This window comes from Dermochelys coriacea, chromosome 3 (assembly GCF_009764565.3).
Source record: "Dermochelys coriacea isolate rDerCor1 chromosome 3, rDerCor1.pri.v4, whole genome shotgun sequence".
Lineage (NCBI taxonomy): Eukaryota > Metazoa > Chordata > Testudines > Dermochelyidae > Dermochelys > Dermochelys coriacea.
Window position 1 is genome coordinate 164,935,959 of NC_050070.1, and position 487,587 is coordinate 165,423,545.

General features: G+C 39.8%; 2 protein-coding genes across 9 annotated transcripts; one reads left to right on the top strand and one right to left on the bottom strand.

Moving 5' to 3' along the window:
- Positions 1–138,339: 138,339 nt before the first annotated feature.
- Positions 138,340–305,580, bottom strand: SPATA17 (spermatogenesis associated 17). Of its 5 annotated transcripts, XM_038396690.2 has the most exons (11): positions 305,436–305,579; positions 300,844–300,933; positions 298,806–298,887; positions 290,158–290,208; positions 277,002–277,105; positions 233,598–233,721; positions 212,535–212,738; positions 207,023–207,171; positions 190,636–190,771; positions 145,272–145,331; positions 138,344–141,910 (listed from the first exon to the last, which is right to left on the bottom strand). In XM_038396690.2, exons 1-10 carry the CDS (start codon positions 305,501–305,503, stop codon positions 145,320–145,322), a joined length of 1,020 nt encoding a protein of 339 aa, XP_038252618.1. In that variant the 5' UTR covers positions 305,504–305,579; the 3' UTR covers positions 138,344–141,910; positions 145,272–145,319. The 5 variants fall into 5 exon arrangements, with proteins under 5 accessions (XP_038252622.1, XP_038252620.1, XP_043367684.1 ...); XM_038396692.2 differs by lacking the exon at positions 145,272–145,331 and having other exon boundaries at positions 138,341–141,910; positions 305,354–305,505; XM_038396689.2 differs by lacking the exon at positions 145,272–145,331 and having other exon boundaries at positions 138,346–141,910.
- A 7-nt stretch (positions 305,581–305,587) lies between these two features.
- GPATCH2 (G-patch domain containing 2) lies at positions 305,588–487,174 on the top strand. Of its 4 annotated transcripts, XM_038396695.2 has the most exons (10): positions 305,588–305,947; positions 320,056–320,772; positions 325,791–325,852; positions 339,666–339,845; positions 340,425–340,504; positions 432,423–432,487; positions 441,589–441,628; positions 447,241–447,311; positions 472,051–472,133; positions 486,950–487,174. In XM_038396695.2, exons 1-10 carry the CDS (start codon positions 305,682–305,684, stop codon positions 487,117–487,119), a joined length of 1,734 nt encoding a protein of 577 aa, XP_038252623.1. In that variant the 5' UTR covers positions 305,588–305,681; the 3' UTR covers positions 487,120–487,174. The 4 variants fall into 4 exon arrangements, 3 of the variants coding, with proteins under 3 accessions (XP_038252623.1, XP_043367682.1, XP_043367683.1); XR_006280242.1 differs by lacking the exons at positions 447,241–447,311; positions 472,051–472,133; positions 486,950–487,174 and adding an exon at positions 360,017–360,181 and having other exon boundaries at positions 305,608–305,947; XM_043511747.1 differs by lacking the exons at positions 441,589–441,628; positions 447,241–447,311 and having other exon boundaries at positions 305,608–305,947.
- Positions 487,175–487,587: the final 413 nt, after the last annotated feature.

The following is a 487,587-nucleotide window of genomic DNA, read 5'->3' on the forward strand; positions in this document are numbered from 1 at the left end:
ATCTGTCCTATCTCGGGGCCTCTCCTTTTGCCCCTCCACCCCCACGAACATGATACAGTTCTGTGGTGACCTAGAATCATATTTTCGACGTCTCAGACTCAAGGAATATTTCCAACACACCTCTGACCAACATATTAACCCACAGAGACCTTCCTACCAATACTACAAAAAGAAGGATTCTGGGTGGACTTCTCCTGAAGGTCAAAACAGCAGCCTGGACTTCTACATAGAGTCCTTCCGCCGACGTGCACGAGCTGAAATTGTGGAAAAGCAGCATTGCTTGCCCCACAACCTCAGCCATGCAGAACACAATGCCATCCACAGCCTCAGAAATAACTCTGACATCATAATAAAAAAGGCTGACAAAGGAGGTGCTGTCGTCATCATGAATAGGTTGGAGTATGAACAAGAGGCTACTAGGCAGCTCTCCAACACCACTTTCTACAAGCCATTACCCTCTGATCCCACTGAGAGTTACCAAAAGAAACTACAGCATTTGCTCAAGAAACTCCCTGAAAAAGCACAAGAACAAATCCGCACAGACACACCCCTAGAACCCCGACCTGGGGTATTCTATCTGCTACCCAAGATCCATAAAACTGGAAATCCTGGACGCCCCATCATCTCAGGCATTGGCACCCTGACAGCAGGATTGTCTGGCTTATGTAGACTCCCTCCTCAGGCCCTACGTTACCAGCACTCCCAGCTATCTTCGAGACACCACTGACTTCCTGAGGAAACTACAGTCCATTGGTGATCTTCCTAAAAACACCATCCTAGCCACTATGGATGTAGAAGCCCTCTACACCAACATTCCACACAAAGATGGGCTATAAGCCGTCAGGAACAGTATCCCCGATAATGTCACGGCTAACCTGGTGGCTGAACTTTGTGACTTTATCCTCACTCATAACTATTTCACATTTGGGGACAATGTATACCTTCAAGTCAGCGGCATTGCGATGCGTACCCGCATGGCCCCACAGTATGCCAACATTTTTATGGCTGACTTAGAACAACGCTTCCTCAACTCTCGTCTCCTAATGCCCCTACTCTACTTGCGCTACATTGATGACATCTTCATCATCTGGACCCATGGAAAAGAAGCCCTTGAGGAATTCCACCATGATTTCAACAATTTCCATCCCACCATCAACCTCAGCCTGGACCAGTCTACACAAGAGATCCACTTCCTGGACACTACGGTGCTAATAAGCAATGGTCACATAAACACCACCCTATATCGGAAACCTACTGTCTGCTATTCCTACCTACATGCCTCTAGCTTTCATCCAGATCATACCACACGATCCATTGTCTACAGCCAAGCTCTACGATATAACTGCATTTGCTCCAACCCCTCAGACAGAGACAAACACCTACAAGATCTCTATCATGCATTCCTACAACTACTATACCCACCTGCTGAAGTAAAGAAACAGATTGACAGAGCCAGAAGAGTACCCAGAAGTCACCTACTACAGGACAGGCCCAACAAAGAAAATAACAGAACGCCACTAGCCATCACCTTCAGCCCCCAACTAAAACCTCTCCAATGCATCATTAAGGATCTACAACCTATCCTGAAGGATGACCCATCACTCTCACAGGTCTTGGGAGACAGGCCAGTCCTTGCTTACAGACAGCCCCCCAATCTGAAGCAAATACTCACCAGCAATCACACACCACACAATAGAACCACCAACCCAGGAACCTATCCTTGCAACAAAGCCCGTTGCCAACTCTGTCCACATATTTATTCAGAGGACACCATCATAGGGCCTAATCACATCAGCCACGCTATCAGAGGCTCGTTCACCTGCGCATCTACCAATGTGATTTATGCCATCATGTGCCAGCAATGCCCCTCTGCCATGTACATTAGTCAAACTGGACAGTCTCTACGTAAAAGAATGAATGGACACAAATCAGACGTCAAGAATTATAACATTCAAAAACCAGTTGGAGAACAATCTCTCTGGTCACTCGATTACAGACCTAAGAGGGGCTATCCTTCAACAAAAAAGCTTCAAAAACAGCCTCCAACGAGAGACTGCTGAATTGGAATTAATTTGCAAACTGGATACAATTAACTTAGGCTTGAATAGAGACTGGGAATGGATGAGTCATTACACAAAGTAAAACTATTTCCCCATGTTATTTCTCCCCCCCACCCCATCCCACCCGCCACTGTTCCTCAGATATTCTTAAAAAGAAAAGGAGTACTTGTGGCACCTTAGAGACTAACAAATTTATTAGAGCATAAGCTTTCGTGAGCTACAGCTCACTTCATCGGATGCATTTGGTGGAAAAAACAGAGGGGAGATTTATATACACACACACAGAGAACATGAAACAATGGGTTTATCATACACACTGTAAGGAGAGTGATCACTTAAGATAAGCCATCACCAGCAGCAGGCGGGGGGGAAAGGAGGAAAACCTTTCATGGTGACAAGCAAGGTAGGCTCATTCCAGCAGTTAACAAGAATATCAGAGGAACAGTGCGGGGTGGGGTGGAAGGGAGAAATACCATGGGGAAATAGTTTTACTTTGTGTAATGACTCATCCATTACCAGTCTCTATTCAAGCCTAAGTTAATTGTATCCAGTTTGCAAATTAATTCCAATTCAGCAGTCTCTCCTTGGAGTCTGTTTTTGAAGCTTTTTTGTTGAAGTATAGCCACTCTTAGGTCTGTGATCGAGTGACCAGAGAGATTGAAGTGTTCTCCAACTGGTTTTTGAATGTTATAATTCTTGACGTCTGGCTGCTACTCTGAAACCTCAGATATTCTTGTTAACTGCTGGAAATAGCCTACTTTGCTTGTCACCATGAAAGGTTTTCCTCCTTTCCCCCCCTGCTGCTGGTGATGGCTTATCTTAAGTGATCACTCTCCTTACAGTGTGTATGATAAACCCATTGTTTCATGTTCTCTGTGTGTGTATATCAATCTCCCCTCTGTTTTTTCCACCAAATGCATCCAATGAAGTGAGCTGTAGCTCACGAAAGCTTATGCTCTAATAAATTTGTTAATCTCTAAGGTGCCACAAGTACTCCTTTTCTTTTTGCGAAATTAGACGAAGGTTTCTAACCATCAGAGGAGTGAAGTTTTGGAATAGCCTTCCAAGGGAAGCAGTGGGGGCAAAAAATCTATCTGGCTTTAAGATTCTACTCGATAAGTTTATGGAGGAGATGGTATGATGGGATAATGTGATTTTGGTAATTAATTGATCTTTAAATATTCAGGGTAAATAGGCCTAATCCCCTGAGATGGGATATTAGATGGATGGGATCTGAGTTACCCAGGAAAGAATTTTCTGTAGTATCTGGCTGGTGAATCTTGCCCATATGCTCAGGGTTTAGCTGATTGCCATATTTGGGGTCGGGAAGGAATTTCCCTCCAGGGCAGATTGGAAGAGGCCCTGGAGGTTTTTCGCCTTCCTCTGTAGCATGGGGCACGGGTCACTTGAGGGAGGATTCTCTGCTCCTTGAAGTGTTTAAACCACGATTTGAGGACTTCAATAGCTCAGATGTAGGTGAGGTTTTTCGTAGGAGTGGGTGGGTGAGATTCTGTGGCCTGCGTTGTGCAGGAGGTCGGACTAGATGATCATAATGGTCCCTTCTGACCTTAGTATCTATGAATCTATGAATGCTTTGAGTGCTACAGAAATGCTCAGTATTATTACTGGCTAGTGCCTGGGAGGGAATTGAGGGCTGGTCTACATACAAACTTGTACTGAAATAATTAAATGGGTTTTATTTCAGACCTCAAAACAAGGCACTTTTAATTAATTCCTCATACAGATTTTGCAGTGAATTTAGGGGTAAGTTAAAATCAGCTTTGTTATTTTGTTGCAAGTTTATGCATAGACCATCCCTAAAAAGGAGTCTTTTTGTGGTAGGACGAGTGCAAGGACCTCAAATGAGGTCGGCCTGTGAGGGGGATGGGGCACCAGTTGAAAGAAGTTCTTTAAACCTTTCCCGGCTCCTTATGCTTCTGATGCTATTTTTAATTGCCCTGTTTTAAACTTTAGTAGGGGAGAGATGACCAAATGACACATTCAGCCAGTGTGAGCTGAGATTCCTGCCACATGCTTGTATTCGCCTTTGCATAGAATTTCCACTGACGTGGAAGGGAATTTTGGGCAAAGAGCAAGAGTGGAAAATGCCTGCCTGAAATTACTGGTTTGGACTTTGTGTTTGCCTCCTAGGCAGGGCTTTTCAGCTCTCAAGTTTCCCAGTACTGTGTTTCTCAACCAGAGGTACGCATACCCCTGGGGGTACAGAGAGGTCTTCCAAGGGGTACATCAAATCATCTAGATATTTGCCTAGTTTTACAACAGGCTACATAAAAAGCACTAGTGAAGTGAATACAAACTAAAATTTCATAAAGACTATGACTTGTTTATACTGCTCTACATACTAGACACTGAAATGTAAGTACAATTTTTATATTCCAATTGATTTATTTTATAATTATATGTTAAAAATGAGAAAGTAAGCAACTTTTCAGTAATAGTGTACTGTGAAACTTTTGTATTTTGATGTCTGATTTTGTAAGCAAGTAGTTTTTAAGTGAGGTGAAACTTGGGGGTAAGCAAGAGAAATCAGACTCTTGAAAGGGGCACTCTGGAAAGACTGAGAGCACCGATATAATCATATTTCGCTTCCCACACCGCTTTCCCCACTCCCTGTTTCAATCAGAGAAAGGCATTGAACGTTATCTTCATCAGTAGGTTAAATACACAAGTGCAAGTCTTCCTGTGTGGCGTACCTAAGTTGGATTGAACATTACACTGACTTTATCTTTTCCCCATGAATTGGCTCAGCATTAACTGGCATGCAAATGCTGAGCTTTTGTTTAAGAGTGGCTCATTTTGGTTTAGCTTAAACACGTCCCTAATTGATTTAAGCTAAATCAAAATCAATCAGGTTTAAAATGAAATATTTACACAGCCTTTTGTTCCAATTTAATTAATGGTGTTTAAAATCACATCTTTAGATAAACCAGTGCAACTCTGTGTGTGGACACACCTCCTAAGTTGAGGGTTGTGAAATGTTATAAAATACATAGTTGGGCCAAAAAGTTATATCATTCTTGCTTATTTGTCTTTAAATTGTCTCCAGTTCAGAAATTAAAGTGTATTGACCATATTCAGAGGCAAGCCTAAGTGAATTGAAGGGATTATTAATTTACATCTTCTTCTGGCTTCCTGAGTATGTTAGTTGCATGAATTTAGACTTACTTAGAATCACTTATGTGATGGCCACATTAAGAAGCTTTTGTAAAGGAATACAATTTCTGTTCCTGGCTGTGCTGCAGATTTACTAGGTGACCTTGGGCAAGTCACTTAATCACTTTCTGCCTCAGTTTCCCCACCTGTAAAATGGGTATAATGGTACTTACCTTCTTTTGAAATCTGTGGATGAAAAGTGGAGTATAAGAGTGAAGAAGTATAGTTGTTACACATCCAGAAGTGTGTGTGATTGTGGTTGACTGTAAAGGAGTCTAGCTGAGCCTGATTCTTGCCTTACTTAAACCTAGTTTAACTCCAAAATAACTCCATTGGTTTCAGTGGACTTACTCCTGGTTTACACTAGTGTAACTATTTTCAGAGTCAGGCTCACTGGGTATAAATTAGTGTTAACTAACATGTTATAGGCAAATAGAAGGTGTAAATTCAGACTCACCTCTGAACAGAGCTGGATTTACACCTTACACGCCCCTAGGCACAGCATCTTCAGTGCCCCCTGCCTCGCCTACAGCTGACCTTTGTGTTTTCCATAAAAAATGAAACTTTTAACTCATTTTTAACTTTTAGGCGCCCCTAGAACGCCAGCACATGCCTACTGTGTCTAACTGGAAAAACGGCCCTGCCTCTGAATCTAGCCCTATAACAATAAATACCATATATTAGCAAAGTAAAAATAAAGAAACTTAATGATTTTACATCAGCCCAAATTAAAACTAATTCCAGAGGAATATATTTGGGATAAAGATAAAATAAATACCTTTAGATGGGATGTTTTAAATAGAGATCTACTGAACAGTATTAATAGCACAAGTTCTTTCCATGCGGATATACTTATTGGCTGCATGCGAGAAGTTTGCCCAGCAAGTTATCTTTTTTATCTATTTCAAGCATGTCTTGTTTGAAAGGGATAATTGTGCCCAGCAGATCTTGTTTTTAACGCTTCTTATATATAGTGAAATACTGTAATTTAACAGCTTGCTAGGGGAACAAGAATTTGTTCCAGTTCCTGATTTAAATGTTTATGCTAATTGCTATTTATTGGCTCAGATGCAAATGATAGGTTGGCCAAAGTGAAATTTTATGACGAGCAAACTCCCCCCTTTTGTGCAAATTGAAAAAGTGAAACAAGAAGAGGATGAAATGAGCCGAAGATGGTCTTAATGGCTGCTTTTTAATGGGGAAGATAAAATTAAGACTGATTTACGTGGCCAACTCCCCTGTTTTCTCTTATCAGCTCATTTGGCAGGAAAAATGGAAAAGTAATTGTTCTTCTTTCAATGTGGGCCTCAAACCATTATTTATTGGCTGAAATTAATCGCTGTTTATCCTTCATTCACGTGGAAACCGCTCTATCAGCATTATGAACCCCAGCAACTCGACTAGTCCCTTGCAATTTACCCGACAGCAAGCACGGATCCTGATGAGCCGTGCCTTAATTTTCTGGGCTGAGGGAGTTAATGAAGACTCCTTCCTTAGGTGGACATATTTGTATTTCTACAACATTAATAAGAAAGACCCACACTTTCTCTTCTGCACCATGTAAACTTTTTTTTCTATTTAAAAAAAATAAGACTGCCCATAAAGATGGACAGAGATGAAGCAGAGAAGAGACTAGTGTCTCTTCATTGCAAAAACGATGAGTAGGACATTTAAGGCAGGTAATTCCTTGATTCCCTAAAGAGGATGCCTCTCTGTTATAAAGTGAGCAGTGCATTTGGAATGCATTATAGCTGAGCAGTGTTTTTATTTATCCTTTTTCTCCTTATGTTTTATCCTCATTGTATCCACCTTCCAGCTTGGTGGGTTCATTGTACCGGCTGCCTGTGCATTTTATGCCAAAAGGGAACTACGCAGCTGGGACAACTACAGCTGCGTCTTATCTAACTCTGTCTAAGGGGACCAATTGGTGCTGGCAACCTGCACTCCAGACGGGAGCCTTTCCCTGCTCCTTTCCTAGATGGTGCAAAGCATTGCCACAGCACTGATTTTCCTACAGCCAGGAGGAGAGTCAAATGCCTGCTTTTCTTCTTTTTTTTCCCCCTGGCCTGGAATGCCCTTGGAAATGAGAGTTTGAGCTCATTAGAAGTTTCTAGGTTAAAATATCAGAAATAATAATACTAAAAAACCCCATTTCACATAGTGATAAAAAAGCAGGAATAAAGATAACATAGGAACATGGCAGTGTCATACTAGATCAGATCCATGGCCTATTTGCCTAGTATCCTGTCTCCAGCAGTGGCCAGTACCAGATGCTTCAGAAGTAGGTGTAAAAACCCTGCAGTAGGCAGCTGTGGGGTAATCATAGATTCATAGATACTAAGGTCAGAAGGGACCATTCTGATCATCTAGTCCGACCTCCTGCCCGAGCCACCACTGTACCTCATGGAGGCTGTAATTCAGATGTCTCATGTTCCCAGTCTTCCTCACCAGATTACACCTCCAATGATGCACTGCTGTGGCTCAGGCAGAGGGAGAAACCATGGTGCTTCATGGGAGATGTAGTTCACCCAGGGAGTTAAGCTTATGGGGGCTGGGAATGGAGGCATGAGTCACTTGAACTATAACTCCTACAGCAGCTCAGGTGATTAATGTTGACCTAAAATGAAATGTTTTGACATCTCTGAATTGAAATTATTCAGAACTTTCTACTCCATAGAAAGTTTCTATATTTATATATTTTGACCTGATTCAGGATTGACCTGATTCAAAACAAATACTGAAATATCACCTGGGATGGAAATTTGGTTTTTTGATTAATTCTACATTTAAAATCCTACTGTCCTATGAAAATATGTCACAAGGAACTTCCCCCCTCCCTCCACACCAAATTGCACTGCCTCACACAGGAGCCAGTCACAATTGCTCTCCCTACACTCTCTTGATGGCAGGGATTTCTGCTACCTGGCACTCCTTGCAATAGTAATTACCACCAAATGAGAGATGGGGCCATGGGCTTATTCCTCATTATTGCCAATCTGATGGTCATATTCACCTCCACCAAGAAAAGCAAACCTACTGTGAAAATGGCAAAGAACTTGAAAGTTGAAGCGCTTTAAGGGGGCTTGTTGACTGATGTTCTCTATTCTGGAAACCTTCTACTAGGGTTCTGTCTGATTACTGGTTTGAACCTTAGTTTTTTACATTCTGTTGCTAATCTCAGCTGTGGACTTGATCCTGTTTCCAGTGGAGTCAATGGGAGTTTTCCTATTGATTTCAACTGGAGCGCTGTTTGGCTCTATGGCTGTTGATTGTGCATTCCAGAAAAACTTGACCTACTGGAATACATTTTTTTTTCTGATTAAAGATGGGCTTTAACTCTGAAACTGCACTTTCCTCTACTCTTTGCTGTATGGGCAAAATGTCCAAACTAGAGTGCCTAAAATTTGACCTATAGTTATAATGGGCTAAACTAGAGCCCTGAATCTGAGCACACTGAAAACACTGGAAGGATGTTGACAAATCTGGTGTCAAATCCACATCCACATCTTGAAGCTAAGGCCTGTCTCTAGTTAGAATGATTTTCAGATAGCAAAGCTGAATGTTTCCAAAGGCAGAGTCTTTTGGTATCTCAAGTACCCACCACCTTCTAGTTGTCCCTATTTACACAAGGTGAGCCCTTTTTGTCAGGGAGCCTGCTGCAGTCTCCTAGAAACACCCTGGGCACAGCTGCTCCTGGAAGGGTCTGCCTGAGGCTGCACTTCCTGCCTGGTGAAAGGGTGAAGATAAGCTACTATTTGAGCCAGCTGGAGCCAGAGCTTCCTGGCTGCTCAATGCATTCCACACCTGCAGCTGTGCTTGGTCCTGATTCCTGGACCTGCTCTTGCCAAGCCTGCTCTTGTGCTTGCTTCAATTCCTGCCCTTGTCCATCCTTGACACCCCTGGCTGTGACTCCCAGCTCCACTTCCCAGCCATGTCTCACCTATTGGCTCTGGCTTTTGGCTTCTGATCCCGGGCTCTGACCCATGGCTCTGCTCTTGACTGTGCCCCTTGGGGTATTTCTACACTGCAGTTAGGCACCCACGGCTTACCTGTGCCAGCTGACTCCTGCTCGTGGGGCTCTAAGGGGCTGTTTAATTGCGATGTAGACATTTGGGCTCGCTGGGACCCTCCTACTTTGCAGGATCTTAGATCCTGGGTGCCAGATCAAACATCTATACCGCACTGCCCCTTAGCCCAAGCTTTACGAGCCCAGGTCAGCTGGCACGGGCCAGCCGCGGGTGTCTAATTGCAGTGTAGACATACCCTGGGTGTCCTGTGGCCTTGATTCTTGACTTCAGCTCGACTCTGCTGTAACCTCCTGATCTATCCACCTCCATGGCTTTTACCATTAGACTCGACTGTCCATATCCCAGCCAGTCGTGACATTTTTCTTTGCTGCCATTAGTTTATTCTGTTCTGTCAAATGAATTTCAAAGAAGGCTAAAGGTATGTTCTTTCCCCACTCAATAGCCATAATATTAATTTTCAGCGTTGGCCTATGTGGTGAGTTCTTGTAGGAATGGCTTTCTCTTGCCAAGCAGCAATGGGCTTCGCTGACTGTGCTGTCATCCAGGGCGCTGTAACTTTAAATCTAAGAAATATGGCAAACAACAGATCTGTTTAACTTTACTTCGACTTTGCCAGCTTTTCAGCTATGTCATTAAATTTGACAAAGTTGAAGCTAGCTGAGGATCCAGAATTTTTTTAGTAGTAAAAAGCTTTTTTTTATATTATTTTTATGATTAAAATGTTAAAATGATATAAGCTTGTTCTTAGTCATTTAAGATTATTCTCATTAGTTTTCATAATTATTAGAGTCCACTTAAGTAATTTATAGGTGGGCCTTTAATGCAGCTATCCCAATAATTGAATCCTCTTTGGCCTTGCTGACCATAGTGCTTTCCACCTAAATTTCATAATTGATAGTGAATACACTCTGATGTCACAGGTCTTGGGAGATGACTGGGAGTTGGGGGGAGGGAGGGTTTTCTTTCTGAAAAATATTTCAGTGAGGTGCTAGTTATTTGGGGATTATAAGTAGATTAATTTGAAGGTTGGAATCCTGTGGGAGAAAAGGTCACACCAAAAATCAACTATCACTAGCCTTTAGATTTGCAAGGGCAATGCCAGATGTTCATGGGAGAAGTTACTTGGTGAATGCAAATGGTTGCAATGCTTCTAGCTGTTGCCTTTTCTCATCTGTTGCTGCTTTGTCTGGAAGCTCTGGCCTAGGTCATCCCCCGTAAGTGTGCATGCATGGGGACCCTCCTCATGCAGATTTCCTCTATATACATCATGCCCTCCTGCCTCATTTGATCAGAAAAGGAAATCTAGCATCGGGCTGTATTATCTTCTCCTCAGGGTCCCAGGGAGTTTCTGGTAGTGTCACTCAAGTGCAGCCGTGTGACCAGTGAGCGGGGAGACACAGGACTTCCATGTGGATGAATTTGTGTGTAATGTGTGGATCTGGAAGGTTTGGTGGCTTCTGTCTGGCCTTTTCTGTGCTCTAGATAGAGCAAGGGCCTGTGAGTAACTCCTAGACTCTATTTCTGGTTTGGCTAGGAATTTGGGGGCCTAATTTTCCACTATCTTGCACCTGTGAAGTCATTTGCACCCATACAAAGCGAGTACAAAATGGATATAAAACACCATAGGGCAAATTATCATCTGGTATATTTGGCACAGCTCCATTGATTTTGTGGAGCAATGCCAGATTATACCAAGAGAGAATCTGGCCCTACCCTTCCGATGTGGTAGCACTTTACACCCACTTTGCACAGGTGGCAATGACTATACATGGTCCAAGGCAGTGGTGAATCAGACACTTATGCATCAGCTGGGCAACTCACTTCGCCTCTGCTTACCAATTTATAATGAGTACAATAATACCTACCTCACGGGAGTCAGGGGAGTGGGCCAAGAAGAGTTAATTGAAATAGCACTTTGAATGCCATAGCAACGAATTTCCTAAGCCTTAAAAGAAACGTGCTGCATACAGTCTGTGTGCATTATACTTGGGAAATGGTTCCCTGCTGTGGTGCAGTGGGAAGCTCCGGAATCAGTTGTAAACCATTCTGTCCGTTTTCCAGTAGTTAAACTGTTGAGAAATGGGGTCAGCCTAGAAAATACCTTTCCGTTTTTGGGATGATGTCGTTGTAGAGAGCCAAACCGTGGCCAGTTAATGTGGCCCAGGAGCATAAAATGAAGTGGGAAGATTTGAGTCACAATCTCCCTCCTGCACTGCCCGTTATTTGTGGCAAAGCTACAACTGAACCCAAATAATGGGTTGATTCTGATGCACGTATACAACATTACATCTGAATAACAACGGTGGGCATGATCCTCGGTACCCACCTTTAGGAGCTCCTCCAACACCGTCCTTATCCCCGCTTTGGGTGGATCATCAGGCTTCTGGGTATTTGCAGGGACAGCTTAGAGCAGCCTCACCGGCAACAACAGCCCCTTCACCCCCTTTTCCCTGGTTACACCATCTATGTGGAGGGTTTAGGCAGGGCTGATGTACAGCCAGCTCTACATCACCTGCTCTCAGCCTTCTTCCCTGTCCCCTATGATAGAGGTCATGGCCAGAGTGGTGCAAATCAGCTTTAGCAGATGCCAGGATCTAGCCCATTGCATTAAATAGAGTCACTCCTGATTTACATCCTTGTGGTGAGATCGGAATTTGACCATAAGTGTCTGAGAATACTCAGTGCAATGCAAATCAGGAAACCCTACATGGTGACTGAAATGGTTACCTGGCAGGTAATTGTAATGCCAGAGTTCTCTCTTGTAGACAAGATACTGGAGACAGGCAGGAGTTGTTCGTGAATGCAGGGGCAGTTTAAGGCAGCCGAGTCTGGTTGTCTGATGTGTTTGAAGAAGAAGGGAGCAATATAAATCCCAATCTATTTGGATGAGGGATTTAGCAGGAATCCATTCAAGGACAGGGGACAAGGATGAAGAGGTTGTCCGGGGAAGAATGCTGTTGGAAGAAGAAACCTGAAGGAAAGGCTCAGGGATTTAGTGGAGCTAGGCCTCATATAGTCTATGTCCACCCCTCACTGAGTCACTATTCATGGTTTTCCTTTGTCCACTCCTTTTGATACATGACTACATTACTCTACAATAACGATTCAAAACACTACAGCTTACTATAGTGTTACTGATCCATTCTGAGTGATTGCTGTAGATGTCATCAGGATTATTTAAGAGTACTCAAAAGATTCAGTTCCGAGTTGGCTAACGCGGGAAGCAGCTATTGAAGGTTCAAATGATTATTTATTTATTATTAATAATTAATAACAGATTCTTTCCAGAAATAGTCTTGGAACTCTTGACTGAAATTTACTACCAGACCTGACCTGACCATGAGCTTTGCAATGGAAAAATCATGGTGCCTTAAATGCAGGAAAACAGGCAAGGGTAATTCCATGTTTTATATGAGTAAGTGTTGCAGAATCAACAGAGGCCAGTCTGCAACAAGGATCACTCAAGAGTGGAATCATTCATCGTACCTGAAATTTCTGTCACCAACTTGCAAATGCTTCAACAGTAGGAGCTTTAGGTTGGTGGGAGTTTTTTTACTTTGTTTTTCTAGTAGAGCATTTTAGATTTGTAACATTATTTATTTACATTTGATTTAGATTATTTACTGTTCCCAAAATGTTAAAATCATATTAAAAAAAAGAAATTGATGATAATTCCTTTATGGTAAATGTGGAATCCCTGAGTACAAGGGATTCTCTTGCCAGGCTGCATTTTTCAACGTTCAGACTAAAAACTGCATTGCAAGCAAACGGAGAGCTGGCAGCTGCTGTATTTTGTCACACCTTCTTGACGCAGGTGTGTAGTTTAGCAAATAAAAGCTTTCAATGAGTAAATTAGCCTTTATTCAATATCACAAAACATATTTGATCATAGATATAAGAATCTCAGCAATTTTATAAAGTTACTAATGAATTACATTTAATTACTTGAATATAATCTGCTGTTCACAAGGGCACAGAAAAAAAGACGCACTGTATGATCATCACCTGCTTGACTTCAGGTGGAGGTTGACTAGAGCTCTACAATGCAGCTTCAAATGCCCCCAAAATTCAAGAACGTTTAATCTGCTGTTTTGGTTAAGGGCCAATGCTGATTTTTTGTATAAGGTTGGAGCATGACATACACTGTGCCCGGTGGAGAAATATAGAAGTTGTAGACTTTAATCAGCTCCCAACCTTTTCTGTAGAACTTCTAAATGGTAAACTGGTTGTAAAAATCTTAGCAGCTGCTTCAACCAGTTCAAACTAAATCAAAGCCAGGTATACTTTGGGTTTCAAAAAGAAAGCGTTCTGGAGGGATTATGGGTATTAGATTCTTTTTGGCCCTTTTGTTTTCTGCTTATACAGTTTCCCCAATCTGGCTCCCTATATTTGTTTCTACAACAGGTGTGTATGAACATGAATGGGCAAAACTCACATTTACACATGCAGAATGGGTACTTGGGCTTAAAAATGGATACTTCATAGATTCATAGATACTAAGGTCAGAAGGGACCAGTATGATCATCTAGTCTAAACCCCTGCACAATGCAGACCACAGAATCTCACCCACCCACTCCTGTGAAAAATCTCTCACCTATGTCTGAGCTATTGAAGTCCTCAAATCGTGGTTTAAAGACTTCAAGGAGCAGAAAATCCTCCAGCAAGTGACCCATGCCCCATGCTACAGAGGAATGCGAAAAACCTCCAGGGCCTCTTCCATTCTGCCCTGGAGGAAAATTCCTTCCTGACCCCAAATATGGCTATCAGCTAAACCCTGAGTACATGGGCAAGATTCACCAGCTAGATACTACAGAAAATTCTTTCCTGGGTAACTCAGATCCCACCCCATCTAACATCCCATCACAGGCCATTAGGCATATTTACCATGAATATTTAAAGATCAATTAATTACCAAAATCATGTTCACATGTTCCCATTTTTCATGTAAAAATACAGGTTTAGTGCATATGACTTCATATTTGTTTCCGTATGTGTATTTTGGTAGTACCACGCGTACACTGAATTTTTAAAATATGGATATATATATTAAACATTTAAAAAAAAAACAAGCAACATTGTTTCTCAGGTTCCCTTCACAGAGCATCTGACTTGAGTAGATGGGTCCTGTGTTACAATAGAAAATTTCAATGCTGCAGCAAGTACAGCAATACACTGATGTAGAACTTGCATGGTAATGACTACCTTGCTCATCATAAAGAAGGTCTCCACAGCAGAAAGATACGTGACAGCCAGTAGAAAGATTGTTTATTCTTAGCACTGCAAAGATCAAATGTCTTTTCAATGGGACAAAACTTAACATTGCAGAATACTGAGGGATTGCTCTTAAGTGCATGTAAAGCGTAGGCAAGCTTAAATGAATACTTTTTGTAAGGAGTAAATAATAGTCAAAAATAAGCAACATGCTGCCTACAAGTTCAGAGAGCCTAACCACAGGATAATGCACTTACCATTAAAACAGGATATGAAATTAAGAGACAAGCGGAGGCATTGCCACACAACAAATTCTGAAGGCAGATAGACCAGTATCAACTTGCTATTGCACTTAAAGTAGGTGATGAAGTCAACATGCTTGGAACATGCAGTCTGTGTTAATATTGCCAGTGAACCCTTAGACTTGGTTCAAAGTTTATTCAAAAGTGTCCAGCAAACATAACCTTGGAGCCCTGGTTACTGATGGGCAGATATGAGTTGTTACAATTGGTAAATCAGACAATTTTTGTTTGTTTGGTGATTTAAACTGATCTTCTCAGTCCTAAAGATTTTACTCTACATGCTGATCCCCAAAAGCCAGATCCGGTTGGCAACAGGGACTTTGAGTCATTCCTGCAGAATTAGGCTGTGTATTGCACTTTTTTAGCTTAATAATGCTGGGATAGTGAGTACTATAATTTAGAATGGCTGGTCTAATCCATCCCAAAAAATGGTTTGAGTCTTGGGTTGGTTATCTGGCTGCTTCATTCCTCAATTAAAGATACCAGTTCAGCTCTTTGTTTTGCTAGAGACTTCATTTCTACATTGGATGGAAAATGGAGGCAAGTTCCCATGGGACTTGGAGTTGTCCTTGAATAGCATGAAATGAACATAGGTAACTCTGGGCTTGAAAAGCTTTCCTTTTTTTAATTGTCTTCCAATATATGAAAAATGTCTGTGCATATTAAAAATCCATCATCCATTGCAAAACTAATGGGAGCAGGACCCATGGTGGTAAAACGTCCATTGCAGGTGATCTTGGATGGGGTTGATACAAGGTTGTAATGACTTATGAAAATAAATGCACTGCGTGTGAAAATATTATATTTTAAGAACTAAATATATAAACTTTATATAGAACAGTTACATGGGGACAAAGTTCACTGAATAATTTTTTTCCAGGGCGATAAATCAATTTCTGTGTCTCTGCATGAACCTGCTATGTGTGCAGACACTGAAAGATAACCACATTCATTTTTATCTGAAGTTTGGTTTTAGTAATTTTTTTAGTTATTACAGTCAAGTGCCATTGATGGGACTATATATAGTGTTGGTATCTGAAGCAATTACAGAACAGGTAGCCAAACAAGAAGGAAGTTTTTCCTCTTTATTTTTAAAAAAAAGTTGGCTTTGGCAGTTCTGTTACCCAGTGGAACATGCATTTGAAAAGCTAGCTTGCGCTTAATATATTGTTGATAGAAGATTTATTTTATTATTATTGTCAATAGCTCCGGACTTGGGAGCCTAATATTTGATATCTGAATCCACATTTAGGTACGTAAATAAGTGGCCTGATTTTCATGCCCTTTTGAGTTTTTCTGATGATACCTTGCATCAGACAGGAGACCTCCTCCTTGTGTTATGCTGTTACGTTGGCAGAAGGAAATGCTATAGCTGTAGCATTGTTGACAGAAATGCTATGGATTTTATTGTGTTTAGCATTATTGTTTTGCATGGACTCTTTAAGTTTGAATAATATTAATAGGAAAATAACTTAGCAGACAAGACATGTAGGTGGGCATGAGTTAAGCAGCATCATAGTTGGCAAAAAGAAAAAAAAATCATGCAGAGATGACTCCAGAATTTCATTAAAAAACCCATGTCATTTTGATGTGATACCTTATTTTGCATTAATTGTTCTCATTGTAGGCCAAATCCTGAGAGATAATGAGCCACCTACTTGACTGTGATTACTCCTGCAATTTTCTTTGATTTGTGGGTGCTCAGAATTTCTCAGGTTTTGGTCCTCTAATATCTAAAACACCCACTTATCTAAAAGACTAAATGAATGTAAGTGGCTACCTTTGATATAATTAGAGATAGTAGCAAAGTGACTAGAGCATTTAGAAAAGAAATGTGCTCTAGTGGGTTAAGCAGAGGGCTGGGAGCCATGAATTGTGTCCTACACCTAACTCTTCCCTTGACTTGCTGAGAGTCAGTTAATTCCTTATGTATGTGACTCACTTACTGGCACACACCTAAATCTTAGTAGAGTGAGGTGAAATTTTTCAGATGAAACTTTATTTGACTGAAACATTTTGCAAATTAATGTAGAGTTCACCGAAGTGTTTCTGTTGGGGGAAATAAATGAGAAAAATGATGTTTTTCAATTTTTGGATTTCAAACGACTTTTTTGTTTGAAATTTACTTTGGTTTCATTTAAAAAAATAAAATGGTAAAAAAAAAAGTTGAAAGTGAATATATTTAGTTTTGCACTGACTTCTTCAGTTCACTGACAAATTCAGACAGACCCAAGCTTTTTGTGTTACTTTTAAATGTGCCTTTAATGTTGCTAAGGGAAGATGAGATTAATCAACAGAACAATTCTTTTAGCTTCCTCCCTCAAGACCTGATCCTGAGAGATGCTTCTGTGACTTCAGTGGGATTTGCAGGCGCTTACTATCTCTCCAGATCAGGTCGTTAGCCTGCAAATCACACAATCCAGCTGCCAAACATACAGGAAAGACCTAGCAGGTAAATTGCATAGTTAGGCTTTGGCCTTGAACCACACCGTAAGGCCTCCATCCCTATATTATCTCAGCACCTTACAAATATGTAAAACTGAAATAACAATAGCAATCTTTCTTCATTCCCACCCTGAAAATGAAACAGCTTGAGTAATTTGTATTTTTTAAAAAATTGTGTGTGTGGTCATGGTAATAGCATGCATACTTTTGTATGCACAAGTAGCCTTTTATCTTCTCTTTTTCCTTTATTATGTACCATGATATAATTTGGCTCTTGGCTTGGCTGCTGCTGTCTACTCCAGAAGTGGCTGCATTTTAGTAATTCTGTATGCATATGATATGTAAAGCATTTTGGGAGACGAAAGGCACAATGTACATTTAAAATATCATTATTTATAAGGTGTGGTTTCTGAATTCTGTTCATGTAATTTCTACTAGTTGGCAAGAAAATAAAAAGTCAAAGACAACAGAAAGCATAAAAAGTCACATACTGGAGCTGGTCAGGAAAAAAAAAAGAGGGGGAACGTGTTCTTCACAGAAAACCTTGAGTTTTCAGTGCAAAATTGAAAACTGAAATATTTTGGCCTAAACCTGTAATATTTCAGCTGGACACTGAAATATTTCCAGTCTGAAATGCTGCTGCAGTGTCTCATGAGATCTGTAGCTCCAGTGCTTCCCCACGTACCCATTCTCATCTCCCACAATGCAACATGGTTTCTAGGCGAGGGGAGGCAGTGTACCTGACCATCTTTAATAGTCGGTCAGGTTTTTGCTAACAAATTTTGCCAAAAAACTTCCTTAGAAAGCAGACACTTTTCACAAATAAATAAATAAATAAAAATAAAATAAAATAAAAAAACATTTAGTCAAAACCCCCAATTTTCTATCAAAAAAGTTTCAACAGAACAACTTGTCTGTTTTACACCCTTCTCAAAAGGTTTCACAACTTTGTAAGTATTTAATGAAATGTCTAATTATTACAGCCAAATTTCTACTGTGAAATACACTAAAACTCAAAATTAGGGTTTTATTTAGCCATTTAAATACAAATTCTGTTACCTCCTGGGTATTTTATTTTGCAAATCGTAAGATTCCTCAAGGAGATAAAAGAACAATAGTACCATCTACAATTTGTGCTAATTAATTTTTGTTGTGGATTGTGGATACTGGGCTGTTTATTTTTTATTCTGTTAAAATACCTAGATTCTGGGATAGGAGCCTAGTTTTTTTTTGATGTAAATCAATGTAAACGATTATGGTAATGTGTGGGTATAATTTTTAAATCTTTGGCATTATGTACATCAAATTGCTCCTATATAGTATTTATTATACTTGCCCATAAGAAAAATGGGCTTCAACAATGCAAACTTAGTTTATATCTTCAGATCCCACTTTGGCAAAGCACTTAAACATGTGCTCAAGACCATCTGTATTCAGCAAAGCACTTAAGTACATGTTTAACTTGTAGCATATGCTTAAGTTCCATTGACTACACAAGTTAAACATATGCTTTGCTGAATAGGGGTCTGAATGAAATGAGTATGGGGCATCTCAGCTTAATGGATATTAATCTGTGCCACCAAACCTGGGCTCTGGAGAGGCTGTGTATTAGCCTAGTTTAGAGACTACTGTTTGACCCCTTGATTGGGTGGTCCTGTGAAATCAGGTTAAGGCTTGTAAATGTGTGGTCTCCTCCAAAGCCCTCCCTCTTGGCTTAACAGCAGCCCTTCAAGTGGCCCCTTGCCTCAGTTTCCCTCTTGATTCCTTAGATGAAGTCAGTACAGCCTTCGGAGCATATAAATAGCCCTTTTTGTGAGGTTAATGAATTACCAAAAGTCCCACTACCGTAAACCAGAATCCCCCCAGCACAGTTCTAACACTTCAGTTGTCCCAACAGTCCAACATTAAAGTTCAGCTCTGGTGTCTCTCTCAATGCCACACCCCAGCCCTTCCAAATAGGGTGTTTCTCCACCCAATGTCCTTCCCATGTAGGGTTTCAGCTCTTGCCTGGAGACATCAGTGGGCCCACCACTCCATCATTCCCCAGCCTTCAGCCCTCTTTGCCGCAGAGAGCCAGAAGGATCTCCCTCTGCTGCTGTCAGCCCTCTCTGGCCGTGGCTATCTGGCCTGCAGATGTTTGTAGGTGACCGTCTGACTGCCTTCTGCTTACACCAGCCTGATCTGGCTGCACTGCTCCCCCCAGGAAAGTCTCACCATTCCATCCTTCAGGGGCATCTCCTCCATGAAGTTATCATCCCAGTTCTGGTCTTCCTCTGAGCTCTCTTTACTCTCAGGATTCTCTCCCTTTCAAAACTCTGGCTCTGAACTCTTCCTTTAAGTACGTGCTCTCTCTCAATCTCAGGATTCTGGTCTTTGGTTCTGAACTCCACTCTCAATATTCTAAATTCTCATTTATAACTCTGAGGGGCAGTCCCCACCCTCCGCATAACACCAAACTAGGGCACACCTGGACTGCAGCAGAATTGCTGAGCCCAATTTTATTTAAGGGGCCAGCTGCCCTGTTACAAGGTCATTGGCAGGCTGTTGTGGGAAAACAGATTCCCTCCATGGCTGTCTGGTTTTATTCTGGATAAATAGGAGACTGCAGTCTCCTGTGCCAATACTTTCACAACCTTTTTAAGAACAAGCATTCAAGAAAGCCATTATAAACACATATATTCAGTTTGGGCATCCACCCGCTTTATTGCATTCTGCCTGTGATACAACATTTGTATTTCATCTCATGACTTCATACTTAAAAGCACCATAATATCACCCCTAGAGTTTTAAGAGACTTGAGTTCTGTTGAAATCTGCAGACTTATTCCACCTTTATATTGAATGCAGGAGAAGCTCCAGTTAATCTTCTTTAAGGCCCTATTCGCTTAATGGAAACGCTTAGCTGCATAATTGCTTTGAGCCTATTGCTATTCCAAAAGGAAAATATAATAATCTAATGGTATTGTCTCTATAAGCGAATGAGAATTTCAGGAGTGGATGTTGGTGCCACCCATGTGATCCGGAGAGGTTAATGCAGTTAAAGTTATTTCACAGTCCATTAAGGAGCTTACAGTGACCCTGTGACCTTTGAGCCAACAATACGGAATCCATTATCATCACAATGGAGGAGCTGTAGGTTCGGCTGACTTGACAATGGGCCCAGGAAATCCCAAGTTAGTACTTAGTTTAAAAAAATGCACTTTTCTTTCTGCTTCTTGGGTATGGCTATTAATATACCCTCCTATAATTTGTAACATTAACATTGCTGAAGGTACAGAAAAGGACATTGAAATGAAGATGTCAAAACTGCTGACTTAGTTCAGTGTATGATAATATTGGCTACATATTGAAATGGTAGCTATATAACAAGAAAGATCAAGATGAGGAAAGTCAAGGAACTCGGTGAAATTTATGATAAATTATCAAAGGCTGTGAAACTCATTTAGGCAAATAATAGCTTTCCTTCACATTTAATATTACCATGCCTTATTTTTTTTTAAGATTCAGTATATGATTAGGTGTTTGAAAAAAACATTCTGAGTTTACTGAATGTTGCATACATATGTTTTAGCTCTGTAAATGTGATTAATTTAGATTGCTCTACAGAATGTATTTTTTTAATATTGATCTTATCAAGACTACTAAAACGCTGCACAAGATGCACTCGCAAGCCAGTTTACCAATGCCAAATAATACTGCCAGTCACCCCCAAAATAAGATTTTAAGGGCTTGAAAGAAGAAATTTAATTAAAAAAAATATGAAATAATTGCATTTGTAAACTGGGAAGTCAATGCCCGGTTTTGCTTTGATAGGTGAATAATACTAGATACTCTGATTTGCTTGGGAGAAATTATAAGAATAATTACATTATTTGTTATGTAGTGCAAGTAACAGTAGTGCCAAATGTTGGTAACTAACAGTAATACTGATAATATATAACATAATACTTATCCAAAAAAGCCATAAAAATTAAATAATTTGTGAGTTTTTAATGTGAAAATGTAAACACCAGTATTATAAGTATATTAGGCAGATATAAACACCAAAAAGTCACTTGAAAATAACTTGAGCAAAACACTTTAAAAATAATTAAGGATCACAGCATAGGAAAAGTCACTACTCTGATGTTCCATAACTCATTTTGTCTAATTTAAAACCAGTAAGGTTTCAGCAATTATTACTGCTTAGAACATCTAAAATGTAACAACACTGAAAGGGAAAAAGTATGCATAGCATTTAATTTTCAGGAAAGCAATGATTTCTTTTTATAGTTCACTGTCTTCACAAATAATTGAAAACAGTATTCCCCTACTTCTGAATGTTCTGAAGAAAACATTGTGATTGAATAGCATTTTAACAACAATTCTAAGGTTCAACTTTGAGTTTTTAGTGTAGATAGCTTTGGAAGCCAGTACTCTCACCTCATCTTTTGCAAAACATAATTAAAAGGTACAGCTATCGCAACACTAGCTCCTTCCTATCATGACTTTATAGAAATTACAAGTAAAGCAGCTTGTGATACGATAACATCAATAGGGTGAAAAAGCCACATAATGTTGTTTTGCAAGCTTTAGTGTACCAAGTGTTAGCTGACTATATTGCTATGTTCCTCGTACACTCCCCTAGCTGAAAAATAAAATTAGCTAAATGGCTTTTTTAGATAATATATGACTATATACATACATGAAAGGAGGAATGAAGTCTGTGTTCTCAAGTTAGTAGGCATTGTGTCAGTGTGGATGTTAAGTTACCTCTTTTTGCTTCATATCTTTCAACATGCCACAGAAACAGCCAAACTAGAACGTCTTTTTAAAAATCATTGTGTGTGATAGTGTAATTAAATAATTCAGTAAGTAGCGATGGGTAAATAACCTTTTGAGCAGCTTAATAATGAATGGCTTTTGAAAAAAAAATCATTTGCAAGATATGTTATTATACAAAAGCAATAAATTACCTGCGGTTTAACTAAAAAAAAAGTTGTATTGTAAATTTTCATTCCGTGTCCAATCCTTATTTTTAATGATTTAAAGGATCACTTTTTAATTTCCATGCTCATTCTCTGCACCAGTTTGCAGCTTAACTTGAGCGCATACAGATGCATACTCTTCCAAATACTCTGAATGAGCAGCAATTATGAAGAAACTAACCAGGGTAAAGTAGGTGGATATAATAAAATAATACAACAAAATTAATCATGGAATGTAAAATTCACTGTGTGCACAAAACAAAATGAAACCCCATTAGCAGTGTAACATAAAAGAGTATGTATAAATGATTTCTTTAAAGTGACAGGCACAAAAAAAATCATAAAACTATCCGAGAAAAGCAAAATATCCATAAAATAGAATATTTGGGACAAAAAGTGTAGATATATTTACTGTAAAATGAACTCTCTTCATATATTTATACAAATGTTAGTAATACGTTCATTGTTTTCATGTATAATTTATTTTCATGCATCTTTTAGAAATGTCAATAGATACAGTATGTTTTTAGAAATAACTTTTGCAAAGGGATTAATCTTTTATTCTCTGGAAGAGGATTAAGGGAGAAAGCTGCTTTCATACAGAAAACACCAAAAGGTTCTTTATATTTAGAAGTAACAAACGGAAGAAAGAAAAAGAACAGATCCAAACATATCAATCCCAAAGTAGGACAGCAGAGACATGAGAGCTGATTTTCTGCTTGAAAATCACATACAAAAGTACAAATTGAAGTCAAAAATTTATCACTGAAAGGATGGTGCAAATCTTTGGACATAAATGTAGCTCCAAAGTGAGTCTCAGCCTTCAGTAGCCAAAAATAAACAGGTTCTTGGCTGAAAGACATAAGTGCTATTGTGAAATTGATATCCCTCCTTGGCTTATTCCCAGACAATATGTTGCCTTTCTGGGGGCTGATCAATGTGATTGATGTGATGTGTGAAATCCAGGAGGGAGCTCCCCTTTAATCAAATGCACTGTCCTCGATAGATAGGCAGCTGTGGACTAACACGTTTTCCAGCTCTCTCCCTTCAGCTCCCCTTAGAAATGCTACAGTCAAAATAAGGGGAAAAGAGGAAAGCAAACTGCAGGATGGGACATGAGATGGCAGCAATTGAGCTGTGTATTTAGTCTTTTGAAAATAAAAGACTGACTTCACTTGAAATGTTACAATCAGCTCACAAAGGACAGTCATCTTAGGATAAAATTTATTTCTGGGAGTAATGATTAAGTTGTTTCTCTCAGTATAACAACAGTGCCACAATGTTTAATTATCACTGTACCTCTTCCCCATCTTGTCCCCTCACTATTAATATTGATCTGATATCATTTTCATACTTTTTGGTTTGCGAGAAGATAGGATAACAGGCTAAAAATATCCTAAAAGGTTCTTGGACATTGCTTGTCTCTTTTAGACATGACACAATTATCTGTGGGAGGAATTTTAAGTACCAGTTCTTCTAATTTTACATGTCATTGGCTTATGATCCTATAGGTCTCTCCTGTGCTCGTACAATAGAAGAAATACTGTATGTGTCAAACTGCAGTTGTTTTTATATTTCTTGCAGCACATTCTTTTTAATCCGGCAGCAATTAAATTGTTAATACTTTTGTAGTGTGTGGAATAAATTAAACTGATTTAGCTTAAAAGATTAACATTACAATATGATCTTTTTTTTTTTAAAGGCTCACTCTCACCAGTGTAAAGATTTCAGAGGTCCAAATCTCATTTGGTTAACCTTTCTACAATGTATTGCATTAGTGTAATACTTACACATCATAGCTCCATGCCAGATTGCCAGCCAATTATGTCATAAGCAATCAACTAATAAAGTACATTCAGCTCTTCCCTGGAAAATGAACGTGGTTTTTAAAGCTAGACTAAGGCAACTGCTTTCCTTCCAGAAATGTATCAAGTAAGATAGCTTTACGACGGAATGTAAATGTGAATGAAACTATCATTTCAATTACAACATGTATTGGATATATTGATGAATATGCATATATATAAATGGCTGTAGTTCTAAGCCTCTCCATAATGGATGTGTATAAAAGATCCAGTCTAGCGTAGTACGTAAGTGCATGTAGAACGTTAAGCATGTGAACAATTTAAATGAAGTCAGTGGTACTACTTTTCGGTTTTAAGTTGTGCCCATATTTTACTGGAACAAGATCACTGGGACAAACCCCACCTTCTGCACCATGCCTAAATATAGGGCTTTGGCAGCCAGAGGTTTGAGAAGAGCTGCTACTTCCCCTGGCTCAGCTGCTCTGCATCACTGTTGTAGCATCATGACTGCTGTACCTACAATCATGTTCCTCCATTCACCAGCTCAACGGAGGGGGGAAAGCCTGGAGGATCCAAGTGGTATTAGATTTAGTGCCTCCAACTCCTTCCTCCTGTGGCTTGAGCAGCACTGCAGCAGCATTGGTGGAGCTGGATCCATAGTGTAAAAGGTGTATGCAACAGCATTGGTGGAACTAGGTCCATAGTATAAAAGGCATGTGCACCCCTGCACAGTTTCCCAGTTTTCTACCTCTTTCTCCTGCGAAGCAGAAGTATGCTGGTTCCTCTGTGGGCAGGACCTTTTATTGTTACAGAGCAGAAGACTAGATTTGGCCCATCCCATGTAGCATAGTAGAATTTATGGCCTGATTCTGCCACCCTTTCTCCCATTGCGGTGGCCCTTATTACCTGGGTAGGCCACCGATTTCAAAGCTCTCAGTTACACATGTTTGTTGTTAATTCCAAGTAACTCCATTGGTATTGGTGAAGTTTAGCATTTTACTCTTTGTTTTCAATTTAACAGCTTTTCTCTTTATCTTATTTTTTGAATGAAGAGTACAACGGACAGCACTTTCTGCGGTTTTCCATCCATTATAACATTCATATGTTTAAGGTACCATTCTGATGAAATTCCGGGCTTCTTGAATGCCAGCTGCGGGAGCTCAGCACTTAATAGTTGTTTTTAAGGTCTTCTGTGTTCCACAGCACAGTCCCAATGGAACTCAGAATGCGGTCAAGCACAGTATTATAGAGTTCACAGGTTTTAGCCCTACTGACAGTCATTTATACAATGTACCCTTCTTTGCAACATCCATTGGGATCTCCCTTGTAGGGTAGAGCTCTCATAGGTTGATTGACATTAACTGACTGTTAAGAAAGAAAAAAATGGATTGAGGATCTGCAGTGTTGCTCTCAGTCACATGGCAGAAGACCATTTTCTGAATGCCGAATCAAAATGATTTTGGCCAGGTAGATGTGTACACTCAACTGATAACCTGAGGCCTCCATGGAAATTAATCCAACCTAGAACTTTGTGTGGATAGATTCCCTGCACAGCTTCTGAGGGACAGATTTTGCTCTCTAAATCAGGGGGAGAGCCAAACCTGAGTGGGGAGACTCGTTTCCATGAAAAGAAAGGTGCATAAATAATTTTTTCTCTGAATCTATATTGTCTAGTGGGTAAGAAAATTATTTTTGCAGCCAAGAACTGCAGTCTGTGAAAAAATGTATCTTTAATATTATGTAACATAGCAATATAAAAGGTATTACAAGGTAAATAAACATTTGAAATGTGAATCAGTTCAGTAAACCACATATGTGGAGTGAGTTAGCAAAATGCATTTTCAGTCTGTGTATGTTAATAATGCTTACAGTAATGTTAATACACATTCATTGAAAATGCTCCGAGTGAATATCCCATTAAATACAGTTTCAATAGAGTCACGCTAAGAGATTCTACACTCTGATATGAGTTGGGCCACTTTGGCATGTGCAGCAGATAATGTCTAAAGCACAAAGCCTGAACAATAGGTAGACTGCCAAATTCTTATTTGTCCTTCACATGAAGTCCATATTGACTGCTTCAAAAACTCTTTGTATGAGCCATTATTTTCAAATTGTTTCCCAACTTATACTGCAATTGAAAATTGGACAGCTTTTCAATTGCCCCTGCATTTCAATTGATTACCAATACAGTTTTTCAGAATTAGGAATATTGCTCTGTTCTTTTCCTTGGCATCATGTTGACTTTGTGTTGTGGTAATTTAAATATTGCTGTACAGTTTGTGTTGGACTCTACTGTTAAGATAACATGTGGGAGAATCAATTAGATTTATTATCTCTCCTTCAAACCATACAGTAAGTGACAAGATAACTCCTGTATATTGTGTAGCATTCATTGCCAAGGACTTGGGTGGTTTTATGGTTTTAGTACAATTGGGACTTGTAATGTCATATAGAACAATCAAAAAGTTTCTCCTCAGTCAAAATAACCACAATATGGAAAGACATTCTCTTTATTAACACAGTTAAAGACAATGGGTAAAATGGGTTAGATAAGATCCATTACTATGTCTGACAAAAGGTAGGCCTGTAAAGAAAGTGGAGGGTGGGGAGGCAGACATGACCTGCCAAGTGATCTTGGCAAGATACTGGAGTGGCTGATCATAGAAGATTAGGCTTGGAAGAGACCTCAGGAGGTCATCTAGTCCAACCCCCTGCTCAAAGCAGGACCAACCCCAACTAAATCATCGCAGCCAGGGCTTTGTCAAGCCAGGCCTTAAAAACCTCTAAGGATGGAGATTCCACCACCTCCCTAGGTAACCCATTCCATTGCTTTACCACCCTCCTAGTGAAATAGTTTTTCCTAATATCCAATCTATACCTCCCCCACTGCAACTTGAGAACATTGCTCCTTGTTCTGTCATCTGCCACTACTTTTAACAGCCTAGCTCCATCCTCATTGGAACCCCTCTTCAGATAGTTGAAGGCTATTATCAAATCCCCCCTCAATCTTCTCTTCTGCAGACTAAATAAGCCCAGTTCCCTCAGCCTCTCCTCATAAGTTATGTGCCCCAGCCCCCTAATCATTTTGTTGCTCTCCGTTGGAGACTCTCCAATTTGTCCACATCCACGGCCAAAACTGGACGCAATACTCCAGATGTGGCCTCACCAGTACCAAATAGAGGAGAATAATGACTTCCCTTGATCTGCTGGCAATGCTCCTACTAATATGACAATAGCCCAATATGCCATTAGCCTTCTTGACAACAAGGGCACACTGTTGACTCATATCCAGCTTCTCGTCCACTGTAATCCCCAGGTCCTTTTCTGAAGAACTGCCGCTTAGCCAGTCGGTCCCCAGCCTGTAGCAGTGCATGGGATTCTTCTGTCCTAAGTGCAGGACTCTGCACTCGTCCTTGTTGAACCTCATCAGATTTCCTTTGGCCCAATCTTCCAATTTGTCTCGGTCACTCTGGACCCTATCCATACCTTCCAATGTATCTACCTCTCCCCCCACCCAGCTTAGTGTCATACGTGAATTTGCTGAAGGTGCAATCCATCCCATCATCCCGATCATTAATGAAGATGTTGAACAAAACCAGACACAAGACAGACCCCTGGGGCACTCTGCTTGATATTGGCTGCCAACTAGACATCAAGCCATTGATCACTACCCATTGAGTGCAACGACCTAGCCAGCTTTCTATCCACCATTCATTCAATCCATACTTCTTTAACTTGCTGGCAAGAATACTGTGGGAGATCATATCAAAAACTTTGCTCAAGTCAAGATATACCACATCCACCACTTTCCCCATATCCACAGAGCCAGTTATCTCATCATAGAAGGCAATCAGGTTGGTCAGGCCTGACTTGCTCTTGGTGAATCCATGTTGACTTTTCCTGATCATCTTCCTCTCCTCCAAGTGCTTCAAAATGAATTCCTTGAGGATCTGCTCCATGATTTTTTCCAGGGACTCAGGTGAGGCTGACCGGTCTGTATTTGCCTTCTTTCCTTTCTTTCCGGATTCCCCTTCTTCCCTTTTTAAAATATGGCCACTATATTTGCCTTTTTCCAATTGTCTGGGACCTCCCCCGATCTCCATGAGTTTTCAAAGATAATGGCCAATGGCTCTGCAATCACATCAGCCAACTCTCTCAGCACCCTTGGATGCATTAGATCTGGCCCCCTGGACTTGTGCATGTCCAGCTTTTCTAAATAGTCCTTAACCTGTTGGTTCGCCACTGAGAGCTGCTCACCTCCTCTCCATACTGTGCTGCCCAGTGCAACAGTCTGGGAGCTGACCTTGTCTGTGAAAACCGAGGCAAAAAAGCCATTGAGTACTTCAGCTTTTTCCACATCATCTGTCACTAGGTTGCCTGTCGCATTCAGTAACTTTCCCTGATCTCCTTCTTGTTGCTAACATACCTGTAGAAACCCTTCCTGTTACCCTTCACATCGCTTGCTAGCTGCAATTCCAATTGTGCTTTGGCCTTCCTGATTACACCCCTGCATGCTCAAACAGTATTTTTATACTCCCTAGTCATCTGTCCAAGTTTCCACTTCTTGTAAGCTTCCTTTTTGTGTTTAAGCTCACAGAAGATTTCTCTGTTAAACCAAGCTGGTCGCCTGTCATATTTGCTATTCTTTCTGCACATCAGGGCTCGGTACGATATGGGACTCTAATAGTAAAGAATTAAAGGACGATAATATAATTAATGCCAAACAACATTGTTACCTGGAGAATAGGTCCTTTCAAACTAAATAGAGCTATACAAAATTAATAAACACACATAAATGGATTAAAAGCTGGCTAACTGATAGATCTCAAAATGTTTGCAGTGTTCTTGTAGCTATGTTGGTCTGATGATATGAGAAAGACGAGGTGGGTGAGGTAATATCTTTTATTGGACCAACTTCTTTTGGTGAAAGAGACAAGCTTTGGATCTATAGAGAGCTCTTCTTCACGTCTGGGAAAGGTACTCAGAGTGTCACGGATAAATACAAGATGGAACATATGGTTTAGAATAAGCAGTTAACACACATCCTCAGGGACCATTCAAAGTGATGTGACTTATTAACACCTCTCCAGTCATAGGACAAAAATAGGAGGTTAATGGGGTAGAGATTGCTGTAATCAGCCATAAATCCAGTGTCTTTTTACGGCCATGATTTTTAGTGTGTAGCAAAATTATGAATTTAAGCTCCCAGGGTCATCTTTTGAAGGTATTGTGCAGGCTTCCTTTGAGAAACTGAGAGGTCAGATATGGAGTGATCATTTTGTGAAAAGTGTTCACCCACAGGTGATATGCTATATTTTTCTTTTACCATTTTTTCTGTATGAGTTTATTTGATAGTGTAATCTTTGTCTGGTTTCACCCACATAGCTGCTATTGGGATATTTAGTGCACTGGATGAGGTACACCACATATTGTGATAGGCATGTGTAGGATCCATGGATCTTGAAAGGTGTGTTTTGCGGGGTATAGATCATTGTAGCAGTGGAGACATGGCTGCAGTTTTTGCATCTGATGTTCTGACAGGGTCTGATGCTGCTTTGAGTTAGTGTGTCCTGTGGGGATCTTGCTTCTGATGATGAACTTGGTGAGGTGGGGGGGTTTAAAGTCCAGAAGAAGGATTTGGAAACTATTTCTTTCAGGCTATGGTCCCCATCAAACATGGGTTGTGATTGTTTAATGATACTCCATATGGGTTCCAATGTGGGGTGGTAGGTGACAACTAGGGATGTGCAACCGGAGGTTTTTTTTCCTGTATTGAAGCAGGGTTTTGGGGGGTACTAGGGTGGCCCAATCCGTGATGCGATCTACTTCTCTGGTGAGGTTAAGATGACCATGTATCTGGTTTTTGACCGGTACACCCAGTCAAAAAGGGACTCTTGCAGCTCCGCTCAGCACCACCGACTGGGCTGTTAAAGGTCTGGTCAGCAGTGCTGCAGCGCTAGGGCAGGCTAGTCCCTCCTTGTCCTGGCACCGTGCTGTGCCATGGAAGCGGGCAGCAGCAGGTCTGGTTCCTAGGTTGGGGGGATCATGGGGCTCCACGTGCTGCTCCCACCCCGACTCTACACTCCGCACCAACTCCAGACACCTGGAGGGACGGTGCCTGCAGGCAAGAGCAGCGTGTGGAGCCCCCCGCCACCTACTAGTGCCAGACCTGCTGGCTGCTTCCGGGGTGTGCGCAACGCAATGTCAGGAGAGGCAAGCAGCATGCCTTAGCCCCGCTGTGCCACTGACTGGGAACCACCCGAGGTAAGCCCGTGCCTCAACCTCAAGCCCCAACCCCCTACCCCAGCCCGGAGAACCCCCAAAACTGGAGCCCCCTCCTGCACCCCAAAGTCCTCATCCCAGAGCCCACACCCCCAGCTGGAGCCCTCACCCCCTTCCACACCCCAAGCCCCTGCCCCAGCCGGTGAAAGTGAGGGCAAGCCACCGAGGGGAGGGGGAATGTAGTGAGCGGGGGGCAGGGCCTTGGGGAAGGGGCGGGACAGAGGAGTGGCCTTGAGGAAGGGGCAGGACTACAGTGTTCAGTTTTGTGCGATTAGAAAGTTAGCATCCCTAGGTGAGGTTCAGGTCACTGATACAGAGTAATCTTCATGCAAACAATATGTATTTAAATGTAAATGTATACATCTAGAAATGAAGACTGTAGAGCATACTTATTGGAAGGGGGGCTCTATCCTGGGAACTAGTGACTCTGAAAAAGAGCGTGGGGTGGATAATCAGTTGAACATGAGCGCCCAGTGCTATGCTGTGGGATCCCTGGGTGCATAAACAGGGGAATCTTGAGAAGAAATAGAAAAGTAGAAAAGCTACCTTGACTTACACCAGCTGTGGATCTGGCCCATGACTTATAAGAAAACTGTAAGAAAAATCCTGGACAGAGAAAAATATTCTCCTATTTGTTATCTTTAATATATATTGGAAACAAGAAAGCTTTTGAAGGCAAGCACCTTTACTGCACCTATTGATTTTCTTTATTTAAAATATTAATGAATTGACCAGAACAAGCTATTTTTTTAAATAAAATCAGAATTAAACAACCTGCATGATGTTTTCTACATGATTACAAGTGTTTATATATTAAAAACAGAATTAAAACTGATTGGTTGATAATGACTGCAGATGCTGACCTTTGGAGAGATTTATTAGTCCTACAAACTGTGAACTGGGCAACTGCTCACTCTGACCTTGATAGAGGAACAGAAATCATGTATGGTAGGTTTAACCCCTTCTTGATTCTAAAAATAAACTGCTGCTAAAAGAGCCGTATCAGGATGTAGTTAAAGAGCAGAATTTCCATGCTGTGTATGTTCTTGCAAATTAATGAAAAAAATTACCGGTAGTCTGTTCACTGAGAATCAAAATATAACATTACATTCAGCTGATTCTTTATTAACTAATCTAAAATGCTGGAGAACACACATTTTGTTTAAACACTCTGTATAATTAAATTTACTGTCCATATGCCAATAAGGAAAGTTCGATATGTATCATTCACTAAGAATTATTGGTCCTTGATTTCTGCCACTCTGGGTCTGGTCCAATGCCCATTGCAGTCAACATAGTACTCCCAGTGACTTTCATAGGCTCTGGATCAGGACCTATGTGTAGTGAAAGATGTAACTTGAAAGCAGACATTTATCAAGATAAAAAGTCAATAAGAGCTGTAAATATCTGAGAAAATAATTTAATTGCAATTTAGTTTTAAATAATGATGGTAGCTTGAAATGCTTTAGTTTACTTTTTTTAATAACTTACTCTCAAGAGCCAGTTAATGAATCTTTTTGAGCTCACAATTCATGTTTATTGACTATTTAATAAAGCACCCTACAGTACTGATAAATCCTGCATATAGCAGATACTGTATTCTTTACTCAATTAGAAGCCAAACTTCACAGCTTGTTCCCATGCGTTTTAGAATAAGCAGTCAAGTCTGGGCTGTTTTGTAAATGGATTCAGAACAGCAACAACTGGTTACATGAGTAAATCTTAGATAACAGTGCAGTGGGGGAGGGAGAGGTGGTTGTTTTGTTTCTTTAAACCACCCTGTGATCTATACTGTAATCTGTTTTGTCTCTTGTCTCTGACAGTATCACAGGGAACCCAGCTTGGCTAGATTGATTGGTACCTCCAACTTAGCCATTTCCTTGCAGAATGGCTGGCTTTTTTTGCCTAATGATGTTACATTTGTCCTGCAGATGATGTAGAGCACACTGCAGAGGATGAACGGCTCTGCTCTGATCACTTCTTACTTGGCAAGCACTCACACTTCACACCAACCGTCCTCAGTACCATTAATATTATATACAGATACCCTTGTCACAGATTTACACTCAGTGATCCGAAATCAGGATGGGAAGGGTGAAGTGTGTGGGAGGGTGGAGGTGAGAAGGTGATCTGATTTATTGTGGGGAATGTTGCAGAATAAAAAATAAGTGATCAAATTTATATTAATGCCTTGACCTATATCCTCAATGCTGCTTTTTTCTCATCCCAACCCCAAAGTGTCTTTCTTTCTGCAACAGATTTCAAAGCAAATTGCACAACACGATGACCATGTGTCCAAATTATGTATTTATTTACAGAAAAATCTCTCAGATCACAATCTTTTTTTATTCCTCAGCGTTAGTCCCCAAGGAGATAAATCAGTGACAAACTATTGGCCATATTCTCAGACAGCCTCCAAAGAAGCATGTGCAAGTTCTGCACACCCACGAGGAGTTACCAGAGCGAGCCCTACTTCCTGGCATTTGGATGTATGATTTGGATAGTTATTGGGCTAACTCCTTCATTCACGCACATAATTGTGGGCCCTATATACAGTAGGAGGCTTGATTTGGAAATGTGTCCATTAGAGAGAGGTGACTTAGTATATACATTGTAAAGAGAGATCTCTCTCATATATATGTATGTGAGAGAGATCTCTTTACAATATTTGTATATTGTGTGTGTGTGTGTGTGTGTATGTATTTTACTAAATTAAAAGAACTTTGAAGTTGACACATTGCAATGTCTAGCACTCAAGAGTTAGGAAATGCCAGGATTAAGGATGGCTGTGTAGTCTTAATTACATGATCAAATACAATTTTTTCCACAGGACCCTTGGCTTATTCAGTGCCCATGATGTTAAGGACCGGGACCAGGACTGGGTTTTGCCTAATGGTCTGGGTGGGAGGCTGGCCTACTGGTTGGAGCAGAGGTGACCCGGCCTAGTGACCAGAGCCTGAATTAAGAGCTGAGTTACCAAGTCCAGGGAGTGAGCTGGAGCCAAAAGTCAGGAATCAGGAGCCAAAGGTCAGAGCTGTGGTCAGAAACTGAATACCAAGCCAGAGCTGAGAGCCAGGAATCAGGAGCTGAGCATTGGAGTCAGAGTATCAGCCAGATCAGGGGCAGGAAACCAAGAGTGGAGCCAGGAACAAGGAGCAGGAGGCAGTACTGGGGGCCTGGAGCAAAAAAGGAGCTGGGAGCACGAGCAGGAAGCAGGACCAGAAACATAGCTGCAGGTGTGGAATGCTGTTGAGCAGCCGGGGACCCAGGGCTGCTGCAGGGTTTGAGAATGTGACTGCTTGAGTCTTCAGCCAATCTGAATCAGCTAAGGGCAATGAGCTGGATTGGTGGTCCATGTGGGCCCCCCAGAAGCCCTCAGACCAGGCCTGTGGGGGTGGACCTGGTAGAAATCCCATAATTGGGACATGAACGTTCTCTTAAGGTCCTAAGATTGTTCATCTGGACCATACTCTTCCCAGTCCACCAGGTGGAACAGCCCCACACCTGCTTGGAATCTGTCCTCTGCCTGATTATATTCTTCCTGGCCATGGGGGAATGGGTTGGAGTGATCTGGAAATGGGTTTTCGGTGTGTGATATCAGGAGAGGGGCATGGACGGTGGGGTGGATTTTCACAGACTCTTGAAGCTGTAACTTAAAAGTTCACAGATTTGATTTGCTTAATGATTGGGAAAGGAATAATATACTAGTGATCCAGCTTTGTTGACAAGGACTTGGATTTTAAGTTTCAGGTCAACACCAAGACCTTGTCCCCAATGGCAAAGTTGGGTGTGTCCTGCCGATTCTTATCAGCCTGATGCCTGTATGGCTCCTTAATGGTTTCCAGGTGCCTCCTGAGTTTGTGTTGTACCTGCAGTAGGCATTTAACCCAATCAGTTGCTGCAGGCACTGGAGAATCCACAGGGGAGGTCTGGATGGAAGCAGGGTATTTGGCAAAAAAGGGCTTTGCTGCAGTGAAGCGTGAGTAGCGTTGTTTTATACAAACCCTCAAGTAGGGAGACCCAGTTGTCCTGATGATAATGGATTACGCGACAAAGATATTGCTCAGGACCTGTTTGACTCTGATTGTCCTTTTGGTCAGTGGGTGGTAGGCAGAGGAGGTGAGAGGCTCGATGCCAAGAAGCCCGAGAAGGGCTCCTCAAAAGTGGAGGTAAATAGCTTTCCTCTGTCTGAGATAACCCTGGTAGACAGACCAGACAGATGAAACGCCTTTCCAAAAAAGATGGGCTGTTTCCTGGGCAGTAGGTGTGGAATGGCAAGGGATAAAGTGGGCTATCTTCATGAGGAGGTCAACAGCCACCAGAATGACTGAGCAGTCTTGAGAGCAGGAAATCCAGAGAAATGGTAGCCCATATCTGTGGGGGAGACCAAATGGCCTTGAACATGGGGTCTTTGTCCAGGACAGAGGTTGCAAGAGGCAACATATACTGCTGGATGTTGGAATGAAGATCAGGCCACCAAAAGTGGTGAGAAATAAGATGGGATGTCTTGAACTGCCCAAAATGTCCAGTGAGAAGACATTCATACTGTCCAGAGAGTTTCATTTGTAACAAAATAAAAAGCAAGGAAAAAAACCCCCCCAGAGATCATCAGCTCTGGTGCTAATTAGATGTCGCACTGTGCATAGATAGTCCAGGTTTATGTGGTCCCTGAGGACCTGGATCAGGAATCTGGCTCCCTCTAGGACGTGGTACCATGTTTCAAAAGCAGCCTTGATGGCCAATAGCTTCTTGGTCCCAAATCCTGTAATTCCTTTCTGCTGGGTTCAGCTGACGGGAGAAAAAGGTGCTCGTGTGGATTTGGTTGTTTGGCAGAGTCTGTTGCAACAGTGCAGTCCTGAGGACGAAGTCAGAGGCTTCTGCTTACACTATGAATGGAAGGATTGGGTCTGGATGGGCAAGGACAAGAGCAGAAATGTAACTGGTTGAATGTGTTTTGACTCACTGCAGACAAGATAAACTGTTTCAGGAGAGCCTTTACGGGTGCTACCAGGTGGGAGAATCCTCGGATAAAGGGCTAGTAGAAGTTGGCAAAACTTAAGAATCATGGTATTCCCCAGACACCCTTTGGAGCGGTCCACCATGTGATGGTGGATACCTTATGTGGGTCCATGGTTAGCCCCTCTGGAGAGAGACCGTAACCCAAAAACTCGACTGTGTTGCAGTCAAATTCACATTTTTCTACTTTAGCATAGACAGAGTCCGAACCACTTGTATCTAGAACGCAGCATACATGCTGGTCTTGCTGGGTCTGGTTCTCATCTAAGCTGAGATTGTGGAATGCTGTTGAGCCGCCATGCCTGCGGCAGGGTTTGAGAATGTGCCTGCTGAGTTTTCAGCCACTCAGGAGGCTTGGTTCATTTGCTGAATCAGCTGAGAGCCATGATCTAAATCTGGGTTCAGCTGGGGGCCCCTGATACAGGATGGACCTGCTCTGAGGCTGAATCAGATGGTGAAGTGAAGGTGGTTATTACCTGTAGGACCCTGCCTCATTTACTGCAGAAGTTGGCCCCTGTGTGTGTGTGTGTGTGTGTGTGTGTGTTGAGGTATGAGGCAGGGGAATTGTGGGAAGAGAAAGGATGGTGTCGTGGCAAAAGCAGTTAAACGCTGACATATAGACTTGGATTCTATCCCTGCCTTTGCCATAGAGTTCCTGTGTAACATTGGCCAAGTCACTACACCAATATACAATGTATTGCTCACATTCTGGTTACCACGGTTGAGACCCTGGTGTCTGATTTGCAGACGTGCTGAACACACACAGCTGCAGCCAAGGCCAACTGGAGCTGAGCTCCAAAATGCTATAAATGCAACGTACTCTGAAAAGTCAGGCCCTTAGTCATTTCAAATTAAGGCACCCAAAATTAGTTGACATTTTTGACAATTATGGCTTTAATTTCTGTGCCTAAGTTCCCCATGTGTAAAATGGGGCTAATACCACCACCTCAGGAGTAATAATACAGGGTGTTCTAGATGCTCCTCACCTCTCTGCATTTGAGTCAGGCTGTTCCTTCTCTCCCAGGCTGCTTGGGTTTGTGGGGGAGGAGAAAGCACTGAGTGTGCAGTAGAGTCTTGGTTTCGGGGGGGGAGGGAGGGGTTCCTGTTCTGCTCCACCAGAACCGCAGCCTCCTCCCCATCACCTTGCTCCTGCAGGGATCGGGTGTCATTGGCCCTGCGGCAGCACAGGGAGCCCTCTGCAGCCCCGCTGCCATGGGAGTGAGGAAGCAGGGTGTAGCCTCTAGCCAGGATTGTGAGAAGGAGAAAGAGCCCCTGGCTGTGGGGGCAGGCCAACACATTGCTGAATGGCTCCTACCCTCTCTATTTTCTGAACTCCTGATTACCCAAATAAAATCCCTGCCCCCCATGCTGTTCAGATAATCAGGAGGATATTGTACATGTGGACTGATTCTGCAAACCTATCCATGCAAACTCGCAGGAGTAGCTACATGGGTATCAGTGAGGCTGCTTGTGTAAATAAGGGTTGCATGGTCCATAGCTCGGCCCACAGTTGTAATATTTTGACAAATTCACAAGCTGGTAAACAAGACCTCCCTAAGATCTATCATTTCTAAAAACTGGTGCATTGGCTAACTGAATAGGGTATCACTATTGTTATTACTGATTAGAGGCTTGTCTTCAAGTGCAGGTCATGTTATTTACCTGCACAGCGTGGGGGATACTTGCAAAATGCCTGGCTGCGCTAGGCCTGGCTCAAGCTAGCGTTGTTTAATTTCTCACTTTCAGGAGCACTAAATTCATACAAAAGTAAGGAGGATTGTCTTGGGGCCAGATTGTAGCCCCGCTAGCAGGGTGCCACAGAGGTGTAAGGGGGCACAAGGTTCCTCCTTGCACTCCGGCGCTGGTCATCTGCATCACAGGTAGCAGCATGGAAGGAGAAGCCAGCTTCACTGAGCTGCTAGGAGAGGACAGAATGGGGCCGGGACTGAGTGGACTCTGGGCTCACCCGCACCAACAGCATGTTCAGCACAGTGGCACCAAGTCACCAGGGAATGTACTTTGTGCCAGTTGTGGATCCAGAACAGTGTATTGTCCTCCAAGAGCAGTGCAGAGACTGCTCAGGTTCTCCTCAGCCTATATCCCAGGACTCCGCTCTCTCTGCCTATGGCTACACTTTGAGCTAGGCAAGTGATTTCCAGCTCCAGGAGACATACTCACACTAACTGTAATTGAGTTAGTGTGCTAAAAATAGAAAGTAGCCAGAGTGGCACAATTGGCTATAGGGGATAGCCTATAGTACGATCCCATCTGAGACGATAGGCAAACAGTCAGGGTGGCTAACTCTTCCCACTGCTTGCACTGTCTCAGTTATGCTCAATCTGCAATATGCTAGCTTGATCAGCCCTACATAAAAGGGAAGCTAATTCACCAGTTCTCCTATCTTAGTGTTGGTTAGGGAAGCTGGGGCACTTAGCAAATGGCTTTCATCATTTTACCACTGACCTACTGTCTGTGATTTCTGGGTAGGACAGCATGGTGACAGTGAATATAAACAAATGTGCAAAATATGAAATAAAGAGCAATTAAGCCCAGAATATGTCAGGAAGTGAATTACGGTGTGTTAATTCATGTCTACTTTTATTGATAATCAGCTAAACATCAAGCATAAACTAATGCTATCTGATTACTATTAATGCACCTAGGCATGAACAATAATGTCTCATTGGAATTATAAAGTTTTCTTATAAAATGCTTTAAAAATTACATATGTTACATATGTTAATTTAGTTACAAATCTAACATGTTCTGAACTGGAAATGATGTTGTATTAATTTCAACACTGTTCTTATTAGCCAATCACATCGCTTGATTTCTTCTTCCCACTTGATAATTATCATTAATTACCAGTTTATAATAAGTTTATTCAGTTAATTCAGTGCTGTTCATGCCCTGAAGCATAAACCAATACTGGTGTCATTTGAACCTGTAACTAATTAGAAAATTGTAGTACCGTTTGGTCACTTGTTACTGTAAATTATTTCATCCTTTAAATAACCCAACACTCTTTTTTTGCTATTCCTGCTGAGTTACTAAAATAGTTTCTAGTCAAGTTTTTTTGAGTAGGCTCTATGAATGACAGCAAGGAAAGATAAAAGAACGAAGTATGTATAGCTTGGTTAAGAAGAGGACTAAGAGTGGAAAGTAATAACCATCTACATGTATTTGCAGATTTTAAATGCTAAGAATGGAAGAGAATTATTTAGGGTGGTGCTAGGGGAAATGATTTAGGCATGCTGAGAAGACGTTTAGAAGGGAAATTTTAGACTGAGTATAAACTTTCTGACAGCAAAATTTAATATGTGATTGACTATCCTCCTCTGGACTGGGGAGTCTTGCATTGAGTTACGTACTGCCAGGAACAATCCCACCCTAGCTGGAAGATGAACTAAAATCTCTAATTTCCATGATTCATGCAGTAGTGCTGCAATATAAGCTGGTATTCAGATCACGGTTTAATGGCTTAACTTTATAAAGGAATATTACAGTATTCAACAGTAATGGTCTCAAATGCTACATCCTTCAGTAGTGATACTGATTTGGTTTGAATAATAACTGTAGAACATGGTTGCATTTTTATGAGGATTAATTATATTGTACAGTACTTAACTGAAAAAGACCTTATACACTAATTTTCAGATGATGGAGTTAGGGATTATCGTTCTTTTGTGTAAGATATCTCATGTCCTGCTTCTGATTCTAATATATTCTTTCCCAAATACAACTCCTCCTGACCACTAAAATTCTCTCTCCTAACACAATTACATGCACATATTCCCCATGCCAGTCCACTACCCGAAGCAAGCATGCTTATGTAGCTCCTCCATTTTACATTGGCTGCCCACAATCCCTGGGGCTATTATGGCTGCTGGGTCTCAGTGTGACCTGGCTATCCCCGCATCTGGCTAATGTAAATGTAATGATAATGGAAATATCATTCGCTAAGTGATGACAGCGCTTCTTGTGGCTCAATGGATAAACACTCATGGGTGGGATTGACCCTACCATCCTCAGATCTGTGCTCTACTAGGGCTCTCACCACTGCTACCTCAGTTGGAGCTGCACAAATGGTAGCAACAGTGGAAATATTAATGCAAAAATGTCTGATGTAGATGCATTTTTAGCATTTTTTTCACTGAATGATAGGAGGGATCATAAGTTCTATATGCTAAAATATTGTGTGATAATGGATCAGTCAGTCTGGTAAGCAGTGAGGTTGGCATTCTTGTACACATGCTGGGTGCCTCACCTTACAACCATCACCCCAACTGGTCTAGAGCAGTGGTGGGCAACCTGTGGCCCATGAGCCACATGCGGCTCATCAGGGTAATCCGCTGGTGGGCCGCCAGACAGTTTGTTTACATTTACACGGCCGCCCGCAGCTCCCAGTGTCATTGGTTCGCTGTTCCCAGCCAATGGGAGCTGCAGGAAGCAGCAGCCAGCTGCAGGTTGCCTGCCACAGGTCTAGAGTTTAGCATTTCTGAACTCCTGTATTTCACTTGGCAGGATAAATTGGGCCAGTCATCGTTATCCTATTTGGCAAGCTAATTCTGAGTTTCATGCATTTTGAATGAATTTACTGGCTCAGGAACACAAGAGTAACAAACATTCCAGAAAGCAGTGAATGGTGTCAGATGCTCATGCAATGTTATTTTTTTCTGATGGAGCAGGGGATGGGAATGTGACATTTCACTCCATATTCTTTATGAAAAATATGTCATAAATATGACATAACTGAGATGTACTTTATGCAAGATGAATCTTGTAAGATATCATTCAAAAGGTTATAATTTACTGAATGTGATTATCCAATTTGTATGCCTGTATCATTTCTGTATCTGAAGTTAGGAATATTGACTATGTATCTGTATTTCAACTATGCTAGGTTTCAGAGTGGCAGCCGTGTTAGTCTGTATCCACAAAAAGAAAAGGAGTACTTGTGGCACCTTAGAGACTAACAAATTTATTTGAGCATAAGCTTTCGTGAGCTACAGCTCTCTTCATCGGATGCATACAGTGAAAATATAGTGGGGAGATTTTATATACATAGAGAACATGAGACAATGGGTGTTACCATACAGACTGTAACAAGAGTGATCAGGAAAGGTGAGCTATTACCAGCAGGAGAGCGGGGAGGGGGGAGACGGGGGGACCTTTTGTAGTGATAATCAAGGTGGGCCATTTCCAGCAGTTGACAAGAATGGGGGGGGGAATAAACAAGGGGAAATTACTTTGTGTAATGACACAACTATGCTACTTTGGGTGACGCCCACTGCTAACACTTCAGGTACAGCAATGGAAAAGCCAGACAGGGCTGATGGCCCATCAGCGAGGACAATGGACTGTGAAAAGGCTCGGCCTTCCTGCTCCATACTGCCACTGACTCATGGATGCTGTGATATTACAGAGTCAGGTAGTCTTGTCACCCGATACTAAACCAACTTATTGAGCAAAAATGATTAGAGAAACAATATGGAAATATCAAACTTTAATATAAATACTTCCCAAATGCAGTGTTCACTACAACACATCTATCAGCCCAAAAGTGTTTGAGAGCCTGGTCCCTCCTTTTCCCCCCAAGAAACTTACAAACAACTAGGTTTGTGTGATTTATCTCAGCACAGCGCCACTCTGGTCAGCTTCTCTTCTCTGGATGGTCACTTTCAATTTACTGTATTCCTGAGTGCTGACCTTGTATATAGGCATGAAAGATGTTGACCTCAAGTGAACTACCCATAGATAGCATAAATAATCTACTACTACTACTACTACTACTTGAAGTCTAGTCTGGACTCTCTCAGCATGGCTCTCAGCCAACTCCCCCTTCCAGCTCCAGTTTGGTCCTTCTGATGATTAATCTATAGGAACACCCCAGATAAAACCAATAGTCATTTTAATCCAAAATTCTGTCTCTGGCAGTGGTCAACCCAGCTGCTCTACAGAGGAAGTAGCAAGAAACCCTGAAGTGGGAAATTATGGAATAACTGATATCTGACTGCGATCCTAACTCTGCATGAAGGTTAGATTTTATTTGATAAATATTTCTTATAAAATTAATTTTTCAATCTTTTTATTTGTATTGCCACAGATCATGTAGAGTGATTTATAATTCTGGTCTCACACAGCTGGTTAAAAAGTAGAGTTTGGATTAATCAGAGAATTGGTTTAATCATGTATTGCTAGGAATAATAAATTAATGCAGATGAGGTCCATACAGCTGCCTCTAGAACTAAAGACCTGAACCTGCAAACATTGAAGAGAATTCAGTGGGGCTGCTTGTGTGACTAAATTTACTAATCTGTAAGCATTTGCAGGATTGAGCCCTAAATCTACATTGGACTGCCTCTAGATAGTTGGCCCAGCTCATTATTGTGTCTGCCTCGAGCTAATTCTGAATATCCTCTCACACAGTAAGCAAATGTTATAGGAACTTATGTAGTGAAGTAGAATTATTTTATTATTTTATGGGATTGTGCATAATAAAGTAATGATAAAATGTTACAGCGGATACTTGTTCTTCACAGAAGTAATTTTGTAGACAAACTTTATCCCGATATCTTAGAACTTTTTTACCTTGAAATAGTAACCTTGAAAAATTGATTTTGGAAGGGTGTTTTAATAATGTGTGCAGGGTGTCCAAATAATCAGTTACATTTGGTGTTTCAACATGAAATCTTCTAAAAATATAGGTTGATCAAATATCAGATACATACCACTGGTGTATGATGTGGACCTAGTAGCAGCCCTGATTCATCCCTAAAGCATGTCCATCCTGTGAACTGAACGAGGCAAGGGTCCTGTGTTAAAAATAGTATGTGATCATGTAATTAAAGACTGTATCATAAGGCACAAAGGAGCCAAATTAAGATTGCATAGGCAGCCTTAATTGTGGTATTTCCTAGTGCATGACCTGGCACTCTTAATAATGTATTTTAAATGTAATTAATATGGATGATGGAAAAGGAAGCATCAGTTCCGGATACACACAAATTACATGTTAATGTAAATTCTTCCTAGGCCTCTTTATATTTCCTATCGTGTTTATTATTATTGGATCCCACCTATAACCCTTAATCATATGAGTAATCCTTACTCACTTCAGCAGTCCCATTTATTCATGTGAATATAAATTGCAGGATGAGGCCCATTATATATAGAAATGTGTATATATAAATACATTCTTTTTATTTCATCATTCAACTAATCATTTAATTATCAATAACAAATTGCAGTTTGAAAATAGATTTCTAAATTGCTTTTTGAGCTTTTCTGTTCATAGCTGGAATTTTTGCTATCCTCTGAAGGCAACATAGCAGGGAACGGGGAACATGTAAGGATAAATGTCAACTGTCAATATGTGGATCCTGGCACCAGAAAACTATATACCAACTGCTGTTATATATCACTATACCTTTATTCAAAGAGCTCTCTGTTTCCTGTGATGAGTCAAGTCTGTAGAAAAAAAGGACAGGAAATCAATAAGTAGAGTAAGAAATGAAATAAAAAATAGTCTCTGTTTTAAGTGTGCTGTTTCCCATTTTTATCACTGCCATAACTAAGATTCTAATTATTTGTTCCTATTTGCCTGTTGCTGAATTTCTTTTCTGCATGTTGCACGAAGATCTTTAACCCAAAGGAGAGAATGGAACCCTCTGTCACATAGTTTTAAATTGATAATCTTTCACCAGTACATCATCTGTGAGATGAAAAAGATCTGTTGATTTAAAATGTAGCTATGATTTAAAATAATATGATCACAACAGCTTGGTACTGGGATGGGTCATCTTAGTGAAATTCACCCCTGTGCAGTGGGCCAGTATATGACCTATCAATAGGGTTGCCAACTGTCTAATCGCACAAAACCAAAAACCCTTGCCACACCCCTGCCACGTCCCTTCTCTAAGGCCCTGACCCCCACTCACTCCATCCCCCCTCCGTCCGACACTCGCTCTCCCCCACCCTCACTCACTTTCACTGGGCTGGGGCAGGGGTTAGGGTGCAAGAGGGGGTTCAGGCTCTGGGCTGGGAGGTGAGGCTGATGGGTTTGGAATATGGGAGGGGGCTCCGGTCTGGGGCAGGGGATTGGGGTGTGGGAGGGGGTATAGGGTGCGGGCTCTGGGCAGCGCTTACCTCTGGCAGCTTCCAAAAGTGGCAGCTAGTCCCTGCGGCTCCTAGGTTTAAGGAGGGGCAGCCAGGTGACTCTGTGCGCTGCCCCTGCCTACAAGGACTGCCCCTGCAGCCCCCATTGGCCATGGTTCCTGGCCAATGGGAGCTGCGGAGTCAGCGCTCGGGGAGGAGGCAGCGCACAGAGACCCCCTGGCCGTCCCTGCCTGCGTCTAGGAGCTGCAGGGACTTGCCACCACTTCCGGGCATCACACAAAGCCAGGGCAGGTAGGGAGCCTCTCTTAGCCCCACTGTATCACCCCGCCAAGCGGACTTTTGGCCTATTAAAATCTCCCGGATTGCTTTCAATAGCAACTGGGAGATTGAGGGCAATTCCGGGAGACTCCCGGCCAATCCAGGAGGGTTGGCAACCCTACCTATCCACCATTCGACCCCCACTGTTACTGTGTTTTGTGGGCAAGTCATACTGAAATGATAGAAAGGCCATGTGCACTGATGTAGACACACTGACAAAACGAGAGACGACATGCATGGAATTAAGCAGCAGGCTGCAACTTTTATTAAACTTGCACACAGGGGAGGGGCGCTGCCTACCCATCACCCATATTCTTCTATATCAGGGATTTAATGGGATACTGTGCAGGGGTTACAGGGCTTCTTACCCTAATCTGTAACTCAGGTTCTCCTCAGCCTATATCCCAGGACTCAGCGCTCTCTGTGTCCTAGCACCTTCCCCTTCCTCCCTGCAATAAGGGGACAGAAGGTGCAGAAGGATGGGAGGGTGGCCCATGAGGGCCACAAGGGGGCCACGAGATCTGACTCCGGCCTGTGAATGCCACAAGGTCCCACCCTATTTCATGAGCCCAAGGCACAGCTCCAAATACCAGCTCTTCTACCTCTGGGCCCATTCATTTTATCCTTTTAACAACACTGGAAACCAGCCACATCCTCTAACTTAACCTAAGCCTTTTTTCATTATTAGCACATTTCTGCCTGCCCCCTTTGCCATGCCCAGGGGCCTTGCAACCTCAACTCCTTTCTACTTCTGAAGATCTGATGGTGAAACCCAAAAGTCCTGGCACCTTGTGGTACTTGCTAAGTCCTTGGCTGTTGCTCATATCCGATTTGAGTACTCTGGGGCTTCTCCTTTAGTTATGCTCACAAGTAAGTGCACTGCATTTCCTCTATGGGTGAACCGAAGGGTGACAACATTTACCAATAGCTTTGAGGCCAAGCAGAGAGGCTGTTTAGTGTTGATGGACCATGTAACTAAGCCAGCTGCATCTTCTGCATAGATGAAGAGGACCATACAATCCTCATAAAAAGTCATTTGTAACTTGCATGTCCAAAAAGATGATAGTAAATGAAGACCATTCTTTTTCTTTTTCAAATCAATATTAGAGATTAACCCAAATGGCAAATTTCAGTTCTGGGTCCAAGCTTCCAAAAAATTCAGGTGTGTTCAGATCGAAAGGTTTTGGTTTTTGGATCTCTCATTTTGGAGATCCTGTGCTACCAATTCTGGCACCTGGACGTGTGCATTTTGTACTCTGGACGATGGCAGAATATTATGTAGATTGAGATATTTAGCAGGGGAGAAATTTCAGCTTGTCTTTTGTGCAAATATGTAAATGGAATCAAAATGGAGAGGGCAGAATCTGACCTTAAGAAAGATAATGAGAATTCAAAACATTGGGGAGAATCTGTAAAAATTCAATCAACCTAGATAGGGATAAATATTCTGTTCTTTAATATCCTTTTAGTAAACAATGTCCATTTCCACACACTCTTTGGCTTACAAGTATTGATGCAATGATGGAATTTTGAGAAACAGCATGGGGCTTCTGGCCCTATGCTTTGCTATCTGGGTCATGAATATAAGAATTTCATTCTAATGTCCTAGAGCCATATCATGCCATCGATTTTTTTATTTTTTTTTTTATTATTTTAAGCAGATTTCATCATTGATTTAAATGCGGGAATTCTGTTTAAAAATCAATGGCACAATATGGCCCCGAGACATTAACACATTCAGAATATTGACAGCAAAAGAAAATAAAACCTTTTTATTTCCAGTCTTTCTCTCAGAATGTTATAATTTTTCCCAGAAACTCCAGCTGTTCCTCAGTAAGTAGTTAAATTAAGTGTAAATGCCATTGAACACAAGTTAACTATTAGAATAAAAAAAAACCCAAAGAAAACCATATGACTGGCATCCAACCTTTTAATCAAATAATTTACTAATCACTCACTGTGGTACAGCTTCACAATCAACTCTTCCAGTTAAACTCATCTCCCCTGACCCCCTCCTTGCCACTTTCCCTCAGCACTTCACTTCAGAAAATGTTCAGTACAGCCCATTAAGGAACACTTTAATTCAAGAGAGTCTAGCTGATCAAGAAAAATTAAGCTCCTAATAACAGCAAAATTGAAAGAAATTTGGACAAAATGACTCTCCGCATCACAGCTTTTGTTTACTAGTGGGTAATTAATTCTCCACATATGCTGGGAACATCTGTCGCAGTGACCTGCCATCGTATCTGTGAAATGACTGCTGTGCAGCTCCTCCGCAGGTCATTAGCAACACTCGGAAAGGAGGCTTCCTTCTCCTGCCTCCAGAATGGGCAACTTTCGATTTAGCTTCTATATTCCATAAATTCCCCAGTCTGGATTGCCCTCTACTTCTTCCCGTCAGATTCCAGCATCTAGCTCTCCATTCAAAGCAAACTGAGTTCAAAGAAAGAACTAGCATATGGGAAGAAAATAAGGGAGAGAAATTTTCTATGAAATGGTCCTGACGTCATATGTTAAAGAATCAAATCTAGGTTGTTTAGTTACTAAAGTAATATATGGAGAAGCGGGTGGAAGGCTGGATTTTTCTCCTTGACAGAACTGATCTACTTCTAAATGTATGCAATGGCACCAAGATACCATGGGAACGTGCAGGAGCTGGAGCAGGGACAAGACTGGCATTGGGTCTCTATCTATATCAGGGTTTTCTATAGTAGCCAAGGGTTGCACAGCTAAAGTGATCATGTAGTTGAGATAGCAGTGAGCACTAAGACTTGTGGAAATCCTTTTGTTACTGTAAAAACAAAATGAAACATCAAAGGGGAATCCCAGTGCCCATACTTGAAATCCACACTCAGGTGATATGTTGGCCAAATCCTGGTCACATTCCAGTACATCATCATGAGTTTCAGAGGTTATTTTCAAGAACATGCAGATAATTTTTTCTGTGGGGAAGCATTTTTTTAAAATTCCCCTGGGGATTAGAGTAAGACAAGAAGGGCGAACACCTGCATCTCCTCCAGGACACCTGTGTTTACAGTGAATGCCATATAGCCAACACATATTCTGTCAGTGAGGGGGGAGGGGAGATGCACACATCAAAGAAAATTGATCTGAGATATCACTATACAGAAAGCAGAGCATTCACTATAAAAACAGTCTGTCCTTCACCCTATTTTAACAATCTAGAAGCATTTCAGTGCTTGTCACTGTAAAGTTTGGTTAATTTTAATTGTGTTTTTATGTTTATTTTATCTTGAACCCAAGGATTAATGTCTGGGTAGCTTTATGTCACTGTCCTAAGATACCTGCCTTTTGTTTTTGATTTTTTTTTGTTTAGAATTTTAAAGGAACACTGCCAAGTTAAAAGTCAAGGACCCAGACCCTCAGCTGGTATAAACTGGTGTAGCTCCATTGATATCAGTGCAGCTCTGCTGATTTAAACCAGCTCAGAATCTGGGCCTACATATTTGTAAACAAAAATAGGTATCCTTACTTGTGTAATAATAACACTGAGATTAAATCCTGCTCACCTTATTCATTCAGTAATGCTGCTGCTATTAATAGGTTACTTATATGAATGCCCACATGAGTGAATGTATTGTATGTCTGTTCATTTACTGTTGCCCGTTATGTGAGGCTTCTCCATGTACAGGGGGAAATGTTCTTATTATGCTATACAGGGTATGTCCTGTCATGGAGCAAAACTGTTTTCATTTTAAAGGTATTTAGTTTATATACAAGTTGTTATACAAGTGAAATTGTACTCAGAGCATAGGGCTGGGAATTGGGACCAGGGATCTGTTCCTGACTCTGGTGAAGACTTCTTGTGGGACCTTGGTCAGTGTCTTAGGACTCATGGAACTGATGGCTGCTTAACAGAGTCTTCTAAGAAAGGTTGAGAAGTGTAGTGAGGACATTTTGAATGGTTTTCCATTTACAGGTTTTACTGCACCTTTCAACCAAAGTTTGAAAGCATTACAGAATATAGCGTCCCAACACCACAGTGAGGTACTATTATCCCTGTTTTATAGATGGGGAAATTGAGGTTGAAAAAGGTTCAAACTACTTTTTTCAGTTTTTGGGTGACCAACCTCAGATGTCTAGGTGTGTGGCCGGATACACAGAAACATATGCACAAAATGTCATAGATTTTCACGGTTAATATTTCTGGGACCTTTGGGGGTTTTTTGGTTTTTTTCCAGGGCAGTTATATAGTTAATTCCAGTGCACAGTGAAATAACGTAAAACCTAACAAATCCACAAGAAGTCAGGACTTCACTTTTACTCACTGTGTGCATGTGGAATTTCACAAAAGCAATGAGATAGAATTTCTGTGTTCCAAAACATAGAACTTCTCCACTTGAGCTAAAGGAAAATCGGTTAGCTATATCCATCTCTGACAAACAGCTGAGCAGTACATATGTCCTGTAACAGGGTAGTTGTACTCAGACACACTGGTCAGTTTGTTACAGTATATTCATGCAAGGCCTTTTACTATGCAAATCTAGCCTGCTACGTTAAACCTTTGAAATATGTGTATAGCAGTCATATGATGTTAGGACATACATATATCAATTACATGACTGTGGTAGCAATCCCTTGGTGTTCAGAGTCATATCTTGGATCCCTAAGGTTCTTTACAATGTTCCTTCTGGTCACCACATAAAGTGAAGAACTACCACTGAAAGAAAAGGAGTACTTGTGGCACCTTAGAGACTAACAAATTTATTAGAGCATAAGCTTTCGTGAGCTAAAGCTCACTTCATCGGATGCATACAGTGGAAAATATAGTGGGGAGATTTTATATACACAGAGAACGTGAAACAATGGGTGTTACCATACAGACTGTAACAAGAGTGATCAGGAAAGGTGAGCTATTACCAGCAGGAGAGTGGGGTGGGGAGGGGACCTTTTGTAGTGATAATCAAGGTGGACCATTTCCAGCAGTTGACAAGAACAGTAGGGGGGGAATAAACAAGGGAAAATCATTTTACTTTGTGTAATGACACATCCACTCCCAGTCTTTATTCAAGAGTAAGTTAATTGTATCCAGTTTGCAAATTAATTCCAATTCAGCAGTCTCTCGTTGGAGTTTGGTTTTGAATTTTTTTTGTTGAAGAATTGCAACTTTTAGGTCTGTAATCAAGTGACCAAAGAGATTTAAGTGTTCTTTGACTGGTTTTTGAATGTTATAATTCTTAACGTCTGATTTGTGTCCATTTATTCTTTTACGTAGAGACCGTCCAGTTTGGCCAATGTACATGGCAGAGGGGCATTGCTGGCACATGATGGCATATAACACATTGGTAGATGCGCAGGTGAACGAGCCTCTGATAGTGTGGCTGATGTGATTAGGCCCTATGATGGTGTCCCCTGAATAGATATGTGGACAGAGTTGGCAACGGGCTTTGTTGCAAGGATAAGTTCCTGGGTTAGTGTTTTCGTTGTGTGGTTGCTGGTGAGTATTTGCTTCAGGTTGGGGAGCTGTCTGTAAGCAAGGACTGGCCTGTCTCCCAAGATCTGTGAGAGTGATGGGTCGTCCTTCAGGATAGGTTGTAGACCCTTGATGATGCGTTGGAGAGGTTTTAGCTGGGAGCTGAAGGTGATGGCTAGTGGCGTTCTGTTATTTCCTTTGTTGGGCCTGTCCTGTAGTAGGTAACTTCTGGGTACTCTTCTGGCTCTGTCAATCTGTTTCTTCACTTCAACAGGTGGGTATTGTAGTTGTAAGAATGCTTGATAAAGATCTTGTAGGTGTTTGTCTCTGTCTGAGGGGTTGGAGCAAATTCGGTTGTATCATAGAGTTTGGCTGTAGACAATGAATCGTGTGGTGTGGTCTGGATGAAATCTGGAGGCATGTACGTAAGGATAACGGTCAGTAGGTTTCTGGTATAGGGTGGTGGTTATGCTCTGGGCATTTCCTGTTTGGACTCCTTAACTGCTGTTTTTATGGTTTGACTGACTCCATGTCATGCAGAAATAATGGTGCAGAAATAATGGTGGGCGGGAATTGTCTCCCAGGATCTGCATAGAAAGGACCCTCCATGCAAAGAGACCCTCCTCCATCCACAGCTCCATGTAAGGGTGCTCAGTATCTCCACAATACTATCTCCAGAGGTTCCAAAATCAACACCTTGGGAGTGGAAAGCTATGGCCGGGTGCATGGTGTACAGCCAAGCCAGGATTACCCTTGGAGAGTCTCTCTGCAGTGTGAACCCCTCCATGTCTTAAAAGGAAGTTCTAGAGAAAGCTGCCTGTCAAAGTTGGAAGTCAGCCTTTGAAAACAATGGGCAGAAAGCAGAGGAACCTGGTGCTTCAGTAGAGGCATGGGATGGCCCACTATCTCCAGTGATTCCCTCGAGCATAACCAGGAAAATGTCTGGTGTTTGTGGAGGGAAGACCCACTGCATCTTCTGCATCGTCTTCACCCTGCAACGGAAGAACTTGAAAAAAAAATCCCACAAGGGGAACCTCACAGAGTTTTACTTCCCTCTCATATGTTTTATCCAGCAGAGGGCATGATCTCATCCAATATTATTCGCTGGTCTCTTTGCATGCTGTAATCTCTGGCTCTCCTAGGGGAGCAAAACCACCCGCCTGATATCTGCTGTTAGCTACACATGGGTAAATCCAGAGTAACTTCACTGAAATCAATGGAATTAGTCTGGCTTGACACTGGGAAGAATGAAAGCAGAATTTGACTTATTAGCACAATAACTGGGAAGTTAGTTATATTACACAGAGGATTTCTGTGATAAAAATATGGTTTTAATTTAAACAGTGTAATTCCTTTGAGGAATGTGGTGGAGCAATATTAGCCTATGTATAGAGAGGAAAAAGCCTTAAAGACAACTATCCTGTTAGGGAGAGTGATATTAATACTCAGGAGAGTTGTATATAATTATCTGTCATCATTTACATGGCTGGTTTCTTCACCACATACAAAATATACATAATTACAGTTCACTAACAAAGGATTCATTTACTGTGTCTATTCATACTGTATCTCTGTCTTCTCAGTGCACATGGTATGTAGGTGAGTTACCATGAAATTAAACTCAGTGCCAAAATTTCCAGCAGCTCTCCAATGGGTGCATGAGCAGCATTAGTTTACATATTATGGACAGAACTGGCAGTGTTGCCTGTTATTAAGTTAGCCCAACACTTGTCATTATAAGACTCTATTTTCAGTTGCTTTTAACTTTGCTAAACTGTAACTGTTCAAGCTGAAATTTTTCATACCAGGTGCCTACCTCATGCTGAATTTGTTTGGAAAGCATCAGTCAAAACAGTGAACCCATTTCCAAGAATGATGCTAGGGATTGTTTTGCCATGTTGCAAAAATATAACAATCATTTCGTTGAGAAGCCCTGGGGCCCCCAGGCTTTGAAGCCAGGAATTGAAATTCGGCAGGGCACAGCCTTTATGTCAGGCATTTGGCTTTGCTGTCCCTGTGAAAATCTGCCCACACTTGGCCAAGTTATAAGCCCTTGAAATATCTGTTTGTACATGCTCAGTAGAGACTTGTTAGAGTGAAGTTGCAATTGCTAAAGATTCCATGTGTATTGAGCATGCTCCAGCCCCTCACATCTCCTGCTCATGCCTCATCCCACAGAGTGACTGAGCAGGCATGCTCATGGTTAAGAGGGCTCAGCAGAGCACTTTCCCTGCAAATACAGCTCCCAGCTGTGGAGGTCTAGGGAGGGGCCAGGCACTGGAACTGAGAACAGGGAGATTGTCTCTTCTTTGCTCTCCATGCTCGCCTTGTTGGTGCCCAAGCAGTGAAGAGAAGGAGGAAGCAGGCTGGCTGAGAATGCAGAGGGGTTTTAGGATGGGGTGGGGAGATGTGAAGAAAGGGAGTTGCTGGAGTTAAAGTAGGAGAGGTCAGTAGTCAGAAGAGGGGAGGGAAACAGTGGAAGACTGGTACTGGGACACAGTAGGGAGGGAATGAGGAGATGACTGGAGGCTGGGGGGAAGAAACAGATTGTATAAAGATCAAGAAGTGGGGAATTGGGTTTGGGTGGGCAAGGAGACTGGGGTAGGGGATGACTGGGACTGGCTGGATAAGGAAACTGGGATGGGATGAGAAGCCCCAAGGAATGGAGACTGTGACCGGTTAGACAAGGAAATGGGAGTGGGATGAGGAGTCAGGATTGGGAAGAGAAGGGACAGGGACAGGATGGAGGGGATGGGGCAAAAGGGATCAGGTTTGAGAGAAACAGGCAGAAGAGTCTGTGACCATTAAAGACACTGTCCTCCAGAGCCTCAAAATGACCCCAAGATTCCTGAGTGACAGCAAATATCTGTGAAATACACTGGCAAAGTGTTGCATCCCCCTCCAGAGCGGGTCCATCTAGAGCAGTGGCTCTCAGACTTTTGTACGGGTGACCCCTTTCACATAGCAAGCCTCTGAGTACGACCCCCCTTATAAATTAAAAACACTTTTTTATATATTTAACACTCTTATAAATGCTGGAGGCAAAGCAGGATTTGGGGTGGAGACTGACAGCTTGCAGCCCCCCCATATAATAACCTCACAACCCTCTGAGGGGTCCCAACCCTCAGTTTGAGAACCCCTTATCTAGAGGATGACAACCTCCTACTGCTATCAGTTACCTGCTATAGTTATTGGTTACCGGTATGAGTCCTATGTGAAATAGTATGTGATCATTTAATTAGAGAATGTTTCATAATGCATATGCACACAGGGGATGGATTAAGTCTACAGAGGCAACCTTGAATTCTGGCATTTCTAACTTTTGAGTACTTGATTTTGCATCCTTTATAGTGTTCTTTTAGTGTGTGTGTGTTATCCAGAGTAGTAGAGGACTGGGCACTTACAAATATGTGCACAAATTCCAGGTAGAAGCCTGATGAAAATGTGGATCTAATTACGTGTACTGTTTCTTTAAAACTATATTAGGAACTGAGGCGGGAGGGAGTTGAAGAAATGCTAGGCCTGACAATGCTACATGTTTGCCCACCCTACCCTCCTCCTGGGAAACTCCCTTCTGATTAGCTGGGAAACTGCAGCCAGTCAAAGTTTCAGAACCTGCTGAGGTGCTGCCTGCTACCTCAGCACAGGTAGGAGCCAGAGCTCCTCCCTCCTTCCCCTGGTGTGTCAGCAAAAGACTGGGAGCATCCCTGGAGTGCTCAGCCCTGTGAACTGGGACCAGCTGCTTCTTCCCGACTCTGCATCAATTCCTTCTTCCCTTCTGGGGGGTGAAAGCCTTCCTGGCTCTGTTCTATCTCTCAGAATTGCAATTGGGATGAAGATCCCAGATGCCTTCCTCTGCTGTGCAGGAGCGGGGCTAGCAAGGGAAGCTTTCTAGTCCCCCTGGCTCTGCATGGGAGCAGGGACAAGAGCACCCCTGTCCTCATCCTGCATAATGTGAAGAGCCACCAGGAACTGCCCCTTTCCTTCTCCACACTCACGCCAGCGAGGAGGCCTGGAAAGATAAATGGGAAGAGAATGAGGTGCTGGGAAGGGGAGAAGGCCAAAGAATGATAGGGGTAGGTAGGTGCAGAGGATAAAATACTGGGCTGGGAACAGGTTAAATGCTCCAAGGAGAGGGAAAGGTGAAAACTGAATTGACTAGCACAATAGGAGAGGGGAGTGGCAGTTTATGAATTGTGGGATAGGAAGCCAGAACTGACTGGGGGGTTGAGAACCGATGAATCGGTGGAGTCGGGCAGGGGAGTGAGAAGCGTGCAGGGCTGGCTATGCTACAGCTGATGAACATGTGGAAGAAGGGGGGTCATGCATGACTTTAGGGAGGGAGTGCAGGAGTCTAAATGGATAACAGTCATGGGGTACCAGAAACGGGATTGTGTGAGGCATTGTAGGTAAGAGAAAAAGGAGAGAAAGTATGATCTGAGTAGGAAAAAAGGGAGATTGTGGGTGGGAAGGGGGGAGGAGTTGCAGTTGGATTTTAGGGAGGTATGGGGTAGAGAGAGAGGAGGAAGAGACAGGAGAGACTTGAATAGGGAAGAAGAGAGAAAAGAAGTCTCTGCCTCCCATGTACACCAAGTGCTGGAAGCCCCAGCAAGTACGGTATGTGCAAATGTATGTAACTGTTAATTATACAGGTTTTAGTCTGAATAGACTGGCTGACAAGACATGCTAACCTGACAGGCAGCTTCATGGAGGCATGCTTCTTTAGGGAGCAAATGGTATCTCCACTACCGTTTACCCAGTGCAGGTACTTACAATGTTAAGCATTTTGGTTGCATTTTGCAAGCAGGGTCTGTATCTGAGGAGTGGAGATGTGGAAGCAATGGCATGATGAGGTTTTGAAGCACAAGGTAGTGAGAGCCCAGGGGTAGGAGGGCTAATTATTGATCTGTTCTTCCTAAAAGAAAATGTTTCCATTCTAGTAATGTCTCTCCCTTAAGGCCTGATCCAAAGTCCATTGAAATTGGTAGAACAATTCCCCTTGACTTCAATGGGCTTTGGATCAGGCCAATTGTGACTTCCATTTTTAGGTTGCCAAAATAATTTTGAGATGCACAGGTAGCAATGCACGCTGCTTGGGATTACACTCTCCTCCTGTCTGCCCTGGTTCTGAAGGGGACTCCCAACAATTATTTGAGTAAAGTCCAGAAACCACAATCCATTTCTCATGACTGTGGAAGTAATTTGGAATCACTTGTCAGGCTCAACTTTCTGCAAGAGAGGACTCCTCCAGGAAATGATCTAACTTCTAACAGATCATCCCTGCCCCCATACAAGTGAAAAAGATGACATTTTAGAACGTAATCTGAGCTTTTTTTTTTTAATTCTGAACCAAAGGGCTACATTGTCCTAGCCCTTATTGGCCATGCAGGGGAATAAGGCTCCCAGCATCCAGCACCTGCTTGGCCCTGCATGGAGTATGACTCTGGCCGTGGGGAGGACAGCAAGGGCTACTAGTTGATATTCCGCACTGGGGGCAGGGAGGAATAGGAGGAGAGAGGTGGTGCATGAGAGGAGCTCTGACTGGCATCCAGAGTAGTAGCAGAATGCATGTGGGAGGGTGGGGGTGCAGAGTGCTCCAGGAAAAAGGAATGAAATGAAGTAACTTACACCCCTCTTCCCTGAGCAAGGGAGGAACTGTGTCTCTAAGACCCAATTCATTCTCTGGTTTGCTCCTTGGAAAGTGCAATTTTACGCTGTCTCTTACTCAAGATAGATTTATAAAATTTACAATCTAGTTTCAAATGACCTGGAAACAAGGAAGTACTGCACTGAACTGAAAATCGCAGATGCAAAAAACACAAGAATCCTCATGGTATTTTCAGGGTTTTGCTACTGCTACACTCACAATTTTCTGCAGTCTCTAAAAAAGATCGATTTAAGCCCATCTTATTTTTAGGAAGTATTCATGAACATTTACTGAATATGTTGTTTGTTTGTTTGTTTCAGTTATGGATTTTTGGTGTGATTTGGTGGTGGTGGAGTTTTAAAGATTCTGCTAGTACCCATATTGGATCAAATCCTCAGTTTAGTTCCATTGACTTCTGTGGTGCTATACTGATTTACATCAGCTGAGAGTCTGGCCTAGGGTGTGCCATATGCTTTCCAAACACAAATGGGAACACTGGGGCCTCATTCACAACTGGGAAAGATGGGAAAACAGATGGGAAAACATTGAGAGGTTGTGGCTTTCCCAATGTCACACAGTAAACCGGTATTAGAATCTAGGTCTCCTGAATCTCTGTCTTCTGCTTTAGTCACCAAAATGTGATTCCCCTTACAGTCTGTGAACTCAGGTTTCCAGAAATCCATTACACACAGTCCTTTACCTTCTGAGCCCTTCCTCCCCCCCTCCCCCCCAAAAAAGGTATCTGGGTTGATATATGAAGTTGCTGTAAAGTAAATTAGAAAATTAGGGTTTTTCTTATGGAAATGCTGGCAGCTGCTTAAATGAAGTTCCAAATGTCACCCCACTAATATATATTAAAGTAAACTGCTGAGGTCCATGACTTCAGAGAAACTTACATGTGCCGCATCTCCCAAAATAGTGTGTACAACAAATGCATTTAAAAATTTCCAAAGCCTAAGCAGATGCCGTTATCATGATAAATCACTTTTTAATCAGTCATAATTTTGCACTAAGTGCTGTATAAGTGCCCTTTGTTTCACTACTTAAACTGTCAGCGGCTAACAATGGGAGTTGCAGACTAGTGCCTGTCATTAAGAGCAGGGGAAAAATCAATACAATTTTTAATTAAGGGTGCCCGATGACTAGAGCTTTTAAACAAGGAATTCTCCTTGTCAGTACATCTAGCCTTTAAACCCTTTCTATATTCTGTCAGTTCAGAAGTTAACAGGCAGGAAAATGGAGGGTATTTGTAATGTGCCCTAACTTGAAATAAGAGAGAAAGAGGAGCTGTGAGGAGATTTCAAAGGAAACAATATAGTGCTTTCTTTCTGACTAGCTTTTGTCAGAGATGGGATAAAATATGCAGGTGTTGATGTCTGTGTAAACTGCTAGGATGATCTTTACATTTACAAACCTTAAAAATAATTATTGATAATAATTTTAATAAAAGTTTAAAGTTTCTTCTCCCCCCCACCCCCACAAATCCACATAATGAAATATTACAGACAAGAATGTTTGTTTTACAGTCTATTTGGCTTATTTGTGTTATGGATTGCCTCAAGCTGCCGCGTCTTTGTTTTGTCTCTTCTTCCCCTGCCATGCTAATTTTTTTTCTTGTCATATTTTTTTCTTTCTTTCTGATACTGGCTGTTTCTTTGGCATTCATTGAATTGGCATCTGTATTTGACCTATGGCAATACAATCTTAACATGCATTTCTTTAACAGCGTTATTATTCTGCTTGTCAGTAGAAGAGGAATTCAATGGGACTACTAGTGGGAGTAGCGGATTGTCTACACTGGATATTTTTCCAGTTATCTACCAGGATAGTTGCACTGCTACAGTTATACTGGTATAACTCCCCATTTGGACACACTTATTCCAGAATGAGTGTGGGTTTTTTCAGCATAGTTTAAATTGTTTCCAAAGCAACAATGGCTAACCCAGAAAAAGACACTTTTGTATTGGAATAAAAGTGTCCCCATGGGTAATAATACTGGTATAACTGTAGTGATTTAAACCCACACCTTACCTTATACTGGTATAACTTTCCCATATAGCCAAGCCCTTAGGGTTTGCTGGATCTCAACTACAGTTATCTTGGTTATTGAGCTATTAGATTGTCAGTTACTGAGATAATTATTGTCAGTTACTGAGATAATACTGAAATAATATTTTGCATATGTAGTATCTTCTTTTAGAATATATCAAAGCAATTTACAAACATTAGTGAATAAATCTCACAAAGTCCCTGCATGTATTTATCTTAAAAAATTAGCCAGCAAAACAATTTCCGCCCTTCCCCCTCTCCCTCCCCCCTCCTTCTCCCCCCACGCTCAACAGGCTTTGGCAGGGAACAGCTCTTAGCCCTTGTCTACACTAGGCATTGAGGTCGAATTTAGCAGCGTTAAATCGATGTAACTCTGCATCCGTCCACATGACGAAGCCCTTTTTTTCGACTTAAAGGGCTCTTAAAATCAATTTCCTTACTCCACCCCCGACAAAGGGATTAGCGCTGAAATCAGTTTTGCTGGGTCGAATTTGGGGTACTGTGGATGCAATTAGATGGTATTGGCCTCCGGGAGCTATCCCAGAGTGTTCCATTGTGACCGCTCTGGACAGCACTCTCAACTCAGATGCACTGACCAGGTAGACAGGAAAAGGCCCGCGAACTTTTGAATTTGAATTTCCTGTTTGGCCAGTGTGGCAAGCTGCAGGTGACCATGCAGAGCTCATCAGCAGAGGTGACCATGATGGAGTCCCAGAATTGCAAAAGAACTCCAGCATGGACCGAACAGGGGGTACAGGATCTGATCGCTGTATGGGGAGAGGAATCTGTGCTATCAGAACTACGTTCCAGTTTTCAAAATGCCAAAACTTTTGTGAAAATCTCCCAGGGCATGAAGGACAGAGGCCATAACAGGGACCCGAAGCAGTGCCGCGTGAAACTTAAGGAGCTGAGGCAAGCCTACCAGAAAACCAGAAAGGCGAACGGCTGCTCTGGGTCAGAGCCCCAAACATGCCGCTTCTATGATGAGCTGCATGCCATTTTATGGGGTTCAGCCACCACTGCCCCAGCCGTGTTGTTTGACTCCTTCAATGGAGATGGAGGCAACATGGAAGCAGGTTTTGGGGACGAGGAAGACGATGATGAGGAGGCTGTAGATAGCTCACAGCAAATCAGCAGAGAAACCGGTTTTCCTGACAGCCAGGAACTGTTTCTCACCCTGGACCTGGAGCCAGTACCCCCCGAACCCACCCAAGGCTGCCTCCCGGACCACCAGGCGGAGAAGGGACCTCTGGTGAGTGTACCTTTTAAAATACTATACAAGGTTTAAAAGCCAGCATGTTTAATGATTAATTTGCCCTGGCATTCGTGGCTCTCCTGGATATACTCCCAAAGCCTTTGCAAAAGGTTTCTGGGGAGGGCAGCCTTATTCCATCCACCATAGTAGGACACTACCACTCCAGGCCAGTAGCACGTACTCGGGAATCATTGTAGAACAAAGCATTGCAGTGTATGTTTGCTGGTGTTCAAACAACATCCATTCTTTATCTCTCTGTGTTATCCTCAGGAGAGTAATATCATTCATGGTCACCTGGTTGAAATAGGGTGCTTTTCTTAAGGGGACATTCAGAGGTGCCCATTCCTGCTGGGCTGTTTGCCTATGGCTGAACAGAAATGTTCCCACTGTTAACTATGTGGTGGGGGGAGGCAAAATGCGACCTTGTAATGAAAGCACATGTGCTATGTATGTAATGTTAACAGCAAGGTTTACTGTGAAAGAGTGTAGCCATTGTTCTATAAAATGTATCTTTTCAAATACCACTGTCCCTTTTTTTTTCTCCACCAGCTGTGTGTGTTTCAAGGATCACAGGAGCTTCTCCTTCCCAGAGGCTAGCAAAGATTAGAAGGTGAAAAAAATGCACTCGCGATGAAATGTTCTCTGAGCTCATGCTGTCCTCCCACACTGACAGAGCACAGACGAATGCATGGAGGCAGACAATGTCAGAGTGCAGGAAAGCACAAAATGACCGGGCTGAAGAGAGTAAGTGGCGGGCTGAAGAGATGGCTGAAGCTGAAAGGTGGCAGCAGCATGATGAGAGGAGGCAGGATGCAATGCTGAGGCTGCTGGAGGATCAAACTAATATGCTCCAGTGTATGGTTGAGCTGCAGGAAAGGCAGCAGGAGCACCGACCGCCGCTACAGCCCCTGTGTAACCAACTGCCCTCCTCCCCAAGTTCCATAGCCTCCTCACCCAGACGCCCAAGAATGCGGTGGGGGGGGCCTCCGGCCACCCAGCCACTCCACCCCAGAGGATTGCCCAAGTAACAGAAGGCTGGCATTCAGTAAGTTTTAAACTTTTAAAGTGCTGTGTGGCCTTGTCCTTCCCTCCTCCACCACTGCTTCCTGAAGCTATCTTGTGTGATGAATTAATAAAGAATGCACGAATGTAAAGCAACAATGACTTTATTGTCTCTGCAAGCGGTGATCGAAGAGAGGTGGGGAGGGTGGTTAGCTTACAGGGAAGTAGAGTGAACCAAGGGGCAGGGGATTTCATCAAGGAGAAACAAACAGAACTTTCACACCGTAGCCTGGCCAGTCACGAAACTGGTTTTCAAAGCTTCTCTGATGTGCACCGCACCCTCCTGTGCTCATCTAACTGCCCTGGTGTTTGGCTGTGCGTAACCAGCAGCCAGGTGATTTGCCTCAACCTCCCACCCCGCCATAAACGTCTCCCCCTTACTCTCACAGATATTGTGGAGCTCACAGCAAGCAGTAATAACAGTGGGAATATTGGTTTTGCTGAGGTCTAACCGAGTCAGTAAACTGCGCCAGCGTGCTTTTAAACATCCAAATGCACATTTTACCACCATTCTGCACTTGCTCAGCCTGTAGTTGAACAGCTCCTGACTACTGTCCAGGCTGCCTACGTATGGCTTCATGAGCCATGGCATTAAGGGGTAGGCTGGGTCCCCAAGGATAACTATAGGCATTTCAACATCCCCAACGGTTATTTTCTGATCTGGGAAGAAAGTCCCTTCCTGCAGCTTTTGAAACAGACCAGAGTTCCTGAAGATGCGAGCATCATGTATCTTTCCCGGCCATCCCACGTTGATGTTGGTGAAACATCCCTTGTGATCCACCAGTGCTTGCAGCACTATTGAAAAGTACCCCTAGCGGTTTATATACTCGCTGGCTTGGTGCTCCGGTGCCAAGATAGGGATATGGGTTCCATCTATGGCCCCACCACAGTTAGGGAATCCCGTTGCAGCAAAGCCATCCACTATTACCTGCACATTTCCCAGGGTCACTACCCTTGATATCAGCAGATCTGGTCTATTTCTTGTTTTGAGCCACTTCATCTATCTTTATACATCATGCTGGCAGCAGACTGTGCAGTACGACTGCTAGCCATCGTCACCTCCTGGGTGCTGGAAAGAATACGGTGCAGTATGACTACTGGCCATCGTCTTCTGCTAGCTGCAGATTAAAAGACAGTGCACTGCCGGTAGGACTCAATCGCCATGAGACGAAACAAGGGAAATGACCTAGCTGAGTCACTCCCATGTTTGCCCAGGCGCCCGGTTAAAAGAGCACCCAGGACTACGTCGACGACGGCTACCAGTCATACTACACTGTCTGCTGCCCAAAGGCAATAAACTGCTGCTGTGTAGCAATGCAGTATCATGTCCACCAGCACCCAGGAGACATACGATGATGGTTAGCTGAGCAGGCTCCATGCTTGCCGTGGTATGGAGTCTGCACAGGTAACTCAAGAAAAAAGGCGCAAAACGATTGTCTGTCCTTGCTTTTACGGAGGGAGGGAGGGAACGGGGGCCTGACGATATGTACCCAGAACCACCCGTGACAATGTTTTAGCCCCATCAGGCACTGGGATTTCTACCCAGAATTCAAATGGGCAATGGAGACTGCGGGAACTGTGGGATAGCTACTCACAGTGCAAAGCTCTGGAAGTCGACTGTTGCCTCGGTACTGTGGACACAGTCCGCCAACTACATGCACTTAGAGCATTTGTGTGGGGAGACACACACACTTGCCTGTATAAAAATGCTTTCTACAAAACCGACTTCTATAAATTCGACCTAATTTCGTAGTGTAGACATACCCTGAGAGTATTTCTACAGTGCATTCAGGAGGTGTGAGTGGAGCACGCATCAACATGCTGAATTTGCTAGGTTGAATCACAATAGCAGTTAGTCTCTAAGGTGCCACAAGTCCTCCTTTTCTTTTTGCGAATACAGACTAACACGGCTGCTACTCTGAAACCTGTCACACTGGCAGTGAAGCTGCAGCAGCTTGGGCTAGCTGCTTAAGTTCACACCCAGGGTCCCAGGAAGGTTTGAGCAGCTGGAGCTGCTGCCCATGCTGCCCTGGCTTCACTGCTCTTGTTACTCACCTGAGCTAGCTTTGATCGAGGTAACTTATGTCTGCATGTGCTGCACTCACACCTCTGATTGTAGTGTAGGCACAGCCTAAGGCCCTGATCCTGCTCTGACCACCATGTAAGTGAATCTCTGTGCCTGCACAGAGACCCATTTTGACTTTAATGGGGTTCCGCCGTGAGGCCACAGAAATTCACCTGCAAGGATCTATTGCAGAATCAGGGCCTTATTTGCCAGAAGTTTCCTGTTTCATTTTAGCTTTGTTTACTCACTTTCTCTGTGCTTGGCCGAGCAATAATAAATAGTTAATTTATTAATTAATGCTATTTATTAAGAGCCACTCTGCAAAGTAACTTCGGGTATTGGAAAAGAGGTAAAAAATATCAAGGATTTCTAATACAAAGGGAAGGAGGGGAAGGAATGGAGGAATTCAGTGTATATGAGGCCAACAGTGGCTATAACATATTTAAACCACTATTGAAATATATTAATAAAAAGTGTGTTGTTTAAAAGTCAGAAGAGATGACGTGTCCCCCTAGGAACCATAACAGCAAAACAACAAGCACCTGGCAGCTTAAAAAGAGAGGAGGTGAGTTTCCTTAATGATACTGTAGGATCAGAACACAAATACACATCAGAATGTTTCATGCATCAAAGCTACTGGTGTACGCTACTTAAGGCTTTAGGGAGCTTCATCACTCTAATTTCCTCCCCTGACACTCTCAGTTACAGTTGTTCAGTTTTTAACTGGGCAAAACACAAAACGATGCTGATTCTGTACACTTTATTTATGAAAGTAGTACAGTTTTCTTTAGACTTCAGTTGTATTGTAATAGTAACTTGGCTTTGTTGATTGCAACCTTTAATCCATTAGGTTGAATACAAATCCCACACCAACACTACCTAACTCAGATATCTTAAGGTAACACCACGGCGGAAATGTTAAATCAGACTTACTGCCTCTCATCCTCAGTGGAAGTTAATGATTCTGTCACCATTTTCAGGAGGAGTAAGGGATAGTTTAGTGTCCTGGCTGATATTCCCTTTTTTCAGTAAGACTTGCTTCCAATAATTAAGGCCATGTGATTGTTATGCAAGCAATAGCTGCTTCGATTGACTGTGCATTGATTGCACAACAGGTATCTAACCTAACAAAGTTGCATGTTTCTTTCCATTGCTCAGTTCAATCCCATGTGATTCAGCTGTCTTTGGCTATGTCTCCACAGGGATAAAAAACCCATGGCTGGCCCAGGTCAGCTGACTTGGGCTTATGGGGTTCGGGCTCTGGGGTGAAAAATCACTGTGTACACACTCAGGCTGGGGCCCAAGCTGTGGGCCCCTGAATGGAGGATCCAGCAGCTCAGGCTCCAGCATGAACTCGAATATCCACCTAGTGACTTTTAGCCCCACAGCGTGAGCCTGAGTCAGCTGACCTGAGCCAGTCATGGCTGTCATGCAGGTCTTTTATCCCTGTTGAGACATACCCTTTAGTCTCTGTTTTGGCCTTTCTCAGCCTTGGGTAAATGTCAATGTGTTTGTGTTACAGCACCAACCATCAGTCATGGGAGATTGTTGAAGAAAGAGCCACTTGTCAATTTTCTTAGCTAAATCACAGGGTTTCCATAAAAACCAGGACAATGGGAGATTGAAGTAAAATTGTGATGAAGAAAAGGGGAACCAATTGTGTGTGAAATTACAGTAGTATGTTTTCTATCTGGGATTGAAATGAGATACTCAGTAAAAAATATTGTAATAAAATTACAATTGGGGTTGAGTATAGCTGCTTTCCACTGGCTGAAATCAGAACTATTCATTTGTATATGGCCTAGACACTCTGGGAAAAACTGCTTAATCTATAATAGTCTCATAGAGCATCAGTAATTCTTCCCTCTCTGCATACAGTGAGAGGTCCAGATCCTTAGGATCCCCTCTGCACCTCATGTAGTTTGTGCAGATGTGGGAGGTGTAGGGAAGCCTTAGTGCCACTTGTATGCCTGATTGTGGGGATATTGTGCACTGTCCGGTCCCTAGGTGTAACTAAGGTGTGCCCCAAGTGCTCCATTTGAAAATGGCCGTTCAGAACTGGCTGAATGAAATGGCTTCCCATCCACGCTGCCTGTGATGAAGGATGAGGTGGGAGTGGGAGATGCTATGCCATCTGTGAATTTTCTCATACTGAGGATATCTTTGGGTAGCCAAGTAAATTGGCTTTGTGGGCACTTTGTGCCAAGTAGCTGGCATAAAGTGGCTGTAGCAGGTGGAGCATGTTCTGGCCCAGAATTAGAACATTTTACTTGACCAGTACCATCTGCAGTTATGTTTCATATTCAGGATGGAAATATTGAAGCAGATATTGAGACTGAGATTATTGCTTCATCCTACAAATGAAAAAGAGTGTTTAAGAAAGTGCATGTGGAAGAGATAAGGGTGAAGAAGGCAGCATGGTTATGTCTACACTGCATTGCAAACCCAGGTCTGTAGGACCTGGGCTTGTGGACTCAGTGTTTCCAAGCCCACACTTGAGTGTTCTCACTGTATTGTAAACCTGGACCTGGATCTCCAAGCCATGTTAATGGATCTGTACTGCATTATGCAGGCCTGTTGCTTGGGTCTGTGGCTTGAGCTTCACTCCCTCTGCAAAATGACAGGGCTCGGACCTGAGTTGCAATGGGACTTGGGCCCTAACCCACACCCTCAGCAGGGTCCTAGGACCTGGGTCCTGAGTGTTTGTGGACCCGAGACACACTGCTTTGTGTGTGGAAGGAAGAGGGGCTTGGGCTCAAACCTGAGTCAGAGCCTGGGCTTAATATGCAGTGTAAACATGTCCTGTAAGTCCAGCAGAAAGAGCACCTCGCTGGAAATCAGGAGCCCCGTGTTCTTTTCTTGGCTCTTCTATTGATTTGCTGTATGACACTGGGCAAGTCACATAACTTCTCTGTGCCTCTGTTTCTCCACCTCTAAAAATGGGATAGGATGTCTCCACCTTTATAAAGCACTTTAAGAGCTATAGAGGAAAATACGTACCAAGTATTATTATGAAAACAAGTTCTTGAACTGCCCAAAAGTCTTGGGTAGCTATGATGGGTCTGTGTCCTCCATCAATGCACATCTCTCCCCTCCACCCCATTCTTGGTTCAGACAATGAGTAGCAGCATTTCTGGGGAGTTTTTGCCTTTTGATCTCCTCTCTGATCTAATGCAATTGTCCACTGGCAGAAGCGCTGTGAGGTGCAGAATAAAGTAATGAAGCTAATCTGATTTCCACCCACAACCCCAAGATCTACATGCCCTTATTGTATTAGATTCCTAATGAGATTCCCCGTCTGCACTCCAGCAACAGGACCGAGAGTGCGTGTGGAGGGAGGGTGGGTAGCTTTTTACACAGGAGATTGCCTCCATTTACATCCCATCTTTAATAGATACAAACCTGCCTGCCCTTGAGTTGTAAGGCATCTGTTTCCCTTTCCAAAAGTGTGCCTCTGGGGAGGAACTTCTTTCTTGTTCATAAGTTGTAAGAAAGAAAATGTATAAACCAAAGCTGCGGTATCTGTGATATGCAACAAATGTAAATGTAAGAGCTGTAGTGTTGAGGCATCCTTCTCTTCTGCATATATGCTGAGCCTTACACCCGAAGGGCTTAGTGCAGTCAGGTGCATTGCCGGGTGTGTGGAAGGGATGTGCTTAAGCTGAAGCCTCCAAGAGGAATTTGGCCTAACTTAGTTAGAATTCCTTCCTCGTGCTCCTGAGCAGCACACACTGATACATCATGTACACCACTCTTGGGGTAGGAGCACCATGCCCACACAGTTCAGAGGTCCCGCGTGGAAGAGGTGAACCCATTGCCCTGGGGTCATCCACCCCTCTTTCTGGCAGGTAATTCACATAGGGTGCCAGGAGGAAACAAGTGCTACATTCTCCAGCTACAAAGGACCTGTACTGAGCAAGTCGTGTTGAGAAGAATGGGAGCCACTGGGTGCTGAAAATCTGGCCAGTAGTGGTTCCACCCTGCAGCTTCCTCTCTTACATAGCCGTGCAGGGACTGGCTAAGGTCTTGTCCTAAAGATATGGTGCTTTCTAGCAAACTAAATTAAATATGACTCAGACTATATAATGAATCTGTGGCAAACACAACACCCATTTTTCCTTTATTGTGAAAAACCCAAAGTTTGAGTCAGTCACTCAACAAGTGCAAGAACTATAAAGCAATAGTAGTGTGGCATGTGTGTAGCAGAGGGAAACCTCCAACTATCAGCTGGGTAAATGTTTTTGAAATGCCTTCCAAATGAGAGAGGATTGTGACCAGTTTATTATACTTGTAGGGCCAAATCTTGGTCTTTTAAAACACCAAATAGAGTTTTGCCGTTGAGTTCCATGGGACAAGGATTTGGCCTTAGCATGGAGTCTTTGTTTGAAATAACCGATGTGAGCTACTCGTATTTTTGAATAAAATGCTGGGGAAATAGTTTATTAGGTCTTTAAAAGAAGTTTAACAGCCTCAACTGGGTCCTCAGTGGATAAAGGTCCATATTACAGAAGCACCATACATAATTCACCACAAGAGAGCCCCAGAACTAAGCAAGAAAACTAAATTGCCTGTCACTTCCAGGAAAGGTGTTCTCTGTGGGTCAAGGTTGACATCATTAGTAAACCAGTGTGAGTAAGATCACATCTGTCTCTGTGTAGATACACTGTGTCCAGACTGCAGAGAAACAGTGTGCATTAGTGTGCACACAGACTATGCTGACAGCTTGTGCCACACACTCTCAAAGAAACTGCGGAACCACCTGATCAACATCCTCTACAGCAAACAGGGAAAGATTAAGAATGAGCTCTCAAAACTGGATACTCTCATAAAGAACCAACCTTCCACACAAACTTCCTTGTGGCTGGACTTTACAAAAACTAGACAAGCCATTTACAACACACACTTTGCTTCTCTACAAAAGAAAAAGGACACTAAGCTATCTAAACTACTATATGCCACAAGGGGCCACAACAATGGTTCCCGTAACCCACCCAGCAATATTGTTAATCTATCCAACTATACTCTTAGCCCAGCAGAAGAATCTGTCCTATCTCGGGGCCTCTCCTTTTGCCCCTCCACTCCCACGAACATGATACAGTTCTGTGGTGACCTAGAATCCTATTTTCGACGTCTCAGACTCAAGGAATATTTCCAACACACCTCTGACCAACATATTAACCCACAGAGACCTTCCTGCCAACACTACAAAAAGAAGGATTCTGGGTGGACTCCTCCTGAAGGTCGAAACAGCAGCCTGGATTTCTACATAGACTGCTTCCGCCGACGTGCACGAGCTGAAATTGTGGAAAAGCAGCATCGCTTACCCCATAATCTCAGCCATGCAGAACACAGTGCCATCCACAGCCTCAGAAACAACTCTGACATCATAATCAAAAAGGCTGACAAAGGAGGTGCTGTCGTCATCATGAATAGGTCGGAGTATGAACGAGAGGCTACTAGGCAGCTCTCTAACACCACTTTCTACAAGTCATTACCCTCTGATCCCACTGAGAGTTACCAAAAGAAACTACAGCATTTGCTCAAGAAACTCCCTGAAAAAGCACAAGAACAAATCCGCACAGACACACCCGTAGAACCCCGACCTGGGGTATTCTATCTGCTACCCAAGATCCATAAACCTGGAAATCCTGGACGCCCCATCATCTCAGGCATTGGCGCCCTGACAGCAGGATTGTCTGGCTATGTAGACTCCCTCCTCAGGCCCTTCGTTACCAGCACTCCCAGCTATCTTCGAGACACCACTGACTTCCTGAGGAAACTCCATTGGTGATCTTCCTAAAAACACCATCCTAGCAAATATGGATGTAGAAGCCCTCTACACCAACATTCCACACAAAGATGGACTACAAGCCGTCAGGAACAGTATCCCCGATACTGTCACAGCTAACCTGGTGGCTGAACTTTATGACTTTGTCCTCACCCATAACTATTTCAAATTTGCTGACAATGTATACCTTCAAATCAGCGGCACTGCGATGTGTACCCGCATGGCCCCACAGTATGCCAACATTTTTATGGCTGACTTAGAACAACGCTTCCTCAGCTCTCATCCCCTAATGCCCCTACTCTACTTGCGCTACATTGATGACATCTTCATCATCTGGACCCATGGAAAAGAAGCTCTTGAGGAATTCCACCAGGATTTCAACAATTTCTATCCCACCATCAATCTCAGCCTGGACCAGTCCACACAAGAGATCCACTTCCTGGACACTACGGTGCTAATAAGCGATGGTCACATAAACACCACCCTATATCGGAAACCTACTGTCTGCTATTCCTACCTACATGCCTCTAGCTTTCATCCAGATCATACCACACGATCCATTGTCTACAGCCAAGCTCTACGATATAACTGCATTTGCTCCAACCCCTCAGACAGAGACAAACACCTACAAGATCTCTATCATGCATTCCTACAACTACAATACCCACCTGCTGAAGTAAAGAAACAGATTGACAGAGCCAGAAGAGTACCCAGAAGTCACCTACTACAGGACAGGCCCAACAAAGAAAATAACAGAACGCCACTAGCCATCACCTTCAGCCCCCAACTAAAACCTCTCCAACGCATCATCAAGGATCTACAACCTATCCTGAAGGACGACCCATCACTCTCACAGATCTTGGGAGACAGGCCAGTCCTTGCTTACAGACAGCCCCCCAATCTGAAGCAAATATTCACCAGCAACCACACACCACACAACAGAACCACTAACCCAGGAACCTATCCTTGCAACAAAGCCCGTTGCCAACTCTGTCCACATATCTATTCAGGGGATACCATCATAGGGCCTAATCACATCAGCCACACTATCAGAGGCTCGTTCACCTGCGCATCTACCAATGTGATATATGCCATCATGTGCCAGCAATGCCCCTCTGCCATGTACATTGGCCAAACTGGACAGTCTCTACGTAAAAGAATGAATGGACACAAATCAGATGTCAAGAATTATAACATTCAAAAACCAGTTGGAGAACACTTCAATCTCTCTGGTCACTCGATTACAGACCTAAGAGTGGTTATCCTTCAACAAAAAAGCTTCAAAACCAGACTCCAACGAGAGACTGCTGAATTGGAATTAATTTGCAAACTGGATACAATTAACTTAGGCTTGAATAGAGACTGGGAATGGATGAGTCATTACACAAAGTAAAACTATTTCCCCATGTTATTTCTCCCCCCCCACCCCACCCCCCACTGTTCCTCTGATATTCTTGTTAACTGCTGGAATTAGCCTACCTTGCTTGTCACCATGAAAGATTTTCCTCCTTTCTCCCCCCTGCTGCTGGTGATGGCTTATCTTAAGTGATCACTCTCCTTACAGTGTGTATGATAAACCCATTGTTTCATGTTCTCTGTGTGTGTATATAAATCTCTCCTCTGTTTTTTCCATTGTATGCATCCGATGAAGTGAGCTGTAGCTCACGAAAGCTTATGCTCTAATAAATTTGTTAGTCTCTAAGGTGCCACAAGTACTCCTTTTCTTTTAGTGTGCATTAGTGTGAACATTCAAATTACCATGTTGTTTACAATTCTTATTCACAAGGCAGTGAGTCTCTCCCTCTGATCAAGTTGGTGGAGGCATGGAGCGGGAAGGGAAGCTTTGTGTGTCAATATTTTTAAAGTACCACTGATTGTCTTATTAAAGCATAACAAAGCTACCCACAGAGAGAACATATATTCTGTGCACAGGGTTGTCCTGTCAGAGGTGTGAGGCATTACAACTTAGTCTGAATACAAAAAATATCTCATCATTACACTGGATAGGAAATGCTGCTAGTTTCAGGCAGTGAATATGACTTCAGGAGTACAGTTCATGAGAAGTAAATGTCATCAGGCTGTCATTAAGTGGCTGATTGTGCCTTTCTGTGATTGACTGGTGATTGATTGACAGGTAGTAAAGAGATATAGCATGTGTCAGCCAGACAGGTGAGCCTCTTATTTGAAGGTTTTAATATTTGTGGTGTGGGTAGTTATCAAGGGGCAATTTTTTCCTTTTAGTTCTATTCTCACTGCAGCCTCCATTTCATATAGATTTGAAGCCTGTGCAGAAGAATGTAAAAGGAAGTAGAGGGTTTGGCCAAATATTAATTCGATCTTTTGCAATTCTTCATAGTTTAATTCTACAACCAAAGAGAAATGAAATTAGTCAACAATACAGAATGTTTTCCAATCCTGCTTTCCTTATACATGCAAAACTAAAAAATCCTGGGTAAAACATAGGTGCTTAGTTTGAGGATTCAAATTGCTGTGCTTGAAAGAAATATATTTTGGACTATAAAAGGCTTTACAGTCTAAAACTTAAGAATGAAAAATAAAGGGGCATGTGGCCTAGTTAGATTGCAAGCTTACTAAGCCCTGATCTACACTACAGAATTACTTCAGTATAACTACGTTGCTCAGGAGTGTGAATAACCCACAAAGCTGAGCAATGCAGTTATGCCAACCTAATCGCTGGTGTAGACAGTGCTGTTTCAGCGGGACAGCTTCTCCTGCCTCCATAATTACCGCCTCTTGTGGAGGTGGATTAACTACGCCAACGGGAGAGCTCTCTCCCTTTGGACTAGAACATTTCCATTAAAGTGCTAAAGCGACACAGCTGCATCAGTGCAGCTGCGCCAATGCAATCTTTTAAGTGTAGACCTGCTCTAAGATTGTAAGATCTTTAGGGAGGGACTGTTTTTTTGATCTGTGTTTGTACTTAGCACAATGGGGTCCTGATCCATGACTGGGGTTCTTAGGTGCTATGATATTACAAAATGATTTTTATTAATAATAATAATTAATACCTTCCTGAACCAAGCTTCATTCCTTCACAATGCATTGGGTAAAGTAGAATCCAGTCCTGCAAAAATATATGCACATAAGGCTTCATCCTACAAGGTGCTGAGTGTTGCTGAGTAACTTTTATTCCCATCATGTTCAGTGGAAGTGGACGGTGCTTATCACCAATCAGAAGTGCTTAGCACCTTGCAAGGCCAGGCCTGTACACAAAGCTCCACTGGTATAACTAAAGGTATGATTTGAACCCCTCCCGTCAGCATAGGTGGCATTTTCACTGAAGTGCTACAGCTGCACCATTTCCACGTTTTAAATGTAGACAAGCCCTTAGTTAAACTTGGCATACAGACACATTTACATCTGTTTAAATGTAGCTGATATCTGTTACAGAAGGTGCAAGCTAAACTGAAGTAAGCCAGTTCTAAATGGACATAGAATATCTACACAGGAATTTTTACTTGTTTAATTAAACTGGTGATTAAACCAATTTAAGTTAGACTGATATAAGTTCTTCGGGTAGACAAACCCTAAAGGCTTGCCGCATTAGGCCCTTAAAAATTTGGAAGGGAAGAACACCTGATATAGCACCCCATCCTGAGAGGTGCTGAGTACCCTTAGGACATGCTCCTACAAAACTTGCTCACCTGGTGTAGAGGATCAGAACGAGGCCTAGGCACCCGCTAAAAACCAGTTTAAGATGTTTTGTGAGGGTTCATATGAGTTTTGATTGGTGCATGGGCCTTGTGTTGGCCCTGTGCACAAGCATGAATTTCACTCATGAGTAAGGAGTACCCGTACGAGTAAGGATTTGCAGGATCAATTGCTTTACTCACATTGAGCCTGCTCCTGATGCTGTTGAAGCAAATGAGAGATCTACCATTAACAGGGCTCTGGACGGACCCTTTGACTGAAGATCGGATCCAATAGGTCTATTTGTTTGAGTATGCCCTGCAGAGTTAGGCCCATGGTCTTTACTTAGGCAATGCTCCCAATGACCTCTCTAACTGAAGCTTTGCCTGAGTAAATACTGTAGGATTTAGTCCTTAGAGGTGAAAATTTAAATTAAACACTGCATGCTCACTAAAAATACAGCTCGTGCCATCAATTGTGAAGCTGAAATCCCCACTACAAACAATGGGGATTTCTGCTTAAAAATGGATAGTCCTATATATCAGAGGGTAGCCGTGTTAGTTTGGATCTGGCAGAGTCCTGTGGCACCTTATAGACTAACAGACATATTGGAGCATAAGCTTTTGTGAGTGAATACCCACTTCGTCAGATGCATGTAGTGGAAATTTCCAGAGGCCGGTATAAATATGCAAGCAAGATTCAGGCTAGGGATAATGAGGTTAGTTCAATCCGGGAAGATGAGGCCCTCTTCTAGCAGTTGAGGTGTGAACACCAAGGGAGGAGAAACTGCTTTTGTAGTTGGCTAGCCATTCACAGTCTTTGTTTAATTCTGAGCTGATGGTGTCAAATTTGCACAAGCCCAAGAAAGAAACCAACAGAACTCCACTGGCCATCACGTACAGTCCTCAGCTAAAACATCTCCAACGCATCATCAGTGATCTATAACCCATCCTGGACAACAATCCCTCACTTTCACAGGCCTTGGGAGGCAGGCTAGTTCTCGCCCACAGACAGCCCACCAACCTGAAGCATATTCTCACCAGCAATGATACACCACACCATAGTAACTCTAACTCAGGAACCAATCCATGCAACAAACCTCGATGCCAGCTCTGCCCACGTATCTACACCAGCAACACCATCACAGGACCTAACCGGATCAGCCACACCATCACCGGTTCATTCACCTGCTCGTCCACCGATGTAATATACGCCATTATGTGCCAGCAATGCCCCTCTGCTATGTACATTGGCAAAACTGGACAGTCCCTATGTAAAAGGATAAATGGATACAAATCAGATATTAGGAATGGCAATATACAAAAACCTGTAGGAGAACACTTCAATCTCCCTGGACACACAATAGCAGATTTAAAGGTAGCCATCCTGCAGCAAAAAAATGTCAGGACCAGACTTCAAAGAGAAACTGCTGAGCTTCAGTTCATTTGCAAATTTGACACCATTAGCTCAGGATTAAACAAAGACTCTGACTGGCTAGCCAACTACAAAAGCAGTTTCTCCTCCCTTGGTGTTCACACCTCAACTGCTAGAAGAGGGCCTCATCTTCCCGGATTGAACCAACCTTATTATCCCTAGCCTGATTCTTGCTTGCATATTTATACCTACCTCTGGAAATTTCCACTACATGCATCTGACGAAGTGGGTATTCACCCATGAAAGCTTATGCTCCAATACGTCTGTTAGTCTATAAGGTGCCACAGGACTCTTTGCCACTTTTACTGTCCTATATATATCTCTATTACCATAAAGGCATTTTCCTAGCATTATTGCTGCCTAAAAACTATGGCATTAAAAAGCTTTAATTCTAGAAGGTATTTTTTTATAACAGAGTTAAACTTTTGGAAATACATCTAGCTAAATGGCAACATGTAAAGGAACAGCATAAATAAAATTAAAGCACTTTTCATTTTGTTATAATGATCTCAGATGGAAACTCATAAGGTAAAGAGACATTGGACTTTTGTTCCCTTATACTATTTTGTGATTAATAAATCTACACTAAGTTACTTCTTCATGAAAATCAATGTGGTAGCATGAGGATTTCAGGAATTATAATTACAACTTGCAATGTTTTATGCAAGGGCTCCAAAAATAAATGCAATTTAGATATATTATGTTTGATTAAAATACTGTATTATATTTAAAATATGCTTATTTAGATTTAATAAATGAGTACTATATGTAAAATATTCATTATACGTGATATCTATATATCCAGTGTATCATAAAGACTGTATAAACTGCAGATATGTTCCTTTCTAAAACATAACTGTGAATCCACCATAAGCATGCTTTTAATTAGTCCCTCAGTAATGATATAATACAGAAGAATTGTCTTATTAGATCAAAGTGGAATTCACATTTGGAAGCCTGGATTCATTATTATCCTTTATATTCCTGACCTCAGGAGATGGGATAATATTCTGAAGAGGAAAGAAGAAAGTAAGTTTTCCTAATTTCAATGTGAACTCAGTAAACATGTTCCATTTATGTGTTAATACAAAGTAGCTATATTGGGCTCATGCATACACACTCACAAACCCCTGGTGTAAATAACTATTAATCAAGAAAAACGTGTATTTATCCAAGAAGAAAATAACATGAAATAGTAAGGATTTACAGGTATCATACATAATTCTGTGGAACTTTATTCTAGGAATCAACAAGACTACTGCTTCTTTAAGAAAAGATGGTCTCCAAACAGTTTATGAAGTGATAGATCATATATAAATAGGTTGTTTGCTCTCAGTACAGATGCCATCATTACTAACTACTTTCAGGCTCTTTGAGAGCTAAATAATTTTGTAATGCATCATTGAACATTTAGTTGCTTCGATAGCAGATGGTTTCAGGGGTCCATCTGCTCACAGCAATGTTTTCAACAAGCCCCCTTCACCTTCACCAAAAGGTTCAGAAACATTAGAATATTCATTCTTCACCACAGGTGCCTTTTCTGGATCCCACCCTACAGGAATAGTGGGTCACATTCTTGTACAGGCAGAGGTGGCTGTATCAGATGCTTTTTGAAAGATGTGACTTAATCTGCTGTAATATAGAGTATTTCAGTAGGTGAATGGGTGGAGCAACGATATTTTGGAAATGGGTGAAGGGCCGTGTTATTCTGAGTATAAACAACATTCTATCAATGCTATATTTTTACCAAGACTTGCAGCTAACTGAGAAGAGCTGAATATTTTTGCTAAAAGAAACAAAAATACTTTGTTTTTATATGGCAAAAAGATTTAAATATCAAAGTGTCATGCTGCTGAATAGAGAAATCCCTCTGGTGAGATGAGATTATTACTGAGTCAAACCTATATTTCCGTATATCACCAATAGGAAAAGGGGTAATAAAGAATGGATAAGGGTTATATAATTGGAAAAATCTGTAAATTAGGGGCTAATATCAGGGCAGCTGTATAAGAAACACAGTGAAGAGATTGAGAAGGAGTGTAAAATAAAAAGCCATACCAAGTAATTAACTCTTTGAGATGAGTATTTTATCCCCAAATCAGACATTGGGGGTCATAGATTTTACTCAATGAACTATATAAACACATTTTAGCTATTGACTGATTGAAGACATGTCACTTTATCACCCATTTGTCAACCTAGACATATAATGATACAACTGTTGCCGTGCTGCAGAACAGAGTAGAAGGCTATCTGCAGGTCTGCGCTCCTTCAGTCTAGCAGAACTGCTGATACTATGTGTGAGATGCACAAGAAAGGACCAAGCATTCCACTCTCTTATAGTTGAGCCTGTGCATTTCTTTGTCCTCAATAAAAGAGTGTGGTTTTGTCAGTTTTAAATATATATGAACTTGGACCCAAACCTCACTGAGAACATCTCTAAAATTGAGGGGTGTCCACTGCTGGTTTCAGATTTTGCAGTTTGAGCCCTGTCCATCTCAGAGGCATATCTGAGGCTTTTTCTCTCAAATGTTGACATGTACGTAGGCTCATTGACTTCAACTGAGTGCCGTGTGTGAGTAAGAAGTTCTTACTTACATAAGTGGATGGATGGTGCTGTGGTCAAGATGCCGGACTGGGCGCCTGAAGATCTGGGTTCAATTGCTGGCTTTGCCATAGACTTCTAGTATGACCTTGGGCAAGACACTTCATCTCCCATATTTGTAAAATGAGGCTATAATAATTCTTTTGTCTGATTGGATTGTAAGAGGCAGGGATCGTCTCTTATTAATATATGTACAGCATCTTGCGCAATGTGGGCCACCACTCTGACTTGGAGCCTGTAGCTGCTTTTGTAGTAGGTATTTATGTGAGTAAATTTGCAGGGCTGGTCCTCGTGAGAGAGATTACTATCTTAAGATAATGTTATGGGTTTGATTTAAACTTTCAGTAAGAGCAAGTCAGATAGTAAGACTTAGCCAGTGCTATTGTACCTGAGCACTACAGTTCATAAGCTTCTCTGTTACAGACCTTCTAGAGAGTGGTTGATCATGCATGTTGTAACACATCTCTGACCATTGAGATCTTTCTGGTTTTTGCTTTGGGACACAACATGGACACTCCAGGTGGCATTGGATATAGAACTAAGTGGAAGTGGCAAAAAGCAAACCACTTAAGCTAAAGAAAAACTTCAATTTACTGGTAGCTGTACTGCTGAACAGTTCTGATTCCATTCAATAGATGACGGTTGTACAGATACTGTACACACTAGCCGATTCATTATCTTATGAGCACCAGTGTCTGGCTGCCACTGGGTGAGTTTAACTAGAGTGCACTAAACAAAGCTGGCTTCTTTTAAAACCCTGCAACCCAGGCCTTCCTGCCCTCCTCTCTCTGCTCAGTCAGTGGGAGGTGATAATCTTTTTGGAATGCAGCATTTCACAAGGGAGGATATAAAGTTCTGCCTTCCAAGCTGAGGTGAGCAGGGTGGCAGTAGTGAAATCTGGATCCAGATTATTACGTTTACCTTTTTGTTCAAAATCTGGTATGAGCCCAAACATGGGAGCTGTTCTTGTGAGACTTCAGTTCCAGAAGTCAGAAATCTTGCAGTAGCATCTGTTCTCATGAGATTTCCGATCTGGAAAATGGGGCCCTTCCTGAAGCACTACTTACAGATTTAGGTTCAAATCTGGTCATTTGGATCTGAATTCTTCCTGAAATTCACAGGGATGTGGAGTAGGGATGTTGTAAATGGGGTTCTGGTCCAGGTTCAACTATGATTCCAAAGAGAATAGCACAGTGGAATCATACTATTTTATAGACGTGTGACGATTTCCTTTAAGTGGAGTGAAAGTCCCTCAAAATGCATTGGTGCAATTGAGAGCTTTCATTCGAATCTATTATGGGCAGATCCTGCCCACAACTACAGAGAACCTTTGGCAGCATAACTAGTGAGATTACCCTGCACAAGAATGCACACTCCTTTGTAGTGGGGGACCTTACTTCTGGGGGACAGGGCTTGCTACACAGAAGCAAGAAAGCCAGAGGGTCTGCCTCTGCACCATGTGCTGATTGTCACACTGGCATCATGGAGAACTACTTTAGCTATAGGGCTGAAGTGACTTCTGTGGAGCAGCTCTGAAGGTGCTCCGTGACCTGGGAGGAAGGATTCCTTCCTTGCCATACTCTGTGTGCAACCCAGCTAATTGAGCTAAGGGTTGTGCACTGATTACTTGGTCCTAGTAGGGGGTTCCACTATTTCTATTTTGACCCAACACACAAGCAGAGGTGCAGAGAGATGCAGTAACTCAATAGTGAATCCAACTATTGTCCTGACTCCAGTAAGGAGTCCAAACCTCAACTGCAAGCTCCTGTTCCTCGGGAGACCCGTGTTATTTAAAAGCTTTATGGAATTTGAATTGTTTATGGAAAACAACCTACTCAGTGCAATTCTTTGCCAAGATGGCGCATGACTCAATGTGGTCAAGAGATTCATTGTCACAGATCAGATGTAATATTGTACAATCTGTTGAGCAGTTAGTTTTTGTTCGGCTTCTACAGTGCCGAACAAACCCTATGACTGGGGTTCCTAGATGCTCCTGAGAATGGTACAGAATTCAGGTGTTTGTGGTATTCCCATTGAAGTGAATGAGAGTTTTATTTCTGGAAAGTCTGCGTCATTAGCCCTTAATTTGCTATTATTTTTAAATTTCCATAAGAAGTCCAAAAAGGCAGGGATAATCTTTATCGATGAGGAACTTTCACACTCCAGAATATTTGATATGATCCCTGTTTGATCCCAAGTGAAAAGCAATATTTACTCAGGGCCTGGATATATTAAGTAAATATGCTCTTGTGTAACTAAATTGGTGTAATGTTATCTTTCATGTAGATGTGCTGCAGAGGTACAAAAGGGATAGATTAATGAAAAATGGGTATAATACTGTGTGGCATTCATATAAAGTAGTAAAATTCATATCAGAGTGATGGGCACTTTATGTACTGATGGATGAAACATAGAATGTGAACTCTTTGTTGGAGGAACCCTGCCTTCTTTTGTGAATGTACAGTGCCTAGCACATTGACGGCACTGCTTGAAATAAATAGTAGAGATATGAATTTGAAGTTATTATTTGTAAAATGCCTTAAAATCCTTGAGTGAAAAAAGCTACGTAACTGTAAAATATTATATTTATAATAAAATATATGTTGAGAAAAGTCCATGATTCTAGAGGAATCGATGACATATTCTTCCTGAATTAGCAGTGGGGGGAAGGAGGTTTTTAGAAATACAGTTACTATTTATTCTGTTTCATGCAGTAGAAAAGACTCCCCTATGTTACAAACAGATTACCATGCTGCGAAGCTGTGAGAGCTGGGGATGGGTTTCTACTAAACAACAAAATTATGTGCTTAATTTTGCCTCTTGTGAGAGGGTGCACTCACCTGTCAGGTGGTACATAATGTCTACTAAGTGTGCAAACTAGCAAGAGACCGTTGCTTAACCTATGCATCAGGTGTAGCCAGTCTTCACTGTCGTCCCCCCCAGGCCCCAGTGTGAATGGGAGTGGGGCCATAACTACACCTTTACCTCACCTTCTCTGGGGCTGCTAACCATCACCACTATTAAATCACCCACTGCTGGAAGCCCAGTTGTGCCTGTTCTCTGTGCATGTGTACTGGAGAAGCCAGGAAAAGAACTCCCTGCATCACATGGGTGGCGGGTATAATAGATCAGGGGAGGATAAGCCTTCCCTGGTGCAGTTGCTACCAATCCGCCACCGGACACCTGAGCTGTGGTGGCTCCGTCCCTTCCCTGAGGCCCCCACTACCAGCTGCTGCTTCCTCCTCTCCTTCACTCCACCCCCTGTAGTGCTTCCTCACTCTCCAGTGGGGAGGGAGGCCACTTTGCCTCCTTGTATTGCAGTTTAGTCCTCGGGCTCGGGTCACACTGGTGGGGCCGAGCCCTAAGCAGCCTAGAGCTCTGGGCCCGTCTGACAGAGGCAAACAACCAACAATAGTCTGGGGCTCTTGTCCCCGCCCCTTGACGGGGCAGTTCCCTGCGCAGTCTCTAGCTTGCAGCCCCTCAGTGGGGCTGACAGCAGTTAACAGTCTAGGGCTCTTAGCCCTCGGATGGGGCTGGGCTGGTAGCAGACTGTAGTCTAAGCCTCTCGGCCCAGGCAGCCAGCAAAACACTGAGTCAATAACTTCTAGCCATTTGGTGGGGCAGAGCAGAGAGCAGGCTTTAACCTAAGCTTGGGGCTCAGGCAGCCAGCAAATGCACACAGTCTCGGGGTTCAGGTAGGGATGAGCACCCACACAGTCTAGGGGGCGCCAACAAGAGTTGAGCACCCAGCAGGCAGTCTAGGGTTTCTTCATTTTCCCATGTACAATGAATCATGGCTGCAAACAGCTCATACAATAAAATATTCTGTCATATAAAATCATTCCGTGCAAGGTTTTATTTGCACTGTACTCAAGAGTTAATGTGTCAATAAAAAAAATGGCTTTACCTTAACCACTCCAAATAGACTATACCTGCTTTATAGGGTTTGCATATAGTAACCCTGCAATTTGCATCTGGATAGATAGGTAGTCAAGCAGCTAGATGATGGATAGATGAGTAAAAGGTTCCACATTACAAATGATAAATGTATTTGAAGGAAAAACAGGATCGTTTTAAAAAAGAGAAGGCAGATTTTTGTACGAAGCTTGCAGCTTGCTAAAATGTTATGTGCTGTATGCATGCACCCAAACAATGGAAGCCAGGACCGAGTTGTGTGCAAAAAATGGGACTGGTATGACCGCTGACTTGATCCCAGCGTTTGGAATTAAAGGATGCCAAATAGGCCTGAGCTGGTCATTCCTTTCCAAATCATTGCCGCTTCTTGCGACTTCAGAATATTGCTGAAATAATGATCATGTGAAAAGGTGTTATAAAGGGCCTGATCCTGCAAGACCTTAATGACCCTCGCAGTCTTTCCTCCTGAAAGGAGGAAATTAATCGGAAAACACTACTCTGGATCTCTGGGTTTGCAGCTGCAACCTTAAGGTTGGATATTAGATGAGATTTTTATTTTTGGTCAGTCAACCATGTGTTCAGTCATTTTAGGATTCCATGCCCAAAGTAGCCCCAGGTTCATGCTGCAAAGGATATAGATGTGTCAGGTTAACCACAAGAACAAACATAACTGATTACAGCACATGAGAAACTGCCATGTAGCAGGAGATGGTCTGAATGGAACATTGGTTCTTTCTATCCAAAAAATGTGTCAAATTCTGTCGTCAAATGCATGCACATAAAACTCCCATTGAAACAAATGGGAGCTGTTTGCCTGTGTCTGAGTGCAGAATATGGCCCTTTCTATGAACATACATAAGCATATCCCCAAAACAGATCAAAGTGAATACTTTGCTTCTGGAAAGTTCTTGCTGTGATACTAAGTTTGCCCTTCTGCAGAGGAACAATACATTATGCAATTAATTAAGGGTGTCCAGAGAACGGCAAACTGTGGTGCTTGCAGGACACTTGCCCTGCTTCTGGTGAATGTAAGATCACCTTAAGTTTACTTAGCTAGTGCTCTAAATGTGACTTTCATAATGTTGTAAGGAGATACCAGCAGTGGCTCTGTAATTAAGATTTTCACTTAGAACTGGGTACAGACCTCTGTTTTTGGAGGAAGAATCTTCTCCCCATGTATATTATGTCTCTGCTTAACAACTTATTTTTTCTTTGTGTATTTTCAGGTAAATCTATTAAGGGCATGGAAAGACTCTCATATGAAGAAAGATTAAAAATAATAGGGTTTTTTACCTTAGAAAGGACACAAATGAGAGGCAACATGATAAAAGTATTCAAAATAATGAATGGTGTAATGAATGGACCTCTGGTCTGATCCAGTTTGGCAATTCCTGTGTTCCTAACTGTGTGGAATAAGTGTTCATCATGGGAGCTATAAAAGGCTGCTGAGTAAACATCCCATGCTTTCTAGGTTGGGCGCACACACTCACCATGCTTTCTTGGTTAGATGTTAGAGAGGAAGGGTGACCTTGTGATTCAAGCACAGGATTCAGACTGGCTTTGCCACTGATTTCTTTTGTGACCAGAATTGGTCTATATGCGAGTTATTTCCATCTGGATTTAATTATACCTCCCTACCTCACAGGGCTGCTGTGAGGCATCATTTGTTATTGTTTGCAGAATACATTGAGATTACAGCAGGGTGTTATAGAAAAGCAAAGTATTTATAATTCATGTCAGGCTTGGTCCAGGATCATACTCCGGTGAAATGTGTGGAGAACATCATGAAGGTTCCAATCACCTCATATGAAAACTTACAAAAGGGCAAAAGCTAAGTTGAAATCTCTGTAGTCTTGAAGCTATGGATTTTTTTTCTGTGAATTATCCCTCCTGCATGGGAAATCCTATGGATCATGGGAACTTCAGAGAGGACTGGCATCTTTTTGTAGAGGACAACTGCGTCCACATTGCTTCCTTATCCCTCTCATTCCTTATGACATTATGGCTCTCTAAAACCATGCTCCTATTACTTCCTCATCTGTGTCTGAGCCAAGCCCTCTTGAAGAGATTGTTTGAGAATTTGGAGTGGGGGGGCCATGACACAGTCAGCACTAATTTACTTAAGAAATCCTTAGAAGTATGGGGAGGGATACTGCCCTGGAGAAAAAAGGGCATCACACTACCGGAAACTTATTTACAAAATGGAAGTAGTTCAGGGAAGAGTTGGATGGGCTGACTTATGGGGAAAGATAAAAGCACTGAATATGTATACCTTGCCTAAGCAACAACTAAGGACTTGCTACATTAAGTGCGGGATCAACAGGCAGCAATCGATCCAGCAGTGGTTGATTTATCGCGTCTAGTCTAGATGCGATAAATTGACCGCCGAGTGCTCTCCCATCAACTCCGGTACTCCACCAGGGCGAGAGGCACAGGTGGAGTCTACGGGGGAGCGTCAGCAGTCGACTTACCACAATGAGACACCGTGGTAAGTAGATCTAAGTATGTCAATTTCAGCTACATTATTCACGTAGCTGAAGTTGCGTCACTTAGACCAGGCCTAAGAGTGTGTTTTATGTATGTAAGTTCACCATCTACATCTACATCTACTTTAAGGGAATAAATGCTAAAAAGGGAGAGGAATCAGTTAGTGTGGTAAAAGAGCATTTAACTAGGAATCATATGATGCAGTTACGAGAGAGAAAGTATAGGCTGGTTAAAAGGAGTTGAAATGGTGAAAATCTTATAGCTGTTTTTTTGTGGGTTTTTGTTTTTTTAACTAGGACAAAGCATTAGAAAATGTACATTAAGGAACAATTCTACATTGGTGGAGAGAGGGATTTGGATGGCCTTTTTGGTCTTTAACATCTCTAACTTCTGCTAATTGAATGTATTGATTTGTGATAGGAATCATAGATCTTGGAGATGCAGTAGTTCTCTGCTTGGTAACTCACCAGTTGCAAGTCACATAAGTAAGCTATTGTGAAGTTTGGAAACCTATAACATGAGCAAAACAGGGACCTTAAAGAGTGATGTTCAGAGCAGAAAGAGGCAGTGTTTGGGTCTGGCATTTCATTAGGTTCAGACTAGAATTCACATACCAGGCCAGATCAGGCTTTTTGGGTTTGGGTTCAGGTTCAGATTCATTGCTGTGCCAAACCCATCAGAGATTTAAAACAAAAAGGTAGTGAGTGCACCATGTAATCTAATTTCGTGGATTTTCTGTCATTTTGAATGAATGATGCTATCTTGGACTGAAATCTTGTAAGAATAGTCACTACTGCAAGATTTTGGCTGCTTACAAATCAAAACCAGAAAATAGAGCTCATCTGGTTTCTAGTTCTAACCAGAACAAAAGCCATAGCCATAGGATGAAGATTTGGGGATGTGATTTCAAACATTGCTTCTCAATCCTGTCTTTTCTCAAATTGTCTTTGGGCTGCCCTCCTCAAGTATTTCATCCTGCTGGAAAGTGGTGAGAGGCCATGGGACATGGTGGTACATAAATCATTAGCTTGATTTTGATCATTATTTTGACAAATATTTAATTTTGTGTATTAAAAATGCTGTGTTTTGCCCCAGAATGAGCACTATGTCATGATAGTGATGTGTTAATATAAAGCAAAATGGGTGAGGCAAGGCAGGGGGATCATCCGAATGTTAATATGGTATCATTTTGGTGTAGTGGATTATCATAGCCTGGGGACCTTAATAGCCATGGGGCAGCAATGTGACATTTTGTTATATACTTTAATTTTATTTCTCATTTCAGTAACAAAACAACTGCGATCAAAAGACTTGCAATCATTACAGAAAAAAACTATTTCAGTCCTTTAGAGAAGTACTATAGCCATTGCAGAGTTGATCCATGATTCAAAAATGTGTAAATCATAGTAATTAAGTGAGTTTAAGCATTTTGTTAAACATAAAGGGCCCTACTGATGTTTGTGTATGTGTGCCACTTGTGACTAGCTGATCTTTCTTGCTTTGCCATTTTATTAACTGTGGTAGTTCTTATTTCCCTGTTTCAGGCATGTAAGAGCCTCTAAAATGTACACAAAGTAAAACTATTTCCCCATGTTATTTCTCCCCTCCACCCCACCCCCCACTGTTCCTCGGATTCTTGTTAACTGCTGGAATTAGCCTACCTTGCTTGACACCATGAAAGGTTTTCCTCTTTCCCCCCCCCCTGCTGCTGGTGATGGCTTACTAAGTGATCACTCTCCTTACAGTGTGTATGATAAACCCATTGTTTCATGTTCTCTGTGTGTGTATATAAATCTCCCCTCTGTTTTTTCCACCAAATGCATCCGATAAAGTGAGCTGTAGCTCATGAAAGCTTATGCTCTAATAAATTTGTTAGTCTCTAAGGTGCCACAAGTACTCCTTTTCTTTTTGTAAAATGTACCTTGCATCCCGAAAATATATTGGCAGCTGGATTTTTTGATACCATTTTTTATTTCAATTTTTACTCCTCACCCAACAAAAGTAGTGGTAATATATAAAATCAAGAAAATGTTACAAAACATCACAAAAATATCAAATATTAACAATGCTTAAAAAGAGGAAAAGTGTAAGGGAGTATAAGGAAATGTAGGTCACTACACATCATACTTAACTATTTAGTGATTATATATATTTTATTTATATTTCCATTTACTTATTTTAACTATTTAGGCCCAAGGAATTTATATATGTTAATTACAGAAACCTCACCAAAAAGCTCTGTAGTACTTCTCAAATACAGGGCAAGATCTACCTAATGGATACTCTCCTTTACACAAGCTCTGCTTCATTTATATTTTGCAGATGTCCAATAGGCCGTGACTGATAGCTTTCCCCTTCTGTTGCCTTCATAACATTTCCAATCTCCTAACATTAGTTCACAAGGAATTTGAGTCATGTATTTTCCCACCTAATGCTAGTTTTGCTTGAGAGTATAGCAGCACAGGATTCTTCCACTCTCAGTGGCCTTTGGGCCTTTCTTTAAAAGAAATAGCTAACAAGCACGCCAGTTATATAAAGAAGTTGGATGTCAGTGCTGTGGTGAAACACTGACATTCCATGTCTACAACTCCTATTTTTGAGGCAGCATTCAAGTTGGAAAACCACCAGTGGCAAGAACAGTTGCCGTTTTGAATTCTGTTTCTACTTTCACAGTAACACTGTGGAAAAGATAATCAAGCTTTTAATTTATATTTACAAATGCAGGCAGACAGTAGTTCAAACCGAAATGATGCAAAATATGCCAAATCAATTATTGTATACGTTCAGAGCTGTACATTTGTTAGATAAATAAAGTAGGTTGAAACTCTACCACATATTGGCTACTCTTTAATACAAATGTAATAATAATAAAAAAAAATCCAAAAAGGTATGAAACAGATAAGGAAACCCCTTAGCCTGCCAATAAAATGGATAAAGTAATTAATTTAAATTTTAAAAATAAATGAAATCATATGCTTTATTTCAAGAATTTCTTGATGCTGCATTATTTAATTTCAGGCTTGTAAAGTTGGTTTTAACAGTTTTTTCATTGATTTTGCAAAAAAGAGTATGATTTATACTTTAAAAGGTTAATCCTCTCCAGGGCTTGGGGTACAAACATGGAGCCTACTTCTATGATGTACTGAGCACCTTCCTTGACTTCAAACTGATGTGTATTCATGGTGCTTGGCACCTTGCAGAATTGGACCTGTCAGTATTTATTTTTCCATTTGTGCTAGTGTGTAGCTCACTGTCAGCCCCTCTTATTTATCTAATGAACATGCATCTACAAACATATATAATAAACTGATCTGACATATTGTCACCCCAACTCTTCACTTAAATATTACTTAAAACTTGGAAAATGAAGCGACATCAAATGCTACCACTAATCTATGTATGGTGTTAAGAATCAGGAATCAAAATAGATCTGAAAATGAAGTCTGCAGTTGTGATGCCTTATTTCCAGTGGCATATAATAATAATAATAAATAATACAATTTTTCATTTTTACAACAGCTTATCTCCAAATACTTCACAAACATTAATTAAGTAAAAGTAAGTTGTGTTTTCCTTAGCTACAGAGCTTCCTGACTGCATTAATCTCTAATTATATTTATCCTTATGTGTTAAGATTTATGTTGAAATGCAGACCTTACTGATTTCAGGATTTTACTGACAAACTTGAGTAGGGTACAACATAAAAACCGGACATTTAATTTAGTTTGAACTGATCATATTCTTCAATCATCTTAGGCCAGATCTTCAGCTGATATAAATTGGTATAGCTCCATTGACATCAGTTCAGGATTTAGCCCATTCAGAATAAAGCTTTATAAAAAAAAACAACACCCCCCCCCACAACTTAGTTCCTGAGACGGCTGTTGAGATTTTATATATAAGTATAAGTGTTTTTACATTATTTTATTTTAATTTTTGTGATAAGAACTATATTAAAAATAATCACAAAGGAAGAGTTGAGTTATTAAAATGAAAGTTTTAATGTAATCATCAAATATTATTACATAAACTTTTTACATTGCGAGAACTGATATTTTAGAAAACCATTTCCTTCATGTGCCCTTTACATATTTGTGCCTAAACTATATCTGTAAAAAGGCAATTATTATAGTATGTATAAGGTAGTGTAAGTAGCAAAATTGTACTCTAAGATACCAGATGAAACTATCTGGACTGTTTGATAAACTTAGTCAATGTAAAGTTAAGAAACAAAAAATACTTTAAAAATGTTAAAATTTGTACATTTAAAAGGTTTATGTATCAACTTGTAGTTTTTTTTCTAAATATACTTGTATGGGGGCTGTCCAGTTTATCAACAGCATTTATTAACCTGTTTCTTTGCATAAATCAAAATATATTTTAAAATCCTTTTTTTAAGATTTGTCCTTCATTACTTATGAAAGGCAGTGTCCCTTTAGGAAGCATCACAGTAGTTTTCAAACAGTCCATTGTCATCTGCAACCCTGTAACCTCAATCTTTAAACGATATGGTTTTATTTCCTACTTTGCCTGCTACATTATTTTCACCTGTCTGAGTTAAAATTATTGGTGGTGTTTCACATTAAAGTCAGTTTGATTACATAATTTAAGGAAGCGTGTTCCATTTTTTTCAGAAACCACACAATAATATAGGGTCGATGGGGTTTTTTTTTGTTTTGTTTTGTTTTTTTTCCCCTATCTTTTTACTCAACCACTTAAACAAGTGCCCTATGTTCCTTTTGGAAAAAGACATGGGCTCCCGGCACCCAGTTCTGCTCCAATATAATGAAGTTGTTAAAGTAGCAAGACTGACAGGTTAATTATCCTTTATAAAAGGGGGACAAATTGAACTGTGTCTTTCCATCATTTTTTGATATATCAAGAAGCTCCTGAGGTGCTCAGATGCCACTCTGGTGAATAGAACAACTAATCCACTCTGCTATTCTTTGCTGACCCTGCTCCCCCCATCGGGGCCTTGCAGTATATTGCAGTTGGTTTTTGTTTCACGTTCAACAGATTCCACTTTATTATAAATTCAGAAGGATTTTTCCCCTCCATATGTTGGCTGACAGCTCCCCTGAAATACTGATGGCTAAATTTAAACTCTGATGAAAATTAACCCAAGTGTTAAATGCAAACAGGAGCTGCTTGGAAAGAAAAGAGTTATCATGGTAAATGCCAAACAGTGGAAAATGTGTGTAAATTAATGGAGCCTCACTGGTGACAAGCTGTCAGGCAGTTTGATGGCTCTCGCTAGTGGTTTAGTCCCACTGAAGTTGGCCAGAGGGCAGCACGGACAAGTCCTGCTTTTCAAAAAGACCGCGGGATGCTTGACAGTAACGCTAACTAGCTCATCTAAAGTTCATGGTCAAATGAGAGATTTTTTTTTCTTTTTTTCTTTTTTTTTTTGCAGAGCTTTGCACATACCCAGCTGGGCTATGAATAAGATATCAGATCACAGTTGCAGCTTAGCGGTCGCAAAAGAATGCAGATTATAGTGGTCAAAGATTAGTGGTGAAAATAATTGAAAGTTAATTTCCGTGCCAGGTTACTTTCAGTGTACCGCACAAACAGTGACCTAAAACTATTAAGTGAGTATAGAAGAATGTTTGGTCACTTGCATGTTTTCTTGATGAAATGGTTTATTTTTAGATTTAAAAAAAATGTTTTAAAACTGGCATCAGTATTTACTGTTGTCAGTTATTGTATCTTGCCCCTAAATCAAGGAAGATTCTAATGAAAGCTTTGAATTATAATAGGACACATTTTATAGCTTACCTTTCTATTTTTCTCCAGATATTTTATTTTAATTTGTAAATGTTCATCTACCATAGATTAATAGATAAAGGATATTAAAGGTCCACTTCTGAAAGTAGCAGAGCATCCTCTATTCTCATTGATTTCAGTGGGAATAGAGAGCACTCAGCACCTTCTAGAATCAGACATTAATGTTAGTGTTTATATGTGTTACTATATAGGTTTGAAACAAATATAGTTAATCCTATAGTGTGGACAAAGTTATACCAGTATAAAGAAGCCGTATACTGGTATAGCTTATTCCCACATGGGAAATTTACCCACACTGAGGGGTCTGTTGATGTTAACTATATTGGTTTAAAAAAATACCCCTAGTCAAAATAGTTAAGTTGATACAAAAACTGTGAGTAGAACGGTCCTGGATGGATAGAATCCTGCAAACAATTACTCACATGAATAGTTATCTCTCATGCAACTAGTCCCAGTAAGATGAAAGTACTGGTACTACTTGCATGACAAAAGACTACTCACATGGGCCTGGATTATTTCCCTAGATCTGTGTGAAGAAGGGACCGTCCTTTAATTACTACATATATGTGTGAATGTGTACACACATATATGTGCAGGCGATATCCATATGGTAACTTAGAAAGACCTCTGATAAATTGCACAGGTACAATATGTGTACAGTTGTACAGGTACAATACATTTATCCCACATGCCCATGACCACATTGCCTGCCCATTAATCCACCTTCTCTGGACTTATTCTAATATTTGGAACCTTTTGGCAGCTTCAACGGTGCCACTACAAAAAAAAAACACCTATCTGAAAATTTTTCTTCCTCCTCCTCCCCAAATTTGGAATTTTCTACCCAAACTAGATAGGTCCAGGACAGGTAAAATTCAGTCGAGGGTCAATTATCACTTCTCAGTGAATAAAAATGTCAATGTCACAGCTTTAAATTCTGACGTCTTGAAACAGGAACTTTATCCCAAGTTCCCAGCTTCCCAATGGGATACACTGCATTTGATTCTTAAACTTTAAAATCATGAACATTTTAGGTAAAGGAAAGCTATTTTAGATCATATTTGGAGGGGTCTTACATTTAATTATAATATTTCTCTGTAATTGGTACCAGACTTCCTGACTCAGCAACATATTTAAGCACCTGCTTAACTATATAAGCATGTGAGTGGTCCCATCAACTTCAGTGGGACTATTCACATGCTTAAATACCTTACTGAATTGGTACCTAAAGCATCTGGTTTATAGGTGGAGGGATACAAAAAATAGTTCCAATTTTTTTTTTAAATTCTCTAAAACTAGTTAGTTTTGCTGTAGCGTATGTGGCCTGTATTGAATACATGATGTGGGATGTTATATAGTCTTTATTAGTATCTAATTCAGCATGACTTTTCTTGTGAATAACATCAAAAGGATACTGAGAAAACCATTGTACTACAGCACACTATCATGGAAGACATCCAAGGGAGTATAAAAGAAAACTTTAAAACAAAAACTAATATTAAATCTATTCCTTTAATGAAACACAGAAGGGAATCATGTATTTTTTTTAAATTACCCTGTCTGAAGTATAAATAATATGAAATCTATACAAGATTATAATGTAAAAAGCCTATCTACAGTAATTTAAAGATCCCTTCAGATCAAATTGATAGTAAACTGTCTATGTTTTCCTTTATATATGTGTAATATGATTAACTACATGGAGAAAATTTGGTTCATTACCTTTAAGTTTAATGACTCCGACAGAATTAATTGTACTAATTATTGATATTCGAGTATATTTTTCAATAGTGTATTTAAAGAGTTTTCTGAGTATTTTTTAAAGAACTTCCTGTAAACAGGGATACCACAAGTTCTCTCCCAAGGTCATAAGACTTGAGCAGGCTCCATAGTTGCAAGCCCTTTAACAAGAAATCTTTTTTTCCCTCAGCCTGCACCAGGCATGCCTTGGGTTCTATCAGTTTCAATAACCCTGTTGATTGCAGGTACATAATTCAGTGCCTGGAAAGAGAGGCAGCTTATAAAGTAGCTACATGAAATCCTGTCTCCATTTAAGTCAATGGGAGTTTCACCACTCCCACTTCACCTCATGCCTAAAGTAAATACAGTGTGTTCAGGAGGACTGCAGTTATTAAATATTACACTTGTCATGTCCAGATCAGATGCAGAAGAGATTGCCACACTTAGCAACCTCCATGACAATCTCAGCAGAGAGAGGCTAAAGAATGAATGCGTACAGACTGAACTGTCTTCTAACCTCTAGAGGGGTTTCCTCCAGGACAGGGTAGAGGCACACTAATAGGACAGTGAGGGTAAGATTGCACTGCTACTATCTCTGCTGTCCAGTTTGGTCTAAGAACAGTGAACATCAGTGTCCAGCGCTGTTGAGCCATCACCTTTCATGCACACCAGAAATTCGCAGACTCGATGAAGTCTTCATTTTCATGTAAGCTAAGGATGAATTCAAGTTTAAGCTAACTGTGATTCAGATATTTTTCCAGACGATTTTTGAGGTGGGTGTAGCAACTAGACACTGTCCAACACTTGGCCTAGACTTAGCTATAATACATACAGTGAGTACATTGCCCCTGTGCTCAGAAACCTCTTGGGTCAGACGACTTAACCCCCTCCTACCCTTCAAAACAAACAAATAAAGTCTTAATACAACAGCTATCTCAGTCGAAGAAAATGATCTACCTACACTTGTATGCAGTGTTGCTGTAGCTATGTCAGTCCCAGGATATCAGAGAGACAAGGTGGGTAAGGTAATATATTTTATTGGACCAACGTCTGTTGGTGAGAGAGACCAGCTTTCGAGCCATACAGAGCTCTTCTTCAGATCTGGCTACATGGCTAGCTAAGCAAAATGTCTCTTCAGAAAGAAGGAAAGTGACTTTGAATCTTAGAGATAATAGGGTAATCTGATAGGCTAAAAAAATTCAGGGAAAACCAGTTACCTTTTAAGGGTTTACTGAACACCATGGGTTACCATATCCATGTTTGGGAATTAGGGCATTTAAATAGGGGAAAATGTAGCCCATTGGAATATCTTTTTTCTTTATGTAGCTTGTTAGAAATTTAGGAAGAAAGATAAAACTTGGAAGATTTTACTCTAATAACTTGTCTATAGTATCTACAGCTTAGTACATTCTCAAGTTCCTGGGACTAAAATACCTAAACACATCCCTGTTCTCTGGATCTTCTCCCTATTACACCACTACTTGCAATCCAAGATCTTCCGATACTGGTACTTTATCTCTTCAGTTGTGTGATTTCAGGTCAGTTACTGAGGTCTCTCCAAATGAGGTTTAAGTGTTTACTTTTCCCTTAGCTAGAAGCAGACCTAGATGGAGAAGCTGTGGTGTGTAAGAATGGGTAACCAAAAGAGATGCAAATAATAATCACACTTGATAATTCAGGCAGGCAGTGAGATCAAATCATAAATTCATGGCAATTGCTTTTATGTGTTTGTGTTGGGGGTTTTTTTTAAGCCGATTGTCATTAGTCAGCTGCTAAAAAGCACTTAGTGTTACATAAACAGAATATGACTGACTATATATTTCTCCTTTTACCTTGAAACGGAACTACAGAAATAAGCATGTGGTAAAGATTTCTTCTTTTGGACAGTAAATAAATCAATTAGTGAATGGAAAAATCATGCTTAATTCCAGACAAAAGTTTCTTTAATGCTATTTTTTTCAAGGAAGTTTTCTCACACTTCCCCCTCCTTCCCAGCACATACACTTCAGTTTTCTTCTGTCGATTCTCTCCAGATTAGGCTGACTGTTTTTCTGATCACATTCCTTTAGAGCTCCTCCTCTGGTGTAGTTCCAAATACTATGTAAATATTCTGTCAATGCTGTTTGAGAACTGCAAAAATGCGGCTTAAGGTGCAGTGATGTTTCATGAGAATATATTTATCCTCAAGAAGTTTTGGAGAATTAGCCTTTATGCTTTAGAGCCTTTCTGGATCCCAGTTGTTACTATTATTTAATTGTTTATTTTATTGTGATGCCTACAAGCCCTAGTTATGGATGAGGACCCCATTTTAATAGGTGCTGTACAAACATAGAAACAAGATACCCTTGCCCTAAAGAGTGTACAATCTAAGTATAAGAGTAGAGAAAACAGATGAATACAGACAAACAGATGGGGGGATACACGTAAACAGTGACACAACATTGGTCAGCATGGTAGAGAAGGGGTCTCTACACATCAATGGCCCAACTGTTGTTAGGTTTTTTGTAGGCATCATGGCAAAGAAGAATTTTAAGGAGGGGATGCAAAGATGGAAATGAAGTAGCTTTGTAGATGTTTACACGGAGCAACTCCCAACTGTGAAAGACAGCATGGGAAAGCATGAAGGTGCTTGTTGAAAAATTAGCAAGTGGACAATAGAGGCTGACTTCGCTAGTTTATTGGAGGTGAAAGTCAACATTTCAATAGTGAATGAGAGATGGCAGGGTGGGGATAGGCCATGAAGAGCTTTAAAATTGAAGACAAATAATTTGATGCACTAGTGGAAGGATGCAAAAGGTAGTGGTGACGTGGTCAAAGTAAAGAGCTAGCAAAACTATCCTCGCAACAGCTAGCAGCATGGATATAAGTAGGGCAAAATCTTATTTTTCAAGACCCGAGATAAGGATATTGCAGTATTTGAGACTCAGGAGGATGTTTTAGCTGTGGATGAACAGTAAAGGCTGTATCTTAGAGATGTCACACAGAAAGAATCTTTGAGATTTAGATACAGCTTGGAGTGTGAGGATGTAAAAAGAGGTCCAGGTTACAGGCCTGAGTGACAGGCAGGGTGGAGGTGTTGTCCACAGTGATTGAAAAAGGAAGTGAGGGGAAACGCATGCGGGGGAGGGAGATTAAGAGCTTTGATGGCTAGAAATCCATATGATGGTGTCAGAAAGACGGGCAGAGATTTTAGTTTGGACAGGGAAGACTGATCCCAAGCAGAGAGGTAGGTCTGTGACTGGTCAGTAGAGATGATAGCTACATTTGTGTTTGTGGATGAGATTACCCAGAGATGAGGTGCAGAGGGAGAAAAGAAGGGGATCACAGTCAGAGGGAGAGTCATGTTTGGTAAAGACCAAGTCAAGTGAGCAGCTCTTTTAGTGAGTGGGAAAGGGCTTCAGGTTAAATGGAGAGGTGAGAGTAAGGAACAAAGCAGCTAAGGGGTTGGTTGGGTCATCACCTTGGAAACTGAAGTCAGTGAGGATGAGTGTGGGAGATTGTGAGAGAGAGAGTCAGGAGCTGAAATCAGAGAGGAAGTCTGATTGGGAGGATAGTAGATAAAAGCAGCATGGAGAGGGAGAGGAGAGAAAAACTGGATACACCATTGTTTGAAAGAGAGGAAAGAGTGGGAAGGAGGAGGAGGGGAGCTTGGAAGCAGCAGGAATGTGAGAAAAGAAGCCTGGTAACCCCACCAGGGTCTGATCAAGGGCAGGGAGTATGAGAGAGGCAGAGGTCTCTATCAGAGAAGGCAGCTGCAGAGCCAGGACATGAAGAGGTTGTGGGTGACTGAGACCACAAGAGAAGGGGAGGGGACGAGGAGGGGCATGAGCTTGGTGGTGGGGACGGTCTGGGAGATGGAGAGCGTGGGGATAGAATGAGGGCCACGGTTGAGGCAAATGTCACCAGAGGTGAGGAAGAGGATGCAGATGGGAGACCTATGTTTGTACTGGTGGGAGGATCGAGGTGATCAGGGTGGAGGAGGAAAGAGGCGTACACAGCACTGGTGGGAACTTGAGAGGGCTGAGGGTAACCAGGAAGGGGAGATGGAGCCAGGGGTGGAGCGGGGAGGTGGAATAGGGAAAGGAGAAGCAGAAAGGGGGAGGACAGGATGAATATTGCAGATGAGAACATGGTGAGAGCCATGGATGAATGGCAGATGGACAAGATTACAATAAAAAAACCAGACAAAACAAAACAAAAAACACCATGGAAGGAATTGAAGGTATTCTCCAAATCCTTGCTGCCAGGGAAAGGTCCCCTGCTGTGAGCATCCTAATCACAGTCCTTGGTGGTGGTGAATGGTGGGTTCAAGCTGTGATGATGCAGCAGCTCCTGGCACCAGCGTTAAGTCCGTGCTGTCTGTTAAATGTCTTCTGCTACAGGCAGAGCTCCCTGATCACAGTCCCCATTGGTGATGAGGGAACGGGTCCAAGCTGTCATGTGCCATTAAATATTGGCTGTGAAATGGTGTTTCTTTCTACCCTCCTGGTATGCTGATTCCTTTACTGTAAATTATTGTAAAATAACCTTTACTGTGGTTTCTGAAATACTGATGGACAAACTGTTTAACCAAACTCTATGAAACTGTATCTTATTTTAAAAAAAAGGAATTTAAAAGTTGCATCTGTTAATTTTGAGTGCCTCCGCATGGAGTGGGTGGGTTTAGTGACAGTAGAATACATAGGTATCCTATTGGGGTTTTATTGATGAAGTCTAATATAGCTAGTGCATCTAATGAGAATTGGTAGTCAAGTCTCCGGGATTCTATCTATATTCCTTGCTTTGCTGCTGATTCTGTGTATGACATCGGGAAGGTCACTTGATTTCTCTGGGTCAAATGGCTTTGGTGGCCCATTTCTACTGAAATCTATGAAATTTGTGTCAGTGATATCTTTGTCCTTCTGCTAGCTCACATGTGAAATGGGTACAATGGGTGTGTTTTATCACAATAGCTAATGAGGAAAGCATCTTATTAATTATTGTGTAATATGGCCTAGGAAAGCACTGGAGAGTGCACAAAAGTGTTTGGTAGCATTTTTCATAAGGGTGTTGTGAAGCTCGGTTAATTTTTGTAAAATGTTTTGGGATCTCTGGATGAAAGGTGCTACATAAGAGTAAAGTATTATATTCCACACACACCTTTGATCTTTAAGACTACTCATTCACTTTAAATCTTAAAATTTATGTTTCTCATTTTAAAAAGATTTTTATATATATGATTCTTTGAAAATACCTGCCTCTTCAATTAATGTACTGGAAAAATCTCTCCTTTGCATTTGCTATTTGCCTGCAGGTATGTTGTGTGAAAGAATATTTCAGACTTTGCCACATACAACAACTTCGCTAGAAATCATAACAATAATAACACTAATATATATAAAATCCTACCAATCAACATGCCCCTGGTCTTATTATCTTTTTAGATGTCAGAAAACATTTCCATGAAACGTGTTCTTACAAGCTGTTGTAAATTGCTCTGAAATGCTCAGTGTGTTGTGTTGAATGGCATTACTCTTTTACAGACCTCTTGTAAGGGTGCTTTATCAGATGATGTTTTGACAGGTTTTTACAGGCATGTTATTGTTTTCCTTTCATGAATCAAGGGTGAAATTGGTTTAAAATATCTGTCTTGTGTAAAGGAGCGATAAACTTTTTTATAAAAAGACTTTACTTCTCAAAAAGTAACATTTGAACAGCTGACAGAGCTAGGATGACTGTTGTAGAAGAATTAAGAGTTAACATTCAATAGGCCGGAGTTAATAGATAACAAGGTCTTTGCTGGTTCTAATTAGTATTGACAAATTGTGTCAAATAAACTGGATTTAAGAACTCTGTACAACCTTAAATAAGTGACTGAGTTTCTAATCTCCAATGAGTTAAGAACCTGAAAAGTAAGGGAATCTGAAAGATACAGTATCATCCTGCAACACCATATCAATCTACCTAGGTAACTGACACTACAACTTCTTCTGAATAACTAAAGCTAGCCTTGCTTCTCCATCTTTTTACCTTCCTTGCCATCTGTTCCTGCTGCTCTAGCAGCCTCCCTGCTCTCTTCCCGCCAGGGCCTGTCTAAGCAAAAGGGTATTAGAGCCTCTGATGAGGTAGGCCTCAGGCCCCTCCATCACTCCTAGCCACAAGGAAAGCACCAGCTGTCTGGCTTCATTTGCATTTTCTCTCCAAAATAATGAAATTAGCCATGAGTATCCTGAGGTGATGCAAGACGCAAATTTAGGCTAGATGTGTCAATGTATGATGGGAAGGGAAAGGGAAGGTCATGGAGGCATTTTGAGAACACTCACAGCATTAAAATTGAGGGTAAGAAATCCTCCGTGTACTGTTAGAGGCACAGTTTAAAAGCCCATTAACTGATGAGAGAGTTGAATAGCTATCTTTTAACAAACACCTTTCTCCTCCTCTCTCCCCCTCCCCCGCTGTCTTTTATATATTTATCTTGATATGGCTATTTTACATTAGTTCAAAAACTAAAATCATGGTAACTAGAGAGATAAAATACCAAAGCCATTTGGCTACCTGTAAGTAATACTCAAATACAAGCAGATAATTCTACCTACAGAAATCTGGACAGGCACTACCATCATTTGCAGGTACCAGAGTATTACCCCAGTCTTTAAAAAGGCTTGCTCATCAGTTCCCAAAATATATCTCTTCCAGTATAATGCTTACCACTTTTATTTTTAATGATGTCAGTTTGCTCACAAGTGCTTGCCACACTTGTTACATAACCTAATAGTTCCTTGTTTCCTTTTCCCTTTTAAGGGTATTTAAAGTAGAGTAAGAGTCAGACACCTGCTAAATATTCCGAAAACATTTTGTGTGCTAGTCAACCGTACCAATATCCACAGCAGCTGCACAAATACACTCTGGAATTTAAACATTGCAAACTGTGCAAACACTCGGCACAATATCCCCCCTTCCCCCTTTTCTCTTATATTATCCTTATGTGGGGCGTTGTCTGTGAATGTTGATGTGGTGGTGGTGGCAGTTGGCTCTTCCCTTTGAGAAGTTCATGTCTCACATATTGTGTGAAGGCAAAGTCTTTAGCAGAACAGGCTGGATAAAGGATCTCTCCTCTGTTTTTTCCACCAAATGCATCCGATGAAGTGAGCTGTAGCTCACGAAAGCTTATGCTCTAATAAATTTGTTAGTCTCTAAGGTGCCACAAGTACTCCTTTTCTTTTTGCGAATACAGATTAACACGGCTGCTACTCTGAAACCTGTTAAAATGCCACTGAAGGACTTCGAAAATGGGGAGTAACTATTGCAACTGGGTGAATACCTTTTAAAAATGTTCATTCAGTAGTTGCTCTTGTAAAAATGTGATTTAGCTTCCCCTGTGCTTATGTTGGTTTCCTCAAATAATCTTGAGGCTCTTGTGGTTGTGGGGAGACCTCTATCATTATTATCTGATGACTGCATATTCTTGTATTTGGTTTAATAATCTTTTTTTTTGTCTGCACCTACAGGCTACAATGGGAGCATTTTTCTAAATTTGGAATAGGAATTGAGATGTGTGTGTGTGTGTGTGTGTGTGTGTGTGTGTGTGTGTGTGTGTGTGTGTGTGTGTGTGTGTGTGTGTGTGTGTGTGTGTGTGTGTGTAAAAACAGGGAAATAGATCAAGCTTTTTGACTCTTTCATCTAGTCGCTGACCCTAAGGGTTTAATGACACTTGTGCAACATGATGCTGAACATAATTTGTCCTGGTCTACACTGACTGCAAAGTCCTGGCAGCATTGTGTTATGGTGGTCTGCTAGCTCGATTCTTCCCTACCATGTTCAAACATGATAAATTTTCATCGAGTACACTTGCTTTGCTGTGCTGGTTCCACCATATTTCTCTGAGTGTAGAGAGAAAATATAGGATGGATGTGCATTAAAGCCCTTAGCTACTTGCAAGGTCCTCCTATTTCTTCTGAAAGCAAAACAGGAATCAGGACAGCATTTGTGGAGTCCCTGTGGGTTGCAGGTGGCTGGAACTGCTTTTGCTCATTTATAGTAGCCAAGTACACTGTACCTTGCAGTTTTATCACTGCAGATGACTGTAGTTGAATTTGATGATATTGCTATGTTCGTTTGGGAGAGATGTGAGTACATCGTCCTGTGGTTTAGCATGAGATGTATGGGAGCAGGTTTATATCTGGTCAGATGATACCCACCTAGTGTTGTGGGGATATTGAGGGGGCATTTATTCCTGGTAGGGTCCAATACCCACATGCAGTCCTGGATTTCTGGTGCTCAATTTGGGACCTTGTCACTGGCAGACATATCTGGAGAAGTCTGTCTGTCTGGGTACTTATTGGTACATGTGTCCATGCCTCCTCCAAGTGGTTTTGTATCTGGGTTTAACAGCTGCATGTCAGTTATTCACTTTTAGAGGTGAAATAATTTCCCCGTCATCCTGCCACGTTTGAGACAGTAGGATATGGAATAAAAGTACAGCGAGGCAAAAACACTCTCACTGCCAAACCATGGCATGTTTTTCAAGAGCATGGCGCCTGGTGAGGCTGTGGAGCACAGCTGATGCAAAACTCTTTTTGGAGCATGCAGGCTTCCAGAGAAGGAGCATTTCCACAATGAAACCATGTTGAGATGCCATTTCTGCTTCTGCAGCAGCTCTCCGATCCAGCCAGCACATCTCATGGGAAGTTCTCACCATAAACGATAAAGAATTTCCTATATCCACTTTCAGACAGGATGATTAAAAGAAGTGATAGTGATAAAGAGACACTAGGGAAGCTTTATTGGATCATGCTTTAATCTTCCAAATCCCAGTCCTGTTAAATTCATTGGTCTCAGATTTTCTTATAATCTGGTCCCCAACCTTTCTCCCTATCACAGGTTATTGTACCAAACATGCCACTGAGGCAGACTTTTTCTCAGTGCCTAGTCACCACTTGTAACTAAGAGTCCTGACAGCTCTTCATGTCAGTCAAAAGTCTAGGTCAGACACTTATCAATTGACCCTGTGTTAAAGGTAGACACTCATTTCAGCATCTGTCAATAGCATCTTTTGATCCATTTATACTGGAGGCTGCATCACTGGAGTGATTTATAAGTGAGCGTGCATGGACTCTAAAGAACGGGAAACATTTCTAAAACTCTGAAAAACAGCTTGCTGTCGAGTGTGTTGACATTTAAGAAAAAAGTATCCTCCTTTCTTATTTGTTTGGGAGGCATTGCTCATGACACTAGTACTTAGTAATTGCAGTCTATTTTCTTGATGGGGAACGTAACAACTTCAGTTTACAGTAACAGCCAAAACCAGCTATTCTCCCATCCCACTTTTAATATCAGTGAATAATAAAATGCTGGGTTCTGTTGTACTCTGTTAAATGTCTGATGAGAACCTTAGGAGTAGAAGCTGCAGTTTCCACTAGTTCCTAACATGGCATGGTCTCCACACTTTTCCTTCAGAGGTGTTAATCACAAATCTGCCAATCCTGCCCCACTGATAAGACAAGAAAAGAAATGTAAGCATGTAAAAAATTCACCAAGGGGCCCAGGAAAATTTCCCTGACATGCTCCTGCTGTGACACCACAGCAGTTGAAGAAGGCCTGTCATTTGGCTGTCAACCTTTGACCTCAACTAGACATATTTTGAAATGATGTGAACAGAATTTCTGTGCAGTACTGCTGACTCCTTCCAGCTTTGCATGTCTGTCCTTGATGTCAGTCAAAAGTAGTTAACTGGCACCCGTTGAGCCTAAAAAAACCCTCCACAAAATATCAGTAATGACTTCTGTTAGCTAGGCTAGCTCTTGTCAAGTAATGACTTTATGACATAAGGTATTGTTTACCTAGGCATCGTTCTCTTACTTGCATTTTAATGAGCCTAATTAATAATAAGTTAGAAGTCCTCAGCTATTTCTTCACAGCTGGACCATATGCACTAATTACATTGAGTGTGCAAACTTAGACTAATCCCTCTTGTCAAAAGAAATATTTTAATTTCAAAAACCTCAATGTACTTTTTTTTACCTGATTCCTGTAAAGACATAATCTTTTCATACTTGCAAATTTGCACAGAATCAAAGTAAACTTTGAGTGGGGAAAAATCCCATAATTTATTATTTTTCTAGTGGTAGTCTTCATTCTTAAAATGACTCAGGAAGATCATCAAGGAGCAGAGTCGTGTCAGGTTCATTGCTGATGTGCATTGGGTTCCATAAAGGTAAGGGATAATAATTCTTAAGTCGATGTATAATTAACAATGATTGGGAGGAGATCCTTTATTAATGAGGCTATTTCCCTTACAAAGGATAAATAACTTCTGGTTTACAATGGCTGTTATTCACATAATATAATATAGTTTTTATTCTCTGTCCACATACACAGTTAAGTCTTGGATTTTTCAGTTGTCATGTTAACCCATTTTCTGAAGCTGGTACTCCTGAGTGGCCTCTCAAATGCTCAGAAAGGTGCCTTTCTGAAATGTCAACTGACTTCTTTCTTCCTCTCTTCAGATATGCTAATAGCTGTTATAAAAATGAAGGTGATCAGTTGTTCACATGTCCACTGATGGTAGGACAAGCAGCAATGGGATTAATCTGAAGCAAGGGAGATTTAGGTTAGACATTAGGAAAAACTTTCTAACTATAAGGATAGTTAAATTCTGGAATATGCTTCAAGGGAGGTTGTGGAATCCCTATCACTGGAGATTTTAAAGAGCAGGTTGGACAAACACCTGTCAGGGATAGTCTAGGTGAACAAGGTCCTGCCTCAGTCCTGGGGGCTGGACTTGGTGGCTTCTCAATGACCATTTCTATGATTCGCTCTCCCCCCCCCCCCACTTTGTGGCATATGTCTGCCTTTGGCATGTATCTTCAGTGTTAGTCCCTGCTGGCAGATTCTACAGTTTTTAATCTGATGTAGCCTTCTTTTCACTATTTACTGAAGGAATAAGTTTGCACCTACACCTTATGTGTGAAGCCACTAGGGAGCTAAGTAACCATCTGTTAAGGTATATGCTTTCCTCCCTCATCTGCTTAGTTCTTACCCTTATGACAGTCTTAGTGCAGGCTCAGTTCTTTAAATCAGGACCATGGTAACTGCCAACTCAGAATATTTCAGCAGTCAACCTTATCAGACACTGATGCATATCTGAGCCCATAGTCACCTGCCACTAATAGGTAATGCCGTCAAAGTTACCAATATATGGAGTATTCACAATGCATCCCGTGTTCCTTAGAATCTGATTTTGAATGGTGGAGGTAGGCACCAGAATGAATGCATGCTTCCCATATCTGGATACCAAGCGGGTGAAGGCTTGATGACAGAGAGTCATCAGGCTGTGTGCACACAGTGAAAACACCAAACCATTTTTTTCTGGATGGTGTATACAGAGAATGTGAAAATGTTAGGCAATCTCATTACCTCACACCCAGGCTACTGTTCATGTGGACCTTCAGTAATGGAAAGTGTGACCCTTTGTCAGAAAACTAAGGTAGGCAGTCAGAGATCCAAGTTGATGGTTTGAGAATGGGAGCTTACTGTGATCCGGTAAGAAATTGTAAGGGGTTGAACTTTTAACATTTAGAGGTCAAAATCTGACAGGTAGGTTAGAGACTTGCAACAACATTCTTTACTCTTTTCTGAGGAGTATGAAGGGCAATATTTCTGAATTAAAAACAAGTAATGAAAAGGGAGGTGTGTGGGGTTAGATGCCTTGTTTCTGTGCCAGTCCCATAGTCTAATAGATCTCACCTTCAGGAAATTTTGCCTGATTGCTCAGCCAGTTTTCATCCCAATAGCTCTTGTTGTACCCTACTGGATGACACTAAGCTTTTCTTCTCTTTTGTTGGTTTGTACTCCTTTCAGGTAATTTTAAACCATTAGCCTGTCCGTCCTTATTTGTTGTTTAGCCAACCTTCTTCTATGTATCTTTAGTCCTTGTAATCTTTGGTTCACTGAAGTGTTTATTGACCAGATTCTCAATGAAGTATTGACTCCTGAAATATCTCAGTTCTTTCATAATAATATACTTCACATATAATAGTCTGCTTGAAAAATTAACAGAGCTGCTCTCTCTCCCTCTTTAGAAAACCAGTCACAACCAAATTGGGGCTATCTCTTATAAAACTGTATAAGCGGTATTGTAGTTTGCAACAGAGGGAAACTTTCCAGAGACACAATTAAATGAGCTTGAGGTTTCTATTCTATGCCATTCACTTAGAAGTCTGAATGCTATTGATTACTTGTCTAATCTGTATTACTTCCCCGGGTCTCCCCAGACAAACTGCGCTGTTTTGCCAGCAGATCTCCCCTCAGTTATACATCCTTTCCTAAGCTTTCGTCGGCTAGACCCACTTCATCAGATGCACGGAGTGGAAAATACAGTAGCAGGTTTATATATATATATATATATATATATATACACACACACACACACACACACACACACAGTATGTGAAGTGAGTTCTAGCCCACAAAAGAAGCTTATGGCCAAATAAATTTGTTAGCCTCTAAGGTGCCATAAGGACTTCTCGTTGTTTTTGCTGATACAGACGAACATGGCTACCACTCTGAAACCTATCACAAAATGATTTCTAAAAGGCGACAAGTGGGAGGGTGGGAGTGTTATGTTTCACTGCAGATAAAAACATAGAATATGCTTGCTGAAAGGTTGCAGTGTAACACTACTTTATTTTTTTAGGATTCAGAATAACACACAAGAACCCAAAGCAGAAAAACAAAGGAGGCTGCTCTTTAAAAGAGAGACACAATTCACTCCACCTTAGTCTGAGCTATCTGTCTGCTATCTGACCGCAAGTTCAAGCTTTCCTACAGGGTCCCCTAGTTCACAAGCAGGACCAAGAAACCCTGAAGCATTTAAAGCGATAGCTCTATAATTTTAATACAATTGTCTATATACCACAGGGGAACCTTATTAGGAGCCAAGAGGAGTAGATGGCTCTCTCTCTCTCTTTGAGTCTTATTCCTTTTGTTTTCTGAAGGTGGCAGTGTGCTAATAAAGTTTGCAGATGACACAAAGCTGGGAGGTATTGCCAATTCAGAGAAGGACCAGGATATCATACAGGAAGATCTGGATGACCTTGTAAACTGGAGTAATATTAATAGGATGAAATTTAATAGTAAGGTCATGCATTTAGGGATTAGTAACAAGAACTTTAGTTATAAACTGGGGATGCATCAATTGGAAGTAACGGAGGAGGAGAAGGACCTTGGAGTATTGGTTGACCACAGGATGACTATGAGCTGCCAATGTGATATGGCTGTGAAAAAAGCTAATGCAGTCTTGGGATGCATCAGGTGAGGTATTTCCAAGTAAAGATAAGGCAGTGTTACTACGTTTATATAAGGCACTGGTGAGACCTCATCCGGAATACTGTGTGCAGTTCTGGTCTCCCATGTTTAAGAAGGATGAATTCAAACTGGAACAGGTACAGAGAAGAGCTACTAGGATGATCCGAGGAATGGAAAACCTGTCTTATGAAAGGAGATTCAAGGAGCTTGGGTTGTTTAGCCTTACCAAAAGAAGGCTGAGGGGAGATATGATTGCTCTCTCTAAATATATCAGAGGGACAAATACCAGGGAGGGAGAGGAATTATTTAAGATCAGTACCAATGTGGACACAAGAACAAATGGATATAAACTGGCCATCGGGAAGTTTAGACTTGAAATTAGATGAAGGTTTCTAACCATCAGAGGAGTGAAGTTCTGGAACAGCCTTCCAAGGGAGGCAGTGGGGGCAAAAGACCTATCTGTCTTCAAGATTAAGCTCGATAAGTTTATGGAGGAGATGGTATGATGGGATAACATGATTTTGGCAATTAATTGAGCTTTGACTATTCGTAATAAATAGGCCCAATGGCCTGTGATGGGATGTTAGATAGGATGGGGTTTGAGTTACTACAGAGAATTCTTTCCTGGGTATCTGACTGGTGAGTCTTGCCCACATGCTCAGGGTTCAGCTGATCCCCATATTTGGGGTCAGGAAGGAATTTTCCTCCAGGGCAGATTGGCAGAGGCCCTGGTGGTTTTTTGCCTTCCTTTGCAGCATGGGGCATGGGTCACTTGCTGTAGGTTCTCTGCACCTTGAAGTTTTTAAACCATGATTTGAGGACTTCAATAGCTCAGACACAGGTGAGAGGTTTATTGCAGGAGTGGGTGGGTGAGATTCTGTGTCCTGCATTGTGCAGGAGATCAGACTAGATGATCATAATGGTCCCTTCTGACCTTAAAATCTATGAGTCTAGTTGCTTATCCCAGAGATAGTATTTGCACCTATTGAGTCAAATTCTTCTTTTGCTTACAGAGGTGCAATTCAGTTGGCTTTAGCTTGGAGTTGCACACAATGGGCCGGATTCAGTGCAGGCTATACTGGATTAACTGGTGTGTACCCTGACACATGCCCTACTGACAGAAAGTATCCAGGAGCAAAAGGTTGAGACAGTGGAAAGTGGGCCCCAAACCTCAGTTACACCACATAGTGGGGTAAGAAGGAACACAGCAGAAAAAGTGTGTGGTGTTCTTCAGGAAGAGCATGGGCAGAGCAGCCGTAGGATGTACCAATTTAGGGCCTAATCCCAAGTCTGCTGAAGTCAATAGAAAGATTCTCATTGACTTCAGTTCCCTTTGGATCAGGACCTGTGTGAATGTTTTAAAACTTTTAGTGTTGAGTCTAAGTGTGCCTAAATTAACTTTTCTATATATAAAATACCATGATTATAAGGTTTGTTTTCTCAGGACCTTCCCAGTCTAGAAGCAAAGTTCAGTGTTTCCATTGGAAAGCTGTAAATCTCCCTTTCCCAAAGCAACAAAACTCCAATTTGTTACATTAAAGGGTTGTCTGGCCTTACCCATGTCAATGAATTGGGATTGTGTAATATTGAGGGGCAAGTCCATATATGATGAAGAGACATGGGAAATTGAGGTTTGGTTTTTCCCTTATTTTTTTTTGGGGGGGGAGAGAAGAAATCACAACAAATTAGCAAGATATTTAAATACAACAATCATAATTATCAATGTCAGGGCAAAGGAATATAAACATACAAGTCTACTGCTTTTTATGCTTTTAGGATTTTGTTTTTATTCTTTCTTTCACTGGAAGACCCAGTCCATGACCATAAGATTTGTATACATGGAATATGTAAAATGTTGTTTTTTAGCATTTACTTCATACAGGAGTTATATTTCATCACAACTGCATTATGCATCCATGCAACATTAAACTTCACCGTATTTTCCTCATTTTGTCACCAAGTTTCCCCATTAGAGATGCTTTTTCAAATTCATTGAATGTGTTGGATTTCCATTTGTGTGTGATTTGCTCATAGGTGCTGTCTTTGAGTTGCTGGGAGGTGCTCACCCACCCCACCTCTTCCCACCTCCACTCTTCCCTGTTCCACCCCCTTCCCCTGAGTGCGCCCCGTCCTTGCTCCTCCCTCTCCTCCCCGCTCCCCCCCTCGAGTGGCTCCTGCAGGCAGCTAAATAGTTGATCCATGGTGGGCTGGAGGCGCTGGAGGGAAGGGGGAGGAGCTGACTGGCGAGGCCACCAGTGGGCAGGAGGCGCTGGGGGCAGGGGGAGATGAAAATCTGCGTGGCTCCCAGTGGATGCTGAGCACCCACTTTTTTTTTCTGTGAGTGCTCCAGCCCCGGAGCACCCACAGAGTCGGTGCTACTAATAGACCCCAGGACTCATCTCTTGATGTATGCTGGAAGCAGAGCCATCCCTTCAGTAGGGAGAATTGGGGCAACCGCTCTGGGCCCCGTGCTTTGGGGCGCCCCACAGGCCGGTGCAATTGGCCGGCATTGTCGATCCTGGAAGAGACGAATCAGTCACTTCTGCCCTGGGCCCTGCACCTCCCTAGGGACGGCCCTGGCTGGAAGAGTGACTTTATCTACCAGTTCCATTGTATAGAGTTTTGGGGAGGTGGAGATTTTCCTATTTAGAACCATGGAAAGGCCTTTGCAGAGTGTGGCAATATTTTTGTCATTTATGACAATTTAAAACATTGGATAGACTAGCTGACAGTTATTGACATCTCCAGCATTTACTATGGTTAGATCAACCCACTTTATGTATTTTTAAGTGACTATCAGATGTTGCTCAGATGTTTTGAATGTTGCAAGTGGTCCCAGCAGAGCTGGATTAGTGAGCAGAGGGTAGATGAGACAGTTGAATGTGCATGATAAATGCCATTTACCACATGGCTGCTGTAATCTATCACACAGATATCACCAATCATAGGTTTTGTGTGTGTGTGTGTGTGTGTGTGTGTGTGTGTGTGTGTGTATATCCTACAGGTTTCACTGTGTTGAGTTTGCCTCCCCACTTTGAATGTCACCAGCCTTCCACTGATTCTGTAAGATACTAGGTTGCCTTGGAGCTCTATAATGAGAGACCTGTAATTAGATACCATAGTTTTGTAATGAAAACACTTAAAAGAATTGTTTTTTTCTTTTGTGCAAAGAGCCAGCATAAGGCCTAAGAATCACTTTAATCCCACGTAAATCCTGAAAATAAAACATAAATGGGATTTAAAGAATGCATTGGCTTCATGCTGGCCCTCTTCAGAGGGCCGTACTACAGTGTTAGGCACTGTAGAAAACCCACAGATAGATAGGCCAATTGGAGTCCATTCATTGCAGTTATGACCAAAAGAATGTACATTTTTCTCACAATTTCATTTGATCTTTAAGCATATTAAGACATAGAAAGAGAAACATCTCAGAACACAGACTCTAGGGATAGTTTGCCATGAAGAACTTAGTGGCCCAAAGTCAGAGAGCACAAATAGTAAATATATTCAGTTATTTATGATGGAGGCATGGTTTCCTAGACAGTTGTATTTATTCCATATTTTCACCTATTGCAGTCTCAAAAGTGGACTGATGGCACGTTGTCTTGGAATTTCATCACAAGTTATACTGCAGAACAGCGTAGTACTCTTGCAGTGTTTAAACAATAAGTGCCTACAACTCCTTCTGCTATTTATCAAGGAAATAGAAACACATTCAGTACTTTTATAGAAAATATTCCATTGATTAAAAAGTGACAGATACATACTCTCAAATTCTTCAACTGAGGTTACAGAATCCTCTCCCTCCATATGAAGGAAGATGATGGAACTATTGGTATATGGCATAGTGCTGCCATTTTATACTCTATACCAGGAGTGGGCAAACTACAGCCCACGGGCCAGATTTGGCCCGCGAGCCATTTTAAGCTGGCCCGCGAGCTCCCGAGCAGGGTCTGGGGCATGGTCCCATTCCAGTGCTCCATCCGGGGAGTGGGACAGGGGCGGCTCCATGCGGCTCCCGCAGGCCACAGCATGGCTCTGCTCTGGCTCCTATGTGTTCCAATCTCCCCCTCCGGCGTTCCAATGGAAGTTGCAGGGTCGGTGCCTGCAGACTAGGCAGTGTGCAGAGCCGCCTAGCTGTGCCTCCATGTAGGAGCCGGAGAAGGGTCATGCTGCTGTTTCCAGGAGCTGCTTGAGGTAAGCACCGCTCGGAGCCTGCACCTCTGAGCCTCTCCCCACGCCCCAACCCCCTGCCCCATCCCTGATCCTCCTCCCACCCTCTAAACCCCTCAATCCCAGCCTGAAGCACCTTTCATCCCCAGCCCCACCCCAGAGCCCACACCCTCAGCGGGAGTCTGCACCCCTTCCCGCACCCCAACCCCTTGCCCCTGTCCGGAGTCCCCTCTTGCATGCTGAACTCCTAATTTCTGGCCCCACCCTGGAGCCTGTACCCCAAGCAGAGCCCTCATCCCCTCTCGCACCCCAACTCCAATCTTGTGACCATTCATGGGCCGCCATACAATTTATATTCCCAGATGTGGTCTTCAGGCCAAAAAGTTTGCCCACCCCTGCTCTATATGAAATAAAAATAACAAAATCAGTGAATGCTATGAGAGAGATGGACAATAGGAAGGATATAGAGAGAATCTGTAGTTCTGTGTTCCATCCAAGCGACAAGATTTTACAGGTGGATATTTATTGTCCCAATATAATCTAAAAAAGTCATTTCCATATACTGGTATTTCTCAGTATTGTCTTGTAATCAGACAGTTTTGTTATATGCATTATCTAAGGGCTTATCTACCCTTAGACAAGCAGGAAAGTTAAGCCAAATTAACTAGAGGTCTGAGTTTAAAGTGCATTGGGCCTGGTCTACCCTTAAAATATAGGTCAGCATAGATTCAGCATTTAGTAGAATGAAAAATCCACACTCCTGAGTGCCACAGCTATGCTGGTCTATTCCCAGCTGTAGATGTGCAGCTAGGGTGATGGAAGAATACTTCCATCATTCTATGTACTGTTGTTCGGGGAGGTGGAGTTCCTACAACAGAAAAATCTCTTCTGTTGCTGTAGTCCGCATCTACTTTACAGGGTTTCAGCAGGATATCTACAGCACCGTAACTGTGCCTCAGTAGCACCTGCAGGGTAGACATGGCCTTAGTTAAAGCATATTAATTCATTGAATTAAGCTAAACTGAAGTAAGGTCACTTTGCGTCTGAATGAGAGCGTCCACACAGAGGTTTAATGTGCTTTAAGTAATGAGCTTTCCTTTCAGCCCTTTAGCTAATTTGGTATAACTTTCCTGAGTGTCCCCATGTAGACAAGTCCTAAGGATATCAATGTGACAACCATTAAGCATGTTTCAGCAACTTTGGAGCAATCCTACAAAGCTGCACTCTCATCTGCTGCTGACTTCAGTGAGTACTGACAGCATGTGGAACCTTGCAGGTTCAGGCCCTTTTATGTACATGAGGGGTAAGTTATATGTCTTACCAAGTAATCAAAGGTGAGGAAATAGTGTAACTTTCCATTTCTATGTTGGTATATTCAGGGAATAATCTTTATGTATATTTTTGAGCACATCTCCCTTTTATTGTATTGTGACCAGGAAAGTGCTGAGACTTTGCAAGGTAAATTCCAAATCCTTTAGGTTTTCCCAGAGGAGGTTTGTGGAGGTTTAAATGTCATTGATGATGGTTGGGTCCTCCCCCCCCGCCCGGAGGTCTTACTTAAGAAAGCTGTTGGGTTTGCCAGAGGAAGCTCATGACATGTTGTAAGTTTAATTATGTTCAATTCATTAACACAATTAGAGATGTTAACAAATGTATTGACACAGCTAGAATCACTTAGAAACAGGCACTAAATCATAGATTAGAAGGACTCATCCTTCCTTCCTGTTCAGTGTGCATGAAACTCTGGCCAAAAAAAAAAAACCACTTGGTATCATATCATCATGCATGGATTTGGTCATTTTCCCTCTCTGTGATTCAAGACTCCAGATTATTTCAACCATATTTTGGAGGAAAGACCAAACTGGCAAGCTATTAAATCAAACAATTAGTCAAAACATATGCTTTCCTATGTATGTAACTAAAAACATTTATGAGCTACTTGTTAAATTTATCTTTTGTTCTTTGATATTTTAATGAAGTGGATCCAAAATTCAGAAGAATTTTGCACACCCAAAATGGAAAGCTGAGCTTCCAGTGGCTAACACTAGGAAATGCATATAAAGGATGTTATTTTGTATCTGTCTCTTGAAGGCTCTCAGCTGCGAATATAGTCCATACCAATCTGATGAAGAGATGGGCTCAAGCTGCATAGTTCAGATCCAAAACTGGATCAAAACCAGAACTCCCACAATGTTTCGGGGGGGGGGTGGTTTTCAGATCTAGTATTTTGATTGAGAACTTTTCTGTGCAGAAATATACAAAAATTTAATAAGAAGGCTGGTTCTCCTTCTCAGGGGGAGAACCTGTAGGATGGGCTGAGGAAGCCATTTTGTGAGGATTCCCTCACTGAGTTCCTACCTTATTCTTCTGTGTGGGAATAGCCTTTGCCCCACCTGTGTGGTTTGGTTTGTTTTTTTAGAAGAGACGCTGCAGGCTCTGCCCCCAGAACCTGCTTTGGCTGGTAGTTTAACGTCTGCTCCTTCCCAGGCCTCGCAATATGGCTTCAATGGAGCTGTGTTACCAGTGAGTCCACATGGCTGCAGCTTTCACCGGAATCCCCTGTGGTAAGGGCTCTGCATGGGTGGAGAGGTGATCATATCAATCCTTCCAGGTCACCTAACCCATTCCCTAGCCTGCCAAGTCTTCATCCTCTTCATCCTAGTGCTGACCCAGGACCTGGAAGGCAGGTGGAGTGGGGAATGGTGCTGCTGAGGAAGTTGAGCCCCTGCTTCCATGTAGGTGGGGAGAACATGTATGGAGGGTTCAAATAGAGATCTGAGAGAAACAATCTCACTCCCAAAGAATTAAGGGCCTGACTCTTTGAGGTACTGATCTCCTCCTAAGGAGTGTTGAGCATATTGCAGGTACAGGCATGAAATATATTTCTCTTTAAATGTCCTTAGGTCACATTTTGGGCAATATTTTTCCTTTAAATGTGTTTGGATACATGATATAATTCTTGGTCAAAGCAAGTATTTTCCAATGGTATTTTTTCTTTAAAAAAAAAAAAAAGTGACACCAGTTCAGCTTCCCTCATTAGCAACCCTACAATACTTGCACTACATTGATGACATCTTCATCATCTGGACCCATGGAAAAGAAGCCCTTGAGGAATTCCACAATGATTTCAACAATTTCCATCCCACCATCAACTTCAGCCTGGATCAGTCCACACAAGGATCCACTTCCTGGACACTAAGGTGCTAATAAGCGATGGTCACATAAATACCACCCTATATCGGAAACCTACTGACCGCTATTCCTACCTACATGCCTCCAGCTTTCATCCAGACCACATCACATGATCCATTGTCTATAGCCAAGCTCTACGATATAACCACATTTGCTCCAACCCCTCAGACAGAGACAAACACCTACAAGATCTCTATCAAGCATTCTTACAACTACAGTACCAACCTGCTGAAGTGAAGAAACAGATTGACAGAGCCAGAAGAGTACCCAGAAGTCACCTACTACAGGACAGGCCCAACAAAGAAAATAACAGAATGCCACTAGCCATCACCTTCAGCCCCCAACTAAAACCTCTCCAACGCATCATCAAGGATCTATAACCTCTCCTGAAGGACGACCCATCACTCTCACAGATCTTGGGAGACAGGCCAGTTCTTGCTTACCACAGCCCCCTAACCTGAAGCAAATACTCACCAGCAACTACACACCACACAACAGAACCACTAACCTAGGAACCTATCCTTGCAGCAAAGCCTGTTGTCAACTGTGTCCAAATATCTATTCGGGGGACACCACCAAAGGGCCTAATTACATCAGCCACACTATCAGAGGCTCATTCACCTCACATCTATCAATGTGAAATGTGCCAGCAATGCCCCTCTGCCCTGTACGTTGGTCAAACTGGACAGTCTCTGCATAAAAGAATAAATGGACACAAATCAGACATCAAGAATTATAACATTCAAAAACCAGTCGGAGAACACTTCAATCTCTCTGGTCACATGATTACAGACCTGAGAGTGGCTATCCTTCAACAAAAAAACTTCAAAAACAGACTCCAACGAGAGACTGCTGAATTGGAATTAATTTGCAAACTGGATACAATTAACTTAGGCTTGAATAGAGACAGGGAGTGGATGGGTCATTATACAAAGTAAAACAATTTTCCCTTGTTTATTCCCTCCACCCCACCCCTCACTGTTCCTCAGATGTTCTTGTAAACTGCTGGAAATGGCCCACCTTGATTATCACTACAAAAGGTTTTTTTCCCCCACTCTCCTGCTGGTAATAGCTCACCTTAAGTGATCACTCTCATTACAGTGTATATGGTAACACCCATTGTTTCATGTTCTCTATGTATATAAATCTCCCCACTCAGTATTTTCCACTGAATGCATCCGATGAAGTGAGCTGTAGCTCACGAAAGCTTATGCTCAAATAAATTTGTTAGTCTCTAAGGTGTCACAAGTATTCCTTTTCTTCCTACAATAAAAAATTGCATAAGTATTTCAAATAGCAATAGGAAAATAAATAATAATCTAAAAGGATTGTAATGGCATTGACACCTGCCTCTCATGAATGCCCCCTTCTCGTTGGGTGTGTCTGAAGCCTTTTAGTTTTGATGACCCCTCTTCATGGTTTCTCAGGTGGTTTTTTGATGCAGCCCTCCATCCAAGTCACACACTGTCTGTATGTGAATCAGAACAGACCCCTTCTGGGCTATGCAGTCCACCAGGAGCCTATCTTAGTGCCCCTTGGTTGGTGTCTCTATCTAGCCCGCCCTGGGCTTAGTCTTTATGTAGTGCCAGCCCTAGTATGGGGCCATACCCTCAGACCTTCCTCCCTGGAGACACTATCTTCCCGTGGCTGTTCCCGGGCTCAGGCCTACTCAGTCCTATCAGCCAGCCAGGAACTCCTTCTTAGCTCCTCTGGTCTCCGACCACACTGAACTGTCCATGGTCCTGCTGCTCTTTCAGCCAGCCAGTAACCCAGTTCTCTCCCTTCCAGCTTCAGACAATAACTACCTGCTCATCTGTTCTGCAGCTCCCTTTATATGGCCCCACTGAGCCATGATTGGCTGCTCCTTGCAGCGTCTCTCATTGGCTGCTTCCACGCAAGCACTGTAGGCCGCTTGATCCTACCTGGGATGGAGTGTGGCAGGACCCTGAGGCCTCTAGCAGGCAGCCTCTGGGCCTAGTCCACCCCGTCTCAGGGATCTAAAGAAATTACAAAAGTGAAGCCTGGCCAAAAGTGCACTGAAGTCCCAAGGAGGCTAATCCTGTAGTCCATGGTCAAACCTTACTCAAGTGAAACTTCGAGCCCAGGATTGAGCCCATTGACAGGAACAAACAAAACTGGATGCTGTCTGGAAACATGCAAGCTAATATTTCTTGGGGAAAAATAATCTGAACCACAGATATCTAGCTGGAGTGAGAGACTAGAAAAGCAATAGGCTGACAAAAACTAGCAATGATAGTGGTTATCAATTCAATACTGCCATACGGCATGATCTTGCAAAACAGTTATGCATGTGGGTAACTTCAACTGGATGACTCGATGCACAGATTTTTATTGGGTTAGGCCCATATTTAGTATAGCGTCTTCCATACAAATTACACCCCTAAATGCTTCTAACACTTAAAAATTGTAAACTAGGATTGCAATTTTAAAACAGGCTCTCAAGTTATTGTTATTTTTAAGTGCTCATGGACAGGGAATAAATAGTTGGTTTCAAAGAAGATTAAAAATGGATAGAGTCTGAGGTAGAGGAAGGTTATTCCAACAAATTAGATAAGTTCTTGCCGTGTAATATGGAAGTAACAATAAATAAATAAATCCATTACATTTTGAGCTATATATACAAAGACTTCACTTCCTGCACCCGAGAGATGATGCTCTTCATACAGCACTGATGAGATTTCATTTAGTATACTGCTCATATTTGTAGTGCAACATATTGACAAAGTGGAGGAAATCCAGAGAAGAGCAATAAGAATGATAAGGAGTCCAGACTTGGGACTGATGGATGAAGAAGGAATAAGAGGTGCATGAAACCTTGCCATTCAATTTTGTTTTGATTCAAATGGATTTTAATGTGTAATGCTTTCCACTGCCCATTGAGATTCACTTCAATTTTCAGGTTCAAAGGAATCCCAGGAAAAATAGCGTGTTTCCCAAAATTTTGATTTAAATTCAGAAATATCAGTTGGTTCCACTTTGCCTCTATATTGGGCTCAGGGCTACTCCTCAAAAGAGTCACAGACTTTAGTCAACCTACTGAATATGTTTGTAAAAAAGCTCAAAACCAGAGTGTGACATTTTAAATTTTGCAATGGAAATGTTCATAATTTTGGGGCAGAAGTAGGAGGAGGATACATGATTTGTCACTAAGGCATAGGAGTCATGAGAGAAAGGTTTGCATTCGTGGACTTCTGTTAGCTATTTAGCAGTATAAGTCCCATGCCAAGCATTTGAGCAATCCTGATTATGTCCAGTAGAAGGCAGAGATATATTTATTGTGACAGGGTCAGGCCAGACAGCTACAGGAGAGTGCTTTTTTTTCTTTTCTTTTCTTTGAGAAGTTTAATGATGAAACAAAACCAGCCACTGTTTACAGACGACGACCCCGGCGACCACCCTTTCTGCGAGTGATCTGAGGGCTGGCTGGGCACCAGGTCCAGGAATCTTGGTCCTATTTCCACCTGTAGCTCGCAGTTTGATGTGACGGGCAGGGCTCCTTGCACCTCTGGGCAACATCCTGGGTTGTCAGGGAGGCTGGGAGAAACCCCTGCTCAGACAAGGTGGGGACAATAAACCCAGGGGTGTGGGGGAAAATCACAGGGAGAGAGGAATCCCCCAGCCCGACGCTAAGAGGAAGCATGGAACCCACTGAGGCAGAGAAGGAGCTCTGCCGCATTATGCACACCAGCCCATTCCCAATGTTCATTCATTTAAAAATAAATAGCACTGAAATAACGAGCTGCAGTTACAGTTGCACATGTAAAAATGGGACCACAAATACCACATGGCTCTCCCCCATCTCTCGGCTTGTCTATGCAGAGATTTATTGCTCTTGAAGCCAGGGTATAAATCTACAGCGCGCTACCTAGCCAGGTGCTAACTCGTCATGTGGGCCCTGCTACCATCAGTCAAAATGCATTATGGAACTTTTAAAGCACAGTAGCAGGGTCTACAGGGTGACTTAGTGCACTGTACATTCATACCCTGGCTTGCCACTCACTAAGTTTCCACGTAGACAGGCCCTCAGTTGTCTTACTTACTGCACTGTGATATCATTCCCAGGATATGGTTCTTCCCCAAACGACTTTTGAGCACAGGTGAATCATTTTTTCTGGTACTAAAACCTGTTTTTCTGCAGTGTTACCGTCCAAAGCCAGTAACTCTTCAATTTATATTGCAAAGTGATGCAGGACAGAGTATCACCCATTTTCTCTGAGGCTAGGCTAAACTTAGGAATTTGCAGGTACCTGGGACAATGAAGAGAAGTATCTAAAAGATCAATTTTTTCTACTTTCTGCAGAATGCATTAAAAATATCACAATAAAATTTGCTTGCCTTGATATATTCATCACAGTTGTAAAATTCAGATGTAGCCTTTTCAGCATTTACAACATATTAATTGCAGTGATGTATGTAATAATATAGAAGAGCTGCTGGGACTATCTTTAATTGCACTATTAAAAACCATATATACTGTACATACACTATTTCTCAAGCAATCCAGAGAGCATCTCAAGCCCTTTAATAGACATCATAAAAATTAATAATAAAATGTGTAAAGGATAAGCTACTGTGAAAACTGCAGAGGAAAATGATGACCTGTGTATTTTAGATGATGTAGCTTACATGTATGTTACAGTGTTACTTAGGATTTACTTAACGATTTATTGAAGGGATGTGTTTAGGGGTTAGATAACATAGTGGGTTAATGCACTATCTTTCACCTCTGGACGACTGAAATCAAATTTGATTTTGGCCATAAGTGAAATGGGTATGGTGGGTTCCACTTACTACTTAATGAATCTCTGTCAATACTGCAAAACTACCACAGATTTTTGTACAATTCAGCATGATTAACCTTCTGTGCTCAGGAAAGACCCAAGTATATAGTATATATAGAAATAGTATATATATATATAGTATATATAGAAATAGTATTTCAGGGGTGTCTCAGATCATGAAGAAGATAAACTACCAGAGCTGGTTGTTAATCAGGAGCCAGTAATGTGGGCCCCCACAACCACGATAATTTGTATTAACTTATTATTAAACAAATGAGTCAGTTAATGTTTTTTTGCTTGTTGATTTTGTTTTGTTTACATAATTTTAACCAAAGTCTTCAACAAATAGTGTAATAAAAATTTACAGGGCATAAATAAATAGCAATTTTTAATTTATGCTTATGCTCTGTGTTGTCCAGCATATCATTCTACACTAGCATTTCCTAACAAAAAATTAGGAACAGTGTTGTCATGAGTTACCCTGGATTCAGCACTACTGTAGTTATGTTTTGACATTTCTTTCTGGCGCTGCAAAGGTACTGCATCTAGCCCTTGCTTCTTAAAGTCAAACTAGCCAGGCATTTTGCCTGTGGCACAAGAACTATATTTTTTAGTAGTTTGAATCAGCAGAATGGCTGAGACTGACTCAAATGCACAGAAGCTGATTGATGAAGCATGATGCATCCCTTAATTAAGCAGAAGCTACTAATAAAAATGAACTTACTGGATGATTTGTGTGGTTCTTGCAACACAGCCATATGTGCTGCATACTGGTAGCAGAAAAGGGTAGCACACAGCTGATGCTAGTAAGCTACTGGAGTGGGAATCCTGTTAAAAAAGGAGATTTAGGTGCCGCTATTTCTGTTCCCGAGTAATGAGAGTAGAAAAATGAGTCAACCCTGGTCTACACTACAGAGTTAGGTCGACATAAGGCAGCTTACATCGACTTAACTATATACAGTAAAAGCTGTGTTATCTCGCACTTTACCAGTTGGAAAGCTCTATAAACTGGCATTTCTGATCTTCATTGAAAGTCTGGTTTATAGTCTGGTTGGTGCAGGGCCGGCAGGCTCCCTGCCTGGCTCTGTGTGGCTCCCCAGAAGCAGCAACATTTCCCTGCTTCTCATAGGTGGAGGAACGGCCAAGAGGGGTTTGGAGTGCCAGAGTGGGTGTGGGACTGGGGGTTGGACGGGAGGGGGTGCAGGATGCAGGCTCTGGGAGAGAGTTTGGGTGTGGGAGGAGGCTCAGGGCAGGTGTGGAAGGAGGTGTGGGGTGCCGGATCGAGGCGGCATTCGCCTCAGGCAGCTCCCCGCAAGCGGCAAACTGTCCCTGCTGCTCCTAGGTGAAGGTTTGGCAGGCAGCTCTGCACGCTGGCTCTGCAGCTCCCATTGGCTGGGAACCACACCAATGGGAGCTGTAGGGGTGGCACCTGCAGGCGGGGGCAGCATGCAGAGAAGCTGCGCCTCTGGCTAGGAGCAGCAGGGACAGGTCGCTGCTTTTGAGGAGCCGCCTGAGGTGAGAACTGCCCAGATCTGGCATCCTGTACCCCCTCCCTCACCCCAGCCCCCTGCCCCAAGCCCTCTCTTGCACCCAAACTCCCTCCCAAAGCCCGTGCCCCAACCCCCAGCCTTGCACCCCCTCCTGCACCCAAAATCCCTCCCTCTTAGTTAACGGGAATTTTTCACTTACCGGCACCCCCCCCCCCCATTTCCCCAACATGCTGGATAAAAAAGCTTTTACTGTAAGTGTCTACACTAAAATTTTGCTCCTGCCGATGTAACTCTCCCACTGCACCAACTTAATAACTCCACCTCCAAGAGAGGCATAGAGTCAATGTCGATGTAGGTCAACACAGCATCAGTGTAGACATCAGTGTCAGTGTAGACACTGCATTGCTTACGTCGACTGTTGCTGGTTTTCAGAAGCCATCCCATAATCCCCCACGCTGACAGTTCAATCAGTGCAAGTGCTGCTTGTGAAGACGTGCACTGCTGACACAAGGATCAAAGTGTAGACATGCACAAGCGATGTAATAACTGCAGCGGCTGTATGCCGACGTAAGTTAGGTTGACTTCATTTTGTAGTGTAGATGTGCCATCAGTAGTTTTGTTATCTTTGCTTCCACTGTAAGATCTTCTCTGTTTCTGTTATTGGTGCCAGTGACATACTATGGTACAAGCCAGAGCAGTGAGGTGCTGTGTCACCCCTGCCCTGAAACCCTGGATGCCTTACAATATCTTGTTGAAGTAACTCCCACCTGGGCCACTCACAAACAGCCTTCCAGCATGCAAGCCGCATCCTGAATGTATGTGTGTAACTGGAACCTGCCAGCCACCCTTGGGTTACACTCTGACTTTTACTAGCCTTGGTTACTTTTGCATGGTGACCCCAACACACTCCCAGTTCTGGATTCCCCTCACCCCCAAAATATATGTTGCTGTACTGCCCGGCCCTCTGGACAGTCTAAATATATTAAGTCTGTTATTTCTTTAAAAGAATCATATACACATAATTTTCCACCTCAAATGGAGTTACCCAGACACCTCAATGTATATACACTGGACTAGACAAAACAATATTAGCTACAAAATAGAGATTTAAGTGAGATCTAGCAATATGGCATAGGAGTAAGAAATGGCTACAAGAAAAATAAAGACAATATGCTTTCTAGTGTATATCTTAACAAACTACATTAGATTTAAAGCAAAATTTCTCACCGCATGCTTCCAACAGCATTACTGACCAAACTCTTCAGGTTAGAACCCTTCCCCCATAGTCCAACAGCTGCTTTTGTTGTCTTCTCGGGCACAAAGAGTGAATTGTACAGGGAGAGAGAGGACGGGTGTCTGGGGGTGTTTGCCCCTCCTTTTTATAGTTTCAATCCCTCTTTGAAAAGTATTTCCAGCTTAGAACCAAGAGACTGGAGGTCTGGCGGAAGGAGACTTATGTTTTTTCTTTGATAAGATGCAGATATATTTGTCCCTGCCCTCCTTTCTTGCCCAAAATTGCTACTTGATAGGTGATGGCTGGTGCATCAGCTTGCCCTTTATCTTTGAGAAACTGGTTTAGCCACTCCCCAGACTTACTTGGCAAACAAACTTAGTCATGATTTCAGTTTTTGTTCGTAACTTTACACATAATGTTGCTACATCATTTTACTGTGATATTGCCAATCAGCAAGTCATGAATTTCCAAATGATAACTCACAAAGCATGCTGTCATAGTGCCATTGTAACACTGGCTCCTGCCTCCACTCCTGCTACCATTGTAGCATCTGCTCTTACTGCTTCTGCTGCTTCCTTGGCAGCATTTTGTTTTTAAATATAAAATACTTTGAATCTGTACTTTGTGTCCAAGGCAAGCTTCCTTTTCTGAAGACTGACTATAAAATCATCTCTTGCAATGAAAATTGATCACACTGAAGATCCAGATCCTTTTTCTTGTTTTTGTGCACAGATCGGCATTGTAGCAACCTCCATGGAACTTGGAGGGAGAAACACAGGTTGCAGGAAGGATGAGTTTGGAGGAGGCACCTGGAGCTTATTCTGTGTGCACATGGCTAGAATGCTAGTTGTAGTTGCAGCACATCTGTAAGTCATTCTCTTAACAAAGAGCCAGCTTAGTGTTAGAAATGCAGAATCCACTCATGTTATTAATCATCATGCAGTACATGAAACATTCATCATAGTGACATATAACATTACCAGCCAGGCGATAGGGCAGCAGCCTGGAAGCAGGGATGTTATGACTGTGGGGTAGCCTTCCATTTAGTTATTGGGTAGGCAATTGAAATCTCTTGTCCATAAATCCCAGCTACATGTAGGTAGGTTGGAAGAAAATTTGATGTTGAGGAGCCTGACTTCTGGCACCTGCTTGTGTCTGAGGTGGTAAGGTCTGATACGTGTCCCTTAGTTCTCCATTCCTTATGCATATGAACCATAGTATTGTTGTCTACAGGCAAGTTTCCTTAGGCAACTTTGTTTAGTTTCTCATCCGTATATGGGTAAAGTCCTAATGCGTGTAAGTGATTTTTACAGGTCTGTTGCAGAAAACACCAACACAATCTGCTTGTTAATAGATTCAGGCAGCTTTGATTAGAAAAAAATATAAGCACTTACCTTTACCTAAAGGAAATCAAACTAAGTGTAGGCGGCTGCATCTACACTGAGCTTTATCTGAGTATCTGTCACTGTTGTGTCAGTGCTAACCATATCCCTGGCTAGTCTACAGAGACTTTGAGGAACAGTGCAGAAGGTAACTGTAGAGAGTAAACATTTGGAAGCATAACCTGTCACAAAACTAAAAACACAAAGGGCCTGATTCTCATATGTACCACGACCCTTTGCACCAGGGCCATAACCAGCGCAGGGCAAGTGGGGCAGCCACCCAGGGTGCAAAGCCACAGGGACAACACATAAACCCCACCATGGTGGAGCTCATTTGGGCTGGCTCCACATGGCAGGGCTTGAGGGAGTGCCACCTCCACTTCCTGACTCACCTCAGCAGGCAACGCAGCCTGTCTAGGTTGTGGGACGTGCAACCAAAAAATTGGGAGGGGGGAGCACGTGGTCTTGCCTCTGGGTGGAAAAATGACATCCCCCCCCAAAAAAACCCAACAATAGGAGCGCAAGTGTGCTTGCTCACCCTGGGTGCTAGAATGCCTAGTTACAGCTCTGCTTTGCACTACTCTGAAAGAGGCCTTTAAGTGGGAGTAAATGTAAAGTGACTTTAGTGTAAATGCAAATCAGGTACATAATCTTTTTCTTTCCTCTTCAAATGCATCTACCAGCATAGTCAAATCAAAATTCCACAGAGGACCTACTTCTGCTCTCCATAGGAGAAAGGGCAGCCATTTTAGGTAGATGTTATAGGTTGATTATAGGTCTGTTCTGGGAAAGGCCATCTATTATACTGTGTTGGTATGTGCATTGTGATTATATTTTCTACTGTGCATTTTAAAATTTTGAAGTAGGCACTTTAAATTATAAATTAAAAAAAATGTAAAAGATAACAAATGGAATTGTGTAAGTGACATTTTAGGAAACCTCCCTGTCTCTGCTTTTCCAGTGTTCATTTTACAACTCATTCATGCTGCAGTCTGCAGGTTTCAACAAAAATCTAAAAATGTGGTTTGTTGCCAAGAAGTGTTCTGATTCTTCCACACTGCTACATTTAATTAGGGTTTCTGAGTAATCTTCTCTGTGTATTACATTATGTCCAGATATCAATATTAATAACATTTTTGCTTTGTTTAAAGACTCTCTAAACGTTTTTATTTGGAAAGCTAGATCATCTGGCCTTTCTACCTCACTAGCATTAGATTATGGGTAAAGTATACTCCATCTGTTTCTGAGATTCTTGTACAGAATGTATGTGGATGTACGTTGGGGGTTAGACTGAAGAGGGATTTCACTGACAAGGTAGTTGAAATAAAATTGGATCTCTCTTGGGTCTCTTCTATATTATATTGATTAAAAATCCATTTTTCCGCCCTCTTAGAAATGTTGTTAGTGTCTCTTCAGAGGAGAGTTTAAGAATTTTAACATAGTTTGTTTACCCAGTATATGAAGTGGCATTGGATCTTTCACTGGGATGCACCATGGTGCTGAGTAGATTTAGCTTGAATTATTGAAATTGTGAGCTCCATTTTGTACTGTGATTCCAGAAGGGGGCTCCTGAGAGGATCTTGTTTAAATTTGGATACCCAACCAAAGGAAGGGTTGGGTTCATTTCCCTGTTTGTAATGGAGTTCCCCATTGCCTGGATGCTGCTAAATTATCAAAGGTGAAATGAGGGGAGGAATAAAAATACTTCTGAAGTTTGGAGTTTGCACTAAATGCCAAGTATTTTAAAGAAAGCTCCCGGGGGAGGATACCCTCAGCCTCTGTCCCCCTTTCCTCCCACACAGAATCTTTTTCCTTCTCTCTCCTTTTCAAATTACACTTCTTTTCAAATTCCCCAACCTGCACTGTGCAGCCCATATAGCCACAAGGATTATTCAAGATGGTCTTGAGGCTAAGGCATAGGGCTGGGACTCAGAATTCTGCTTCAAGCTGTTCCATACACTTTCTGTGTGAATTTGTTCAAGTCCCATGGAGTGACGGAAGAGAGAACAAGGAGGAGAGAAAGGTGAGATGCAAACCTCTGTCAGAAACTACCACTAATATGAACAAAGCACCTGTTTTCAGTTCTAGTTTTAATAACTGTTCCTCTGAGATTGTGGCCCACTCATGTGAGATTTCCTTTCAGGGTGGTGGAAATCTTTGGTGTACTTGTGATTTTTCCACCATTTTAATCTGAAATCATCAGACAACAGCTCACAAGGTTTCATTGCTATCAAACCTGAATCCTAATCCTGATTCAGCCTTGAACCCTGAATTTTAGCCTAACTCTAAATAGGAAACCAATATCACATTCTTGGACCATCTTTCTTATTTAATCAAAAACAAGTTTCTAATAGCCACAACTCTTGGAATCTAACCATTGGGGACGGGGGAGACATTTCATTTAAGGTTGATGATTGTAAGAGTGATGGTACTAATAGAAATTGCATTGTGTTCCTTTATTCTGAAACTTACCTGAAATTCCAATTGTACAGTGTGGTTTATTCTCTTTGTTACAAGCAGCAATGGGAGATTTGTAACTTTCAAATATATGCATTCAGTTATAGACTTAGTAGAGTTGAAGTCACACTATGCTTATAAACTAAATTCCACAGATCTTGCAATAAAAATGATATAGAAGATAATAATAAGTGATAAAACAAATGCAGAGTACAATTTAAACATTCTGTAAGTAATTTAAACTCTTTAACCTGTACAGTTGGTATTGGCAGGGAGAGTAGAACTGCGGAATTTGTAATAACTATTTCCTAGGCATTCCTGGAATTTATTTGTTGCACAATTAGCCATCCCAAAGCTTGGCCAATTTGCTTACCACAGCAATATGTGGTGGGTCTTTCATCTAGCTGGCCAGAAGAAAAGGGGTTGTGCAATTGGTGGTGGATGGGGAAGGAAGAGAAGGCTTATCTGGATGGGCAAGGAGGTACAGGAGGTGGCTGGACCAGGTAGGGAGGCACTACCCTTCAAGGTGACTGGAGGAGGGTGTGTGTGTTGGGGAGGAGGGGGGATTTATAACACATGCAGTACCAAATTTCTCACTGGGATCAGGCTGGCAACACTTCTTCCAGCCCTTTTCCCCCCAGAAAAGTTACAAGTAGAACCAGTTTTCTTCATGTTTTTTTTAATAGGTACCATTTTGTCTCTGTCCAGTTAAAAGTCAGATACATGGCTAAGAGGTTGCATGATGAATGTGGGGATAAGCAGGGAGAGAGAGTTTTGAATAAGCAGATTAATTTGGTTCATGAACTAAATTAACATTGGCTTAAATTTAGACTAGCTATCTAGAATATACAGAGTAGATAACAAAGACTTTCATTGATGCTGGTAGATTTAAATGATCATTATTAATGAAGAATGAACTGTTCTTGTTGAATGTGTCCAATGTCTGAGGCACAGACTTGTTTTCCATCAATAGCAAACGTACATTTCTATTTTTCCTGCCTATTCTTCTCTTTAGCAATTCTATATACTGTGACCAATGCAACAATCCCATTCTCTGTGTATGGCTGAGTTTCCTCATTACAGAACTGAGATCCACACAAAACATTGTTCCATGCTTGCATCTTTTTTTGTAGGATGCCTCTTAAAGACTCCAGTGCTGTAGAATAACTAGTCCATATTGGAGGGATTATTACAATGTTTGCTCTTTCTTTAGAGAGACAAGGTGGGCGAGGTAATATCTTTTATTGGACCAACTTCCCTTAGTGAGAGAGACAAGCTTTTGAATTTACACAGAGCTCTTCCGGTCTGGGAAAGGTACTGAGAGTGTCACAGCTAAATACAAGAAGGAACAGATTGTTTAGCATACATAGTTAATACATATTTCAAGGGACCATTCAGGGTGAAGTGGCTCGTTAACACCCTTCCAGTCATAGGCAGGAAAGAAAAGGGGGCAAAACATCGGGTGTGGGGCGGATGTTGTTAGTGAGCTATAGAATATAGTAATAAGCCATAAATCCAGTACCTCTATTCAGTCCATGATTTTTAGTCTAGCTAAGTCATGAATTTAAGCTCCCAGGCTCATTTTTTCCCAAGTGCTGTGCAGATTTCCTTTGGGGATAAGGACAGATAGGTCAGACAAAGAGTGGTCACATTGTCTTTTTGTGTGTTTTTGTCTTTTATCATTTTCCTGTATGAGTTCATTTGAGAGAGTAGTGATTGTCTGGTTTCGCCCACATAGTATACAGGATGCGGTACACCATATGTTGTGATAGGCATGTATAGGACCCATGGATCTTGAAAGGTATGTTGTAAGGGGTGTTGATAACTGTAGCAGTGGAGATATGTCTGCAGGTTTTGCATCTGTTATTCTGGCAGGATCTGATACCGCTTTAAGTTGGTGTGTTCTGGTCTGTGCAGAGCTTGCTTCTGATGATGAAGTTGGGGGGGAGGGTCGTTTGAAGGCCAGAAGAGGGGGTTCAGGAAAGATTTCTTTCAGGATGGGGTTCCCATCGAATATGGTCTGTAGTTGTTTGATGATATGCCGTATGGGTCACAGTGTGGGGTGGTAGGTGACAATCCAAGGTGTGTGGTTGGAGAGGGTTTTATTTCTGTATTGAAGCAAGTTGTCTTGGGATATTTGGGTGGCCCATTCCATGATGTAATCTACTTCTCTGGTGAAGTGTCCTTGTTTGGTGAAGGTGGTTTTAAGTGTGTTAAGGTGTGCATCCTGAACTTTTCCATCAGAGCATATTTTGTGGTAGCTGTGTGCCTGACTGTAGATAACAGATTGCTTGGTGTGTTTGGGGTGGATACTGAATATATGAAGGTAGGTGTGGTGATCCATAAGTTTCTTGTACGTAGTTATCTGTAGGGTTCCATTGTTGAAGCTGATCAACGGTGTCCAGGAAGTTGATGCTGGTGTGGGAATGTTCCAGAGAGCGCTTAATGGATGGCTGGTGATTGTTGAAGTTCTGGCAGAAATCTATGAGGAAGTTTGTCGTTTGCCCAGAGGCAAAATATTATCAATGTATTTCAGGTACATCATTGGTTTTGTGGTGCATTTGTCCAGAAATTCTTTTCTAAAGTGGCCCATGAAGAGCGTGGCATACTGGGGAGCCATCATAGTACCCATAGCTGTTTCCATGGTTTGAACAAAGTGTTTATTATTGAATGTAAAATTGTTATGGGTGAGAATGAAATGGATGAGTTTGGTGGTACGTTTGAGCTGGATATCTGAAGGCTGTCCATTCTCTTGTAAATCTTTGAGGCAGGCAGCTATGCTGTCATTGTGAGGGATCTTGGTGCATAAGGCAGTGACATCTATGGTGGCGAGGACGGTGTTCTTTCTTTGGCATATAAAGATCCATGACATATTTCAAGATCCATCACTTGGGAACAGAGATGGGAATGAAAAGGCAACAGTATCCGACCTGGTACCATTAGAATCACAAGGATGAGGAGACTATGTGAGATTTCACTTGGTGCCATGAAACAAACCCTCTCTTTTCAATTACACTCTCAAGTGGGGCTATTTCTGTATTAGTAAATGCAGTCCAAAGTGAAAAGTTACTTTAAAGCACAGCACATTGTACATGATGCCAGAATTAAGGACTCCTGCTGATTACTTTCAGATGCATGTTGAAATATGTGGCCACTCTAACTTCACCATTTAGAGACATCCATTTCTAGATATTTTAGGATACATGATTATTATGAAGCCAATATTCCTTTTTTTTTACCATGCATTTTAGAAGAGTCAAGGAAAAATGAAGAGGCATTCATTTAAAGCAAATACAGATTCTTGGTTTTGTCCATGGATCAAGCTCCTTTGAACTAGCCATACTTTCTGTTTGTTTTCCAATGATTTGTGCAAATTGTGTTTCAGTTACCACCATTTTATTGGGGTGGGCATTTTATTACCATACCGTTACCTACTCATGAGGCCAATAACATTCTTCTTACAGGCATTCCTAGGATGAACCAAAGCAGCTTTTCTGTAAATGATGTTGCAACCTCACAAGGGTTTGAAATACCTTTTGTTAACAAAGATATCTCCATAACTATCTTTGTTATAGGTAACCCAAATTGTTTTCCTGTTATATCTCACATTTTTTCTTACAGCTGTTTCTATGGTCACTTTAATACAAATTTGGAAAATTTCTTCTTGGTGGGTGAAGATTTATTTAGATATAAAAATCTGTAAACTGCTATACAAATTCAGTTTCTTGGACTATCTTTGGTGCTCTATCAACACTTAATACATGGCCCATGCTGTGGTAGATGATTAATTTGTTTCTAAGCTTATTCATTTCAGTTGTCGACACAGAAGTGTGCCAAAGCTTATTTTACCCGCTTCTTGCCTGTAGATAGTTAGAAAATATGTAATATTGAAACCTATTTTCTAATTCTGTAGGACAACTGAAGTAACAGATGTATGACCTTAAATTATTCAGGCTAAGCAACACCATTTTATAAATAAAATTTGAAAAAAAAATAGATCACACAAATCTAGTCATATTTATATACGAATTTCTTTTAAAGTGGTTTCTTTTTGTTACATGTTGGATCACATCACTTCAGATTGCATGAATCAAACATTGCATTTTAAAGTTATAAAAAAATAAACAGCATGCATTGTAGATTTAGAGAAACTTACTGCAACTGGAACATTTGTGTACTTAGTATCACAACTTCAGAGATACCCACAGTGAAAGTGGATTCTTTTCTCTCCATCATAGACACCTGCCTCTCCCCTTCCCCTGTCCTGCTAGGGGCATCTGAATTTAAGGAAGGATTTATGCCCTCAAGGATGAGTAGGCAGTGGTATTACTGCTGACCACCACCATGGGAAGCAGCTTTATCTCTTAACTCAGCTTCGCAGAAGCCTCACTAGCTGAGAATGCACGGAAATGTGCTCAGTCACCACATCCTTGGGATTCCCTGGTCCCACGTCTTCCTCAGCTGGTCCTGCCCATGTGGGTTGCACCAGCTTCCCCGATCCCCTGGCTGAGCAGGACAGTGGTGGGTGGCTTTCTTGCTGTGCCTTGCTCAAGGTGGACTTTCCTCTGTTGAAGGCTGTAGCCTAGATTATGCTGTTGGAGCAAGTAAAGCCTTTATTTAGAAGTCGGTATATACCTAATCTGAGGCTCTAAATACCCCGAATTTTGGAATAGTTTGGATTTGGACCTAAACTATGTTGCTCAGCCCATCTTTAGATTTAAGCAGCAGGGAACAGATCGTAAAAGATCTGAGTGAGTCTCTAAAAGTTAAGGGGTTTATCTTATGGAAGAATCTGTGCAGATGATCTCACAATAAATAGCATTCTTAAGAAATTTCTGATGTTATTTTCAACCTAGCTGGAAATAGCATGTGAACACACCTTTCTCTGTGAATATTTTTTATCTATTCATGGTTTGATCCTGGCCAAACCTATCAATTTTTAGAAAAACAGAAAAAAGAAACCTTAAAACAAAATAAACTTTTTCAAAATTCACAACGCATTAGTTTGGGTAGTTCTTATTTTGTAAGACCAAGTTTCTTCTCCTTTATTAATTCCATCAGGTTACTGTTTCTATTTCCTGATTTACTGACTTTCCTAGATAAATCTGTATTTGTACAACTCAGTGATGGGTGAATGTATTTGCCTCGTTTTCAAACACTGTGGGTTTGGAAGTTCAACTTGAATTTAAACATCATCAGGTTCATATTTCATTCATGGGGGGGAGGGGGGGGAGCATGTTTGTATATATATATATTGGGAGCGATACCAGAGAGAAGACAAGCTGAACATATCTAAACAAAGAAATAGATGAAGACTGGAGCAGACAGAAAAAATACAGATAGAATCATTACAAAGGGGAGGGAGAAAAATCTAAGGTAGGGACAGTGATGAGCTGCCAAAATCTTAACAACCGGTTCCCTCCTCACCCCACAAGGGGGTTGTGGCCCGCCCCGGGGACTCCTGCCCCATCTACCCTCCTCCCCGTCCCCTGACTGCCCCCAGACCGGGCAGGAGGGTCTCATGGGCCACTGTAGTGGGTGCCCACCCTGCCCCTAAGAGCCAGAGGGACCTGCCGGGGCGAGGTGGGGAGTCCTGGCGGTGTTTACTGGGGCAGCTCCCAGGAAGCATCCGACAGGTCCCTCTGGCTCCTAGGGTCAGGAGAGCGTAGTTGGGGGGAGCAGGGGGAGCAGCCGCTCCCCCCACTGATCGCATCAAAAGTGGCACCTTAGGCGCCGACTCCCTGGGTGCTCTGGGACTGGAGCGGTTCCCCTGTGCGCCCCCCCCAGGTTACCCCCTCCTCGCACCCCTCTGCCCCAGCTCACCTCCGCCTCCCTGGGCCTGAGCACGAAGCCGACACCTGCTTCTCAGCCCTCCCAGGCTTCCCGCACAAACAGCTGATTCGTGGGAAGCCGGGGCCGGGGCTGGGCAGGCGGGAAGCAGAGCGGGGCGGAGCATTCAGGGGAGGAGGTGGGGCGGAGGTGAGGTGAGCTGGGGCCAGGCGCAGGGCGGGGAACTGCCGGTGGGTGCTCTGCACCCATCAAATTTTCCCCGTGGATGCTCCAGCCCTGGAGCACCCACGGAGTCGGCACCTAAGGCGCCACTTTTGGCTGGTGGTTAATTTAGAAGCCCTTTTAGAACCGCAGGACAACCAGTTCTAAAAGGGCTTCTAAATTTAACAACCAGCTCCAGCTCACCGCTGGGTGGGGGAATAAATACAGTGTATGTGACATATTGGGCCAAATCCTGCTCTCCATACTACAAGCATTCACAATAAGGCTTTGATCTGCAGTGGGGATCCTTTATGGGTTTAGAATTTCAACCATAGAAGGCATCCACATATGGCAGCTTAGCTCTTTGAGACTGGTTCTATCCCTGTTAATGAACTCTGGCTTCTCAATTTCTGCAAAATCACCGTTTATTTTGTTGGGGGTTGGGGAAAATCCTTTGGTTTAATACTACAGGAAAAAGAGTTTACAAAGTTCATACTATTATGTGAACTGCAAGAAATAGCTGAGAGGTTCACAAATCTTCCAACTCAGCTGAACTTATTAGTCACATAAACATGATATGTTGGGGAAGAGTCAACATAGTTTTTGTAAAGGAAAATCGTGCCTCACCAAAGTATTAGAATTCTTTGAGGAAGTCAACAAGCATGTGGACAAAGGGTAATCCAAGGAATATAGTGTACTTGGACTTTCAGAAAGCCTTTGACAAGGTCCCACACTAAAGGCTTTTAAAAAAACGAAGCAGTCATGGAATACAAGGAAATGTCCTCTCACGGATCAATAACTGGTTCCAAGATAAGAAACAGAGGGTGGGAATAAATGATTAGTTTCCACAATGGAAAGAGGCAAATAGCGGGGTACCCCAAGGATCTGTATTGGGACCTGTGCTGTTCAGCATATACATAAATAATCTGGAAAAGGGATAAACAGTAAGGTGGCAAAATTTTCAGATGATACAAAATCACTCAAATTAAGTCCAAAGCTGACTGCAAAGAGTTACAAGGTGATCTTACAAAACTGGCTGACAAAATGGCCGATGAAATTTAATGTTGATAAGTGCAAAGTAATGCACATTGGGAAAAAAAAGTATCCCAACTATACATATAAAATATGAAATAAAATGATGGGGTCTAAATTATCTGTTGCCACTCAAGAAAGAGACCTTGGAGTCATTGTGGATAGTTCTCTGAAAACATCTGCTTCGTGTGCAGGGGCAGTCAAAAAAAGTGAACAGAATGTTAGGAGCCATTAGGAAAATATCATAATGCTACTGTATAAATCCATGATATGCCGACAACTTGAATCGTGTGTGCAGTTCAGCTCACCTGATCTCGGAAAAGATATGTTGGAATTGGAAAAGGTGCAGAGAAGGACATCGAAGATGAGTAGGAGTATGGAGTAGCTTCAGACCAGGAGAGATTAAAAAGACTGGGACTGTTCAGCTTAAAAAAGAGCCGCTTAAGGGGGGTTATGGTAGAGGTCTTATAAAATCATGACTGGTATGGAGAAAGTGAATAGGGAAGTGTTATTTACCCCATACGTTAGACGAGAATTAGGGGTCACCTGATGAAATTAATAGGTGGCAGGTTCAAAACAAACAAAAGGATGTATGTCTTCACGCAGTGCACAGTCAATCTGTGGAACTCATTGCCTTGGGGTGTTGTGAAGGCCCAAAATATTAATGGGTTCAAAAAAGAATAAGATAAGTTCATGGAGGATAAGTCCATCAATGGCAATTAACCAAGATGAACAGGGGACATAGTCTATGCTCCCGGTGTCCCTAAACCTCCAACTGCCAGAAGTACCTAGCATAGGCCACTGTTGGAAGACAGGATACTGGGCTAGATTGATCATTGGTCTAGGGTGACCAGATAGCAAGTGTGAAAAATCGGGACAGGAGGTGGGGGGAATTGGTGACTATATAAGAAAAAGCCCCAAATATCAGGACAGTCCCTATAAAATTGGGACATCTGGACACCCTACATTGATCGGAACCAGTATGATCGTTCTTATGTTCTTACCCATACCTGATTATAGTAATAGACAAAATGGCTAAGCATTGCAAAATGTGTACATGATAAAATCAGAAAATGCTTGGTAGGCCTAGCTCTCTAACTGAGGTCCTCTTTCAGTTCGGGTGGTAGCAGCCTAACCATTTGCTTCTGGAGCAGGAGGGTATGAATTCTATTGCAGCTGCTGCTGTGAAATTCCAAGTGGCTGTGATGCGGAGCATTATGACAAACATGATGTTTCTAACTGGCCACAGATTTATTACAGTATGTGTTTTTATGATGGGAGTGAGTTACATAGAGATACAGCAGAAGTTCCCTGTCATTTTAGTTACTATTATACTTGAAGAATAATAATGCAGTCTTCAGTATAAAATATTTTATTAAATAAAGAATAACTGTACTTTGAAAAGATTTCAGACATCTTAAAGATTTTTTTTTAGGGATGGATGGATTCAAAGCTTGGTATAATATATGTGATCTTACGTCAGTCTACACTAGCTTTGAAGAATTTAAGTAAATAGGTGAATATATTCTCATAAAATAAAAAAAAATTACCCTTACTCTTTTTACAGTATTTAAAATATGCTGCTGATTAAGGAGAAACAAAAACTTCAGAGCAACAGGAGAAAATACTTTTATTTTAATGCATTAAAAATGACTTGTTTCTGTGGACAGTCGGATCAGATCATTTGATCATACATTGCTAAGGTATAAATTACTGTCATCAAAGACCTTTCCTGATTCTGAGTCTTTAGTAACAGCTGTGAGATATATGACCATGAATAGAAATGAATGAGAGCTAAATCATGTGTTAATCATTTCTAGAACTAGGTCAAACATAAGCTCTGCCTTGATGTTTACAAATACAGCTGTCTGTCACGGTCACCCTCTTAAACTGTCAGTATCCTAAAAGTGAGGAACTAACAAGCCATAGGGATTCTTGCTGAGAAAAAAAAGTACATGGAAAATGGTTTTAATGAAATCTCTGCACTGTCAGGAACAACATTGGCATTTTATTTTGTTCTTTAAAGTCTGGATTCTGCTCTCATTTACACCAGTGTGAATCTGAAGTGATTCCAGGGACAGCAATTGAGTTACTATGTGTAAATGACAGCAGAATTTTACCCTAAATGCAAAACAAACCAAGTCATTTTTTAAAAATTAGAGATGGGAGAAATGGTTTGGAGAAAACAAAAATTGATTCAGACTTTTGACCAAAATAATAACCTCCTAGCACCACTTTTTTTCCTCTGTTTTCTTAAGTTTTGGATGAACCACTGTTTTTAATGTTCATGCTCATCCTAATTTCAGCTTGGACTGGAATTGCTAAATATCACAAGAAAGACTCTTGTCACAGAATTTCCGATCACCCTTGTACTTTCCCCCTGTACCTTGTGTTTGTTACACCCATATGTTGTGCCTCATATTTAATTAGATAGTAAAATCTCCTGGGCAGAGACTGCCCTTCACCATGGGTTTGTACAGCACCTAGAGTAGCAGCACTGGGCTATATAAGTTAAACCAATAATAATAATTCTGAGCCTGCAAGGAGGAAAGAAGTAACTGGAAACCACACAAAATATAATGGGTACGGGTCTTGCCAGATCAAATGTGTAGATGTATGGGACCTAATTCAGACCTCTCTCATACATCAATTTCACACTGATGTAACACTGTGCACTTCACTGGAGTTATACCTCCTACCACCAGTATGAGAGTGGAAACAGACCCTAGAAAGGTAGATAATCATCTGGACTGTGCTGTGCCTATATTAATCAAACGTAAGTTGATTAATCAAATGTAAATTGGAGATTTGCCCATTATTATATCTGTGCACATTCTGAATACAATTTACACGTATGCACTGGCCCACATACTTGCTACCCACTCACACCGGTGGCTGCTATGAGAATGTGTGTGTATGTGTGTACTACCTAATTTCATTATTGTGTGTGTGTGTAATACCCAATTTCATTTTTTGTCTGAACAAACAGATGGTTTGCACTGGTTGGGATGACTTAGTTGAGGTTTGTCCTCCTTTGAGCAGGCGGTTGGCGTAAATGACCTCCTGAGGTCTTTCCATGTAGCATTCCTAATCTTCTATGATTCTATGGTGGACCAGTCTTTTTCTTATCAGCAAGTTTTATTATTGATATTTATTATTTGTATTAGCAACACTACCTTATTGTAAGCTGAAAGGAATGGGTAAGAATCTAGACATGAATCAGAGGGAGATTAAAGGAGAGTGTTTCAGAGTAGCAGCCGTGTTAGCCTGTATTTGCAAAAAAGAAAAGGAGTACTTGTGGCACCTTAGAGACTAAGAAATTTATTAGAGTATAAGCTTGTGTGAGCTACAGCTCACTTCAATGACTGCTTCTTGGAGCAGTTAGTCCTGGAACCCACAAGAGGAGAGGCAATTCTTGAGTTAGTCTTAGGTGGAGCACAGGATCTGGTCCAAGATGTGAATATAACTGGACCGCTTGGTAATAGTGGCCATAATATAATTAAATTTAACATCCCTGTGGCAGGGAAAACACCACAGCAGCTCAACGCTGTAGCATTTAATTTCAGAAAGGGGGACTACACAAAAATGAGGAAGTTAGTTAAACAGAATTTAATAGGTACAATGCCAAAAGTGAAATCCCTGCAAGCTGCATGGAAACTTTTTAAAGACACCATAATAGAGGCTCAACTTAAATGTATACCCTAAATTAAAAAACATAGTAAGAGAACCAAAGAAGTGCCACCATGGCTAAACAACAAAGTAAAAGAAGCAGGGAGAGACAAAAATGCGTCCTTTAAGAAATGGAAGTTAAATCCTATTGAGGAAAATAGAAAGGAGGATAAACTCTGGCAAATGTGTAAAAAATATAATTAGGAAGGCCAAAAAAGAATTTGAAGAACAGCTAGCCAAAGACTCAAAAAGTAATAGCAACAACATTTTTAAGTACATCAGAAGTAGGAAGCCTGCTAAACAACCAGTGGGGCCACTGGACGATCGAGATGCTAAAGGAGCACTTGATGATAAGGCCATTGCGAAGAAACTAAATGAATTCTTTGCATCGGTCTTCATGGCTGAGGATGTGAGGGAGATTCCCAAACCTGAGCCATTCTTTTTAGGTGACAAATCTGAGGAACTGTCCCAGATTGAGGTGTCATTAGAGGAGGTTTTGGAACAAATTGATAAACTAAATAGTAATAAGTCATCAGGACCAAATGGTATTCACCCAAAAGTTCTGAAAGAACTCAAATGTGAAATAGCATAACTACTAACTGTAGTTTGTAACCTATTATTTAAATCAGCTTCTGTACCAAATGACTGGAGGACAGCTAATGTGACACCACTTTTTAAAACGGGCTCCAGAGATGATTCTGGCAATTACAGGCTGGTAAGCCTGACTTCAGTACCAGGCCAACTGTTTGAAACCATAGTAAAGAACAAAATTGTCAGACACATAGATAAACATAATTTGTTGGGGAAGACTCAACATGTTTTTTGTAAAGGGAAATCATGCCTCACCAATCTACTAGAATTCTTTGAGGGGGTCAACAAGCATGTGGACAAGGGGGATCCAGTGGATATAATGTACTTAGATTTTCAGAAAGGTTTTGACAAGGTTCCTCACCAAAGGCTCTTAAGCAAAGTAAGCTGTCATGGGATAAGAGGAAAGGTTCTCTCTTGGGTCGGGTAACTGGTTAAAAAAAAAGATAGGAAACAAAGGGTAGGAATAAATGGTCAGTTTTCAGAATGGAGAGAGATAAATAGTGGTGTTCCCCAGGGTCTGTACTGGGACCAGTTCTATTCAACATATTCATAAATGATCTGGAAAAAGGAGTAAACAGTGAGGTGGCAAAATTTGCAGATGATGCAAACTACTCAAGATAGTTACGTCCCAAGCAGACTCCGGAGAGCTACAAAAGGATCCCACAAAACTGGGTGACTGGGCAACAAAACGGCAGATGAAATTCAATGTTGATAAACGCAAAGTAAATGCACACTGGAAAACATAATCCCAACTCTACATATGAAATGATAAGGTCTAAATTAGCTGTTACCACTCAAGAAAGAGATCTTGGAATCATTGTGGATAGTTCTCTGAAAACATCCACTCAATGTGCAGTGACAGTCAAAAAAGTGAACAGAATATTGGGAATCATTAAGAAAGGGATATATAATAAGACAGAAAATGTCATATTGCCTCTGTATAAATCCATGGTACACCCACATCTTGAATATTGCATGTAGATGTGGTCGCCCCATCTCAAAAAGATATATTGGGATTGGAAAAGGTACAGAAGAGGGAAATAAAAATTATTAGGGGTATGGAACAGCTTCCGTATGAGGAAAGATTAATAAGACTGGGACTTTTCATCTTGGAAAAGAGACAAATAAGGGGGGGTATGACAGAGGTCTATAAAATCATGTCTGGTGTGGAGAAAGTAAATAAGGAAGTGTTATTTATTCCTTCTCATAACACAAGAACTAGGGGTCATCAAATGAAATTAATAGGCAGCAGGTTTAAAACAAATAAAAGGAAGTATTTCTTTACACAACACACAGTCAATCTGTGGAACTCCTTGCCAGAGGATGTTGTGAAGGCCAAGACTATAACAGGTTTCAAAAAAGAACTGGGTAAGTTCCTGGAGCATAGGTCTATCAATGGCTCTTAGCTGGTATGGTCAGGGATGGTGTCTCTAGCTTCTGTTTGCCAAAAGCTGGGAATGGGCGACAGGGAATGGGTCACTTGAAGATTACCTGTTCTATTCATTGCCTCTGGGGCACCTGGCATTGGCCACTGTCGGAAGACAGGGTACTGGGCTAGATGGACCTTTGGTCTGATCCAGTATGGCCATTCTTTTGTCATGTTCTTATGTAAGTATGTGTGTAAGACTTCAGGTTCTGGCCAGTGCTTTCAGTCCTTCTCTACTGCTGAGTGGTATTTTGGGTGGGTAGCAACAGAGTTCCTAGGGGTTATATGAGTAGGGTTGGAAGAATTCAATTTTAATTTTGTTATAATTTTGACAGGTAATATTGGTGTTTATCCATTTTTTCCAATTTTTATCTGTTTAAATTTTCAAAGTTGCACAATATTAGGGGGGAGGGTGAGCTCAACATCACAAGTCACAATATGCAAAGTAAATATCCTTAAATCAAACTCTAAAGTTTTCAAATAGCATTGTTCTTACTTTACCTATCTGTAAATTTTGACTATTATCAATGAAAATATATTTTTTGTCAGTTTGGATGTATGTGGTGAAATCAATATTTACTGACATTTTACAGATAACAGATTAATCCTTCCAAGCCTTTATATGACTAAAATCTCCTGGATGTCTTTTAGTTATTGTTATTTGTATGGCTGTAGTGCCTGGGGCATCTATCACGGACCAGGGTCCCATTGTGCTAAGTGTAGTTATGGACATGTGAAAAGACAGTCTCTGGCCCAGATAGCTCACAGTCTAGGTTATGAGGCAGGATGTGAATGAGACACCTAATAAACAGAGGTAGGGGAAATGGACAGAATGACGTTCTGATGCACTCTATATGATTTTATAAAAATATGCTAATGAGTGTGAATATAATGTAACTGGAAGATGCTTAATGCAAAAGGTCTCTTAGAAAGTATCATTACAAAGCTTATAATCTACTGAGTGTGGTCATCCTATTTGTATAAATGTATCTTGTATCTGAAACTAGAAATATGAAATATAACTCTGAGGGCCTATTGTAATTATGCAAAGTGTGGGCCATTAATGGTGGTTGGGAATCTTGATGGCTCCCATCAGCCAGGACAATTGACTGTGGATGACTCTGTTTGCAGGCAGGCCTTCTTGTGAGTTGGGCTGGGAGGAATGAAGGTTTGGAGTCTCACAGGAAATGTGACCATGCCACCTGGTACCGAAATCCATCTTAAACCTGGTGCGTTTCCATTTTGTGTGGGGACTCAGAGAGACAAAGGATTCCCACCTTGTGCCAAAGCCATATAAGGGGGTGGAACAGAACAAAGGAGGGAGCCATCATGAGAAATCCCCTAGCTACCACCTGAGCTGGAACAAGGGCTGTACCAGGGGAAATGATTGTGCCCAGACTAGAAAGGTGTCCTGTCTGTGAAATAAACTTATTAAAATATCTCTAAGGGTGAGATTTTACTTGTATTCAGTTTTTATTACTGTACTAGACTTAGACTTGCATGTTTTATTTTAGTTTGCTTGGTAATTCACTTTATTCTGTCTGTTACTACTTGGAACCATTTAAATCCTACTTTCTGTTTTTAATAAGATCACTTTTTACTTATTAATTAACCCAGAGTATGTATTAATACTTGGGAGTGGGGGGCAAACAGCTGTGCATATCTCTCTATCAGTGTTATAGAGGGTGAATAATTTATGAGTTTACCCTGTATAAGCTTTATACAGGGTAAAACAGATTTATTTAGGGTTTGGACTCCAATGGGAGTTGGGCATCTGAGTATTAAGGACAGGAACACTTCTGTAAGCTGCTTTCAGTTAAGCCTACAGCTGTTAGGGGACGTGGTTCAGACTGGGTCTGGGTTTGCAGCAGGCTAGCGGGTCTGGCACAAACCAGGCAGGGCACTGAAGTCCTAAGCAGACAGGGCAGGAAAGCAGGAGCAGAAGTAGTCTTGGCACATCAAGTGGCAGCTCTCAGGGGGTTTCTGTGATCCAACCTGTCACAGAGGTAACAATTAAACAAGCAAGTTATCATGCATTGGGCTAAGGTCTTACTTCATTACCTTAATTCCTGATATCAGTACAGTGTGGGGCTCAACCTCTAAAGGTTCAAATATTTGTTTTGGATAAATACCCAAAATTCTGTATTCTTCTCTGTGTTAGCTGAAGTTCTTGGGTCTGAAAAACTGGGCCCATAATATCAGGAGAATGGCTTTTCTTTACTTAATTCTGGAAATTCTGCTTCCATTCTTGGCCAGAACCATAAAGTGCATAAACGCATAAAAAGGAAAAAAAGAGCAAGGAATGGAGAAATTAAGTTCAAATCTCAGAATGGCTTCATTAAAGGTCATTTTTTGGGTGAAGGTTTGGATTGTTTGCTGTTTTATGTGTACCACTTCACCCTGCTCTGTACATCACTCAGTCTTGTGAATGTTTGCATGGTGGAAGGAGAGAGAGTTCTATTGATCGTATTGTTTTTTCCAACTGGCAACCATCACTGAAAAGATACTCATTTTCTGGAGGTGATATTTTGATGGACTGTATCCCCATAACACAGAAAGACCCTTAGCTTTAGTTCATGCTATAACACTTGTGGACATAGGACTTACAGTAAAAGCCATTAACACTCTGCTTCCCCCTTTTTCTTTATATTTGAAAGCTCTTTTCCAGACTAATAGCCTGAAGCAGCAGGCTGAGTAGATCGCACACAGAGAATCTATGACATAATGCAGATCACACACGGAATGTATGACAAATTGCAAGGACAATGTTGTGTTGGTAGCTAGAGACATTCTTGAGTCAAATGAAACATCTGCCTGGAGAATGCAGACAATGCTGCGCAAGAGACAGACATCCTTTGCAAACTTCAAGAAATTTTTTTAAAATGACGTCGACCTGTGGGCTCGCCTGCTTTTATGCATCAACTCCTTTGAACAATCCCTTTCCAATTCATAAGTATATTGAAGTTGCCTCTTTTTAAGACAGCAAATGATCATGATGGAAACAAACACTACTCCTCTGTATTTACAAAAAAGAAAAGGAGTACTTGTGGCATCTTAGAGACTAACAAATTTATTTGAGCATAAGCTTTCGTGTACTCCTTTTCTTTTTTGCGAATACAGACTAACACAGCTGCTACTCTGAAATCTGTATTTACAAATACCTCTTGTTGTATTATAAGCTGAGGCCCAGAAACTAGATTTTTGATGACTAGCTTTAATGAAACTAAAGAGTCAGAACAAAGTAACAGCAAGTAGGGAAGAAGGTTAAGTATGGGATGGTTCTCACCTAGTTTGTAACTGCAATTAGGTGTCATAATAGGGACTTTGGCTAAACTTGTATTAGAAGATGTTATGATCTCATCTGTAAAACAGCCCAGGCTTTTTGAATTAAATGTTATGTACATAGAGACTGAATGTTCTCTGGAAGTGCCTCAGTGATTTATTTTAACAGGTTTCAGCAGATTAGCAATTTCTTAACCAAAAAATTCTTTAAGGATGCAGTTTAATGCATAATCTCAACATGTCACATTTTGGCAGTGATTGCTTAATGCAGCAGTGTGCTAATGAACTGCTCCACTGCATTCTGTGATCATTAATGTGAATCTGAGTATTGTAAACTGAACTCAGTGTACTGATAAGTGACTGTATCTGATTGTGCCAGCAGTGGGGTGATTTTCTCATTAATGAGCTGAGTTGTTAAGAGATGGAAGAATACTAAACTGGCTAGCTTTGCGTTGTCTGATCATGGTTGCCAACACTGGGTCTGGGAAGAGGGGTAAGCCTTTTCTATTCTTGCTTACCAGAAATCCTTGTAAATACTAGTGCAAGATAAAATTCAGAAGTAATGTTTTATTGTAAGAAATATCAATTTGGATAAACAAAACACAGGCTCTCTGTTACCTAGATGCAACTCCTTTTGGTTTCAGGGGTCTCCATCAGTGTGGAGTAATCCAGCTTTTAGTGATAAGGAGTTACACGCATTCTCTGGTGGGGAATTTCTGTCATCCCAAAGCATAGCATCACATGACTTCAAAAGTTCCTTATCCCTCTAATATCCATAGCAAGAGAGCTCTCAGGTTCTGTACTGTGCAGAGCTACTGAGATGATGAACGTGCTGGACCATTGAGTTGTGAAAGACATGTCACTGATAGACCTTCGGAGCTCCAGCCGTCTCTGATTGAAATGTAGAATGCTCCTAAATTGTGGTGCTTGCAGAGGTCTTAATTGTTAAGCATTAATGTGTGGAGCTTCATTGGGTACATTTTAAATGGCTCTCTCAGCTTGAATAACCACCCTTTGAAGACACTAAAACAGCTGTCTGTAGCGGCTGCAGCAACAAATTAGCTAGGCCACAAGAGTGTAGAGAGCAGATCAAAAACATTGGCCAGCAATACTATGGCAACACTGCCTTTGGGGACATTAAAAGCCAACTGTTCCCTGCTATGAGTGCTGAGACCATTTTGGGTTACAGCAGAGGCTGTTCAGCTGCTTCTTTTTAAAGAAGTTTTCTATGCTCACACTGTCTGCTGTACTGAAGGAGGCAGCAGTATTGCAAGACCTTCAAGCACAGAGCAAAGGCAGAAAGTGATTGGTGGTAAGAGATGGTGTCTGGTGTTCGCGAATCTAGGTTTTCCCTGAGAGAAAACATCCCCAGAGCTAAGCATCTTCTGCTTTAAAATCCCATGATGAAGTCTCAGCTTGTAAATTCTTAACATTTTTGGAGTTCATAGTGTTAAAAATGCAACCGTGTATGCATTATGGTGGAATTGTTTTTACAAAGTTTTCTCCGATATGCTTTCTACCTCAAGAGCAAAGTAAGTTTGAATAGGAAGTGGTACTTGGTAACCTACGGTGGTTGACAATCACTCTATTATAAGTCTCTGAAGAGAAAGCAAGCAGGTGGCCTATCTGTGCCGGGACATACATCATTAAGGCAGGGAACTGTGCTGCATGGGAATACCTCATTGAGAAGGAGGAGAGACATGGATCTCCATCCAAAAAGGCATTGGCTGGGGAGCAGAAAGCCAAGAATGGATGCTCCTGCTGGACCACTAAGGGGAAATACAGGTGCAGTGGCCCTGAACTGTGACAATTGCTTCTTAAAATAACATTCAGTGTTAATATGTTTGAAGCAATAGATTTATTGACAAGGGAAATCTACAGTGAAGAAAACAGAAAATAAAATACAACTAACATTTATCCACAGTATACATGGTAATTTGATAACTATAAGACAGCAAACTTAGTTTTGGTAGGAGAGATTACCATAGTAAAGTAAATCTTTCTTTTTCTATTGATAGCCTAATTCTGCAAACATTAGTCATACAAAGTAGCCAAAACCCCTATTACATACCTATTCTTGTAGTGAATATAAATAAAATTCTAGATTTAAATGACAATAAATAAAAACTGTGGGTTTGCCACATGCAGTCACGTTGATTTAAACAAGAGGACATGACCACATTTTCCTTGTGCTTTTGCCTGGCCCATAGTCTAAAGGCTATTCACCATCTCTCCCTTTCTGAAATACTACAGAACTGTTAACATTCACCTATACATTATTTTTGCATTATTCATGGTATTCCAAAATAAGGGCCTATTCCTGCAAGGTGCTGGGTGCCTCCTGCAAGGTGCTGGGTGCCCTCAATTTCTGAAATCAGCTGGGTTTAGGATGCTCAGGCCCTCAGTGGATTGGGTTCTGAGCATTTTTTCTTCTTTCCATTCTTCCGCAGTGGGCTTGTTGTCTGGGCTTAAGCCTCTTCTACTTTATGTACTCTGGCTTCTGTAACCGATATTAACTGGAATTTGGATATCTAGTGGGAAAACTATTGTACTGTTCCTTTATATTAAAAAAAATAAAAGCTTTAGCTTAATAAACTAATAGTAGGGTGTATGTTTGTATGTGTATATATAATTAGTGTCAGAGAGGAGAAAAACAATCAGTAGAGCAGTCATTGGAATACTTGTCTGAAATCAATTTTTTTAGCCTAACTTCACTGCACATCTCTAAAAGAGATCCTGCAGAGTTCCTCGACATTTTCCCTGATTGAACTCTACCCCCAAGGTACCAATATGTACTTATCATTTTTCTAGACAAGGGGAAAAAAAAGTGTATTCTCTATCAAAGTTAACAGGACGTTTTAACTGTTCAGCAGAATACTATGTTTGCATGAGAAGTGAGAGAAAGGGTTCAGGAATTGAACCTTGGACTCTGGAGTGGCAGCACGGTATATTAGGGGCTATACATGACTATGAATTAAGTTCTATATCGTCCCATGCTGAAAAGGAGAGCATTGTCTTCCCTACAAAAATACATCTGGAGAAAGAAGTGACAGGTAATAAAGTTATTACTTTGCTGCGTTTGTGGAGCTGTCTCTTACTCTAATAAAATCCACAGACATACTTTGTGTGTAAGAAGGCTTATGGGAAATGGCCTGTTGTGTTTAAAAAAATTAAACGAATGAGGGTTAAAAGAACGAGAGAGAGAGAGCTGAGTCAAAGAGTGAGAGTGAATTGAAAGGACTCTTTTTAACCTTAATCTATGTTGAGAACTGTCAGCTGTTGAAAACTCTAGCATCTGCAATGATGGTCTATATGGGTAGATTTTGTTTATCCTGGGGTCAGAGATATTAAAAGAAAGAAAGATTAATCTGATAAAGGTATTGCCATTTCTAATCGAACTGATGGGAAAATGTGGTATGGAAGTAAGAGGCAACACAGGGGTGAGTTATAGTGAAGTGATGAACTACCTTGAAGCAGCAGCAATCAAATAGATAGCTCTCACATCTAAAAATTACTGTGGCATCTTTATTCATCAACAGTTTTGTGCAAGTGTCTCATACTCAGCCCCCTCCACAAAGCACAGAAGCACTCCGATTTATTTGGTGAAATTAAATCGTAACAGAAGGGACTTGTCTGAAGTTGCTGTTTCTCACTTACCAGAATTAAAGGACATTCATTTCCTGTTGCAACTCGGAAAGACAAACTTTTAAAAGCTGGAATTTGCTAGGAAACTAAAAAGTACAAAAGAACAAAAATACATTCTTCCTTTCTTGTCTCAAATGCTGACCTCTTTGTACCACTGAAATTTATAAAATGTGGAATATGTTTTTCGTCCAACCTCTGAGGGTTCTCCTGTCCTCTGGTTCCCACAAGTCTCAGACTTTCTGAAATGGGATTGAAAATATTTTGGCCCTGTCTATACTAGAATGTAAACTGTTTTCAATACTGGTTCAGGTAGATTTGCTGCTGCAAAGCTCTGTCAGCAATGGTTCAATTGCTAGTATAGACACACCTCTTTGTATTAATGGAGTTGTGTGTTCATTTGGAGAGGACAGTAGACCCACATTATAAAAAATTGTCAATAAAAAAAGGTTTTTTCAGTTGAGAAGGGTAGTTGCAAATATTCCAGATTACAGGAGGAGAAAAATGCAGTCTCTCTCCAAGCATTCAGACAGCAAAGTGCTATGAAAACAGAATCCACTGACATTATTATTTTAGAATTAAATTATAACCCAGTCCTGCAAAGTGTTGAACTCCTCCTCCCAGGGGGTGATGAGCACTCTTGATTCGCATTACAGTTAATGGGAACGAAGGATGCTCAGAACTTTGCAGTTAATGGGAACCAAGGATGTTCTAGTGCAAATGCATGTGGGATATGGTGACCTGACTGAATTTTGTGTCATCAAAAATGTGTTCATCCTTAACCATCTATAATGTGGTTGTTTTGCAACATATCCTCCCATGTGCCAGTCTTCTTATCACAAGAGATTTTTTGGACCAGGAGTAAAATGCAATACATAGAATACTGTAAATAGGTATAAATGGATTTGCCTACAAGCTAATATGTGAAAGTGTTACAGAATTGCAGTTTTTCTTTCTTCATTCTGCAGAGTTATAGCAAGCACAGAAAAATTGAAGGATTTAAAGCAGTAATCTCTGTATAAATGGCTCAATCCAGCTCCCCTGGGAGCCATTGATTGTAAAAGATGTGGTTCAGGCCCCAAGGAGAAAATTTCAACATTTGTAGATTCTTCCATGAGTTAGATTCAAGGTTTACATGTTTCAGAGAAAACAATATTTCTGTTGTAGTTAACACCTGTTACATAATTCTAATAAACACAGTTGAAGGATCTTATCCATGATTTTTCCATTAATTACTATATAAATAAATGAAGTATTTTATAAAAGAGTTATAAGAGTCAGCCAGTTTTCCTAATTTATTACATTTGCCAGAACTATAAAAAGATTTTTAATATTAAAAACTGCATTTCTAAAAGATCAAGTAGTATAATACTACTTTATTATAGGTGTAGCATACAACATTTTATTCAAAACATTTACTTGGATGAAAGTTAATCAACATTGTGCTTTGCATTTCTCAAAGATCTTTATTGCTAGCTTTATAGCTTATCAGAAGTTCTTATACTGGATAGAATAGATACAGTATAGATAGATGTTTACACTATTTGCCCAGTTTTGGAATATGTTTGTCCAAACTTATCAAAGAGATCAATGGATGGTAACACTGTTTCAAAGTCCTAGAAAAAACAGAAAGGAAAAAAGACAGTTAAGTTTGGGTATTTTTGTTTGTTTTTTCACTTTTATTTTTAATATACTTAATAGGTCTGTAGATACTGTACAGTTCCATTGGTCTTTCTTCCATTTTAATTTTCCTGTTATGCAAGGTAAAATTTAGGATGTAAGTTATGCACAAAAATATTTAGGACCTATGCTGAAGCTTACATATGACATTGTGAAACACTTCAACATCTACATTATAGATTGAGGAGAAAATTCTGGATCAATTGACTTAATTAAAAATAAATATGTATTATAAACTGTACATAACTGTAAGTATTGTAAATTTTATTTCTCTGCCACACAGACTGAATGTTATAGCCTTTTGCAAATCACGATGCACTAAATAAATCGTCCTGTCTGGAAAACAGTTAATCAAAAAATGTCTCAAATAAGATCCAGTAGGATTTTTTTAAAATATTTAAAATGTTCCCTGTTTACAAAAAGTAAAATAGGGATGTTCAATTAGTAAGTAGATGAGAACTGGAATAAAAGAATGATCTAATATAGAAATAAGAAAATAAATAAACAACAACAATAACATCAATTGGCCATGGACCCACATATGACAGAAATGATACAGGACTTTATACTGCTTGCCTGACTCACATGAATAGTCCTATTTTCTTTAAGGGGGATACTTGCATGGGTAAAGCGAACAAGTTTTGCCACACAAAGTACAGGTGAATTTGTGCTGTGATGCTGATGGTATAATGCAAATATACTCCACAAGCAACCAAGCCAAATGGCTTCAGGATTCTAAGTTATTTTGCTCAGTGTGCACTAATTAACCTGACTGAGCAGCTACAGCATGTCCCATTGCAACAGAAAGTCCCAAGTGTGGAGTGAATGGGTTAAAGTGATCATAACGAGGTGAGTTGGCCTCTTTCATGGGTCCTGAAAAAAATGCTAGTATCATCAGCAAAACTAAAGCTTTGCATTGTATTAACATTTCACTCTGGGGAATCCTCTTTTTGGATGGAACTATATCCAGGTTGGAGTCCAGAGGGAGACTAAAAGCAAAAATCTGAGCTGTTCAGTACAATTCCATTTCGCTAAAGCATTCCCAATGTTTTGTTTACTTTCCAGTGCAGAACAAAAACATATTTCAAAAGTTATCGTAAAACAGAATGGTCGTTCTCTGGCCCGCTCTACTTTTTACTCCAACTTGGCACTGAGTACTATGCAGATCTATCCCTATGCTCACGTGGAACCCCATTGACTTCAGTGGCACCCCATACAAATGCAGGTGTCTGCCCAAGGCTCTCGATGCTGGATCAGGGTCCTTATTTGCATATCAAATAATCAAAATTTAACTTTTAATTTCTAACATCTGACACTTGGCAGCTTCCTGTGCCTGCAAACTCTCCGATGCAAAGTTTACAAAATAGCAAGTTACACTTCTTAAGTCAAAAGAAAACATGTTTCCTTTCTGATTTGAAAGGTACCATTGTCCTTTGACATCTTGTAAGATTTATTTCCAGAGAGCTCTTCAATGCCAGTGTAGGTGTAGAACTCCCCATGCTTCACCTTTTTATTTATGAAACAACGTATTTCTAAAATAGATTTGTTTATTTTAATGCTTTTTAAAAATGGTATATTATTATATTTTAATTTCCATTGTATTTTCGGCAGCCCAAGCATTTTGGTGGTACAGGCGGGTCTGTAAAAACTATTCTTGTGATTATAATAATAAATATTACAATTACTACCAGTATAACTGCAAACAAATTGCTTTCCTGAGATGAAGATAGCTGTACTTGATTTGCTGAGTTCACCATGCTGATATAATTGGTGTAGGTGGATAGAAAACACATGACAAATACATAAAGGTACTCTGGTTTCATAGAGACCAAATGGATAGAATCATTATCATTTATTTTGCACCTACATTATTCTAGAGTTCAAGAATGGTGTTAATTGTTTAGTTTTGATCAGGAAAAATATTTTTAATGTTCATGTAGAAAAATCAATTACTCTTCACTTTAATTTTTAATAAATTGTAAAAGTTTAAAAAACACTAGATTTTTTTTTTGAGGAAAAAGGCTACAAGCAAACACCAACCCCTTTTATCAGGAAAAAATTGGGAATGGTGGTTCTGAACATTGAAGAAGTCTTCACTTGGCAGAGCAGACAGCGTTTGCTATTAAGATGCCTGGCCAAACAAAAACAATTGACTGCCAAAATTAGCTCCTTGGGACGATTTAGGAGCTTTTGAAATGAACGGCTTTTTGAGCTGGAACTAAGCCCAGGTCTAGCTTCAAACCCAAGTCAAAATGACAAAGAGGAAATTTTCTGTGCTACTTACCCCCTCAGTGTAAGATTACTTTGGGTTGGCAGCTGTACTGTTTATCTTGTTATTTAAAGCTATTTCACTGGATACTCACAACTGAGTATTTAAACAACTGGCTCTGATCATGGCAACAGCAGTTATGTTTGACCATATCTAGGCAAGACCTCACAGTTTGATAGGGTAAATAAATCCACTGATGACTGTGCAGTTAGACCAATTAAAGATGTATATAAAATATACTGAATAAATAGACCCATCATGTTTGCAACAGAGGAAAAAATGTGAACATATTTTAGCAAAAAAGCCTAGTAATTTATTTACTTAAATATATAGAGCTTAATTATGACTCTGCTCTGCTGGTGCACTAAAAGGCAAGAAGGCATAGGAAACCCTGCCCCAGAGTATCCTGGCATGCTCTCGCTCTGGGTGTGTGTGCTTATTGCCTCATATAGGGTGTTTCTGTACTACCTCATCATTTCTCTTCCTTTCCTATTCTTTACTGCTACTTAGAGCAGCCTAGGGACTACTCTAAGTTCCCCTGACAGAGGATCATTGGAGAATAATATGTCTGGCCAAATCCCCTTCTGTCCCCACCCAACACCTGCTAGGAGGGTTGGTAGCATACAGCTGACTTTATCTGATGTGGGGATTTTCCTGTTAGAGAACTCCTGTATCTCCCATGCCATTGAAGCAGCACAAAGAGGAAGGAGCTGCATTTAGCTATGATTGCAAAATAATTCATGAAAACTCTGAGAAGGTGAAGTGAATGAATTTTGTTTTTAAACTATAAATTACATTCAAGCTACTCTGTAAAGACCCAATTTAAAGATACATTTTTATTCTAACATGGGGGCAAATGTCTTTTACACATTCACAAACTGAGCTCATGAAAAGATATTTCTCTTTACATCAGTTGTTAGCCAACAGGTATATGCTATATGTATTTCACGCCATATTAATATATATTACACATTGTGTTTTATATAAATGTTAGCACAGACTTTATATTTGAATGGTGTTCTACTTACTTTTGTTCACTCCTGGTAAGTATCCCATAACACACTGCAAAACTGAAGTCAGCTTTGGTGCTAGCAAATACAAAATCAAGATACATAAGTTCGATGTCCTAGAACAGATACTTCCATGGGAACTGTTTTGGAATATTGTATCCAAACAGAGACAAAGTATGTAACAAAACAATAAGTTAAGGAATTGTTACAAAGTGGTGGGTTGGATTTTAGTGACATATAGAGAGTACCTTGTAAAACTATACTATAAATTAGGGTGACCAAATAGCAAGTGTGAAAAATCGGGACGGGGGTGGGGCGGTGGGTAATAAGAGCCTATATAAGAAAAAGACCCAAAAATCAGGACTGTCCCTATAAAATCGGGATGTCTGGTCACCCTACTATAAATATATCTTGTTTAAATGCATATTTCCAAAGCATACTTTCTACATAAGATGAACATGCTGTGAGATAAGATTTGCTTCCCAGAAGGAGGGCATGCATGTTTCCTTTACATATGGTACTGTTTTGTCTTTAGACAATAAATTTGTCTGAGTTTGGTTATTTGGTCTCTTGAACATTTTTCAAAATAAACTACAAGTGTATTCAATCCGTTGGCTATACAATTAATCAACACAGTCAAAAGGCTCTCAGGACAAAAACTCAATAGCAATATGTAAGTAGGGCCATTTTCCAGATGGCATACCCGTAATTGATTTTTCCAGCTGCATTTGCCATTTCCTATGCATTTCCTATAACAGGTATAATAGAAGATAACGAAATAGAGGACCAGATCCTCCAGTCCAGTGTGGCCACTTTGCAACATACTATTGGTGGATTCTGCATATGTGTGTCTATCCCTGAGATGATCATCCTAATTCAAGTATCAGAGGGGTAGCCGTGTTAATCTGGATCTGTAAAAGTGGCAAAGAGTCCTGTGGCACCTTATAGACTGAGGGTATGTCTACACTACGAAATTAGGTCGAATGTATAGAAGTTGTTTTTTTAGAAATTGTTTTTATATAGTCGATTGTGTGTGTCCCCACACAAAATGCTCTAAGTGCATTAACTCGGCGGAGTGCTTCCACAGTACCAAGGCTAGCATCAGCTTCCGGAGTATTGAACTGTGGGTAGCTATCCCACAGTTCCCGCAGTCACTACTGTCCATTGGAATTCTGGGTTGAGATCCCAATGCCTGATGGGGCAAAAAACATTGTTGTGGGTGGTTCTGGGTACATGTCATCAGGCCCTCCCTCCCTCTGTGAAAGCAACAGCAGATAATCGTTTTGCGCCTTTTTTCCTGAGTTACCTGAGCAGACGCCATACTACGGCAAGCACGGAGCCCGCTCAGCTCACTGTCACCATATGTCTTCTGGGTGCTGGCAGACGTGGTAGTGCATTACTACACAGCAGCAGCAACCCATTGCCTTGTGGCAGCAGACGGTGCAACAGGCCTGAAAACCATCCTCATCATGTCCAAGGTGCTCCTGGCTGCCTCGGTAAGGTCGGTCAGGAGCACCTGGGCAGACATGAGCGCAGGGACTAAATTAGGAGTGACTCAGCCAGATCATTCTCTTTAGTGCTGCAGGCAGTCCTATTGTACCATCTTATGGTGAGCAGGCAGGAGATGAGGATGGCTAGCAGTCCTACTGCACCGTCTGCTGCCAGCCAAAGATGTGAAAGATAGATGAAGTGATCAAAACAAGAAATCAAACAAGTGATCAAAACAAGAAATAGACCAGATTTTTTTTGTATTCATTTGCTCCCCCCCCTCCCGCCGTGAAATCAGCGGCCGACAATTGTTTTGGTGAGGTCTGTCAGGGGCACCTTGAAAACTTTAATGGAGATTAAGTCCTGCCTGAAATACCAGAGGGAGGGATAGCTTAGTGGGTTGAGCATTGGCCTGCTAAACCCAGGGTTTTAAGTTCAATCCTTGAGGGGGCCATTCTGTGTGACAGTTGTTTTTGTTTCTCCTTGATGTAAAGCCACCCCCTTTGTTGATTTTAATTCCCTGTAAGCCAACCCTGTAAGCCATGTCGTCAGTCGCCCCTCCCTCCGTCAGAGCAATGGCAGACCATCGTTCCGCGCCTTTTTTCTGTGCAGACGCCATATCACAGCAAGCATGGAGCCCGCTCAGATCACTTTGGCAATTAGGAGCACATTAAACACCATGCGCATTATCCAGCAGTATATGCAGCACCAGAACCTGGCAAAGCAAAACCAGGCAAGTAGGCAACGTCAGCATGGTGATGAGAGTGATGAGGACATGGACACAGACGTCTCTCAAAGCACAGAATCTGGCAATGCAAGCATCATTTTGCTAATGGGGAAGGTTCATGCAGTGGAACGCCGATTCTGGGCCCAGGAAACAAGCACAGACTGTTGGGACCGCATAGTGTTGCAGGTGTGGGACAATTCCTAGTGGCTGCGAAACTTTCGCATGCGTAAGGGCACTTTGGTGGAACTTTGTGACTTGCTTTCCCCTGCCCTGAAGCACATAAATACCAAGATGAGAGCAGCCCTCACAATTGAGAAGCAAGTGGCGATAGCCCTCTGGAAGCTTGCAATGCCAGACAGCTACCAGTCAGTCGGGAATCAATTTGGAGTGGGCAAATCTACTGGGGCTGCAAGTAGTCAATGCAATCAAAGATTTGCTGATATCAAGGGTAGTGACCCTGGGAAATGTGCAGGTCATAGTGGATGGCTTTGCTGCAATGGGATTCCCTAACTGTGGTGGCACCATAGACGGAACCCATATCCCTATCTTGGCACCGGAGCACCAAGCTGATGAGTACATAAACCGCAAGGGGTACTTTTCAATAGTGCTGCAAGCACTGGTGGATCACAAGGGACGTTTCACCAATATCAATGTGGGATGGCCAGGAAAGGTACATGATGCTCGCATCTTCAGGAACTCTGGTCTGTTTCAAAAGCTGCAGGAAGGGACTTTATTTCCAGACCAAAAAATAATCGTTGGGGATGTTGAAATGCCTATAGTTATCCTTGGGGACCCAGCCTACCCCTTAATGCCATGTCTCATGAAGCCATACACAGGCAGCCCTGGAGAGTAGTCAGGAGCTGTTCAGCTACAGGCTGAGCAAGTGTAGAATGGTGGTAGAATGTGCATTTGGACGTTTAAAAGCACGCTGGTGCAGTTTACTGACTCAGTTAGACCTCAGTGAAACCAATATTCCCCATATTCATTACTGCTTGCTGTGCACTCCACAATATCTGTGAGAGTAAGGGGGAGACGTTTATGGCTGGTGGGAGGTTGAGGCAAATTGCCTGGCTGCTGGTTACATGCAGCCAGTCACCAGCACAGTTAGAAGAGCACAGGAGGGCGCGGTGCGCATCAGAGAAGCTTTGAAAGGTTCAGGTCCCTGTTATGGCCTCTCTCCTTCATGTCCTGGGAGATTTTGACAAATGTTTTGGCATTTCGAAAACTGGAACAGAATTCTGATAGCACGGATTCCTCTCCCCATACAGCGATCAGATCCCGTACCTCCCGTTTGGTCCATGCTGGAGCTCTTTTGCGATTCTGGGACTCCATCACTGTCACCTCTGCTGATGACCTCTGCACTCACCTGCAGCTTGCCACGCTGGCCAAACAGGAAATTGAAATTCAAAAGTTCGCAGGCCTTTTCCTGTCTACCTGGCCAGTGCATCTAAGTTGGGAGCGCTGTCCAGAGCAGTCACAATGGAGCACTCTGGGATAGGTCCCGGAGGCCAATACCATCTAATTGCATCCACAGTACCCCAAATTCGACCCGTAAAGGCCAATTTCAGCACTAATCCCCTTGTTGGGGGTGGAGTAAGGAAATTTTAAGAGCCCTTTAAATCGAAAAAAAGGGCTTCGTTGTGTGGACAGGTGCAGTGTTAAATGAATTTAACACTGCTAAATTCGACCTCAACTCTTAGTGTAGACCAGGGCTAACAGACGTATTGGAGCATAAGCTTTCGTGGGTGAATGCCCACTTTGTCGGATGCATGTAGTGGAAATTTCCAGAGGCAGGTATAAATATGCAAGCAAGATTCAGGCTAGGAATAACGAGGTTAGTTCATTCAGGGAGGATGAGGCCCTCTTCTAGCAGTTGAGGTGTGAACACCAAGGGGGGAGAAACTGCTTTTGTAGTTGGCTAGCCAGTCACAGTCTTTGTTTAATCCTGACCTGATGGTGTCAAATTTGCAAATGAACTGAAGCTCAGTAGTTCTCTTTGAAGTCTGGCCCTGAAGTTTTTTTGCTGCAGGAAGGCTACCTTTAAATCTTCCATTGTGTGTCCAGGGAGGTTGAAGTGTTTTCCTAAAGGTTTTTGTATATTGTCATTCCTAATATCTGATTTGTGTCCATTTATCCTTTTACATAGGGATTAAACAATGACTATGAATGGCTAGTGTGGCAAATTGCTGGCACTACTATGATGGGTCTCGTGCTTTTTCTTCTTGGGGGGATGGGGGTTCAGGGCACCGTTTCTTTCCCCTGAACTGGGGTATTAACTGTCCCACTAGTGTCCTAGAGGAGGGGAGTGGAGAGGGAGGGACCTGGGCCCACCCTCTACTCCGGGTCTCAGCCCAGGGGCCCTAGAGATAGCTGTAAACCACTAGAAGTAATGGTTCCTTCCCCTGGGCTATTTTCCTTTCCTGCCCTTCAGCTTGTGAGGCTTCCTGCCCTCCCTCTGCACAAACCAGATGTCCCTTTACCTAGAGTCTTGGTCTTCTTAGGCCACGGCAGCACTTCTCCAAACTCTCCCTCTGCTTCCCTCCAAACCTGTCTCTGTTCCAACACCAATCCACTCTGTTTCAACTCCTCCAAACTGCTCTCTACTCCCACATCAATCCACTCTGCTTCATCTCCTCAAAACTGCTCTCTGCTTCAACTCCTCCTCTTGTCTGATTGAAGCAGGGGGTTTTTATCATGTGATTGGCTTCAGGTGCTTTAATTAATTATAGCAAACTTTCTTCCCTCTACAGGGAATAAGGCTCCCTTCTAAAACTCTCCTGCTGCCCTCTGGCCATGCTGTATCACGCTAGCCAACTACAAAAGCAGTTTCTCCTCCCTTGGTGTTCACACCTAAACTGCTAGAAGAGGGCTTCATCTAACCTCGTTATCCCTAGCCTGATTCTTGCTTGCATATTTATACCTGCCTCTGGAAATTTCCACTACATGCATCCGACGAAGTGGGTATTCACCCATGAAAGCTTATGCTCCAATACGTCTGTTAGTTTATAAGGTGCCAAAGGACTCTTTGCCGCACCCCAGTTCAAGTGGATCCTTAAGTGACACAAATATAGTGTACAGAATCCTACACCATCTCCTCTCCCAGCTGCCTATATAGAGGGCATGGATGGAGAAGAAGTATGGTCCACACTATCTTTTAACTTGCCAATCTTTTGCTGTTTCAGCTATTTATGGCTGTTTTGCAGTTGGTATACATTAGTGCACCACTAGTCTGCACTAATATACAGCTGGGAGAGGCCCTACACTGAACAGTCCCAGGACTGGGGTAGTAAGATACAAAGATAAGCCTCATGCAACTTTTGCACCATACCCTTCTTAACTTGTGCTGTGTGTGCCTTGGCTGTAGCCAATGGGATCTGACCTGTGTTCTCTACAGATTGGCCAGGAAGCAGGATGAGATCAGCTCAAACCTGTTTTTTTAAATCCCCAAACCAAATCAAGAAATCACTTCTCATTTTCAAACATGTTGAACTCTGAATTCTTTTACTGGAGGAAACTGTAAGCTGCTGTAGTCAGAATGCTAGAGTTTAACAAGACCTGGGGACCTTTTAAATGCATTGACTACTTGATTGTCAAGTCTGCTCCTCACTCATGGACAAAGAATTCAAAAAAGGGGCAGTGTATAGTCAGCAAGCAAAGAACTGTCTCATTGAGCAGACTCCTGTGATCGCAATATGGACTTTGTAAAAAATAAATAAATAAATAAATAAAAATCTACAATTAATGCTCAAGTAGTTTACATTGGGGATGTTGTTGATAAATAAAAAAATCTACAATTAATGCTCAAGTAGTTTACATTGGGGATGTTGTTGATAAATAAAAAAAATCTACAATTAATGCTCAAGTAGTTTACATTGGGGATGTTGTTGATAAAAATCAATTCCAAAAAAATTTTACATCTGACTGAGGGCAATTGGTACTTTATAAAATGGCTTCAAAATTAAAATTCAAGATTTAAACTTTTAAAACAGATGCTCCATTTTGCACACACAACTGACTGCACACAAGTAATAGAATTTACAAGCAATCACTCCCCTTTTTGAACAGAAATCATCTTTGCACTGGTAAATTTTTATCATTTGTGTGCGCAAACTATATGGACATTTGCAAAGCTATTTGTGCACAAATGGGTACCCATTGGAAGGCTGTTTGAAAATGGCCCCTCGTGTTGCCAGCGAAAAATTTTTATTAATAGTTTCTTTCAACAATAACATGGAGATTACAGTGCATAAATATGCACATAACCAAAAAATGCATTTCTGAGGTCTTATTGAGCAATGTGTGGTAGAGGTTGGAAGTATAGTTAGGCATCAGCTTGAAGAAGGAAAGCCTATTACTTCAATCCAAAACAAAAGTAGGCAGAAAGCAGCATCTTTCTACCTCCCAAATTTTTAGATGCTAAGGTCAGAGGGGACCATTATGATCATCTACTCTGACCTCCTGCATAACACAGACCATAGAATTTCCCTCCATAATTCTGCATTAAGCCCATAATTAACTATGAAGCTGATGGGCAGTTGCTGAACTTGGAACATTATGGTCAATGGTGTGAACTTTGAATGTCCTTTGTCTATGGTGATAAAGTTCCATTTTTAAAGAGGTACCTAAATATAGATTGCCATGACAGACAGCTCCACATACTTCTGCTCCAAAGGTTAATTGTGTAACCTCTGCAATGAACAACATTCTCCCTAGACTCATGATCCACAGACCAAGGTTTCTTCTGAACCAACCTGGGCAACCTACAAGACAGCCCAATACATTACCACCACTGCACAATGTCATTTGTGACAATATGCCTTGAGAAAAGGTAAACAAATCTATGTGGGTCTCAGAAAAAAAATCTGACATCAAAGTAAGTGCTGTGATGACATGTTCTATCCAATGCAAGACATACAGTCATATTTGTTACAAAAACAACCAGAAGTTGTTCTGGCAACCAGAAGTAATAATATATGTGGTCATGAAAAAAAATATAATGTTATACTACGTAGGGACACAGTTACCCAAATCGTCATTCTGTCCTTGGATTAGTGAGTATTGCTAGCAGGGGTATTCAACTTATCTCTGCTTAACTTCCTTTTTGAGTCAATATCCTGGGACATATCATGTCATTTATTTTTAAAGAAGGATTCAATCAGGAATACTGTTTAAAATAATCATTGATACAGTATGATCCTTTCTGTGTAACTCTAGGTGTCCATGTGTAAGTATATCCTTGATGTTAGTGCCTCTGATAGTAAAATTAGAGCTTTAAACTGAGCTGTCCTCATAAGCTCCATGACCTTTTAATAGCCACAGAGATTTTTAACAAAGAAAGCAGATCAGAAGTGGGAATCTGTTATAAAAGTAAAATGTTGATCTAGCCAAGTTCTTGCTTTGTAAATTTATCAGTACTGGTTAACAACATTTCCAACTAGTACAAGGGCTTCTGACATGACAAAATGAGTGTAACAACCCATTCTGTCAATACAACACAAATGTCATTTCAAGTGCTCAAAACCCACTAAGCTACCCTAAAAAAGATTGATTTATCTATTCCAATGTTTCTTTGGGGCAAACTTTTCTCACAACTGAAACCAATTAGTGGGCCTGGCACTTGTAGTGCAGAATGTAGGTCAGTGTCAAGTAATAAAAAAAGTATTGACTTTTCTCTGTCTGTAAGCAGCATGAAAGGGGTGCCATGGCCTTGTCGAATATGAAAAGAGCTCCATTAATTTCACTTATTTCAACCAGGGCTGTCAAATACTAATGCTTCTATTGCACTTTTCACACAAAGTACATTGACACCAATCCTGGCCCCAGTGATACAACTTTACAATATTTCAGCTAGTGAAAGAGGTCTGGACTATAATTTTTAATTCCCACCAGTACATTTAGACACCTTAAGCATCATTGCTCATGAGAGCTACTGAGAGATATGAGCTGGGACATTAATAATGACTACCCACTTCTCCCGGGTAGCAGGGACTATTTCTTGTGTATAGCCCCTCCAGTTAATTAGCCAGGAAGTACAGGATGCAAATGCCTGACATAATAGTGTTTTTTGTGGCTGGTGGGCACAGACTGCCAGTAGTATTTTCTGATGTGGACTAATGTCCACAAACCAGATATAGGTCTCCTGTGACTTAAGGCTACGAAGTTGAAAAGCTAATGTGTTAACCAATTGGGTCACTGAGCCCCTTAAAATAGGCTATACTAACAAAGGTATGCATTAGACACTGGCCTTCATTGTGTCTGTGGAGGGGTATTGACTCTCAGGGAGGCACAGTGCCTATTGGAAGCTCCCTGCAGTGGGAGAACAGCACTGAAATACTTAACAGTGTAGTGTGTGCTCTCCTTGTTAGCTGGCTGATGCAGTGGAGAGGGGAAAAAGACCATGGACGTACCCCCACCCCTTTGGAATGGCTAATGCTCTTAACAATTCTTACCTTTCTATAGTCAGTTCACTCAGGTGAGTGCAAGGAATGAAATCACAACTAGCTTCTGCGTGGGAGTTCAAGTAAGGAAAGGACCCTTTGCCTTTCCCATATCGTGTACCAGCAGAGCAGCCGGTCAAAATCCAGCCCATAATGTTGTGATATTGTTTCTCTCTATTCCTTGCAATGTCCATCCTTAACTGGCTGCTTTTCTGCACTTGGACTTAATGGAACTTCTTGACAGGCTCCAAATGTGATGTCTAGTTAAATCCCTAATTACCACTTGTAAATGCAAACAACACTGACAACAATAAACTCTCTGATTCAAAAAGATTGAGTATGTAGAGGGCAATTTTCAACTTACTTTATTGATTTTATAAGTGAAAATCTTACCCTTTGAATCAAGTTGTCATTAGATCTTAAAATAAAAAGCAATATTGCTTAGCCATTACAAAAGCCAATTTTATATTCTTCTGTATGACACTTTCATTAGGCAACTTTTTGCTGCTTGTCAGTTTGCTCTTTTATTGACAGGAAGCATATGATATGTTGCACAAAAATCAAGAAATTATTCTCACAGTAGGAAGTCTAGCAACACTATTTTAATAGCTTTCAAACAGAGGAAGAAAACAATAATTGCTGTTTACTTTATGCAACAAATATTTCATTATAATTATACTTACATTTTACTAAGCCTTAAAACTGTCTCTGGTTTACACACATTTCCTCTTGGGAGTTATAAATGAAAGAACCAAATTCAAGCAGGTCTTGCTAAAATTATGAAAGATTTCTAATTACTGCTGATAAATTGGAAAAAGGACTAATCTGATAATCACATAGCTCTAGATCCTTACTGTATGATCTGCCTAGTGTGAGGAGGCAGAGCATCTGGAACAGCCCGGAAGGGGAGACTGTGACTCTGTCTCATGATCTCCCTGCTGCTCTAGGGAGGAAGTACTCTGCCAGATCTGTACCTGTCCACGGTTCTTCCCCCTAGCACAGCTGTGCTGGCTGGTGTGTTGAAGATGGAGCCTGGGCTTTGCCCAGTCTCCACCCTATCCTGTCCAATGTACTTGCACAGGATGGGAGGGGAGACATAGCCGCTCTGTGGAGCCTACTTCCCTCCCCACACTGCTAGCCACGGTACAGGTAGTCCACGTCAGGGAGTAAAAGGACATCCCCTTATTCTCGTGCACAGCTGCAAGAGCCAGGCACTGGCTTGCTAGAAGAGAATGAAGTTTTAGGTAATGTGACTGCTTAAGTCACCGTTTAATATTTTCAATTCCTTGGTAATGAACGAACGCTTCTCATAAAAACTGGGTTTTTACAGTAATTGTACACAGTGAGTATTTTAAGTGGGCCAATTCTGGATGTTCTTACTCAGTTTTTACTAAGCCTTCCTCAGGCAAACCAGATGCCAGCTTCCATGGTGGTTTTGCCTAAAAAAGAACTGAGTGGAAATTGGGTAAGGATATCAAGGCTTGGATCAATGGGATTATTTCCACCTAAATGTTGCCTCTCTAAATTTAGCCTGGGATATGACAACAGTAGAGTACTTTTCTTTTTGGCTTGTGCAATCTCAGCAGTAATAATGATCTGTGGTCCAAATTCGGCCCTCATAACACCTGCAACCCCACTGCATTCATTGGAGTTGCCCAAGTAAGTGTAAAATCAGAATTCAGCCCTCTAATTTGAACTGGGTTAAAAAGTCTGTTACTGTTGTGGAAGCCAGGTTAGAATCCAGCTCTTTTTCCCGTATCTCTATTGGCTCTGCAATGCTGTAAAAAGAAACAAAACCTTCTTTTTTATGAATTCTATGCAACTGTAACTTTGAATACACACACAGGAAACAGATCTACTATGGAAGAGGAAATTGGCACTTTTACATAGTCACTTTTCAGGGTGGGACTGCGCTTGTTGGCTTGTTCAGATCTCAGCCTCAGTTTTAAAAGTGTAATATTCTTCACAGACTAGTCTGAAAAAGTAAACATTACAGTGTATGCTGTATTATGCTTTCATGCACATTATTAAAATAATCTGCGCTATCCAAAGTTTTGTTCTGCCTGTGTCTGAACAGGCCCTATATCTATATTTGAACCAAAATTGCCAAAGATGATATTCTATTTTCTGAACTAATGTGGTCTTTTTTATAAGTAAATTAAATTAAGAAAGCAATGTGAATTTCTTCACAAGCTATTTCATACTTGGATACCCTTGAACTTTATTGAATCTGGGCTAAAAAACAAATGAGCAGGTGAAATAGTTGGACTGATATTCAGAGTACCAGGAGTTACTTATTTGCTGTTGTCATTCAAATCTCGATTTATTGCAGGCCACTTTCAAAAAGCATTTTTTAAAAGGGGAGTAGACATTTAGTAGCTTCATCTTAATTTATCTAAGGTGTATAAATGACATTTGTCAAAAATGAAAACACACTGATGAGTAATAAATAAGGATATTCTATGAGGATATTAAATCCAAGTGAAGTGTAACTATGCCTAACATTACAATCTACATATGAAAACACTGTCTTTAAAAGCTTTTGATGAAAAGTGAGGGGGTGGGAATGTAAACACAGACTTTGCATCCTTATACTAATTCTTTGGCCTGATGATGACTCACTTTCCAACTGCTGGCAATAGGATATGGGCATAGAAAATAATGCATTTAGGCAAGAGTATCTTGATTTATGACATGTATATGCTGCTCTTTCATTGTCTAATATGTTCAACTCTAGCATTATCTTTCCAGAGCCAATTGTGGTCTGCCAAGACCAGACCAGTGCCATGTTTAACTTGTTGGACTAAAGCCAAAAAACACTTTTAACCTGCTCTGATCAAGTTGCATCTATCTTAAATTGACAGATTTATGCCAGCAGGAACTAAGGTGGAATAAAATCTGAATTGACAATCCCAAACCACTTTTCACTTTACCAGTAAAAGTCAGAACCACATGAAACAATGGTCAGGTTAATCTGAGGTGGTATCTGATGCTTAGAAGTGATTCCAGTTTGGCATTTTTTACATTGTTCTGGATCAGGTTTCTGGAAGTGAGCTGTGATGATTTTTTTTTTTTTGAGGTAAATCAGAGTTAGTTTTGAATCCAACAGGTTGTAAGTAACTGGCTTAATTCTAGTAGGTTGGAGGTGGTTCTAAATTGTTTGTTCTTAATTGATTTTTACATGTGAGAGGGCGTTTTGAATTAATTCTAGTAGGCTGACTGTTTTGAGCAACTCAGATGGTTAAGGAGAGTTCAGGCTTGGCTTCCTCACATTAGAAATAGTGGTAGTTTGATGCAGTGTGGTTTTGACTTGGTTGAGCTTAGATAAGTGTAAGGGCATGTCTACACAAACACTGAGTGCATGACAAGGGGAATGTAAATCTACAGCACACCAGTGTGCCATACCCTAACTGTCCACGTGGACCCTGCTGCTGTGCACTCAAAGTTTCCTAGTGTGGTTTGACCAGCAGTACACAATGTGCGCTAGAGAACTTCTAGTGTGCAGAAGGAGGGTCCACGGTAGTCTGTAGATTAACAACTCAGCTTGTTGTGCACTGTTTGTCTAGAAAAGCTCTAAATAAAGAAAAAACAGTTACAGACATTTCTAGTTTTGTGTGATTGATTAGACTTTAAAATGAATTGGAAAAAACACAAAATATTTCTAAATCAGTAACAAAGTAAAGATTTTGTATTTATTTTGCAGAATTTGCATGTGTGAATGCTCATGTGCAAATACCTGAACAAAGCAATGCACAGTACAATATTTCTGAAAGCACTGAAAAAGTTACTGAACAGGAGGGATGGGGCCTAAGAAGATGCACTCTAAGTCCTTTTCCAGCCTTATTAACGACTTTATTCAGAATAGTTAAAATGTTTGCAATTATCTTGCAATAAAGTGAACCACTTACATTATTTTAAGTCTTCTGCTTGTTTTAGTATTATCTTTCATCATCTTATTTGTCACAATTCGTGAGTTTAAGCATGTTTTAGAACATTCCGAGCCACACAATATTACCTGGTGCATCTTTTCTTTTTAAAATCTCAGCCAATACACCTTCTGTCACAATTTAGAGAGGTGTTATGAGCTTCGCATGTTGTTAAGGGTAAATATCCTTCACTGGATGTCTCAATACAACCACTAAGTGGTCAAGGGTATATCTTAATTTTTCTGTTATATCAAAGAGAGAGTATTGGATCAGTATTCTTGTGTTTTAGGACAGTCCCACCATAAAGGCAGGGAGTTACATTACATTTCACCCTCTACAGCATGCATCTGATATGTCTGAAAATCTTTTTCAGGTGAGAGGATGTCATGAACTAATTGAAACAAGATCTTATAATGGTAACACAGATGGGAGAGGAAGCAGCCATCTCTAGATCAGCGACCACTACTCAAATAAAAATGTCCTATTTGAGAGATTTTCTCCATCTTTCCATATAAAATTACATTTATCTTCCATTTCTAGTTTGATGATTTTTCTAAACACAAAAAAATGGGTAATATCCTTTGAGTCTGAATTCGTTGTTACTCTTTCAATGTCTGCAAGGAGTTTCTAGAAATCTGCCAGAGATTATGGATTAAGAGTATGGATTAAGGGCAAAGTGTTTAACTGTAGGTAGTTAAAGGCTAGAATACTGAGCAAAGTAAATGTTTTTCCATAACTCCTCCACATCCAGTTTTATCTCATCTCTAAATTACCAATCCATTCTCTGCAATCCTATCTCTTCTCCCTTCCCCAGTTGTGCATATGCAAAAAAAAAAAAAAAAGGAATTAGTGTCTCCTGGAAGGAGATTTGAAGTATACCTAATTGGTTTTAAACTGGAGGAAAAAAGATGGCCAGAACTCTGGTTTTATCCCAGATTTTAAAGGTGGTAGTTTCACCGCAAGATAAGACCTTTTCTGAGGCTTTTGCTGCCTGGGAAGGCAAATTAATGTTTTTACAATCCTTTAGTTCTCCTTTGTTACAATACTTGTGTTTTATCCCCCACTTTATTACAGAACTAGTGTTATTAATTGGGTCTGAACAGCAGTATCCTCTAAGCAACTAGGTGATGTACTATGGGGTAAGTCTCTCTCTCTCTCTCTCTTTTAATCTCATCTAAATACATTAGGATATGGAAGATTGCATTTCTCCTAGTAATTTTGAAAAAGGATCTCTATGGGGAAGATTAGAAACACAAACATAATTTATGGAAGCAGTGCCAATATGACCACTTTGATTTTTCCCATGCACCATGTTATTACTTTTTGCTGACTCAGCAGACCTCTTTAGTGTTTTTTGTTGTATTTTCAGCAGGAGAATATAGTTTGACTCCTAGAGTTAATCCAACTGTGGGTTAAATGGACACCTAAATATTTTATGCAACATTGTTTAGCACACCAAAATCAAAATGCATCTTGTAAATGAAGATAATCTGCATAACATGGGGAGTCTTCAGTCATCAGGGTTGTTATCCAGGTCTGCAGTCATCAACATGGTATTGTCTGACTAAAGTGGGATATTATAAATCACTATGCCTGCTTCTAGTCCCTATATATTTGGACTAAGTGTTTGCACAAATTGATCTATTCTGCTCAGACATAGGAGGATGTCATTGCATCTGGGAAAAGAAGAATATTAGGCTCAGCCCTCAGTCACTGCTTCAGTTCTTCTGCCAGTAATTTTCTCTTCTTTATGAGATAATCTATTCCTGTATCGAGATGGGGGAGTTCTCTCTACTTCACTGTTCACATAACCTGTTCCTCTTCTTCAAAATCATGGATGCACTGATTAAATCGCTCAGTGTCCACTGGGTATGGGGGTTGGGGGAAATGAGGGCAGGGTGGGGTTGGGGTGGAAGAGATCTATCCATAGCCACTGAGAAGTTCTTATTTTTCCCCATATATGACTAAAGCATTGCTATTAAATATATTTCCAAAGTGGCTACTTTAGCACTCCATCCTTTTATTATTTAAATAAAATTAATAGTTGGAATACCCTATTCCATTATATCATATTATTACATTAGTAATAATAATGCATAGTATGCACTACTACTACTGATGTTATGAAATAATGTAAATATAAAAATACTATAATATGGAAAATATATAAATTGAAATCTGAATCAAAATTCCAACACAATTTCAAAATTCCAACATGAAAATTTTCTGAAATTGACATTTTTTGGAATGTCCATTTTGCAAGTAATTTATAAAATATTTGCTTTTGCTCTAATTTGAAATCTCAGAAATCTCAGTGAAACAGATATACTGGGATTCAACCAGCTCTAGTCATGATACAAGTTGTCTGCCTTTTAGAATAGTGCACCACATTAGTCCTGAAATATTTTGGCTGGATGAAAACGCATCAGACACCCTAAACAAGCTATTTAGTCCTCATGACCTCTATCCTACAAATATATTTTATAGTGTGTGTTTGTGTGTGTGTGTGTGTGTAAGTAATGTCTAAATATAATAGATTTAAGCATACATTTGTGTGTGCCCAGTTGATATATACAAATACCTTCTGGGGCCATCACAGCAGGTATTTTCACATGCATATGGTCAGATAGGCATCTAACTAGCCATTTGCATGCACAAAGACTGGGTATACTTGAGTATTTGTGTGCATAAGGTACATAAACAAACTCAGCTAGCTGTTATTTATTTGGTATCAGTCTTCGCTTACTTAGAAATTTTTTAGGCCATGTTGACATGATTCCGGGTATTTACTGTTTTATTTTTACCATCTTCTCTCTCTCTCTATATATATGTATGTTTTGGAAGAACCAGCAAAAGGTGGCATTTAGGGCTAATGAGGCTAAATCTCATCAATAATACTACAACTGCGTGGCTGAAGTACTGCGTTGTACAGTACTATCTGTTGCCCCCAGAGAATTTCTGATGGAGGTGTAACACACAGGCTACAGGAAGCAGAGGGAAAAGGCACAGAGCAGGGAATGCATACTTCTGTGAGGCTAATTCAGAATATAAGATTCCTTGCTCCCTGCAGTCAGAGTTCTTCTCTGGAGCCTCTGATCCTGCTGCTTCAGACTCAGCAACAAATGCTGGGGACGGTTCTGATATGGTTTACATGGTTTCTGATTCTGGTGATGGGTGTTAAGTAGAGAAGACAAGGGTCTGAGGACCGATTTTTCTGTATCAGGAGGGGTATGTTGGGTAGTTAAGAATTCAGAGATAAACAGATGGTTCTGAATTATGGAGAGATTAGGCAGGAAGAGGAGGTATTAGGAGATAGGGATGTTTGTGCGCATGCATGTGTTTATGAGCAGGTGGGAATTTTGGGGAGCTAAGGAGATTTGAAGAGGTTGTGAGCTTGAAGGAGGATGGGCTGGGCAGGCAGGATTCAGTGCAGAGGGGAATTGAGTCATCTGATGAAGGAAGGGTTGAGTGAATTGGGCTGTGTAAGTATCAGAGGGGAAACAGTAGAAGGAAATGGTAGGGTAAGAGCTAGATTTGAAAGGGAGAGGTAGGGACTAGGAGAGAACATGAAGGTACAAGTGCAGGTTTTTCTCCTAATTGCCCTGTACTATTAAGCACTCCAGATTTTCATTCTGAAAGGTGGAAGCACTGGAAGAGGTAAGGGGGTGTCCCTCTCTTTTATTCTGCATAAACTTTCCTTATCCCCTACAAAAAGACATCCCTGTGACATCCTTGAATGGTGTTCCAATTTTCCCTCTTTGAAAATATGATCAACCTGTGGAAGAGAATAGAAGGCATGAATACAAAAGTGGCCCTTGCTAGCTGCAGGTCCACCAGTGATTTTGGACACCACCTGCCACTGGGAACAATTCCTGGTCCCCTCCCAGATTCCTCATGTGATCTGCCCTAGTCAGTAAAACAGGAACCACTTCTTCTAGGCCAAAAACCTGTTACTCCTCTTCTTTTCTTTCACTTTCGTACTATAAACTATATTTCCTGTCCTATTTCCTTTTGCTTATCATTAGTGATTATTTATTTATTCAGTCCCACGTGTAAATCCAGCAGCTATTTCTTGTATGTCAAATACCAGTGTTCAACCATGTCTAAAGAAAAATGTCAAAGAATAACAGATCAGCATCACAGGTCATTTACCAATTTGGCAAAAATTCGTTTTGGCAATTGATATGAATCTAATTCTATCAAATTGCAATTGATTATATATTGGTTGATAGGCCCAATTTTAGAGACAGTAAGGAAAGGTTACTCACCTGGTGCTAGAGTAGCAGCCGTGTTAGTCTGTATTCGCAAAAAGAAAAGGAGTACGTGTGGCACCTTAGAGACTAACAAATTTATTAGAGCATAAGCTTTCGTGAGCTACAGCTCACTTCATCGGATGCATTTGGTGGAAAAAGCAGAGGAGAGATTTATATACACACACACACAGAGAACATGAAACAATGGGTTTATCATACACACTGTAAGGAGAGTGATCACTTAAGATGAGCCATCACCAGCAGCAGGGGGGGGAAGGAGGAAAACCTTTCATGGTGACAAGCAGGTAGGCTAATTCCAGCAGTTAACAAGAATATCAGAGGAACAGTGGGGGGTGGGGTGGGAGGGAGAAATACCATGGGGAAATAGTTTTACTTTGTGTAATGACTCATCCATTCCCAGTCTCTATTCAAGCCTAAGTTAATTGTATCCAGTTTGCAAATTAATTCCAATTCAGCAGTCTCTCGTTGGAGTCTGTTTTTGAAGCTTTTTTGTTGAAGTATAGCCACTCTTAGGTCTGTGATCGAGTGACCAGAGAGATTGAAGTGTTCTCCAACTGGTTTTTGAATGTTATAATTCTTGACGTCTGATTTGTGTCCATTCATTCTTTTACGTAGAGACTGTCCAGTTTGGCCAATGTACATGGCAGAGGGGCATTGCTGGCACATGATGGCATATATCACATTGGTAGATGCGCAGGTGAACGAGCCTCTGATGGTGTGGCTGATGTGATTAGGCCCTATGATGGTATCCCCTGAATAGATATGTGGACAGAGTTGGCAACGGGCTTTGTTGCAAGGATAGGTTCCTGGGTTAGTGGTTCTGTTGTGTGGTGTGTGGTTGCTGGTGAGTATTTGCTTCAGATTGGGGGGCTGTCTGTAAGCAAGGACTGGTCTGTCTCCCAAGATCTGAGAGAGCGATGGCTCGTCCTTCAGGATAGGTTGTAGATCCTTGATGATGCGTTGGAGGGGTTTTAGTTGGGGGCTGAAGGTGATGGCTAGTGGCGTTCTGTTGTTTTCTTTGTTGGGCCTGTCCTGTAGTAGGTGACTTCTGGGTACTCTTCTGGCTCTGTCAATCTGTTTCTTCACTTCAGCAGGTGGGTACTGTAGTTGTAGGAATGCATGATAGAGATCTTGTAGGTGTTTGTCTCTGTCTGAGGGGTTGGAGCAAATGCGGTTATATCGTAGCGCTTGGCTGTAGACAATGGATCGAGTGGTATGATCTGGATGAAAGCTAGAGGCATGTAGGTAGGAATATCGGTCAGTAGGTTTCCGATATAGGGTGGTGTTTATGTGACCATCGCTTATTAGCACCGTAGTGTCCAGGAAGTGGATCTCTTGTGTGGACTGGTCCAGGCTGAGGTTGATGGTGGGATGGAAATTGTTGAAATCATGGTGGAATGCCTCAAGAGCTTCTTTTCCATGGGTCCAGATGATGAAGATGTCATCAATGTAGCGCAAGTAGAGTAGGGGCATTAGGGAACGAGAGCTGAGGAAGCGTTGTTCTAAGTCAGCCATAAAAATGTTGGCATACTGTGGGGCCATGCGGGTACCCATCGCAGTGCCGCTGATTTGAAGGTATACATTGTCACCAAATGTGAAATAGTTATGGGTCAGGACAAAGTCACAAAGTTCTGCCACCAGGTTAGCCGTGACAGTATCGGGGATACTGTTCCTGACGGCTTGTAGTCCATCTTTGTGTGGAATGTTGGTGTAGAGGGCTTCTACATCCATAGTGGCTAGGATGGTGTTTTTAGGAAGATCACCAATGGACTGTAGTTTCCTCAGGAAATCGGTGGTGTCTCGAAGATAGCTGGAAGTGCTGGTAACGAAGGGCCTGAGGAGGGAGTCTACATAGCCAGACAATCCTGCTGTCAGGGTGCCAATGCCTGAGATGATGGGGCGTCCAGGATTTCCAGGTTTATGGATCTTGGGTAGCAGATAGAATACCCCAGGTCCTGGCTCCAGGGGTGTGTCTGTGCGGATTTGTTCTTGTGCTTTTTCAGGGAGTTTCTTGAGCAAATGCTGTAGTTTCTTTTGGTAACTCTCAGTGGGATCAGAGGGTAATGGCTTGTAGAAAGTGGTGTTGGAGAGCTGCCTAGTAGCCTCTTGTTCATACTCTGACCTATTCATGATGACGACAGCACCTCCTTTGTCAGCCTTTTTGATTATGATGTCAGAGTTGTTTCTGAGGCTGTGGATGGCACTGTGTTCTGCATGGCTGAGGTTATGGGGTAAGCGATGCTGCTTTTCCACAATTTCAGCTCGTGCACGTCGGCGGAAGCAGTCTATGTAGAAATCCAGGCTGCTGTTTCGACCTTCAGGAGGAGTCCACCTAGAATCCTTCTTTTTGTAGTGTTGGCAGGAAGGTCTCTGTGGGTTAATATGTTGGTCAGAGGTGTGTGCTGTCGTCATCATGAATAGGTCAGAGTATGAACAAGAGGCTACTAGGCAGCTCTCCAACACCACTTTCTACAAGCCATTACCCTCTGATCCCACTGAGAGTTACCAAAAGAAACTACAGCATTTGCTCAAGAAACTCCCTGAAAAAGCACAAGAACAAATCCGCACAGACACACCCCTGGAGCCAGGACCTGGGGTATTCTATCTGCTACCCAAGATCCATAAACCTGGAAATCCTGGACGCCCCATCATCTCAGGCATTGGCACCCTGACAGCAGGATTGTCTGGCTATGTAGACTCCCTCCTCAGGCCCTTCGTTACCAGCACTCCCAGCTATCTTCGAGACACCACCGATTTCCTGAGGAAACTACAGTCCATTGGTGATCTTCCTAAAAACACCATCCTAGCCACTATGGATGTAGAAGCCCTCTACACCAACATTCCACACAAAGATGGACTACAAGCCGTCAGGAACAGTATCCCCGATACTGTCACGGCTAACCTGGTGGCAGAACTTTGTGACTTTGTCCTGACCCATAACTATTTCACATTTGGTGACAATGTATACCTTCAAATCAGCGGCACTGCGATGGGTACCCGCATGGCCCCACAGTATGCCAACATTTTTATGGCTGACTTAGAACAACGCTTCCTCAGCTCTCGTTCCCTAATGCCCCTACTCTACTTGCGCTACATTGATGACATCTTCATCATCTGGACCCATGGAAAAGAAGCTCTTGAGGCATTCCACCATGATTTCAACAATTTCCATCCCACCATCAACCTCAGCCTGGACCAGTCCACACAAGAGATCCACTTCCTGGACACTACGGTGCTAATAAGCGATGGTCACATAAACACCACCCTATATCGGAAACCTACTGACCGCTATTCCTACCTACATGCCTCTAGCTTTCATCCAGATCATACCACTCGATCCATTGTCTACAGCCAAGCGCTACGATATAACCGCATTTGCTCCAACCCCTCAGACAGAGACAAACACCTACAAGATCTCTATCATGCATTCCTACAACTACAGTACCCACCTGCTGAAGTGAAGAAACAGATTGACAGAGCCAGAAGAGTACCCAGAAGTCACCTACTACAGGACAGGCCCAACAAAGAAAACAACAGAACGCCACTAGCCATCACCTTCAGCCCCCAACTAAAACCCCTCCAACGCATCATCAAGGATCTACAACCTATCCTGAAGGACGAGCCATCGCTCTCTCAGATCTTGGGAGACAGACCAGTCCTTGCTTACAGACAGCCCCCCAATCTGAAGCAAATACTCACCAGCAACCACACACCACACAACAGAACCACTAACCCAGGAACCTATCCTTGCAACAAAGCCCGTTGCCAACTCTGTCCACATATCTATTCAGGGGATACCATCATAGGGCCTAATCACATCAGCCACACCATCAGAGGCTCGTTCACCTGCGCATCTACCAATGTGATATATGCCATCATGTGCCAGCAATGCCCCTCTGCCATGTACATTGGCCAAACTGGACAGTCTCTACGTAAAAGAATGAATGGACACAAATCAGACGTCAAGAATTATAACATTCAAAAACCAGTTGGAGAACACTTCAATCTCTCTGGTCACTCGATCACAGACCTAAGAGTGGCTATACTTCAACAAAAAAGCTTCAAAAACAGACTCCAACGAGAGACTGCTGAATTGGAATTAATTTGCAAACTGGATACAATTAACTTAGGCTTGAATAGAGACTGGGAATGGATGAGTCATTACACAAAGTAAAACTATTTCCCCATGGTATTTCTCCCTCCCACCCCACCCCCCACTGTTCCTCTGATATTCTTGTTAACTGCTGGAATTAGCCTACCTGCTTGTCACCATGAAAGGTTTTCCTCCTTCCCCCCCCTGCTGCTGGTGATGGCTCATCTTAAGTGATCACTCTCCTTACAGTGTGTATGATAAACCCATTGTTTCATGTTCTCTGTGTGTGTGTGTATATAAATCTCTCCTCTGCTTTTTCCACCAAATGCATCCGATGAAGTGAGCTGTAGCTCACGAAAGCTTATGCTCTAATAAATTTGTTAGTCTCTAAGGTGCCACACGTACTCCTTTTCTTTTTGCGAATACAGACTAACACGGCTGCTACTCTGAAACCTGTGATTATGCAAGGCACTGAATTTAGCCGTATAGAGTGGAAATCTGTCAACTTCATGAAAAAACTCGCACAGATACAGACAGACATCATCTTCCTCTCCAAATGCAAACAGATGGACATCATACCGAAAGGACTGAAGGTAAAAAATCCATTACAATCTACATACCACACAGACTATGCTGACAGCTTGTGCCACACACTCTCAAGGAAACTGCGGAACCACCTGATCAACATCCTCTACAGCAAACAGGGAAAGATTAAGAATGAGCTCTCAAAACTGGATACTCTCATAAAGAACCAACCTTCCACACAAACTTCCTCGTGGCTGGACTTTACAAAAACTAGACAAGCCATTTACAAAACACACTTTGATTCTCTACAAAAGAAAAAGGACACTAAGCTATCTAAACTACTACCTGCCACAAGGGGCCACAACAATGGTTCCCGTAACCCACCCAGCAATATTGTTAATCTATCCAACTATACTCTTAGCCCAGCGGAAGAATCTGTCCTATCTCGGGGCCTCTCCTTTTGCCCCTCCACCCCCCACGAACATGATACAGTTCTGTGGTGACCTAGAATCCTATTTTCGACGTCTCAGACTCAAGGAATATTTCCAACACACCTCTGACCAACATATTAACCCACAGAGACCTTCCTGCCAACACTACAAAAGAAGGATTCTAGGTGGACTCCTCCTGAAGGTCGAAACAGCAGCCTGGATTTCTACATAGACTGCTTCCGCCGACGTGCACGAGCTGAAATTGTGGAAAAGCAGCATCGCTTACCCCATAACCTCAGCCATGCAGAACACAGTGCCATCCACAGCCTCAGAAACAACTCTGACATCATAATCAAAAAGGCTGACAAAGGAGGTGCTGTCGTCATCATGAATAGGTCAGAGTATGAACAAGAGGCTACTAGGCAGCTCTCCAACACCACTTTCTACAAGCCATTACCCTCTGATCCCACTGAGAGTTACCAAAAGAAACTACAGCATTTGCTCAAGAAACTCCCTGAAAAAGCACAAGAACAAATCCGCACAGACACACCCCTGGAGCCAGGACCTGGGGTATTCTATCTGCTACCCAAGATCCATAAACCTGGAAATCCTGGACGCCCCATCATCTCAGGCATTGGCACCCTGACAGCAGGATTGTCTGGCTATGTAGACTCCCTCCTCAGGCCCTTCGTTACCAGCACTCCCAGCTATCTTCGAGACACCACCGATTTCCTGAGGAAACTACAGTCCATTGGTGATCTTCCTAAAAACACCATCCTAGCCACTATGGATGTAGAAGCCCTCTACACCAACATTCCACACAAAGATGGACTACAAGCCGTCAGGAACAGTATCCCCGATACTGTCACGGCTAACCTGGTGGCAGAACTTTGTGACTTTGTCCTGACCCATAACTATTTCACATTTGGTGACAATGTATACCTTCAAATCAGCGGCACTGCGATGGGTACCCGCATGGCCCCACAGTATGCCAACATTTTTATGGCTGACTTAGAACAACGCTTCCTCAGCTCTCGTTCCCTAATGCCCCTACTCTACTTGCGCTACATTGATGACATCTTCATCATCTGGACCCATGGAAAAGAAGCTCTTGAGGAATTCCACCATGATTTCAACAATTTCCATCCCACCATCAACCTCAGCCTGGACCAGTCCACACAAGAGATCCACTTCCTGGACACTACGGTGCTAATAAGCGATGGTCACATAAACACCACCCTATATCGGAAACCTACTGACCGATATTCCTACCTACATGCCTCTAGCTTTCATCCAGATCATACCACTCGATCCATTGTCTACAGCCAAGCGCTACGATATAACCGCATTTGCTCCAACCCCTCAGACAGAGACAAACACCTACAAGATCTCTATCATGCATTCCTACAACTACAGTACCCACCTGCTGAAGTGAAGAAACAGATTGACAGAGCCAGAAGAGTACCCAGAAGTCACCTACTACAGGACAGGCCCAACAAAGAAAACAACAGAACGCCACTAGCCATCACCTTCAGCCCCCAACTAAAACCCCTCCAACGCATCATCAAGGATCTACAACCTATCCTGAAGGACGAGCCATCGCTCTCTCAGATCTTGGGAGACAGACCAGTCCTTGCTTACAGACAGCCCCCCAATCTGAAGCAAATACTCACCAGCAACCACACACCACACAACAGAACCACTAACCCAGGAACCTATCCTTGCAACAAAGCCCGTTGCCAACTCTGTCCACATATCTATTCAGGGGATACCATCATAGGGCCTAATCACATCAGCCACACCATCAGAGGCTCGTTCACCTGCGCATCTACCAATGTGATATATGCCATCATGTGCCAGCAATGCCCCTCTGCCATGTACATTGGCCAAACTGGACAGTCTCTACGTAAAAGAATGAATGGACACAAATCAGACGTCAAGAATTATAACATTCAAAAACCAGTTGGAGAACACTTCAATCTCTCTGGTCACTCGATCACAGACCTAAGAGTGGCTATACTTCAACAAAAAAGCTTCAAAAACAGACTCCAACGAGAGACTGCTGAATTGGAATTAATTTGCAAACTGGATACAATTAACTTAGGCTTGAATAGAGACTGGGAATGGATGAGTCATTACACAAAGTAAAACTATTTCCCCATGGTATTTCTCCCTCCCACCCCACCCCCCACTGTTCCTCTGATATTCTTGTTAACTGCTGGAATTAGCCTACCTGCTTGTCACCATGAAAGGTTTTCCTCCTTCCCCCCCCTGCTGCTGGTGATGGCTCATCTTAAGTGATCACTCTCCTTACAGTGTGTATGATAAACCCATTGTTTCATGTTCTCTGTGTGTGTGTGTATATAAATCTCTCCTCTGCTTTTTCCACCAAATGCATCCGATGAAGTGAGCTGTAGCTCACGAAAGCTTATGCTCTAATAAATTTGTTAGTCTCTAAGGTGCCACACGTACTCCTTTTCTTTTCACCTGGTGCTGTAACTGGAGTTATTTGAGATTTCCGTCCCTGTAGACACTCCACTTCAGAATGCACCCTGAACCTTTGATTAGAGATTTTTGGTAGCAGTACCTGTTTGGCCCATGCATGTGTCCCACACATCCTTATCCTCCATACTAAGGCTAAGTGGGGCTGCACGGGTGAACTGCCCTTAGATCCTTCTCCACCGCAAAGACACAGGGGAGACTCCAAACACAGGGGACAAAGGTGGGGTAGTGGAGCACCAGCACAAGAAAGATAGGAGAACAGCACAAAAAAAGATAATGGATTTCAAGAAGGCAGACTTTAGCAAACTCGGGGAGTTGGTAGGTAAACTCTCATGGGAAGCAAGTCTAAGGGGAAAAACAATAGAAGACAGTTGGCAGTTTTTCAAAGAGACATTATTAAGACCACAAGAGGAAACTATCCCACTGCGTAGGAAAGATATAAAGTTGGCAAGAGACCACCCTGGCCTAACCAGGAGATCTTCAATGATCTAAAAAATCAAAAAAGAGTCCTACAAAAAGTGGAAATTAGGTCAAATTAAAAAGGATGAATATAAACAAATAACACAAGTATGTAGGGTCAAAATTAGAAAAGCCAAGGCACAAAATGAGATCAAACTACAGAGAGACATAAAGGGTAACAAGAAAACATTCTACAAATACATTAGAAGCAGGAGGAAGACCAAGGACAGGATAGGCTCATTACTTCATGGGGGTGTATGTGTGGAAATAATAACAAAATGTGGAAATGGCAGAGGTGCTTAATGACTTCTTTGTTTTGGTTTTCACCAAGAAGGTTGGTGGTGATTTGGACATCTAACGTAGCAAATGCCAGTGAAAATGAGGTAGGATCAGAAGAGGCTAAAATAGGGAAAGAAAAAGTTAAAAATTACTTGGACAAATTAGATGTCTTCAAGTCACCAGGGCCTGATGAAATGCATCCTAGAATACTCAAGGAGCTGACTGAGGAGATATCTGAGCCATTAGCGATTATCTTTTGAGAAGTCATGGAAGATGGGAGAGATTCCAGAAGACTGGAAAAGAGCAAATACAGTGCCCATCTATAAAAAGGAAAATAAGGACAACCCAGGGAATTACAGACCAGGCAGCTTAACTTCTGTACCCAGAAAGATAATGGAGCAAATAATTAAGCAATCAATTTGCAAACATCTAGAAGATAATAAGGTGGTAAGTAACAGCCAGCATCGATTTGTCAAAAACAAATCATTTCAAACCAACCTGATAGCTTTCTTTGACAGGGTAACAAGCCTCTGGATAGGGGGGAAGCGGTAGACGTGGTATATCTTGATTTTAATAAAATTTTTTATACTGTCCCGCATGACCTTTTCATAAATAAACTAGGTAAATGCAACCTAGATGGAGCTATTATAAGGTGAGTGCAAAACTGGTTGGAAAACCGTTTCCAGAGAGTAGTTATCAGTGATTCAGAGTAATGCTGGAAGGGCACAATGAGTGGGATCCCGCAGGGATCAGTTCTGGGTCTGGTTCTGTTCAATATCTTCATCAATGATTTAGATAATGGCATACAGAGTACACTTATAAAGTTTTTGGACGATACCAAGCTGGGAGGGGTTGCAGGTGCTTTGGAATATAGGATTAAAATTCAAAATGATCAGGACAAACTGGAGAAATGGTCTGAAGTAAATAAGATGAAATTCAATAAGAACAAATGCAAAGTACTCCATTTAGGAAGGAACAATCAGTTGCATACATACAAAATGGGAAATGTCTGCCTAGGAAGGAGTACTGTGGAAAGGGATCTGGGGGTCACAGTGGACCACAAGCTAAATATGAGTCAACAGTGTAACGTTGTTTAAAAAAAAAAAAAAAAGCGAACATCATTCTGGGATGTATTAGCAGGATTATTGAAAGCAAGACACAAGAAGTAATTCTTCAGTTCTACTCCACTCTGATTAGGCCTGAACTGGAGCATTGTGTCCAGTTCTGGGTGCCAGCTTTCAGGAAGGATGTGGACAAATTGGAGAGAGTCCAGAGAAGAGCAGCAAAAATGATTAAAGGTCAAGAAAACATGACCTATGAGGGAAGATTGAAAAAATTAAGTTTGTTTAGTCTGGAAAAGAGAAGACTGAACGGGGACATAACAGTTTTCAAGTATGTAAAAGGTTGTTACAAGGAGGAGGAAAAAAATGTTTTTCTTAACCTCTGAGGACTGGACAAGAAGCCATGGACTTAAACTTCAGCAAGGGAGGTTTAGGTGGGACATTAGGAAAAGCTTTCTAACTGTCAGGGTGGTTAAGCATTGGAATAAATTACCTAGGAAGGTCGTGGAATCTCCATCAATGGAGATTTTTAAGAGCAGGTTAGACAAACACCTGTCAGGAATGATCTAGATAATTAGTCCTGCCACGAGTACAGGGGACTGGACTAGATGACCTATGATTATGTGATTTTGTCTGCAATGGATACAAATAGTCTAGGAGATCTTCTATATGGTTAGGTCCTATCTAGGCAGAAGGTTAGTGCCCTCCTGACCAACTAGAGTATGGAATATGGCTTCTCGACAAGTCTGGTGCTGTTTTGGGGGAAAATGGGAGTTGGATGGTTTGATTAATATGAAATATGAATGGATTAATATGAAATACCTTAGGCAAAATATTTTGGATATGTCCGTAGCATTTCTCCCTGATGAATATCATAAATGGAGGGTCTGCCATTAAGGCCCTCAGTTCTCCCAACCTTTGCTACCAGGAAATCTGTCTTCATGGATAAATTTAATAAAGAACATGTAATTAGTGGCTCAAAACCATGTTTCATAATGCAATTAAGTACTAGGTTCAAGTCTCAGCTCAGCATATGAACTCTGATTAGTGGGGAGATAGTCGATAAACCTCTTAGGAATCTTGCCATAGTGGGGTGAGCGAAGAGTGAAAACCCTCCTATGGGTGTGTGAAAAGCTGTTGTTACTGCTAATTGAACCATAATGGAATTCAAGGAAAAGAGATGATTTTTCAGTTCTAACTCATAATTCTCCTGGGAAGAGAAGAGCAAGTTGGTGAAATCTGGCTGTACACCAAAGATGATAATATTTCCATTTCTGAAGGTATTTCTTATCAGTTCTAGTCTACTATTTAAAAAGATGTTTTGTACTTCTGAAAAATGGGTTATCTCTATTCCTGAGAACCACTGAGGAACCATGCTTGGAGCCTCAGAATCTGCAACTTGGGGTAAAGTGTTCGACCAGCATTCTGGGTCAGTAGGCAAGGACTGATTGGAAGCCTTCACAAAGGGTAGAGGGGGTGGGTCTGATCAAATAAAGATACTAGACTTGTCTTGGCCTCGTTTGTGGAATCAATATGACTCTGGCTCAATCTTGTTTGATTTTGCTGAGAACCTTTAACAGTAATGGTGCTGGTGGATATGAATAGAAAAGTCCTTTTGTCTGTGAGATGAGGAGCATGTCTCTGATATGTACACTTCTTGCCAGGTGGAATTAGCAGCAACGAAGAGTCGGGTTCGATATCTAGAGGTTCCTCTTAACAATACAAAACAGAACCGTCTCCAGCCTCCACCCAATATGGGAAAATTAAAGCCACCCCAGGCGCCTCTAAGAGGCAATACTTCCCCACTTGCAAGCCCTGAGTCTGTGTATAGCAAAGAAAGCTTTTAATAAAAGGGAAAAGGAACCCAGCATTAATTTGGGAAAATACCACGACCATGGTTCGAATGCATATGACCATGAGCAAACATCCACCCTAGAGTATGTTAAGCAACACTCTTTGCCTCAGTGTCTCACCTTGCAGTGTGACAGTCTGACAAACAAATGTTCCTTTAACACGTCACTCCCCTCTCCCTCCACTGCAATGGGCTCACGGTTGCCGCCGTTCACTCTGCATCACTGCCTAGTGCCACCACTGTGGGCTGCTGCACTGTCATCCACTGTGCCATTGCTTCTCTGCTGCCACTTGCCTCTCTACTACACTCTCTGTGATGCCGCGTCTTGAGGTTCCATCACTTAACTCAGCTCTCACTGATTTCAGCAATTAGTAGGAACCTCCCTGCTAGTGCAGGTAGCGCAGTCTGTTTCACTGAAATGCTGTACCACACCAGGTCTAAGGCTTAGCACTTAGACCTGGTCATTAGTGATTTCGGTTCTAGAAATCACTAAACAAAACAAGGACTCTCAATTGAGTCTAATAAGCTGTCTTTAAGCAGTGTGGGCGAGATTAAAATGGTGTCTAGGATCTCTTAGAAAGAACCCACACCACCAGGCAGGAACACCTATCACCACTCTCTCTCTCTTTCAATAGGATTTGGCATCCCTACCCACTGCTTAGCAAGTGAGATTCAGTTGAGGGGGACCCTAGCAGTCAGGGAAGGCTAAGTACAGTTATGCTGTCCTTTACTCATACAATCAGGATAGCATTTCATTATCCCTACACTCAGTACTAAAGTGTCTTGTAACCCAACACCAGCCAAAATTGATCACTTTGGCAAAGCAGATCCCTCTGCTGAATTCCTAGGCAGGGTAGGTGTGTTTATGCAAATATAGTCTGTTCCTGAAGTCTTTTCCTCCAGATCATCACTAAATGTCAGGGGGAAACTCATTCAGGCCCTGCTTACATCTGGATTGGGGATCAAGACCCCCCTCTGGAATAATACCTAATGAATTTTGCATTGGCTCTCATGGCAAACAGATCAACCTCCACTAACCCCCAGGCTAAGACTAGATTGTGGAGAATTCTGGAGTTCAGTTCCTGTTTGTAATTTAAAAAGAAATGGCTGCTGAGGTCATCTGTCATGGTGTTCTGAATAGCTGGGAATGTAAAAGCTGAGATGACTATGTGGTTGGCTATGCACCAATTCCAGAGTTTATCGCTTTTGGAACAGAGAGATGGAAACGTGAGCCTCCCTGATGATTGATTTAATACATGCATGCCACGTTGTCTGTCCATCTTTACTGACTTAGATTTGATTAGTGGTAGAAGTGTAGGCAAGCAGTTTTGATGGCTCTCAATTCCAAAAGATTAATTGAGAAGCTGCTCTTGTAGTGACCAATTTCCCTGTACCTTATGAGGTCCCAGATGTGCCCTGCAACCCAAAAGTGAAGTGTCTGATATTATCGCTACAGTAGGAGGAATGACTGAGAAGATGTAGTTGTAGCTGAAGGAGGTTTCTTTTTTGAGCATCTTGGTCTCTTGGGCAGGGCTTCAGATGGTATACAATCTGTCAAATAGGGGTCTGATTCCTACTAAATCTCCTTTTATGTACAGGAGAGTAATCCCTAGGGATCACAGTGTGGCTCTCGAGTCCGCCATGTGGAAAGATATATCTATCAAGTCTGAAGAAAGCTTGTGACCATCAAAAGGGAAGTCTTTGACAGTACTCTAAAGCTCTCCTGGAAAGCCAAACATCTGTAGCCAATATGCTCTTCTCATGACCACTGCACTGGAAATAGGCTATGCTGCGGTATCTGCAACATACAGGGAAGCCTGGCACGATGTCTTTGTTAGCTCTTCTGAACTGAAGTGTGGCTGCAGCATAGGATTTATGACCAAAAAGATCAAGCCTCTTGTGTTCCTTACTGTACGGGGGTGACTTTGAGTTATGCTGTCTGCCTTGTTCATTAACGGCCTCCATTATTAGGGAAAAAATAGGAACTCCAGTTCCCTAGCAGGAAAATAATACTTTTTATCCACCCTCTTGCAGGTAAGTGGTACGGTAGTGAAGTTTGCCATACCATCTTAGTGGGCTCCATAAAAGCTTCATTAAACGGAATGGCAATCTTTATAGATATCCAAGTATGGAAAATATCTTGGAGTTTATGGTGGACTTCCCGAACCTCCTCTAAGGGAATCTGCAGCATGTCAGCAATCCACTTCATCCATTTCTGAAACTGCCTGGAGCCATCTGCCACAGAAGGTGGTGAGACATGACAGCTTCAAGTGGTGAGGAAGAAATATTAGTAAAAGGTATCTTGTCCTTATTAGCCCATACCTCTTGCTCCTCAAAGGTCTCTTTTATGACATAAGTGGAAAGGGGGTTGAGCAAAATGGGCTCTTCTCGGTTCCCTCCAGTGTTGCAAGGACCTCAGTGTGAACTGTTGGTGATAGAATGCCCACTGGTCCCAACAGGGCCACTGAGGGGGCCCAAATGGCATAGATGAAGGCAGCCATCTGTTTTCCTTCTGTGTGAGTCTCACTTGAAGTCTATCCTCCTGTAATATGTCAGTATAGGAGCGAGAGAGGGAGGTATCCTATAATAGGTAGAGGAACCTGCACAAAAATTTGAGAGTCCTCTTCCACATACTCTAAGGGGGGAGATAGCTGTATCGTTTGCAAAACGTTTGCAAGTGTGGTACTCTAGGTCAGTGTTTCTCAACAACCGATCTGTGGACTGGCACCGGTCCCTGAGATCTCCCAGACAGATTAGGAAGGCAGCAAGCTGGTCCCTGGAATCAAAAAGGTTGAGAAATACTGTTCTAGGTGATAGAGGGCTTGGTGACTGAGAGAATCTTGACATTGACAAACCCCCCAGTTAATAGAGGAGACTCCAGCTCAGAAGATATTATTGGATTATCAGGGTACCTAAACTCTCACTGTATCAACAGTATCAAAGTTTGGGCTGAGTGGTAACCTGTGGAGGACGGCTTCGGTACTGATATAGCTGATACCGAGTGTTTGCTATGGGAGTGAGTTGGCGCTGGTTTCCTTGGTACTGTAGCTAGATGAGCGATCTTTGGTACCACTCATTTTCTATTTATCAGTACTGAGTGTTATTCAGGGACAGGCTTGGTCTTTTCAATCCTGTCTCTGTTGCTCTGGGTATGGGTATCTGAACTTGGTGCCAAATCTCTCTTAGATGACTCACTCCTTTTCACCTTTGTGTACTGGCCTCACCTGGAGCATGCATAGAGCTCATCTTTGGAACTAAGGGCTCCATAGCCTTCTTCTGAGATGGTGACTAGGAGCTTCTTGGATATTTATTCCTTACCTCCCTCTGCTTAGAGGCAGATGTAGATGAAGATTTTGGTACCACAGATGTACTTGCTGCTGTGGTACTGCCTACCTCGCTTCTGATCTCTGGTGACTAGCTGTACTGGGAGGTCTATGTAGAGAGGGTCATCTGCTCCTGGATCCTAAACTGGATATAAAGCTGGATATAAAGCTTGCTCCATCATTAGGAGTTTTAACTTAATTTCTCTATTTTGGGGGGATCCACCCTTGAAGGAAGTGAGATCTTGCGCTCACTGGAGATACAAGTATCATTCAGATAGTAAAGGCACTAGGAGAATCTGTCACTTATTGGAATAGCCTCATGACAGGAGAAGCACTTCTTGAGTGCTGGGGAGTCTACCATTCCCGTTCAAAAACTAATGAAAATGTATCCCTTAGAAGGGGAAATCTCCTAAGTATATACCTATATGAATAACCTTTTTAAGAAAGAAAAGAAAAACAAGGGGAACAACTATAACACTATAAGATAAGTAAATATAGGTAACTATCTGAGAAAAAAGCTGAATATTAGAGAAATGGCACACAGAAGATTCTGTCTCAGGCCAAATGCGGATGAGAAGGAACTGCGGGTGGTTCGCCTGTGCAGCCCCATATAGCCTTGGCATGGGGCATGAGGATGTGTGGGGCACATGCGCGGGCCGAATGAACACTGCTACCAAAAATCTCTGATCAAAGGCACAGAGTGCAGTTGTATCCTGAAGTGGAGCACCCACAGAGACACTACTTGAAGAAGAACACTTGATACTTGTAGTCAAATATTATATCGCTGATGGTATAGTGTTCAGAAAAATGCAATATATTAGATGTGTTAGCACAAATTTAATTTCTGATTTTTAATATAAATAATAATAGCTTTTCATAAAGCTAAAATTCTTTTCCCTTCTGATGTGATTTTGATGTGCATGTGTGCAGTAGTCTCCACAACCTCTGATACAAACACAAGTAATTATAGCACCAAGTGCATAAATGTTTATTTCATTTTTAAGGTGGATAATGCACAGATTAAATTATATCCTCCAATGTGCATGTTGGAGGACAGAATTTAGTCCTATGTATTTTTTAACATCTACAAAGAACTCCCAAAGAAATACTGTATAGTAGAATGCCAATGCAGTAAATCAAAATTTTATAAATGAACAAGAACTGGAAATGTTTAAGAATTGTTATATGTTATTTTGTTCATTGACAGGCTAGTAGCTGTATGAGTTATATTGTAAAGCTTCCCATACATCTCTGAAGACGTCAGTTTTGACCAGAGTGTTCAAATTCTTTAAATAGTAAGACATTTTGGTGTTCCTGCTGCCAAAGGCCTGGACATCTGCAAAAACTACAAATCATGCCAAACTATGTTGAATGATATATGGAGGGCTGCAATCCACTAGGAAATAAGCTAAGACCAACACATTCATTTCATTTAAGTCCTTTGGTGGGATTTGAACCATCTAGCCCACAAACCATGTCTCATATGATTGCAGTATGCAGCCAGTCCACAGTAAAATGATTCATATACATATACGTATATATGCTTTATTGCTACCTTTAGCTGGATTAAAAGCAATAAATCAAATTTTATATTTGTGCTCCTTTTATTAGCTTTCTACCACTTGATCAGCTGATAGAAGCAATAATGAAATGTTTTTTTATAAACTAGAGTTTGTAAGTCCTGTCCTGAGAATGTAATATTTCAAAAAACAGTCTAAGCTTTGGGGAAAAAACCAATTACAGAAACAGCATTAAAAATGCCAAGCACTGGGCAGAAGCAATTCTGGATCAGTTTAAAAAAGTGATTGATGAAACTCTAATCTGAGCTGAAGGAACAGTTTCACGACAAGCTGTGACCATTCCACACACTTCATTAGCCGCCATAATTAGCCTGGTGTTTCAATTTGTTAGAACTGGTGGGGACAATTTTACTCAGAATGCAAACATCAAAAAACAGGGTCCCTCAGACTTCAGAAGAGGCTGATGAGAGGCTTTTCTAGTCTTTGTTAACTAAAAGATTAATTACAGCTGATGGGAGGCTGTACTCTGATTGTCACTCTGTCTATGTACATTACTTTTAGCATTAGAAGAAAGACATGGCTGACACTGCACTGCTCAATCAAGCAGCTTCACATGAGGGTACAAAGTCTGTTTTAATATGCAGAGCTTTTTATTGTTTGATTGACTTGTTCTTTCTTTTAGGTCTGAGTCTCTCACACTTACATAGTATTACTAACAAAACAGCAGGACATATAGTGGTTGGTATACAGTGGCATTTAACACTTAGCTTTCATCCTTTCATATGACTACATCTCAGAGATCTTAACACGCCTCAAAGCCTTCTGACAGGAATTTTATTATTTGTTTCCTTCCTAATGGCCAAAATGTAGAACCCTGCCCAAACTGATTCATTGTAGAAAACAATGCTGCTAAAAGTATCGTAACGCCTGTTCCAAGCTGTACTAAGTAAAAGAGGTCTCTTATCTACTTATTTTCACTTTACTATCCTGATTCTTTGCTTCCTTTCATCTTTTGTAGTCATTTAAACCTGTGTAAAGTGGGTTTAGTACAAGACTTCCCCACTCATTTACACTGGTGGTAACAATGACTATGTAACATATAAGTCAGTGGAGAAGCCTTTTTGCAGAGTCATGCAATCAGAAACTCTGAGGTACATGGTCTTATATCTATCAAGGTGGATTCATTTAACCTGAGTTGGTGAAGGGTATACAGAAGTAAACTCTTCTCTCTAATGCAGAAGCTTTGAAATATATTCCAGAGTATAAACCCAAAGTAATTCTGTATTTGAAATTGTGTAAATGAGATCAGAGTCTGACTCATCATCTGTATTTCAAATGGAGGAGGGTACTTCCAGCTTATATCAAACTAATACCATGAGAGATAACAAGCAGCTACCTCCAAACATGTGGTCTCCAAAACTGATATAACTCCTTATTAATCCAACTGAATATAAATCATAAAAATATTCAAGCACAGTGCAGCAGCATCATATAGTAGTTTCTCAGGACAATATTTACTATTATACTTTGCCATCAGGTCAGGATGTGAATGAGGGCTCTCAAGACTGCACAACGTAGCCAGAGAGTGTGCTGGCAAATCAGGCCCTGAGTTTTTAAGCCCACAGTCAATTTTGAAGTTGAAGATAGGGTACAGTAAATCCATAATGAAATAATATTTATCATCCCTCTGGAAACTGGGCAACAACTTTTTCCTGGAAAATTTCTTCTTGAAAACAGGTATCAGGTTTTTTTCGCATATGATATTGTATGAATTATGGGAGAGCTCCTTATCTAATATAAAGTGGTGCATCTCCATTGAAGTCAATGGGGCTAAACTGTGATTTACATCATCTGGGGATCTGGCTCTGTATCTTGAATGCATTTCATTGAGCTACATTAATGACAACTATATATACCATGTATTTCCTACACAACTCAAAAGAGCTTTTTGACATCTTTCATTTCAATTCTATTTGCTTCGGAACATAATGGCAGATGAATGTCCTCTAAGACTATCTAGGCCTGAATCTGCAGTCACAGTGTATGCAGAACTCCCACAGACTTCAAAATAGAGCCAGGTTGACTTCAGTGACAATTTTCAGAGTAGGAGACGTGTTAGTCTGTATTCGCAAAAAGAAAAGGAGTACTTGTGGCACCTTAGAGACTAATAAATTTATTTGAGCATAAGCTTTCGTGAGCTACAGCTATAGCTCACGAAAGCTTATGCTCAAATAAATTTGTTAGTCTCTAAGGTGCCACAAGTACTCCTTTTCTTTCAGTGACAATGCGACTTAAATTGACTTCAGTGGGAGCCTCACACATGGGGCTGCTACAGGAATGAGCTCTAAATTTCCAAGAATATTGATTAATTAGTGCAAAACTTCATAGAAAATACCATATAGATTCACATAGTCCCCTTGTCAGGTAAGAAGAACTGTTGTTCCAATAGATTGAGAATCATTAAGATAGTGAATGTCCAGTTCTAATTGTATTTATTTATTTGCTTGTTGTTTATGGTTTATTTAATCTTCTTTTAAGGTGGAACTTCATCAACCAGTACAACTCCCAATTCAGTTGATAACCTTACATTAAAAACCTGGAAGCATTTACTTTTCTGGAGTGCTGCAGGGATTACAGGGTAATCTCTATTTCCAAAGTAATTCTGTTTAAACAAAAGCTTTATAACATCTAAGTAATTTGCACAAGAAGAATTATTTGGGAAGTTAAAACATTCTTGCCCCTCAAGCTGTACTATAAGAAAAAATGGACAAAGTTTGCTCTTATAAAAATACATGATTTTCTTTCTATGCCACTAACATGCAAGTTGCATTAGTAAATGAAGAAGGTAGGCAAAGCAAGACATTTATCATCCAACAGACAAATGACACTGGATTGCTAGTTAGACAGTATAATAAGTACCATCTAATTTTCTCTTTAGAATCAATTTATTCTTCAAAGCCCTGGATCATCATCAAGGGACTGCATTTTCCCACTGCGAAATTACAGAACTGAAAATCAGGTTTTATAAAATGTTCTACTAGTTGCTGACAAACCCTTTGCAAATAACCACTAGAGTGGATTTGATTAGAAAAGTGGTGACAGTATCTTTTCTCATGCAAATAACTTTACTAAATGACTCGAATCTTCCCAGTTACTACTTTGTATTATTCTTTCAAACTTATTATTTTCTTAGAGTCACCAGTAACCTTCAACAGAAAATTGTTCCAGGCTTTCTTTTTAACCTTTCAGTTGTTCACACTGTCTTTTTTACACTTGGTTAAATAATATCGTGAGATACATTTTGTGGATTTTAATTTGCCTCACAATTTTAACCTTCCTTATGCACCTACGAAAATAACTTGACTGCCAGCCTATGGTTAATAATCTGGTTATCAGTCCATCATTTACATTACAGAATTTACTAAGAACAGCATTTTCAAAGGCAGTCCCAGAAGGATGACCTCCAGGATCTTCTCAGAAAGAATAATCTATAACTCAAGAACATTTTCCCATGGGAACTCTAGTACCATTTGACTTAATGAAATCAGTGACAAAGTGGTCTTGAAGAGAAAGCATATTTCAGTAAACATGATGTAGTCTTCCAACCAGAAATCTGGGAAATCTCTGTTTATGCAAACTGTCAAGTATGTAAACCAATTGTTTTCTCCTCTGACTGAATGATGCAACATATGGTAATGAGAGATAGTAAATTACCATTGTTACCTATTGCTAACATTCAGCGTATCTTTCATGGTATTTCATGAGGATTGCTGTGACATTTTTCTGCCTTTTAAATATATGGTACACAAAAGTATATTACAGTATTTACTAAAAGGAAATACTATAACGGAAAGTTGTGAACTAAGTAATATGTAAATCAAATTGACAGACTGCTTTGTGTGTTAACCCAATCAGATTGACAAGAGTTTACATTGTACTTCTCTTTAAGATACTTAAACCATTGGTGGTGGCTTTAAACCTTAGGTCCAGATCTAAGGCTGTGGCTGAGATGCACATGGCACAGGTCAGGAGAGGCATGCAAAAGTAGCTTTAAAGCAGTTTTATGTTTCCCTTATCCTGGGACCATTTGCCTACTAGCCTCAGGGCTGCTTTATTTTATCCTAGCTGACCAGGGTCCCAAGGGCTGGGGATTGCTGGTGCATAGATAGTTGGTGCTCCTCCTGTGTTAATGGCTAGAGGTGTGGGTATTACAGGAGCTGCTTAGGCACGGGGAATCTTAAAAGTGACCCTTAAACTAGGGTGCATCAGAGGGTCTGACTCACTATGCTTATTTTGAAGGATAACACACAGCAGACAAAAATGTGGTCTACAGTGACTGTGAAAGATGGCTTTTCATAAATATCACAGACTTTACAATCACAGGGCCAGATCATTGGTTTTGACTGAGCTGTGGTCAGGGCAAGAGGAAGAAAGGGGGCTGTCAGATCTTGGGGCCAGCTAAGGATTAATTAAGTCCAAGGCATAACTTGGAGCAGCTGAAGGGATGTTCTAAATTACACAAATAATAATGGTCCCACAGGGATCCATTCTTGGCTCTACATCATTTAACATTTTTTAATATTTTTAACATTTAACATTGCAGATGACATGGAAATTGAGAAAGTGAATCACAGAATCATAGAATATCAGGGTTGGAAGGGACCTCAGGAGGTCATCTAGTCCAACCCCCTGCTCAAAGCAGGACCAATCACCAACTAAATCATCCCAGCCAGGGCTTTTTCAAGCCTGATCTTAAAAACCTCAAAGGAAGGAGATTCCACCATCTCCCTAGGTAACATATTCCAGTGCTTCACCACGCTCCTAGTGAAAAAGTTTTTCCTAATGTCCAACCAAAACCTCCCCCACTGCAACTTGAGACCATTGCTCCTTATTCTGTCATCTGCTACCACTGAGAACAGTCTAGATCCATCCTCTTTGGAACCCCCTTTCAGGTAGTTGAAAGCAGCTATCAAATCCCTCCGCATTCTTCTCTTCCGCAGACTAAACAATCCCAGTTCTCTCAGCCTCTCCTCATAAGTCATGTGTTCCAGTCCCCTAATCATTTTTGTTGCCCTCCACTGGATGCTTTCCAATTTTTTCACATCTTTCTTGTAGTGTGGGGCCCAAAACTGGACACAGTACTCCAGATGAGACCTCACCAATGTCGAATAGAGGGGAACGATCACGTCCTTCTATCTGCTGGCAATATCCCTACATATACATTCCAAAATGCCATTGGCCTTGTTGACAACAAGGGCACACTGTTGACTCGTATCCAGCTTCTCATCCACTGAAATCCCTAGGTCCTTTTCTGCAGAACTGCTGCCTAGCCATTCGGTCCCTAGTCTGTAGTAGTGCATAGGATTCTTCCGTCCTAAGTGCAGGACTTTGCACTTGTCCTTGTTGAACCTCATCAGATTTCTTTTGGCCCAATCCTCTAATTTGTCTAAGTCCCTCTGTATCCTACTTCTCCTCCCAGTTTAGTGTCATCTGCAAACTTGCTGACGGTGCAATCCACGCCATCCTTCAGATCATTAATGAAGATATTGAACAAAATCGGCCCCAGGACCAACCCTTGGGGCACTCCGCTTGATACCAGCTGCCAACTAGACATGGAGCCATTGATCATTACCCATTGAGCCTGACGATCTAGCCAGCTTTCTATCCACCTTATAGTCCAAGTGGTAAATAATGAAGAGGAGAGAACACTGATTCAGAGCTATTTAGATCACTTGTTTGAATGCAAGAAAAAAAAGCGTTTTAATATGGCTACATGTAAATGTGTACATCTAGGAACAAAGAATGTCGGCCATACTTATAGGATGGGGGACTCTATCCTGGGAAGAAGTGACTCTGAAAAAGATTTGGGGGTCGCAGTGGGTAATCAGCTGAACATGAGCTCCCAGTGTGATATTGTGGCCAAAAGGTTTAATTTGATCCTTTGATGCATAAACAGGGGAATCTCAAATAGAAGTAGAGATTATTTTATCTCTGCATTTGGCACTGGTGCAACCACTGCTGGAATACTGTGTAGATTTCTAGTGTCCACAATTCAAGAAGGATGCTGAAAAATTGAAGAGAATTCAGAGAAGAGCCACAAGAATGATTAAAGGATTAGAAAACATGCCTTATAGACTGAAGGAGCTCAATCTATTTAGCGTAATAATGATAAGGTTAAGGGGTGACTTGATTTTAAAATGGTCTGTGATGGAGAATCCACAACAACACTTGGTAAGTTGTTCCAATGGTTAATTACTCTCACTGTTAAAAATGCATGTCTTATTTTCAATCTGAATTTATCTAGCTTCCACGTCCAGCCATTGGATTGTGTTATACCTCTCTTTGCTTGATTAAATATTTGTTCCCCATATAGGAACTGATAGACCGTAATCAAGATTGTATGTTTTTCTAAAAGACGTGCTCTAGGAATTATTTTGGGGAAGTACTATGGCCTGCGTTATAGAGGAGGTCAGACAAGAAGATCGCAAGGGTCCCTTCTAGCCTTGGAAGAGCAGCATGATTTGGCAACAACCCTTTCCAACTCTGACATGTCCTCTATGTAGCTGTGGAGCCAGCTATGTTGACTATACCACCTGATAATTCCCCTACACTATGATAATTTCCAGTTGCCCTATTAGGCCAGCTTTTCAGCTGCCATACACTGGTTGTGAAATACAAAGCAGCTGAACTGGGCACCAAGAATCTGGCCCACAAAAATGTTACAAACGTCTCTTCTTGTGTGTCTGTAATTCAAAGTGCTGTACAGTAACCAGAGCATACCAGTAAATCTGGCCTTAAAAGTTTTTTTAAAAAATTAAAATGATGTAATCATTCCACAAATCTTTAACTTATTAGAGATGTCACATGGTGCCATTTGCTTTCTATTTATTGGGTAATTTTGTATGATTTTTTTTATAACTAAAACAAACAAAAAACAACTAGTAGATTCCCAGAAAAAATGTGAAAAGGGAGTTAAGGTTGAGAGTAAGGTTATGGGTAAAAAATATTAGATGTATTTTGTAATTATCCCAAAATACAGGCATTACAAATCCAGAATATGTGGAGTTAAGGTTACATTTCAAAGAAATTCACAAATCAAAAGGTTTGGAAATGCACAGTTATGGCACCCAAACAATCTTAACTCTGTCCTGTTAGTGACACCATGCAATAACCATACAATTATGATTAATACATTTGTAGTTTTGGTCCCAGGCCTGATAAAACTGACTTTTAAAAACAAACATTTTTTCCTCGTGGAAAAAAACACGAAAGGACACAATTCCCCTCACCCCAGCAATGCTCCACGGACAGTGCTCTACAGGTGGTAGGTATACATGGGGAAGGAGGAGGTAGATGTGGGTAGGTCAGACTTGCACACTTCCTACCCCACAGAGATTTCCAGGCTGTAGTGTATTTTCTGTTGGGACCTCTGGCCCAGTTCTAGTAATGAATCTCCAGTTAGCCACTGTGGTACCCTGTTGGAGCCAGAGCAGTTGCAGAGGCACAGAGCCTTCATGCAAATGGTCCTGGTGTTTTGTGAATCCATAGGGTTTCATGCCCAGTCGTTTGTTGTTAAAGAGAACAAATCCCAGCTCACTGGATCAATGCATGAGGAACTCTGCAATGGGGATGCCCAGAGTGATTTTCTTCCTGAGTCCCCTCATGCAAACTTTTCTGTGGCAATCCAATCCATGCTCAAGAGTGTGTTCTACAGCTTGGCGCTGTGCCTAGTAACAAGGCCAGGATATTTGGGCAAAGAATTTGCTTTTAAAAACCAAATGTAGTCCTCGTGTAAACAAGTGATACTATGATACATACACATGTATACACATTATACAAACTCACATCTGCAGTACAAATACACTTTTATTTGGGTATGCGTATATATATAATGTATGTATACACGTGTGTGTATATATAGTTAATGTATGCTTTTGTTCACATACTAGTGCATTTCTTTACAAGCTCAAGTGAAGGCAATCGTTATCATGGAAAATTTAAAAAAAATTCTGTCTCTGATGAATTGTTAATGACTGTATCTACCCTGGCAAAATTTGGATCTGTAACTCTACATTGATGGCAAAAATGATGGAAAATGTAGTGTATACAATGCACAGGAATATTTACCACATGCTCTGCAGGTTATACAACACAGTGATAAAAATGCCTGTGTCCTGTCTACAATACAGCTTCCAGTGCTGCAACTGTCAGTGGAGCTGTACTGGGGGTGAATTACATATCCTGTTTTTTCTTAGCATAGGCAATGCCAAAGCAATCAGAAACACTTTTAATTTGATATTTGATTAATGCAGGCTGTACTCATAAGATATTTCCCCTTGAAAATGTCTAATTATTTAATTATTTGCTGTTATTACTGGAATGAAACCATTCAAAACAAACAGCTAGAGTGGCTGTTTTGCAGCAAGCTCATAATCATCAATTCATATATGTAGAAACCTTCCTAAAATTATATTAAGCTGTCCTGTTGAACTTGAAAGGCATATTTTATCCCAATCAATGCATAAAAGTAAAATTATCTATAACTAAGGCATGTTTCTCTGCTGTACAGTTCAGCTGTAATGATCCCCACACACTGCACTTGCACATCAATTATGATAATCATAATCACGGTCGTTAAGCCGAATGTTCATTATTATCAGGATGCTGGTGACAGCAGATTCAATCATCGGGTGCAATGGGCAGGCAGTCACAGTCCCACCCAAGTTTCTGCAGACAGCGTTGTGCCACATTAAGTCTATGATGTGTTCCACATCCCACTCTATTCCAAAAGCTGTAGACGGTAAAGGTCAACTTTATGTTCTGTGCAATATGCTTAGGTTCTCTAAATTAATTCTTTGGAGTACTTGGATATTTTATGCTTTGTAGATAATAAAATTGTATTTAGGGCCAAAATGCATGTGCAAATAATGAAACAGTGCTGCAGCCATGTTGTAATTCACCTATAATAAGGCATATGAAAAGATTCTATCAACAAGGAACATCTTCCAGAATTTCCCGAACAAGGAAAACATTAAATGATGCCATTAAAGTCAGTTATCTAAAATGCATATGCAAACTAATTCCAATTCGGATTAAAAGCTGTAGGATAGCATTTCGGCTTCAGTAAATATGAACATGTGAGTGTTTTGACAACCAAAAAATTATAGTTAGTATATTTGATTTCCAGACTGCAACTACATGAGACCTATCATTATAGATTAAACTCATGGTGATTGGTAGGTTCTTAATACTAAAACTACACACTTAATATAAATATGGTCTAAGGTATTCCAAAGCATTTGCAAATAAATAAATGAATAAAAATAAAAAATAAATGTAAACAAAAAATTATAACGCTTTTGAAGTGTGCTGTTAAAAAAGAAGTCATAAATTATTTATCAGTTTTTACAAATGTGGAAACCAAAATCAAGTACATTAATTATCATAACAGTTGCAATATTTCTCTTTACCTATTTGTATGCTTTCAGTGAAAAATATAAATACGACACTATTTTTTCCTTTAACTTGGTGATGTCTTTCAAATGCTCATAGAATACGATAACAGTTTGGAGATCATTACTAAGTAGAAATAAAACTATTACGTTCTCGCATTCACTAACAGCTGCTATGATGTTCTGAGAAAGGATCTGCTATACCCCATCTTGTTTATTCAAGAGGAAATATAGTAAACCAGTATTCACCTAATTGATATTCTATTGAGGAAAGAATAAAGAAGTAGTTATATAGTCAGATTCAAATCTTTTTGTGATTTTTTTTAAATTAACAGTATACACAAACCTGTGTATAAGTCTGAGAATTTATAATTAAATATGATGTACCCATAAAGCACAAGGAAGCTAGCTTTTTAACAGATAATTTGGCTCAACATATTTTCCATTAACACTTGAAGAGGCCATTCAAGGTGATTTCTTGGGAGGACTTGGTATAACAATTTGTAGGCTTGCCCTGTCGTTGGTGATCACATTTCAAGAAAAATAATATTTTTCGCTTCCCAATGCACTGCTGCAGTGAAAGGCTGAATGTACATCGTAGCAGGACTATCATCCACTCAGATTGTCATATAAATTGTGTTTATATACAAAGTTTGATACATTCCAAGTAGAAAAATCAATTAAGTGCTAAACCGGAGTAACAGATTCTGAGATGAAAGATCCTTAGGCTTTCAACAGCATTAAGGTGTTTGCCATTTTGTTAAGTATCTTCCACAGCATTTCCTGCATATATGCTTATCTTATGTACAGTATAGTTATGCACAACATAATCATATATCCAAGAAATAAATTTGTAGATCACTTAAAGTGGAGATTAAAAAGAAAAAGTTCCTCTTTTAAAGGGAGTAATTATGAAAATCTGATCTTACGTCTTTTTTGATAGGGCCTCTTTCCCTAAAAAAGTGGTGAGGAATGGAGATTTTTAGACTCTTTCCTGATGATAATGACCAGTAAAAGCAGCAGGTAGGTCAAGAAACTGCTCTTCTTTCCTATTAGCTCTCTGTGTTTGTAAGTGCCTCCTAATTGAAGCTTCATATTGATTTAGAATTGGTAGTTGGAAGGCTAGATGTCATATTGGGTTAATGGATATAGCTGTTCACCTCTAGAGATTTAGGTTGAAAACTGTCTAAGATCACAAGTAAAAATGAGTTTGGTGGTCTCAGCTAAGTTTCTAGCTTATATGATGTATATTATCAAGAAATGCCCAAGATTGGAAAAACAGAATTGTTGCTGGTTTGACTTGAGGAATATCAGCAAAAAATGTTTGGAGAAGCTTTTCTATAACCTACTTACACTATGTCTGCTGGCTTCAAACAATGCTACTTGTATCTCATTTTGTTTTAACTAAATCCAGCCCCCCCCCTTTTGTTTGTTTGTAGAAGAAGGTTCAATTATTGGCCTTTGTGCATTTAACTGCAATGCAGTTTAATAAAAATAATTATGTTAAAATACCGAAGTCTGACTCTGCTGACTGTAAAAGTTGGGAAAAGAACTGCTTTTTGCTTATTAATGATCTTAATTTCCAAATCAGACATCTGGTGGAAAACACAAAAACTAATATCGACGCAAGAAACCTTATTTAAAAAATCAAGAATTTGTTTTTCCTTTTTACTCTCACTCTTATGTTCAGAACCAAGTTGAAATGTTTGTAAGGATTACTGTTTTAAAACTGGAGAGATGGCAGGGGAGAGAGAGCAAGCATATCCTTAATGGACTGAAGGCTAGCTAGCTACAGTATTATCACTGTAGCTGTAGACAAAAGAGGAATATGATTCTTTCTTTAGCGAAGCTTTGCTGGAATAGAGGAGAAAAGCAATAAAAAAATTCAGGCTTCTTTTCACTTAGCAACATATTTACATAGGAGACAGATTTTGTAGACTTGAGTGTACACTTACAGGGAAAACATGCTTGAAAACTGTGATTAAACATGTCTTAACACAGTTACTACTGACTCTATTTAAAGAGCTGATATGAACATCCAATACTGTTAGAACATTTAAAAAAAATTCTAATTCATTTTATTTACATCCTCACTGACCCTCTAAACTGTTTAAATGTCCAGAAGACCGATTCTCCTCACCCAGGATACAAAGAAGTCCTGTTGACAGAATCAGCCCCCGGTTTAGCAGGAATTGGTGTGTGATAACTTCATTTTCTTTCATCCACTTTAACCTAAGTCCACTATATAAATTCAGAATCCTTTGCTTCCCAAAACTTACAAGAACTTACAAAACAGCCAAGAAGCAATTGTTCAATTGTCTTTTTTCCATTTCATGCTTTGTGACTGATGCTCTACATGACTGAAGCTTTTAAACTTTTGACATCCTAGCCTGTATTGAATTCCTTCCGTTGAACTTATATATATACTGTTAAAAGTTTTGAGAAATATCACATCCTATCGTGTTAGGAATCAGAAAGACTTGAGATGGTTTTTGACAAATTAGAGAATGATGAAAATATATTATGGAAACTATACCTCTTCGCTCATTTTTAAAACTGAGCAGAAAATAGAAGAAGAAAAGCATTTGTTAATATTTCCATTTTTTGTTGAGATTTTCAGTAGTATTCACTTGTGTTTCATATTTATTCTTCTACCAGATCAGAAAAAGCAGTACATAAAACAGGATATCTTTTGCACATACTGCAAGTAATGTGGCATTTATCAGAAGCATATTCCCCCCAATAACTTTAGGTCCATATTCCATAAAGTGTGAAGCACCAGCTGGGAGGTGCTGAGTGCCCTTAACTTCAATTGACTTCAAAGAGAGTTGAAGAAGCTCAGAATCTTGTAGAATCTGACCTTTAAAGATTAAATCCATTATACTACTTGAAGTCCTGAATCAATGCCCATCAGAGTTATTGGAAATGTTCCCATTGAATTCAATGAACTTTGGACCAGGCCCAATGCTTTCTGATTTTAATAAAATAACAATCTAGAAAATTGTCACTTTGCTTCATATTACAGTGACTCACCTTGTTTGCTACCCATTTCTCATGGTGTTCTTCTCGGAAATGTTTGATTCCATAAGTCATTTGGCCATATTTACTTGATGTATGAATTAATGGGTTATACTCCTGTTTTTTATGACATGAAGAAAATGGCAAAAATCTGAAAGATAAAAACATTTGTATATTTATTACTACTCTACTATGGTTGCAGTAGGTAGTATTTTAAATCAGAGGTATAAATGCTGTGAGATAGGAGCAGAACATATACCCAACAAACTTTCCATTAACTTGTTTATGTCCTCCTCTCACTGTTGCCATAGAGCTAATGCATTTTCTCTCCCAGGCTCTTCACTTTTTTAAAGAAGTGGTGCCACATTGGAGAATCATACAGTTATGATATGATGGAATGGAAACTTTTACGTGAACTTTTGGTTCATTTGCATATCCAGGTGATTGCTTGGATATTTACCAACCACTGTATTTAAACTGTAACTTATTTTAGAAATTACATCCCAAACCCTGAGGGCCCAATTCAGCTACTCTTACTCACTCTGAGTAGTAACATGCTACACTAATAGTCACATTAATTACAATGTATTTGTAGACCATAGATTTAAAAAAATGTCTGTTGCTTTTGATAAAATCACCAATAGTGTACCTTAATCACAAGATTGCTTAATTGTATTGAACAGTAATAGTTAAGGGCATAATTAACTCCCTGTTAGGGGAGCCATGCTGCCAGTGCCTGGTGCTACAAGAGGCACAAGTCTGACATGGAAGGAGAAGGCTTTAATATAGATGGTCCTAACCTCCCACGGGTGTTTGCAGGTTTTCTAGACAGGTCCCATCTGTTGCGGAGAGGCATGTGGTAAGGGGCACCTCACAAAGATTTCCTATTCTTAAGCCCCCTGCCAGACATTTCATCATAGGAGCAGATGATCTGGTACAGATTTATCACATTTTAATATAGCTTAAAATCCTGTGAGATATGCCATTGCTGGTGTTCTGAAAAGCAGCAGATATTCTTTATTCTATGTTATGGTAGTTAAGTGACTAGATTGCTAGAATTAAAAGTATGTGTTTCAGACGTTTAGAACATTATTTTTTCTGAGCTGTCATGAGGATAGCCTAGCTAATTTTAAAAATTTGAAAAGAAAGTTGGGAGCTTATTTGAAGGCCATACTCCCCATGAGATTTTGGTTGTTAAACAAGGATTTTGATAAAGGTGGGATGTGACCAACTTGTCTCAGCAGCACCTCCTTGTGGCCCAGCATGGCACAACTCACCCCACTGTGGTTCCCCAACAGTTGTGTGTTACCCCCCACAGATCCAGTGCTGAGGTGCCTTAATCTTCTGGCTGTTGTACACCTGAGTCCTACCCCTTCCAGGGTGTTAAAGTCCAAAACAAAAAAAAGGAAAACAGTGAACTTATAAATCAGGGTTGTCCGTGGATTCGTCAGCAGGACCCCACCGTACTGCTCCGGGCTTGTCTCTGTGCAGCTAGCTCCTTTTGTCAGCCTTCCTGGGCCTATTCATTCCATCCACTAAATGATTCATCCATAAAATAAGCTTCCTCAGGCTCTGGGCTGGAACCAAGCTGCCCTCATCAAGGAAGTAGCAGAGCCCTGCTCTCCTTACTGGTCAGCCCTGAACTGAATTAGGTCTTCTTTTCACTCCCCCTTCACTCCTGACATTGGCTAAAGGTGTAGTGAAGTGGGGTCAGCTGGATCCACAGGCACTCCTTAGACTTCTCCTTGCCAGGGAGGGGCCGGTCTGTCCCTCACACACCTGTCCCTCCACTGCCAGCTCCCCTCCCGTACTAGCTCCCCTCCATCCTGAAACAAAAAGTTTGCATTTCAATCAGCAGTCCTAGCCCTCTGCTGGATCTGAAATGAAAAGGGGTGGAGGGACAGGTACCATCTCATGAGTCAGGAGCTGGTGTCTTTCATGGTCTGTGTATAGGATGAACTTATTGCTAGGAGGTAATATGTGAGCGCCTCCATGGCCCATTTCACAACTAAGCCCTCTTTTTCTTTTCTATCATGGTGAGTAGGCTTTTTCTCTTGGGAACAATTTTTGGCTTAGATAGAGGACAGGATATGTATTAGCAGGGAGTGTTGTAAGCAAGACACGAGAAGTAATTCTTCCACTCTACTCCACTCTGATTAGGTCTCAACTGGAGTATTGTGTCCAGTTCTGGGCGTCACCTTTCAGGAAGGATGTGGACAAATTGGAGAGAGTCCAGAGAAGAGCAACAAAAATGATTAAAGGTCTAGAAAACATGACCTATGAGGGAAGATTGATAAAATTGGGTTTGTTTAGTCTGGAAAAGAGAAGACTGAGAAAGGACATAATAACAGTTTTCAAGTATGTAAAAGGTTGTTACAAGGAGGAGGAAAAAAATTGTTTTTCTTAACCTCTGAGGATAGAATAAGAAGCAATGGGCTTAAATTTCAGCAAGGGAGGTTTAGATTGGACATTAGGAAAAATTCCTAACTGTCAGGGTGGTTAAGCACTGGAATAAATTGCCTAGGGAGGTTGTGGAATCTCCATCATTGGTGATCTTTAAGAGCAGGTTAGACAAACACCTGTCAGGCATGGTCTAGATAATGAGTTCTGCCAGGAGTGCAGGCGACTGGACTAGATGACTTCTCGAGGTTCCTTCCAGTTCTATGATTCTATGTCCTGCTGTTGATTGCCTGGGACAAGACTGCTCCCAACCTGACTTTGGAGGAATTAATCTGTAGAAGAAATTCCGTGTTGAAATCTGGGCTGTATGAGGTGAGCTCTCTGCAGAGGTGAGCATTTAGGATCTGAAAGGATTTCTTACAGCCTTCCATCCTGTGAGAAAGCCAATACATCTTTTTTGAGGTTCTGTCTTTGAGCAGATTGGTGAGGGAGGCCACAACGGATAAGAATCCCAGTGCAAACCAGCAGTAGTGTCCTGCCATGCCCAGAAACTTGTGCACCTGCTTCTTTGAAGTTAGAGCAGGGCAGGTCCTTAAGGCCTGGACCTTGTCCACCAGAGGTTGTACCTGACCCTTCAGGTAGGTTGTCTCATCTTTGTATATGCCACATTTGGCAGAGTTTGCCATTAGTCTGGCACTGGAATACAGCAGCTATCTGTGTCAGGTGATCCTCCCAGTGCCAGCTATTGATCACAACATCATTGAGGTACGCGGTGGCACAACTACTGTGGGGCTGGAGAACTTGATCTATTAATCATTGAAAAGTTGCTGGAGCCTTTTGTAAGCCAAATGGCATAATCCAGAACTGATAAAGCCAAAAGGATTTGCAAAGCCCATTTTTTCTCAAGAGTTTGGCATGAATGGAATTTGCCAGTATCCTTTGGTAAGATCCAGGGTGGTAATATTTGGTCCAGCTGGTCTAGCAGCTCATGAACACACGGCATCGGTTATGCATCAACCTTTGATATGGCATTGACTCTTCTAAAGTAGGGGCAAAATCAGCTGGTCCCATCTGGCTTAGGGACCAACGCAATTGGACTTCTCCAGTTGCTATAGGGTTCCTAAAGTCCTTCATCATTAGTATTTACTGATTTTTTCCTTGAAAAATTCCTGGGTTTTTGAAAAAGCCAGTATTTGGGTTTAACCAATTTTAACATGGATTTTGGCCATTTTTCATAGAGGTGTTAAACAGTGCCCTTGCGAGGGCACAAAGGGGTGCCACTGAGACAACCTGGTTACAAATTTGATATTGAATGCAGGCACGATCTAGCCCCTGTGGTGGGGAGCAGGTCAGGACTTAAAAAACAAAACCCCAACAACCACCACTGCTCCCACCCAACCCCTCCAAAAAAACTCCTCCTCCATAGTGTGGAACAACTACTGGATGGCAGAGCAGAATGCTCAATGCCAACAGCAGCAACAGCAACTCCTCCAGCAGGTGACCACCAAGCAGCAGCAGCTAATTTGGAATGTAACTGCCCAGAAGCAATAAAAGCTAATGCAACAGATTGTGACCATACTGTGACTGTCGGGTGTCACTCCTTACACGTCCAGTATCATGATGCCTTAGCCTTCTTGCCCCTTCTCAGGCTTTGGAGTCCAAAACAAAAAAGGGAAAACAGTGAAGCTAAAAATTAAGATCATTTGTGGATTCATCAGCAGGATTCTGTCCTACTGCTCCAGACTTGTCTCCCTGTATTTTGTTCCTTTTTATTGAGACCTAGTCATCCTATCCTCCAAATGGCTCAGGCTCTGGACTGGAACCAGGCTTCTCTCACTTAGGAAGTAGCAAAGCTCTGCTCTCCATACTGGTCAGCCCATCACATGGCAATAGAACTATTATTTCTGTCTATGGATTGCTAAATGAGTTTTTAAAAATCATTTATTGGTGGAAATCAATATTTTAGCAACTGTAAATTTTATCAGTGAACCTTCCATCCACTCTCCCCTTCAGAAAAAGAAAGTCTGAATATCTCACTAGTAACCAATTTATTCCATCCAGTATCCCAACCAAATGTTATATAAAATTAACAAAACAAAAACACAGAGGTAACAGAGCTTTAAATAATACAAAGCTACAGAAGTATGTGTACACTCATGGGATAGGTAGCTCTCATATAAGACAGATTATGGTACTTGTAATGCTAATTTGCACATGGGATGGACATCACATGCACAAAAAATTAATGTGGCCCCAGTGTCCCAGAGTATACACAGAAGGTGCTGAGAGCCGGCTGCTCCACTTACAGTTTTTTTATCACTTCTGAATTGCATTTTAATAGTATATTTTTCTTTTGTTCAGACATGAAAGAAAATTGGCTTTCTCAGGGGATTGGATGGCTGAGAAGACAAGGCTAGCAGTTTAGGGATTTGCCCATATATGCATAGAATTTAGTTTATCCATAACATTCATAATTCACTATGAATACAGTATTTGTAATGCCTATATACTAAATAGCTTAAAATTTTTTGTAAAATATCATTTATTGAGAAAAATGGAAGATAAACTAAATGAAAATCATGATGTTCACAGTTTACGATCTTAAGTTATAACCCTATATACAGATCTTTTAAAAGATCATCATTTCAATTTAGATCACTGTTCAATCCTGCCGTTCTTTTTGCAAACAGTCTCTCAGAATAACCCAAATTCTATGTATCTTGATGTAGAGATCAAACAATATTCTGATTATGTAAGAAATGATACACAATAGAACATGTATGTGGTTTAGTATCATAAATGCAATATTTCATGTGCTGTGTTCTACTGAATATCTTAAACCAGATAAGTGCATCTGTTGTGTGTGACATTAACTGCACACTCTGGATTATGTCTCTCTACTTGGAAATGATTAATAACATATTTATTAGTTTTTGAGTAATAATAGAGACTTTAAAAATTGTAGATAGATAGAATGGCATAAAATAAACTGTTGCTTTCATTGTTTTCAATATGTCCCCAATTCTGTAGTCAGATCCATGAGGGTGGCTCTTTACACCTATGTCGATCAGAATGATCTATATTTGCAAAACTGAAGTCCTCCTACATCCAGCAAGAATCTCTGGTATTCATTCTATATTCATTTCAATACAGAATGTGTTTTTAAAATACTATATATTAGTATTAAAATAGAGTAGAACAACTAAAGTATATCATGGAAATCATACAAAGGACATTCTACCTTTATAGCTGAACTTAGAACAAAAAGGTATAGCAAACAGCAATAATATTTCAATATAGAGTGATATAGAGATTTGTAGCTTCATGTACACATTTAACATAGCTTCTCTCAAAATTAGCAATAATGTATATCTGAACTTGGTAGAGAAGAAGAGGAAAACATCCAGAGAAAATTAAATCCAGACAGAGATATCAATGTTGTTAGTTAACTGCACAAGTTTAGATTTAATAGGTCTATTCAAGCAAAAATCTGAAGAGCTCATTCTGGCAGATTTCTTACATCTGGGTCCCAGCTCCCTAGTGTGACTAAGGTGGAACTCCACAAGCCCTCAAAGGTTTTTGATGGCTAAAGGCAGTGATAGTAGAATGGAGCAGGAGCCAGCTCCTTTCTTGGCAATCATATGTCCAGGTTACTGTCTGAGAGAGAACTGAAGGCTCCCCAAATAAGGCAATAATAAAAAATGAAATATTATTGCTACAAAAACTCAAATTAGGGATATCCCAAAAGAAACAAAAACTCTAGGATGGGCGGGGATTTTGATCAAGGTTTGCCCTCCTAGAGGCAAAATCCTAGCAGTGATACTTTGTAAATGCACTGTGTACCAGGTTGCTATCTTGCAGAGATCGCTTTGACTGTCTCATGAGCATCAAAGGCTGTCCACACTTGGTGTTGTGTCGGATCTATGCTGTGGCACAGATGGTGGGGTTTCAGTTTTTTTTTTTATGTTCTTGTCCTAGAGAGGACAGTTGAGTAGGGTAGGGGCCTTCTTCCATAGCACCACCAGGCCTTTGGTCATGATGCCCCTGGTAATCTATGTCTCTGAGTGCTGCAGCCACAAATTGATTATCTTGATGTCCAGATAAATAAATGCCAGCACTGTAGCTCAGAGTAGTGGAGTGCAGTAACATGACAGTGGCCAGCCTTCCTTCTAACTGTTGGTGCCTCAACTTCCAAGTTCTCATGTGGAGGTGAGGGGATATCCCCAGAGAGGATTTTTTATTAACTGTCTTTAAGAATAGCATGGAACAAGCCTGATTGGACACACGCAATCCTGCCTCAGATAACTCTCAGTGCTGCACCAATAGATTCCTGAACGTGTCCTAGCTAACTTCCATAAAAAGTCCTTTTCTTTCTCCCTTCATCCTGCTCCTCTCTCTACTGTGTGTAGTTTCCCCATCTCTCCACTCTTTCTCCATCCTCCCTACACATATTCTGTCCTTTCTTCCACTTCCTCACCCTTTTTCTTCATTCCTTCTTGTCTCTCTCACCCCGTTATCTAGAGTTTTTGTTTCAGTAGTGCAGCAGGAGATGGAAGAAAGGCCTTCTGGACCCAGCAGAATTTCCAGCTGAGGTGGCAGGGATAACGTTAATAGCAGGATGCTGATCAGGGCCTGACTCTGATGGCAATTTGAGAGAGAGAGATAAGCTTCCTGGGCAGAAGCAAGAGGAATATAGGCTTGGCAGGTGTGCCATTGTCTGCTGAGAAGCACAGTCTCAGTTCTGTTTGGTGCCTACCAACAGGGGCACAGCTCAGACGCACTCACTTTCTCTTGTGTTTACACAGAAGCAGTAGTGGTCCTGCAGTCCCTTCTCTGGATCTCCCTGTAAAAGGGTGGCTTGCTCTGGGGGCTAAGCCAACCCTGATTACAAGTTGAGCTTCCCCTGGGAGGAAGCTGGTGATTCCTTTATAAAAGGAGCCAGGTAGAAATGTTGAGATGGTCCAGCTGGGGAAGAGATCAAGCAAGGCTCCGGTAGGGCCCTGAGTAAGCAGGGAGGAAAGCTCTCCCGGCAGGAAGGCCTGGAAGACACCTTGACTACAACAAGGAAAAAAATGAGAAAAGCTCTTTAGGCTAAAAGAAAAGGAGTACTTGTGGCACCTTAGAGACTAACAAATTTATTTGAGCATAAGCTTTCGTGAGCTACAGCTCACTTCATCGGATGCATTTGGTGGAAAATACAGAGGGGAGATTGATATACACACACAGAGAACATGAAACAATGGGTTTTATCATACACACTGTAAGGAGAGTGATCACTTAAGATGAGCCATCACAGATTACAGACCTGAGGGTGGCTATTCTTCAACAAAAAAATTTCAAAAACAGACTCCAACGAGAGACTGCTGAATTGGAATTAATTTGCCAACTGGATACAATTAACTTAGGCTTGAATAGAGACTGGGAATGGATGAGTCATTACACAAAGTAAAACTATTTCCCCATGGTATTTCTCCCCCCCACCCCACCCCCCACTGTTCCACAGATGTTCCTGTTAACTGCTGGAAATAGCCTACCTTGCTTGTCACCATGAAAGGTTTTCCTCCCTCCCGCCCTGCTGCTGGTGATGGCTCATCTTAAGTGATCACTCTCCTTACAGTGTGTATGATAAAACCCATTGTTTCATGTTCTCTGTGTGTGTATATCAATCTCCCCTCTGTATTTTCCACCAAATGCATCCGATGAAGTGAGCTGTAGCTCACGAAAGCTTATGCTCAAATAAATTTGTTAGTCTCTAAGGTGCCACAAGTACTCCTTTTCCTTTTGCGAATACAGACTAACACGGCTGCTACTCTGAAACCGTTCTTTAGACTGACAGAGATCCTGAGTAACTGGGGAGGAGACTGGCTGAAGAAGAGCTCCAGAGAGGGTGGAAGTTTTTTGTTTCAGTTAAAGACAGTTTTGAACTTTTACGTAGACAACCGTGACCCTGGAATGGGTGGACTAAGGATTGAGACCTGGCCAGAGCGCCAAGTTACCTGACACAGAAACCACTACCAGGGTGACTAGTGACAGAGGCACTAGTCCAGCAAGGGGCTGCGACCCCATGCCTGGCTATCGTGGTGAGTGGACTCTGTGGACTGACTGTCAAAGAGGCAAATGTCCAGTAACCTAGTAGCAACAGAATCTGGGCCTGTACTCTGATTCCAGATCTCTTCATGCTTTGTCCACACTTCTGAGAAGGGTCTGACGCACTTCTACATTAACTGCAGGAAGACACCTTGTCATAGTGAAGTACAAGGTTGCACTACCTTGGCATAATGAGGTACATTAAAAACAGAGAACTATGCAGGATTTTCATGCTTACCTTAGCTTCCTTTCTTTTGTAATTTCTAGTTAAACATTTAATATTACTTTAATGCATATTTTTGTGGTTTAATAATAGAAATGCTGCCAAAATCTTACCTATAGCTATATGAACAGAACTGCATAATTTTACCTAAACAGGCTCTCTGCACTAGTGATTCTATCTCTTGTCTTCTTGTTCCAACTTAAATAAAACAGAATTATCTGTCAGTCTAAAGAAGACCATGAACAATTAGTTCCACATAAACTGTTCAGTACCATCTGGCACATATGAATTAATTATTCTTTATGAAGAACTTCATGAATTTTCAGTTTTCAAAGTTGGTGCCAAATCTGAAGTTATTCCTCCACCCATTCAGATGTGCCCTCTTTGGGACACTGAGTATTATCACCAGTAGTACTTGTGGCACCTTAGAGACTAACAAATTTATTAGAGCATAAGCTTTCGTGAGCTACAGCTCACTTCATCGGATGCATTTGGTGGAAAAAACAGAGGAGAGATTTATATACACACACACAGAGAACATGTGTGTATATAAATCTCTCCTCTGTTTTTTCCACCAAATGCATCCGATGAAGTGAGCTGTAGCTCACGAAAGCTTATGCTCTAATAAATTTGTTAGTCTCTAAGGTGCCACAAGTACTCCTTTTCTTTTTGCGAATACAGACTAACACGGCTGCTACTCTGAAACCTGTGATCACCAGTAGTATTACCCCATTCTGCTTTTCACTCAGGGAAGGCAAGAAGCTCTGTGGCTGTTCTTATCTTAGTATAACTGTGCTGGGGCAGCCATAATTTGTCACATAATGAATGCATGTTAAAACAAACTGTATTTACAACATAAAGACAGTATAATCCCTTGACGCATCTACTCTGGTTACCAGTTGTGCTGACAATTTTTTTATAGTAGGGTGCTGATGATACAAACTATGCATTTGGTGTTGTTTATTACTACTTCAAGTCATGGGGTGCAGCAGAACCCCCAGCATCCCTAGTTCCAGCACCACTGCAGGTTACATCCAATGTTATATAATTTGATAATTATATTATTATTCATTATTTAAGACACTGTATGCAATGCTACACTAAGTATGTGTCCAGTCCACAGCTGTATTTTTCGTATAAATTATTCTGTATTCTGATGTCAGTAAATATAGGAATCCTCTGGTCATTTTTGTTTAATCCAGGTCTGCAATGGAGTAAGGTAGCAGAATAGCCTACTTCTTGTATGAAGCAAAAGTAACAGAGATCTCTTTTGCAGACAAATTCTAGAACTTCTTAATTATACACAGACTTATTATCTGCATTCCCAGTGTTATAAAGTACCAGAACTTCATTAGAAAAATTAAGATAGAAAAAGGAAGGCACCACTTTGTAAATTTCCACTGGAAATTAGCTGGAAGAAGCAGAGGAATACTGGATCAAAAGAGGGTAATCATGCTTAACTGTGCCCTAGAGCACCCGCATGTATAATACGATTTACACAGTAACTACCTCTCCTATTACAGCTTGTTTGGAGTATTTCTGTGTTAATGGGGTTAGCTAATTTAGTATTTTAACTTAAAAAGACTCTGCTGATTAATAAATGTTGCACACTGTGCTAGTAATTAAAATAAATGGAAGAGTTACAAATAGAAGTTGAATTGTTAAGGAAATATTATCTGAAAATATATGGTAATCCCTGTTTATCATAATACAATAACAGTCCAGAAAATATGCAAATTGCTAAAGTTGCAAAGCATAAGAAAAACTAGACATAACTTGGAAAATTTTTAGATGTGTAAGATCTGTATGACATAAAATGCAGTGGTTATTTTCATTGTAACTAACTCAGAAATACAGTGAACTGTATCATCCAGATGTAAGACATTGAAATAATATTTTATTTAAGAAAAAATCTTACTCAAGCATTTAGCTGAATAAAAAAAATAACATGTTCTTTACATTTTGTTACCATTCATTCTGGGCCAATTCCTGACCCTCATGATCCGTAGGCACAGGGCCTATCTAGGTCGCAGACTTCTCCATAATCTTTCCCTAAAAGAGAGGCAACCAGAACTGGGTAGTTGGACAAGATGTTCATTTTGAAAATTCTTTAGTGAAAAATGTAATGGATAAAATTTAATACTCAGAAGAACAGAAGGAATCCATCCTCTTGGAATGAGTATTAACCGTCTCCCTTAAAAGCAGACCAAGCCACTGATTTTCATTGTTCAGGAAAGACTTGGATCTGGTCCATAGATGGTGGAATTTGAGCCCACCAAATAACTCCTGGATGCTGGTAAGTATGAGACTCAGAACTCAGCAAAGTGAGATGGAATGCTCTGAACTATAATCACACTGAAAACAAAAGATGTGGAGAAGAGGGGTCAGTGGGGTTAATTTTTTGTACGTGACAGAACATGCTCATATCTTGGGATAGCAAATTAAATAACAGATTATCTAAGGATTTTAGACAGCCCCCATTGCTGTGGTATCTCAGTGTCTAACAATCTTTATTGCAGCTATCCTCATAAAGCCCCCCTGAGGTAGGGAAGAACTACAATCCCTATTTTCAGATGAGGAACTGAAACACATTGAGCCTTTGGGATTGACTACACTTGCAGATGTAGAGCGCTGGGAGTTAAACCAGCCTTCGGAGACCGCAGCAGGGAAAACGCTGCCGTGTGTTTACGTTGTCAGCTGCAAGCGCACTGGCGTGGCCACATTAGCAGCTCTTGCACCACCACAAGGAGCAGTGCATTGTGGTATCCCAGTATGCAAATGGCTGCAACATGCTTTTCAAATGTGGGGGGCAGGGGGTGGAGTGTGACAGGAAGTGTGTTGTGTGTATGTGGGGGGAGAGACAGTGTGTTTTGGGGAGCTGAGAGTGTGTCAGCATGCTGTCTTGTTAAGGTCAGACAGCAGCAGACTCCCCTCCCCTGCACACACACACACTCACAACAGCAGCATTCCACACTAATGGTTTGCTTTGTCCCAGAGCAGATAAGTATGTCAGCTGTCAGAAATGGAGCTTTGAAAGGGGATATCCGCATGCCTGCAGCTGATTTCAAAACAATGAGAAGAGTGGCCACTTGATTTCAGGGGATTATGGGATGTTTTCAGAGGCCAATCGCAGTGCAGTAATGCAACACCTCATCCACACTGATGCCCGGGCGTCTCAGCCGGGGTGCAGCAAGCTTTATGCTTCTCGTGGAGGTGGATTACCAGGAGTGCTCCAGTTGCAGAGTCCAGGTGCTTTATGTGCCTTGCCAGTGTGGACATCTCAGGAGTTAGGGCGCCCGGGGCTGCTTTAATGCGCTCTAACTTGCCAGTGTAGCCAAGCCTTAGTGACTTGCCTGAGGTCCCATAGTAAATCTTGAAAGGGTGAAGAAACTGAAATCTGGTTTCTCAAGCCCTAGGCTAGCACCCTAATCACTGGACTATCTTTGCCCTCTTTTGTAAAACTGTCTTTATTTATAAACCGCAACTAACTCTGGAGAATTATGTGAACTTTAAAACAATCCTTTAGGGGGACCCTTTGGAGCACAACGCATGTGAACTGAGACATATTTCAGAAAAGTTACTGAAAAATTTAATTTCTGACCTTTAGAGAATTACATACAAATAAATACAACAGATCATCATTCTTGGGTTGATGTTGCTGCATGCAATTAAGAAGAACTTTACATGCTCAGTGTTCTAAATCTATTGGTTCCAGCGAGTGGTGTCTTATGCCAGCCACTAGTCTGTAAAGTGGGTGCTCCAATTTCCAATTCCTAGCCAAGTGGAAAATAAAATCACTCTATCTCTGTAAAAAGGAATGGCATTAATTTGGGGGATGGACGGGAGACGGAGGAGGAGAGGAAGACTTCAACTCTGTGGGGAGAAGTATGGGTTAGTGGGCACTTTTGTGATGTACTTCTTCAGAGAACAATTATCAAGAAAGTCATTCATATTGGGCCAGATACCCCAGTCATTCCATCACTACAATGTAGATAGATTCTAGTTGTACGTGGCCAGCAGAGAATTCCTTTCACACAGGGTAACATTCTATTAGCTTAAGTATGTTGGAGGCAGTACAGTCAGTTCCAGTGTATAGAGATGAAGCAATATTCTGGGAGTGGGGAGGGCTGAGGGGACACAGCAGAGCTGAGTGCAACTATGCTTATTCTCTACTAGTACAGGTCCTTTAAGGAACTTACTCCAGTCCCATAACTGAGGGAAGGCTCTTAGCTGCTCTAACTTCTGACATAGCTGAGCAGCATAGGTCAGGGAGCTCCCTGTGGCTCGTGTTCTCAACTACATCAGAATGCTGCTTGGATACAGTGCATAGTTGAGCACTCTGTTTTTAAGATGCATTTCCCAACTGATTTCTAGTCCTGAAGACTAAAATGCTTCAGAGATGACATTATAAAATAAAAGATGAAACTGGAAACTGCAATAGTCTAAAAATGAAGGCAGGTTTATCATATCCTGAGCTGTAATGTTTTGAGTGGAAGGACAATATATGTTCTCCCATTATAAAGTTGGATATAAATAGGTATAGGCAGAGCCCTGTGTACAGTAGATTATGCATCCACATAGATTTCCATTCTTAAGTGTTGCCTCCCTGCCGTGAGACAGATCAGGAACATCTCTAGCTCTTATATTTCTAGTTTTCTGAGGCTCTAGCAGTTAGGCACAAGACCCTCCCTGTGTTCCCTTTCAACTCTGGCTTGCTGCCTCAGCTCTCAGACCTTTCTCAATCAGTTCCTGAAATGCATGGGAAACAAGAACGCTCCTACAAATGCAAATGTAACTTCAAATGTAAAAGTATACCACTTGGAGCCACACCTTATCTTTGTAAAGAAACCTAAAAGTCTGAGGGCAGGGGAGTGGGAATCCTGTGTGATATCTTCAAAGTGTGAGAATTACAGGTAAGTAATTTTACCTTCTTTAAAAATACCACACCGGTTTCCCATTCTTAGAAAGTAAAAACTGGAAGTATGTCTCACCTTTCACAAAAATAAGCATTACCAATAAATGCCTTATCTCTCTTTTTTTGCTCTGTTTTTCTTTCCAAAAAAGATAAATAATTCCATAAATAAGCCCTATGATGCAGAAATATAGTCTTAAAGTACTCAATTACATAGAAATATACAGAACTTTGTCAGCTCATAAAAGACATCCCAGATAATAAACCATCAATAAATCTTTTCTTGACTCTCTTGACTCCTCTCTTGAGGCAAATATTCCACAACAGTGGCTGCAACCTTATTAGTGAATGCCAGTCTTGAGGATGGCATGAAGGTTTGTCATCTCCTTTTCAAGGTTATAGATGTGATCCTGACATACTTGGTTGAATCTGGTGTACAAATTAAGCAGTCACAGAATGGATACATAGTGTACAATCCTTCGTCCTGTGTTGTGGAGGACTCCGAGCATCACTGGCATTAGGACACTGCTTCTGTGCATTAGGGTTGTCATTAAATTCTTCCTTATACACATGCTAAAGACAACTGACCAATATCTGTCAGAGTTGAAAACACAACTTTGGACAGCTTAAGGCCACAGCCTTCATACTAGATTTATCATAAGAATTAGAATATCTTTATCCAGGATCTGACTCTTCATGACTTCTGATTAAACACGGTGACATCTGTGGACTAGTGTTTCCCATAAGCACAAGACACAGTGGGTATGTCTACACACCAGTGGCAGTGAGCATCCCAGCCCAGGTCGACAGACTCAGGCTGGGGGGGTGGGGAGGGGAGTAACCTCTTTAAAAATAGCTGTGTAGACAACACTTTGAAGATGCAGCTTGGGCTCTGAAGCCCACCTCACTCCTTAGGCTTCAGAGCTCAAGCTCCAGCCAAAGCCACAACTTCAAAGCACTGTCTACACAGCTATTTTTATAGTGCTCAAGTTTGTCAATCTGATGTTTTATGGTTGTGGGCTGTGACATACGAGTCATGCCAGTAAGTGAAGAGCATGATTCAATTTTTTAAAAACAAAGTGAGATAACATCTTTGTCTCCCAATGACTTCTAGATCTAATTGGCAGAGGTTAGTAGAAAAGAGTTGTGTTTTTCTAACTGCTAGCCCTGTCAATTTAATCTGACTATCAAGATGGTTTCTTTCCTCCTTCTACATCATCTCAGGTCATTTAAGCAAATCTGGAACTCCGTTATACCTGTATAATCCACTGTCTTCATATTAAGCTCTCCACTATAAGGCATAAGAGGTGTGTCTGAGAATGGAATTTGGCCTTGTAATTTCAGTACAGAACCTGGAATGGGCATTCTTTTACTTTTTGTATAAAATTAATTAGATAAATTAATTAAAACTTACTTCACAATTCTATTAATGATGCACTAAATGGGACAGAATACAAGTAAGAAAACAACTTTTACTTATAATCTGTACCAACCTGTGTTTGGCTGTACCATACAAAAGGAGTAAGAAGTACAGTACTGACATCTTATTTTTGTCACTAAAAATCAACCAAATAAAACATGGTCTAAATATATCTTGGGAGCTGATTTATTGAATAAGAAGGTGTCATTTTTAAAGTCACTGTTAAGATTAAAATAGAAAAGGGGGAAAAAAAGGACTGAGGGGAAAAAAACATGGCAACTACAGTAATTAACACAAATGCCAAAATCTACTGCTGCAGTAGAATTCAGAGCTCAGAGTCCCAACACATCAGTTGATGTAAATGGCATCATGTGGCAGTGAAACTGAAACAAAATCTCTAGACTGAAGGTTTTAGAAAGTTTCACTAGAAGCTAGTAGGGATTGCAAAACAGGCCGTCAATATGTCAATGGGCATAGTATGACCACTAAGATGATTCACCAAACTTTTTTTTTAAAACTAGTGGGTTAAAGCATTGTCAAGAAGAGTGAACTCAAGGGAAATGCCACCAAAGCATCGAGTTATGATGAATAACTACAGACTCTGAAGAACTGACCCAACAGAACTCCATTATGATGGATCCAATAGAGCTCCACTGTGGTCAGAAAAGAACATTAAAATGTGTTGCAGAGAGTTCTAGATCCTTTGGGATAGATGATGCCTTTAAAGCACAGCCCTGTATTCACGGTTGTTTGGAGATGCACCAGCCCAGCTGAAGCTCCTGCAGGCAATGGGCTGCAGGAAACCATGCTGCTTCAGAAACACAGAGTGAGTACAGCTTCTATACACCTGACAGGGTGCAACATGTGCTCCAGCTCTCTGCAGAGTGAGCTCTGCTAGTCTGTGCAGAGGAGAGAAGGGACTTACACCCAAATCTTCTGGGGAGTATAGCACCAACAGTTAGTCTCACATAGTCCTGATGTATCCAAAGTGCAAAGATTGAAATAGTGCCTGTCCATTGGCAGAGCACAAAAGTGGCAGAAGGATCCTTGCACCATTTGATTGCTTACTTTCCAGGAAGTCCATCTTCTGCAGTGTGTATTATATTAATGGTTGTTTATTATATGTCCTTCTATAGTTCCATAGGTCTTCATGACACACTTCATAAAACAAGACAGGGTCTCTGCCCTGAACACTTTACAATCTAAATAAGAACACAGAATTTAGAAGCATGTACCTAGACTGGTTGCTGGTAAGCTGTCAAATTTGACATTTCCTTTTGTTAGACATAAAAGGTTTCTGAAAGCAGCAGAATAAAGCAAATGTTCTCATAAAAATATAAGAAAAAATCAAGGAACTTACTTATTGTCATTTATGCGGTTTCTCCATTCCTCTCTTTTGATTTCCTCTCTGGCCTTCTCTAGTGAATTGATTGATGTTGCCACCCGCAAGGTTGGTTCCAAAGGCTTGTAGCGTTGCTGCAATACTTCAGCAGTATCACGGAAGGGCCCCTGACAGGTATAGGAGAAGGTAAGTGTTTTGTTGTGTTATTTTTTAAGTATTATTATTTGTGACATATCCCTGATGAAAAAGGATGCAGAGTGGCTGGGAGAGTGGCAAGATTTTCTTTCCAAAATAATTAATTAAAGCAGTTCATCCTGATAGAGAGTTACAGATAACATGATGGTTGAGAACATACTCTAAAACCCTAGATGGGGAGTGAGAAATGTGCATTGGTGGATTTCTTGAACTATTAATGTGTATCTTTTATTGAAAAAAAGACACGCTTGTAGAACTCACTAGGAGTACTTAGTTTTGTTTTGTTTCTTACCAACATACTAGTAAAACAAAATTTGATCTCCACAAAATATATTGTAGTTGTGCTTAAACATTTGAAAAAAGCTAAAACTTTCAGTGTTCAGACTGAGAGGCTTTGTTCCTTTTACTTAAAGTGTCTTTGCCATTTTGACAGTAGAGACACTTTCAAAGAGATTCAAAACATGATTACAGAACAAATTCTTCTAGTAAAATTGCAGACAAGACAAATAAAACAGGTGTATTTGCCATTTGCTGACAGCCTTTTTTCTGAATAATTAAAGCCTACATTTATTTGGTTGCACCCAAAAAATCTATAGACCTATAGTTTCTTAACAGTTTTAATTGAAAATCTGTAACCATGTTGTTTAATAACTGATACCAGTATATACCATTTAATGATACAAATCTATAGCAGCAGAAAGTTCTTTCTTACACTGTAAAAGTGACTTACACTATATCTTGGTTTTAGTAGTAACCAGTAGAAACTCACATGGAGTGTAATTAGTACCATATTAAACTCACTACAATTTTAATGACTGCTCAGACTTAAGCAGTGTTGCTAATTAAATCTTATCTTCTTTTTACTATTGTTGATCTTGCACTGAAGTAGTGAAACCTTCTGAAAATATGAATGGACAAACAATCCTGATCATGTCCCTTATTCTTAAAGATCTCCTTCTTTAAATAGGTTATCACTAACAAGTCACAGCTGGAGTTACTGCAAGCACTGAGTGAAGACTGTGGGGCTAATAAAAAGAAATGATTCACGCCTCATTTATGTTCACTTATGTTTTACATTAATAGAAACCAATAATAGGAACCAGTTACCATAAAAGTCATGGACCGTAAATAACACAAATGGCAAATAAGTATCATCTAGTACTTTTCACAGCTGGACAGGAGGATTGCTATATCTGAAAGTAGTTAATGGATTTTTATTGGAACTTTCCTTTTTAAAGGCGCAGAACCATGTTTCTCAAGTCCCTTTTAAAGATTCTAAGGAAGCAAGTAACCATAATCTTTATGCTTTTGGCAAGCTTTGTTATTTGCCTCCCTCTGTCCAATCTGAGAGAGCTATAGAAAAAAGCTGAAAACATTAATACGCCTTTTACAAAATGTTTGCATAAAGTAGGTATGTGACTGACGGGGAGAAGAAAAGTGTCAAGTGACCTGGTCAGTGTTCTTATGTAAATAAAATAACCTGTAAGAAACATAGACACATGTCCTACAGTGGAAAATACGAACAATGGACAGTCTTTCTTTTTCATCATGAATTCCATTTTGTATTCCACTGGGTAATGGCTGAAACAGATTATCAAAATAGGTCTTTTCCATCTTTAATGATACTTCACCTTTTCCTTTGTTTATATTTTGAATGAAATTAACAGAGTAGGGTAATTACTAAGGGAAGTGAAAAAGTGTAACTATGTACTTCCTCAAATAATGCCCTGTCATTATAAATGAAAGTGGAATATAATTTTAAAATATTAAGATGTTTCTACTCTGCAGATTCTCCTCTTCCTCTGAATCACATATTTGGAGGAGGCTTATAAACCATGAAGATAAACATTTTAGAAACATCTAATACAGATAGAGAGCAAATCCATTCACCTACTTGCATTTGAGAACTTAAATATCAAGACTGGTGAGTACTGTGATGCTTACAAACATCTCTGCCCTTCTAGTGCTTGCAAGCATCGCAGGAGTTCTGTTTCATGAGTAGGGGGGCCTCTTCTTTAGGGAGATCAGGATGGAATAAGGGAGGGAGTTAAACAATCCTCTTCCTCCCTCAGGAAACAAAACAAAACAAAACAAAACCTCTGTGTACAGTTTGAGCACTGTGGTGAGTAGGATAAATCTTCTTTCTAAGGAGTGGTCCACTGGCTGATTTGTCAAGGGTTGGCAGATCGACAGATATTTTGTTCTAAATGAAATCATGTTACTTCCTCACCTCAGCCTTCTCTCACCTCAGCATAGCCACCAGCTAAACGAAAAAAGGGGTTTGGGGAAACCTTAAAATAAAAAAAAAGCAATGTGCTTGCTGTTTTTAATGCCCTTTAATGAAGAGATGACTAATGTCAGTATTAGCTGTACTTTCATCAGATTGTAAGTCTAGTTAATTCAGTAATAAAAGTGATAGAACTGATATAACTGAAAACAGCAGCATTAAAAGTTTTCTTTTATATATGCTACTTTACATGCACAGTACTTACCTATAAAGAAAAGGAGTACTTGTGGCACCTTAGAGACTAACAAATTTATTTGAGCATAAACTTTCGTGAGCTACAGCTCACTTCATCAGATGCATACGGTGGAAAATACAGTGGGGAGATTTATATACACACACAGATAACATGAAACAATGGGTTTTATCATACACACTGTAAGGAGAGTGATCACTTAAGATGAGCCATCACCAGCAGCAGGGCGGGAAAAGGAGGAAAACCTTTTATGGTGACAAGCAAGGTAGGCTATTTCCAGCAGTTAACAAGAACATCTGAGGAACAGTGGGGGGTGGGGTTGGGGGGAGAAATAACATGGGGAAATAGTTTTACTTTGTGTAATGACTCATCTATTCCCAGTCTCTATTCAAGCCTAAGTTAATTGTATCCAGTTTGCAAATTAATTCCAATTCAACAGTCTCTCGTTGGAGTCTGTTTTTGAAGTTTTTTTGTTGAAGGATAGCCACTCTCAGGTCTGTAATCAAGTGACCGGAGAGATTGAAGTGTTCTCCGACTGGTTTTTGAATGTTATAATTCTTGACGTCTGATTTGTGTCCATTTATTCTTTTACGTAGAGACTGTCCAGTTTGACCAATGTACATGGCAGAGGGGCATTGCTGGCACAGACTAACACGGCTGTTACTCTGAAACTTCTCCTTACAGTGTGTATGATAAAACCCATTGTTTCATGTTCTCTGTGTGTGTATATAAATCTCCCCACTGTATTTTCCACCGAATGCATCCGATGAAGTGAGCTGTAGCTCATGAAAGCTTATGCTCAAATAAATTTGTTAGTCTCTAAGGTGCCACAAGTACTCTTTTTCTTTTTGCGAATACAGACTAACACAGCTGCTACTCTGAAACCAGTACTTACCTATAAAATGCAGAATACCAATTTCCCTAAGAGACAACTGATGTGTTAGTTAAATTTTGTTCTTTTCAATGTACATCAATTCCACTCTCATTTCAATATCATGCTTGAGGGCAAAGCACATTTTGGATATGTATGAAGGTGGTGATGTAACACAAGTGACTAGCATGGGGTCTGATGTGTACAATAAAGCTAGTGTCGAAGAGTGTTGTCACAGAGAACTAAGCCACAAGGATGGCTAGTGATTAAATCCCATATTGTCACAACAGAGCACTTTCAGACCTATGCATTCTGAGGGGTTTTCATGTCCAGCTGTTTCATCAGCTCAGACCAATGTCCTTTCCTGATACATACAACCCTAAATTGTCAAAGTGGTATGCAGGGATTTAGCCGTTTGACTCCCATTAACATCAGTAAGACTCACACAGCTAAATCCATGCACTGTGCTTTGAAAATTTACCCCACAGTGTACATTCCAGGGCACTGGAAGGATTAAAGTATTATATAGTAAATTCCCTCTTTGGGGTGCAGGAAATAAACAGAACTCTTATAAATAAACTCAGAACTCTGGTTTGTTCTGAAAGGCTGGTTTTATTCTGAAAGGCTATCTGTGTATGATTGAGGTCTCTATCTTGTGTGAGTGTATATAAACTTAGAAAGTGATATAAAATACTCCAACCAGAACAGAAACTTGCAAAATAAACACACTGCATAATAACAAAGTGATCTTGCAAGAGTAAAGTAGCAGTGAAAATACTGTCATTTCCCCCTTTGTTTCAAGACATTCAAATGATCCCTATGTAACGTACATCAGGCAAAATATCATCCTCACTATCCTTAGAGACATAAAGTGCATATAATCACATCCCACTGAAGGATAGGCACAGCACCTTTAGCCCTCTGAGTAAGGACAGTTAAAGCAGCACTTCAGAGGATAAGTAAAATATCCATAAATACAAATTACATATCACTTGTTACCATCACTTGCTATTTAATTACTGAAGCAAAAATGATAAACTCAATGGAAATTACTGAAGGGAGTTAGTATGGGAGTGTTTTCTTTCTACTTATTAGCCAATAATTGCATTGAAGAGATAAATTGAGGATAGGATTGAATGCCACGCATATGTCATGCATTCCAAAGAGCATTAAGAGTTTTATAGGCAATAACAGAACTAAATTTGAAAAAGGGAGGCAAATGGAATGGAAGCTCAGCAGATTTGAAAAATCCGTAAGGACAGGAGGGTGAAAAATTGACTCTCTTGAAACATAAAATAACTGTATCCTGGGCCTTGTCTACACTAGGAAAATTTCTGAAATGTTTCCCATCAGCAAAATAAAAAGCTACATGCAACATATGCTGTCATCAATTGAAATTGAGACCATGATAGCAAAAAATGGGAATTTAACAACTTGGTGAATCATGCAGAACAACATGTTAAAACTTTTTTTAAATTAAAACTGACACACATCGAGTGGACACAAAAGAGAAGAAAGTATTTCTGTGTTAAGAGGATATTTCCTAGCCTTTGAATGAAAAGCAAAAAAGTAAATGTGATGGTATGATGGTTATTTTTGTTTTCTAGTTGTTACCTGCTTTTTAAAAATGTTTTTCTTTTAACTGGTTATCTCTTCGCATCATCTCTAATTTCTCCTGCATACCAATTGTATCATCCCAGAATTATGTTTAGACTTGTGCAATTGGAAGTACTGCATCTGATGAACTTCAGTTGAGATGCTAGCTATATGGTAGTTTCTTACTGGAATTTTCACATGATCATATCTTTTCAAAGAACAAAAATGCAGTCTATATGATCCCTATCTCCTTGCCTTTATATGTTCTCTTTCTTTCAAAGAGGTCTATCTCCTGAACTAGGATGATGAATAGATAAGAATAAGAAGAACATTACCTGCAAAAGTATTTGGGAGAATTAGTTGCCTAAGAGTTATTGGTATGCATTACCTGAGGTTTCTGTCTGCCAATGGGTGGAAGAGGCTTCATTGTAGGGAAAGTTAGGGTACTTGTACAAGTTAGCCAGTCAGAAATCTCATCAGTAAGATGCTTCTTTATTTGTTGCTGTCTGTGGCTGAAAGGCCTTGCCTTCCGTAACCGTACTTCCATTGGATCGGGTGATTGTCTGACTGGTGAGTTGTACACACCTGCCATCTGAGGAGAAAATGGAGAGATCTTGAATTCAAATATTTTAAAACATATGTTTGTTTTGATGCTTTAAATCAAAATGATAAAGACAGCTATGTAACAAGTGTTTCAGCAAAAAGTTTCAGTAGGACTACTGACATGAGAAAGGTCTCTGGATGAAATGCATTCCTGTGCACTGCTTATGTCCCATTAAGACTTAAGTAGGATTTACATGGTGCATAGGCCTCCTGTGGGCCTTCTGCATAGGGATAAATTTTACACATGGAGGCAGGTGTTGCAGAACTGAGACTACTAAGCTCATCTTTTCTTCCAGTCATATACAGTCCTTCTCCCTCCCTACCTAATAGCCATACAGATATAACAATTTCTCATAATAATTATATTGGGCAAATCTCATTCCAGTTTAAAACAAAAAATATTGAATGTACATCTTGTAATGTAAAGTAGTAGAATCCATAATAGAAAAAATAGTTTTAAAAGTATATTATCTGTCATTTTGAAAAACGCTGATAAAGAGGAATACAGATGCCATGTGCACTCTTGTATTTCTGAACTGCTATGATGGCTGAACCACAATTTGGCTTCAAGGGAGTAGCAAATGGCAGCATTCTCACAATTAGAGTGGAATGACAATGGGGAAAACCATTCCATGAATATTCATATAAATAAAAAAACAAATTTTTGTTTGATCTTCCCGGCAACACTTTCATGTTAACTTTCTGCACACATTCAAACATGCTAGCTTCTCCAGTGTGAACACTTGTGAAAAATGAATATTAAGGTCAAATATGTATTCTGAAATGTATATTAAGCTGTAAAATTCACAGCCCACTTTGTGAATTCAGTAATTTGGTAACAATATGATGTTACTTATGTGACTAAACAACAAAGCTGTAATTTCAAATTGTTAATTGGCAATATCCATTATTCGCAATTTGCAAATGTCTAGCAGGCCAAAAGTTACATGCCAAACAAATTTCCAAATCATTTTGTATAATAATAAACTAAAAATATTTTCATCTGTTTGCAGGCAATTCATGAAAAGAAATAAAAGTAATTGTTGAAAAAAAGATAAATATTAACCAAGTTTTAATAATTAATTTATTTGGTAAACATGGGAATCACTATATCCTACAGCACAAAACTACTACATTTTTGATCAATTAGATTACTTTTGTGTAAAGGTGCATGTGCCAGAAATTAATCTAAAGGTCATAAATGCTTTTTTAAAAATAATATACTTGCAGAATTCTTAGGTTTTTTAACCACATTTGTACAAAGTATTTTTTAATTTTGTTTTTAGCATGTTATTAAATGCCAAAACCTACTAAATAAAAAAAAAGGTGAAGACATTGCTTGGGGGGAGCAGTAGGTGTGAGGGAGAGAGTAAACATTTATAATGTCCGATTTTTCCTTCTGTAGAACTATTTTGGCCCCCGAGAAAATTAAGTAGAGCATCAGGCTCTTCATAAAGTATTAATGGTTTGGGAGGATTGAGAGCTCCCCAATTAGCTCTAATGCATTTTCATTAGTGTGTCCCACTGGGAAATTCCAACTCATGCAGTTAAAAACTTAAATAAGACTTTTATGAAACATATTGTTTAATGTATTTAGATGTGCATAGATGATAGCTTATTTTAAATATTGCTGTTAAATTCTATGGGACAGATTCTCCTATTTGTGTATTCTGGCCCTAAAGCCATTGTAATTATCTCAGTGTAACTCTCTCACACCACTCTCTCCATTCTTCTGGGGCTAGGGTAGTAGGAAAAAGAGGACATGGATGTATGAAGGCATGGCCAAGAGACCCTTGCACCAACCCAATTCCTAGCTGCATTCTAACACAGCATAGGGGCACTGGCCTGGTCCAGAAGCTGCAGCAGAATCAAAGGAGGGAATGCAGAATTGCAAGCCACCGTGTGATCTGTGTTCTGTGCAGTTCAGCTGCACCCTCTGATTTTGCTCTGTATTTGAAGACTAGCTCTTAGATTCCCAAAAACATCTCATAATGTTTCAGATTCATTCCAGACTCTTATTGACTATTTTCACAGCATTGTATAGATAAGCCTGTCTGTAACTTTATCATACCAGTTTGTATTTGCTTGCAAATACTTAATGATCTGCAAGAGCTAGATTAATACACGTTTCCAAAGACTGTTTCTGGCTTTTAGTGTATTGCTGCATAATTACTGCATGAACTTCCACTATATGTTTGTTATACACCTAATATTAAATTCATATAGATACAGAAGGCCTGTTCAAGGCCTTCCACACCAACTGGGCTCCATATTGGGGATATAAAACATGGTGTCCAGAGGAATGACTTGTCAATGCAAGAATCCATAGTCCAGCCCAATTCAGAAAGCACTTAAGCATATACTTAACTTTAAAATATGTGCCAGCTACATTAGGTCATAAGAAGATGTTTAAAATGATGCATTACAATCTTCTTGTCTTCGAGGCTCTTCACCATTAAGTCCCACCATGTCTATTGAGATGCTAGCATATCAAATTGTCAGCCTTGCCTTTGCCCTGACAATAACAGCAGCCTCAACTGGCCACTTGTCCATTTCTCACTCAAGCACCTTCCCTGATTCATTCCATGCCCCTCACCTGTATATGGAAAAAACTCTCCATCACAATTCACAAAGCCACCTCCTCATCCTTTGTTAAATCATTCCTCAAAATCTACCACTTCTGTGATGCTACAGTTTGCTCCCATCTAGCATTGGTTAGGCAAGTGATGACCTGTAAGTCTGCTTTCTATGAAACTCTGTTCATTCTACTGTTCCCTTTCTCTCCCAACCCACTCCCCACCTAATGAATCTATTTTGTTCATGAGTTGTTCATGTATCCTGCCTGTCCCCTAGATTGAGTTTTGTGGGGCAGGGACAGTCTTCTTTGCTACATGACTTGTACAATGAGATTCTGATCTTTGATTGGTGTTTCTAGGCACTACCATAATACAAACAATTGGGATGTTTTACTGACTTGGGGCCTCTAAGTGTGCTACGGAGGGGAGTCTCTAAAGTAGCTCTGCACAGATTAGCATACAGGGTTGCTTTGGGAGGGGACAGTAATAATAATAGTAAGGCTTATTTCCTATATAGTGCTTTTCATCAGTAGATCTCACAGTGCTTCATAATCTTTAATGTATTTATCTTCACAAACCTCTGTGAGGTAGAGAAGTAGTATCCATGCTTTTCAGATGGGAAACTGAAGCATAGACAGGCTTAAGTGACTTGTCCAAGGTCACACAGAAAGTCCATGGTGGAGTAGGGAATTGAACTCAGGTATCTCACATCCTAAGATCATGCCGTAACCACTGGGTAATTCTTGGAACAGGACCCTTTGACATACTACCTCCTATCTGAGGTTATCTTGTTTTCAGCTTTTTTTTTCAAAAATGAAATTAAAGTCTTCAGCTGTTACTGTTACAAAGAAAACTGATGTAGAGATGTCTACATGAATCTGCAGAGAGCCAGGAACAATAGTTCTGAGAAGTGTAAAATGCAACATTACTTTCTCAGATGCCCAATGATGATAATTCAAATGTCAATATTGTTAACTCTTTCATTTCTCAAGTAAAAAAGGAGAGGGCAGTTCAAGAGATCAGCATGGTTTACTTTAGGTAAGATCTCATTTTGGTGTCATAAGAGAATAGAGTTTGGGAGATACCATCTCTTAGGCCTAGTCTACAATTAAAAGTTAGGTCAACATAACTTCAGTACTCGAGTATGAAAAATTCACGCAAATATAATTTAATGCTGTAGCTCCCGTAGGGTAGACATGGCCTTACTTTCTTCCCCAATGAAGCCCTACAGTGGCACAGCTGCAGCACTGCAGTTGTGTTGCTGTAGCATTTTAAGAGTAGACTCAGCCTCAGAAAGCACATAATCATATTTTGAACATCTGCACAGTGTACTATGAGCAACATCGCATTTTTGCACCTCACGAGTGGAGGTTATTTTTGGTCAGAGCTTGGAAGAGCATTACCACCTTTTTTTTCTCCATTCTGATTCCTGCGGGGTAGCCTGTAAAAGGGGCCACAAGTTCTGTAATTAGAGGATTCCATTGTCTCTAACACTCTTCAAAAGTGCTGCAGGGACTTTGTGGTAACTAATCCAGCCAATAGGTTTGAGTAGTAGCCTTGTTCGGACTGTGATAGCCCTCTGTTTAAGGTTGAATTTAGCTTTTCTAATCACAATGGACTTAATACCCATAAAGCTCCCTTACTTTGTCTTTATGAAGGTGAACTGAATTTCACCCATGCTGTATTTGTGCTCTTAAAGGTTAACTTAAGATGTATCTTTTTTCCAGTTTGCTTTTGAGATTTACTTCTGGTCGTGCAAGCAAATATATTTATTTAATTTAGTTTTTAATTTTTCAGGAAAACATATGAACATGTTATAAAAATCTTCTGGATTCAAGAGTTGTTTGTTACTTTTATTCTATTTTAATTATACATACTATATTTCACAAAAGCTTAATTGTAAAGATGAATCTAATTCTGTCATATTTATTCCAAATTTAACTTTGCTACATATATATATTTCTGAAAAATCTTAATAACCCATATTGGATACAAATTTAATTTTGTCATCAGGAAGAATGGCAGTGCTGCTATAACTTAGCCAAAGGCAGATGATTTAAATTTGTGTACGCTAGCTTTCTTCCAAAATTAGCCATGAATCTCCTATATTATAAATAGGAAATACAACCAGCTTTAACATGATCATAAATTATCTTTTTTTTTTTAAGAACTATAATCAGGAACAACTTTTAAGTCATTATCTGTTATCTACCCATTAGACACTGTTATTTGAACTATTTCACATTTATGTGTATACATAGACGAGATGGAAAAATGCAAATGCCCCTGTAAGTATAATGACTTTCTGAAACTGCATTTTGTAATCTGTATAGAGTTCCTCCATATGCTTTACAGGACTATTCTTTATTCAGATATTTTGCACTTTATAGTGGCAGAATAGCAAAGTATAGTTTAATGTATTTCAGATTATTATTGCTAAAATAATAACTTAAAGGCTGCTTTTTTATAGTTCACTTTTACAAACTACCAGTTTAATTAAGACATGCAAATGATGGCCCCAATCCTGAAAAAGAATTTGGCCTGCATTGCAGTCGTAGTGAAGCAATTGGACTCTGCACAAATACAAGGGTCTCTACAGGTTGATTTCTCTGTGGGATCTGAGTCAAAGTTCGTTACAAGATGGATTTCAGAGTTTATCATTTTTTCAAGTAATCATTAGTTATTTTAAAGTTTAATTTTATATATGCTAGCGTTCAGAAAAATGTATTAATTACTAACGTATCAGCCAAAGCTGCAGAGTTCAGATCTAGATTAAAAGCTGAATAAAAAATTTACTCCAAATTTGTGGCAGTGTTTGGATTTAATATATGCTTGTTCAGGCCCATCATGTAGATAGGTCTGAGCTGCAAATTTCGGATTCAGTCTTGAACTTGTGGAATATTTGTGAAAAAAGGCTGGATTCAGTGTTCCAGTTCTGGCCCATCTATAGCTATTGTTCTGATACAGTTAACACATCTCAGCAAATCAAAGCTCTGTTCCTCCAACTTCTTACTCACAAGCTGTCTTCCGTACCCATGGATCCCTATTCATTTTATTGGGTAATAGCAGTGTGCATGAGTGCAAGAAGTTGCAGGTTTGGAACCTTTGACTTTTAGTCACATATTTTATCTTAAAGCAGCTCGATACAGTATTTTAGAATTTGTATCTTATTCTCTTTTTTTCTGATCTTAATATAATATTCTCTCAACTATAAGATCATCATAGTTAATGTGGCTTTTCATAAGCTTATTGATAATAGTAGTAAATTAGCAGTCTTCAGAAATTATCCAGTACCTTAATTCCAATTTTTTTCCACTTTTATAGCCAATTTCTGTAAGGAGACTGTGATTTCCCTCCCTCACCCCACCCACCCCAAATATTATTATAAGTTACAAAAATCACACCTAGCCTGTGGGGAGCATGACACATTTTTCTGTATCATGTTCTTCACAACTGAGAAGGGCTTCTGTCAATGCTGGCTTTCTGGGATTTCATTTTCAGGAACAATTTTCTGAAGTGACAAACACTATGGGGAAATCTGTGCTAACTGTTAAAAAATCTACAACTGAGTTATTTGCAGTACTGTCATGCTAACTTCCAACTCAATAAGACCAAAGAAATCTCAGGAGGAGACTCTACTAATAGCTTCTTACTGACCTCCTCGCATCAGGCCCTTCTGCTGAATGGTAGCCCAGTGGTGAATATGGCAAATGAGGTGTGAAAAGCACAGTTTTTTTAAGGCTATGATTCTAACTCGTTTGGGGGTGGGAGGTGAAAGAGAGAAATGAGTTATACAATAGATATATATTTTACCCTGGAATTCTCCCCATCAGACCTTCCATCATGGAAACCCAAGCATGACCTAGAATATTAATTGTGCCAGGTCAAGCATACTAGCAAATGTACCATTTGTTACCCAGTCATCCTTAGCATTACATTAATATTTTGAATCATTTTGCATTTCTAACAATCTATCATTTAGCATTCTTCCAATCATTTTTATCTTCAGAATTAAGTAAGGTACATGGAGAACGAAACAATAGATATGATAAAAATGCAAACTCATTAATTTAATGAACACCGTATCAGAGTTTTTTTCTATTCAGTATCATTTTTGCACTGAGTTTGGGCTGGGCTGTGGAGAATCCATAGTCATCTTTTCTAACTTTTAATTTTCATTATGTTTATTATTTATAGTTTCCATCTGTACCCACAGATTTACTAGGTCCATCCCAGAATAAAGAGACAACATGATCTCTGCCTCTAGGAGTTTTCAAGTGAAATTAGACAATATAACAAGGGATGGGAAAGGCATGAGAGGAAAGACCATTGTGTGGTTGCTCAGTGAGAACTAGTGAACGGGATGATATAGGGAAGAGGGTGGTTTTGGTATTTTTAGTTAGGAATATAGGGATGTCTTTAGTTGACTAATTTCTTGTCTTTTAGAGACTAAAATAGACACCATATCATTTTAAACAACAAAGCACATGCTGGTAGATGTAACTGGTACACAGTAAATGTGCATACATATGTAAAATTAAAAATGAGTGGAGCTGGTTTTCAAATAAAGTGCAATCATGAAGTCTTTAAAGAATTTTTCTTCATATCTTAAAAATACTTCATATTCTCAGTACTCAAATACTACATCCCAATATATTTTAATCAAGCTGCAAATAAAGGAATGTTCTGTGTTAAATACTTTCCCACCTGAGTGCTGAAAGGCTAAAATAATTATCTCGTCTATAACCACCATAAATGTAAATGTCGCTTTTTAACAATCATTTATTTCTGAAAAAAATAACTTCAAGGCAGTATGTCTGGCTGACTGACTGCCAGGATAAGGGCTTAAAATAAAGATTTACTTTCTCATAGTGCTCATTTAACCAGGAGTCCGATGATTCTTTCCTCAATATATTGTGGTATATGTTATGAACTGTAGTTGTTTTGAGGGACTGAGAGAGCAACCCAACAAGATAGGGTGTTAACTTGAAAATACTTTGTGTTCCATTTTAATTTTTAAAAACTAAGCAAGTTGAGAAAAGAGGGAACAGATTTTTAAAGCCATAAAAGTAAAAACATGAAGGAGAGCTGTGAATAAAATATTTGCTAGGGATGGGATTGCTGAATCAACACTGACCAGTGCACTTCATCATAATTATCAGGACATACTACTGCCAGGGGATTTATAAAAATCCCACTCAGCAAATAATTGCCCTGCTGTTAGGAGATAGTCAGAGTGTTAACACACTGTCACAGTCCAGCGTTTAGTAAGATATTCAACATTCAATTACTCTTGCTGAGAACTAAAAGGAAACATGATCATTTCTCAGCTACTGCAGTTATGCTTCCACATGAATTCCAGTGAATAATCTTGTTAATCCCCAGATATAGTTCCTTTTAGGAGGTAGAAGAACTACTTTAAAACATTAATGATTCAGAATGAAAAACCTTGTTGAAATGATGTCACAGCCATATGTTTTGCTTTGTTTTTTGTTTTTAAAAGGGATTTCAAATGTATAGATTACTAGATTGCAACAGACTTTGGAATTATTGCATACAAAATGAAAATAAAATAAAGGATTTTATGTTTAACACAAACTGTATTTGGAAAAAATCCTCTACAAAACTCTATATAAAAACTATGATAGTACCAAATAGGTGTGTGAGGTCAAACATGAAGCTTCAAAGACATTTAATCATTTCAGAAGGTGTCTTCTCATAAATAAGAATAACCTGTATTGTTTTAATTACACAAAATATACGTTAGCTAAAACTTGAAGAAATGTAGAACCAACTTGTTCAGTTTGAAAAATGCTCCAAACCAGCCCCAAATACCTAATTTAGTATCTAATTTTGCTACCACTGAGGTCAATGACAAAATGTCCACTGACTTTAATCAGTTCCGAATTAGTTCTTTATACAGGTGTAACACCACTGAGCCCAGTAGTGTTGCACCAGTATATGCAAGGTGACTATTTAGTCAACTGTATCCAATTGATATATTGGACCTGATTCTGCAGTCTCTATGCAAAAGCTCACTTGATTTCAATAGAAGATTTGTCTGCTAAGGACTGGAGGATCCAGCATATTACCTATAGCAGGGTCTATATTGGATGTGTTTGTGATAAACCATTTATTGAGGGAATGAAGAAGTCATAAATGAGTGATGAGTAGAGTATTTTCTCACAAGTGGGATTAATTACCTGTCCTCCAGATAATATATATTCTGTTTAAACAGAGAAATAGAAACATTCATTATTGTTATTCTGCCTTCACATTGCAAGGTTTAGTTCAATCCCTCCAATCTAAAATTTTGTTTAATATCAAAATAATGGCACCATCATGTTGTAAAGGAAAGACAGTACCAGGGGTGAGGAAATATTAGCGGCTGATAGCCTTTGCCATGGAATACAAAACTAACCACAAATCCTGCAAAGACATTGAGGTCCCACTGCAGCCAATAATATCACAGTGGAATATTTAGGACCCTCCACATAAATAACCACTGCTGGCGTATTTAGATCCCAGGATAAAACCGGAATAAATTACTTTGAGGGCCTAACATAGGGAACACAACAGCTGTGGTACCCGCCAAGACACCACAGCCCAATCTCCTGCAAAGAGTAAGGCTATCCCATAAATACATCATCTATCTTTCATGGATTCTGTGTCTGACTGACACTTTTTTTCTGTTTATTCTAATTCTAATGCAGCATCTTGACAACCAGATCAGGGATGAGAACTTGGATGTGTGAGTGATGGTGTATAAATCAATGTTCCCACAGTGATGGAACAGAGCTGGGAATCAGGAGAACATTCCAGGTTCTCTCGCGGACTTCCTATTTGACTTTAGGGCAAGATTATTTTTAAAAAGTGTCTAAATTCATATTTAGGTGCCTAAATAATGGCCTGATTTTCAAAAATGCCAAACACCCAACAGCTCCTGTTGACCGGGTGTTGTTGGTTCTCCGTATTTTTGAAAAACAAGTCACTTATTTCTGAAAATCTTGTTCTTATGCCTTGTCATAGGTTGTACCTCTAGGGCACCCCCATTGGTGAGACTGAGCACCTCTCTTGTCACAGACATCCTTCTCTGACTGTAGGTGTCACTGTTTGCCAGTTTAGAATGAAGAGAGTGGTCATCCAGTCATAAGTTTTTGGGAGGTGGCAACCCCCCTTCTAGGTCTAACAGCTTTCCAAAAATATGGTAAGGGCAAACCAAATAACAGTCCACAGAACAGTCCAGTCTACCCCAGCAGTTCTCCACAAATTAAGAGGTCAGTAGTCTCTGTGGAGGGGGTCTGGGCCCCTCTCCCCATTGTGTCCAAAAGACCTTTGCTAAACACCCTGGATTCTAAACAAAAAGTGAAAATAAAGTAAAGAAGGTCCCTCCACTTCTTTGGAGGGTCTAGATGGCAGAGGCTCTTCAGCCATTCTCCTGGTAATCAGTCCCTTCTGTGGGGGTAGGGAGCTCTAGCTCTCCTACTTCTGAGTGCCACCCTGCACTGGGCTTGGATCATCCCCTTTCAGGAGCTACCCTTCTCCAGGTTTGACAGGCATCACAGGTGGGCTGAGCTGGGGCATCACAGGTGGGCTGAGCTGATTGTGCCAAGAGGAGCTCTTTAACCCCTTCTTGACTGGGGTGAGAACCTGTCCCACCACAATCTCCTGTGCTTCAGTTTTTGCATTTGTGAATTGCAAATTATAACTCCATTTACTATTTACTAACATCATCCATCCCATAAAGACAAAAACAACCTGTCATAAAAGGCAATTAGCCTATGCCTTGGTCACACCATTTCTCTCAAAGGATTGGAAAAAAAATCCCTCTAATTATCCAATGATATCATGTTAGAATATGGTAAGTGCTATAGATTATACAGGTGAATATGAGAGTGGATAGGAGAAGCTCTTCTTTACAGAACAGAGCTAGACGATTATATGGGATTTTGTGACAACATAAGAAACAGCTGCTGAAGAGAGAAATAATTTTATTTCCCCAAGAACATGTAGATGTGATTAAGCAAACTAGTGTTCCACTAACCTTCAGTGTCTCTTTAGGTCTGTCTGTTTCTTTGTATATGCATGTGACGCTCTCTTCCCTGCAATAACACATTCTGAGAGGTTCATTTGATAATACATTTTAGTTAAGCCAATACTATTTCACAGTGCAAATAAACTGCACGGGGATAATGTGAATAGCTCACTGGTTACAATGGGACCAGGAAACAATGAGCTGAGATTTTCATGAATGGACATAGTGCTGTGTGGAAGAGAAGAAAGAAGAGAGGATGGAGTAGGAATAGAAGGAAGGAATAGAAAAGAAGCAGGAAAAGGGTAAAGCTGCAACAAAGAGCAAAATGTTGAGGGATGGCTCCAGGCTTCAGTGGCAATTAAGATAGGCATATGGGAGAAAACATGTTAGGGGAGAGAAGTAGGAAGAGACTTTATTAAGGGTCAGAGCAGCACTGATCATGCTCATTCTTGGACAGGTAATACCTGTCAATATAGCAGTATTTACCAGATTCCAAGTGACAGGATCTAATCGTGAGCAAACTCTGTGTAAGTTAACTGAGGGAAAATTACCTTAACTGTATTTGCCTGCCCAAGAGCTGGGAAACCAAAGAATCAGTGTATACATCACTCATCTTAAAGTTTCATTAAAGCTGGGATACCATCAATGCCACTTCTTAATCAACCGGAAGGGTTGCTGTTGAGAAATGTATGGTACTTCATCTTCATGCCTTCTTCCATCCCATCCCTAGTCTCCCTCTTCTTGTACACCAAATGACCTTTTGCTCCTCCTTAAAATGTACTTATTCTTATAGTATATTTTCAAAAATTATCTCTGCAAGATTCCTGCATCACCTCAAGCTCACCAAATGCACTACTGTATACTGGCCAAATTTAACTCTATAATAATTGGATTGACTTCAGTTGAGTTGCACCAGGGATAAATGTACTGCTACGAATCTGAATAGTTTACTCTATAACTGTTCTAGATTGTAAATTATTTGGGGCATGGGCTCTGTCTTCTATGTATGCACAGCACCAAGCTGAAAGTCAACATTCAACTTATAACTCCTCTCTGTTCAGGTTTCAGAGGGATAGCCGTGTTAGTCTGTATTAGCAAAAACAACGAGGAGTCCTTGTGGCACCATAGAGACTAACAAATTTATTTGGGCATAAGCTTTCGTGGGCTATATCATGCATCTGATAAAGTGGGTTATAGCCCATGAAAGCTTTTGCCCAAATAAATTTGTTAGTCTCTAAGATACCACAAGGACTCCTCGTTTTTTTTTTCCCCCTCTGTTCAATTACCCACCACTGGAGTAATCCTAGCTTCTTGCTGGCACAAATGACAGTAATACACAGAAGAGAACTTTTTCACAGATCTTTGCTGTATACACATTTCATAGGTCACACAGCCTAAACTTGCTTAAACTCTGCCACTAATCCTACCCACAGGACTGAAACAACTGGTGCATTGCCTGGAGAAAACAAACCATTATACAGATTATACAATTTTGATGCAGAAAAAGGACCCTTTAGGTGCAGGAATTTTTAAAGAGTGATTTTACAAAAATACAGGTCTCAACTATTCTTTGAACACATAGCCCTGCTTTGTGTGCCTAGTAGCAGTGAAGTGCCTAGCAATTATGTGCCTAGCAGGAGCTCCAGGAGCTATTGTTTCTTGTCCAGGAACAATGTCTCCCAAAAGATCACAGGGAGCCCTGTTACTGCATTATATTTTTAGAGGGTACAGCATGAGCCCAACAGCTGGGCCATTCCAACCTCATCCCACTCCCTTCGGGTTAATTGGCACAGGCAGCAGCACTAGCCAAGAACAGTCTTTCTTAGGAGAGCACAAAGACTGTAATTATACCTGCCCTTCCACCCTGCCCCCCCCCACGGGGGAACAAAGGGTGGGTGAACAAGATCTTGTGACCCTTCTACCTTGTAGCCCTGTGCAGAGGCTGGCATAGTCTAGCCCACTGTATGCAGGTGAACATATATGCCAAAGACAGCTTTGATGTGGCACGGCAAGACAATTAAACTTGCTGATCAAACATATATTTGGCAAGTACTGTAAGACAGACTTAATGTAGACTGAGAATCCTTTGAAAATCATCATTTATGAAAACAGAATATAGAACTATAAAGAAAAGAGAAAAGTACATTACTTACTAATACTATTAAAATGTATCTGAAAGTCAGTTGGAGAGCTAGGAAAGCTCACACTCCCTTTTTAATTTAAATGGGATTTGTAATGGTACAAGCTTTAGAAAGTAGTGTGAGACATCTGACTTGGTAACAAGTAGGTGAGGAGTGGGTATAAAACACCCACAGATAGGTGGGGATGTTCAGTGATTGGGAGCGCCTGTACTTTCGAACAAAAGTGGTTACTTTTTTTTATCTCGAGAAAATATGAGTACCTAGGATGAATGATAATTTCAGCCCAGTAATGTTTTGGAGATAGGATAATAAAAGGTATAATGGTAAAGAAGGAGGAAATAAAATGTAAAAGGTAAGAGCTAATTCATTCTCCATGTGCAGTCCTTGGTCTTTCCTGAACATAGACTGCCAATAGTAACAAATTATGTATGATCATTTTGTGATGTGGACTGTTCATTTGGGACTAAGCTCAAATGACCAAACCTGCAGCCAGCCAGATCAGAGGCCAGTGCTTTATCTACTGAGTCCTCACCTTTATAAGAATAAAACTGCCCGGTGTCCAAAGACAGAGTGGGTGTCACTTCAGACCAATTGTTTTTCAAGTACTTACAGGACAGCACTAGGTTAATCAGGTGTGCCTTTTGAATATTCATTATTAGGCTTTGGTAAGGAAATTATTTACACAGTTTTATCCTGATGTAACTTCACTGACTTCGGTGGACTTAGCTTCTGATTTACACTGGTGTAAATGAGAGGATAATCAGTCCCTATTTGTTATGGTCTCTGTTTATAGGAACAAATGCAATTAATAAAATAAACAATGTACTCAGTTGTTATTTGACTTGTGGTAAATTAATTTTCAACACTCTTTCAGACAAAGCAGACCTGAAAAGAGACCTGAAGGTATTCTTTTTTTTTTCTGCATGAATTGACAAACATGATAAATCAATACATAATATACGTGAGTGAGTCACTGAATGCTGCAAATAAGTGGCTCAATTATGATTTTTACAATAACAATAATAAAGAAAAAAAGACAAAACTGGAATAAAAACCTATGGAACCCTCAACCAGCAGCAGAAAAGCTACACCTTTACCTTATTCAGAAAGTGAGCTTTAGGTCTGTGTACCAGACTCTACCAATCTTGCAAGCAGTGCATCCATAGCTTTGAATGTGAATTGACAAAGGTATAGCTGGAAATTAAGCCTTATATCCAAACACAGAATCTTGTCAGGCTTTCCAGTGTGGGCCTGGCTAAGTTTGCGGACTAAAGAATCTGTCTTAAGGAAGGCAGACACAAAGTTTTTTTCCCGCTCTCCTGCTGGTAATAGCTCACCTTACCTGATCACTCTCATTACAGTGTGTATGGTAACACCCATTGTTTCATGTTCTCTGTGTATATACATCTCCCCACTGTATTTTCCACTGAATGCATCTGATGAAGTGTGCTGTTGCTTACGAAAGCTTATGCGCAAATACACTTGTTAGTCTCTAAGGTGCCACAAGTCCTCCTTTTCTTTTTGAGGATACAGACTAACACGGCTGCTACTCTGAAGCCCAGAGTATTACTATGAACATAGGTTTCAGAGTAGCAGCCGTGTTAGTCTGTATTCGCAAAAAGAAAAGGAGTACTTGTGGCACCTTAGAGACTAACAAATTTATTAGAGCATAAGCTTTCGTGAGCTACAGCTCACCGATGAAGTGAGCTGTAGCTCACGAAAGCTTATGCTCTAATAAATTTGTTAGTCTCTAAGGTGCCACAAGTACTCCTTTTCTTTTTACTATGAACATAAGAACCTTGGTCAGTGTTTACTCTCAAGTTATGAAAATCTCCTCTGGGGCATGAATGACCCTGACATAAGACTGGCCTCCTGAGAGCCAGTTGCTTAAGCATACTAAGTCCCTGACACAGTAGCTGGTCTGCACCACAGCTAAACACTGGTTGAAAATCATAGGGACTACTGCCAGTCCAAAAAGTAGCAACTTTGTTTAGTTATTGGTGGTTTCCCAACAAAACTTCATAGATTTGTATAGATTTTAAGATAAGAAGGGACTTTGTAATCACCTAAACTGATCTCCTGAATAACAGAGGCTCACCAGTTTTTAAATTGATCAGGTCAGAACCTTCAAACTGCATGACAGTAACCTTGGCCTTGCACTTCAACAGAACAATCTGAATTCTGATGGTAGGAGTGTTCCTGTAAGTGAGAAGCTGTAGCTAGAGATTTAGAAGCTATATCAGAGATTTCAAAAAAAGCCCTAACAGTATGCTTTGACACTTCTTGACCTTCTTAAAAGAGCTCCAAAAATTTCTGTTTCTGTCCTCAGGAAAGTGCTGAAGACATCTTGGACCATAAAAAAAAATTATACCTTGCCTCACCACTTAGGAATTAGAAGCACATAAATTCAAGGCGGCCAAGAAGTGGGCCTTCCTTCCAAAAAGCTCAAAGTGTTTACATTCCTTTTTCCCAGGAAAGGAAGACACCTTTCCCAAATTAGACTTTTCAACCACTGCTGAGATCATTAGAATGCCAAGGTAAAAGATAGAAAAAAATAATTCCAATTATTCTCTCAGTATTCAATAGAAGGAGTTGAGCTTCCCTGAGGCAGACACAATTGAGGCAGAATGATTCTACACTTCCTTTGCAGACTCTAACAAGCAGTCTTTAATAGGGAAACCTATCTTGTCCTTCTCTTGAAGCTCTGTTATCAAGGAGCTTAGGAGGATTCTCTGCTTAGGAGCTTCCAAAAGAATGTCAAGAGAAATTGGTCTCCTACAAACTGAGCCTTGGAACCCTAAGTGTCACTGAGAGGAGAGGAAGAGGCAGTCAGCACAGCCTCCTCAGAAGATGGGGAACAATAGGGCATTTCAGGGGACTTCTCAACTGTATCCTCCTCTGACAAAGTGATGGATGTCACATCCTGTAAAACTGCAGAACTAGGAGAATCAGTCTTCTTGATCTTTATAGGAGGTGCAAACCTAGGGCTCGTCAGCAATAAAGACACAAGACTCTTATCAACCCCCTCTTCTCTTGATGTTACAGAAGAAGGAGGTTGAAGACTATAGGGCCAAAAAATCAAAAGAGCACAATACCCAGAGAATGAAACTGCCCTGGTAAGTTTTCCAGCCAGGAGCTGATTGGGGCAGAGAAATGGCCCAACAGAAGCTTGTGTACATGAATCAGGAACACTAGGAAGAGCACCAGCAGAACTGAATAAGCCAACTTTTCTAAGATCAGAGGGTCTCAAGTGTTTCTGCTCTTGGGTAAATAGAGGATCCCATGAACTGTTGACAATATCAGTCTAGCTGATCCCAGCTTGGTGGATCCCAGAAGAGAACGGACTGGGGTTGGAACCAAAGATGGATCTGAGTCCTTCAGTGTGAGATTATGACCTTGGGGCACCCCAGATGGCCAGTAATGCTCAAAGAGGTTCTGCGGCTGTGGGGCCAGGCTTACAACTCTCACATTATGCATCTGTGGAAGTAATGCCGTGAAGGAAAACTTTCATCATTTGGGCTGCAATTTTCCATACTTGGTCTCTATTCAAAGATGAATTTGGTAGTGAAAAGTTGAGCAAAATCAGTTCCACTGTTTAGGAGCAAAAGGAGAATGGAGAAAAAATACACATTTCCCATCATCTTGCGTGGCAGTGGGAGTGCCTGGAGGAAAAGATGGTCAGTGGTGAGGCAATACTATTCCACTGATTCTCTATTCCTTCTTCCAATCACAGAGACAATTATAATAGTAGAGGGTTACTTCAGCCTTTGACATACAGTGTGTCTCCATAGCTGCTAGAGCCCTGGCTTTGGTCCATCATACATCTACAAGAAAAGTCTGACTTTCACTGCTATTGTGTTGTGTGCCCAAGTACATCTGGGAATATGAGCTGTTAGAATCATGCAGTGACTGAGACATGCAGTCCCTTGTCCCATCAAGTATAGCCTTTTCAAACCCAATCCTGTGAAGTGCTGGACAATTCCTTTAAGGTGCTGAGCTCCTTCACCTTCCATTGATTTCAAAGACAGCTACAGTTTGTCAGCACTTTGGAAAATTGGCCTCTTAATCAATTTGCCACATTTACTTGCTAATATGTACTTAGAGGAGACCAGGTAAAACCTGCACACACGTCTGAGTTCACTAACACAAAAAGAGAAAAGCAGATATATGGTACATATTCATAATAGAAATATTAAATTTAAAAAACCTTATTTTTAAAATATTAATTATATTTAAAAGGGATCCATTAACACTATAGTACCAATTTGCACACTGCAATTATGGACTGATAGCAAATAAAGCTTAAGAACCTGTTCATGATTTGATTTATAAATGTAAAAAGAGAAATAATAAAATAAAAATATAAAATAGACCAGTGGGACTTTTTTTTACTCTATAATGTGCTGCCAACATTTGTATTCAAAGAAATAATCTGAACAAAGGCAGAGTTTTTGCTAACCCTGTCATGCAATTTTTAACTCCTTGCATTTTTAAGGTATCTTGTTCATCATAAAACACAGCACTTATATTGTTCCTTTAAAATCAGATAAGGAAAATATTGTTGAGCATAAATACATATAAGCTTATTAAAATCTAAAAGAGAAGAGTTCAGTTTTTCTAATAGAATTTAGATTGATAACAGTGTTGATACCTTTTCAAGATATTTTTTTCTATATTCCACAATGGAATCTCTTGCAAAAAGCAACCAGTAGGTGGAGCAGACAACATAATTTATTACTTGATAACAAGGGCATGGAGTCTGTTGCAGGTTTCTTCATAATTATGGGAATTATGTAGGAGAAATTTTCTTCAAACAAAGGAAGTTCATCTATGTTAGGGGTTACTTGTCTAGTTATTGAAGCTATTGATACATAAAGCAAGTTGAGTAAAAGCTTAGTATTTCATAAGCATAGAATTTTAGAGTTCATAATTTATTTCTCTGGGCATTATTTTCCAACTAACTTAGTTTTACTCAAATGAAAAATCACATTCTATTTTCAAACCTCCTCTTATAGCTACAAAGTTTGGGCTGTATTTGTGGTGCATGAACAACACCAGCTACATAGAGACAAAAAGTAGATGCTGTTTATTTTCTAAAGCTGTAAAATTTATTTGTGTTTTGAAGTTAGTGGGATGCATAACAAACAATTTTCAGGGAATAATGTTGATTAAGTGTGTGACAACAAATTAACACTATTACTGCTAGTAAATATTGATTATGAATATCTCAAATGTTTAGATTTCTTTCTGAAATGTAGATGTCCAGAAAATACTCTTATTTTTAAATTAATAAATTCATAAAGGTCTGTTAATTCAAGCACGGATGTATAGCTGAAGTAATCATGTATCTGTGTTAAAATATTTGTATAAATAAGTGCATATGTACAAACATCAACAATAAATTGCTATATTATTGCAAATTCTTATAAATAGAGTTCATTATTTACCAACAAATATAGTAAAATAGTAATTTGAAATTACTATAATATGGTATAATTTTTATATATATACTCTTTAAAAGCTATCACTGAGTTTATTGATCCATGTTTTATTTATTGTAAGCATAACACAGGTTAAACAAAGTGTAACACTATATTAAATACTATATTAATTTGCAGCCTTTGTAAAAATGTAACTGTTGAACTTGTAAGCACCAGGCGCTCTAGTATTCAAATCGCTGCAGTCACAACGGCAGTCAATGTCAATGTTAATGTTTGTGCTGCAGAACATAAGGAAAAGACATCAACATGATATCTCAAGCATTAACTTCCACAAGCATCTAAAGCTACAATTCTGAATAGTCTATGGAAGACTGAGTTCTTCAGATCTATGATAGCCTATTTTTAGTCTACAGCTGTTAATCTTTAGCAACATATGGGACTTCCTGAATTATAAAATATCCTAAAATAATGCTATGTCGGTATTTTGCTTGAAATTTTATTTCTCATTCAGCTATGGTAAAATGTTTATGGAATATGCAATGGAAATAGCAACAGCAGAAAATACTGATATTTAATATCGATAACCTTTAACATTATATTATTTTACTATCTGTCACAAAGAAGCAAATCAGTATAGAAAAGAGCTAAGAAAAAAAATCCAAAATCGTATTTCAATATTTCTGTAAAACGCATTCATTTATATCAAACCATCTTGCTGCATGAAGAGGCAAAGTGAAGATGCGGCAATTTAAATGAGTGCCAATAATGCACAGTAATTTAACTTATTTTTTCTTATTAGGGTACTTTTTCTTAATAGAGGGGATATTTTTAAAAAAATAAAAAAATTATAGCTCAGCTCCTGGATCACAATTCAGTACCAAACTGTGACTTCTGTGGCAAATTTTGTGGCCTCAGAGTCATGGAATATGTAGACCCTGGCAGTGAGCAAAACCAGAGTGTTTTTAGTTCTGCAAAACTGTGTCTGTCAAGCTTTGTTTTTGTTAAATCAGAAACCCAAATCCATAAGACCATGATGCTTACTGCTGCCCTCCACCACGAAAATCTTAACTTGAGGACTGAGGTACAAATGCTGCTTGCCATTCCTTAAGGATGAATCTTGGGGTGTAAAAGTCCCCAATGGTAAAGGAAAATGCAGTTTTCTAACCTGGCACAGGAACAAAATGAGTTCATTATATTTTAGACCATAAGTAATTCAGTTCATCTCACTAGCCATCTAAAAGAATGGTGAACATACCACAGTTTAATTTTTCAGATACTAAAGGTGTAGAACATTTTATCCACATTAACACTTGGTTTGTTAGGCCATCCTTATTTCTAATATTTTGTTTGATGTATCTGCTTAATATTGGAATTACTGTAAAAAAAAGTTATTTTTTCCAAAAAATGGTCCAAGAAAATGTAAAAACTTTAAGAACATTTTATGTGGAAAATGTACTATTTCTACAGCTGGCCAAATTATTTGTGGTGAATAATATTCAATTACTAACTTAGGCCTTTTCTCTGTTTGCAAATTGCTTCTGAACAGACCTTGAATTTAGTAATTTTGCAATTAAAGTTACTCCTTTTTACTAAATGTATTCACTTTTCAAAACTGACATACAATTAATGCAAACAAGTTTCAAACTATGGGTGGATCATAAATGATTCATAAACACTGAAAAATGCTAAATTTGCTGCCACTGAGTCACATGGTATTGTTCTTGCTCCCTGATCAGATGACTGATCATTTTTATTGTAACAAATAACGAACAATGAGTAGCAAACAACAAATAGGAAATTATGAATACAAATGTTTTGTTCATGCCTGAAATTTCACATGGAAAGACAGGTATTCATGTGAAGAACAACTATTTACCAAACAATCATGGAAAGAAAAAAAACATTTGCACTAATGTTCACAAATAGGGACTAGCAAGGACCACAAATATAGTCAAAATAGAACAGCCCTTCAAAATTTGAACAAATGTTCTTAAATCCTGTTTTACCATATAAGATCAACTCTATTAATTACTAACAAATTTGACTTCCTGCCAACCACATTGTATAGGAAGACTTGAAAAGTCTAGAACTTTTAGCAGTGCAATCAAATTAATCAGTAAATATTAAAAATTCCAGAGGCATACCTATGTGAAAATAATCAAGGTAAATGTGCTGATCCAGGCAGTTCTGTGAAAAGCTTTAGCTGAAACCCTACATTTACAATGTATTTTAAAACACAGCAGAAGAGCACAATATCAATCCAATCATTAGCTCAATTAAAAAAGAAAAAATGAAACTGCTTCTCAGCTTAATAACTTGTTAGTTCTTGACAAGTGCAACCACACAACAATAAGCCAGTCAAAATGAGTTTTTAAAGCGAGGTTATGCCCTTCGTGTTGTGTTATCACAGTGGCAGATCAAACTGCTGACTTGGATTCTTTCTGCCAGCAGTGCTGTTACTGCCTCTGTGAAGCTGCTGTCACAGAATAGTCATGGTACCTGCTCTCACCTATAGAAAAGCACTAAATTGAACTCAAAGTAGTGTCTTTGTGATATCTTTTCAACAAGTCATGTCCCATTCAGCCTGCTAGTTTATCTCTGTCAAGCTGGGGGCCCAAGTGGTTTGCATGAGCTGTCAGGGACAGGTATACCAACCTGCTCTGTGCTGAGGAGGTAATGCATCTTTCGGGCTTGGTGATCCTTTTTCTTTTCTTCTCTTTCTAGGTCTTTTTTCTCCTTTTCTTTCTCCTTCATCTCTGCAAACTCCTCTAGTTCTTTCCTGCATCAAAACAACTCTTTGTTATTTACAGTCCAGAGGTGAAAAAAGATGCTAACACTTTTTTTTTTAACTCTTTCACAGCTGGTTCTCTATGGCATTCAAGGTGCTGCCTTCATCCATTAACAATCAATGGAAATCAGTGGAATGTTAAAATCTACTTGGTACATTCTGCAGTATAGGAGATGGATTCTGTATGGATGTGACTAACATTTGGTACCATTAAAGTGTTAAATCTACATTCTATGTGTATTGTACAGTATACCACATTTATTCAAAATTCGTTCATTTATATTCTTTAGCTTTTATTTTGAGGAAGATGTTGATAGTGTTATTTAAATATTTTGTTAAAACAGAAGTAATAGATATTCTGTGCACTGTTTTATCAAAAACCATTTTACCGTGAGTTTCATTAAATAGAATTTATTTTAATGTAGTAACTTCATTCAAATGGACATCCGCATGTAAACTCATAGTTTATATTTAAGCTAGTACCTTGTGACAGAGTGGTAGATCATAACCCTGTGACAGACCCTCTACCCCTTCTGTCCTTGCATGTGCAGAAGGGTTAGAAGGAGGAAGGGTAAGCTTGACTATTTGATATCCCTCTCCTTGCTGCATCACTGAGCCCTCTGCAGGGTTGAGGATCTGTGCATGGAGAAGGGTTGGGACATGGGCTGCAGGCAGGTGAGCAGGGTCCAGGGGCATACACCTTTCTCATTAAGTACATGAGAAGTCCTTGGGAAAGACACATGCAAAATTAACTTTCCTGGACATCTCCCTCCTCAGCATGGAGCCTTTCTGACAAGGGTAGTACAGAGCAGCCACTGTCATGGGGAGTCCACAGCAAAGTCACTGCCAGGAAAACAGGTTGTGAGGCAGGGGTTCCTGGAGCCAGTGTGGAGGGATCACAAGGTCTGCGGAACAAATGTCCCTGAGCCTCCAGTAGTTCTTGGAAGATCCACAGGTAGCAAGAGGCTAATCCTACTGTCTGTTTTGCAGGAAGCGACAAACCCATATTTCCAGTTGAACAATCTGAGGAAAACTATGCAAGGTAAAACTTGCAGAGATTTTCTCATCAATGGCTTCTTCCCATGGATTTTCTTCCCAAAAGGACCAGTCTGGCCCCAAATTATGCAAACTTGTAGAGTAAATTAATGTCCTACACTAAGCATAATTCAGTGTTATAGTTCACAGTGCATGTGTATTGAATTATTTTGACCCAGTTAAAAGAGGTTAGCTTGATTAACGTATGCTATTATTGTTCTTAAGAAACAGCTAGTTCAAATTAACCTGTGTGTGAAAGACACCAGCTTTTTCAGTGATTAGGTGAGTAAATTCTGGCCTTTTTTCAGAATATGTTACATAAAATAAAAAGTGAAGACAAATGCACAGTTCATATGTCTGGATCTGGGATCTGATACTTCCCCCACAGAAGTCAATGGTAGCACTCCCATTGACTTCAATGAGAGCAGGATTTGGCCCCTGGAGAACAAGGATCAAATCAGGCAAATATTTAAGCATGTTTATGTAACTTTAACTTTATTGATGTAAGTAATCCTACAAGGAAGTCAAATGACCTCAATCAGTGTTTGCATGATTGGGTTCCAGCTTTGTAATGCTAGCTGTTATAATTATTATAATGTTAATTTAATCCACAAAAACATGTGAAATGGTAATAAATGTCTTATAAATATATGAACTCAGTTAAAATAAATTCTTAAAGAAACTATATATTAAAATTGTATCATTTTTAAATTTGATTCATACTACAGTCTTTCAACTTTTCTTTACCAAAATATTAATCCACAACACCTGGTAAAATGAGTAAAATGTTAAGTAAATCATGCATGTTTTTTCTTCAAATGTGCAAGACAAAAATAGAATGAAAAGGAAATACATTAAAGGTAGGAAAAGATGTATAGGTATGTTTCAATCTCTGCAAATATTTTTTGTTGCAGTTTACTGTTAAAGGCTGCTAATACAATATTTCATACAAGGTTACTTATGAAACATACTGACGTTTAAAAATCACCATGCTATGCTTTTGCAGCAGTGTAATTTTTTCCAACATAAGATTAAATTGCAAAATAAATGAATTACTTAGAGTAGCATGGCCCCCATTTTGCCACCCTTCTCTTGAAAATTGCTTATTAATATGAAAAAAGAAGTTGGAAAATAGCCTCTTTTACTTTATGCATAGCATTTGGGGGCCTTGCAGCCTGCAGACCTGGACTACCTGCACATTTTAGATTGTGCTGGCAAGCGGGTACAATGACCTTTCTGACCTGCATCTCAAGGCTATTATTAATCGCTAAGTAACCTGGTAAAGCCAAACAAATTTGTTTCCATTGAAAGGATCTCTATCTGTGTCTGAGAATTTGTGCTGTACCAAACAAACCTCATTAACTGTGTCCATTTCTGACAAAGAACTAGGAGTTGGAAAGATTGGCGACCTTTCTTTGTCCTTAAGGTACAGACTTCAGAGCAGTTATATGTGGGTAAATAAGTATTTTTACAAGGAAACTCTTTGTTCTATATTAACCATAAATAATTTTTTTAAAAAGTGCATGTGTTATCGAGTTAACTTTTTTATTTTAGGCAGCTTTATACTTAAATATTTGTGCACATATTCTATATTTTACATATTTAATACTGCATCTCATTCTTTTTCATTAGATTCTTACATTCAGCCTGAGCACCATTGTAAATAGCTGATAAACTGCCTATAAGTATATGATTACAACTTCTTCCTATTCTTATCCACTTTTACCCAACTATAAGAAGTTATATTGTTCAAGAGAAAACTGGTGAAAATCCTCAAAGATATCAATAAATATATATGCATTTTATTACAGATTTAATAATAACGAAGGGTAAAATATTTGTCCCATGTCATCAGTTAGGATTTACTACATTATTTAGAATGAATTATTCATTACCATAATTTTTTCAAGTCAAAAAAAAGTTTAGATCATTTGTTGAAATGAAGTTCAAGGCAATATATAATTTTATTAGAAAGTACTATTCACAATTCCTTACAAATAGCCACACATCTCTTCATTAATGTTCTACACGAAACCACTCATGAATGTAAGTTCTTTTAAATAACTATATAATTTTTAATATATTTTAATATATTTTCAACAGCCTACATATTTTGCTAACATATTCTGTTTCAGTAATATTGTATGCGTAATGTTTACATTACTTTACTTTATTATAATATTGTTAACATGTGTAGTTACCTCTGATGGCTCTGTCCTTGAAGTCATAGCTGTAGCTCACGAAAGCTTATGCTCTAATAAATTTGTTAGTCTCTAAGGTGCCACAAGTACTCCTTTTCTTTTTACAAAATGTAGAGTATGTATTAGTCTAAACACTACTATACATATAGACTGCTTAGCAAAATGATATCAATTTAGATTTATTCTAAAATGATTTACACCCTGAAATCCCCACATATCCTTTCTATCACATTTTAAAGACTTGATCTTAGTCCCATTGATATCAATGGTAGTGAGATCAAACTCAAGGATTTAATGAAAAAGACATTAAATATGACTCTATATTATTCACAGTATAATATTTAGGCTCCGAGACTATGCTCTCTGCAATGGGACAGTTGGCCAGTATGTAAAGAGACAGATGAAACCAGCATATATGTAAAGAATGTACTACAGACATTACCTTTAGACATCATATATCTACCAATAACACTGAGATCCACAACCACATGCATATATGCTTGCGCACACACAAAAATCCCAAACTCACTGATGTCAATGGAAAGACTCCCAATGACTTTGATGGGCTTTGAATCAGGCCCTCCCTCTCAACTGTTTCTATTTTTCTTTATAAACAGTACATTCAACAAGTACTAATAAGTAATCCTTTCTCTGTGAATGCCTCATGCAATCAAGGATGTAAATATTTCATATGCTGTGTTAGCTCCTCAACCCCAACCTCTTGATTCACAGTGATCAGTATTATAACCTTCGCTTCAGGTCAAAACTTCCATTGTCTCCTGTTTCAGAGTAGCAGCCATGTTAGTCTGTATTCGCAAAAAGAAAAGGAGTACTTGTGGCACCTTAGAGACTAACAAATAAATTTGTTAGTCTCTAAGGTGCCACAAGTACTCATTGTCTTCTGTGGATGCTCCATGTGTGGAAAGGAAATTTAATATAGTCAAATAGAATCAGAGAATCATAGGACTGGAAGGGACCTCAAGAGGTCATCTAATCCAGTCCCCTGCACTCAAGGCAGGACTAAGTATTATTTAGACCATCCCTGACATGTGTTTGTCTAACCAGCTCTTAAAAATCCCCAATAATGGAGATTTGACAACCTCCTTAGGCAATTTATTCCAGTGCTTAACCACTCTGACAGTTAGGAAGCTTTTCCTAATGTCCAACCTAAACCACTTTTGTTGCAATTTAAGCCCATTGTTTCTCGGCCTATCCTCAGAGGTTAAGAAGAACAATTTTTCTCCCTCCTTCTTGTAACAACCTTTTATGTACTTGAAAACTGTTGTCATGTCCCCTCTCAGTCTTCTCTTCTCCAAACTAAACAAACCCAATTTTTTCCATCTTCCCTCATAGGTCATGTTTTCTTCTTGTTGCTCTTTTCTGGACTCTCTCCAAATTGTCCACCTTTCCTGAAATGTGGCGCCCAGAACTGGACACAATACTCCAGTTGAGGCCTAATCAGCTCAGAGTAGAGTGGAAGAATTACTTCTCGTGTCTTGCTTACAACACTTCTGCTAATACATCCTAGAATGATGTTTGCTTTTTTTGCAACAGTGTTACACTGTTGACTCATATTTAGCTTTTGATCCATTATGATCCCCAGATCCCTTTCCGCAGTACTCCTTACTAGGTAGTTATTTCCCATTTTGTATGTGTGCAACTGATTGTTCCTTCCTAAGTGGAGTACTCTGGATTTGTCCGTATTGAATTTCATCCTATTTACTTCAGAACATTTCTCCAGTATGTCTAGATCATTGTGAACTTTAATCCTATCCTCCAAAGCACTTGCAACCCCTCCCAGCTTGGTATTGTCTGCAAACTTTATGAGTGTACTCTCTATGCCATTATCTAAATCATTGATGATGATATTGAACAGAACCAGTCCCAGAACCGATCCCTGCGGGACCCCACTTGTTATGCCCTTCCAGCATGACTGTGAATAACTAATCTCTGGGAATGATTTTCCAACCAGTTATGCACCCACATTATAGTAGCTCCATATAGGTTGTATTTCCCTAGATTGTTTGAGAAGGTCATTAAAAGTCTTACTAAAGTCAATATATACCACATGTTCTGCTTCCCCCTAGCCACAAGGCTTGTTGCCCTGTCAAAGAAAGCTATCAGGTTGGTTTGACACGATCTGTTCTTGACAAATCCATGCTGACTGTTACTTATCACCTCATTATCTTCTAGGTGTTTGCAAACTGATTTCTTAATTATCTGCTCCATTATCTTTCTGGGTACAGGAGTTAAGGTGACTGGTCTGTAATTCCCCGGGTTGTCCTTATTTCCTTTTTTATAGATGGGCACTATATTTGCCCTTTTCCAGTCTTCTGGAATGTCTCTCATCTTCCATAACTTTTCAAAGATAATTGCTAATGGCTCAGATATCTCCTATGTCAGCTCCTTGAGTATTGTAGGATGCATTTCATTAGGCCCTGGTGATTTGAAGACATCTAACTTGTCTAAGTAATTTTTGACTTGTCTTTCCTTATCATAGACTCTGATCCTACCTCATTTTCACCAGCATTCATTATGTTAGACGTCCAATCGCCACCAACCTTCTTGGTGAAAACCGAAACAAGTCATTAAGCACCTCTGCCAAATAGTTTTATCAAGCTAGAGCGTAACCGTCTGTGTTTTCATCAAGCTCTGTGGTGAGAGAAAATAGGAATTCTGCAGATGCAAAAATTGTTTTATATTAATTAATTTTTGAAATATTTTTCAAAAACTGGTCAGCTGTTTTGTGACATTCCTATGTCAAGAAAATAAATATGTGCACTTTTGGTGGATGCTGTGTGAAAAATGATCTGCAAAAGACTGAATAGACAGAGGAACACTGATGATCGTTTGGGAAAAAAGTACATTTGCTTGTTACCACTGTAATGGGGGCTGTTTCAATGACATCCAAAATGTGCCTATGTTTACAAACTGATGTGCTCAGAAACACTTTTCATCGTGATTCAGATAAGATTGTGCCTAACAAATCTGTGAGGTAGCTGTTGACTTGTAAATTATTGATTATTTCATATTAGGTTTTAAAATAAAAGTTGTTCATGTGCCAGCATAACTTACTGTTATTCTGATGTTTCATTATGAAACATGCAGTGGTGTTGGCTATGAGATGCAGATTTGGATTACCGCGCTCCTGCTGTCTGTATAAAGGTTAAAAATAGATATAGAATATTGTTCCTGGCACTTTTGGAAAGGTCTTTAAATGATGATTTCAGCAATATACAGATTTTAATGGTGCTGCATAGAACAGCATCATTTCACAGATTTATACTGACCTACATTTATTGAACTTTATCAAAATATTGCATTTTGTTTGCGTTTTAACAGGAATTTTGTGATCTTGTGACCAGATAACCATAAAATCACAGTATTAATTAAAGTAAAGGGCATTTGAGAAAATCAATATGCAGTATAATTTGCCTAGAGTACCCAGAAGGAGCACAAAGTTATTGTGATTTGAAATAGCTTAGCCCTCAAATCATAAAATTCCTGCAACATAGGCAATAGGTAATCTTAGCATAAGAGAAGCCAGCCTAAATCAATTTTACCCTCCCAACTATATACATCATCCTTCCCCCTCAAACAAAGAACATGGAACTCTAAATGCAATAACTGTGACAATTTCTTAGCTACACCAGTATATACCTATTGATTTAATGGGGTTGTACTGGTGTATCTGAGAGCAGAAGCTGACCTGCTGTATTAAAAATGGTTTGACTTTACCAAAAATATTCAGTAAAAATTAAACACTCCTATATGTCTAGCCTCGGAGGAAGAATGTAAAGCATAGATTATGGTGCTCTGTACACAGATATATTTATAACAGAAGACATACATTACCGTATATGTTAGATATGGTGACATCTAGTTACCATTCCATTCTCTGCCTTATATGAGAGTCTATTTCCACTCAGTGCATCCACCATGTACTGTTAATACTGAAATGTGCCCCAGCCTGTTTTGACCAGCTACATTGATGCCTGAGAGATGATGTCATGCAACTAGCACAGTGGATTCTTGAGTATGTTTGGAAAAGAAAGGTGCCTGCCACAGCTGATTAAGCAGAAATAGGGACATCTTTTTGAGGAGGGCAGATCCTTAACAGGTGGAGGAGTTTGGAAACTGTCTTGCTGGTGAGTTATTGTGGCCCAATAGTATTCTGAAACTATCTGCCTTGTATGTGACTCTCAGAAAGATACTCAATTTGTATTGCGTCTATGGCCTCTCCTGCCTAGAACCTTCCTAACTCATGGAACAATAATGTGCAGCCTTACATAATATGCTCATTTGGCAAACAAATGTGCAATGTTATATCTCTAATCAACCAGCCATCCACATAGTATTCTATGTTCATTTCAACTATGTATTTGTGCATAATTACCTTTGTAAGGTGATGATAAGCATCATTGTTTTGTCTGAAAATCATTGAGGGGATTTTGCACTGTACATAGTTCATTACACAAAGTGGTACAAATCCAGTCCACTTACCTGGGTGGACAAGGTACAAAAAGCACTGGAACCACCCAGGGTCTCCTGTACAGGGGGCCAGATCATTGAGAGGAAATTCACATCCCCTGTATGCCACACAAAAATGCTCTGCAGCAGTACACAAAGCAGTACTTGGTTGGGCCAATTCCCCTTGTGTGTAGGAGGATACATGGGCCAGCAGCCCATGAACCGTAGTAGAAGCCGTGCAAGGGCTGCATTGGTGCGTCTGTGTCCCACTGCTGGTTTGTTGGGAAGAATTCAGTCCCAGCACCAAATCCCAGATTGGTTTGGAATGGCTTTGATGAGTATGCTGATTCACACTGATTGGAGAGTATTTGGATTTTAGTGTGTGACGTTAATTTGTGTGTAGATTGTGTTTTGCAAATGAAAAGCAGCTTGCTTTTTTTTTTTTTTTAAGAAGCATATAAGGGCCCAATTTAGTTCCCAGCGAAGTTAATGACAAACTCCCACTGATTTCATGCACTGACATCTCTGCGTGGTGCATGTTCAGTAGGTACGCAGACTTCATCCAGCTCTGCGTGCACTCTAGGTGAAGTGTGATGTGCTTTATGACAAACATACAGGAAGCTTTGTAACTGAGCAGACTTAGGCAAGTTCTCACCATAGTGCGTGGTTGTTTCTGCAGCTGGTTGACAAGGTGTTCACGGCTTAAAATCTGTGTTGAGGCCGGTAAACCTTGGCTGTAATGAAGTCTAACACATCCCCTATGAATTCTATTCTCTGTGTGGGTTCCAAGGAAGGCTCCTCTCTGTTGATTGTTAGGCCCAGTGCAATGAAAAGTTGGAGCAATTGAATGGATTCCTCTACCTGTTGTGGCGACTTTCCTCAAACCAGCAAGTCATCAAGTTAAGGATGAACTATTATTCCATCTTTTCTCAGGTGAGCCACCACTACTACGAAACATTTGATAAAGACCCTTACAACTGCTGAAGCTCAGAAGGGTAGCATATTGTATTTGTAGTGGGCCTGTCCTACTTGGAACCTCAGCTACTAGCTGTGTGCAGGGAGAATTGATATGTGGAAGTATGCATCTTGCAGGTCAAGAACTGTAGATCAATCCTGAGCATCTAGTGATGGAATTATGGAGGCAAGGATTATCATTCTGAACTTGATGAGGCAGATGAGAGTGTGAGCCTCCTGAAGTCCAGAAGTAGATGCCATCCCCTTTTTGTCTTCAGGACTAAATCCCTTCTGCCTATATTGCAGTGGAACTTCTTCTCTTGCTCCAAGAGACAGAAGTAATTCTACTGCCTCAGTAATAGTCTCTCATGAGACAGGCAGCTGAATAGGGAAGGGAAAGGAGATGGGCAATAGGGACAGATTATTTTTGGAACCCAGCAGTCTGATGCAATGAGGTTCCTAAAAAAACCCAAAAAACGTGGCCCTCCTGCAAGGCGAAGTAAGGGTAATTAAAGAGTTACTCTTGAGTATCATGTCAGAAGGATTGCCCTGAGGTTGTCGCAGCTGACAGGCAGATCATGTAGAAGCCTAAGTCTCCTCTTTGGAAAGTGCTGCCCCTTCCTCAGAGGCTTCAATGATCTTGATTGGAAAAAAGCTGCTGGTGATGATCTCTGTCTGGAATAAAACTGAGGCCTTCCCTGTTTTCTTTGAGGAGATGGTATGTATACTCCTACCAAACACAGACCAGGAGTCTTTCAACAAATGTAGAGCATCATCTGTTTTTGTACTGAAGAACTCAGTCTTCAAATTGTTGTCTGCACTTCCTTTGGAACTAAGAATCAGACTGAAGCCAAGGTACCCTCCTCATGATAATTGAAGTTGCCATGGATCTTGCCATGATATTTGAAGCATGTACGGAGAGCTTAGAGATAGATTTTGACTATCCAAAATTACAGCCTTGAACTACTCCTTGCATTCCTGAGGAAGTCTGTCAGCAAAGTCTAGAGGCTTGTGTACATGAATACTTAGTTGGCAGCAAGCTGGGGTGTAAATCTACCCTGCAGTCGTGTGCAGTGCACTGAGGGTATGTCTACACTGCAATTAGACACCCGCAGCTGGCCCTTGCCAGCTGACTTGGACTTGCGGGGCTCAGACTAAGGGGCTGTTTAATTGTGAGGTAGACATTTGGGCTAAGGCTGGAGCTTGAGCTCTGGGACCCTCCCATTTCACAGGGTCCCAGAGGCCAGGCTTCAGCCCGAACCCAGGCTGTTTTAGAGGATTGGGCTCAGGAACCAGGTGGTGATCTTGAGCTTACCCAGGACACCTCTGGATTCAGACCAAGCTAATTCAAGGGGAGGTCTTCCTTTCCCAGGTCCGATGCAGGCTATATAGATCAGTCCTAGAGAAACAGTTTGAGGTGAGCCTGTTTTTCCAAAAGTTCCTTTTAGAAAAGGACATACAAATAGAACTCCTTGTCAACTTGGTAAGATCCACCTTCGACAGGTTGGGTCTCCTTCTCAATGTGCGCAAATCAACCCTATCCCCTACATGGAGGATGGAGTTTATTGGAGCAGTGTTGGACTCGGGCCAGGCCAGAGCATTCATGCCAGAGTCTCGGTTTTGGACAATGACAGACATCATACAAAGCCTCAAGCAGTACCCCACCATCAAAGCAAGGAATTGTTTGAAGCTCCTTGGGCACATGGCAGCATGTACATACATGGTACAACATGCAAGGCGGAGGCTCAGACCTCTCCAGGCCGGCTAGCATTGGCCTATTGGCCAGGGCGCGATGGTCTGGACAAGATGGTCATCCTCCTGGTGCCAGTTCTGGAGTCATTCCACTGGTGGCTCGACCCACAGCAGGTATGCACAGAAGTCCCTTTTGCCAAGCTCCAGCTCTGCCTGTCCTTGGTTACAGATGCGTCACAGTTGTGGTGGGGTGCTCACCTGCGAGACCTTCAAACCCCAGGTCTCTGGTCACAAGATGAGCTCTCGCTCCACATCAATGTCCAGAAGCTGAGAGCAGTCCACCTAGCATGCCAGACCTTCCAGGCTCACTGGCAAGGGAAATGCATGGAGGTGATGATGGACAACACAACTTGTTTTATATAAACAAGCGGAGTGGAGCTCATTCTTCTCCCCTATGTTGGGAAGCCTTCAAGCTGTGGGACTTCTGCATAGCTCACTCATTTCACCTGGAAGCATCCTTCCTCCCAGGTTCTCAGAACGAGCTGGTGGATTATCTCAGCAGATCCTTTCACAATCATGAGTGGTCTATTCCCCCAGATGTGGTGAACACCATTTTCCAAATGTGGGGAGTTCCCCATATTGACCTGTTTGCCACAAAGAGAAACAGAAAGTGCCTCCGGTTCTGTTCCTTCCTGAATCAAAGTCTGGGCTCCCTTGCGGACATGTTTCTCCTCCCTTGGACAAACCACCTGTTGTACTCATTCCCTCCATTTCCACTCATTCACAAGGTTCTGCTCAAGAGCCGCAGGGAAGGGGCAGCGGTCATACTGATAGAACCAACCTGGCCCCACCAGCACTGGTATACCATGCTCCTGGAGCTATCAGTGGACTCCCCAATTTCGTTGCCCCTGCTTCCAGACCCGATCACCCAAGACAAAGGCCATCTCCATCATCGCAACCTCGAGTCTCTTCAGCTCACCGCTTGGAAGCTTCATGGTTAAACCTCATGGAGCTAATGTGCTCTGAGGCCACTAGGGAGGTCCTACTTGGCAGCAGGAAACCCTCCACCAGGGCTACCTACCTAGCCAAGTGGAAAAAATTTGCAATCTGGTGCTCTCAGGGTTGTGCTCTCCTGATGCAGGCTCCTTTACCGCTCATCGTAGACTACCTATTACATTTAAAACACCAGCTCCTCTCAGTATCATCTTTCAAGGTCCACCTGGTGGTCATACCCGGGAGCGGCTGGCCATTCAGTCTTCGCCAACCTGATGGTTAGTCGTTTCCTGGTCACCAAAACATCAGCAAAGAGAGTGTCTGATCTTAAGGCTCTAACCTCTGACCCTCCTTATACCATTTTTTATAAGGACAAGGTGCAACTTAGGCCTCACCCGGCTTCCTTCCAAAGGTTATCTCCCAATTCCGTGCCAGTCAGGACATTTTTCTCCCAGTCTTTTATCTTAAGCCTCATGTGGATAGTTGGGAGCAAAGGCTACACTCCTTGGAAGTTCAACAAGCACTGGTCTTTTACATTGTATGCACGAAACCATTCTGCAAGTCGAACCAGTTGTTCTTGGCAGTTGCAGGTAGACTGAAAGGCCACCTGGTATCATCGCAAAAAATGTTGTCATGGATCACGTTCTGTATCTGGGCATGCTACAATCTTGCAAAAGTACTGGCCCCTGCACTGACAGCAATGCCACAAAAGCAGAGGCCTCCTCGGCAGCATTCCTAGCCCAGGTCCCGATCCAGGAGATCTGCAGAGAGGTGACATGGTCCTTGGTTCACACTTTCACCTCTTACTATGCTATTACCCAAGCACACCTGGGAGGATGCAGTTTTCAGCAGAGCAGTGCTCCTATCTGTAATTCCATAAGCTCCAACCCACTTCCTAGTTAGGGCTTAGGAGTCACCTAATTGGAATCGACATGAGCAAGCACTCGAAGAAGAAAGAACAGTAACTCACCTTCTCATAACTGTTGTTCTTCAAGATGTGTTGCTTATGTTCATTCCAAGACCCACCTTCTTTTCCCTCTGTCTGCAAGAAGGAACTGAAGAGGTGGTGGGTCGGCAGGGACCTAGATCCATCGCCATGAAGGCGCCACTCCAGGGGGCTCCACAGCCAACCTGATAGATGCTGCTAAGGGAAAAACCTTTCAATGACTATGAATGTGGTGCGCACACACCTAATTGGAATAGACTTGAGCAACCCATCTCAAAGAACAACAGTTATGAGAAGGTAAGTAACCATTGTTTTTCATGGGTATTTCCTAAACACACACTTATATAAAACCAAAACCCATCAAAATGGTTTCTTGATTTAAAAAATAAAACAATGGAAACAGTTGCTTTTAAACAATTAAAAGTTCCCTTCCATTGTTAGCAACCCAAACACTGCATCAGTGGGAACAAGGGCTGTCAAGCAATTAAAAAAATTAATTGCCATTAATTGTGAGATTAATCGCATTGTTAAACAATAATAGAATACCATTTATTTAAATATTTTTGGATGTTTTTTACATTTTCAAATATATTGATTTCAATTACAACAGAATAATAAGTGTATAGTGCTCACTTAATATTTATTTTTGATTACAAGCATTTGAACTGTAAAAAACAAAGAAACAGTATTTTTCAATTCACCTAATACAAATACTGTAATGCAATCTCTTTATCATGAAAGTTGACCTTAAAAATGTAGAATTATGTAAAAAAAATTGCATTCAAAAATAAAACGATGTAAAATTTTAGTCTGTGAGTCCACTCACTTCTACTTCTTATTCAGCCAATCGCTCAAACAAGTTTGTTTACATTTGCAGAAGATAATGCTGCCTGCTTCTTGTTTACATAGTCACCTGAAAGTGAGAACTGGCGTTCACATGGCACTGTTGTAGCCAGTGTTGCAAGATATTTATGTGTCAGATGTGCTAAAGATTCATATGTCCCTTCATGCTTCAACCACCATTCCAGGGCACATGCGTCCATGATGATGACAGGTTCTGCTCGATAACAATCCCAAATCAATGTGGACCGACGCATGTTCATTTTATTATCTGAGTCAGATGCCATCAGCAGAAGGTTGATTTTCTTTTTTGGTGGTTTGAGTTCTGTAGTTTCCACATTGGAATGTTGCTCTTTTAAGACTTCTGAAAGCATGCTTCACACCTCGTCCTTGGAAGATGCTTCAGATTCTTAAACCTTGGGTCGAGCGCTGTAGCTATTTTTAGAAATCTCACATTGGTACCTTCTTTGCATTTTGTGAAATCTGCAGTGAAAGTGTCCTTAAAATGAACAACATGTGCTGGGTCATCATCTGAGACTGCTATAACATGAAATATATGCAGAATGAGGGTAAAACAGCAGGGGACATACAAGTCTCCCCAAAGGAGTTCAGTCGCAAATTTAATTAACACATTATTTGTTTAATGAGCGTCATCAGCATGGAAGCATGTCCTCTGGAATGGTGGCCGAAGCATGAAGGGGCATATGAATGTTTAGCATATCTGGCACGTAAATACCTTACAATGCCAACTACAAAAGTGCCATGCAAATCTCTATTCTCACTTTCTGGTGACATTGTAAATAAGAAGAGGGCAGCATTATCTCCTGTAAATGTAAACAAACTTGTTTGTCTTAGCGATTAGCTGAACAAGAAGTGGGACTGAATGGACTTGTAAGCTCTAAAGTTTTACATCGTTTTGTTTTTGAGTGCAGTTATGTAACAAAACAAGATCTACATTTGTAAGCTGCACTTTCACGACAAAGACTGCACTACAGTACTTGTATGAGGTGAATTGAAAAATACTATTTCTTTATCATTGTTACAGTGCAAATATTTGTAATCAAAATAATATACACTTTGATTTCAAAGACAACACAGAATACAATATATATGAAAATGTAGAAAAACATCCAAAATATTTAATAAATTTCAATTGGTATTGTATTGCTTAACAGTGCAATTAAAACTGTGATTACTTTTTTTAATCATAGTTAACTGCGTGAGTTAACTGCGATTAATCAACAGCCCTAGTGAGAACATGATATTGAAACTGACCATAAACGAAGCAAACCTGACTCCATTGATTTTTACTGAAAGGAATACAGATAGGGCCACATTGTGACCCATTCGTCCGCCCCTTGCTCTCACTGAAAGGCTGACAAGTGAATCTTGTTGATGTCAGTGAAATCACTTATGTGAAGGCTTATCTGCTCTTAACACTGGTACAGCTGCACTGCTATAGCGCTTAGTGAAGACTCTACCTACCTTGAAGGGAGGGCTTCTCCCATCTCTATAGGTACTCCACTTCCCTGGAGAAGGAGAAGCCCTTCCATCGACATAGCGTTGTCTATATTGGAGGTCAGGTTGGTATAACTATGTCACTCAGGGGTGTGGATCTGCCATAGTTCTGAGCAATGTAGTTATACCAATTTAAGTTTGCAGGGTAGACCAGGGCTGAGTAATTAACTGCTCACCAATGTGAATAAGGAGGTCACAACCTGGTCTTAAGTAAACAAGAAGTATAAATAATTAAAATGTTGACTTTTTAAACTTCCTCCATATTTAATAGTCTAAAATGTTACAGGAAACAATGTAGGATTTTTAAGATAGCTTTGGCCTTTTTATTATATAAAAAAGCCTAGATAACTGTTTATTGGGTTTTAAATATTAGATTAACTCATATTTGTTCAGCTACTAAATGAAGACTGCACACTAGAATAACTTACAAACTAACCTTTTCATTCTGTTTTTCAGCACGTCTTTGTGCCTATTTCCATCTTAAGAACCTGGGTCATCGGGCCTCAAAGCTATTAGGTCAATATATGGGTCAATGGGCTACAGCTCTCCTGTTCCTTTCCAAACTACTGCCCATTTACCTATTCTACTGCTTGGTGGACAGAAACAATTGAGCCTTTAAAGGGTCTTGCCCAGGAGACCTGCCACAAATGAGTTTTCAAAACTCTCATTAATTTTACATCTTATCATTTATATCAATCTGTTTCAAAAACATAATAATGGCAGCTCTACCTTCTGTGTCTGTAGGATTCATATAGCTCTGCAACAGCAGTGCAGGAATCAGATGACTTAAGTTTCTACTTAATAAGTAGCGAGAGGATGAAAATAATTGAACAAAAACAAAGCTAATGTACAGACATGAAAATGTGCTTTATAAATTCTAGCATTTGCAAATAAATGTTTAACAAATGAAAGTCACACTTTATTCCTGCATAAAGGGCATATTCTGCCCCATCTTCCATGACCACAGAGTGCCCTTTACTGGAAGAACTGGTGTAAATCTGTTGTGTAATGTGAGATACAAGGTCCATGTGGGTGCAAGGTGTGGGAGGGAGGAGAGAAGCAGAGGGTGCACACATTCTGCATGGTACAGAGCACAGAGTATGAAAGCCCAATCAGTGACAGTGTGCAGGGGATAAATATAGGGTGAACTGACTCATTCTCCCTTCCCAGTGAGCTCATTCAAGATCTTGTATAGGCTAGTGACTGCAGAGCCATTCCATTACTTGAAAGTGTAAATTACTCCTCTCCTTGGCCACTTGCACATAAGCCCAGGACTTTGAATTTGGACCCTAGTATGTAAGTTCATAAGAAATGCATAGCTAGATCTTCAGCTGGTGAAAATCAGAATAGTTCCATTGAAATCAATAGATTTTGTTGGTGTTACACCAATTTATGATAGTTTAGGATCTGGTCTATAATCTAAATACAAACCAATAAATTAACCTGTCGTATACAGTTCATGTTGCGTGATATATACACCGTATGTCCTCAGAGATCTTCATATTTAAGTTTGCATTGGATACCAACTCATGCATAAAAGAGCAGCATCACACAAATTTAACACACAGTTTTTCTAATGTTTAATCCTTTCATGGTTAAATTTGTTGTTCATTAGGGGAGGGGTCATATAAACACTTTAGACCTGATTCTCCATTGTCTTGTGTGAGTGTTTCCACCTGTGCAAAGTGGGTGTGAACTCCTGATTTGGAGCAATGCATAGGCTCCATGGAGCAATGTAGTGAAAAATCAGTTTTGTAGAGCCCTATCCAGACAAAACCCTGCTCTATACTAGAACGATTTGCTGGTTTTACTGTACCAATATAGTTAAATTTGCAAAACCCTTATAGTCTGGAGGCAGTTTTATCAGTATAAAAATGCCTACACCTGTATAGTTTATGCCATTTGTGAACTGGGTTCAGTTATCCTTCTTTAATTATGTCCAAACTAGGGCTATACTGGGGGGAAGGGTGGGGAGAATCACAGCTCCCAGTGGCCTAGCTAAAATTCCCAAAGCACTGTGTACACTAGCATTTGCACAGTGATGACTAGAAGAAACAGTGGATCCTGGTCATCCCTATGCACTGCCCACACTTCCCAAAACAGAGTGCGTTGGATGGTGGCAGGTTGCACACTGGAATACCTACCCATGATGCACCACACTCTGCTTCGACACACACACTCCTAGTGAGTATGTGTAATGCTGACCCAAGGAACACAAGTGATATACTAACTGCAGTGGTTGCCAGCATAACTGGTATCTGCCGAAGTTTGTAGTTTAGACATGGCCTGATTCATTTTTATTCATCTTGGAAAGAAGTCTCCCACACCATGGCAGCTATATTATAAAGCATGGAATTCACTGAGTACCCAATGCCATTCCCACAGTAATTGGGCAAAGCTGAGTCCAGAACTACATAACCAGGATTCTATGCCCAGGAGTGGGGGAGGTTTGTGACTTCTTATATGATTAAACTGGCAGCAAGTACCACTGCTACAGGCGAAATACACTCTCAGAATAGGGATCAGCAATTTTGTAGCCAGATAGGTGAATCTGGGCTAGATAAAAACTTTTGAAAAGTCTACTGTTTTGCAAGTATTAAGGATGAGATTTTCAAAAGCTTTCAATATTGGCTTAATACTCCTTCCTATATAATTTCTTTTTTTATCAGGTTCCTCTTTTAACATAGTAGAATGGATCAGCTCAACAAATATAATTCCTCCTTCTTTCTCTTTTCTCATTCTGCTTTGTTAAATGGGGAAGTAGGAGTTATTAGAAGTCATGCCAGTGTTATTTATCAAATTTCATGAACAACTGTGCTTGAGGAATGGGGTGGTTCTATTGCCTCCTTATACCTCTTACCATATAGTATTTGTCATGATTTAAAGTATTTAACTTTGCATGATTTATAAAGAAAACATGATATTCTAACAGAAAAAGGTCATTGGCAAAAACAGATTTTCCTTCTTCAGGGTATTTTGAAAAAAATTGGCTGAAAAGTTTACTGTCTGACTCACTTACTTTGATATCAGTGTCTGCATGTGTTTGAGGGGAAAAAACGGGAAAGTTCATATAACGAGAAAGTTTATAATGGGAAGGGGTGAAGAAAAGAACCACAAAAATGATTCAAGAGCTGGAAAAAAAGTCTTACAATGAGAGACTTAAAGAGCTCAACCTATTTAGTTTCCAAAAAGAAGGCTGAGAGGTAACTTGATCACAGTATATACATACAGTAAAAGCTGTGTTATCTGGCCCTGTACCAACCAGAAAGCTCTATAAACTGGCATTTCTAATCTTCATAGAAAGTCCTGTTTATAGTCTGGTTGGCATGGGGCCAGAAGGCTCCCTACCTGGCTCCGTGTGGTTCCCCGGAAGTGGCAACCTGTCCCAGCTGCTCCTAGGCAAAGGAGCAGCAGGTAGCTCTGCACAATGCCTTTGCTCGCATTTCCCATTGGCTGTGGTTCTCGGCCAACAGGCACTGCAGAGCCAGCGTACGGAGCGGGGGTAGCACACAGAGCCGCTTGCTGCAGCTAGGTCTAGGAGGAGCTGGGACAGGTCGCCACTTGTGGGGAGCTGCCCAAGGTGAATGCCCCCCAGATCCGGCACTATGAGCCCTCTCCCGCGCTACACCCCCCAGCCCTGCACCGCCTCCCACACCCAAACTCCCTCCCTCTTAGTTAACTGGCATTTTTCACTTACCGGCACCCCTTATTCCCCCAACATGCTGGATAAAACAGCTTTTACTGTATCTTCCCAGGAAAAAAAAATCAGGTACTAAATGTGTCTTCAGTCTAGCAGAGAAAGGCATAACAGGAAGCAATCGATGGAAGTTACAGACCGACTAATTCAAATTAGAAATGTTTCAGAGTAGCAGCCGTGAGGCACAAATTTTCAACAGATTAACTATAGGGACAATGTTCCAATAGAAGTGATGGATTTTCCGTTTCTTGATGGAGTCTCCATCTCTTGATGTCTTCAAATCAAGGCTGGATGCTTTTTTGGAAGAAATGTTTTAGTCAAATACAATTTATTTGGCTCAATGCAGGTGTAACTGGGTGGAAAACTACAGCCTGTGTTATATAGGACCTCAGACTAGATGAGCACAATGGTCCCTCCTGGCCTTAAAATCAGTGAATCTATGAATCTCATCCTGAATTGGAATTATGGCACTTTTTGTCCATCCCCAGTAAAAAATTTTTTTTTTCTGTTTCGTGCTACAGTCATAGCCAGTAAAAATGACATATTGACCTCTCTTAGTTCTTCTCGTGAATATTAATGAGAAGTAACTCTTTTCTTTAATAATGGGAGGCTGTATTTTTAATTATCTGAAAGCAATTGACAGTGATAAACCAGAATTATTCATTTTTTCTATAACTTTTTTCATAAAAAGTCTTTTCAAAGAATTGCTGTAGTAAGCTATGGAGTCCTACAGATTATATAAGTCAACACAAAGAGCCAGACTGTGACTTTTTGTTGCAAAAGTGCATGGCAGGTAAAAAGGGCAGAATGACAGTTCCCCTCACACTTGCTGATCTTGCACAAAGATCAGTCAAAATACAGCCCCTTTATCTGGGGGAGTGGAAACAATGCATGCACCTATCATCCCAAGTCAGCAGAGTGAGTTGAGACCATGACTCTAAACCTACCTCTTCTCCAGGCCACAAAGCAGACCAGAAGCACCAAGAGGTACAAGCTTCACTGTCCTAAAGAATATCCTGCAGAGACTCTGTGTATTAAAGAGCTGGCGGAGCATGCCATCATTCTAGTATCCCCCTGTTGGATAATGAGGCACCACATAATACTTTACTCAAGGCACTGTCCCTAGCTAACCCGGAGCTTGCTCCTCAAGTGACCACCCAACCTGTGTTTTAAGGAACAGCCCTTATTTGGTGCCTTGTATCCATGACCTATATGAAGAAGTATTTGATCAGCTAAAAGTATATTTTCTATCAATATTCAGGCAAAGTATCATACATTGTGATAAAAACATGATTTTGTATCATGTGGGCTGTTATGCCTTAAGTAGTAAACTCTGGTCCACATTTTTCATTTTCCTTTATTTTCTTGGAATGTAGCTGGTTGTCCTTTTTGACACACTATGTTCCAACAGATTTCGGTAACTGCACATGTGAATAAGTGCTCGCTGACATGTATCAGAGTTGAACAATCTAGCCAACGGAGGACCAAATTCAATTCCTTGACCCACTGGTTGCAAACAATTTTTTTTTACATAGAAATGAAACATTTTCTTATGCTTGTGTAATGTTTCTGTAAACTCATAACTTTAAATTGCTTATTGGATTATTAAATAGTGAACTGCAAGTTAAAAAGAATTTTCATAGAATTTTTTTAATGTCAAATAGCACTTTTTTTAATTAAGTGACCAAATTAAGGGGCATGTAAAATTCTGCACAATTTTAATAACCTAAATTGTTAAAATTGCTTCTACAATATCCAGCCGATAAATATTTATATACTTTTCTCTCACACAAATCTGTAGTTTTCAAGTTATAGAAGTATTTGAAGTATAGAGACTTCCTTGGATAACCTGGTCTAACCTGTACTATGGATGGCCTGTCATCTATCTACAATTAGATAAAAACTGAACTGCTATCATTTAATCAGTTACAACCTGAAAATTATATTTTGAAAATCAAGTTTATTAATATGCAATCTTTAGGTAACCATATTTATCCTTCTAATTTACACAATATTTATGATACTCTACATGTCCTTGAAATAGGGAACAGGGACACTATACTATGAAAAAGTGATCTAGCTGCTGGAGTTCATAAATTTTGTTCAGCTTTGGATGAGTTCAAAGAATTGCCATGTAAGAAAAGCCTTACAGAGGGAATTTATCTGATTATGGCAGTAATAATTACCCAGCTGTTTATTGCAGATAGAGAAATAATTCATGTAGGCAATAGGCCGTGGTGGCAATGACACTCCACATTTAGTAAATATGCAAACTGTTCACTTCTAATTAACCAAGCTAGAGGATGCCCTTATTAAATGTATAAACTAAAAGTGCCTTCCTGACAAGTGATGAATTGTTACATTGCACAAACTCTTGCCACAGAATTATTGGAGTGAACTTGGGGCTTAACTTCATTAAGAGATCTTGTGGGATAGTTAAATGAGGATGGACAGCATAACAAGGTCTACCTGACAGCCAATGATATGTTAAAGCTTAATGAAACTGCACCTATTCCTTCTTTCTACTTGCTTTACTGTTAAGATCCCACTTTAGATAAAGTACAAGACTGGAAAGTTACTTAAATTAGGACAATGCAAAAGCATGACACAAGTCAAAATTTGACTGGTAAAATCCATCTAGAGAAAAGACATTAAAGATTAGTAGTAATTTTCAGAGAAATATTTCAACACCAAAAATCCATCCATTCATTGAAGTGCTTTCAAAGCTCACTGCTATAAAATTATTATTTGTAATGTCATTCCTACTCAACCTTGCCTTGAATTAATCCTTTAAAAGTAGTTTAGATCACAGTGGACTAATTAGTGCAGTGAGTGAATACACCTGCCTTTCACTTCTGGAGACCTAGACTCAAATTCTTCCTTAGGTCACAAGTGAAATAAGTTAATGGCAATTATTTGTAAGGCTCAATAATGTACTTGGTGCTGTACAGGATACAGAATCTTTGGGATTTTATCATCTATTGAATTAGTTTACAGTTTCGAACTATAATCTAATTAATTAGTTAATGTATTTGAAGATGAAAAGTGATATGTAGGTGCAAAGAAAGTGGATATTGGTGCATGCCACAAAGCTACCAAAGAATGTGGCAGGACAACTGGCAGCATCTGCTCGAGAGATACTCTCTAGGCAGGGTGGATAGATTTAAATCACAGCTATTTAAATAACTGATTTTAATCATGTTTTAAAACAGGCAACAGGAAACCAAGTTTTAAATAATCAATTTTAATATTTTTTGCATTTGTACTTTTTAGTTATTTTCCTAATAGTCTAGCAGCCACATTTAGAAAGGGGGTCTATTAACAAGTTAGGATAACCCATCAGCTAGAAAAATTTCATTGCTACCACAAGTTAGCCCCATAGTTGGTGGTCATCACCAGGATGGATGTAGACACTGGAAGTGGTGCAGTTTTTCTATATCACATAATTTTTAAATGTCATTGGGAATCCAATAAAAAAATAAATAAAATCACAAAAAGGGGCCATAGGTTGAAGACACAGTTTAATTTTGACCAAAATTAGCAGAAAGCTTCTAAATACAATTGATAATGCTCAAAATAGTATTGTTTTGGAAAGTTTGGGAAATATTTAACCCTAAGTGATCTATTTTATGCACTTCCCCTACTTTTTTTTTGCATTCAATTAAAGAAAATATCTGCAGTCACATGACAGTCTGAGCTGCTTTGTACCATGTAACACATCACAATATTTGTCAGTATTTGTGTAAAGGACTGATTTGAGAAACGTTTTTATGATGTTAAGCATATAGTAAGACCGCTAATTTTAAATGTTTTTGAAGTTTAAAATGCTCTGGCAGGCTTTGTGAACAATATCCAATCACTCCACCAGCTCATGGACAATTACATTACCCAAGGAAAAACTGTTCAGATACATTTCTGTTCTGGGAAAACTATGTAATGTATTTCTCCCAACTACTGTACAGATAGATAACATAGCAGCGAAGAGAGAGACAATAACAAGTCCATGGAGCTTGAGACATAGGCAGAGATGATTCTACTTGACTTCCAGTGTGGTCATGTGAATTATGCTAGATGGGCTGTGTCAATGTAGCAGAAGCCAGACTTCTGGAGGAGAAAAAGCCAGATATGTATCATGCCCTAATTGATAGTCAGGGAGCAGTATATTGGGCTGCCAGACCCATCAGCTGTGTATGGAATGACATGGCCATCCAGTATTCTCTCAATGACTGTAGGAAGAATAAGCATGTTTGCACAAGAGATAAAGCTCTGACCAAGTATCACCTGACTGCATACTTTATGGCAGCTATAAGAGCTATGACAAAAGAAATGTGTGGAATGCAGCCTTCAGCAACAGATCTCCACAAAGAAAGCTCCACAAAGCACATGGCTGCAGATGAAACTGCCCTGTCCAAGACATTATAAAAGTTGTGACTGAAAGAATGACAAATTATTTCAGCATTGAACCTGGAAGAAGCCCAGACAATAGTCAGTCACTGTGGCCCCACCTGAAATTGCAGAAAGTTTGTGTATGAAAAGAGAGAATAACACACAAGAAACACAGCAGTTTATACCATTAGGCTGTGAAAAGGGTGAGGTAGACCTCTTTGATTCCATAAAAAAGACATAATCTCAAATCATTTGGCAATCTCAACAAAACAATCGAACAAAAGAAGAGGCCGAAAGCGCAAGCAATAACTACTGATCGTCGGATATATGGCAAGCTGACAATTATTACCTAGTCCAGGATGTTGACATTCAGGGTTTGATGAAATATGAGCTGACCTGGCACCTGTACCACTTTCCCTATTCAACTTGGATGTATCTCTAAAAAAGACCCAAAAGAGCAACACACTGTCATGGATGGAGAAAAATCTTTCAATGTTTCATCTACCAGCATCCAATAAGTCAACTTTAGCTATTTTTGACCTTGTGATGTTTCTGCAAATGGAGTGTACTAATACTGCCAAGTGGGAGCTGTCTTATCAGCTGCTGAACATTATCCTTGGACTTAACTTTCAATACACTGCTGGTAGTGACAATTATGCAACTGAAGAATCAATGAAATCTGGTGAGAAAGCTCACAGGTAGAATGTGCAAAAGGAAGAAGTTTGGAATCCCATTGTGTTAACACCATTATCAAAGCAAACTTGAAAGATGATATCAAATTCAAAGAATAAATCAAATGTTGCAAAGCTTCTCCTCAGTGACTAGATTGTGAAATGTGAACAGAAATTGTCATCTGGTCATTGTGTATACCTTGCTGGTGGGTTGATGACATCGCACGAGCAGTGAAAGTAGTGTCTGGCAACCATTCTGTATTACCAGAACTTGAAGCAGATCATAAGGAAGCAGATTCACATATTTTCTTGCATGTTTCTCATGCAAAGCAAACATTCAGAATAAATGGGGTGCTAATGTGGGGCTTGGACTCAGATGTTGTGCCCAAGATATTGTTCTATTCTTGAGGTAGATTAATTCTATTTCAAAACTGGTCTTGGTCAAATGAAGAGATTCATTCCAATGCATAAAGTGGCTATGGAGCTGGCTATGGAGCTGGGAACAGATCTGTGTCTCATGCTGCCAAACATTCATTCTGTCAGTGGATGTGACTCCTCTTCATCTTTCAGTGGCATGGAAAAAAAGAGATGTCTGAAGACAGCAGCTGAGAACCCAGAGCTCATGGAGGGCTTGAAATGTCTTGGGAGCAGTGCATCTTAGACAGAGGAAGAGATGGAGACAGCCTGTCTCACTGGCATTTTTAATTTACTGTAGTAAGAATCATAGAATCATAGAATATCAGGGTTGGAAGGGACCTCAGGAGATCATCTAGTCCAACCCCCTGCTCAAAGCAGGACCAAGCCCCAATTTTTGCCCCAAATCCCTAAATGGCCCCCTCAAGGATTGAACTCACAACCCTGGGTTTAGCAAGCCAATGCTCAAACCACTGAGCTATCCCTCCCCCCTGAAGAAGAAGTAAGCACCTCTGGATAATGTATGCTATGAGTTGTTTGATAAGAATAAAACAAGTGAGAAATTGCCACCAAAATGCATATGAAATCATGCATCACTTCAAGTGTCCCCACTCAACAATGGATGGGTGATACATAGCACGGAACATCTTATTTCTAACATGGTTGTGCTGTCACCTGTTCCAGAAGCCATCCTCACCTTTGTGCAGTGTGGTTGTGAGAGTACCTGTGCAACAAGGAGATGCAAATGCTACGGCGAAGATTTGGTGTGCTCTGATGTACGTAACTGTGACAGTGTGTAGCAACAGAGTATTAAACACATCAGACACAGATTCTGAGGAGGAATAGAAATGTTTCAACTATCAATTTACTGTGACTATTTCTGTGAGTAAATACAGCTTGAAGGGTTGTTGCTCAGTTATATGTAGGAGTTATATAGTTATACTTCATTATTCGCACAATATACTCATACAAGACAGTCTACAGGCCTTCTACTAAGAGTCATTATTGTTATATAAGTAGTTTACATGTACTGTCATTGTATTCAATGGTAGTAAGAAGATAATTACAGTTGTATTGTGTAGCAAAGGGGCATGGTCTCCCTCCCACATGGATTGGGAGACTCCCACACTCATCGTCTGGTGGGTGGAGCCAGGCCCACCATACTGGAAACAGACAGGAGGGACAGGAACCAGAAGTATAAAGGGCAGGCTCTTGAGCTCAGTTGGGCTGGAGCCGCCAGAGGAGAAGGATTTCTCCAGCCTGCTGCTTGAGCCCAATGGACACCACTACAGCGCCAAAGTCTTTGAAGAACTGTTGGATGCTGGGGATGCTGAGGAGCTGTCAGGGCTGCGATTATTTGTGTATCCCGGGGAGATGGATGATGACCCGAGACACAGGTACCCCACAGAAGGAGAGTAGGAAGTAGCCCAGGGGAACTGGTTGTATTGTTCCTTAAATTAGGTCAGCATGTTTCAGGTGGATCCCCACTGACCCACTAGCAGAACACTCCACTACTACTAGGGCCCTGGCCTGGGACACGGTGGAGTCAGGTGGGCTCAGGTCTCCCTTACACTCCCCACGTAAGGCCAAGAGGCCTGAGTTTGTCTGCCAGAGCTAGGACGTCAGATTATTTGCTGTCTGCCCAGCCAGAGAGCCGAACCCCTAGCCCATTTGCTGTCTGCCCTGATAGAGGGCTTGAACCCCTAGACTGCTTGGTGCTCTCCCCTGCCTGCAAGCCAGAGCTCCCTGTTTGGTGCCCCACCTACCTGAGGGTCTGGGCTCTGAGACTCTTTTGTTGCTGTGCCCCAACTGCAGGCCAGGGCTATCTGTTTGGCCCTCTGCCCTGCTGGAGGGCTAGAGCTGCTGGGGCTAATTCCCTCAGAACTTGACCCCTACAGAGGCACTGCAGTGAGGGAGTGTGGCCTCCCTCCCAGATGGACGAGGAGAGATGGTCCCACCCTCCTACACATCCCATGTGTGCTTTAAACATATGTCTCTGGCCATGCAGATAACATATAAAATATATGTTTTATAATTAGGGAGTAGAGGTCTTATTATCTGCATAACTTCATAAAAATAGCAGACAGAAATGTTTTTTCTCAAATCAGTCCATTTTACAAATAATGACAAATATTGTGATATATTACATGGTAAAAAGACGCTCATACTGTCATGTGACTATAAGCGTTTGCATTAATTGAAAGCAAAAAACAAGAGGAAAATGCATAAAATAGATCACTTAGAGCTAAATATTTCCCAAGCTTTCCAAAATAGTACTATTTTGAGTACATAGGTGTATTATCAATTGTATTTAGAAGCTTTCTGACAATTTTGGTAAAAATTAAATTATGTTTCTATGAGCTAGGGCCCTTTTTGTGATTTTACAGTTTTTTTCAGATTGGATGCCCGATGATGTTTAAACATTACATAATATAGAAAAACTGTACCATTTCCCGTATCTGCATCCATCCTGATGATGACCACCAGATATGTGCCTAAAATGTGGTAGCAATGAAATTTTTCTAGCTGATGAGTTACCCCTTATTGCCCAAAATGGGCTGATACACTACAAAGAAAGGTTATTTCTCATTGGTTGATAATCATTAAAACATGCTGATTACCAACTATATATAGACTTTACACTAAATTTGCTAATCAGGCAAATACACTACATCTATACACATATTTATATCTATACACATTTATTTAAGCAATTGTATATCTTAACTTACATTTATTCCAATTCTTAATATTTATGTTTTTATTATGCTAGAAAATAGTAAATTATGCATTTCTTATTTATGAGATGATTAAATTTTTACTTGTTTATCTCAAGATCTTTTTGGATGGAAATTCCAATTCAATTAAAAATTCACAAAGCAGCATATTTTAAAATCTAAAATGACTTTAAATGGGTGGTGGATATGCAAGAAAAAAGTTTATCAAAATATGTTTTGCATTTAAAACCAATAAAAAAAAGTATATAAAGTAAATAAAGATCTCATCCTCCCATACATTGTTTTTGTTCATAGATTGGAAGAGGAAAACAAGCTTTGCTGTTTTTTCAACTCCCAATTGCTTTCTTAACTGTCAATTAACTAATCATTGAAGTGAACTAGTTGAATAAACTGAAATGAAGAAAATATTCTCTCTGCACCTGAAAAAGAGGCTGCTATTGTCAAAAGCTGGTTTAGCATTCAACAAATTCTAGTTTCAGGTGCATAGTCAGTGATTTCCACCAGTTCAGTGGTGACTGACTTCCTTTAAAACTTGGCAGAAAACATGTAATTTAAATGATTTAGACCTTAAACTGGGTTGTTAATTTCAAACTGAATTTTAAATAGGTTTACTTTTAAATTTATAAACTTGCATTTAATTTAAATTTTAAAAAATCAAATTTTTTAATCTTAAAAAAAAATCATTGATTTTTATCCACCCTGCCAGTAGGACTAGAAAACAGAGATGCTGCAGAGTTGGACTGAGTTATCTGGCAGAATTTGCATGGAGAATTCTGGATATTGCCTAACTGCAATGGTTGCTATTCTGCTGTTATTGAAATCAGAAAGAACTTTCAATGAGTTCAGTGGAAACAAGATCTCATCGGCTATCTCTAGCTTTAGCCAGTGCAATTTTTGACTTTCAATTTTATGATTAAATGCACACAGAAAATTAAAAGGATTTTTTGCAATATGCACTACAGTGACATTATTAAAATAAAGTCAATTTTATCCACCGGGACAGGCTGTGATTTAAATGATCATAAAAAGAAAGGTTAAAAAAAATACTGTCCTATCAAAAAGTCTCTATATGATGAATCTGTTGGGAAGGTTGGGTTTCTGGACAGCAGTTATAAAGTAGAGTAGAACTTGCAAAAATACACATTTGCAGAGAACATTTTAGCTAGATGTGAATACCTTACAGAAGTTTAAATATACAGTATTGGCCATGGTCCAATAGGGGCTGAATCAGGCCCCATGGGCATCATAATTCATTACTTGGGCTGTTCACACAATACATTCTAACTCAAACTAGATAAGTTATTTATAACTATAGTACCCTAGAATGAAACCTGACTCTGGTTTTCAGGTTAGGCACTTTGGATCCTACAGCTATTAAGGTTAAAGTTTTATAAAGTCATAGAACTCTCAAGCCATGTGCCGTAGGGCACCTAAACTTAATTTAAATAACAGGAGGCATATTCAACAACTCCGTTTTCAGTACCAGAAATTCCAAAGACATATTGAAAAGAGGAGTTTGGATTGGTGGAGTAGATCAATTCAGAAAACTCCAAGTAAATAAGTTGTTTGTTCTTTGTTCTACCTGCAAGAACTTTAAGAAGTTGCCTGAAAATTTTTGGCACATGTTGAAAACAGAATCAATTGCTGTTTTAGTCAGTGAGGAGGAACATTTAACTGAATTATAACTAATAAAAAAGATACACATTCTTAAAAATATTCTGATACTTTGTAAAATAGCGGACGCTTGGACTTATCTCTATCAGACAGAAACAGATGAAGGGACTTCTGAAAGCTCTCATTTTGTTAGTGTGACAATAGATACTGTATTTCCAATCCAGTTTATGGAAAATAGTGTGACCTACAAAATATACCATAAATGAAATGCTAGACATGCTGTAAGGTAATACCCTTCATAACTTTCCTAGCAACTTGGCCTCATCCTGCAGACTTTCTCATGTGAAGGCTGTAGGACCAGGCACTTTTAGCCTGAAGAAAAACAGTCTAAAGTATAAGACCTCCAGCAACCTGTCAGAGTACATTCCAATAAATCTTAAGAATAATTACGAAGAAAATGCTAACTTTACTTAATACTTTCTCCAAAGAAGATGAAGTTTGAGTTTTCTTCTAACTCAGTTTCTAATGGACAAGATTCAAAGAAAAATTGACATTCTGGCCGTATGCGTCTGATGCTGCAAGTCATGTAGTACCTCTGTTAAGGTGCAGAATTACAACACCATAAAAATGGTGAAAAACAATGGAGAACCAGGGCCAAAATCTTTGGAATAGTCTTCATTTAGAACATTTTCAGTTGTTTCATTAGACTTTAGACTTTTTTATATGTTTGTAGCGCATTGGACCAGCACATTCAGCTGTCAACTGAAAAGTTAGTGGCTTAAGCCCAGCTGGGAATGTCAGCTGTTTGCCTTTCTTAAAAGAAATTGGTGGAATCTTGGGATTTTTTAAACTAGTCTGGAAAAAAAGATTCATAAATGTTCTGCAGCAAATATTCCTTTATTGTCAGGGAAACATGATCTAATACGTATTTTGCATCGCTAACTTGTATGATTCTATGACCTCTTTGGGATGACATCTTTTCCAAAATCCTCACTGATGGTCACCCTCATTCACATAATTTCCCCCCCCACCAGGTGTTATTAGACAAAGCTCCCAGAATAATACTGTGACTTCTATGGGACATCTTCATGCCTAATGGATACTATACCTGTCCCAGCAATCTATAAAAATTAAAAAGGGATTTTATTATTATTTTTATTATTAATTATTAATTTTGATTATGATTATTAATATTATTTTTATTTATTTATTATTTGGTAAAGTATGAATAATGGGCTAAAAATGATTACTATTTTTCTGACACAAAATGAAATATTTCTGTTTTATTTTCTAGCTAAACAGCTGCTGGTATTCAGGTGAAATTCACCACAATGAAGAGAACACGCCAAAGGCCCTACATACCATTAAAGACATGCTTAACACATAGTTCCAGTGGTATGTCAGCTTTTACCCAAGTCCTGCACTTGTGTGAATCATTGTAATGATGATAACAATAGTTTCCTTATGCCATGATGCTTGCTAAGTCTAAACATAGACAGGGCTGCCAACTTTAAGTCTGGTTTCAGAGTAGCAGCCGTGTTAGTCTGTATTCGCAAAAAGAAAAGTAGTACTTTTGGCACCTTAGAGACTCACAAATTTATTAGAGCATAAGCTTTCGTGAGCTACAGCTCACTTCATCGGATGCATTTGGTGGAAAAAACAGAGGGGAGATTGATATACACACACAGAAAACATGAAACAATGGGTTTATCATACACACTGTAAGGAGAGTGATCACTTAAGATAAGCCATCACCAGCAGCGGGGGGCTCGGGGGGGAAGGAGGAAAACCTTTCATGGTGACAAGCAAGGTAGGCTATTTCCAGCAGTTAACAAGAATATCTGAGGAACCATGGGGGGTGGGGTGGGGTGGGGGGGAGAAATAACATGGGGAAATAGTTTTACTTTGTGTAATGACTCATCCATTCCCAGTCTCTATTCAAGCCTAAGTTAATTGTATCCAGTTTGCAAATTAAGTCCAATTCAGCAGTCTCTCGTTGGAGTCTGTTTTTGAAGCTTTTTTGTTGAAGGATAGCCACTCTTAGGTCTGTAATTCAGTGACCAGAGAGATTGAAGTGTTCTCCAACTGGTTTTTGAATGTTATAATTCTTGACGTCTGATTTGTCTCCATTCATTCTTTTATGTAGAGACTGTCCAGTTTGACCAATGTACATGGCAGAGGGGCATTGCTGGCACATGATGGCATAAATCACATTGGTAGATGCGCAGGTGAACGAGCCTCTGATAGTGTGGCTGATGTGATTAGGTCCTATGATGGTGTCCCCTGAATAGATATGTGGACACAGTTGGCAACGGGCTTTGTTGCAAGGATAGGTTCCTGGGTTGGTGGTTCTGTTGTGTGGTGTGTGGTTGCTGGTGAGTATTTGCTTCAGATTGGGGGGCTGTCTGTAAGCAAGGACTGGCCTGTCTCCCAAGATCTGTGAGAGTGATGGGTCATCCTTCAGGATAGGTTTTAGATCCTTGAGGATGCGTTGGAGAGGTTTTAGTTGGGGGCTGAAGGTGATGGCTATTGGCGTTCTGTTATTTTCTTTGTTGGGTCTGTCCTGTAGTAGGTGACTTCTGGATACTCTTCTGGCTCTATCAATCTGTTTCTTCACTTCAGCAGGTGGGTATTGTAGTTGTAGGAATGCATGATAGAGATCTTGTAGGTGTTTGTCTATGTCTTAGGGGTTGGAGCAAATACGATTATATCGTAGAGCTTGGCTGTAGACAATGGATCGTGTGGTATGATCTGGATGAAAGCTAGAGGCATGTAGGTAGGAATAGCGGTCAGTAGGTTTCCGATATAGGGTGGTGTTTACGTGACCATCGCTTATTAGCACCGTAGTGTCCAGGAGGTGGATCTCTTGTGTGGACTGGTCCAGGCTGAGGTTGATGGTGGGATGGAAATTGTTGAAATCCTGGTGGAATTCCTCAAGGGCTTCTTTTCCATGGGGCCAGATGATGAAGATGTCATCAATGTAGCGCAAGTAGAGTAGGGGCATTAGGAGACGAGAGCTGAGGAAGCGTTGTTCTAAGTCAGCCATAAAAATGTTGACATACTGTGGGGCCATGTGGGTACCCATCGCAGTGCCGCTGACTTGAAGGTATACATTGTCCCCAAATGTGAAATAGTTATGGGTGAGGACAAAGTCACAAAGTTCAGCCAACAGGTTAGCCGTGACATTATCGGGGATACTGTTGCTGACAGCTTGGAGCCCATCTTTGTGTGGAATGTTGGTGTAGAGGGCTTCTACATCCATAGTGGCTAGGATGGTGTTTTTAGGAAGATCACCAATGGACTGTAGTTTCCTCAGGAAGTCAGTGGTGTCTCGAAGATAGCTGGGAGTGCTGGTAACGTAGGGCCTGAGGAGGGAGTCTACATAGCCAGACAATCCTGCTGTCAGGGTGCCAATGCCTGAGATGATGGGGCATCCAGGATTTCCAGTTTTATGGATCTTGGGTAGCAGATAGAATACCCCAGGTCGGGGTTCTAGGGGTGTGTCTGTGCGGATTTGTTCTTGTGCTTTTTCGGGGAGTTTCTTGAGCAAATGCTGTAGTTTCTTTTGGTAACTCAGTGGGATTAGAGGGTAATGGCTTGTAGAAAGTGGTGTTGGAGAGCTGCCTAGTAGCCTCTTGTTCATACTCCGACCTATTCATGATGACGACAGCACCTCCTTTGTCAGCCTTTTTGATTATGATGTCAGAGTTGTTTCTGAGGCTGTGGATGGCATTGTGTTCTGCATGGCTGAGGTTATGGGGCAAGCTATGCTGCTTTTCCACAATTTCAGCTCGTGCACGTCGGCGGAAGCACTCTATGTAGAAGTCCAGGCTGCTGTTTAGACCTTCAGGAGGAGTCCACCCAGAATCCTTCTTTTTGTAGTGTTGGTAGGAAGGTCTCTTTGGTTAATATGTTGGTCAGAGGTGTGTTGGAAATATTCCTTGAGTCGGAGACGTCGAAAATAGGATTCCAGGTCACCACAGAACTGTATCATGTTCGTGGGGGTGGAGGGGCAAAAGGAGAGGCCCCGAGATAGGACAGATTCTTCTGCTGGGCTAAAAGTATAGTTGGATAGATTAACAATATTGCTGGGTGGGTTACGGGAACCACTGTTAATAGCCTACCTTGCTTGTCACCATGAAAGGTTTTCCTCCTTTCCCCCCTCGCTGCTGGTGATGGCTTATCTTAAGTGATCACTCTCCTTACAGTGTGTATGATAAACCCATTGTTTCATGTTCTCTGTGTGTGTATATCAATCTCCCCTCTGTTTTTTCCACCAAATGCATCCGATGAAGTGAGCTGTAGCTCAGGAAAGTTTTAACTTTAAGTCTGTGTTTGTCAGATGACACAGGAATTGTAAATTACCTGTCTTGCTTATACAAGAACCCAAAACCAAGCATCTTGCCACTGTTGTTGCTAGTTTTCTGCCATGTTGTAATCTAACTGTGTTCTCTGCTTGAAGATAATGTGATTATATGGTGCCATTTTCTGATGATAGACCCTTTGAAAGCAATGTGTATCTTACTGTTTTTTCTATTTAGTTATGTCCCATAGTCCTACTTCTAGTTTCTCTCCTGACATGTAGCAAAGTTAGTCAAAGAACTGTAAGTTAATCAGACAGTTGGAAACTGACATCATCTGTGAATTTTTATGATATAATAGCACCACCATGCTAATTTATGTGAAGTGATGTCCATTTGCTTATTGTGGATTGGAAATTGCTTCACATAAAACAAAATGCTAATTCTACTACATCATAAGGAGTTATAGCCTATGCTAATTGCTTTTGGCATATTTCTCTATGTAATCATTTTGCCAGCTCTTACAGTTGTGAAAAAATAAGGCTTTATAAATGTTTCTGAATAAGGTAGTGTGCTGTGTCTATTCTATAGAAGAGAAACTTCAATGAGGAGTATTGGACATTTTCTGAATGTGTGGATTTTCAAATATATATGCAACTTCCCAACAAATCCATATTCAGATACTACATGATATATGAGCTCTATCTCTATTTTTCATTAAACAGCAATAGATAATACAGAAAATGATTTATTCATACAAACTAAAAAGGGAAATTGTGGAAAACATGTTGTGGAAAATTTTTCAGCAAATCAGAATAAGTTACCAATGTTTTTAGCTATGTTAAAACAGAAAGGAAAGAAACAATAATACTAAGGATTCATACAGCATAGTGTTACTACTGTATCTTCAAAGGACTGTACAAACATTAAGAAATTTAATTTCAAAGTATGTCCCTGAAGTAGATAAGAGCCCAAGGGCTAGATTCATCCCTTTGTTGGCACTAAGGAGACTGCTTTTGTCTCTCCTCTTCTGTTGCTGCTGAGGGTTATGGCACATGTTAAGGCTACCCTACCTTGTGACTCCTGTTATAGGGTTTGCAGCCGTGGGAAATAGCTGGAGTGCAGGTGTGCCCTGACCACATCTCCTCCCACCCTGATTCAACCCCCTTCTTATTATGGCCTGCCCTGCCCTGCTCCCACCCTACAATGCAGAGGCAATGCAGAGTTGGTGCTTTGTAGGGTTGTATACTGCACCATAGCAAATTCACTGGGGAGGAAGGAGGTCTGCAGTTAGCATTATGAATTTACTATAAGACTTGACCTATGTATACAAAACTAATACTTAAGTCTGTATTATCATGAGATTAAAAACATCTTTCTTCAGATATCATAGGAACTAATGCTTACAGTTGTCTTTAATTCATATGAAAATAATGGCTTCAAGTATGCATGAGCCAGTCTGTCGTGATATGCAAATTCACATATTATATTACTATTATTACTTAATCATATTTTAGGTCAATTTCTGTTAAATTGAATTATGTCACTCTATGGATTTAAACTCAGCTTCTATTAAATTTATTTTCTCCTGAGGTTTGTGAGGTGAACACATGACTACTAAATGAGGGCAGTTACTAAATGAGGACAACTTTTATTTCAATTGAATGGTAAAGATGTGGCTGCTAGGTAAGGGTCGCTTCTTAAAAAATAAGCAAACAAACAAAACAACCCAATCCATAACTCTAGGTGCCAAAACTTAGGCTCTTAAATCCATACTTAGGTACTTACTTAAAAGTGGCCTGTGTTTCAGAAGTACTGAGCAACCCCTTCTCCTGTTGAAGTCAAGTTTGAAAATTCTGGCCTACAGCCTTTCACTTTACAATGGGATGTCACAAACAAGCTCAGCCCAGACATATAGTGTGCAGCCTCACAGTTGATAGCGTTATCCATCCAGCTGATAAATTTGGGGAAACTATGATTCTACCTGGGATACACACTGTCTTCCTCTTTTGTAAATTTAAACTGTATTAACAGCTTCCTCACAGCCTGACGATAGGACTTTGCCTTTTATCTCCAAAACACCTTCTTCCAAGGAATAAGAGGAAGAAGCTCAGCTGCGTCAACCAAATGTTTACCAGCATTCACAATAGTCTGTTCAGAATTCATAAACGACCTACCATGCATGCATCAAAAACACTGGAAAACAAGTCTTAATGTCAAGGATTTATTACAATTATAGGATATTTTCTTTACTTGCTGTGTTTTAATTTTAAAAATAACAGAATAAGAACCATAGCTAAAGAAAGTGTGAGTAAAAGGTTGCAACTTTTAACTTTGATCAAAAATAAATCAAAAGCGCTCCTGTTGTTCCCATTGCTCTCCACTCCACACTACCATATCATCTGCCAACCTGTCATAGCTTCCATTTAAACAAGTAGTCGCCATGAATAAGTTAGTTAAAAAAGGATAACTTGCAAACCTCAAGAAGGTAGGTGTCTAAAATAAATGGGACATAGACATATACAAACTGCACACGTCAGCATGATAACCATCAAATATTTGTTTTTCTTCAACCATGGAATCATGGAATAAGATACATTTATTTTGTATGTTAAACTTTCTAATCCTCACTCTACTCTCTAATCTATTTTGCCATGACTATTTTCAAAAGTCCAAAACTCTTTTTTGCTCTTTATAGGCAATATGAAAAATGTTGCTTTCTTTCCCTCTAAATGTGGATCAGTTAAAGCAAGGGTTTAAAATCACCTGGTCAAAGAATCAGGCATGGCAATATGCAGTCTTGGACTAATATTGATTTTAAGGTCTGATATCTCATGATATGCCAAAAGTGAAATGGGTGTTTTATTTTGTATAGGAGTTGTGATTCCAGGTTTTCTAATGATATACACAAATGGTTTCTAGGTCTGGCATGTTGCAGATATAAATCCATATAACTATGACATTATATAAATAAAGAATGAATTTTAGCAAATGTTTTAAGGTTTAAAAAGTATTAACTTTTCCAATAATCTAAGGCCTATATAAATTAACTAAGACAAATAATTGTGACACTTTTCAGAGTAGCAGCCGTGTTAGTCTGTATCCGCAAAAAGAAAAGGAGGACTTGTGGCACCTTAGAGACTAGCAAATTTATTTGAGCATAAGCTTTCATGAGCTACAGCTCACTTCATCGGATGCATTCGGTTGAAAATACAGTCGGGAGATTTATATACACAGAGAACATGAAACAATGGGAGTTACCATATACACCGTATCGAAAGTGATCAGGTAAGGTGAGCTATTACCAGCAGGACAGTGGCAGGGTAGAAAAAACTTTTGTAGTGATAATCAAGGTGGGCCATTTCCAGCGGTTGACAAGAACATCTGAAGAACAGTCGGGGTGGGGGGGAATAAACATGGGGAAATAGTTTTACTTTGTGTAATGACCCATCCACTCCCAGTCTTTATTCAAGCCTAAGTTAATTGTATCCAGTTTGCAAATTAATTCCAATTCAGCAATCCCTCGTTGGAGTCTGTTTTTGAAGTTTTTTGTTGAAGAACTGCAACTTTTAGGTCTGAGACCAAAGAGATTGAAGAGTTCTCCAACTGGTTTTTGAATGTTATAATTCTTGACATCTGATTTATGTCCATTTATTCTTTTACGTATAGACTGTCTAGTTTGACCAATGTACATGGCAGAGGGGCATTGCTGGCACATGATGGCATATATCACATTGGTGGATGCGCAGGTGAACGAGCCTCTGATAGTGTGGCTGATGTGATTAGGCCCTATGATGGTGTCCCCTGAATAGATATGTGGACACAGTTGGCAACGGGCTTTGTTGCAAGGATAGGTTCCAGGGTTAGTGGTTCTGTTGTGTGGTGTGTGGTTGCTGGTGAGTAATTGCTTCAGGTTGGGGGGCTGTCGTAAGCAAGGACTGGCCTGTTTCCCAAGATCTGTGAGAGTGATGGGTCGTCCTTCAGGATAGGTTGTAGATCCTGGATGATGCGTTGGAGAGGTTTTAATTGGGGGCTGAAGGTGATGGCTAGTGGCGTTCTGTTATTTTCTTTGTTGGGCCTGTCCTGTAGTAGGTAACTTCTGGGTACTCTTCTGGCTCTGTCAATCTGTTTCTTCACTTCAACAGGTGGGTATTGTAGTTGTAAGAATGCTTGATAGAGATCTTGTAGGTGTTTGTCTCTGTCTGAGGGGTTGGAGCAAATGCGGTTGTATCACAGAACTTGGCTGTAGACAATGGATCATGTGGTATGGTCTGGGTGAAAGCTGGAGGCATGTAGGTAGGCATATCAGTCGGTAGGTTTCCGGTATAGGGTGCTGTTTATGTGACCATTGCTTATTAGCATCGTAGTGTCCAGGAAGTGGATCTTTTGTGTGGACTGGTCCAGGCTGAGGTTGATGGTGGGATGGAAATTGTTGAAATCATGGTGGAATTCCTCAAGGGCTTCTTTTCCATGGGTCCAAATGATGAAGATGTCATCAATGTAGCGCAAGTAGAGTAGGGGCATTAGGGGACAAGAGCTGAGGAAGCATTGTTCTAAGTCAGCCATAAAAATGTTGGTATACTGTGGGGCCATGTGGGTACCCATAGCAGTGCCGCTAATTTGAAGGTATACATTGTCCCCATATGTGAAATAGTTATGGGTGAGGACAAAGTCACAAAGTTCAGCCAACAGGTTTGATGTGATATTATCGGGGATACTGTTCCTGATGGCTTGTAGTCCATCTTTGTGTGGAATGTTGGTGTAGAGGGCTTCTACATCCATATTTGCTAGGATGGTGTTTTTAGGAAGATCACCAATGGACTGTAGTTTCCTCAGGAAGTCAGTGGTGTCTCGAAGATAGCTGGGAGTGCTGGTAACGTAGGGCCTGAGGAGGGAGTCTACATAGCCAGACAATCCTGCTGTCAGGGTGCCAATGTCTGAGATGATGGGGCGTCCAGGATTTCCAGGTTTATGGATCTTGGGTAGCAGACAGAATACTCCTGGTTGGGGTTCCAGGGTTGTGTCTGTGTGGATTTGTTCTTGTGCTTTTTTCAGGGAGTTTCTTGAGTAAATGGTGTAGTTTCTTTTGGTAACCCTCAGTGGAATCAGAGGGTAATGACTTGCAGAAACTTGGAGAGCTGCCTAGCAGCCTCTTGTTCATATTCCGACCTATTCATCCATTCAAAGCACCTTCTTTGTCAGCCTTTTTGATTATGATGTCAGAGTTGTCTCTGAGGCTGTGGATGGCATTGTGTTCTGCACGGCTGAGGTTATAGGGCAAGTGATGCTGCTTTTCCACAATTCTAAAATATGTGAATTAAGAAACATATATGATGGTGCAGTTTGGTATCTTTTTTTGTGTGTGTGTGGATCATCTGCATAAACTACTCATAGCTTTCTCATTCAAGCAGTCTTCCTAAACTCATACTACCTATTCTAATGACAAACTTTTAATATGCATTTACTCCATCTATTTGGCAGCTCTAGCCACCAAAGTGTTTGCTTCAGTGTTGTGTCAAAGCTGGTTTTCGGGTTATGTGGAAAAGCTCAGAGCTCTAATACTATTGACACAGCACTAAAGGAAAAGTCTTGATGAAAGCAGCTAAAGGATGAATGAGTTAATTAAGGGACAGTTTCATCAGTAATGCTCCAGCTGCTTTGTTTCACTCTGGGGATGAAAAGCAGCCATAAACGTGGTTTAACCTGAGCCAGGTTTATTAATACGTTGCAGAAGTATACCATAAGTCTGGCCGAAACTTTAAAAATATCTATAATAGTAAAGCTGTAGGAAAAATCAATCACTTTATAAGGGTGCATCTTTAGACACTTAGTTCTTCTCATTTGTCTGTGCATTTTTATTCATGGCATTTATTATAATAAAAGGTTAAATGTTTTTTATATACACTAAAATAGTTACAACTACAACTAAATTGTGAGTGTCCCTGAAATGATGTGTTGTGGGAGAGAAGTATGCAGAGAACCTCTCCCCAACCTTCAATAGCACTCCCATGCATTACACGGTCACGATATAGGCCCAGCATTTACTAGCCAATGTGCTTGGCAGCACTTCTTGATTGGATGGAGGAAGATCTATCTGAGTTGAGAACATGGCCCGGGCACAGGTTCCCATTGCATGCCTGCTGGAGTCTATGAGGTAGGTGCTCGGGGGCAGTGCACGCTACTTTTTTAATTTATGCCAGTGAAGAGATCTATGCAGTGATAATTATTCCTAGAGAAAATCCATTGATTTTCTTTCAATACACAAAATATGTATTGTATCTGATCAATTTGGTTGACAAGTTCATTACAAAATGTACAATTTATTTCTAATGTGCAGGACAAATTTGGGTTTAAGTAAAAAAAAAAAAACTTAGTGGATAGACTAATAATAAATAGCTACCAAGATCAACAGAAGGATATACTAATGAAATTAGTCAGGAAATTAATTTAGCTATGTTTTCATACAATTGCATCATACATTTAATGTTATAAGACATAAAGTAACAGTCAAAACCAACATCTATCTAATACAATAATAGCTAAAGAGAATATGACTTCCACTTTGAGTTTCTGTCATAAGTAAAGGATGTTCATTCTTCTGCACTCAAACTTAATAATGTTTTATTAATGCTACCATGTCTATGACTAATTTTTAATTTCATGATATCGTTTTCTTGTTCATAACCTGGGGCAGTTTTTGCATATCGGGCAAGAGGTTACAAGTGTATATGTCTACCAAATGCACACTCAGCCTTTAAACTAATCAAACTAATTTATCTTTGTAAAACATCTTGTCTCAGTATGAAAATATATTCTTGCATATGTATTAAAATAAAATACTATACAACTAACTATGGAGTAGATGAACTATAACTAAATCCAAGGTTGCATGGTGGCCTGTGCACAGTAACACTACTTCACCTCAGTGATTAAATAAATAAATATCTATATACACACACAGTTTTCAAAAATTTAGTGTTGGTATTTATAATACCATTTAATTCACAAAGATGAAATAGCATTAATTGTTATTAAATGCTAATAATGAATAAAAGTATTAGAAAACATGGACTTCAAAAATAATAGATCAGCCCCAAGAAAACATACCCTAAAATAAAGCTTAAAATGCACACAGGTAAACTGTCAGTGGATTCCAGAATCCCTAAGAGCCAGAATTCAGATAAAAAAAGAAGCAGAGTATAAACATATCAAGAGAAATAAACCTAGCAAACTGAATATGTCACATCTACGATGGACCTGATGACAGGCAAAACAATAGCTCTATATATTAAAAGAAATAGTAAGAAATCATTTCCTCTCCTATTTGCCACAACTCAAGATATGAACAAAACATCTACATAGTGTATTGACACTTTATGCATATTAATGATCTGAAACAACCATTAAGGAATTTAATGAAAGAGCCAAACATCAGAATACAAAAATAATGCAGTACAATACCAAATGTATGGTATATGAAACAAAGAAGACATATTGGGGGAAAAAACAAAATATAAACTGCAATAAATCCATGTTCAGTACAGTAGAAATGCCATTTCTCATTATCTTATTTTATCTATATATGTCATAATCTTGTAGGTCAGTTACTGGCTCTTGTTTCAGGTTCAGGAACCAAGAGGAGATGATTAAACTATTTTGAACAAGGAAGTAGACCTGCATCTCAGCAGTTCATCCAGTTACAAAGTACTCATTTTAGACTTCCAGCAGGGTCAAGAGTATATCCTAGATAGTGATTAAATTTATAGCTTTACTGATATGACTGCCCAGAAAAAAGCAAACCTGGGATTTTTTGTCAGAATTCGGACTGGATGTGGCAGGATGTAGAGATGATACAATTCCCAACATTACAATTGTTTTCAAATTTGGTTTCTGTGGTTGAAATATGAACCAGCTTTGTATCCATAAATATGTGTCTAAAAGAACAGTAAACAAAAGGTGGATGGAGACAGTTATATTACTTCTAAAGCAACATATTGATGAGACAAGATAATTTACATATTATCATAAAGAAGGTTTCAGAGTAGCAGCCGTGTTAGTCTGTATTCGCAAAAAGAAAAGGAGTACTGGTGGCACCTTAGAGACTAACAAATTTATTAGAGCATAAGCTTTCGTGAGCTACAGCTCACTTCATCGGATGCATTTGGTGGAAAAAACAGAGGAGAGATTTATATACACACACACAGAGAACATGAAACAATGGGTTTATCATACACACTGTAAGGAGAGTGATCACTTAAGATAAGCCATCACCAGCAGCGGGGGGGGGGGGGGGGAAGGAGGAAAACCTTTCATGGTGACAAGCAAGGTAGGCTAATTCCAGCAGTTAACAAGAATATCAGAGGAACAGTGGGGGGTGGGGTGGGAGGGAGAAATACCATGGGGAAATAGTTTTACTTTGTGTAATGACTCATCCATTCCCAGTCTCTATTCAAGCCTAAGTTAATTGTATCCAGTTTGCAAATTAAGTCCAATTCAGCAGTCTCTCCTTGGAGTCTGTTTTTGAAGCTTTTTTGTTGAAGTATAGCCACTCTAAGATCTGTGATCGAGTGACCAGAGAGATTGAAGTGTTCTCCAACTGGTTTTTGAATGTTATAATTCTTGACGTCTGATTTGTCTCCATTCATTCTTTTACGTAGAGACTGTCCAGTTTGGCCAATGTACACGGCAGAGGGGCATTGCTGGCACATGATGGCATATATCACATTGGTAGATGCGCAGGTGAACGAGCCTCTGATAGTGTGGCTGATGTGATTAGGCCCTATGATGGTATCCCCTGAATAGATATGTGGACAGAGTTGGCAACGGGCTTTGTTGCAAGGATAGGTTCCTGGGTTAGTGGTTCTGTTGTGTGGTGTGTGGTTGCTGGTGAGTATTTGCTTCAGATTGGGGGGCTGTCTGTAAGCAAGGACTGGTCTGTCTCCCAAGATCTGTGAGAGTGATGGCTCGTCCTTCAGGATAGGTTGTAGATCCTTGATGATGCGTTGGAGAGGTTTTAGTTGGGGGCTGAAGGTGATGGCTAGTGGCGTTCTGTTGTTGTTGCTTTGGTGACGAGCAAAGAATGAATGGACACAAATCAGACGTCAAGAATTATAACATTCAAAAACCAGTTGGAGAACACTTCAATCTCTCTGGTCACTCGATCACAGATCTTAGAGTGGCTATACTTCAACAAAAAAGCTTCAAAAACAGACTCCAACGAGAGACTGCTGAATTGGAATTAATTTGCAAACTGGATACAATTAATTTAGGCTTGAATAGAGACTGGGAATGGATGAGTCATTACACAAAGTAAAACTATTTCCCCATGGTATTTCTCCCCCCCCCACCCCACCCCCCACTGTTCCTCTGATATTCTTGTTAACTGCTGGAATTAGCCTACCTTGCTTGTCACCATGAAAGATTTTCCTCCTTTCCCCCCCCTGCTGCTGGTGATGGCTTATCTTAAGTGATCACTCTCCTTACAGTGTGTATGATAAACCCATTGTTTCATGTTCTCTGTGTGTGTGTATATAAATCTCTCCTCTGTTTTTTCCACCAAATGCATCCAATGAAGTGAGCTGTAGCTCACGAAAGCTTATGCTCTAATAAATTTGTTAGTCTCTAAGGTGCCACCAGTACTCCTTTTCTTTTTATCATAAAGAAGGTGCACCATAAAAGAATAGACAGCTACTCTTACAGAAGAACACTGGAGATTAATAACTACAGACTTTTAAAAACTGGTTAGAATATCTGTGTTGTTTATTTCATATAATACACTTGCATAATATTTTATTATTTTAATATTATAATAATATAATAATTATAATAATAATAATTAATAATCTGGCTGAACTATGTCTCTTGCAATGTCACCTTGACCCAGATTTGCAGAAATTAGTTTTAACTAAACAACTTGATATATTTAGCTCACAAAAATATTTGAGGTTTTTTTGTTTAGTTGATTTAGTTTGTTTGCTTGTTAGTTTTGAACACCTACAAAATTGCCTGGGTAGTGTCCAAGTTATTCCACTAACAGGCAAGACAACTGCCTTTCAAGACAATCGAAGTAAGGGCAAAGAAAAGATGGGATATAAAGGTAAATCACTCACTGATCATGTTAATGAAAATATGTACAGAGCCTTATTATATCACCTGTTGAAAGGAACCCTACAAAGAGCTGGCAGTAGTGTTTTATTATGTCTCTAATAAAGAAGCATTTCTGATATCTGTAAATTACCTGTCTTAAAGAAAAACAAAGTCTTGAAATGTAAGGGTCCTCTGATGAAGCTGAGGCCAGTAGAGTTACACCTGGGAATAATTTGGATGGCAATGTTTTTATTTATTGTTTATTTATCATTTATTTATGCTGCAATTGCAGAGCTCCAATCACAGGCCAATCCCCCACTGTGCTAGGCACTGTACAAACACATAACAGAAAGATAGTCCTCTTCCCCAAAAAGTATTCACTCTAAGAGAAACGACAACAGATGGATACAGACAGACAGGGGAGCACAAAGAAACAATGAGACTATATTGGAGAGCATGAGAGGCAGTGGTCTTAACACACTAGCTCCCTAATGGTTGTCAGGTTTTCTATAGGACTCATGGCAATGGCAAATGACCACTGAAATCAATGGAAATTGTGTATGGGGACCGGATACGGAATGTAGACCTAAGTCTTTATATTTTTCACTGTCAACAACCAATTTTCAATGCAAACATTTAAAAAAATCCCTTAATCGCCCACACACTTAATTCTGAAGAAGAAATTAAAGTTTTATCACTCTTTTTTTATCTTTACCTGACAATCTCATTATTCACAGAAATAGCTTCCAGATATTTCTTCAGTGCATAGTAATTATGGATATATTTTCGGATATAATAGCCTCGCCATCTTTTCTGAATCTAGAAGAAATATATTTTTACTTTAGTATATTTCATGCAATATAGTAGTGAAAACAGTTTGCAATACTCTTATAAAATAAATGTTATATTTTTCAAAGGGTGATGGTGCTTTAAAAAGTGAGATCACGCATATACATAAATTTGTCTTTCCATTAATACAGTGAAGGTGAGAAGTAAGTCTTGTACTAAAACTGTAGCATGAATTAAATATTAAATGCAAACATTATTAGAGATGTTATCAAGAGATGACAGTGATTATGAACGAATAGTGATTTAAGTCATTGCCTGCATTGAGGTGTGGCAGGGAGTAAGGGCTCTGCACAGGCATCTACTCCCACAGTCATTGCACCTGGTGGCACAGGTCCTGTAAGTGGGGTAGGAAGTACATCCAAAAGTGGCCTCTGTTGTAATCATTCACAGTGCGTAGCATTGTATCACCCCAGCACTACTGCACTCTCAGCTGTGCACTGTGGGTCTGATCCTAAGCCCAATGAAGTTAGTAGAAGCCTTTCCACTAACTTCAGTGGCTTTTTAATCAGGGTCTCTATGAGGTTTCCGGTAGCACTGCATGTTCTGCCATTCCCTGCATCCTGCAGGCAAGCGGCATAATTCTGCAAGGTGCCGACCACACTCTTTACTCATTATTATTAAGAAGCAAGACAGTACAGGGCTATTAGTTAAGTAATTAGTCACAATATTTTCATAGAATGCTATCCTTCCAACAAAACTGATGGGAATTATGTAGAAAAAAGGACAAGGGAAATTTCTTATATGTTTATAATTACCTTAATGTAGTCCTGTTTATTAATATACTATATTAGGCCATGTGGTCTCCTAAACATAGCACCAGGAGAGGGGGATTCATAGCTCTATGTATTTTACATTTTAGGCCCCAATTCTGACTAGAATTTCCCAAGAATTTAATCAACAACACTGCTCAAACTAGCTCTGCTGCTTAATTCTGACCATGGTGACTCTAAAATGTTGATTATTTTAAATCACTTTAGGTTTAGCACTGTGATATCTGTTTCTTTGGAAATGGACGTAAGAAGTAATTAGCAGCAGAGTTGTAAGAATTCTTGTAATTTCAGTGGCTGCTGACTAAAAACCAGATTAATTCCTATGTGGACATGCAGAGAGACAGAGAGGAGGCAGCTTGTTCCTCCCCTATTCAGAGGATGTGAGGGCCAGTGCAGCGGGCTGCTCCCACTCCAAATTTTCTTTCCTGTAATATATATTAATGTAATATTAATAATATTAATTTCTCATGTTGACATCTGTGTATATTTCCTCTTTGCCTTCTCTTTCCTTCCATCCCTTATGTAACTTTCCCTACAAACTGTTCTCTATTTCCTTCCTTTTATTTTGTCTTCTCCTGTTTTACATAAGATCTCTCTCTCTAGATATGACACTTCTCATTTCTAATTTATCCTCTCAGCCTTATATCACAGCCTTATATCACTCGCACGTCCATTCACCTCCCAACACCCATCCCCACAGCCCAAGCTCCACACACAGGACTTAGAAATGTTACTAGACACCTAAAAGCCAAAGGGCTAAATCTACTAGCTAACGTGCAAAAGATTGGGGTCCCACTGCCCAGGAGCACTATCCAGGTGAGAAACTACTCGCTAGCTACTGGGAAAGGAGAGGATGCTGGGACTGATACCACAGATGCATTCCTAACCCTACCCAGGAACTCTCTCTGCCTGGTAGGTGCCTGGAAAATTTGAACACCCCTGTATAGTTACCAAAAACAAGAGGAGAATTTTTCTCTTTTTTTGGTTGCTCTTGCCCCTAAACAGCAACCGTCCCCCCCACCCCTCCCCTCTTGAGGACTCCTCACCAAGGTAAGAGCACAATACATATGTTAACAAACTTAAACAAAGCCTTTGTTTAAGTTTTTAGCATATGTATTGTGCTGTTAAAGCCATATAAAGAATGAATGCCCTCCCTAGCCAGGTTCTGCTCCTTTAAGGAACAGAGCGCAGCTCCAACCTCCCCACCCCCCGCCCCCGGAGGGGCAGGCCTAGCCCCAAGTCTTTCCAGTACCCCATACCCGCTAAAAATCTCTTGCCGATACTGCATATTGGAAGGTCTTTGGGAGAGGGGCTGCCTATTACTGTATATCCGTATACTATCTAACACAACAGGTTTGGACTACTAGGCACTCCTGTAATATAAAATAATAAATAATAATTATATAAGCTGCTACAACGAAGGTTAAGTATTAGACATAGTCCTCTGCACTACGTGGTTATAAATCTTGTGTCCCTTTCCCATTCACTTTCTTATACACAACAAGCATGCAGAGTAAAAAAAGAGAGAAAGGGGAATAGTGAAAATGGGCATATTTGCAGAGATCTGGGATTAAACAAAATTTTTAGTGTGTGAATGCACTGTATGTTTTCATCTTTGGCCTCACTACTGCTATTAGGCAGGAGTAACTTGGCTGTCCTATAGCTGTGCTCTCCTTAAAGCAGTATCCTTCGAACTCTGTCCAACACTTTGTACCTTATCTTTATTCACGTGACACTCCAAATTTGTGTGGTCCACGATCAACTTCTTTATGGAAATTTTTCAAGATTTAAAGACAAAGGATGAAATCTTGTCCCTACTGTAGTCAATGGCAAAACTCTCAGTGTTTTCACTGGGGCCAGGATTTCACCGCAAGTATCAAATTCTGTCCTCTATTACACCATTATAAATCAAGGGTAACTCTATGGACGTCAAAGGGAGTACTCCAGATATATGCTAGTGTAAATGAAAGCAGACTAGATTTCAAAGTTTTTAATGCTATGATTCCATTTTCCCAATTCTGCATGTCAGAGGCCACATGAGGGCATGCATCTATATGATACAAGCTGTTTAGAGAATAAAGTATATCTTCAACCTTTTACACAAAGGTTCTGTTTATGTTAAAATTTGCTACGTAAAAGTTGCTGAAAATTTTGCTTTTGCAAGAGAGTACGTTTTATGATTATATTGCTTTTTAATTCCAAGGTGAATGTTTTAACACTTCTAAAAAAGACAACTGTGTATGCCCTTCAAAGTAATTAGCAAGTTTCAACAGTGATTGGTACAAAACAATTATTGTCATTGATCAGCACTGAACAGATAATTTTAAACAAAGTCATTGTGTGCTCAGCAGATTACAGCTTGTTAACAGGCAAGTTCTAAATGACCTCTTAAGCTAGTCAAATCAATGATGCATATTCCTCATTAAGTAACATCAAAATGTAAGTGGTCTTATAAATAATGTTTATTTTAAGCACTAAAACTAATGGCAAAACCTTGATATATCAAAAGCCATCTGCTCATGGAGATTTTTTTATTATTATTTTATTTTATTTTGAGGGGATTACTTTGGTTGCTGAAAATTCATAGCAACCTTAAATCGCCCAAAGAGAAAGAGAATAATATATCACCACCCAATATTAAAAAAGTAAAATTGATTAACGGAAAATGAATTCAATATGATAAGCTTATGTTTTAAACCATTTCTGAATGTTTCTGTTTTTATAGAGGTGAGAGACAGATAACAGTAGCTAGGCCAAATAATCCAGGGAGATAGCTTCTGAACATGACCACTATGAGTATACCTTAGGCCTGGTCTACATGACGAGTTTATGTTGGATTTAGCAGCATTAAATCGAATTAACCCTGCATCTGTCCACACAACGAAGCCATTTTTTTCAACATAAAGGGCTCTTAAAACTAATTTCTGTACTCCTCCCCAGTGAAGGAATTAGCGCTGAAATCAACATCGCTGTTTTGAATTAGGGTTAGTGTGGACGCAATTCAAAGGTATTGGACTCCCGGGAGCTATCCCACAGTGCACCATTGTGACCACTCTGGACAGCACTCTGAACTCAGATGCACTGGCCAGGTGTACAGGAAAAGCCCTGGGAACTTTTGAATCTCATTTCCTGTTTGGCCAGGCGAGCTCATCAGCATAGGTGACCACGCAGTCCCAGAATTGAAAAAGAGCTCCAGCATGGACCGAATGGGAGGTACTGGATCCGATTGCTGTATGGGGAGAGGAATCCGTGCTATCAGAACTCCATTCCAAAAGACGAAATGCCAAAACATTTAAAAAAAATCTCCGAGGCATGAGGGACAGAGGCTACAGCAGAGACACAACACAGTGCCATGTGAAACTTAAGGAGCTCAGACAAGCATACCAGAAAACCAAAGAATCAAACAGACGCTCTGGGACAGAGCCCCAGATGTGTCGCTTCTATGCTGCGCTGCATGCAATTCTAGGGGGTGCCACCACCACTACCCCATCTCTGTCCGTGGACTCCGATGATGGGGTAATCTCCGCCATGCCTGAGGATTTGGTGGACAGGGAAGATGAGGAGGAGGAGGAGGAGGATAAGCTTGGGGAGAGCACACAGCACGCCATTCTCCCCGATAGCCAGAATCTTTTTATCACCCTGATTGAAATACCCTCCCAACCCAACGAAGCCGGAGAAGGGACCTCTGGTGAGTGTACCTTTTAAAATATAATACATGTTATAAAAGAAAGCATTTTTTAATGATTAAATAGCCCTGAGGACTTGGGATGCATTCATGGACAGTACAGCTACTGGAAAAGTCTGTTAATGTGTCTGGGGATGTAGCGGAAATTCTCCAGGGACATCTCCATGAAGCCTTTGCAGAATGTTTCTGGGGAGAATAGCCTTATTCCCTCCTCCATGGTAGGACACTTTTCCATGCCATGCTAGTAGAAAGTAATCTGGTATCATTCCATGACAAAGCCTGGCAGCGTATGGTCCCGTGTTTGCTGGCATTCAAGAAACATCCATTCTTTATCTCTCTGTGATATCCGCAGGAGCGTGATATTGTTCATGGTAACTTGGTTGAAATAGGGGAATTTAATTAAGGGGACATTCAGAGGTCGCCGTTCCTACTGGGCTGTTTGCCTGTGGCTAAAAAGAAATCCTCCCTGCAGTTAGCCACGCGGTGGTGGTCGGGAGGCACATTGGCACTGAGCTGTTCACTTTTGGCTAGCAGGTTTGGCTTCCCTGATACCAGCCATGCGGAGGGGGGAGGGGTAAAGCGATCATCCCAGAGAATTGGATGGGGAGAGGGGGTTAGTTTGGTTTCTGCTGCTGCACGTTAACAGAAAAACCGCAGCACTAAAGGCCAACTCAATGAGCTTCGCTTGGTATGGGAGAGGAGGGCGCTGTTGTTTATGAAGGTTGCAGAAGCCGAAAGACTATGGCTTCCCATGGCCGCCTGCAAGCCGAATTCTGTTGCCCAGCACTGTGTGTATGATCTCTAACACCAAAGCCACAGGCACTCAATATAAAATGCAAAATGCGACCTTGTACCAAAATCACGTGCTATGTAATGTGAATAGTGTTGTTCACCGTGAAAGAGTATAGCCATTGTTCTGTAAAATGTATCTTTTTAAATACTTCACTTTCTTTTTTCCCGCCAGCAGCTGCAAATGTTTCAAGCCTCCCTCCTCCGTTCCAAAGGCTATCTCAGATAAGGCGGCGAAAAAAATTCATGCGCGATGAAATGTTCTCTGAGCTCATGCAGTCGTCCGGCACTGACAGAGCTCAGCAGAATGTGTGGAAGGAACAATAGCAGAATACAGGAAAGCGGCCAATGAACACGAGGAGAGGTGGCGGCAGGAAGATCAGAGGAGGCATGATGCAATGCTGGGGCTACTGCAGGATCAAATAGACATGCTCCGGCATCTGGTTGAGGTTCAGGAACGGCAGCAGGATCACAGACTGCCGCTGCAGCCCCTGTTTAACCACCCTCCCTCCTCCCCAAGTTCCATAGCCTCCTCACCCAGATGCCCAGGAATGCGGGGGGGAGGCTCCGGGCACCCAACCACTCCACCCCAGTGGACAGCCCAAGCAACAGAAGGCTGTCATTCAACAAGTTTTGAAGTGGCCTTTTCCTTCCCTCCTACCCTCCTCCCACACCCCACCTGGGCTACCTTGTGAGTTATGTCTCTATTTTTATAATCAATTAATAAAGAATACATGTTTTTTAAATGATAGTAACTTTATTTCCTTTGAAAGCAAGCTGTGATCGAAGGGGGGAGGACGGGTGGCTTACAGGGAATTTAGAGTCAACCAAGGGGGTGGGTTTTCATCAAGGAGAAACAAACAGAAGTGTCACATAGTACCCTGGCCAGTCATGAAACTAAAAAGAAAAGGAGTACTTGTGGCACCTTAGAGACTAACAAATTTATTTGAGCATAAGCTCACAAAAGCTTATGCTCAAATAAATTTGTTGGTCTCTAAGGTGCCACAAGTACTCCTTTTCTTTTTGCGAATACAGACTAACATGGCTGCTACTCTGAAACCAGTCATGAAACTGGTTTTCAAAGCTTCTCTGATGCGCAGCGCTTCCTGCTGTGCTCTTCTAACCGCCTTGGTGTCTGGCTGCACATATTCAGCAGCCAGGAGATTTGCCTCAACCTCCCACCCTGCCATAAACGTCTCCCCCTTACTCTCACAGAGATTGTGGAGCACACAGCAAACAGCAATAACAATGGGAATATTGGTTTCGCTGAGGTCTGAGCGAGTCAGTAAACTGCACCAGCGCGCTTTTAAACGTCCAAATGCACACTCTACCACCATTCTTCACTTGCTCAGCCTATAATTGAACAGTTCCTTACTACTGTCCAGGGTGCCTGTGTATGGCTTCACAAGCCAGGGCATTAAGGGGTAGGCTGGGTCCCCAAGGATAACTATAGGCATTTCAATATCCCCAACAGTTATTTTCTGGTCTGGGAAGTAAATCCCTTCCTGCAGCGATTTAAACAGACCAGAGTTCCTGAAGACACAAGCGTCATGAACCTTTCCCGGCCATTCTATGTTGATGTTGGTGAAATGTCCCTTGTGATCCACCAGTGCTTGCAGCACCACTGAAAAGTACTCCTTGCGGTTTACGTACTGGCTGCCCTGGTGGTCCGGTCCCAAAATAGGGATATGCGTTCCATCTGTTAGGGAATCCCATTGCAGCAAAGCCATCTACTATGACCTGCACATTTCCCAGAGACACTACCTTTGATAGCAGCAGCTCAATGATTGCATTGTCTACTTACATCACAGCAACCCCCACAGTAGATTTGCCCACTCCAAATTGATTACCGACTGACCGGTAGCTGAGGGCTATGGCCACTCGCTTGTGAACTGTGAGGTATTCTTGGGACTCTTGCACTTCAGGGCAGGGGAAAGCAAATCACAAAGTTCCATGGAAGTGCCCTTACGCATGCGAAAGTTTCGGAGCCACTGGGAATCATCCCAAACCCGCAACATTATGCGGTCCCACCACTCTGTGCTTGTTTCCTGGACCCAAAATCAGCATTCCATGGCATGAGCCTGCCCCATTAACACCATGATCTCCAAATTGCTGGGGCCAGCGGTTGTAGAGGAATCTGTGTTCATGTCTTCATCACCGCACTGCTGTCGCTTCTTCGCCTGGTTTTTCAGGTGCTGGTTCTGCATAAACTGCATGATAATATGCGAGGTGTTTACAATGGTCATAACTGCTGTGGTGAGCTGAACGGACTCCATGCTTGCCATGCTATGGTGTCTGCTCGGTCAATCCAGGGAAAAGGGCGCGAAATGATTGTCTGCCGTTGCTTTCACGGAAGGAGGGAGGGTTGACTGACGACATTTACCCATAACCATCCGCAACAAATTTTTGGCCCCATCAGGCATTGGGAGCTCAGGCCAGAATTCCAATGGGCAGCAGGGACTGCGGGAACTGTGGGATAGCTACCCACAGTGCACCGCTCAGAATGTCGACACTTGCCATGGTACTGTGGACACACACTGCCGAATTAATGTGCTTAGTGTGGACGCATGTGCTCGACTTTATACTATCTGTTCCCAAAAATCGACTTCTGTAAAATCGGAGTACTTTCGTAGTGTAGACATGGCCTTAGTGTTGAATGTTACTCCTACTGTTGCAGTTTCATGTCTCTTCCTAAGTAAATGTAACCAACTAGGCTGATAGAGTTATGAAGCAAAACACTGATTGTATACAAGAGGTTAAGTCCACGAGTCACATTTCACTTTTAATCTAACCTTGATTTTAAAAGAATTTTCTAAAGCTAAGAGTATAATGCACTTACTTACATACTAAAGAACTTATTCACAACTTTTTATACTCCTGTTGTCTGTGAATGTAACTCCAGTGATTTCACACTCATGTAAAACTGGAGTAAAGTAGTTGTAAATCAGGCCCTAGAGCAGCTATCTCTAAACCCAACAGCCCTTATTCTCTACTGGCCTGCATCTTGTGCAGCCATTTATATCTGTGCACAAGGAGGCAAAATGGGTATAAAACTTTACCATATCAAAATGGTAGCATTTTTACATTCACTTGCGTAGGTATCAATGACTACACAAGATACATGCAACGGAGACTCACAGCCAGTGTTTATAAGTAAATGAAAACAATGGACCAGATCTTCTACTGGTGTAAATTGATATATGTGCACTGACATCAGTGACTCTAGGCATTTTTACACCATTGAAAACAATGGGACTACTCAGATTTATATCAGCTGAGAATCACACCAAATATTTTGATTACTGTATAAATGTACAGGAAAAAAGTTTTGTTTTATGTTGCATATCAAAGGCCCTACTCTTTTCCCTTGGAGTTTTGCACAAGTATATTTGACTTGAGTATGCAACTGCCTCTGAAACCTGGGAGTGCTGAAAGAGACATAGGACCTATTTCTGAACTGATTTACAAATCCTATGTTTTTCCACTGACTTCAGCTGCATGAGATGTAAATCAGTGCAGCATTTATCCCATTGTAGAATACTTTTAAAACAGCTATTAACTAAGCCATAAACTAAAACAAAATAAGTATTTCTGGGCAATTGGCGCCTACTCATAAAGGGGATAGGGTTTGCCCCTAAGCACCTTCAACTCCTAAAATATGTACCAAGGGTGAGATTCTGTGCTATGCCTTTGAGAGAATCAGCACTGAACTCACAATCCAGAGGAAGAGGGGACTAAATTGGTTTAAAGAAAAGGAGTACTTGTGGCACCTTAGAGACTAACAAATTTATTTGAGCATAAGCTTTCGTGAGCTACAGCTCACTTCAGCGGATGCATTCAATGGAAAATACAGTGGGGAGATTTATATACATAGAGAACATGAAACAATGGGTGCTACCATATACACTGTAATGAGAGTGTTCAGGTAAGGTGAGCTATTACCAGCAGGAGAGCGGCAGGGGGGAAAACCCTTTGTAGTGATAATCAAGGTGGGCCATTTCCAGCAGTTGACAAGAACATCTGAGGAACAGTGGGGGGTGGGGGAATAAACATGGGGAAATAGTTTTACTTTGTGTAATGACCCATCCACTCCCAGTCTTTATTCAAGCCTAAGTTAATTGTATCCAGTTTGCAAATTAATTCCAATTCAGCAATCCCTCGTTGGAGTCTGTTTTTGAAGTTTTTTTGTTGAAGAATTGCAACTTTTAGGTCTGTAATTGAGTGACCAAAGAGACTGAAGAGTTCTTCGACTGGTTTTTGAATGTTATAATTCTTGACGTCTGATTTGTGTCCATTTATTCTTTTACGTAGAGACTGTCCAGTTTGACCAATGTACATGGCAGAGAGGCATTGCTGGCACATGATGGTATATATCACATTGGTAGATGCACAGGTGAACGAGCCTCTGATAGTGTGGCTGATGTGATTAGGCCCTATGATGGTGTCCCCTGAATAGATATGTGGACACAGTTGGCAATGGGCTTTGTTGCAAGGATAGGTTTCTGGGTTAGTGGTTCTGTTGTGTGGTGTGTGGTTGCTGGTGGGTATTTGATTCAGGTTGGGGGGCTGTCTGTAAGCAAGGACTGGCATGTCTCCCAAGATCTGTGAGAGTGATGGGTCGTCCTTCAGGATAGGTTGTAGATCCTTGATGATGCGTTGGAGAGGTTTTGGTTGGGGGCTGAAGGTGATGGCTAGTGGTGTTCTGTTATTTTCTTTGTTGGGCCTGTCCTGTAGTAGGTGACTTCTGGGTATTCTTCTGGCTCTGTCAGTCTGTTTCTTCACTTCAGCAGGTGGGTATTGTAGTTGTAAGAATGCTTGATAGAGATCTTGTAGGTGTTTGTCTCTGTCTGAGCGGTTGGAGCAAATGCGGTTGTATCGTAGAGCTTGGCTGTAGACAATGAATCGTGTGGTGTGGTCTGGATGAAAGCTGGAGGCATGTAGGTAAGCATGTAGGTAAGCATAGCGGTCAGTAGGTTTCCAGTATAGGGTGGTGTTTATGTGATCACAACTTATTAGCACCGTAGTGCCCCACTGTTCCTCAGATGTTCTTGTCAACTGCTGGAAATGGCCCACCTTGATTATCACTACAAAAGGTTCCCCTATGGTAATAGCTCACCTTACCTGATCACTCTCGTTACAGTGTGTATGGTAACACCCATTGTTTCATGTTCTCTATGTATATAAATCTCCCCACTGTATTTTCCACTGAATGCATCCGATGAAGTGAGCTGTAGCTCATGAAAGCTTATGCTCAAATAAATTTGTTAGTCTCTAAGGTGCCACAAGTACTCCTTTTCTTTTTGCGAATACAGACTAACACAGCTACTACTCTGCAATTGGTTTAAGTCACTCTTGTGCCCTCCCAACCTTGGGCTGCTCTTGGGTGATAGAACTCCTTGGTATAACCTAAAAAGATCTGTTACAGAGGTCTGTTACAGCAGCCTCCGAAGGCTGCCCTATGGGGATCTCCATGGCACTGCATGTTGCGGTCCTGACTTCAACATCAGGGCTTGAGATGGAATCCTTAGAATATAGCCTGATGCCTGTCTTCTGCAGTTCCTGCATCAAGGAAATCCTCCCCCATACACATATCAGGCTTTTAGGGCCCTTTTACACCACTCTGGCCCTTTTATGCAGAGTAAAGAGGCCAGAAGGGAACGAAGATCTCATTCCAAAGACTATTCATGTTCTTAAAGTTACATATGTGCTTAAATGTATTTTTGGATCGGGACCCAATGGCCCAGGAACGCAACACTTTACACCGCTAACCACTTATGTAATGGATACAATAGATTTTGCAGTTTTCCCTTTGACAAACTTTATTATTATCTGTTTTTATTAAATAAAGTACAAGGATTGTTTGCATCCTTCTTTCTCTAAAGAATCACTATTACATCATCAATGAGGTCTGCACAGTTCTGCCTATGTATTTAGTCAATTAACTTGTGTTCACTTTGCCAGCTGGATGACTGCTTCTGCAGCAGTAGAATAAATAAATTAGAGGGCCATGCCATGCACTAACATGTATCCATGTTTTCTCTTACAAAAGGCACATGCAGCAGAGCATTTTCCTGTACATCCTGAGAAAAAGTATTTGCAATATTATCAATTAATGAAATAATTACACTGTCCATTACAAGACCAAAGATACTGTCATATGATAACTGCTCAGTAACCTGCATGAAATGCATTTTGTGGTCCTAGGGAACAAATATCCACATTGCACAAACTACCACTGCTATTTGCCACCCTTGCTGGCAGTCTCATCAGAGACAAATGGGTCTGGAGACTGAACTACCCCAGCCATCTAGAGGTTTCTTTAGATCAGGGCTGATGCATGTTAGCAGGGGTTTGGTGAGAGAAGCTTACACTGTCACTGCTCATGTACCTGTTCTGTGCAAGGCTATCAATCCAGAAACTTTCAAAAGCATTAAAATTCATAATGATACATAAAGTCTGCTATGTTCTTACCTCCTCTGTGGAGTACTAATAAAACTCAAAAGAATAAGATGCTTATTTACAGTGCACCTCCTCCTACTGTGAAACTAAAAATGAAGGAGGAGGGAAGATTTACATAGGAAATTAGGAAGTTATTGTTTCAAAGCATTTCTGTAGGATATCTATAAAAATGCCACAAACTTTTTAAAAATTTCATTGAAATTTTTCTCAATGATAGCTTCTAGCAGCTGAATGAGAGTTTAGAGGGAGCTCCATATTGATTGATCTTGAAAAATAATGTTAACATTATTCATTTTTTCTTAGTTTTTGATCTGTATTCCTGCAGTATAAGATGAAGACTGTGACTGCTGTCTGTGTTTCACTTCCTCTCAAAGATAGCCAATAGCCTCTATGCTCCTCTTACACATTGGTTCACTGGTCCACATCTCAAGCAGTCATGAATATGTCTAATTTGGTAGCCAAATGTAGATAAGAAAGAGACAAGAAATGCACAACTTAACAATTAAAATTTAAAAAGATGTTTTTTCCATATGAAACAATCAGACATATAACAGAATTAGAATATCCTAAGTTTATCAACCAGACAAGGTCTGGCTATTCATTAACTATCCTTGAAGGTATTACAGGCTATTAATGTCTACTCCACTCAGGTCTTTCCTGATTAAAACCACAAGGTTAGTAAAAACAACCATTCTTAGTGTTGTTATAAGTTTATTTTAATTGGTCCAAATGTATTTTGCAAATGGATTCAATCAGACACCCTATCAATTTATGGGGCTAATGTGCTCTATGAATATTAAACTACTGCATTTCATAAAAGTTGAAATCTGACAGTGGCTAATATGATGTACTATCATATTATCTAACGATACATAAATGCATGGAAGTTCTACTAATTTATTCTAAAAGAATAGAGCATAAAAGTTAAATTAAAGATGTTATAGACACAGATATCATAATATGATTTGAAGGAGTCAGACAAAGTCATAGTTTATAAAGTTGGGAATTCAGTTTAAGTTTGTACATTCACACACACACATACATGCATATATGTGGGCTGCTTTTTGGTATTTTTGTCTTTTATCACCATATGTTAAAAGGTACAAGAATTTACATACAAATGTCTTAAATCTAGCAGTAATTTTCAAATACCACCAGGATTACTTAGTGTAACTTTAATTTTTAACTATATGCTATTTCCTCCCCTTTACCATCAGCATATCAATCAAGTTTATATATTCTGGTTTGCTCATTTTATTAAAAGCAAATTCGGAGCACAATTGACTTTTCATTTGTTTAACAAGTGAAGAAATATTTACCCTGACAGCCATTTCATTGTAGAAATTCATCTTCATAATAAAATATGCTGTCTGTGAATCAAGAAAAAAAAAGAGGGCACACATTTCAGTTACACAAAGGTAGTGCTCCTATTTTTACATATAAAAGATAAGAATCTTTATACATAATACATAATAAGAGTTCTAGGCTTAGAGAGAATAAAATCAAACTTTATATTGAAGAGATAGGCTTCCTAATACATAATGCAGGCTTAACCAGAAAAATCTATGGTAGTCAAACTAGGAGCTAATGGAGATATATGATCATAAAATGCTCTCCGCTGAGTTTGATAATCAATGGTGCTCTACTGAGAGTAGAATAACAAAGCAGAAATATTCACAAGTGCTGGTGACACGTAGTATTATATGATTTATTCACTGGAGTTCTTTTAGCCAAAACTCACAGAAACATAAAAGGAATTCATATTTCAAGACGTCTGGTTTAATGAAAAATTCAAAGAAATGCTGTCTTCAGTTGAAATTGTTCAAGGATACGGATGCGGTGATAGAGCAAAATTGTGCCTTCCAACCATCTGTACTAAATGTTCTGTACTTAGCTGCCTCCCGAGTAATTCTGGGAATTTTGTTTAATTTAATATTCATTTTAACATCCTAAGATCATAAATACAATGATACCATGTTACAGCGAATCCCCTGATATAGACAACATTTCCGAAAGTCCTGGTTTCCTTCCAATAAAGTAGAATTCCTCTCATAGTGAACGGATCCCCTGTTATACTGAACAATCACTTGGCAGCATAGGTTATTTTAATGGATACATCACTTTAAACTAAGCTTTCACATCTGTTCCGCCCTCTAATTACAAATGCAAAATGAACATAATTCACAACTGTATCATAAAAAGTAAAATATAAATACTTTAAATGCAAGTGTACGTTCTTTATTTAGCACAACATGCGGCTTTTATGTTTTTCTCATGTTTTAGACACAAATCAAAGGCAAAAGTGCTTTCCCTTGATATAGTGAATTTTTTCCCCCATGGCAAACAGGAATTCACTGTAAAAAGGTTTCACTGTAATTAGTGTTATTTGAATTGCCTACTCTGATCCAAAGCAAATTGTCTGTGGAGAGCAGCAGGACTGGATTATTTATCAACAGTCTGGGCAATTAAGAAACAGTTGGCTGCAATATGTTATTTACAAATGAATACAATGATGCTACTTCATTTTAAATTCTCTTTCTTCATTACATTAAGTAAGGCATAAGTCCTGCAGTTTAATTAAAGTGCGTTTTAAATACTTACTTTACTATTATACTGCTTGACTAATAATATAAATAGAAACAATTGCAAAGATGCAATTTTTATGCAGAAAATTGCAGGAATTCTAATTATTAAATTTGAAAAAGATTGCTTTCTATGGACAAGTATTTCAAACAGCAGCTCAACTCCAAAATTATGAATTAGAACAGCTAATGGCATCTGTCTTAACGTTTCTCTCCATAAATCTTTCATGAATGGTGTTAGCTGTAGACCACACATCTAGCAATGAAATAATGCATTCCATTCCCAGGAATATTCTGAAGCTGTTCGATTAAATGGATTCAATTTTGCTTCATCACTCATCGTTTCCAAATTTGGAAAGAATGCAAAAGCTGTTGCTGGTACAGCCAGTTTATGAATTAATTTTTTGTTGGAAGTAACCAGGATTTGGAAATGACCTTGGGGCTCCTGTTTTGCCACTGAGCAAGAATAGTTTAAAACACCTTTTTGACTCCTCTCCTGATCTGCTGAGGGAATTCCACTTCTGAATGCTGAGGAAACTTAGACTTCTGAGCCAGAACACTATTACGGAAGGTAACTCACATAAAAAGGGGCCTTATAATAGCCTGCTCTTACAAGAACATGGGACTAAGGCACAGTCACATGGAGAATTACCCAGACAACTTCCTTTGCTTCACAATCCTATACCTGAAGTGTAGAGAAATGGAGGGGGCCTATTCTCCCTTCTCAAAATATGTGTTCTGCCTGACTCTCTCCAAATCCTCTCACAATATAAAAAGCCCCAAGTATCCACATCAGGCAAAACCCTCCATACCTTCTACCTAGGGACAAATATCTCTACCTCCCCTCTCTTCTACAAACCTCTTCCTCTGACAAGAGTAACAAGCCCTTCTCCCAGCTGATTAAACCACCATGCACTTCCCCCCTGGTGACAAATAATCCTGCAAGAACTGTTAAGCCTCACACATACAAAGTTTTGGACTTTACAACTTTAGGAGCCTAACAACTCAAGTTCCACAGAATGTAGGAGCCAGCCGAAAGGGTAACAAGCTTGTTTCATAGCAGTGATAACTTGTCAGCATCCTAAGAGCCAACTGATCAGGAGTATGGAGGGTATAAATAAGACAGAGAGAAAAGTTGGCTCATCTAGATATAACAGTATTTTAACTTTTTTCATTGTACAGGTGACGATGGAAAAAGAGAATGAAGGAAGTAAGAACTGAAATGAAGAAAGGAAATGTTAGATTACAGTTTTTGATCCTAAAGGAAAAACAGCTGATCCTCTAGTAATAAAATGCAAGCATCCCATTAAGCTTTTGGGTCCCAAATGCAAAAGGTAAAGAAAGTGAGACAATTTTTTCTGGCATTTGTGTATCTGGATGTTAGCCAGTCTGGTACTCATATAGTGAACAATATTAATTAAATCTATATGGTGGAATATGGAGTTGAGTCATTCTAGATAGAGCAGTTTAATAATTGGCATTCCCTTGGCTGCTATAGCAATTAATGTAGCTATTGTGTTTTAATTATTCTAGATTTGGTCGTTAAATAATACGCATTTTCTTGGTTGCTCTAAGCTGATTTAAAAGATACATAGACATGCTTGGAGTAAGTAACTTCTAAAAGGAAACAAATGCTAACAAAGAATCCTGTCTCTGTCTTTTTCCACCTCCAAACACTTTGTATATGTGTCTAGAATGTGTGACTGTGCAACTATTGGATCACTCTCTTTTATGCTCAACAGACAATTTCTTTACTTTCCATATGGGTGAAATCCCGAGGCCATAACACAATGCCATGTGTGCAATTTCATAGTACAGGGTTGCTGAATACAGAGCGGTTAAGCAAGCGAAGGCCACATTTTCCTGCATGCTACAAAGACAGGCTCTGCAAGCCTATTAACTAGGGGTGTGAAGGTGGCATGTGTGGTGGAGATGTGGCTGGTGGTGCACCACTTGCACAGACCTGCCAGCCACAGCCATCACACAGGGCTCAGCAAGTTGTGTATGCTACCACGGGTCAAAGGCCATAGTGGTGATCATGGTTCACCTGGGAAGATGATCCATATATTGCTTCTGAGTTGGGGGAGGGAAGAATCTGTTTTCCTGGTTCAACTGTTCACTGATTACCAGCTCAAAGTCTGTACGGACCCTTTTAATCAATCAACTTTCTATTTCAGAGGAAAAAAACAGAAATAATTCTACCAAGTGCATTTAATGTCAGCTTATTTGGCAAATGGTTTAGCCCTCCTCATTCTAACTGCAATTCAGGAAAACATGTAAGTATCTGCTTAAGTCTATTCCTATTCACGAAAGTACCAAAACACTTGCTTAACTTTAAGTATGTGCCTATGTGCTTTCCTGAATGGGGACACTTTCCTGTATTGTGGCCTTTGTCCTGCTGTGGCCTTTGTCCTGCCATTTTATTCAAAAATGGACCAGTCATTTATAAATCGTTATGCATATCCCTGATGATAGTATGTAGGGACTCCTGGGAGTTTACTTCCAAAACATAGCACATCTAGAAATTATTTTGTAATTCCTCTGTAAGTAAATGACAGCACAGTTATCTATCATTATCAACGTTCTCCTTTCTTCTTTGTTCTGAAATACTTCCAGGTTTCATCTCCACTAGGAAAATGATCTGTTACTAATTTGTCATTTTCCTCACATAAATGGGTCTACCGTGCAACTACATTCAGGGAGAATCATCACGTCAATGGGAATTGAAACAGGGCCTAACACGAAGCCTAAGTCGTGCACAGGCCTTGTGACACCCTTCTGCACCAATCAATAGAATTTACCCAAGAAGTCACATTGATGGGGACTACTCAACATGAGTAACAGTTGCTGAATTTGGCCTTGAGACAGCATTGAACTGTGATGTATACAAAGTATTAAAAATGTTTTTAATGTAGATCTCTTCAAAGTTGGTAACAAATATGTTCATAATTTATACTCTCTTTAGGTACATAGTCCTGAAGCCTTAGAATTCCTTTTATTTTACAGGGATTTCTTGCCCTGTGGGTTGTGTTTCATAGAAAAAAATCTGAGCTACTATTTAAAAAAACAAAACCCAATTCCTTTCCTGCAGGGCAAGGCCCCAGACTGTGGAAGAAATTGTCCATTCAGTCCCGCTTGCATCATAAGGGTAACCAGAATAAATACAAAAGGTTAATTAGAACTTTAACTTGACAAAAATAGTCAGAAAAACATATATTTTTCTATTATACCTATCTTTAAAAAATAGTAAGATGCATAACTAATTTGCAGGATGACTCCATAAAGTTATAAACTCAGTTAACTTTATTTACTGGATTTGGGCACTATGAGGGAGGTGCACTGGAATACTAACAACTGAAAATACTAGTAGAGATGCACATATGGAGAGGAGATCTGATGAGCCTGAGCCTTTGCTATTTTCCGCATCAGTGCTATTTTCATTTCACAATTTTGAATATCATAATTAAAATGATTTATTATCAAGTAATCATGGGTATTTTGTGCATATGCTTTACCTTGTTTGCCAGCAACTGATACCAATCTAGTCATTATCAGCAGACAAATTTTAAAGTGACCAATTATTTTTTTTATTTAACAATTATCATGTCCACCGCATCCTGTTTAATTATCAGTAGAGTCATTAAAATAATTAAGAAGAGTTTAACACAAATTTTACTACTATTTTAACTTAAATTTGTCCTAAATTGCTAGACCATTTCATTGTTTGAAATATTCCAAGTTGAACCAGCCCAGTGGTTTAATAAAGCTAGCACAATATGCTAGTGCACAGAAGATTTAGGCACAAGACTCAAGTTCATTCTCTAAATCCAAGGGCATAAATATGTGGGAGCAGTGAGTAAGGAGCCTATTGATTAATAGGGAGAAAGATGCACCCAACATCATTCTGCAGAAACTCACATGGCTAACTCAGAAGCTGTGCTGACAGACTCCAGAAGTTGTCAAATTCAGTCCTCCTCAGCCAAATTGCGGGTAAGTACAACATAAGATATTGAGGGGGGTGAAGTTCCACTTACCACTATACAACTGAGAAGCCTAATGGGGTGTTTTTGTTTCTCTTTGAATCATCTGGCACTGGCTACTACCAGAAACAAGATGGACGGATGATCTGATCTAGAATGCTAAATCCTATTATCCTGTGTTTTAAATATACAAAAAGAAAAGGAGTACTTGTGGCATCTTAGAGACTAACAAATCTATTTGAGCATAAGCTTTGGTGAGCTACAGCTCACTTCATCGGATGCATTCGGTGGAAAATACAGTGGGGAGATTTATATACACACATGTAGAACATGAAACAATGGGTTTTATCATACACACTGTAAGGAGAGTGATCACTTAAGATGAGCCATCACCAGCAGGAGGGGGGGAAGGAGGAAAGTACTTTTTGAAGTACACAACAGAACCATTAATCCAGGAACCTATCCTTGCAACAAAGCCCGATGCCAACTCTGTCCACATATCTATTCAGGGGACACCATCATAGGGCCTAATCACATCAGCCACACTATCAGAGGCTCGTTCACCTGCGCATCTACCAATGTGATATATGCCATCATGTGCCAGCAATGCCCCTCTGCCGTGTACATTGGTCAAACTGGACAGTCTCTACGTAAAAGAATAAATGGACACAAATCAGACGTCAAGAATTATAACATTCAAAAACCAGTCAGAGAACACTTCAGTCTCTCCGGTCACTCGATTACAGACCTGAGAGTGGCTATCCTTCAACAAAAAAACTTCAGAAACAGATTCCAGCGACAGACTGCTGAATTGGAATTAATTTGCAAACTGGATACAATTAACTTAGGCTTGAATAGAGACTGGGAGTGGATGAGTCATTACACAAAGTAAAACTATTTCCCCATGTTATTTCTCCCCCCAACCCCACCCCCCACTGTTCCTCAGACGTTCTTGTTAACTGCTGGAAATGGACCACCTTGCTTGTCACCATGAAAGGTTTTCCTACTCCCCACCCCCTCCTACTGGTGATGGCTCAACTTAAGTGATCACTCTCCTTACAGTGTGTATGATAAAACCCATTGTTTCATGTTCTACATGTGTGTATATAAATCTCCCCACTGTATTTTCCACCAAATGCATCCGATGAAGTGAGCTGTAGCTCACGAAAGCTTAATAAATGCTCAAATAAATTTGTTAGTCTCTAAGGTGCCACAAGTACTCCTTTTCTTTTTGTGAATACAGACTTACATGGCTGCTACTCTGAAACCTGTCATTAAATATACAGGTTGTTTTGCCTTTATTTGTCCTCTATCACCTTCCAGAACTTCAGGGGAAGCTTGAGTCTTTAGAGCCCATATAATTTGAAAAATCTCCATTTGAAGCAATTTCATCTTGTGCATGGGAGAAATTGTCTTTTAAATCCATCCTTCAAACTGATATCTTTTGCTGCTCCCTACCATTTTCTAATTTCTTGACCTCAGCTTCAAGATACCTGCTTGCCCCCATTTCTAGTTTTTCTCTCCCATCATTGTTGCTGTTTCTGCCCAGTTCTGTACATAGACTGGGAGACTTAGAAAATTATGTGCCCTGCGCAAAGTGTGTTACAGTAACCACAATTAAAAACACTTTTCATTTGTTAAGAACTTTTGCAGATGCTACATAATTAATTTAAAGGATAGAGAGCTGGTTTATTTTTTCTAATGTTAGTTACTGACAGACTGCAGGGAATTTGTGTTAATTCGAGAGAGACTCACTCTAGTCACAAAACTGAATTGCCAGGGCAATTATCTGAAGAGAAACAATAGAAAGAGAATCAAGCCACTAAGAGCTGACGTCAAGCAGCCTCAAAGGGCAAGGCAATAGTGCAGGGAACCACTAGGTGAAGAATAGTCTTGCAATTTCTCCTCCATGTCCCCACCCAGGAACATGATGATGTGTTGTTCCCTTTGTGCCCCATTTGAGAGCTCTACGTCAGAAATTTTGTCAGTCTGTGTCACTGCTCTCAACGCACCTCCCACATATAAAAAAGAAAAATAAATGACTGAACATCAGATGATGCCATTACTATTTTAACCACAAGCTGATTATGATCTACCAAAAGATTGGCATTTGAATATGTGAATGTCCAGAAATATCTGCCTGTGTAGATCTGGCGATCGGAACAAAAAGTAACATTGACCCGAGTGCAGAGAGCCAACATAAGGCCTATGTGCCACCTGTGTCCGACAAAAGCCCTCAAAATAAGTCGGGGGTCAGGTACCAGAAACAGAGACTGATGTTCCTTGATTCTGAATCTTGAATGTCAAGATTAAACTGCTATCTTCAGAATTTTACAGTATATGTTTTTGAGCTAAGTCCAATCGTATTTTTTTAGAACTTGTTTAGAACATTCACCAGGGGATGACTATATACCACTTAAGTCTCACTAAGCACACATAGTCACTTTTCAGAGGAGAACTCAATTTAAGCATGTAGTTATCCACTCCGAACAAACAAATTGCAGTAAGATAGGAAGTTCCTTGAAAAACATGGCCCAAAAAGATGACTCAGTCTGATTAACTAGCTGGTCAACCAGTGGGGAACAAGTCAACAGTATATGAACTATTATTATTTAGTACTCTACATTTTTTTCTTTCTGTGTATTTTTATCTCTATATTGAAAAACAACAATTTGGCTTCAATAAAATTAGTCAAGAATAAATGAAGAACAAATTACAAAGTATTGGAATAGAAACTGTTAACATAAATTGGTAAATTAGTAATGCAAACTACTGATTAGAAATCTTACCATTGTATGTTAAGAGCAAATTGTCTTTTTCTTAATTTTCTAAACCTCTTAACAGAGGTTTAAGATAGTGTGCTATGATATATTTCTATCTTTAAATCCATCAAGGGAATTAGATTGGCTGTGATCTGCTGTGTGCCTCAAGGCAAAACTTCAAATATTTCAAGGTTCAGTAAGTAAGAGATTTAAACCAGTAAAACACAGAATAGCAATGTGTAGAGATATTAACTTATACTCTGTTTTTTTCAGAATTAAGAGTACTGCCAGGAAAACAGTACTTCCAACCGAAAGCCTCTTTCCTGCAATTAGCTCAACACAGGCAGGCTTTTGCAAGTGCAGCGCTCATTGCTGGGTTGAAGCCTAAGTCTCCAATCCTGCAAACAGGTATGCATGTGCTCAACTTTACTACCATGAATAGTCCTATTGAAATCAGTGGAGCTACCCATGGTAGTTAAGTTAAGAATATGCATAAATGTATGCAGGATAGAGGCCTAAACTCTCAACTTTTGTACTAGAACCAGGGGCAAGTTAATGAACAGCTCTGCATTTGAGTGATAAAATGTCTAAAATAATTGTAAAACCCTAATTGTTAAATAGTTGTAAAACCCCCAATTGTTACCTCCACCATTTTTCTCCAGTGTTTTCTTCCTTGATAGCCTCTCCACCATTTCTGGATAGTAATCATCATTTTGTTCAGATACCTAAAACAAAATATTTTGATTACAAATGATTAGATTGAAAGAATAATATATTTATAAGTTACATTGGAAAGATTTTTTCAAGATTTTAGGCAATGCTATATGTTATCTATATGTATTCCAAAAAGTAGGTTACAGCAAACTTACTTAAATTTAATCTTATAAAAGTTATTCATTATTAAGCATTATAAAATAGACTTAAGAATGGGTGTTTGTGTGACCAATTCATGAAGAATACAGTTAATACTTCTGAATGGTTCAGAACTTTTTTTGGTCAAATGGGAAAATGTTGACAACTGAAAAATTTCTAAAATTTTCAATTTGGGGGTTGTTAGAAAATTTGATAATAAGGAAATGTTTGATAATTTGATAATAAGGAATGTTTTGGCTTTGCCAGCTTAGGTGCTAGCATAAAAACTTTGCTTTGCTTCCTAATACATTATGAGATAGCCCCAAATCTTGCAAAGATTTATGCATATGATGCACTGCACCTTAAGTGGGCGCATTGTCCAGCTTGCCAGGGGAGGGGAAATAGTGTGTTTCTAACGGGGGTTGGGAGAGGGACTTAGAAGCTTCTTCAAAAGGGGGAATGGGTCAGTATGGCGATGCTGACTCATCCCCAGGGACTGGAAGGGTTGGGGAATAGAAAAGGGGTGAGTCTGGCAAGAGAAGCCCCTTTTCCCCACACCAGGCAAAGCAGCACCTACCCTTCCTCAGCTTGAGGTGACAAACTACCAGGTATGGTCAGATCCTGCAGTGGGCATTATGCTGGTCGCTCCTTTGTAGGGGGGGCTGGGAAGGAATTTTTTCCTCACCACCAGATTGGCCTAGATGAAATGGAGTTTTTTTTCACCTTCCTCGCAGCAGGTTCAGGGAGGGCTTTGTTATGATGAGTTGGGAAGGGAGTTAGTTTTGATGTCGCAACTCATTATGTAAGTGTGGGGCAGATGTCCAGTGTAGATACTCTATTAGAAAGGGATACAGTGACCAGATAAATAGCTTGGCAAAGGAATTAAAAAGGAGGTGGTTTGTGAAAGGAGTGGAAAGGGGGAGGGCGTGTTGGGGCTCCTATGACTGATATGGCAGGCATGACTGGCATGGCACTCCTATGACTGACTCCTGCTCCCCCTTTCTTATAGCCTACCTTAACCGAGTTGGGGCAGGATGCTACGGTCCCAGCAATGGGTTGGCTGGGGGACCTGAATAGAAAAGAGGGGGACTGGCGGATGCTTCTGGGTAGATACTGCATGATCGTGGAGCTACCTGCACTTTTATCTGGCGGGTAGTCCCAGACATCTAATAATAAAGTTGCATCCTGATTCAAGTGTGTCCTGTCCTTCTTTTGGTATTGTCAGACAATGACTAATTTTAACATGTGAGTAGTCCCATTGTTCCCAAGTATGTAACACTTTGGAGAACTAGGGCCTCCGTTTTTAATTATGTGATCACATGCTATTTCTCAAATAATAATAGTAATACCTAGAAAGCCAGAGCCAGCAATAGAACCCTGGTCTTCTACTAGTGCTTTATCCAGTAGGCCACATCATGCAATTCTTTTCACATCATCCACAAAATCTGAGGAAGAAAAGTTTGTACAATAGGCACTCTTGATGCACAACATGTCACCTTTTTCAAGCCAAACTCAGCTATCCCTAGAATACTTGAAGAGTGTTCTAAAAAAACGCTATTTCCATACCATTCATCAACTTTTGGACCTCAGCAATTTTAGCTGTACAATTTAAAAAAAAATCACAAGGATTTTTTGCAATGGTAAATATATATATATTAGTATGCTACTCAGAATTATCAGAATAACAGAATAATCGTTTTTGTTCACATTTTACAGAAACATTCACTTTCAGAGAGAGAGAGAGAGCAAGCTAAGTATAATATGTGAGAGTTTTGGAAAGTTATGAGTGACTGAAAATAGGGGTTAAAATAGAAAAAAAATCACAATACCTGATGTATGCTCGGACTCTGCATCCTCGAAACCAGCTCTGGATTCGTACAGCAGCATTGTGCTCTGCTTTTCTGTATTCATCTACAACTCTGAAAACATTTTTTCAAAATAATCTTTTTGTGATTAGCATTCTCAGTAGTTTACTTTAAAATCAAAACAATAAATCACAGAGATTTTTTTCATCTACATTTTTTCTTAATGGGACAATTTGTGTTCTTTTTAAACCTTTCCTCTCTGTCCACTTCCCCACCTTAACATATTACCATTCTTAGGAATGATGCAAAACAAAATATCCCAGGATGATTAGACAGTATAGAGATAATTAAAGCCCCAATCCTGCAAGGAGAACAGTGCAACGGCTCTGCTCTATTTTAAGGATTTTATTATAAACAATATAAAAAAATCTAAATATAAATTCACAGGAAAAAATGAAGTTATTTTACATTCTGATTATGCATCTTTGTTAACATTCTTGGGAGTGGAACATAAAGTAACATAGACGACCAGAAGTCATGAAGAAAGAAGGCTAAAAAAATTTTATGTAAAAAAATGTAAAACATCCCAATTGATGGGTTCCAGATGGATCCTGGTATTTTTTTAAAAAGGAAACATTAAAAATAATTTTTTGGGTAAGATACTGCAGTGTTAGAGGAATTGCAACTTGTGTGCTGACACATTAATTTTATGTGATTTTTTCTAATGCCTGAGAAACAGTTCCCAGATACATGTGATATTGAACACTGATGCCAATATGTTATGAACTTCTAGACTTCTTATGCTTTAAATGAAAAATGTGGATAACACTTTATTTTAATGGTTTATTAATTAGTGCTGAATTACAATAGAAATCCTATAGCACTGCATAAAATATGACATTGACATGAATATCAGATACATTCACTATGATCTGTATTATCACAATGAGTATTAAATGAATTAATTATGTAAAAGTAAGGGCCTGATCCATAGCCCACTAAAATCAATAGAAAGACCCATTGACTACAATAAGGTTACATCAGGCTCTAAATGTGTTACCAAAGCTGTACTGAAGCAGCATGCAGTGAAAAAAAGGCTGGGAGCTCATTGTCATCTTAATTAAAAGTATCTACAATAACTACTGAAAATCCAGTTCTGGCTGAAACATTTTCAAGATAGGTGATTCTGGAAGAAGAGGTAGAATTAGACAACCTGGTGAGCAACTCATTTATCAAATCTTTTGTCATTTCCTACATCACAGCCCTACCTTTTCAAATATTCAGCATATATTGCTTAACAGCTATTTCATGGGAAATGTTCAGTGAGATGATGATATTATTAGTTCATCTCCAATACTAGAGTTTTCACAAAAGGAATGGAGAGGCATGGTCATGGATGAGTTTTGGAAACGTTGTAGAGGGCAAAATGGTAGGATTCAGAGATAGCATCAATTTGTTCAGTGGGAGGGGGAAGGGAAGAAAAGAGCATAAAAGTATGATGATGTTGCAAGCCCGAGGAATGCAGAAGCTAATGGAATTGCCAGCGGTAATGAGAAAGGGAGGACAAGAGAGGTTTGGGGGGAAAGATAAGGATTCAGTTTTCAATTTCTGGTGGAGGCAGGTCATCCAGGAAGAGATGTTAGTGAGGCAGCTGAAGATATGAGATGAGAATAGGCAGAGAAATCAAAGGATACAGGTAGGTCTGAGAGTTGTTAATGGTAGAAGCTGTATGATAAATGAGTATAAGGTAGATGTAAAGAAGAGAAGAGAAGAGAAGAGAAGAGAAGAGAAGAGAAGAGAAGAGAAGAGGGCCAAGTGCAAAGACCCTAACAGAGATTCTTAAGGAGCATTCAGACAAATAGTGCCAGAGAGAGACGCAAGGGAAAGGCTGTTTATTAGAAGACCATAACTGTGACAAAGGCAAAAGACAAATCAAGAACAATAAGAATGGGGAAGAAGACTTGCTACTTGGCCAGAAAAACACCATTAGTAACATTGTTAAGGGCAGTTTCTATGCTATGGGGCAGAAACCAGCTACAAGATCATTTCTAGTTTCTGTTTAAATATATCTTTTCGCAGTAAAGTATCAATTAACAATTATTAAATTGCTGAACTAAACTATTTGAAATTATATTTTCATCTTTATTGAAGCATTACAATCACATTTTTAATATTTACTATCACCTTTTTAAATTATTTTCTTATTGCTTCTCCAAGCTGCCCTCAGTACACTTAGTTGGGTTAGAAGAATCTTATTATTTAAAGTTTGCAGTGAGGTTTTGCTCTTTGAATGTGATCTGTTCTGTTGGTATGTAATTTATTGTATTAGTTGGTAATTTCTTGTTTACATCTCCATATCAGACAGATATTACTCTTACACTCTTTCTTGTCATCATTGTACTAGATCTGGTTTGATGGCTCTGTATGTCACTTGAGAGTTACTGTATCTTTTGTTCTATTTTCTCTTGTAATGTTTATCTTTTGGTAGTGAAGAGCCCTTGCTAACATTAGAAAGATAACAATTGGAGCTAGGGTTTGGTTTTCACTTTTCAAACTGCACATTCAGTTTGAATGTCAAGGGTTATCTTTACTCCATTCACAAACATTTCCAAGTAACTTTCAATAACATGAAACCAAGGCAGACACAAAATAAACGTTATTTAATGCACTTTGATTACATACAGTGTTTTGCATATACAAATACAATGTATTTTGAAAGCAGAATACATTCAGAATAACTTCACACAAAACTGATTTCAACACACAATATTATGGAACTAGTCAATATAATTATTACTGACTCTTATAATCTGAATCTGCAAAGTGATTTAATTGTGAAATTCGTAGAGAAAATAGGAGTGTCACACAAAGATCTTGAAGCAGCTGATCAAGGTAATTAGCATATCAATATATTTAGCAAACACTGCAAAGTCTGATATTGTCACCTATTAAAAATCTCAAAGAGATGGACATAATTAATTCTGTGTCCCTTTTATATTTTAAATATATGTGTCAAAAACACAAATCTAGGTGACTGATTTTGCATTTTTAATTGGCTATAGCTGTAAGAAGCATGTAAATTGTTTACTTAGGTGTACAAGCAGTAGGTCCAGAGGTTACAACTTGAACTGCAAGTCAGGCCTTCTGGACTCAGGCTTTGCCACTGATACACTGTCCTTTAGCAAGTAAAGGACTGTCCTTTCCATACCTCTCTTTATCAGGAGTAGGGAGGTGGTGTTATCTCTGTATATGGCATTAGGGAGACTATGAGTGCAATACTGTGTCCAGTTCTGGTATCCACACGTCAAAAAAAAAAAATAGACAAATTGGAAAGGTTTCAGAAAAGAGTTACAAGAATTATTTGAGATTTGGAAAATAGGCCTTATATTGAGAGATTTAAGCAGCTCACTCTATTTAGTTTATCCAAGGAAACATTTAGCGGTAACTTGATCACAGTGTACAAGTACCTATGCAGGGAAGAGAGTATAGAGAGTAGACAGCTTTTTAATTTAGCAGAAAAAGACATAATAGGATCCAATGGTTGGAAGCTGGAGCTAGACAAATTCAGACTAGAAATAAAGCACATTTTTAAACAGTGATGCTTATTAACCATTGCACCAATTTATCTAGGGACATAATGGATTCTCCATCACAAGACTGAATCTCTTTCTAAAAAATAGCGATAGCTCAAATAGAAGTTACGGGCTTGAGGCTGAAATTACTGGGTGAGGTTTTATAGCCCCTGTTATACTGGAAGTCAGAATAGATTGTCATAGCGGCCCCTTTGAGCCTTAAAAATCTACGAAATCCCGTGACAAAACAGATAATTATTTAAGCATCAATTATTTTGTTTAGTTCTGAATGAAACATTATTCTCTTCTCTAAGGATCTTCCCATTTAAATAGTTTGTTGTTTAAAATGCTCAGGAAACTCCAAAAGTGGATGCTAATTTAAAACTGTTAGTTATATACATTATTTTAGTGAAGGATTTGGGACTCCATTTTTGTGGTATAACAACATTCTCCTTAATAAGCAGAATTACTATTGCCTTGGTTTTCTGGGATTACCCTGAGAATCACTTTCTGAGCTGATGAAACATTTAGTCACAAAAAAGTGTTCCCCCAGAAGAATGGTATTTTGCTGTACCGCAATGGGATTTTTATTCAATCTAGCGACATTTTGATATGATGTTGCTTTGGTACAGTGCAGTAGTATACTTGATACAACATGGCAACATTTCCACATGGCATGATAACTATACGCTCTTTGGGACACAGATCACCTTTTATTCTGTGCCTAGCACCAGGGGGTCCTGATTCTAATTGGGGCTTAAGGGGGCCTGGGGAATATAAATATTAAGCACTGACAGTGATCTGAGAGTGCTAACTGGACCTGGCAATGTCCCAATGACAATGCAACACTGCACTGGTGCAATGTGGTGACCTGGGGACGTGCCATGGGGGTAACCTCGCAAGGTGCCACCATCATTTGGAGAACCCTGTGTCCCATCCCAGTGCGCTAGCCGGACCCTTACCAGTGCTCCTCCCCAACAAGGGAAGTGCTGTGAGACTAATGCAGGCCCATGGCGCGGGGGCGGGGGCGGCGGGGCCTGTTACCTGTTCCTATGGAAATATTCCTCCCTCTGGCCTGGCAGCCTCCCTTGCAGCCTGGCCAAAGTGGCCATGTTCCCCCGGCCTCGATGGTGTACAGGCCGTCACCATGGCAACCAGACCGTACCACCTGGCCGAGGGGGGGGTAATTCCTCCCTACAGGCCCCGACGGCCCGGGGGGAGGGGGTGGATAGGTAGGACACGCTGGAGTGCTGGGGGAGGGGCGAGAGTAGTGAGCGAGACCCCCCAGCTATGGGCCGTACCATCCGAGCTCCATCCCGCCAGCGGGGTGGTTGGGTCCTACTTCCTGCCGGTGCTGTACTCGCTTCCGGGCTCCCATCATGGGGGAGTGAGGCGCGGGCAAAGAGCGATCCCGACCCCCCCTTCTCGCTCGCTCGGCTTCGGCCGCCTCCCCGAGTCTCTGCGAAGCGGCATCAGCTTCCCCGGGGAGGCGCCGGGTTCATGTTCCGGGTCGCTGAGCCCAACCCGACCCGAGCTCAGGCGGCGAGAAAGAGCTGGTGAGGGGCGAAGGGGGGTGCGGGGCCGGCCGGAGCGGGGGGGCGGCGGCGGCGGCTCAGTGGTTTGGAGGCAGAAGCTTTCCCGGGGGGCCGGGGGCACAGTGCGCTGAGCGAGAGCTTCCTGGGGCGGGGTACGTGTGAGAGCTGGGGGGAGATTGTGGGGTTGGGCCGCGGGGTGGATTCCCCGACTCTGGAGTTGCTCCCTCTAGACGCCGCTATCCCATTGCTGCCACGAGTGACTCCTCCTTGGGGCTCATACCCACACGTCTCCAAAGCATCTGGCGCCAGGCATTTTATTTAAATCGTTGCCGCTTAGGCGTAGTTTGACTTCTGTATTTGGGGGCGGGGAGGAGCTCTAGTCGGGACAACAGGGCATGCAGGGGGGAGGCAAATTCAGTGCCTGCCCGAGGCTTGGCGTTTGGGGGAGCAACCCTCCGCTGCTCGTCCCGAAACTACGCCCTTGCTTCGCCGCGGAGACTCTTTCCTCCTCTCCTTTACCAAACGTCTCCCTTCTCCTTTCTGAACCCTCTCCTTTTGCCCATCGGACAGTGTGGCTGCTGGTTAGGACCAAATTGTTGATATCATCCTTATAAAATGGATTGAAGGCATGAACTATTGGCAAATTTGTCACATGAGATCTTTCACCTCTCAGTCACCTGCTATTTTATGGGTGAACAATGGGCTGTGCGCAAAAGGATTTGCTGCTCCCAGACCAGAAGATAAAAACCTATCACCTTAAATGTGTTGATTATATTGTATTAGAACCTGAAGGGCCTGGTCCCTTTGTGGTAGTTGCTTTGCAAGTACACATTTAGACATGATCTCCGCTCCGAGCACCTTAAGTTTTATCTGAAACAATACTCAACAAGTGGGCTTTGCAAACAATAGTTAGAAAAGAAAAGGATAGCAGTCATGTGTTCCCACTGGGTAGTGTCAAATAATTTATTTTTATTATAGGAGTAGAGTAGGGGGAATTTGATAAAGGAAGTAGAAAAGAAAAGAAGGGGAAGAGTGGTATATGTATGAGTGGGGAAGAAAGGGGAAGTGGGAGGGAAGGCAAGAGGGCCACAGAGGGTTGAAAGCCTTCCACTGGCAGTGGAAGGACCAGAGAGGATTAGAAAGAAGATGGGACAAACAACGAATTGACAGAAAAAATGCATAGTTCTTTGCAGTGGTGTTGTAACTATGTTGGTCTCAGGAAATTAGAGAGATGAGATGAGTGAGGTAATTTTTTTTTATTGGACCAACTTCTGTTGGTGAAAGTGACAAGCTTTTGAGCAAAGAGCTTGAAAGCATGTCACTTTCGTGAACAGAAGTTGGTCCAATAAAAAACATCTCTCTAAAATAAATAATGTCCACAGTCCAAACTGAGAATGCAGGCTGCTGATATCACCAATATTATGAGAAAGTGGTTGAAGACCCAACCGCAAATGGAGCGTTATAGAATTTTATACTGGGTTGTTAATGCAAACTTCATGTACTGCTAGTCCATCTTTTTCTGCATTAAATGTTAGAAGCATCCTGGTTGAAAACATTGTGCAACCATCATATAAACCTTTCATTGCAATGAGTTAAGAGGAAGCTTGAGGTGTGGGAAACTTTACATGACCACTACACCAAACATTAATTAAGAAGTGTTAAGATTCTTGTGTTGTTAAACTTTATGCACCCAATGCAAAGCTTTCTTTCCTTACACGTTTTTCACTTTTTTGTATCATTCAGAAAATAAGTTAGTTTCAAAACAAGCAAAGAAAACCTTTAATATGCATTAGGCTCATTACAAAGAGTGGAAATGAACACAAGGATGTTACAGTCCCATTGTTTTGATCAGATCTGTTAGCGTAGACCAAGATTGTAGGATATGGTCTGAATGTCTTGTGGCTCCTTTCTGGTCTCTTTGATGCAAACAGCATTATTATTAAAATTCTAGAGAGTTTTAACAGTTACTTTATGCTACTATGCCACTAAAACTGCTCAACAGTTTTTGTTCTAAATTAATAAAGGAATTGTTGGAAAAGTTTAGTGTTGGTTTAGAATTGAGTTAAAGGTTAGAGGAAGAATTTCAAGGAAGGTTCCAAGCTAGGAAAAGAAACAATGGTAGAGCTTCCAGCTGTAGTGGTGACCAAGTTACACAGCTATTTATTCTGGATATACATATGTGTGTGTGTATGTATATTATATATATATATATATATATATATATATATATATATATATATATACACACACACACACATACACTGTGGTCTTGGAGGAAAAGTGTACCAAAGTAGTTTTCTTTTAATTGGACAAAAATAAGATATTATACTTAAGCTTTTGAGCCAAAGAGAGATTTTCAAAGGCAAAACCAAGTGAATACCCCCAATTAAAAGTTTTGTTATCTTACTGTTGTAAATAGTTTCCCAAAAATTCTGTGAAAATTATATTTGCTATTCACAGGAGTCATGAAATAATGTATATCCTGAAAGAGTTGGCACTCTGAGACAGCACAGTAACATATTTCACACTGATGACTAATAGATTGTATGTCCTCTATTTTACTTTTTGAGCGGTAACATACTATAGCCCCCCCCCTTTTTTTTAAAAGAGGCAGGTTATAATGGTTACTAACAACTACTGAATGATCAATCCATAGTGCTAACCTTGATTGTAAGTGTAGGGTTTTATGGAAGCTGGCTATATTGCCGTGAAGATATCACCCAGCACTGTTTTGGTTTTGAGAGAAGAATTCAAAATCTAGTTATCTTTCTGAATTATAGTTTGCCAGCTCTGAAGGTCTGCTAAATATACCTTAGATGACTACTCAAACCATTCACCCCTCATTCCTCTGTACACAGGTTATCCAGGAAGCTGTGCTTCAATGGAAATCTATTTTAGTAAAATTTATAATATTAAGGAACCAAAGAAAATTAATTTCTCATGGTACAGTACTTGAGCTTTTGCAGAAGCCATACCTTTAAGCTTCTTGAAACATTGAAGTTCTAAAAAAGATAGTTATAAGGAGAATTCAAGAAGATAATTCTTTCATACCTCTTTAGTCAGTTTCAGTGGTGTGTTTTGCTTACTCTGGATGGCAGAAGTCTATATCTTAGTTGAGTGTTTCTCAGATATCTTATCAGTACACACCCATCATTTAGGGAAAGCTTGTGTTTTGGACACTTTTTGGCTCTTTGATCATTCTGATAATGATTTTGTCATTCCAGCATATAAAAATTGTCTAATGATTCAATTAGTTCTCACCTGGACAATTAATGAGGGCTTTATAGCAAGGTTTTGTTGCTGCACTTTATTTCATTCCATTTACGTTCATATCTTAAAAAGAGCAAAAGTAGTTCTCATTTTCTTTAACAAGTAGTGTCAAAAATGATATTTCACGTAAAAGGCCTTGAATTTTTTTAAAAAAAAATGTAATGGTAGTTTTAATAGTATTGAACACTAAAGTATTTTGATGTTGAAGTGATGTGCATATATTGTAGCTGCTTTTGGTTATCTTGGAAAGAGTATGGTTTGTTAGTGCATAGAAGAAAGGGTCAACATTTAGTAAACTCCATTAAAATTGTTTTAAATAAATGTGTAGGTCACTGGAGGCAAACTACACTGATAGTACAGCAATATCATCTGTGAGAGAAGATATGTTTTTTGTCACTGGCTGTGGACAGTTCCTCTAGCTTTCATCCAGATCATACCACTCGATCCATTGTCTACAGCCAAACGCTACGATATAACCGCATTTGCTCCAACCCCTCAGACAGAGACAAACACCTACAAGATCTCTATCATGCATTCCTACAACTACAATACCCACCTGCTGAAGTGAAGAAACAGATTGACAGAGCCAGAAGAGTACGCAGAAGTCACCTACTACAGGACAGGCCCAACAAAGAAAATAACAGAACACCACTAGCCATCACCTTCAGCCCCCAACTAAAACCTCTCCAACGCATCATCAAGGATCTACAACCTATCCTGAAGGACGACCCATCACTCTCACAGATCTTGGGAGACAGACCAGTCCTTGCTTACAGACAGCCCCCCAATCTGAAGCAAATACTCACCAGCAACCACACACCACACAACAGAACCACTAACCCAGGAACCTATCCTTGCAACAAAGCCCGTTGCCAACTCTGTCCACATATCTATTCAGGGGATACCATCATAGGGCCTAATCACATCAGCCACACTATCAGAGGCTCGTTCACCTGCGCATCTACCAATGTGATATATGCCATCATATGCCAGCAATGCCCCTCTGCCATGTACATTGGCCAAACTGGACAGTCTCTACGTAAAAGAATGAATGGACACAAATCAGACGTCAAGAATTATAACATTCAAAAACCAGTTGGAGAACACTTCAATCTCTCTGGTCACTCGATCACAGACCTAAGAGTGGCTATACTTCAACAAAAAAGCTTCAAAAACAGACTCCAAGGAGAGACTGCTGAATTGGACTTAATTTGCAAACTGGATACAATTAACTTAGGCTTGAATAGAGACTGGGAATGGATGAGTCATTACACAAAGTAAAACTATTTCCCCATGGTATTTCTCCCTCCCACCCCACCCCCCACTGTTCCTCTGATATTCTTGTTAACTGCTGGAATTAGCCTACCTTGCTTGTCACCATGAAAGGTTTTCCTCCTTTTCCCCCCCCTGCTGCTGGTGATGGCTTATCTTAAGTGATCACTCTCCTTACAGTGTGTATGATAAACCCATTGTTTCATGTTCTCTGTGTGTGTGAATATAAGTCTCTCCTCTGTTTTTTCCACCAAATGCATCCGATGAAGTGAGCTGTAGCTCACAAAAGCTTATGCTCTAATAAATTTGTTAGTCTCTAAGGTGCCACAAGTACTCCTTTTCTTTTTGCGAATACAGACTAACACAGCTGCTACTCTGAAACCTGTGTTTTTACAGTCTGTTAGGCACCCTGAACTATGGGTTCTATATTAAAAATATTTTGGGGAAGGTCCAGGTTGTGTTATACTGTATATCCATATTATTAACAGTCCTGAACTTTATCTTTTCTGACTAAATGCACTCTGTATTTGCTGTTGACAATCTTTTGTATAGATTCTGTGGTATCCCTGAAAATAAGAGTTAACTTTTCAAACTGTCCCAGAAACGCACTTTTCTAAATGTCTCTTTTGGGCTAGCTTTGGATAATACTTTAGTAAAAATAATTCATTCCCACCTGCAAAGTATAAGATTGACTGTCAAGTATGCACAAAATAAAAAGCCAAAAAGGGATATGCTGATAAGTATTAATTTGCTGGAAAAACACTGCAGAATGTTAAAAGTGGTTTCTCACTATAAATAAATAGAAGCAGTTAGTCTGAACTTTCTAGTTTCTACTCCCATTCTTTAATTCATACAAAAGAGAGATGAGAGAACTGTTAAAATAAATCAAATGTACTTTCTTGGTTTTTCAAGAGTGGCAAAATCTTGAAGTGAGCTTTGTGTACCCTACAGTAAAAACCATGCTGGGAAATTCAGCTATAATTTGGTTTGTATTCTAAATGTGCCGCATAGAGTTTGATTTGACAAGACCAAGTAATCATATAACCATACTAAGTGAACATGCGGAAATGTCTGTAGTATGAGTTGATCTGGTCTATATATGCCAAACCAAACATATTTAGTATTGTAAGACAGGTAGGTTATAGCCATGTTGTAATTGTTGTGTAGACGAGGCCACTGAGGCTGGGTAGGTTTTCTTCTGTTCAGTTAGAGGTGCATTAGGATCAATTAAAAGATTTATGTATTGGGAAAAGAATATTTGTCAGTTAATTGCAGGAGCACATGAGGCTCATAAAACTTGACTTACAATGGGAATTGAGAACCTTATTGCCTGATGCTTTTTGATTTTTTTCTCACTGATTTCCTAAGCATGTTCACTTAAGATGAGTTTTCTGCTCTGAGTGGGCACAGTCCATGACAAATCATACTTATATCAATAGGTATTGAGAAATATGATAACTTAAAGTATTTAACAGGGCTTCCTATTTGACACGTCAGGCAATGATATTAGAAGTCTAATTAACGTTCACTAGGACTGTGAGGGCTTGTCTGCCCAGGGAGATTGATCAGCAAAACTGTAGAGATATAATTATACTTCTATACCTATGCTGTTATACCTCCCCACGTGGACACTCTATTTTGGAATCAACTAGTGTGTCCACATGGGGAATTATACCAGCATGGCTATAGTGGTAAGATTTTACTGCTATTGGTTCTGCCAGTCAGTTTCCCCATGTAGACAAGCGATAAGTAAGGGAAGACCAAATCCTCAGAGGTGTGGTGGAACACAGTGAGATACTAAGGGTACGTCTACACTGGCAGAGTTACAGCACCAGGAGTTACAGCGCCGCTCAGAGAGCACAGAAGGGAAACTGCTGTTGTGTGTTCACACTGTCAGCGGCCTAAGCAATAGCATGTTCACACTTGTGGCACTTGCAGCGGTATTCGGAGCGGTGCACTCTGGGCAGCTATTCCACAGAGCATCTCTTCCTCTTCTGCCGCTAAGAGTTGTGGGAAGACAGAGGGGGTCCCGGGGCATCCTGGGTTCTGTCCCAATGCCCCGTGATGCATTGCTTCACATCCCAGCAATCCCCGCGCTTCCATCAGCATTTAGTGCCATCTTCAACAGTTTGTGTACTGCGCGCTCTGCCTCTTCGGTCTGCAGGAACAGATCCCGCACTGTTGACCGGTATGCTGCTCGGTCTGACCAACATGTCATGAGTGGTAGTGGAGTTATTCCTTAAACTACAAAGGCAAGAGAAGTTCGACATTCCTTTTGTCACGCATACTAGCTATGATACGAGATTGCTTGTAGCATTCATGGAGGTGTTGACCACTGTGGAACGCCACTTTTGGGCTCGGGAAACAAGCACTGAGTGGTGGGATCACATCATCATTCACATCTGGGATGACGAGCAGTGGCTGCAAAACATTCAGATGAGGAAAGCCACAATCATGGGACTGTGTGAGGAGCTTGCCCCAGCCCTGCAGCGCAATGAAATGAGAATGAGAGTTGCCCTGCCGTTGGAGAAATGTGTGGTGATTGCACTGTGGAAACTGGCTACTCCAGACTGCTATCGATTGGTCGCTAACCAGTTCGGAATGGGAAAGTCGGATTTTGGACTTGTGTGTCACATTGTGGATGGCTTTGCACAAATGGGCTTCCCTAGCTGCGGAGGGGCGATAGATTGCACACATATTCCAATTCTGGCACCAGACCACCTAGCCACTGAGTATATTAATCGGAAGGGTTATTTCTCTATGGCTCTCCAGGCGCTTGTGGATCACCATGGGCATTTCACGGACGTTAACGCAGACTGGTCCAGAAAGGTACATGTCGCATGCATTTTTCGGAACACTGGCCTGTTCAGGAAGCTGCAAGCAGGGACTTTCTTCCCAGACCAGAAAATCACCGTGCGGGAATGCTCACTGTGATCCTGAGAGACCCTGCCTACCCCTTAATGCCATGCCTTATGAATCCATACATGGGGAACCTTGACATCAGCAAGGAGTGGTTCAACAACAAGCTGAGCAAATGCAGAATGACTGTTGAGTGTGCTTTTGGCTGTTTAAAGGCCTGCTGGCGCTGCCTATATGGGAGGCAGGACCTGCCGATGACAATATTCCTATGCTTATAGCTGCGTGCTGTAGGCTCCATAATATTTGTGAAGGGAAGGGTGTAAGCTTCATTCAGGGATAGATCGCTGAGGCTCAGTGCATGGAGGCTGAACAGCCAGAGACCAGGACTATTAGAGGGGTGCAGCGTGGGGCCATAAGGATCGGGATGCCTTGAGGCAGCAATTTGAAGTTGAAAGCCACTAATGTTTGTTGCTATACTCAGGAGTGCAGTGCTTGTAATGCTCAGAGGTGATTGTGATTTGGTGCAGACAATGCACTGTGAACGTTTAAGAAAATTGCTTGTTGCTTTGCAGGGCTCGGTTGCATTCAATTAATGGAATAAAGATTACTTTCAAACCAAAACAGTTTTTATTAAAAAACAACTGGAGGAGACAAAAAAAAAATCAGCACTGTGGAGGATGGGGAAAGGGAGGAGGTGGGGTCCCAGGATGGTTAAAGATTTGTGTTCTCCAGGGATCATATCCAACTTTGTCCTGTGGAGTACAGTGCAGTGGGTACTGTACTTCAGCAGGGCTAAACTGCAGCGGGACAAGCATTGAGTGCAGTGGGTACTGGGAGTCCGCATGGCTGGACTGTGATGGAGCAAGAGTGGAATGCATCAGGTACAGACTGGAGCCAGGATTTTGATAAGAGTGTGTTGGCGGTGTCTGGAGGGGTGCATCGGAAAGAGTTTTGTGACAGCAGCTGCAGGGGAGGACAGGCACAGAGTTGCTCAATTTGCAGTGCTAGTAGCACCTGGGACGTGTCCGCTTGGTGCTCCATAACGTTTAAGAGCTGCTCCATGGCTTCATTTTGGTTCGCCACGTTCTCCCTTTGGTCCTTCTTCTCGCTGTCCCACCACTCCTTCAATTCTTGTTTTTTGGCTGTGGAGTGCATCATGACATCACGCAGAAAGTACTCTTTAGTTCTTCATGGCTGCTTTCTAATTCTGCACAGCCATTCAGCTGGCGATAACAACAAGGGAGGCTGGGCTCCCAAAGTCATATCTGTGAAGCCAAAATGCAACATTTTACAGAAGCAGTATTGTTTGCAACACACAGAACACTGATTCAGTGACTTAAAACACAGCCAGTATTCACATACCTATCGCTAACTGCCTGAGAGAGTCAATCAACAGCCTGTTCCGCCGCTCAGACTAGGCATGTGGTGGTACGTGCATCATACAGAGACAAGCCTGCTTTCTGCAACCTTCCTGCCCCCAACAACTCGCCTCAGCAATTTCCAAAATCAAATCCACTTGCCAAGGGCCTCCTCTCCTGTTTGAACTTCGCCAAGATCCGACAGCTGTGCCTGGCTATCCTCCTCCGGGGTAGAAAAGAGCTCCTGGCTGCATGCATGTCTGACCTCTGAGTCATCCGCTGCCTCTGAGTCCCCTCCCCCTCCACATCCTCATCCAAGATTTCCTCCTCCTGGCTCGATTCACTCTCGACTAGCATGCGAGCCACCAAAGTATCCACAGTGATCTTCACAGTGGAGGTGGGGTCACCACCGAGTATTGCGTCCAGCTCTTTGTAGAACTGGCAGCATATGGGCGCAGCACTGGAGCGATGGTTTGCCTCCCCTGCCTTGTGGTAGGCATACCGCAGCTCCTTCACTTTGACCCTGCGCTGCAGTGTGTCCCGGACATGGCCCCTTTCTGTTATGCATCGTGAAATCTGTCCATAGGTATCATAATTTCTATGGCTGGAGCTCAGCTGGGACTGGACAGTCTTCTCTCCCTAAACACTGATGAGGTCCAGCAGCTTGGAATTTCTCCAAGTGAGGGATTGCTTAGTGCGTGGAGCAGACATGGCCACCTGGAAAGATGCGCTGAGACCACTGCATGCATCACCGAGCAAACAGGAAGCAGACTTTCAGAATTCCAAAGGAGTTTATGGGGTGGGGATGACCGTTGGTCACCTGAGGGCAGAGCAGTAGAGGTCAAACTGATTACTGGAGAGGCGGGAACAGGCATTGTGGGACATCTCCCAGAGGGCAATCACAGCACTGTAATCAACCAGGGTGTCTATACTGGCATCGCAGCGCTGTACTCCCACTGCAGAAAGCTGTATGCCTCTTGTCGGGGTGGGTTTTTTTTACAGCGCTGCAACTGAACGATTTCTGTACACTAAGTGGCTTGGCAGTTTGTACGCCTCAGGAGTTACAATGCAGAAAGCTGCTTTACTGTGCAGAAACTTGCCAGTGTAGACCGGGCCTAACGCTTTGATCTAGGCCAGGGAATAAAAGCTCTTTAAATAGACTGTATTTTAATCAAGTGTTGTTCAACAAGGAACAAAGGTCACACTGAAGTGCTTTATGTTCTTGATAAGCAGTCTTTTGCCAACCTAGGTATTTTGAATATCATGAAATGTTGACTGTAGTGAGTATTATGCCAGAGATGGGATAGTGATATTTTTTTCTAAGTGCTGAGCTTGATTTATAATTGCCTATATCCTGACGAGAAATTAAAAAAAAAAAGCAATGTTGTACCCTGAGGCTCCCATCATGCCAAGTTAAAACAATTTGAAAAACCCCTTAATACCTGTGAAGATGCAGCTTAACACCTCTTTTGTTTTGTGAGCTTGAAAAGATAGGACAGGTTTCAGAGTAGCAACCGTGTTAGTCTGTATTCGCAAAAAGAAAAGGAGTACTTGTGGGACCTTAGAGACTAACAAATTTATTTGAGCATAAGCTTTCGTGAGCTACAGATGAAGTTGTCTTCAAAGGTGTTAAGGGAGCTGTCCTGTCACATTAAGGTAACTTAACTGAAAACTTAAAAACCCACCCCACCCCCACAAACAACTAAGCCAAATGTGCTTTTATGCTAAGGCCTTCTCTACACTGGGTTTTCCGTGTGTGGTTTTTTAAATTTATTTATTTTTATAGTCACTGATATACCTGTATTGGTGCAAACTATGACTTGCATTGGTTTGAAACCTATGTATGCTGCTGTGGTGCAAGTCATGGTTTGCATTACTACAACCACAGTGTTGGCTAAAATTTGTAGTATAGACAAGTCATGAGAAAGGGAGAGAAGGAGAAGATGGCAGAAATAGAGAAACTTCTCAAATCTAAAAATGGACGTATTCCAAGATTTTCCTATATAACTAGGTTGTAGGCCAACCTGTAGATTTGATTGGCTATCAGTTACTTCATTCTGTCTGAATTTTCTGATAAACAATGCTTTATTTGCATGTCTATCTCTTTTGCTGATACCTACTGTAGTTATTTCTCAAAAGCAAGGAAAATGATTTCTCATGAGAGCCAGAAGGACTAAGAAGCAAAAAGTACTGGTACCTGATTTGTGTTTCTTGCTTAAAGGTGAGTGCCAAAGGGTACATAATCCCTGGAAGGTGCTGCCAAGGTGTTGTTTGTACTTAGCAAGGGGCACAGGAAATGCCTGGTTATGTCAAGGAGTGACAGGAATAAGAATTTAGACATTATAGCAGGCGGAGAAAAAGAGTTGAGAAGTAAACGTACATACAGTTTAGCATCATGTGTTTATCAAAATTGCGATAGTAGACTGCACTACTCTGTCTTTATGATTATGGTGATATGTCTTACAGCTGGCACAAATTATTTTCTTAAGTAACTTTCTGAAACTACTAAAAGTAGCAGCACAGTTCAAGAGACTTCTCCTTGGAGGTAAAACATGTCACGGTGAATTTGAATTTTTTCAGAACTAAATTAGAATTCACCTAGTACTTTTGGTCCATAGAACTCAAGAAATGTAAGAAGGTGGTGGTATTCCCATTTTATATGGGGAAACTGAGACACAATGAGTTAAGTGAGTTGTCCAGGATTATACAACAAGTCACAGGCAGAGCAGGAAAGAGAGCTCAGGTCTCCTGCCTCATGTTGTTGAGTAACCATTGGACCATCCTGCTTAGCACCTTTAGGCCTGGAGTCAGTGATGGGTGAGTGAGTGGGGGAAACTTGTGGGCTGTATGACTAATCTCTCCATTTGCAACCTGCTGATGTTGGTAGAAAATTGCTGACTCATGTCTCCTTTCGTACTGTTCTAAAACTGTATGAACAGCTTTCTTCTGGACACCCACCTATGCAATTTACAGACCAATGTTCTTCCACTATATGTCACCAGGCATAACACAGTAGTGAGCACTAGAAGAAAGGAGGCTAATTACTTTGGGGTGTCAGTCTGATCAATTTGTTTTGATTTTTTCACCTGGGTGTTCTGCAGTAAATCTTATTGTTTTGGTTTTAGTGTTTTTTGTTATTCAAGTACACACGTGTGAGCCTATTGAAGTATACTTGGTCATAAATATAGGTATATCTACATTGCAATTAGATGCCTGTGGCTGGCCCATGCCAGCTGATTCAGGCTCCCAGGCTACGGAACTCTGTGTAGACTTACGGGCTTGGTCTGGAGCCCAGCTTTAGGACCCTGTGAGGTGGGAGGGTCCCAGAGCTCGGACTGAGCCCAGAAGTCTACACTGCAGTGAAACAGCCCTATAGCCCAAGCGAGCCCCGCGAGTCTGTGTCTCTTGTCACGGGCCAGCCATGGTTTTTTAATGTTAGTGAAGTGATGTGAGCTGTGGTGCAGAGTAAAATTCTTTCCTCATATCTGCATGATGCCTCTTAGTCATATAGTCTGTTTTCTCATAAAGATATGCGATTCCTATTGATGTGAGTGTGTAGATAGAAAGGACAACTTTGCCTTTAATCTTCTAGAATTTCATTTAGGGGAAAGGTTCTCTCAACTTAATGTCACTCTAGTGAGTCAATATTTTTAAAGATCAAATAGATATCAGTCATTTGGGAAGGCAAAATTAGTTACGATTAAAAATATTATATAATCAAAAAATTAGTGTTTCAGATTCACCTTGGTAGCACCAAGAGACAATTATCTTGTGACAACATTGTGACGTTCCCCTGGTGTGATCTGGACTAGTGATCTGCTAGGTCACTCCAGTCCTCGACTCTGGGAGCCAGCCTTACCCTGCTTCGCTGTAAGAACCCCCACTCCCGGGCTGTTCACGCACAGCTTCTAGCATGTAAGCTGCTCCAAGAATATGAGTGAGCACTTTTGGCTGGCTGCTTCTTGGATTGTGCAACTGAATAACACTAGCCAATATCTCTGGTCCCAGACACAACCCTAGGAACCTCTGTCTTGCAGTTTCCAGTTATGCCTGCTGGATGCTACAAGCTTATATGAGTTCATCAGTTTAACAAAGAAATTGATATGCACCAGGCTTGTTATCCCAAGGGGAGTCTTTGACATGGTTCAAACCAAACACTGCTTCAGGTAGAATAAACAAACAAATTTATTAACGACAAAAGATAGATTTTAAATGATTACAAGTCAAAGCACAAGTAGTCAGATTTGGTCAAATGAAATAAAAGCAAAACGCATTTTAAGCTGATCTTAACACTTTTAGTGCCCTTACAAACTTAGATGCTTCTCTCCACAGGCTGGCTGATTGCCCTTCACCCAGGCTCTCCCCTTTGATCAATGCTTCAGTCACTTGGTGGTGGTGTCTGTAGATGGAGGTGGAAGAGGAGAGCAAGCATGGCAAACATCTCTCCCTTTTATCATGTCTTTATTCCCTCTTGGCTCTGCCGCCCCTTCTCCCCCCCCCCCCCCCACTTTCAGGGTCTGATGCGCATTACTTCATTGTAGTCCCAAACTGACCAAGGGAAGGGGGTGACTCACTGAAGAGTCCAACAGGTCCTGTGTTTCTGTGGGCTGGGCTGCGTTTGTCCCATACATGCCCTGTTGAGGTATAAACTGCCCCTCTGTTCCTGTAGAGTTTTGCCTGGGCTTGTTTTAAGCCATGAGGACACATTTTCAGCCTCATAACTATATACGTGAAATTACAACCTCTAACGTTACTATAACAACAATGCTCAGTGCATCATGAGTCTTCCGAAGACACCCGACATGACAAACTTTGCATTGGATACCACATAATCATATTATAAGGATGAACGTGGGGGTGCAGGGTGTTCCCCAGAGGTAGAATGTCATACATTTTATCCTAATGACAACTTTTAAAGTTGTACCTAATAATATACAATAAAGGAGAAAAAATGTATATTCAATTTACTACTTTATAGATAATTTAAAATGTGCTCACTTGCTTCTAATTATATATTGACAGGTTTTGCCCATCTTCATAGCTGACAGATTAACCCCTGAAAACTATGATGTTGAGATGAAATATCTGTAAATGAAAGCAATATTAGGAGGACTGCCAAAAATTGAAGGGGCTGTTGTTAAAATGGAAGTTAGGAGAGAGAGTGACATTATAAAGGGAAAGCTTCCTCATAAGTGTGTTGTGGTACTGGCTGATTTAGAAGACAACTTTCTATAGAACTACAACGGCGTTAAAAGTGCTGATCATAAGACTGTCTTTGACACTGTAATGATATTGGTATATGAAAACATACTGCTGAAGTTGATGCATGTTGTAATCAGTTTTGTTTTTGTTTTTTCTTTGCATACGTAGGCATTTCAGTAGGACTATGGAGGAACTAGTTCATGATCTGGTCTCAGCACTGGAAGAAAGTTCAGAGCAAGCCAGAGGAGGTTTTGCTGATACTGGTGATCACTCTCGCAGCGTGTCTTGTCTTCTAAAACGCCAGGCAAGAAAAAGGAGAGGACGAAAAAGACGTTCATTTACCACTCATCATCCTTGGGAGACTAGTCACTGTTTAAGTGAAGGTTCTGATTCCAGTCTAGAAGAACCAAGCAAGGACTATAGAGAGAATCATACTACTAATAAGAAAGACCACAGTGACTCTGATGATCAGTTGTTGGTTGCTAAACGCAGGCCTTCTTCAAATTTAAATAACATTAGAGGCAAAAGACCTCTGTGGCATGAGTCTGATTTGGCTCTTGACAATTTAGGAAACAGGACACTGCGTAGGAGAAGAAAGGTGAAACGCATGGCAATAGATCCACCATCAGAAGTCACGAATACACTAACGTTGACCCAACAACAGGATAACAGCAGAGATCAAGAAATGGATAATGATAATAGATCTTACCAATATCAAGAATTTGCCAAGAGCAAAGTGAAAAAAAGAAAACTAGCTACAACTAGACAAGGACCAGAAATCTTGGATGAAGGTGTGGTTATAGAGAGTGAAGAAACGAACCAGGCAAATAAGGACAAAATGGAGTATGAGGAGCAAAAGGGTTCAGATGAGAACATGAGTGACAGGTGATCGATTATTTTTTCTTTGTCTATCAACTGAAACAAAATTCTTATATTGCTACTGTAGGGGTGTAGGTATTGACAAGTCTTGTTTTCTTTATTCCAGAATTAAAATGCAGTCAATAGCAGTATGTTTTAAGCAGTTAAAGTTAGGGGTCTTTCGTGATCCAGTAATACTAGAATACTGCTACTTTAAACGTATTGTAGAATGTTAAATTATAGCAATTCAGAGGAAATCTGATGGATGGCCAAAAAAGGAGCAAAGGAAACAATTACTTGAAGAGAATTTGTACTAATTGTTTCAATATTAAGACCAAGAAAACAGGAATTTTAAAATGACTTAAATGTTAAGTTATTGTATTATGCATGGTATTTGAACTAGCACTTAATCACACACAAGGTAATTAAATAGCTTAAGTTTTCCAACTTCTAGACGCTGGTGCTTTGGTTGTTGCTGGTATTCATCAGAAGATTATCAGTACAGTATGTGGATACACCCACTAGACAGTCTGTGTGTCATTGGCATAAAAAGTCTGTAGGTTGCCAAGAATGCACATCACTTACAAAATGCAAAAAACAATTTATAGTTCAGAAACACCTGAGCTTGCCATTAGAAAAATGGGATAATGATGACCCTTTGGCAGTATGCTTCATCAAACTATTCCAGACAGCAGGCATACCACAAAAGTAATTGTTTCCAAAGTACTATTTTGACAACACAGTAAGGTGTCATTTTCCACCACACACAAGTGATGTTACCTACAGGGTCTGGTTTCAGAGTAGCAGAGTTCAGAGTAGTTACCTACAGGGTCTGATGATCCTGATCATGTTTATCCAGTGTGTTTGGTTCTGAATGCAGAACTGTGAGCAGGCAACTCCTATTTAAGACACAAATTCTGGCAATCCACGAAAGCTTATGCTCAAATAAATTTGTTCGTCTCTAAGGTGCCACAAGTACTCCTTTTCTTTTTTAGACAACAACAGTGTTCCTCATTTGTTGTAGGAGTCTTATCTATAAACTGCATTGAATCTTTTGCTTTTTGGTAATAGTTTAGGTGTGCTGTAGTGATGGCATGCATAGGTTCTTGGCTAGGGCAAGAAGAGAGATCACTTATTCAGTAGCATAACAGTACTGGTAAGTGACTGATTCTAATTACTCAATCAATAATAAGGGGGATAGTATTTATAGAAATTGCTTTTTGTACTTTCCGTCAGTTTTCTGAGAACTGGAGGCAGTTTTTAAATCACAACAGGAATCCTGAATCACCTTGCCACTGAAAAGAAACTGAATTTCATAGTGTCTTCACACTTGTATTGGACCAGAAGTAGGTCTTGTTGGGGCCTTTGTGTCTGGAACGCTTTCAGATTCCGTCATGTTTGTCCTGTACTCTTGTAAATTTTTTTGTTAAATTTTAACACTTTTAAAAATGTCTTGTGCCAGAGGCGGGTAAAAATACTTCAATGCAAAACTCATGTATCCAGCGTTTGGGTGGAGGGAGCCAACGTCGGGGGAAAATCCTCCAAACACCGAAAAAAGGGCAGCTTACAGATTTTAAGTAAAAAATGACTATCACTTATGGATTCCACTTGTCGTCTATTCTTGTGCTTCAAGGGGACACTATCAGTTTAAAAAACATGCTCCTTTCTGGAAATACTTCACTTAGTAATACTGTAACAGCTAAGGTCATTATCGTTTCAGAGAAAACTCTGTTTTCCGTTTGTTGTCGTTTGCCAGCACTTTACAGTCATTTTTGCAATTTTCACCTGTTTGTGTGTCTTTAACACAGCAACAGGGGAAAGGGGAACTTTTTTTTTTTTAAAGATGAACATGTGACTGCAAAACCACAAAATCTGACAAGGAGATTCAGAGGCATATGGAGTACTCGAACTGCTTTTAACTCTAATTTTCAATTGGCTAGACTTCAACTTGATGGTGTCCATTGAATGCATTACTACTATCTGATTCTATCACTTTATCCCACTAGAGGAACAAGAAACATGCTAACAAGCCTCTGAAACTATCGTGTTCTGAAAGCATTGGCAGAGATGAAAAATGTCTTCCTAAAAGTGTGTGCTAGACACAAAGAGGTAAATTACTGAAAACATCTAGTAAGATCCATGACTTCAGTAATACTGCTGAGTCACATTTGAACTGTAGAATCCAGAGTCATCAGGTCCGTCATGCCAATTTTCATTTGTCCACATTGAAGGCTTTGTTTTTTGGATGATTTTGCTGTGTGTATATTTCAATGGGACACATCTTCCACATTTACAATTATCCCAGCAGTAGTCCTTGTGCCTATAGTATGATGCCCCAAGAAGGCAGGGGCTTCATTGTGTTATGCTAAAAATCTACGTCTATTGAGCATGCTCTGCAGAAGTCTTCAAATGCTTAAAGCTTTTGTTGTATGGCAACACTCTATATAAATTGATCAAGAACAAATGCCTCAGTAAAGATTACTTAAGTACCAAAGTTCAAATTGCAAACTTAAAGGGAAGAGATGAGTATGGCTCTCTTAAGGTTTGTCCATAAGAGCAGTTTAGTTCATGGCAAGATGGGGTATAAATCTACCTTGCAGTAAACATCTGTATGGACCCTGCTGCTGATCTTCAAAATGATCAATCACAGCTTGAATCTTGAAATACTATAAAGCAAATCTTAGTGTCTTCTTTCTGCAAAGAATCCCATCGTCACTTTAATTCCACCATAGACAGTTTTGTATATTTTGCAATTCTAAATGTCCCACAACTTTACATCACGTTTCTTTTTTAGAATTAACCATTTGGTTGAAGCTTTCAACCTATCTAAAAGTATTTCCTTAATGCATTTTAATCTATTCCCTTTTCAAAGTGGGTGGATCAAAGCTTTCTATGTATGGAACTTTTAGTGTGTGGCAGCAGAATCTACATGGATGCTTAGTGGGCTGCAGGATAGTACTGGATTAGACTTGTACCTCAGCTTGCCATGAACTCGGTAAATGTTTGTATACGCAAACCCTTATAAAATGGGAACTTGTGTGTGTGGTGGGAAAGAAGAATAGATTTTTTTTTTGTCTTATTTCCCAAAATTCAAATGGCTGAAAGGATTCCTGAACTCTTTGTTTTTTCTTTTCTTTTTTTTTAAGGAAATACTTTTAGATTGGAAACTTCAATCAAAAAGTTATTTTTTAAATAAAGATGTGTGATGTAAAGTTGTAGGACATTTATAATTGTAGAAGTATGCAGAACTGTCTGATGGAATTAAGTGAGGAGGGGATATTTTGTAGAAAGAAGGCACTAGGATTTGCTTAGCTTTATAGCATTTCAAGGTTTAAGCTCTGCTTGATCACTTTTATAGCTCATAGGATTTGCCATATTTGTATTTAGGACCATTATTTTTAGTTAAGTACTTAAGTCTCTTACTGTACTGGGATAAAAGAAATGTGTAAGTGCTGCTTATACAGTAAGAAGTCACTATATACAGTAGAAGACACAGCAGAGTTTTAGAACACATCTTTAAGAAATATGACAGCTGCACATGTTAGCAAGTCACTGCTGCTTGGCTATCTACATCAGACCCAATTTCAAGCCCCGTTTGAGCGCCTTTTAAAGGAAGATATAAAAACAATTAACCATATAATTAGTTCTAGAAGCTGAAATCAGATATTGCCCAAACATAAAACTAATTCTGGTTTCAATTTTTGAGAGAGAAATTGGGAAAACTAAATTTCAATTTTTTTTTCCAGCAAGCGAATTCATGTCTAAACCAAAAAGCAATTAAAACAGCTAATTTAGGAGTAAGGTTTAGAGCTAACTTTTAAGAATGGGTGTTGGGAATAAAACCAAAAATGAAATATATATTTTTAAAAATAAGTTGGTGTCTAGGTTGAAATATATAAAATGAAGTGGATTTTGCTTCATATTGAAGACAAGCTATATAATATAGGAAAAATACTTAAGGTGTTTAATTTTCCTTAATGTAACGTACATAAAAGCATACTATATTGAAAATTAATTTGAAATGCACACCTTTTTCTTGAATTCATGTCTTTCGGTGAACTGGCATTTTTTTAAAAAAAAAATTAATCCTGTAAAAAATATATAAGATATATAGTATTGTGAGAATAAAGTTCCCTGAAAAACATAGAAGCATTTCTCTACTTAACCTCTACCCTGGACAAAAACTCAGTGTCATGGTCTGTGCTATAGTTTAAGCACAGGAGGCTGGTTTAATATTTAGACACATGTTTAATTTACAATAATGTGAGATGCTTGTGTACAACCAAGGGAGAACAAAACACTTTACCCTCCTCCATGATCTCTAATTTTATATATAGGAGTAGATGTGTGTGTATACTGTGCATCCATCTTATAGACCGACGTCTTGCTTAAGGCCACACCAGAAGTTACAGAAAAGTAAATTATAACCTGCATTTTCTGTCTTTTGCTGTTATCATATTGATCATATTCATTTTTCTCAGGGTGACCTTTACTTTGATTTAATGGATTGTCATTATTGCAAACTTTTCTTTCTTACCAAGTAATATAGTTGTAGTGAATCCTTAAGCAATGTATTGTACAGAATATTTGCAAATGTTAAGAACAGTAGTTCCTTCTTCAGACTCTTGTATTGCATATTGCATGTGTTGGAAGAAAGGCTTAGACTGCTTTTGTTTTGAGATTCCCCCCCCCCCCCATTTTATTGAGCAGTGGTGTTCTGGGATCAAGCTGAACTATATAGCGTAAGAGGAGCAGTGAACATTTGATGGAAGCAGATGATAAAATGCATCAATTGTGTCAGCTCTTGTTGCAGTCACATCTGGCTTACTGTCAGGGTCCCATTAGATTCCTGTAGTTTTAGTGACAAAAATAATATGTTCTGTAGTTAATGGAACTAGGTTATTTGCAGTTTAATTAAAAACAAAATCTTATTTTCTTTCTTTTGTCAGGCTCAAGTTCTATCTGAAAACAGCCTCCTCTCTAAAATTTTACAACTGAGAGATCAATTGTTCTTTTGATCTGTTTCTTTCTTTTCTTTATTACAGTGAATCTAGCGGCCTGAGCAGCAGTGATGCTGGTTTGTTTACCAATGATGAGGGAAGACAAGGTACTGAAACATTTTTTTTTTTTTCCAAACTGCATCAGTTAAAATTCGGTAATCATTAAGAGTTATTTCATAGGTTGGTGAAATTGCTTTAACAGACGGCCTAGTGAGCTGAGGTATAGCTTTTTTTCCAGCTTCTTAAATGTTATGGAAAGGTGCCCTGTCTCAATGACCTTAAGTAATTAAATTCCTTGATTATCTCAAAAGGCTAGTATGTGAAGCTTATAATTTTAGGGAAGATTGTGTTTTGAGACTGGTATTGAGTACATCTTGTATACCTCAATCTCTTCAGTATTCTATCTGACAAGTTCACAAGAGACTGGTAGCCCTTCCCACATTTATCTAGAATGCCTTAAAAAACCAGGGCTGGATATAGTGATAATAGTTCTCTAAACAAAGACTAAGTGTTTGTTGAAAACATCGGAAAGCAATGATCAGTTCATATAATTATTTTCTTGGGGGCGTTATTGGTCAATAGGTAGTAATTTTTTTCAGTGTTGTCGCATTACTTTTTTCAGTCCACAGCCATTCAGTTTTTTCATTTTTGATCCTTTCCAACAATAACTTTAATTGAGTTGCAGAGGATTATAAGTATACATTTTGCAGGCTTGACCTCTATTTCAAGAACTGTATTTTTTTCTTAGTTCCCATTTCATATTGGATCCTGATATTTATCAGTTATTTGTGTCTATTTTGTGAGGGTTTCTAGTGGAAAGTATTGGTTCCAAAATAGCATTCTTAGAAGATAGTGAGATTAATTGATGCTCTGTGTAGGAAAGATAATGTCACAACAGATCATCACCATTTTTAATCTCTCAATTTTTGGACTGGTTATTTCAAGGCCTTATCCAAAACTTATTGAAGCCAATAGGGAACTTCTCATTTACTTCAGTGGGCTTTGAATCAGGTTAACTGACTTTTAGATCTAGAGAATGATCTTGTTTTCATTAAAACTCTTAATTGGAAGCAGTATCTGGCCCCTGTTGGTACATGCCTTTTAAGTTCACTTGAATTTGCTTTATTAGCAATATTTTCTATTACTTAGCACCATAGCTACTGTATCTTCTGTCGCTTGCTTTCTTGTAAAAAATCAGTCCCAAATTGATTTCTTAAGTTTCCAAATTAGACAATTAAAATGTCACTTGTATAAAGTGGAACTATGAAATATATTCCCTTATTTGTATTACCATAATACATAGGAGCCCTAATCACGGACCAGGACCTCATTCTGCTAGGCACCGTGCAAACAGATGCTACTTGTCCAAAAGAACTTACAGCAGGGTTGCCAGGTGTCCAGTTTTCCGCCAGAACATCCGGTAGAAAAGGGACCCTGATGGCTCCAGTCAGCACCACTGACTGGGCCATTAAAAGTCCAGTGGATGGTGCAGCGGGGTAAAGCAGACTCCCTGCCTGCTCTGACTCAATGCAGCTCCCGGACGCAGCTGGCATGTCCCTGCGGCCCCTAGGCGCAGGTGTGATCAGGAAAGCTCTGTGCGCTGCCCCGAGCACCGGCTTCGCAGCTTCCATTGTCCTGGAATCACGGCCAATGGGAGTTGCAGGGGCAGCACCTCCTGGTGTGGGCAGTGTGCGCCACGCAGAGCCACCTGGCTGCCCCTGCGCCTAGGAATCGGACATGTCGGCTGCTTCCAGAAGCCACTCAGAGCCAGGGCAGGCAGAGAGCCTGCCTTAGCCCTGCTGCGCTGCTAACTGGGAGCCACCTCAGGTAAGCACTGCCAAGCTGGAGCCCGAACCCGCACCCCAACCCCCTGCCCTGGATTGGAATCCCCTCCCACACCCTAACTCCCTCCCAGAGCCCAGCCCCCTCCCGCACTCCTACCCCAGCCCTGAGTCCCTTCCTGCACCCAAACTCCCTCCTGGATCCCAAAACTCTTATCCCCAGCCCCACCCCAGAGCCCACACCCCCAGCAGGAGCCCGAATTCCCTCCCGCACCCCAACCACTAGATCAGAGCCCCCTCCCTCAATCCAAAGCCCTCCCCCAGACCAGTGAATGTGAGTGAGGGTGGGGGTGAGCGAGTGACTGAGGGAGGGGGAATGGAGTGAGTGGGGGCAGGGCCTTGGGGAGGGGCGGGAGTGTTCGGTTTAGTGCAATTAGAAAGTTGGCAACCTTAGCTTACAGTGTATAAAACAAGATACAACAGATGGGTACAGATTGATGGAAGAATACAAATAAGCAATGAGACAATATTGGTCAGCATAATAGACAGTGGTGTGAGCACACCAGTACCCTAACTGTTGTCAAGATTTTTACAGGCATCATGGAAAAGGATAGTTTCTTAAGGAGGGATTTGAAAGAGGACAATCGAGTAGTTTTGCATATGTTCATAGGCATCTCTTCCCAAGTGTAAGGGGCAGCATGAGAAAATGTAGAAAGCTGCTCCTTTGAAAACTTAAGAGGTGGGCGATGGAGGCATAATGGGTTGATCAAAAGTGGGAGATGACATTTGGATAGTGAATGAGATGTTAGGTAGGGTACGGATTTCTATCCAGTAGGATATGGCTGCCAGTAGGAAATGGAAAAGAGTACAAGCTGTGATATGGCTCCCTTCATAATGTAAAGGATTCACAGTTGCGACCATTAACCCAATCTTGAGCTTTGAGGTTGTTCTGCAGATGTTAATTCATAACATAATTACTATTAGAACATCTACTTTTGAAAAGACTGAAATAGAGGTTAATTTTACTCTCAAAAGTCTAACAGGCTAGTGATAAAAGTTCTTGTTTTGGTGACATTCAATAGTCTTCTAATATTGCCCAAACACGATTCTTTTAAAGATGACACTGATTATACTTGCACACAAACTCCTTAACACCTTCCCCCACCCCCAAAAACCCCAAACCCTACATTAAAAGAATATAAAGCTGAAAAATCAAGCACTAAAAAGTTAGGAAATGCCAAAATTAAGATTGCCTGTGCAACTCAAATTCAGTCTACTTGTGTGTATACATTACAAAATGCACAGTCTGTCTCTCAAAAGATCATCCACAATATCTTCTTATCTTGCTTTCAGAGGGCTGGATCATTTCATGTGACACTGCCTCTGAAACAGCCTTCTCTTATGGAGGCTTCTGCTTCTCTCTCACTCCTTGCCCTGGATCAGATGTGGGTATTAAGCTTCTCCTTTCCTGTTCCTGCTGCTTCAAACCTTGTCAAGGTTCCTTCCCCACTCTGACTCTAGGCTAAAGATGTGGGGACCTGCATGAAAACCTCCTAAGCTTATTTTTACCAGCTGAGGTTAAACCCAAGGTACAAACTTTTACCTTTTTGCCATTGGACTTTATTGCTGCCACCACCAAGCGTTTAACTGATATATAACAGGGAAAGAGCCTGCTTGGAAACTTCTTTCCCCCCAAAATCTTCCCTAAACTCTACACCCCCTTTCCTGGGGAAGGCTTGATAAAAATCCTCACCAATTTGCACAGGTGAACACACATCCAAACCCTTGGCTCTTAAGAACAATGAAAAAGCAATCAGGTTCTTAGAAGAAGAATTTTAATTGAAGGAAAAAAAAGTAAAAGATTCACCTCTGTAAAATCAGGATAAATACCTTACAGGGTAATCAGATTCAAAACATAAAGAATCCCTCTAGGCAAAACCTTAAGTTACAAAAAGACACAAAAACAGGAATATACATTCCATTCAGCACAGCTTATTTTCTCAGCCATTTAAACAAAACAGACTCTAATGCATATCTAGCTAGATTACTTACTAAGTTCTAAGACTCCATTCCTTTTCTGTTCCCGGAAAAAGCAGCACACAGACAGAGAGAACCTTTGTTTCTCCTCCCCCCCCCCCCCAGCTTTGAAAGTATCTTGTCTCCTCATTCATCATTTTGGTCAGGTGCCAGGTTATCCTAGCTTCTTAACCCTTTACAGGGCAAAGGGTTTTTCCTCTGGCCAGGAGGGATTTAAAGGTGTTTACCCTTCCCTTTATATTTATGACACAACCTCTCCTTCCTCCCCCTTCTTTCTCAGTCTTTGAACAGCTTTGCGTTTGACTCATCTCTCCCACTCTATTTTGTTGTCATCGGCTGTCCACCATACTCTTCCCTATCAGCCTTCCTCTCTGATTTGCCTCCTGGCTTTCTCTTCCTCTACTCACAATCTCCCACGCTCATCTTAAATTACTTTAGCTTCCATGTTGCTCACTCATCCAATCCCTTGCCCTCATGTCTTTATTCGATCTGGCTCAATTCTGCCTCTCACCAAAGAGGCTGTTCATTTGACATGGTCTTCACCAATCACTGCTCACTCTTCTAATTTTTGTTTTGATAAGTTTCTCCTATCTGACTGTCTGGCTGACTGAAACAGCGTCTGTTTCAGCATCATCCACCCCTTCTTTTTCTCTCACCCTGTAGCTTAGGCTTTCTGTAACTTTCCATTCATCAGTGTTGATGACTTCTCCTTTGCTCTCAGCCTTCCTCTCCCTGCCCTCTCTTCCCTTTCTGTTGATGTTGTAGTTCACTCTCTCCATACTTTATTCTCCTCCATCTTTGGCTCTTGTGCCCGTCTCTCCCATCACAATGTCTAACTTGCCAACCCCCAGCCCTGTCTCACCTCCAACATCTGCTTCCTCCACTCCTACTCTCTCAGTGCAGAGTGTGACAGAAATCCTGTGACCAGGCTGACTTCCTCCACTACAGATATGTTCTCTCGTCTTTAGTTCTGCCATCTTTTTTCCCAAACAACTCTACTTCTCCAATTTAATCAACCCCCATGCCTCTAATCCCAACTGCCTTTTTACCACATTTAATTTGCTCCTCAAACTCTCCTCTTCTCCTGCCTCAATTTCTCAATCCATAGAAGATCTCACTAATTTGTTCTAAGAGAAAACTGATAAAATTTGGCATGAACTCCCTTTGCCATCCTGCAGCTCTCACCTCCATGTCCCGTCACACACTCAGAAGTTTAACTGCTTTCCTCCTTTAGCCTTTCCACCTGCCCCAATAACCTCGTCCCATCCTCTGATCTTGCTCATGCCCACTCTTGTCCCAGCCTTACTTTTTTCCTTAACCTTTCACTCTTCTCTTGCTCTCTTCTCACAATATACGCATGCTTTAGTCTCTCCCATTTTATTAACTCCCTCCCCGCCCCCCCCTCCAAAAAAACCAAACAACCCCCTGGCTTCTCCAACTACCATCCTGTATTCCTTATACCTTTCATCTCTGAGCTCCTTGAACATGCTGTCTACAGTTACTGTCTGGAGTTTCTCTCTTCTTCTAATTCTATTTTAGAGCCGCTCTAATCCATCTTCCACTCTTTGAACTGTGCTACAACCCCTCTTGCCAAAGTCTCGAATGAGCTTTTCCTATCCAAGGCTTAGAACAGGTAGTTCATCCTCATTTTCCTTGACCTATCAGCTGCCTTTGACATGATCAACCATGCTGTTCCTGAAATCTTGTCCTCCTTTGTTTTTCATGACTCTGTCCTTTCCAGGTTCTCCTCCTACCTCACTATTCACTTTCTCAGTGTGTCATTCGGAGGATCCTCCTCCTCCTTCCTCTCCCCCAGCTTTCTATTGCAGTTCCATAGGACTCTGTCCTTAGTCACCTTCTGTTCTTCTTCTAAATCGTGGAATCTGTCTTTTTCTTTCAGACCCCCCCCCCCAACATGCTATAAAAACTCCACAGTCTGGCAGGGGGAGGGAGGGCTTCTGCCAGGGCTCAGGGCTTCAGCCCCATGGGGTGGCTTGCACCGGCTCAGGGCTTCCATACTGTCCTTGATCTGACAGTTTCAAAGTACTTTACAAACAAGAATGAACAAGAGCGTTATCTCCACACCATATTACCAAGACACAAGCAACACCTGCATAAGTGCCTCCTGGATCGAAGCCTTAAGGTCTAAAATATCTGGAGTTTCATTTGGATAAAAATAGGATCTCAGTAATTGTGACTAGTCAAATGAAAAGGAAACGTTTGTATTTTTGGAGTCTGTGTATTTAGGGCATGCAGTGTATACAGTCCTTAGGCATGCAAATAGTATTTTTGTGAGTAAGATTTACAGTATGGGAACACTATTTAAACAGAAATTAAAAGATACTGTGCCAAACGTCAAATCCCTGCAAGCTGCATGGAAACTTGACATCATAATAGAGACTCAACTTAAATATATACCCCAAATTAAAAAACATATTAAGAGAACCAAAGAAGTGCCACTGTGAATAAACAACTAAGTAAAAGAAGCAGTGAGAGGCAAAAAGGCATTCTTTAACAAGTGGAAGTTAAATCCTAGTGAGGAAAATAGAAAGGAGCATAAACTCTGGCAAGTGAAGTGTAAAAATATAGTTAGGAAGGCCAAAAAAGAATTTGAAAAACAGCTAGCCAAAGACCCAAAAATAATAGCAGACTTTTTTTTTTTTTAAGTACATGGGAAGCAGGAAGCCTGCTAAACAACCAATGGGCCACTGAACGATGCAGATGCTAAAGGAGCACTCAAAGACGATAAGGCCATTGCGGAGAAACTGAATGAATTCTTTGCATCAGTTTTCATGGCTGAGGATATGAGGGAGATTCCCAAACCTGAGACATTCCCAGTCTGAGGAACTGTCCCAGATTGAGGTGTCATTAGAGGAGGTTTGAAACAAATTGGGGCTTTCAAGCGATTAAAAAAATTAATCATGTGATTAATCGCACTATTAAACAACAATAGAATACCATTTATTTAAATATTTTGGATGTTTTCTACTTTTTCAAATATATTGATTTCAATTACAACATAGAATACAAAGTGCACAGTGCTCACTTTATATTTATTTTTATTACAAGTATTTGCACTGTAAAAAAACCAAAAGAAATAGTATTTTTTGATTCACCTAATACAAGTACTGTAGTGCAAGCTCTTTATCATGAAAGTTGAACTTACAAATGTAGAATTATGTACAAAAAAACCCTGCATTTAAAAATAAAACTGCAAATCCAGTCAGTCCTACTTCAGCCAATCGCTCAGACAAACAAGTTTGGTTACAATTTGCAGGAGATAATGCTGCCCACTTGTTGTTTACAATGTCACCTGAAAGTGAGAACAAGCATTCACATGATGCTGTTGTAGCCGGAGCCGCAAGATATTTACATGTCAGATGCGCTAAAGATTCATATGTCCCTTCATGCTTAAACCACCATTCCAGGGGACATGCGTGCGTCCATGCTGATGACGGGGTCTGCTCAATAACGATCCAAAGCAGAGCGGACTGACGCATGTTCATTTTCATCATCTGAATCAGATGCTGTCAGGGTTCCCTCCCCACTCTGAACTCTGGGGTACAGATGTGGGGACCCACATGAAAGACCCCCTAATCTTGTATTCTACCAGCTTGGGTTAAAAACTTCCCCCAAGGCACAAATTCCTTTCTTTGTCCTTGGACGGTATTGCTGCCACCAACAAGTGATTTACACAAAAAGTCAGGAAAGGGTCACTTGGAGTCCTTATTCCCCCCAAATATCCCCCCAAACCCATTTACCCCCTTTCCTGGTGAGGCTTGAGAATAATATACCAACCAATTGGTTACAATGTGAGCACAGATGAAATCCTTTGGTTTTTAGGACACTGAAAATCAATCAGGTTCTTAGAAGAAGAATTTTTTATTTTATTAAAAAAGAATCACACCTGCAAAATCAGTATGGAAGGTAACTTTATAGGGTAAATAAAAAGATTTAAAACACAGAGGATTCCCCTCTGACTCTGCTTCACAGTTACAAAACAGGAATGAAATTACCTCTTAGCCTAGGGAAAATTCACAAGCTAAAACAAAAGATAATGTAACGCATTTCCTTGCCTTACTTACAGTTTTTGTAATCATAGATGAATCATTTCAAGTATATTTTCAGGAGATGTTTTACCTGCCTGGTCTCTCTCTCCGTCTGGAGAAGGAAGAAACAAAGAGAGCACAAACAAAATCTCTTCCTCTTCCCCCCCCCCCCCCCCCCAAAGATTTAAAAGCATCTTCTTTCCTTATTGGTCCTTTTCGGTCAGGTGTCAACCAGGTTATTTTGAGCTTCTTAACCCCTTACAGGTAAAGTGATTTAGTACAGCTTCCCAGAAGGGATTTTATGTTACCCTTATCTTTATGTTTATGACAGATGCCACCAGCAGAAGGTTGATTTTCTTTTTTGGTGGTTTGGGTTCTGTAGTTTCCCTATTTGAGTGTTGCTCTTTTAAATCTTCTGAAAGCATGCTCCACACCTTGTCCCTCTCAGAATTTGGATGGCATTTCAGATTCTTAAACCTTGGGTCTAGTGCTGTAGCTATTTTTAGGAATCTCACATTGGTACCTTCTTTAAGTTTTGTCAAATCTGCTGTGAAAGTGTTCTTAAAACGAACATGTGCTGGGTCATCATCTGAGACTGCTATGATATGAAATATATGGCAGAATGCAGGTAAAACAGAAGAGGAGGCATACAATTTTTCTCCCCAGGAGTTCAGTCACAAATATAATTAACGCATTTTTTTTTTTTTTAACAAGCATCATCAGCATGGAAGCATGTCCTCTGGAATTGTGGTCGAAGAATGAAGGGGCATATGAATGTTTAGCATATCTGATACAAAAATATCTTGCAATGCTGTCTACAAAAGTGCCATGTGAATGTCTTTTCTCACTTTCAGGTAACATTGTAAACAAGAAGCGAGCAGCATTATCTCCTGCAAATTTTAACCAAACTTGTTAAAAGTTAAGCTGTGAGCTCAAGGGCCAGCTTAAAATGGCTGGCAGGCTGGATTTGGCCCACGGGCTGTAGTTTGCCCACCCCTGCACTAAGTTAAAACAAGATTAGGTTAGAGGTCGTAGGTTGTGTATTTCTCTGCATTTAATGGATGCAGTGTTTATGAAGTACTGCATAATTCTAGGGTTCCTGACACACACTATTGTTTTTTGATATACCACTGATTACGCTGGGACTTTTAAGTTGTAGTATGTGCAACTACATCAGACCATTCTGCTATAATTGCTTTTTTACATGTCTTGAATAGTTAAATGCTTAAACTAAACTATGAGAAAGTTTGGTTTGCTAAAATGTTGGCTCAGTATTGTCAATATAAACTGCCTTTAAAAAATATTTTTTTAAATTTTCCTCCAAAAAATAAGAGGGGGGGGGGGAGAACAGATGAGTAAAGGAATGGGAAGGGAGAGAAAGGGAAGGAGGGCAGGGAGCTGACAGGAGTGCAGCATCTCAGTCTCCATCTGCTAGGAACCAATTAAACCTTTATTAAAAAAAAGTTAGACCAAATCGTTTTGTTAGGAGTTCGCTAGGGAGCACAAGTTCATTTTTTAATACAGGAGCATCTAGTGAGCACAGATAGTTAATCTTGTTGGAGTCTTTTAAGGAAGTTTTCTGACTCTTTAGGCTTTTGAAAGACATGGGTCTCTTCTCCATGCTGTACATGGAACATGGCTTGAAACAGTATATAGTATTTAAGGCCTTTTTGCAGCTAGCCATGTTCCTTGCACTATTAAAGGCAGCCCTGTGGTTCCAAGCTATGTCCAGCAAGGTCCTGAAAAATCATGATCCTAGGATTAAAAGCACTCTAGCATTCATTCTTCTCCCTAGCTTTCTACATAATAAACTAAGAATACATTTGAGGAAATGGACAATAATGGCATTTGGTTTACTGCGAGGGCAGGCTGAGGGGTAAAGTACTTTTATGTCTCTGGTAAATCTACAATCTCTGCACAGAGCTGGGGGACAAACCTGAGATTTCCCCTTTCATCTCCCTCTAGGACCCCCACAATTTGCAAGTTATTACACGAGGATCCAAAGGTTTCCAATTTGTTTTCAAGGAGCTGGTCTCACAGATATTATGCTGAATTTGAGTCTGGATACCTAGATTTGATCTTCAGCGCCAGATACAAGTCCCTCAGCCTCTCTTGCACACCCAGTCAGATTTTAACAAGGAAGAGTCAAATGTAATTGTAGCCGACATTGTGGACATGGTGGGCTTAATTACCATTGTGTCACCTGCAACCCTTTTCAGTAGAGCCATAACAGCTCCTCTCTCCTCCTCAGCAGCAATCTTGTCAGGGGAGGGGAGGGGAGGCGAGCCGAGGCCTCAATCTTTTGCTACTCTGGGATCTAACAGATGGCTTAGAGGTGCCTCATGGCATTTATGATGATTTATATTTTTAAAATAGAAGTATTTGGGGTGTGGGAGTAGAGCTCCTGGCTCCAGTCTGTAACCACTGCATTCCACTCTTGTCCTGTCACAGTCCAGCCCTGCGGACTCCCTGTACCCACTGCATTTAACTCCTGTCCCTCTGCAGTTTAGCCCTGCTGAAGTACAGTACCCTCTGCACTGTATTCCAAAGGACAAAGTTGAATATGATCCCTGGAGATACAAAAATCTTTAACCATCCCGGGACCCCATCTCTTTCTGGAACCCTCCCTTCCCCCATCCCCCACAGTGCTGATTTTTTTTTGCTCCTCCAGTTGTTTTTTAATAAAAGAATTGTTTTGGTTTGAAAGTAATCTTTATTCCATTAATTGAATGCAACCGAGCCCTGCAAAGCAACAAGCAATTTTCTTAAACATTCACAGTGCATTGTCTGCACGAATCACAATCACCTCTGAGCATTACAAGCACTGCACTCCCGAGCATAGCAACAAATATTAGTGGCTTTCAACTTCAAATTGCTGCCTCAAGGCATCCCTGATCTTTATGGCCTCACGCTGCGCCCCTCTAATAGTCCTGGTCTCTGGCTGTTCAAATGCAGCCTTCAGGCACTGAGCCTCAGCGGTCCAGCCCAGAATGAAGCTTTCAACCTTCCCTTTACAAATATTATGGAGCGTACAGCACGCAGCTATAAGCGTAGGAATATTGTCATCGGCAGGTCCTGCCTCCCATATAGGCAGCACCAGTGGGCCTTTAAACGGCCAAAAGCACACTTAGTAGTCATTCTGCACTTGCTCAGCTTGTTGAATCGCTCCTTGCTGCTGTCAAGGTTCCCCGTGTATGGATTCATAAGTCACGGCATTAAAGGGTAGGCAGGCCGGGTCTACCAGGATCACAATGGGCATTTCGACTTCCCTTACGGTGATTTTCTGGTCTGGGAAGAAAGTCCCTGATTACAGCTTCCTGAACAGGCATCTTTCCGGACCAGTCTGTGTTAATGTCTGTGAAATGCCCACGGTGATCCACTGTAACTCTGCCAGTGTAGACATACTCTTAATTAAACAGTCGAAGATCTAGATATGAGAAGGTGGCCAAATAAACATCTTCTTGCAAGTCAGGAGGCTCGGGTTCTGTTTCAAGTTCTGCCATGGACCTGCTGTGTAGCCTTGAGCAAATTACTTAATCTCTTTGTGTGGTAGCTTTCCAATAAGCAAAATTGAAATAATTTATACTTAACTTCCTTTTGAGATATAAGTATTGTTATTCTACATACTATACAATACCAGTAGTTGCCAGTCTGTTTAATACTGAAGAATTTGCAGTGCAGTCTGTTGCTTGATGGAAATGTGTAGTTGCTCTCTGTGATCACAAAAGCTGGGCAGCAGATTGCTGTTTACAAATCATGTTTAGCCACCAGTGATCCATTCATTATTTGTTGGTTTTTTTTTTTCCCCCACAGTTTCTGAACTTAAATCTGGGTACAAGAAAATCTGCTTTTCTCCAAACCAGACATCAGCCTAATTTGAGTAATCAGTCCCAATAGTTGGGGCTTGAGCTTGGCAGAGTTGTTAATTACAAGTCATTTTTAGTATTGTTTAATCCTTTTTTTCTGTTCACAAATTTTACTTCTTAGTTATAGGCTGTTTCATTTAACCAACTTTCTGTAACCAAATATTTGAAGAAATTTCACTAGTACAAGAGTTTGTGAAAAACTAAATGAAAGGTGTTTGAATAGAGCCAGATTGAAATATAGTACAAAATTAGCTAAAAAGTTTGCATGCTTTTGTCCACCACTATTCTTTTAGCTCTGTTGAGGGTCATCATGGATTAGATCCATAGAGAGAAATTTAGCTTCACCTTGAGGAATTCGAGGATAGAATTAATGAGGGGCAGACTTTGTGAAAAGTCACAGCAAAATAGATATGTGCCAGTGTGAGAATTGGGAGAGTGAAATATGCTGAATTCTTTGATAGATATTAAGTGTACAAAAAATCCCTGTTTCCAGCTTCCTCCTTTTACTTCCCCGTCCTCCCCATTTCTGTGTTATTGCTCATTCTATAGATGGCTTTTTTTTCCCTCTTCTTATTTCTTCTCAACCTTTTCTGGACCTATCAATTTTGGTGTTACTAGTTACCACTGAGGATTTTAAGGCCATAATTTAATCCATAATGGATCAGTGAGATGATCTTGATTCTTCTTAATATGGACTCAGCCAGGCCAGAACCAGCACTTTCATCCAGTAGTGGTATGCTTGTCCTGATATTGGGGAATTGCCTCACATTTGAATTATAAAATTAAATCATTGTGGATTATTGTAATACCTGTTTTTCCACTTTTTCTCAAGGCTCTGCTTGGATTTTCATGATGTGTTTTTTGTTGTCAGAGTTACAATGACATTTAGCACAATCAAAGTGGAAGTAACAAATTGCTGATCATGTTACATGATTATCCCATATTCAAATATTAAAATATGCTTGGATACTTCACAAAATACATCTGATATGTAGATTATTCTGTGGCTGACAAACTTGACTGTGTAAAGCCACCCATTTAATTAAATTTAAATGAATAATTTTCCTTAAATGTTTTTATCCCATGGATATTAAATGTTAGACATTCATGAAATGTGTGTTTCGTGTAGTCTTTCAGATTTAAAAATGTGAAAGGCACAGTACAGTTTTATACATGGAAATAGTTATGATAGGTTATGTACAACTACACTACCAGGCATGGTACCAGTCCGATAGCATACTTCTTTTAAAACTCCTGGATTTAAGGACAGTTAGTGAAGTCTTAAGAGGATATTTTTGGATTTAACGGATTTCCTTCTAAATGGAGGGAAGTAAGTGGGGAATTAGCAGCTCAGGACCTCAATGATAGAATGATGGCCTCAAACTTTTGTTTAAAATACAGTGCTCTGTACTCTTCTTTTTTTACTATCTCTACATGTTTGTATAAAACAGTGTTTTTAAAACTTAGCAGTTCACCTTTAATTAAATGGTTGGGGGGGACTACGAGTATTTTTTATATCAGATTAGTTAAAGACAGACTTTGATGTTTAATGCTGAATTTTTTTTGCTTTTGCGATTCTCTCTAATATTTACTGAAAATGTCGATAAAATATCTTTTGTTAAAAATGACCAACTTTATAATGCAATACAATGCATTTCTTAGTATATTTCATGGTACTGTCACTTTTCATATAAAATCCACTTTTTCAAAACTTATTTCTTAATAAATTTAATCAGTAATTTTATTTAGTCACATCTGTTCGTGATTTTTCCCCCTTTTACATGCCATACAAATCATGAAATTAAGCTAATTATATACCATTATCAGCTGCAAAGAACTAGTTTTATACCTTTTAATTCCCAGCAGGAGATTAAGGCTTGTTTTTTGTTAATGGGAAAAGTGCAGTAATTTAAATGGATTTCCCTGCAGTTATCGCCAAAGGATTAATCAGTTTATTATTGTTTTTCACATTTCTAAATTGGTTCTAAAACATTACATTTTGTGTGTTTTTATTGATGGCATTACTTGTTATGCTATTAAAATGTATTTTCCAAGCAGAGTTGCTATATACAAATAATTGTAGTACAACTATAAAGCAAAAAAAAAAAAAGATTGTGATTACAAGCGTGGTTTCTCTGGATAATAAACCTGTATTTGGGGGCGGGGGTGGTTATTATATTTACACAGGTGATGATGAGCAGAGTGACTGGTTTCATGAAAATGAATCTGGCGGTGCGTGTGGAATCACTGGGGTCGGTCACTGGTGGGAACAAGACTCAACGGAATTGGAGAAAGAATTGCCTGATCCAGTCTTTGAAAGTATCTTAACTGGTGCTTTCCCTCTTATGTCCCATTCAGGGAAGAGAGGTTAGTAACACTCAAAGACAGAATAATATAGTAGCTTGGGTTCAATGGAAAGATGTCTGTGGCCTGCATCTGATATGTAAAGTGTGTTGTGGTTGGTCTTGATCTTGGAGTTTCATCAGCTTGAGAATTTTCAAAAAAACTTTTAGAGCAGTGCTAAGACTGGGAATGAGAGATAAATTTGCCAGTGATTGCAAATTTCAGAAGGTATGAGATTGATTCTTTTTTCTTAGGCCCTTACCTTGCAAACCTGTACTCCCACAAGGAGTCCCATTGATTGCCATGACTTCATTTTTTGGGGGGGAACATCTACATTGTAGTCAGGTGCAAATTGTAGTTTGCAGCTTGTATAGACATACGTGATCTAGGTAGGTTGCTAAAAATAGCAGTGAGGGCGCTGCAACATCAGCTCAGGTTTTAAAATTAGTACAATTAAAATTAACAACAAATTAAAATATTCTTTGTTATTGAAAGAAAATGTTTTGTATTCCTTTTGGTTCCCATCTCCTACTGTAACTTGAGGAATGTGATTGTCTGTAATATAAAATATTTTTTAAACTGAGTTCTAATGCTTGCTTGTAGGTTTCCAGAGTAGATTTAGTCATCTTCATGGAATGCCAGCAAGGAATATCAAAAAGGTTTCAGGAAACCCAGCTGCATTGGTAGGTGTGCTTTTTTTCATTCAAATCAATTTGAACAGTTTTTTCCGTTGTTATAACAAACAAAACAAAAACCAAATGCATATTCCTCTTTCATTGATATCCTAACATTTGTATATAGCTGAAATGATTCATTCGTTTACAGTGAGCAAATTGGAATGGAAAGACTCTACTATAAACTAGTTCTTCTAACACTTTTATGTTTGTTTTTAATTCTTCTCCTTCCAACACTGGTATTATAATGGAATGATCCAAACAAAGTGTTAATTAGAAGACTGTTCCTTAATGCTTTACCTTATGAACTGTAGGGGGAAAAAAAGTCAAAGAAAAATGCACGTTTCAGTATATGGCAGATGTATGTGAAGGAAGGGATATTTATCTAAAGCAAATCACATTGTAGAGAGAGATTATTTTTACTTTTTAACTTGCCTTTTTGTAAAGGAGCATCAAAACTGACAAGTTACTCAAAGACACCTGATACTAAATGTATGTGGCACATAGGATTAATGTACTGTTCTTTTTTCTGTGGAGAATTCTCATCTCTTTCACCTTCAACTTCGTATCTTTTTTTTTTGTTTTTTTAAGGCCATATGTTAAACTTAAGTTAGTGATCTAATACTCATATGTGCACATCACAAAATCCCCAGAGCCTCTAAGAACAAATATTGTTATTAAAGGTCCCCTCAGTTGTAGGAACAATGACATTGATAAAGAAGAGAGAAAAACCAGTTGTTATTGCCTCTCCCACTCCACTCCCAATTCTGCTTTTTTCAAATAAAACTATATGGGTTTGAAAACTCTTTTTAGAGGGAGAGTGAAAGAAAAAGGAGGGACAGCTTTTAAAATAATGTTTAAAAAAAGGACTCACAGAAGTGAGCTGTAATGCTTTATCAGAATGGGAGTTGAGAGGCAAAGGGAGAGTTCATTTCAATACAATAACTTGAGGGTTCTCTCTGGTAGTAATCATATCCTAGAATGATAAATTCCAGGGCCTTCAGCCTCATCCTCTAACATCTTTATCAGAGAACACTGTTAATTTGCTTCATTAGAATAATGTGATGATGAAGACTGTAAAAGGTATTACATATGCAGAGCATAGAAAAGCAGTACTGGAAATTTAACCCTTTTGGAAGAAGGGAAATTTTGTAATTGAAATCTTTGTCCAATAATTGCCATTCAGAGCTGAATTAGACACTTTAAAACCTTGGCCTATGAATTCTACCTTTAGTAGTTATGAATTAGATGAATGCTATCTAGTTCTTGGTTTCAGATCTACCTATATTTATTTTTGGTTCACTGCTTACTTGAGCGTATCTGGGATATGTAGCCCATTTTCTAGTCTTATTGCAATCTCGCTCTGGTATTTTATAGGAGCTATTACAACTGATAGGTTAGCTTCATGGTATTGATGATACATAGCTTAACCACCTTAAAAACTGCCTTTCCCCTCTAAATAGTAAAAAGCTGATTAAATTTCAGTTGATGGGAATATACTGCATATGTGTATATATAACAAGAGATGTGTTGCTTTCTGCTACAAGTTCTGGATTGTTATAAGCACCCATCTCCTTTTCAAGAAAACCTCATGTGTATTAATAATAAAGTAGTTTCCTGTATAACAACTGCCTGCTATTCATAGAATCATAGAATCATAGAATATCAGGGTTGGAAGGGACCCCAGAAGGTCATCTAGTCCAACCCCCTGCTCAAAGCAGGACCAAGTCCCAGTTAAATCATCCCAGCCAGGGCTTTGTCAAGCCTGACCTTAAAAACCTCTAAGGAAGGAGATTCTACCACCTCCCTAGGTAACGCATTCCAGTGTTTCACCACCCTCTTAGTGAAAAAGTTTTTCCTAATATCCAATCTAAACCTCCCCCATTGCAACTTGAGACCATTACTCCTCGTTCTGTCATCTGCTACCATTGAGAACAGTCTAGAGCCATCCTCTTTGAAACCCCCTTTCAGGTAGTTGAAAGCAGCTATCAAATCCCCCCTCATTCTTCTCTTCTGCAGACTAAACAATCCCAGCTCCCTCAGCCTCTCCTCATAAGTCATGTGCTCTAGACCCCTAATCATTTTTGTTGCCCTTCGCTGTACTCTTTCCAATTTATCCACATCCTTCCTGTAGTGTGGGGCCCAAAACTGGACACAGTACTCCAGATGAGGCCTCACCAGTGTCGAATAGAGGGGAACGATCACGTCCCTCGATCTGCTCGCTAATTCATTAAAGAAAGATAACTGAATTATCACTAAATGGTAAATGTATTGTTACCTTATAGTCTGACTGTGTGGTATGTTCCCAGAGACAGTTTCAAAGGAGGGTAAAATACCCTGCAAAGCTTCACGTGTAGGGGGGGAAAGTATGTATCAGGCAAATGTACAGCTAGCTGTTAGCTTGAACAGTTTCTTGATCTGCATGCATCCTGGGCATCCGGTTATTTTTGCAGGCACACCCATCACATCCAACTTGGAAATTTTGGTTCTTCATGTGAGAACACACAAGATTGTTTTCAGAGTGTTATTAATGAGTGATTTTCAAAGAAAATCTTTTAGATATACTAATCCAGTGACAAAAAGAAAAAAAAAATTTAATACCTGTGACATCTGATAACTCAGAACAAGAAGTAATTACTGCTGTTGGATTGTTACACTGAAGAGCTAGAATGCTTTTAGAAAGGATTAATATCCTGAACAAAGAAGAATACTGCAGACTGAACCCATTGAACAGAATGTAATGGTGACCTAATTCTTTCATTTTTAACGGAGATGAATCTGTGATGTCTGCTCAAGAGCAGTGATACAGACTTGAAAAGAAGAAGAGGGGAAAATTCTACAATGAGGTATGCCAGTATATAACACACACATTATAAGGATTATATTTAGTCAAAGTACATATACATTGTACACGTAGGCTCCAATCCTGCAATAAGTTCAATGCGGATGAACCCTTGTATCTTTGCAGAGCTCAAGACAATGGGGCTCTACATAGATGCATGGGTCTACTGGCAGAAATTCTGTTGTAGAATCAAGATCATGGTAGTTAATGAAATCCTGAAAACATTTCTGAGCTGCTGTGGAAGTGCAATTTTTTTAATTACTGCAATATTTTGTTTCATGATCGTCCTCTATTAAGGAAACAAAATTCATGTTAAATGTAAGATCACCAGCTGTCATAATTGCCTATTACATTTTGTATTTTCGGGATAGCACCTTCTTATAATACTGAATGCCGCCTTAGCATCTTGTTTCTGTTACAAGACATGGGGGCCGAGAATCTGGGGTGGGATATTTGTGGATCAATTGGGTGGTTTTTAATTTACATTATCCCCAACTTGGCGCACAGATTGTCTGTCAGAAAAATATTCAGACATACCTTTTAAAGGGCCTGTTCTTACATTTGAACAAATTTTAAACAGACTCTCTGTTTCTGTCATTAGTGGGTAGACATATATTGAACAGTGAGAATAAATATAAACATTGAACCGCTGCTATTCACTACGCATCGTCCAACCTGCACACTGAATAAGGCATGGGTCCTATGGAAAAATAGTTTATGTAATTAAATTACTATATTGTAATACGTAAACACAAAGAGGTAGCAACAAGGTTGGAAGACAGCCTTAAATTTGGCATTTCATGATTTGAATGCTTTACTTTGCAGCCTCAACATTTTTAACAGTTCTTTTTTAAATTATTATAAATATCTGTGTAATTTTTCTGTACGCTAAACCTTTTACTTAAAGTGCTTCATGTTTGTACTAGGCATGTTTTAATTCCAAAGCTGTAAAAATGGCATAAGCCTATTTTTTTGTAACTCGTGCTACATATCAGCATTTGATATTAGATTCTTTTTAGTAGGTGTACTACATGAAAATCCGCTGAGTTCAGTGGGAGTTGGCATACTTAGGTTTATCTTACTCTGATCACATTTTTTTAATGTGCCCATTATATCAATGTACAGCATTCTTGCTATAGGAAATTCAAATACAGTGAGCCTGAGGGGCAGAACTATAGAATCATAGAAATGTAGAGCTGGAAGGGACCTTGAGAGGTCATCAAGTCCAGTCAGCTATACTGAGACAGGACCAAGTAAACCTCGACCATCTCTGACGAGTGTTTGTCCAACTGTTCTTAAAAACCTCCAGTGATGGATATTCCACAATCTCACTTGGAAACCTATTCCAGAATTTAACTACCCTGATAGTTTTTTCTCATATCTAACCTAACTTTCTAAGGCTGTCTTGCTACAAATTAAGCCCATTACTTCTTGGCCTACCTTCAGTGGACATGGGGAATAATTGATCACCATCCTCTTTATAACAGCTGTTAACGTATTTGTAGACTGTTCACAGGTCCCCCTCAGTTTTCTTTTCTCAGGACTAAATATGTCCAGTTTTGTTAACCTTTCCTCTTAGGTAAGGTTTGCTAAATCTTTTATCTTTTTTGTTGCCCTCTTCTGGATTCTCTCTAATCAATTCACATCTTTCCTAAAGTATGGCATATAGAATTGGATATAGTACTCTAGCTGAGACCTCAACAATGCCAAGTTGAGCGGGACAATTACCTCCTCTGTCTTACATCCTGTTAATACATCCCAGAATGGCATTAGTTTTTTTTGGCAATTGCGTCGTAAAAGACTCATATTCAGTTGGTGATCCACTCTAATCCCCAGATGCTTTTCAGCAGTGCTAGCCAGTTACTTCCCTTTATGTAGTTGCACATTTGATTTTTCCTTTCTAAGTGTACTCTGGACCCTCACTAGAATGTGTGTCGAAATAACACAAATTCGGATATTACGCGGTCACGGCCATGGATCCCAAATTTAAGTACTGTAGAGTACAATTTTTTTTAAGTATAGAGATAAATTGACTGCTGAGCTCTCTCCTGTCGACTCTAGTACTCCATGAGAAAGAGGAGTGCAAGCGTAGTCAACAGGAGTTCGCCAGCTGTTCACGTAGCTGAAGTTGCATATCTTGGATCGACCCTGCGCAGTCCTGTAGACAAGCCCTAAGACGATTGATCTAGGCCTAGAATGCCATACAAATGTAATGTAATAAAAAATTACAGGTACAGTATTTCTTTAGAAAGATGTGAAAAATGTCGGGCAAAAGGAAGGCTTACTCGGTGCAGGAGAAATTGGACGCTATCGAATGACTTAGAAATGGCAAAACTCAGGCAAAGATTAGCCACAATATTGGCATTAACAAGACCACCTTTCATGGATGGCTAAAGAATGCTGACAAGCTTGGAACTTACATTCATAACCTGGATGAAGAGCGTGGCCTTCAAAGAAAACAAGCCCGTTTAACAAATGTTGCCGACCTTGATTCTGCAGTGTACGCGTGGTTTGTACAAGAACAGCAGAAAGGCATTCCGATCCTGGTCCGCTTATAGCCATACAAGTGGAAAAATTCGACCAGGAACTTAATGGCAAATTCAGCAATTTTAAGGCGATTCGGGTTTGGTTTGGCTATGGCGATTTCAGAAAAGACACGGAATCTCTCAGATTGCAGTTTCGTGAGGAAAAAAAGCTCTGCTGACGCCGATGCCGCGCAATCATACCTGCGAAGCTAAGGGAAATTTTACAGACAGAGGGTTATTCAGAGGAACAGGTTTACCATGAAGACGAAACAGGAATTTATTTTAAAATGTTGCCCGATAAAACCCTGGCGGTCAGAACTGATGAATGTAAGAAAGAAGGATATAAACAGGCAAAAGATCGCCTTACTTTATTGTTTTGTGTGAATGCAACAGGCAAGCATAACTTAAAACCTTGAAAAGTGCATTGGAAAGTCTTGCATGCCTCAGTGCTTTCATCACATAATTGTGAATTGCCTGCCGTTTCTGTACTCCAAAAATTCCTGGATGACGAGAGATTTTTGAACAATGGTTCTTCACTGAATTTGTTTTTGTGTGAAAGCATTTGCGGGCAAAACGCTTAAAAGAAAAGGCCGTTCATTCGCTAGACAACTGTCTAGCGCATCCTCCGGCCGAAAGACTCAGAACCTGTGATGGTAAAGTACAGGTTGAATACTTACCTAAAAACATGACTTCCAAAATCCAGCCCCTTGATCAAGGTATTATCTCCATTTTTAAGCAGCACTATCGATGGAACTTGGTATGACAAATAATAGAAAGTGAGTTGTCTGTCACCGATTTTCTGAAGAAGTTGACTATAAAAGACTTTTTACATTGGCAGCGATTCCTGGAATTTATTACGTGCTGAAACGATAAACTGCTATTGGATTGTGGGACTGAAAGAGTTGTTTGGCTACCTGCTCTTGGAAGAAAATGAAGAAAATGGATCGCAGTCTGACGAGGAATTCAAGGGATTTACAGTGGAGGAAGTTGGAAGAACAGACATGGAGTGGATGCAGGAGCTTTGCTAGCAACTGTCCAGGCTCGGGGTAACTGTTCTGCCACAACATATCGTGTCCTGGATAAGAGGCAATGATAAAGCAGAAGAATTTTGTCCTGTTCCTGAAAGTCTAATGGATGACCAAATTCTTCAGGAAGTAAGACCAAACAACATTCCAGAAGCTGAAGAATTGGCCTTCGCCGTGGAAGAAGAGGAGGAAGATGAAGTGGACGTTGTTCCAACATCAGCTGTGACAGTAGCCAGCTTAGAGACTGCTTTGAGATGGTTTGAGATGCAAGATGTTGAGCCTATAAAAATTATGCAGCTACATAGTCTTTTTTGCAGTTTGCTAAGCAGAAGCGGCACAGCAGCAAGAAGCAAAAGCAACTTACCGACTTTTTAAAGAAAAACTAGACTAGTTTATTGTAATGTCTACTTTAAATCTCTAATAAACCAATACTTTGTTTTTCTCATTTATTGTTTTCTTCAAGTAGGAGTTTATTTTCTAAGCTTTTCTATACTTTATGGATGGGATGTTTACTGTATACACTAATTTCATTTTAACGCAGTCCCCGCTGTAACACGGTACTTGGCATGGATCCCAAATCCCACGTTCTAGCGAGGGTCCGGTGTAGTACTTCACATGTCTTTTTTTGAATTTCATCTTGTTGATTTTGGACTAAGTCTCTAATTTATCAATGTCTTTTTTGAATTCTAATCCTGTACTCAAGTACTTTCAACCCCTCCCAACTTCGTGTCATCTGCAAATGTTATAAGCACTCTCTTTACTCCATTATCCAAGTCATTAATATTAATTCTTTAATACTACAGGTTTTCAGGGTACTATGTCTAGCTATATCATCACGTATTGTACTATCTCTCGGATCCCCATCAAGTTACCAAAGATATTTCAGTATTTAATAAAATGATGTAATGAGTCTGAGATTCACATTTATTAGAATTGTGAATCCAAATTCTGCTTCTCTTTACTCAATTACATATTTTGGTATCATAGTAAAAGGCGGATCCAGTTTTCCTTCACTGGATCAAAATGGTATTTTTTTTTTTTTGTTCAGTCAACCAGATGTCTAATTTTTAGTTTGTTACTGATATGTCAGTAAAAGGCTTAATTGATGAAAGAAAAAATAAGTACTGAACTAAAGATACTAGAAATTGATAGTTCTTACTGTTTTGGGGGGGGGGGAGGTTCAAATGTTTTTGCTCATCTTGATGCTCATTGTGTTAATATAATCATTTTCTGTACAAGTTTTCTAGTGAAATGAGTGTGAAAGTTAAAATATTGATGCTTCTGTTCTTGGCCCTTGCTATTGCCAAACTCCACTTGGCTCCAGATACAGCCTATTGCCTGAAAAAAGAAGTAATCGTGATGAGCTTTGAGTTCTCTAAGTATTGATTGTGCCTCTTGCTAACTCTGCTTTCTTTCTGGCCTGGTATCTAGGTAATGACAGCATTTAAGCTAAGCTGTAAAAAGAGTTGAGCAATACAAGCTGCACTTCCTGTGGGCTCTGCCATATCTTCCTACCTATCCCTAGTCTCTGGTCCTGGAATTGATGCTAAGATAAGCCTATTTCAGGCTCTGAGCTCACTCAGAATTGCTGCTATGCTGCTGTTGGTCTGTCTGTTTTTGGCTGAATCCTGCTGTGCTGTGTAAGCTCTTTTGAATATAGCCGTGACATCATTATTTCTTATCTGGTCTTGTGTTTATTGTTTAGGAGACACAATAAATGAGGAAAGTTAAATTTGAGAGGTGTGTTTCCTCAAGGTCTGGTTGAAGACCACTTCTGCTTCAATTTCCTTTGGTTTCTTTGCTTTTCTTTTTTTAAAATATGGTCCAAGCAGGATACAGGTTTCTTAGGAAAATCTTAGCAGAAGCTTCGAGATGATGTGTACTCAGAGAAGAAACCTCCAGCTCAGCTTTGGAGAGGCCCATATCTCTTGCGTGCCATTTCATGATTTTGAGGGACTCTTCTATGTGGGGTTGGGTCAGGAATATCTGTGCACATTTTATTGTTTGCTGTGAGAATTTTTATGAGAGCAAACTTAAGTGCTTCTGCTCCTAATGTTTCTATAATTGAAGAACTGATAAAATTTCTTTAGACATTTTCAAAAATATGTTTCTGGTTAAAATAACTTGAAAATTGTGTTAAATGGTGATAGAGCTATAACAGAGTCTGTTATCCAAAGGAATATTTCCTTACAACCTTTGATTGGGTATTAAAAAAATTCACTTAAAGAACAAAAAAGATTGAGGATTGTAAGTCTGAAGAAAAGGTTTTGAGAGAGAGGATCTAGTAGTAAGTGTTGTGATTAAGAGTACTGTACCCATTTTTCTCAAACCAGAAGTATGTTTCACAAAATAAAATGCACCATGAATAAATTCTGAAATGAATTTTCCTTAAAACTTTCACTTTCATTGACCTAGCTGAGCTACTACTCGGGTATCATTTCTGACTGTCATGATGAGAGCCCAATAGAATACTGTTAATGACTTTTTTCCTAACCTGTGTTAAAAACAGCTTAGTTGACCCATCATAAAATTAACTTTAATTATAATGGTTCCTTGTTATCCCATAGATCCATTGTTCTCAAACTGATACACAAATAGTAAGCAGGTTGGTTTAAAGTACAATCTCAGAATAAGTATCAATTATAACTTTACTGATTAAAATGTTGGAGGCGGTCCTCTAAGTAACTTGAATTTTAGATATGATAAAGGTTAATAAAAAACCTCTCCATCTTAAGTTACTTGGCTTTCTTCACCCACCTTGACCTTTACTAGTCAGTATGGGGTCTTGTCTGAGGGAGACCATAGCCTTTTTTGTGCCAGTGATCCCGCAAACAGGCAGAAGAAGTACTCTACCCTTTCTCTGCTCCCTGAGGTCATAATTCATGAGCCAAACAGTTGCCACAAAAATCGGATACCAAATTCAGTTTGCTAACAAACACTAATTTTTGTTTAAATCAATTCCAAAATACAGTGAAAAATCATAAAGTTAAAAGTAGTTAAAGTAACAGATTACTCAGTTGACTTTACAGCCAAAGGGCATTTAATGATGCATGGAACATGTCTTTTTTTTTTCTTCTACTCAATTTCCTCCATGGTCACCACAAACCATTACTGTTTCTGAGTCAGTCCATTTAACCAGAAAGAGACCTAACTCTTAAATAAATTGAAATAGTGCTCACTTATGAAATTTTGGAAACTGCCCTACCAGATATTAAAAATTAACAATATACATTTGACTCGTTTGCATAAAAGTTGGGTCTGGTTTAATTGAAAATGCGAGATCTGAAACAAAGAACTTACATTTTTTGGCAGGGGGTGGAGGAGAATAATGAAACCCAGGTAAAAAAATGAGAATACTAAATCTCTAAATGGGAGTTACTACAAGGAGGTTTTGTACATCAAAAAACTGAGGCTATGAAAATGTCATAAAATACAATAATATTGGGTATTCCAGAATTTTTGGAAGTGGAGTTCTTTGGAGTTGTGTGTTTAATATCCTTACAAATTTTAATTTTCCCCACCACTTATGTATTCTAAGGTTATTTTGTATACTGAAGTCTGCAACAGTGAAATCATAATCTGGTTTCTCTTTCTCATGGGAATGTATTGTGATTCCAGAAAGCAAAGGAAGAATAATATATAAAGTTTACATAAAAATACTTTTTTACTTTTTCTTGGTATATGCCATGTTCCATTTTTCCTCTTTCTTGTATTTTGTGTGGTGTCTACCCAGATTGTAAATTCAGGATGTGGACAGTGTCTTTAAACATGTCAGTAAAACACCTAGTGCAATTGGTGCTTAACAAAAAGTAAGTCTGACTAACATGTCACTTAGTTGCTATTTTGTAGAGATAACAACTCTATATTACCATGCAACTGCAGGCAGACCTTTCCATGCATCACTCATTAAGATAAAAAATATATTTCTAAGCACAACTGCATAATACCAATTATTAAAATCAGCAATATTGTACAGCTGGTGAAGTACATATTGGACATTCTGGTTAAAGTTCAACTGTTAAAGTAATAATTAATCAAATCATTTACTATTTAAAATATTAAACAATAACTTTCTTCTGTGAGCCTAACATTAATGCCATGTTGGAAACTGGTTTAAAATCTCTTCTAGTACAGTACCAAAAAGGGCATAACAAGGCTTAAATTCTCCGATTATTTCCCAGAGCCCCCCACGCCCTCCCCATTCGGGGCTCCAGGCGTCAGGTGTGGGGTTGCGAGGCTCCAGGCCTTAGCCCCGAAGAGGGGGTGGAAAGAGATGCACCAGAGGTCCCAAGGGATTTGAAAATATTTACCAGAGTTCTGCTCCAGGCGGCTCCGGCTGTATTTAAACCCTGGGCATAACTTTTCAGTAAGGTGGTTGCTTCCAGGACTAGTCTCAGAAATTCCAGGTGGGCTTATTACATTTTTGAAAACGTATCTTAGAAATTTATTTAGGGTGACAAGCTCTGTGAACTGTCAGGCTGAGTAGTTTTCCCTTTTAATTCATCTTAACTTGGCCACACACATGAACTTTTACAATTACTCTATAAAAAGAAAAGGAGTACTTGTGGCACCTTAGAGTCTAACATTTATTTGAGCATAAGCTTTCATGAGCTACAGCTCAATTACTCTATAGTTTACTTCTAAACCAGGGTATACTGAATGTTTGATCTTTCTTTCCCCTTAAATGAGCATCTTTCTCGTGGCACAGCTTCAGTCTATTTTTAAAACTACTATCATATTTATGTCTGTGAAGAGAAGACTAGTTACTTCCGATTTTGATGTTAGAATTAGAAACAAGATTATTTCCCAATTTCTGCAATTTAACGTAAAAAAGAAATAGTTTGTCTTCCTCCCATAGGTGTTTTCCAGGTTTCTGGAATTTGCCACTAACTTTTGGTTCTGAGACTGTTAGTATATCTTTATGGTGGTTTTTTCATGCGTTTTGCTGGATTTCAGAAAATTAAACCTTAATGCAAGCTCTTCATCTCTGGACATACAGTACTCAATATAAAAACTTCTTTTCTTTTTGCTTTTTTCTTTTTAATTTTGCCATCTGTCTTTTCTGAGTAGATTCTTATAAATAACTGCTTAGCAGCGGCATCTTGTAAAATTTGTCTCTTCAAAATAATCTTTTGTCTCTGAATGTGGAGATACAGATCATATTTTCTGTGTTGTCCTTTGGAAAGGATGTGACATTGTAGAAGAACTCATTTATTCTTTTGCTGGCTAAAGCAAAGAAACCTTACAAATAGTGCACTTCCTAAAATGCTTAAAAGGCAGAAAGCCAAAGTTGAAGTTGTTGGTAGCATTATTCTGATGGCCTCTAAAACCCACTGTCTTCCTGTTTGATACCTAATATCAGGAAAGCTCAAGATCAGTTAGGGGTGGAACAAGTTAACAAGAACATATTAGTCATGAGCTAAATTTTCAATTGAAAACCAATTGGAGGAATTTACTTAGAAAACTAGTGTGCTTTAATCTTTAGTGCATGGGGACGAAGAACTAGGAGATCTGAGTTCTCCCAAAAACTGCTATTGACTTCTTTTATGATGGTGGCAAGTCCATTTGATCTCTGTCTTAAGTTTCCCCATCTGTAAAATAGACCTGTTTGCCCTTGGTAAAGAACTTAATTGCGCTTTGGTTTTGTTCCTGTGAAATGTTAAAGATACAACGCTGTAGTGGCTGAGCAAATATGTTACTGAATCATTCTTTTTGGGCCTATAGTGGGCTTGTCTGGGGGGAAGCATACTTTAATGGTCCTTACGGTTGCTGATGGGAAGTTTGTTTCCCCATGTGATACATCGTAGCAAGGGGAGGGCCCTTGGGCGCACCTGGCCAATTGTCCACACTCCACTGGTATTATGGAGTATCTCTGGCAGTGCTAACCTATTTCAGTGGCACTTGGGCTTTGTCTGTAAAACCCAAGTCTGTTTCCCAAGAGTCTGGTGATATTGTATATTTTCTTAATTCCCCTTCAGTTATGAGGAAAACTGGCAACCCCTGTAAAATGGCTACATAGTTACCTTGTATTGGTGCTCTGTTAAATTTCTGATCCACTAAAGAAACGAATGGTGGGAGCTTTTCTGTTAATCCATTTTTATCTCGGGCATGAACCAAGGACAACACACTTTCAACTTTGGCATTATGTACACTCAGTATTTCTCTTGACTTAGTTATCAGTGGCCAGCCACCAGTATACTTTATCTGGGGCGAACCACAAAACTGTATAGGCAAAGCCAATATAAACTCTGATTTGATTGGCGCAGGTTTACCCTGGTTTCAAGCAGTGATAAGCTGCATGGAACAAATAATGGCTGAAAGTGATACAGTAGAACCTCAGAGTTACGAACACCTCGGGCATGGAGGATATTAGTAACTCTGAAAATATTCATAACTTTGAACAAAACGTTATTCTTTCAAAAGTTTACAACTGAACATTGACTTAATACAGCTTTGAAACTTTACTGTGCAGAAGAAAAATGCTGCTTTCCCTTTATTTAACTAAAGTACTGTACTGATTTGCTTGTGTGTTTGCTGCTGCCTAATTGCGTACTTCTGGTTCTAAATGAGGTGTGGTTGATTGGTCAATTCATAACTCTGAGGTTCTGCTGTATTAGTCTGTCTGCTGTGGGGTTATGAACTGGTATATAGCCACCAGTGGCTAAAATGCCTAACCAGGACAAGACCTGTTGAAATGCGTGCTTTCCATACTCGTAATACTGTGTAGAATTCCAAGGATTTTATTACAGTATTGTGTTCCTGTGCTCTTCTTTTTTGTTTTCCAGACCTGTACTAGCAGCTGAGCTATTGATACTTTTTTCCTGATTTGATTAGACATCATGTGTTTCAACTGTCCTTTTTATATAAAGGAGCCTTAGATGTGTTACCATGATATCCAAACTGGGAATTACTGTTTCATAATTTGGATTGTGATTTAAAGTGATATCAGTTTATATTTTTGCTTTTGTACATGTATAGTATAGTGTATATTTTTATTATACACTGTTTTTAATTTCTGTGCAATACACACATGCTACAAAATACTATGCAGCAGGCAGCTCTGAGGGTGATGAATGAAACTAAACCTTGAGTGTAATATTTAAGAGTTTGTCATTTGGAGACTTATCTAGGGGTTCAGAAAATAGAGTAAATTTATTCAAGTTAATCTAGTACTGTAGCATGTAATGGGCAAAGGAGGCCACAGTTGAAATGCTGTGGTCAGTTTGTCACTTTTTTAGTGCAAGCTATGTTATGAAAATGAGATAAATACTCTTCTACTACAACTCCTTGATATTTTTTTGTGGACGTGGGACTTTAGTTATTCAGACGTAAAGAAAGCTAAATGACGTATTCAGGGTCAGATATTCAGTCAATATCCTTAACTGAGCCTGCAAGCATTTACAAGCACTACGATAGTGCTTGGGGTGTGCTATAGACCTCCGGGATCTAATTTGGATATGGATAAAGCCCTTTTTAATGTCTTTAATAAAGTAAATACTAATGGAAACTGCATGATCATGGGAGACTTTAACTTCCCAGATATAGACTGGAGGACCAGTGCTAGTAATAATAGGGCTCAGATTTTCCTAGATGCGATAGCTGATGGATTCCTTCATCAAGTAGTTGCTGAACCGACTAGAGGGGATGCCATTTTAGATTTAATTTTGGTGAGTAGCGAGGACCTCATAGAAGAAATGGTTGTAGGGGACAATCTTGGCTCAAGTGATCATGAGCTAATTCAGTTCAAACTAAATGGAAGGATTAACAAAAATAAATCTGCAACTAGGGTTTTTGATTTCAAAAGGGCTGACTTTCAAAAATTAAGGAAATTAGTTAGGGAAGTGGATTGGACTGAAGAACTTATGGATCTAAAGGTAGAGGAGGCCTGGGATTACTTTAAATCAAAACTGCAGAAGCTATCGGAAGCCTGTATCCCAAGAAAGGGGAAAAAATTCATAGGAAGGAGATGTAGACCAAGCTGGATGAGCAAGCATCTTAGAGAGGTGATTAAGAAGCAGCAGAAAGCATACAGGGAGTGGAAGATGGGAGGGATCAGCAAGGAAAGCTACCTAATTGAAGTCAGAACATGTAGGGATAAAGTGAGACGGGCTAAAAGTCGAGTAGAGTTGGACCTTGCAAAGGGAACTAAAACCAATTGTAAAAGGTTCTATAGCCATATAAATAAGAAGAAAACTAAAAAGGAAGAAGCTTAACACTGAGGATGGAGTGGAGGTTAAAGATAATCTAGGCATGGCCCAATATCTAAACAAATACTTTGCCTCAGTCTTTAATAAAGCTAAAGAGGATCTTGGGGATAATGGTAGCATGACAAATGGGAAGGAGGATATAGAGGTAGATATTACCATATCAGAGGTAGAAGCGAAACTGAAACAGCTTAATGGGACTAAATCGGGGGGCCCAGATAATCTTCATCCAAGAATATTAAATTGGCACCTGAAATTGCAAGCCCATTAGCAAGAATTTTTAATGAATCTGTAAACTCAGGAATAGTACCGAATGATTGGAGAATTGCTAATATAGTTCCTATTTTTAAGAAAGGAAAAAAAAAGTGATCCAGGTAACTACAGGCCAGTTAGTTTGACATCTGTAGTATGCAAGGTCCTGGAAAAAATTTTGAAGGAGAAATTAGTTAAGGACATTGAAGTCAATGGTAAATGGGACAAAATACAACATGGTTTTACAAAAGGTAGATCGTGCCAAACCAACCTAATCTCCTTTTTTGAAAAAGTAACAGATTTTTTAGATAAAGGAAATGCAGTGGATCTAATTTACCTAGATTTCAGTAAGGCGTTTGATACCGTGCCACATGGGGAATTATTAGTTAAATTGGAGAAGATGGGGATCAATATGAACATCAAAAGGTGGATAAGGAATTGGTTAAAGGGGAGACTGCAACGGGTCCTACTGAAAGGCGAACTGTCAGGTTGGAGGGAGGTTACCAGTGGAGTTCCTCAGGGATCGGTTTTGGGACCAATCTTATTTAATCTTTTTATTACTGACCTTGGCACAAAAAGTGGGAGTGTGCTAATAAAGTTTGCAGATGATACAAAGCTGGGAGGTATTGCCAATTCAGAGAAGGATCGGGATATTATACAGGAGGATCTGGATGACCTTGTAAACTGGAGTAATAGTAATAGGATGGAATTTAATAGTGAGAAGTGTAAGGTTATGCATTTAGGGATTAATAACAAGAATTTTAGTTATAAGTTGGGGACGCATCAATCAGAAGTGACAGAAGAGGAGAAGGACCTTGGAGTACTGGTTGATCATAGGATGACTATGAGCTGCCAATGTGATATGGCTGTGAAAAAAGCTAATGCGGTTTTGGGATGCATCAGGAGAGGCATTTCCAGTAGGGATAAGGAGGTTTTAGTACCGTTATACAAGGCACTGGTGAGACCTCATCTGGAATACTGTGTGCAGTTCTGGTCTCCCATGTTTAAAAAGGATGAATTCAAACTGGAGCAGGTACAGAGAAGGGCTACTAGGATGATCCGAGGAATGGAAAACTTGTCTTATGAAAGGAGATTTAAGGAGCTTGGCTTGTTTAGCCTAACTAAAAGAAGGTTGAGGGGAGATATGATTGCTCTCTATAAATATATCAGAGGGATAAATACAGGAGAGGGAGAGGAATTATTTCAGCTCAGCACCAATGTGGACACAAGAACAAATGGGTATAAACTGGCCACCAGGAAGTTTAGACTTGAAATCAGACGAAGGTTTTTAACCATCAGAGAAGTGAATTTTTGGAATAGCCTTCCAAGGGAAGCAGTGGGGGCAAAAGATCTATCTGGCTTTAAGATTCTACTCGATAAGTTTATGGAGGAGATGGTATGATGGGATAATGGGATTTTGGTAAGTAATTGATCTTTAAATATTCAGGGTAAATAGGCCAAATCCCCTGAGATGGGATATTAGATGGATGGGATCTGAGTTACTATAGAAAATTCTTTCCTGGGTATCTGGCTGGTGAACCTTGCCCATATGCTCAGGGTTTAGCTGATTGCCATATTTGGGGTCGGGAAGGAATTTTCCTCCAGGGCAGATTGGAGAGGCCCTGGAGGTTTTTCGCCTTCCTCTGTAGCATGGGGCATGTTTGACTTGAGGGAGGCTTCTCTGCTCCTTGAAGTCTTTGAACCATGATTTAAGGACTTCAATAGCTTTTTTCTTGCAAAAAGAAAAGGAGTACTTGTGGCACCTTAGAGACTAACAAATTTATTTGAACATAAGCTTTCGTAAGCTACAGTTCACTTCATCGGATGCATTAAGTGGAAAATACAGTGGGGAGATTTATATACATAGAGAACATGAAACAATGGGTGTTACCATATATACTGTAAGCAGAGTGATCACTTAAGGTGAGCTATCACCAGCAGGAGAGCAGAGGTGGGGGGGAGGGAGAACCTTTTCTAGGTATAATCAAGGTGGGCCATTTCCAGCAGTTGACAAGAACGTCTGAGGAATGGTGGGGGTGGGGGGGATAAACATGGGGAAATAGTTTTACTTTGTGTAATGACCCATCCACTCCCAGTCTCTATTCAAGCCTAAGTTAATTATATCCAGTTTGCAAATTAATTCCAATTCAGCAGTCTCTCGTTGGAGTCTGTTTTTGAAGTTTTTTTTGTCACCTACTACAGGACAGGCCCAACAAAGAAAATAACAGAACGCCACTAGCCATCACCTTCGGGCCCCCAATAAAACCTCTCCAACACATCATCAAGGATCTACAACCTATCCTGAAGGATGACCCATCACTCTCGCAGATCTTGGGAGACAGGCCAATCCTTGCTTACAGACAGCCCCCCCAACCTGAAGCAAATACTCACCAGCAACCACACACCGCACAACAGAACCACTAACCCAGGAACCTATCCTTACAACAAAACCAGTTGCCAACTGTGTCCACAGATCTATTCAGGGGACACCATCATAGGGCCTAATCACATCAGCCACGCTATCAGATGCTCGTTCCCCTGCACATCTACCAATGTGATATATGCCATCATATGCCAGCAATGCCCCTCTGCCATGTACATTGGTCAAACTGGACAGTCTCTACGTAAAAGAATAAATGGACACAAATCAGACGTCAAGAAATATAGCATTCAAAAACCAGTCGGAGAACACTTCAGTCTCTCTGGTCACTCGATTACAGACCTAAATGTGGCAATACTTCAACAAAAAAAAAGTTCAAAAACAGACTCCAACGAGAGACTGCTGAATTGGACTTAATTTGCAAACTGGATACAATTAACTTAGGCTTGAATAGAGACTGGGAATGGATGAGTCATTACACAAAGTAAAACTATTTCCCCATATTTATCTCCCCCTCCCACCCCCCACGGTTCCTCAGATGTTCTAGTCAACTGCTGGAAATGGCCCACCTTGATTATCACTACAAAAGGTTCCTCCGCACTCCCCCGTTCTCCTGCTGGTAATAGCTCACCTTAAGTGATCACTCTGGTTACAGTGTGTATGGCAACACCCATTGTTTCATGTTCTCTATGTATATAAATCTCCCCACTGTATTTTCCATTGAATGCATCCTATGAATTGAGCTATAGCTCACGAAAGCTTATGCTCAAATAAATTTTAGTCTCTAAGGTGCCACAAGTACTCCTTTTCTTTTTGTGAATACAGACTAACACGGCTGCTACTCTGAAACCTATCTTTTTTTTCTTGCAGTGTTTAAAATTCTTTGAGCCAAATCCTCCGGCTAACCTCAAAAACAGCAACCTCACCCACTTTGTATTTCTGCTGACTTTAACCATCCTGCTAACTTTTGGACCAACATAGCTACAACAACGCTGAATCTTGTTAACTTTTGGTATTTGGCATATACAGTAGCTCTACATGTTGTTTAATTTTTAAAATACAGGTCACCCTTAAGGCTGAAACTAATCTTTAACTTACTTAGTATTGACTTCTCTGGGATTCAGTCACTGAACCCAAGTTTCTTTATTTATGGAAGTAATTGAGATCCATGGGACTACTTCGTAACAAAGGATTGCAGGATTTAGATCTTTTCACCATCAATTTTTAAAGAGTAATGCAAATGTATAATGATGAAACATGGGCCTTATGTAGTCTTTTTCATGTTCTACTCCTGGGGAAATTCTGCATTACTTCACACGTGCAGAATTCCTGTCCCCTGTAGGTCCCACCCCACAGCTGAATATACATTCTGCTGGAGAGGCACTGCAGTTACACCTTTTGCCCACCAGGGGCTTCTGTGGTTCCGGGAGAAAAGGTAGCTGGCTCCAGGTGGGAGCAAAAAGCCTGGGAAGAGGGAAGGGGTGAGAGGCTACTTTCCTCCCAGCGGGGCCAGGTGAGGAGACATGTGACGGACACACAGGGCTGCGGGGGGTCATACCGAGTGGCCTTCAGAAAGGCTAGTTTGGGGGAGACTGATTGTAGTGGGGGCACAGGAGCATTGAGCCGGGGCTGAATGGGAGGATTTGGGACCACATGAGGAGGGAGGTGTAGTGGGGAGGAGAGCTACAGGGAGATATGGGGACGGGGCAGATGTGCCTGACTAAATGGTAGAGGCAAGGAGTCAGCCAGGTTCTGCATGGGGCAAGCTTCCCAACTCCCTAACAATCCTTTCCCCCTCTACTCCCCCCCCCAAAAAAAACCTGTTCCATCCTTCTCTCACCCACACCCAACAAACCTTGAGGTTCACTCCTAGGCTCCTTCCCTCTTTCTTAGCTCCTCCGTTATCCTAGATTCCCCCAAACCTTTACACTGCTTCTGAGGGTTGCAGGAAATATGTTTCTGTATTGTAGTTTAAATGAATTATTATTGCACAAAGTTCTGTCTTAATATGCCTAGTAAAGACTAATTGTCAAAAAGAAATTAATTCTTGAGTTTTTGTCTGTATTGTTACAGACATACTTGTTGACAGGTATTTTGAAATAAATTATCAAAGTAATTGAAGTTGGCATGATTATATTGTGTTATTTTGACAAATAAAATATGCAGAGTTCTGCAGAATTTAATTTTTTGGTGCAGAATTCCCCCAGGAGTAATGTTCAGAGCCCCTTTTACAAACATCTAATCCTTAATTCTGGTATTAGATAGGTAGGTCAGTATTTTACCTATTTTCCAGATGCAGAAACAGAGGAAGAGGTTGTGACTTTCCCAAGACCACAGAAGGTGTCTTTGTCAAGCCTTGATTGGCACTCAGGACTTTTTCATTACTGTCTATGCCAACTGCCATACCACTTTGTTCAGTGGTTCTGGATATCATACAAGCTAAGCTGCTTCAGTCAGGGTGAGTACTAGTGTGGGTGACTTCCAAGGAACATACAGTAATGCAAAAAGATAGAGGGAAAAGTAATGAATCATCTGAGGCAGCAGCTGGGGTTCTGACACTTGTAGTGGCTAATACAAAGTGTTAATCTTAATATCCTGCCCAGATTCCAGCACTGGTAACCATTTTGCCTCTTGAAATTCTTCCTGCAACTTCAGGGATATGGTGTTCTTCATATTTTGTGGAGGGTTGGTCTGAACTGATAAACAGTTTCTGCTTCCCCGTAGTGGATGCTGTGATATTTACTTGAATTCAGTAGGGCCCTTTCTTCCTTCATTGGCTTATAGATGTATTTGATTAATGTTACAACCATTTGGGAACTTCAGATGGAAGGAGTTTCAGAAGTGAATATTTTATATTGATATATTCATTAGCCAATAGCAAGATCAAGATAGAATAAAGAATTATGTAGACTGATATAGTAATTTTTAAAAAGAAAATATGATAAATAAGCAACCATGCAGTGGAAAGGTAATTACATGGAGGACTCTTAGTAAATTAATAATCCTAGATTTGAAGGTTTGTCACTGGAAAGTGGAAAATCCTTGTAGCATAGTACTTGTATGTTGGTGTTGTACATTGGCTTTTCCATTTGTAATACCAGAATAATGTATCTGAAAACATATTAATATCATTGTTTCCTGTACTGACACCATATGAGTTTTCAGACTCCATGTTGTAACCATGGATGGCTAAAGAACAAATACAAATAGTTAATGCAGTTCAAAAAAACTGCTCTATTTGGCCCCTTGCAATTTGAGTCCCTTGAGTGAATTACAGACTTAAACTCACTTTTGAACAATATTTTTCTATAGATTAACTGTCTAGTTCCTTGTCTAAATGTTTTTTTTGTTGACTTTAGAACCACCATTTACAATTATCAAAATAACTATTTGAGTCATTTTCATTATTGCTGTAACACTGACATGGCATCTCTTCAAATTATCAAAAAGCAAAGAAATTTAACTTTTCTTCAGTTCTCAGAATTGAGACATATGTGTTTATCCATTTATTTTCTAATTTACTGTCATCTGTTGAATAACCATTATGTCAACCTTCCTTTTTATATGAAAACCTTTTTATAAAATAACCTACCAAGTGACAGGTTTCAGAGTAGCAGCCGTGTTAGTCTGTATTCGCAAAAAGAAAAGGAGTACTTGTGGCACCTTGGAGACTAACAAATTTATGAGAGCATAAGCTTTCGTGAGCTACAGCTCACTTCATCGGATGCATTTGGTGGAAAAAACAGAGGGGAGATTGATATACACACACAGAGAACATGAAACAATGGGTTTTATCATACACACTGTAAGAAGAATGATCACTTAAGATGAGCTGTTACCAGTGGGGGAGCGGGGGAAAGGAGGAAAACCTTTTGTGGTGATAATCAAGGTGAGCCATTTCCAGCAGTTAACAAGAAAGTCTGAGGAAGAGTGGGTGGAGAAATACCATGGGGAAATAGTTTTACTTTGTGTAATGACTCATCCATTCCCAGTCTCTATTCAAGCCTAAGTTAATTGTATCCAGTTTGCAAATTAATTCCAATTCAGCAGTCGCTCGTTGGAGTCTGTTTTTGAAGCTTTTTTGTTGAAGGATAGCCACTTTCAGGTCTGTAATCGAGTGACCAGAGAGATTGAAGTGTTCTCCAACTGTTTTTTGAATGTTATAATTCTTGACGTCTGATTTGTGTCCATTCGTTCTTTTACATAGAGACTGTCCAGTTTGACCAATGTACATGGCAGAGGGGCATTGCTGGCACATGATGGCATATATCACATTGGTAGATGCGCAGGTGAACAAGCCTCTGATAGTGTGGCTGATGCGATTAGGCCCTATGATGGTGTCCCCTGAATAGATATGTGGACAGAGTTGGCAACGGGCTTTGTTGCAAGGATAGGTTCCTGGGTTAGTGGTTCTGTTGTGTGGTGTGTGGTTGCTGGTGAGTATTTGCTTCAGATTGGGGGCTGTCTGTAAGCAAGGACTGGCCTGTCTCCCAAGATCTGTGAGAGTGATGGGTCGTCCTTCAGGATAGGTTGTAGATCCTTGATGATGCGTTGGAGAGGTTTTAGTTGGGGGCTGAAGGTGATGGCTAGTGGCGTTCTGTTATTTTCTTTGTTGGGCCTGTCCTGTAGTAGGTGACTTCTGGGTACTCTTCTGGATCTGTGAATAGTTTTAGATCAAATGCCTAGACTGTCCAGATGGGTTGTTTATTTCTATGTAACATTTAAAACTTTCTTGCTATTTATTGATAGGATATACAGTAGAACCAAATTATGAGACTGTCATGTGTAGAAAACTACTTTGTACAAATATTATGTACCAATTTATTGTGAGATGTTTAAGGGACACTATTAAATTGAAATCTAGGAAATATTATACAGCTGAGTTAAAAGTAGTACCAGGCACTACTCCTTGCCCTCAAAAGCCTTGGGAGTCTTGCAAAGTTTGTATTTTTTAGTCATATTCTGTTTTTTAAAGAAAATGGTTTATTCTCCCATGTTACTTTGTGACAGACCTTCATAAACAGGGAAATAGAGTGACAATGCAGGGAAAAGAAAGAAACAAGGTCAGATTAGAGTTCTGTCCAGTACATAAAGAAAATAAATAGAATTTTTTTCTCTGATCTTTCAGGCCTAGTCATTTTAGATGTTATTTTATAGTTAGGTTTAAAAAAAATAAAATCAGAAGTGTGGGATTTTTTAAGTACTGCATTGCTTTAACTTTTTTTTAACAAACTGTAATCATATATGTAATTGTTTGTGAAACGTTAAAGACAATTTACAGTATATAGAATAAATTTAAGAATTTATTACTCGAAGGAGGTTATCATAAGGCAGATTTTCTATAGCAAAAAAAAACTAGTCTGAGCAACAGAAAAAGAATGAGACTTTAACAAAAGCTGAATTTTTGCAAAAAGTCAGAAAACCATTTAAGTGTTACACCAAACATATATTTTGGTCTACATCCAGCTTTTGTTTGGAAGACTAGGATAAGTATCTTATTTTTAAAGTCTGACAGTATAATCATAGAGTTTGCTTCTTTATAATGCTGTGTACAATGTTAAAGAATTGAGAGGAGTTTACTATGCTTTTCTCAGTGGCATTTAAGCTAATCACTATCCGATTTTTATCTTAACTGCTATTAAGTGAGATTTTATTTCAGGTTTATATGCATTTTTTTTCATTTCATGTTTGTTACAATGGTTTTAGGGGGAAATGGTTTAGGGAAACAAATATATTAAGACTGTGATACTTTATTTAATGTTTTAGTTTTTATTGTATTTGGTGTTAAATATTATTAAAAAACAGAAATTTTTAAGAAAATATTTTTGGGTTTGATGGATTAGTACTCTTGAAAGGGAAACAAAACACTAAATATTTCTAATCCTGCATTATTTACCGCATGGGTGGTTAAATGCTACTTTAAGCCTCATAAAATTAAAAGGGAGAAATCTGCCAACTGTAGCAGGAATTGGATTTAGGAAGAGTGGTACAGAGCCAAAATATTGCTACAGAATTAAATGTCAAAAATCTTCTTTAATAGTAGATATATAGTTCACAGTGCCTGGTTATGATTAATACATTTAATCTAAATCACTGAAAGTTGCTCTCTCCTTTTCCATAAAATACAATAGGACACAAATCAGTTTTACTGTAGGTGGATAACAATTGGAAAATAATGCATCTTCCCGCCCAATAAATTGTCAGTTATACCTTTTAACTAAAATCAATTCATCTTTCCAAAATTTATTACAATTTCTAATAATAAATCTTCTCAAATGTTTATTCATTTGCTTTTTGATACATTTGTGCCACTTTTGCTATGGTCTAATGTTTTTTCTTTTGATTCATTGTAAATTAGAAAATCTATTTGGAGTCAGTTTTCTAGTTAAGAAGTTAAAATCTATAACCCAGCCATTTTTTCAAAGTCTCCTTTACACATTTTAATACCCTTGAACTTGAACTTAGATACAATCCAGTAAATTCTGATCAGAAGGTGATTAAAAGACTTTTGAATGTAACTTCTTGACTAAGGGCCAGATTGATAAAACAAGCACTTACGAGGTTATTTAGGTGATTTTTGCCACAGACCTTTTCCTTGATTCAAATAGGAACAATGAAACAATTATAGAAAATGAGCAAATATGTAGGTTTTAGTCAAAGGATTTTAATACAGAAAAGCAGAAATGCCCCTTTGATTTAGGATCCAGCTGTGATCATACATAGTGAGTTAGCATAAACCTCATTTTGTTGTCCTTTCGCAGTAGTGAGACAGTAGTAACACTATAGAAAATGTTTTCTCCTGTGCTTAGCACTCCCAAAATATTGGCATCCATTTTTTAATGTTTTTAAAATGAGCTCAGATGGAAAAAAACATGTTTTGAAAAAAGTGCTGGTTCATTTACGAAATCTTGTAATTGTCCTCAGACTGATCTGACACTTGTAGTGTGAAATTCTAGGTTTGTTTTTCAGCACATTTTCCTGGTGGAACCTTCAATATCTTGGCATTTAAAATGGGGGGGAGGGGAATGGCACTTCTCTATAAATATTAAAAAGTTATAGGAAAGGTAGTTTTAAATTATTTTTTTTAAAATCCTCCAAAACATTTCCTTCTTTCCCAGCCCATTATGACAGTTCCCAGTCAGTTGTTTTTTGTTTTTGTTTTTGTTTTTGTTTTTTTTTTTTACAAGAACTGTGGATGAAAAGCTCGGCATTATGTATAATTACTACTTGATATAAACTGTCTCTTCCATAATACCTTAATATATATAATACCCATAATGTTTTGCTTATACTATAAATGTCAAAATGTCGACACAATAGGGAATGTTAGAAAACACTTCAGACACAACTGAGAAGAAAAGTGGCACGTTCATAATTTGAACTTGATCTACTGCATCACTTATTGGAAAACTTGTTTAGCTGATAGCATCTTGGGTGTTAAAATGATTGATTTCAGAGCTAAAAAAATAATTTGTGGATGAATTAGAATTAATTAATTTTTACTAATTACACAGATGTTTTCTTAGGCAAAGATCAGACATTAATTACAGGTCTTACCTGTTAATCTAAAAATAGTGTCAATATGTTCAGGGCTTTTAAATCAACTTTTAAAAGTTGATATATAAATTTTTTTTTGGTGTGGAAGTAAAATGCCATCCTTGATGTGTTGAGCCTTAATTAGCATAGTTCTATTCACAGGATGGTGTACGAATAAAATGAAAACATCTAAGTCTGCAAAATAATTGTTGTATTTATAAAGTGCCCAAAGAGCAAATTAGATAAATACTACCATTTTGTAATTTCAAAATCGATCTTACTGGTTTCTGTATTTCCAATTAATATAGAGCCGTATGGGCATAGTGTTTTACAAACATAAGGAGACACAATCCCTGCACCAAGGAGCTAACAATGTAACGCCCCAGTCTTGTGCAGAGTCCCAGTAGGATTGTAAATGGAGGTAGGAGGCGGTGTTTGCAGGATGGCAGATGACATAGGAGTTCTAAGACACGGCAACATATCAATGAGCAAGGAACAAGAGGGAGATTTGTGCTGTGGGAGTATTTTTATTTTTCTGTTATTAAATTAACGTTGTTGAGCTGTCCTGTTTTGGATTGTTTTAAATATCTACATATCATGATCAGGTATTGGTGTGGCAGTGAACAACACCCGTGTGTGGGATTAATGGTAGCGAAGGCAAGCGAGGAAAATTGAGTTTTGAGGAATTATTGAAAGTAATAGAGTGAGGATGCATGACATACAGATAGAGTAAAGCTGTTCCAGGCCTAGGAGATGCCATGAACAAAGGTGCAAATCATGGGTGGAAAGAAAGTAAGGAAGCATCAGTGTGAGTGGAGTTTCATATTGAATATTTTGTGGAGTAAATTAAAAAAAACAAAAAGCAGAAAATGCAAGACTGTAAATGAATTTGCTAGTTTAACTATTGTAAATATAGATAGAGTTGCCAACCATCCAGGATTGGCCATGAGTCTCCAGGAATTAAAGATTAATCTTTAATTAAAGATTTTCATGTGATGAAATCTCCAGGAATACATCCAACCAAAACTGGCAACCTTAAGTATAGGACAACTTCGTAACTATTTTAAAAATTTATTAGGTCTTTCTAATTCCTCTGCATAACAAAGTACTTACTATACACCATTGTACCATCATAGTAATAACTCAGTATGTGCTTTGTGGATTAATTCGTAGGGGGATGGGGGGGTTCATGCACATGTATGAACTTCAGGGGAAAAAACGTTCTCAGCTTCTTTTTCCTTCTGAATCAGAATGAAGAGGTATCTTGTCCTATATAAAAAGGAAAGGAGTACTTGTGGCACCTTAGAGACTAACAAATTTATTTGAGCGTAAGCTTTCGTGAGCTACAGCTCACTTCACGAAAGCTTATGCTCAAATAAATTTGTTAGTCTCTAAGGTGCCACAAGTACTCCTTTTCTTTTTGCGAATACAGACTAACACAGCTGCTACTCTGAAACTTGTCCTATATAGACCACCTGTTTAAAAGTTAAAGCATGTCTGAGTCATTTAAAATACAAAAGTTTAATGTTCAAACATAATGTAGAAATCCCAACACTCTACTGTATAGAACTTGTTTTAATCAAGATTTCACACCAGCCTCTTCAGGGTGGGACTGCTTATTCCTTCCAAATACTTTGTTAGATGAGGTTGTAAAAGTGAAAACAGGTAACACTAAGATATCCAGCTTTCATGGTGGTCCATGAAGATAGGTTGAGAAGGTGCTGTTCTGGAAGGAGAATAATTCTTGCTTCCTGTCTATAGGCTTTTTCAGGAACATGTGGATGCTCAGACTCATTGTTTCATAGAGATAAATTATATCCTTGAGGTATTGTCCGTTATGTTTTATATGCTTTTTTCAAAGCATATTAGGGGCACAATTAGTTCCTATGTCTCTAAAGGAAGATAAGATAAACTGAAGATACAGTTCGACTTCGAGGTGGGGGAAAAAAAGAACCTGGAGGTTCAGGTACATCTCATGTCCTTTTTATTTTACTCTGCCTTGCTGGAGGAGCTGTAAGTGGCCAGCTCTACTGTCAGTTTACACATAGCCCAAAGGTCTCAAAGGCCTTGACTTTCGCAAACAGATTATTCTAGTAGGGTGACAGAACTGGTTGGCTGTTTACAAAGCTATCAAGTCAGACAGCAGCCCAGCACAATACCAGCTGTTAGAAACTTTGCTGGTACCAAATTAATTAAACGTAAAGAAAGAAATGTTTTCGGAGTTTATCAAAATTACCAAATTGGTAAAGTGCCCACAACTAGGGAGAGGTGGGACTTTTTGACCTCACTTAACCTCCCTAGTAAAACTCGGAGGATTTGTCTTGGTAGGTCCCTCTCTGAGGAAGAGATCACAGAAACCATTAATGGTCTATCCTTTGGCAAAATGCCTGATTCAGATTCACTCGGAGATGACTTCTTTTAAAGCTTTATGTGCATCTTTAAACACGCACCTCTTAAGTATGTCTAATCATTCTAAGGAAACTGCTGGTACTTGTCTAGATTTCCAGATGCCTGGATCATTCTTGTTAAGAAGGTTAAAGGCCCAGAGTTGTGTGTTGTATGAAGGTCCATATCCTTGATTAAAGTGACTATTAAAAATATCAGCAGAACACTTACATCTTGTATTTGAGATTCTATGCAGACTGACCAAACAAACTTTATCAGTAAGTGCTTCTGTCCACGGGCTGGGCGGGGAAGGGTATGGTAATTAAAAATGGACTTCCCTAAAATCTTTAGAGAGATCAGGTAGTTAATATATTCCTTCCACACTATTTTACCTTAGACCTAATCTCACCTTAATTTGTTCATATTGTCTCTGTGAGATATTAGTGTGTACTGAAGCCACACCAAATAATTGGGTGTTGATTGAACAAGCAGTTACGCCTCAAGGGAATTCACTAACATTTCTGATGTTCAGTAATGCCTCTGACTTGCATTTTCTAGTTAACTTGCACTTTTTTGGCTGTCTGTACTAACACAACTTAAGTATTGTTCACATCATTTGAAAGCTAGCTATATTTAGTCATTTGTGACTGAGTTTCTTTAAAAAAAAAAAAAAAAATCCTCCAGATGAACAAATTTAAATGAACTCAGATTTTATTCTTCATCATTGTGTCTGTCTCTCGTCTTTCCTTCCGCTTTGCTATGTTTTTCTGTCTTGTCAAATTCAATTGTGACTCCTCACGTACAACAGGAGCATGTTGTTGATGTATACTTTTTATAGGGTGGATGTGATGGGGTTCACTCACCACTGCAGCACCTCCTGCTGGTTGTCCTGGGGATTAGCTCTGCTAACCAGTGTTTCTTGCTCTGGTGGTGCTCCACTCATCGCCTCTTCTGCTACTGGACCCATGTCCCTCCAAGGACTGATGTCCTCTTCAGTGATACATCCCTTCGATCATGCCACACTTGGTGCTCCCCCCATTCTGGGGGGACATCTCTGTAGTCTCTGTCCAGCTACTTCTCTCAGAGGCGACCGCAGTCTACTGTTTAGCCACTTCCCCAGTGGCGAGTGAGGGGGCCATGGCAGGCCCACCCACTACTCCAGGTCCTGGCCCAGGGACCCTGTAGAAGGCCACTGCTTGCAGCACCCCCTCCAACTCTTCAGTAGATTTCCCTGGGCTGCTTCCCTGTGGCCCCAGCACCCTCTTTGCCCTTCCCTCAGGGCCTCTGCCTGCAGCGCCTTGCAGCCCATCAGAAGCTGCCTTTAGCTCCCCGGGTCTTTGCCTGCAGCACTGCTCTGTCCAGGGTGCTTGCTGCCTTCAGCCTTCAAGGCAGCTGTTCCTCCTCCCTCCTAAAGCTCCAGGGAGCAACTGAAGCTGCTCTGCTCTGCAGCTTTTCTTATATGGGCCAGTCCAGCCCTGATTGGCAGCTATTAGCAGCCCCTCTCTAATTGGCTGCTTCCTGTGCAGCCTCCCTAGGGCTCTATTAACCCCTTATGGGTCAGTGTGGGGGACACACCCCATCACAGTGGGTTTTTTCATGGAATGAATTTATCGTGATATTACTATTATGTATTTAAACTTCCACATTCTCCTAGCATGGACTCACACAACAGATTGCTGGATGGTAAATACTGTTTTGGGATTATTGCAAGTTTGCTTTGATGCCCTGGAAAGATTCCTTTCTTGCCTCTCAAATATCATTCAAAAGGAAGGTTCATGTTCAGGAAATGTTTGTTTTCTCAATCCTACTGAAGAAAAAGACGATTTTAGAATAAATTAATCAGGACGTCTGTATGTTCTCTCTGATGACCTGAACAGAGCTTCAGTTCTGATAGCATTAAAGAAGTTTAGGAGGCACTGTCTTATGTCAAGGCTCATTCCTTGATCTCTTGGGCTGAGGGAAGCGATGTCTCTCCCTTACAATTGTGTGAAGCAGCCCCTTGAGCATCCTTATGTACATTCTTTACCTTATTATCCATCTTCAATACACAGGACTTGCATGTTGTTGTTGATTAGGTTCTTACTCTCTGTCTTACTGTGAACTGATGTTGAAGCTTCCAATGTCTCTTCTTGCATTCAGGGAGTAGAGATAGTGATAATTTGTTGTTAATTTGATTCTCCAAGTCCTTTTATGCCATTCCTGACATCCCACTCTGTTTTTCTATTGTGACTGCTTTGATGACTCTTTTTCTCAAAAGTGATTCTCACATTTGAAATGTATGGCAGATCACAAGGTGCAAAATATAGGTCTGTCATGTGTCGAGATCCTATAAGCAATTTATCCTGAGCTATTAGTCACACTTTAGGCAAGGATGGGTGGCAGCCTAAAAGTAGGGGTTGTTTGTTTTTGTTTTAGACTGAATAAATATTTTTAATGGAACAGAGAAAGCAAAAGTTTGGTATATTTAATTTTTGTTTTCTGGTAAGGTCACTTAAATTATCTTTCTGTGATAGTATAATAATTTGGGGAAACCGAATTAGCAGTTAAGAAATTAGCACTAGTAAGCATATTTGTCATGTATGCAGATAACAATTATCTACCTAGCTTAAACTGATACCACCAACTTAAAATAAATCCATTTTTAACAACTTAGTCCAAAATAGTTCCTGGTTCCACCTGACATTTAAAAAAAAAAAAAAAGCGGAAGTTGGGAGCTTAAGTTAACAATCTCCCTTTTTAAAAACTAAAGAGTTTATAAGTAAAAACTGTTTTAAGAAAGCCTGTTTAGTTTTTTCACACTGTATTTTCACAAGATACTCTCTCAAAGAATGTTTAATCACATCCTATTTTCAAGATTTGTCCCTTTCAGATAAAAGTTCCTTTTGGGATTGTACACAGCTACAAGTATTTTGCCTTATCTACCATATGCCGCTCTCTTGTATGAATATATGAAGAAAATAAGTTTTATGTAGAAAAGTGTAAGGGGCTGTTAGAGTGTGAGTATGGTGCAGGTTATGAACATGGGATCATATGAAATAAGATTTTTTAATATATAGGTCTAGGAGTAACTGAGGGGAGTCATCTGTTTATGTATATATTTTGCCTATACAGCAAAAAAAAAGTTTAGTAAAGTGACTCTTTGCAGTTTGTTTATTTTTAAATATATAGATAGATAGGGTCTCCTGCACAACGGAAGTTTGTGAATTCACTCAGAGGGATTTGACTAGCATCCTAAAAAGTGATAACTTGAATCCTGTCAGAAGACCCTTGAGATTGAATTACTACTTCAATATTCATGTATTGTTATTTTTAATGTATTTTTAATTTGTATAGGCCAAATTTAAAATTAGTGATGCAGAATAGGGTCTATAGTGCATGTGGTACAAGAAAGAGTAAAGTACTCATGATATAGAGGAGATAGAAGAAAAGATGCGTATACACTAAAAATTGAGACCTCTTTTAACTGAGTGGTGATTACTACTGATCTATTATTCCTTTTGTAATTTTTTTGTCAAAAACAAGTAGTTCTTTTGGGTATATTTTAGTAAATCTGTACATTGTGTCTTCTAACCATTTTAAATGTACACACTAAACTCTGTAAAATCTTAAATGAATTCCAAGAGGTATCATATTTTCAGTGTTTGTTTAAATACTACCTTCGATTGGATATGTAATATACAAATATTTAGAAATGCACCGTTGAATAGTCTGCTTAAAAAAATAAACAACCAAAAATCAGTGTTTATTATTTTTCACATGGAGTCTGCTTTGGGATCTACTAGCTCAGACCTCTTCCTGGGCAGACTACCACATAGGATCAAAGCCTTTTCTAATATCTTTTAAAGTCTTATTTAGATTCTTTTTCCATTTAGAAAATAGTTCTGTACAGCATTTCTTATGAAACACAAGACAACATGATATTGGGGTGGGAGGGGGTGTGTGTGTGTGTGTGTGTGTGTGTGTGTGTGTGTGTGTGTACATACAAGCATTTGTGGTCTCTGCCCTCAAAATAGGAGTACAAAACTGTGTTTTCTGGGCAAATGTGATCTTTTAAAAGAGACTTTGAAGGTATGTTCTTTAGTAATTGTAAAGAACCAAGCACGTTTTCAGAGTTTTTAAAAAAAGAAATCCTTACCAAATTGTATCAAGTGTAAGTTATTTTTAGGTGCAAGTTATATAATCAGTTTTTATTTGTTTGTATACTGACTGTCACTTTACAACAAGGTAAGAAAAGATTGCTTTTTTGAAGAGTTTACAGTCTTTTTAGACAGTGTACAAAGGAGGAATGCAGGATATTGAGAGCAACAAAATAAATGCAAGACAACTTGTTAGCGCTATGTGTCCATACAGGAAGATAAGGAGGTGAGGGTTGTCAAGGTTGGGTTTATTTGGCTCCTTGAAGAAGTAACGTTCTAGGATTCACTTAGGTTCCTTCCTTAGTACTTGATACCCAAATTGTGGCTATTTATTTTTCTTTCCTGTACATGGCAGGGTGGAGGAAACAGAGAGAGAGAGGGAGAGAGAGAGGACCACAAAATCTTTGAGACCTAATCTCTACCTCACCTCAGATTATGGTCCTAATTTTAGCAATGCCCTTTGTTTTCTGAAGCAATTAATTGCAGGTGCAAAAACTAGCATCTATTTGTTTTTGCCTATAACATAGTTGTCTAAAGTTTTAGCATTTGCATCTGCAAAAATGGATGATTAATTGAAGCCACTTAAAGGATTTGACCTATTTATAATTTTAAAATTGGACACATTTTGAGGCTGGAGAAAGTTTCTGCCAAATATCCACTCTTCACTTCTGGGATTTTCCTAACTTCTGGTAGGACCTCTGTATGAAATGAATTGTACTTTATATGGCCTTCCACAAAACTGCCTGTCAAAACCCCAAAACATTTTCTTATTAATATTCGAAGGAGAGCTGTTAACAACCTTTATATTTTGGTGGTTTAACACTTTTTCCATTATAAAATATTCTTGTGACATTATTATGAGAAGTTCTAACACCTTCACTGTTTACAGTACGTCTTTGGAATTCTGCTGGGAGAAAGCCCTACAACCAGAAAAATGCCGCCTCTTTATTCCATGACATTCTATTCAGATGTGTCTAAGAGAAAAAAACTTTGTTTTGGTCTGTTTGCTTTACCCTTGTACATAATCAACATTTTGCTGTTTCTGCCTACAACTTCAAGTGATAAATAATGATGTATTGGTGACATAATTTGTATCTAAAACGAGCTATTATTTCATAAATTTAGGATTATAATGTCACAAGTGGAATAAGCACCAAGAGAAATTTTAAGAATCGCAGATCTTCCTTTAGTGAAATTATCCTTCAGTATTAAAGAATGAGGAATGAAAATTACAAAAGCTAATATATACCTTTATGAATGGTTGTGTTCCTCAACAACCCTTTAACTATACGTGCTTTCTGGGATTTTGCAGATATTACTTTCTATTCCTTCCCCAAAAGAGTGCTTTTTATTGATATCTCACTGGTATAATTCAGATATAGAAAATATAATTCAAGATCCCTCCTCTTTCTCAAGACGCCTTTGATGTTATATTAGAAGTACTGTAAGCATGTTGTACTGGCATATTAAGAGAGCACTTAATTTAACCATACATAAATTAGCAAAAATGTCACTTGTTCCTACGTGCATTGAGGATTTTGGATGTGTGTATGCAAATTCTATAAAGTGAAACTGTGATGATTAGTTTTTGGGGTTTTTTTATTTTTTTATTTTTTTTACTGATTGTCTAAACATTTTTGAAGCCAATTTAGCTTTTCTTAGTTTGTAACCTTTTAGGTAGAGAGGGGACGTGAAATGTTTGGTGAAGACACTATGTGCTCTATGGTACTATGAGTAAAAATAGGGAGTCTTGAATTAAATTCAGCGGGATAATTTTTTCTCTCTCCTTTTCTCTCTTCCTCCTTTCCCCCAATCATATTGAAATCAGTATTAATTGGTATAATTTCACTGGGATTTGTATAAGTACTCAGTATGAAAAATAGTCTGAACTTCATGTCAGCAGCAGGTAGGTGGTGCACAGGTTGCAAAATACACATTTAGGCTTACAGAACTCTGAATGTTCCCAGACATTGCACTTAAAGTTGCCCAATTAGTTCAACTCGTCTCAAAACTAATAGAAAAATAGGATTCCTTTTCATACGTTTTACTTGTAAGTTACCGATATGTATTTTAAAAAAGAAAGATGTTTGAATTTGTAGCATGAGTATGCATCACTTGTTCTCCAGCTTTGCTTACCATCCTGTGATGTCTCAGCATTAAGTTCCAACGTGAAACCCTTCTGATGATTTGTATGTGCTAAGTGCGTATGTCTACTGCAACATTTTGAACATTTTTAAATTAAAATATATCACTCATTCTGTGTGTATTGATTTGCACATCTCTGCATCAATATTAAGTTGTGCGAGTTTTCCAATAAGTTAAAAAGATCTGGCAAGGCAGGTTACATTTAGTGGATTGGTTTAAGTTTATGCTTGTGTATGTGTTAGCTGTGTATCTATTTTTGCTTTTTCCCCTTTATTCTAAATCAATGTCTCAGATTTTGAAAGGTTTCAGAGTAGCAGCCGTGTTAGTCTGTATTCGCAAAAAGAAAAGGAGTACTTGTGGCACCTTAGAGACTAACAAATTTATTAGAGCATAAGCTTTCGTGAGCTACAGCTCACTTCATCCGATGAAGTGAGCTGTAGCTCACGAAAGCTTATGCTCTAATAAATTTGTTAGTCTCTAAGGTGCCACAAGTACTCCTTTTCTTTTTTCAGATTTTGAAATGTCCACTGGAGCCTGACAAAAGATGAAGCCTATTACAATATTTAGAGATAAATTACTGCCCTTTCCACTCATTGGTTAAGATTTTAAAACTGCTTTGCTCTATATCTGACAAGTTTTTAGAATTGCTTTTGTAATAGCACTTTTAGATTAATTTTAGGTTATTGTGTGGAATGGTGTTATCCAGATAAAATTTTGTTCAATCACCACCATTGTGATGGGCTAAACTAGTCAATGTTGGAAGTGTTGCATTCATTTTGCTAAGAATGGCTATTCTGCTTTGAACTTCATTTGTTTTAAGTAAACTCTGGAAGCACCAGTTTGCAGTTAAAGTTGAGCTGAATTTTGCACTTACAGCAGGGATTTTTCAACCTCTTTGTTGTATTTGAGAAGTAAACGCATCCTGGGCACATCCATGGTTTAGTGACAGCACACATCCTGTCTGATCTGTGTAGTTTCCTCTTTCCCCATCTTGAAATCCTTTTCAAATCACTTCTATGGCCATTAAAAAATAGCACACTCCAGGCAACAACCGGCCTTGCTGGGAGCTTGATTCAAAGCTCACTGAAGTCAATGAGAGTCTTTCCATTTGAATCAAGACCTGTGCTCAAGGGTCAGATTGAGGCAGTACTCCATACACTGTATTAACCATTTCCGTGGTGTATCCATTAGTTTCTGCAGAATTTAAGTTTACATTTTACTATAATTTAATATTTATAACACAGTAGTGTTCAGAGATTGGGATCCCTTTGTGTTGTGTACTACAATTTTATACAAAGACACAGTCATTTATATGAAGAATGCCGATGTGATTCCCATAACAAACTTCCAAAATTGACTCAATGTAGTTTTGTCTTCCTTAATTTTCATACAAACAACTCTTAAAAGTTAAAGGGGCACTCTTTGATAGTGCACTTTAAAGTAATTTTTCATTTATATATTTTAAATCTAAAAGGTCATGAAAATTGGCTTTAACTCTTTAAATCTAATGGTAACAGATTAAACACTTCACAGCTAATGGTTTTAGCAAAAAATCCATCTCCCTTCTCCCTTCACCACTTCATATTATCAGCTGGCTGCTTCTGTAGCACTCAATTATTTAGACTATGCTAGGAAGTCTCTACCTATAGGACACCTGGGGTTAAATTCAAGATGCTATCCTGAGTTAAAAGCCAAGATGGTGAGTTTTCACCAGTATTTTATCCCAAGTTAGCTAATGACTTGAAGAACTGACTATTACTAGTGTGGACTCTGAATTTGGCATGAATTGTCTTGCTGATAGTACTTTTAACTTACCAGCCAATATGCAATAAAGTTAACAGGCTTGTATCGTCCATTGAATCCATCCTTGTTGCCAACAAAAGTATATTCAAGTGGCCCACCACATGCAAAGCTGGTCTTAAGTAAGCTGTTCCGCATGAGCTTCAGTTACGCAGGGTCAGATGGGGAAGGGATTCATGACCCTCATGCCTCGCTACGCCATGCCTTTGGGTGGGGGTGGGGGTTCACTCTACTCCTGGGATATGTGTATCATCATATGTGAAACCATCTCCTGTCTTTTGAGTTAACACTATGTTCCTTCCCCAGGGGCAGCTTCCTCTCTCTGCCCTGCCTCAGTGTGCGCTGTGAGTCAGGGTCCCTTGACTGAGATGTGTCCCCCCCAATATCCAGGGTCTTCCTCTGTAGAGAGTCCTCTGATATATGCCATTGTTGACCTGAATTTTATAGGTTAGTTATGGCTCGCAACTGATCGCGTCCGACCAGAAGATTTATAGGTTTTTGTCCAATTCAGAATGCAGGGTCCGAGAATTCAGAGAGTTCTATATCGGAAGAGGGCTCTCAGAGTGCTTGACGAAAACACTTACACTGAGGACAATACCAAATTGATAAAAACTTTGAGATTAACAAAAGAATAATAAATGCTCTGAAATTTATTACTGCAAAACTGTAAAAGAATTCCAAAACTTCTGGTGGTAACCGTCCTATTATAAGTACCTTAACCTAACATACTCACACCCTTCCTTGAGGACCCGGTAATAGGAGGTGAAGGACCAGCCTTACTCCTGGCATGCCTGATAACATGATGATTCTGGCTTCCCCAATAGTTAGGAATGTTGAATAGTTATACGGTACTACACAAGCTGAGCTGATAGCATGATGGAAAATAGAATGATAGGTAGGTAGAAAGTTGGTCTATAGAATATCGGAGAACAAAGAAAAGAAAAAGCTCCCTAAGATATCCTTACATATTTTATAGGCTCCTTACACTATGTAATTCAGGCCCAATCTACTATACCCAAATCTTATTTCCATACCCTAAGAAATTTATGGGTACCCTTATCCTATAGGTTAGTGGATTATAACACTTGCTCTCTACATATTATCTCACTCCAAAAACTGCCAAACTAGGCTCTCTTGGCGACTTCCAGATTTGGGTTACCAACCGGTTGAAGATGCTGGATAAACCTGTTCAGTGTTGGGTGTAGTTCCTCCCTTTGGTACTCCAAAGTTCAGGGGACCATTTTTATCTGTGCCAAAGGTTGCCAGCTTTTATTTGGGGAAATTTGGGGAAACTTAGGCATGGCCCAGAGTGGCTGTGCCTCAGCTTCCAAAATTTCAGCTAGGATCTTGGCCACAGCCATTCTGGGCCAGGCCTCAGTTTCCCCAAATTTGGTTCCTATTAGGAGCCACTCTGAATTGTGCCTCAGTTTCCCAAATTGATTCAGTATCCATTGGGAGCATGGCAGCTGCAACCCTGCCTTTGCCCCCAATTTCCACTGGAATTTTGGCTATAGACACCCTGAGCTACACCTTATTTGTGTGCCTTCTGATAGTCCAAAATAGGAGTTAGCGTTATGTAATATCATTGGTCAACTAAAGAGTATTATAATAAATATGGCACTATATTGTTTATAGTATCAGCACTAATCAGTATTAAATAAAATGACACATGCATCTATATAAAGCATTTTTGTTGTGCATGGCCTGATTTTCCATGCTATCCTTTTTTCTTTGCTTTTGAGATTAGTCCCTTATCTATCTGCAATTTCTTCTGAATTTCCTGAAGTTCCACAACTTCATTGCTGCTGTTTTCTCTTCCCTTCCCTTCCCTTCCCTTCAGTTATTATCATGCCTGATTCCTTTGGACAAGATAAGGAAGAAAAAATTTAGTTCTTGAGATGCCAGCAACTTCATTAAGAGAGTACAGCAAGTTGCTTATGTTTAATTTGCATAGTAGTTTTGGGTAGAGATTACGGTTCATCAGTGTGCTGAACCTGAGAAGGATATTGGAGCTCTGTAGTGCAGCAACACACCACTGAGAAGCAGTGGATCAACTGAAAAGTTAACTGGCTTAGTAGACCATCAGACTGTATAGGAATTCATCAATTTCCCTGAAGAGTCTTATGTCTGTTTTCCACTATTCAGAAGCTGTGGAGTTCTAGCATGTGTGTGTTGGATGGAGAGGGGATGGTCACACATTTAAACACCATCCACAATTATTCTTGCCATCTAAGGGAATCCAAGACTGCTATTTTATGAGATCCTTCAGTTTTACATGTGGATTTGCAGTATTTAGCACTTGATGTCACTATATTGTATCGCAAATATGAATAAATGTGTGAATATACTAATATGTATATTCCATCTGTAATTCCATAGCGGGTGAAATTCATTCGGTCTGCATGGCCCATATTTTATCCCTGGATTACTAAAAGGTGGTAAATTTGTGAAGATGGGTAGTGAGTGGGAACTCAGTTGGTGATTGTTTTTTGTTTTTTGTTGTTTTGCTTTTGCTGGGGTATTGTGGTCTAGGAGTAACTGAGGGGAGTCTATTTATGTGTATATTGTATGCTTTTAAAGAAATGGTACAAATTGCTTGAACCCTGGGGCAGGCATCTTTTTTAGTTAGTACTTGCACAATGATAAATACTCCAGCTCTGTCCTCATGGTGTCAACAGAATCTGTAAAAGAAATTGTGACTGTTTTACAGTTTGTGCATTATTCCTGAGCTTCGACAGTCAGGATTTGGTTTTGTTGAGTCAGGGCTACATTGTTCTGAGGAATAAGGCCTAATCAAGCCAGGTGTGTTTAATTTGAATCTTTATGATTTTCTCTGATATTTACTTGCAGCCTTTTTTGTAATGTAATTGAAAATTTATTTTTTAATTCATTGAAAAAATAAATAAATGGGAATTAGGAGACCTGGACACTGTTCCTGACTACCATGGACTCGCTGTAACTTGGGACAAATTGCTGAATCTCTCTTGCCTCTGATTCCTCATCTGTAAAATGGGAAGAATTATGCTTGCTTACCTTTGTAAATTGTTTTGAGAACTGTGGGTGAAAAGTATTTACATAGTACTTACAAGTATTTATAGTTACCAATTACTGTCCAGTCTGTAAAATCCAAATCACAGTTATCTGGAACAGACTCATGTTCACATGACGTCTGTTAATTTAATTGAAAAAAATCCTGTGATTACCTTGAAGAAAACAAAACAAAAATGATTATTTAAATTTATTCAAAGTCCCTCATGGTGTTCTCATAATCGAGGTTGAACTGTATTGCCAAGTTTATATTTTGTTAGTGCACCTCACTGAAGTGTGGTATGTTGTACTTTTGTCCAGAAATACATTGTGTGATTGGCTGAAAGGATAATCTGACTACCTGTTTCTTCCTGGATGTGACCAATTCATAATATTGTATTCCATACAGCACATTCCTTCCCCTTCTGAGACTTTTTTCATAGTTTCTGCAGCAAAAACAGAACAGCAGTGCTAACTGTGTACTCAGTCATCTGCCTAATCCTTATCCCCTCCGCATTGTCAATACCCATCTAATTCCACTTTAACAACAGTAATTGGCTGATGGAGTAGCAGATATAGATTTGTTTTCCTGATGACTCCTTGACTTTTTTCCTCTGGTAATACTAATAGAATTCCAAATCCTTACTGGTGTGATCATGTCATGAGTAGGTCAACAGTCATGTCAAGGTCCTATTGGAAACTTCATAGCCAACATCTTAATTTAGACTTAGCAATTTTTTTTCTCGTGTGTGTGCAATTGGAAGCAATTTTTTTCAAGTCCCATGCTCATTCCATTATAACAAAATTCATTTAATTCAAAGGAAGATAGTTCTGCATGCGAATTGTTTGACTGGCTACAAATCAGTAAATACAAATCCAGAAAGGATGTTTCCAGACTTTACATTTTGTATTTATATTTTATCTGCATTGGGTTATTAGTGGGAAAAACAAAATATTGCTTGTTTATTCACATGTCTCTGAAACTATTTCATGGTGTTACAGTTACTTAATGAGGACTGTAAATCCTGATATTCAGAAAAAGTTCTGGGTTTCCACAATGTCCAAGATCCTAGACCTTGGCTCTTCACTCATGTAAATTACAGAATAGAAAGATAGGCCAGAAATGCATTTTCAGCAGAGATTTACAGTTTGCTGGTATTTTTTACTTGTGTTTGTACAGCATCTGGACAGTAGGATCTTGATCGATGACGAGGGCTTGTCGACCCTATGGTAGTACAAATAACTGCTGCTTGGGGCTGGAGAGCTGAGGATAATTGCCTCTCCCCCTTTTCCTTTTAACTAACTGGAGCTAAAAGATGACTGAACTCCAGTGGACATACCTTTTGGAAATTGACAGTCCACCAAAGCCAGTGTTAACTACTTTAGGGTGGATCGTACACCACCAAAAGCATTGCCATTGACTTCAGCAGAAACAGGATGCCCCCCCCCTTCCACTTAGCACAAATTGCTAGTTTGGTTCCTGTTCCTTAAATTACAAAACTACCAATACATGATTAAACACCCCTGTTTCTTGGTGTTTGTCAGATGTAATGAACAGCAGGAAGGTGCAGGTTTGGCAGTGACATTCATTCATTCTTTTGGTCAGCTTACCTTGTGAATGTTACTCAGCTGATACACACAGCCTCTGGGAAAGGCTGAAGTATGGGGCATGTTTATGTATCTCTATCAGCAGGCTACAGGATCATTATTATCCTTGCAGCAGTTGGCTCAGCAGTGTCTCCATAACTTTCAACTCCCAATCTGGCATTGTGGGACACTTATATCTTGGAACAAAGAGTACTTACTTCTGATATGCAAGAATCTTATTTCTTTGGTATGCCACCCACATTTTACAAAGCTTGTAGAAAGAGTCAAAATCCAACAGAAAAGATTGTTATTTTTATATATCCCTTACATATTAATATTAGAGAGAATGTTCCAGACTTCCCACTTTTTCTAACTAATGCAGAAAACATCAATAATTTTTAAGATGGGAATTACTAGTTTTAGAAATAGAAACAACCTAAATATCCAAAGTGCCTAAGGATTACAGCATTGTTATTTATGCTAAATGATTGTATTTAAATATTTTAATTAGATAATGCATTTGTATAGCAATAAAAATTAACACTTGTGCACCTACATTTGGAACTTCCAAGATTTTAATTCAGGTAGTAAAAGAAATCTGATATAATCATACTCATTGGGCAAATAAGATACTTCTCATAACAAGTTTAAACTTAACTTTAACAGACCGTGTCCTTTTGAGAACATATTGCCCTTTTTGATGTGATTGTCACTGCCACTAATGCATGTAGACACTGTTGTTTTGTGTATTGGTGTTCCATTATTTTACTTACAATATAGGGCTTGATATGTTGCATTAATATTTTTCATAGATTCTAGGGCTGGAAGGGACCATTGTGATCATGTAGTCTGACTTCCTGTATAAGGCAGGCCTTAGAATATCCCCAAAATAATTCCTAGTTGTTAGTCTCTACAGCAAAAGGAAATACATACCACTGTTTTGGGGAGTGGCTGGACCTGGGTTCCTGCACACAACACATTTGATTCAAATAATGCTCTAGTTGGGAAATTGTGGTTTTTCTTTCACTTTTTTGGTTTTAGCATTCATGTACTTTGCTAATAACTGTATTCTGGGCTAATACGATCTGAAAAATCAAGGAGATTATCATCCTAGAATATGATGATTGTTGTGTTAATAAGAAGCACCCTCAAATTATTTTTGTTAACCTGAAATTTTACATAAAATAACTTTTTTTTACATTTTTTCTAATTATAAATTATATTTATTATGCTTGGGCTAGTAGAGTATAACGTACAATAGCTCTTTTATACAGGCTTCAAAGAATTCCATCTCACCAACCTCTTTATTCAAGATGTAGTGGAGCCATTGGAAGGATTAATGAGGCAGTATGAGCTACGATGTTCCAATGTGCAAATTGAAACAATCTTTAATCTCTATCTTTTCTGAGAAACCCATTGCAGATGAGTAGCGTATCCAGTGCCTTAGAGACTAGTGCTTGATTAGAGGATCACTCAACCTATACAAAACCAAAATCAAAGTTGGGTAGAGGGAAGTAACCAGAAGATTGGCTGAGTATAGTTCTGCTTCTTTAACTCTAGGAGTTTGCCTGCTATTAATAAATTGTTCACCATCTGAAAGTCTTAGAAGATTTTGGGTATCTTACACTTGTAGTGGCAGTACGTGTTTGTTTTTGGTAGCTCTCATAGTGTGATGGGTGCTTTCCAAACCGAAAAAGAAGTCCCTGGCCAAGGAACTAAAGACACGCATACAAATGATTGATGGAGGAAATAGTCCTGGGAAAATAAGGTTAAACTATTTTTTTTAATTAACTTGTCAGTATAAATCAACTGGATTTCCCATTGGCAACATGGCAGAAAAGGGTCTTTTGGAGGGACTTAAATAGAGAGGGAGTAGGAGTCTTGCTGATGAGCTCAGGAAGGGCATTCCCTGCAAAAGTCACAGTGTGGAATAAGGCAAAGAGTTGCTTATGGGGGAATCTGAACAAAACATGCAGACAATGCTAGCATCATTGGCAAAGCTGAGGGGATAGTGAAGCAATATGAAATTAAATAAGAGCAATTAAGCAGGGATGGGCAAATTTATACAGGACTGTGAAGGTGATGGTAAGCTTGAATTAGATGTGGTAAAAAGGAGGAAAGCAGTGGTAGGATTCAAAGAGAAGGTGATACCATCAAAAATGACGAGCCAGGAAGATAATCATTACACCAATGATACTCTTGATAATAAGAAATGGGGAAATGGAAAGGTTTTGGAAGTGAAGACAAGGAACCCTTTTGGGACCATGTTACATTTAAGCTGACAGTATGACTCCAAGAGATGAGTTGAGATGTGGTTTGGATGGAATTAAACAGGTCAAGGAAAGGCTGGTAGATTTGTGAGTCATTAAGATGGAGATGCTATGTGCTACAAGGTCTACACTGGCTTTCTGTTCATTTCAGGATGCAAATCGAGGTCCTGGCTTTGACCTAGTAAGTCCTAAATAGTTTGAATCCACACTATTTCAGGGCCATCTCTCTCTCTCTCTCTTTCTCTCTCTCTCTGTGAGACCACCACAGTTGAGATAAGCTGAGGTGCTGTGGCTGACCGCCTGAATTTAAGCAAAAAGGGGCTGTTGATGGAGAATTTACAGTGATAGGCCTCTGTCAAATTCACTTCCCATTTCACTGAGGCAGAGCCTGAATCTGATCTTTAGGGCATGTTACCAGACCCATCAGTTTTCCAAGGATTTTGACAAAGGGGAGGAGTGTATAGGTTTGGCAGAATTGATGTTAAAGGTTTGGATGGATACTAAGGCCCAATTTACATCTGGTGTAAATTGACATAGCTTCATTGACTTCACTGGAGCTATACTGATTTACACCAGCCGAGGATCTGGTTCTGACTCCTAAAGGATTGGTTTTTAGGTACTTAAATTTCCAAATAAATGAATGTAAAATAAAGAAAACTCACAAGTGCGCTGAGCAAGTATTAAAAATACAATCCATGTTCGTCTTAAATATCTGGAATCTATTTAAAATATCTGTTTTACTAGGGAAGAATCTGGTTTTGTATTGGTCTGTATTCTATTCTGCATCATTTGTAGTTTGTGTTTTCTATTATGCATGTGCCTATAAGATAGGTGTATTTTAGAAATTTAAACAAATGGGTATGCAATTATTAGGCACAAAGAAGTGAGTTAAGGAAGGCATAGTATCTATCTGCTTTAGCCCTAACTCCAAATTTCTTTATGTTGAGTTTGTCACATCACTATTGTTGTTTAAGCATACTTTTCTGTGATATAATTAACAGCCATAGTAGGCTGGTACAAAAAAGGACATCTACCAGTTTTGACACTGAGAATTAATTATGAAATAAAAGACAGATTTGTGCTCCGGCTAGAATTAGCCTAGCAGTTCAAAATGTAAGCAGTCACCTTGGAATCGTGTAACAGAAAGTGACACCCTTTCTTTTACTATAGGCTAAATATATCTTGTGATGTTTAGTTAGACAAATCATCTGTTTGTCAGCTCTATCTGTTATTCTGTTTGATTAATTTGGGAAATAGTTGTTGCTTTCTGTGAGAAGCACAAAGTTCATGTTTTGTTAAATAATTTTAAAAGTATAATCATTTTTAAGTGGGTTAGATGATTATCAGAGGTCATTCATTCTTACTGGAAAAGGATGACATTCATGATACCATTTCTAGCCCATTTTAAATGCAATAAAGTTTCAAAAGAATATCTCTAAGGCTGTTTTCAACTTCTTTAATTAGCTTTTGTATGGAATACCGCACACAAAATGCTGGCACTGTATTTTGTTCCAAGTGAACATAATTATTTTAATGCTTTTAATGCAACTTTCCTTATAAAATACAACAAAGACCTCTCCAAATATCTCACGTTGGTTAATACTGAGAAACATTGTGATAGTGGGTTAATTTTGAGTGCACAAAGAACTACTGGAGGGTAAGGAGAGGACATCTGTTGGATAAGCTTTCAATATGATGAGAATGATAAGAGACCTGCCACTAGTGCAAAAGACAACAGCTAATCTTTTACAGTATTTGATTAAAAAAACAAAGCATATCTCATTTTGTTGTTTGTTTATTGGGGAAAAAATAGCCCTGCATGTTCTGGGCAGATACACTGGGAACTCGTATGTGAGAAGACTCTCTGGCCATTCTGATGTGCCACAATTTATAATAGAAATAGTCACCATACTATGTTTCTAGGTCTACGTGTTCTGGATGGATTATTTTTATGATGGATTGTCACTGTGATGGAGGATCCTTTACTGCTTCCTTTATATTTGTCAGTATAATAACAGTAAAAGTTTTTTGGGCTTCATTATATGACTCGCAAGGATCCAGTGGCCTACACAAGCAGCTTTAGTGCTGAGTATAATTTACAGAGCCGATTAGGAATAAAAGGAAGTTTGGTGTGAGGGAGCAGTGATGGTACTGAAAAATTGATAGTTGAAGAATGCAGTCATGCTTTTTTTTCCATCTCCTGCTGAGTAACATAGGGCATAGACAATCTTGATTGCATTTTTTAGTTCCCAGTATAATTCATGTGCAAATTGTTTTCTCTCAGAAGGGAATATTGATGTTGCTTACAGTTTTAAAAGGACTTTAAACTGTTAATGTGTTGGGCAGAAAAGGGTTTAAGTTGTGTATGCTCTCGGATGACAGTTTAGCAATTAAAATGTGTCCAAATAGTACTTAATAATTTTCACAATAAACAGTTCCTTAGGTTTACAAAATATTGTAATTGTCACAGACATTTATGCTGCTCTCTGCTGTGTTAATTGCAGTGAAGCCACTGGAAGATAACTGTTGACTATTCCTCAAACTTAGAAAAACTACATGCATATAGCAGGGCATAGTGTTAGTTGCCAAGAAGACTATTCTTATGATTTTTACTTGCAGCTATAATATTTAGCACTTACCTCACAGTGCTTTGTATCCTCAGAACTCTATGCAAACATTAACCGATCCTATGGGATAGGCAAGTATTACTCTCTCCATTTTTATAGATGGTAAAATGAGACAGAGAGGTTGACTTGACCAATTAAAATTAGTGGCATAGCCAACATTAAGCTCAGGAAATACTGGCTCCCAATCCTATGCACAGTATACTAGAACATATTGCATAGTTATTTATAAAGCGTTGTGTGTACCTGATTTCTGGGTATTGTTAAATTCAAGTTGAGATGCAGATTTCATTTGAAAATCAGGAGGAAAGTAATCGATTCAGTATCTAGGTGGATGGGGCTCAATTATATGCTGATGTTTGTCCAACTTAGTAACACTTGTTTTAAGTGCACATCCTATTGTGATGTGTTGTGTTTTGTTTGTTTTACTGATACTTGCTGAATTGCAAAATGTGCTGTTAATTGCACTGATAACTGATCTGAATATATGTTTGTCTTTTTTTAATAAAACACAAAAGGTGAAAGCTTTCAGTGTCAGCTTCTGGAATGGAATGAACACAGAGTAAAATGCATTCCTTACTCATTAAATCCAGAAGCACCTGCTGTATTATTATTTGGCTATAAACCAAAAAAGGATGGGTTTTTTTGGGGGGAGAGAGCATTTAATCAAATTTATACAGCTTTCTCAAAGTTACTGGAACTAAAGTAGTTGGTGATGTAATGTGTGAAGTCCAACAGAGTATTTTGCTGTGCTGGAGAAAACTAATGGAAACATTCACTTGGGGTAAGACAAATGGTATTAAATGAGAAAACACACCATGAATTGCAAATGGAGCTGAGTTAATTTGTTGCTACAGTAGTGTTGCCCTACTGTTAAATGAAGGCTGTGTAATTATCTTGCTGGCAGAGATAATGTCAAAACCTCATTTCTCCTTACATGCCTCATTTTTACATGAGGGCTAATTGAGCTGCAAGGTGACAACTGATTATATATGGCTATCATCGGGTCCTCTTGCTCAATTTGCAAATAATGTTATCTTTAAGTGATGATTTTTATCACATGTTAAATTAGGAGTAAAAAAGCCCCCTTTTTTCTAGCTATTTTAGTAATCTGTAACATTTCATTTTGATCAGTAAATTATTCTGAAAGATACAAAGAAAAACAGTAATGAATTATGCATGTATTCTTTAAGATTCTTGATTTTCATCTACTTGACATGCCTTTACTTGGAGCACATGAGGACAGACCAATACCAACCATTTTGGTTTGTAGCTGTCACTTGTTCTGGATATCAGCAGGCCATTTACAATCCAAAGCATTTATCTGACCTATCAGTCCTCATCCTCAAAGGAATACTGCATAACACTTTAAAAAGACGAGCCTAGGAGTTTAAATTCATTACTTTGCTAGACACCAAAAATCATGGACAGAACAGAGAAACTGGATTTATGGTTTATTTCAACAATCTGTAACCCACTAATCCCCTCTTTTTGTCCTGTGACTGCAGAAGTTAACTTGGCCACTCTGCCTTGAATGGTCCCTTACAATATGTGAAAAGAAAAGAAGTACTTGTGGCACCTTAGAGACTAACAAATTTATTTGAGCATAAGCTGTAGCTCACGAAAGCTTATGCTCAAATAAATTTGTTAGTCGCTAAGGTGCCACAAGTACTCCTTTTCTTTTTGCGAATACAGACTAACACGGCTGCTACTCTGAAACCTTACAATATGTGCTAGCTATTTATGCTAAACACTCTCATTGGGGGTGGAAGTATTTTGTTGGCAAAAGTGCCCGACTTTTAGTGACATGGCTGTTTCAACACGGCCATGTCGCTAAAAACTGTGTAATGTAGACAAAGCCCTACACTGTATATACCATTTCCTTGTTCTTTTCTATGGTTGGGAAATCTTGTTTATTGAAATGCTGTTAAACATTTAAAAGCTGCAATTGCTTACTTTAATAAATACTTAAACATTTAAAGCTTTTGTTTTATCTTTAAGAAGTTAAAAATCAGACTATAAACTTGTACATAAAAATTAGGTTCAAATTTTCTAAAGCACCTAATGGCATTTTCAGAAGTGAAGATGGCACTTAGCAGTCTTAACTTTCAATATGACAGGTTTCAGAATAGTAGCCGTGTTGGTCTGTATTCGCAAAAAGAAAAGGAGTACTTGTGGCACCTTAGTCTCTAAGTACTCCTTTTCTTTTAACTTTTAATGAGACAGATGCCTGGTTTACACTACAGGGTTAGGTTGATGTAAGCTGCCTTGCATCGATCTAGCTGTAGAAGTGTTTTCACTTAAATTCGCCGCCGGTGTAAATTCCTCTCTATGCAGATTTAGTAACACCACCTTCCCGAGTGGTGTAGAGTCACGGGCAATGTAATTAGGTTGACGCAGTGTCAGTGTAGACACTGCATTTATTATGTCGACTGTAACTGGCTTTCAGGAGCCATCTGACAATGTCCCACTCTGACAATACATACAATTTATACAAGTGCTCTTTTGAGGACGCACACCACGAACACAAGGAGAAAAGTGTGCGTGCGCACACAAGCGATTTAATGATTACAGTGGCTGTATGTCGTTCCTAAATGTCTAAATCACTTTTGAAAATAGGACTTGAGAATGTAAGTCACAAAGGTAATTTTGAATGAAATTTTTCATTTTATAGTCTCCATGTTCCTGCAACAAGTAGAACTAATTCCAATGATGACTGAATTTTCGAGCAGTGACCAGCATTTAAGTCCTGGGACTTCTGACTCTGTTAAATCCTTCCAAGGATACTAAATGATAGAAGAGAGGGGTGAGGGGTGATCATGTGGACAAGAAGAGAAATTGTTTTTGATTTCAGAAATATTTGAAAATGAAAAAAATCAGAATTATTTACATATGTGCAAAAATGAACATAATGCAGAAATGAACATAGTACAATAACCACAGCTTTTATCTAAAAGATTTAAACAAATCTTTTATTTTTTACAATGTGGTTATCCTGGATGAGATCTTCTTCCTTTCTCTATCCCATTTACATCAGATAAAGAGCAGGAGCAACCTAAATTGGCCCCGGGTCTGCCTGGGGGAGAATTTTTGCCAGCACAGGACACATAGAAGACAGCCGTAAGGTTTCAGAGTAGCAGCAGTGAGCTGTAGCTCACAAAAGCTTATGCTCAAATAAATGTGTTAGTCTCTAAAGTGCCACAAGCCGTAAGGTTGCCTTCCGAGGCCATTCTTGCAAGTCCTGACGAAGAAAGTGGGGCTGGAGGGGTGTTTCATGGATAGGGTTCCAGCACATAGCACTCCTGTAATCCTGACCAGCACTGTCATCCATAGGACATTCCAGAGAGGCTGCTATATTTTAGGCAGCACCTCTGGGATGTCTACATTATGCCACAGACCACTCCATCACCCAGAGCAATGCAGGATTGGAGAGTGCAAAGGTGGCTTAAGTACACTTTTTTTTTCCCCTCAGCTGTCCCTTTTGCCCTCAGCTGTCAGTTCTGTGCTGCCCCATTTAGAGGCTCAGCACAGAATCTCACCCCACATTCTCAAAGATTTTGGGTTCTGTTTAATATAAAAGAACAAACTGAACTATTGTATGTACAGAGTGAACTAGGTTAACAATGTAGAAATTGTGGTAGTGGTGTTCTAGTAATTTTCCCAGAAAATGTGCAATATTATGTGATCTTGCCAACAACTTAAAATTGGTGTCTTTTAAAAAAAATACGAGATCTTGCAATGAATTTTGGATTACCCTAAAAATAGAATCCATTCAGAAACTTGATAAAGATGAATTTGTAATTTGTATTTTGCAGTAGTCTTTCAACAAATATACAGGCAAATCATTTTAATTGAAAAATGCTTTCAGCCAACTTGTTTGTCTGTAATGCATTTTAAAAATAAAATAGTAAATATAAATCTTCTGACTGCTTGAAGTGTAACATTTTCCACCTTTTTCTGCACAAATTGACTTTTATCTCTGTGACTACTGCGCATACATTTGTGAATAAACCTTCCTTAGTTTTAATGACATCAGAGGCATTCCTGTCGGCTAAACAGGTTTTTTATTAATATTTCAATCTTTCAAAGCAGATGCACGCTTTTTAACCTCGTATTTTATTATACTTAATATTTTAGTACACAAAATAGAAAAACAAAGTAAAATGATCAAGTTCTACTGAAATTGTGCAGAGAAGATACATGCCTTTTAACTCTGGATTGGACCCAAAACAAGTTCCATAAGAATAAATTCTCTCTCCTATTTAACGTTATCCTGTTCAGGCGAATCACTGGTAATACTGAACTTTGTTCTGAAAGGAAAGTCCTGAAGTATGCTTTGGCCTCTTCTCTTGATATATATTCTGTTTTCCATCGTTTACTGCCTGTCCCCCTTCAACTGGAGGGAAAGATGTTCTCTTTTACTGGAAACCTGATGATAGAAACTTGACTTTAATCCCTTCCCTTTATCAGATGGTTCTATTTTTGGAAATTGAATAAATAGTGCTGCTGAAAAAGAAAAGTGATGACTGTTAGAGAAGTCTCTCTTCATTCTCTGACATAAAAAAAAAGACGTTTTCATTGGATGAAATAATTTACTTCAAAGTGAAATCTGAAAGTCAATCAGCTACGTTTTGTAGCACTGAGTTGTATGAATTGTGACCCATTTAACACTTTGTATGCTTGCACAATATTCCACTTCTGTAAGTGACTCTGTAGGAAAAGAACTTTTACTAACCTAATTAAATACTGGAGTGAAGTTTTTTATATCAGGCTATATGGAGTATTTTTATATATTAAAATGTTTATACTTTACTACGGTATTTACAAACACAGCAAAGTACTTCTATTAATATAGAATAGCTGAAAGATATGTAAATTAGGGGTAGTGAAAGGATTGTGAAAATTGTTAATGTTCTAGTAATGGAGGTAAAACTTAGCTCAGAAAAAGTTTTTCCATAAGGTTTATCAGTATACACTGTCATTATCCCAACAGAATTTAAACCTAAGTTTTATGTTTTCTTTTCCGAAAGCTGCACCTTCCAATGCTTTTTAAGTAGAAGCATTCTGATGTGCCTACTCATTACTTATTGTGAGATCCTACTTAACCCTCTCTGTTGATGACCTTCAGCGTAGCTTAAATCTGAATAGAATCTTAATGTTTTTCTTCATGAAGTCACCTGGTTAAAACCTCTGTGTGAACCTTATTATCGTTCCATACCATAAAGTCTCTTTAAATGATTGCTTGTAATAGGCAAAGAAGACTGTTATTTTCAATGTATTAAGTTTTAGGTTTTCAGGATGTTAGCAATGCAGAGAAGAACACCCCTCAGTAACAGGTTTGTTTGCTAATAGATTACAAATTTCTATAATACATCAACTTAAAGAATATTTTATGGGGAAGTGAATAAAAATGCCTCTTAACAAATCCTGACTTTATTTAAAAAATTAACATTATTTAATAGACTGGACTGTGATATGCTAGAAAACAGATATTACATCAGTAATAACTACTGGGCAAATTATGATGACGGACTAGTGCATTTTTTTATGTACAGCTTTGTACTTCATTATGTTTTCCTCCATTTTGAATGTTTACCAATGCAACAGAAATTTCATTCAAGTTTAACTGATTTCAATTCTGTGAGACATACACATTTAAGAACCTGTGATAGAAACACAAATTAGAATGTGACTGCAGCAAATTGTTTCTGATTCTGCTGTTCATAGACTATATACTTGGCTTATTTTGTCATGAATATAATACACGTCATCTTGTTTGCAATATATACTTTCAAATCTGTTTCAGAAGTAAGCATTAACGGGGCCTAATAAGTAAATGAATGTTTGGTTCTGGACACGCAGGTATACTTATCTATATAACACATAAATTTAAGCATCAGTTCAGTTTGTTTTTAAATACAACAGAGTTACAAGACCATCAAAGCTAATTTACTAGGAAATGTTTTTGGGTTTTTTTTTGCAAATTACTGTTCAGGTAAGGATCAAGTCACTATGTTACCCTGCTTGCTATATATCTGTTCAAGTACAGTAGGATCAACACTAAAGTTTCATTACTGTTTTCCTGAAACTGTAATCTTTAAATGTTTTCTACGTGTGTGTGTGTGTGTGTGTGTGTGTATACTATAACTACAGTTTAGTCAGCTATTCTAAAATTTAACATTATTGAATTTCCAAAAGGATGGTACCAAGTACAGATAGGGAATAACAGAATTGGTATTTTACAATGGATGCTTGTCATGACGTGTGGATTTCTGAGAGTGCTGGGCTGCCCTAGCTAGTGACCTCATAATTTCTAGAAACAGGTAGAGGTGGCAATTATAGCTATGGCCACTATCTTGAACCTTCTGTAGTAGGTGATGAATTGCAAATGGCTAGACCCGGTGCACAACAATAAACTCAAATAAATCTTCAATGTGTAATAATGACAAGACTGAAAGACTGGCAGCTATAACAAGGCTGCTATTGTCACCCACTTTACTGTAGCCCTGATATCCATCATTATCAGCTGCAGCTAGCTGGACGAGGAGGTCCGAAGAAGGATGAGTTGTTTGTGCTGAAGCGTCCAGTAGGTCCCATCTGGCAGAGAGTAAATGGGATTTTTTTTGCCTGTTCATTGGGCCAGAGCTGTCCATCATTTTGGGCAGATGTCTGATCACTTCATGCTGTGGGACAATATGGCTTTGTGCTGTTTGGTATAGCAATGGCAATTAAAATAACTAAATTTTTCACTCCAAGCTTCTATTTTACCTCAGCCAAGAATGTATGTTTTTGCATAAAAACTGATATTTATGCTAACAAAGATTTATTTCTTTGAGCCAAAGAAACCAAGTTAGGCTTGTCAGTACATCTTCACTAAATTTTACAGCTGTAGTCCAAACAGAAAGAGTTTTATATTTAGTCAAGTTTTTGTCTACTAACATTTTCCCAATAGTATGCTTTGGATTATCTGAAAATTACCAGAAAAAAAAAGAAAATAAATTGGTACAAATGTAAATCCTTGTAAATGTCACAGTAGAAATACTGAGATTATTTAGCCTCTAGCAAGTTTTTTGTAATGACTGTAAATCCTAATTGTCATAATGCATCTTGATACTTTTCTTTGCTCAATACAATTCTGTTGGATTTACAACACATATTTAGCTTTTATATGTATTTATCAGACAAACATGAAGGAAAAATTTTAAAAGGATATGTAGTATACGTTCTAGAAATAGAAAACTGAATATTACTTAGCTTAACATGGCAGTTTATCTAATATTCATTTGATCTTTAGACATTTCAATGCGATCATAGGATTAATCAACATAGGATGTTAATCAGCAGATCCCAGATTGATTTTTTTTTTTTTACCCCTTAGAGGAGTAGCAGTTTTTGAACATAGAACAGTTGAGTTTATTGAATATTAATTTATGAAGTCAATGTAATTACACTTTGTAGATTTGTTTTACTTTTATATTCTAAGATATTTTGTTGTAGAAAAAAGAGCCCATCAGATGTGCTCATTTTTGCTATTTAAGGTGATATCATTAGAGTTTAGAGTATTGTAGTATCTAGATTGCAAGCTGCTTAAGAATGTGTTTTTGGTCTGTGTAATTATCTTGGTCTGCATTCTTGGTAGCCTGCAGACTACAGACAAACTGAGTTGAAACTAATCTCTGCTTAAAAAGAATCAAACTTCCAAAAGAATGCATTGTAAATATAAAAAGTTATGTCTCCTCTAATATTAAGGATATTATGCTCAATTGGACAGTATTTTTCTAGTTTGTATTACCTTTTGTTTCTATGTCTAGTGTATTTCTTTAAATGTATACGTTGTGGGATAATTGGTCTACAAACATATTTTTAATGCCTAAAATGATTAAAAGGGAAGTCTTTTGAGATATCCATCCTTCCAAAATGCAGGCTCATAGCTGGGGTCCAGGCCAGCTGACATACTATCATTCATTTTTTCTTTATTTCATAATAAATCTTTAAGCCTAGAGGCACCAGACCCATGCAGATTTCTCTGCTTTTGAGTGTCTTGATGGAATAACAACTTCCAAATTTAAAGCTGAAGCATATTGTATTTCATCTCTGTAGACCTAACTTCAAACAGCAGTAGCCACATGAAAATATATGTCAAGAATGCTGTTTTCTCATATTGGAATTTAGGCAATTTGTTTTCAGTCAGAGAGCTGTTTCCAACCTATTTTTGGAGCCCCTCTGTGGCCTGACCATACGTTCTAACATAATTTATGGTGGCACTGCAACATATGGACTTTTCATCATTGTCCAACTGAAATCCTCTGTTGGACATGGATGCCACACTCCCAGAGCATGTACATCAGAGTAGCATTTATTTGGATGGGGGTTGTATTCATCAGTGTATTTATCATAGAGTCAGCAGTTAGCTTGTGTAATGAGGATTTCTTGTGCGTCTTAGATGTGACATTGTCAATTAAAACTGACAACTTATTCTTTTAGGGAGTGAACCAGTTAACTGAGTTGCCATATTTTGAATATATTTATTTATTTGTATTATGGTATCACTTAGAGGGCCATAACCAAAATGTGGGCACCATTTTTGTGGTAAGTGCTATGCAAACATTAAGTAAGACAGTCCTGCCCCAAAGAGCTTACGGTCTGAACAGACAGGACAGAGAAAACAGAAAGGGAATAGAGTGGTGGTTTGCAAGCATCAGAAAAATTCTACCTTCTTTTTGTTCTTTTTTTTAAAATTTTAATTTTATAAATAAATGCATAGTAGGGCATGGGTAGGGACTCGAGAGTACAGCAGGCATGGGGAAGCTACAGCCTGCAAGCGATGCCCCACTGAGAGGGGAAGCTAGGTTTTCCAGGCCATTAAAAGTCCGGTTGGTTCCATGCAGCTTCCGGAAGTGGCAGGCATGTCTCTGCAGCCCCTAGGCGTGGGGTGATCAGGGAAGCTCCATGTGCTGCCCTAGCACCGGCTCTGCAGCTCCCTTTGGCTGGGAACTGTGGCAAATGGGAGCTTCAGAGGTGGCACCTGTGAGTGTGGGCAGTGCATACTGCGCAGACCTGCCTGCCACACCTCCACCTAGGGGCCGGACATGCTGGCCACTTCTGGGAGCAGAGCCAGGACAGGCAGGGACCCTGCCTTAGCCCTGGTGCGCCGCCGACTGGGAGTTGCCTGAGGTAATCTCCATCTGGCCTGAGCCCGCACCCCAAACACCTGAGCCCGCAGCCAAACCCCCTGGTCAGAACAACCTCTTGCACCCTAACTCCCTCCCAGACCCTGCACCGACACCCCAACTTCCTGCCCCAGCCCTGAGCCCACTTCTGCACTTAAAAACCCTTGGCCCCAGCCCCACCCCAGAGCCCGCACCCTCAGCCGGAGCACTGACCCCCTCCTGCACCCCAATCCCCTGCCCCAACCTGGAGCCCCCTCCCACCATGAATACCCTGAACCCCTCATTTCTGGCCCCACCACAGAGCCTAGGAGAAGCCCCAAGCCGCCACGTCACCCCCACCATGGGTCTGGAGCCACAAGCGCTGGCTTGCCCCATTGCGCGTGGAAGCCACAAGCCTCTGCGCCCCCCCACGGGGCTGTGTGTGGCCTGTGACTGACTTTTAATTTGGGTCAATGGCCCCTGATAGGGAAAAAAAAGTTCCCCATCCCTGGAGTGCAGGAAGTGGTTAGCTAAAAGAAAAACAGATGCGGGGGAGAACATGGAGGGTGGCATGAAGTGAAGATAGAGTGAGTCTGAGGTGAAAAAACTGAGTGTGGTGGTAGAGACAAGCTGGAGCAAGTAGCCAGTCAACAGAAAGAAAAGAATGTTCTCAGCAAAATTGTAGAGAGGTTTGCAGTCCTCAGTATTTGAAAGCCCCTGCTGAAACTGTTTCTGCAGCTGCTGCTACTGCCAGATTGAATCTCCGACTAACTTCACCCTAGAGTTTTTCTTTGTTTCTTCCTTCCCTAACCTTAGTGGGATGGATAGGGCCACATTGCATTTTAAAGCCCCTGAAGGGGAGGGTCTCCCTTTCATATTTGTTAATCTAGTAGATTTTTGAGTGCTTGCTTAAATTGCTTCTGCAGTTGCTTTTGTTGCTTTGAATCTCTGGTTGGTGCCACCCTGGAGTTGTTCATTCTTTTCCTGACTCAACATGATGCCCTTACACTATCTTCAGCAAAATTGTGGCATAAATCACCTATTGAAATTATAATGCTCAACAGCCTAGTACTTACATAGTTTTAATTGAAAGAATTGTTGCCATGTATATATCTTGATTCCCTGGTTGATCATTAAACCATACATTTTTTCTCTAGGTTTTGGAACTTGGTAAACAGTTTGTGTTAACTTTTTTGTCAATTTTTTGTAGCATGATAGATGATTGACACTGGCTTGTAAACAAATCCATCATAGAACAAAGCAATCGTGGTAGATTTTTGCATATTTTCCACAGACATATCTCAGCAAAGATAGTTTATTTGGGTAATAAGATACTTCTTGTCCTTCTTGCCAACAAGAGTACTTTTTGTGGTGTGAACGTCTCCCCACCAAGAACTGGTTTGAGAATACAATTTCTTTTCAGTCATTACTAACTGGAGTAAAATTCATAACATTAACCTAAAGTGAAAGGTTCCATATGCCATTACTGATCTCTTGAACTATTCTGTCCCCATGTTTTTACATTTTTTTTTGCATTTCTGTAATTCAGGTATTTATGTACTTTATGTATCATGAACCAAAAAATATTAAGTGATAAGTCCATGATGTGAACTAGATGTTTGGATGTAATGACAAAAAGTATCCTGAAATGATGTATGGAGGTCTTAAAATGGTCTTCCAGCATATCAGGCAATAGTTTTCTGAAGGATTTTACTATGCAATTACACACACTAATCACATAATTGCATATCTCAATTATTAAGTTTCTTACATGTAACTATGCAAGTATTTCAACTAATTATATTACCAGAATGTGTAATTAAAAAATTACAATTATATATTAGAAAAAAATGTATGAAACTTTAGTTCACGCACTGAAAATACTTTTACAGTTAAAGTTCACACACACATAATACCATTACAAAAGTTAAGTGTTTTAATAAGAAAAGGCACTATACCTTACTTATTTTTGTCCAGATTGAGTGGTTCCTTACAAATAGTTCATCTTAATGGATCAGTGGGAAATACTGAATGATAAGAAACATAGCTGAAAAGCAGTGGTTGAATGTAACGGTGAATGGAATGGCAAGAGACCCTAATAAATGTTGTTTGCCAGTGATGCTATATGGCTCATGCAGCCATTCCAATTGAAAAGAATAGCACATGGGCCACAATTTTATTGATTTAACAATAATAAATGCATGGAAAACAATAGTTCTTGTAGCAAAGTGTTGTCCATAACCTATTTCCCCATTGTATGCTATCTCATGTTCCACTTAATAGTCAAAGACCCCAAGGTCCCATCTTGACTTTTTGTGGATGTACTAGGCCCTCCTCCCTTTTTTTTTTCTTTTCCCTTCTGTGCTGTGGACACCAAAACCAATCTCTGTCACTCAGGCTCAGAACCTCAACCCTCTTTCTGGATCCAGGCTGTGTGTCTAAGGGTTTGTCCGGGTATGTACCCTACATGCACACCAAGAAGTGACTCCCCATCTATATTGCTTTTTTTAGCAGTTTAGTATCCCACTGCCTCCCTGCTGCCTGAGTCTTTCCTCACTGCAAGGAAAGGCTCCAGCAGCTTCCTGCTGCCGGAACCTTACTCTGCTGCCTCCCTCTTGCCAGAGCTTTTCACTGCCATGGGTAGCTACACACCACAGTGTGGCCACAGACTGCTTTCTTTGTGGTGTGTATCTATACATAGCCTATGTACCGCCACCAGTGGTGTGCAGTGTAAACATATGACCCTATTGTAATTTTCCACTCCCCCATACCATTTAGTCCTCTGTTAAAACCACTTTTTTAATCTACATATGGGATTTTTTCACCTGCCCCTTTGAACCTAGTTTACACCCCTCCTTTCTAGGTTGCCAGGTTGGTATGCAAAGATGCTCTTCCCCTTCTTGGTTAGGTGGAATCTGTCTCTTCCAATCTCTTCTCTCATATCCATTCAGAATGCTGCTGTAAAGCTCATTTCCCTTGTTCACCATGCTCCCCTTTCTCCATCACATCAAACACAAGTTACTTTTCTTCACTTTCAAGGCTGTTCATAACCTATCCCCACCCTGCCTATCATCTCTCATTTACTAGTGAGATATTAATGTTCACCTCTGATCAATGATTCCAGCTTCCCTTGCCCACTTGTTAAATTTTTATATAAACACCTTTGTGCTTTCCTCCATGCTCTCCCTCACTCTTAGAAAGTGAATCATAAACATCTGCAAATCCACCTCATTGTCATTCTTCAAATTTCTCATTAAAATTATCCTTTGCTTTGATGCCTACAAAACTTCACAACAATTAGACAGCTGGTGTGCTGAGACCACTGCCTATCTTGCTGACCAATATTTTCTTCTGGTACTCTTCCGTGTCTCTCTATCCACTTATTGTCTCTTGTCTTATACCTTAGATTGTAAGCTCTTTGGAGAAGAGACTGTCTCTTTCTGTGTTTGTACAGCAAATAGCACAATGGGGCCCTGGTCCATTATTGGGTCTCCCAGCTGCTACTCCAGTATAAACAATAATAATAATTAGAACTGTTGATTAATTGCAGTTAACTCACGTTATTAACTCAAAAAAATTGTGATTAAAAAAAAAAATCACAATTAATCGCACTGTTAAACAAGAGACTACCAATTTAAATTTATTAAATATTTTGGATGTTTTCCTACATTTTCATATATATCTTGTATTCTGTGTTGTAACTGAAATCAGTGTATCTTTTGATTACAAATATTTGCACTGTAAAAATGATAAACAGAAGAAATAGTATTTTTCAATTCACTTCATACGAGTACTGTAATGCAAGCTCTTACAACTGTAGATTTTTTTGTTACATAAAGGCACTCAAAAACAAAACAATGTAAAACTTGAGGCTACAAGTCCACTCAGTCCTATTACTTCTTCAGCCAATCACCAAAACAAACAAGTTTGTTTACCTTTACAGGAGATAATGCTGCCCTCTTCTTAGTTACAATGTCATCAGAAAGTGAGAACAGGTATTTGCCTGGCACTTTTGTAGCCAGCATTGCAAGGTATTTATATGCTAGATATACTAAACATTCGTATGCCCCATGCGTTGGCCACCATTCCAGAGGACATGCTTCTATGCTGATGATGCTCTTTTAAAAAAAATACATTAATTGAATTGGTGACTGAACTCCTTGGGGGAGAATTGTATGTCCCCTGCTCTGTTTTACCTGCATTCTGCCATATACTTCACATTATAGCAGTCTCAGATGACGACCCAGCACATGTTGTTCACTTTCACTGCAGATATGACAAAATGTACCAGTGGTGAGATTTGTAAAGATGGATACAGCACTCAACCCAAGATTTAAGAATCGGAAGTGCCTTCCAAAATCTGACTGGGACAAGATAGGGAGCATGCTTTCAGAAGTCATAAAAGAGCAACAGTCCAATGCGGAAACTACAGAACCCAAACCACCAAAAAAGAAAATCAACCTTCATCTGATGCCCTCTGACTTGTGATGATGAAAATGAACATGCATTGGTCTGCACTGCTTTGGATCGTTATCTAGCAGAATCCATCATCAACATGAACACGTCCTCTGAAATGATGGTTGAAGCACGAAGGGACATATGAATCTTTAGCACGTTGGCACATAAATATTTTGCAATGCTGGCTACAACAGTGCCATGAGAATGCCTGTTCTCACTTTCAGGTGACATTGTAAATAAGAAGCGGGCAGCATTATCTCCTGCAAATGTAAACAAACTTCTTTGTCTGAGTGGTTGCTGAACAAGAAGTAGGACTGAGTGGACTTGCAAGCTATAAAATTTTACATTTTTTTATTTCTGAATGCAGTTTTTTTGTACATAATTCTATATTTGTAAGTTCAGCTTTCATGATAAAGAAATTACACTACAGTACTTGTATTAGGTGAATTGAAAAATACTATTTCTTTTGTCTTTTTATAGTGCAAACACTTGTAATAAAAAATAAATATAAAATGAGCACTGTGCACTTTGTATTCTGTGTTGTAATTGAAATCAATATATTTGAAACCATAAAAACATCCAAAATAATTAAATAAATGGTATTCTGTTATTGTTTAATAGCACGATTAATCACAATTATTTTTTTAATAAACTAGCCAATACTTCACTCTATTAAGGAGGGCTAAAATAGTTCCATGCCAGCTCTTGGGAACCTCAGCTAAATCCAACTTTTAATCACTCTTTTGATGGCAAAGGATCCGCATGGATTCCAATACCAGATTGCCTGGGAAAACAAATGAGCTGACTACAAGATGTACTATGGATATGGAATGGGCCCTGCTCTCCTTGCTTAATGCCTTTCTTAGCTTTCAGGGTTTCTTGCCTTTCCAGACATTGTTTGTCTTGTGCTGATCCAGCCATTAGAGCATTCATGCCAAAGCTTACGGTGCTGTTTTGTATGCAATTTCTCTCGGATATGCCCTGAAGACTGCATTCCCTGGTAGTTTCATTGAGTCATCGATTTTTAAGGCCAGAGGAGACCATTATGATCATCCAGTCTCATCTCCTGCATAACATAATCCATAATATTTTATCAAGTGATTCCTGCATCAAGCCTATAATTTCTGGCTTAGCTAACGCAAATCTTTTTTAAAAAAAATCATTGTCTTGATTTGAGGACTGCAGATGATTGATAGAAAATCTACCACATCCCTAGCTAAGGTGTTGTAAGGGTTAATTGCCCTCACTGTTAAAATGTGTGTCTTATTTTTAGTGTGAATTAGTCTAGCTTCAGCTTCCAGCCACCGGATCTTGTTATACCTTTTTGTGTGCTCAATTAAAGACTCCTCGTTTATCAGAAGTTTTTTCTCCATGTAGGTGATCAAGCTACCTCTTGATGTTGGCTTTAAGGTATATAGATTGATCTTCTTCACTCCCTAGAAACACCTCTCCACATTATTTTTAATCCATTTAATAGTTCTGTTCTGATTTTTGAGTAGTGCTAATTTTTTAAGCAGAATGTCTTGCTGTACTAATTCAGATGCCATACAGAAGTCTTATGTCAACACAGTTCTTCGCTATCCAAACTTGTCAATCAAACTTGATATTTTGATAAGACCTATTTGAACTACTAGAAAAACTGTACTCAAAAACCATTATCAGTGGTTCACTGTCAACCGACCTGGAGAGAAGCATTTCATGTAAGGTCCTGCAGGGGTCTGTCTTGAATTTGGGACAGGTCAATATTTTCATTAATGACTTGGAGGAAGGAGTAAAGAGTACACTTATAAAATTTGCAGATGACACAAAGCTGGGAGCGGTTGCAAGCACTTTGGAGGACAAGATTAGAATTCAGAATGATCTTGGTAAATTGGAGAATTTGTCTGAAATCAACAAGATGAAATTCAATAAAGACAAGTGCAAAGTACTACACTTGGGAAGGAAAAATCAAATGCATAAGTATAAAATGGGTAATTACTGGCTAGGCAATAGTACTGCTGAAAAGGATCATAAGTTGAATGAGAGTCACTAATATGATGCTGTTGCAAAAAGGGCAAATATCATTCTGGGATATATTAACAGGAGTATTTAATGTAAGATATGGGAGGTAATTGTTCCACTCAGCAGTGATGAGGTCTCAGCTGGAGTACTGTGTCCAACTTTGGGCACCACACTTTAGGAAAGATGTCGACAAACTGGAGAGACTCCAGAGGAGAGCAACAAAAACACAGTAGAACCTCAGAGTTCCAAACACCAGAATTACGAACTAACTGGTCTACCACAAACCTCATTTGAAACTGGAAGTTTGCAGTCAGGCAGCAAAGACCCCTCCCTCCATCCCACCCCACCCCAAAAGCAAATACTGTACATCACAGTACTGTGTTAAAAGTAAACTACTTTTTAAAAAAGGGAAAATTAAAAAATATATATATATGACAAGCTAAGGAAACTGCTTCTGTGCTTGTTTCATTTAAATTAAGATGGTTAACAACCGCATTTTTTTCTGAATAGTAAAGTTTTAAAGCTGTATTAAGTCAATGTTCAGTTTTAAACTTTTGAAAGAACAACCATAAGGTTTTGTTCAGAGTTGTGAACATCTCAGAGTTACGAAAACCTCCTTTCCTGAAGTGTTCGTAACTCTGAGGTTCTACTGAAAGAGTTTTAGAAAACATGATCTCTTAGGAAAGGTTGAAAAAACTGGGCATGTTGAGTTTAGAAAAGACTGAGGGGTGACATGATTACAGTCTTCAAATAGGTGAAAGGCTCTTATGAAGAAAACAGTGATCAATTGTTCTCCATTTCCACCCATGGTAGGAGAAGAAGGTAATGGGCTTAATCTGCAGGAAGACAGATTTAGGTTGGACATTAGGGAAAACTTTCTAACTATAAGGATAGTTAAGCAATTAAATAGATTACCAAGGGAGATTGTGGAATCCCTATCATGTTCTTAAAAAACTCCGATGTTAGATAAACATCCTTCAGGGATGGTCTAAGTCAGGGGTGAGAGGCAGGGATGCTCTGAAAGGAGTTTGAGAATCTCATTTGTTGTTTTTGAAGGCCTTTTAGCCAGCATTAAGAATTTTGAGCTGTTGGCTTTCTGTTTGGTCAATGGTTTGATGGTTGTCAGGAAACATCTCACTTAAAGTTGAGGCAGCTGCAAGGTAATTAAAAACAATAATTTTCAGGTTTTACTATCATCTTGAAATTTGCATTCAGAGTCCTGATATGTGTTTATGGGTGTTCCAGTATTATACATTGGAATAGCTATAATCAGGGTAGTTTTTGTCTATTAATCAACATTGGTTTATTATATAGAACTTGGCATACTGCTCTGTTGAAGATATGTTGTTTTAAATAAAAGGCATTCATTTAGAAAAAGGAGAGCACACCTACAGATGATGCAAAACAGTGTTTTAAATGTATATATGCTCAATTCTCCTTTTAACTTATAATTATCCTAAATAAATTATTTCATTGTTTGTGAAATGGAACATTTCTTGTCAGTCCTTTCTTAAAGGTTCCCAAGTTTTTGGCTGAGGTTACAAATCCAAAAATCGACACTCTTATAGAACACTGTGAGACTCTTCAGCAAAACTGTGCTTTAATTTATATATGTATAATCTTTACATTTGTATATACATATAAAAATGCATACTGTAAAACTATATAAACAATCAAGCAATCATGTCTTTCAGTGTTATCTATTGCCATCATTCCCCATGCATTGAGGCTCTCACTATAGCTATTACTATAAAACGTTCTCTAAGTACATAAAGGCTCTAATCGTTAAGATTTTTATTACCAGCCACACATAGAGCTGCAAATTGCCTTGTTTCAGATTTATTATGTATTACTCCAGAAATTCTATAAAGATCAAAAGAACTGATTACAATGTTGACCTTTGCATTAACTCATCTGAATTTAAATTCAAGTGTTTGATTTGGGAAAATAAGTCCATTTATCATAGGTCTGCTACTGAGGGGATTGTGCAGCCCTGATTGGGAGTGCTAAGACCAAATTTATTTATTGAGCGTTGGCTTGAAAATTGTTTGTAGGACAAGCGGAACAAAAGTTTGACCTGCCATTGTGTAGTACCAAGGGAACAATGTGGCAGTTGCCCTTTTAAAATATCTTATAGTCAGTCTATTGCAATCTTGCCCACAGAGCCAGAAGATATTAATAGTTTAAAAATATATACTATTTTAAAAATGTAAACCATTCTTAGATTTAAAATCAATGAGTCTCTTTCACCATGGAATAACTAGCTTTTCAGCCTGGAGGTCACAGTTTTAACAATACAAAAGAAAACAAATAGTTCTGAGCCATAAAACTTCTATGTCAAACCAATTTCAAGTTTGCTCTGCTATAAATATGGAGTATACTTATATTAACATTTTATACCCATTTTTCAGCTGGTGTAATCATTTCTGTGCTACAGAATTAAATGGTGATATGCTGCTTTATGCCAGCTCAGGATCTGGCCCTTTTTCTAAAACTATGTATTTTTGGTGGGTTACTTTTTCGTTTTTAAAATATCAGATCTGGCTAACTGTTGTTTTCAAATTTGTATCTTGTAAAATAAGTTACGCTTATATTTTAAAAAATTGTTATAGTGCAGCAGTTGGAGTTTTGTGCTTATGGTAGTTTCATAGATTAGAACAAAATATCAATATTATAAATCATTTCATAATTTACTAATTGAATATGAAATTTGAACTCTTATTTGAAACAAATCTGTTATCTGCTGTGTAATTTCAGGTAACTAAATCCTGTAGAAATTATGATGTCATTACCTATTAACCATATAACTGTTACAGTGCTACAAATAGAAAAGGAGTACTTGTGGCACCTTAGAGACTAACAAATTTATTTGAGCATAAGCTTTTGTGAGCTACAGCTCACTTCATTGGATGCATTCAGTGGAAAATACAGTGGGGAGATTTATATACATAGAGAACATGAAACAATGGGTGTTACCATACACACTGTAACCAGAGTGATCACTTAAGGTGAACTATTACCAGCAGGAAAGCGGGGGGGGGCAGAGGTGGGGAGAACCTTTTGTGGTGATAATCAAGGTGGGCCATTTCCAGCAATTGACAAGAACATCTAAGGAACAGTGGGCAGTGGGGGGATAAACATGGGGAAATAGTTTTAGTTTGTGTAATGACCCATCCACTCCCAGTCTCTATTCAAGCCTAAGTTAATTGTATCCAGTTTGCAAATTAATTCCAATTCAGCAGTCTCTCATTGGAGTCTGTTTTTGAACTTTTTTTTGTTGAAGTATTGCCACTTTTAGATCTGTAATCGAGTGACCAGAGAGATTGTTCTCCAACTGGTTTTTGAATGTTATAATTCTTGATGTCTGATTTGTGTCCATTTATTCTTTTACGTAGAGCCTGTCCAGTTTGACCAATGTATATGGCAGAGGGGCATTGCTGGCATATGATGGCATATATCACATTGGTAGATGTGCAGGTGAACGAGCCTCTGATAGTGTGGCTGATGTGATTAGGCCCTATGATAGTGTCCCCTGAATAGATATGTGGACACAGTTGGCAATGGGCTTTGTTGCAAGGATAGGTTTCTGGGTTAGTGGTTCTGTTGTGTGGTGTGTGGTTGCTGGTGAGTATTTGCTTCAGGTTGGGGGGCTGTCTGTAAGCAAGGACTGGCCTGTCTCCCAAGATCTGTGAGAGTGATGGGTCGTCCTTTAGGATAGGTTGTAGATCCTTGATGATGTGTTGGAGAGGTTTTAGTTGGGGGCTGAAGGTGATGGCTATTGGCGTTCTGTTATTTTCTTTGTTGGGCCTGTCCTGTAGTAGGGCCTGTCCTGTGACTTCTGGTACTCTTCTGGTTCTGTCAGTCTGTTTCTTCACTTCAGCAGGTGGCTATAGTAGTTATACGAATGCTTGATAGAGGTCTTGTAGGTGTTTGTCTTTGTCTAAGGAGTTGGAGCAAATGCGGTTGTATCACATGCCTCCAGCTTTCATCCAGACCACACCACATGATCCATTGTCTACAGCCAAGCTCTATGATATAACTGCATTTGCTCCAACCCCTCAGACAGAGACAAAAAAAAAAATTGCACGATTAATCACACTTCTAAACAATAATAGAATACCGTTTATTTAAATATTTTAGATGTTTTCTACATTTTCAAATATATTGATTTAATTACAACACAATACAATGTGTACAGTGCTCACTTTATATTTATTTTTATAAATATTTTCACAATAAAAAACAAAAGAAATAATTTTCAATTCATCTAATGCAAGTACTGTAGTGCAATCTCTTTATCATGAAAGTTGAACTTACAAATGTGAAAATGTGTATCAAAAAAACTGCATTCAAAAATAAAACAATGTAAAACTTTTAGCGCCTGCAAGTCCACTCAGTCCTACTTCAGCCAATCACTCTGACAAACAAGTTTAGTTACAATTTGCAGGAGATAATGCTGCCCGTTTCTTGTTTACAATATCACCTGAAAGTGAGAACAGTCTCACGCATGGCACTGTTGTAGCCAGCGTCACAAGATATTTGTGCCAGATGTGCTAAAGATTCATATGTCCCTTCATGCTTCAACCACCATTCCAGAGGACATGTGTCCTTGCTGATGATGGGTTTTGTTCGATAACTATGGAAAGCAGAGCGGACCGACGTATGTCCGTTTTCATCATCTGAATCAGATGCCATCAGCAGGTTGATTTTTGGTGATTTGGGTTCTGTAGTTTCCGCATCTGAGTGTTTCTCTTTTAAGACTTCTGAAAGCATGCTCCACACACTGTCCCTCTCAGATTTTGGAAGGCACTTCAGATTCTTAAACCTTGGGTTGAGTGCTGTAGCTATTTTTAGAAATCTCACATTGGTAGCTTCTTTGCATTTTGTCAGATCTGCTGTGAAAGTGTTCTTAAAATGAACAATGTGTGCTGTGTCGTCATCCGAGACTCTCTAACATGAAATATATGGCAGAATGTGTGTAAAACCAAACAGGAGATATACAGTTCTCCCCCAAGGAGTTCAATCCGAAATTTAATTAACACGCGTCATCAGCATAGAAGCATGTCCTCTGGAATGGTGGCTGAAGCATGAAGGGAAATATGAATCTTTAGCATATCTGGCACGTAAATACCTTGCAACACCAGATACAAAAGTGCCATGTGAATGCCTATTCTCACTTTCAGGTGACATTGTAAAGAAGAAGCACTCAGCAGTATATCCCATAAATGTAAACAAACTTCTTTGTCTTAGCAATTGACTGAACAAGAAGTAGGACTGAGTGGACTTGTAGGTTCTAAAGTTTTACAATGTTTTGCTTTTAAGTGCAGTTATGTAACAAAAAAAAATCTACATTTGTAAGTTGCACTTCCACAATAAAGAGATTTCACTAGAGTACTTTTATTAGGTGAATTGAAAAATACTATTTCTTTTGTTTATCATTTTCACAGTGCAAATTTGTTATAAAAATAATATAATGTAAGCACTGTACACTTTGTATTCTGTGTTGTAATAGAAATCACTATATTTGCAAATGTAGAAAAATATCCAAAAATATTTAATAAATTGCAATTGGTATTCTGTTTAACAGTGCAATTAGTCATGATTAGTTTTTTGGAGTTAATCATGTGAATTAACTGTGACTAATTGATAGTTGTACTCCTTATTATGACTATGAAAGAGAAGAGTCTAATAAGTTTCCCCTGGGTACTTTCAGGCATTCCCCATGTGGCCCTATGCTCCAACACTGAAAAAGCTGCAGAAGCCCCCACCCATAGTCCCTATGATAAACATCAATGGGGAAGGTTCACAGTTTATGTAGAATTTGCAGGAGGGGCATTCAGATAAAATTTATGGTGGATTCAGGTGCTGCTTATTTCCTTATTAGTACCCAGAATAAAAATCTATTTAGATCTCTGGGTGGAGTTAAAGCCTCACAGGGGTTTAACGAGGCAGAGAGAGTTGTCCCCTTTTGCAGAGAAATCCTGTATAGAGTGGGGCAAAAGGAAAATAAAGGGTCATTTAGCTTTAAATTTGGGAAGTAAAGAAATTCTGGAAGTCAATGTTTTAAAAAAAATTAAGAGTGCTGGTTAACTTCATCAACAGGGTTCTGTGGGAAATGTCCCCGGCATGCCCTGGGAACCTGTGGAAGTTTTGGCTTGCAGCTCTTAAGATAGCTAAAAAACTGGAGTGGCCCCAGAGGTTCTAGTAACTGCAAAAAAAAACAAAACAAACAAAAAAAAAAAAACCACCCTGGAAGGCATGAAGCAAAACAAAATAAAATGTGGCAAAATTAAGGCAGAAGTCCTACTCATAGGCCCTGATCCCCCATCCCAAAAGCAGCATAGGTATCCAAAAAAAATCAAAAGGCAGCCTAAAAAAACAATTAATGGGCTTTTCAACCAAGGGCTCATAGTGACACAATCAAAATCCAAAACACCACCCTATGGCCAGTCCTTAAAAGTGATGGCAAAATCTGGAGGGCTATGGTGGATTATTGCCCCCTTAATTATGTGACTCCGCTGATGCCCCCTGTAGTAGCTAAGTATCAGGAGGTGATGGCTTCCATTGTAAGAGGGTGGTTTTCAGTTTTAAATTTGGCCATTGCTTTCTTTGCTCTCCCTTTACATTGGGAGAGTTGTTATAAGTTTGCTTTTACCCTTTTAAGGGAATCATCCCAGCCAGTCCTAGTAAATCAGGGCTAATACATTTGCTGAGCCACAAGTGGATGCTTGAAGCATAGTTGAGAGTCCCAGAGCCCCTAGCTTGGTAGAAAAATAACTTGGACCTGAATAAGTCTAATTATCTACTATTAAATTTAGTTTAAATGTATAATAGTGCCACCTGCTATATTAGAAAAAAGTTTTGTTTTATTTTATATTTTAAACTATTAACAGCATAAATATTAAAAATTACCAAAAATTAATACACTCCTGTATGCTGCTTTTGCTGCTATCTGGATTTCAGGCCTACTCCTCTGGTGGTATGAATTCAAAACCTATTGTGTTCAAGGTGTGGAAAAACTTCCCGTAAATAAGAGTAAAGTGTAAAATAGTTCCACAATAAACCTCACTGTGGGACTTCAAAAAATCTCCAAAAAAAAAAAAATGTCATATAGCAGACCAACAAAAATATCAAATAAAAATACCAATTTAAACATCTGCCACACAACAATACTGCCAACAGCCAGCCACTTCGACCCCCAGCACAAAACCAAATTATTAACATAAAAGTCATTATTTTAAAAAATTACACCAAAACTAAAAAAAATTGGCATAATAATAAAACCCATATAATATAAATAACAAAAAATACGCAAAAATAAAATTTAAAACTTATTTTAAAACTTTAAATTAAATATGAATGCAATAAAAATGCCTTGAATACACAAAATATGTATTTAAAAATAACAAAAAATGCTATTAACCCCTATGTAAATAAAAGTAGTTTATATATATAAATGTATTTACAAATGTATCGTGTGTGTGTGTGTGTGTGTGTGTGTGTGTGTGTGTGTGTATACACAATTAATTTTGAGTACTGAGCACTAGCTTTTAAGATAGATACAGTTATTACCCATACATATCTAGATATAATTATAGCTATCTTAAAAGCTAGTGCCCGGTGCTCAAAATTATTGTGTATTATGTACCTCAATAATCTACATAATTTTTGCCACATTATAGCTATTAAAATGTCATTTTAATACCTAAATTAAAATATAATCAATTAAAAATAAAATGCATATTATATTCAAATTTAATACATATATCCTTTAAAATAAATTTAATTGTTTTTAAAAAATTGCTTGGTCACCCCCTTTAAAAAATTTCTTAAATACTTCTAAACAAAAAGCACGCAAAATCATAATTGCTGTCCATCACTCCATACACAAAATTAATTAAATAAATTAACAAATTTAAAACACAAATAATAATCTTTATTAAGATGGCCTGCCATGGCAACAGGGATCTTAAATTTGCCCTTACATCCAGTTGTAGTAATCCTGATATTTCAGAAAAAAGAACAGGAGTACTTGTGGCACCTTAGAGACTAACAAATTTATTTGAGCATAAGCTTTCGTGAGCTACAGCTTACTTCATCGGATGCATCGGATGCCACCAGTACTCCTTTTCTTTTTGCGAATACAGACTAACACGGCTGCTACTCTGAAACCTGATATTTCAGGAGATGGGAGGGAGTTTTATTCCTGGCCCTAACATGCAAAATAGTTTGTTTAGTGTTTTGTTTTATTTTGTTTTGTTTGTTTTTGCTTTAAATCAGCCAGCTGCAAAGCTTGCGCTTTTACAAACCATAGACCATTTGCCTAAAAAAGCCACTCCCCTCCCCCAGCCCCCAAAGCCAAACTATATTAAGTCTGGCCACTAACAAGGCAAAATTAAAGGCAAAAGCTAATGGCACCAGCAAAAACATCTTTGCTTGTTTTCAATTAAAAGCCTTAAGCTTATGTTGGGCCACTGCACTAGTAACCTACTGAACTCATTATAAGTAAAGGTTGTGAGACCTTCAAGGAGGGGAGTCAGATTTCAGAGTAGCAGCCGTGTTAGTCTGTATTCGCAAAAAAGAAAAGGAGTACTTGTGGCACCTTAGAGACTAACAAATTTATTTGAGCATAAGCTTTCGTGAGCTACAGCTCACTTCATAGGATGCATTCGGTGAGTGTGACAGGTTGTTATCCCTGGGGTGCAATCTGGGAGCTGTGGGAACCGCTGCACACCTCTAAGACGCACAGATGCGTTGGGAACACAACCAGCCTTACCCATTCCTTTTATCACCCAACACGATAGCAGGTGGTGCCACTCACTCAAATTGGCCTACCTGAGTACAAACAGCAGACACCAGTCAATTTCCCCTCCCCCCATTGGACTATAAATCCAAAATTATACCATCTTGCACTGCACAGGGATCTGTATAGTGTAAGCTCATTAATAAAGTTTGCCCTTCCCTCAATATGGAGAGGAATATGCACAATACGCTTTATTAAACCAAGCCAAGATTTTCCCCAGACACTTCAGTCAAAGATTTAGATTAAAACATTAAAATAAAGTTATTAACTACAAAAAGATATTAAGATTATAAGTGATAGTAAACAAATTAAAGTAGATTACCTGGTAAATAAACAAAAACGCAAACCAAGCCTAAAATATTAGAAAGACTGGATATTAATTAGTAATTTCTCACCCTGGCTCATGATACAAGCAGACTTGCAGATTCTCAGGGCACAAGCTGCACTTTGCAGCTTGGGACCCCCAATCCTGTTCCCTAATGGCAGACAGAGCTGCCCCTAGGGACTCTGGGCAGCATGGGGCCAGCAGCCCCTGGACTTCCAAGAGCTAAGCAGATCAAAACAAGCTTATCTATCACACTGAGGAGATTTAAACTTCAAGAGTCCTTATAAGAAATGGAAAGGGAGGTGGATATTTTTTGCTGTTATTAAAATTAAATAGGCAGTTAGTATTGTTTTTAAAATTATTATGAAAAACAAGTTTAAGCTTCGTTGTAATGTGCGTTGTTTGCCTGGATTGCTCAAGACCTGAATGCTTGCGTAGGAGGAACTCTTTGAGTTGGCTTCTTAAATACCTTCATGCTGTTTTACATCTGACACTCCTTCATGAAACATAGGAGCCTTGTCTTATAACAGGCTTATTCAAATTGATACAAGCTACAAAAGTGAAATTTTGGAACAGTGTTGCCGTTTTCATAATGTAATAAAAATGCTATAATTAATAATACTGTATAATAAAAATGTCATAAACATAAATTGTATATTTCTAAGATCACTGCTTTTATAATTTATAGTCAAGTAAAGGAGAAAATCCCTGGAAATATTCATTTTTAGGAGGGGGTTCGCGAGACTTGACATTTTAGTGAAAGGGGTTCACAGGTTGTTAAAGTTGGGAACTACTGGCTTGGGGGAATGAGAACTGCACGAGATCTTTTCCCAGATGCTATGACAGAAATAAAGAGTATTTCTAATAGAGCTGAGGGCTTCTACATATGGTCCCACAGAGTCACTGGTTGAAAAAAACAACAACAACAACAACAAAAAACAGAGAATGGATTCATGGAGTGAAATGCTGCCCACATGGAAGCTTATCTTAGCAGGGCCAGGATTTCACCCTTGGTATCTGTTACTTGTGATACTCCACTTGTGGCGTATTGGCAATGTTTATAGGAAGACTTGGCACAAGCAAATTTAACTATGCCTTATTATGTGAGAGATGGATTTTTTTTTAAATGTCCAATTTATGTGAATACCAAAATAGCATCAAGTAGTCAAGGGACATTTGATATTGCATAAATCTAGTTGAGGTTGAGGCTCAACTAGGCAAGACAGAACAGAGCAAATAGGAGTGTTTGTTTTTGTTGTCTTTTAAAAAGTTATGTTCGTTTATATTGTCTAGAAAATCTCTTAAGTCAGACAATAGGTAACTTGCTCCAGTATTACATAGTCCTTTTATAAGTAAAATCTACAGAGCCAGGGTTGGACATATGATTGATTGGTCCAATGATGCACAATGTGCTCTTTGTAATTTAAATAAGTTATATATTTATTTTGTAATTTTCTAAAAACTTTCCCAGGTTTTATTCGCAGAAGTCAGACGTAGGTATCTGGTGAAAGAATATTTTAATGGATTTGTTGGTGCATCTTTGTTGCCAACAAGATCTGTCCAGACATCACCCAGTGAATTTTCTACCATATATTCATGACTTTTTAAACTCAATTACAGGAAAAAGCTTAGTTTCCAGCAAAAGGATATTCTGAATACATGGTAGATAAAGTGATGAAAGCCAAGTTTTCAAAAATATTTTTGATGTCCTTTAAAAATATATTTGAAAAAAAAATGGACTAAACATTCTCAAAGTTCTCGTCAACGCATGTGAGACTGCTAAGGAAACAGACCTGTAATGGAGTTGCTGAAAGGACAGGACACTCTTGATATGGTTTTAATCAGGCTGTAACTTTATTATTGAATGTCTGGGACTACCAGTGGATAAGTGTACAGTGCTGGTAAGTCTATGTTCATTCAGTATCTACCCGGGCACCTTCACCCAGCCCCTCTTTTTTCCATCCAGGTCTCCCAGCTAGCCCATTGCTGGGACTTTGCCATTCTGCGCCCCCCCGACCCCCGAACAAGGGTTAAGGTGGGCTGTAAGAAAGGGGGTTGGCTTCCTGCCGTGCCGGTAATAGGAGTCCTGAATACTCCCGACCCCCAGTTCCACTCCTTTAACAAACATCTCCATTTTAAATCCTTTACCAAGCCATTTATCCGGTCACTGTATCCCTTCCCTATGCAGTATGTGCACTGGACATCCACCCCACGCTTACATAATGAGTTGCGACATCATAGCCTAACTCCTGTACTTCTGCACAGAGTAGCTGGGGCCAGATCAAACCCACCCCCAGAAACCTTCCACTGCTCTGTACCCTCCCCTGCTTCCTGCCCACCATTGCTCCTCAGCCCCCAGAGAGCAGTCACTGTACAGGGGGATGCTCCCACATGGAGCCCCAACCCCCGCACTTGGACCCCCCAAGCCTCCTACATCTGAACTTCTGCCAAGCCCCTTCCCTCTGCATCCAGACCCCCACCACTGCACCCTGACCATCACCCCCTGTACCCAGACCCGCTCCCTGCTGAGCACTCCATACATAAATCCCCATCCAATGAACCTCGCCTCCTATGCACCTGGACCACTCCAGTGAGCCCCATACACTTGGACTCCCACCCCATTGAGCCCCAACCAGCTACACCAAGACACCAGCCCCACTCCCCCAGCACCCAGACCCCCCTCCTGAGCCTCCCACACTGAGATCTTCCCTGCCAAACCCCATCCCCCCACACCCAGACACACATACCCCCCCCTTTACAGTTGCCGTCATTCTAATGGCTGATAACCGGACCCTCGAGGTCCTGCCCCTATCACTTGCTCCTTCCCCTCTCCCACCCCTGATTCCCACCGTCACTCGTTGGGTTATCTCAAGGAGCCTGCCGGCAGATAGACATGGCCCTGGATGAGCAGGGCTGATGCAGATTAATCGCCTAACACCTCCACCCACCCCACGGAAACTGACCAGACTTTCTGATCGAAAACCAGGCACCTGGTAACCCTAAATGACACCCGAACATGGAAGCCAAAAACCCAGGTAAAACCCAGACAGGTGGCAACTCTACCTTCCCTGCTGAGCCCTAACCGCTTTCACCTGAAACTCTCTACAGCGTCCCATTGACCCTGCATCTGGAAACCCCTTCCCTCCCTGGAATGAGCCCTGGTGTGTATATGGGGCAGGCCTGGCCCTTGCACTGTGTCAGGGTCAGGCGCAGCCTCACCTCCAAGTCTGTGTTCAGGCTGGGGAGGTGCAGAGTGATCTTCCACCTCAATGCAGCCACTAGTCTGTACTCCTCACTGCCATGCTGGAGCCTCTGCCTTTATTTTATTGTGCACAGAATTTTTATTTATTTATTTGTGCAGAATTCCCTATTGCTATTGCTACTTTACATTATTTAGGACTTTGTGTAATAAAAAATAAAACCTTGAAGCAATGAGTTCAGAACAAGATAGAAAAATATTGTAAAATTCAGTTTAAAAATCCTGGTTGACTTTGCAAAATCCATTTAGAAACACATGCTGTAGAATTAATATTTAATATGTATCTTATGTTAGATAGTCTGAAGTGCATCCACTGCCTTATCTAAGTGCTGATATCCCAATATGGGATCATTGTTAAGCCTAGGAAGCCAGACCGTCTGCTTTTTGAAATGATGTAATTTGTGTGGAAATACCTTTCGGAGTTGTTGATTTTACCATCTATTTATTTCTATTTCTTCAACGATAGAATTCATGAATTATTTAGACTTAATATTTGAAGACCAAATTATGGGAAAGTTTTAGAATATTTTCTTGAAAAATAATTATACTTTGTTTTGTATGTTAAAATGTATTTTATTTTATTACCAGGGTACCTTGTGTGTGGCGGTGGGAGACCGGGGGCGACCTTAAGTTTTTAGTCAAGCATGACCGAAGCGTCTTCTGAAAAGTTTATGGCTGCATTTACTGCTTATTCCTCCTCTGAAATCACAGTACTTAGTTCCTGGCATTCCATTTGGTGGTTGAGGAAATAATTATGTTGTCACAAGCAGGATTATGACTTCACATGAGAAATTAAAATTAAATGCAGATAAATTTATCATTTCCGCCTATCCTTATATAAGATTTCGGAGTAAAGTAATCAAGCACAAGGGAGAACAAGATCAAGATACATAAGACGTGGTCCAAGTACAGTAGAACCTCAGAGTTACTAACATCAGAGTTACGAACTGATGGGTCAACCACACACCTCTTTTGGAACCAGAAGTATGCAATCAGGCAGCAGCAGAGACCCAAAAAACCAAATATAGTACAGTATCATGTTAAATGTAAACTACTTAAAAATTGGAATGTTTTAAAAATTAAGATGGTTAAAAGCTGCAAAGTTCCACATGAGCCCACAAAATACAGTTAAAGGACTTGTGCAGTCATGAATTTCATCTGAGATGAGCAAATTTTGCTTTGTTATAACCAATACTACTGAAGATTTCCAACAGAAAGGAGGAGAGTCTGTACTTTCTTTGGGAGTATAGAATATGCAAGTTTCATTTGGGTTGTTGCATCTCAACATGATTTATAAACTAAATCTTTATCTTGAGATTTACTCAAAGTAACTTTCCTAACCAAATGTTGAACATGTTGTGTTTTTTTTCTTTTACATGTGTAAGTCCTAGATGACATCTAACATCCACTGTATCTACCTGCCAGTATAATTGTTCCAAAAACAACTGGGTTTTGATTACTCATTTTTTGTTGATGAATATTCTGTGATGGTATCTCTAGATGGATTTCATTTATAGTATTCAATAGTATATGTTGGTTTTCAACTGAAAATATTTCTAAATGGCACAAGCTTTCAGGATTGTGTAGAATTGTAGGGGATGTAGCAATGGGTAATGCCACTTCACCTGAAGGGGGAAAGCTGAGGATTTTAGGGAAAAGTGATGATTGCATCAAACCAGTGGTGTTTGCCCTTACGTATGGCTGCCAATCCTAGCTGATTTCTCAAGTACTGGAAGTGGACCAGTGGTCACCAGCACTACTCATAGAAAGGGTGTGGCAGGCAAAAGGGGCTTCCTTCTGCTTCCACCTGCCGCTGACAGGTTTTGTGTTAAATAATAAGCTTGTGTTCTTCACTACAATACTAAACAATGTCAGGAGTGTGTTCTTTGTCGCCTACCATTGGCAATTTGTGGTTAATTAGTTTGATATTTAAATCTAAACTATATTTTAGACTATCAGGGTGAGTTTTTTAAGAAAAAACACAACTACTTGCACTTGTAAACTTTTTGTTTACATTGATGTGAATTTTCATGTCAGCTGGTAAACTATTGAAATGTATAACATTAAGATCATTATTTTCTGATACGATTAATGGCACTCGTGACAGCACATTTAAAATGATTTTTAATGTGTAAGATGAAAAGATTTAAAACAAATTCTTTGGCTGGAAGTTCCATTTATATGGTATGTATTTCAGTCTAATAATCAGGGCTTACTGTGGGTCAGCATGTCATATCCCAGTGGTGTCTGGTGAGATGGAGGGTTATCTTACATGTCAGCTAGATAACCCTGTGAACAATTGTGAGCAGACAAGATAATGGGACTGAATTCTGAAATGAGGTCGAATTCTGAAATAAGATGGGAAATATCATGGAATACTGTGTTACATGTGGGCATAATAATACTACTTATGAAGGCAGTCGCCTTTTGCCAAAATTAGTCATTTATGTTTGACAGTAATCCTTTTTAATAGGGTGCAATTAAAATGAGGGGGAATGGTAAAATCAGGTACATAATCCTATACTGAAAAAAAGGCTAAGTAGAAAATCACTTTTTCCCTAGTGGTCTTAGCTTTTTTCTTTTAAAAAAGTTTCTTTGTATATTAGCGGTTTAATTACTATTACAGAATAAACTGATAACATTTATAATAAACTGTGCTATAGGCAGCTTAGACTCTATCATATTAAAATTGTATTATAACCAATTCCTTCATCTTGTAAAATTAGCTTTTTATAGTAGTTAACAAAATAAGGAATTTGTAAATTATATATGATTGTTATAGTTGAAGCAAATTTTAGGTTGTTTTTCTGTCAAACATGGTGAATGTAGATTCACACCAATATAAATCAAACTTCTTTTCATTGCTGGTTTATAGATACTTAAAGCACTTTGAAATTTACTGTGTATCATTTTGAAAATGAAAAAAGTACTGATTATTGTACTTGTTTGTGAAAGGGACGAGTAAAAAGGTCATTTGAATTGTTGTGTTTCTGGTTTCACACCACGTTTTCTTTATTATACTTTTCAGAAACAATATAAAAGGATGTTGATATGAGTAACTGAAATAACTTAGTCTCTACATGTAAACAGACTATTAAAGTTTCAAAGTATTTAGGATTGGTGTGTGTAACTACCATTAGAGCTAATTTCAATTTACCCTATTAAATTCCCTGCTCAATGATAGGAAAATAGACTACTACATTTATTTACAGTATATATTTTGAGATTTCCAAACAAAAATAGTTTCTTTATGCAAACACTTCAGTTAATTATTTTCAGTATTGTACAGATATTTTGCTTTCACAGCTTCAGTAATCTCTGTCTTTTAAACTTAGTCACTGTATGTGCTGTTTTATATTGCATTGTAGACTATATTCTTTACATTAATATTTCCTCGGACACCTAATGATGCTGCAGTCATAATACATAAGAAGAGCTTAGTGACTTATGTAGCCTTCGGTCAGCCAGTAGAGGCCACTCACAGCTTGCTACTAAAAGCTGGACCCTGAACTGAAAAAAAATATATTTTTAATCCCATTTTGTTAAGCTTTCACTAGAATAAATAATCATAATGTACGCCCACTTCTGCTCATGAGTAATTCTGCTCACATGAGTAGAGCTATTCATGTCTTGAATGTTTGCAGGATTGGACCCTGAATACAATTATTATTTTTTTCTTTCCTATGAGAAATCATATAGAAATGAAAAACTGCCACTTTTTAAAAATGTACATTTCACTTCGGCCAAAAAGGGTTTTTTTTAAATGTATCTATCTAATGTACTTAAATGCCATCCCACCAATGTAGTACCTGGATGCCTCGGGATCTTCAATATATTTGTCCTTGTAATACTCCAGTGAAGTAGGGAAGTCTGTTCCATTTTTTTTTTTTAACAGAAGGGGAACTAAGGCAGAGAGAGAGAGAGTGCAGGGCCAAATTTAGGGGCAGGCAACCCAGGAGACCACTTAGGGGGCTGCTGAGCTCAGAGTGTTGTTTTTGTTATTACCGACAAAAGGGAAAATAGAATGTTTGAAGTAAAATGTTTCAGGTATTTTGTAGGTGGATTCATTTTTCACTAACCTCCTAGAATGTTTTGGACCTTTGTAGAATCTCATAGGACCTTCCAGAATTTCAGAGAACTACATTTTCCTCAATCCTCCGAGAATGTTGTCAGCCGTGCCTTCGCAGGTATAAAAGGAGCGTGGCATTGCCAGTCAGTCAGTAAGATATAAGAATGAACTGTAGTGAAATGAGAGCTCTTTTTTGTGAACCTTGTTTTATTGTGTAATTGTGAAAGTGTACTTGTGTTTTAAGACTTGACGTGTGTATGTAGCAATTTATAAAAGACCTATTTAATGAGATGCCAGCAATATCTATCGGACCCCTATCTACGCAACAATATAAAAGAAATACTGTTGCTACTTTTGCCATGCCTAACATGTAATGTTTGACTTACTCTCCCTTTTAATTTAATTTTAATACTGTCAGTTTCCAATACAAATGCAATAAAAAATAAGATATTCAGAAGTTTAACAAATGGAAGAGAGGAGCCGCTGAAGACTATCCTCGCCTGGGGTGCCATTTAGTCTAGGCTGGCCCCGAGAGATTGTGTATGTCTATGCTGCAGCTCCAGTATTGGTAGATAGACAGGCATTAGCTTTGCTTGAGCTAGGGCACTAAAAATAGCCGTATAGCTGGGGGTAGCTCAGGTTAGGGGTTGGGTTGGCCTGGCTACCTGAGTAAGCATCCAGAGAGTCTGAGTAGGATTGTATTCAGGTGTGCTACCTCCACTATATTCTTCTTTGAGTGCTTGCTCATGTTGATTCCATTCTAGGTGTATGCGTGCCCATGTGCACAGTTGTTGGAGACCTTTGCCTTAGTGGTATCCATAGGGCTGGCTGTGGCACCCTCTGGCGTGCCATGCTCATGCGGTGGTATATCAGGCACAGCTGGCCCTATGCCCTCTCAGTTCCTTCTTACCACGCAGGATGGTTGGTTGGAGCACCTGGTCTTGCTTAGCAAGAGCATTATCAGTTCTTCACTGATCATTCTCCTTTGTTATTTATTTAGTCAGTGATTTGTTAACTGTTAAGAGTTTTGGTAGTAGAGTCCCGGCTGGGACTTTGTCCTGGAGTGAGGCACGCCCCACTCTCCAGGCTTAAGCTGTGTTGTGTGTGCAGCTGGCTGATGCCAATCAGTGACCCTCGCAAGAGTTGTCTGAAGTGCCTGGGGGAATCCCATAGAAAAGACAAGTGCTGGATCTGCAAAAATTTTCGCCCCCAAACTCAAAAAGAGCGGGACATTTGATTAAGGGCCCTCCTTATGGAGACTGCTCTGCGTCCAGCATCAGAGTGTGAGGGCTCCGTGCCCGGTACTTAGGCATCAGCACACAGTGCACCTCCAGCTCAGGGTTCTGTTCTCCCTTGCTGGTACCGAAAAAGTGGTCTAAGTTGTCTGGTCCGCAGGCACCATGTAAGGGAACTTCAGGCAAAGGACCTGAGTTAGGCCTCGTGCCCACAACGGAGGCTCTCGGGGGTACCGCTGTGGTTGGACCCCCTAGCCCAGTCAGGGACCCAACTCTGGGGAGCAGTAGGGGGTCTTGGCCCATCACAGGGCTGTGACCTCTGGACCTGCCTCGGCTGCACAAAGAACAGTTAGGCCAACCAGCAGCGAAGGTGCCTGGGCGCATGGTGGATCCTGCCAAGACACCAGCTCAGATGACTAAACCGGTGATGAGACCACCCCGAAAGAAAGTGGAACACCCCCTGACCACAGGCATCGTTCACCTTCGCCATGGCCAAGGACCCTGTATCACAACCCCGGTCTCCAGCCAAGAGGCCCAGATCTCTGACGCTGTGGTTTCCGCTTACAATACACAAGTCCAAGGCTGATCCCCCTACTCTTGGTACCGACAGTCCTCCCGACAGAGATTGCCAAGGCGCTGGTTGCCGTGGCCTTGCAGTTCTCCCAGGCGTTGGTCCCCTCCTACACAAGACCGTTTCTGGTCACAGCACCAGTTGCTGGGGCACTGGTTGCCAGGGCCCCGGTACAGTTCTTCGGGTATGCATCAGCCCTCACCTTCCCTGGTACCAGTCACTGACAAGAGTAAGTCAACAGACTCAGGCTTCCACGGCACCGCCCTGTTCACCAAAAGGGCAATGGTCCGGGTCAGATGGACAGTTCAACCCATCTCCTGTACCAGGCAAGTCATCTCCAGCCAGGAACCAGCCAAGGTGCCTGCAGCACTGGCTTGGGGTCAAGGTAAATGGCCCACCCAGTGGCAGTACTGGAACCTGTGGGGGTGCCTGTTATGCTGGCACTGTACTCCCACTGCTCCTCCCAGGCTACATTGGACAAGCTAACCCTGGCGCAGCCAGCACCGGTTTTGGAACAAAGGCCAAATCCAGTGTGGTGACTCTGCAGAGGCCCCGGCAGCTGCTGAGCAGTCCCCGATGCAGCGAGGGGATACCCACCAGCCTCTGGCGGTGCAGTCATCTTCGTTGTCCCCGGACGAAGCGGTGGCAGGGCCGCCACCTGAACTTGGAGGTCTAGGAGCTAGGTGAGGAGCCCAATGACCTCTTCAATGTCATTCCCTCCTCAGTCTATATTCCCTCCTCTGCCCCTTGCCCCAGCCCGGGTCTCACTGCCCGTTCACCCGGGGTCCTAAAAATCGCCAAGTTGTCTGGCAGATCCCATCTTCCATTCCGCCCACATCCAAGAAGGCGGTAAAGAAGTACTATGTCCCTGCAAAGGGGTTAGAATACTTATACATGCACCCTCCTCCAGGGTCCCTGGTTGTGTTCGCTGTCAACAAAAGGGACAGGCAAGTGGCACCCCCCAGAAACAAAGAAGCCAAGAGGCTGGACTTAATTGGCAGAAAAATGTATTCAACAGCAAGCCTCTAGTTTAGGGGGTCTGATCATCAGGTCCTACTTGGCAGATACAATTTTAACCTCTAGGACTCTGTCAGCAAGTTCAAAGAGAGCAGGGGTTCGCCATTCTGATAGACGAAGGCAAGACAGTAGCCAGGGATGTCCTCCAGATAGCCTAGGATGCCACAGACTCTGCGTCCAGGGTGGTCGCCTCTGCGATAGCCACGAGGTGTAGTTCCTGGTTACAGATCTACGGGCTATCCCAGGAGATACAATCCATCCTCCAGAACCTACCTTTCGAGGGAACAGGGCTCTTCTTGGAGCTAACTATGCTAGACTCCACAGCCTTAAAAACTCCCGGGTCATCCTCTGCTCATTGGAGTATACATACTCCTCAGCAGCCCAGAAAGCCGTTCTGCCGCCTCCACAATCATCGAGGTCTTGGGGTACCCCTCGATCCAGTCCCTACAAAAAGAAGGACAAAGACAGGGATATTAAGCGACACCACCAGTTGTCGTCTTGTCTACTGCCCAGCCTGGTCCTTCCAGGGACCTGTGCAGCCAAAAGCAGTTGTTTTGAGGGTATGCCAGAGGACTACGCCCCAGTCACTACATCGGATCCGTTCCCCGTCTTCCTCAACCACCTCCGCCCTTTCTGGTCGGCCTGGTCCCATATAACCTCAGACTGCTGGGTGCTTGACACTGTCTCGTCAGGCTATATCCTGCAATTTGTAATCGACCAACCCTTCCCCGTCCCTCTTCAGGACCCTTCTCATGAGCAACTCCTCATGCAGGAGGTCGAAAACCTCCTGCGCCAAGGGGAAGTGGAAGAGGTTCTGCAAGGCATGAAGGAAGAGGATTTTACTCCCACTACTTCCTCATTCCGAAGGCAAAAGAGGGCCCCAGACCTATTCTAAACCTGCGTTGCCTCAACAAATCTCTGAAAAAGTTGAAGTTTCGTAGGGTCTCCCTGACCTCCATCATCCCTTCCTTGGATCCAGGAGACTGGTATGCAGCCCTCGATTTAAAGGACACGTACGTCCATATTTCCATATTCCTGGGGCACCGGTGCTTCCTCAGTTTCACCTTGGGCCAGCACCATTTCCAGTTCACAGCTATTCCCTTTGCTCTCCCGTCAGGTCCGAGAGTGTTCACCAAGTGTATAGCACCAGTGGATGCTTATCTGCGACGTGTGGGGCTTCCAAATCTACCCGTACCTCGACGACTGGTTGATAAGGGTCCTCAGCTCAGATGCGGAGGCATCTCGCTCTGGTCTGTTCCACCTGCCGTGACCTGGACCTAATAATAAACGACAAAAAGTCAACCCTCACTCCAGTGCAATGCACAGAAAGTTCATTGGGGTGATACTTAACTCCACTCGGTCCAGAGCCTTCCTCCCCATGACTCAGTTCCGAGCCATGGTGGACCTCATCTCATCTCTGTGTGCCCACCCGCTCACCACCGCCCACGTGTGCCTGAGACTGCACACATGATTCCGCCTCGGGCCCCTACAGGCATGGCTGGCATAGGTCTATGTACCCAACGGGCACGGTATCGACTGGGTGCTCAGGATTCCGGACAGTGTGAAGTCGTCCCTTACCTAGTGGCAAGATCCTGTTTGGTGCTGCAGGGAGTTTGATTCGTGGCCCCGGTCTCGTTGATGATGCTTATCTCCTACGCTTTGGATCAGGGTTGGGGAGCCACTTGGCCAATCTCAGTACTCAAAGCTGGTGGTCCAGTCTCGATTTGTCCCTGCCCATCAACGTCAGGGAACTCAGGTCGATTTGCCTAACCCACCAAGCCTTTCGAACTCGCATACAAGGCAGGGCGGTTCAGGTCCTAACGGACAACATGGCCATGGTGCCATTGCTGCCCAGGATCCCCATGAAAATCAAGCAGGTCAGGGCGAAGATCGTCCTCATATTGTCAGCATGGCCGCAACATCATTGGTTCAACACCCTGCTGGACTTCTTGGTGGTGACCCATTCAGGATGCCACTCAGGGCAGATCTATTTCCCAGAACCATGGCAATATCCTGCACCCAAACCTGGCAGTGCTTCACCTGATGACTTGGCTGTTGCGTGGCTAAATGCGCAAGAACGGCAGTGCTTGTCTGAGGTCCAATGAGTCCTGTTGGGCAGTAAGAAGCCCTCCACCAGGGCGACCTACCTGGTCAAGTGGAAACTATTCACCTGCTGGATTGCAGACAAGGTGTTCATCCCAAGCAGGCTTTGCTGCAGCTTATGCTGGACCACCTCCTTCACCTCAAGCTCCAGGGCTTGTCTCTCTCATTGATCGAGGTCCATCTGGCGGTCATCTCAGCCTTCCACCCGCTGTTCGAGGGCAGGTTGTTTTTTACTCAGGATATCACAGCCAGATTCCTTAAGGGCCTAGAGCGCCTCAACCTGCACGTCAGGGACCCCGTCCCTCCATGGGACTTAAATCTGTTGCTGTCGCAGCTCGCAGATCCTCCCTTTGAGCTGCTGGCTTCCTGCTCCCCCTTTCTCTTCTCCTGGAACGCCATGGTAATGGTGGCCCATGGGGTATCCGAGATTTGGGCACTCACTCGAAGCTGCCTTACACAGTCTGTCCTACAAGGACAAGGTCCAGCTAAGACTGCCTTTGGCCTTCCTTCCCAAGGTAGTCTGTTTCATTTGAGCCAGGACATTTACTTACCAGTCTTCTTTCCGAAGCCACATAAGTCTGAGGAGGCTCATAGGCTACATGCCCTGGACGTCAGGAGGGCTCTGGCCTTCTACATTGAAAGGACCAAGCCATTCATAAGTCAATGCAGTTATTCATCGCTATAGCCGACAGGATGAAAGGTCACCCTGTTTCCGTTCAGAGAATTTCCTCCTGGATCACGGCCTTCATTCGCTTCTGCTATGATCAAGCAAAGGTGCTGTCTACAGCGATTGTTACCACCCGCTCTACCAAGGTGCAGGTCTCTTCAGCAGCCTTTTTGGCCCAAGTTCCTATACAGGACATCTGTAGAGTGGCCACCTGGTCATCTGTCCACACTTTTATATCCCACTATGTGCTTACCCAGCAGGCCCGGGATGATGCTGGCTTCGGTAGAGCAGTACTGCAAACCACCAAGTGGTGAACTCCAAACCCATCTCCATAGGTACTGCTTGTACGTCACCTAGAATGGAATCGACATGAGCATGCGCTCAAAGAAGAAAACTGGTTACCTACTTTTCATAACTGTTTGTTCTTTGAGATGTGTTGCTCATATCCATTCCATTACCCGCCCTCCTCCCCCTCTGTTGGAATTGCCGACAAGAAGGAACCAAGAGGGCATAGGGCCAGCGGCACCTGATATATTGCTCATGAGCATGGCACTCCAGAGTGTGCCACAGCCTGCTCTACGGACACTGCTAAAGCAAAAGTCTCCAACAACTGTGCACATGGGCGCGCATACACCTAGAATGGAATGGACTTGAGCAGCACATCTCGAAGAACAATAGTTATGAAAGGTAGGTAACTGGTTTGTTTTTTTTAGTGGTCTAGCTGAAGCAAAGCTAATGCATGTCTGTCTACCAATGCTGAGAAGCATGCTCTGCACTTCAGTGTAGACATAATCTATGTGATTTACTCAAGGTCAACAGGACGTCTGTGGCAGAGCTGGAAATGAATCCCTGCTACCTGAGTCTCAGGCTGATGTCCTAACCACTGTACCATCCTTCTTCTCTTTGTATTAGCATGTTGGTAGCTTAATGTGAATTTGTCAAGTGAAAAACATCCTCATTCTAATGCACTAGTTGTTTTCCAAGCTCTACTGATGTCAATAGCCAAACTCCCAGTGACTTCACTGGGATCAGGACTTCAATCTAAAAATATATTGATTTCTAAGTGAACAGCGAAAATCGCTAACAAGGATTATTTCTGTGTGTATCATAGTATGAACATCAGCAATTGACAATTCACTTTTTAAACTTTAAGGAATCTTTTAATTTGTTTAATTCATTTTTATTAAAGTATTTTTCTTGTGCATGACAGCAACAATACTAGAAAATTTCACCCAATGCTTCATTCATACACCTAGAATAGTACAGGCAGCTACAATAAGGGCTGTCTTTTTTTCTAGCACATAGTTATGTGAATTAGCTCCTAAGTAGGAGAGGCAACCCATACTGGAAGGGTAATTCTATGCGCTAGCATGATTTTTATGCTGTCCTGAGAATTTGTTGCCAATGTATCTCTTTAACAGAAAATGGCTTGAATGGTAAAACAACTTCCCTGGTTTCCATTTTCAAGGCAATGATTTTGATTAACTTAACTACAATCAATTTCTTCCCATTGCAGTGTGCTCAAAGCTGCCTCTTGTCCAGTGGTGGCATACAATAGTGCCTCAAACACACATCCTCACCATGTCCTATTTATTGATGAGGATGGGATGTCAATAAAACAAACCACAGAACTCCCTTCATTCTTGTTAGGAATTTCGTCTTCATTGGTAAACCCATTTTGCTTAAAGCTGAAATATAGTTGTAAATATGATTTTTGGTGCATTTTATTGTTTTTGAATTGGGTGGCAAAATAGTTAAATTAAATTTGTCACTTAATTTGTAGTTCTGGTAAAATTTGATTTACATTATCTGAGATGCAGTTTAGTCATTTATTCTATTAGCATATTCACTGGACCACATTCTTGTTTTAGATTCTCAATTGTTCATGTATGTAAAGCCCAGATATGGTCCTGGGTTTGCTGTTTACAATGCATGCACATGGTTTATTCTGTCTCACCTGTTCAATAATACAAAAGAATTTCTTTCTTCATTCAACTTTTTCACATGCTCATTCCTTTCCGTAACTCTGGTTTTCTCTGTGACTACATTAGTTCATTTCCTCCCTTCGTTCTCTATATTGAAAACTCTGACTCCAAAAAAGTCCTGAGCAAAAATCAAGAGTAAAACATGTTTCATCATGTTCTCCATAACTGTCCAGTGCTGCTCAAAGAATACTCAAACCCATGACTTTCTATAAAAAATCTGTTTGTTTTAATTTCATAATATACCTTTCCTACTTGGGTAGATCTTAAATTCAGTGAAGACAAAATGTAGTAAAACAAATTTACAAAAGCCTGCTTTTTCTTTACTTTTAGAACTGAAATTTAAAATACTTTAGCTGTTCTTTTGTGTAACATTTAGATGATTACAGGTGGCTTTTCTTCAGTCTCAGATAGTTAAATTTTGTTAATCTTTCAAATGAGAATCATATATAAAGGGGATATTTTGATAAGTTGTCTGAAATGAAACTTAAAAAAAATGTGTACCATCTGTTAAGTCACTGGAAGATTTTTGTTTGGTTTTAGTTTTTCACACCAAAGGGGGGGAAATAATTGCTATAATGTGTATCATTTTATCCACAGAGGTAAGGTTGAGAGTTTTTTTAGTTTGTTTGTTTTTAATGGAAACAAAACAGTAAACCGTCTACTGGGATGTTGTTTGTTTCTTTGTCTGTTTGGGCTAAGATTTGTGTCCATGGTTTTTGACCCGTTTCTCTTGAGCTGATTTCCTTCCCTTATCATTTATGTACATTTTACTGGCATAATGTCTGAACTCACTAGGGGGCAGTCAGATAGAGCCTGCCACATTTTAAAATTGCTGTTTACTTCCAAGTAAAACAGTCAGATTAAGAATCATAAAAAGAGTAGCAGCTAACTTCTGGGTCTTGACAAACTGGCAAGGAGTCACTGGTAGAGCAGTTGCACTATGGAGACATAAAGCCTTGAGGGAGTGGGGTTTGATTGACCGAGCATCACTGAGCTAGAACAGTGGGTTATACAATAGAGAGGCCATTCTCTGGGATGGCAATCTGCCACCTGAAGTGTTTGTCATTGTGGGCACTGGAGCAAGAGAGCATTTGGAGGGTGAATAAAAATGTAATAAAGAAATCAAACCAGGGAGATGGGGGAACTGTGTGAGCATGGGAGTACTTGTGGCACGTTAGAGACTAACAAATTTATTTGAGCGTAAGCTTTCGTGAGCTACAGCTCACTTCATCGGATGCAAGTGAGCTGTAGCTCACGAAAGCTTACGCTCAAATAAATTTGTTAGTCTCTAAGGTGCCACAAGTACTTCTTTTCTTTTTGCGAATACAGACTAACACTGCTGCTACTCTGAAACCTGTGTAAGCATTGTAACTATTTAAACAAATACTGTGGATGTAATATTGTCTTAGAGTTCTTGACAGCCACCAATGAAAGTTCATGTTTATCTCTTGAACATTTTTTTATTTCATCTCTTAATTTATTATAATATAATATAACTCTAATCATGACAGTCTGGTCATGAAGTTTTTTGGATCTCAGGAGAAGGAAGTAGAAGATGTGCAGGTGGGAACCGTACTTAGATACATCTTTCTATAATATGCTACCCATGCCAGTTAATCATGAAAAAGCAGTGAAGTCAGATGCAAAGGCAGCTGTTCTCCTACCCTTCTAGTAAGGAAGGGAATAAAATTGGTGATAATAAATGGGTGATAAAAATAATAAGAAATTGCTTTTAACAAGGGTAATAAACTTCAAAGTATAGATGCTTTATTTCTTTTCTTGATGTCATTTGGCTGAATTTCCTATAAATTGGCAATTACAGACCTTGTGAATGAAGGAAGCACCATTTTGGTGCTACCGTTCAGTTTGTGTCAGTTTCCATTATAAATCCTTATTTTCTGAGGCTTATAACTTAAATCATAACATTTTTGTTTTGGGCTGCAACTTCGTCTTAAGCCTGAAAACAGTTTTTGTTTTTTTTTTGTTCTTTTCTTTTTAACAAATGTTTCAATTCAAATGTTTGATGCTATTGGCATACGAAAACTACTATACATTTATGTATTTGAAGGGTTTTTTTGGTACTTCTGAAGCTGGATTTGCTTTACTTATTAAAATGAATTTTTACATACCAGTTAATCTGTAACGTAGATTTATGCCAGGTGGCTTGTAAGGAGGAAAATAGGCCAAGTTCTTCCCTTTAGAAAATTGGTTAGTGTCTCGAGTAGCTAAGGTTCAGTAAAACTTTCCTAATGTTTTGTAGCATATGCACTGTACTAACATGATGGCTAAAGTAAGCAATTCAAATCAATGGCTATTAAAAAAACAAAAAGTCTTGAAATGCATTTCTCTAGCAAAAATTACCTTTTGTTATATCTGGTCTCTGACAAGATGAAAAATAATTATTTAGGATATAGTTAACTGCATGCTATATGGAATGTTTATAAACAATATAATTTTAAAATAAGAATGTAGCTTTCAGATATTTCCCCAGTATTATCTAAAAAATAAGATGGACTTCCTGTCACTAAAATAGGTTCTGTTCTTTCAACAGTAACACAAAATCATCTTTGAGATCCAAAAATATTTTCATATCAGTAAGTTGTATTCTACTGCAGTTGAGACACTTGCTTTCCCTGCCTAGGTAGAAGGGATGCAGGAGTTCCCTGCCACACTAGAAAGAGTGGCTCCACAACTGGAGGAGACGTGTTCCTTTTCATCTTTTCCATCGGGACATAATAAAACTCATTTCCTGTCTATCTCCCTTTTCCTCCGTGTGAGGGACTCCAGAGACTACTTTTTGAACAGAAGGCATGAGTCTCACCTGGAACAGGCCTCCTGTACCCTCCTGTGTGTCCACCAGTCCAGTATCCATCTGCTTATCAGTCATGGCCCTACTTGGAGCCCTGGGATATGCAGCCATGTGCCTGCAAGACTACATCCTCTTCCCCCTTCCATTCTAGAGTTAGATCCTCCTTCCCCTAATAATGAGGAGTATCAACAGACAAGTAGAGAAACAACTGATCCCAGAGACCATTTCATCATATTCTCAATGAGAAAGTTAATCCCTTTACACCTTGTCTGACAGATGACTTCACGATGTTCCAAGATATGCTGAAACGCACAGACTCCTCGCTGGAAGTACTGCAATAGAAGGCATGCACAAGATGCTAGACATTCTGCACCCTTCCATGACTGGTACACTCCCCATGTCTATTAACAGGTGATTGTTAGAGCCTGTAAAAGACTCGTGGAAGACTCTAGTATTAATACCTGCAACTTCCAAGCTGGCAGCTCGACAGTATCAAGTTCCTCCCAAAGGCTTCAAGCACTTTTATTTGCATCCGGTACCAGGGTCACTTGTAGTAGCAGCTGTTCAGGAAAATGCCAAGCAGCAAGGGCCTCCTGCAGCAACCCCAATGGAAAAGGACCCTGAGGCTGGATTTCTTCATCAGAGAAGTCTACTCCTCTGCCAATCTGTAGATACTCATTGCCTACCACCAGGCTGCTTCTGGCTAAATCTACTCTACTCAGACAAGTTATCTCAGTTTATGGAAAGATTTCTGCAGAAGCACTGGGAAGATTTAATATCTATCAGGCTAGAGGGTTAGTTCATACATAGAATTTACCTGTAGGCTGGTTTGGATCTGTCTGATGCATCTGCATGCACCAGGGTTACATCATGCCTCTCCCTGTTGCTGTAGTAGAAGAAGAAGAAGAAAGGAAGAGTGGCCAGGATATCCCTAGACCTTACTGATCTTCAGATGTGATTTCAGCCCCTTGGAGCTATTAGCAGCTGGTATAAATTACAGAAGCCCATAGGCTGTGTGTAGATGGATTGGCAAGCACTAGGACCAAGCGAATGCAAAGATGAGTCGTAGAGTGCAAAGAGCTGTAGTCCACTGTTACACCCATGTCATTACCTGTGCTCTGTGCAGTTTATTTCATTGCATTTATTTTGCACTTTTGACATCCTGAGTTGTACTCTGCCGTCTAATTCATCGCTTCTGGTTATTTGTACTCTGTAGAACTACACCTGACATTCATATATTTAATCAGCTTTCAGAAAGCTGCCATTCTTAACTGGGGTGGGGGGGGAATAATTAGATATATTTTCCTCTTTCATTACAATTACAGTTATCTAAAATTCCAGTACGATCAACATTCAGTCATGGGCTAATGACATGTTTAAGTTCCTTTATCTCCTGGACCATCAAGACAATGACCAAATGCCATAACCCATTTGAAACTGGTTATTTTTTTTAACTATGGTAAATGTCTAAAAATAGACTTTTCTGTAAAGTGTGTGGCAAAAATTGCATACATAATATTTGTTGGTTTATAAAATTTAGTTATTTCTTCAATATGCTCTTAACTCATACAGGAGTTAGATGGTCATTCCAAACTTATGTCCCTAAAACATTTATACTACTAAGACTGTGTGTGTCAATGTTTGAAAGCTATATTTATGCTTACTACTATTGCCACTGGAGATGGTCACTATTAGTTTTACTATCTTCTTGTATTTCCTTCTGAGCATCGGGAATTCAGTACATAGAAACAGCTGTAGACAACACCCACAATGTCTTCTAATCGACACAGGAGCTAACCAGTTGACTAAGCATTCATCTTGCTCATAGTGTTCTTCCAACTGACTCCTTCCTAGAGCAAGACACAGAAGGCAATTGGCTTCTTTATTGGAAGATTCAGAAGACATCCATATCTGTTATTGCTAACATCGGCCTTAGACTGTTGCCCACTATCAGTGTGTTGTTTCTCACAAAGGAGGGCAGTGTTGCAAATCTAAATTTAATATATAATTATTATACATTATAATAATCAGTATAGCATACATACCCATGTATGTGTGTGTATTGTACATTTAATTTCATAAATCCTCTGTGGTTATTTAGTAACTGACGTCACCTTTGATATTAGGAGAAACCTAAGCAATATACTTTCTGATGAATTGTAACTAGAGTGAGAGCACTTTTATATTCAGTATAAATTAGTTACAAATCATATTTCTTTGTTAAACTGTCAGGTATAAAACTATCTTATCAGGTGGATTTTCTTGAAATTTCCATGTTTATTAAATTTTGGATTATGTATTTCAAGCGAGTTGGAGACTTAAACATTTTTCCATAAGTATGGCTGCAGGTAAACAACCAATTTTAGTCCAGAAAATAGCTTCTGCTTCTGTCAACATGTTGTTTATTTTCTCCCTGAGATAAAAAGTTCAGTTTTCTGATATTTGTACCAAGATAAAGTCAGTAAACAAGATTAATATAGTGTGGAAAAGGTTGTCAGCAACCCTGGCAAAGGAAATAAGTTGCTTGTACACAGAACATACTGTAAACTGAATAAAAGTGTCAGGTCCACCATGAGATAATGTGATCATGAACCTCTAACAAAGCATGACATAGGCATAGTCGGCTTTTCTTATACCCACAGTGTAGAAAATGGATTACTATATTCCAGGGATACCCACTGGAATAGCATGAAAACCTCATTTTGAGATTAATGCAGGATGTAACTCTCTAGAACTGAGCCACATGTTTACCGATGATGTTCAAGTAACAGTTTGAACTTCCTGATTACATATACATTTAAAATGTTTTAGTTTATTAGTGTTTCAAAGTCCATATTTGTCAAATAATGTATCTTGCTCAAATTACAAGATAAAATGTAACATCCACTGAATGCATCTGATGAAGTGAGCTGTAGCTCACGAAAGCTTATGCTCAAATAAATTTGTTAGTCTCTAAGTTAGTAAAGCCACAAGTACTCCTTTTTCTTTTTGCGAATACAGATTAACATGGCTGCTACTCTGAAACCTGTAACATTAGAAGGGAAGTTTGTTGGAAAGTGTTGATTGCAATTTCATTGTTACAAAGTGAATAAGCAAGTCTGCTTTCACTCCATTAAAATTGACTAAATATCAAATATTGGTGTCTGGAACTACCCATTGTATATGCTGGTTTGCAGACAAGATTTCTTTGAGGTAGCAAGTTATAATATTGCTACGTCTCCTGTTGTCGGGTTTTAGATGTGGTTGCATTTGAATAATCACTGACCAGTAAAACAGGTGCCCTTTTCAAGTTCTATTAGTTTGAGAGATTCTTCCCATTATAATGAAATTCCCCAGTTTACAGATAGGAAATTTCTGTGGAAGTGGACAAATATTTTGAACCCGTGGAGCTTTCTAAAAGCATCTGTGGTATTATAAACATTTTCCAGACTTGAACCTTAAGATGCCTTGGTTCTCCTTCTGCTTAAAAATGTGTAAGAGTAGAGGAAACTTGCTTTTATAAAATATTCAGTGTTTTGTTGTCTTTGGAAATGCAGTGTATCATCCTCCTGATGAGTGATGACATGTCAAATGTGGATAAACAGAGGATCCATAGGTTAAAAAAAACACCCAAACCTCAGTGATTCCGGACAATATGTGCTTATCAGCTGTTTGTTTGTGTGGTTTCCAGGTCTGCTTTCAGTCCTGGCAGCGTAGCTGATTTTTGTTGTCCTGACTTTGGTCATCTAGTGATTGTAAGACTTTATCCGCTGGAGACTTTAAAGCATGTAATTGTAAGAGGACTTGTTGCTCCAAACAAGAGTAACTTCAGCACTCACTTTCTGCATGTGTGCAACTTCAGCCGGTGGTTCCTAACGCCCCCTAACTTCACCTCCTATATGTATGTATAACAGTTATAACAAGCAGATTGTGCTGCAGAAGAGCAGCAGGCTGCTCTGCTGTAGTATTGCATAATACCACTAAGCCATATTTCCATATACACACCCTTTTCGAAGCCTATTTGTGCCGCATGAGAGGAGTATATAAGGTAAATGTATAATTCGTCTTAAAAATCCTCATTTCTTTTTGATTGCAGTTGAGATTAAAGAAGGGACAACTGAATATGACATCAATGTAGTGATACACCATTTTATATGTACATTTTACTTAACTTTTCTTTTCATTAGCATTTGATCTGTGTTGGCGACTAAGACCTGGGTTTTCAAAGTAGTCTAAAGGAGTAAAAGCCATTTTAAAATCCCAGCCTAACGTCACAACTTTGTGTTTCTATATTTCTTAAAGACCCAATATCTTCTGGGTGGGATTTTCAAAAGCATCTAAATCCTATTGTCAAAGGCATTTAGGTGCCTAAAGATGCAGATAGGCATCTTTTGAAATTTTCAAAAGCACCTAAGCAGATTAGGCACCTAATTTCCATTAACATCCCACCAGGCACCTATTTGCATCATTAGACCTGTAGACACATTTGAAAATCTGACCACAATGCTGCTAAACTTCTCAATTACCTTTGAAAATTGGGATTAGGCTCCTAAATCATTTAGATACTTATGAAAATACTTCAGTATTTGAGTTATAAATTGAAAATACCACTAATTGTATTTACTGGATTTTGTGTCTGTTTCTACCTCGGTAGGTAGTATGTGTTCTTCCAATGGAAAAATACAATGTACATGTAATACAGCCCAAGAACTTGTAGCATTTTTATTTTATTTTTTTTTCCTTTTTTTCCCCCTCTTAGATTACCACTCCAGGCCCAGGCAACAAGAAAATTGTTCACCTGTCCCAAGATTCTCATCACAATGAGTGAGTACCAGTGGTGGGGGTTGTCACTGTTTTTATTATTATTTGTATTACAGTAGCATTTGAGGCCCAAAGCCATATTGTGATACACACTGTACAAACACTGAATAAAAGAGGGCCCTGGCCCAGTTATAGGACATATCCGAAGGATATTACAACCCTTTTAGCTTACTATGGGTTTTTAATTAAAATGTGGAGTGCTGTGAATGTGTTTTTATTAAGTTTTTATGCAGATACCTAAATTATATTTAAAAGGTTGCCATGTTATAAATGTTCACAGATATGCTAAGTAATAAATATAAAAGATTGTGTAAAGACATTTGAAATAGTTTTCTTCAAAGAAGAATAACAATGAAGTTCAGAAATGTCAAACTACATTTCATAAGGAAAATACAATATCTAACGCTTTTAAATTTGATATCCTGTGAGAAAACTGGTTCACGTATAAGTTCCAAGAACCAAAAGCCTGAATTGATTATTTGAGTACATTCTGACTGTGACGTTGCACTCCATATGCTTTCTGCAGAAAGTCTCTTATAAGGTATCATTACAAATCTTATTATGTACTGAGTGTGTTCGTCCTGTTTGTTTGCATGTATTATTTCTATGTCTGAAGTTAGGAGAATAAGATATAAACGTATTAGTGATGTATACATATTAAGTGGAAGCAATTAAGGATGCTTCAGAATCAGTGAACTGTAAATAGCTCTGTTTACTTGCAAACCTTCCTGTGTACTTGCGGGCCAGCCCAGGAAGATGGAGGCTGGGGTCTCACAGGACATGTGATCATGTCACCTGGTAATGAAATCCATCTTTAATCTGGTACTTTTCCATTTAGAAGGAGGGGTGGGGACCCAGAGAGACACAAGATTCCCGTCTTGTGCCAAAGCTATAAAAGTTGGTGGAGTAGGACAAAGGGGCAGCCAGTCCTGAGAGAACTCCTATTTCCACCTGAGATGTCTGCTGGAACTAACAAGGACTGTACAAGGGGAAAGGATTGGGCCAGACTAGGAGGGAGTCTAGTCTGTGAAAGAAGCTTATTGGAACATCTCTGAGGGCGAGATATTACCTGTAATCCGTTTCTTAATCCATTAGGCTTAGACTTGCGTGTTTTGTTTTATTTTGCTTTACTTACTTTGTTCTGTCTGTTGTTACTTGAAACCACTTAAATCCTACTTTTTATACTTAATAAAATCACTTGTGTTTATTAATGAACCCAGAGTAAGTAAGTAATACCTGGGGGAGTAAACAGCTATGCATCTCTCTCTATCAGTAAAAAGAAAAGGAGTACCCGTGGCACCTTAGAGACTAACAAATTTATTAGAGCATAAGCTTTCGTGAGCTACAGCTCACTTCATCACGAAAGCTTATGCTCTAATAAATTTGTTAGTCTCTAAGGTGCCACGGGTACTCCTTTTCTTTTTGCGAATACAGACTAACACGGCTGCTACTCTGAAATCTCTCTATCAGTGTTATCGAGGGCGGACAATTTGAGTTTACCCTGTATAAGCTTTATATAGAGTAAAACAGATTTATTTGGGTTTGGATCCCACTGGGAGCTGGGCGCTGGAGGACCGGACCCTGGGTCTGTGTTGCAGCAGGCTAGTGTGTCTGGCTCAACAAGGCAGGGTTCTGGAGTCCCAAGCTGCCAGGGAAAACGGGCTCAGAGGTAATCTTGGCACATCAGGTAACAATCCCAAGGGGATCTCTGTGACCAAATCTGTCACACTGACATCACTGGGTACCATTAGATAGTCCAATATATCATTAGACCAGTGGTTGTATTCATATGATATTGTTAGTAGAAATGTTTTTCTGATGTCTTTTGAATAGTTTTCAATAATAAAAGACATTATTTTCTTCTTCTTTTTTCAAACAGGGAATCCAAAAAACTAGGTTTACCAAAAAGCTCACAATCATAAAAGGCATGTCTTTACATAGTTATTAGTGATTAACCTAAAAATAAGAAAATGAATAGATAATCTTATGATAATCTACTTTACGTTTATTTTATTTTTAAAAGGCATCATTGGAATTTTTTTCCCAGCCAAAATTATGAAACAGTCAAAATTATGTGACTGTTAGTGTGATGTAAATACCCCACCTTCTTCTTTGAATGATAGTCCCTATTTGTATTCCACTGCGGACTTATGCCCAGAGCTGGAGAGTTTGAAAGAAGTGTCCATTGGTCCTTATATGCACCTTGGCTCACCTTGTGCCTCCAACAGAGGGGATAATAAGGTGCCTCTCCAGTTCCTTCTTACCACCATGTGGTCTGGGTCAGAACCTTAAGTGTCTGCAGTTTCGGCTTCTTTCTACAAAATAAGAATTATCTAGTTTGTAAATAGTTCAATAGTTTTAATAGTTTAATTGTTTATCATTAGATTAGTCTCCCAGGGGGACACCTTCCTCCCCGGTACCACATTGGAGTAGTGGACTATGCCCAGAACTCTGGGCTTCAAACTCCGTGCTTCTTGCCCATGATCCTTCTTGGTCAGTGATGACCACAGGCCCTGTACTACCTTGGAGAAGTTCACATCACAGCGAGGTGCAGTATCTGCCAATCGTTCCCCAGTTGCACCTGAGAAAAGTGTGAATTTTGTCTCTGAAAATACCTCATGGAGAAGTCCATGAGGCCCAAATTGGATCCAGGCTAGGGAACATCCCTTGTACATTGGCCTGATTCAGCAAGGAATGTGCCTCCTGCTGCAAAGTCCAACTCTGGTGTGGGAGAATCTACCCCCACAGGCTTCTCATGAGTATGAAACTAAGTCTTCCTCAAAGTCCACATCAAAGAAGTCGGACTCTGCTGTGAGCAAGCCTACCAGCTCGGCCTATGAGGACTTAGGATGTACTAAGTCTCAGAGACAAGAAAGAGACTAAGTCTCATGACAAGAACGCCCATAAGCATTGGGCTCTATCAGTACCGGCCTGTTTTCTGGCAGTACGGTCATCCCCGGCTCCTACTAAACCCTGGGATTTGTCAGGACTGATGAAGTTTGATAACTGTCAACTTCAAATACCACCCTCCTCATAGTTTCTGACCACCTGGACAAGCGGAACCCCTCTCACACCAGAAGATCTGAATCTGTTGCTGCCTCACAGGACATTTTTGCTCTCCCAGATCCAGAATCCCCTCCTCCATCAGTTCCCTCCGTTTCGAGGGAGATGTCACCTCCAAAGTAATTGACTGCTGGAAGGAGCTTATCACCCGTCCTATACACAGAATACATCTTCCCTCCAACAGAACTGATGGTATTGCTACTGGAACCAGAATCAGCTTTCTCCTCATAGGGAGATAAAGCCATCTGATAAACCATTTTTCCTTTACCCTACGTATCCTTCACCACCCAAAAGACCCACACAGGTTTGGGACCAACCTCTGCCTTATCTAACTAGGAGCCACTGGTACCTCATCCAATGGGGGGGCCCCATGACACCTATCTATCCCTCCTACTGGCCATATCAGGGACCTTGGGATGAGTACCCCTCTGCAGAATTGATCCAATTTGCCAGGGAGTTACCCTTGCCACCCCTCCAAGGGGATGCTCAGATCTGCCAGCAAGATTGCCATCATCATTCCCAGACAAAGAAGTGAATTCTATGTCCCTTCCTCCCTCTTCTGCCCCTTCTTTCCCCCCCCCCCCCCCGGAATGACTTTAAGCAGTTCCAGGACCTCTGCAGAGTTGCTGGAGAGCTTCAGATTCCCCTTGAGTCAATCCAAGACTCCCAGCACAAACTCCTAGACATCTTGCATGCTGCCAGACTCAACAGAATCATTTTTCCTGTTAATGAAGCCATACTGGATCCAGCTAGGACAGTTTGGCACACTCCTCCCACCTCCAAAGGGGCAGAGAAGCATCATTATGTGCCTGCCAAGGTTGCAGAATTTTTGTTTTCTCGCCCTGTCCCCAATTCACTGGTGGTCCATGCTGCTTCTAAAAGGTCTAGACAGCAACATCACCAGTCTACTCCTGCAGACAAAGGCAAAACGCCTGGATCTTCTGGGAAGAAAGGTCTTCTCATCATCTAGCCTTCAGTTCAGGATACCGAATTATCAGGCACTACTGGCTAAATAGGATTTCCTGAACTACGCCATGTTTGCGGAGTTTACTGACAGCCTTCTCCAATAGAACAGAGCTAGTTTTCAAGCTCTGGTAGATGAAGGCAAACTGATAGCCAGGACCACCTTCCAATCTGCAGTCGATGCTGCTTAAATCCTCTTCTAGAGCTATGGCTTCTCCCTTCATCATGCACAAGGCTCATTAGGGAAATCCATTACACCATCAAGGTCCTCCCCTTGGATGAATCACACCTCTTCAACCAGAAGACGGAGGAGTTCCTCCATACCCTGAAGGATTTTAAGGGCTACCCTCTATTCACTGGAGATATACACACCTGCCCCTAAGAGGAAGTTTCAGCCAAATCTAGACACATGGCTCAACAGTTTTTCTATCAGGCCCTAGGAACCACCACATAACAAACTTCAGTAGCTCACGAAAGCTTATGCTCAAATAAATTTTAGTCTCTAAGGTGCCACAAGTACTCCTTTTCTTTTTCACATAACAAACTGAGGCTTCAAAAGTCCCACTTCTCTACGCCTTCTGCAAGAGGATTAACATCTCAATCTCAGGCCTCCTAATGTTCCCCAAGCTCCTGACTCAGTGGAATGGCAAGATCAGGCACCCCGATCCACATCCACTCCACTTCTCAGGGCTTCATATTTGGGTGGGCATCATCCTTAGAACATTCATGCTCCACAGTTGTATGAGACATCCTCTCTAATAATAGAAAGGACTCTACTAGAAAATGTTACCTAGCTAAATGGAAGTGCTGCTCTTCTTGGGCACAACAAGGAGGTGTTCTCCCAGAGACTACAGATATTTCTGTCATCTTGGACTATATCCTATTTCTGAAAACACCAGGTTTCTCTATCAGCTCCTTGTGAGTCCACTTGATGGCGATCAGCGCATACCATCTACCTTTTGAGGGCCACTCAGTCTTCACATATCCACTGGTCAATGGATTCTGGAAAGACCTAATAAGAACTTTCCCACCTACTCAGAACCCTGTTCCTCTGTGGGACCTGAACCTTGTTCTCTCAGTAACCCCCCTCCCCCCCCCCCCCGTTTGAGCCTTTAGCTACTTGCTCCATGTCTTTTATCTCAGTGAAGGTCACTTTTCTTGTAGCCATTACCTCAGTGAGAAGGGTTGGTGAACTTGAAGTGATGATGGCAGATCTTCTATATTCCATAATTCCATAAAGATATTCCATAAGGATTAGGTTTCTTTGAGGTCTACACCCCAAATTCACCCCGAAGTAATTTTGGAATTTCACCTTAACCCAATCCATTTACTTTCCTATGTTTTTGCCAAAATCACACCCTTCCACAGAGGAACGAAGACTCCACTCTCTTGATGTTCAGTGAGCCTTGGCTTTCTACCTACAGAAAACAAATCCCCGAGACTGTTTATTGCTATAACAGAAAGAGTCAGAGGGCACGCCATCTCCTCCCAGAGAATCTCCAAATGGATCTCTGGCATTCTACTCCGCCGTCAGCTTTCGAATCATGCCCTGCAGCCCCCACAATGGGGTAAGAGCTCATTCCACTAGAGTGCAAGCAACAACTATGGTGTCTCGTCAGGAGGTACCCCTCCTGGACATATGTAAAGCGGCCATGTGGGGCTTCATTCACATATTTGCAAGACATTATGCCGTAGTGCAGGACTCTTCTGCTGATGCCTCTTTTGGGACGGTGGTACTCTATTCAGTCCTACTGCCTACATCCTCACACCCTTCTCCTACTTAGGTATTGCTTGCCAGTTACTCATAGTGGAATACAATATGGACCATCACTTGAAGAAGAGGTGGTTACTTACCAGTAACTGGAGGTGCTTTGAAATGTGTGGTCCTGATCTATATTCCACTACCTGCCCTCCTTCCCCTCTGCTTCAGATCTTATCAAGTAGTTGGTCCGTCCCACCCTTTATCCCCTCCTTCAGAGGCATGAGGTGCCAGAGTGCAGGCGTGGACCAACGGACACTATTTTCAAAATCTCCGGCTCTGGGCACACAGTGCACATGCGTAACCCCACAGTGAAATACAGATAAGGACCACACATCTTTAAGAACCTCCAGTTACACATAAGTAACCTCCTCTTAGTGTTTGGGTAAACAGGACAGTTCCTGATAGTTATGCTAGCAGGAAAGGGTTATTCTTACCTCCTAAATATGGGGCCTCACAGTTGATTTACACTATTTATTAATGGAAGTAACTTATATTCATGGACTCCTGCACAGCTTGGGCTGAGAAGGCTCTGACCTTTCTTCTATTATGTTAACTTATGCATGCATGTGTTCTCGATCTTGCTCTCTTCACACACCCTCCCCCCCCCACCTGTTCTATGTATGAGTGTGCAAACTCAGCCTCACACTTTCCAGTTCCTGCTTTTTTTTTCTCTTCACTATAAAAGTAGAAAAAGTAGCTGGGGTATTATTGATTTATATTACAATGGTCACTTGATTTGAGAACAGTACAAAAATTTCCAGGGTCACTACTTTTCCTGCAAATCCATTAACCAAACTGTTTTTAGAGGGGTTCTGAGGTTGCTCTAGATGGGTTTGGAAAAAGTTCAGTTTAAAACTGTTAAGCTGTTAAACTATATTAAATTTAACCATTTTAGAAATCAGAGTGGACAAACCATTAAATTATTTTCTGTTTAGAGGCCCATAAACAGGGTTAGAAATAACTAATATTGTTTTTCAGTTAGTGATCCATTTAATTCTGCGAAGACACAGTTTACATTTTAGCAATATGTTTGATTCAACACCCAATATCTGGTAACATTACTGAATACTTTCTACAGATTCCTACACTGCTGCTTCCACTGATAGACTGACTTGAGTCTTCAAAAATCTTCTTGTGTCCTGTGTAGCTTCTGGAGGGAGAAGGCGTGGCCTGTCATTACTTAGTAACTGCAGCAATGTGAGAAATCTGAGCATGGTGATGGAGATGTTCAAAAATAGGAGTTTTTCAGTAAACATGGCCTGAGGAACCTTTCGATTGAGTACTTCAAGGGATCATTTTGAAAACACACTCTTTCTGATTATACAATATTGCCCATTCGCAGCTAGAACAAGTTCAACCACATTTACAAACAGTGTGGTGGTGTTTCTATGTATTATTTTAATGCATTGAACTATGTTGCTGTCAAGGCTGATTCCTCACTCTGGCACTTTGAGTGCAGAAGGTGGGGACTCACAAGGATTTTAAAAATTAATACTGGCCACTCCAGGCGTGTATTAAACTCCCAAGGTTACAGCTTTTCTCTGACCTTGGCTTGGTAAACGCTGCCACCACCCAAATTCAGTCCCCCTTTTTCAGATCCCAGGAAGGCGCACTTGGAAATTCCTTGCTGTGGGGTACCCTCAAGCCCTTTCTCTCCCCCCCAGGAAGAGGTGAGAAATAAAACAAAGGAAATTAGCTGTTGCCACCAGTTAATTTAACAACATATGTACAAACTTCTTAGGACACCAAAAATCCAATCCTGTTCTTAAAAAAGGTAAATTTTATTAAAAACAAAAAGAAAGAAAATTAGGAACTTAGGCTTTTGCTAGATTTTAAAAGAGTAATTCTGAAAAGTAAGCACTTAAAATAGCTTTCTTGGGGGTTCATCTTAAAGGTTACAAGCAAACAAAAGCATCTGGAGTTAGCACAGAGGAGTCCACAAGCCTTACAGAAAATAAAAGAAAGAAACCTAATTGCATCTTACTAGACATTTCCTAATCTACTCACATATTTCAGTAGTTCTAGGTATGATCTGATGATTTCCATGCCTGGCAAAAAGCTTTTTACAGCATAGTCATAGCCCTAGGGTGACCAGAGAGCAAGTGTGAAAAATCAGGACAGGCAATGGGGGGTAGTAGGCACCTATAAATATCTGGACTGTCCCTATAAAATCAGGACATCTGGTCACCTTACATTGTCCTGACCTTGCTCTGTTCCCCTCTCTCTGGAGAACAACACAGAACACAAAGGGAAAACTTTTTTCCCCAATTTTAAAAAGTTCTAGCCTTCCCATTGGCTCTTCTGGTCAGGTGCCCGTTCCCTTTTCTTTACCTGGGGGACTTTTTAACCCTTTACAGGTAAAGCAAGCAGCCACCAAGAAGGACTTTATAGATAGCTGGTTGGCTGGGTGTCTATAAAAGGGAGCAAGCTCCCCCCCCCCTTGATTTATCACAGTTGCCCTTCCCCCAAGATCAAGGGCAATATACTGAGGCAGGGAAAGGATGGGGTTTAGTTCCAGGTGCTCTTCTTCTTTTTCTTCCTCTTCCTAGATTTGAGATTTGTCCCCAATAGTAGCTGTTAAATCCCAGTGTAATGCCACTGTAGTCACATTTGGAGGCCTGCAGCCTGTTTCTTTTCTTGGTGTACGTAAAAGCCAGTTTAAAACCTCCAGTGAATACAGTGTGGGAAAGCATTGTGCTAGCTCATCCTATATTTCATTCATGACCTGCAGCCCTCCTACTATTCCAGTGGTTTGCTTCTATAAAGTAAAAGATTGTCAGTAATGCCAAGTTACGTGACAGTTTTGAAACATGAGACCATCTCAACTTACAACTGAAAATAGAATTCAAATCCAAGCCTCAATTGGTGAAATGCTAATGTGTTAACATATACCAGTTAGCCCTCAGTGCTTATAGATCTGTTAAACTCTAATAATTAAAAGTTTACACTTCAGTAATAACGATAGAATTAAATTGTTATTAATAGCATATATTTCAATATGCAGATTAAGACATGTAAAATGTTAGCATTTACGAATTAAATTAATTTAATAGAACATAATTAAATGTAAAGCTAATGGCTACTCAGTTTGCCTAAGAAGCGGAAATTTGCAGCGCGAGTGCATTCTTACATTCCTATCAAAACTGTAACAGACTTTGAGAGTTCCATAAAATATCCCATTAAAATAAAGCATAGCTTAAGGCTGTATTTTCCTGGTGGACAATAAAATACCCAAAAGCACGCACAAACTGGTCATATGACAGCACGCGCTTAGGTAGTTATATTGCTAAACTCTTCTTTTCTTTTTCTCCCACAGCCATTGGTTTAGCCCTGGGGCTAGGAAGGAACATAGCCAGGTAAGAACCACTTCGATCAAGAGCAGTTTACTTCATATATTTGAAGGAATTTAACTATCTCTACTCCAAAACTATTGGGTCAGTATTTTAATACATAAGAAGCAAAGCAGCCTTAATTCCACGTTTCCTTGCAAGCTACTGAGAAAACTTAGCAGCTAAGTATTTCAAAAGGTCTTTTGGTTAATAAGCTGGCTTGCCAAATGATACTGGATAAGCATCACAGTGCAGTTTTATTACCAGTTTAAGATTTCAGAATATTTTATCCTGATAACCAGTTTGTTATTAACAATAGTGCCTGTTTCTCTAAAACTGTAGTCTTAATGCTTCTATAAAATGGAGAACACCTGACATTGTTTCCACAGTATTTAAGAAATTTAAACTATGTAAGAACAGACTTGTAGGATGAAATCCACACCCCACTCTTCTTTGTTACTCTAGGTAAAAGAGTCAGATGAGTATAAAGGGGCTGTTAAATCCTGCCCGATGAGGATTCTCCTAGTGCATAACCTACAGAAGGCAGACATAAGCTCATGAGCTTCAGTGTAGGAGGCACGCTGGGATGTGTAGAGGGAGGGCTGCAATGACTGTGGGGATTCCAGACAGTGTTATGGCCAGCTGAGAAGCCCAGGGAATCTGCTGTAATTTAGACAGGAGTGCAGGGCTGTCTAAATTCTATCAGGGGAGTAGCCCCAGCTCAGGATGGCACAGAGATAGCTTAAAGCAATCATAGCCTGCCTGTTCCCCTGGAAACTGCACAGAATCTCAAAAGTTGTATGTTGGTTACCTCATACTTAAGATCAGTGAATTTAACAAAAAAACATTTACATTTGAATAGTGGAGTGTTGCTTAACTGATGACCATCCTTTCAGACTTTGAAAAATGCTTATGCATGGCAATGCAATAAATTATTGACAGAACAAGAACTTTGTGTAAATAAGCCTTTCTCCTTCTCTTGTATCTTGAACATTAGTTCTTTTCAAAAAAAGAAAAGGAGTATTTGTGGCACCTTAGAGACTAACAAATTTATTAGAGCATAAGCTTTCGTGAGCTACAGCTCACTTCATCGGATGCATTTGGTGGAAAAAGCAGAGGAGAGATTTATATACACACACACAGAGAACATGAAACAATGGGTTTATCATACACACTGTAAGGAGAGTGATCACTTAAGATAAGCCATCACCAGCAGCAGGGGGGGGAAGGAGGAAAACCTTTCATGGTGACAAGCAAGGTAGGCTAATTCCAGCAGTTAACAAGAATATCAGAGGAACAGTGGGGGGGGGGGAAGGGAGAAATACCATGGGGAAATAGTTTTACTTTGTGTAATGACTCATCCATTCCCAGTCTCTATTCAAGCCTAAATTAATTGTATCCAGTTTGCAAATTAATTCCAATTCAGCAGTCTCTCGTTGGAGTCTGTTTTTGAAGCTTTTTTGTCGAAGTATAGCCACTCTTAGGTCTGTGATCGAGTGACCAGAGAGATTGAAGTGTTCTCCAACTGGTTTTTGAATGTTATAATTCTTGACGTCTGATTTGTGTCCATTCATTCTTTTACGTAGAGACTGTCCAGTTTGGCCAATGTACATGGCAGAGGGGCATTGCTGGCACATGATGGCGTATATCACATTGGTAGATGCGCAGGTGAACGAGCCTCTGATATTGTGGCTGATGTGATTAGGCCCTATGATGGTATCCCCCGAATAGATATGTGGACAGAGTTGGCAACGGGCTTTGTTGCAAGGATAGGTTCCTGGATTAGTGGTTCTGTTGTGTGGTGTGTGGTTGCTGGTGAGTATTTGCTTCAGATTGGGGGGCTGTCTATAAGCAAGGACTGGTCTGTCTCCCAAGATCTGAGAAAGCGATGGCTCGTCTTTCAGGATAGGTTGTAGATCCTTGATGATGCGTTGGAGAGGTTTTAGTTGGGGGCTGAAGGTGATGGCTAGTGGCGTTCTGTTGTTTTCTTTGTTGGGCCTGTCCTGTAGTAGGTGACTTCTGGGTACTCTTCTGGCTCTGTCAATCTGTTTCTTCACTTCAGCAGGTGGGTAGTGTAGTTGTAGGAATGCATGATAGAGATCTTGTAGGTGTTTGTCTCTGTCTGAGGGGTTGGAGCAAATGCGGTTATATCGTAGCGCTTGGCTGTAGACAATGGATCGAGTGGTATGATCTGGATGAAAGCTAGAGGCATGTAGGTAGGAATAGCGGTCAGTAGGTTTCCGATATAGGGTGGTGTTTATGTGACCATCGCTTATTAGCACCGTAGTGTTCAGCCCCCAACTAAAACCTCTCCAACGCATCATCAAGGATCTACAACCTATCCTGAAAGACGAGCCATCGCTTTCTCAGATCTTGGGAGACAGACCAGTCCTTGCTTACAGACAGTCCCCCAATCTGAAGCAAATACTCACCAGCAACCACACGCCACACAACAGAACCACTAACCCAGGAACCTATCCTTGCAACAAAGCCCGTTGCCAACTCTGTCCACATATCTATTCGGGGGATACCATCTTAGGGCCTAATCACATCAGCCACAATATCAGAGGCTCGTTCACCTGCGCATCTACCAATGTGATATATGCCATCATGTGCCAGCAATGCCCCTCTGCCATGTACATTGGCCAAACTGGACAGTCTCTACGTAAAAGAATGAATGGACACAAATCAGACGTCAAGAATTATAACATTCAAAAACCAATTGGAGAACACTTCAATCTCTCTGGTCACTCGATCACAGACCTAAGAGTGGCTATACTTCGACAAAAAAGCTTCAAAAACAGACTCCAACGAGAGACTGCTGAATTGGAATTAATTTGCAAACTGGATACAATTAACTTAGGCTTGAATAGAGACTGGGAATGGATGAGTCATTACACAAAGTAAAACTATTTCCCCATGGTATTTCTCCCTTCCCCCCCCCCCCCCCCCACTGTTCCTCTGATATTCTTGTTAACTGCTGGAATTAGCCTACCTTGCTTGTCACCATGAAAGGTTTTCCTCCTTCCCCCCCCCCCCCCCCCGCTGCTGGTGATGGCTTATCTTAAGTGATCACTCTCCTTACAGTGTGTATGATAAACCCATTGTTTCATGTTCTCTGTGTGTGTGTGTATATAAATCTCTCCTCTGCTTTTTCCACCAAATGCATCCGATGAAGTGAGCTGTAGCTCACGAAAGCTTATGCTCTAATAAATTTGTTAGTCTCTAAGGTGCCACAAATACTCCTTTTCTTTTTGCGAATACAGACTAACACGGCTGCTACTCTGAAACCTGTGATTAGTTCTTTTCAAACACTCAGAAAAAGTAATCGAATAGATCGGTAGTACATCAAGCCTCTAGAGTAACTCATTGGGTCATATCTTACTCTGCTGCAAATTGATGTAGCTCAGTTGATTTCAATGGATCTATGCTGACTTACACCCACTGAAGTTGTAGCAAATGCATTTTAAGCATCATAGAAAGCAATAAGTAACACAGTAAGATGCAAGAGATTTTTAGAAAATTCATTGGATTTTTAGGACCATTCTGAACTCCACTAGCTCTGATAGCTCAGAGTTAAATCAGCATATGTGCTTTTCTTCCCCTTCTTTCAAACTCACAATCAGACACTCTCTCAACTAATTTTACTTCCTCAAGCCTGACAGGATGAAAAAAAAAAATTATAGTTTTAGCTGTAAATTGTGAAAGTATTATAATACATGTTACAGTAAGCTGGCTGACATTTAACAGCTACACAGACAACTTTATATGATATTTACCTCACGTCATTTTGAAACTTTCATTTCTTGTGGAAGAAACACACTAACATTTTAAAAGCTGGCTTTATGTTGTCAAATTTACAGATTGTAACAAGTAACACTTAGTGAGTTGCAGTTTAAACTTAAAGAATTAATTTGTTATCCTTAATGTCTCAAATTATTATTATAATTAACTTATTAATATTAAATTACTAATATTATCATAATTAACTTAACTTGTACCTTTAGTACTACTTTTGAAGGTTCTGAAATGCAGCTATCCATGCAGGTTTCCATGCTAAGTGGTGTCCCAGCATCCGTTATTCTGGTGATATCTCATCCAAGCTGAAACCTGCAAGTGAATAATGCCGGTAATGGTAAATAAATAAATACTTTATCCAAAAATATATTATTTTATCATTTTTAAAATAATTTCACCTCAAGGGTTGTAAAATAATTAGGAAAACTTTTGTAGTTTTGGTGATGGCATTGGGGGGTCCAGTAAATTAATAACTTTCAGACTGTAGCTGAATCATGTAGTGAATGTAATGTCATCACATGAAAGAGAAACTAGTCATCTGTGATGGGTCTACACTTCAGAACCTGTAAAAGAAGGGAGAAAAATGAGTTTAACACTAATAAAAATTCACCCTTGCAGCATCTTACAAAAATTTTCCTATGGAAGGCCAGCTTGTATAACTATAGGTTTTACCTCGTATGGTATAATAATATTGTTCTGTTTAATTATTTAATTTTTGAAGTAAACGTATTAAATTAGAGCTTATGTAATTATCTAGTCAAGATAGAAGTATGTAGCAGGTAAACTATTAAACAACAAAAAGACCTCTTAACCTGGTTATTTGAAGCACTTGCTCATCTCTGCAGTGATACTGTGAAGTCCCCAAGTGTGTCCCCCTAATTTTTTTCTGACTGCCTTCGGTGAAGTGCTGCCTTAGTCTCCACAGCCATTTGTGTAGCTAAATCTTCAGTTCAGTTCTCAATATTTTGTATCCTTTGTTGAAGGCTTGGTTCCCTTCAAAATATGATTTTAGTTTATTTTGCTATTAGTTTGCACTTCTTCTTGTTAATTATTTTGCAGCTATTTCTAAATGTGTCATTGCCATATCACCCTCATATTGAGAAGTATCATATCAGTTGGGAGATGCATTTTGAAAATGAAATAGTTTGATTTTGGAAAAGTCTTCACATTGTATTTATTTGGGAGAAATTTCAAAAATAGATTGGTCTAGAATCTACATTATTTTAGTCACCAGTTCTAGCTAATAGATAAGTGTTAGGAAGATTGGGTATTTAGCTTTTGTTGTTACTCTGAAAATTTCAACTTTTTCGGTCTCAGCAGAGTTTATAAATATTGCTTAACTATTAGATACCAGTGCTAATCTGAGAAGTCTTTTAAAGTGAGCTTCTCTATCCCTTTTCATAATAAAGAGAGTTTTGAAGGTGTAAGTTACTTATGAATGATTCTTAAGAATCATAGGCTTTTCACAGTTCCGAATCAGGGTAATATTTGTGGAACTCTGAAATTCTTTGATTTCAGGTGTCTTTTCTATAACTACAAAGTTTGAATAATGGTGGGTTTAAAATTAATGGATACGTAATTATAACCTTAACTCTACGTGTGTCTTCACAAAATTTTATTAAAATGCTGTAATGATTGACCATGAATTTATCAAGAATGCACTACGTCCTCAACTTTTAACATTTCTAGTGGTCTTGCCATAAGTGACACTGTTAAAATCCAATATATAATACTTAATTTAAAAAAAATAAAAACACAAAAAGATGACAAAGCTAGAATAACATTTTTTTTAAATAAAAATGGCTTTGTTTCCAACACAATTGTGAATGTTTTTTGTGTAGCTTCAGCTCCTGCGGGATAACCGATCTGAGAGAGGACACAAGAAAAATATTTCAGTAAAAACAGCTAGCAGGTAAGATAAAGGTGAAAATATACTTTAAAATCACTAACTTATTATCATTCCTGTCTCCCAAAATTGTATGTAGTGATTGACTCCATTCTTGATGGGATTTTTTTTATCTGTAACTTAGTTTTATAGCCTTTTCTGTGTAATTTTAATCTTTTGTCAACATTTGTATATTGGATTGGAATGATAATTATATCAAAGTAATGTATTTACTCTGATTATAACAATGTTATTAAACAGCTGGATAAAATGGGTGACCAAGTAGGGTTCCTGACTTTGCAATATAACTCTAAGAGTCAAGCAGCTATTGTGTTATCTTTATATATACATCTTTTTTAACAATACAGGTAATTGAAAATAGCTTAACATTTGTGTCAATCTTGCAGCATGGTTAGAAATTTCATTTTCCTGTTAAAAAGCCAAAAACACTGGATTAGCAAACTTTATGAAAACAAACCTTGTCCCGGGGGGAGTCAAGCATTGCAGTAAACAACAGTGACAAAAAATCATAGTAAAATCTCCCAGGTACATGACTGTTCAAGGATCTTTTATATGTTTTAAATTTATAGTATATAATTCCCCCTTCTTCCCCAATAGTCACTGTAACAGAATTGCTTTATAGTACAGAAAATTACAGACATGTTTTCTTTGTTGTATACAGTACCGGTTATTTACACACAACTTTTATTTTAATTTGTAGTGGTATTATTTGGGATGACAAATAAGTTCGTTTGAAAAGGCAATAACACAATAATAATAAGTTGAAGACTTGGGTAATATCCCACTTTTAAGGGAGAATAGGCACGTGGCCGTCACAATATATCCAGGATCTTTAGTTACGTGGATATACCCATATTTTTCATGTTAGTAAATAGTGGATGTTATTAATAGCCAGAGTCTGAGACTCTTAGATTCACTTAGATCATGAGAGTATTAAATATGAAAAGACTTAATTTTAATTGTGTGAAAGCTCAGATGACATCTTCCAAGTGGTTGGTTCCACCAGTAAAGCAGAATCTGTTATGCATCATCTTCACACAATTTATAAGACTCTTTCATCTGTTAACTGTCTTCCAAGGTAAACAAATATTATTTTAAAGATATTTGAAAGCAATTTCCTGGTAAGCATAGTTCGGAAATCATATTTTTGCTCAGAACAACAGTATATTTTTCAACAGTATAGATTTTCCTAGATGCGATAGCTGATGGATTCCTTCATCAAGTAGTTGCTGAACCGACTAGAGGGGATGCCATTTTAGATTTAATTTTGGTGAGTAGCGAGGACCTCATAGAAGAAATGGTTGTAGGGGACAATCTTGGCTCAAGTGATCATGAGCTAATTCAGTTCAAACTAAATGGAAGGATTAACAAAAATAAATCTGCAACTAAGGTTTTTGATTTCAAAAGGGGTGACTTTCAAAAATTAAGGAATTTAGTTAGGGAAGTGGATTGAACTGAAGAATTTATGGATCTAAAGGTAGAGGAGGCCTGGGATTACTTTAAATCAAAACTGCAGAAGCTATTGGAAGCCTGTATCCCAAGAAAGGGGAAAAAATTCATAGGAAGGAGTTGTAGACCAAGCTGGATGAGCAAGCATCTTAGAGAGGTGATTAAGAAGAAACAGAAAGCATACAGGGAGTGGAAGATGGGAGGGATCAGCAAGGAAAGCTACCTAATTGAGGTCAGAACATGTAGGGATAAAGTGAGACGGGCTAAAAGTAGAGTAGAGTTGGACCTTGCAAAGGGAATTAAAACCAATAGTAAAAGGTTCGATAGCCATATAAATAAGAAGAAAACTAAGAAAGAAGAAGTGGGGCTGCTTAACACTGAGGATGGAGTGGAGGTTAAAGATAATGTAGGCATGGCCCAATATCTAAACAAATACTTTGCCTCAGTCTTTAATAAGGCTAAAGAGAATCTTAGGGATAATGGTAGCATGACAAATGGAAATGAGGATATAGAGGTAGATACTACCATATCTGAGGTAGAAGCGAAACTGAAACAGCTTAATGGGACTAAATCGGGGGGCCCAGATAATCTTCATCCAAGAATATTAAAGGAATTGGCACCTGAAATTGCAAGCCCATTAGCAAAAATTTTTAATGAATCTGTAAACTCAGGAGTAGTACCGAATGATTGGAGAATTGCTAATATAGTTCCTATTTTTAAGAAAAGAAAAAAAAGTGATCCGGGTAACTACAGGCCAGTTAGTTTGACATCTGTAGTATGCAAGGTCCTGGAAAAAATTTTGAAGGAGAAAGTAGTTAAGGACATTGAAGTCAATGGTAAATGGGACAAAATACAACATGGTTTTACAAAAGGTAGATTGTGCCAAACCAACCTAATCTCCTTTTTTGAAAAGGTAACAGATTTTTTAGATAAAGGAAATGCAGTGGATCTAATTTACCTAGATTTCAGTAAGGCGTTTGATACCGTGCCACATGGGGAATGATTAGTTAAATTGGAGAAGATGGGGATCAATATGAACATCAAAAGGTGGATAAGGAATTGGTTAAAGGGGAGACTGCAACGGGTCCTACTGAAAGGCGAACTGTCAGGTTGGAGGGAGGTTACCAGTGGAGTTCCTCAGGGATCGGTTTTGGGACCAATCTTATTTAATCTTTTTATCACTGACCTTGGCACAAAAAGTGGGAGTGTGCTAATAAAGTTTGCAGATGATACAAAGCTGGGAGGTATTGCCAATTCGGAGAAGGATCGGGATATTATACAGGAGGATCTGGATGACCTTGTAAACTGGAGTAATAGTAATAGGATGAAATTTAATAGTGAGAAGTGTAAGGTTATGCATTTAGGGATTAATAACAAGAATTTTAGTTATAAATTGGGGACGCATCAATCAGAAGTGACAGAAGAGGAGAAGGACCTTGGAGTACTGGTTGATCATAGGATGACTATGAGCTGCCAATGTGATATGGCTGTGAAAAAAGCTAATGCGGTTTTGGGATGCATCAGGAGAGGCATTTCCAGTAGGGATAAGGAGGTTTTAGTACCATTATACAAGGCACTGGTGAGACCTCACCTAGAATACTGTGTGCAGTTCTGGTCTCCCATGTTTAAAAAGGATGAATTCAAGCTGGAGCAGGTACAGAGAAGGGCTACTAGGATGATCCGAGGAATGGAAAACTTGTCTTATGAAAGGAGACTTAAGGAGCTTGGCTTGTTTAGCCTAACTAAAAGAAGGTTGAGGGGAGATATGATTGCTCTCTATAAATATATCAGAGGGATAAATACAGGAGAGGGAGAGGAATTATTTCAACTCAGCACCAATGTGGACACAAGAACAAATGGGTATAAACTGTCCACCAGGAAGTTTAGACTTGAAATCAGACGAAGGTTTTTAACCATCAGAGGAGTGAAGTTTTGGAATAGCCTTCCAAGGGAAGCAGTGGGGGCAAAAGATCTATCTGGCTTTAAGATTCTACTTGATAAGTTTATGGAGGAGATGGTATGATGGGATAATGGGATTTTGGTAAGTAATTGATCTTTAAATATTCAGGGTAAATAGGCGAAATCCCCTGAGATGGGATATTAGATGGATGGGATCTGAGTTACCCAGGAAAGAATTTTCTGTAGTATCTGGCTGGTGAATCTTGCCCATATGCTCAGGGTTTAGCTGATCGCCATATTTGGGGTCGGGAAGGAATTTTCCTCCAGGGCAGATTGGAGAGGCCCTGGAGGTTTTTCGCCTTCCTCTGTAGCATGGGGCATGGTTGGCTTGAGGGAGGCTTCTCTGCTCCTTGAAGTCTTTAAACCACGATTTGAGGACTTCAATAGCTCAGACATGGGTGAGGTTTTTCATAGGAGTGGGTGGGTGAGATTCTGTGGCCTGCACTGTGCAGGAGGTCAGACTAGATCAGAATGGTCCCTTCTGACCTTAGTATCTATGAATCTATATAAAGAAAATTGTCCTCCGTTGAGCTGAATTCTCTCCATAAGTGCATATTTAGAGCCTGATTCTCATTTCCCTGCCACCATCCAAAATCTCAACAACTTAATATTTTACCTTTATAGAAGTTGTTATAAACAAACGGAAAAACTATTTATGTGAAAAGTAAGCATGCATACCACCTTGCAAACACACAGTAACTTATCCTTATCGATGAAATCCATTGGGTTAAGTTACCAGTATAAATAGAGTGGGTGGGATTTCCAGCTTGCCAGTACAGTCGGAGGTCTCCTACAGCTTGATATAGTTTTAAGTTGCCATTCCCTCTGGAAGGGAGTTGACCACCTTGCTGCTGCATTTAAAATTCCCGACTTCACCCATCTGTGTGGAGGGACAAAATTTCTTTTCTTTCAAGCTTATGAAAAAAATCATTGGTTCAGATGAAGCTGATATGCACAAAGTTAATGAATTGTACCTTTCTAATAAATTTGAAGTCTCATTGCTGTGTATGGAATCTTGAAATGGATCTTTCAGATCTTTACAAATGTGGCCAGATCCTTTTAAAAGTTATAAATTAGCAAAGCTCTGTTGAAACCAATGGAACCTGACAAATTTACACCAGCAAAGGTTTTGGCCCACTCTTTAGCATAATCATAAACAACTCTAAGTAAAGCTATTGTATTTAAGGTTATTATATGCATATGCAGCTAAATCTTTTGTTGAATACAAGTGTTAGCCCTGGTCTACACTACAAGTTTAGGTCGAATTTAGCAGCCTTAGATCGATTTAACCCTGCACCTGTCCACACAACGAAGCCATTTTTGTCCACTTAAAGGGCTCTTAAAATCGATTTCTGTACTTCTCCCCAACGAGGGGATTAGCGCTGAATCTACATCGCCTGGTCGAATTTGGGGTAGTGTGGACACAATTTGATGGTATTGGCCTCCCGGGAGCTATCCCAGAGTGCTCCATTTTGACCGCTCTGGACCGCACTTTCAACCGAGAGGCAGTAGCCAGGTACACAGGAAAAGCATTGGGAACTTTTGAATTTCATTTCCTGTTTGGCCAGCATGGCGAGCTCATCAGCAGAGGTGACCATGCAGAGCTCATCAGCACAGGTGACCATGCAGTCCCGAACGGGAGGTACTGGATCTGATCGCTGTATGGGGAGATGAATCCGTGCTATCATAACTCCATTCCAAAAGATGAAATGCCAAAATATTTGAAAAAATCTCCAAGGGCATGATGGACGGAGGCTATATCAGGGACCCACAGCAGTGCCACGTGAAAATTAAGGAGCTCAGGCAAGCCTACCAAAGAGGCAAACAGCCGCGCCAGGTCAAAGCCCCAGACATGCTGCTTCTAAGATGAGCTGCATGCAATTCTAGGGGTGCCCCGACCACTACCCCAGCCCTGTCCGTGGACACCTGCAAGGGGGGAATCTCACGCAACAAGAATGAGGATTTTGGGGACAAGGAAGATGAGGAGGAGGATAGCGCACAACAGGCAAGTGGAGAAACTGTTCTCCCCAACAGCCAGGAACTGTTATCACCATGGAGCCAATATCCTCCCAAGGTGGGCTCCCGGACCATGAAGCTGGAGAAGGCACCTCTGGTGAGTGTACCTTTGTAAATATAATACATGGTTTAAAAGCAAGCATGTTTAATCATTAATTAGCCCTGAAGACTTGGGATGCATTTGCCGCCCGTACAGGTACTGGAAAAGTCTGTCTGGGGATGGGCGGAAATCCTCCAGTGGTTGTTAGGGGACATTCAGAGGTGGCCTTTCCTGCAGGGCTGTTTGCCTGTGACTGAAAAGAAATCATCCCTGCTTTTAGCCACAGAATGGGGGGAACAATTTACACTGAGCTGTTCGCGTGTGGTTGGCAGGGATCTTCCCTGATACAAGTCATGCGGTAGGAGGAGGGGTGAAGCGATCATCCCAGAGAATTGGGTGGTAGGGGGGTTTAGTTGGGTTTATGCTGCACGTTAACCTGAAAACCGCAGCCCCTCCTTTTAAATGGCCAACCCAGTGGGTGCTTGGTATGGGAAAGGAGAGTGCTGCTGTTTGAAACCATTCCCACATGTTATGAAGGTTGAAGAAGCCAAAAGACTGTGGCTTACCATGGCTGTCTACAAGCCGAATTCTGTTAACTGGCCCTGCGTGTGTCATCTCTCACACCAAACCAGCAGGCTCTCAATATAAGAGGCAAAATGCAACCTTGTACCGAAAGCACATGTGCTATGTAATGTTAACAGCTTGGTTTGCTGTGAAAGAGCCTACCCATTGTTCTCTAAAATAGATCTTTTTAAATACTACTCTCCTTTTTTTTCCTCCTGCAGCTGCAAATGTTTCAACGCACCCCCTATCATCTCCGTCCCAGAGACTAGCGCAGATAAGAAGGTGAAAAAAACGCACTCGCAATGAAATGTTCTCTGAGCTCATGCAGTCCTCCCACACTGAAAGAGTTCAGCAGAATGTGTGGAGGCAAACAATGGTAGAGTCCAAGAAAGCAGAAAATGAATACGAGGACAGGAGGGACGAGCAAGATGAGAGGTTGCGGGAGCAAGAGGAGAGGTGGCAGCAGCGTGATAAGAGGAGACAGGATGCAATGCTGAGGCTACTGGGGGATCAAACTGATACGCTCCGGCGTCTGGTGGAGCTGCAGGAAAGGCAGCAGGCGCACAGACCTGAAGATGCGAGTTCCTGAAGAAGCGAGCGTCATGTACTTTTCCCCGCCATCCCACTTTGATGTTGGTGAAACGTCCCTTGTAATCCACCAGTGCTTGCAGCACCATTGAAAAGTACCCCTTGTGGTTTACATACTGGTTGCCAAGGTGGTCCAGTCCCAAGATAGCGATACGCTTTCCGTCTATCGCCCCACCTCAATTAGGAAATCCCATTGCAGCAAAGCCATCCACTATGACGTGCACATTTCCCAGAGTCACTACCCTTGATAGCAGCAACTCTGTGATTGTGTTGACTACTTGGATAACAGCAGCCCCCACAGTAGATTTGCCCACTCCAAATTGATTCCCGACTGACCAGTAGCTGTCTACTTTGCAAGCTTCCACAGGGCTATTGCCACTTGTTTGTGAACTGTGAGGGCTGCTCTCATCTTCGTATTCTTGCGCTTCAGGGCAGGGGAAAGCAAGTCACAAAGTTCCATGAAAGTGCCCTTACGCATGCGAAAGTTTTGCAGCCACTGGGAATCATTCCAGACCCGCAACATTATGCGGTCCCACTAGTCTGTACTTGTTTCCCAGGCCCAGAATCGGCGTTCCACGACATGAGCCTGCCTCATTGCCACCAGGATGTCCAAATTGCCGGGGCCCGTACTTTGAGAGAAATCTGTGTCCATGTCCTCATCACTCTCGTCACTGTGCTGCTGTCACCGCCTCACCTGATTTTGCAGGTTCTGCATATACTGCAGGATAATGCGTGAGGTGTTTACAATGCTCATAACTGCCGCGGTGATCTAAGCAGGCTCCATGCTTGCCGTGTTATTGCTTCTGCAGGAGAGCAAGTTGCAGCGGAAGCAGTGGCTGACGACGGATGCCATGAGAATAGATATTTATAGAGAACCTGTGAGGTGGATTCATGAGAGCAGGAGAGCAGAGTTGCAGTGGAAGCGGTGGAGAACAATGGTTAGCACCGCGCACTTTTCCCGAGGAAGAACACACGTACCTGTGAGCCCATGACAGACAACATGGAGAAATTCGTTGTTGAGACAATAGCAGCAGAGCAGAGTTGCAGTGGTGGATGATGACGGTTAGCAGTCCTACTGCACCATCCGCTGAAAGCAGTATGGCGTCCACACGGAAAGAAGGTGCAAAATGATTGTCTGCCATGGCTTTCACAGAGGGAGGGGCGACTGATGACATGTACCCAAAACCACCCACGACAATGTTTTTGCCCCATCAGGCATTGGGAGCTTAACCCAGAATTCCAATGGGTGGTGGAGACTGCGGGAACTGTGGGATAGCTACCCACGGTGCACTGCTCCATAAGTCGATGCTAGCCACGGTAGTTAGGACGCACTCCACTGACTTAATGCGCTTAGGGTGGACATACACAATCGACTGTATAAAATCAGTTTCTAAAAATTGACTTCTATAATATCGACCTAATTTCATAGTGTAGACCTACCCTTAGTTCTCACTTGAAAGTCTCAAGCAATCCAAGATTGATTCTGAATTACCTTTTGCGCATTTTCAGTGATTACATTTGACATGTAAGGATATTATAATTCAGATAATTAATCTCCTTTTAAAGGAAGCTCACAACAAATTACAACTATGATCAATAGAAATGTCTTGTCTTGCGGTTTATTGCTAAATACAATAATAGAAAATTAACAGATGGTAAACAATTGAAGGTTTGTAAAATTATTACCCAGCACACTTTAGACTTTTAAGCTGCTAGCCGATGCATATAAATTTAGCATAATATATGCCACATTAATGGGTATTATATGCACAGTATTACTATTATATATAAATATAAAAAATTTAGAAAGTTATGTTAACTAAATGTATTATACTCTCCCTACAATTCTGTTCACCCAGTATCCCACAATGCTTTGCAAAGCTGAAATCAGCTTTGGCATTAGAAAATAGGAAATCTGTCAAAGCCAAGATACATGATTGATGTTTCTTAGCACAGGTCGGGATCTACCTCTGGGCCTAACTGGTTTGGACTGGAGTATCCAAAACAGATATAAGAAAAGTAAAAAACAAAACAACGAGTTAAGGAAATGTTATGAATTGGTAGGTTGGATTTTAGTGACTTATAAAACATTTTGTAACTTGTAAAATCATGCTATAAATACTACTAGCTATATTTGAAGCACAACTTCTGGGAAAGTGAGACTTGTTTTCTGGAAGGAAGATATGCCTGTCTTCTTTTCATATTGTACTGCTGCTAAGTTTGGTTATTTGGTCTCTTAAACATTTTTAAGAACAAACCGCAAGTGTAACCAAACTGTTGCCTTTGCCTTTTAGTCAGTAAAACTATATCTGTTGTTCTTATTGCAAGACTGGAGTTGTTAAATGTATCTCTTTGTGTAGTTTCCACACTGGCTTATTTCTAGTCATGTGAATTTTTTTATTTTTTTTTTTGGTGTTCTGAAAGACATTTTCTTTTTATGTTTGCCTTGACTTTTCTTACACCTTTTGGATGAGTGACCACAGTTCTTGTCTCAGCACGTGGAAAAAAAATAAAGATTAGAGACCTATATTGCACTAGATCAATGAATTGTGGAATAATTTACTCCAGAACCGTACCAGTCAGGTAAGAAGGGATAAGCACTCAGTCGGTCTGTTGTCTTTTTTTCTATGCAGTAGTGTTGATATTTTCAGGAGGATCTTAACTGTATTGGGTTGCTCATAAAAGAGATGACAAACATTAAAATTTAAAAATGAAGATGAGTTTCAACTCTATTTACATTTAATATAGCCTCAAAGCAAGACTGGGACTGTTCAGCTTAAGAAAGAGACAGTTAAGGGGAATATGGTAGAGTTCTATAAAATCATGGATGGTATGGAGAACATGAATAGGGAAGTGATATTTACCCCTTCACATAACACAAGAACTAAGGGTCCCTCAATTAAATTAATAGGCAGCAGGTTTAAAACAAACAAAAGAAAGTACTTCTTCACACAACACACAGTCAACCTGGAACTTGTGGAACTTGTTGCCAGACGATGTTTTGAATGCCCTGTATATAACTCAGTTTAAAAAAAGAATTAGATAAGTTTATGGAGGATAGATCCATTAATCGCTATTCGCCAAGATGATCATGGACACAACCCCATGCTTCAGGTGTCCCTAAATATCTGACTGCCAGAAGCTGGGATTTGACAAGAGGGGATGGATCACTCGATAATTCCCCTGTTGTGTCCATTCCTTCTGAAGCATCTGTCATCAGTCACTGTTGGAAGACAGGATTCTGGGCTAGATTAGCCATTTGTATGATGCAATGTGGCCATTCTTATTGATAGATTACCAAATTTAAGATCTCCTTTTTTGGGTTTTTGTCTTAAATAGCACTAGAGGAGTTAGTCTATGCTGTAATCAATTGATTAGGAAAACAAAATTGCAGACAGTCAAAGTACTTAAACTTCTAGAATAATTTTCATTATTTCTAATGGTCTTCATTATTTTTAAAGTATCTGCACATTAAGTACAATAATTATTCAATCAGGTGGGTTTTTTTCTTCTGGCTCATCGTATTATAAATGGGATTTATGGTATGTACATGTATTGAGAGGCTGAAGGAAAAAACAAGACAAGATTTGCTGCCACTTTTCCCAGATATGATAAAATAATTTGATCATTTATCACTGGTTCCCAGAGACTGTGTGAACTCTGTCTTTTTAAGAACAAAACACATTTCCTGGCCCTCAGTTCTTTTCCATCACTAATGTAGAAGTGCTGACATGGAAAAAAAAATGGGCAAGCGCTCAGGAGCCTGCGTCTATCTGTTGTTCCTCTTTTCTGGCCATAGGAAACAGCACAGTCTGAAACAGGTCTCTTCGCATCCCTAAAAGAGAGAAGCCTGTTAGCGATGGAAGCTGGGGAAATGATACAAGAGACATAGTGGGTAGTATGAAAGAAAAATGTCACATGGTAAATGTTAATAAGAATATTGAGCATACGTTTTCCAGATTTTCTGTAACCCACCAACCCTTTCAAATCTCAGTCCTGCCCAGACTTCTAAATATTTTGGATAGGTTGGAAAAAAGAATGCATCATCTACATTATATTTTTTTTATTTTATTTTGGTATTCTGTGTAAATTAATAATGAAAAGGAGAGTTCTAAAATGAGAATGGTCACCTTTTGTGTAATTGAGATTTGAAAAATATATTTTTGCTTGAGATGTAGAAATATTGAGTTCAGCCTTCTTTCCATCAGGTCAGAAAGAAAATCCCCATTTACATTTGAACAGAACTCATTCAGTTTCATCTGATACAGATCACTGTATTTTGTTACACAGATGTGACAAATAGAATTACAACTGCTCTTTATTTGATCTTCTAAAGAGACAAAGATGTGCAAGGATGCTGTCTGCTCCCTTTTTCCCACCGTGTCATCTGTTGTTTGGGAAGGAGTCCTAATTTGCAGCAGATACAAAACTATTTGTCGTGTTGCAGGTTTGCCAGAAATAAATGAAACCATTAATTACTACATTTTTTGAGCAGCTGTTAATAGATTGGGATAAGAAAACTGTACATTAGACCTACTGGTTAATTACAAGAACGATAATTGTTTAATGTGGCTTTTATGGAATGAAATTACTGTACCAAAAGATGTGAACTCTGTCTGTTTTTAGACCCTGTACAGGAAAATGAACACATAGCTTTATATTAATATCGCTAAGAATTAGTATATTTTATACAGTAATTATTCACTGTTGTCATCCTACACATTTATTGATATTGCCAACAAAAATACATTAAACTGGAGTTAAGATTGAATATATATCCATAATTAAAGTATAAAATTTGTGGTAATTCCAAATACAATCCACTACAAATACAGGTAATTGAGAATTAAGGTTAAACTTAAAAAGGTGTATGTTAAGATAGAAACAGATAGCTAAAGCACTCAAACATGCACTCTTTTAATTCTTTTAGTGACATTAATATTATTGTATAGTTATTGCATATACGTAATAGTGTTTCTAGTTGCAGATTAAATTTAAATGATTTTTAAACACTACATTTTTCCTCTTGGTGTCACCCTCAGAGAGGATGATGTCATGCTATACTGTCAATGGCTACCACTTTCTCTGTGGCAGTTAGGATTCAGTCTAATTGAGAAAAATTGAAGATTGCAGCCATTTTGAAAAAGGGCAGTTTTTCGTGGAATTCTCTGTATTAGAATATTATTTGTCAGGCACTGCAGTTAAAAACAAGAATTAAAAAAAATGAACATTTATCCCTTTATAAAAACCTTGGAATATAGCCTATGTATAATATTTCAATAAGTTTTAACTATATGGAAACTTTGAACTGTCTCTGTTCTTCCATTAATAAGATAATATGAGAAATAAAAATCGTGATATTGGATGTTTAATTTCTTAAAGAACATATTTTCAATTAATTTTAACTCATAAAGTAATTAATGAATGTGATTGGGCACAGAATAAATTTTCTGGGATTTTACCAAGTGAGCATGCAGATCCAGTGGCACCAACACCATGTGCAACTGACATGCGAGTACACCCTCATCAGAGATGTTAAGTACATACTTCGACAGCTAACCTCTCACGCCACTACACATGCACTCTAATTTTAGCATGCTAGCTCATTCAGAGCTAGTGGGGGTATGTCTCTTCAAGCTCAGAATTACACCCCCAGCGCAAAGTGTAGATATACTTTGGTGTAATAGAAATTCATGTTAAGAATGTTGGCACAAAATCACTGTTTCCTGGTTAGAGCAAAAGGTTTTGTTTGCCTTGGAATTTCTGGAACAGCAGGAGACCGTTATCCTGTTGCAACATTCTACTCCAATAACATCATCTCTTTGCTAACCGCATTTTACAGATACTTAAATATGAACCATATCCATCTTTTTTTAATTGTTACTTGACATAAAAATCATAATACATGTTATGTTTAGAATTCTGTAATCTAAAATCAGTTGAGTGAACTCTTTTGATCATAGAGTAGATCTTCTCATTCTTCGCTTCTAAAAACAAATGAAGTTAGGTTTTTTTCTTCATAGCCGTCATATTACCCTTTTATGGACATTTTAAGAGTCATTCTTACAACATGACTTTTTCAGTATAAATCCCTTCCAAGTCCTCTGTCTCAGCAGGTTCCAGTATTGTAGATGCAGGAGTTTCCCATGATGAAAAGTACAAAATGGTGGTATTTCTTTGTGAGGAAAGCTATAATCTTGAATGAGCTGTTCTAGTTTTGTTAAAACAGAATTTTTCTTTCCTAGCATTCTTTGTTGACTTGTTTGTGTACCAGGATATCAGTTTGGATTTGCCTTTGTCTAATTCATATACTTTTGATCAATTCCAACTCATGCCCAATTATATTACATTAAATTAACATAATTCAACAGATGTTGATATTTAAATGTTTTCTGGCATTCACATTGTGGACAGCTGTCTTAGAGCTTGGGGAAAAGGCAAACATTTAGAGTTAAATGCTGAACATATGCTTAAATTACTAATTAGAAAGAAGAAAAACAATGCATTATCCTTTCTGAGGACAGTAAATCTCTAATACAGATATTTTTTTAAAAGATTTTTAGTTCACAGTTAAAGTCCATTGGTCTCTGGAGACTGGGTGCTGTGGCATATACTGTGGCATTGGACTTGATTTCCATTTGGATTTGCTGAACGTGATGCCAATAGAGACTTGCTTCGTTCAGGTGAACTTGAATTAAGTCTCAGAAGTGCTGGAAAAAGACAATGTGAAGACAAGTGTTAGAGTACTGTAGGTGGTGATGAGAGAGTCCACTGACAAGAGATATTAATATTTCCCATTCATAGTTAAATTGTGCTAATAGTCCATTAAAACAAATGTCACTCTTACGTTTAAAGTTGCATTCTAACAGATTGGCTTGATATGAAAGGAGTTTGACATAGAACAATGCTACTATCACATCTGTTTAACATTTAATAAAAAGAAAAAAGTGCATCACTTTTGATGGTTAATGTATTGGTCTTCACACTGGTAGAGGCAGATGCTACAATCTGTGTTACGTTGGTGATGTCATTCTTATAACTGAGTCTGAAAAAAAGCTTCAGAGCTTGTAAAGTCAGTAGCTAGATCTAGGCTGGAATTCTGATTTCATCTGAACAGTGTTTTTTGTTGTTTTTTGTGTAAAAAAAAATTTAAAAAACCAACAAAAGTGATAACACTTGGGAGGTATACTCTCATCCTCATAAGAGTAAGAAATTAATGTTCTGTATTTCTATATAATATCTGTAATTTACTATTGATATGAGTGTGTAGCTGTAAATACAAAATTATTTTGCCAATTTCTATTTATTAATAATTGAAAAAGATTGCTATATACACTTTTTGGTAAATTTTTGCAGACAATCCTAATTACAGTAGCAAGAGTCTAGTTAAGAGGCTGCACATCTTACTAGTAATGTACACTCTTTTTAGTTGTTCATAACTATGTATGGAGTTTCTGCAAATTAGTATGGGAGGCTGCAACCCAGGAATGACTTTTTTTCGGGCTGTCAATCGCAGTTAACTCACATGATTAACTCAAAAAAATTTATCACAATAAAAAAATTAATCACGGTTAATCACAGTTTTAATTGCACTGTTAATCAATAGAATACCAATTGAAATTTATAAAATATTTTGGATGTTTTCGTAAATTGTACGTTTTCAAATATATTTAGTTCAATTACAACACAGAATACAAAGTGTGCAGTGCTCACTTTATATTATTTTTATTTCAAATACTTGCACTGTAAAAATTCACCTCATACAAGTATCATAGTGCATTCTCTTTATCATGAAAGTGCAACTTACAAATGTAGTTTTTTGTTACATAACTGTACTCAAAAATAAAATAATGTAAAATTTTAGCTCCTACTAGTCCGCTCAGTCCTACTTCTTGTGCAACCAGTTGCTAAGACAAACAAGTTTCTTTACGTTTATGAGAGATAATGTTGCCCTTTTCTTATTTATAATGTCAGTGAGATGTATAATGTCACTGAAAGTGAGAGCAGACATTCACATGACACTTTTGTAGCTGGCTTTGCAAGGTATTTACGTGCCAGATATGCTAAACATTTGTATGCCCCTTCATGGTTCAGCCACCATTCCGGAGGACATGCTTCCCTGCTGCTGATGCTCGTTTAAAAAAAAAAAAGGTGTTAATTAAATTTGTGACTGAACTCCTTGGGGGAGAATTGTATGTTTCCTATGCTGTGTTTTACCCTCATTCGTGTTATAGCAGTCTTGGATGACGACCCAGCATGTTGATCGTTTTAAGAACACTTTCATTGCAGATTTGACAAAATGCAAAGAAGGTACCAATGGGAGATTTCTAAAGATAGCGGCAGCATTTGACCCAAGATTTAAGAATTTCAAGTGCCTCCTAAAATCTGATCAGGATAGGATGTGGAGCATGCTTTCAGAAGTCTTATAAGAGCAACTCTCTGATATGGAAACTAGAGAACCCGAACCACCAAAAAAGAAAATCAAACTTCTGCTGGTGACGTGACTCATGATGATGAAAATGAAAATGCATCGGTCTGTACTGCTTTGGATCATTATCGAGCAGAACCCATCATCAACATGGACACATCCTCTGAAATGGTGGTTGAAGCATGAAGGGACATATCAATCTTTAGGCACATAAATATCTTGTAACACCAGCTACAACAGTGCCATGAGAACGCGCATTCTCACTTTCAGGTGATATTGTAAACAAGAAGCTGGCAGCATTATCTCCTGCAAATGTAAACAAACTTGTTTGTCTGAGTGATTGGCTGAACAAGAAGTAGGACTGAGTGGACGTGTAGGCTCTAAAGTTTCACATTGTTTTATTTTTGAATGCAGTTATTTTTTGTACATAACTCTACATTTGTAAATTAAACTTTTTATGATATAGAGATTGCACTCCAGTACTTTTATTAAGTGAATTGAAAAATACTATTTTTTATTTTTACAGTGCAAATATTGATAATAAAAATAAAATGAGCACTGTACACCTTGTATTCTGTGTTGTAATTAAAATCAATATATTGGAAAATGTGGAAAACATCCAAAAATATATATATTTGAAAATGTTGAGCATGGGATTGAACTAGATGGCCTCCTGAGATCTCTTCCAATCCTAATATTCTATGATATAAATGGTAGTCTATTATTTTTAACGGCACAATTAATCACGATTTTTGTAATTGCTTGACAGCCCTAATTTTTTTATCTTTGATTTTTACTTTAGGATTTAGATAATATAAATACAAGGCAAACAGACAGTATACCCTATTTTTGCATTTAAAATTGCATCAATTCTTCTAATTCCATGTGGTAAGCAATTTATTCATAGTGCCTATTTGTTCTTGGTATTTTGATTTTAAAATATTGATTTTCAAACTGACTACTTTGTGCTAGAGATATCTGCAATATATTTTTTCATGGAGTTTTGCTATTGGTGGCACACTATACTGAATACTTAATTTTATGGTAGATGAAAATGGCTGAATTGCCTTTTAATAATGTATATTCTGATAAAACCATGTCTGTCTTTTTGGCAAAATTAATGTGAATTTAAAAACACTAACCTTACTTAATACATATTTACCCAATATATATTTTAGAAGAATGTTTCATTTAAGAATGCTTCATGTGTTTATCTGCTACCTAGTTCTTTGTTAACTCAGGGCACTAGAATGTAGAGTTCTCCCAATTCACCATACATTCAGTCTGGCTACTGCACATTTTCACTGAGCAAAGCCAGTGCATATAAGCCATATTCCCCATAGTAACAGGTTCTGATATGAGTGATTAGGTGATATTCATAAATGTGTTTGTTGAAGCCATAAACAAAATCTCCATCCACATGGTCTTCAAAGTCTGATCCCTCTTACTTCAAACCATCAGTGTCAGCTTTTACTGGTTCTATAAAAACTGTGAAATTAAATATCTAATCCCTGTCATTCTCCAATTAAGTAAGTTTGGATGGATGTGGCTGTAGAGGGAAAACCCTTGCCCTCATCTATAGCCTGAGCAAAAGGAGCCAAATTACCACCCCCCCAAAAAAAATAAACTGTTGGAAAAAGGGGGAACAAATTGCTTGAGAACAAAGCAGCTGTCAGAATGACATCAATAGAAATTAGCTGGTACTCTGGCACTTCTTGCTGACACTGACTGTCCAAATCACTGCCAGGCACAAATGCTATATAGCTTTTCATGACAAACAACAAAATAGATTTCGGACATTGATTTGACCTAAAGTTAGACAAATCCAATCATACTGGGTGACATCTATCTCAAATATTCCTAACAAAATGATACAGAGGTGTGTTTTGTGTTTTTTTTTTTAAGAGAAACCTGTACAATAATACTATCAGGTGAGGTCCAAATTCTCCATCTTTACAGAAACAATTTTGATCATACTTATTTGTCTTTGTCTACAGAAGCTCTGTTGTCACAGCCAGGAGCTATGCACTTACCAATAATGCACTCACGGTATCCTGCTATATGAAACGTGTATGGATGTGGGGAGAAAAAACCCTTCATACTAGATTTCTGTGAGACAGCCCTGCAGTAATTAGTATATCAATCAGTTGCTATTCAAATGGAGACCAGGCAGTCAAAGTGCATGGGATTAGAGGCACAGCCAACAGTGCCCCTTTGCATCTTAAAAAAATAACTTTAAATGTTCCTTTGCTAAGGTTGGATCTACACTGCCACTTTCAGCACTAAAACTTTATAGTTGTTCAGGGGTGTGAAAAACACCCTGTGAGTGACAAAAGTTTTAGCACTGAAAAGTGCCAATATAGACAGCACTTTATCGCCGGGAGTGCAGCTACCACCCCTTGTTTGGGGTGGGTTTTTTTATCGCCGGGAGAGCTCTCTCCTGGCGATAAAGCATGTCTATTCTGCTCACATTACAGTGCTGCCACGGCCGCGCTGTAACGTGGGCATTGTAGACGTATCCTAAGGAGAGTGCTTTAGGATGTGTGGCGCGCTTGTCACATACAGGACAGCTACATCTTGGAAAAGTGGGAGATGCATGTTCTGACCTCAGTCAATTGTTCTTATTTAGAGTTATGGTAAACTTTGGGTTGTTTTTTCTCTCTACCCTTAAATATCTATATAAGGAGTTTTCTTCTAGTTTCCACAGAGAAGCACTCCCAAATTGTGCAGGTTAGAGCGAGGCAGACCCTATCAGTAAATGACAAATGTTATCCTTCTGTTGAACAGACTGACATCCTCTAGATGACTGGAAAAAGTCATAGAACAAAAGGAACTATAAAATTTGATGCAATGGCTCTGTGCCACAAGGGGGAAAAGGGTTGAGATTTAGGAGAGAACCCTTTCTAACGAACCTATTTGCCATTGCTTTGCATATATATATTGCTTTGCAACATACGTCTCTTGCATTTTGTAGTACCATATTATGAAGGTGCCATAACTGTACCATAGTTAGTTGTGTTGAGATGTGCATTTGAGGCAGGATTAAACCTCTTTATGTATGAGTAATATTATGTACTGTACCCAAACTTACAGCACTAACTAGCTGGTGGGTAAACATGTAAAATGTTACAGTTCTATTGGGATATTATTTTTAGAAAATGTTCCTTAATACTAGAAGGCAATTGCAGGGAAGGGTGTGACTTTGCATAAGCATCCAAACTTTTGGAAGCTTAATCATACTGAATCATTGAAACTTGTGTTGGTCCCACTACCTTATTTAGATACTAAGGTGACAGGAAACTTAGAAATACCTACATGTATTGTTTAATGCTTTATAGTGCTACGGTGCTCAAATTGTGGTCCATGGCACTCAGGTAGGTGATGAAGCAGTTGCTAGCAGTCTGTGGAGAACACGATCATATTAAGACACCTAAAAATACATTTAAATACTGTCCAGTTTTCCATGCAAGTAGTTGCTAATCGCCACAGAGTTGCACCATCAACTGGAGGAGGCAGTCTATGCAACTTCCTGTGGGAGGAGGACATGTGGTCCAGTAGGCAATCTCTATACTAAAATGTGGACCACCCTGTGTTTAAAAAAAAAAAAAAAAAAAAGAGAACTTTTGCTATGCTGTTATTACATTAGGGACACTAGAATAATGAGACAGTGTGGTCGTGCTGTACTCTTGTCAAGAAAGATGGACGAGGTCATCCACCTTCATTTTGAGTCATTTTATTGGCTTTCTTATGTAATATATATTTCTGAATCCAGTTTCAGAATTGCTCTCCTGGTTCTAGACATTCTCCATTATCTATCTTCTCCCGATTGTTCTGACCACTGCTCCCCATACTCTCTTCCCATCTCACACTACACCTCTGGACTAGCCTGCTTTCTGTAAATGTTATAGTTGAGGAAAGAGGTTACTCATTGATCTCCTTTATATCTTATGAGCTCTTCCCATACTTTCCTTCTAAACCCCTGAATCACTCTTTCAATCTTGTCTTAAAACCATCTTGTAGTTTGAAAACTAAAATTATTAGAGTAGAAATTAACCTTGTAGATCACCACCAGGAATGTCCAAACATGCCACCTAATGGCATAATTACATTGTCTGTTTAAGAAATTGTTGTCAAACCATTTCAAGCTTCAAATGAGTTGCAGTCATCACATCGTTCTGTCTCCATTCTCATCCAACTCTTTTGAGATTGAAAATGGACAAAGGGAGTGACAATCCTTCTTAATAATAAAGCCTTAGATCCTTCTAAAATTCAAACCAGTCAACTCCAGCCTTACTAAAATTTGTTTCTAAAGAGCTTCAGTTAGTAACTTATCAAGCCTAGGCATTAGCTACAGCATCCAATGATATAATTGAAGAGTTCTACAGCCATCTGCAGGAACTCAATGATACTGTGCTAGGATAGTTATTGCTGTTTACAGAGTATTTCAATGCCCAAGCTGAGTGAAAGAGTTGTTGATCAGAATATAATGGACAGACGAATATTGGGTGATATCAGTTCATTAAATTATGCTGTGAAAATTAGTTTTAAAGTGTTATTTCAGCATCAGTGTAGCATACAACATAATCTATGCTTTCCAAATCAGCTGTACAGAAATCCAATAGATAAGAATGTTTTTTGAGCAAAACATGAAAACTCTTCCACTCTTACCTCTATCAGGAACTGCTACTTTCAAAGTTCAAGTTATGTCTAAAATGCAATAAACAGGGATCTCCATTATTTACAGATATGTGCCAAGTCACAGAGATATAAAATGTAATCTGGCAAATGGCTTGATGCTTTGCTGAAGTGTAAACAGAAATCCAAACAAACTGTGGAGAGGAAATGAGGTGTGCATGTATTAACATTGCAATTAATAGTGTAATTATAACACATCAAGAAGAGTAAATAATATGGATCTCAAAGCATTACAGCTTGTGAGGAAAGCAAAAACTCCTAAAAGTAAGAAAACACTGGAGTAGGATAACCAACAGGGATGTTGGAGCAATGAGTAGACGTAAAATAAATACATAAGTAAATGTGTTATTTGTATTGCAGTAGTGCCCAAAAGCCCCTAATTGGAATCAAGGTCTTAGAAAATGTACTAGCACATATGAAGACATCTGCTATACAAACTTAATTCTCACAACACACCTTTGTGAAGTAGCTATGGAATAATTCCCACTTCCAGGGTAGTAGGAATGAAGATTAATTGTTTTTGGAGGAGTACTGTTTTTTATATATGGAAAAATGAACAGGGTGGTTAGTGATGTCCCCACATCCACACAGCAAGCCATGGGGAGAACTATGGTATTCAGAAGTAGCTGACTTCTTGTGCTAATTCCACCGCATTATACTGCTTTTTAATGACTAAAGCGAATACTAAATCTAGAGTGAAATTCTAATTCCATCTGAATGTTAATAGCAAAGGCAGTGATAATACTTGAGAACATCATAAACCCTTAAAAGTAGGAAAAGAAGAGGTTAAACAAGTAAGTCTGTTTTCTTTCTTTTCTTTTTTTCTTTTCTTTTTGTTTTTATATAAAATATCACTTAACAAAATTTTATATAAAAGTACATGCGCAAAGTGGAAATGGCATATAAAGGTCTGTTTTCTGTATCCATGGTCCATGAAAGTGGGGGGCCTCTTTCAAAGGCTGGGTATGGATTGAAATGTCAACGTGAAACTGAAGGCTTTTTGCACAGGACAGGGTGGTGCTAATGACCACTAAGATCCAATTAGATCAAACTCTGACTTGAGCTGCTACTGATGGCTTTGAAAGCCAAACATTCATAATTTCAGATGAGAAACAGCTCATTAAAAATATTGTAGTAACAAGAATATTGAGGTGATAGAAAAATAAGAGTTTGTATGGCAACAGTGTGGATGGAATGGTTTCTGTCTGTGGGATTTAGAAGATGTATCATTTAGACATATTTCCCGGAATCATTATCTAGAGAAAAAAATGGGAAGGCAGACTGCCAGAATGGAGGGGGAAAGTAAAGAAAATTAGATAGCACTGAACAGTGGGATGATAACCTTTACAGCGAATAGGCATGAGCACTGGTGACTCCTGTTATCAACATGGAGTCAGCCATTTCTGAGGACAGCAGTTTCCATAGTGTAACTTACTTTTTTTTATTAATATACATGATTTTGATATGTTGTCTTGTGCTTATAGTACCACTACCATCTTTTCCCTGGAAATACTGTATATCAGAGGGAAAAGGAATAAAATCTGGCAGTATATTTTTCCATTCCTTTTTTGTTTAATATGTTAAGGCATGATAATAACAACAAAAATCTTGGCCTACTAGTGTAAGTTCACACCAGTCTGGCTTATACAGCCTTTTTACTTCCCTCTGCCACAACTTTGCCGCTGCTATGACACTTGCAGGCCTGCTCCACTGTTGTGCAGCTGATGCCCTGTCCATGCTTATATTTTTCTTATTGACAGTGAGTGTTCTTGCCAAACGCCAGGGACCATAGTCACATCTGTTTGTCTCCCAAGCTTGTCTGAGGCTGCTTGGGAACACTTTTTATCCAGAGGGCAGCTTTAACTAGGTCTAATACTCTGAAAAGCCTCTATTCGTAAATACATAAAATGAGGCGACAAGTTCCTGTTGTCTTTCCTTTAAAATTATTCCATTTGACACTGCTTGCTCCAGTCCCTGTCACCAGCACGTCAAAAGCCAAGTTTTCAGGCAAGGTGGTCTTAACAAGTTTTTTTTTCCCCCTAATAAAATGCCTAGTTTCCCACCAGAGCACTATTTATAAATGATAGCTTGCAGCAAGCTATGGATAAATAGAGAGAAATCAGGCAAATAGCTTTCTTTCTATTTGTAATCCTTGCTTTTGTGTTTTAATGTTAAGAAGCATATTGTTGAACCCTAGCCAGACTGTGAGGGGCAGAGTTCTCGCTACATCTACAATTTAGAAATGTAATATTCATGCACTAGTGTTTATGTTTATAGCCAAAGTGTAATAGCTTGCTTTCTCTAAACTGTAGTTTTCAGATTAGGGACAGTTCTTTGTCCATTGCTCTTTAAAATGTAGTCTTTTGTCTTTCTGCGATTCAATTAACAATACATCTAAAATGGTAGTTGTAATCCCCTGTTGAAATAAATACAGTGTTTGAAATTAATCTAGTTTTAGTCAAAGGTATAATATTAGTGGTAGCTTCATAATGGACTGTGGATTTGAAAAAGTGTAATTATTGCTTTAACGATTTCTTAAGAATATTGGTTAGTTTCTAGCATAGAGAAACCTCTAGCTTTTCCTCAAAACCATAGCAAAGAAATAACCACTCTCACCTTGGCTAGTGATCAAATTGTTGTGCTTTGCAAAGACAAATGATTCATTTATGCTTAAGGAACAAGGCTGCCTTTCAGACATTCATTGATTCTGAATTAAAAAGTAACTGCTATGTTCTACATGAAGGGTGACAACAATAACAAAGTAGTCCTTACTTAGTGTTATTTGTTGCAACTCCATTGCATGTGCCTGGAGGTAAAGTGGTGGGACCTGAGTACCATAATCTTACTGATCAATAATCTAGATATCTCAATGCAGTGTAACAGATAATCAATTCTGGGTAGAATTACTCAAGCACAGCTAGCTGTTACTCCTGTAGCTCAGGTCTTGAGGTTCAATTGGCTGACTTTATTAATTTTTATCTTTCATCCTACTTGCATCCTTGGGTGGTGTGGGTTTGTTTTGTTTTGGTTTTTTTGTTCCCCTTTTCCCTCTACATAGAAAGAAACACAGTCATTGCACTCTACCTAGTAGGAGACATGTCCAGGAGACTTTTACAGTCTAAGACCCTGCAATAATATAATGGGATATGGATTTTGGGAAGCTGTGATCTATGTTTAGTATTCATTGGTAATCCTATTTCTTGATGTTTTAAAAAAAATCGACAATGAGATATGAAGGTCTTCACATTTTTTTATCTGCAGCATATTCATTTTGAATAAAATGAGGACATATCTCAGTTTAGTGGTTAAGACAGTTCCTAATTTTAATATTTTGCATTCCTTTATTTGAATTCTGATATTTAGTTTCAGAAAATATATTCTACGGGTGATTTAGTTGCATTATGGATATCGGAGTCAAGTGAGTAATCAAGATAGTTGAAGTCATTCTTGAAGAGAGAGTTTTCCCAAGTGTAATATGACTGGATTCATAACCCATTTTCTATATTTTAGCAGGTTTTTTTTAAAAAAAAAAAAAAAAAAAAGCACACACATCTTGATAATGTACTTACTTAAATGGTTACGTTAATAGAATATATAAAACATAAATTAAAACCTGCAAGTTTAATAACAACTTTGTTTAAATAGATTTTTGAATATTTATTTTGCGTTTATTGACCTTTTCTATACTTTATTTAAATTTCCAGTTTTCACTGTTTTTACATGTATTACCAATTACAGAAGATTTGGAGGTTTAAAGAGTATTAATATAAATTTAGAACTAATTGAAATTTACTCTGTGATAGCAGGAGGGGGAAAAAAAGGATTGTTCCACTATACTTAGCTTTTGGATGTTAAATTTGTATTTAAATTCAACTTGTGAGGCCGTTTCAAGGAAGAAAAGTCCATGTTAAAATAGAAAGTTAAGTTAATCGATGCTGACGTTGTGGCACAATAAATTAATCTGGGATATGCATTAGAGTATTTTATTTTTTAAATAACCCACTGAAGCCCCTCTATGTGAAATAACAAAGTCATTAGTACATTTAAGTTAAAAAGTGGTTTTGTACCATAAAACGTTAAACACTATGATCATTTTCAGCCCAGTTTTGTGGTTTTTCTTTTTTTACAACATTATGCAGGAAATCTGAATATTCTTTTAAATCACATAATTAATCATCTGTTACACAATTAATAATAGTATATCTTAAAGAAAGCTTATGTGCAATAAAGCAAAATTTATAAATCCTAGACTGAACCCAGGCCCCTTGAATGGGAACATATTACTCTTCATTGGCACCAGTTTACTAGATTTGTTTCCCACCTTGTGATTTAACAAAATTCACTAAGTTATAATTAAAAGAATCACAATATTGGGACTTGTGTTTTTAGGTACTCTATAATGTTTTATACATCTCCATAAATGCCTCTTCTTTTTCCCTTGTTTCCTAATTCTTCACCAAATGATGCAGCCAGCAGTATCTGTGCCTCTCTAAAGGAATGTTAAGTTACTTATAGCAAAATTACACTTTTATTCCATCTGTGTTTGAAGAGTTTTCTGTTTCATGTTACCTCAGACATTCTTCATGTTACCTTAAAAGAAATTGATAATACTTTTCCTGTAATAAATGTCATTCTGAGAGTAAGGCATTAGTAACCAATTGATAACCTACAACAATATTGTGATCTCTTTAGATAATTAATCTTAGCTATTTTCCTGTCAGAAGAAACAGTGTTTTATGTTCAGCTAGAAAGATTGCCAGTTTTGAAAATTAAAAAGCATTCCTTTTATATTATTCATTCTGGTAACAATTTATGATGCTGTGTTTAGATGCTGAGCGCTTGTCAACAAACATAATTATGTTTTGATATAAACAAGATTGGTGGCTTCATTGTGCAGCTTCATCTTCATTGAGAATGTTTTGATTTAGGTTCAGATTATACAAGCTGTGTATTTATGTGGCATTTTCCCCCCTTTATTAATAGTTTTCTCTGATAATCACTTACAGACAAACAAGTGTACATTTAGGATCATTGTGCATGGGAGACATCAAACGAAGAAGGAAAGCTGCACCCCTACCAGGACCCACAGGTAACCAATTTTACTGTAACCAAACCCCAAAAACTAAATCTTTAAAATACAAAGCAGTAGGTCAGCAACACAGCAAAGTACATAATAAATTCAGCCACTCTTGAGATACTTTTAGGCAGGTAATATAATAGTACTAGAGATTAAGAAAGCAACTGACTTTTAATTGTTGTTTAGACTTTTCCAATTTCTCAGCCTTTTCAAACACAGTACTTATTAAATAAGTGATTTGGTTTCCCCAGAATGAAAATCTTAAACAAAAGGAGATTACTATACATGTATACTCAACAACACAAGATAGGAAGAGCTAGAGTATTTTTCCAATGAAGAATGTATATGAAAACCTAGAATAAATATAATTTACTGTACAAGATTTGTTGGGCAAATCATTGAAGGTTTGGAGTCAAGTATATGAAAGATAGCTTCAGAATTAGTGCAGCATATTAAATGGCTAACACCTGCAAGTGCATTTTCAAAGATTTTTATAGTTGCAAGATCACAACCGTTGCATGCATTTTGCTGATGTTACAGCTGTGAAATGACTTGGCTGTGATTTACAGGATTCTGATCCATTTGTTTATATTAACTATATATAGTTAGACTGGTGAGGGTGTGGTTGTGCATCTTTTTGTGTATATCTCTATTAGTCTGTCTTCATATATTTCACATAGTTGTAGTATGTGAGCCTCTGGACTACACATGTTCATATATATATTGCTATTTATCAGCATATACTTGCAGTACCTTATTATATACAATGTGTACATGCATACAATTCTTTGATTCAGATCTCTCCTAGATATTCTTTAGAGTAACCAACGGTTTGCATTCCAGTTGAATGGCCCCTCAATATTTCAGTGTTTCAAACAGTGACAAAAATAGACCAGGAACAATCTCAGAAATATTACATCTTAGTGGAAGCAGTATGAAAAAGAGAATGTCTGGATCAGGTCCCAAGACTCTGAACATATGTGAAGTGAACAGGAAAATACTTAATGGCTGAGGAGAGGTTAATACAATGATTTCTACAAGGTGATTTTGACTTCACAACTTGCAAGTACCAAAGGAAGTCATTTTGTATAGAGTTGGTGTAAAGTATAGTGAAATTTATTTTATCATACATTTTACTGTGGACTTCCACTGTTCACAAGCTAATTCCCCAGCCTAGTTTGCAAAGCCAGTCTTTTGATAATGAAGTTACTAAATATTTTATAAAAGCATTCAGTGTTTCTGATACATAGTGATATCTTCAATATATATGACATTTTTGAAAGGATTTTTGTCTTAAACTGAGAGAGAGATACAGGGTCTTTTTTTAAAAAAAAAATACAAAATCATAAAAAGAAAGAGAAAAAGAAAAAGCCTTGTATTTGCTACTGTTTAACTAGTGTGGATTTATCTTTCTAATTCAAGAAGAGCAGTTCAGTTTCCTTCTGTATTAGATTTTGATAATGTGAAGTGTTTTTCTGTGTTTGAATCTTTGTGTGTTTTTTTTTTTAAAGAAACCACTATAAACTTGGAAAAACATTTAGGAAATTAAACAATGGTAGCTATGTTCACACACAAATGTTGCAGAAATACATGTGTTCACTACCTCAGTTCATGCCGTTACTACTCCTTCCCACAACTAAATTAATTTTAAAACACTGATTTTTTGAATGTTTGCTATCATTATTTGAAGAAAGAAAAGCATTTACCTAATGTCATTCATTCCAGAAAGGGATTTAGAGTAGGACAAGCTACCATTGTCCTGGTTGGGATTTTTAGGTAAAATATAGAAATAAAAGGACTGGGATTAACTAAAAAAAGGAAACATTTTTCTTTGAAAAAAGAAAAAAATTGCATGTACACAGCCATCACAATGATGTTTGTCTTTGCAAATCAACAGAATGAGTCCACCAGTACTTACTCTGCTTCCTAGCTGAATACAGTAGTGAAAGCTGAAAGAGTGACTATAGATCAGTGAACCACTATAAGATTTATCTTGGGATATGATGCATGTACTACAAATTAGTAAAGCATTACCTAGTATGTCATCCAGGTAGGTGAGCAAAACAGTTTAGTTCCATAATCCCAATCTGTGTTTCCAGAAGAAAATTGCTTGGATAAATGCATTTCCATAGCAATATGCACAGTATGTTTTATATATGTGGGATAAATAGCACCAAGAAGAATTACTGGTGATTGCTAATTAACTATGGAAATATGTTGTGTGTATTTTTGTGAACAGTTGGGTTAGCACCTGCTCCAGTACATACTCTCAGACATTTTACATGGCTGTAGACTATTGTAGCTAGCAGTGTTATTGGGTAAACATTTATTAATTGTGACAAGAACACCCAATTTATTTCAGTACTCTAGCTTATTTACTGCTCTTTCACCTTTGTATTTTATATTGAAAGAAAAAGTAAAATGAATATTGATAGTTAGATATTGATTTCTAAATTTATAGCCTGTTCTCAGCCTTGAGTCAGTCACATGCCAATAGGTTTGTGTATATTAGTAACAAAGGATGTAGACTTATTCTTACACCAATGAGAAACTGTTGAAGCAAGAAAGTTTTAACAGCACAGACCATTTTATAGTTTGAAAAATGTCATCTGTAAAGGTGAGGTAAAGCTGTGTTGAAAAGCAGTGAACAAATCTAAGAGGAATACTATTAGATATGGGTGGGAAGGGAGTTTCTAGCCAGCTGACAGCAAAAACAGTGAAGTCCTATTTTGCATTATTTGCTATAGTACATTTTCTGTTTTGGCTTGTTTAAGAAAGCCTCCTCTTTTAATACTGCATGAACTTAGCTAATTAGTTTACCAACTAAAACATATTGCGTACTTTTTACATGTGTCTTCTGTTTCTTAAGTCTCAAAGAATGATTGCTGCACAGGGTACATCATGGGCAACTAAATTTTTTTCCCATCCAGCTTCTTCTATAGAAATTGATACCTTTTTAAGCAATGCTACAGCAGATACTACAAAAGCAGTTTAAGCAATGAAACTTGGGTGCATGTCATTCTGCATGACTTCATGCTTGTTCCAACTACTCGAGTAGTAGTGCTATTCAGTATGTCTCATTGCAGTGACACAATGTCTTCAAGGTATATTATTTTTATACAAAGTTTTTCCTGTAATTTAATTATTTAGTTTATCTGTCAGAGAAAATGACCCTACCAAAAACATGTTCAGTATTAGAAAAAGTAATTAGCAACCAACAAAATGTAATTATACATAAAATAAAGGATAGTATTAACAAGTAGTGTGTTCTTGAAATGTATGCAGTTGAAATATTCACTGAAAGTTTAGAGATTGTCCATTTAAACATTTCTAATTCATTCTGTAGATGCTACAGAAAAATTCTAAAAGTTTATACTCAAAACCTGAATAGACTTTTTTAACCCAGGTTCTCTTTCTTGTGTTCTGACTATCTTTCATCTTCTGTGTACCTCACTCTCTCTCAGCTCCCCAAGTGACTCTCTGGTTTCCATATATTTCCTATATCTCTTTGATCCTGTAGGTTTTTTCTATCCCTTTAGAACCTCTAAATCTCAGTTGTGAAACATACACTATTCCTTGTGCACAAATTCTGTTTGACATTAGTGGATTTCTAGTAACATAATTTACAGACTACAGAACACTAATGCAAAGTAAAATAAAAAAAAGTTTTGTGCATACTCCAGTAAATAGTTCTCAGAAACAAACAAACATGGCTTTCTTCAGATTTTGTTCTTCAAATTATCATAAAATGATAAAGCACAAATGACTAAAACACAGAATATATAGGGAAATATAAAAGGCATCTCGCAGAACATTATCCCATTCATCTTAACAAATATTGATTGCTTTTTGTAAAAACAAATTTTAATTACAATATCTTTTTCTGGGCTGAGGGTTTGTATGTCACACTGCAAGATGATAGCATTTAAAATGACTGAGTTATAAACCTCATTTTAAAAAAATGTGTTTTAAAGAAAAACCTGACAGATTCTTAATTATAGCAGCCATACTGAGCACGGTTATAATGCTGTCATGACTCACTTTAACAAGGTAATCAAAAGGCTAAATGTTTTTATTCCTTTTTTAAAATTGCCAGTGGAACAGCTAAGCAAACTATTTTGCTGATGCTTAATATATCTGTGATTAAAAATAAGACCTGAATATCTGCAATGCCAAAATGATTATTTGAAAAATATTGTGATTACACCTTTGTAACAGAGGTTGCTGAGGCTAAGCTTGTGGTGAAGGTCTACTTTCTGGGATAGTTACACATAAAGGCAGACTTGGTCTTACCTAGATAAACTATGGGTAAATTTTCAAAACACTGGGTATGAATTGTTGTTCAAATTCTCTGTTGTATCTATGTGGGAAATTTAGAATGTGCTCCATTCAGCTTAGAATTCATGTCTTAGTAATATAGCATGATAGTATGAGCAAAGGTTTTTTTTTTTGTTTGGTTTGGTTTTTGAACTTTTTGTGTAACTTGTTAAAGGACAGTGCTAGAGACAGAATTCCTTTCTCTGTAAACAAGACAAGTATAGCACTTGAACAAGTAATGGAAGCTTCCCAATCCTGGTCTGCCTTGTGCCTTAAACCTGATATTAGAAGGACCTTTTCTAGGGATGAGAGAGCATAGCTGCCTTCATGTTCATCCATTTAAATATAGTTACCATTGTAATTTAATTTTGAAGGAAAGAATCTCACTGATGTAGTTTTATGTTTTGTGCAATTCAATGTATAACAGTTTCTATAATTTTACATCAATAAAAATTAAAAAACCTTTTAACATATCAGAAAACATTTCCATAGTGTAAAAACGTAAGAGACATTGATCAGGTTCCTAACACAAACACGTTCAGAGTTTTCTTTCTTCAGGAGATAGTAGTAGTGTCTAAACAGACACCCATTGACTTGATTTCAGGATGGAGATACTTCTTTCACTTTCCAGCATAAAGCACCAAGATTTTGATTTTTACAAACCTGAAGGAGTGTACAATTGTGGAGCACACACTGAAGAAATACCTAGATTTGCATTCTGACATCTTTATTACCACTAGAGAGAACTTTGGTCAGCATTAAGTTTGCATATGTAAGTGACAGATTGCATATTTAAGAGGAATTGACATAGGATTTCTCCTATGATTTAATTATGGAAGGGAGATCCATGGCAAGGAAGGATTGATAACTGTGACATGTTTTCTATCATCTTCAGATGGTATGGAGTAACTGAGGATATGTCCATACTGCAATCAAGAGGTATGATTGCAGCTTGTGTAGGCATACTCAAGCTAGCTAGATCAAAGCTAGCTTAAGTAACTATAGCAATGTATCCACAGCAATAGCACAGGCTAGCCTCCTGAGTACAACTCTTTCCAGCATCCTGAGTATATACAGGAGTGGCTAGCCCATGCCACTACCTCTGCTGCCGCAGCTATTCTGCTGCTGTTACTTGAGCTAGCTGTGATCTCAAAGCTAGCTCAGGTACACTACACGTGCTGCGATCACAGCGCTCAACTGCAGGATAGACATATCCGAAGAGATCCTCCACAGAATTTCATTTTGGTAGAGAGCCCCCCAACTTCCTTCATCTTTACTTTATTTTAGCCAAAAGGCTTAGAAGTATTCCCCTTCTTTTATCTTAATTCCTCTTTGCCCTCCATGTATAGCATTGTTTCCTGCATCTTGAATGTAGCCTCGAGTGGTACACTGGTTGGAGGTACCAATGCCTGAGTAGGTAGATTAGTTTTTCCTTAGTGCAAGTAGTTAACAACATTTATATTTGTTTTCTAGTTTTGTTTTGATGAATTAATGCTTATGAAAAGTACTAGTTTGACAGAAAACTCCCATTCACAGAATAAGTCAAGTATGGGCAGAAAAAATGAAAGCTTCCTCACACTATCCTGGCAATCTGTTTTAACCTTGTGATGAATGGATCAGTTCTAAGCGTGACGTTGTTAGTCCCCATGTTGATTCAGTTCCTGGTATTTCTGCTGAGATTACACAAGGCTGCCAATTTTGTGGGTGATTTTTGTGATGTAAACCCTGTTCTCTAGGACCTGGGCACAAACCACAGTTCACTTCACATAAGTCACTGAACATTTATCAGAGAATAACAACTTTGCCAGGTTTTCAAGTTTGCTTTTTATCTGCTTCGGAAGATTTTACACTGGAAGATCTGCTTCAGAGACACAGAAGAGTGATATTTGCAGTGTTGCCAAAAATGTGGAGTAAATAATGTGCTGCATCATTTCACTGCAAAGGCAGTTTTTGTCTAACAGCTCTTCTCTTATCTGTAAGGGGGACTTTTCCACCCCTATTGTGCCTTCTCTTCCCACCCAACCTTGAGCTCCTGCAAAAGAATGCAACGCAATTTGTGTCTGGTATAGGTAGAAAGGATTGAATGGGCTATGGTGAACAGGACACATACTTTCCAACTTCTGGCCTGGTAGAACTTAGTCAGAAAAGAAAATAAGTCAAAGTCTGTGTTACTGGTTCAGTGGATTTCCTTTGAGGGAGTTCCTGATAGTGCAGCTCCGAAGGAACTGTGATGTCTCATGACCAGAAGCCAGATCAGGTTTTGTGTTGTCATCAGTGTAGGATTTATGTTCGTGAAGCATGAGGTTTCAGAGTGGGTGCCGATTTTGTGAGCACAACATAGCTAACCCATGTTTGGAAATTTGGCCCAAAATATTTAGCTGAATAATGTGACATCTTCACAGTTGTGTCTGTTGTAGCTTGAAATAGTCACTTGTAATATATCTGATTAACAGCAACTAGATGTGTAAATTAGACAGATACGTTATAAATATTTGAACATCACAGCAATTTTAAAAATCGCAATTTGTCTGCCAGCTGTGAAGCTGCTGTTAATGCTACACAAATTTTCAATTAAGAAAAAAATCTAAAAAATCTGAGCAGCAATCCCGATTTTTCTTTTGTTAGCGAACCTCCTTTAAAGAGGACGCAGTCTAAGAGTTTGATTTTTAACAATGTTTCTGATAGAATGGCATCTTGCATCAGGATCAAAACCTACTGTTTTACATCCCTGCATTCAGCTAGGTGGTATAGAGACAGAAAACAAAAAATAAAAACCCAACAAAAAAAGATGGAGTATTAAATGTCTTCTGAAAACGGGGAAAGTGCACTAGATTTTAAAGTGAAGCAGCATGTATCACCTCTCTTTCCATTGGCTGTTTATCCAACATCAATACAACACTTTAGGAGCCAAATTACTAAACAAGCTGCCAATTAGGCTTGCAGTCAGCTGGATAGATTAGTGGGTAAGAGAGTCAGATACAAGATTTTCATCTCTTGAGCCAATTACGCAAGTGAATTACCATCCACAATGCTCCTTGGAAGATTTGCGGTAAAAAGACTGACTCTGCTGTGATAGACATAAGTGAGATCCAGGGTAGGAGGTAAGGGTTAGCAGGCCATGTATTGCAAAAATTTCCCAAGCAAAAGGAGATCCTTCTAGGAAAGGATTTAAAGGATTTAGGGCTGCCAGGAGCGAACGAAGAAGAAATAATAGTTGTGGAATGCTCTGCTGAGGCATAGTTGTTCCACTCACAAATCTTTAATCTTATAAAAGAAAGATGAGAGTCCAGGACTCGATTTCAATGCAGTATCATTTTCTGAGAAATTATCCTTAGCATTAAAAAAAAAATAGTTTGGTCAAAGTTGAAATTGCACAAATCCACCTTCCTTTATTCTTATGCCTGAAAAAGACCTTTGTGTTGCTTTTCTAAAGTTTATTGAAGATGCTGAACTGGATTCTGATTTTAGTTACACCAGTGTAAATCCAAAATAATTTAAGTGATGTCAGTTTTGTCAATAAACTGAAATCTGATTTCACCCCATTAGCAATAAAAAGAGTATTGTAGCTTTCTACCCTTTTTAAATATTGAAAGTCACAATAGTAGTACATTGGGTAACTGTCCTGTTTTTTTATCTATAACAAAAATAAGCCTAGATGGTAAGCTATTATGCTCTAAAGAAGAGGTATTTTACAGTTAAGGGAAAATAGATTTGCAGTTTGCCATATAGTTCAAAACTGAGTATTGACACGTTTGTTTCCTGCTGAGATTCACACACTAGTAAAACATAATTTCTTAAATATTAAGCAAATTTTAAATCCTGAACTTTTGCAAGCTGTTGTGTCCAAAAATGATTAAACAGATGTGGAGCCTGCAGCAGCATTAGACCTCTGATCTGATTTTTAGCTTACAGATGGAATTAAATTAATTCATGGCATTCACTGTAAAATCAAGGGTATGGCATTGAATGCTAGTGTACTGTTTAACCAGAATGTATCTGTTTCAACAGCTGTTAAGAAAAGTTACGTGCCTTATTTTTTCATAAGAACTGTCATACTGGGTCAGACCAGAGATCCATCTAACCAGGTATCCTGTCTTCCGACAGTGTCCAATGCAAGGTGTCCCAGAGGGAATGAATAGAACAGGTAATCATCAAGTGATCTATCCCCTGTCGCCCATTCCTAGCTTCTGGCAAACGGAGGCCAGGGATACCATCCCTGCCCATCCTGGCTAATAGCCATTGATGGACCTATGCTCCATGAATTTATCTCTTCTTTTCAACCCTGTTATAGTCTTCGCCTTCACAACATCCTCTGGTAAGGAGTTCCACAGGTTGACTGCGTTGTGTGGGGAAAAAAACCCCTTCCTTTTATTTGTTTTAAACCTGCTGCCTATTAATTTCATTTGGTGGCCCCTAGTTCTTGTGTTATGAGAAGGAGTAAATAACACTTCCTTATTTACTTTCTCCACACCAGTCATGATTTTATAGACCTCTATCATATCCCCCCTTAGTCATCTCTTTTCCAACCTGAAAAGTCCCAGTCTTATTAATCTCTCCTCAGCCATTCCATACTCTTTATCATTTTTGTTGCCCTTTTCTGAACCTTTTCCAAGTACACTATATCTTTTTTGAGATGGGGCAACCACATCTGCATGCAATATTATCTATCACTTTCTTAATGATTCCCAACATTCTTTTTGCTTTTTTGACTGCCGCTGCGCATTGAGTGGATGTTCAGAGAACTATCCACAGTGACTCCAACATCTCTTTCTTGAGTGGTAACAGCTAATTTAGAACCCATCATTTTATATGTATAGTTGGGATTATGTTTTCCAATGTGCATTATTTTGCATTTATCAACACTGAATTTCATCTGCCATTTTGTTGTCCAGTCACCCAGTTTTGAGAGATCCTTTTGTAGCTCTTTGCAGTCTGCCTGGGATTTAACTATTTTAAGTAATTCTGTATCATCTGCAAATTTTGCCACCTTCCTGTTTTACTCCTTTATCCAGATCATTTATGAATATGTTGAACAGGACCGGGCCCAGTACAAACCCCTGGAGGACACCATTATTTACCTCGCTCCATTCTGAAAACTGACCATTTATTCCTACCTTTTGTTTCCTATCTTTTAACCAATTACCAATCCATGAGGAACCTTCCCTCTTATCCCATGACTGCTTACTTTGCTTAAGAGCCTTTGGTGAGGGACCTTGTCAAAGGCTTTCTGAAAATCTAAATACACTATATCCACTGGATCTCCCTTGTCCACATGCATGTTGACCCCCTCAAAGAATTCTAGTAGATTGGTGAGGTATGTTGACTGTTCCCCAACAAATTATGTTCATCTATGTGTCTGACAATTTTGTTCTTTGCTATCGTTCCAACCAGTTTGCTTGGAACTGTAGTCAGGCTTACTGGCCTGTAATTGCCAGAGTCACCTCTGGAAAGATGCATTTAATAGAAATGTACCTTTAATGCCATCATAAATATCATTTCACAATAAAAATTTTATTGGAAGTTTTTGTTATTCCCCCAAACGTTTTTAAATACACAAATATTTTTGCCTTTTTACATTTATAGGTTGCATATTAAGCATATTTCATATATACATTTATGGATTTCATATTAGGCATGTACATGTATAACAGAGGTGGGCTCCAGAGGCTGTGTATGTTATATATATATATACACACTAGTTTGTATTTTTGGACTGTGGGTGTTGCTCAGTATAGCTATAGGAATTTAATAGCACTGTCTTGCCATCCAAGCATTCCCACTGTTCCTTCAGTGCTTTCCCCTCACTTACATGATGGCAACCACTCCAGTGAGCTGCCACTCATCTGGCAAATCAGGAACCAAAGTATTATGGTTTCTATCCAATTTTGTAGTCTCTTTAAGGCAGAAGGGTCTGCAAGTGAAATTCCTGCAAATTATTAACATAAGAGTGCTGATTTCCGTTCCTCATAACCACTGCTTCTTTTGCACTCCCCACCCCTGTCACTGCCTTTCACATGTCTCATTTTGCATAGCTGCTTTTCCGTGAGGTGGCAGCAGCGGGTTGTTCTTGTTCTTGCTTCAGGCTAGGTCAAGACTGAACATGTTCTGGAGGTAGTACAACCCTTTTTAGGGGCAAGATGCTTTTACCATTCTCTGAAAGCCCCTGCTGGCTAGTCCAAGTAGTACCATTGGCATGAGTTAGAAGTTGAGCTTTAAGATGTATGTTGCAAGGACAATAACTGCTTTAAATTAGAGAATAAAAGCCCACAGCAAAAAAAAAAAAAAAAAAAAAGTAACAAACAAGGTAGCATGGTATTTGTCATACTCTATTCTTTCCCAATCTTCAACCAATCAGCAATAAGAATGGTATTTCTGAGTTTTGATTGGTCATAGAATGGAGGAAAAGGACTACAGTGAATAAAATTGTCAGTTCTTATAGAAAGTGGAGAGGCTCAAAATGTGCAGGATAAAATAACTATAATTTGATTCACTTTTTATAAAGACATTGTAAGATTTAGGCTTTAAAACTGACTAAACAGGGAGAATGGACTGTTGATACCAAATCTTTTTGAAATAAAATATAACCAGCCTGCATGCTTGCTAAGAAAATAAAAACAGGAAGGTAAATTAGTTGTTTACATCCCAGTTGTGCTTTAATTTTTTTGGGGTCGCACTGACCTCAAGCAAAACCAAAAAATATTGTTGGACATGCATGGTGCGTGTGTGTTCGTGTGCACAAAAACAAAAAAAAGAAAATAAGCCTTTTGTTGGCTGTATTCAGGGGGTTTGGGGATTTTAGAGTGCTAACAGAAAATCATGTACAATGGAGTGGAAAAAGTAATTATACTGTATATTTTAAAAGTACTTAAGTATCTTTAAAACAAAACATATTCCAATTATCCTGTCAGTCACAGAAAGAGGAAATGCATTCTGTTACAGGAAAAAATCAAAAATAGAAGCATCAGTTTATTAAATAGCATGTTTCAGGGTACAAATTGTTCATCTGTATAGCCTCTTTCTGTTCTTGTTGTGTGAGGAATTGGATTTGATACAGCAAGATACATAGTTTATATGAAGTTAACTATGCTTTTTAAATGGACTCTAGTGAACCAGCAAAGTTGTTTGCTCTGTTTTGAGCTATTCTCTACCATTTACACTCTGGAGTGTGTTTCTGGCCCTGCTCTGCAAACTCAGGAATCATCTGACATATCCTATTCTGAGATAGTGTGAACACCTTGATTATATGCCTCTAGCATTGTTCCCTTTTCCTTGGAAGCTCTGTGAACTTTATTCCCCTCTGTTGTTTTTTTCCATTGTTTTTAAGATATTAGGACCCCACTACCAATTTCATTGTTTAAGTTATCCCCAAAAAAGTGAGTTAATGGATACTTCTGTAGTTCTAGTAAGAGTGTTTACCTGTCAATTAGTTTGGACATCAATTTTTTTTTTCCATTTTCTGTGCTAGAAGCAAGAGCTCAGAAGATCCACAGCCTTCGCTATGTATGCTCAGTCATTATCAGGGACTTGTCTGTATGTATGTCTGAAAGGAAAGGAAGACTTTGGTATTGAATTTTGTGCTGGTCAGTTCAAGAGCACCCTCACAGGGCCAGGACACTGACTTCAGAGCCTTTATCACCTAACGTTAAGTACTGTTTCAAACCAATATTAAAATTAGCTTTCTCTCAACACTTTCTTTTTTCTTTGACTCAGGGATTGGAATAGTGGCTGTCTAGCTTTTAATCTGTCCACAGTGTGACTGAGTATACAGAATAGTACAGTAGATAATTCTTGAGTACTGTAATTTGTTACCACAATAATCACAAATACGGTATATCATGAAGGTTTCAATATGCATCTCATCTTCGGTTTGACTACTGCCTGTGTATGCTGTTTCAATGTAGCTTTCTAGATTTGTATATTGAGGAGCTTCACAATATTTGTTCAACTTTTGTTTTAATACTCCTTGGTAAAATTAATGTAATAATGAACCAATTGCTCATAAGAGCTAAATGATTAGTTTAAAACTTTAGTCGCTCTAAAAACACGTAACTGTGCTCTCCCTACACTTATTACTAGAGTTCTCAAAAAAAAAAAAAAAAAAAAAAAAAAAAAAAAAGCAGGCTAGTATGAATGAATGGGAAACTAACTTATTTATTGGTAGTAGAATCTAGGAGCTCTAGTCATGGACCTGGAGTGTATTGTGCTACATGCTGTACAAATACAGAGCAAAAAAAAGATTATCCCTACCTCAATGGCTAATGCCCCAAGTCTGGCAAGCTTTGGAAATTCATTCACAGCAGATTAAACAAAAATCCACATCCCTGAAACAGCTCACCTTCAGTGTAGACAATGAAGAGGTTTCAACTTTTTTTTTCCTCCTGCAGGGCAGGATGTTGTACACCTTACTTCCTCCCCTATTTCAGAACTAGCAGTATCATGCTATCTGCATTTATATCAGGAGTGGGCAGCTACCAAAGACGGTGCATACAGGAAAGCTGACCAGTGCATCAGCTCCAAAACTCTGTAATACAGAAGTTTCAATCGTTAATGGGAGAGAAAAGGCATTAGATTTAAATGCCTTTCACTTTTCATTTTTCTTTGCTACTACAAATACTTCTGTTTTCTACATTCATAAGAAAAGTAAATCTGTTGGGGTTAACCCCTTTACTATTGGCAGTCTGTCTCCTCGTACGTGTTGCTTTTCCTCTAACAGGACATCAAGCAGATTGTGGTACTGAGGGAGTACCAGCAAATGATAAAAGTATGGACACTTGTTTTGTAGAAAAGATATTACTCAAAAACATATCAAACAACTTTCTTTAAAAATAATAGAGACTGGGAGTGGCTGGGTCATTACATATATTGAATCTATTTCCTTAAGTTAAGTATCCTCACACCTTCCTGTCAACTGTCTAAATGGGCCATCTTGATTATAACTACAAAAGTTTTTTTTCTCCTGCTGATCTTAATTAATTAGCCTCTCACAGTTCATATGGTAACTTCCAACTTATCTGTGTGTGTGTGTGTGTGTGTGTGTCTATCTATCTATCTATCTATCTATCTATCTATTCCATTCTATGCATCCGATGGAGTGGGCTGTAGCCCACGAAAGCTTATGCTTTAATAAATTTGTTAGTCTCTAAGGTGCCACAAGTACTCCTGTTCTTTTTGTGGATACAAACTAACATGGCTGCTATCTGAAACCTTTAAAAATGTCTCAAATCTGAGATACATAAAACTGTTCAAGTGGCCACTTCTCACTCTACATTGCACAGTAGCACACAAATAGGCATTAATCGGGGATTCCTCATGCTCAGTAACACAAAATAAACTTTTTTCTTTTTTAAAAGGATAAATTGAGATAGAATAGGATAAACCTACGAGTCTTGTACAGTGATTTTCATATTCAGAGTATTTTACAGACTGACAGATTATCTTTTAAATTATGCTAGTGTAAATCCAGAATAAATTCATGGATGTCAACTGACTCTTACACCTATGTAACCAAGATCAGAATCTGCTTTTATTTCTGATTAATGGTAAGTCAACCTTTGGCCACATTCACAGATATGTTTTGTGATGGTAAAAATGTTTTGTTTAGTGATGTCTAAGAGTTGGAATGTTACAGTATTATATTTTATTTAGGGAAAGTTTAAGACTGTGATTTATCAAAATGACTTCAATATATTATCTTACACAAGCTCTTACTGAAATGGAAAGGCAGTGCATTAGAAAAGTTGGTACCATTTTGTTTAAAGAGAAAGTTATTCAATGCAAATGCATATGGTACTTCCCAGTGTTTATATTTGCCTTTTAAATCTTTCTGTAATCTTTAGTAAAACAAATTAATGAAATAGGATACAAATGGACTGGAGAATATTATATGCAGTGTTGCCATAGCCATGTTGCTCTCAGGATATTAGAGAGATGAGGTAATGTTCCAGAAGTTGGTCTAATAAAAGATATTACCTCACCCACCTTGTCTCTGAAGAATATGTCAGTTGTCTGCTCTCCTTTTGTTGCTGTTGTAAGAATTCAATCATAAATGATTAGTTGTTTTATTAAACATGTCAGCATACTCCAGTTGATTGAAAAGTATTTATTTTATCAGTGAGGGTGGAAAGATAAGGTATGATGTTTCTTATGCCCATATTTGATATCTATACCTAACTCGGTAGTCAAATAGTCCTCTCCGTGCATTGATACATTTATTCAGGTTTTGAGTTTTCTTCGAGTCTGACATCCAGCATGTTTGTCTCATGCATAAAGATCTGCAGCAAAACTAAATGTGTAATGCTTAAAAATTGAGCTACTCTTAAAAAAAGAAAAAGTGAAACTATAGACCATATATGTACAATTAACATACAGCCATGAGGTCAACATCTGCAAAGACAGCCTCTTCTAGCAACCTATTAGGAGAATAAGAAGGGTTAAGGCTTTAAAGGAGATTATCTTGCTCTTTTCTACATGGCAGTGCTGATTAAAGCTATATGTTTTCTTTTTAATCTCAGGGTTTGTAGGTGAAAACGCCCAACCAATCCCAGAAAACAACATTGGAAACAGAATGCTTCAAAGTATGGGCTGGACTCCTGGCACAGGCCTGGGACCAGATGGCAAAGGGATGTCAGAACCAGTCAGAGCCATCCAGAGACCAAAGGGACTCGGACTTGGATTTAGCTGACAGAGAAGCACTCCGACTCCTGTACAGAAATCAGGAAGACCAACCTTAATTTAAAGAAAAAAAAAAAAAAAAGGCTAAAGTCTTATATTGTATTTTGTCATCAGCAAATCCAGTTGTTGTTCACTTATGGAGTTCTGAAGCCTAAATGTTTCATGTTGACTACTCTGGCTTTCAAGATGCAAGATACAGCCACAGTGGCAAAAGAGGTGTTTGAATCCTAACTCTATAATGGTGCTAAAATGTAAAAACAATTGTACTTTTTATTTTCTCTGATCTTAAAACAAAGTCTGTTTGATATATGATTCAAAATGTAATGCATTTATTTTTCTTGAAAAGCTTCTCACACAGCAGATTTCAGCATTTAGGCAAACATTTTTTGGCACCATTTTCTCATCTGAAGTGTTCTGAGAGGATTTGTTATCAAGGAAAATTAAATCTTAGAAAGCTGCTATGTTGGTTCATTTTTCC

Bases quoted from the DNA above. Each gene is read 5' to 3' on its own strand.
- GPATCH2 (XM_038396695.2), top strand. From the start codon at position 305,682: ATGGGCCGTACCATCCGAGCTCCATCCCGCCAGCGGGGTGGTTGGGTC. The intron at 325,853-339,665 runs GTACTGAAACAT...ATATTTACACAG, and splicing joins CAATGATGAGGGAAGACAAG to GTGATGATGAGCAGAGTGAC. The intron at 340,505-432,422 runs GTAGGTGTGCTT...TCCCCCTCTTAG, and splicing joins CAGGAAACCCAGCTGCATTG to ATTACCACTCCAGGCCCAGG.
- SPATA17 (XM_038396689.2), bottom strand. From the start codon at position 305,503: ATGGCCACTTTGGCCAGGCTGCAAGGGAGGCTGCCAGGCCAGAGGGAG. The intron at 290,209-298,805 runs GTAACAATTGGG...CTTGATTCACAG, and splicing joins ACTGGAGAAAAATGGTGGAG to ACAGCATATTTTATTATGAA. The intron at 212,739-233,597 runs GTTGGTATACCT...TTTTCTCCTCAG, and splicing joins ACCTCCTCAGCACAGAGCAG to ATGGCAGGTGTGTACAACTC.